Genomic DNA, 576,716 nt, shown 5'->3' with positions numbered 1-576,716 from the left:
GAGAAGTGGGGATTATGTTTAGACTTTCTCGGAACTGCTTCAAATCAACTAGATCTCTTTGTGCTGTAAATCTCCCAACAGCCAAACGCAAAAGCAGCAAACATCTCGCTGTATGTCCCACATCCAAAGTGCCAAGAGAGAGCTTGCTCTCCCTGTCTTTGAGTACTGTTTTCACTGTCCCGGTTACCTCTTTGCTAACGTTCTCTTCAGAGCTGCAGTGAAACCAGGAACCACGTGGAGAAGGCACCCACACTGAAAGTGCCTGGAGGGAACATTGGGGCTTCTTCTCAGTGTCTCTGACATAGGGTTTCACTGTCCCGGGAAAGTCTCTGCTAACACCGTGCAGAGCGCTGTGCCCAATATACAGAAACGTCTTGCGGTATCTCCTACAGGGAAAGTGCCAGGAGGGAATTGTCGAGCTTGTTCTGAGTGTCTCTGAGAATTGCTCTGATTATCCGTGTGACCTCTTTGCTAAGACTCTCCAGAGACACGTCCTCAAAACAAACACACATCTTGACATATCTCCCACATTGATCGCAGTGTCTCCAGAAACGGCATTCAAGGAGCCAGGACCTTTTCTCCCTACACTCTCCATTGAGTTGTCCTCAAAACCAATATACATCCTGCTATATCTCCCACATGGAAAGTGCCAGGAGGGAGAAGTGGGGATTATGTTTAGACTTTCTCGGAACTGCTTCAAATCAACTAGATCTCTTTGTGCTGTAAATCTCCCAACAGCCAAACGCAAAAGCAGCAAACATCTCGCTGTATGTCCCACATCCAAAGTGCCAAGAGAGAGCTTGCTCTCCCTGTCTTTGAGTACTGTTTTCACTGTCCCGGTTACCTCTTGGCTAACGTTCTCTTCAGAGCTGCAGTGAAACCAGGAACCACGTGGAGAAGGCACCCACACTGAAAGTGCCTGGAGGGAACATTGGGGCTTCTTCTCAGTGTCTCTGACATAGGGTTTCACTGTCCCGGGAAAGTCTCTGCTAACACCGTGCAGAGCGCTGTGCCCAATATACAGAAACGTCTTGCGGTATCTCCTACAGGGAAAGTGCCAGGAGGGAATTGTCGAGCTTGTTCTGAGTGTCTCTGAGAATTGCTCTGATTATCCGTGTGACCTCTTTGCTAAGACTCTCCAGAGAGACGTCCTCAAAACCAACACACATCTTGACATATCTCCCACATTGATCACAGTGTCTCCAGGAACGGCATTCAAGGAGCCAGGAACTTTTCTCCCTACACTCTCCATTGAGTTGTCCTCAAAACCAATATACATCCTGCTATATCTCCCACATGGAAAGTGCCAGGAGGGAGAAGTGGGGATTATGTTTAGACTTTCTCGGAACTGCTTCAAATCAACTAGATCTCTTTGTGCTGTAAATCTCCCAACAGCCAAACGCAAAAGCAGCAAACATCTCGCTGTATGTCCCACATCCAAAGTGCCAAGAGAGAGCTTGCTCTCCCTGTCTTTGAGTACTGTTTTCACTGTCCCGGTTACCTCTTGGCTAACGTTCTCTTCAGAGCTGCAGTGAAACCAGGAACCACGTGGAGAAGGCACCCACACTGAAAGTGCCTGGAGGGAACACTGGGGCTTCTTCTCAGTGTCTCTGACATAGGGTTTCACTGTCCCGGGAAAGTCTCTGCTAACACCGTGCAGAGCGCTGTGCCCAATATACAGAAACGTCTTGCGGTATCTCCTACAGGGAAAGTGCCAGGAGGGAATTGTCGAGCTTGTTCTGAGTGTCTCTGAGAATTGCTCTGATTATCCGTGTGACCTCTTTGCTAATACTCTCCAGAGACACGTCCTCAAAACAAACACACATCTTGACATATCTCCCACATTGATCGCAGTGTCTCCAGAAACGGCATTCAAGGAGCCAGGACCTTTTCTCCCTACACTCTCCATTGAGTTGTCCTCAAAACCAATATACATCCTGCTATATCTCCCACATGGAAAGTGCCAGGAGGGAGAAGTGGGGATTATGTTTAGACTTTCTCGGAACTGCTTCAAATCAACTAGATCTCTTTGTGCTGTAAATCTCCCAACAGCCAAACGCAAAAGCAGCAAACATCTCGCTGTATGTCCCACATCCAAAGTGCCAAGAGAGAGCTTGCTCTCCCTGTCTTTGAGTACTGTTTTCACTGTCCCGGTTACCTCTTGGCTAACGTTCTCTTCAGAGCTGCAGTGAAACCAGGAACCACGTGGAGAAGGCACCCACACTGAAAGTGCCTGGAGGGAACATTGGGGCTTCTTCTCAGTGTCTCTGACATAGGGTTTCACTGTCCCGGGAAAGTCTCTGCTAACACCGTGCAGAGCGCTGTGCCCAATATACAGAAACGTCTTGCGGTATCTCCTACAGGGAAAGTGCCAGGAGGGAATTGTCGAGCTTGTTCTGAGTGTCTCTGAGAATTGCTCTGATTATCCGTGTGACCTCTTTGCTAAGACTCTCCAGAGAGACGTCCTCAAAACCAACACACATCTTGACATATCTCCCACATTGATCACAGTGTCTCCAGGAACGGCATTCAAGGAGCCAGGAACTTTTCTCCCTACACTCTCCATTGAGTTGTCCTCAAAACCAATATACATCCTGCTATATCTCCCACATGGAAAGTGCCAGGAGGGAGAAGTGGGGATTATGTTTAGACTTTCTCGGAACTGCTTCAAATCAACTAGATCTCTTTGTGCTGTAAATCTCCCAACAGCCAAACGCAAAAGCAGCAAACATCTCGCTGTATGTCCCACATCCAAAGTGCCAAGAGAGAGCTTGCTCTCCCTGTCTTTGAGTACTGTTTTCACTGTCCCGGTTACCTCTTGGCTAACGTTCTCTTCAGAGCTGCAGTGAAACCAGGAACCACGTGGAGAAGGCACCCACACTGAAAGTGCCTGGAGGGAACACTGGGGCTTCTTCTCAGTGTCTCTGACATAGGGTTTCACTGTCCCGGGAAAGTCTCTGCTAACACCGTGCAGAGCGCTGTGCCCAATATACAGAAACGTCTTGCGGTATCTCCTACAGGGAAAGTGCCAGGAGGGAATTGTCGAGCTTGTTCTGAGTGTCTCTGAGAATTGCTCTGATTATCCGTGTGACCTCTTTGCTAATACTCTCCAGAGACACGTCCTCAAAACAAACACACATCTTGACATATCTCCCACATTGATCGCAGTGTCTCCAGAAACGGCATTCAAGGAGCCAGGACCTTTTCTCCCTACACTCTCCATTGAGTTGTCCTCAAAACCAATATACATCCTGCTATATCTCCCACATGGAAAGTGCCAGGAGGGAGAAGTGGGGATTATGTTTAGACTTTCTCGGAACTGCTTCAAATCAACTAGATCTCTTTGTGCTGTAAATCTCCCAACAGCCAAACGCAAAAGCAGCAAACATCTCGCTGTATGTCCCACATCCAAAGTGCCAAGAGAGAGCTTGCTCTCCCTGTCTTTGAGTACTGTTTTCACTGTCCCGGTTACCTCTTGGCTAACGTTCTCTTCAGAGCTGCAGTGAAACCAGGAACCACATGGAGAAGGCACCCACACTGAAAGTGCCTGGAGGGAACACTGGGGCTTCTTCTCAGTGTCTCTGACATAGGGTTTCACTGTCCCGGGAAAGTCTCTGCTAACACCGTGCAGAGCGCTGTGCCCAATATACAGAAACGTCTTGCGGTATCTCCTACAGGGAAAGTGCCAGGAGGGAATTGTCGAGCTTGTTCTGAGTGTCTCTGAGAATTGCTCTGATTATCCGTGTGACCTCTTTGCTAAGACTCTCCAGAGAGACGTCCTCAAAACCAACACACATCTTGACATATCTCCCACATTGATCGCAGTGTCTCCAGGAACGGCATTCAAGGAGCCAGGACCTTTTCTCCCTACACTCTCCATTGAGTTGTCCTCAAAACCAATATACATCCTGCTATATCTCCCACATAGAAAGTGCCTGGAGGGAGAAGTGGGGATTATGTTTAGACTTTCTCGGAACTGCTTCAAATCAACTAGATCTCTTTGTGCTGTAAATCTCCCAACAGCCAAACGCAAAAGCAGCAAACATCTCGCTGTATGTCCCACATCCAAAGTGCCAAGAGAGAGCTTGCTCTCCCTGTCTTTGAGTACTGTTTTCACTGTCCCGGTTACCTCTTTGCTAACGTTCTCTTCAGAGCTGCAGTGAAACCAGGAACCACGTGGAGAAGGCACCCACACTGAAAGTGCCTGGAGGGAACATTGGGGCTTCTTCTCAGTGTCTCTGACATAGGGTTTCACTGTCCCGGGAAAGTCTCTGCTAACACCGTGCAGAGCGCTGTGCCCAATATACAGAAACGTCTTGCGGTATCTCCTACAGGGAAAGTGCCAGGAGGGAATTGTCGAGCTTGTTCTGAGTGTCTCTGAGAATTGCTCTGATTATCCGTGTGACCTCTTTGCTAATACTCTCCAGAGACACGTCCTCAAAACAAACACACATCTTGACATATCTCCCACATTGATCGCAGTGTCTCCAGAAACGGCATTCAAGGAGCCAGGACCTTTTCTCCCTACACTCTCCATTGAGTTGTCCTCAAAACCAATATACATCCTGCTATATCTCCCACATGGAAAGTGCCAGGAGGGAGAAGTGGGGATTATGTTTAGACTTTCTCGGAACTGCTTCAAATCAACTAGATCTCTTTGTGCTGTATATCTCCCAACAGCCAAACGCAAAAGCAGCAAACATCTCGCTGTATGTCCCACATCCAAAGTGCCAAGAGAGAGCTTGCTCTCCCTGTCTTTGAGTACTGTTTTCACTGTCCCGGTTACCTCTTGGCTAACGTTCTCTTCAGAGCTGCAGTGAAACCAGGAACCACGTGGAGAAGGCACCCACACTGAAAGTGCCTGGAGGGAACATTGGGGCTTCTTCTCAGTGTCTCTGACATAGGGTTTCACTGTCCCGGGAAAGTCTCTGCTAACACCGTGCAGAGCGCTGTGCCCAATATACAGAAACGTCTTGCGGTATCTCCTACAGGGAAAGTGCCAGGAGGGAATTGTCGAGCTTGTTCTGAGTGTCTCTGAGAATTGCTCTGATTATCCGTGTGACCTCTTTGCTAAGACTCTCCAGAGAGACGTCCTCAAAACCAACACACATCTTGACATATCTCCCACATTGATCACAGTGTCTCCAGGAACGGCATTCAAGGAGCCAGGAACTTTTCTCCCTACACTCTCCATTGAGTTGTCCTCAAAACCAATATACATCCTGCTATATCTCCCACATGGAAAGTGCCAGGAGGGAGAAGTGGGGATTATGTTTAGACTTTCTCGGAACTGCTTCAAATCAACTAGATCTCTTTGTGCTGTAAATCTCCCAACAGCCAAACGCAAAAGCAGCAAACATCTCGCTGTATGTCCCACATCCAAAGTGCCAAGAGAGAGCTTGCTCTCCCTGTCTTTGAGTACTGTTTTCACTGTCCCGGTTACCTCTTGGCTAACGTTCTCTTCAGAGCTGCAGTGAAACCAGGAACCACGTGGAGAAGGCACCCACACTGAAAGTGCCTGGAGGGAACACTGGGGCTTCTTCTCAGTGTCTCTGACATAGGGTTTCACTGTCCCGGGAAAGTCTCTGCTAACACCGTGCAGAGCGCTGTGCCCAATATACAGAAACGTCTTGCGGTATCTCCTACAGGGAAAGTGCCAGGAGGGAATTGTCGAGCTTGTTCTGAGTGTCTCTGAGAATTGCTCTGATTATCCGTGTGACCTCTTTGCTAATACTCTCCAGAGACACGTCCTCAAAACAAACACACATCTTGACATATCTCCCACATTGATCGCAGTGTCTCCAGAAACGGCATTCAAGGAGCCAGGACCTTTTCTCCCTACACTCTCCATTGAGTTGTCCTCAAAACCAATATACATCCTGCTATATCTCCCACATGGAAAGTGCCAGGAGGGAGAAGTGGGGATTATGTTTAGACTTTCTCGGAACTGCTTCAAATCAACTAGATCTCTTTGTGCTGTAAATCTCCCAACAGCCAAACGCAAAAGCAGCAAACATCTCGCTGTATGTCCCACATCCAAAGTGCCAAGAGAGAGCTTGCTCTCCCTGTCTTTGAGTACTGTTTTCACTGTCCCGGTTACCTCTTGGCTAACGTTCTCTTCAGAGCTGCAGTGAAACCAGGAACCACGTGGAGAAGGCACCCACACTGAAAGTGCCTGGAGGGAACATTGGGGCTTCTTCTCAGTGTCTCTGACATAGGGTTTCACTGTCCCGGGAAAGTCTCTGCTAACACCGTGCAGAGCGCTGTGCCCAATATACAGAAACGTCTTGCGGTATCTCCTACAGGGAAAGTGCCAGGAGGGAATTGTCGAGCTTGTTCTGAGTGTCTCTGAGAATTGCTCTGATTATCCGTGTGACCTCTTTGCTAAGACTCTCCAGAGAGACGTCCTCAAAACCAACACACATCTTGACATATCTCCCACATTGATCGCAGTGTCTCCAGGAACGGCATTCAAGGAGCCAGGACCTTTTCTCCCTACACTCTCCATTGAGTTGTCCTCAAAACCAATATACATCCTGCTATATCTCCCACATGGAAAGTGCCAGGAGGGAGAAGTGGGGATTATGTTTAGACTTTCTCGGAACTGCTTCAAATCAACTAGATCTCTTTGTGCTGTAAATCTCCCAACAGCCAAACGCAAAAGCAGCAAACATCTCGCTGTATGTCCCACATCCAAAGTGCCAAGAGAGAGCTTGCTCTCCCTGTCTTTGAGTACTGTTTTCACTGTCCCGGTTACCTCTTGGCTAACGTTCTCTTCAGAGCTGCAGTGAAACCAGGAACCACGTGGAGAAGGCACCCACACTGAAAGTGCCTGGAGGGAACATTGGGGCTTCTTCTCAGTGTCTCTGACATAGGGTTTCACTGTCCCGGGAAAGTCTCTGCTAACACCGTGCAGAGCGCTGTGCCCAATATACAGAAACGTCTTGCGGTATCTCCTACAGGGAAAGTGCCAGGAGGGAATTGTCGAGCTTGTTCTGAGTGTCTCTGAGAATTGCTCTGATTATCCGTGTGACCTCTTTGCTAAGACTCTCCAGAGAGACGTCCTCAAAACCAACACACATCTTGACATATCTCCCACATTGATCGCAGTGTCTCCAGAAACGGCATTCAAGGAGCCAGGACCTTTTCTCCCTACACTCTCCATTGAGTTGTCCTCAAAACCAATATACATCCTGCTATATCTCCCACATGGAAAGTGCCAGGAGGGAGAAGTGGGGATTATGTTTAGACTTTCTCGGAACTGCTTCAAATCAACTAGATCTCTTTGTGCTGTAAATCTCCCAACAGCCAAACGCAAAAGCAGCAAACATCTCGCTGTATGTCCCACATCCAAAGTGCCAAGAGAGAGCTTGCTCTCCCTGTCTTTGAGTACTGTTTTCACTGTCCCGGTTACCTCTTTGCTAACGTTCTCTTCAGAGCTGCAGTGAAACCAGGAACCACGTGGAGAAGGCACCCACACTGAAAGTGCCTGGAGGGAACACTGGGGCTTCTTCTCAGTGTCTCTGACATAGGGTTTCACTGTCCCGGGAAAGTCTCTGCTAACACCGTGCAGAGCGCTGTGCCCAATATACAGAAACGTCTTGCGGTATCTCCTACAGGGAAAGTGCCAGGAGGGAATTGTCGAGCTTGTTCTGAGTGTCTCTGAGAATTGCTCTGATTATCCGTGTGACCTCTTTGCTAAGACTCTCCAGAGAGACGTCCTCAAAACCAACACACATCTTGACATATCTCCCACATTGATCGCAGTGTCTCCAGAAACGGCATTCAAGGAGCCAGGACCTTTTCTCCCTACACTCTCCATTGAGTTGTCCTCAAAACCAATATACATCCTGCTATATCTCCCACATGGAAAGTGCCAGGAGGGAGAAGTGGGGATTATGTTTAGACTTTCTCGGAACTGCTTCAAATCAACTAGATCTCTTTGTGCTGTAAATCTCCCAACAGCCAAACGCAAAAGCAGCAAACATCTCGCTGTATGTCCCACATCCAAAGTGCCAAGAGAGAGCTTGCTCTCCCTGTCTTTGAGTACTGTTTTCACTGTCCCGGTTACCTCTTGGCTAACGTTCTCTTCAGAGCTGCAGTGAAACCAGGAACCACGTGGAGAAGGCACCCACACTGAAAGTGCCTGGAGGGAACATTGGGGCTTCTTCTCAGTGTCTCTGACATAGGGTTTCACTGTCCCGGGAAAGTCTCTGCTAACACCGTGCAGAGCGCTGTGCCCAATATACAGAAACGTCTTGCGGTATCTCCTACAGGGAAAGTGCCAGGAGGGAATTGTCGAGCTTGTTCTGAGTGTCTCTGAGAATTGCTCTGATTATCCGTGTGACCTCTTTGCTAAGACTCTCCAGAGAGACGTCCTCAAAACCAACACACATCTTGACATATCTCCCACATTGATCGCAGTGTCTCCAGGAACGGCATTCAAGGAGCCAGGACCTTTTCTCCCTACACTCTCCATTGAGTTGTCCTCAAAACCAATATACATCCTGCTATATCTCCCACATGGAAAGTGCCAGGAGGGAGAAGTGGGGATTATGTTTAGACTTTCTCGGAACTGCTTCAAATCAACTAGATCTCTTTGTGCTGTAAATCTCCCAACAGCCAAACGCAAAAGCAGCAAACATCTCGCTGTATGTCCCACATCCAAAGTGCCAAGAGAGAGCTTGCTCTCCCTGTCTTTGAGTACTGTTTTCACTGTCCCGGTTACCTCTTGGCTAACGTTCTCTTCAGAGCTGCAGTGAAACCAGGAACCACGTGGAGAAGGCACCCACACTGAAAGTGCCTGGAGGGAACATTGGGGCTTCTTCTCAGTGTCTCTGACATAGGGTTTCACTGTCCCGGGAAAGTCTCTGCTAACACCGTGCAGAGCGCTGTGCCCAATATACAGAAACGTCTTGCGGTATCTCCTACAGGGAAAGTGCCAGGAGGGAATTGTCGAGCTTGTTCTGAGTGTCTCTGAGAATTGCTCTGATTATCCGTGTGACCTCTTTGCTAAGACTCTCCAGAGAGACGTCCTCAAAACCAACACACATCTTGACATATCTCCCACATTGATCGCAGTGTCTCCAGGAACGGCATTCAAGGAGCCAGGACCTTTTCTCCCTACACTCTCCATTGAGTTGTCCTCAAAACCAATATACATCCTGCTATATCTCCCACATGGAAAGTGCCAGGAGGGAGAAGTGGGGATTATGTTTAGACTTTCTCGGAACTGCTTCAAATCAACTAGATCTCTTTGTGCTGTAAATCTCCCAACAGCCAAACGCAAAAGCAGCAAACATCTCGCTGTATGTCCCACATCCAAAGTGCCAAGAGAGAGCTTGCTCTCCCTGTCTTTGAGTACTGTTTTCACTGTCCCGGTTACCTCTTGGCTAACGTTCTCTTCAGAGCTGCAGTGAAACCAGGAACCACGTGGAGAAGGCACCCACACTGAAAGTGCCTGGAGGGAACATTGGGGCTTCTTCTCAGTGTCTCTGACATAGGGTTTCACTGTCCCGGGAAAGTCTCTGCTAACACCGTGCAGAGCGCTGTGCCCAATATACAGAAACGTCTTGCGGTATCTCCTACAGGGAAAGTGCCAGGAGGGAATTGTCGAGCTTGTTCTGAGTGTCTCTGAGAATTGCTCTGATTATCCGTGTGACCTCTTTGCTAAGACTCTCCAGAGAGACGTCCTCAAAACCAACACACATCTTGACATATCTCCCACATTGATCGCAGTGTCTCCAGGAACGGCATTCAAGGAGCCAGGACCTTTTCTCCCTACACTCTCCATTGAGTTGTCCTCAAAACCAATATACATCCTGCTATATCTCCCACATGGAAAGTGCCAGGAGGGAGAAGTGGGGATTATGTTTAGACTTTCTCGGAACTGCTTCAAATCAACTAGATCTCTTTGTGCTGTAAATCTCCCAACAGCCAAACGCAAAAGCAGCAAACATCTCGCTGTATGTCCCACATCCAAAGTGCCAAGAGAGAGCTTGCTCTCCCTGTCTTTGAGTACTGTTTTCACTGTCCCGGTTACCTCTTGGCTAACGTTCTCTTCAGAGCTGCAGTGAAACCAGGAACCACGTGGAGAAGGCACCCACACTGAAAGTGCCTGGAGGGAACATTGGGGCTTCTTCTCAGTGTCTCTGACATAGGGTTTCACTGTCCCGGGAAAGTCTCTGCTAACACCGTGCAGAGCGCTGTGCCCAATATACAGAAACGTCTTGCGGTATCTCCTACAGGGAAAGTGCCAGGAGGGAATTGTCGAGCTTGTTCTGAGTGTCTCTGAGAATTGCTCTGATTATCCGTGTGACCTCTTTGCTAAGACTCTCCAGAGAGACGTCCTCAAAACCAACACACATCTTGACATATCTCCCACATTGATCGCAGTGTCTCCAGGAACGGCATTCAAGGAGCCAGGACCTTTTCTCCCTACACTCTCCATTGAGTTGTCCTCAAAACCAATATACATCCTGCTATATCTCCCACATGGAAAGTGCCAGGAGGGAGAAGTGGGGATTATGTTTAGACTTTCTCGGAACTGCTTCAAATCAACTAGATCTCTTTGTGCTGTAAATCTCCCAACAGCCAAACGCAAAAGCAGCAAACATCTCGCTGTATGTCCCACATCCAAAGTGCCAAGAGAGAGCTTGCTCTCCCTGTCTTTGAGTACTGTTTTCACTGTCCCGGTTACCTCTTGGCTAACGTTCTCTTCAGAGCTGCAGTGAAACCAGGAACCACGTGGAGAAGGCACCCACACTGAAAGTGCCTGGAGGGAACACTGGGGCTTCTTCTCAGTGTCTCTGACATAGGGTTTCACTGTCCCGGGAAAGTCTCTGCTAACACCGTGCAGAGCGCTGTGCCCAATATACAGAAACGTCTTGCGGTATCTCCTACAGGGAAAGTGCCAGGAGGGAATTGTCGAGCTTGTTCTGAGTGTCTCTGAGAATTGCTCTGATTATCCGTGTGACCTCTTTGCTAAGACTCTCCAGAGAGACGTCCTCAAAACCAACACACATCTTGACATATCTCCCACATTGATCGCAGTGTCTCCAGGAACGGCATTCAAGGAGCCAGGACCTTTTCTCCCTACACTCTCCATTGAGTTGTCCTCAAAACCAATATACATCCTGCTATATCTCCCACATGGAAAGTGCCAGGAGGGAGAAGTGGGGATTATGTTTAGACTTTCTCGGAACTGCTTCAAATCAACTAGATCTCTTTGTGCTGTAAATCTCCCAACAGCCAAACGCAAAAGCAGCAAACATCTCGCTGTATGTCCCACATCCAAAGTGCCAAGAGAGAGCTTGCTCTCCCTGTCTTTGAGTACTGTTTTCACTGTCCCGGTTACCTCTTGGCTAACGTTCTCTTCAGAGCTGCAGTGAAACCAGGAACCACGTGGAGAAGGCACCCACACTGAAAGTGCCTGGAGGGAACATTGGGGCTTCTTCTCAGTGTCTCTGACATAGGGTTTCACTGTCCCGGGAAAGTCTCTGCTAACACCGTGCAGAGCGCTGTGCCCAATATACAGAAACGTCTTGCGGTATCTCCTACAGGGAAAGTGCCAGGAGGGAATTGTCGAGCTTGTTCTGAGTGTCTCTGAGAATTGCTCTGATTATCCGTGTGACCTCTTTGCTAAGACTCTCCAGAGAGACGTCCTCAAAACCAACACACATCTTGACATATCTCCCACATTGATCGCAGTGTCTCCAGGAACGGCATTCAAGGAGCCAGGACCTTTTCTCCCTACACTCTCCATTGAGTTGTCCTCAAAACCAATATACATCCTGCTATATCTCCCACATGGAAAGTGCCAGGAGGGAGAAGTGGGGATTATGTTTAGACTTTCTCGGAACTGCTTCAAATCAACTAGATCTCTTTGTGCTGTAAATCTCCCAACAGCCAAACGCAAAAGCAGCAAACATCTCGCTGTATGTCCCACATCCAAAGTGCCAAGAGAGAGCTTGCTCTCCCTGTCTTTGAGTACTGTTTTCACTGTCCCGGTTACCTCTTGGCTAACGTTCTCTTCAGAGCTGCAGTGAAACCAGGAACCACGTGGAGAAGGCACCCACACTGAAAGTGCCTGGAGGGAACACTGGGGCTTCTTCTCAGTGTCTCTGACATAGGGTTTCACTGTCCCGGGAAAGTCTCTGCTAACACCGTGCAGAGCGCTGTGCCCAATATACAGAAACGTCTTGCGGTATCTCCTACAGGGAAAGTGCCAGGAGGGAATTGTCGAGCTTGTTCTGAGTGTCTCTGAGAATTGCTCTGATTATCCGTGTGACCTCTTTGCTAAGACTCTCCAGAGAGACGTCCTCAAAACCAACACACATCTTGACATATCTCCCACATTGATCGCAGTGTCTCCAGGAACGGCATTCAAGGAGCCAGGACCTTTTCTCCCTACACTCTCCATTGAGTTGTCCTCAAAACCAATATACATCCTGCTATATCTCCCACATGGAAAGTGCCAGGAGGGAGAAGTGGGGATTATGTTTAGACTTTCTCGGAACTGCTTCAAATCAACTAGATCTCTTTGTGCTGTAAATCTCCCAACAGCCAAACGCAAAAGCAGCAAACATCTCGCTGTATGTCCCACATCCAAAGTGCCAAGAGAGAGCTTGGTCTCCCTGTCTTTGAGTACTGTTTTCACTGTCCCGGTTACCTCTTGGCTAACGTTCTCTTCAGAGCTGCAGTGAAACCAGGAACCACGTGGAGAAGGCACCCACACTGAAAGTGCCTGGAGGGAACATTGGGGCTTCTTCTCAGTGTCTCTGACATAGGGTTTCACTGTCCCGGGAAAGTCTCTGCTAACACCGTGCAGAGCGCTGTGCCCAATATACAGAAACGTCTTGCGGTATCTCCTACAGGGAAAGTGCCAGGAGGGAATTGTCGAGCTTGTTCTGAGTGTCTCTGAGAATTGCTCTGATTATCCGTGTGACCTCTTTGCTAAGACTCTCCAGAGAGACGTCCTCAAAACCAACACACATCTTGACATATCTCCCACATTGATCGCAGTGTCTCCAGGAACGGCATTCAAGGAGCCAGGACCTTTTCTCCCTACACTCTCCATTGAGTTGTCCTCAAAACCAATATACATCCTGCTATATCTCCCACATGGAAAGTGCCAGGAGGGAGAAGTGGGGATTATGTTTAGACTTTCTCGGAACTGCTTCAAATCAACTAGATCTCTTTGTGCTGTAAATCTCCCAACAGCCAAATGCAAAAGCAGCAAACATCTCGCTGTATGTCCCACATCCAAAGTGCCAAGAGAGAGCTTGCTCTCCCTGTCTTTGAGTACTGTTTTCACTGTCCCGGTTACCTCTTGGCTAACGTTCTCTTCAGAGCTGCAGTGAAACCAGGAACCACGTGGAGAAGGCACCCACACTGAAAGTGCCTGGAGGGAACACTGGGGCTTCTTCTCAGTGTCTCTGACATAGGGTTTCACTGTCCCGGGAAAGTCTCTGCTAACACCGTGCAGAGCGCTGTGCCCAATATACAGAAACGTCTTGCGGTATCTCCTACAGGGAAAGTGCCAGGAGGGAATTGTCGAGCTTGTTCTGAGTGTCTCTGAGAATTGCTCTGATTATCCGTGTGACCTCTTTGCTAATACTCTCCAGAGAGACGTCCTCAAAACAAACACACATCTTGACATATCTCCCACATTGATCGCAGTGTCTCCAGGAACGGCATTCAAGGAGCCAGGACCTTTTCTCCCTACACTCTCCATTGAGTTGTCCTCAAAACCAATATACATCCTGCTATATCTCCCACATGGAAAGTGCCAGGAGGGAGAAGTGGGGATTATGTTTAGACTTTCTCGGAACTGCTTCAAATCAACTAGATCTCTTTGTGCTGTAAATCTCCCAACAGCCAAACGCAAAAGCAGCAAACATCTCGCTGTATGTCCCACATCCAAAGTGCCAAGAGAGAGCTTGCTCTCCCTGTCTTTGAGTACTGTTTTCACTGTCCCGGTTACCTCTTGGCTAACGTTCTCTTCAGAGCTGCAGTGAAACCAGGAACCACGTGGAGAAGGCACCCACACTGAAAGTGCCTGGAGGGAACATTGGGGCTTCTTCTCAGTGTCTCTGACATAGGGTTTCACTGTCCCGGGAAAGTCTCTGCTAACACCGTGCAGAGCGCTGTGCCCAATATACAGAAACGTCTTGCGGTATCTCCTACAGGGAAAGTGCCAGGAGGGAATTGTCGAGCTTGTTCTGAGTGTCTCTGAGAATTGCTCTGATTATCCGTGTGACCTCTTTGCTAAGACTCTCCAGAGAGACGTCCTCAAAACCAACACACATCTTGACATATCTCCCACATTGATCACAGTGTCTCCAGGAACGGCATTCAAGGAGCCAGGAACTTTTCTCCCTACACTCTCCATTGAGTTGTCCTCAAAACCAATATACATCCTGCTATATCTCCCACATGGAAAGTGCCAGGAGGGAGAAGTGGGGATTATGTTTAGACTTTCTCGGAACTGCTTCAAATCAACTAGATCTCTTTGTGCTGTAAATCTCCCAACAGCCAAACGCAAAAGCAGCAAACATCTCGCTGTATGTCCCACATCCAAAGTGCCAAGAGAGAGCTTGCTCTCCCTGTCTTTGAGTACTGTTTTCACTGTCCCGGTTACCTCTTGGCTAACGTTCTCTTCAGAGCTGCAGTGAAACCAGGAACCACGTGGAGAAGGCACCCACACTGAAAGTGCCTGGAGGGAACACTGGGGCTTCTTCTCAGTGTCTCTGACATAGGGTTTCACTGTCCCGGGAAAGTCTCTGCTAACACCGTGCAGAGCGCTGTGCCCAATATACAGAAACGTCTTGCGGTATCTCCTACAGGGAAAGTGCCAGGAGGGAATTGTCGAGCTTGTTCTGAGTGTCTCTGAGAATTGCTCTGATTATCCGTGTGACCTCTTTGCTAATACTCTCCAGAGACACGTCCTCAAAACAAACACACATCTTGACATATCTCCCACATTGATCGCAGTGTCTCCAGAAACGGCATTCAAGGAGCCAGGACCTTTTCTCCCTACACTCTCCATTGAGTTGTCCTCAAAACCAATATACATCCTGCTATATCTCCCACATGGAAAGTGCCAGGAGGGAGAAGTGGGGATTATGTTTAGACTTTCTCGGAACTGCTTCAAATCAACTAGATCTCTTTGTGCTGTAAATCTCCCAACAGCCAAACGCAAAAGCAGCAAACATCTCGCTGTATGTCCCACATCCAAAGTGCCAAGAGAGAGCTTGCTCTCCCTGTCTTTGAGTACTGTTTTCACTGTCCCGGTTACCTCTTGGCTAACGTTCTCTTCAGAGCTGCAGTGAAACCAGGAACCACATGGAGAAGGCACCCACACTGAAAGTGCCTGGAGGGAACACTGGGGCTTCTTCTCAGTGTCTCTGACATAGGGTTTCACTGTCCCGGGAAAGTCTCTGCTAACACCGTGCAGAGCGCTGTGCCCAATATACAGAAACGTCTTGCGGTATCTCCTACAGGGAAAGTGCCAGGAGGGAATTGTCGAGCTTGTTCTGAGTGTCTCTGAGAATTGCTCTGATTATCCGTGTGACCTCTTTGCTAAGACTCTCCAGAGAGACGTCCTCAAAACCAACACACATCTTGACATATCTCCCACATTGATCGCAGTGTCTCCAGGAACGGCATTCAAGGAGCCAGGACCTTTTCTCCCTACACTCTCCATTGAGTTGTCCTCAAAACCAATATACATCCTGCTATATCTCCCACATAGAAAGTGCCTGGAGGGAGAAGTGGGGATTATGTTTAGACTTTCTCGGAACTGCTTCAAATCAACTAGATCTCTTTGTGCTGTAAATCTCCCAACAGCCAAACGCAAAAGCAGCAAACATCTCGCTGTATGTCCCACATCCAAAGTGCCAAGAGAGAGCTTGCTCTCCCTGTCTTTGAGTACTGTTTTCACTGTCCCGGTTACCTCTTTGCTAACGTTCTCTTCAGAGCTGCAGTGAAACCAGGAACCACGTGGAGAAGGCACCCACACTGAAAGTGCCTGGAGGGAACATTGGGGCTTCTTCTCAGTGTCTCTGACATAGGGTTTCACTGTCCCGGGAAAGTCTCTGCTAACACCGTGCAGAGCGCTGTGCCCAATATACAGAAACGTCTTGCGGTATCTCCTACAGGGAAAGTGCCAGGAGGGAATTGTCGAGCTTGTTCTGAGTGTCTCTGAGAATTGCTCTGATTATCCGTGTGACCTCTTTGCTAATACTCTCCAGAGACACGTCCTCAAAACAAACACACATCTTGACATATCTCCCACATTGATCGCAGTGTCTCCAGAAACGGCATTCAAGGAGCCAGGACCTTTTCTCCCTACACTCTCCATTGAGTTGTCCTCAAAACCAATATACATCCTGCTATATCTCCCACATGGAAAGTGCCAGGAGGGAGAAGTGGGGATTATGTTTAGACTTTCTCGGAACTGCTTCAAATCAACTAGATCTCTTTGTGCTGTAAATCTCCCAACAGCCAAACGCAAAAGCAGCAAACATCTCGCTGTATGTCCCACATCCAAAGTGCCAAGAGAGAGCTTGCTCTCCCTGTCTTTGAGTACTGTTTTCACTGTCCCGGTTACCTCTTGGCTAACGTTCTCTTCAGAGCTGCAGTGAAACCAGGAACCACGTGGAGAAGGCACCCACACTGAAAGTGCCTGGAGGGAACATTGGGGCTTCTTCTCAGTGTCTCTGACATAGGGTTTCACTGTCCCGGGAAAGTCTCTGCTAACACCGTGCAGAGCGCTGTGCCCAATATACAGAAACGTCTTGCGGTATCTCCTACAGGGAAAGTGCCAGGAGGGAATTGTCGAGCTTGTTCTGAGTGTCTCTGAGAATTGCTCTGATTATCCGTGTGACCTCTTTGCTAAGACTCTCCAGAGAGACGTCCTCAAAACCAACACACATCTTGACATATCTCCCACATTGATCACAGTGTCTCCAGGAACGGCATTCAAGGAGCCAGGAACTTTTCTCCCTACACTCTCCATTGAGTTGTCCTCAAAACCAATATACATCCTGCTATATCTCCCACATGGAAAGTGCCAGGAGGGAGAAGTGGGGATTATGTTTAGACTTTCTCGGAACTGCTTCAAATCAACTAGATCTCTTTGTGCTGTAAATCTCCCAACAGCCAAACGCAAAAGCAGCAAACATCTCGCTGTATGTCCCACATCCAAAGTGCCAAGAGAGAGCTTGCTCTCCCTGTCTTTGAGTACTGTTTTCACTGTCCCGGTTACCTCTTGGCTAACGTTCTCTTCAGAGCTGCAGTGAAACCAGGAACCACGTGGAGAAGGCACCCACACTGAAAGTGCCTGGAGGGAACACTGGGGCTTCTTCTCAGTGTCTCTGACATAGGGTTTCACTGTCCCGGGAAAGTCTCTGCTAACACCGTGCAGAGCGCTGTGCCCAATATACAGAAACGTCTTGCGGTATCTCCTACAGGGAAAGTGCCAGGAGGGAATTGTCGAGCTTGTTCTGAGTGTCTCTGAGAATTGCTCTGATTATCCGTGTGACCTCTTTGCTAATACTCTCCAGAGACACGTCCTCAAAACAAACACACATCTTGACATATCTCCCACATTGATCGCAGTGTCTCCAGAAACGGCATTCAAGGAGCCAGGACCTTTTCTCCCTACACTCTCCATTGAGTTGTCCTCAAAACCAATATACATCCTGCTATATCTCCCACATGGAAAGTGCCAGGAGGGAGAAGTGGGGATTATGTTTAGACTTTCTCGGAACTGCTTCAAATCAACTAGATCTCTTTGTGCTGTAAATCTCCCAACAGCCAAACGCAAAAGCAGCAAACATCTCGCTGTATGTCCCACATCCAAAGTGCCAAGAGAGAGCTTGCTCTCCCTGTCTTTGAGTACTGTTTTCACTGTCCCGGTTACCTCTTGGCTAACGTTCTCTTCAGAGCTGCAGTGAAACCAGGAACCACGTGGAGAAGGCACCCACACTGAAAGTGCCTGGAGGGAACATTGGGGCTTCTTCTCAGTGTCTCTGACATAGGGTTTCACTGTCCCGGGAAAGTCTCTGCTAACACCGTGCAGAGCGCTGTGCCCAATATACAGAAACGTCTTGCGGTATCTCCTACAGGGAAAGTGCCAGGAGGGAATTGTCGAGCTTGTTCTGAGTGTCTCTGAGAATTGCTCTGATTATCCGTGTGACCTCTTTGCTAAGACTCTCCAGAGAGACGTCCTCAAAACCAACACACATCTTGACATATCTCCCACATTGATCGCAGTGTCTCCAGGAACGGCATTCAAGGAGCCAGGACCTTTTCTCCCTACACTCTCCATTGAGTTGTCCTCAAAACCAATATACATCCTGCTATATCTCCCACATGGAAAGTGCCAGGAGGGAGAAGTGGGGATTATGTTTAGACTTTCTCGGAACTGCTTCAAATCAACTAGATCTCTTTGTGCTGTAAATCTCCCAACAGCCAAACGCAAAAGCAGCAAACATCTCGCTGTATGTCCCACATCCAAAGTGCCAAGAGAGAGCTTGCTCTCCCTGTCTTTGAGTACTGTTTTCACTGTCCCGGTTACCTCTTGGCTAACGTTCTCTTCAGAGCTGCAGTGAAACCAGGAACCACGTGGAGAAGGCACCCACACTGAAAGTGCCTGGAGGGAACATTGGGGCTTCTTCTCAGTGTCTCTGACATAGGGTTTCACTGTCCCGGGAAAGTCTCTGCTAACACCGTGCAGAGCGCTGTGCCCAATATACAGAAACGTCTTGCGGTATCTCCTACAGGGAAAGTGCCAGGAGGGAATTGTCGAGCTTGTTCTGAGTGTCTCTGAGAATTGCTCTGATTATCCGTGTGACCTCTTTGCTAAGACTCTCCAGAGAGACGTCCTCAAAACCAACACACATCTTGACATATCTCCCACATTGATCGCAGTGTCTCCAGAAACGGCATTCAAGGAGCCAGGACCTTTTCTCCCTACACTCTCCATTGAGTTGTCCTCAAAACCAATATACATCCTGCTATATCTCCCACATGGAAAGTGCCAGGAGGGAGAAGTGGGGATTATGTTTAGACTTTCTCGGAACTGCTTCAAATCAACTAGATCTCTTTGTGCTGTAAATCTCCCAACAGCCAAACGCAAAAGCAGCAAACATCTCGCTGTATGTCCCACATCCAAAGTGCCAAGAGAGAGCTTGCTCTCCCTGTCTTTGAGTACTGTTTTCACTGTCCCGGTTACCTCTTTGCTAACGTTCTCTTCAGAGCTGCAGTGAAACCAGGAACCACGTGGAGAAGGCACCCACACTGAAAGTGCCTGGAGGGAACACTGGGGCTTCTTCTCAGTGTCTCTGACATAGGGTTTCACTGTCCCGGGAAAGTCTCTGCTAACACCGTGCAGAGCGCTGTGCCCAATATACAGAAACGTCTTGCGGTATCTCCTACAGGGAAAGTGCCAGGAGGGAATTGTCGAGCTTGTTCTGAGTGTCTCTGAGAATTGCTCTGATTATCCGTGTGACCTCTTTGCTAAGACTCTCCAGAGAGACGTCCTCAAAACCAACACACATCTTGACATATCTCCCACATTGATCGCAGTGTCTCCAGGAACGGCATTCAAGGAGCCAGGACCTTTTCTCCCTACACTCTCCATTGAGTTGTCCTCAAAACCAATATACATCCTGCTATATCTCCCACATGGAAAGTGCCAGGAGGGAGAAGTGGGGATTATGTTTAGACTTTCTCGGAACTGCTTCAAATCAACTAGATCTCTTTGTGCTGTAAATCTCCCAACAGCCAAACGCAAAAGCAGCAAACATCTCGCTGTATGTCCCACATCCAAAGTGCCAAGAGAGAGCTTGCTCTCCCTGTCTTTGAGTACTGTTTTCACTGTCCCGGTTACCTCTTGGCTAACGTTCTCTTCAGAGCTGCAGTGAAACCAGGAACCACGTGGAGAAGGCACCCACACTGAAAGTGCCTGGAGGGAACATTGGGGCTTCTTCTCAGTGTCTCTGACATAGGGTTTCACTGTCCCGGGAAAGTCTCTGCTAACACCGTGCAGAGCGCTGTGCCCAATATACAGAAACGTCTTGCGGTATCTCCTACAGGGAAAGTGCCAGGAGGGAATTGTCGAGCTTGTTCTGAGTGTCTCTGAGAATTGCTCTGATTATCCGTGTGACCTCTTTGCTAAGACTCTCCAGAGAGACGTCCTCAAAACCAACACACATCTTGACATATCTCCCACATTGATCGCAGTGTCTCCAGGAACGGCATTCAAGGAGCCAGGACCTTTTCTCCCTACACTCTCCATTGAGTTGTCCTCAAAACCAATATACATCCTGCTATATCTCCCACATGGAAAGTGCCAGGAGGGAGAAGTGGGGATTATGTTTAGACTTTCTCGGAACTGCTTCAAATCAACTAGATCTCTTTGTGCTGTAAATCTCCCAACAGCCAAACGCAAAAGCAGCAAACATCTCGCTGTATGTCCCACATCCAAAGTGCCAAGAGAGAGCTTGCTCTCCCTGTCTTTGAGTACTGTTTTCACTGTCCCGGTTACCTCTTGGCTAACGTTCTCTTCAGAGCTGCAGTGAAACCAGGAACCACGTGGAGAAGGCACCCACACTGAAAGTGCCTGGAGGGAACATTGGGGCTTCTTCTCAGTGTCTCTGACATAGGGTTTCACTGTCCCGGGAAAGTCTCTGCTAACACCGTGCAGAGCGCTGTGCCCAATATACAGAAACGTCTTGCGGTATCTCCTACAGGGAAAGTGCCAGGAGGGAATTGTCGAGCTTGTTCTGAGTGTCTCTGAGAATTGCTCTGATTATCCGTGTGACCTCTTTGCTAAGACTCTCCAGAGAGACGTCCTCAAAACCAACACACATCTTGACATATCTCCCACATTGATCGCAGTGTCTCCAGGAACGGCATTCAAGGAGCCAGGACCTTTTCTCCCTACACTCTCCATTGAGTTGTCCTCAAAACCAATATACATCCTGCTATATCTCCCACATGGAAAGTGCCAGGAGGGAGAAGTGGGGATTATGTTTAGACTTTCTCGGAACTGCTTCAAATCAACTAGATCTCTTTGTGCTGTAAATCTCCCAACAGCCAAACGCAAAAGCAGCAAACATCTCGCTGTATGTCCCACATCCAAAGTGCCAAGAGAGAGCTTGCTCTCCCTGTCTTTGAGTACTGTTTTCACTGTCCCGGTTACCTCTTGGCTAACGTTCTCTTCAGAGCTGCAGTGAAACCAGGAACCACGTGGAGAAGGCACCCACACTGAAAGTGCCTGGAGGGAACATTGGGGCTTCTTCTCAGTGTCTCTGACATAGGGTTTCACTGTCCCGGGAAAGTCTCTGCTAACACCGTGCAGAGCGCTGTGCCCAATATACAGAAACGTCTTGCGGTATCTCCTACAGGGAAAGTGCCAGGAGGGAATTGTCGAGCTTGTTCTGAGTGTCTCTGAGAATTGCTCTGATTATCCGTGTGACCTCTTTGCTAAGACTCTCCAGAGAGACGTCCTCAAAACCAACACACATCTTGACATATCTCCCACATTGATCGCAGTGTCTCCAGGAACGGCATTCAAGGAGCCAGGACCTTTTCTCCCTACACTCTCCATTGAGTTGTCCTCAAAACCAATATACATCCTGCTATATCTCCCACATGGAAAGTGCCAGGAGGGAGAAGTGGGGATTATGTTTAGACTTTCTCGGAACTGCTTCAAATCAACTAGATCTCTTTGTGCTGTAAATCTCCCAACAGCCAAACGCAAAAGCAGCAAACATCTCGCTGTATGTCCCACATCCAAAGTGCCAAGAGAGAGCTTGCTCTCCCTGTCTTTGAGTACTGTTTTCACTGTCCCGGTTACCTCTTGGCTAACGTTCTCTTCAGAGCTGCAGTGAAACCAGGAACCACGTGGAGAAGGCACCCACACTGAAAGTGCCTGGAGGGAACACTGGGGCTTCTTCTCAGTGTCTCTGACATAGGGTTTCACTGTCCCGGGAAAGTCTCTGCTAACACCGTGCAGAGCGCTGTGCCCAATATACAGAAACGTCTTGCGGTATCTCCTACAGGGAAAGTGCCAGGAGGGAATTGTCGAGCTTGTTCTGAGTGTCTCTGAGAATTGCTCTGATTATCCGTGTGACCTCTTTGCTAAGACTCTCCAGAGAGACGTCCTCAAAACCAACACACATCTTGACATATCTCCCACATTGATCGCAGTGTCTCCAGGAACGGCATTCAAGGAGCCAGGACCTTTTCTCCCTACACTCTCCATTGAGTTGTCCTCAAAACCAATATACATCCTGCTATATCTCCCACATAGAAAGTGCCTGGAGGGAGAAGTGGGGATTATGTTTAGACTTTCTCGGAACTGCTTCAAATCAACTAGATCTCTTTGTGCTGTAAATCTCCCAACAGCCAAACGCAAAAGCAGCAAACATCTCGCTGTATGTCCCACATCCAAAGTGCCAAGAGAGAGCTTGCTCTCCCTGTCTTTGAGTACTGTTTTCACTGTCCCGGTTACCTCTTTGCTAACGTTCTCTTCAGAGCTGCAGTGAAACCAGGAACCACGTGGAGAAGGCACCCACACTGAAAGTGCCTGGAGGGAACATTGGGGCTTCTTCTCAGTGTCTCTGACATAGGGTTTCACTGTCCCGGGAAAGTCTCTGCTAACACCGTGCAGAGCGCTGTGCCCAATATACAGAAACGTCTTGCGGTATCTCCTACAGGGAAAGTGCCAGGAGGGAATTGTCGAGCTTGTTCTGAGTGTCTCTGAGAATTGCTCTGATTATCCGTGTGACCTCTTTGCTAATACTCTCCAGAGACACGTCCTCAAAACAAACACACATCTTGACATATCTCCCACATTGATCGCAGTGTCTCCAGAAACGGCATTCAAGGAGCCAGGACCTTTTCTCCCTACACTCTCCATTGAGTTGTCCTCAAAACCAATATACATCCTGCTATATCTCCCACATGGAAAGTGCCAGGAGGGAGAAGTGGGGATTATGTTTAGACTTTCTCGGAACTGCTTCAAATCAACTAGATCTCTTTGTGCTGTAAATCTCCCAACAGCCAAACGCAAAAGCAGCAAACATCTCGCTGTATGTCCCACATCCAAAGTGCCAAGAGAGAGCTTGCTCTCCCTGTCTTTGAGTACTGTTTTCACTGTCCCGGTTACCTCTTGGCTAACGTTCTCTTCAGAGCTGCAGTGAAACCAGGAACCACGTGGAGAAGGCACCCACACTGAAAGTGCCTGGAGGGAACATTGGGGCTTCTTCTCAGTGTCTCTGACATAGGGTTTCACTGTCCCGGGAAAGTCTCTGCTAACACCGTGCAGAGCGCTGTGCCCAATATACAGAAACGTCTTGCGGTATCTCCTACAGGGAAAGTGCCAGGAGGGAATTGTCGAGCTTGTTCTGAGTGTCTCTGAGAATTGCTCTGATTATCCGTGTGACCTCTTTGCTAAGACTCTCCAGAGAGACGTCCTCAAAACCAACACACATCTTGACATATCTCCCACATTGATCACAGTGTCTCCAGGAACGGCATTCAAGGAGCCAGGAACTTTTCTCCCTACACTCTCCATTGAGTTGTCCTCAAAACCAATATACATCCTGCTATATCTCCCACATGGAAAGTGCCAGGAGGGAGAAGTGGGGATTATGTTTAGACTTTCTCGGAACTGCTTCAAATCAACTAGATCTCTTTGTGCTGTAAATCTCCCAACAGCCAAACGCAAAAGCAGCAAACATCTCGCTGTATGTCCCACATCCAAAGTGCCAAGAGAGAGCTTGCTCTCCCTGTCTTTGAGTACTGTTTTCACTGTCCCGGTTACCTCTTGGCTAACGTTCTCTTCAGAGCTGCAGTGAAACCAGGAACCACGTGGAGAAGGCACCCACACTGAAAGTGCCTGGAGGGAACACTGGGGCTTCTTCTCAGTGTCTCTGACATAGGGTTTCACTGTCCCGGGAAAGTCTCTGCTAACACCGTGCAGAGCGCTGTGCCCAATATACAGAAACGTCTTGCGGTATCTCCTACAGGGAAAGTGCCAGGAGGGAATTGTCGAGCTTGTTCTGAGTGTCTCTGAGAATTGCTCTGATTATCCGTGTGACCTCTTTGCTAATACTCTCCAGAGACACGTCCTCAAAACAAACACACATCTTGACATATCTCCCACATTGATCGCAGTGTCTCCAGAAACGGCATTCAAGGAGCCAGGACCTTTTCTCCCTACACTCTCCATTGAGTTGTCCTCAAAACCAATATACATCCTGCTATATCTCCCACATGGAAAGTGCCAGGAGGGAGAAGTGGGGATTATGTTTAGACTTTCTCGGAACTGCTTCAAATCAACTAGATCTCTTTGTGCTGTAAATCTCCCAACAGCCAAACGCAAAAGCAGCAAACATCTCGCTGTATGTCCCACATCCAAAGTGCCAAGAGAGAGCTTGCTCTCCCTGTCTTTGAGTACTGTTTTCACTGTCCCGGTTACCTCTTGGCTAACGTTCTCTTCAGAGCTGCAGTGAAACCAGGAACCACGTGGAGAAGGCACCCACACTGAAAGTGCCTGGAGGGAACATTGGGGCTTCTTCTCAGTGTCTCTGACATAGGGTTTCACTGTCCCGGGAAAGTCTCTGCTAACACCGTGCAGAGCGCTGTGCCCAATATACAGAAACGTCTTGCGGTATCTCCTACAGGGAAAGTGCCAGGAGGGAATTGTCGAGCTTGTTCTGAGTGTCTCTGAGAATTGCTCTGATTATCCGTGTGACCTCTTTGCTAAGACTCTCCAGAGAGACGTCCTCAAAACCAACACACATCTTGACATATCTCCCACATTGATCGCAGTGTCTCCAGGAACGGCATTCAAGGAGCCAGGACCTTTTCTCCCTACACTCTCCATTGAGTTGTCCTCAAAACCAATATACATCCTGCTATATCTCCCACATGGAAAGTGCCAGGAGGGAGAAGTGGGGATTATGTTTAGACTTTCTCGGAACTGCTTCAAATCAACTAGATCTCTTTGTGCTGTAAATCTCCCAACAGCCAAACGCAAAAGCAGCAAACATCTCGCTGTATGTCCCACATCCAAAGTGCCAAGAGAGAGCTTGCTCTCCCTGTCTTTGAGTACTGTTTTCACTGTCCCGGTTACCTCTTGGCTAACGTTCTCTTCAGAGCTGCAGTGAAACCAGGAACCACGTGGAGAAGGCACCCACACTGAAAGTGCCTGGAGGGAACATTGGGGCTTCTTCTCAGTGTCTCTGACATAGGGTTTCACTGTCCCGGGAAAGTCTCTGCTAACACCGTGCAGAGCGCTGTGCCCAATATACAGAAACGTCTTGCGGTATCTCCTACAGGGAAAGTGGCTGGAGGGAATTGTCGAGCTTGTTCTGAGTGTCTCTGAGAATTGCTCTGATTATCCGTGTGACCTCTTTGCTAAGACTCTCCAGAGAGCCGTCCTCAAAACCAACACACATCTTGACATATCTCCCACATTGATCGCAGTGTCTCCAGAAACGGCATTCAAGGAGCCAGGACCTTTTCTCCCTACACTCTCCATTGAGTTGTCCTCAAAACCAATATACATCCTGCTATATCTCCCACATGGAAAGTGCCAGGAGGGAGAAGTGGGGATTATGTTTAGACTTTCTCGGAACTGCTTCAAATCAACTAGATCTCTTTGTGCTGTAAATCTCCCAACAGCCAAACGCAAAAGCAGCAAACATCTCGCTGTATGTCCCACATCCAAAGTGCCAAGAGAGAGCTTGCTCTCCCTGTCTTTGAGTACTGTTTTCACTGTCCCGGTTACCTCTTTGCTAACGTTCTCTTCAGAGCTGCAGTGAAACCAGGAACCACGTGGAGAAGGCACCCACACTGAAAGTGCCTGGAGGGAACACTGGGGCTTCTTCTCAGTGTCTCTGACATAGGGTTTCACTGTCCCGGGAAAGTCTCTGCTAACACCGTGCAGAGCGCTGTGCCCAATATACAGAAACGTCTTGCGGTATCTCCTACAGGGAAAGTGCCAGGAGGGAATTGTCGAGCTTGTTCTGAGTGTCTCTGAGAATTGCTCTGATTATCCGTGTGACCTCTTTGCTAAGACTCTCCAGAGAGACGTCCTCAAAACCAACACACATCTTGACATATCTCCCACATTGATCGCAGTGTCTCCAGGAACGGCATTCAAGGAGCCAGGACCTTTTCTCCCTACACTCTCCATTGAGTTGTCCTCAAAACCAATATACATCCTGCTATATCTCCCACATGGAAAGTGCCAGGAGGGAGAAGTGGGGATTATGTTTAGACTTTCTCGGAACTGCTTCAAATCAACTAGATCTCTTTGTGCTGTAAATCTCCCAACAGCCAAACGCAAAAGCAGCAAACATCTCGCTGTATGTCCCACATCCAAAGTGCCAAGAGAGAGCTTGCTCTCCCTGTCTTTGAGTACTGTTTTCACTGTCCCGGTTACCTCTTGGCTAACGTTCTCTTCAGAGCTGCAGTGAAACCAGGAACCACGTGGAGAAGGCACCCACACTGAAAGTGCCTGGAGGGAACATTGGGGCTTCTTCTCAGTGTCTCTGACATAGGGTTTCACTGTCCCGGGAAAGTCTCTGCTAACACCGTGCAGAGCGCTGTGCCCAATATACAGAAACGTCTTGCGGTATCTCCTACAGGGAAAGTGCCAGGAGGGAATTGTCGAGCTTGTTCTGAGTGTCTCTGAGAATTGCTCTGATTATCCGTGTGACCTCTTTGCTAAGACTCTCCAGAGAGACGTCCTCAAAACCAACACACATCTTGACATATCTCCCACATTGATCGCAGTGTCTCCAGGAACGGCATTCAAGGAGCCAGGACCTTTTCTCCCTACACTCTCCATTGAGTTGTCCTCAAAACCAATATACATCCTGCTATATCTCCCACATGGAAAGTGCCAGGAGGGAGAAGTGGGGATTATGTTTAGACTTTCTCGGAACTGCTTCAAATCAACTAGATCTCTTTGTGCTGTAAATCTCCCAACAGCCAAACGCAAAAGCAGCAAACATCTCGCTGTATGTCCCACATCCAAAGTGCCAAGAGAGAGCTTGCTCTCCCTGTCTTTGAGTACTGTTTTCACTGTCCCGGTTACCTCTTGGCTAACGTTCTCTTCAGAGCTGCAGTGAAACCAGGAACCACGTGGAGAAGGCACCCACACTGAAAGTGCCTGGAGGGAACATTGGGGCTTCTTCTCAGTGTCTCTGACATAGGGTTTCACTGTCCCGGGAAAGTCTCTGCTAACACCGTGCAGAGCGCTGTGCCCAATATACAGAAACGTCTTGCGGTATCTCCTACAGGGAAAGTGCCAGGAGGGAATTGTCGAGCTTGTTCTGAGTGTCTCTGAGAATTGCTCTGATTATCCGTGTGACCTCTTTGCTAAGACTCTCCAGAGAGACGTCCTCAAAACCAACACACATCTTGACATATCTCCCACATTGATCGCAGTGTCTCCAGGAACGGCATTCAAGGAGCCAGGACCTTTTCTCCCTACACTCTCCATTGAGTTGTCCTCAAAACCAATATACATCCTGCTATATCTCCCACATGGAAAGTGCCAGGAGGGAGAAGTGGGGATTATGTTTAGACTTTCTCGGAACTGCTTCAAATCAACTAGATCTCTTTGTGCTGTAAATCTCCCAACAGCCAAACGCAAAAGCAGCAAACATCTCGCTGTATGTCCCACATCCAAAGTGCCAAGAGAGAGCTTGCTCTCCCTGTCTTTGAGTACTGTTTTCACTGTCCCGGTTACCTCTTGGCTAACGTTCTCTTCAGAGCTGCAGTGAAACCAGGAACCACGTGGAGAAGGCACCCACACTGAAAGTGCCTGGAGGGAACATTGGGGCTTCTTCTCAGTGTCTCTGACATAGGGTTTCACTGTCCCGGGAAAGTCTCTGCTAACACCGTGCAGAGCGCTGTGCCCAATATACAGAAACGTCTTGCGGTATCTCCTACAGGGAAAGTGCCAGGAGGGAATTGTCGAGCTTGTTCTGAGTGTCTCTGAGAATTGCTCTGATTATCCGTGTGACCTCTTTGCTAAGACTCTCCAGAGAGACGTCCTCAAAACCAACACACATCTTGACATATCTCCCACATTGATCGCAGTGTCTCCAGGAACGGCATTCAAGGAGCCAGGACCTTTTCTCCCTACACTCTCCATTGAGTTGTCCTCAAAACCAATATACATCCTGCTATATCTCCCACATGGAAAGTGCCAGGAGGGAGAAGTGGGGATTATGTTTAGACTTTCTCGGAACTGCTTCAAATCAACTAGATCTCTTTGTGCTGTAAATCTCCCAACAGCCAAACGCAAAAGCAGCAAACATCTCGCTGTATGTCCCACATCCAAAGTGCCAAGAGAGAGCTTGCTCTCCCTGTCTTTGAGTACTGTTTTCACTGTCCCGGTTACCTCTTGGCTAACGTTCTCTTCAGAGCTGCAGTGAAACCAGGAACCACGTGGAGAAGGCACCCACACTGAAAGTGCCTGGAGGGAACACTGGGGCTTCTTCTCAGTGTCTCTGACATAGGGTTTCACTGTCCCGGGAAAGTCTCTGCTAACACCGTGCAGAGCGCTGTGCCCAATATACAGAAACGTCTTGCGGTATCTCCTACAGGGAAAGTGCCAGGAGGGAATTGTCGAGCTTGTTCTGAGTGTCTCTGAGAATTGCTCTGATTATCCGTGTGACCTCTTTGCTAAGACTCTCCAGAGAGACGTCCTCAAAACCAACACACATCTTGACATATCTCCCACATTGATCGCAGTGTCTCCAGGAACGGCATTCAAGGAGCCAGGAACTTTTCTCCCTACACTCTCCATTGAGTTGTCCTCAAAACCAATATACATCCTGCTATATCTCCCACATGGAAAGTGCCAGGAGGGAGAAGTGGGGATTATGTTTAGACTTTCTCGGAACTGCTTCAAATCAACTAGATCTCTTTGTGCTGTAAATCTCCCAACAGCCAAACGCAAAAGCAGCAAACATCTCGCTGTATGTCCCACATCCAAAGTGCCAAGAGAGAGCTTGCTCTCCCTGTCTTTGAGTACTGTTTTCACTGTCCCGGTTACCTCTTGGCTAACGTTCTCTTCAGAGCTGCAGTGAAACCAGGAACCACGTGGAGAAGGCACCCACACTGAAAGTGCCTGGAGGGAACATTGGGGCTTCTTCTCAGTGTCTCTGACATAGGGTTTCACTGTCCCGGGAAAGTCTCTGCTAACACCGTGCAGAGCGCTGTGCCCAATATACAGAAACGTCTTGCGGTATCTCCTACAGGGAAAGTGCCAGGAGGGAATTGTCGAGCTTGTTCTGAGTGTCTCTGAGAATTGCTCTGATTATCCCTGTGACCTCTTTGCTAAGACTCTCCAGAGAGACGTCCTCAAAACCAACACACATCTTGACATATCTCCCACATTGATCGCAGTGTCTCCAGAAACGGCATTCAAGGAGCCAGGACCTTTTCTCCCTACACTCTCCATTGAGTTGTCCTCAAAACCAATATACATCCTGCTATATCTCCCACATGGAAAGTGCCAGGAGGGAGAAGTGGGGATTATGTTTAGACTTTCTCGGAACTGCTTCAAATCAACTAGATCTCTTTGTGCTGTAAATCTCCCAACAGCCAAACGCAAAAGCAGCAAACATCTCGCTGTATGTCCCACATCCAAAGTGCCAAGAGAGAGCTTGCTCTCCCTGTCTTTGAGTACTGTTTTCACTGTCCCGGTTACCTCTTTGCTAACGTTCTCTTCAGAGCTGCAGTGAAACCAGGAACCACATGGAGAAGGCACCCACACTGAAAGTGCCTGGAGGGAACACTGGGGCTTCTTCTCAGTGTCTCTGACATAGGGTTTCACTGTCCCGGGAAAGTCTCTGCTAACACCGTGCAGAGCGCTGTGCCCAATATACAGAAACGTCTTGCGGTATCTCCTACAGGGAAAGTGCCAGGAGGGAATTGTCGAGCTTGTTCTGAGTGTCTCTGAGAATTGCTCTGATTATCCCTGTGACCTCTTTGCTAAGACTCTCCAGAGAGACGTCCTCAAAACCAACACACATCTTGACATATCTCCCACATTGATCGCAGTGTCTCCAGAAACGGCATTCAAGGAGCCAGGACCTTTTCTCCCTACACTCTCCATTGAGTTGTCCTCAAAACCAATATACATCCTGCTATATCTCCCACATGGAAAGTGCCAGGAGGGAGAAGTGGGGATTATGTTTAGACTTTCTCGGAACTGCTTCAAATCAACTAGATCTCTTTGTGCTGTAAATCTCCCAACAGCCAAACGCAAAAGCAGCAAACATCTCGCTGTATGTCCCACATCCAAAGTGCCAAGAGAGAGCTTGCTCTCCCTGTCTTTGAGTACTGTTTTCACTGTCCCGGTTACCTCTTTGCTAACGTTCTCTTCAGAGCTGCAGTGAAACCAGGAACCACATGGAGAAGGCACCCACACTGAAAGTGCCTGGAGGGAACACTGGGGCTTCTTCTCAGTGTCTCTGACATAGGGTTTCACTGTCCCGGGAAAGTCTCTGCTAACACCGTGCAGAGCGCTGTGCCCAATATACAGAAACGTCTTGCGGTATCTCCTACAGGGAAAGTGGCTGGAGGGAATTGTCGAGCTTGTTCTGAGTGTCTCTGAGAATTGCTCTGATTATCCGTGTGACCTCTTTGCTAAGACTCTCCAGAGAGCCGTCCTCAAAACCAACACACATCTTGACATATCTCCCACATTGATCGCAGTGTCTCCAGAAACGGCATTCAAGGAGCCAGGACCTTTTCTCCCTACACTCTCCATTGAGTTGTCCTCAAAACCAATATACATCCTGCTATATCTCCCACATGGAAAGTGCCAGGAGGGAGAAGTGGGGATTATGTTTAGACTTTCTCGGAACTGCTTCAAATCAACTAGATCTCTTTGTGCTGTAAATCTCCCAACAGCCAAACGCAAAAGCAGCAAACATCTCGCTGTATGTCCCACATCCAAAGTGCCAAGAGAGAGCTTGCTCTCCCTGTCTTTGAGTACTGTTTTCACTGTCCCGGTTACCTCTTGGCTAACGTTCTCTTCAGAGCTGCAGTGAAACCAGGAACCACGTGGAGAAGGCACCCACACTGAAAGTGCCTGGAGGGAACATTGGGGCTTCTTCTCAGTGTCTCTGACATAGGGTTTCACTGTCCCGGGAAAGTCTCTGCTAACACCGTGCAGAGCGCTGTGCCCAATATACAGAAACGTCTTGCGGTATCTCCTACAGGGAAAGTGCCAGGAGGGAACTGTCGAGCTTGTTCTGAGTGTCTCTGAGAATTGCTCTGATTATCCGTGTGACCTCTTTGCTAAGACTCTCCAGAGAGACGTCCTCAAAACCAACACACATCTTGACATATCTCCCACATTGATCGCAGTGTCTCCAGAAACGGCATTCAAGGAGCCAGGACCTTTTCTCCCTACACTCTCCATTGAGTTGTCCTCAAAACCAATATACATCCTGCTATATCTCCCACATGGAAAGTGCCAGGAGGGAGAAGTGGGGATTATGTTTAGACTTTCTCGGAACTGCTTCAAATCAACTAGATCTCTTTGTGCTGTAAATCTCCCAACAGCCAAACGCAAAAGCAGCAAACATCTCGCTGTATGTCCCACATCCAAAGTGCCAAGAGAGAGCTTGCTCTCCCTGTCTTTGAGTACTGTTTTCACTGTCCCGGTTACCTCTTTGCTAACGTTCTCTTCAGAGCTGCAGTGAAACCAGGAACCACGTGGAGAAGGCACCCACACTGAAAGTGCCTGGAGGGAACATTGGGGCTTCTTCTCAGTGTCTCTGACATAGGGTTTCACTGTCCCGGGAAAGTCTCTGCTAACACCGTGCAGAGCGCTGTGCCCAATATACAGAAACGTCTTGCGGTATCTCCTACAGGGAAAGTGGCTGGAGGGAATTGTCGAGCTTGTTCTGAGTGTCTCTGAGAATTGCTCTGATTATCCGTGTGACCTCTTTGCTAAGACTCTCCAGAGAGACGTCCTCAAAACCAACACACATCTTGACATATCTCCCACATTGATCGCAGTGTCTCCAGAAACGGCATTCAAGGAGCCAGGACCTTTTCTCCCTACACTCTCCATTGAGTTGTCCTCAAAACCAATATACATCCTGCTATATCTCCCACATGGAAAGTGCCAGGAGGGAGAAGTGGGGATTATGTTTAGACTTTCTCGGAACTGCTTCAAATCAACTAGATCTCTTTGTGCTGTAAATCTCCCAACAGCCAAACGCAAAAGCAGCAAACATCTCGCTGTATGTCCCACATCCAAAGTGCCAAGAGAGAGCTTGCTCTCCCTGTCTTTGAGTACTGTTTTCACTGTCCCGGTTACCTCTTTGCTAACGTTCTCTTCAGAGCTGCAGTGAAACCAGGAACCACGTGGAGAAGGCACCCACACTGAAAGTGCCTGGAGGGAACATTGGGGCTTCTTCTCAGTGTCTCTGACATAGGGTTTCACTGTCCCGGGAAAGTCTCTGCTAACACCGTGCAGAGCGCTGTGCCCAATATACAGAAACGTCTTGCGGTATCTCCTACAGGGAAAGTGCCAGGAGGGAATTGTCGAGCTTGTTCTGAGTGTCTCTGAGAATTGCTCTGATTATCCGTGTGACCTCTTTGCTAAGACTCTCCAGAGAGCCGTCCTCAAAACCAACACACATCTTGACATATCTCCCACATTGATCGCAGTGTCTCCAGGAACGGCATTCAAGGAGCCAGGACCTTTTCTCCCTACACTCTCCATTGAGTTGTCCTCAAAACCAATATACATCCTGCTATATCTCCCACATGGAAAGTGCCAGGAGGGAGAAGTGGGGATTATGTTTAGACTTTCTCGGAACTGCTTCAAATCAACTAGATCTCTTTGTGCTGTAAATCTCCCAACAGCCAAACGCAAAAGCAGCAAACATCTCGCTGTATGTCCCACATCCAAAGTGCCAAGAGAGAGCTTGCTCTCCCTGTCTTTGAGTACTGTTTTCACTGTCCCGGTTACCTCTTTGCTAACGTTCTCTTCAGAGCTGCAGTGAAACCAGGAACCACGTGGAGAAGGCACCCACACTGAAAGTGCCTGGAGGGAACATTGGGGCTTCTTCTCAGTGTCTCTGACATAGGGTTTCACTGTCCCGGGAAAGTCTCTGCTAACACCGTGCAGAGCGCTGTGCCCAATATACAGAAACGTCTTGCGGTATCTCCTACAGGGAAAGTGCCAGGAGGGAACTGTCGAGCTTGTTCTGAGTGTCTCTGAGAATTGCTCTGATTATCCGTGTGACCTCTTTGCTAAGACTCTCCAGAGAGCCGTCCTCAAAACCAACACACATCTTGACATATCTCCCACATTGATCGCAGTGTCTCCAGAAACGGCATTCAAGGAGCCAGGACCTTTTCTCCCTACACTCTCCATTGAGTTGTCCTCAAAACCAATATACATCCTGCTATATCTCCCACATGGAAAGTGCCAGGAGGGAGAAGTGGGGATTATGTTTAGACTTTCTCGGAACTGCTTCAAATCAACTAGATCTCTTTGTGCTGTAAATCTCCCAACAGCCAAACGCAAAAGCAGCAAACATCTCGCTGTATGTCCCACATCCAAAGTGCCAAGAGAGAGCTTGCTCTCCCTGTCTTTGAGTACTGTTTTCACTGTCCCGGTTACCTCTTTGCTAACGTTCTCTTCAGAGCTGCAGTGAAACCAGGAACCACGTGGAGAAGGCACCCACACTGAAAGTGCCTGGAGGGAACATTGGGGCTTCTTCTCAGTGTCTCTGACATAGGGTTTCACTGTCCCGGGAAAGTCTCTGCTAACACCGTGCAGAGCGCTGTGCCCAATATACAGAAACGTCTTGCGGTATCTCCTACAGGGAAAGTGCCAGGAGGGAATTGTCGAGCTTGTTCTGAGTGTCTCTGAGAATTGCTCTGATTATCCGTGTGACCTCTTTGCTAAGACTCTCCAGAGAGACGTCCTCAAAACCAACACACATCTTGACATATCTCCCACATTGATCGCAGTGTCTCCAGAAACGGCATTCAAGGAGCCAGGACCTTTTCTCCCTACACTCTCCATTGAGTTGTCCTCAAAACCAATATACATCCTGCTATATCTCCCACATGGAAAGTGCCAGGAGGGAGAAGTGGGGATTATGTTTAGACTTTCTCGGAACTGCTTCAAATCAACTAGATCTCTTTGTGCTGTAAATCTCCCAACAGCCAAACGCAAAAGCAGCAAACATCTCGCTGTATGTCCCACATCCAAAGTGCCAAGAGAGAGCTTGCTCTCCCTGTCTTTGAGTACTGTTTTCACTGTCCCGGTTACCTCTTTGCTAACGTTCTCTTCAGAGCTGCAGTGAAACCAGGAACCACGTGGAGAAGGCACCCACACTGAAAGTGCCTGGAGGGAACATTGGGGCTTCTTCTCAGTGTCTCTGACATAGGGTTTCACTGTCCCGGGAAAGTCTCTGCTAACACCGTGCAGAGCGCTGTGCCCAATATACAGAAACGTCTTGCGGTATCTCCTACAGGGAAAGTGCCAGGAGGGAATTGTCGAGCTTGTTCTGAGTGTCTCTGAGAATTGCTCTGATTATCCGTGTGACCTCTTTGCTAAGACTCTCCAGAGAGCCGTCCTCAAAACCAACACACATCTTGACATATCTCCCACATTGATCGCAGTGTCTCCAGGAACGGCATTCAAGGAGCCAGGACCTTTTCTCCCTACACTCTCCATTGAGTTGTCCTCAAAACCAATATACATCCTGCTATATCTCCCACATGGAAAGTGCCAGGAGGGAGAAGTGGGGATTATGTTTAGACTTTCTCGGAACTGCTTCAAATCAACTAGATCTCTTTGTGCTGTAAATCTCCCAACAGCCAAACGCAAAAGCAGCAAACATCTCGCTGTATGTCCCACATCCAAAGTGCCAAGAGAGAGCTTGCTCTCCCTGTCTTTGAGTACTGTTTTCACTGTCCCGGTTACCTCTTTGCTAACGTTCTCTTCAGAGCTGCAGTGAAACCAGGAACCACGTGGAGAAGGCACCCACACTGAAAGTGCCTGGAGGGAACATTGGGGCTTCTTCTCAGTGTCTCTGACATAGGGTTTCACTGTCCCGGGAAAGTCTCTGCTAACACCGTGCAGAGCGCTGTGCCCAATATACAGAAACGTCTTGCGGTATCTCCTACAGGGAAAGTGCCAGGAGGGAACTGTCGAGCTTGTTCTGAGTGTCTCTGAGAATTGCTCTGATTATCCGTGTGACCTCTTTGCTAAGACTCTCCAGAGAGACGTCCTCAAAACCAACACACATCTTGACATATCTCCCACATTGATCGCAGTGTCTCCAGAAACGGCATTCAAGGAGCCAGGACCTTTTCTCCCTACAGTCTCCATTGAGTTGTCCTCAAAACCAATATACATCCTGCTATATCTCCCACATGGAAAGTGCCAGGAGGGAGAAGTGGGGATTATGTTTAGACTTTCTCGGAACTGCTTCAAATCAACTAGATCTCTTTGTGCTGTAAATCTCCCAACAGCCAAACGCAAAAGCAGCAAACATCTCGCTGTATGTCCCACATCCAAAGTGCCAAGAGAGAGCTTGCTCTCCCTGTCTTTGAGTACTGTTTTCACTGTCCCGGTTACCTCTTTGCTAACGTTCTCTTCAGAGCTGCAGTGAAACCAGGAACCACGTGGAGAAGGCACCCACACTGAAAGTGCCTGGAGGGAACATTGGGGCTTCTTCTCAGTGTCTCTGACATAGGGTTTCACTGTCCCGGGAAAGTCTCTGCTAACACCGTGCAGAGCGCTGTGCCCAATATACAGAAACGTCTTGCGGTATCTCCTACAGGGAAAGTGCCAGGAGGGAATTGTCGAGCTTGTTCTGAGTGTCTCTGAGAATTGCTCTGATTATCCGTGTGACCTCTTTGCTAAGACTCTCCAGAGAGCCGTCCTCAAAACCAACACACATCTTGACATATCTCCCACATTGATCGCAGTGTCTCCAGGAACGGCATTCAAGGAGCCAGGACCTTTTCTCCCTACACTCTCCATTGAGTTGTCCTCAAAACCAATATACATCCTGCTATATCTCCCACATGGAAAGTGCCAGGAGGGAGAAGTGGGGATTATGTTTAGACTTTCTCGGAACTGCTTCAAATCAACTAGATCTCTTTGTGCTGTAAATCTCCCAACAGCCAAACGCAAAAGCAGCAAACATCTCGCTGTATGTCCCACATCCAAAGTGCCAAGAGAGAGCTTGCTCTCCCTGTCTTTGAGTACTGTTTTCACTGTCCCGGTTACCTCTTTGCTAACGTTCTCTTCAGAGCTGCAGTGAAACCAGGAACCACGTGGAGAAGGCACCCACACTGAAAGTGCCTGGAGGGAACATTGGGGCTTCTTCTCAGTGTCTCTGACATAGGGTTTCACTGTCCCGGGAAAGTCTCTGCTAACACCGTGCAGAGCGCTGTGCCCAATATACAGAAACGTCTTGCGGTATCTCCTACAGGGAAAGTGCCAGGAGGGAACTGTCGAGCTTGTTCTGAGTGTCTCTGAGAATTGCTCTGATTATCCGTGTGACCTCTTTGCTAAGACTCTCCAGAGAGACGTCCTCAAAACCAACACACATCTTGACATATCTCCCACATTGATCGCAGTGTCTCCAGAAACGGCATTCAAGGAGCCAGGACCTTTTCTCCCTACAGTCTCCATTGAGTTGTCCTCAAAACCAATATACATCCTGCTATATCTCCCACATGGAAAGTGCCAGGAGGGAGAAGTGGGGATTATGTTTAGACTTTCTCGGAACTGCTTCAAATCAACTAGATCTCTTTGTGCTGTAAATCTCCCAACAGCCAAACGCAAAAGCAGCAAACATCTCGCTGTATGTCCCACATCCAAAGTGCCAAGAGAGAGCTTGCTCTCCCTGTCTTTGAGTACTGTTTTCACTGTCCCGGTTACCTCTTTGCTAACGTTCTCTTCAGAGCTGCAGTGAAACCAGGAACCACGTGGAGAAGGCACCCACACTGAAAGTGCCTGGAGGGAACATTGGGGCTTCTTCTCAGTGTCTCTGACATAGGGTTTCACTGTCCCGGGAAAGTCTCTGCTAACACCGTGCAGAGCGCTGTGCCCAATATACAGAAACGTCTTGCGGTATCTCCTACAGGGAAAGTGCCAGGAGGGAATTGTCGAGCTTGTTCTGAGTGTCTCTGAGAATTGCTCTGATTATCCGTGTGACCTCTTTGCTAAGACTCTCCAGAGAGCCGTCCTCAAAACCAACACACATCTTGACATATCTCCCACATTGATCGCAGTGTCTCCAGGAACGGCATTCAAGGAGCCAGGACCTTTTCTCCCTACACTCTCCATTGAGTTGTCCTCAAAACCAATATACATCCTGCTATATCTCCCACATGGAAAGTGCCAGGAGGGAGAAGTGGGGATTATGTTTAGACTTTCTCGGAACTGCTTCAAATCAACTAGATCTCTTTGTGCTGTAAATCTCCCAACAGCCAAACGCAAAAGCAGCAAACATCTCGCTGTATGTCCCACATCCAAAGTGCCAAGAGAGAGCTTGCTCTCCCTGTCTTTGAGTACTGTTTTCACTGTCCCGGTTACCTCTTTGCTAACGTTCTCTTCAGAGCTGCAGTGAAACCAGGAACCACGTGGAGAAGGCACCCACACTGAAAGTGCCTGGAGGGAACATTGGGGCTTCTTCTCAGTGTCTCTGACATAGGGTTTCACTGTCCCGGGAAAGTCTCTGCTAACACCGTGCAGAGCGCTGTGCCCAATATACAGAAACGTCTTGCGGTATCTCCTACAGGGAAAGTGGCTGGAGGGAATTGTCGAGCTTGTTCTGAGTGTCTCTGAGAATTGCTCTGATTATCCGTGTGACCTCTTTGCTAAGACTCTCCAGAGACACGTCCTCAAAACAAACACACATCTTGACATATCTCCCACATTGATCGCAGTGTCTCCAGAAACGGCATTCAAGGAGCCAGGACCTTTTCTCCCTACACTGTCCATTGAGTTGTCCTCAAAACCAATATACATCCTGCTATATCTCCCACATGGAAAGTGCCAGGAGGGAGAAGTGGGGATTATGTTTAGACTTTCTCGGAACTGCTTCAAATCAACTAGATCTCTTTGTGCTGTAAATCTCCCAACAGCCAAACGCAAAAGCAGCAAACATCTCGCTGTATGTCCCACATCCAAAGTGCCAAGAGAGAGCTTGCTCTCCCTGTCTTTGAGTACTGTTTTCACTGTCCCGGTTACCTCTTTGCTAACGTTCTCTTCAGAGCTGCAGTGAAACCAGGAACCACGTGGAGAAGGCACCCACACTGAAAGTGCCTGGAGGGAACACTGGGGCTTCTTCTCAGTGTCTCTGACATAGGGTTTCACTGTCCCGGGAAAGTCTCTGCTAACACCGTGCAGAGCGCTGTGCCCAATATACAGAAACGTCTTGCGGTATCTCCTACAGGGAAAGTGCCAGGAGGGAACTGTCGAGCTTGTTCTGAGTGTCTCTGAGAATTGCTCTGATTATCCGTGTGACCTCTTTGCTAAGACTCTCCAGAGAGACGTCCTCAAAACCAACACACATCTTGACATATCTCCCACATTGATCGCAGTGTCTCCAGAAACGGCATTCAAGGAGCCAGGACCTTTTCTCCCTACACTCTCCATTGAGTTGTCCTCAAAACCAATATACATCCTGCTATATCTCCCACATGGAAAGTGCCAGGAGGGAGAAGTGGGGATTATGTTTAGACTTTCTCGGAACTGCTTCAAATCAACTAGATCTCTTTGTGCTGTAAATCTCCCAACAGCCAAACGCAAAAGCAGCAAACATCTCGCTGTATGTCCCACATCCAAAGTGCCAAGAGAGAGCTTGCTCTCCCTGTCTTTGAGTACTGTTTTCACTGTCCCGGTTACCTCTTTGCTAACGTTCTCTTCAGAGCTGCAGTGAAAGCAGGAACCACATGGAGAAGGCACCCACACTGAAAGTGCCTGGAGGGAACACTGGGGCTTCTTCTCAGTGTCTCTGACATAGGGTTTCACTGTCCCGGGAAAGTCTCTGCTAACACCGTGCAGAGCGCTGTGCCCAATATACAGAAACGTCTTGCGGTATCTCCTACAGGGAAAGTGCCAGGAGGGAATTGTCCAGCTTGTTCTGAGTGTCTCTGAGAATTGCTCTGATTATCCGTGTGACCTCTTTGCTAAGACTCTCCAGAGAGACGTCCTCAAAACCAACACACATCTTGACATATCTCCCACATTGATCGCAGTGTCTCCAGGAACGGCATTCAAGGAGCCAGGACCTTTTCTCCCTACACTCTCCATTGAGTTGTCCTCAAAACCAATATACATCCTGCTATATCTCCCACATAGAAAGTGCCTGGAGGGAGAAGTGGGGATTATGTTTAGACTTTCTCGGAACTGCTTCAAATCAACTAGATCTCTTTGTGCTGTAAATCTCCCAACAGCCAAACGCAAAAGCAGCAAACATCTCGCTGTATGTCCCACATCCAAAGTGCCAAGAGAGAGCTTGGTCTCCCTGTCTTTGAGTACTGTTTTCACTGTCCCGGTTACCTCTTTGCTAACGTTCTCTTCAGAGCTGCAGTGAAACCAGGAACCACGTGGAGAAGGCACCCACACTGAAAGTGCCTGGAGGGAACATTGGGGCTTCTTCTCAGTGTCTCTGACATAGGGTTTCACTGTCCCGGGAAAGTCTCTGCTAACACCGTGCAGAGCGCTGTGCCCAATATACAGAAACGTCTTGCGGTATCTCCTACAGGGAAAGTGCCAGGAGGGAATTGTCGAGCTTGTTCTGAGTGTCTCTGAGAATTGCTCTGATTATCCGTGTGACCTCTTTGCTAAGACTCTCCAGAGAGCCGTCCTCAAAACCAACACACATCTTGACATATCTCCCACATTGATCGCAGTGTCTCCAGAAACGGCATTCAAGGAGCCAGGACCTTTTCTCCCTACACTCTCCATTGAGTTGTCCTCAAAACCAATATACATCCTGCTATATCTCCCACATGGAAAGTGCCAGGAGGGAGAAGTGGGGATTATGTTTAGACTTTCTCGGAACTGCTTCAAATCAACTAGATCTCTTTGTGCTGTAAATCTCCCAACAGCCAAACGCAAAAGCAGCAAACATCTCGCTGTATGTCCCACATCCAAAGTGCCAAGAGAGAGCTTGCTCTCCCTGTCTTTGAGTACTGTTTTCACTGTCCCGGTTACCTCTTTGCTAACGTTCTCTTCAGAGCTGCAGTGAAACCAGGAACCACGTGGAGAAGGCACCCACACTGAAAGTGCCTGGAGGGAACATTGGGGCTTCTTCTCAGTGTCTCTGACATAGGGTTTCACTGTCCCGGGAAAGTCTCTGCTAACACCGTGCAGAGCGCTGTGCCCAATATACAGAAACGTCTTGCGGTATCTCCTACAGGGAAAGTGCCAGGAGGGAATTGTCGAGCTTGTTCTGAGTGTCTCTGAGAATTGCTCTGATTATCCGTGTGACCTCTTTGCTAAGACTCTCCAGAGAGCCGTCCTCAAAACCAACACACATCTTGACATATCTCCCACATTGATCGCAGTGTCTCCAGAAACGGCATTCAAGGAGCCAGGACCTTTTCTCCCTACACTGTCCATTGAGTTGTCCTCAAAACCAATATACATCCTGCTATATCTCCCACATGGAAAGTGCCAGGAGGGAGAAGTGGGGATTATGTTTAGACTTTCTCGGAACTGCTTCAAATCAACTAGATCTCTTTGTGCTGTAAATCTCCCAACAGCCAAACGCAAAAGCAGCAAACATCTCGCTGTATGTCCCACATCCAAAGTGCCAAGAGAGAGCTTGCTCTCCCTGTCTTTGAGTACTGTTTTCACTGTCCCGGTTACCTCTTTGCTAACGTTCTCTTCAGAGCTGCAGTGAAACCAGGAACCACGTGGAGAAGGCACCCACACTGAAAGTGCCTGGAGGGAACATTGGGGCTTCTTCTCAGTGTCTCTGACATAGGGTTTCACTGTCCCGGGAAAGTCTCTGCTAACACCGTGCAGAGCGCTGTGCCCAATATACAGAAACGTCTTGCGGTATCTCCTACAGGGAAAGTGCCAGGAGGGAATTGTCGAGCTTGTTCTGAGTGTCTCTGAGAATTGCTCTGATTATCCGTGTGACCTCTTTGCTAAGACTCTCCAGAGAGACGTCCTCAAAACCAACACACATCTTGACATATCTCCCACATTGATCGCAGTGTCTCCAGAAACGGCATTCAAGGAGCCAGGACCTTTTCTCCCTACACTCTCCATTGAGTTGTCCTCAAAACCAATATACATCCTGCTATATCTCCCACATGGAAAGTGCCAGGAGGGAGAAGTGGGGATTATGTTTAGACTTTCTCGGAACTGCTTCAAATCAACTAGATCTCTTTGTGCTGTAAATCTCCCAACAGCCAAACGCAAAAGCAGCAAACATCTCGCTGTATGTCCCACATCCAAAGTGCCAAGAGAGAGCTTGCTCTCCCTGTCTTTGAGTACTGTTTTCACTGTCCCGGTTACCTCTTTGCTAACGTTCTCTTCAGAGCTGCAGTGAAACCAGGAACCACGTGGAGAAGGCACCCACACTGAAAGTGCCTGGAGGGAACATTGGGGCTTCTTCTCAGTGTCTCTGACATAGGGTTTCACTGTCCCGGGAAAGTCTCTGCTAACACCGTGCAGAGCGCTGTGCCCAATATACAGAAACGTCTTGCGGTATCTCCTACAGGGAAAGTGCCAGGAGGGAATTGTCGAGCTTGTTCTGAGTGTCTCTGAGAATTGCTCTGATTATCCGTGTGACCTCTTTGCTAAGACTCTCCAGAGAGACGTCCTCAAAACCAACACACATCTTGACATATCTCCCACATTGATCGCAGTGTCTCCAGAAACGGCATTCAAGGAGCCAGGACCTTTTCTCCCTACAGTCTCCATTGAGTTGTCCTCAAAACCAATATACATCCTGCTATATCTCCCACATGGAAAGTGCCAGGAGGGAGAAGTGGGGATTATGTTTAGACTTTCTCGGAACTGCTTCAAATCAACTAGATATCTTTGTGCTGTAAATCTCCCAACAGCCAAACGCAAAAGCAGCAAACATCTCGCTGTATGTCCCACATCCAAAGTGCCAAGAGAGAGCTTGCTCTCCCTGTCTTTGAGTACTGTTTTCACTGTCCCGGTTACCTCTTTGCTAACGTTCTCTTCAGAGCTGCAGTGAAACCAGGAACCACGTGGAGAAGGCACCCACACTGAAAGTGCCTGGAGGGAACATTGGGGCTTCTTCTCAGTGTCTCTGACATAGGGTTTCACTGTCCCGGGAAAGTCTCTGCTAACACCGTGCAGAGCGCTGTGCCCAATATACAGAAACGTCTTGCGGTATCTCCTACAGGGAAAGTGCCAGGAGGGAATTGTCGAGCTTGTTCTGAGTGTCTCTGAGAATTGCTCTGATTATCCGTGTGACCTCTTTGCTAAGACTCTCCAGAGAGCCGTCCTCAAAACCAACACACATCTTGACATATCTCCCACATTGATCGCAGTGTCTCCAGGAACGGCATTCAAGGAGCCAGGACCTTTTCTCCCTACACTCTCCATTGAGTTGTCCTCAAAACCAATATACATCCTGCTATATCTCCCACATGGAAAGTGCCAGGAGGGAGAAGTGGCGATTATGTTTAGACTTTCTCGGAACTGCTTCAAATCAACTAGATATCTTTGTGCTGTAAATCTCCCAACAGCCAAACGCAAAAGCAGCAAACATCTCGCTGTATGTCCCACATCCAAAGTGCCAAGAGAGAGCTTGCTCTCCCTGTCTTTGAGTACTGTTTTCACTGTCCCGGTTACCTCTTGGCTAACGTTCTCTTCAGAGCTGCAGTGAAACCAGGAACCACGTGGAGAAGGCACCCACACTGAAAGTGCCTGGAGGGAACATTGGGGCTTCTTCTCAGTGTCTCTGACATAGGGTTTCACTGTCCCGGGAAAGTCTCTGCTAACACCGTGCAGAGCGCTGTGCCCAATATACAGAAACGTCTTGCGGTATCTCCTACAGGGAAAGTGCCAGGAGGGAATTGTCGAGCTTGTTCTGAGTGTCTCTGAGAATTGCTCTGATTATCCGTGTGACCTCTTTGCTAAGACTCTCCAGAGAGACGTCCTCAAAACCAACACACATCTTGACATATCTCCCACATTGATCGCAGTGTCTCCAGAAACGGCATTCAAGGAGCCAGGACCTTTTCTCCCTACACTCTCCATTGAGTTGTCCTCAAAACCAATATACATCCTGCTATATCTCCCACATGGAAAGTGCCAGGAGGGAGAAGTGGGGATTATGTTTAGACTTTCTCGGAACTGCTTCAAATCAACTAGATCTCTTTGTGCTGTAAATCTCCCAACAGCCAAACGCAAAAGCAGCAAACATCTCGCTGTATGTCCCACATCCAAAGTGCCAAGAGAGAGCTTGCTCTCCCTGTCTTTGAGTACTGTTTTCACTGTCCCGGTTACCTCTTTGCTAACTTTCTCTTCAGAGCTGCAGTGAAACCAGGAACCACGTGGAGAAGGCACCCACACTGAAAGTGCCTGGAGGGAACATTGGGGCTTCTTCTCAGTGTCTCTGACATAGGGTTTCACTGTCCCGGGAAAGTCTCTGCTAACACCGTGCAGAGCGCTGTGCCCAATATACAGAAACGTCTTGCGGTATCTCCTACAGGGAAAGTGCCAGGAGGGAATTGTCGAGCTTGTTCTGAGTGTCTCTGAGAATTGCTCTGATTATCCGTGTGACCTCTTTGCTAAGACTCTCCAGAGAGCCGTCCTCAAAACAAACACACATCTTGACATATCTCCCACATTGATCGCAGTGTCTCCAGAAACGGCATTCAAGGAGCCAGGACCTTTTCTCCCTACACTCTCCATTGAGTTGTCCTCAAAACCAATATACATCCTGCTATATCTCCCACATGGAAAGTGCCAGGAGGGAGAAGTGGGGATTATGTTTAGACTTTCTCGGAACTGCTTCAAATCAACTAGATCTCTTTGTGCTGTAAATCTCCCAACAGCCAAACGCAAAAGCAGCAAACATCTCGCTGTATGTCCCACATCCAAAGTGCCAAGAGAGAGCTTGCTCTCCCTGTCTTTGAGTACTGTTTTCACTGTCCCGGTTACCTCTTGGCTAACGTTCTCTTCAGAGCTGCAGTGAAACCAGGAACCACGTGGAGAAGGCACCCACACTGAAAGTGCCTGGAGGGAACACTGGGGCTTCTTCTCAGTGTCTCTGACATAGGGTTTCACTGTCCCAGGAAAGTCTCTGCTAACACCGTGCAGAGCGCTGTGCCCAATATACAGAAACGTCTTGCGGTATCTCCTACAGGGAAAGTGCCAGGAGGGAATTGTCGAGCTTGTTCTGAGTGTCTCTGAGAATTGCTCTGATTATCCGTGTGACCTCTTTGCTAAGACTCTCCAGAGAGACGTCCTCAAAACCAACACACATCTTGACATATCTCCCACATTGATCGCAGTGTCTCCAGAAACGGCATTCAAGGAGCCAGGACCTTTTCTCCCTACACTCTCCATTGAGTTGTCCTCAAAACCAATATACATCCTGCTATATCTCCCACATGGAAAGTGCCAGGAGGGAGAAGTGGGGATTATGTTTAGACTTTCTCGGAACTGCTTCAAATCAACTAGATCTCTTTGTGCTGTAAATCTCCCAACAGCCAAACGCAAAAGCAGCAAACATCTCGCTGTATGTCCCACATCCAAAGTGCCAAGAGAGAGCTTGCTCTCCCTGTCTTTGAGTACTGTTTTCACTGTCCCGGTTACCTCTTTGCTAACGTTCTCTTCAGAGCTGCAGTGAAACCAGGAACCACGTGGAGAAGGCACCCACACTGAAAGTGCCTGGAGGGAACATTGGGGCTTCTTCTCAGTGTCTCTGACATAGGGTTTCACTGTCCCGGGAAAGTCTCTGCTAACACCGTGCAGAGCGCTGTGCCCAATATACAGAAACGTCTTGCGGTATCTCCTACAGGGAAAGTGGCTGGAGGGAATTGTCGAGCTTGTTCTGAGTGTCTCTGAGAATTGCTCTGATTATCCGTGTGACCTCTTTGCTAAGACTCTCCAGAGACACGTCCTCAAAACAAACACACATCTTGACATATCTCCCACATTGATCGCAGTGTCTCCAGAAACGGCATTCAAGGAGCCAGGACCTTTTCTCCCTACACTCTCCATTGAGTTGTCCTCAAAACCAATATACATCCTGCTATATCTCCCACATGGAAAGTGCCAGGAGGGAGAAGTGGGGATTATGTTTAGACTTTCTCGGAACTGCTTCAAATCAACTAGATCTCTTTGTGCTGTAAATCTCCCAACAGCCAAACGCAAAAGCAGCAAACATCTCGCTGTATGTCCCACATCCAAAGTGCCAAGAGAGAGCTTGCTCTCCCTGTCTTTGAGTACTGTTTTCACTGTCCCGGTTACCTCTTTGCTAACTTTCTCTTCAGAGCTGCAGTGAAACCAGGAACCACGTGGAGAAGGCACCCACACTGAAAGTGCCTGGAGGGAACATTGGGGCTTCTTCTCAGTGTCTCTGACATAGGGTTTCACTGTCCCGGGAAAGTCTCTGCTAACACCGTGCAGAGCGCTGTGCCCAATATACAGAAACGTCTTGCGGTATCTCCTACAGGGAAAGTGCCAGGAGGGAATTGTCGAGCTTGTTCTGAGTGTCTCTGAGAATTGCTCTGATTATCCGTGTGACCTCTTTGCTAAGACTCTCCAGAGACACGTCCTCAAAACAAACACACATCTTGACATATCTCCCACATTGATCGCAGTGTCTCCAGAAACGGCATTCAAGGAGCCAGGACCTTTTCTCCCTACACTCTCCATTGAGTTGTCCTCAAAACCAATATACATCCTGCTATATCTCCCACATGGAAAGTGCCAGGAGGGAGAAGTGGGGATTATGTTTAGACTTTCTCGGAACTGCTTCAAATCAACTAGATCTCTTTGTGCTGTAAATCTCCCAACAGCCAAACGCAAAAGCAGCAAACATCTCGCTGTATGTCCCACATCCAAAGTGCCAAGAGAGAGCTTGCTCTCCCTGTCTTTGAGTACTGTTTTCACTGTCCCGGTTACCTCTTGGCTAACGTTCTCTTCAGAGCTGCAGTGAAACCAGGAACCACGTGGAGAAGGCACCCACACTGAAAGTGCCTGGAGGGAACACTGGGGCTTCTTCTCAGTGTCTCTGACATAGGGTTTCACTGTCCCGGGAAAGTCTCTGCTAACACCGTGCAGAGCGCTGTGCCCAATATACAGAAACGTCTTGCGGTATCTCCTACAGGGAAAGTGGCTGGAGGGAATTGTCGAGCTTGTTCTGAGTGTCTCTGAGAATTGCTCTGATTATCCGTGTGACCTCTTTGCTAAGACTCTCCAGAGAGACGTCCTCAAAACCAACACACATCTTGACATATCTCCCACATTGATCGCAGTGTCTCCAGAAACGGCATTCAAGGAGCCAGGACCTTTTCTCCCTACACTCTCCATTGAGTTGTCCTCAAAACCAATATACATCCTGCTATATCTCCCACATGGAAAGTGCCAGGAGGGAGAAGTGGGGATTATGTTTAGACTTTCTCGGAACTGCTTCAAATCAACTAGATCTCTTTGTGCTGTAAATCTCCCAACAGCCAAACGCAAAAGCAGCAAACATCTCGCTGTATGTCCCACATCCAAAGTGCCAAGAGAGAGCTTGCTCTCCCTGTCTTTGAGTACTGTTTTCACTGTCCCGGTTACCTCTTTGCTAACGTTCTCTTCAGAGCTGCAGTGAAACCAGGAACCACGTGGAGAAGGCACCCACACTGAAAGTGCCTGGAGGGAACATTGGGGCTTCTTCTCAGTGTCTCTGACATAGGGTTTCACTGTCCCGGGAAAGTCTCTGCTAACACCGTGCAGAGCGCTGTGCCCAATATACAGAAACGTCTTGCGGTATCTCCTACAGGGAAAGTGGCTGGAGGGAATTGTCGAGCTTGTTCTGAGTGTCTCTGAGAATTGCTCTGATTATCCGTGTGACCTCTTTGCTAAGACTCTCCAGAGAGCCGTCCTCAAAACCAACACACATCTTGACATATCTCCCACATTGATCACAGTGTCTCCAGAAACGGCATTCAAGGAGCCAGGACCTTTTCTCCCTACACTCTCCATTGAGTTGTCCTCAAAACCAATATACATCCTGCTATATCTCCCACATGGAAAGTGCCAGGAGGGAGAAGTGGGGATTATGTTTAGACTTTCTCGGAACTGCTTCAAATCAACTAGATCTCTTTGTGCTGTAAATCTCCCAACAGCCAAACGCAAAAGCAGCAAACATCTCGCTGTATGTCCCACATCCAAAGTGCCAAGAGAGAGCTTGCTCTCCCTGTCTTTGAGTACTGTTTTCACTGTCCCGGTTACCTCTTTGCTAACGTTCTCTTCAGAGCTGCAGTGAAACCAGGAACCACGTGGAGAAGGCACCCACACTGAAAGTGCCTGGAGGGAACATTGGGGCTTCTTCTCAGTGTCTCTGACATAGGGTTTCACTGTCCCGGGAAAGTCTCTGCTAACACCGTGCAGAGCGCTGTGCCCAATATACAGAAACGTCTTGCGGTATCTCCTACAGGGAAAGTGCCAGGAGGGAATTGTCGAGCTTGTTCTGAGTGTCTCTGAGAATTGCTCTGATTATCCGTGTGACCTCTTTGCTAAGACTCTCCAGAGAGACGTCCTCAAAACCAACACACATCTTGACATATCTCCCACATTGATCGCAGTGTCTCCAGAAACGGCATTCAAGGAGCCAGGACCTTTTCTCCCTACACTCTCCATTGAGTTGTCCTCAAAACCAATATACATCCTGCTATATCTCCCACATGGAAAGTGCCAGGAGGGAGAAGTGGGGATTATGTTTAGACTTTCTCGGAACTGCTTCAAATCAACTAGATCTCTTTGTGCTGTAAATCTCCCAACAGCCAAACGCAAAAGCAGCAAACATCTCGCTGTATGTCCCACATCCAAAGTGCCAAGAGAGAGCTTGCTCTCCCTGTCTTTGAGTACTGTTTTCACTGTCCCGGTTACCTCTTTGCTAACGTTCTCTTCAGAGCTGCAGTGAAACCAGGAACCACGTGGAGAAGGCACCCACACTGAAAGTGCCTGGAGGGAACATTGGGGCTTCTTCTCAGTGTCTCTGACATAGGGTTTCACTGTCCCGGGAAAGTCTCTGCTAACACCGTGCAGAGCGCTGTGCCCAATATACAGAAACGTCTTGCGGTATCTCCTACAGGGAAAGTGCCAGGAGGGAATTGTCGAGCTTGTTCTGAGTGTCTCTGAGAATTGCTCTGATTATCCGTGTGACCTCTTTGCTAAGACTCTCCAGAGAGACGTCCTCAAAACCAACACACATCTTGACATATCTCCCACATTGATCGCAGTGTCTCCAGGAACGGCATTCAAGGAGCCAGGACCTTTTCTCCCTACAGTCTCCATTGAGTTGTCCTCAAAACCAATATACATCCTGCTATATCTCCCACATGGAAAGTGCCAGGAGGGAGAAGTGGGGATTATGTTTAGACTTTCTCGGAACTGCTTCAAATCAACTAGATCTCTTTGTGCTGTAAATCTCCCAACAGCCAAACGCAAAAGCAGCAAACATCTCGCTGTATGTCCCACATCCAAAGTGCCAAGAGAGAGCTTGCTCTCCCTGTCTTTGAGTACTGTTTTCACTGTCCCGGTTACCTCTTGGCTAACGTTCTCTTCAGAGCTGCAGTGAAACCAGGAACCACGTGGAGAAGGCACCCACACTGAAAGTGCCTGGAGGGAACACTGGGGCTTCTTCTCAGTGTCTCTGACATAGGGTTTCACTGTCCCGGGAAAGTCTCTGCTAACACCGTGCAGAGCGCTGTGCCCAATATACAGAAACGTCTTGCGGTATCTCCTACAGGGAAAGTGCCAGGAGGGAATTGTCGAGCTTGTTCTGAGTGTCTCTGAGAATTGCTCTGATTATCCGTGTGACCTCTTTGCTAAGACTCTCCAGAGAGACGTCCTCAAAACCAACACACATCTTGACATATCTCCCACATTGATCGCAGTGTCTCCAGAAACGGCATTCAAGGAGCCAGGACCTTTTCTCCCTACACTCTCCATTGAGTTGTCCTCAAAACCAATATACATCCTGCTATATCTCCCACATGGAAAGTGCCAGGAGGGAGAAGTGGGGATTATGTTTAGACTTTCTCGGAACTGCTTCAAATCAACTAGATCTCTTTGTGCTGTAAATCTCCCAACAGCCAAACGCAAAAGCAGCAAACATCTCGCTGTATGTCCCACATCCAAAGTGCCAAGAGAGAGCTTGCTCTCCCTGTCTTTGAGTACTGTTTTCACTGTCCCGGTTACCTCTTTGCTAACGTTCTCTTCAGAGCTGCAGTGAAACCAGGAACCACGTGGAGAAGGCACCCACACTGAAAGTGCCTGGAGGGAACACTGGGGCTTCTTCTCAGTGTCTCTGACATAGGGTTTCACTGTCCCGGGAAAGTCTCTGCTAACACCGTGCAGAGCGCTGTGCCCAATATACAGAAACGTCTTGCGGTATCTCCTACAGGGAAAGTGCCAGGAGGGAATTGTCCAGCTTGTTCTGAGTGTCTCTGAGAATTGCTCTGATTATCCGTGTGACCTCTTTGCTAAGACTCTCCAGAGAGACGTCCTCAAAACCAACACACATCTTGACATATCTCCCACATTGATCGCAGTGTCTCCAGGAACGGCATTCAAGGAGCCAGGACCTTTTCTCCCTACACTCTCCATTGAGTTGTCCTCAAAACCAATATACATCCTGCTATATCTCCCACATAGAAAGTGCCTGGAGGGAGAAGTGGGGATTATGTTTAGACTTTCTCGGAACTGCTTCAAATCAACTAGATCTCTTTGTGCTGTAAATCTCCCAACAGCCAAACGCAAAAGCAGCAAACATCTCGCTGTATGTCCCACATCCAAAGTGCCAAGAGAGAGCTTGGTCTCCCTGTCTTTGAGTACTGTTTTCACTGTCCCGGTTACCTCTTTGCTAACGTTCTCTTCAGAGCTGCAGTGAAACCAGGAACCACGTGGAGAAGGCACCCACACTGAAAGTGCCTGGAGGGAACATTGGGGCTTCTTCTCAGTGTCTCTGACATAGGGTTTCACTGTCCCGGGAAAGTCTCTGCTAACACCGTGCAGAGCGCTGTGCCCAATATACAGAAACGTCTTGCGGTATCTCCTACAGGGAAAGTGCCAGGAGGGAATTGTCGAGCTTGTTCTGAGTGTCTCTGAGAATTGCTCTGATTATCCGTGTGACCTCTTTGCTAAGACTCTCCAGAGAGCCGTCCTCAAAACCAACACACATCTTGACATATCTCCCACATTGATCGCAGTGTCTCCAGAAACGGCATTCAAGGAGCCAGGACCTTTTCTCCCTACACTCTCCATTGAGTTGTCCTCAAAACCAATATACATCCTGCTATATCTCCCACATGGAAAGTGCCAGGAGGGAGAAGTGGGGATTATGTTTAGACTTTCTCGGAACTGCTTCAAATCAACTAGATCTCTTTGTGCTGTAAATCTCCCAACAGCCAAACGCAAAAGCAGCAAACATCTCGCTGTATGTCCCACATCCAAAGTGCCAAGAGAGAGCTTGCTCTCCCTGTCTTTGAGTACTGTTTTCACTGTCCCGGTTACCTCTTTGCTAACGTTCTCTTCAGAGCTGCAGTGAAACCAGGAACCACGTGGAGAAGGCACCCACACTGAAAGTGCCTGGAGGGAACATTGGGGCTTCTTCTCAGTGTCTCTGACATAGGGTTTCACTGTCCCGGGAAAGTCTCTGCTAACACCGTGCAGAGCGCTGTGCCCAATATACAGAAACGTCTTGCGGTATCTCCTACAGGGAAAGTGCCAGGAGGGAATTGTCGAGCTTGTTCTGAGTGTCTCTGAGAATTGCTCTGATTATCCGTGTGACCTCTTTGCTAAGACTCTCCAGAGAGACGTCCTCAAAACCAACACACATCTTGACATATCTCCCACATTGATCGCAGTGTCTCCAGAAACGGCATTCAAGGAGCCAGGACCTTTTCTCCCTACACTCTCCATTGAGTTGTCCTCAAAACCAATATACATCCTGCTATATCTCCCACATGGAAAGTGCCAGGAGGGAGAAGTGGGGATTATGTTTAGACTTTCTCGGAACTGCTTCAAATCAACTAGATCTCTTTGTGCTGTAAATCTCCCAACAGCCAAACGCAAAAGCAGCAAACATCTCGCTGTATGTCCCACATCCAAAGTGCCAAGAGAGAGCTTGCTCTCCCTGTCTTTGAGTACTGTTTTCACTGTCCCGGTTACCTCTTTGCTAACGTTCTCTTCAGAGCTGCAGTGAAACCAGGAACCACGTGGAGAAGGCACCCACACTGAAAGTGCCTGGAGGGAACATTGGGGCTTCTTCTCAGTGTCTCTGACATAGGGTTTCACTGTCCCGGGAAAGTCTCTGCTAACACCGTGCAGAGCGCTGTGCCCAATATACAGAAACGTCTTGCGGTATCTCCTACAGGGAAAGTGCCAGGAGGGAATTGTCGAGCTTGTTCTGAGTGTCTCTGAGAATTGCTCTGATTATCCGTGTGACCTCTTTGCTAAGACTCTCCAGAGAGACGTCCTCAAAACCAACACACATCTTGACATATCTCCCACATTGATCGCAGTGTCTCCAGAAACGGCATTCAAGGAGCCAGGACCTTTTCTCCCTACAGTCTCCATTGAGTTGTCCTCAAAACCAATATACATCCTGCTATATCTCCCACATGGAAAGTGCCAGGAGGGAGAAGTGGGGATTATGTTTAGACTTTCTCGGAACTGCTTCAAATCAACTAGATCTCTTTGTGCTGTAAATCTCCCAACAGCCAAACGCAAAAGCAGCAAACATCTCGCTGTATGTCCCACATCCAAAGTGCCAAGAGAGAGCTTGCTCTCCCTGTCTTTGAGTACTGTTTTCACTGTCCCGGTTACCTCTTTGCTAACGTTCTCTTCAGAGCTGCAGTGAAACCAGGAACCACGTGGAGAAGGCACCCACACTGAAAGTGCCTGGAGGGAACATTGGGGCTTCTTCTCAGTGTCTCTGACATAGGGTTTCACTGTCCCGGGAAAGTCTCTGCTAACACCGTGCAGAGCGCTGTGCCCAATATACAGAAACGTCTTGCGGTATCTCCTACAGGGAAAGTGGCTGGAGGGAATTGTCGAGCTTGTTCTGAGTGTCTCTGAGAATTGCTCTGATTATCCGTGTGACCTCTTTGCTAAGACTCTCCAGAGAGACGTCCTCAAAACCAACACACATCTTGACATATCTCCCACATTGATCGCAGTGTCTCCAGAAACGGCATTCAAGGAGCCAGGACCTTTTCTCCCTACACTCTCCATTGAGTTGTCCTCAAAACCAATATACATCCTGCTATATCTCCCACATGGAAAGTGCCAGGAGGGAGAAGTGGGGATTATGTTTAGACTTTCTCGGAACTGCTTCAAATCAACTAGATCTCTTTGTGCTGTAAATCTCCCAACAGCCAAACGCAAAAGCAGCAAACATCTCGCTGTATGTCCCACATCCAAAGTGCCAAGAGAGAGCTTGCTCTCCCTGTCTTTGAGTACTGTTTTCACTGTCCCGGTTACCTCTTTGCTAACGTTCTCTTCAGAGCTGCAGTGAAACCAGGAACCACGTGGAGAAGGCACCCACACTGAAAGTGCCTGGAGGGAACATTGGGGCTTCTTCTCAGTGTCTCTGACATAGGGTTTCACTGTCCCGGGAAAGTCTCTGCTAACACCGTGCAGAGCGCTGTGCCCAATATACAGAAACGTCTTGCGGTATCTCCTACAGGGAAAGTGCCAGGAGGGAATTGTCGAGCTTGTTCTGAGTGTCTCTGAGAATTGCTCTGATTATCCGTGTGACCTCTTTGCTAAGACTCTCCAGAGAGCCGTCCTCAAAACCAACACACATCTTGACATATCTCCCACATTGATCGCAGTGTCTCCAGAAACGGCATTCAAGGAGCCAGGACCTTTTCTCCCTACACTCTCCATTGAGTTGTCCTCAAAACCAATATACATCCTGCTATATCTCCCACATGGAAAGTGCCAGGAGGGAGAAGTGGGGATTATGTTTAGACTTTCTCGGAACTGCTTCAAATCAACTAGATCTCTTTGTGCTGTAAATCTCCCAACAGCCAAACGCAAAAGCAGCAAACATCTCGCTGTATGTCCCACATCCAAAGTGCCAAGAGAGAGCTTGCTCTCCCTGTCTTTGAGTACTGTTTTCACTGTCCCGGTTACCTCTTGGCTAACGTTCTCTTCAGAGCTGCAGTGAAACCAGGAACCACGTGGAGAAGGCACCCACACTGAAAGTGCCTGGAGGGAACATTGGGGCTTCTTCTCAGTGTCTCTGACATAGGGTTTCACTGTCCCGGGAAAGTCTCTGCTAACACCGTGCAGAGCGCTGTGCCCAATATACAGAAACGTCTTGCGGTATCTCCTACAGGGAAAGTGCCAGGAGGGAATTGTCGAGCTTGTTCTGAGTGTCTCTGAGAATTGCTCTGATTATCCGTGTGACCTCTTTGCTAAGACTCTCCAGAGAGACGTCCTCAAAACCAACACACATCTTGACATATCTCCCACATTGATCGCAGTGTCTCCAGGAACGGCATTCAAGGAGCCAGGACCTTTTCTCCCTACACTCTCCATTGAGTTGTCCTCAAAACCAATATACATCCTGCTATATCTCCCACATGGAAAGTGCCAGGAGGGAGAAGTGGGGATTATGTTTAGACTTTCTCGGAACTGCTTCAAATCAACTAGATCTCTTTGTGCTGTAAATCTCCCAACAGCCAAACGCAAAAGCAGCAAACATCTCGCTGTATGTCCCACATCCAAAGTGCCAAGAGAGAGCTTGCTCTCCCTGTCTTTGAGTACTGTTTTCACTGTCCCGGTTACCTCTTTGCTAACGTTCTCTTCAGAGCTGCAGTGAAACCAGGAACCACGTGGAGAAGGCACCCACACTGAAAGTGCCTGGAGGGAACATTGGGGCTTCTTCTCAGTGTCTCTGACATAGGGTTTCACTGTCCCGGGAAAGTCTCTGCTAACACCGTGCAGAGCGCTGTGCCCAATATACAGAAACGTCTTGCGGTATCTCCTACAGGGAAAGTGCCAGGAGGGAATTGTCGAGCTTGTTCTGAGTGTCTCTGAGAATTGCTCTGATTATCCGTGTGACCTCTTTGCTAAGACTCTCCAGAGAGACGTCCTCAAAACCAACACACATCTTGACATATCTCCCACATTGATCGCAGTGTCTCCAGAAACGGCATTCAAGGAGCCAGGACCTTTTCTCCCTACACTCTCCATTGAGTTGTCCTCAAAACCAATATACATCCTGCTATATCTCCCACATGGAAAGTGCCAGGAGGGAGAAGTGGGGATTATGTTTAGACTTTCTCGGAACTGCTTCAAATCAACTAGATCTCTTTGTGCTGTAAATCTCCCAACAGCCAAACGCAAAAGCAGCAAACATCTCGCTGTATGTCCCACATCCAAAGTGCCAAGAGAGAGCTTGCTCTCCCTGTCTTTGAGTACTGTTTTCACTGTCCCGGTTACCTCTTGGCTAACGTTCTCTTCAGAGCTGCAGTGAAACCAGGAACCACGTGGAGAAGGCACCCACACTGAAAGTGCCTGGAGGGAACATTGGGGCTTCTTCTCAGTGTCTCTGACATAGGGTTTCACTGTCCCGGGAAAGTCTCTGCTAACACCGTGCAGAGCGCTGTGCCCAATATACAGAAACGTCTTGCGGTATCTCCTACAGGGAAAGTGCCAGGAGGGAATTGTCGAGCTTGTTCTCAGTGTCTCTGAGAATTGCTCTGATTATCCGTGTGACCTCTTTGCTAAGACTCTCCAGAGACACGTCCTCAAAACAAACACACATCTTGACATATCTCCCACATTGATCGCAGTGTCTCCAGAAACGGCATTCAAGGAGCCAGGACCTTTTCTCCCTACACTCTCCATTGAGTTGTCCTCAAAACCAATATACATCCTGCTATATCTCCCACATGGAAAGTGCCAGGAGGGAGAAGTGGGGATTATGTTTAGACTTTCTCGGAACTGCTTCAAATCAACTAGATCTCTTTGTGCTGTAAATCTCCCAACAGCCAAACGCAAAAGCAGCAAACATCTCGCTGTATGTCCCACATCCAAAGTGCCAAGAGAGAGCTTGCTCTCCCTGTCTTTGAGTACTGTTTTCACTGTCCCGGTTACCTCTTGGCTAACGTTCTCTTCAGAGCTGCAGTGAAACCAGGAACCACGTGGAGAAGGCACCCACACTGAAAGTGCCTGGAGGGAACACTGGGGCTTCTTCTCAGTGTCTCTGACATAGGGTTTCACTGTCCCGGGAAAGTCTCTGCTAACACCGTGCAGAGCGCTGTGCCCAATATACAGAAACGTCTTGCGGTATCTCCTACAGGGAAAGTGCCAGGAGGGAATTGTCGAGCTTGTTCTGAGTGTCTCTGAGAATTGCTCTGATTATCCCTGTGACCTCTTTGCTAAGACTCTCCAGAGAGACGTCCTCAAAACCAACACACATCTTGACATATCTCCCACATTGATCGCAGTGTCTCCAGAAACGGCATTCAAGGAGCCAGGACCTTTTCTCCCTACACTCTCCATTGAGTTGTCCTCAAAACCAATATACATCCTGCTATATCTCCCACATGGAAAGTGCCAGGAGGGAGAAGTGGGGATTATGTTTAGACTTTCTCGGAACTGCTTCAAATCAACTAGATCTCTTTGTGCTGTAAATCTCCCAACAGCCAAACGCAAAAGCAGCAAACATCTCGCTGTATGTCCCACATCCAAAGTGCCAAGAGAGAGCTTGCTCTCCCTGTCTTTGAGTACTGTTTTCACTGTCCCGGTTACCTCTTTGCTAACGTTCTCTTCAGAGCTGCAGTGAAACCAGGAACCACGTGGAGAAGGCACCCACACTGAAAGTGCCTGGAGGGAACATTGGGGCTTCTTCTCAGTGTCTCTGACATAGGGTTTCACTGTCCCGGGAAAGTCTCTGCTAACACCGTGCAGAGCGCTGTGCCCAATATACAGAAACGTCTTGCGGTATCTCCTACAGGGAAAGTGGCTGGAGGGAATTGTCGAGCTTGTTCTGAGTGTCTCTGAGAATTGCTCTGATTATCCGTGTGACCTCTTTGCTAAGACTCTCCAGAGAGCCGTCCTCAAAACCAACACACATCTTGACATATCTCCCACATTGATCACAGTGTCTCCAGAAACGGCATTCAAGGAGCCAGGACCTTTTCTCCCTACACTCTCCATTGAGTTGTCCTCAAAACCAATATACATCCTGCTATATCTCCCACATGGAAAGTGCCAGGAGGGAGAAGTGGGGATTATGTTTAGACTTTCTCGGAACTGCTTCAAATCAACTAGATCTCTTTGTGCTGTAAATCTCCCAACAGCCAAACGCAAAAGCAGCAAACATCTCGCTGTATGTCCCACATCCAAAGTGCCAAGAGAGAGCTTGCTCTCCCTGTCTTTGAGTACTGTTTTCACTGTCCCGGTTACCTCTTTGCTAACGTTCTCTTCAGAGCTGCAGTGAAACCAGGAACCACGTGGAGAAGGCACCCACACTGAAAGTGCCTGGAGGGAACATTGGGGCTTCTTCTCAGTGTCTCTGACATAGGGTTTCACTGTCCCGGGAAAGTCTCTGCTAACACCGTGCAGAGCGCTGTGCCCAATATACAGAAACGTCTTGCGGTATCTCCTACAGGGAAAGTGCCAGGAGGGAATTGTCGAGCTTGTTCTGAGTGTCTCTGAGAATTGCTCTGATTATCCGTGTGACCTCTTTGCTAAGACTCTCCAGAGAGACGTCCTCAAAACCAACACACATCTTGACATATCTCCCACATTGATCGCAGTGTCTCCAGAAACGGCATTCAAGGAGCCAGGACCTTTTCTCCCTACACTCTCCATTGAGTTGTCCTCAAAACCAATATACATCCTGCTATATCTCCCACATGGAAAGTGCCAGGAGGGAGAAGTGGGGATTATGTTTAGACTTTCTCGGAACTGCTTCAAATCAACTAGATCTCTTTGTGCTGTAAATCTCCCAACAGCCAAACGCAAAAGCAGCAAACATCTCGCTGTATGTCCCACATCCAAAGTGCCAAGAGAGAGCTTGCTCTCCCTGTCTTTGAGTACTGTTTTCACTGTCCCGGTTACCTCTTTGCTAACGTTCTCTTCAGAGCTGCAGTGAAACCAGGAACCACGTGGAGAAGGCACCCACACTGAAAGTGCCTGGAGGGAACATTGGGGCTTCTTCTCAGTGTCTCTGACATAGGGTTTCACTGTCCCGGGAAAGTCTCTGCTAACACCGTGCAGAGCGCTGTGCCCAATATACAGAAACGTCTTGCGGTATCTCCTACAGGGAAAGTGCCAGGAGGGAATTGTCGAGCTTGTTCTGAGTGTCTCTGAGAATTGCTCTGATTATCCGTGTGACCTCTTTGCTAAGACTCTCCAGAGAGACGTCCTCAAAACCAACACACATCTTGACATATCTCCCACATTGATCGCAGTGTCTCCAGAAACGGCATTCAAGGAGCCAGGACCTTTTCTCCCTACAGTCTCCATTGAGTTGTCCTCAAAACCAATATACATCCTGCTATATCTCCCACATGGAAAGTGCCAGGAGGGAGAAGTGGGGATTATGTTTAGACTTTCTCGGAACTGCTTCAAATCAACTAGATCTCTTTGTGCTGTAAATCTCCCAACAGCCAAACGCAAAAGCAGCAAACATCTCGCTGTATGTCCCACATCCAAAGTGCCAAGAGAGAGCTTGCTCTCCCTGTCTTTGAGTACTGTTTTCACTGTCCCGGTTACCTCTTTGCTAACGTTCTCTTCAGAGCTGCAGTGAAACCAGGAACCACGTGGAGAAGGCACCCACACTGAAAGTGCCTGGAGGGAACATTGGGGCTTCTTCTCAGTGTCTCTGACATAGGGTTTCACTGTCCCGGGAAAGTCTCTGCTAACACCGTGCAGAGCGCTGTGCCCAATATACAGAAACGTCTTGCGGTATCTCCTACAGGGAAAGTGCCAGGAGGGAATTGTCGAGCTTGTTCTGAGTGTCTCTGAGAATTGCTCTGATTATCCGTGTGACCTCTTTGCTAAGACTCTCCAGAGAGACGTCCTCAAAACCAACACACATCTTGACATATCTCCCACATTGATCGCAGTGTCTCCAGAAACGGCATTCAAGGAGCCAGGACCTTTTCTCCCTACACTCTCCATTGAGTTGTCCTCAAAACCAATATACATCCTGCTATATCTCCCACATGGAAAGTGCCAGGAGGGAGAAGTGGGGATTATGTTTAGACTTTCTCGGAACTGCTTCAAATCAACTAGATCTCTTTGTGCTGTAAATCTCCCAACAGCCAAACGCAAAAGCAGCAAACATCTCGCTGTATGTCCCACATCCAAAGTGCCAAGAGAGAGCTTGCTCTCCCTGTCTTTGAGTACTGTTTTCACTGTCCCGGTTACCTCTTTGCTAACGTTCTCTTCAGAGCTGCAGTGAAACCAGGAACCACGTGGAGAAGGCACCCACACTGAAAGTGCCTGGAGGGAACATTGGGGCTTCTTCTCAGTGTCTCTGACATAGGGTTTCACTGTCCCGGGAAAGTCTCTGCTAACACCGTGCAGAGCGCTGTGCCCAATATACAGAAACGTCTTGCGGTATCTCCTACAGGGAAAGTGGCTGGAGGGAATTGTCGAGCTTGTTCTGAGTGTCTCTGAGAATTGCTCTGATTATCCGTGTGACCTCTTTGCTAAGACTCTCCAGAGAGACGTCCTCAAAACCAACACACATCTTGACATATCTCCCACATTGATCGCAGTGTCTCCAGAAACGGCATTCAAGGAGCCAGGACCTTTTCTCCCTACACTCTCCATTGAGTTGTCCTCAAAACCAATATACATCCTGCTATATCTCCCACATGGAAAGTGCCAGGAGGGAGAAGTGGGGATTATGTTTAGACTTTCTCGGAACTGCTTCAAATCAACTAGATCTCTTTGTGCTGTAAATCTCCCAACAGCCAAACGCAAAAGCAGCAAACATCTCGCTGTATGTCCCACATCCAAAGTGCCAAGAGAGAGCTTGCTCTCCCTGTCTTTGAGTACTGTTTTCACTGTCCCGGTTACCTCTTTGCTAACGTTCTCTTCAGAGCTGCAGTGAAACCAGGAACCACGTGGAGAAGGCACCCACACTGAAAGTGCCTGGAGGGAACATTGGGGCTTCTTCTCAGTGTCTCTGACATAGGGTTTCACTGTCCCGGGAAAGTCTCTGCTAACACCGTGCAGAGCGCTGTGCCCAATATACAGAAACGTCTTGCGGTATCTCCTACAGGGAAAGTGCCAGGAGGGAATTGTCGAGCTTGTTCTGAGTGTCTCTGAGAATTGCTCTGATTATCCGTGTGACCTCTTTGCTAAGACTCTCCAGAGAGACGTCCTCAAAACCAACACACATCTTGACATATCTCCCACATTGATCGCAGTGTCTCCAGAAACGGCATTCAAGGAGCCAGGACCTTTTCTCCCTACAGTCTCCATTGAGTTGTCCTCAAAACCAATATACATCCTGCTATATCTCCCACATGGAAAGTGCCAGGAGGGAGAAGTGGGGATTATGTTTAGACTTTCTCGGAACTGCTTCAAATCAACTAGATCTCTTTGTGCTGTAAATCTCCCAACAGCCAAACGCAAAAGCAGCAAACATCTCGCTGTATGTCCCACATCCAAAGTGCCAAGAGAGAGCTTGCTCTCCCTGTCTTTGAGTACTGTTTTCACTGTCCCGGTTACCTCTTTGCTAACGTTCTCTTCAGAGCTGCAGTGAAACCAGGAACCACGTGGAGAAGGCACCCACACTGAAAGTGCCTGGAGGGAACATTGGGGCTTCTTCTCAGTGTCTCTGACATAGGGTTTCACTGTCCCGGGAAAGTCTCTGCTAACACCGTGCAGAGCGCTGTGCCCAATATACAGAAACGTCTTGCGGTATCTCCTACAGGGAAAGTGCCAGGAGGGAATTGTCGAGCTTGTTCTGAGTGTCTCTGAGAATTGCTCTGATTATCCGTGTGACCTCTTTGCTAAGACTCTCCAGAGAGACGTCCTCAAAACCAACACACATCTTGACATATCTCCCACATTGATCGCAGTGTCTCCAGAAACGGCATTCAAGGAGCCAGGACCTTTTCTCCCTACACTCTCCATTGAGTTGTCCTCAAAACCAATATACATCCTGCTATATCTCCCACATGGAAAGTGCCAGGAGGGAGAAGTGGGGATTATGTTTAGACTTTCTCGGAACTGCTTCAAATCAACTAGATCTCTTTGTGCTGTAAATCTCCCAACAGCCAAACGCAAAAGCAGCAAACATCTCGCTGTATGGCCCACATCCAAAGTGCCAAGAGAGAGCTTGCTCTCCCTGTCTTTGAGTACTGTTTTCACTGTCCCGGTTACCTCTTTGCTAACGTTCTCTTCAGAGCTGCAGTGAAACCAGGAACCACGTGGAGAAGGCACCCACACTGAAAGTGCCTGGAGGGAACATTGGGGCTTCTTCTCAGTGTCTCTGACATAGGGTTTCACTGTCCCGGGAAAGTCTCTGCTAACACCGTGCAGAGCGCTGTGCCCAATATACAGAAACGTCTTGCGGTATCTCCTACAGGGAAAGTGCCAGGAGGGAATTGTCGAGCTTGTTCTGAGTGTCTCTGAGAATTGCTCTGATTATCCGTGTGACCTCTTTGCTAAGACTCTCCAGAGAGACGTCCTCAAAACAAACACACATCTTGACATATCTCCCACATTGATCGCAGTGTCTCCAGAAACGGCATTCAAGGAGCCAGGACCTTTTCTCCCTACACTCTCCATTGAGTTGTCCTCAAAACCAATATACATCCTGCTATATCTCCCACATGGAAAGTGCCAGGAGGGAGAAGTGGGGATTATGTTTAGACTTTCTCGGAACTGCTTCAAATCAACTAGATCTCTTTGTGCTGTAAATCTCCCAACAGCCAAACGCAAAAGCAGCAAACATCTCGCTGTATGTCCCACATCCAAAGTGCCAAGAGAGAGCTTGCTCTCCCTGTCTTTGAGTACTGTTTTCACTGTGCCGGTTACCTCTTTGCTAACGTTCTCTTCAGAGCTGCAGTGAAACCAGGAACCACGTGGAGAAGGCACCCACACTGAAAGTGCCTGGAGGGAACATTGGGGCTTCTTCTCAGTGTCTCTGACATAGGGTTTCACTGTCCCGGGAAAGTCTCTGCTAACACCGTGCAGAGCGCTGTGCCCAATATACAGAAACGTCTTGCGGTATCTCCTACAGGGAAAGTGCCAGGAGGGAATTGTCGAGCTTGTTCTGAGTGTCTCTGAGAATTGCTCTGATTATCCCTGTGACCTCTTTGCTAAGACTCTCCAGAGAGACGTCCTCAAAACCAACACACATCTTGACATATCTCCCACATTGATCGCAGTGTCTCCAGAAACGGCATTCAAGGAGCCAGGACCTTTTCTCCCTACACTCTCCATTGAGTTGTCCTCAAAACCAATATACATCCTGCTATATCTCCCACATGGAAAGTGCCAGGAGGGAGAAGTGGGGATTATGTTTAGACTTTCTCGGAACTGCTTCAAATCAACTAGATCTCTTTGTGCTGTAAATCTCCCAACAGCCAAACGCAAAAGCAGCAAACATCTCGCTGTATGGCCCACATCCAAAGTGCCAAGAGAGAGCTTGCTCTCCCTGTCTTTGAGTACTGTTTTCACTGTCCCGGTTACCTCTTTGCTAACGTTCTCTTCAGAGCTGCAGTGAAACCAGGAACCACGTGGAGAAGGCACCCACACTGAAAGTGCCTGGAGGGAACATTGGGGCTTCTTCTCAGTGTCTCTGACATAGGGTTTCACTGTCCCGGGAAAGTCTCTGCTAACACCGTGCAGAGCGCTGTGCCCAATATACAGAAACGTCTTGCGGTATCTCCTACAGGGAAAGTGCCAGGAGGGAATTGTCGAGCTTGTTCTGAGTGTCTCTGAGAATTGCTCTGATTATCCGTGTGACCTCTTTGCTAAGACTCTCCAGAGAGACGTCCTCAAAACCAACACACATCTTGACATATCTCCCACATTGATCGCAGTGTCTCCAGAAACGGCATTCAAGGAGCCAGGACCTTTTCTCCCTACACTCTCCATTGAGTTGTCCTCAAAACCAATATACATCCTGCTATATCTCCCACATGGAAAGTGCCAGGAGGGAGAAGTGGGGATTATGTTTAGACTTTCTCGGAACTGCTTCAAATCAACTAGATCTCTTTGTGCTGTAAATCTCCCAACAGCCAAACGCAAAAGCAGCAAACATCTCGCTGTATGTCCCACATCCAAAGTGCCAAGAGAGAGCTTGCTCTCCCTGTCTTTGAGTACTGTTTTCACTGTCCCGGTTACCTCTTTGCTAACGTTCTCTTCAGAGCTGCAGTGAAACCAGGAACCACGTGGAGAAGGCACCCACACTGAAAGTGCCTGGAGGGAACATTGGGGCTTCTTCTCAGTGTCTCTGACATAGGGTTTCACTGTCCCGGGAAAGTCTCTGCTAACACCGTGCAGAGCGCTGTGCCCAATATACAGAAACGTCTTGCGGTATCTCCTACAGGGAAAGTGCCAGGAGGGAATTGTCGAGCTTGTTCTGAGTGTCTCTGAGAATTGCTCTGATTATCCGTGTGACCTCTTTGCTAAGACTCTCCAGAGAGACGTCCTCAAAACCAACACACATCTTGACATATCTCCCACATTGATCGCAGTGTCTCCAGAAACGGCATTCAAGGAGCCAGGACCTTTTCTCCCTACAGTCTCCATTGAGTTGTCCTCAAAACCAATATACATCCTGCTATATCTCCCACATGGAAAGTGCCAGGAGGGAGAAGTGGGGATTATGTTTAGACTTTCTCGGAACTGCTTCAAATCAACTAGATCTCTTTGTGCTGTAAATCTCCCAACAGCCAAACGCAAAAGCAGCAAACATCTCGCTGTATGTCCCACATCCAAAGTGCCAAGAGAGAGCTTGCTCTCCCTGTCTTTGAGTACTGTTTTCACTGTCCCGGTTACCTCTTTGCTAACGTTCTCTTCAGAGCTGCAGTGAAACCAGGAACCACGTGGAGAAGGCACCCACACTGAAAGTGCCTGGAGGGAACATTGGGGCTTCTTCTCAGTGTCTCTGACATAGGGTTTCACTGTCCCGGGAAAGTCTCTGCTAACACCGTGCAGAGCGCTGTGCCCAATATACAGAAACGTCTTGCGGTATCTCCTACAGGGAAAGTGCCAGGAGGGAATTGTCGAGCTTGTTCTGAGTGTCTCTGAGAATTGCTCTGATTATCCGTGTGACCTCTTTGCTAAGACTCTCCAGAGAGACGTCCTCAAAACCAACACACATCTTGACATATCTCCCACATTGATCGCAGTGTCTCCAGAAACGGCATTCAAGGAGCCAGGACCTTTTCTCCCTACACTCTCCATTGAGTTGTCCTCAAAACCAATATACATCCTGCTATATCTCCCACATGGAAAGTGCCAGGAGGGAGAAGTGGGGATTATGTTTAGACTTTCTCGGAACTGCTTCAAATCAACTAGATCTCTTTGTGCTGTAAATCTCCCAACAGCCAAACGCAAAAGCAGCAAACATCTCGCTGTATGGCCCACATCCAAAGTGCCAAGAGAGAGCTTGCTCTCCCTGTCTTTGAGTACTGTTTTCACTGTCCCGGTTACCTCTTTGCTAACGTTCTCTTCAGAGCTGCAGTGAAACCAGGAACCACGTGGAGAAGGCACCCACACTGAAAGTGCCTGGAGGGAACATTGGGGCTTCTTCTCAGTGTCTCTGACATAGGGTTTCACTGTCCCGGGAAAGTCTCTGCTAACACCGTGCAGAGCGCTGTGCCCAATATACAGAAACGTCTTGCGGTATCTCCTACAGGGAAAGTGCCAGGAGGGAATTGTCGAGCTTGTTCTGAGTGTCTCTGAGAATTGCTCTGATTATCCGTGTGACCTCTTTGCTAAGACTCTCCAGAGAGACGTCCTCAAAACAAACACACATCTTGACATATCTCCCACATTGATCGCAGTGTCTCCAGAAACGGCATTCAAGGAGCCAGGACCTTTTCTCCCTACACTCTCCATTGAGTTGTCCTCAAAACCAATATACATCCTGCTATATCTCCCACATGGAAAGTGCCAGGAGGGAGAAGTGGGGATTATGTTTAGACTTTCTCGGAACTGCTTCAAATCAACTAGATCTCTTTGTGCTGTAAATCTCCCAACAGCCAAACGCAAAAGCAGCAAACATCTCGCTGTATGTCCCACATCCAAAGTGCCAAGAGAGAGCTTGCTCTCCCTGTCTTTGAGTACTGTTTTCACTGTGCCGGTTACCTCTTTGCTAACGTTCTCTTCAGAGCTGCAGTGAAACCAGGAACCACGTGGAGAAGGCACCCACACTGAAAGTGCCTGGAGGGAACATTGGGGCTTCTTCTCAGTGTCTCTGACATAGGGTTTCACTGTCCCGGGAAAGTCTCTGCTAACACCGTGCAGAGCGCTGTGCCCAATATACAGAAACGTCTTGCGGTATCTCCTACAGGGAAAGTGCCAGGAGGGAATTGTCGAGCTTGTTCTGAGTGTCTCTGAGAATTGCTCTGATTATCCCTGTGACCTCTTTGCTAAGACTCTCCAGAGAGACGTCCTCAAAACCAACACACATCTTGACATATCTCCCACATTGATCGCAGTGTCTCCAGAAACGGCATTCAAGGAGCCAGGACCTTTTCTCCCTACACTCTCCATTGAGTTGTCCTCAAAACCAATATACATCCTGCTATATCTCCCACATGGAAAGTGCCAGGAGGGAGAAGTGGGGATTATGTTTAGACTTTCTCGGAACTGCTTCAAATCAACTAGATCTCTTTGTGCTGTAAATCTCCCAACAGCCAAACGCAAAAGCAGCAAACATCTCGCTGTATGGCCCACATCCAAAGTGCCAAGAGAGAGCTTGCTCTCCCTGTCTTTGAGTACTGTTTTCACTGTCCCGGTTACCTCTTTGCTAACGTTCTCTTCAGAGCTGCAGTGAAACCAGGAACCACGTGGAGAAGGCACCCACACTGAAAGTGCCTGGAGGGAACATTGGGGCTTCTTCTCAGTGTCTCTGACATAGGGTTTCACTGTCCCGGGAAAGTCTCTGCTAACACCGTGCAGAGCGCTGTGCCCAATATACAGAAACGTCTTGCGGTATCTCCTACAGGGAAAGTGCCAGGAGGGAATTGTCGAGCTTGTTCTGAGTGTCTCTGAGAATTGCTCTGATTATCCGTGTGACCTCTTTGCTAAGACTCTCCAGAGACACGTCCTCAAAACCAACACACATCTTGACATATCTCCCACATTGATCGCAGTGTCTCCAGAAACGGCATTCAAGGAGCCAGGACCTTTTCTCCCTACACTCTCCATTGAGTTGTCCTCAAAACCAATATACATCCTGCTATATCTCCCACATGGAAAGTGCCAGGAGGGAGAAGTGGGGATTATGTTTAGACTTTCTCGGAACTGCTTCAAATCAACTAGATATCTTTGTGCTGTAAATCTCCCAACAGCCAAACGCAAAAGCAGCAAACATCTCGCTGTATGTCCCACATCCAAAGTGCCAAGAGAGAGCTTGCTCTCCCTGTCTTTGAGTACTGTTTTCACTGTCCCGGTTACCTCTTTGCTAACTTTCTCTTCAGAGCTGCAGTGAAACCAGGAACCACGTGGAGAAGGCACCCACACTGAAAGTGCCTGGAGGGAACATTGGGGCTTCTTCTCAGTGTCTCTGACATAGGGTTTCACTGTCCCGGGAAAGTCTCTGCTAACACCGTGCAGAGCGCTGTGCCCAATATACAGAAACGTCTTGCGGTATCTCCTACAGGGAAAGTGGCTGGAGGGAATTGTCGAGCTTGTTCTGAGTGTCTCTGAGAATTGCTCTGATTATCCGTGTGACCTCTTTGCTAAGACTCTCCAGAGACACGTCCTCAAAACAAACACACATCTTGACATATCTCCCACATTGATCGCAGTGTCTCCAGAAACGGCATTCAAGGAGCCAGGACCTTTTCTCCCTACACTCTCCATTGAGTTGTCCTCAAAACCAATATACATCCTGCTATATCTCCCACATGGAAAGTGCCAGGAGGGAGAAGTGGGGATTATGTTTAGACTTTCTCGGAACTGCTTCAAATCAACTAGATCTCTTTGTGCTGTAAATCTCCCAACAGCCAAACGCAAAAGCAGCAAACATCTCGCTGTATGTCCCACATCCAAAGTGCCAAGAGAGAGCTTGCTCTCCCTGTCTTTGAGTACTGTTTTCACTGTCCCGGTTACCTCTTTGCTAACGTTCTCTTCAGAGCTGCAGTGAAACCAGGAACCACGTGGAGAAGGCACCCACACTGAAAGTGCCTGGAGGGAACATTGGGGCTTCTTCTCAGTGTCTCTGACATAGGGTTTCACTGTCCCGGGAAAGTCTCTGCTAACACCGTGCAGAGCGCTGTGCCCAATATACAGAAACGTCTTGCGGTATCTCCTACAGGGAAAGTGCCAGGAGGGAATTGTCGAGCTTGTTCTGAGTGTCTCTGAGAATTGCTCTGATTATCCGTGTGACCTCTTTGCTAAGACTCTCCAGAGAGACGTCCTCAAAACCAACACACATCTTGACATATCTCCCACATTGATCGCAGTGTCTCCAGAAACGGCATTCAAGGAGCCAGGACCTTTTCTCCCTACAGTCTCCATTGAGTTGTCCTCAAAACCATTATACATCCTGCTATATCTCCCACATGGAAAGTGCCAGGAGGGAGAAGTGGGGATTATGTTTAGACTTTCTCGGAACTGCTTCAAATCAACTAGATCTCTTTGTGCTGTAAATCTCCCAACAGCCAAACGCAAAAGCAGCAAACATCTCGCTGTATGTCCCACATCCAAAGTGCCAAGAGAGAGCTTGCTCTCCCTGTCTTTGAGTACTGTTTTCACTGTCCCGGTTACCTCTTGGCTAACGTTCTCTTCAGAGCTGCAGTGAAACCAGGAACCACGTGGAGAAGGCACCCACACTGAAAGTGCCTGGAGGGAACATTGGGGCTTCTTCTCAGTGTCTCTGACATAGGGTTTCACTGTCCCGGGAAAGTCTCTGCTAACACCGTGCAGAGCGCTGTGCCCAATATACAGAAACGTCTTGCGGTATCTCCTACAGGGAAAGTGCCAGGAGGGAATTGTCGAGCTTGTTCTGAGTGTCTCTGAGAATTGCTCTGATTATCCGTGTGACCTCTTTGCTAAGACTCTCCAGAGAGACGTCCTCAAAACCAACACACATCTTGACATATCTCCCACATTGATCGCAGTGTCTCCAGAAACGGCATTCAAGGAGCCAGGACCTTTTCTCCCTACACTCTCCATTGAGTTGTCCTCAAAACCAATATACATCCTGCTATATCTCCCACATGGAAAGTGCCAGGAGGGAGAAGTGGGGATTATGTTTAGACTTTCTCGGAACTGCTTCAAATCAACTAGATCTCTTTGTGCTGTAAATCTCCCAACAGCCAAACGCAAAAGCAGCAAACATCTCGCTGTATGTCCCACATCCAAAGTGCCAAGAGAGAGCTTGCTCTCCCTGTCTTTGAGTACTGTTTTCACTGTCCCGGTTACCTCTTTGCTAACGTTCTCTTCAGAGCTGCAGTGAAACCAGGAACCACGTGGAGAAGGCACCCACACTGAAAGTGCCTGGAGGGAACATTGGGGCTTCTTCTCAGTGTCTCTGACATAGGGTTTCACTGTCCCGGGAAAGTCTCTGCTAACACCGTGCAGAGCGCTGTGCCCAATATACAGAAACGTCTTGCGGTATCTCCTACAGGGAAAGTGCCAGGAGGGAATTGTCGAGCTTGTTCTGAGTGTCTCTGAGAATTGCTCTGATTATCCGTGTGACCTCTTTGCTAAGACTCTCCAGAGAGACGTCCTCAAAACCAACACACATCTTGACATATCTCCCACATTGATCGCAGTGTCTCCAGAAACGGCATTCAAGGAGCCAGGACCTTTTCTCCCTACACTCTCCATTGAGTTGTCCTCAAAACCAATATACATCCTGCTATATCTCCCACATGGAAAGTGCCAGGAGGGAGAAGTGGGGATTATGTTTAGACTTTCTCGGAACTGCTTCAAATCAACTAGATCTCTTTGTGCTGTAAATCTCCCAACAGCCAAACGCAAAAGCAGCAAACATCTCGCTGTATGTCCCACATCCAAAGTGCCAAGAGAGAGCTTGCTCTCCCTGTCTTTGAGTACTGTTTTCACTGTCCCGGTTACCTCTTTGCTAACGTTCTCTTCAGAGCTGCAGTGAAACCAGGAACCACGTGGAGAAGGCACCCACACTGAAAGTGCCTGGAGGGAACATTGGGGCTTCTTCTCAGTGTCTCTGACATAGGGTTTCACTGTCCCGGGAAAGTCTCTGCTAACACCGTGCAGAGCGCTGTGCCCAATATACAGAAACGTCTTGCGGTATCTCCTACAGGGAAAGTGCCAGGAGGGAATTGTCGAGCTTGTTCTGAGTGTCTCTGAGAATTGCTCTGATTATCCGTGTGACCTCTTTGCTAAGACTCTCCAGAGACACGTCCTCAAAACCAACACACATCTTGACATATCTCCCACATTGATCGCAGTGTCTCCAGAAACGGCATTCAAGGAGCCAGGACCTTTTCTCCCTACACTCTCCATTGAGTTGTCCTCAAAACCAATATACATCCTGCTATATCTCCCACATGGAAAGTGCCAGGAGGGAGAAGTGGGGATTATGTTTAGACTTTCTCGGAACTGCTTCAAATCAACTAGATCTCTTTGTGCTGTAAATCTCCCAACAGCCAAACGCAAAAGCAGCAAACATCTCGCTGTATGTCCCACATCCAAAGTGCCAAGAGAGAGCTTGCTCTCCCTGTCTTTGAGTACTGTTTTCACTGTCCCGGTTACCTCTTTGCTAACGTTCTCTTCAGAGCTGCAGTGAAACCAGGAACCACGTGGAGAAGGCACCCACACTGAAAGTGCCTGGAGGGAACATTGGGGCTTCTTCTCAGTGTCTCTGACATAGGGTTTCACTGTCCCGGGAAAGTCTCTGCTAACACCGTGCAGAGCGCTGTGCCCAATATACAGAAACGTCTTGCGGTATCTCCTACAGGGAAAGTGCCAGGAGGGAATTGTCGAGCTTGTTCTGAGTGTCTCTGAGAATTGCTCTGATTATCCGTGTGACCTCTTTGCTAAGACTCTCCAGAGAGACGTCCTCAAAACCAACACACATCTTGACATATCTCCCACATTGATCGCAGTGTCTCCAGAAACGGCATTCAAGGAGCCAGGACCTTTTCTCCCTACACTCTCCATTGAGTTGTCCTCAAAACCAATATACATCCTGCTATATCTCCCACATGGAAAGTGCCAGGAGGGAGAAGTGGGGATTATGTTTAGACTTTCTCGGAACTGCTTCAAATCAACTAGATCTCTTTGTGCTGTAAATCTCCCAACAGCCAAACGCAAAAGCAGCAAACATCTCGCTGTATGTCCCACATCCAAAGTGCCAAGAGAGAGCTTGCTCTCCCTGTCTTTGAGTACTGTTTTCACTGTCCCGGTTACCTCTTTGCTAACGTTCTCTTCAGAGCTGCAGTGAAACCAGGAACCACGTGGAGAAGGCACCCACACTGAAAGTGCCTGGAGGGAACATTGGGGCTTCTTCTCAGTGTCTCTGACATAGGGTTTCACTGTCCCGGGAAAGTCTCTGCTAACACCGTGCAGAGCGCTGTGCCCAATATACAGAAACGTCTTGCGGTATCTCCTACAGGGAAAGTGCCAGGAGGGAATTGTCGAGCTTGTTCTGAGTGTCTCTGAGAATTGCTCTGATTATCCGTGTGACCTCTTTGCTAAGACTCTCCAGAGAGACGTCCTCAAAACCAACACACATCTTGACATATCTCCCACATTGATCGCAGTGTCTCCAGAAACGGCATTCAAGGAGCCAGGACCTTTTCTCCCTACAGTCTCCATTGAGTTGTCCTCAAAACCAATATACATCCTGCTATATCTCCCACATGGAAAGTGCCAGGAGGGAGAAGTGGGGATTATGTTTAGACTTTCTCGGAACTGCTTCAAATCAACTAGATCTCTTTGTGCTGTAAATCTCCCAACAGCCAAACGCAAAAGCAGCAAACATCTCGCTGTATGTCCCACATCCAAAGTGCCAAGAGAGAGCTTGCTCTCCCTGTCTTTGAGTACTGTTTTCACTGTCCCGGTTACCTCTTTGCTAACGTTCTCTTCAGAGCTGCAGTGAAACCAGGAACCACGTGGAGAAGGCACCCACACTGAAAGTGCCTGGAGGGAACATTGGGGCTTCTTCTCAGTGTCTCTGACATAGGGTTTCACTGTCCCGGGAAAGTCTCTGCTAACACCGTGCAGAGCGCTGTGCCCAATATACAGAAACGTCTTGCGGTATCTCCTACAGGGAAAGTGCCAGGAGGGAATTGTCGAGCTTGTTCTGAGTGTCTCTGAGAATTGCTCTGATTATCCGTGTGACCTCTTTGCTAAGACTCTCCAGAGAGACGTCCTCAAAACCAACACACATCTTGACATATCTCCCACATTGATCGCAGTGTCTCCAGAAACGGCATTCAAGGAGCCAGGACCTTTTCTCCCTACACTCTCCATTGAGTTGTCCTCAAAACCAATATACATCCTGCTATATCTCCCACATGGAAAGTGCCAGGAGGGAGAAGTGGGGATTATGTTTAGACTTTCTCGGAACTGCTTCAAATCAACTAGATCTCTTTGTGCTGTAAATCTCCCAACAGCCAAACGCAAAAGCAGCAAACATCTCGCTGTATGTCCCACATCCAAAGTGCCAAGAGAGAGCTTGCTCTCCCTGTCTTTGAGTACTGTTTTCACTGTCCCGGTTACCTCTTTGCTAACGTTCTCTTCAGAGCTGCAGTGAAACCAGGAACCACGTGGAGAAGGCACCCACACTGAAAGTGCCTGGAGGGAACATTGGGGCTTCTTCTCAGTGTCTCTGACATAGGGTTTCACTGTCCCGGGAAAGTCTCTGCTAACACCGTGCAGAGCGCTGTGCCCAATATACAGAAACGTCTTGCGGTATCTCCTACAGGGAAAGTGGCTGGAGGGAATTGTCGAGCTTGTTCTGAGTGTCTCTGAGAATTGCTCTGATTATCCGTGTGACCTCTTTGCTAAGACTCTCCAGAGAGACGTCCTCAAAACCAACACACATCTTGACATATCTCCCACATTGATCGCAGTGTCTCCAGAAACGGCATTCAAGGAGCCAGGACCTTTTCTCCCTACAGTCTCCATTGAGTTGTCCTCAAAACCAATATACATCCTGCTATATCTCCCACATGGAAAGTGCCAGGAGGGAGAAGTGGGGATTATGTTTAGACTTTCTCGGAACTGCTTCAAATCAACTAGATCTCTTTGTGCTGTAAATCTCCCAACAGCCAAACGCAAAAGCAGCAAACATCTCGCTGTATGTCCCACATCCAAAGTGCCAAGAGAGAGCTTGCTCTCCCTGTCTTTGAGTACTGTTTTCACTGTCCCGGTTACCTCTTTGCTAACGTTCTCTTCAGAGCTGCAGTGAAACCAGGAACCACGTGGAGAAGGCACCCACACTGAAAGTGCCTGGAGGGAACATTGGGGCTTCTTCTCAGTGTCTCTGACATAGGGTTTCACTGTCCCGGGAAAGTCTCTGCTAACACCGTGCAGAGCGCTGTGCCCAATATACAGAAACGTCTTGCGGTATCTCCTACAGGGAAAGTGCCAGGAGGGAATTGTCGAGCTTGTTCTGAGTGTCTCTGAGAATTGCTCTGATTATCCGTGTGACCTCTTTGCTAAGACTCTCCAGAGAGCCGTCCTCAAAACCAACACACATCTTGACATATCTCCCACATTGATCGCAGTGTCTCCAGGAACGGCATTCAAGGAGCCAGGACCTTTTCTCCCTACACTCTCCATTGAGTTGTCCTCAAAACCAATATACATCCTGCTATATCTCCCACATGGAAAGTGCCAGGAGGGAGAAGTGGGGATTATGTTTAGACTTTCTCGGAACTGCTTCAAATCAACTAGATCTCTTTGTGCTGTAAATCTCCCAACAGCCAAACGCAAAAGCAGCAAACATCTCGCTGTATGTCCCACATCCAAAGTGCCAAGAGAGAGCTTGCTCTCCCTGTCTTTGAGTACTGTTTTCACTGTCCCGGTTACCTCTTTGCTAACTTTCTCTTCAGAGCTGCAGTGAAACCAGGAACCACGTGGAGAAGGCACCCACACTGAAAGTGCCTGGAGGGAACATTGGGGCTTCTTCTCAGTGTCTCTGACATAGGGTTTCACTGTCCCGGGAAAGTCTCTGCTAACACCGTGCAGAGCGCTGTGCCCAATATACAGAAACGTCTTGCGGTATCTCCTACAGGGAAAGTGGCTGGAGGGAATTGTCGAGCTTGTTCTGAGTGTCTCTGAGAATTGCTCTGATTATCCGTGTGACCTCTTTGCTAAGACTCTCCAGAGAGACGTCCTCAAAACCAACACACATCTTGACATATCTCCCACATTGATCGCAGTGTCTCCAGAAACGGCATTCAAGGAGCCAGGACCTTTTCTCCCTACAGTCTCCATTGAGTTGTCCTCAAAACCAATATACATCCTGCTATATCTCCCACATGGAAAGTGCCAGGAGGGAGAAGTGGGGATTATGTTTAGACTTTCTCGGAACTGCTTCAAATCAACTAGATCTCTTTGTGCTGTAAATCTCCCAACAGCCAAACGCAAAAGCAGCAAACATCTCGCTGTATGTCCCACATCCAAAGTGCCAAGAGAGAGCTTGCTCTCCCTGTCTTTGAGTACTGTTTTCACTGTCCCGGTTACCTCTTTGCTAACGTTCTCTTCAGAGCTGCAGTGAAACCAGGAACCACGTGGAGAAGGCACCCACACTGAAAGTGCCTGGAGGGAACATTGGGGCTTCTTCTCAGTGTCTCTGACATAGGGTTTCACTGTCCCGGGAAAGTCTCTGCTAACACCGTGCAGAGCGCTGTGCCCAATATACAGAAACGTCTTGCGGTATCTCCTACAGGGAAAGTGCCAGGAGGGAATTGTCGAGCTTGTTCTGAGTGTCTCTGAGAATTGCTCTGATTATCCGTGTGACCTCTTTGCTAAGACTCTCCAGAGAGACGTCCTCAAAACCAACACACATCTTGACATATCTCCCACATTGATCGCAGTGTCTCCAGAAACGGCATTCAAGGAGCCAGGACCTTTTCTCCCTACACTCTCCATTGAGTTGTCCTCAAAACCAATATACATCCTGCTATATCTCCCACATGGAAAGTGCCAGGAGGGAGAAGTGGGGATTATGTTTAGACTTTCTCGGAACTGCTTCAAATCAACTAGATCTCTTTGTGCTGTAAATCTCCCAACAGCCAAACGCAAAAGCAGCAAACATCTCGCTGTATGTCCCACATCCAAAGTGCCAAGAGAGAGCTTGCTCTCCCTGTCTTTGAGTACTGTTTTCACTGTCCCGGTTACCTCTTTGCTAACGTTCTCTTCAGAGCTGCAGTGAAACCAGGAACCACGTGGAGAAGGCACCCACACTGAAAGTGCCTGGAGGGAACATTGGGGCTTCTTCTCAGTGTCTCTGACATAGGGTTTCACTGTCCCGGGAAAGTCTCTGCTAACACCGTGCAGAGCGCTGTGCCCAATATACAGAAACGTCTTGCGGTATCTCCTACAGGGAAAGTGGCTGGAGGGAATTGTCGAGCTTGTTCTGAGTGTCTCTGAGAATTGCTCTGATTATCCGTGTGACCTCTTTGCTAAGACTCTCCAGAGAGACGTCCTCAAAACCAACACACATCTTGACATATCTCCCACATTGATCGCAGTGTCTCCAGAAACGGCATTCAAGGAGCCAGGACCTTTTCTCCCTACAGTCTCCATTGAGTTGTCCTCAAAACCAATATACATCCTGCTATATCTCCCACATGGAAAGTGCCAGGAGGGAGAAGTGGGGATTATGTTTAGACTTTCTCGGAACTGCTTCAAATCAACTAGATCTCTTTGTGCTGTAAATCTCCCAACAGCCAAACGCAAAAGCAGCAAACATCTCGCTGTATGTCCCACATCCAAAGTGCCAAGAGAGAGCTTGCTCTCCCTGTCTTTGAGTACTGTTTTCACTGTCCCGGTTACCTCTTTGCTAACGTTCTCTTCAGAGCTGCAGTGAAACCAGGAACCACGTGGAGAAGGCACCCACACTGAAAGTGCCTGGAGGGAACATTGGGGCTTCTTCTCAGTGTCTCTGACATAGGGTTTCACTGTCCCGGGAAAGTCTCTGCTAACACCGTGCAGAGCGCTGTGCCCAATATACAGAAACGTCTTGCGGTATCTCCTACAGGGAAAGTGCCAGGAGGGAATTGTCGAGCTTGTTCTGAGTGTCTCTGAGAATTGCTCTGATTATCCCTGTGACCTCTTTGCTAAGACTCTCCAGAGACACGTCCTCAAAACAAACACACATCTTGACATATCTCCCACATTGATCGCAGTGTCTCCAGAAACGGCATTCAAGGAGCCAGGACCTTTTCTCCCTACACTCTCCATTGAGTTGTCCTCAAAACCAATATACATCCTGCTATATCTCCCACATGGAAAGTGCCAGGAGGGAGAAGTGGGGATTATGTTTAGACTTTCTCGGAACTGCTTCAAATCAACTAGATCTCTTTGTGCTGTAAATCTCCCAACAGCCAAACGCAAAAGCAGCAAACATCTCGCTGTATGTCCCACATCCAAAGTGCCAAGAGAGAGCTTGCTCTCCCTGTCTTTGAGTACTGTTTTCACTGTCCCGGTTACCTCTTTGCTAACGTTCTCTTCAGAGCTGCAGTGAAACCAGGAACCACGTGGAGAAGGCACCCACACTGAAAGTGCCTGGAGGGAACATTGGGGCTTCTTCTCAGTGTCTCTGACATAGGGTTTCACTGTCCCGGGAAAGTCTCTGCTAACACCGTGCAGAGCGCTGTGCCCAATATACAGAAACGTCTTGCGGTATCTCCTACAGGGAAAGTGCCAGGAGGGAATTGTCGAGCTTGTTCTGAGTGTCTCTGAGAATTGCTCTGATTATCCCTGTGACCTCTTTGCTAAGACTCTCCAGAGAGACGTCCTCAAAACCAACACACATCTTGACATATCTCCCACATTGATCGCAGTGTCTCCAGAAACGGCATTCAAGGAGCCAGGACCTTTTCTCCCTACACTCTCCATTGAGTTGTCCTCAAAACCAATATACATCCTGCTATATCTCCCACATGGAAAGTGCCAGGAGGGAGAAGTGGGGATTATGTTTAGACTTTCTCGGAACTGCTTCAAATCAACTAGATCTCTTTGTGCTGTAAATCTCCCAACAGCCAAACGCAAAAGCAGCAAACATCTCGCTGTATGGCCCACATCCAAAGTGCCAAGAGAGAGCTTGCTCTCCCTGTCTTTGAGTACTGTTTTCACTGTCCCGGTTACCTCTTTGCTAACGTTCTCTTCAGAGCTGCAGTGAAACCAGGAACCACGTGGAGAAGGCACCCACACTGAAAGTGCCTGGAGGGAACATTGGGGCTTCTTCTCAGTGTCTCTGACATAGGGTTTCACTGTCCCGGGAAAGTCTCTGCTAACACCGTGCAGAGCGCTGTGCCCAATATACAGAAACGTCTTGCGGTATCTCCTACAGGGAAAGTGCCAGGAGGGAATTGTCGAGCTTGTTCTGAGTGTCTCTGAGAATTGCTCTGATTATCCGTGTGACCTCTTTGCTAAGACTCTCCAGAGACACGTCCTCAAAACAAACACACATCTTGACATATCTCCCACATTGATCGCAGTGTCTCCAGAAACGGCATTCAAGGAGCCAGGACCTTTTCTCCCTACACTCTCCATTGAGTTGTCCTCAAAACCAATATACATCCTGCTATATCTCCCACATGGAAAGTGCCAGGAGGGAGAAGTGGGGATTATGTTTAGACTTTCTCGGAACTGCTTCAAATCAACTAGATATCTTTGTGCTGTAAATCTCCCAACAGCCAAACGCAAAAGCAGCAAACATCTCGCTGTATGTCCCACATCCAAAGTGCCAAGAGAGAGCTTGCTCTCCCTGTCTTTGAGTACTGTTTTCACTGTCCCGGTTACCTCTTTGCTAACTTTCTCTTCAGAGCTGCAGTGAAACCAGGAACCACGTGGAGAAGGCACCCACACTGAAAGTGCCTGGAGGGAACATTGGGGCTTCTTCTCAGTGTCTCTGACATAGGGTTTCACTGTCCCGGGAAAGTCTCTGCTAACACCGTGCAGAGCGCTGTGCCCAATATACAGAAACGTCTTGCGGTATCTCCTACAGGGAAAGTGGCTGGAGGGAATTGTCGAGCTTGTTCTGAGTGTCTCTGAGAATTGCTCTGATTATCCGTGTGACCTCTTTGCTAAGACTCTCCAGAGACACGTCCTCAAAACCAACACACATCTTGACATATCTCCCACATTGATCGCAGTGTCTCCAGAAACGGCATTCAAGGAGCCAGGACCTTTTCTCCCTACACTCTCCATTGAGTTGTCCTCAAAACCAATATACATCCTGCTATATCTCCCACATGGAAAGTGCCAGGAGGGAGAAGTGGGGATTATGTTTAGACTTTCTCGGAACTGCTTCAAATCAACTAGATCTCTTTGTGCTGTAAATCTCCCAACAGCCAAACGCAAAAGCAGCAAACATCTCGCTGTATGTCCCACATCCAAAGTGCCAAGAGAGAGCTTGCTCTCCCTGTCTTTGAGTACTGTTTTCACTGTCCCGGTTACCTCTTGGCTAACGTTCTCTTCAGAGCTGCAGTGAAACCAGGAACCACGTGGAGAAGGCACCCACACTGAAAGTGCCTGGAGGGAACATTGGGGCTTCTTCTCAGTGTCTCTGACATAGGGTTTCACTGTCCCGGGAAAGTCTCTGCTAACACCGTGCAGAGCGCTGTGCCCAATATACAGAAACGTCTTGCGGTATCTCCTACAGGGAAAGTGCCAGGAGGGAATTGTCGAGCTTGTTCTCAGTGTCTCTGAGAATTGCTCTGATTATCCGTGTGACCTCTTTGCTAAGACTCTCCAGAGAGCCGTCCTCAAAACCAACACACATCTTGACATATCTCCCACATTGATCGCAGTGTCTCCAGAAACGGCATTCAAGGAGCCAGGACCTTTTCTCCCTACACTCTCCATTGAGTTGTCCTCAAAACCAATATACATCCTGCTATATCTCCCACATGGAAAGTGCCAGGAGGGAGAAGTGGGGATTATGTTTAGACTTTCTCGGAACTGCTTCAAATCAACTAGATCTCTTTGTGCTGTAAATCTCCCAACAGCCAAACGCAAAAGCAGCAAACATCTCGCTGTATGTCCCACATCCAAAGTGCCAAGAGAGAGCTTGCTCTCCCTGTCTTTGAGTACTGTTTTCACTGTCCCGGTTACCTCTTTGCTAACGTTCTCTTCAGAGCTGCAGTGAAACCAGGAACCACGTGGAGAAGGCACCCACACTGAAAGTGCCTGGAGGGAACATTGGGGCTTCTTCTCAGTGTCTCTGACATAGGGTTTCACTGTCCCGGGAAAGTCTCTGCTAACACCGTGCAGAGCGCTGTGCCCAATATACAGAAACGTCTTGCGGTATCTCCTACAGGGAAAGTGCCAGGAGGGAATTGTCGAGCTTGTTCTGAGTGTCTCTGAGAATTGCTCTGATTATCCGTGTGACCTCTTTGCTAAGACTCTCCAGAGACACGTCCTCAAAACAAACACACATCTTGACATATCTCCCACATTGATCGCAGTGTCTCCAGAAACGGCATTCAAGGAGCCAGGACCTTTTCTCCCTACAGTCTCCATTGAGTTGTCCTCAAAACCAATATACATCCTGCTATATCTCCCACATGGAAAGTGCCAGGAGGGAGAAGTGGGGATTATGTTTAGACTTTCTCGGAACTGCTTCAAATCAACTAGATCTCTTTGTGCTGTAAATCTCCCAACAGCCAAACGCAAAAGCAGCAAACATCTCGCTGTATGTCCCACATCCAAAGTGCCAAGAGAGAGCTTGCTCTCCCTGTCTTTGAGTACTGTTTTCACTGTCCCGGTTACCTCTTTGCTAACGTTCTCTTCAGAGCTGCAGTGAAACCAGGAACCACGTGGAGAAGGCACCCACACTGAAAGTGCCTGGAGGGAACATTGGGGCTTCTTCTCAGTGTCTCTGACATAGGGTTTCACTGTCCCGGGAAAGTCTCTGCTAACACCGTGCAGAGCGCTGTGCCCAATATACAGAAACGTCTTGCGGTATCTCCTACAGGGAAAGTGCCAGGAGGGAATTGTCGAGCTTGTTCTGAGTGTCTCTGAGAATTGCTCTGATTATCCGTGTGACCTCTTTGCTAAGACTCTCCAGAGACACGTCCTCAAAACAAACACACATCTTGACATATCTCCCACATTGATCGCAGTGTCTCCAGAAACGGCATTCAAGGAGCCAGGACCTTTTCTCCCTACACTCTCCATTGAGTTGTCCTCAAAACCAATATACATCCTGCTATATCTCCCACATGGAAAGTGCCAGGAGGGAGAAGTGGGGATTATGTTTAGACTTTCTCGGAACTGCTTCAAATCAACTAGATCTCTTTGTGCTGTAAATCTCCCAACAGCCAAACGCAAAAGCAGCAAACATCTCGCTGTATGTCCCACATCCAAAGTGCCAAGAGAGAGCTTGCTCTCCCTGTCTTTGAGTACTGTTTTCACTGTCCCGGTTACCTCTTTGCTAACGTTCTCTTCAGAGCTGCAGTGAAACCAGGAACCACGTGGAGAAGGCACCCACACTGAAAGTGCCTGGAGGGAACATTGGGGCTTCTTCTCAGTGTCTCTGACATAGGGTTTCACTGTCCCGGGAAAGTCTCTGCTAACACCGTGCAGAGCGCTGTGCCCAATATACAGAAACGTCTTGCGGTATCTCCTACAGGGAAAGTGCCAGGAGGGAATTGTCGAGCTTGTTCTGAGTGTCTCTGAGAATTGCTCTGATTATCCCTGTGACCTCTTTGCTAAGACTCTCCAGAGAGACGTCCTCAAAACCAACACACATCTTGACATATCTCCCACATTGATCGCAGTGTCTCCAGAAACGGCATTCAAGGAGCCAGGACCTTTTCTCCCTACACTCTCCATTGAGTTGTCCTCAAAACCAATATACATCCTGCTATATCTCCCACATGGAAAGTGCCAGGAGGGAGAAGTGGGGATTATGTTTAGACTTTCTCGGAACTGCTTCAAATCAACTAGATCTCTTTGTGCTGTAAATCTCCCAACAGCCAAACGCAAAAGCAGCAAACATCTCGCTGTATGTCCCACATCCAAAGTGCCAAGAGAGAGCTTGCTCTCCCTGTCTTTGAGTACTGTTTTCACTGTCCCGGTTACCTCTTGGCTAACGTTCTCTTCAGAGCTGCAGTGAAACCAGGAACCACGTGGAGAAGGCACCCACACTGAAAGTGCCTGGAGGGAACATTGGGGCTTCTTCTCAGTGTCTCTGACATAGGGTTTCACTGTCCCGGGAAAGTCTCTGCTAACACCGTGCAGAGCGCTGTGCCCAATATACAGAAACGTCTTGCGGTATCTCCTACAGGGAAAGTGCCAGGAGGGAATTGTCGAGCTTGTTCTGAGTGTCTCTGAGAATTGCTCTGATTATCCGTGTGACCTCTTTGCTAAGACTCTCCAGAGAGCCGTCCTCAAAACCAACACACATCTTGACATATCTCCCACATTGATCGCAGTGTCTCCAGGAACGGCATTCAAGGAGCCAGGACCTTTTCTCCCTACACTCTCCATTGAGTTGTCCTCAAAACCAATATACATCCTGCTATATCTCCCACATGGAAAGTGCCAGGAGGGAGAAGTGGGGATTATGTTTAGACTTTCTCGGAACTGCTTCAAATCAACTAGATCTCTTTGTGCTGTAAATCTCCCAACAGCCAAACGCAAAAGCAGCAAACATCTCGCTGTATGTCCCACATCCAAAGTGCCAAGAGAGAGCTTGCTCTCCCTGTCTTTGAGTACTGTTTTCACTGTCCCGGTTACCTCTTTGCTAACGTTCTCTTCAGAGCTGCAGTGAAACCAGGAACCACGTGGAGAAGGCACCCACACTGAAAGTGCCTGGAGGGAACATTGGGGCTTCTTCTCAGTGTCTCTGACATAGGGTTTCACTGTCCCGGGAAAGTCTCTGCTAACACCGTGCAGAGCGCTGTGCCCAATATACAGAAACGTCTTGCGGTATCTCCTACAGGGAAAGTGGCTGGAGGGAATTGTCGAGCTTGTTCTGAGTGTCTCTGAGAATTGCTCTGATTATCCGTGTGACCTCTTTGCTAAGACTCTCCAGAGACACGTCCTCAAAACAAACACACATCTTGACATATCTCCCACATTGATCGCAGTGTCTCCAGAAACGGCATTCAAGGAGCCAGGACCTTTTCTCCCTACACTGTCCATTGAGTTGTCCTCAAAACCAATATACATCCTGCTATATCTCCCACATGGAAAGTGCCAGGAGGGAGAAGTGGGGATTATGTTTAGACTTTCTCGGAACTGCTTCAAATCAACTAGATCTCTTTGTGCTGTAAATCTCCCAACAGCCAAACGCAAAAGCAGCAAACATCTCGCTGTATGTCCCACATCCAAAGTGCCAAGAGAGAGCTTGCTCTCCCTGTCTTTGAGTACTGTTTTCACTGTCCCGGTTACCTCTTTGCTAACGTTCTCTTCAGAGCTGCAGTGAAACCAGGAACCACGTGGAGAAGGCACCCACACTGAAAGTGCCTGGAGGGAACACTGGGGCTTCTTCTCAGTGTCTCTGACATAGGGTTTCACTGTCCCGGGAAAGTCTCTGCTAACACCGTGCAGAGCGCTGTGCCCAATATACAGAAACGTCTTGCGGTATCTCCTACAGGGAAAGTGCCAGGAGGGAATTGTCGAGCTTGTTCTGAGTGTCTCTGAGAATTGCTCTGATTATCCGTGTGACCTCTTTGCTAAGACTCTCCAGAGAGCCGTCCTCAAAACCAACACACATCTTGACATATCTCCCACATTGATCGCAGTGTCTCCAGGAACGGCATTCAAGGAGCCAGGACCTTTTCTCCCTACACTCTCCATTGAGTTGTCCTCAAAACCAATATACATCCTGCTATATCTCCCACATGGAAAGTGCCAGGAGGGAGAAGTGGGGATTATGTTTAGACTTTCTCGGAACTGCTTCAAATCAACTAGATCTCTTTGTGCTGTAAATCTCCCAACAGCCAAACGCAAAAGCAGCAAACATCTCGCTGTATGTCCCACATCCAAAGTGCCAAGAGAGAGCTTGCTCTCCCTGTCTTTGAGTACTGTTTTCACTGTCCCGGTTACCTCTTTGCTAACGTTCTCTTCAGAGCTGCAGTGAAACCAGGAACCACGTGGAGAAGGCACCCACACTGAAAGTGCCTGGAGGGAACATTGGGGCTTCTTCTCAGTGTCTCTGACATAGGGTTTCACTGTCCCGGGAAAGTCTCTGCTAACACCGTGCAGAGCGCTGTGCCCAATATACAGAAACGTCTTGCGGTATCTCCTACAGGGAAAGTGGCTGGAGGGAATTGTCGAGCTTGTTCTGAGTGTCTCTGAGAATTGCTCTGATTATCCGTGTGACCTCTTTGCTAAGACTCTCCAGAGACACGTCCTCAAAACAAACACACATCTTGACATATCTCCCACATTGATCGCAGTGTCTCCAGAAACGGCATTCAAGGAGCCAGGACCTTTTCTCCCTACACTCTCCATTGAGTTGTCCTCAAAACCAATATACGTCCTGCTATATCTCCCACATGGAAAGTGCCAGGAGGGAGAAGTGGGGATTATGTTTAGACTTTCTCGGAACTGCTTCAAATCAACTAGATCTCTTTGTGCTGTAAATCTCCCAACAGCCAAACGCAAAAGCAGCAAACATCTCGCTGTATGTCCCACATCCAAAGTGCCAAGAGAGAGCTTGCTCTCCCTGTCTTTGAGTACTGTTTTCACTGTCCCGGTTACCTCTTTGCTAACGTTCTCTTCAGAGCTGCAGTGAAACCAGGAACCACGTGGAGAAGGCACCCACACTGAAAGTGCCTGGAGGGAACACTGGGGCTTCTTCTCAGTGTCTCTGACATAGGGTTTCACTGTCCCGGGAAAGTCTCTGCTAACACCGTGCAGAGCGCTGTGCCCAATATACAGAAACGTCTTGCGGTATCTCCTACAGGGAAAGTGGCTGGAGGGAATTGTCGAGCTTGTTCTGAGTGTCTCTGAGAATTGCTCTGATTATCCGTGTGACCTCTTTGCTAAGACTCTCCAGAGACACGTCCTCAAAACAAACACACATCTTGACATATCTCCCACATTGATCGCAGTGTCTCCAGAAACGGCATTCAAGGAGCCAGGACCTTTTCTCCCTACACTCTCCATTGAGTTGTCCTCAAAACCAATATACATCCTGCTATATCTCCCACATGGAAAGTGCCAGGAGGGAGAAGTGGGGATTATGTTTAGACTTTCTCGGAACTGCTTCAAATCAACTAGATATCTTTGTGCTGTAAATCTCCCAACAGCCAAACGCAAAAGCAGCAAACATCTCGCTGTATGTCCCACATCCAAAGTGCCAAGAGAGAGCTTGCTCTCCCTGTCTTTGAGTACTGTTTTCACTGTCCCGGTTACCTCTTGGCTAACGTTCTCTTCAGAGCTGCAGTGAAACCAGGAACCACGTGGAGAAGGCACCCACACTGAAAGTGCCTGGAGGGAACATTGGGGCTTCTTCTCAGTGTCTCTGACATAGGGTTTCACTGTCCCGGGAAAGTCTCTGCTAACACCGTGCAGAGCGCTGTGCCCAATATACAGAAACGTCTTGCGGTATCTCCTACAGGGAAAGTGCCAGGAGGGAATTGTCGAGCTTGTTCTGAGTGTCTCTGAGAATTGCTCTGATTATCCGTGTGACCTCTTTGCTAAGACTCTCCAGAGAGCCGTCCTCAAAACCAACACACATCTTGACATATCTCCCACATTGATCGCAGTGTCTCCAGGAACGGCATTCAAGGAGCCAGGACCTTTTCTCCCTACACTCTCCATTGAGTTGTCCTCAAAACCAATATACATCCTGCTATATCTCCCACATGGAAAGTGCCAGGAGGGAGAAGTGGGGATTATGTTTAGACTTTCTCGGAACTGCTTCAAATCAACTAGATCTCTTTGTGCTGTAAATCTCCCAACAGCCAAACGCAAAAGCAGCAAACATCTCGCTGTATGTCCCACATCCAAAGTGCCAAGAGAGAGCTTGCTCTCCCTGTCTTTGAGTACTGTTTTCACTGTCCCGGTTACCTCTTGGCTAACGTTCTCTTCAGAGCTGCAGTGAAACCAGGAACCACGTGGAGAAGGCACCCACACTGAAAGTGCCTGGAGGGAACATTGGGGCTTCTTCTCAGTGTCTCTGACATAGGGTTTCACTGTCCCGGGAAAGTCTCTGCTAACACCGTGCAGAGCGCTGTGCCCAATATACAGAAACGTCTTGCGGTATCTCCTACAGGGAAAGTGGCTGGAGGGAATTGTCGAGCTTGTTCTGAGTGTCTCTGAGAATTGCTCTGATTATCCGTGTGACCTCTTTGCTAAGACTCTCCAGAGACACGTCCTCAAAACAAACACACATCTTGACATATCTCCCACATTGATCGCAGTGTCTCCAGAAACGGCATTCAAGGAGCCAGGACCTTTTCTCCCTACACTCTCCATTGAGTTGTCCTCAAAACCAATATACATCCTGCTATATCTCCCACATGGAAAGTGCCAGGAGGGAGAAGTGGGGATTATGTTTAGACTTTCTCGGAACTGCTTCAAATCAACTAGATCTCTTTGTGCTGTAAATCTCCCAACAGCCAAACGCAAAAGCAGCAAACATCTCGCTGTATGTCCCACATCCAAAGTGCCAAGAGAGAGCTTGCTCTCCCTGTCTTTGAGTACTGTTTTCACTGTCCCGGTTACCTCTTTGCTAACGTTCTCTTCAGAGCTGCAGTGAAACCAGGAACCACGTGGAGAAGGCACCCACACTGAAAGTGCCTGGAGGGAACATTGGGGCTTCTTCTCAGTGTCTCTGACATAGGGTTTCACTGTCCCGGGAAAGTCTCTGCTAACACCGTGCAGAGCGCTGTGCCCAATATACAGAAACGTCTTGCGGTATCTCCTACAGGGAAAGTGGCTGGAGGGAATTGTCGAGCTTGTTCTGAGTGTCTCTGAGAATTGCTCTGATTATCCGTGTGACCTCTTTGCTAAGACTCTCCAGAGACACGTCCTCAAAACAAACACACATCTTGACATATCTCCCACATTGATCGCAGTGTCTCCAGAAACGGCATTCAAGGAGCCAGGACCTTTTCTCCCTACACTCTCCATTGAGTTGTCCTCAAAACCAATATACATCCTGCTATATTTCCCACATGGAAAGTGCCAGGAGGGAGAAGTGGGGATTATGTTTAGACTTTCTCGGAACTGCTTCAAATCAACTAGATCTCTTTGTGCTGTAAATCTCCCAACAGCCAAACGCAAAAGCAGCAAACATCTCGCTGTATGTCCCACATCCAAAGTGCCAAGAGAGAGCTTGCTCTCCCTGTCTTTGAGTACTGTTTTCACTGTCCCGGTTACCTCTTTGCTAACGTTCTCTTCAGAGCTGCAGTGAAACCAGGAACCACGTGGAGAAGGCACCCACACTGAAAGTGCCTGGAGGGAACATTGGGGCTTCTTCTCAGTGTCTCTGACATAGGGTTTCACTGTCCCGGGAAAGTCTCTGCTAACACCGTGCAGAGCGCTGTGCCCAATATACAGAAACGTCTTGCGGTATCTCCTACAGGGAAAGTGCCAGGAGGGAATTGTGGAGCTTGTTCTCAGTGTCTCTGAGAATTGCTCTGATTATCCCTGTGACCTCTTTGCTAAGACTCTCCAGAGACACGTCCTCAAAACACACACACATTTTGACATATCTCCCACATTGATCGCAGTGTCTCCAGAAACGGCATTCAAGGAGCCAGGACCTTTTCTCCCTACACTCTCCATTGAGTTGTCCTCAAAACCAATATACATCCTGCTATATCTCCCACATGGAAAGTGCCAGGAGGGAGAAGTGGGGATTATGTTTAGACTTTCTCGGAACTGCTTCAAATCAACTAGATCTCTTTGTGCTGTAAATCTCCCAACAGCCAAACGCAAAAGCAGCAAACATCTCGCTGTATGTCCCACATCCAAAGTGCCAAGAGAGAGCTTGCTCTCCCTGTCTTTGAGTACTGTTTTCACTGTCCCGGTTACCTCTTTGCTAACGTTCTCTTCAGAGCTGCAGTGAAACCAGGAACCACGTGGAGAAGGCACCCACACTGAAAGTGCCTGGAGGGAACATTGGGGCTTCTTCTCAGTGTCTCTGACATAGGGTTTCACTGTCCCGGGAAAGTCTCTGCTAACACCGTGCAGAGCGCTGTGCCCAATATACAGAAACGTCTTGCGGTATCTCCTACAGGGAAAGTGCCAGGAGGGAATTGTCGAGCTTGTTCTGAGTGTCTCTGAGAATTGCTCTGATTATCCCTGTGACCTCTTTGCTAAGACTCTCCAGAGACACGTCCTCAAAACCAACACACATCTTGACATATCTCCCACATTGATCGCAGTGTCTCCAGAAACGGCATTCAAGGAGCCAGGACCTTTTCTCCCTACACTCTCCATTGAGTTGTCCTCAAAACCAATATACATCCTGCTATATCTCCCACATGGAAAGTGCCAGGAGGGAGAAGTGGGGATTATGTTTAGACTTTCTCGGAACTGCTTCAAATCAACTAGATATCTTTGTGCTGTAAATCTCCCAACAGCCAAACGCAAAAGCAGCAAACATCTCGCTGTATGTCCCACATCCAAAGTGCCAAGAGAGAGCTTGCTCTCCCTGTCTTTGAGTACTGTTTTCACTGTCCCGGTTACCTCTTGGCTAACGTTCTCTTCAGAGCTGCAGTGAAACCAGGAACCACGTGGAGAAGGCACCCACACTGAAAGTGCCTGGAGGGAACATTGGGGCTTCTTCTCAGTGTCTCTGACATAGGGTTTCACTGTCCCGGGAAAGTCTCTGCTAACACCGTGCAGAGCGCTGTGCCCAATATACAGAAACGTCTTGCGGTATCTCCTACAGGGAAAGTGGCTGGAGGGAATTGTCGAGCTTGTTCTGAGTGTCTCTGAGAATTGCTCTGATTATCCGTGTGACCTCTTTGCTAAGACTCTCCAGAGACACGTCCTCAAAACAAACACACATCTTGACATATCTCCCACATTGATCGCAGTGTCTCCAGAAACGGCATTCAAGGAGCCAGGACCTTTTCTCCCTACACTCTCCATTGAGTTGTCCTCAAAACCAATATACATCCTGCTATATCTCCCACATGGAAAGTGCCAGGAGGGAGAAGTGGGGATTATGTTTAGACTTTCTCGGAACTGCTTCAAATCAACTAGATCTCTTTGTGCTGTAAATCTCCCAACAGCCAAACGCAAAAGCAGCAAACATCTCGCTGTATGTCCCACATCCAAAGTGCCAAGAGAGAGCTTGCTCTCCCTGTCTTTGAGTACTGTTTTCACTGTCCCGGTTACCTCTTGGCTAACGTTCTCTTCAGAGCTGCAGTGAAACCAGGAACCACGTGGAGAAGGCACCCACACTGAAAGTGCCTGGAGGGAACATTGGGGCTTCTTCTCAGTGTCTCTGACATAGGGTTTCACTGTCCCGGGAAAGTCTCTGCTAACACCGTGCAGAGCGCTGTGCCCAATATACAGAAACGTCTTGCGGTATCTCCTACAGGGAAAGTGCCAGGAGGGAATTGTCGAGCTTGTTCTGAGTGTCTCTGAGAATTGCTCTGATTATCCGTGTGACCTCTTTGCTAAGACTCTCCAGAGAGCCGTCCTCAAAACCAACACACATCTTGACATATCTCCCACATTGATCGCAGTGTCTCCAGAAACGGCATTCAAGGAGCCAGGACCTTTTCTCCCTACACTCTCCATTGAGTTGTCCTCAAAACCAATATACATCCTGCTATATCTCCCACATGGAAAGTGCCAGGAGGGAGAAGTGGGGATTATGTTTAGACTTTCTCGGAACTGCTTCAAATCAACTAGATCTCTTTGTGCTGTAAATCTCCCAACAGCCAAACGCAAAAGCAGCAAACATCTCGCTGTATGTCCCACATCCAAAGTGCCAAGAGAGAGCTTGCTCTCCCTGTCTTTGAGTACTGTTTTCACTGTCCCGGTTACCTCTTTGCTAACGTTCTCTTCAGAGCTGCAGTGAAACCAGGAACCACGTGGAGAAGGCACCCACACTGAAAGTGCCTGGAGGGAACATTGGGGCTTCTTCTCAGTGTCTCTGACATAGGGTTTCACTGTCCCGGGAAAGTCTCTGCTAACACCGTGCAGAGCGCTGTGCCCAATATACAGAAACGTCTTGCGGTATCTCCTACAGGGAAAGTGGCTGGAGGGAATTGTCGAGCTTGTTCTGAGTGTCTCTGAGAATTGCTCTGATTATCCGTGTGACCTCTTTGCTAAGACTCTCCAGAGAGACGTCCTCAAAACCAACACACATCTTGACATATCTCCCACATTGATCGCAGTGTCTCCAGAAACGGCATTCAAGGAGCCAGGACCTTTTCTCCCTACACTCTCCATTGAGTTGTCCTCAAAACCAATATACATCCTGCTATATCTCCCACATGGAAAGTGCCAGGAGGGAGAAGTGGGGATTATGTTTAGACTTTCTCGGAACTGCTTCAAATCAACTAGATCTCTTTGTGCTGTAAATCTCCCAACAGCCAAACGCAAAAGCAGCAAACATCTCGCTGTATGTCCCACATCCAAAGTGCCAAGAGAGAGCTTGCTCTCCCTGTCTTTGAGTACTGTTTTCACTGTCCCGGTTACCTCTTTGCTAACGTTCTCTTCAGAGCTGCAGTGAAACCAGGAACCACGTGGAGAAGGCACCCACACTGAAAGTGCCTGGAGGGAACATTGGGGCTTCTTCTCAGTGTCTCTGACATAGGGTTTCACTGTCCCGGGAAAGTCTCTGCTAACACCGTGCAGAGCGCTGTGCCCAATATACAGAAACGTCTTGCGGTATCTCCTACAGGGAAAGTGGCTGGAGGGAATTGTCGAGCTTGTTCTGAGTGTCTCTGAGAATTGCTCTGATTATCCGTGTGACCTCTTTGCTAAGACTCTCCAGAGACACGTCCTCAAAACAAACACACATCTTGACATATCTCCCACATTGATCGCAGTGTCTCCAGAAACGGCATTCAAGGAGCCAGGACCTTTTCTCCCTACACTCTCCATTGAGTTGTCCTCAAAACCAATATACATCCTGCTATATCTCCCACATGGAAAGTGCCAGGAGGGAGAAGTGGGGATTATGTTTAGACTTTCTCGGAACTGCTTCAAATCAACTAGATCTCTTTGTGCTGTAAATCTCCCAACAGCCAAACGCAAAAGCAGCAAACATCTCGCTGTATGTCCCACATCCAAAGTGCCAAGAGAGAGCTTGCTCTCCCTGTCTTTGAGTACTGTTTTCACTGTCCCGGTTACCTCTTGGCTAACGTTCTCTTCAGAGCTGCAGTGAAACCAGGAACCACGTGGAGAAGGCACCCACACTGAAAGTGCCTGGAGGGAACATTGGGGCTTCTTCTCAGTGTCTCTGACATAGGGTTTCACTCTCCCGGGAAAGTCTCTGCTAACACCGTGCAGAGCGCTGTGCCCAATATACAGAAACGTCTTGCGGTATCTCCTACAGGGAAAGTGCCAGGAGGGAATTGTCGAGCTTGTTCTGAGTGTCTCTGAGAATTGCTCTGATTATCCCTGTGACCTCTTTGCTAAGACTCTCCAGAGAGACGTCCTCAAAACCAACACACATCTTGACATATCTCCCACATTGATCGCAGTGTCTCCAGGAACGGCATTCAAGGAGCCAGGACCTTTTCTCCCTACACTCTCCATTGAGTTGTCCTCAAAACCAATATACATCCTGCTATATCTCCCACATGGAAAGTGCCAGGAGGGAGAAGTGGGGATTATGTTTAGACTTTCTCGGAACTGCTTCAAATCAACTAGATCTCTTTGTGCTGTAAATCTCCCAACAGCCAAACGCAAAAGCAGCAAACATCTCGCTGTATGTCCCACATCCAAAGTGCCAAGAGAGAGCTTGCTCTCCCTGTCTTTGAGTACTGTTTTCACTGTCCCGGTTACCTCTTTGCTAACGTTCTCTTCAGAGCTGCAGTGAAACCAGGAACCACGTGGAGAAGGCACCCACACTGAAAGTGCCTGGAGGGAACATTGGGGCTTCTTCTCAGTGTCTCTGACATAGGGTTTCACTGTCCCGGGAAAGTCTCTGCTAACACCGTGCAGAGCGCTGTGCCCAATATACAGAAACGTCTTGCGGTATCTCCTACAGGGAAAGTGCCAGGAGGGAATTGTCGAGCTTGTTCTGAGTGTCTCTGAGAATTGCTCTGATTATCCCTGTGACCTCTTTGCTAAGACTCTCCAGAGACACGTCCTCAAAACCAACACACATCTTGACATATCTCCCACATTGATCGCAGTGTCTCCAGAAACGGCATTCAAGGAGCCAGGACCTTTTCTCCCTACACTCTCCATTGAGTTGTCCTCAAAACCAATATACATCCTGCTATATCTCCCACATGGAAAGTGCCAGGAGGGAGAAGTGGGGATTATGTTTAGACTTTCTCGGAACTGCTTCAAATCAACTAGATCTCTTTGTGCTGTAAATCTCCCAACAGCCAAACACAAAAGCAGCAAACATCTCGCTGTATGTCCCACATCCAAAGTGCCAAGAGAGAGCTTGCTCTCCCTGTCTTTGAGTACTGTTTTCACTGTCCCGGTTACCTCTTTGCTAACGTTCTCTTCAGAGCTGCAGTGAAACCAGGAACCACGTGGAGAAGGCACCCACACTGAAAGTGCCTGGAGGGAACATTGGGGCTTCTTCTCAGTGTCTCTGACATAGGGTTTCACTGTCCCGGGAAAGTCTCTGCTAACACCGTGCAGAGTGCTGTGCCCAATATACAGAAACATCTTGCGGTATCTCCTACAGGGAAAGTGCCAGGAGGGAATTGTCGAGCTTGTTCTGAGTGTCTCTGAGAATTGCTCTGATTATCCGTGTGACCTCTTTGCTAAGACTCTCCAGAGAGCCGTCCTCAAAACCAACACACATCTTGACATATCTCCCACATTGATCGCAGTGTCTCCAGGAACGGCATTCAAGGAGCCAGGACCTTTTCTCCCTACACTCTCCATTGAGTTGTCCTCAAAACCAATATACATCCTGCTATATCTCCCACATGGAAAGTCCTAGGAGGGAGAAGTGGGGATTATGTTTAGACTTTCTCGGAACTGCTTCAAATCAACTAGATCTCTTTGTGCTGTAAATCTCCCAACAGCCAAATGTAAAAGCAGCAAACATCTCGCTGTATGTCCCACATCCAAAGTGCCAAGAGAGAGCTTGCTCTCCCTGTCTTTGAGTACTGTTTTCACTGTCCCGGTTACCTCTTGGCTAACGTTCTCTTCAGAGCTGCAGTGAAACCAGGAACCACGTGGAGAAGGCACCCACACTGAAAGTGCCTGGAGGGAACACTGGGGCTTCTTCTCAGTGTCTCTGACATAGGGTTTCACTGTCCCGGGAAAGTCTCTGCTAACACCGTGCAGAGCGCTGTGCCCAATATACAGAAACGTCTTGCGGTATCTCCTACAGGGAAAGTGCCAGGAGGGAATTGTCGAGCTTGTTCTGAGTGTCTCTGAGAATTGCTCTGATTATCCCTGTGACCTCTTTGCTAAGACTCTCCAGAGAGACGTCCTCAAAACCAACACACATCTTGACATATCTCCCACATTGATCGCAGTGTCTCCAGAAACGGCATTCAAGGAGCCAGGACCTTTTCTCCCTACACTCTCCATTGAGTTGTCCTCAAAACCAATATACATCCTGCTATATCTCCCACATGGAAAGTGCCAGGAGGGAGAAGTGGGGATTATGTTTAGACTTTCTCGGAACTGCTTCAAATCAACTGGATATCTTTGTGCTGTAAATCTCCCAACAGCCAAACGCAAAAGCAGCAAACATCTTGCTGTATGTCCCACATCCAAAGTGCCAAGAGAGAGCTTGCTCTCCCTGTCTTTGAGTACTGTTTTCACTGTCCCGGTTACCTCTTGGCTAACGTTCTCTTCAGAGCTGCAGTGAAACCAGGAACCATGTGGAGAAGGCACCCACACTGAAAGTGCCTGGAGGGAACATTGGGGCTTCTTCTCAGTGTCTCTGACATAGGGTTTCACTGTCCCGGGAAAGTCTCTGCTAACACCGTGCAGAGCGCTGTGCCCAATATACAGAAACGTCTTGCGGTATCTCCTACAGGGAAAGTGCCAGGAGGGAATTGTCGAGCTTGTTCTGAGTGTCTCTGAGAATTGCTCTGATTATCCGTGTGACCTCTTTGCTAAGACTCTCCAGAGAGCCGTCCTCAAAACCAACACACATCTTGACATATCTCCCACATTGATCGCAGTGTCTCCAGAAACGGCATTCAAGGAGCCAGGACCTTTTCTCCCTACACTCTCCATTGAGTTGTCCTCAAAACCAATATACATCCTGCTATATCTCCCACATGGAAAGTGCCAGGAGGGAGAAGTGGGGATTATGTTTAGACTTTCTCGGAACTGCTTCAAATCAACTAGATCTCTTTGTGCTGTAAATCTCCCAACAGCCAAACGCAAAAGCAGCAAACATCTCGCTGTATGTCCCACATCCAAAGTGCCAAGAGAGAGCTTGCTCTCCCTGTCTTTGAGTACTGTTTTCACTGTCCCGGTTACCTCTTGGCTAACGTTCTCTTCAGAGCTGCAGTGAAACCAGGAACCACGTGGAGAAGGCACCCACACTGAAAGTGCCTGGAGGGAACACTGGGGCTTCTTCTCAGTGTCTCTGACATAGGGTTTCACTGTCCCGGGAAAGTCTCTGCTAACACCCTGCAGAGCGCTGTGCCCAATATACAGAAACGTCTTGCGGTATCTCCTACAGGGAAAGTGGCTGGAGGGAATTGTCGAGCTTGTTCTGAGTGTCTCTGAGAATTGCTCTGATTATCCGTGTGACCTCTTTGCTAAGACTCTCCAGAGAGACGTCCTCAAAACCAACACACATCTTGACATATCTCCCACATTGATCGCAGTGTCTCCAGAAACGGCATTCAAGGAGCCAGGACCTTTTCTCCCTACACTCTCCATTGAGTTGTCCTCAAAACCAATATACATCCTGCTATATCTCCCACATGGAAAGTGCCAGGAGGGAGAAGTGGGGATTATGTTTAGACTTTCTCGGAACTGCTTCAAATCAACTAGATCTCTTTGTGCTGTAAATCTCCCAACAGCCAAACGCAAAAGCAGCAAACATCTCGCTGTATGTCCCACATCCAAAGTGCCAAGAGAGAGCTTGCTCTCCCTGTCTTTGAGTACTGTTTTCACTGTCCCGGTTACCTCTTTGCTAACGTTCTCTTCAGAGCTGCAGTGAAACCAGGAACCACGTGGAGAAGGCACCCACACTGAAAGTGCCTGGAGGGAACATTGGGGCTTCTTCTCAGTGTCTCTGACATAGGGTTTCACTGTCCCGGGAAAGTCTCTGCTAACACCGTGCAGAGCGCTGTGCCCAATATACAGAAACGTCTTGCGGTATCTCCTACAGGGAAAGTGCCAGGAGGGAATTGTCGAGCTTGTTCTGAGTGTCTCTGAGAATTGCTCTGATTATCCGTGTGACCTCTTTGCTAAGACTCTCCAGAGAGACGTCCTCAAAACCAACACACATCTTGACATATCTCCCACATTGATCGCAGTGTCTCCAGAAACGGCATTCAAGGAGCCAGGACCTTTTCTCCCTACACTCTCCATTGAGTTGTCCTCAAAACCAATATACATCCTGCTATATCTCCCACATGGAAAGTGCCAGGAGGGAGAAGTGGGGATTATGTTTAGACTTTCTCGGAACTGCTTCAAATCAACTAGATCTCTTTGTGCTGTAAATCTCCCAACAGCCAAACGCAAAAGCAGCAAACATCTCGCTGTATGTCCCACATCCAAAGTGCCAAGAGAGAGCTTGCTCTCCCTGTCTTTGAGTACTGTTTTCACTGTCCCGGTTACCTCTTTGCTAACGTTCTCTTCAGAGCTGCAGTGAAACCAGGAACCACGTGGAGAAGGCACCCACACTGAAAGTGCCTGGAGGGAACATTGGGGCTTCTTCTCAGTGTCTCTGACATAGGGTTTCACTGTCCCGGGAAAGTCTCTGCTAACACCGTGCAGAGCGCTGTGCCCAATATACAGAAACGTCTTGCGGTATCTCCTACAGGGAAAGTGCCAGGAGGGAATTGTCGAGCTTGTTCTCAGTGTCTCTGAGAATTGCTCTGATTATCCGTGTGACCTCTTTGCTAAGACTCTCCAGAGAGCCGTCCTCAAAACCAACACACATCTTGACATATCTCCCACATTGATCGCAGTGTCTCCAGAAACGGCATTCAAGGAGCCAGGACCTTTTCTCCCTACAGTCTCCATTGAGTTGTCCTCAAAACCAATATACATCCTGCTATATCTCCCACATGGAAAGTGCCAGGAGGGAGAAGTGGGGATTATGTTTAGACTTTCTCGGAACTGCTTCAAATCAACTAGATCTCTTTGTGCTGTAAATCTCCCAACAGCCAAACGCAAAAGCAGCAAACATCTCGCTGTATGTCCCACATCCAAAGTGCCAAGAGAGAGCTTGCTCTCCCTGTCTTTGAGTACTGTTTTCACTGTCCCGGTTACCTCTTGGCTAACGTTCTCTTCAGAGCTGCAGTGAAACCAGGAACCACGTGGAGAAGGCACCCACACTGAAAGTGCCTGGAGGGAACATTGGGGCTTCTTCTCAGTGTCTCTGACATAGGGTTTCACTGTCCCGGGAAAGTCTCTGCTAACACCGTGCAGAGCGCTGTGCCCAATATACAGAAACGTCTTGCGGTATCTCCTACAGGGAAAGTGCCAGGAGGGAATTGTCGAGCTTGTTCTGAGTGTCTCTGAGAATTGCTCTGATTATCCGTGTGACCTCTTTGCTAAGACTCTCCAGAGAGACGTCCTCAAAACCAACACACATCTTGACATATCTCCCACATTGATCGCAGTGTCTCCAGAAACGGCATTCAAGGAGCCAGGACCTTTTCTCCCTACACTCTCCATTGAGTTGTCCTCAAAACCAATATACATCCTGCTATATCTCCCACATGGAAAGTGCCAGGAGGGAGAAGTGGGGATTATGTTTAGACTTTCTCGGAACTGCTTCAAATCAACTAGATCTCTTTGTGCTGTAAATCTCCCAACAGCCAAACGCAAAAGCAGCAAACATCTCGCTGTATGTCCCACATCCAAAGTGCCAAGAGAGAGCTTGCTCTCCCTGTCTTTGAGTACTGTTTTCACTGTCCCGGTTACCTCTTTGCTAACGTTCTCTTCAGAGCTGCAGTGAAACCAGGAACCACGTGGAGAAGGCACCCACACTGAAAGTGCCTGGAGGGAACATTGGGGCTTCTTCTCAGTGTCTCTGACATAGGGTTTCACTGTCCCGGGAAAGTCTCTGCTAACACCGTGCAGAGCGCTGTGCCCAATATACAGAAACGTCTTGCGGTATCTCCTACAGGGAAAGTGCCAGGAGGGAATTGTCGAGCTTGTTCTGAGTGTCTCTGAGAATTGCTCTGATTATCCGTGTGACCTCTTTGCTAAGACTCTCCAGAGAGCCGTCCTCAAAACCAACACACATCTTGACATATCTCCCACATTGATCACAGTGTCTCCAGAAACGGCATTCAAGGAGCCAGGACCTTTTCTCCCTACACTCTCCATTGAGTTGTCCTCAAAACCAATATACATCCTGCTATATCTCCCACATGGAAAGTGCCAGGAGGGAGAAGTGGGGATTATGTTTAGACTTTCTCGGAACTGCTTCAAATCAACTAGATCTCTTTGTGCTGTAAATCTCCCAACAGCCAAACGCAAAAGCAGCAAACATCTCGCTGTATGTCCCACATCCAAAGTGCCAAGAGAGAGCTTGCTCTCCCTGTCTTTGAGTACTGTTTTCACTGTCCCGGTTACCTCTTGGCTAACGTTCTCTTCAGAGCTGCAGTGAAACCAGGAACCACGTGGAGAAGGCACCCACACTGAAAGTGCCTGGAGGGAACATTGGGGCTTCTTCTCAGTGTCTCTGACATAGGGTTTCACTGTCCCGGGAAAGTCTCTGCTAACACCGTGCAGAGCGCTGTGCCCAATATACAGAAACGTCTTGCGGTATCTCCTACAGGGAAAGTGCCAGGAGGGAATTGTCGAGCTTGTTCTGAGTGTCTCTGAGAATTGCTCTGATTATCCGTGTGACCTCTTTGCTAAGACTCTCCAGAGAGACGTCCTCAAAACCAACACACATCTTGACATATCTCCCACATTGATCGCAGTGTCTCCAGGAACGGCATTCAAGGAGCCAGGACCTTTTCTCCCTACACTCTCCATTGAGTTGTCCTCAAAACCAATATACATCCTGCTATATCTCCCACATGGAAAGTGCCAGGAGGGAGAAGTGGGGATTATGTTTAGACTTTCTCGGAACTGCTTCAAATCAACTAGATCTCTTTGTGCTGTAAATCTCCCAACAGCCAAACGCAAAAGCAGCAAACATCTCGCTGTATGTCCCACATCCAAAGTGCCAAGAGAGAGCTTGCTCTCCCTGTCTTTGAGTACTGTTTTCACTGTCCCGGTTACCTCTTGGCTAACGTTCTCTTCAGAGCTGCAGTGAAACCAGGAACCACGTGGAGAAGGCACCCACACTGAAAGTGCCTGGAGGGAACATTGGGGCTTCTTCTCAGTGTCTCTGACATAGGGTTTCACTGTCCCGGGAAAGTCTCTGCTAACACCGTGCAGAGCGCTGTGCCCAATATACAGAAACGTCTTGCGGTATCTCCTACAGGGAAAGTGCCAGGAGGGAATTGTCGAGCTTGTTCTGAGTGTCTCTGAGAATTGCTCTGATTATCCGTGTGACCTCTTTGCTAAGACTCTCCAGAGAGACGTCCTCAAAACCAACACACATCTTGACATATCTCCCACATTGATCGCAGTGTCTCCAGAAACGGCATTCAAGGAGCCAGGACCTTTTCTCCCTACACTCTCCATTGAGTTGTCCTCAAAACCAATATACATCCTGCTATATCTCCCACATGGAAAGTGCCAGGAGGGAGAAGTGGGGATTATGTTTAGACTTTCTCGGAACTGCTTCAAATCAACTAGATATCTTTGTGCTGTAAATCGCCCAACAGCCAAACGCAAAAGCAGCAAACATCTCGCTGTATGTCCCACATCCAAAGTGCCAAGAGAGAGCTTGCTCTCCCTGTCTTTGAGTACTGTTTTCACTGTCCCGGTTACCTCTTTGCTAACGTTCTCTTCAGAGCTGCAGTGAAACCAGGAACCACGTGGAGAAGGCACCCACACTGAAAGTGCCTGGAGGGAACATTGGGGCTTCTTCTCAGTGTCTCTGACATAGGGTTTCACTGTCCCGGGAAAGTCTCTGCTAACACCGTGCAGAGCGCTGTGCCCAATATACAGAAACGTCTTGCGGTATCTCCTACAGGGAAAGTGGCTGGAGGGAATTGTCGAGCTTGTTCTGAGTGTCTCTGAGAATTGCTCTGATTATCCGTGTGACCTCTTTGCTAAGACTCTCCAGAGAGACGTCCTCAAAACCAACACACATCTTGACATATCTCCCACATTGATCGCAGTGTCTCCAGAAACGGCATTCAAGGAGCCAGGACCTTTTCTCCCTACACTCTCCATTGAGTTGTCCTCAAAACCAATATACATCCTGCTATATCTCCCACATGGAAAGTGCCAGGAGGGAGAAGTGGGGATTATGTTTAGACTTTCTCGGAACTGCTTCAAATCAACTAGATCTCTTTGTGCTGTAAATCTCCCAACAGCCAAACGCAAAAGCAGCAAACATCTCGCTGTATGTCCCACATCCAAAGTGCCAAGAGAGAGCTTGCTCTCCCTGTCTTTGAGTACTGTTTTCACTGTCCCGGTTACCTCTTTGCTAACGTTCTCTTCAGAGCTGCAGTGAAACCAGGAACCACGTGGAGAAGGCACCCACACTGAAAGTGCCTGGAGGGAACATTGGGGCTTCTTCTCAGTGTCTCTGACATAGGGTTTCACTGTCCCGGGAAAGTCTCTGCTAACACCGTGCAGAGCGCTGTGCCCAATATACAGAAACGTCTTGCGGTATCTCCTACAGGGAAAGTGGCTGGAGGGAATTGTCGAGCTTGTTCTGAGTGTCTCTGAGAATTGCTCTGATTATCCGTGTGACCTCTTTGCTAAGACTCTCCAGAGAGACGTCCTCAAAACCAACACACATCTTGACATATCTCCCACATTGATCGCAGTGTCTCCAGGAACGGCATTCAAGGAGCCAGGACCTTTTCTCCCTACACTGTCCATTGAGTTGTCCTCAAAACCAATATACATCCTGCTATATCTCCCACATGGAAAGTGCTAGGAGGGAGAAGTGGGGATTATGTTTAGACTTTCTCGGAACTGCTTCAAATCAACTAGATCTCTTTGTGCTGTAAATCTCCCAACAGCCAAACGCAAAAGCAGCAAACATCTCGCTGTATGTCCCACATCCAAAGTGCCAAGAGAGAGCTTGCTCTCCCTGTCTTTGAGTACTGTTTTCACTGTCCCGGTTACCTCTTGGCTAACGTTCTCTTCAGAGCTGCAGTGAAACCAGGAACCACGTGGAGAAGGCACCCACACTGAAAGTGCCTGGAGGGAACATTGGGGCTTCTTCTCAGTGTCTCTGACATAGGGTTTCACTGTCCCGGGAAAGTCTCTGCTAACACCGTGCAGAGCGCTGTGCCCAATATACAGAAACGTCTTGCGGTATCTCCTACAGGGAAAGTGCCAGGAGGGAATTGTCGAGCTTGTTCTGAGTGTCTCTGAGAATTGCTCTGATTATCCGTGTGACCTCTTTGCTAAGACTCTCCAGAGAGACGTCCTCAAAAAAACACACATCTTGACATATCTCCCACATTGATCGCAGTGTCTCCAGGAACGGCATTCAAGGAGCCAGGACCTTTTCTCCCTACACTGTCCATTGAGTTGTCCTCAAAACCAATATACATCCTGCTATATCTCCCACATGGAAAGTGCTAGGAGGGAGAAGTGGGGATTATGTTTAGACTTTCTCGGAACTGCTTCAAATCAACTAGATCTCTTTGTGCTGTAAATCGCCCAACAGCCAAACGCAAAAGCAGCAAACATCTCGCTGTATGTCCCACATCCAAAGTGCCAAGAGAGAGCTTGCTCTCCCTGTCTTTGAGTACTGTTTTCACTGTCCCGGTTACCTCTTTGCTAACGTTCTCTTCAGAGCTGCAGTGAAACCAGGAACCACGTGGAGAAGGCACCCACACTGAAAGTGCCTGGAGGGAACATTGGGGCTTCTTCTCAGTGTCTCTGACATAGGGTTTCACTGTCCCGGGAAAGTCTCTGCTAACACCGTGCAGAGCGCTGTGCCCAATATACAGAAACGTCTTGCGGTATCTCCTACAGGGAAAGTGGCTGGAGGGAATTGTCGAGCTTGTTCTGAGTGTCTCTGAGAATTGCTCTGATTATCCGTGTGACCTCTTTGCTAAGACTCTCCAGAGAGACGTCCTCAAAACCAACACACATCTTGACATATCTCCCACATTGATCGCAGTGTCTCCAGAAACGGCATTCAAGGAGCCAGGACCTTTTCTCCCTACACTCTCCATTGAGTTGTCCTCAAAACCAATATACATCCTGCTATATCTCCCACATGGAAAGTGCCAGGAGGGAGAAGTGGGGATTATGTTTAGACTTTCTCGGAACTGCTTCAAATCAACTACATCTCTTTGTGCTGTAAATCTCCCAACAGCCAAACGCAAAAGCAGCAAACATCTCGCTGTATGTCCCACATCCAAAGTGCCAAGAGAGAGCTTGCTCTCCCTGTCTTTGAGTACTGTTTTCACTGTCCCGGTTACCTCTTTGCTAACGTTCTCTTCAGAGCTGCAGTGAAACCAGGAACCACGTGGAGAAGGCACCCACACTGAAAGTGCCTGGAGGGAACATTGGGGCTTCTTCTCAGTGTCTCTGACATAGGGTTTCACTGTCCCGGGAAAGTCTCTGCTAACACCGTGCAGAGCGCTGTGCCCAATATACAGAAACGTCTTGCGGTATCTCCTACAGGGAAAGTGCCAGGAGGGAATTGTCGAGCTTGTTCTGAGTGTCTCTGAGAATTGCTCTGATTATCCGTGTGACCTCTTTGCTAAGACTCTCCAGAGAGCCGTCCTCAAAACAAACACACATCTTGACATATCTCCCACATTGATCGCAGTGTCTCCAGAAACGGCATTCAAGGAGCCAGGACCTTTTCTCCCTACACTCTCCATTGAGTTGTCCTCAAAACCAATATACATCCTGCTATATCTCCCACATGGAAAGTGCCAGGAGGGAGAAGTGGGGATTATTTTTAGACTTTCTCGGAACTGCTTCAAATCAACTAGATCTCTTTGTGCTGTAAATCTCCCAACAGCCAAACGCAAAAGCAGCAAACATCTCGCTGTATGTCCCACATCCAAAGTGCCAAGAGAGAGCTTGCTCTCCCTGTCTTTGAGTACTGTTTTCACTGTCCCGGTTACCTCTTGGCTAACGTTCTCTTCAGAGCTGCAGTGAAACCAGGAACCACGTGGAGAAGGCACCCACACTGAAAGTGCCTGGAGGGAACATTGGGGCTTCTTCTCAGTGTCTCTGACATAGGGTTTCACTGTCCCGGGAAAGTCTCTGCTAACACCGTGCAGAGCGCTGTGCCCAATATACAGAAACGTCTTGCGGTATCTCCTACAGGGAAAGTGCCAGGAGGGAATTGTCGAGCTTGTTCTGAGTGTCTCTGAGAATTGCTCTGATTATCCGTGTGACCTCTTTGCTAAGACTCTCCAGAGAGACGTCCTCAAAACCAACACACATCTTGACATATCTCCCACATTGATCGCAGTGTCTCCAGGAACGGCATTCAAGGAGCCAGGACCTTTTCTCCCTACACTGTCCATTGAGTTGTCCTCAAAACCAATATACATCCTGCTATATCTCCCACATGGAAAGTGCTAGGAGGGAGAAGTGGGGATTATGTTTAGACTTTCTCGGAACTGCTTCAAATCAACTAGATCTCTTTGTGCTGTAAATCTCCCAACAGCCAAACGCAAAAGCAGCAAACATCTCGCTGTATGTCCCACATCCAAAGTGCCAAGAGAGAGCTTGCTCTCCCTGTCTTTGAGTACTGTTTTCACTGTCCCGGTTACCTCTTGGCTAACGTTCTCTTCAGAGCTGCAGTGAAACCAGGAACCACGTGGAGAAGGCACCCACACTGAAAGTGCCTGGAGGGAACATTGGGGCTTCTTCTCAGTGTCTCTGACATAGGGTTTCACTGTCCCGGGAAAGTCTCTGCTAACACCGTGCAGAGCGCTGTGCCCAATATACAGAAACGTCTTGCGGTATCTCCTACAGGGAAAGTGGCTGGAGGGAATTGTCGAGCTTGTTCTGAGTGTCTCTGAGAATTGCTCTGATTATCCGTGTGACCTCTTTGCTAAGACTCTCCAGAGAGACGTCCTCAAAACCAACACACATCTTGACATATCTCCCACATTGATCGCAGTGTCTCCAGAAACGGCATTCAAGGAGCCAGGACCTTTTCTCCCTACACTCTCCATTGAGTTGTCCTCAAAACCAATATACATCCTGCTATATCTCCCACATGGAAAGTGCCAGGAGGGAGAAGTGGGGATTATGTTTAGACTTTCTCGGAACTGCTTCAAATCAACTACATCTCTTTGTGCTGTAAATCTCCCAACAGCCAAACGCAAAAGCAGCAAACATCTCGCTGTATGTCCCACATCCAAAGTGCCAAGAGAGAGCTTGCTCTCCCTGTCTTTGAGTACTGTTTTCACTGTCCCGGTTACCTCTTGGCTAACGTTCTCTTCTGAGCTGCAGTGAAACCAGGAACCACGTGGAGAAGGCACCCACACTGAAAGTGCCTGGAGGGAACATTGGGGCTTCTTCTCAGTGTCTCTGACATAGGGTTTCACTGTCCCGGGAAAGTCTCTGCTAACACCGTGCAGAGCGCTGTGCCCAATATACAGAAACGTCTTGCGGTATCTCCTACAGGGAAAGTGCCAGGAGGGAATTGTCGAGCTTGTTCTGAGTGTCTCTGAGAATTGCTCTGATTATCCGTGTGACCTCTTTGCTAAGACTCTCCAGAGAGACGTCCTCAAAACCAACACACATCTTGACATATCTCCCACATTGATCGCAGTGTCTCCAGAAACGGCATTCAAGGAGCCAGGACCTTTTCTCCCTACACTCTCCATTGAGTTGTCCTCAAAACCAATATACATCCTGCTATATCTCCCACATGGAAAGTGCCAGGAGGGAGAAGTGGGGATTATGTTTAGACTTTCTCGGAACTGCTTCAAATCAACTAGATCTCTTTGTGCTGTAAATCTCCCAACAGCCAAACGCAAAAGCAGCAAACATCTCGCTGTATGTCCCACATCCAAAGTGCCAAGAGAGAGCTTGCTCTCCCTGTCTTTGAGTACTGTTTTCACTGTCCCGGTTACCTCTTGGCTAACGTTCTCTTCAGAGCTGCAGTGAAACCAGGAACCACGTGGAGAAGGCACCCACACTGAAAGTGCCTGGAGGGAACATTGGGGCTTCTTCTCAGTGTCTCTGACATAGGGTTTCACTGTCCCGGGAAAGTCTCTGCTAACACCGTGCAGAGCGCTGTGCCCAATATACAGAAACGTCTTGCGGTATCTCCTACAGGGAAAGTGCCAGGAGGGAATTGTCGAGCTTGTTCTGAGTGTCTCTGAGAATTGCTCTGATTATCCGTGTGACCTCTTTGCTAAGACTCTCCAGAGAGACGTCCTCAAAACCAACACACATCTTGACATATCTCCCACATTGATCGCAGTGTCTCCAGAAACGGCATTCAAGGAGCCAGGACCTTTTCTCCCTACACTCTCCATTGAGTTGTCCTCAAAACCAATATACATCCTGCTATATCTCCCACATGGAAAGTGCCAGGAGGGAGAAGTGGGGATTATGTTTAGACTTTCTCGGAACTGCTTCAAATCAACTAGATCTCTTTGTGCTGTAAATCTCCCAACAGCCAAACGCAAAAGCAGCAAACATCTCGCTGTATGTCCCACATCCAAAGTGCCAAGAGAGAGCTTGCTCTCCCTGTCTTTGAGTACTGTTTTCACTGTCCCGGTTACCTCTTGGCTAACGTTCTCTTCAGAGCTGCAGTGAAACCAGGAACCACGTGGAGAAGGCACCCACACTGAAAGTGCCTGGAGGGAACATTGGGGCTTCTTCTCAGTGTCTCTGACATAGGGTTTCACTGTCCCGGGAAAGTCTCTGCTAACACCGTGCAGAGCGCTGTGCCCAATATACAGAAACGTCTTGCGGTATCTCCTACAGGGAAAGTGCCAGGAGGGAATTGTCGAGCTTGTTCTGAGTGTCTCTGAGAATTGCTCTGATTATCCGTGTGACCTCTTTGCTAAGACTCTCCAGAGAGACGTCCTCAAAACCAACACACATCTTGACATATCTCCCACATTGATCGCAGTGTCTCCAGAAACGGCATTCAAGGAGCCAGGACCTTTTCTCCCTACACTCTCCATTGAGTTGTCCTCAAAACCAATATACATCCTGCTATATCTCCCACATGGAAAGTGCCTGGAGGGAGAAGTGGGGATTATGTTTAGACTTTCTCGGAACTGCTTCAAATCAACTAGATCTCTTTGTGCTGTAAATCTCCCAACAGCCAAACGCAAAAGCAGCAAACATCTCGCTGTATGTCCCACATCCAAAGTGCCAAGAGAGAGCTTGCTCTCCCTGTCTTTGAGTACTGTTTTCACTGTCCCGGTTAGCTCTTTGCTAACGTTCTCTTCAGAGCTGCAGTGAAACCAGGAACCACGTGGAGAAGGCACCCACACTGAAAGTGCCTGGAGGGAACATTGGGGCTTCTTCTCAGTGTCTCTGACATAGGGTTTCACTGTCCCGGGAAAGTCTCTGCTAACACCGTGCAGAGCGCTGTGCCCAATATACAGAAACGTCTTGCGGTATCTCCTACAGGGAAAGTGGCTGGAGGGAATTGTCGAGCTTGTTCTGAGTGTCTCTGAGAATTGCTCTGATTATCCGTGTGACCTCTTTGCTAAGACTCTCCAGAGAGACGTCCTCAAAACCAACACACATCTTGACATATCTCCCACATTGATCGCAGTGTCTCCAGAAACGGCATTCAAGGAGCCAGGACCTTTTCTCCCTACACTCTCCATTGAGTTGTCCTCAAAACCAATATACATCCTGCTATATCTCCCACATGGAAAGTGCCTGGAGGGAGAAGTGGGGATTATGTTTAGACTTTCTCGGAACTGCTTCAAATCAACTAGATCTCTTTGTGCTGTAAATCTCCCAACAGCCAAACGCAAAAGCAGCAAACATCTCGCTGTATGTCCCACATCCAAAGTGCCAAGAGAGAGCTTGCTCTCCCTGTCTTTGAGTACTGTTTTCACTGTCCCGGTTACCTCTTTGCTAACGTTCTCTTCAGAGCCGCAGTGAAACCAGGAACCACGTGGAGAAGGCACCCACACTGAAAGTGCCTGGAGGGAACATTGGGGCTTCTTCTCAGTGTCTCTGACATAGGGTTTCACTGTCCCGGGAAAGTCTCTGCTAACACCGTGCAGAGCGCTGTGCCCAATATACAGAAACGTCTTGCGGTATCTCCTACAGGGAAAGTGGCTGGAGGGAATTGTCGAGCTTGTTCTGAGTGTCTCTGAGAATTGCTCTGATTATCCGTGTGACCTCTTTGCTAAGACTCTCCAGAGAGCCGTCCTCAAAACCAACACACATCTTGACATATCTCCCACATTGATCGCAGTGTCTCCAGGAACGGCATTCAAGGAGCCAGGACCTTTTCTCCCTACACTCTCCATTGAGTTGTCCTCAAAACCAATATACATCCTGCTATATCTCCCACATGGAAAGTGCCAGGAGGGAGAAGTGGGGATTATGTTTAGACTTTCTCGGAACTGCTTCAAATCAACTAGATCTCTTTGTGCTGTAAATCTCCCAACAGCCAAACGCAAAAGCAGCAAACATCTCGCTGTATGTCCCACATCCAAAGTGCCAAGAGAGAGCTTGCTCTCCCTGTCTTTGAGTACTGTTTTCACTGTCCCGGTTACCTCTTGGCTAACGTTCTCTTCAGAGCTGCAGTGAAACCAGGAACCACGTGGAGAAGGCACCCACACTGAAAGTGCCTGGAGGGAACATTGGGGCTTCTTCTCAGTGTCTCTGACATAGGGTTTCACTGTCCCGGGAAAGTCTCTGCTAACACCGTGCAGAGCGCTGTGCCCAATATACAGAAACGTCTTGCGGTATCTCCTACAGGGAAAGTGCCAGGAGGGAATTGTCGAGCTTGTTCTCAGTGTCTCTGAGAATTGCTCTGATTATCCGTGTGACCTCTTTGCTAAGACTCTCCAGAGAGCCGTCCTCAAAACCAACACACATCTTGACATATCTCCCACATTGATCGCAGTGTCTCCAGAAACGGCATTCAAGGAGCCAGGACCTTTTCTCCCTACACTCTCCATTGAGTTGTCCTCAAAACCAATATACATCCTGCTATATCTCCCACATGGAAAGTGCCAGGAGGGAGAAGTGGGGATTATGTTTAGACTTTCTCGGAACTGCTTCAAATCAACTAGATCTCTTTGTGCTGTAAATCTCCCAACAGCCAAACGCAAAAGCAGCAAACATCTCGCTGTATGTCCCACATCCAAAGTGCCAAGAGAGAGCTTGCTCTCCCTGTCTTTGAGTACTGTTTTCACTGTCCCGGTTACCTCTTTGCTAACGTTCTCTTCAGAGCTGCAGTGAAACCAGGAACCACGTGGAGAAGGCACCCACACTGAAAGTGCCTGGAGGGAACATTGGGGCTTCTTCTCAGTGTCTCTGACATAGGGTTTCACTGTCCCGGGAAAGTCTCTGCTAACACCGTGCAGAGCGCTGTGCCCAATATACAGAAACGTCTTGCGGTATCTCCTACAGGGAAAGTGCCGGGAGGGAATTGTCGAGCTTGTTCTGAGTGTCTCTGAGAATTGCTCTGATTATCCCTGTGACCTCTTTGCTAAGACTCTCCAGAGAGCCGTCCTCAAAACCAACACACATCTTGACATAACTCCCACATTGATCGCAGTGTCTCCAGAAACGGCATTCAAGGAGCCAGGACCTTTTCTCCCTACACTCTCCATTGAGTTGTCCTCAAAACCAATATACATCCTGCTATATCTCCCACATGGAAAGTGCCAGGAGGGAGAAGTGGGGATTATGTTTAGACTTTCTCGGAACTGCTTCAAATCAACTAGATCTCTTTGTGCTGTAAATCTCCCAACAGCCAAACGCAAAAGCAGCAAACATCTCGCTGTATGTCCCACATCCAAAGTGCCAAGAGAGAGCTTGGTCTCCCTGTCTTTGAGTACTGTTTTCACTGTCCCGGTTACCTCTTTGCTAACGTTCTCTTCAGAGCTGCAGTGAAACCAGGAACCACGTGGAGAAGGCACCCACACTGAAAGTGCCTGGAGGGAACATTGGGGCTTCTTCTCAGTGTCTCTGACATAGGGTTTCACTGTCCCGGGAAAGTCTCTGCTAACACCGTGCAGAGCGCTGTGCCCAATATACAGAAACGTCTTGCGGTATCTCCTACAGGGAAAGTGCCGGGAGGGAATTGTCGAGCTTGTTCTGAGTGTCTCTGAGAATTGCTCTGATTATCCCTGTGACCTCTTTGCTAAGACTCTCCAGAGAGACGTCCTCAAAACCAACACACATCTTGACATAACTCCCACATTGATCGCAGTGTCTCCAGAAACGGCATTCAAGGAGCCAGGACCTTTTCTCCCTACACTCTCCATTGAGTTGTCCTCAAAACCAATATACATCCTGCTATATCTCCCACATGGAAAGTGCCAGGAGGGAGAAGTGGGGATTATGTTTAGACTTTCTCGGAACTGCTTCAAATCAACTAGATCTCTTTGTGCTGTAAATCTCCCAACAGCCAAACGCAAAAGCAGCAAACATCTCGCTGTATGTCCCACATCCAAAGTGCCAAGAGAGAGCTTGCTCTCCCTGTCTTTGAGTACTGTTTTCACTGTCCCGGTTACCTCTTTGCTAACGTTCTCTTCAGAGCTGCAGTGAAACCAGGAACCACGTGGAGAAGGCACCCACACTGAAAGTGCCTGGAGGGAACATTGGGGCTTCTTCTCAGTGTCTCTGACATAGGGTTTCACTGTCCCGGGAAAGTCTCTGCTAACACCGTGCAGAGCGCTGTGCCCAATATACAGAAACGTCTTGCGGTATCTCCTACAGGGAAAGTGCCAGGAGGGAATTGTCGAGCTTGTTCTGAGTGTCTCTGAGAATTGCTCTGATTATCCCTGTGACCTCTTTGCTAAGACTCTCCAGAGAGACGTCCTCAAAACCAACACACATCTTGACATAACTCCCACATTGATCGCAGTGTCTCCAGAAACGGCATTCAAGGAGCCAGGACCTTTTCTCCCTACACTCTCCATTGAGTTGTCCTCAAAACCAATATACATCCTGCTATATCTCCCACATGGAAAGTGCCAGGAGGGAGAAGTGGGGATTATGTTTAGACTTTCTCGGAACTGCTTCAAATCAACTAGATCTCTTTGTGCTGTAAATCTCCCAACAGCCAAACGCAAAAGCAGCAAACATCTCGCTGTATGTCCCACATCCAAAGTGCCAAGAGAGAGCTTGCTCTCCCTGTCTTTGAGTACTGTTTTCACTGTCCCGGTTACCTCTTGGCTAACGTTCTCTTCAGAGCTGCAGTGAAACCAGGAACCACGTGGAGAAGGCACCCACACTGAAAGTGCCTGGAGGGAACATTGGGGCTTCTTCTCAGTGTCTCTGACATAGGGTTTCACTGTCCCGGGAAAGTCTCTGCTAACACCGTGCAGAGCGCTGTGCCCAATATACAGAAACGTCTTGCGGTATCTCCTACAGGGAAAGTGCCAGGAGGGAATTGTCGAGCTTGTTCTCAGTGTCTCTGAGAATTGCTCTGATTATCCGTGTGACCTCTTTGCTAAGACTCTCCAGAGAGACGTCCTCAAAACCAACACACATCTTGACATATCTCCCACATTGATCGCAGTGTCTCCAGAAACGGCATTCAAGGAGCCAGGACCTTTTCTCCCTACACTCTCCATTGAGTTGTCCTCAAAACCAATATACATCCTGCTATATCTCCCACATGGAAAGTGCTAGGAGGGAGAAGTGGGGATTATGTTTAGACTTTCTCGGAACTGCTTCAAATCAACTAGATCTCTTTGTGCTGTAAATCTCCCAACAGCCAAACGCAAAAGCAGCAAACATCTCGCTGTATGTCCCACATCCAAAGTGCCAAGAGAGAGCTTGCTCTCCCTGTCTTTGAGGACTGTTTTCACTGTCCCGGTTACCTCTTGGCTAACGTTCTCTTCAGAGCTGCAGTGAAACCAGGAACCACGTGGAGAAGGCACCCACACTGAAAGTGCCTGGAGGGAACATTGGGGCTTCTTCTCAGTGTCTCTGACATAGAGTTTCACTGTCCCGGGAAAGTCTCTGCTAACACCGTGCAGAGCGCTGTGCCCAATATACAGAAACGTCTTGCGGTATCTCCTACAGGGAAAGTGGCTGGAGGGAATTGTCGAGCTTGTTCTGAGTGTCTCTGAGAATTGCTCTGATTATCCGTGTGACCTCTTTGCTAAGACTCTCCAGAGAGCCGTCCTCAAAACCAACACACATCTTGACATATCTCCCACATTGATCGCAGTGTCTCCAGAAACGGCATTCAAGGAGCCAGGACCTTTTCTCCCTACACTCTCCATTGAGTTGTCCTCAAAACCAATATACATCCTGCTATATCTCCCACATGGAAAGTGCTAGGAGGGAGAAGTGGGGATTATGTTTAGACTTTCTCGGAACTGCTTCAAATCAACTAGATCTCTTTGTGCTGTAAATCTCCCAACAGCCAAACGCAAAAGCAGCAAACATCTCGCTGTATGTCCCACATCCAAAGTGCCAAGAGAGAGCTTGCTCTCCCTGTCTTTGAGTACTGTTTTCACTGTCCCGGTTACCTCTTGGCTAACGTTCTCTTCAGAGCTGCAGTGAAACCAGGAACCACGTGGAGAAGGCACCCACACTGAAAGTGCCTGGAGGGAACATTGGGGCTTCTTCTCAGTGTCTCTGACATAGGGTTTCACTGTCCCGGGAAAGTCTCTGCTAACACCGTGCAGAGCGCTGTGCCCAATATACAGAAACGTCTTGCGGTATCTCCTACAGGGAAAGTGGCTGGAGGGAATTGTCGAGCTTGTTCTGAGTGTCTCTGAGAATTGCTCTGATTATCCGTGTGACCTCTTTGCTAAGACTCTCCAGAGAGACGTCCTCAAAACCAACACACATCTTGACATATCTCCCACATTGATCGCAGTGTCTCCAGAAATGGCATTCAAGGAGCCAGGACCTTTTCTCCCTACACTCTCCATTGAGTTGTCCTCAAAACCAATATACATCCTGCTATATCTCCCACATGGAAAGTGCCAGGAGGGAGAAGTGGGGATTATGTTTAGACTTTCTCGGAACTGCTTCAAATCAACTAGATCTCTTTGTGCTGTAAATCTCCCAACAGCCAAACGCAAAAGCAGCAAACATCTCGCTGTATGTCCCACATCCAAAGTGCCAAGAGAGAGCTTGCTCTCCCTGTCTTTGAGTACTGTTTTCACTGTCCCGGTTACCTCTTTGCTAACGTTCTCTTCAGAGCTGCAGTGAAACCAGGAACCACGTGGAGAAGGCACCCACACTGAAAGTGCCTGGAGGGAACATTGGGGCTTCTTCTCAGTGTCTCTGACATAGGGTTTCACTGTCCCGGGAAAGTCTCTGCTAACACCGTGCAGAGCGCTGTGCCCAATATACAGAAACGTCTTGCGGTATCTCCTACAGGGAAAGTGCCAGGAGGGAATTGTCGAGCTTGTTCTGAGTGTCTCTGAGAATTGCTCTGATTATCCGTGTGACCTCTTTGCTAAGACTCTCCAGAGAGACGTCCTCAAAACCAACACACATCTTGACATATCTCCCACATTGATCGCAGTGTCTCCAGAAAAGGCATTCAAGGAGCCAGGACCTTTTCTCCCTACACTGTCCATTGAGTTGTCCTCAAAACCAATATACATCCTGCTATATCTCCCACATGGAAAGTGCCAGGAGGGAGAAGTGGGGATTATGTTTAGACTTTCTCGGAACTGCTTCAAATCAACTAGATCTCTTTGTGCTGTAAATCTCCCAACAGCCAAACGCAAAAGCAGCAAACATCTCGCTGTATGTCCCACATCCAAAGTGCCAAGAGAGAGCTTGCTCTCCCTGTCTTTGAGTACTGTTTTCACTGTCCCGGTTACCTCTTGGCTAACGTTCTCTTCAGAGCTGCAGTGAAACCAGGAACCACGTGGAGAAGGCACCCACACTGAAAGTGCCTGGAGGGAACATTGGGGCTTCTTCTCAGTGTCTCTGACATAGGGTTTCACTGTCCCGGGAAAGTCTCTGCTAACACCGTGCAGAGCGCTGTGCCCAATATACAGAAACGTCTTGCGGTATCTCCTACAGGGAAAGTGGCTGGAGGGAATTGTCGAGCTTGTTCTGAGTGTCTCTGAGAATTGCTCTGATTATCCGTGTGACCTCTTTGCTAAGACTCTCCAGAGAGACGTCCTCAAAACCAACACACATCTTGACATATCTCCCACATTGATCGCAGTGTCTCCAGAAACGGCATTCAAGGAGCCAGGACCTTTTCTCCCTACACTCTCCATTGAGTTGTCCTCAAAACCAATATACATCCTGCTATATCTCCCACATGGAAAGTGCTAGGAGGGAGAAGTGGGGATTATGTTTAGACTTTCTCGGAACTGCTTCAAATCAACTAGATCTCTTTGTGCTGTAAATCTCCCAACAGCCAAACGCAAAAGCAGCAAACATCTCGCTGTATGTCCCACATCCAAAGTGCCAAGAGAGAGCTTGCTCTCCCTGTCTTTGAGTACTGTTTTCACTGTCCCGGTTACCTCTTTGCTAACGTTCTCTTCAGAGCTGCAGTGAAACCAGGAACCACGTGGAGAAGGCACCCACACTGAAAGTGCCTGGAGGGAACATTGGGGCTTCTTCTCAGTGTCTCTGACATAGGGTTTCACTGTCCCGGGAAAGTCTCTGCTAACACCGTGCAGAGCGCTGTGCCCAATATACAGAAACGTCTTGCGGTATCTCCTACAGGGAAAGTGCCAGGAGGGAATTGTCGAGCTTGTTCTCAGTGTCTCTGAGAATTGCTCTGATTATCCGTGTGACCTCTTTGCTAAGACTCTCCAGAGAGCCGTCCTCAAAACCAACACACATCTTGACATATCTCCCACATTGATCGCAGTGTCTCCAGAAACGGCATTCAAGGAGCCAGGACCTTTTCTCCCTACACTCTCCATTGAGTTGTCCTCAAAACCAATATACATCCTGCTATATCTCCCACATGGAAAGTGCTAGGAGGGAGAAGTGGGGATTATGTTTAGACTTTCTCGGAACTGCTTCAAATCAACTAGATCTCTTTGTGCTGTAAATCTCCCAACAGCCAAACGCAAAAGCAGCAAACATCTCGCTGTATGTCCCACATCCAAAGTGCCAAGAGAGAGCTTGCTCTCCCTGTCTTTGAGTACTGTTTTCACTGTCCCGGTTACCTCTTGGCTAACGTTCTCTTCAGAGCTGCAGTGAAACCAGGAACCACGTGGAGAAGGCACCCACACTGAAAGTGCCTGGAGGGAACATTGGGGCTTCTTCTCAGTGTCTCTGACATAGAGTTTCACTGTCCCGGGAAAGTCTCTGCTAACACCGTGCAGAGCGCTGTGCCCAATATACAGAAACGTCTTGCGGTATCTCCTACAGGGAAAGTGGCTGGAGGGAATTGTCGAGCTTGTTCTGAGTGTCTCTGAGAATTGCTCTGATTATCCGTGTGACCTCTTTGCTAAGACTCTCCAGAGAGCCGTCCTCAAAACCAACACACATCTTGACATATCTCCCACATTGATCGCAGTGTCTCCAGAAACGGCATTCAAGGAGCCAGGACCTTTTCTCCCTACACTCTCCATTGAGTTGTCCTCAAAACCAATATACATCCTGCTATATCTCCCACATGGAAAGTGCTAGGAGGGAGAAGTGGGGATTATGTTTAGACTTTCTCGGAACTGCTTCAAATCAACTAGATCTCTTTGTGCTGTAAATCTCCCAACAGCCAAACGCAAAAGCAGCAAACATCTCGCTGTATGTCCCACATCCAAAGTGCCAAGAGAGAGCTTGCTCTCCCTGTCTTTGAGTACTGTTTTCACTGTCCCGGTTACCTCTTGGCTAACGTTCTCTTCAGAGCTGCAGTGAAACCAGGAACCACGTGGAGAAGGCACCCACACTGAAAGTGCCTGGAGGGAACATTGGGGCTTCTTCTCAGTGTCTCTGACATAGGGTTTCACTGTCCCGGGAAAGTCTCTGCTAACACCGTGCAGAGCGCTGTGCCCAATATACAGAAACGTCTTGCGGTATCTCCTACAGGGAAAGTGGCTGGAGGGAATTGTCGAGCTTGTTCTGAGTGTCTCTGAGAATTGCTCTGATTATCCGTGTGACCTCTTTGCTAAGACTCTCCAGAGAGACGTCCTCAAAACCAACACACATCTTGACATATCTCCCACATTGATCGCAGTGTCTCCAGAAATGGCATTCAAGGAGCCAGGACCTTTTCTCCCTACACTCTCCATTGAGTTGTCCTCAAAACCAATATACATCCTGCTATATCTCCCACATGGAAAGTGCCAGGAGGGAGAAGTGGGGATTATGTTTAGACTTTCTCGGAACTGCTTCAAATCAACTAGATCTCTTTGTGCTGTAAATCTCCCAACAGCCAAACGCAAAAGCAGCAAACATCTCGCTGTATGTCCCACATCCAAAGTGCCAAGAGAGAGCTTGCTCTCCCTGTCTTTGAGTACTGTTTTCACTGTCCCGGTTACCTCTTTGCTAACGTTCTCTTCAGAGCTGCAGTGAAACCAGGAACCACGTGGAGAAGGCACCCACACTGAAAGTGCCTGGAGGGAACATTGGGGCTTCTTCTCAGTGTCTCTGACATAGGGTTTCACTGTCCCGGGAAAGTCTCTGCTAACACCGTGCAGAGCGCTGTGCCCAATATACAGAAACGTCTTGCGGTATCTCCTACAGGGAAAGTGCCAGGAGGGAATTGTCGAGCTTGTTCTGAGTGTCTCTGAGAATTGCTCTGATTATCCGTGTGACCTCTTTGCTAAGACTCTCCAGAGAGACGTCCTCAAAACCAACACACATCTTGACATATCTCCCACATTGATCGCAGTGTCTCCAGAAAAGGCATTCAAGGAGCCAGGACCTTTTCTCCCTACACTGTCCATTGAGTTGTCCTCAAAACCAATATACATCCTGCTATATCTCCCACATGGAAAGTGCCAGGAGGGAGAAGTGGGGATTATGTTTAGACTTTCTCGGAACTGCTTCAAATCAACTAGATCTCTTTGTGCTGTAAATCTCCCAACAGCCAAACGCAAAAGCAGCAAACATCTCGCTGTATGTCCCACATCCAAAGTGCCAAGAGAGAGCTTGCTCTCCCTGTCTTTGAGTACTGTTTTCACTGTCCCGGTTACCTCTTGGCTAACGTTCTCTTCAGAGCTGCAGTGAAACCAGGAACCACGTGGAGAAGGCACCCACACTGAAAGTGCCTGGAGGGAACATTGGGGCTTCTTCTCAGTGTCTCTGACATAGGGTTTCACTGTCCCGGGAAAGTCTCTGCTAACACCGTGCAGAGCGCTGTGCCCAATATACAGAAACGTCTTGCGGTATCTCCTACAGGGAAAGTGGCTGGAGGGAATTGTCGAGCTTGTTCTGAGTGTCTCTGAGAATTGCTCTGATTATCCGTGTGACCTCTTTGCTAAGACTCTCCAGAGAGACGTCCTCAAAACCAACACACATCTTGACATATCTCCCACATTGATCGCAGTGTCTCCAGAAACGGCATTCAAGGAGCCAGGACCTTTTCTCCCTACACTCTCCATTGAGTTGTCCTCAAAACCAATATACATCCTGCTATATCTCCCACATGGAAAGTGCTAGGAGGGAGAAGTGGGGATTATGTTTAGACTTTCTCGGAACTGCTTCAAATCAACTAGATCTCTTTGTGCTGTAAATCTCCCAACAGCCAAACGCAAAAGCAGCAAACATCTCGCTGTATGTCCCACATCCAAAGTGCCAAGAGAGAGCTTGCTCTCCCTGTCTTTGAGTACTGTTTTCACTGTCCCGGTTACCTCTTTGCTAACGTTCTCTTCAGAGCTGCAGTGAAACCAGGAACCACGTGGAGAAGGCACCCACACTGAAAGTGCCTGGAGGGAACATTGGGGCTTCTTCTCAGTGTCTCTGACATAGGGTTTCACTGTCCCGGGAAAGTCTCTGCTAACACCGTGCAGAGCGCTGTGCCCAATATACAGAAACGTCTTGCAGTATCTCCTACAGGGAAAGTGCCAGGAGGGAATTGTCGAGCTTGTTCTCAGTGTCTCTGAGAATTGCTCTGATTATCCGTGTGACCTCTTTGCTAAGACTCTCCAGAGAGCCGTCCTCAAAACCAACACACATCTTGACATATCTCCCACATTGATCGCAGTGTCTCCAGAAACGGCATTCAAGGAGCCAGGACCTTTTCTCCCTACACTCTCCATTGAGTTGTCCTCAAAACCAATATACATCCTGCTATATCTCCCACATGGAAAGTGCCAGGAGGGAGAAGTGGGGATTATGTTTAGACTTTCTCGGAACTGCTTCAAATCAACTAGATCTCTTTGTGCTGTAAATCTCCCAACAGCCAAACGCAAAAGCAGCAAACATCTCGCTGTATGTCCCACATCCAAAGTGCCAAGAGAGAGCTTGCTCTCCCTGTCTTTGAGTACTGTTTTCACTGTCCCGGTTACCTCTTGGCTAACGTTCTCTTCAGAGCTGCAGTGAAACCAGGAACCACGTGGAGAAGGCACCCACACTGAAAGTGCCTGGAGGGAACATTGGGGCTTCTTCTCAGTGTCTCTGACATAGGGTTTCACTGTCCCGGGAAAGTCTCTGCTAACACCGTGCAGAGCGCTGTGCCCAATATACAGAAACGTCTTGCGGTATCTCCTACAGGGAAAGTGGCTGGAGGGAATTGTCGAGCTTGTTCTGAGTGTCTCTGAGAATTGCTCTGATTATCCGTGTGACCTCTTTGCTAAGACTCTCCAGAGAGACGTCCTCAAAACCAACACACATCTTGACATATCTCCCACATTGATCGCAGTGTCTCCAGAAACGGCATTCAAGGAGCCAGGACCTTTTCTCCCTACACTCTCCATTGAGTTGTCCTCAAAACCAATATACATCCTGCTATATCTCCCACATGGAAAGTGCCAGGAGGGAGAAGTGGGGATTATGTTTAGACTTTCTCGGAACTGCTTCAAATCAACTAGATCTCTTTGTGCTGTAAATCTCCCAACAGCCAAACGCAAAAGCAGCAAACATCTCGCTGTATGTCCCACATCCAAAGTGCCAAGAGAGAGCTTGCTCTCCCTGTCTTTGAGTACTGTTTTCACTGTCCCGGTTACCTCTTGGCTAACGTTCTCCTCAGAGCTGCAGTGAAACCAGGAACCACGTGGAGAAGGCACCCACACTGAAAGTGCCTGGAGGGAACATTGGGGCTTCTTCTCAGTGTCTCTGACATAGGGTTTCACTGTCCCGGGAAAGTCTCTGCTAACACCGTGCAGAGCGCTGTGCCCAATATACAGAAACGTCTTGCGGTATCTCCTACAAGGAAAGTGCCAGGAGGGAATTGTCGAGCTTGTTCTCAGTGTCTCTGAGAATTGCTCTGATTATCCGTGTGACCTCTTTGCTAAGACTCTCCAGAGAGCCGTCCTCAAAACCAACACACATCTTGACATATCTCCCACATTGATCGCAGTGTCTCCAGAAACGGCATTCAAGGAGCCAGGACCTTTTCTCCCTACACTGTCCATTGAGTTGTCCTCAAAACCAATATACATCCTGCTATATCTCCCACATGGAAAGTGCTAGGAGGGAGAAGTGGGGATTATGTTTAGACTTTCTCGGAACTGCTTCAAATCAACTAGATCTCTTTGTGCTGTAAATCTCCCAACAGCCAAACGCAAAAGCAGCAAACATCTCGCTGTATGTCCCACATCCAAAGTGCCAAGAGAGAGCTTGCTCTCCCTGTCTTTGAGTACTGTTTTCACTGTCCCGGTTACCTCTTGGCTAACGTTCTCTTCAGAGCTGCAGTGAAACCAGGAACCACGTGGAGAAGGCACCCACACTGAAAGTGCCTGGAGGGAACATTGGGGCTTCTTCTCAGTGTCTCTGACATAGAGTTTCACTGTCCCGGGAAAGTCTCTGCTAACACCGTGCAGAGCGCTGTGCCCAATATACAGAAACGTCTTGCTGTATCTCCTACAGGGAAAGTGCCAGGAGGGAATTGTCGAGCTTGTTCTGAGTGTCTCTGAGAATTGCTCTGATTATCCGTGTGACCTCTTTGCTAAGACTCTCCAGAGAGACGTCCTCAAAACCAACACACATCTTGACATATCTCCCACATTGATCGCAGTGTCTCCAGAAACGGCATTCAAGGAGCCAGGACCTTTTCTCCCTACACTCTCCATTGAGTTGTCCTCAAAACCAATATACATCCTGCTATATCTCCCACATGGAAAGTGCTAGGAGGGAGAAGTGGGGATTATGTTTAGACTTTCTCGGAACTGCTTCAAATCAACTAGATCTCTTTGTGCTGTAAATCTCCCAACAGCCAAACGCAAAAGCAGCAAACATCTCGCTGTATGTCCCACATCCAAAGTGCCAAGAGAGAGCTTGCTCTCCCTGTCTTTGAGTACTGTTTTCACTGTCCCGGTTACCTCTTGGCTAACGTTCTCTTCAGAGCTGCAGTGAAACCAGGAACCACGTGGAGAAGGCACCCACACTGAAAGTGCCTGGAGGGAACATTGGGGCTTCTTCTCAGTGTCTCTGACATAGGGTTTCACTGTCCCGGGAAAGTCTCTGCTAACACCGTGCAGAGCGCTGTGCCCAATATACAGAAACGTCTTGCGGTATCTCCTACAGGGAAAGTGGCTGGAGGGAATTGTCGAGCTTGTTCTGAGTGTCTCTGAGAATTGCTCTGATTATCCGTGTGACCTCTTTGCTAAGACTCTCCAGAGAGACGTCCTCAAAACCAACACACATCTTGACATATCTCCCACATTGATCGCAGTGTCTCCAGAAACGGCATTCAAGGAGCCAGGACCTTTTCTCCCTACACTCTCCATTGAGTTGTCCTCAAAACCAATATACATCCTGCTATATCTCCCACATGGAAAGTGCCAGGAGGGAGAAGTGGGGATTATGTTTAGACTTTCTCGGAACTGCTTCAAATCAACTAGATCTCTTTGTGCTGTAAATCTCCCAACAGCCAAACGCAAAAGCAGCAAACATCTCGCTGTATGTCCCACATCCAAAGTGCCAAGAGAGAGCTTGCTCTCCCTGTCTTTGAGTACTGTTTTCACTGTCCCGGTTACCTCTTGGCTAACGTTCTCTTCAGAGCTGCAGTGAAACCAGGAACCACGTGGAGAAGGCACCCACACTGAAAGTGCCTGGAGGGAACATTGGGGCTTCTTCTCAGTGTCTCTGACATAGGGTTTCACTGTCCCGGGAAAGTCTCTGCTAACACCGTGCAGAGCGCTGTGCCCAATATACAGAAACGTCTTGCGGTATCTCCTACAGGGAAAGTGCCAGGAGGGAATTGTCGAGCTTGTTCTGAGTGTCTCTGAGAATTGCTCTGATTATCCGTGTGACCTCTTTGCTAAGACTCTCCAGAGAGACGTCCTCAAAACCAACACACATCTTGACATATCTCCCACATTGATCGCAGTGTCTCCAGAAAAGGCATTCAAGGAGCCAGGACCTTTTCTCCCTACACTGTCCATTGAGTTGTCCTCAAAACCAATATACATCCTGCTATATCTCCCACATGGAAAGTGCCAGGAGGGAGAAGTGGGGATTATGTTTAGACTTTCTCGGAACTGCTTCAAATCAACTAGATCTCTTTGTGCTGTAAATCTCCCAACAGCCAAACGCAAAAGCAGCAAACATCTCGCTGTATGTCCCACATCCAAAGTGCCAAGAGAGAGCTTGCTCTCCCTGTCTTTGAGTACTGTTTTCACTGTCCCGGTTACCTCTTGGCTAACGTTCTCTTCAGAGCTGCAGTGAAACCAGGAACCACGTGGAGAAGGCACCCACACTGAAAGTGCCTGGAGGGAACATTGGGGCTTCTTCTCAGTGTCTCTGACATAGGGTTTCACTGTCCCGGGAAAGTCTCTGCTAACACCGTGCAGAGCGCTGTGCCCAATATACAGAAACGTCTTGCGGTATCTCCTACAGGGAAAGTTGCTGGAGGGAATTGTCGAGCTTGTTCTGAGTGTCTCTGAGAATTGCTCTGATTATCCGTGTGACCTCTTTGCTAAGACTCTCCAGAGAGACGTCCTCAAAACCAACACACATCTTGACATATCTCCCACATTGATCGCAGTGTCTCCAGAAACGGCATTCAAGGAGCCAGGACCTTTTCTCCCTACACTCTCCATTGAGTTGTCCTCAAAACCAATATACATCCTGCTATATCTCCCACATGGAAAGTGCTAGGAGGGAGAAGTGGGGATTATGTTTAGACTTTCTCGGAACTGCTTCAAATCAACTAGATCTCTTTGTGCTGTAAATCTCCCAACAGCCAAACGCAAAAGCAGCAAACATCTCGCTGTATGTCCCACATCCAAAGTGCCAAGAGAGAGCTTGCTCTCCCTGTCTTTGAGTACTGTTTTCACTGTCCCGGTTACCTCTTTGCTAACGTTCTCTTCAGAGCTGCAGTGAAACCAGGAACCACGTGGAGAAGGCACCCACACTGAAAGTGCCTGGAGGGAACATTGGGGCTTCTTCTCAGTGTCTCTGACATAGGGTTTCACTGTCCCGGGAAAGTCTCTGCTAACACCGTGCAGAGCGCTGTGCCCAATATACAGAAACGTCTTGCAGTATCTCCTACAGGGAAAGTGCCAGGAGGGAATTGTTGAGCTTGTTCTCAGTGTCTCTGAGAATTGCTCTGATTATCCGTGTGACCTCTTTGCTAAGACTCTCCAGAGAGCCGTCCTCAAAACCAACACACATCTTGACATATCTCCCACATTGATCGCAGTGTCTCCAGAAACGGCATTCAAGGAGCCAGGACCTTTTCTCCCTACACTCTCCATTGAGTTGTCCTCAAAACCAATATACATCCTGCTATATCTCCCACATGGAAAGTGCCAGGAGGGAGAAGTGGGGATTATGTTTAGACTTTCTCGGAACTGCTTCAAATCAACTAGATCTCTTTGTGCTGTAAATCTCCCAACAGCCAAACGCAAAAGCAGCAAACATCTCGCTGTATGTCCCACATCCAAAGTGCCAAGAGAGAGCTTGCTCTCCCTGTCTTTGAGTACTGTTTTCACTGTCCCGGTTACCTCTTGGCTAACGTTCTCTTCAGAGCTGCAGTGAAACCAGGAACCACGTGGAGAAGGCACCCACACTGAAAGTGCCTGGAGGGAACATTGGGGCTTCTTCTCAGTGTCTCTGACATAGGGTTTCACTGTCCCGGGAAAGTCTCTGCTAACACCGTGCAGAGCGCTGTGCCCAATATACAGAAACGTCTTGCGGTATCTCCTACAGGGAAAGTGCCAGGAGGGAATTGTCGAGCTTGTTCTGAGTGTCTCTGAGAATTGCTCTGATTATCCGTGTGACCTCTTTGCTAAGACTCTCCAGAGAGACGTCCTCAAAACCAACACACATCTTGACATATCTCCCACATTGATCGCAGTGTCTCCAGAAACGGCATTCAAGGAGCCAGGACCTTTTCTCCCTACACTCTCCATTGAGTTGTCCTCAAAACCAATATACATCCTGCTATATCTCCCACATGGAAAGTGCCAGGAGGGAGAAGTGGGGATTATGTTTAGACTTTCTCGGAACTGCTTCAAATCAACTAGATCTCTTTGTGCTGTAAATCTCCCAACAGCCAAATGCAAAAGCAGCAAACATCTCGCTGTATGTCCCACATCCAAAGTGCCAAGAGAGAGCTTGCTCTCCCTGTCTTTGAGTACTGTTTTCACTGTCCCGGTTACCTCTTTGCTAACGTTCTCTTCAGAGCTGCAGTGAAACCAGGAACCACGTGGAGAAGGCACCCACACTGAAAGTGCCTGGAGGGAACACTGGGGCTTCTTCTCAGTGTCTCTGACATAGGGTTTCACTGTCCCGGGAAAGTCTCTGCTAACACCGTGCAGAGCGCTGTGCCCAATATACAGAAACGTCTTGCGGTATCTCCTACAGGGAAAGTGCCAGGAGGGAATTGTCGAGCTTGTTCTGAGTGTCTCTGAGAATTGCTCTGATTATCCGTGTGACCTCTTTGCTAAGACTCTCCAGAGAGCCGTCCTCAAAACCAACACACATCTTGACATATCTCCCACATTGATCGCAGTGTCTCCAGAAACGGCATTCAAGGAGCCAGGACCTTTTCTCCCTTCACTCTCCATTGAGTTGTCCTCAAAACCAATATACATCCTGCTATATCTCCCACATGGAAAGTGCCAGGAGGGAGAAGTGGGGATTATGTTTAGACTTTCTCGGAACTGCTTCAAATCAACTAGATCTCTTTGTGCTGTAAATCTCCCAACAGCCAAACGCAAAAGCAGCAAACATCTCGCTGTATGTCCCACATCCAAAGTGCCAAGAGAGAGCTTGCTCTCCCTGTCTTTGAGTACTGTTTTCACTGTCCCGGTTACCTCTTTGCTAACGTTCTCTTCAGAGCTGCAGTGAAACCAGGAACCACGTGGAGAAGGCACCCACACTGAAAGTGCCTGGAGGGAACACTGGGGCTTCTTCTCAGTGTCTCTGACATAGGGTTTCACTGTCCCGGGAAAGTCTCTGCTAACACCGTGCAGAGCGCTGTGCCCAATATACAGAAACGTCTTGCGGTATCTCCTACAGGGAAAGTGCCAGGAGGGAATTGTTGAGCTTGTTCTGAGTGTCTCTGAGAATTGCTCTGATTATCCGTGTGACCTCTTTGCTAAGACTCTCCAGAGAGCCGTCCTCAAAACCAACACACATCTTGACATATCTCCCACATTGATCGCAGTGTCTCCAGGAACGGCATTCAAGGAGCCAGGACCTTTTCTCCCTACACTCTCCATTGAGTTGTCCTCAAAACCAATATACATCCTGCTATATCTCCCACATGGAAAGTGCCAGGAGGGAGAAGTGGGGATTATGTTTAGACTTTCTCGGAACTGCTTCAAATCAACTAGATCTCTTTGTGCTGTAAATCTCCCAACAGCCAAACGCAAAAGCAGCAAACATCTCGCTGTATGTCCCACATCCAAACTGCCAAGAGAGAGCTTGCTCTCCCTGTCTTTGAGTACTGTTTTCACTGTCCCGGTTACCTCTTTGCTAACGTTCTCTTCAGAGCTGCAGTGAAACCAGGAACCACGTGGAGAAGGCACCCACACTGAAAGTGCCTGGAGGGAACATTGGGGCTTCTTCTCAGTGTCTCTGACATAGGGTTTCACTGTCCCGGGAAAGTCTCTGCTAACACCGTGCAGAGCGCTGTGCCCAATATACAGAAACGTCTTGCGGTATCTCCTACAGGGAAAGTGCCAGGAGGGAATTGTCGAGCTTGTTCTGAGTGTCTCTGAGAATTGCTCTGATTATCCGTGTGACCTCTTTGCTAAGACTCTCCAGAGAGCCGTCCTCAAAACCAACACACATCTTGACATATCTCCCACATTGATCGCAGTGTCTCCAGAAACGGCATTCAAGGAGCCAGGACCTTTTCTCCCTACACTCTCCATTGAGTTGTCCTCAAAACCAATATACATCCTGCTATATCTCCCACATGGAAAGTGCCAGGAGGGAGAAGTGGGGATTATGTTTAGACTTTCTCGGAACTGCTTCAAATCAACTAGATCTCTTTGTGCTGTAAATCTCCCAACAGCCAAACGCAAAAGCAGCAAACATCTCGCTGTATGTCCCACATCCAAAGTGCCAAGAGAGAGCTTGCTCTCCCTGTCTTTGAGTACTGTTTTCACTGTCCCGGTTACCTCTTGGCTAACGTTCTCTTCAGAGCTGCAGTGAAACCAGGAACCACGTGGAGAAGGCACCCACACTGAAAGTGCCTGGAGGGAACATTGGGGCTTCTTCTCAGTGTCTCTGACATAGGGTTTCACTGTCCCAAGAAAGTCTCTGCTAACACCGTGCAGAGCGCTGTGCCCAATATACAGAAACGTCTTGCGGTATCTCCTACAGGGAAAGTGGCTGGAGGGATTTGTCGAGCTTGTTCTGAGTGTCTCTGAGAATTGCTCTGATTATCCGTGTGACCTCTTTGCTAAGACTCTCCAGAGAGCCGTCCTCAAAACCAACACACATCTTGACATATCTCCCACATTGATCGCAGTGTCTCCAGAAACGGCATTCAAGGAGCCAGGACCTTTTCTCCCTACACTCTCCATTGAGTTGTCCTCAAAACCAATATACATCCTGCTATATCTCCCACATGGAAAGTGCCAGGAGGGAGAAGTGGGGATTATGTTTAGACTTTCTCGGAACTGCTTCAAATCAACTAGATCTCTTTGTGCTGTAAATCTCCCAACAGCCAAACGCAAAAGCAGCAAACATCTCGCTGTATGTCCCACATCCAAAGTGCCAAGAGAGAGCTTGCTCTCCCTGTCTTTGAGTACTGTTTTCACTGTCCCGGTTACCTCTTTGCTAACGTTCTCTTCAGAGCTGCAGTGAAACCAGGAACCACGTGGAGAAGGCACCCACACTGAAAGTGCCTGGAGGGAACATTGGGGCTTCTTCTCAGTGTCTCTGACATAGGGTTTCACTGTCCCGGGAAAGTCTCTGCTAACACCGTGCAGAGCGCTGTGCCCAATATACAGAAACGTCTTGCGGTATCTCCTACAGGGAAAGTGCCAGGAGGGAATTGTCGAGCTTGTTCTGAGTGTCTCTGAGAATTGCTCTGATTATCCGTGTGACCTCTTTGCTAAGACTCTCCAGAGAGCCGTCCTCAAAACCAACACACATCTTGACATATCTCCCACATTGATCGCAGTGTCTCCAGAAACGGCATTCAAGGAGCCAGGACCTTTTCTCCCTACACTCTCCATTGAGTTGTCCTCAAAACCAATATACATCCTGCTATATCTCCCACATGGAAAGTGCCAGGAGGGAGAAGTGGGGATTATGTTTAGACTTTCTCGGAACTGCTTCAAATCAACTAGATCTCTTTGTGCTGTAAATCTCCCAACAGCCAAACGCAAAAGCAGCAAACATCTCGCTGTATGTCCCACATCCAAAGTGCCAAGAGAGAGCTTGCTCTCCCTGTCTTTGAGTACTGTTTTCACTGTCCCGGTTACCTCTTGGCTAACGTTCTCTTCAGAGCTGCAGTGAAACCAGGAACCACGTGGAGAAGGCACCCACACTGAAAGTGCCTGGAGGGAACATTGGGGCTTCTTCTCAGTGTCTCTGACATAGGGTTTCACTGTCCCGGGAAAGTCTCTGCTAACACCGTGCAGAGCGCTGTGCCCAATATACAGAAACGTCTTGCGGTATCTCCTACAGGGAAAGTGCCAGGAGGGAATTGTCGAGCTTGTTCTGAGTGTCTCTGAGAATTGCTCTGATTATCCGTGTGACCTCTTTGCTAAGACTCTCCAGAGAGACGTCCTCAAAACCAACACACATCTTGACATATCTCCCACATTGATCGCAGTGTCTCCAGAAACGGCATTCAAGGAGCCAGGACCTTTTCTCCCTACACTCTCCATTGAGTTGTCCTCAAAACCAATATACATCCTGCTATATCTCCCACATGGAAAGTGCCAGGAGGGAGAAGTGGGGATTATGTTTAGACTTTCTCGGAACTGCTTCAAATCAACTAGATCTCTTTGTGCTGTAAATCTCCCAACAGCCAAACGCAAAAGCAGCAAACATCTCGCTGTATGTCCCACATCCAAAGTGCCAAGAGAGAGCTTGCTCTCCCTGTCTTTGAGTACTGTTTTCACTGTCCCGGTTACCTCTTGGCTAACGTTCTCTTCAGAGCTGCAGTGAAACCAGGAACCACGTGGAGAAGGCACCCACACTGAAAGTGCCTGGAGGGAACATTGGGGCTTCTTCTCAGTGTCTCTGACATAGGGTTTCACTGTCCCGGGAAAGTCTCTGCTAACACCGTGCAGAGCGCTGTGCCCAATATACAGAAACGTCTTGCGGTATCTCCTACAGGGAAAGTGCCAGGAGGGAATTGTCGAGCTTGTTCTGAGTGTCTCTGAGAATTGCTCTGATTATCCGTGTGACCTCTTTGCTAAGACTCTCCAGAGAGCCGTCCTCAAAACCAACACACATCTTGACATATCTCCCACATTGATCGCAGTGTCTCCAGAAACGGCATTCAAGGAGCCAGGACCTTTTCTCCCTACACTCTCCATTGAGTTGTCCTCAAAACCAATATACATCCTGCTATATCTCCCACATGGAAAGTGCCAGGAGGGAGAAGTGGGGATTATGTTTAGACTTTCTCGGAACTGCTTCAAATCAACTAGATCTCTTTGTGCTGTAAATCTCCCAACAGCCAAACGCAAAAGCAGCAAACATCTCGCTGTATGTCCCACATCCAAAGTGCCAAGAGAGAGCTTGCTCTCCCTGTCTTTGAGTACTGTTTTCACTGTCCCGGTTACCTCTTGGCTAACGTTCTCTTCAGAGCTGCAGTGAAACCAGGAACCACGTGGAGAAGGCACCCACACTGAAAGTGCCTGGAGGGAACATTGGGGCTTCTTCTCAGTGTCTCTGACATAGGGTTTCACTGTCCCAAGAAAGTCTCTGCTAACACCGTGCAGAGCGCTGTGCCCAATATACAGAAACGTCTTGCGGTATCTCCTACAGGGAAAGTGGCTGGAGGGATTTGTCGAGCTTGTTCTGAGTGTCTCTGAGAATTGCTCTGATTATCCGTGTGACCTCTTTGCTAAGACTCTCCAGAGAGCCGTCCTCAAAACCAACACACATCTTGACATATCTCCCACATTGATCGCAGTGTCTCCAGAAACGGCATTCAAGGAGCCAGGACCTTTTCTCCCTACACTCTCCATTGAGTTGTCCTCAAAACCAATATACATCCTGCTATATCTCCCACATGGAAAGTGCCAGGAGGGAGAAGTGGGGATTATGTTTAGACTTTCTCGGAACTGCTTCAAATCAACTAGATCTCTTTGTGCTGTAAATCTCCCAACAGCCAAACGCAAAAGCAGCAAACATCTCGCTGTATGTCCCACATCCAAAGTGCCAAGAGAGAGCTTGCTCTCCCTGTCTTTGAGTACTGTTTTCACTGTCCCGGTTACCTCTTTGCTAACGTTCTCTTCAGAGCTGCAGTGAAACCAGGAACCACGTGGAGAAGGCACCCACACTGAAAGTGCCTGGAGGGAACATTGGGGCTTCTTCTCAGTGTCTCTGACATAGGGTTTCACTGTCCCGGGAAAGTCTCTGCTAACACCGTGCAGAGCGCTGTGCCCAATATACAGAAACGTCTTGCGGTATCTCCTACAGGGAAAGTGCCAGGAGGGAATTGTCGAGCTTGTTCTGAGTGTCTCTGAGAATTGCTCTGATTATCCGTGTGACCTCTTTGCTAAGACTCTCCAGAGAGCCGTCCTCAAAACCAACACACATCTTGACATATCTCCCACATTGATCGCAGTGTCTCCAGAAACGGCATTCAAGGAGCCAGGACCTTTTCTCCCTACACTCTCCATTGAGTTGTCCTCAAAACCAATATACATCCTGCTATATCTCCCACATGGAAAGTGCCAGGAGGGAGAAGTGGGGATTATGTTTAGACTTTCTCGGAACTGCTTCAAATCAACTAGATCTCTTTGTGCTGTAAATCTCCCAACAGCCAAACGCAAAAGCAGCAAACATCTCGCTGTATGTCCCACATCCAAAGTGCCAAGAGAGAGCTTGCTCTCCCTGTCTTTGAGTACTGTTTTCACTGTCCCGGTTACCTCTTGGCTAACGTTCTCTTCAGAGCTGCAGTGAAACCAGGAACCACGTGGAGAAGGCACCCACACTGAAAGTGCCTGGAGGGAACATTGGGGCTTCTTCTCAGTGTCTCTGACATAGGGTTTCACTGTCCCGGGAAAGTCTCTGCTAACACCGTGCAGAGCGCTGTGCCCAATATACAGAAACGTCTTGCGGTATCTCCTACAGGGAAAGTGCCAGGAGGGAATTGTCGAGCTTGTTCTGAGTGTCTCTGAGAATTGCTCTGATTATCCGTGTGACCTCTTTGCTAAGACTCTCCAGAGAGACGTCCTCAAAACCAACACACATCTTGACATATCTCCCACATTGATCGCAGTGTCTCCAGAAACGGCATTCAAGGAGCCAGGACCTTTTCTCCCTACACTCTCCATTGAGTTGTCCTCAAAACCAATATACATCCTGCTATATCTCCCACATGGAAAGTGCCAGGAGGGAGAAGTGGGGATTATGTTTAGACTTTCTCGGAACTGCTTCAAATCAACTAGATCTCTTTGTGCTGTAAATCTCCCAACAGCCAAACGCAAAAGCAGCAAACATCTCGCTGTATGGCCCACATCCAAAGTGCCAAGAGAGAGCTTGCTCTCCCTGTCTTTGAGTACTGTTTTCACTGTCCCGGTTACCTCTTGGCTAACGTTCTCTTCAGAGCTGCAGTGAAACCAGGAACCACGTGGAGAAGGCACCCACACTGAAAGTGCCTGGAGGGAACATTGGGGCTTCTTCTCAGTGTCTCTGACATAGGGTTTCACTGTCCCGGGAAAGTCTCTGCTAACACCGTGCAGAGCGCTGTGCCCAATATACAGAAACGTCTTGCGGTATCTCCTACAGGGAAAGTGCCAGGAGGGAATTGTCGAGCTTGTTCTGAGTGTCTCTGAGAATTGCTCTGATTATCCCTGTGACCTCTTTGCTAAGACTCTCCAGAGAGACGTCCTCAAAACCAACACACATCTTGACATATCTCCCACATTGATCGCAGTGTCTCCAGAAACGGCATTCAAGGAGCCAGGACCTTTTCTCCCTACACTCTCCATTGAGTTGTCCTCAAAACCAATATACATCCTGCTATATCTCCCACATGGAAAGTGCCAGGAGGGAGAAGTGGGGATTATGTTTAGACTTTCTCGGAACTGCTTCAAATCAACTAGATCTCTTTGTGCTGTAAATCTCCCAACAGCCAAACGCAAAAGCAGCAAACATCTCGCTGTATGTCCCACATCCAAAGTGCCAAGAGAGAGCTTGCTCTCCCTGTCTTTGAGTACTGTTTTCACTGTCCCGGTTACCTCTTGGCTAACGTTCTCTTCAGAGCTGCAGTGAAACCAGGAACCACGTGGAGAAGGCACCCACACTGAAAGTGCCTGGAGGGAACATTGGGGCTTCTTCTCAGTGTCTCTGACATAGGGTTTCACTGTCCCGGGAAAGTCTCTGCTAACACCGTGCAGAGCGCTGTGCCCAATATACAGAAACGTCTTGCGGTATCTCCTACAGGGAAAGTGCCAGGAGGGAATTGTCGAGCTTGTTCTGAGTGTCTCTGAGAATTGCTCTGATTATCCCTGTGACCTCTTTGCTAAGACTCTCCAGAGAGACGTCCTCAAAACCAACACACATCTTGACATATCTCCCACATTGATCGCAGTGTCTCCAGAAACGGCATTCAAGGAGCCAGGACCTTTTCTCCCTACACTCTCCATTGAGTTGTCCTCAAAACCAATATACATCCTGCTATATCTCCCACATGGAAAGTGCCAGGAGGGAGAAGTGGGGATTATGTTTAGACTTTCTCGGAACTGCTTCAAATCAACTAGATCTCTTTGTGCTGTAAATCTCCCAACAGCCAAACGCAAAAGCAGCAAACATCTCGCTGTATGGCCCACATCCAAAGTGCCAAGAGAGAGCTTGCTCTCCCTGTCTTTGAGTACTGTTTTCACTGTCCCGGTTACCTCTTGGCTAACGTTCTCTTCAGAGCTGCAGTGAAACCAGGAACCACGTGGAGAAGGCACCCACACTGAAAGTGCCTGGAGGGAACATTGGGGCTTCTTCTCAGTGTCTCTGACATAGGGTTTCACTGTCCCGGGAAAGTCTCTGCTAACACCGTGCAGAGCGCTGTGCCCAATATACAGAAACGTCTTGCGGTATCTCCTACAGGGAAAGTGCCAGGAGGGAATTGTCGAGCTTGTTCTGAGTGTCTCTGAGAATTGCTCTGATTATCCGTGTGACCTCTTTGCTAAGACTCTCCAGAGAGCCGTCCTCAAAACCAACACACATCTTGACATATCTCCCACATTGATCGCAGTGTCTCCAGAAACGGCATTCAAGGAGCCAGGACCTTTTCTCCCTACACTCTCCATTGAGTTGTCCTCAAAACCAATATACATCCTGCTATATCTCCCACATGGAAAGTGCCAGGAGGGAGAAGTGGGGATTATGTTTAGACTTTCTCGGAACTGCTTCAAATCAACTAGATCTCTTTGTGCTGTAAATCTCCCAACAGCCAAACGCAAAAGCAGCAAACATCTCGCTGTATGTCCCACATCCAAAGTGCCAAGAGAGAGCTTGCTCTCCCTGTCTTTGAGTACTGTTTTCACTGTCCCGGTTACCTCTTGGCTAACGTTCTCTTCAGAGCTGCAGTGAAACCAGGAACCACGTGGAGAAGGCACCCACACTGAAAGTGCCTGGAGGGAACATTGGGGCTTCTTCTCAGTGTCTCTGACATAGGGTTTCACTGTCCCGGGAAAGTCTCTGCTAACACCGTGCAGAGCGCTGTGCCCAATATACAGAAACGTCTTGCGGTATCTCCTACAGGGAAAGTGCCAGGAGGGAATTGTCGAGCTTGTTCTGAGTGTCTCTGAGAATTGCTCTGATTATCCGTGTGACCTCTTTGCTAAGACTCTCCAGAGAGACGTCCTCAAAACCAACACACATCTTGACATATCTCCCACATTGATCGCAGTGTCTCCAGAAACGGCATTCAAGGAGCCAGGACCTTTTCTCCCTACACTCTCCATTGAGTTGTCCTCAAAACCAATATACATCCTGCTATATCTCCCACATGGAAAGTGCCAGGAGGGAGAAGTGGGGATTATGTTTAGACTTTCTCGGAACTGCTTCAAATCAACTAGATCTCTTTGTGCTGTAAATCTCCCAACAGCCAAACGCAAAAGCAGCAAACATCTCGCTGTATGGCCCACATCCAAAGTGCCAAGAGAGAGCTTGCTCTCCCTGTCTTTGAGTACTGTTTTCACTGTCCCGGTTACCTCTTGGCTAACGTTCTCTTCAGAGCTGCAGTGAAACCAGGAACCACGTGGAGAAGGCACCCACACTGAAAGTGCCTGGAGGGAACATTGGGGCTTCTTCTCAGTGTCTCTGACATAGGGTTTCACTGTCCCGGGAAAGTCTCTGCTAACACCGTGCAGAGCGCTGTGCCCAATATACAGAAACGTCTTGCGGTATCTCCTACAGGGAAAGTGCCAGGAGGGAATTGTCGAGCTTGTTCTGAGTGTCTCTGAGAATTGCTCTGATTATCCGTGTGAACTCTTTGCTAAGACTCTCCAGAGAGCCGTCCTCAAAACCAACACACATCTTGACATATCTCCCACATTGATCGCAGTGTCTCCAGAAACGGCATTCAAGGAGCCAGGACCTTTTCTCCCTACACTCTCCATTGAGTTGTCCTCAAAACCAATATACATCCTGCTATATCTCCCACATGGAAAGTGCCAGGAGGGAGAAGTGGGGATTATGTTTAGACTTTCTCGGAACTGCTTCAAATCAACTAGATCTCTTTGTGCTGTAAATCTCCCAACAGCCAAACGCAAAAGCAGCAAACATCTCGCTGTATGTCCCACATCCAAAGTGCCAAGAGAGAGCTTGCTCTCCCTGTCTTTGAGTACTGTTTTCACTGTCCCGGTTACCTCTTGGCTAACGTTCTCTTCAGAGCTGCAGTGAAACCAGGAACCACGTGGAGAAGGCACCCACACTGAAAGTGCCTGGAGGGAACATTGGGGCTTCTTCTCAGTGTCTCTGACATAGGGTTTCACTGTCCCGGGAAAGTCTCTGCTAACACCGTGCAGAGCGCTGTGCCCAATATACAGAAACGTCTTGCGGTATCTCCTACAGGGAAAGTGCCAGGAGGGAATTGTCGAGCTTGTTCTGAGTGTCTCTGAGAATTGCTCTGATTATCCCTGTGACCTCTTTGCTAAGACTCTCCAGAGAGACGTCCTCAAAACCAACACACATCTTGACATATCTCCCACATTGATCGCAGTGTCTCCAGAAACGGCATTCAAGGAGCCAGGACCTTTTCTCCCTACACTCTCCATTGAGTTGTCCTCAAAACCAATATACATCCTGCTATATCTCCCACATGGAAAGTGCCAGGAGGGAGAAGTGGGGATTATGTTTAGACTTTCTCGGAACTGCTTCAAATCAACTAGATCTCTTTGTGAAGTAAATCTCCCAACAGCCAAACGCAAAAGCAGCAAACATCTCGCTGTATGGCCCACATCCAAAGTGCCAAGAGAGAGCTTGCTCTCCCTGTCTTTGAGTACTGTTTTCACTGTCCCGGTTACCTCTTGGCTAACGTTCTCTTCAGAGCTGCAGTGAAACCAGGAACCACGTGGAGAAGGCACCCACACTGAAAGTGCCTGGAGGGAACATTGGGGCTTCTTCTCAGTGTCTCTGACATAGGGTTTCACTGTCCCGGGAAAGTCTCTGCTAACACCGTGCAGAGCGCTGTGCGAAATATACAGAAACGTCTTGTGGTATCTCCTACAGGGAAAGTGCCAGGAGGGAATTGTCGAGCTTGTTCTCAGTGTCTCTGAGAATTGCTCTGATTATCCGTGTGACCTCTTTGCTAACACTCTCCAGAGAGACGTCCTCATGTTTAGACTTTCTCGGAACTGCTTCAAATCAACTAGATCTCTTTGTGCTGTAAATCTCCCAACAGCCAAACGCAAAAGCAGCAAACATCTCGCTGTATGTCCCACATCCAAAGTGCCAAGAGAGAGCTTGCTCTCCCTGTCTTTGAGTACTGTTTTCACTGTCCCGGTTACCTCTTGGCTAACGTTCTCTTCAGAGCTGCAGTGAAACCAGGAACCACGTGGAGAAGGCACCCACACTGAAAGTGCCTGGAGGGAACATTGGGGCTTCTTCTCAGTGTCTCTGACATAGGGTTTCACTGTCCCGGGAAAGTCTCTGCTAACACCGTGCAGAGCGCTGTGCCCAATATACAGAAACGTCTTGCGGTATCTCCTACAGGGAAAGTGCCAGGAGGGAATTGTCGAGCTTGTTCTCAGTGTCTCTGAGAATTGCTCTGATTATCCGTGTGACCTCTTTGCTAAGACTCTCCAGAGAGACGTCCTCAAAACCAACACACATCTTGACATATCTCCCACATTGATCGCAGTGTCTCCAGAAACGGCATTCAAGGAGCCAGGACCTTTTCTCCTTACACTCTCCATTGAGTTGTCCTCAAAACCAATATACATCCTGCTATATCTCCCACATGGAAAGTGCCAGGAGGGAGAAGTGGGGATTATGTTTAGACTTTCTCGGAACTGCTTCAAATCAACTAGATCTCTTTGTGCTGTAAATCTCCCAACAGCCAAATGTAAAAGCAGCAAACATCTCGCTGTATGTCCCACATCCAAAGTGCCAAGAGAGAGCTTGCTCTCCCTGTCTTTGAGTACTGTTTTCACTGTCCCGGTTACCTCTTGGCTAACGTTCTCTTCAGAGCTGCAGTGAAACCAGGAACCACGTGGAGAAGGCACCCACACTGAAAGTGCCTGGAGGGAACATTGGGGCTTCTTCTCAGTGTCTCTGACATAGGGTTTCACTGTCCCGGGAAAGTCTCTGCTAACACCGTGCAGAGCGCTGTGCCCAATATACAGAAACGTCTTGCGGTATCTCCTACAGGGAAAGTGCCAGGAGGGAATTGTCGAGCTTGTTCTGAGTGTCTCTGAGAATTGCTCTGATTATCCGTGTGACCTCTTTGCTAAGACTCTCCAGAGAGACGTCCTCAAAACCAACACACATCTTGACATATCTCCCACATTGATCGCAGTGTCTCCAGAAACGGCATTCAAGGAGCCAGGACCTTTTCTCCCTACACTCTCCATTGAGTTGTCCTCAAAACCAATATACATCCTGCTATATCTCCCACATGGAAAGTGCCAGGAGGGAGAAGTGGGGATTATGTTTAGACTTTCTCGGAACTGCTTCAAATCAACTAGATCTCTTTGTGCTGTAAATCTCCCAACAGCCAAACGCAAAAGCAGCAAACATCTCGCTGTATGGCCCACATCCAAAGTGCCAAGAGAGAGCTTGCTCTCCCTGTCTTTGAGTACTGTTTTCACTGTCCCGGTTACCTCTTTGCTAACGTTCTCTTCAGAGCTGCAGTGAAACCAGGAACCACGTGGAGAAGGCACCCACACTGAAAGTGCCTGGAGGGAACATTGGGGCTTCTTCTCAGTGTCTCTGACATAGGGTTTCACTGTCCCGGGAAAGTCTCTGCTAACACCGTGCAGAGCGCTGTGCCCAATGTACAGAAACGTCTTGCGGTATCTCCTACAGGGAAAGTGCCAGGAGGGAATTGTCGAGCTTGTTCTGAGTGTCTCTGAGAATTGCTCTGATTATCTGTGTGACCTCTTTGCTAAGACTCTCCAGAGAGACGTCCTCAAAACCAACACACATCTTGACATATCTCCCACATTGATCGCAGTGTCTCCAGAAACGGCATTCAAGGAGCCAGGACCTTTTCTCCCTACACTCTCCATTGAGTTGTCCTCAAAACCAATATACATCCTGCTATATCTCCCACATGGAAAGTGCCAGGAGGGAGAAGTGGGGATTATGTTTAGACTTTCTCGGAACTGCTTCAAATCAACTAGATCTCTTTGTGCTGTAAATCTCCCAACAGCCAAACGCAAAAGCAGCAAACATCTCGCTGTATGTCCCACATCCAAAGTGCCAAGAGAGAGCTTGCTCTCCCTGTCTTTGAGTACTGTTTTCACTGTCCCGGTTACCTCTTTGCTAACGTTCTCTTCAGAGCTGCAGTGAAACCAGGAACCACGTGGAGAAGGCACCCACACTGAAAGTGCCTGGAGGGAACACTGGGGCTTCTTCTCAGTGTCTCTGACATAGGGTTTCACTGTCCCGGGAAAGTCTCTGCTAACACCGTGCAGAGCGCTGTGCCCAATATACAGAAACGTCTTGCGGTATCTCCTACAGGGAAAGTGCCAGGAGGGAATTGTTGAGCTTGTTCTGAGTGTCTCTGAGAATTGCTCTGATTATCCGTGTGACCTCTTTGCTAAGACTCTCCAGAGAGCCGTCCTCAAAACCAACACACATCTTGACATATCTCCCACATTGATCGCAGTGTCTCCAGGAACGGCATTCAAGGAGCCAGGACCTTTTCTCCCTACACTCTCCATTGAGTTGTCCTCAAAACCAATATACATCCTGCTATATCTCCCACATGGAAAGTGCCAGGAGGGAGAAGTGGGGATTATGTTTAGACTTTCTCGGAACTGCTTCAAATCAACTAGATCTCTTTGTGCTGTAAATCTCCCAACAGCCAAACGCAAAAGCAGCAAACATCTCGCTGTATGTCCCACATCCAAAGTGCCAAGAGAGAGCTTGCTCTCCCTGTCTTTGAGTACTGTTTTCACTGTCCCGGTTACCTCTTTGCTAACGTTCTCTTCAGAGCTGCAGTGAAACCAGGAACCACGTGGAGAAGGCACCCACACTGAAAGTGCCTGGAGGGAACATTGGGGCTTCTTCTCAGTGTCTCTGACATAGGGTTTCACTGTCCCGGGAAAGTCTCTGCTAACACCGTGCAGAGCGCTGTGCCCAATATACAGAAACGTCTTGCGGTATCTCCTACAGGGAAAGTGCCAGGAGGGAATTGTCGAGCTTGTTCTGAGTGTCTCTGAGAATTGCTCTGATTATCCGTGTGACCTCTTTGCTAAGACTCTCCAGAGAGACGTCCTCAAAACCAACACACATCTTGACATATCTCCCACATTGATCGCAGTGTCTCCAGAAACGGCATTCAAGGAGCCAGGACCTTTTCTCCCTACACTCTCCATTGAGTTGTCCTCAAAACCAATATACATCCTGCTATATCTCCCACATGGAAAGTGCCAGGAGGGAGAAGTGGGGATTATGTTTAGACTTTCTCGGAACTGCTTCAAATCAACTAGATCTCTTTGTGCTGTAAATCTCCCAACAGCCAAACGCAAAAGCAGCAAACATCTCGCTGTATGTCCCACATCCAAAGTGCCAAGAGAGAGCTTGCTCTCCCTGTCTTTGAGTACTGTTTTCACTGTCCTGGTTACCTCTTGGCTAACGTTCTCTTCAGAGCTGCAGTGAAACCAGGAACCACGTGGAGAAGGCACCCACACTGAAAGTGCCTGGAGGGAACATTGGGGCTTCTTCTCAGTGTCTCTGACATAGGGTTTCACTGTCCCAAGAAAGTCTCTGCTAACACCGTGCAGAGCGCTGTGCCCAATATACAGAAACGTCTTGCGGTATCTCCTACAGGGAAAGTGGCTGGAGGGATTTGTCGAGCTTGTTCTGAGTGTCTCTGAGAATTGCTCTGATTATCCGTGTGACCTCTTTGCTAAGACTCTCCAGAGAGCCGTCCTCAAAACCAACACACATCTTGACATATCTCCCACATTGATCGCAGTGTCTCCAGAAACGGCATTCAAGGAGCCAGGACCTTTTCTCCCTACACTCTCCATTGAGTTGTCCTCAAAACCAATATACATCCTGCTATATCTCCCACATGGAAAGTGCCAGGAGGGAGAAGTGGGGATTATGTTTAGACTTTCTCGGAACTGCTTCAAATCAACTAGATCTCTTTGTGCTGTAAATCTCCCAACAGCCAAACGCAAAAGCAGCAAACATCTCGCTGTATGTCCCACATCCAAAGTGCCAAGAGAGAGCTTGCTCTCCCTGTCTTTGAGTACTGTTTTCACTGTCCCGGTTACCTCTTTGCTAACGTTCTCTTCAGAGCTGCAGTGAAACCAGGAACCACGTGGAGAAGGCACCCACACTGAAAGTGCCTGGAGGGAACATTGGGGCTTCTTCTCAGTGTCTCTGACATAGGGTTTCACTGTCCCGGGAAAGTCTCTGCTAACACCGTGCAGAGCGCTGTGCCCAATATACAGAAACGTCTTGCGGTATCTCCTACAGGGAAAGTGCCAGGAGGGAATTGTCGAGCTTGTTCTGAGTGTCTCTGAGAATTGCTCTGATTATCCGTGTGACCTCTTTGCTAAGACTCTCCAGAGAGCCGTCCTCAAAACCAACACACATCTTGACATATCTCCCACATTGATCGCAGTGTCTCCAGAAACGGCATTCAAGGAGCCAGGACCTTTTCTCCCTACACTCTCCATTGAGTTGTCCTCAAAACCAATATACATCCTGCTATATCTCCCACATGGAAAGTGCCAGGAGGGAGAAGTGGGGATTATGTTTAGACTTTCTCGGAACTGCTTCAAATCAACTAGATCTCTTTGTGCTGTAAATCTCCCAACAGCCAAACGCAAAAGCAGCAAACATCTCGCTGTATGTCCCACATCCAAAGTGCCAAGAGAGAGCTTGCTCTCCCTGTCTTTGAGTACTGTTTTCACTGTCCCGGTTACCTCTTGGCTAACGTTCTCTTCAGAGCTGCAGTGAAACCAGGAACCACGTGGAGAAGGCACCCACACTGAAAGTGCCTGGAGGGAACATTGGGGCTTCTTCTCAGTGTCTCTGACATAGGGTTTCACTGTCCCGGGAAAGTCTCTGCTAACACCGTGCAGAGCGCTGTGCCCAATATACAGAAACGTCTTGCGGTATCTCCTACAGGGAAAGTGCCAGGAGGGAATTGTCGAGCTTGTTCTGAGTGTCTCTGAGAATTGCTCTGATTATCCGTGTGACCTCTTTGCTAAGACTCTCCAGAGAGACGTCCTCAAAACCAACACACATCTTGACATATCTCCCACATTGATCGCAGTGTCTCCAGAAACGGCATTCAAGGAGCCAGGACCTTTTCTCCCTACACTCTCCATTGAGTTGTCCTCAAAACCAATATACATCCTGCTATATCTCCCACATGGAAAGTGCCAGGAGGGAGAAGTGGGGATTATGTTTAGACTTTCTCGGAACTGCTTCAAATCAACTAGATCTCTTTGTGCTGTAAATCTCCCAACAGCCAAACGCAAAAGCAGCAAACATCTCGCTGTATGGCCCACATCCAAAGTGCCAAGAGAGAGCTTGCTCTCCCTGTCTTTGAGTACTGTTTTCACTGTCCCGGTTACCTCTTGGCTAACGTTCTCTTCAGAGCTGCAGTGAAACCAGGAACCACGTGGAGAAGGCACCCACACTGAAAGTGCCTGGAGGGAACATTGGGGCTTCTTCTCAGTGTCTCTGACATAGGGTTTCACTGTCCCGGGAAAGTCTCTGCTAACACCGTGCAGAGCGCTGTGCCCAATATACAGAAACGTCTTGCGGTATCTCCTACAGGGAAAGTGCCAGGAGGGAATTGTCGAGCTTGTTCTGAGTGTCTCTGAGAATTGCTCTGATTATCCCTGTGACCTCTTTGCTAAGACTCTCCAGAGAGACGTCCTCAAAACCAACACACATCTTGACATATCTCCCACATTGATCGCAGTGTCTCCAGAAACGGCATTCAAGGAGCCAGGACCTTTTCTCCCTACACTCTCCATTGAGTTGTCCTCAAAACCAATATACATCCTGCTATATCTCCCACATGGAAAGTGCCAGGAGGGAGAAGTGGGGATTATGTTTAGACTTTCTCGGAACTGCTTCAAATCAACTAGATCTCTTTGTGCTGTAAATCTCCCAACAGCCAAACGCAAAAGCAGCAAACATCTCGCTGTATGTCCCACATCCAAAGTGCCAAGAGAGAGCTTGCTCTCCCTGTCTTTGAGTACTGTTTTCACTGTCCCGGTTACCTCTTGGCTAACGTTCTCTTCAGAGCTGCAGTGAAACCAGGAACCACGTGGAGAAGGCACCCACACTGAAAGTGCCTGGAGGGAACATTGGGGCTTCTTCTCAGTGTCTCTGACATAGGGTTTCACTGTCCCGGGAAAGTCTCTGCTAACACCGTGCAGAGCGCTGTGCCCAATATACAGAAACGTCTTGCGGTATCTCCTACAGGGAAAGTGCCAGGAGGGAATTGTCGAGCTTGTTCTGAGTGTCTCTGAGAATTGCTCTGATTATCCCTGTGACCTCTTTGCTAAGACTCTCCAGAGAGACGTCCTCAAAACCAACACACATCTTGACATATCTCCCACATTGATCGCAGTGTCTCCAGAAACGGCATTCAAGGAGCCAGGACCTTTTCTCCCTACACTCTCCATTGAGTTGTCCTCAAAACCAATATACATCCTGCTATATCTCCCACATGGAAAGTGCCAGGAGGGAGAAGTGGGGATTATGTTTAGACTTTCTCGGAACTGCTTCAAATCAACTAGATCTCTTTGTGCTGTAAATCTCCCAACAGCCAAACGCAAAAGCAGCAAACATCTCGCTGTATGGCCCACATCCAAAGTGCCAAGAGAGAGCTTGCTCTCCCTGTCTTTGAGTACTGTTTTCACTGTCCCGGTTACCTCTTGGCTAACGTTCTCTTCAGAGCTGCAGTGAAACCAGGAACCACGTGGAGAAGGCACCCACACTGAAAGTGCCTGGAGGGAACATTGGGGCTTCTTCTCAGTGTCTCTGACATAGGGTTTCACTGTCCCGGGAAAGTCTCTGCTAACACCGTGCAGAGCGCTGTGCCCAATATACAGAAACGTCTTGCGGTATCTCCTACAGGGAAAGTGCCAGGAGGGAATTGTCGAGCTTGTTCTGAGTGTCTCTGAGAATTGCTCTGATTATCCGTGTGACCTCTTTGCTAAGACTCTCCAGAGAGCCGTCCTCAAAACCAACACACATCTTGACATATCTCCCACATTGATCGCAGTGTCTCCAGAAACGGCATTCAAGGAGCCAGGACCTTTTCTCCCTACACTCTCCATTGAGTTGTCCTCAAAACCAATATACATCCTGCTATATCTCCCACATGGAAAGTGCCAGGAGGGAGAAGTGGGGATTATGTTTAGACTTTCTCGGAACTGCTTCAAATCAACTAGATCTCTTTGTGCTGTAAATCTCCCAACAGCCAAACGCAAAAGCAGCAAACATCTCGCTGTATGTCCCACATCCAAAGTGCCAAGAGAGAGCTTGCTCTCCCTGTCTTTGAGTACTGTTTTCACTGTCCCGGTTACCTCTTGGCTAACGTTCTCTTCAGAGCTGCAGTGAAACCAGGAACCACGTGGAGAAGGCACCCACACTGAAAGTGCCTGGAGGGAACATTGGGGCTTCTTCTCAGTGTCTCTGACATAGGGTTTCACTGTCCCGGGAAAGTCTCTGCTAACACCGTGCAGAGCGCTGTGCCCAATATACAGAAACGTCTTGCGGTATCTCCTACAGGGAAAGTGGCTGGAGGGAATTGTCGAGCTTGTTCTGAGTGTCTCTGAGAATTGCTCTGATTATCCGTGTGACCTCTTTGCTAAGACTCTCCAGAGAGACGTCCTCAAAACCAACACACATCTTGACATATCTCCCACATTGATCGCAGTGTCTCCAGAAACGGCATTCAAGGAGCCAGGACCTTTTCTCCCTACACTCTCCATTGAGTTGTCCTCAAAACCAATATACATCCTGCTATATCTCCCACATGGAAAGTGCCAGGAGGGAGAAGTGGGGATTATGTTTAGACTTTCTCGGAACTGCTTCAAATCAACTAGATCTCTTTGTGCTGTAAATCTCCCAACAGCCAAACGCAAAAGCAGCAAACATCTCGCTGTATGTCCCACATCCAAAGTGCCAAGAGAGAGCTTGCTCTCCCTGTCTTTGAGTACTGTTTTCACTGTCCCGGTTACCTCTTGGCTAACGTTCTCTTCAGAGCTGCAGTGAAACCAGGAACCACGTGGAGAAGGCACCCACACTGAAAGTGCCTGGAGGGAACATTGGGGCTTCTTCTCAGTGTCTCTGACATAGGGTTTCACTGTCCCGGGAAAGTCTCTGCTAACACCGTGCAGAGCGCTGTGCCCAATATACAGAAACGTCTTGCGGTATCTCCTACAGGGAAAGTGCCAGGAGGGAATTGTCGAGCTTGTTCTGAGTGTCTCTGAGAATTGCTCTGATTATCCGTGTGAACTCTTTGCTAAGACTCTCCAGAGAGCCGTCCTCAAAACCAACACACATCTTGACATATCTCCCACATTGATCGCAGTGTCTCCAGAAACGGCATTCAAGGAGCCAGGACCTTTTCTCCCTACACTCTCCATTGAGTTGTCCTCAAAACCAATATACATCCTGCTATATCTCCCACATGGAAAGTGCCAGGAGGGAGAAGTGGGGATTATGTTTAGACTTTCTCGGAACTGCTTCAAATCAACTAGATCTCTTTGTGCTGTAAATCTCCCAACAGCCAAACGCAAAAGCAGCAAACATCTCGCTGTATGTCCCACATCCAAAGTGCCAAGAGAGAGCTTGCTCTCCCTGTCTTTGAGTACTGTTTTCACTGTCCCGGTTACCTCTTGGCTAACGTTCTCTTCAGAGCTGCAGTGAAACCAGGAACCACGTGGAGAAGGCACCCACACTGAAAGTGCCTGGAGGGAACATTGGGGCTTCTTCTCAGTGTCTCTGACATAGGGTTTCACTGTCCCGGGAAAGTCTCTGCTAACACCGTGCAGAGCGCTGTGCCCAATATACAGAAACGTCTTGCGGTATCTCCTACAGGGAAAGTGCCAGGAGGGAATTGTCGAGCTTGTTCTCAGTGTCTCTGAGAATTGCTCTGATTATCCCTGTGACCTCTTTGCTAAGACTCTCCAGAGAGACGTCCTCAAAACCAACACACATCTTGACATATCTCCCACATTGATCGCAGTGTCTCCAGAAACGGCATTCAAGGAGCCAGGACCTTTTCTCCCTACACTCTCCATTGAGTTGTCCTCAAAACCAATATACATCCTGCTATATCTCCCACATGGAAAGTGCCAGGAGGGAGAAGTGGGGATTATGTTTAGACTTTCTCGGAACTGCTTCAAATCAACTAGATCTCTTTGTGAAGTAAATCTCCCAACAGCCAAACGCAAAAGCAGCAAACATCTCGCTGTATGGCCCACATCCAAAGTGCCAAGAGAGAGCTTGCTCTCCCTGTCTTTGAGTACTGTTTTCACTGTCCCGGTTACCTCTTGGCTAACGTTCTCTTCAGAGCTGCAGTGAAACCAGGAACCACGTGGAGAAGGCACCCACACTGAAAGTGCCTGGAGGGAACATTGGGGCTTCTTCTCAGTGTCTCTGACATAGGGTTTCACTGTCCCGGGAAAGTCTCTGCTAACACCGTGCAGAGCGCTGTGCGAAATATACAGAAACGTCTTGTGGTATCTCCTACAGGGAAAGTGCCAGGAGGGAATTGTCGAGCTTGTTCTCAGTGTCTCTGAGAATTGCTCTGATTATCCGTGTGACCTCTTTGCTAACACTCTCCAGAGAGACGTCCTCATGTTTAGACTTTCTCGGAACTGCTTCAAATCAACTAGATCTCTTTGTGCTGTAAATCTCCCAACAGCCAAACGCAAAAGCAGCAAACATCTCGCTGTATGTCCCACATCCAAAGTGCCAAGAGAGAGCTTGCTCTCCCTGTCTTTGAGTACTGTTTTCACTGTCCCGGTTACCTCTTGGCTAACGTTCTCTTCAGAGCTGCAGTGAAACCAGGAACCACGTGGAGAAGGCACCCACACTGAAAGTGCCTGGAGGGAACATTGGGGCTTCTTCTCAGTGTCTCTGACATAGGGTTTCACTGTCCCGGGAAAGTCTCTGCTAACACCGTGCAGAGCGCTGTGCCCAATATACAGAAACGTCTTGCGGTATCTCCTACAGGGAAAGTGCCAGGAGGGAATTGTCGAGCTTGTTCTCAGTGTCTCTGAGAATTGCTCTGATTATCCGTGTGACCTCTTTGCTAAGACTCTCCAGAGAGACGTCCTCAAAACCAACACACATCTTGACATATCTCCCACATTGATCGCAGTGTCTCCAGAAACGGCATTCAAGGAGCCAGGACCTTTTCTCCTTACACTCTCCATTGAGTTGTCCTCAAAACCAATATACATCCTGCTATATCTCCCACATGGAAAGTGCCAGGAGGGAGAAGTGGGGATTATGTTTAGACTTTCTCGGAACTGCTTCAAATCAACTAGATCTCTTTGTGCTGTAAATCTCCCAACAGCCAAATGTAAAAGCAGCAAACATCTCGCTGTATGTCCCACATCCAAAGTGCCAAGAGAGAGCTTGCTCTCCCTGTCTTTGAGTACTGTTTTCACTGTCCCGGTTACCTCTTGGCTAACGTTCTCTTCAGAGCTGCAGTGAAACCAGGAACCACGTGGAGAAGGCACCCACACTGAAAGTGCCTGGAGGGAACATTGGGGCTTCTTCTCAGTGTCTCTGACATAGGGTTTCACTGTCCCGGGAAAGTCTCTGCTAACACCGTGCAGAGCGCTGTGCCCAATATACAGAAACGTCTTGCGGTATCTCCTACAGGGAAAGTGCCAGGAGGGAATTGTCGAGCTTGTTCTGAGTGTCTCTGAGAATTGCTCTGATTATCCGTGTGACCTCTTTGCTAAGACTCTCCAGAGAGACGTCCTCAAAACCAACACACATCTTGACATATCTCCCACATTGATCGCAGTGTCTCCAGAAACGGCATTCAAGGAGCCAGGACCTTTTCTCCCTACACTCTCCATTGAGTTGTCCTCAAAACCAATATACATCCTGCTATATCTCCCACATGGAAAGTGCCAGGAGGGAGAAGTGGGGATTATGTTTAGACTTTCTCGGAACTGCTTCAAATCAACTAGATCTCTTTGTGCTGTAAATCTCCCAACAGCCAAACGCAAAAGCAGCAAACATCTCGCTGTATGGCCCACATCCAAAGTGCCAAGAGAGAGCTTGCTCTCCCTGTCTTTGAGTACTGTTTTCACTGTCCCGGTTACCTCTTTGCTAACGTTCTCTTCAGAGCTGCAGTGAAACCAGGAACCACGTGGAGAAGGCACCCACACTGAAAGTGCCTGGAGGGAACATTGGGGCTTCTTCTCAGTGTCTCTGACATAGGGTTTCACTGTCCCGGGAAAGTCTCTGCTAACACCGTGCAGAGCGCTGTGCCCAATATACAGAAACGTCTTGCGGTATCTCCTACAGGGAAAGTGCCAGGAGGGAATTGTCGAGCTTGTTCTCAGTGTCTCTGAGAATTGCTCTGATTATCCGTGTGACCTCTTTGCTAAGACTCTCCAGAGAAACGTCCTCAAAACCAACACACATCTTGACATATCTCCCACATTGATCGCAGTGTCTCCAGAAACGGCATTCAAGGAGCCAGGACCTTTTCTCCCTACACTCTCCATTGAGTTGTCCTCAAAACCAATATACATCCTGCTATATCTCCCACATGGAAAGTGCCAGGAGGGAGAAGTGGGGATTATGTTTAGACTTTCTCGGAACTGCTTCAAATCAACTAGATCTCTTTGTGCTGTAAATCTCCCAACAGCCAAACGCAAAAGCAGCAAACATCTCGCTGTATGTCCCACATCCAAAGTGCCAAGAGAGAGCTTGCTCTCCCTGTCTTTGAGTACTGTTTTCACTGTCCCGGTTACCTCTTGGCTAACGTTCTCTTCAGAGCTGCAGTGAAACCAGGAACCACGTGGAGAAGGCACCCACACTGAAAGTGCCTGGAGGGAACACTGGGGCTTCTTCTCAGTGTCTCTGACATAGGGTTTCACTGTCCCGGGAAAGTCTCTGCTAACACCGTGCAGAGCGCTGTGCCCAATATACAGAAACGTCTTGCGGTATCTCCTACAGGGAAAGTGCCAGGAGGGAATTGTCGAGCTTGTTCTGAGTGTCTCTGAGAATTGCTCTGATTATCCGTGTGACCTCTTTGCTAAGACTCTCCAGAGAGACGTCCTCAAAACAAACACACATCTTGACATATCTCCCACATTGATCGCAGTGTCTCCAGAAACGGCATTCAAGGAGCCAGGACCTTTTCTCCCTACACTCTCCATTGAGTTGTCCTCAAAACCAATATACATCCTGCTATATCTCCCACATGGAAAGTGCCAGGAGGGAGAAGTGGGGATTATGTTTAGACTTTCTCGGAACTGCTTCAAATCAACTAGATCTCTTTGTGCTGTAAATCTCCCAACAGCCAAACGCAAAAGCAGCAAACATCTCGCTGTATGTCCCACATCCAAAGTGCCAAGAGAGAGCTTGCTCTCCCTGTCTTTGAGTACTGTTTTCACTGTCCCGGTTACCTCTTGGCTAACGTTCTCTTCAGAGCTGCAGTGAAACCAGGAACCACGTGGAGAAGGCACCCACACTGAAAGTGCCTGGAGGGAACACTGGGGCTTCTTCTCAGTGTCTCTGACATAGGGTTTCACTGTCCCGGGAAAGTCTCTGCTAACACCGTGCAGAGCGCTGTGCCCAATATACAGAAACGTCTTGCGGTATCTCCTACAGGGAAAGTGCCAGGAGGGAATTGTCGAGCTTGTTCTCAGTGTCTCTGAGAATTGCTCTGATTATCCGTGTGACCTCTTTGCTAAGACTCTCCAGAGACACGTCCTCAAAACCAACACACATCTTGACATATCTCCCACATTGATCGCAGTGTCTCCAGAAACGGCATTCAAGGAGCCAGGACCTTTTCTCCCTACACTGTCCATTGAGTTGTCCTCAAAACCAATATACATCCTGCTATATTTCCCACATGGAAAGTGCCAGGAGGGAGAAGTGGGGATTATGTTTAGACTTTCTCGGAACTGCTTCAAATCAACTAGATCTCTTTGTGCTGTAAATCTCCCAACAGCCAAACGCAAAAGCAGCAAACATCTCGCTGTATGTCCCACATCCAAAGTGCCAAGAGAGAGCTTGCTCTCCCTGTCTTTGAGTACTGTTTTCACTGTCCCGGTTACCTCTTGGCTAACGTTCTCTTCAGAGCTGCAGTGAAACCAGGAACCACGTGGAGAAGGCACCCACACTGAAAGTGCCTGGAGGGAACACTGGGGCTTCTTCTCAGTGTCTCTGACATAGGGTTTCACTGTCCCGGGAAAGTCTCTGCTAACACCGTGCAGAGCGCTGTGCCCAATATACAGAAACGTCTTGCGGTATCTCCTACAGGGAAAGTGCCAGGAGGGAATTGTCGAGCTTGTTCTCAGTGTCTCTGAGAATTGCTCTGATTATCCGTGTGACCTCTTTGCTAAGACTCTCCAGAGAGCCGTCCTCAAAACCAACACACATCTTGACATATCTCCCACATTGATCGCAGTGTCTCCAGAAACGGCATTCAAGGAGCCAGGACCTTTTCTCCCTACACTCTCCATTGAGTTGTCCTCAAAACCAATATACATCCTGCTATATCTCCCACATGGAAAGTGCCAGGAGGGAGAAGTGGGGATTATGTTTAGACTTTCTCGGAACTGCTTCAAATCAACTAGATCTCTTTGTGCTGTAAATCTCCCAACAGCCAAACGCAAAAGCAGCAAACATCTCGCTGTATGTCCCACATCCAAAGTGCCAAGAGAGAGCTTGCTCTCCCTGTCTTTGAGTACTGTTTTCACTGTCCCGGTTACCTCTTTGCTAACGTTCTCTTCAGAGCTGCAGTGAAACCAGGAACCACGTGGAGAAGGCACCCACACTGAAAGTGCCTGGAGGGAACATTGGGGCTTCTTCTCAGTGTCTCTGACATAGGGTTTCACTGTCCCGGGAAAGTCTCTGCTAACACCGTGCAGAGCGCTGTGCCCAATATACAGAAACGTCTTGCGGTATCTCCTACAGGGAAAGTGCCAGGAGGGAATTGTCGAGCTTGTTCTCAGTGTCTCTGAGAATTGCTCTGATTATCCGTGTGACCTCTTTGCTAAGACTCTCCAGAGAGCCGTCCTCAAAACCAACACACATCTTGACATATCTCCCACATTGATCGCAGTGTCTCCAGGAACGGCATTCAAGGAGCCAGGACCTTTTCTCCCTACACTCTCCATTGAGTTGTCCTCAAAACCAATATACATCCTGCTATATCTCCCACATGGAAAGTGCCAGGAGGGAGAAGTGGGGATTATGTTTAGACTTTCTCGGAACTGCTTCAAATCAACTAGATCTCTTTGTGCTGTAAATCTCCCAACAGCCAAACGCAAAAGCAGCAAACATCTCGCTGTATGTCCCACATCCAAAGTGCCAAGAGAGAGCTTGCTCTCCCTGTCTTTGAGTACTGTTTTCACTGTCCCGGTTACCTCTTGGCTAACGTTCTCTTCAGAGCTGCAGTGAAACCAGGAACCACGTGGAGAAGGCACCCACACTGAAAGTGCCTGGAGGGAACATTGGGGCTTCTTCTCAGTGTCTCTGACATAGGGTTTCACTGTCCCGGGAAAGTCTCTGCTAACACCGTGCAGAGCGCTGTGCCCAATATACAGAAACGTCTTGCGGTATCTCCTACAGGGAAAGTGCCAGGAGGGAATTGTCGAGCTTGTTCTCAGTGTCTCTGAGAATTGCTCTGATTATCCGTGTGACCTCTTTGCTAAGACTCTCCAGAGAGCCGTCCTCAAAACCAACACACATCTTGACATATCTCCCACATTGATCGCAGTGTCTCCAGGAACGGCATTCAAGGAGCCAGGAACTTTTCTCCCTACACTCCCCATTGAGTTGTCCTCAAAACTAATATACATCCTGCTATATCTCCCACATGGAAAGTGCCAGGAGGGAGAAGTGGGGATTATGTTTAGACTTTCTCGGAACTGCTTCAAATCAACTAGATCTCTTTGTGCTGTAAATCTCCCAACAGCCAAACGCAAAAGCAGCAAACATCTCGCTGTATGTCCCACATCCAAAGTGCCAAGAGAGAGCTTGCTCTCCCTGTCTTTGAGTACTGTTTTCACTGTCCCGGTTACCTCTTGGCTAACGTTCTCTTCAGAGCTGCAGTGAAACCAGGAACCACGTGGAGAAGGCACCCACACTGAAAGTGCCTGGAGGGAACATTGGGGCTTCTTCTCAGTGTCTCTGACATAGGGTTTCACTGTCCCGGGAAAGTCTCTGCTAACACCGTGCAGAGCGCTGTGCCCAATATACAGAAACGTCTTGCGGTATCTCCTACAGGGAAAGTGCCAGGAGGGAATTGTCGAGCTTGTTCTCAGTGTCTCTGAGAATTGCTCTGATTATCCGTGTGACCTCTTTGCTAAGACTCTCCAGAGAGACGTCCTCAAAACCAACACACATCTTGACATATCTCCCACATTGATCGCAGTGTCTCCAGGAACGGCATTCAAGGAGCCAGGACCTTTTCTCCCTACACTCTCCATTGAGTTGTCCTCAAAACCAATATACATCCTGCTATATCTCCCACATGGAAAGTGCCAGGAGGGAGAAGTGGGGATTATGTTTAGACTTTCTCGGAACTGCTTCAAATCAACTAGATCTCTTTGTGCTGTAAATCTCCCAACAGCCAAACGCAAAAGCAGCAAACATCTCGCTGTATGTCCCACATCCAAAGTGCCAAGAGAGAGCTTGCTCTCCCTGTCTTTGAGTACTGTTTTCACTGTCCCGGTTACCTCTTGGCTAACGTTCTCTTCAGAGCTGCAGTGAAACCAGGAACCACGTGGAGAAGGCACCCACACTGAAAGTGCCTGGAGGGAACATTGGGGCTTCTTCTCAGTGTCTCTGACATAGGGTTTCACTGTCCCGGGAAAGTCTCTGCTAACACCGTGCAGAGCGCTGTGCCCAATATACAGAAACGTCTTGCGGTATCTCCTACAGGGAAAGTGCCAGGAGGGAATTGTCGAGCTTGTTCTCAGTGTCTCTGAGAATTGCTCTGATTATCCGTGTGACCTCTTTGCTAAGACTCTCCAGAGACACGTCCTCAAAACCAACACACATCTTGACATATCTCCCACATTGATCGCAGTGTCTCCACAAACGGCATTCAAGGAGCCAGGACCTTTTCTCCCTACACTCTCCATTGAGTTGTCCTCAAAACCAATATACATCCTGCTATATCTCCCACATGGAAAGTGCCAGGAGGGAGAAGTGGGGATTATGTTTAGACTTTCTCGGAACTGCTTCAAATCAACTAGATCTCTTTGTGCTGTAAATCTCCCAACAGCCAAATGTAAAAGCAGCAAACATCTCGCTGTATGTCCCACATCCAAAGTGCCAAGAGAGAGCTTGCTCTCCCTGTCTTTGAGTACTGTTTTCACTGTCCCGGTTACCTCTTGGCTAACGTTCTCTTCAGAGCTGCAGTGAAACCAGGAACCACGTGGAGAAGGCACCCACACTGAAAGTGCCTGGAGGGAACATTGGGGCTTCTTCTCAGTGTCTCTGACATAGGGTTTCACTGTCCCGGGAAAGTCTCTGCTAACACCGTGCAGAGCGCTGTGCCCAATATACAGAAACGTCTTGCGGTATCTCCTACAGGGAAAGTGCCAGGAGGGAATTGTCGAGCTTGTTCTGAGTGTCTCTGAGAATTGCTCTGATTATCCGTGTGACCTCTTTGCTAAGACTCTCCAGAGAGCCGTCCTCAAAACCAACACACATCTTGACATATCTCCCACATTGATCGCAGTGTCTCCAGAAACGGCATTCAAGGAGCCAGGACCTTTTCTCCCTACACTCTCCATTGAGTTGTCCTCAAAACCAATATACATCCTGCTATATCTCCCACATGGAAAGTGCCAGGAGGGAGAAGTGGGGATTATGTTTAGACTTTCTCGGAACTGCTTCAAATCAACTAGATCTCTTTGTGCTGTAAATCTCCCAACAGCCAAACGCAAAAGCAGCAAACATCTCGCTGTATGTCCCACATCCAAAGTGCCAAGAGAGAGCTTGCTCTCCCTGTCTTTGAGTACTGTTTTCACTGTCCCGGTTACCTCTTGGCTAACGTTCTCTTCAGAGCTGCAGTGAAACCAGGAACCACGTGGAGAAGGCACCCACACTGAAAGTGCCTGGAGGGAACACTGGGGCTTCTTCTCAGTGTCTCTGACATAGGGTTTCACTGTCCCGGGAAAGTCTCTGCTAACACCCTGCAGAGCGCTGTGCCCAATATACAGAAACGTCTTGCGGTATCTCCTACAGGGAAAGTGCCAGGAGGGAATTGTCGAGCTTGTTCTCAGTGTCTCTGAGAATTGCTCTGATTATCCGTGTGACCTCTTTGCTAAGACTCTCCAGAGAGCCGTCCTCAAAACAAACACACATCTTGACATATCTCCCACATTGATCGCAGTGTCTCCAGAAACGGCATTCAAGGAGCCAGGACCTTTTCTCCCTACACTCTCCATTGAGTTGTCCTCAAAACCAATATACATCCTGCTATATCTCCCACATGGAAAGTGCCAGGAGGGAGAAGTGGGGATTATGTTTAGACTTTCTCGGAACTGCTTCAAATCAACTAGATCTCTTTGTGCTGTAAATCTCCCAACAGCCAAACGCAAAAGCAGCAAACATCTCGCTGTATGTCCCACATCCAAAGTGCCAAGAGAGAGCTTGCTCTCCCTGTCTTTGAGTACTGTTTTCACTGTCCCGGTTACCTCTTGGCTAACGTTCTCTTCAGAGCTGCAGTGAAACCAGGAACCACGTGGAGAAGGCACCCACACTGAAAGTGCCTGGAGGGAACACTGGGGCTTCTTCTCAGTGTCTCTGACATAGGGTTTCACTGTCCCGGGAAAGTCTCTGCTAACACCGTGCAGAGCGCTGTGCCCAATATACAGAAACGTCTTGCGGTATCTCCTACAGGGAAAGTGGCTGGAGGGAATTGTCGAGCTTGTTCTGAGTGTCTCTGAGAATTGCTCTGATTATCCCTGTGACCTCTTTGCTAAGACTCTCCAGAGAGCCGTCCTCAAAACCAACACACATCTTGACATATCTCCCACATTGATCGCAGTGTCTCCAGAAACGGCATTCAAGGAGCCAGGACCTTTTCTCCTTACACTCTCCATTGAGTTGTCCTCAAAACCAATATACATCCTGCTATATCTCCCACATGGAAAGTGCCAGGAGGGAGAAGTGGGGATTATGTTTAGACTTTCTCGGAACTGCTTCAAATCAACTAGATCTCTTTGTGCTGTAAATCTCCCAACAGCCAAACGCAAAAGCAGCAAACATCTCGCTGTATGTCCCACATCCAAAGTGCCAAGAGAGAGCTTGCTCTCCCTGTCTTTGAGTACTGTTTTCACTGTCCCGGTTACCTCTTTGCTAACGTTCTCTTCAGAGCTGCAGTGAAACCAGGAACCACGTGGAGAAGGCACCCACACTGAAAGTGCCTGGAGGGAACATTGGGGCTTCTTCTCAGTGTCTCTGACATAGGGTTTCACTGTCCCGGGAAAGTCTCTGCTAACACCGTGCAGAGCGCTGTGCCCAATATACAGAAACGTCTTGCGGTATCTCCTACAGGGAAAGTGCCAGGAGGGAATTGTCGAGCTTGTTCTGAGTGTCTCTGAGAATTGCTCTGATTATCCGTGTGACCTCTTTGCTAAGACTCTCCAGAGAGACGTCCTCAAAACCAACACACATCTTGACATATCTCCCACATTGATCGCAGTGTCTCCAGGAACGGCATTCAAGGAGCCAGGACCTTTTCTCCCTACACTGTCCATTGAGTTGTCCTCAAAACCAATATACATCCTGCTATATCTCCCACATGGAAAGTGCCAGGAGGGAGAAGTGGGGATTATGTTTAGACTTTCTCGGAACTGCTTCAAATCAACTAGATCTCTTTGTGCTGTAAATCTCCCAACAGCCAAACGCAAAAGCAGCAAACATCTCGCTGTATGTCCCACATCCAAAGTGCCAAGAGAGAGCTTGCTCTCCCTGTCTTTGAGTACTGTTTTCACTGTCCCGGTTACCTCTTTGCTAACGTTCTCTTCAGAGCTGCAGTGAAACCAGGAACCACGTGGAGAAGGCACCCACACTGAAAGTGCCTGGAGGGAACACTGGGGCTTCTTCTCAGTGTCTCTGACATAGGGTTTCACTGTCCCGGGAAAGTCTCTGCTAACACCGTGCAGAGCGCTGTGCCCAATATACAGAAACGTCTTGCGGTATCTCCTACAGGGAAAGTGCCAGGAGGGAATTGTTGAGCTTGTTCTGAGTGTCTCTGAGAATTGCTCTGATTATCCGTGTGACCTCTTTGCTAAGACTCTCCAGAGAGCCGTCCTCAAAACCAACACACATCTTGACATATCTCCCACATTGATCGCAGTGTCTCCAGGAACGGCATTCAAGGAGCCAGGACCTTTTCTCCCTACACTCTCCATTGAGTTGTCCTCAAAACCAATATACATCCTGCTATATCTCCCACATGGAAAGTGCCAGGAGGGAGAAGTGGGGATTATGTTTAGACTTTCTCGGAACTGCTTCAAATCAACTAGATCTCTTTGTGCTGTAAATCTCCCAACAGCCAAACGCAAAAGCAGCAAACATCTCGCTGTATGTCCCACATCCAAAGTGCCAAGAGAGAGCTTGCTCTCCCTGTCTTTGAGTACTGTTTTCACTGTCCCGGTTACCTCTTTGCTAACGTTCTCTTCAGAGCTGCAGTGAAACCAGGAACCACGTGGAGAAGGCACCCACACTGAAAGTGCCTGGAGGGAACATTGGGGCTTCTTCTCAGTGTCTCTGACATAGGGTTTCACTGTCCCGGGAAAGTCTCTGCTAACACCGTGCAGAGCGCTGTGCCCAATATACAGAAACGTCTTGCGGTATCTCCTACAGGGAAAGTGGCTGGAGGGAATTGTCGAGCTTGTTCTGAGTGTCTCTGAGAATTGCTCTGATTATCCGTGTGACCTCTTTGCTAAGACTCTCCAGAGAGCCGTCCTCAAAACCAACACACATCTTGACATATCTCCCACATTGATCGCAGTGTCTCCAGAAACGGCATTCAAGGAGCCAGGACCTTTTCTCCCTACACTCTCCATTGAGTTGTCCTCAAAACCAATATACATCCTGCTATATCTCCCACATGGAAAGTGCCAGGAGGGAGAAGTGGGGATTATGTTTAGACTTTCTCGGAACTGCTTCAAATCAACTAGATCTCTTTGTGCTGTAAATCTCCCAACAGCCAAACGCAAAAGCAGCAAACATCTCGCTGTATGTCCCACATCCAAAGTGCCAAGAGAGAGCTTGCTCTCCCTGTCTTTGAGTACTGTTTTCACTGTCCCGGTTACCTCTTGGCTAACGTTCTCTTCAGAGCTGCAGTGAAACCAGGAACCACGTGGAGAAGGCACCCACACTGAAAGTGCCTGGAGGGAACATTGGGGCTTCTTCTCAGTGTCTCTGACATAGGGTTTCACTGTCCCAAGAAAGTCTCTGCTAACACCGTGCAGAGCGCTGTGCCCAATATACAGAAACGTCTTGCGGTATCTCCTACAGGGAAAGTGGCTGGAGGGATTTGTCGAGCTTGTTCTGAGTGTCTCTGAGAATTGCTCTGATTATCCGTGTGACCTCTTTGCTAAGACTCTCCAGAGAGCCGTCCTCAAAACCAACACACATCTTGACATATCTCCCACATTGATCGCAGTGTCTCCAGAAACGGCATTCAAGGAGCCAGGACCTTTTCTCCTTACACTCTCCATTGAGTTGTCCTCAAAACCAATATACATCCTGCTATATCTCCCACATGGAAAGTGCCAGGAGGGAGAAGTGGGGATTATGTTTAGACTTTCTCGGAACTGCTTCAAATCAACTAGATCTCTTTGTGCTGTAAATCTCCCAACAGCCAAACGCAAAAGCAGCAAACATCTCGCTGTATGTCCCACATCCAAAGTGCCAAGAGAGAGCTTGCTCTCCCTGTCTTTGAGTACTGTTTTCACTGTCCCGGTTACCTCTTTGCTAACGTTCTCTTCAGAGCTGCAGTGAAACCAGGAACCACGTGGAGAAGGCACCCACACTGAAAGTGCCTGGAGGGAACATTGGGGCTTCTTCTCAGTGTCTCTGACATAGGGTTTCACTGTCCCGGGAAAGTCTCTGCTAACACCGTGCAGAGCGCTGTGCCCAATATACAGAAACGTCTTGCGGTATCTCCTACAGGGAAAGTGCCAGGAGGGAATTGTCGAGCTTGTTCTGAGTGTCTCTGAGAATTGCTCTGATTATCCGTGTGACCTCTTTGCTAAGACTCTCCAGAGAGCCGTCCTCAAAACCAACACACATCTTGACATATCTCCCACATTGATCGCAGTGTCTCCAGAAACGGCATTCAAGGAGCCAGGACCTTTTCTCCCTACACTCTCCATTGAGTTGTCCTCAAAACCAATATACATCCTGCTATATCTCCCACATGGAAAGTGCCAGGAGGGAGAAGTGGGGATTATGTTTAGACTTTCTCGGAACTGCTTCAAATCAACTAGATCTCTTTGTGCTGTAAATCTCCCAACAGCCAAACGCAAAAGCAGCAAACATCTCGCTGTATGTCCCACATCCAAAGTGCCAAGAGAGAGCTTGCTCTCCCTGTCTTTGAGTACTGTTTTCACTGTCCCGGTTACCTCTTTGCTAACGTTCTCTTCAGAGCTGCAGTGAAACCAGGAACCACGTGGAGAAGGCACCCACACTGAAAGTGCCTGGAGGGAACACTGGGGCTTCTTCTCAGTGTCTCTGACATAGGGTTTCACTGTCCCGGGAAAGTCTCTGCTAACACCGTGCAGAGCGCTGTGCCCAATATACAGAAACGTCTTGCGGTATCTCCTACAGGGAAAGTGCCAGGAGGGAATTGTTGAGCTTGTTCTGAGTGTCTCTGAGAATTGCTCTGATTATCCGTGTGACCTCTTTGCTAAGACTCTCCAGAGAGCCGTCCTCAAAACCAACACACATCTTGACATATCTCCCACATTGATCGCAGTGTCTCCAGGAACGGCATTCAAGGAGCCAGGACCTTTTCTCCCTACACTCTCCATTGAGTTGTCCTCAAAACCAATATACATCCTGCTATATCTCCCACATGGAAAGTGCCAGGAGGGAGAAGTGGGGATTATGTTTAGACTTTCTCGGAACTGCTTCAAATCAACTAGATCTCTTTGTGCTGTAAATCTCCCAACAGCCAAACGCAAAAGCAGCAAACATCTCGCTGTATGTCCCACATCCAAAGTGCCAAGAGAGAGCTTGCTCTCCCTGTCTTTGAGTACTGTTTTCACTGTCCCGGTTACCTCTTTGCTAACGTTCTCTTCAGAGCTGCAGTGAAACCAGGAACCACGTGGAGAAGGCACCCACACTGAAAGTGCCTGGAGGGAACATTGGGGCTTCTTCTCAGTGTCTCTGACATAGGGTTTCACTGTCCCGGGAAAGTCTCTGCTAACACCGTGCAGAGCGCTGTGCCCAATATACAGAAACGTCTTGCGGTATCTCCTACAGGGAAAGTGCCAGGAGGGAATTGTCGAGCTTGTTCTCAGTGTCTCTGAGAATTGCTCTGATTATCCGTGTGACCTCTTTGCTAAGACTCTCCAGAGAGACGTCCTCAAAACCAACACACATCTTGACATATCTCCCACATTGATCGCAGTGTCTCCAGAAACGGCATTCAAGGAGCCAGGACCTTTTCTCCCTACACTCTCCATTGAGTTGTCCTCAAAACCAATATACATCCTGCTATATCTCCCACATGGAAAGTGCCAGGAGGGAGAAGTGGGGATTATGTTTAGACTTTCTCGGAACTGCTTCAAATCAACTAGATCTCTTTGTGCTGTAAATCTCCCAACAGCCAAACGCAAAAGCAGCAAACATCTCGCTGTATGTCCCACATCCAAAGTGCCAAGAGAGAGCTTGCTCTCCCTGTCTTTGAGTACTGTTTTCACTGTCCCGGTTACCTCTTGGCTAACGTTCTCTTCAGAGCTGCAGTGAAACCAGGAACCACGTGGAGAAGGCACCCACACTGAAAGTGCCTGGAGGGAACATTGGGGCTTCTTCTCAGTGTCTCTGACATAGGGTTTCACTGTCCCAAGAAAGTCTCTGCTAACACCGTGCAGAGCGCTGTGCCCAATATACAGAAACGTCTTGCGGTATCTCCTACAGGGAAAGTGGCTGGAGGGATTTGTCGAGCTTGTTCTCAGTGTCTCTGAGAATTGCTCTGATTATCCGTGTGACCTCTTTGCTAAGACTCTCCAGAGAGCCGTCCTCAAAACCAACACACATCTTGACATATCTCCCACATTGATCGCAGTGTCTCCAGAAACGGCATTCAAGGAGCCAGGACCTTTTCTCCCTACACTCTCCATTGAGTTGTCCTCAAAACCAATATACATCCTGCTATATCTCCCACATGGAAAGTGCCAGGAGGGAGAAGTGGGGATTATGTTTAGACTTTCTCGGAACTGCTTCAAATCAACTAGATCTCTTTGTGCTGTAAATCTCCCAACAGCCAAACGCAAAAGCAGCAAACATCTCGCTGTATGTCCCACATCCAAAGTGCCAAGAGAGAGCTTGCTCTCCCTGTCTTTGAGTACTGTTTTCACTGTCCCGGTTACCTCTTTGCTAACGTTCTCTTCAGAGCTGCAGTGAAACCAGGAACCACGTGGAGAAGGCACCCACACTGAAAGTGCCTGGAGGGAACATTGGGGCTTCTTCTCAGTGTCTCTGACATAGGGTTTCACTGTCCCGGGAAAGTCTCTGCTAACACCGTGCAGAGCGCTGTGCCCAATATACAGAAACGTCTTGCGGTATCTCCTACAGGGAAAGTGCCAGGAGGGAATTGTCGAGCTTGTTCTGAGTGTCTCTGAGAATTGCTCTGATTATCCGTGTGACCTCTTTGCTAAGACTCTCCAGAGAGCCGTCCTCAAAACCAACACACATCTTGACATATCTCCCACATTGATCGCAGTGTCTCCAGAAACGGCATTCAAGGAGCCAGGACCTTTTCTCCCTACACTCTCCATTGAGTTGTCCTCAAAACCAATATACATCCTGCTATATCTCCCACATGGAAAGTGCCAGGAGGGAGAAGTGGGGATTATGTTTAGACTTTCTCGGAACTGCTTCAAATCAACTAGATCTCTTTGTGCTGTAAATCTCCCAACAGCCAAACGCAAAAGCAGCAAACATCTCGCTGTATGTCCCACATCCAAAGTGCCAAGAGAGAGCTTGCTCTCCCTGTCTTTGAGTACTGTTTTCACTGTCCCGGTTACCTCTTGGCTAACGTTCTCTTCAGAGCTGCAGTGAAACCAGGAACCACGTGGAGAAGGCACCCACACTGAAAGTGCCTGGAGGGAACATTGGGGCTTCTTCTCAGTGTCTCTGACATAGGGTTTCACTGTCCCGGGAAAGTCTCTGCTAACACCGTGCAGAGCGCTGTGCCCAATATACAGAAACGTCTTGCGGTATCTCCTACAGGGAAAGTGGCTGGAGGGAATTGTCGAGCTTGTTCTGAGTGTCTCTGAGAATTGCTCTGATTATCCCTGTGACCTCTTTGCTAAGACTCTCCAGAGAGACGTCCTCAAAACCAACACACATCTTGACATATCTCCCACATTGATCGCAGTGTCTCCAGGAACGGCATTCAAGGAGCCAGGACCTTTTCTCCCTACACTGTCCATTGAGTTGTCCTCAAAACCAATATACATCCTGCTATATCTCCCACTTGGAAACTGCTAGGAGGGAGAAGTGGGGATTATGTTTAGACTTTCTCGGAACTGCTTCAAATCAACTAGATCTCTTTGTGCTGTAAATCTCCCAACAGCCAAACGCAAAAGCAGCAAACATCTCGCTGTATGTCCCACATCCAAAGTGCCAAGAGAGAGCTTGCTCTCCCTGTCTTTGAGTACTGTTTTCACTGTCCCGGTTACCTCTTGGCTAACGTTCTCTTCAGAGCTGCAGTGAAACCAGGAACCACGTGGAGAAGGCACCCACACTGAAAGTGCCTGGAGGGAACATTGGGGCTTCTTCTCAGTGTCTCTGACATAGGGTTTCACTGTCCCGGGAAAGTCTCTGCTAACACCGTGCAGAGCGCTGTGCCCAATATACAGAAACGTCTTGCGGTATCTCCTACAGGGAAAGTGCCAGGAGGGAATTGTCGAGCTTGTTCTGAGTGTCTCTGAGAATTGCTCTGATTATCCGTGTGACCTCTTTGCTAAGACTCTCCAGAGAGCCGTCCTCAAAACCAACACACATCTTGACATATCTCCCACATTGATCGCAGTGTCTCCAGAAACGGCATTCAAGGAGCCAGGACCTTTTCTCCCTACACTCTCCATTGAGTTGTCCTCAAAACCAATATACATCCTGCTATATCTCCCACATGGAAAGTGCCAGGAGGGAGAAGTGGGGATTATGTTTAGACTTTCTCGGAACTGCTTCAAATCAACTAGATCTCTTTGTGCTGTAAATCTCCCAACAGCCAAACGCAAAAGCAGCAAACATCTCGCTGTATGTCCCACATCCAAAGTGCCAAGAGAGAGCTTGCTCTCCCTGTCTTTGAGTACTGTTTTCACTGTCCCGGTTACCTCTTGGCTAACGTTCTCTTCAGAGCTGCAGTGAAACCAGGAACCACGTGGAGAAGGCACCCACACTGAAAGTGCCTGGAGGGAACATTGGGGCTTCTTCTCAGTGTCTCTGACATAGGGTTTCACTGTCCCGGGAAAGTCTCTGCTAACACCGTGCAGAGCGCTGTGCCCAATATACAGAAACGTCTTGCGGTATCTCCTACAGGGAAAGTGGCTGGAGGGAATTGTCGAGCTTGTTCTGAGTGTCTCTGAGAATTGCTCTGATTATCCGTGTGACCTCTTTGCTAAGACTCTCCAGAGAGACGTCCTCAAAACCAACACACATCTTGACATATCTCCCACATTGATCGCAGTGTCTCCAGAAACGGCATTCAAGGAGCCAGGACCTTTTCTCCCTACACTCTCCATTGAGTTGTCCTCAAAACCAATATACATCCTGCTATATCTCCCACATGGAAAGTGCCAGGAGGGAGAAGTGGGGATTATGTTTAGACTTTCTCGGAACTGCTTCAAATCAACTAGATCTCTTTGTGCTGTAAATCTCCCAACAGCCAAACGCAAAAGCAGCAAACATCTCGCTGTATGTCCCACATCCAAAGTGCCAAGAGAGAGCTTGCTCTCCCTGTCTTTGAGTACTGTTTTCACTGTCCCGGTTACCTCTTGGCTAACGTTCTCTTCAGAGCTGCAGTGAAACCAGGAACCACGTGGAGAAGGCACCCACACTGAAAGTGCCTGGAGGGAACATTGGGGCTTCTTCTCAGTGTCTCTGACATAGGGTTTCACTGTCCCGGGAAAGTCTCTGCTAACACCGTGCAGAGCGCTGTGCCCAATATACAGAAACGTCTTGCGGTATCTCCTACAGGGAAAGTGGCTGGAGGGAATTGTCGAGCTTGTTCTGAGTGTCTCTGAGAATTGCTCTGATTATCCGTGTGACCTCTTTGCTAAGACTCTCCAGAGAGCCGTCCTCAAAACCAACACACATCTTGACATATCTCCCACATTGATCGCAGTGTCTCCAGAAACGGCATTCAAGGAGCCAGGACCTTTTCTCCCTACACTCTCCATTGAGTTGTCCTCAAAACCAATATACATCCTGCTATATCTCCCACATGGAAAGTGCCAGGAGGGAGAAGTGGGGATTATGTTTAGACTTTCTCGGAACTGCTTCAAATCAACTAGATCTCTTTGTGCTGTAAATCTCCCAACAGCCAAACGCAAAAGCAGCAAACATCTCGCTGTATGTCCCACATCCAAAGTGCCAAGAGAGAGCTTGCTCTCCCTGTCTTTGAGTACTGTTTTCACTGTCCCGGTTACCTCTTGGCTAACGTTCTCTTCAGAGCTGCAGTGAAACCAGGAACCACGTGGAGAAGGCACCCACACTGAAAGTGCCTGGAGGGAACATTGGGGCTTCTTCTCAGTGTCTCTGACATAGGGTTTCACTGTCCCAAGAAAGTCTCTGCTAACACCGTGCAGAGCGCTGTGCCCAATATACAGAAACGTCTTGCGGTATCTCCTACAGGGAAAGTGGCTGGAGGGATTTGTCGAGCTTGTTCTGAGTGTCTCTGAGAATTGCTCTGATTATCCGTGTGACCTCTTTGCTAAGACTCTCCAGAGAGCCGTCCTCAAAACCAACACACATCTTGACATATCTCCCACATTGATCGCAGTGTCTCCAGAAACGGCATTCAAGGAGCCAGGACCTTTTCTCCTTACACTCTCCATTGAGTTGTCCTCAAAACCAATATACATCCTGCTATATCTCCCACATGGAAAGTGCCAGGAGGGAGAAGTGGGGATTATGTTTAGACTTTCTCGGAACTGCTTCAAATCAACTAGATCTCTTTGTGCTGTAAATCTCCCAACAGCCAAACGCAAAAGCAGCAAACATCTCGCTGTATGTCCCACATCCAAAGTGCCAAGAGAGAGCTTGCTCTCCCTGTCTTTGAGTACTGTTTTCACTGTCCCGGTTACCTCTTTGCTAACGTTCTCTTCAGAGCTGCAGTGAAACCAGGAACCACGTGGAGAAGGCACCCACACTGAAAGTGCCTGGAGGGAACATTGGGGCTTCTTCTCAGTGTCTCTGACATAGGGTTTCACTGTCCCGGGAAAGTCTCTGCTAACACCGTGCAGAGCGCTGTGCCCAATATACAGAAACGTCTTGCGGTATCTCCTACAGGGAAAGTGCCAGGAGGGAATTGTCGAGCTTGTTCTGAGTGTCTCTGAGAATTGCTCTGATTATCCGTGTGACCTCTTTGCTAAGACTCTCCAGAGAGCCGTCCTCAAAACCAACACACATCTTGACATATCTCCCACATTGATCGCAGTGTCTCCAGAAACGGCATTCAAGGAGCCAGGACCTTTTCTCCCTACACTCTCCATTGAGTTGTCCTCAAAACCAATATACATCCTGCTATATCTCCCACATGGAAAGTGCCAGGAGGGAGAAGTGGGGATTATGTTTAGACTTTCTCGGAACTGCTTCAAATCAACTAGATCTCTTTGTGCTGTAAATCTCCCAACAGCCAAACGCAAAAGCAGCAAACATCTCGCTGTATGTCCCACATCCAAAGTGCCAAGAGAGAGCTTGCTCTCCCTGTCTTTGAGTACTGTTTTCACTGTCCCGGTTACCTCTTTGCTAACGTTCTCTTCAGAGCTGCAGTGAAACCAGGAACCACGTGGAGAAGGCACCCACACTGAAAGTGCCTGGAGGGAACACTGGGGCTTCTTCTCAGTGTCTCTGACATAGGGTTTCACTGTCCCGGGAAAGTCTCTGCTAACACCGTGCAGAGCGCTGTGCCCAATATACAGAAACGTCTTGCGGTATCTCCTACAGGGAAAGTGCCAGGAGGGAATTGTTGAGCTTGTTCTGAGTGTCTCTGAGAATTGCTCTGATTATCCGTGTGACCTCTTTGCTAAGACTCTCCAGAGAGCCGTCCTCAAAACCAACACACATCTTGACATATCTCCCACATTGATCGCAGTGTCTCCAGGAACGGCATTCAAGGAGCCAGGACCTTTTCTCCCTACACTCTCCATTGAGTTGTCCTCAAAACCAATATACATCCTGCTATATCTCCCACATGGAAAGTGCCAGGAGGGAGAAGTGGGGATTATGTTTAGACTTTCTCGGAACTGCTTCAAATCAACTAGATCTCTTTGTGCTGTAAATCTCCCAACAGCCAAACGCAAAAGCAGCAAACATCTCGCTGTATGTCCCACATCCAAAGTGCCAAGAGAGAGCTTGCTCTCCCTGTCTTTGAGTACTGTTTTCACTGTCCCGGTTACCTCTTTGCTAACGTTCTCTTCAGAGCTGCAGTGAAACCAGGAACCACGTGGAGAAGGCACCCACACTGAAAGTGCCTGGAGGGAACATTGGGGCTTCTTCTCAGTGTCTCTGACATAGGGTTTCACTGTCCCGGGAAAGTCTCTGCTAACACCGTGCAGAGCGCTGTGCCCAATATACAGAAACGTCTTGCGGTATCTCCTACAGGGAAAGTGCCAGGAGGGAATTGTCGAGCTTGTTCTCAGTGTCTCTGAGAATTGCTCTGATTATCCGTGTGACCTCTTTGCTAAGACTCTCCAGAGAGACGTCCTCAAAACCAACACACATCTTGACATATCTCCCACATTGATCGCAGTGTCTCCAGAAACGGCATTCAAGGAGCCAGGACCTTTTCTCCCTACACTCTCCATTGAGTTGTCCTCAAAACCAATATACATCCTGCTATATCTCCCACATGGAAAGTGCCAGGAGGGAGAAGTGGGGATTATGTTTAGACTTTCTCGGAACTGCTTCAAATCAACTAGATCTCTTTGTGCTGTAAATCTCCCAACAGCCAAACGCAAAAGCAGCAAACATCTCGCTGTATGTCCCACATCCAAAGTGCCAAGAGAGAGCTTGCTCTCCCTGTCTTTGAGTACTGTTTTCACTGTCCCGGTTACCTCTTGGCTAACGTTCTCTTCAGAGCTGCAGTGAAACCAGGAACCACGTGGAGAAGGCACCCACACTGAAAGTGCCTGGAGGGAACATTGGGGCTTCTTCTCAGTGTCTCTGACATAGGGTTTCACTGTCCCAAGAAAGTCTCTGCTAACACCGTGCAGAGCGCTGTGCCCAATATACAGAAACGTCTTGCGGTATCTCCTACAGGGAAAGTGGCTGGAGGGATTTGTCGAGCTTGTTCTCAGTGTCTCTGAGAATTGCTCTGATTATCCGTGTGACCTCTTTGCTAAGACTCTCCAGAGAGCCGTCCTCAAAACCAACACACATCTTGACATATCTCCCACATTGATCGCAGTGTCTCCAGAAACGGCATTCAAGGAGCCAGGACCTTTTCTCCCTACACTCTCCATTGAGTTGTCCTCAAAACCAATATACATCCTGCTATATCTCCCACATGGAAAGTGCCAGGAGGGAGAAGTGGGGATTATGTTTAGACTTTCTCGGAACTGCTTCAAATCAACTAGATCTCTTTGTGCTGTAAATCTCCCAACAGCCAAACGCAAAAGCAGCAAACATCTCGCTGTATGTCCCACATCCAAAGTGCCAAGAGAGAGCTTGCTCTCCCTGTCTTTGAGTACTGTTTTCACTGTCCCGGTTACCTCTTTGCTAACGTTCTCTTCAGAGCTGCAGTGAAACCAGGAACCACGTGGAGAAGGCACCCACACTGAAAGTGCCTGGAGGGAACATTGGGGCTTCTTCTCAGTGTCTCTGACATAGGGTTTCACTGTCCCGGGAAAGTCTCTGCTAACACCGTGCAGAGCGCTGTGCCCAATATACAGAAACGTCTTGCGGTATCTCCTACAGGGAAAGTGCCAGGAGGGAATTGTCGAGCTTGTTCTGAGTGTCTCTGAGAATTGCTCTGATTATCCGTGTGACCTCTTTGCTAAGACTCTCCAGAGAGCCGTCCTCAAAACCAACACACATCTTGACATATCTCCCACATTGATCGCAGTGTCTCCAGAAACGGCATTCAAGGAGCCAGGACCTTTTCTCCCTACACTCTCCATTGAGTTGTCCTCAAAACCAATATACATCCTGCTATATCTCCCACATGGAAAGTGCCAGGAGGGAGAAGTGGGGATTATGTTTAGACTTTCTCGGAACTGCTTCAAATCAACTAGATCTCTTTGTGCTGTAAATCTCCCAACAGCCAAACGCAAAAGCAGCAAACATCTCGCTGTATGTCCCACATCCAAAGTGCCAAGAGAGAGCTTGCTCTCCCTGTCTTTGAGTACTGTTTTCACTGTCCCGGTTACCTCTTGGCTAACGTTCTCTTCAGAGCTGCAGTGAAACCAGGAACCACGTGGAGAAGGCACCCACACTGAAAGTGCCTGGAGGGAACATTGGGGCTTCTTCTCAGTGTCTCTGACATAGGGTTTCACTGTCCCGGGAAAGTCTCTGCTAACACCGTGCAGAGCGCTGTGCCCAATATACAGAAACGTCTTGCGGTATCTCCTACAGGGAAAGTGGCTGGAGGGAATTGTCGAGCTTGTTCTGAGTGTCTCTGAGAATTGCTCTGATTATCCGTGTGACCTCTTTGCTAAGACTCTCCAGAGAGACGTCCTCAAAACCAACACACATCTTGACATATCTCCCACATTGATCGCAGTGTCTCCAGAAACGGCATTCAAGGAGCCAGGACCTTTTCTCCCTACACTCTCCATTGAGTTGTCCTCAAAACCAATATACATCCTGCTATATCTCCCACATGGAAAGTGCCAGGAGGGAGAAGTGGGGATTATGTTTAGACTTTCTCGGAACTGCTTCAAATCAACTAGATCTCTTTGTGCTGTAAATCTCCCAACAGCCAAACGCAAAAGCAGCAAACATCTCGCTGTATGGCCCACATCCAAAGTGCCAAGAGAGAGCTTGCTCTCCCTGTCTTTGAGTACTGTTTTCACTGTCCCGGTTACCTCTTTGCTAACGTTCTCTTCAGAGCTGCAGTGAAACCAGGAACCACGTGGAGAAGGCACCCACACTGAAAGTGCCTGGAGGGAACATTGGGGCTTCTTCTCAGTGTCTCTGACATAGGGTTTCACTGTCCCGGGAAAGTCTCTGCTAACACCGTGCAGAGCGCTGTGCCCAATATACAGAAACGTCTTGCGGTATCTCCTACAGGGAAAGTGCCAGGAGGGAATTGTCGAGCTTGTTCTGAGTGTCTCTGAGAATTGCTCTGATTATCCCTGTGACCTCTTTGCTAAGACTCTCCAGAGAGACGTCCTCAAAACCAACACACATCTTGACATATCTCCCACATTGATCGCAGTGTCTCCAGGAACGGCATTCAAGGAGCCAGGACCTTTTCTCCCTACACTGTCCATTGAGTTGTCCTCAAAACCAATATACATCCTGCTATATCTCCCACTTGGAAACTGCTAGGAGGGAGAAGTGGGGATTATGTTTAGACTTTCTCGGAACTGCTTCAAATCAACTAGATCTCTTTGTGCTGTAAATCTCCCAACAGCCAAACGCAAAAGCAGCAAACATCTCGCTGTATGTCCCACATCCAAAGTGCCAAGAGAGAGCTTGCTCTCCCTGTCTTTGAGTACTGTTTTCACTGTCCCGGTTACCTCTTGGCTAACGTTCTCTTCAGAGCTGCAGTGAAACCAGGAACCACGTGGAGAAGGCACCCACACTGAAAGTGCCTGGAGGGAACATTGGGGCTTCTTCTCAGTGTCTCTGACATAGGGTTTCACTGTCCCGGGAAAGTCTCTGCTAACACCGTGCAGAGCGCTGTGCCCAATATACAGAAACGTCTTGCGGTATCTCCTACAGGGAAAGTGCCAGGAGGGAATTGTCGAGCTTGTTCTGAGTGTCTCTGAGAATTGCTCTGATTATCCGTGTGACCTCTTTGCTAAGACTCTCCAGAGAGCCGTCCTCAAAACCAACACACATCTTGACATATCTCCCACATTGATCGCAGTGTCTCCAGAAACGGCATTCAAGGAGCCAGGACCTTTTCTCCCTACACTCTCCATTGAGTTGTCCTCAAAACCAATATACATCCTGCTATATCTCCCACATGGAAAGTGCCAGGAGGGAGAAGTGGGGATTATGTTTAGACTTTCTCGGAACTGCTTCAAATCAACTAGATCTCTTTGTGCTGTAAATCTCCCAACAGCCAAACGCAAAAGCAGCAAACATCTCGCTGTATGTCCCACATCCAAAGTGCCAAGAGAGAGCTTGCTCTCCCTGTCTTTGAGTACTGTTTTCACTGTCCCGGTTACCTCTTGGCTAACGTTCTCTTCAGAGCTGCAGTGAAACCAGGAACCACGTGGAGAAGGCACCCACACTGAAAGTGCCTGGAGGGAACATTGGGGCTTCTTCTCAGTGTCTCTGACATAGGGTTTCACTGTCCCGGGAAAGTCTCTGCTAACACCGTGCAGAGCGCTGTGCCCAATATACAGAAACGTCTTGCGGTATCTCCTACAGGGAAAGTGGCTGGAGGGAATTGTCGAGCTTGTTCTGAGTGTCTCTGAGAATTGCTCTGATTATCCGTGTGACCTCTTTGCTAAGACTCTCCAGAGAGACGTCCTCAAAACCAACACACATCTTGACATATCTCCCACATTGATCGCAGTGTCTCCAGAAACGGCATTCAAGGAGCCAGGACCTTTTCTCCCTACACTCTCCATTGAGTTGTCCTCAAAACCAATATACATCCTGCTATATCTCCCACATGGAAAGTGCCAGGAGGGAGAAGTGGGGATTATGTTTAGACTTTCTCGGAACTGCTTCAAATCAACTAGATCTCTTTGTGCTGTAAATCTCCCAACAGCCAAACGCAAAAGCAGCAAACATCTCGCTGTATGTCCCACATCCAAAGTGCCAAGAGAGAGCTTGCTCTCCCTGTCTTTGAGTACTGTTTTCACTGTCCCGGTTACCTCTTGGCTAACGTTCTCTTCAGAGCTGCAGTGAAACCAGGAACCACGTGGAGAAGGCACCCACACTGAAAGTGCCTGGAGGGAACATTGGGGCTTCTTCTCAGTGTCTCTGACATAGGGTTTCACTGTCCCGGGAAAGTCTCTGCTAACACCGTGCAGAGCGCTGTGCCCAATATACAGAAACGTCTTGCGGTATCTCCTACAGGGAAAGTGCCAGGAGGGAATTGTCGAGCTTGTTCTGAGTGTCTCTGAGAATTGCTCTGATTATCCGTGTGAACTCTTTGCTAAGACTCTCCAGAGAGCCGTCCTCAAAACCAACACACATCTTGACATATCTCCCACATTGATCGCAGTGTCTCCAGAAACGGCATTCAAGGAGCCAGGACCTTTTCTCCCTACACTCTCCATTGAGTTGTCCTCAAAACCAATATACATCCTGCTATATCTCCCACATGGAAAGTGCCAGGAGGGAGAAGTGGGGATTATGTTTAGACTTTCTCGGAACTGCTTCAAATCAACTAGATCTCTTTGTGCTGTAAATCTCCCAACAGCCAAACGCAAAAGCAGCAAACATCTCGCTGTATGTCCCACATCCAAAGTGCCAAGAGAGAGCTTGCTCTCCCTGTCTTTGAGTACTGTTTTCACTGTCCCGGTTACCTCTTGGCTAACGTTCTCTTCAGAGCTGCAGTGAAACCAGGAACCACGTGGAGAAGGCACCCACACTGAAAGTGCCTGGAGGGAACATTGGGGCTTCTTCTCAGTGTCTCTGACATAGGGTTTCACTGTCCCGGGAAAGTCTCTGCTAACACCGTGCAGAGCGCTGTGCCCAATATACAGAAACGTCTTGCGGTATCTCCTACAGGGAAAGTGCCAGGAGGGAATTGTCGAGCTTGTTCTGAGTGTCTCTGAGAATTGCTCTGATTATCCCTGTGACCTCTTTGCTAAGACTCTCCAGAGAGACGTCCTCAAAACCAACACACATCTTGACATATCTCCCACATTGATCGCAGTGTCTCCAGAAACGGCATTCAAGGAGCCAGGACCTTTTCTCCCTACACTCTCCATTGAGTTGTCCTCAAAACCAATATACATCCTGCTATATCTCCCACATGGAAAGTGCCAGGAGGGAGAAGTGGGGATTATGTTTAGACTTTCTCGGAACTGCTTCAAATCAACTAGATCTCTTTGTGCTGTAAATCTCCCAACAGCCAAACGCAAAAGCAGCAAACATCTCGCTGTATGGCCCACATCCAAAGTGCCAAGAGAGAGCTTGCTCTCCCTGTCTTTGAGTACTGTTTTCACTGTCCCGGTTACCTCTTGGCTAACGTTCTCTTCAGAGCTGCAGTGAAACCAGGAACCACGTGGAGAAGGCACCCACACTGAAAGTGCCTGGAGGGAACATTGGGGCTTCTTCTCAGTGTCTCTGACATAGGGTTTCACTGTCCCGGGAAAGTCTCTGCTAACACCGTGCAGAGCGCTGTGCCCAATATACAGAAACGTCTTGCGGTATCTCCTACAGGGAAAGTGCCAGGAGGGAATTGTCGAGCTTGTTCTGAGTGTCTCTGAGAATTGCTCTGATTATCCCTGTGACCTCTTTGCTAAGACTCTCCAGAGAGACGTCCTCAAAACCAACACACATCTTGACATATCTCCCACATTGATCGCAGTGTCTCCAGAAACGGCATTCAAGGAGCCAGGACCTTTTCTCCCTACACTCTCCATTGAGTTGTCCTCAAAACCAATATACATCCTGCTATATCTCCCACATGGAAAGTGCCAGGAGGGAGAAGTGGGGATTATGTTTAGACTTTCTCGGAACTGCTTCAAATCAACTAGATCTCTTTGTGCTGTAAATCTCCCAACAGCCAAACGCAAAAGCAGCAAACATCTCGCTGTATGTCCCACATCCAAAGTGCCAAGAGAGAGCTTGCTCTCCCTGTCTTTGAGTACTGTTTTCACTGTCCCGGTTACCTCTTTGCTAACGTTCTCTTCAGAGCTGCAGTGAAACCAGGAACCACGTGGAGAAGGCACCCACACTGAAAGTGCCTGGAGGGAACACTGGGGCTTCTTCTCAGTGTCTCTGACATAGGGTTTCACTGTCCCGGGAAAGTCTCTGCTAACACCGTGCAGAGCGCTGTGCCCAATATACAGAAACGTCTTGCGGTATCTCCTACAGGGAAAGTGCCAGGAGGGAATTGTTGAGCTTGTTCTGAGTGTCTCTGAGAATTGCTCTGATTATCCCTGTGACCTCTTTGCTAAGACTCTCCAGAGAGCCGTCCTCAAAACCAACACACATCTTGACATATCTCCCACATTGATCGCAGTGTCTCCAGGAACGGCATTCAAGGAGCCAGGACCTTTTCTCCCTACACTCTCCATTGAGTTGTCCTCAAAACCAATATACATCCTGCTATATCTCCCACTTGGAAACTGCTAGGAGGGAGAAGTGGGGATTATGTTTAGACTTTCTCGGAACTGCTTCAAATCAACTAGATCTCTTTGTGCTGTAAATCTCCCAACAGCCAAACGCAAAAGCAGCAAACATCTCGCTGTATGTCCCACATCCAAAGTGCCAAGAGAGAGCTTGCTCTCCCTGTCTTTGAGTACTGTTTTCACTGTCCCGGTTACCTCTTGGCTAACGTTCTCTTCAGAGCTGCAGTGAAACCAGGAACCACGTGGAGAAGGCACCCACACTGAAAGTGCCTGGAGGGAACATTGGGGCTTCTTCTCAGTGTCTCTGACATAGGGTTTCACTGTCCCGGGAAAGTCTCTGCTAACACCGTGCAGAGCGCTGTGCCCAATATACAGAAACGTCTTGCGGTATCTCCTACAGGGAAAGTGCCAGGAGGGAATTGTCGAGCTTGTTCTGAGTGTCTCTGAGAATTGCTCTGATTATCCGTGTGACCTCTTTGCTAAGACTCTCCAGAGAGCCGTCCTCAAAACCAACACACATCTTGACATATCTCCCACATTGATCGCAGTGTCTCCAGAAACGGCATTCAAGGAGCCAGGACCTTTTCTCCCTACACTCTCCATTGAGTTGTCCTCAAAACCAATATACATCCTGCTATATCTCCCACATGGAAAGTGCCAGGAGGGAGAAGTGGGGATTATGTTTAGACTTTCTCGGAACTGCTTCAAATCAACTAGATCTCTTTGTGCTGTAAATCTCCCAACAGCCAAACGCAAAAGCAGCAAACATCTCGCTGTATGTCCCACATCCAAAGTGCCAAGAGAGAGCTTGCTCTCCCTGTCTTTGAGTACTGTTTTCACTGTCCCGGTTACCTCTTGGCTAACGTTCTCTTCAGAGCTGCAGTGAAACCAGGAACCACGTGGAGAAGGCACCCACACTGAAAGTGCCTGGAGGGAACATTGGGGCTTCTTCTCAGTGTCTCTGACATAGGGTTTCACTGTCCCGGGAAAGTCTCTGCTAACACCGTGCAGAGCGCTGTGCCCAATATACAGAAACGTCTTGCGGTATCTCCTACAGGGAAAGTGGCTGGAGGGAATTGTCGAGCTTGTTCTGAGTGTCTCTGAGAATTGCTCTGATTATCCGTGTGACCTCTTTGCTAAGACTCTCCAGAGAGACGTCCTCAAAACCAACACACATCTTGACATATCTCCCACATTGATCGCAGTGTCTCCAGAAACGGCATTCAAGGAGCCAGGACCTTTTCTCCCTACACTCTCCATTGAGTTGTCCTCAAAACCAATATACATCCTGCTATATCTCCCACATGGAAAGTGCCAGGAGGGAGAAGTGGGGATTATGTTTAGACTTTCTCGGAACTGCTTCAAATCAACTAGATCTCTTTGTGCTGTAAATCTCCCAACAGCCAAACGCAAAAGCAGCAAACATCTCGCTGTATGTCCCACATCCAAAGTGCCAAGAGAGAGCTTGCTCTCCCTGTCTTTGAGTACTGTTTTCACTGTCCCGGTTACCTCTTTGCTAACGTTCTCTTCAGAGCTGCAGTGAAACCAGGAACCACGTGGAGAAGGCACCCACACTGAAAGTGCCTGGAGGGAACATTGGGGCTTCTTCTCAGTGTCTCTGACATAGGGTTTCACTGTCCCGGGAAAGTCTCTGCTAACACCGTGCAGAGCGCTGTGCCCAATATACAGAAACGTCTTGGGGTATCTCCTACAGGGAAAGTGCCAGGAGGGAATTGTCGAGCTTGTTCTCAGTGTCTCTGAGAATTGCTCTGATTATCCGTGTGACCTCTTTGCTAAGACTCTCCAGAGAGACGTCCTCAAAACCAACACACATCTTGACATATCTCCCACATTGATCGCAGTGTCTCCAGAAACGGCATTCAAGGAGCCAGGACCTTTTCTCCCTACACTCTCCATTGAGTTGTCCTCAAAACCAATATACATCCTGCTATATCTCCCACATGGAAAGTGCCAGGAGGGAGAAGTGGGGATTATGTTTAGACTTTCTCGGAACTGCTTCAAATCAACTAGATCTCTTTGTGCTGTAAATCTCCCAACAGCCAAACGCAAAAGCAGCAAACATCTCGCTGTATGTCCCACATCCAAAGTGCCAAGAGAGAGCTTGCTCTCCCTGTCTTTGAGTACTGTTTTCACTGTCCCGGTTACCTCTTGGCTAACGTTCTCTTCAGAGCTGCAGTGAAACCAGGAACCACGTGGAGAAGGCACCCACACTGAAAGTGCCTGGAGGGAACACTGGGGCTTCTTCTCAGTGTCTCTGACATAGGGTTTCACTGTCCCGGGAAAGTCTCTGCTAACACCGTGCAGAGCGCTGTGCCCAATATACAGAAACGTCTTGCGGTATCTCCTACAGGGAAAGTGCCAGGAGGGAATTGTTGAGCTTGTTCTGAGTGTCTCTGAGAATTGCTCTGATTATCCGTGTGACCTCTTTGCTAAGACTCTCCAGAGAGCCGTCCTCAAAACCAACACACATCTTGACATATCTCCCACATTGATCGCAGTGTCTCCAGGAACGGCATTCAAGGAGCCAGGACCTTTTCTCCCTACACTGTCCATTGAGTTGTCCTCAAAACCAATATACATCCTGCTATATCTCCCACTTGGAAACTGCTAGGAGGGAGAAGTGGGGATTATGTTTAGACTTTCTCGGAACTGCTTCAAATCAACTAGATCTCTTTGTGCTGTAAATCTCCCAACAGCCAAACGCAAAAGCAGCAAACATCTCGCTGTATGTCCCACATCCAAAGTGCCAAGAGAGAGCTTGCTCTCCCTGTCTTTGAGTACTGTTTTCACTGTCCCGGTTACCTCTTTGCTAACGTTCTCTTCAGAGCTGCAGTGAAACCAGGAACCACGTGGAGAAGGCACCCACACTGAAAGTGCCTGGAGGGAACACTGGGGCTTCTTCTCAGTGTCTCTGACATAGGGTTTCACTGTCCCGGGAAAGTCTCTGCTAACACCGTGCAGAGCGCTGTGCCCAATATACAGAAACGTCTTGCGGTATCTCCTACAGGGAAAGTGCCAGGAGGGAATTGTTGAGCTTGTTCTGAGTGTCTCTGAGAATTGCTCTGATTATCCGTGTGACCTCTTTGCTAAGACTCTCCAGAGAGCCGTCCTCAAAACCAACACACATCTTGACATATCTCCCACATTGATCGCAGTGTCTCCAGGAACGGCATTCAAGGAGCCAGGACCTTTTCTCCCTACACTGTCCATTGAGTTGTCCTCAAAACCAATATACATCCTGCTATATCTCCCACTTGGAAAGTGCTAGGAGGGAGAAGTGGGGATTATGTTTAGACTTTCTCGGAACTGCTTCAAATCAACTAGATCTCTTTGTGCTGTAAATCTCCCAACAGCCAAACGCAAAAGCAGCAAACATCTCGCTGTATGTCCCACATCCAAAGTGCCAAGAGAGAGCTTGCTCTCCCTGTCTTTGAGTACTGTTTTCACTGTCCCGGTTACCTCTTGGCTAACGTTCTCTTCAGAGCTGCAGTGAAACCAGGAACCACGTGGAGAAGGCACCCACACTGAAAGTGCCTGGAGGGAACATTGGGGCTTCTTCTCAGTGTCTCTGACATAGGGTTTCACTGTCCCGGGAAAGTCTCTGCTAACACCGTGCAGAGCGCTGTGCCCAATATACAGAAACGTCTTGCGGTATCTCCTACAGGGAAAGTGCCAGGAGGGAATTGTCGAGCTTGTTCTGAGTGTCTCTGAGAATTGCTCTGATTATCCGTGTGACCTCTTTGCTAAGACTCTCCAGAGAGACGTCCTCAAAACCAACACACATCTTGACATATCTCCCACATTGATCGCAGTGTCTCCAGAAACGGCATTCAAGGAGCCAGGACCTTTTCTCCCTACACTCTCCATTGAGTTGTCCTCAAAACCAATATACATCCTGCTATATCTCCCACATGGAAAGTGCCAGGAGGGAGAAGTGGGGATTATGTTTAGACTTTCTCGGAACTGCTTCAAATCAACTAGATCTCTTTGTGCTGTAAATCTCCCAACAGCCAAACGCAAAAGCAGCAAACATCTCGCTGTATGTCCCACATCCAAAGTGCCAAGAGAGAGCTTGCTCTCCCTGTCTTTGAGTACTGTTTTCACTGTCCCGGTTACCTCTTTGCTAACGTTCTCTTCAGAGCTGCAGTGAAACCAGGAACCACGTGGAGAAGGCACCCACACTGAAAGTGCCTGGAGGGAACACTGGGGCTTCTTCTCAGTGTCTCTGACATAGGGTTTCACTGTCCCGGGAAAGTCTCTGCTAACACCGTGCAGAGCGCTGTGCCCAATATACAGAAACGTCTTGCGGTATCTCCTACAGGGAAAGTGCCAGGAGGGAATTGTTGAGCTTGTTCTGAGTGTCTCTGAGAATTGCTCTGATTATCCCTGTGACCTCTTTGCTAAGACTCTCCAGAGAGCCGTCCTCAAAACCAACACACATCTTGACATATCTCCCACATTGATCGCAGTGTCTCCAGGAACGGCATTCAAGGAGCCAGGACCTTTTCTCCCTACACTGTCCATTGAGTTGTCCTCAAAACCAATATACATCCTGCTATATCTCCCACTTGGAAAGTGCTAGGAGGGAGAAGTGGGGATTATGTTTAGACTTTCTCGGAACTGCTTCAAATCAACTAGATCTCTTTGTGCTGTAAATCTCCCAACAGCCAAACGCAAAAGCAGCAAACATCTCGCTGTATGTCCCACATCCAAAGTGCCAAGAGAGAGCTTGCTCTCCCTGTCTTTGAGTACTGTTTTCACTGTCCCGGTTACCTCTTTGCTAACGTTCTCTTCAGAGCTGCAGTGAAACCAGGAACCACGTGGAGAAGGCACCCACACTGAAAGTGCCTGGAGGGAACACTGGGGCTTCTTCTCAGTGTCTCTGACATAGGGTTTCACTGTCCCGGGAAAGTCTCTGCTAACACCGTGCAGAGCGCTGTGCCCAATATACAGAAACGTCTTGCGGTATCTCCTACAGGGAAAGTGCCAGGAGGGAATTGTTGAGCTTGTTCTGAGTGTCTCTGAGAATTGCTCTGATTATCCGTGTGACCTCTTTGCTAAGACTCTCCAGAGAGCCGTCCTCAAAACCAACACACATCTTGACATATCTCCCACATTGATCGCAGTGTCTCCAGGAACGGCATTCAAGGAGCCAGGACCTTTTCTCCCTACACTGTCCATTGAGTTGTCCTCAAAACCAATATACATCCTGCTATATCTCCCACTTGGAAAGTGCTAGGAGGGAGAAGTGGGGATTATGTTTAGACTTTCTCGGAACTGCTTCAAATCAACTAGATCTCTTTGTGCTGTAAATCTCCCAACAGCCAAACGCAAAAGCAGCAAACATCTCGCTGTATGTCCCACATCCAAAGTGCCAAGAGAGAGCTTGCTCTCCTTGTCTTTGAGTACTGTTTTCACTGTCCCGGTTACCTCTTGGCTAACGTTCTCTTCAGAGCTGCAGTGAAACCAGGAACCACGTGGAGAAGGCACCCACACTGAAAGTGCCTGGAGGGAACATTGGGGCTTCTTCTCAGTGTCTCTGACATAGGGTTTCACTGTCCCGGGAAAGTCTCTGCTAACACCGTGCAGAGCGCTGTGCCCAATATACAGAAACGTCTTGCGGTATCTCCTACAGGGAAAGTGCCAGGAGGGAATTGTCGAGCTTGTTCTCAGTGTCTCTGAGAATTGCTCTGATTATCCGTGTGACCTCTTTGCTAAGACTCTCCAGAGAGACGTCCTCAAAACCAACACACATCTTGACATATCTCCCACATTGATCGCAGTGTCTCCAGAAACGGCATTCAAGGAGCCAGGACCTTTTCTCCCTACACTCTCCATTGAGTTGTCCTCAAAACCAATATACATCCTGCTATATCTCCCACATGGAAAGTGCCAGGAGGGAGAAGTGGGGATTATGTTTAGACTTTCTCGGAACTGCTTCAAATCAACTAGATCTCTTTGTGCTGTAAATCTCCCAACAGCCAAACGCAAAAGCAGCAAACATCTCGCTGTATGTCCCACATCCAAAGTGCCAAGAGAGAGCTTGCTCTCCCTGTCTTTGAGTACTGTTTTCACTGTCCCGGTTACCTCTTGGCTAACGTTCTCTTCAGAGCTGCAGTGAAACCAGGAACCACGTGGAGAAGGCACCCACACTGAAAGTGCCTGGAGGGAACATTGGGGCTTCTTCTCAGTGTCTCTGACATAGGGTTTCACTGTCCCGGGAAAGTCTCTGCTAACACCGTGCAGAGCGCTGTGCCCAATATACAGAAACGTCTTGCGGTATCTCCTACAGGGAAAGTGCCGGGAGGGAATTGTCGAGCTTGTTCTGAGTGTCTCTGAGAATTGCTCTGATTATCCGTGTGACCTCTTTGCTAAGACTCTCCAGAGAGACGTCCTCAAAACCAACACACATCTTGACATATCTCCCACATTGATCGCAGTGTCTCCAGAAACGGCATTCAAGGAGCCAGGACCTTTTCTCCCTACACTCTCCATTGAGTTGTCCTCAAAACCAATATACATCCTGCTATATCTCCCACATGGAAAGTGCCAGGAGGGAGAAGTGGGGATTATGTTTAGACTTTCTCGGAACTGCTTCAAATCAACTAGATCTCTTTGTGCTGTAAATCTCCCAACAGCCAAACGCAAAAGCAGCAAACATCTCGCTGTATGGCCCACATCCAAAGTGCCAAGAGAGAGCTTGCTCTCCCTGTCTTTGAGTACTGTTTTCACTGTCCCGGTTACCTCTTTGCTAACGTTCTCTTCAGAGCTGCAGTGAAAGCAGGAACCACGTGGAGAAGGCACCCACACTGAAAGTGCCTGGAGGGAACATTGGGGCTTCTTCTCAGTGTCTCTGACATAGGGTTTCACTGTCCCGGGAAAGTCTCTGCTAACACCGTGCAGAGCGCTGTGCCCAATATACAGAAACGTCTTGCGGTATCTCCTACAGGGAAAGTGGCTGGAGGGAATTGTCGAGCTTGTTCTGAGTGTCTCTGAGAATTGCTCTGATTATCCGTGTGACCTCTTTGCTAAGACTCTCCAGAGAGCCGTCCTCAAAACCAACACACATCTTGACATATCTCCCACATTGATCGCAGTGTCTCCAGAAACGGCATTCAAGGAGCCAGGACCTTTTCTCCCTACACTCTCCATTGAGTTGTCCTCAAAACCAATACACATCCTGCTATATCTCCCACATGGAAAGTGCCAGGAGGGAGAAGTGGGGATTATGTTTAGACTTTCTCGGAACTGCTTCAAATCAACTAGATCTCTTTGTGCTGTAAATCTCCCAACAGCCAAACGCAAAAGCAGCAAACATCTCGCTGTATGTCCCACATCCAAAGTGCCAAGAGAGAGCTTGCTCTCCCTGTCTTTGAGTACTGTTTTCACTGTCCCGGTTACCTCTTTGCTAACGTTCTCTTCAGAGCTGCAGTGAAACCAGGAACCACGTGGAGAAGGCACCCACACTGAAAGTGCCTGGAGGGAACATTGGGGCTTCTTCTCAGTGTCTCTGACATAGGGTTTCACTGTCCCGGGAAAGTCTCTGCTAACACCGTGCAGAGCGCTGTGCCCAATATACAGAAACGTCTTGCGGTATCTCCTACAGGGAAAGTGCCAGGAGGGAATTGTCGAGCTTGTTCTGAGTGTCTCTGAGAATTGCTCTGATTATCCGTGTGACCTCTTTGCTAAGACTCTCCAGAGAGACGTCCTCAAAACCAACACACATCTTGACATATCTCCCACATTGATCGCAGTGTCTCCAGAAACGGCATTCAAGGAGCCAGGACCTTTTCTCCCTACACTCTCCATTGAGTTGTCCTCAAAACCAATATACATCCTGCTATATCTCCCACATGGAAAGTGCCAGGAGGGAGAAGTGGGGATTATGTTTAGACTTTCTCGGAACTGCTTCAAATCAACTAGATCTCTTTGTGCTGTAAATCTCCCAACAGCCAAACGCAAAAGCAGCAAACATCTCGCTGTATGTCCCACATCCAAAGTGCCAAGAGAGAGCTTGCTCTCCCTGTCTTTGAGTACTGTTTTCACTGTCCCGGTTACCTCTTTGCTAACGTTCTCTTCAGAGCTGCAGTGAAACCAGGAACCACGTGGAGAAGGCACCCACACTGAAAGTGCCTGGAGGGAACATTGGGGCTTCTTCTCAGTGTCTCTGACATAGGGTTTCACTGTCCCGGGAAAGTCTCTGCTAACACCGTGCAGAGCGCTGTGCCCAATATACAGAAACGTCTTGCGGTATCTCCTACAGGGAAAGTGCCAGGAGGGAATTGTCGAGCTTGTTCTGAGTGTCTCTGAGAATTGCTCTGATTATCCGTGTGACCTCTTTGCTAAGACTCTCCAGAGAGCCGTCCTCAAAACCAACACACATCTTGACATATCTCCCACATTGATCGCAGTGTCTCCAGAAACGGCATTCAAGGAGCCAGGAACTTTTCTCCCTACACTCTCCATTGAGTTGTCCTCAAAACCAATATACATCCTGCTATATCTCCCACATGGAAAGTGCCAGGAGGGAGAAGTGGGGATTATGTTTAGACTTTCTCGGAACTGCTTCAAATCAACTAGATCTCTTTGTGCTGTAAATCTCCCAACAGCCAAACGCAAAAGCAGCAAACATCTCGCTGTATGTCCCACATCCAAAGTGCCAAGAGAGAGCTTGCTCTCCCTGTCTTTGAGTACTGTTTTCACTGTCCCGGTTACCTCTTTGCTAACGTTCTCTTCAGAGCTGCAGTGAAACCAGGAACCACGTGGAGAAGGCACCCACACTGAAAGTGCCTGGAGGGAACATTGGGGCTTCTTCTCAGTGTCTCTGACATAGGGTTTCACTGTCCCGGGAAAGTCTCTGCTAACACCGTGCAGAGCGCTGTGCCCAATATACAGAAACGTCTTGCGGTATCTCCTACAGGGAAAGTGCCAGGAGGGAATTGTCGAGCTTGTTCTGAGTGTCTCTGAGAATTGCTCTGATTATCCGTGTGACCTCTTTGCTAAGACTCTCCAGAGAGCCGTCCTCAAAACCAACACACATCTTGACATATCTCCCACATTGATCGCAGTGTCTCCAGAAACGGCATTCAAGGAGCCAGGACCTTTTCTCCCTACACTCTCCATTGAGTTGTCCTCAAAACCAATATACATCCTGCTATATCTCCCACATGGAAAGTGCCAGGAGGGAGAAGTGGGGATTATGTTTAGACTTTCTCGGAACTGCTTCAAATCAACTAGATCTCTTTGTGCTGTAAATCTCCCAACAGCCAAACGCAAAAGCAGCAAACATCTCGCTGTATGTCCCACATCCAAAGTGCCAAGAGAGAGCTTGCTCTCCCTGTCTTTGAGTACTGTTTTCACTGTCCCGGTTACCTCTTGGCTAACGTTCTCTTCAGAGCTGCAGTGAAACCAGGAACCACGTGGAGAAGGCACCCACACTGAAAGTGCCTGGAGGGAACATTGGGGCTTCTTCTCAGTGTCTCTGACATAGGGTTTCACTGTCCCGGGAAAGTCTCTGCTAACACCGTGCAGAGCGCTGTGCCCAATATACAGAAACGTCTTGCGGTATCTCCTACAGGGAAAGTGGCTGGAGGGAATTGTCGAGCTTGTTCTCAGTGTCTCTGAGAATTGCTCTGATTATCCCTGTGACCTCTTTGCTAAGACTCTCCAGAGAGACGTCCTCAAAACCAACACACATCTTGACATATCTCCCACATTGATCGCAGTGTCTCCAGAAACGGCATTCAAGGAGCCAGGACCTTTTCTCCCTACACTCTCCATTGAGTTGTCCTCAAAACCAATATACATCCTGCTATATCTCCCACATGGAAAGTGCCAGGAGGGAGAAGTGGGGATTATGTTTAGACTTTCTCGGAACTGCTTCAAATCAACTGGATCTCTTTGTGCTGTAAATCTCCCAACAGCCAAACGCAAAAGCAGCAAACATCTCGCTGTATGTCCCACATCCAAAGTGCCAAGAGAGAGCTTGCTCTCCCTGTCTTTGAGTACTGTTTTCACTGTCCCGGTTACCTCTTGGCTAACGTTCTCTTCAGAGCTGCAGTGAAACCAGGAACCACGTGGAGAAGGCACCCACACTGAAAGTGCCTGGAGGGAACATTGGGGCTTCTTCTCAGTGTCTCTGACATAGGGTTTCACTGTCCCGGGAAAGTCTCTGCTAACACCGTGCAGAGCGCTGTGCCCAATATACAGAAACGTCTTGCGGTATCTCCTACAGGGAAAGTGCCAGGAGGGAATTGTCGAGCTTGTTCTGAGTGTCTCTGAGAATTGCTCTGATTATCCCTGTGACCTCTTTGCTAAGACTCTCCAGAGAGACGTCCTCAAAACCAACACACATCTTGACATATCTCCCACATTGATCGCAGTGTCTCCAGGAACGGCATTCAAGGAGCCAGGACCTTTTCTCCCTACACTCTCCATTGAGTTGTCCTCAAAACCAATATACATCCTGCTATATCTCCCACATAGAAAGTGCCTGGAGGGAGAAGTGGGGATTATGTTTAGACTTTCTCGGAACTGCTTCAAATCAACTAGATCTCTTTGTGCTGTAAATCTCCCGACAGCCAAACGCAAAAGCAGCAAACATCTCGCTGTATGTCCCACATCCAAAGTGCCAAGAGAGAGCTTGCTCTCCCTGTCTTTGAGTACTGTTTTCACTGTCCCGGTTACCTCTTTGCTAACGTTCTCTTCAGAGCTGCAGTGAAACCAGGAACCACGTGGAGAAGGCACCCACACTGAAAGTGCCTGGAGAGAACATTGGGGCTTCTTCTCAGTGTCTCTGACATAGGGTTTCACTGTCCCGGGAAAGTCTCTGCTAACACCGTGCAGAGCGCTGTGCCCAATATACAGAAACGTCTTGCGGTATCTCCTACAGGGAAAGTGCCAGGAGGGAATTGTCGAGCTTGTTCTCAGTGTCTCTGAGAATTGCTCTGATTATCCGTGTGACCTCTTTGCTAAGACTCTCCAGAGAGACGTCCTCAAAACCAACACACATCTTGACATATCTCCCACATTGATCGCAGTGTCTCCAGAAACGGCATTCAAGGAGCCAGGACCTTTTCTCCCTACACTCTCCATTGAGTTGTCCTCAAAACCAATATACATCCTGCTATATCTCCCACATGGAAAGTGCCAGGAGGGAGAAGTGGGGATTATGTTTAGACTTTCTCGGAACTGCTTCAAATCAACTAGATCTCTTTGTGCTGTAAATCTCCCAACAGCCAAACGCAAAAGCAGCAAACATCTCGCTGTATGTCCCACATCCAAAGTGCCAAGAGAGAGCTTGCTCTCCCTGTCTTTGAGTACTGTTTTCACTGTCCCGGTTACCTCTTGGCTAACGTTCTCTTCAGAGCTGCAGTGAAACCAGGAACCACGTGGAGAAGGCACCCACACTGAAAGTGCCTGGAGGGAACATTGGGGCTTCTTCTCAGTGTCTCTGACATAGGGTTTCACTGTCCCGGGAAAGTCTCTGCTAACACCGTGCAGAGCGCTGTGCCCAATATACAGAAACGTCTTGCGGTATCTCCTACAGGGAAAGTGCCAGGAGGGAATTGTCGAGCTTGTTCTGAGTGTCTCTGAGAATTGCTCTGATTATCCGTGTGACCTCTTTGCTAAGACTCTCCAGAGAGACGTCCTCAAAACCAACACACATCTTGACATATCTCCCACATTGATCGCAGTGTCTCCAGAAACGGCATTCAAGGAGCCAGGACCTTTTCTCCCTACACTCTCCATTGAGTTGTCCTCAAAACCAATATACATCCTGCTATATCTCCCACATGGAAAGTGCCAGGAGGGAGAAGTGGGGATTATGTTTAGACTTTCTCGGAACTGCTTCAAATCAACTAGATCTCTTTGTGCTGTAAATCTCCCAACAGCCAAACGCAAAAGCAGCAAACATCTCGCTGTATGTCCCACATCCAAAGTGCCAAGAGAGAGCTTGCTCTCCCTGTCTTTGAGTACTGTTTTCACTGTCCCGGTTACCTCTTGGCTAACGTTCTCTTCAGAGCTGCAGTGAAACCAGGAACCACGTGGAGAAGGCACCCACACTGAAAGTGCCTGGAGGGAACATTGGGGCTTCTTCTCAGTGTCTCTGACATAGGGTTTCACTGTCCCGGGAAAGTCTCTGCTAACACCGTGCAGAGCGCTGTGCCCAATATACAGAAACGTCTTGCGGTATCTCCTACAGGGAAAGTGCCAGGAGGGAATTGTCGAGCTTGTTCTCAGTGTCTCTGAGAATTGCTCTGATTATCCGTGTGACCTCTTTGCTAAGACTCTCCAGAGAGACGTCCTCAAAACCAACACACATCTTGACATATCTCCCACATTGATCGCAGTGTCTCCAGAAACGGCATTCAAGGAGCCAGGACCTTTTCTCCCTACACTCTCCATTGAGTTGTCCTCAAAACCAATATACATCCTGCTATATCTCCCACATGGAAAGTGCCAGGAGGGAGAAGTGGGGATTATGTTTAGACTTTCTCGGAACTGCTTCAAATCAACTAGATCTCTTTGTGCTGTAAATCTCCCAACAGCCAAACGCAAAAGCAGCAAACATCTCGCTGTATGTCCCACATCCAAAGTGCCAAGAGAGAGCTTGCTCTCCCTGTCTTTGAGTACTGTTTTCACTGTCCCGGTTACCTCTTGGCTAACGTTCTCTTCAGAGCTGCAGTGAAACCAGGAACCACGTGGAGAAGGCACCCACACTGAAAGTGCCTGGAGGGAACATTGGGGCTTCTTCTCAGTGTCTCTGACATAGGGTTTCACTGTCCCGGGAAAGTCTCTGCTAACACCGTGCAGAGCGCTGTGCCCAATATACAGAAACGTCTTGCGGTATCTCCTACAGGGAAAGTGCCAGGAGGGAATTGTCGAGCTTGTTCTGAGTGTCTCTGAGAATTGCTCTGATTATCCGTGTGACCTCTTTGCTAAGACTCTCCAGAGAGACGTCCTCAAAACCAACACACATCTTGACATATCTCCCACATTGATCGCAGTGTCTCCAGAAACGGCATTCAAGGAGCCAGGACCTTTTCTCCCTACACTCTCCATTGAGTTGTCCTCAAAACCAATATACATCCTGCTATATCTCCCACATGGAAAGTGCCAGGAGGGAGAAGTGGGGATTATGTTTAGACTTTCTCGGAACTGCTTCAAATCAACTAGATCTCTTTGTGCTGTAAATCTCCCAACAGCCAAACGCAAAAGCAGCAAACATCTCGCTGTATGGCCCACATCCAAAGTGCCAAGAGAGAGCTTGCTCTCCCTGTCTTTGAGTACTGTTTTCACTGTCCCGGTTACCTCTTGGCTAACGTTCTCTTCAGAGCTGCAGTGAAACCAGGAACCACGTGGAGAAGGCACCCACACTGAAAGTGCCTGGAGGGAACATTGGGGCTTCTTCTCAGTGTCTCTGACATAGGGTTTCACTGTCCCGGGAAAGTCTCTGCTAACACCGTGCAGAGCGCTGTGCCCAATATACAGAAACGTCTTGCGGTATCTCCTACAGGGAAAGTGCCAGGAGGGAATTGTCGAGCTTGTTCTGAGTGTCTCTGAGAATTGCTCTGATTATCCGTGTGACCTCTTTGCTAAGACTCTCCAGAGAGACGTCCTCAAAACCAACACACATCTTGACATATCTCCCACATTGATCGCAGTGTCTCCAGAAACGGCATTCAAGGAGCCAGGACCTTTTCTCCCTACACTCTCCATTGAGTTGTCCTCAAAACCAATATACATCCTGCTATATCTCCCACATGGAAAGTGCCAGGAGGGAGAAGTGGGGATTATGTTTAGACTTTCTCGGAACTGCTTCAAATCAACTAGATCTCTTTGTGCTGTAAATCTCCCAACAGCCAAACGCAAAAGCAGCAAACATCTCGCTGTATGTCCCACATCCAAAGTGCCAAGAGAGAGCTTGCTCTCCCTGTCTTTGAGTACTGTTTTCACTGTCCCGGTTACCTCTTTGCTAACGTTCTCTTCAGAGCTGCAGTGAAACCAGGAACCACGTGGAGAAGGCACCCACACTGAAAGTGCCTGGAGGGAACATTGGGGCTTCTTCTCAGTGTCTCTGACATAGGGTTTCACTGTCCCGGGAAAGTCTCTGCTAACACCGTGCAGAGCGCTGTGCCCAATATACAGAAACGTCTTGCGGTATCTCCTACAGGGAAAGTGCCAGGAGGGAATTGTCGAGCTTGTTCTGAGTGTCTCTGAGAATTGCTCTGATTATCCGTGTGACCTCTTTGCTAAGACTCTCCAGAGAGCCGTCCTCAAAACCAACACACATCTTGACATATCTCCCACATTGATCGCAGTGTCTCCAGAAACGGCATTCAAGGAGCCAGGACCTTTTCTCCCTACACTGTCCATTGAGTTGTCCTCAAAACCAATATACATCCTGCTATATCTCCCACATGGAAAGTGCCAGGAGGGAGAAGTGGGGATTATGTTTAGACTTTCTCGGAACTGCTTCAAATCAACTAGATCTCTTTGTGCTGTAAATCTCCCAACAGCCAAACGCAAAAGCAGCAAACATCTCGCTGTATGTCCCACATCCAAAGTGCCAAGAGAGAGCTTGCTCTCCCTGTCTTTGAGTACTGTTTTCACTGTCCCGGTTACCTCTTGGCTAACGTTCTCTTCAGAGCTGCAGTGAAACCAGGAACCACGTGGAGAAGGCACCCACACTGAAAGTGCCTGGAGGGAACATTGGGGCTTCTTCTCAGTGTCTCTGACATAGGGTTTCACTGTCCCGGGAAAGTCTCTGCTAACACCGTGCAGAGCGCTGTGCCCAATATACAGAAACGTCTTGCGGTATCTCCTACAGGGAAAGTGGCTGGAGGGAATTGTCGAGCTTGTTCTCAGTGTCTCTGAGAATTGCTCTGATTATCCCTGTGACCTCTTTGCTAAGACTCTCCAGAGAGACGTCCTCAAAACCAACACACATCTTGACATATCTCCCACATTGATCGCAGTGTCTCCAGAAACGGCATTCAAGGAGCCAGGACCTTTTCTCCCTACACTCTCCATTGAGTTGTCCTCAAAACCAATATACATCCTGCTATATCTCCCACATGGAAAGTGCCAGGAGGGAGAAGTGGGGATTATGTTTAGACTTTCTCGGAACTGCTTCAAATCAACTAGATCTCTTTGTGCTGTAAATCTCCCAACAGCCAAACGCAAAAGCAGCAAACATCTCGCTGTATGTCCCACATCCAAAGTGCCAAGAGAGAGCTTGCTCTCCCTGTCTTTGAGTACTGTTTTCACTGTCCCGGTTACCTCTTGGCTAACGTTCTCTTCAGAGCTGCAGTGAAACCAGGAACCACGTGGAGAAGGCACCCACACTGAAAGTGCCTGGAGGGAACACTGGGGCTTCTTCTCAGTGTCTCTGACATAGGGTTTCACTGTCCCGGGAAAGTCTCTGCTAACACCGTGCAGAGCGCTGTGCCCAATATACAGAAACGTCTTGCGGTATCTCCTACAGGGAAAGTGCCAGGAGGGAATTGTCGAGCTTGTTCTGAGTGTCTCTGAGAATTGCTCTGATTATCCGTGTGACCTCTTTGCTAAGACTCTCCAGAGAGCCGTCCTCAAAACCAACACACATCTTGACATATCTCCCACATTGATCGCAGTGTCTCCAGAAACGGCATTCAAGGAGCCAGGACCTTTTCTCCCTACACTCTCCATTGAGTTGTCCTCAAAACCAATATACATCCTGCTATATCTCCCACATGGAAAGTGCCAGGAGGGAGAAGTGGGGATTATGTTTAGACTTTCTCGGAACTGCTTCAAATCAACTGGATCTCTTTGTGCTGTAAATCTCCCAACAGCCAAGCGCAAAAGCAGCAAACATCTCGCTGTATGTCCCACATCCAAAGTGCCAAGAGAGAGCTTGCTCTCCCTGTCTTTGAGTACTGTTTTCACTGTCCCGGTTACCTCTTTGCTAACGTTCTCTTCAGAGCTGCAGTGAAACCAGGAACCACGTGGAGAAGGCACCCACACTGAAAGTGCCTGGAGGGAACACTGGGGCTTCTTCTCAGTGTCTCTGACATAGGGTTTCACTGTCCCGGGAAAGTCTCTGCTAACACCGTGCAGAGCGCTGTGCCCAATATACAGAAACGTCTTGCGGTATCTCCTACAGGGAAAGTGCCAGGAGGGAATTGTCGAGCTTGTTCTGAGTGTCTCTGAGAATTGCTCTGATTATCCCTGTGACCTCTTTGCTAAGACTCTCCAGAGAGACGTCCTCAAAACCAACACACATCTTGACATATCTCCCACATTGATCGCAGTGTCTCCAGAAACGGCATTCAAGGAGCCAGGACCTTTTCTCCCTACACTCTCCATTGAGTTGTCCTCAAAACCAATATACATCCTGCTATATCTCCCACATGGAAAGTGCCAGGAGGGAGAAGTGGGGATTATGTTTAGACTTTCTCGGAACTGCTTCAAATCAACTAGATCTCTTTGTGCTGTAAATCTCCCAACAGCCAAACGCAAAAGCAGCAAACATCTCGCTGTATGTCCCACATCCAAAGTGCCAAGAGAGAGCTTGCTCTCCCTGTCTTTGAGTACTGTTTTCACTGTCCCGGTTACCTCTTGGCTAACGTTCTCTTCAGAGCTGCAGTGAAACCAGGAACCACGTGGAGAAGGCACCCACACTGAAAGTGCCTGGAGGGAACATTGGGGCTTCTTCTCAGTGTCTCTGACATAGGGTTTCACTGTCCCGGGAAAGTCTCTGCTAACACCGTGCAGAGCGCTGTGCCCAATATACAGAAACGTCTTGCGGTATCTCCTACAGGGAAAGTGGCTGGAGGGAATTGTCGAGCTTGTTCTGAGTGTCTCTGAGAATTGCTCTGATTATCCGTGTGACCTCTTTGCTAAGACTCTCCAGAGAGCCGTCCTCAAAACCAACACACATCTGGACATATCTCCCACATTGATCGCAGTGTCTCCAGAAACGGCATTCAAGGAGCCAGGACCTTTTCTCCCTACACTCTCCATTGAGTTGTCCTCAAAACCAATATACATCCTGCTATATCTCCCACATGGAAAGTGCCAGGAGGGAGAAGTGGGGATTATGTTTAGACTTTCTCGGAACTGCTTCAAATCAACTAGATCTCTTTGTGCTGTAAATCTCCCAACAGCCAAACGCAAAAGCAGCAAACATCTCGCTGTATGTCCCACATCCAAAGTGCCAAGAGAGAGCTTGCTCTCCCTGTCTTTGAGTACTGTTTTCACTGTCCCGGTTACCTCTTGGCTAACGTTCTCTTCAGAGCTGCAGTGAAACCAGGAACCACGTGGAGAAGGCACCCACACTGAAAGTGCCTGGAGGGAACATTGGGGCTTCTTCTCAGTGTCTCTGACATAGGGTTTCACTGTCCCGGGAAAGTCTCTGCTAACACCGTGCAGAGCGCTGTGCCCAATATACAGAAACGTCTTGCGGTATCTCCTACAGGGAAAGTGCCAGGAGGGAATTGTCGAGCTTGTTCTGAGTGTCTCTGAGAATTGCTCTGATTATCCGTGTGACCTCTTTGCTAAGACTCTCCAGAGAGACGTCCTCAAAACCAACACACATCTTGACATATCTCCCACATTGATCGCAGTGTCTCCAGGAACGGCATTCAAGGAGCCAGGACCTTTTCTCCCTACACTGTCCATTGAGTTGTCCTCAAAACCAATATACATCCTGCTATATCTCCCACATGGAAAGTGCCAGGAGGGAGAAGTGGGGATTATGTTTAGACTTTCTCGGAACTGCTTCAAATCAACTAGATCTCTTTGTGCTGTAAATCTCCCAACAGCCAAACGCAAAAGCAGCAAACATCTCGCTGTATGTCCCACATCCAAAATGCCAAGAGAGAGCTTGCTCTCCCTGTCTTTGAGTACTGTTTTCACTGTCCCGGTTACCTCTTTGCTAACGTTCTCTTCAGAGCTGCAGTGAAACCAGGAACCACGTGGAGAAGGCACCCACACTGAAAGTGCCTGGAGGGAACACTGGGGCTTCTTCTCAGTGTCTCTGACATAGGGTTTCACTGTCCCGGGAAAGTCTCTGCTAACACCGTGCAGAGCGCTGTGCCCAATATACAGAAACGTCTTGCGGTATCTCCTACAGGGAAAGTGCCAGGAGGGAATTGTCGAGCTTGTTCTGAGTGTCTCTGAGAATTGCTCTGATTATCCCTGTGACCTCTTTGCTAAGACTCTCCAGAGAGACGTCCTCAAAACCAACACACATCTTGACATATCTCCCACATTGATCGCAGTGTCTCCAGAAACGGCATTCAAGGAGCCAGGACCTTTTCTCCCTACACTCTCCATTGAGTTGTCCTCAAAACCAATATACATCCTGCTATATCTCCCACATGGAAAGTGCCAGGAGGGAGAAGTGGGGATTATGTTTAGACTTTCTCGGAACTGCTTCAAATCAACTAGATCTCTTTGTGCTGTAAATCTCCCAACAGCCAAACGCAAAAGCAGCAAACATCTCGCTGTATGTCCCACATCCAAAGTGCCAAGAGAGAGCTTGCTCTCCCTGTCTTTGAGTACTGTTTTCACTGTCCCGGTTACCTCTTGGCTAACGTTCTCTTCAGAGCTGCAGTGAAACCAGGAACCACGTGGAGAAGGCACCCACACTGAAAGTGCCTGGAGGGAACATTGGGGCTTCTTCTCAGTGTCTCTGACATAGGGTTTCACTGTCCCGGGAAAGTCTCTGCTAACACCGTGCAGAGCGCTGTGCCCAATATACAGAAACGTCTTGCGGTATCTCCTACAGGGAAAGTGCCAGGAGGGAATTGTCGAGCTTGTTCTGAGTGTCTCTGAGAATTGCTCTGATTATCCCTGTGACCTCTTTGCTAAGACTCTCCAGAGAGACGTCCTCAAAACCAACACACATCTTGACATATCTCCCACATTGATCGCAGTGTCTCCAGAAACGGCATTCAAGGAGCCAGGACCTTTTCTCCCTACACTCTCCATTGAGTTGTCCTCAAAACCAATATACATCCTGCTATATCTCCCACATGGAAAGTGCCAGGAGGGAGAAGTGGGGATTATGTTTAGACTTTCTCGGAACTGCTTCAAATCAACTAGATCTCTTTGTGCTGTAAATCTCCCAACAGCCAAACGCAAAAGCAGCAAACATCTCACTGTATGTCCCACATCCAAAGTGCCAAGAGAGAGCTTGCTCTCCCTGTCTTTGAGTACTGTTTTCACTGTCCCGGTTACCTCTTGGCTAACGTTCTCTTCAGAGCTGCAGTGAAACCAGGAACCACGTGGAGAAGGCACCCACACTGAAAGTGCCTGGAGGGAACATTGGGGCTTCTTCTCAGTGTCTCTGACATAGGGTTTCACTGTCCCGGGAAAGTCTCTGCTAACACCGTGCAGAGCGCTGTGCCCAATATACAGAAACGTCTTGCGGTATCTCCTACAGGGAAAGTGCCAGGAGGGAATTGTCGAGCTTGTTCTGAGTGTCTCTGAGAATTGCTCTGATTATCCCTGTGACCTCTTTGCTAAGACTCTCCAGAGAGACGTCCTCAAAACCAACACACATCTTGACATATCTCCCACATTGATCGCAGTGTCTCCAGAAACGGCATTCAAGGAGCCAGGACCTTTTCTCCCTACACTCTCCATTGAGTTGTCCTCAAAACCAATATACATCCTGCTATATCTCCCACATGGAAAGTGCCAGGAGGGAGAAGTGGGGATTATGTTTAGACTTTCTCGGAACTGCTTCAAATCAACTAGATCTCTTTGTGCTGTAAATCTCCCAACAGCCAAACGCAAAAGCAGCAAACATCTCGCTGTATGTCCCACATCCAAAGTGCCAAGAGAGAGCTTGCTCTCCCTGTCTTTGAGTACTGTTTTCACTGTCCCGGTTACCTCTTTGCTAACGTTCTCTTCAGAGCTGCAGTGAAACCAGGAACCACGTGGAGAAGGCACCCACACTGAAAGTGCCTGGAGGGAACATTGGGGCTTCTTCTCAGTGTCTCTGACATAGGGTTTCACTGTCCCGGGAAAGTCTCTGCTAACACCGTGCAGAGCGCTGTGCCCAATATACAGAAACGTCTTGCGGTATCTCCTACAGGGAAAGTGCCAGGAGGGAATTGTCGAGCTTGTTCTGAGTGTCTCTGAGAATTGCTCTGATTATCCGTGTGACCTCTTTGCTAAGACTCTCCAGAGAGCCGTCCTCAAAACCAACACACATCTTGACATATCTCCCACATTGATCGCAGTGTCTCCAGAAACGGCATTCAAGGAGCCAGGACCTTTTCTCCCTACACTCTCCATTGAGTTGTCCTCAAAACCAATATACATCCTGCTATATCTCCCACATGGAAAGTGCCAGGAGGGAGAAGTGGGGATTATGTTTAGACTTTCTCGGAACTGCTTCAAATCAACTAGATCTCTTTGTGCTGTAAATCTCCCAACAGCCAAACGCAAAAGCAGCAAACATCTCGCTGTATGTCCCACATCCAAAGTGCCAAGAGAGAGCTTGCTCTCCCTGTCTTTGAGTACTGTTTTCACTGTCCCGGTTACCTCTTGGCTAACGTTCTCTTCAGAGCTGCAGTGAAACCAGGAACCACGTGGAGAAGGCACCCACACTGAAAGTGCCTGGAGGGAACACTGGGGCTTCTTCTCAGTGTCTCTGACATAGGGTTTCACTGTCCCGGGAAAGTCTCTGCTAACACCCTGCAGAGCGCTGTGCCCAATATACAGAAACGTCTTGCGGTATCTCCTACAGGGAAAGTGCCAGGAGGGAATTGTCGAGCTTGTTCTGAGTGTCTCTGAGAATTGCTCTGATTATCCGTGTGACCTCTTTGCTAAGACTCTCCAGAGAGCCGTCCTCAAAACCAACACACATCTTGACATATCTCCCACATTGATCGCAGTGTCTCCAGAAACGGCATTCAAGGAGCCAGGACCTTTTCTCCCTACACTCTCCATTGAGTTGTCCTCAAAACCAATATACATCCTGCTATATCTCCCACATGGAAAGTGCCAGGAGGGAGAAGTGGGGATTATGTTTAGACTTTCTCGGAACTGCTTCAAATCAACTAGATCTCTTTGTGCTGTAAATCTCCCAACAGCCAAACGCAAAAGCAGCAAACATCTCGCTGTATGTCCCACATCCAAAGTGCCAAGAGAGAGCTTGCTCTCCCTGTCTTTGAGTACTGTTTTCACTGTCCCGGTTACCTCTTTGCTAACGTTCTCTTCAGAGCTGCAGTGAAACCAGGAACCACGTGGAGAAGGCACCCACACTGAAAGTGCCTGGAGGGAACATTGGGGCTTCTTCTCAGTGTCTCTGACATAGGGTTTCACTGTCCCGGGAAAGTCTCTGCTAACACCGTGCAGAGCGCTGTGCCCAATATACAGAAACGTCTTGCGGTATCTCCTACAGGGAAAGTGCCAGGAGGGAATTGTCGAGCTTGTTCTCAGTGTCTCTGAGAATTGCTCTGATTATCCGTGTGACCTCTTTGCTAAGACTCTCCAGAGAGCCGTCCTCAAAACCAACACACATCTTGACATATCTCCCACATTGATCGCAGTGTCTCCAGAAACGGCATTCAAGGAGCCAGGACCTTTTCTCCCTACACTCTCCATTGAGTTGTCCTCAAAACCAATATACATCCTGCTATATCTCCCACATGGAAAGTGCCAGGAGGGAGAAGTGGGGATTATGTTTAGACTTTCTCGGAACTGCTTCAAATCAACTAGATCTCTTTGTGCTGTAAATCTCCCAACAGCCAAACGCAAAAGCAGCAAACATCTCGCTGTATGTCCCACATCCAAAGCGCCAAGAGAGAGCTTGCTCTCCCTGTCTTTGAGTACTGTTTTCACTGTCCCGGTTACCTCTTTGCTAACGTTCTCTTCAGAGCTGCAGTGAAACCAGGAACCACGTGGAGAAGGCACCCACACTGAAAGTGCCTGGAGGGAACACTGGGGCTTCTTCTCAGTGTCTCTGACATAGGGTTTCACTGTCCCGGGAAAGTCTCTGCTAACACCGTGCAGAGCGCTGTGCCCAATATACAGAAACGTCTTGCGGTATCTCCTACAGGGAAAGTGCCAGGAGGGAATTGTCGAGCTTGTTCTGAGTGTCTCTGAGAATTGCTCTGATTATCCGTGTGACCTCTTTGCTAAGACTCTCCAGAGAGCCGTCCTCAAAACCAACACACATCTTGACATATCTCCCACATTGATCGCAGTGTCTCCAGAAACGGCATTCAAGGAGCCAGGACCTTTTCTCCCTACACTCTCCATTGAGTTGTCCTCAAAACCAATATACATCCTGCTATATCTCCCACATGGAAAGTGCCAGGAGGGAGAAGTGGGGATTATGTTTAGACTTTCTCGGAACTGCTTCAAATCAACTAGATCTCTTTGTGCTGTAAATCTCCCAACAGCCAAACGCAAAAGCAGCAAACATCTCGCTGTATGTCCCACATCCAAAGTGCCAAGAGAGAGCTTGCTCTCCCTGTCTTTGAGTACTGTTTTCACTGTCCCGGTTACCTCTTGGCTAACGTTCTCTTCAGAGCTGCAGTGAAACCAGGAACCACGTGGAGAAGGCACCCACACTGAAAGTGCCTGGAGGGAACACTGGGGCTTCTTCTCAGTGTCTCTGACATAGGGTTTCACTGTCCCGGGAAAGTCTCTGCTAACACCCTGCAGAGCGCTGTGCCCAATATACAGAAACGTCTTGCGGTATCTCCTACAGGGAAAGTGCCAGGAGGGAATTGTCGAGCTTGTTCTGAGTGTCTCTGAGAATTGCTCTGATTATCCGTGTGACCTCTTTGCTAAGACTCTCCAGAGAGCCGTCCTCAAAACCAACACACATCTTGACATATCTCCCACATTGATCGCAGTGTCTCCAGAAACGGCATTCAAGGAGCCAGGACCTTTTCTCCCTACACTCTCCATTGAGTTGTCCTCAAAACCAATATACATCCTGCTATATCTCCCACATGGAAAGTGCCAGGAGGGAGAAGTGGGGATTATGTTTAGACTTTCTCGGAACTGCTTCAAATCAACTAGATCTCTTTGTGCTGTAAATCTCCCAACAGCCAAACGCAAAAGCAGCAAACATCTCGCTGTATGTCCCACATCCAAAGTGCCAAGAGAGAGCTTGCTCTCCCTGTCTTTGAGTACTGTTTTCACTGTCCCGGTTACCTCTTTGCTAACGTTCTCTTCAGAGCTGCAGTGAAACCAGGAACCACGTGGAGAAGGCACCCACACTGAAAGTGCCTGGAGGGAACATTGGGGCTTCTTCTCAGTGTCTCTGACATAGGGTTTCACTGTCCCGGGAAAGTCTCTGCTAACACCGTGCAGAGCGCTGTGCCCAATATACAGAAACGTCTTGCGGTATCTCCTACAGGGAAAGTGCCAGGAGGGAATTGTCGAGCTTGTTCTCAGTGTCTCTGAGAATTGCTCTGATTATCCGTGTGACCTCTTTGCTAAGACTCTCCAGAGAGCCGTCCTCAAAACCAACACACATCTTGACATATCTCCCACATTGATCGCAGTGTCTCCAGAAACGGCATTCAAGGAGCCAGGACCTTTTCTCCCTACACTCTCCATTGAGTTGTCCTCAAAACCAATATACATCCTGCTATATCTCCCACATGGAAAGTGCCAGGAGGGAGAAGTGGGGATTATGTTTAGACTTTCTCGGAACTGCTTCAAATCAACTAGATCTCTTTGTGCTGTAAATCTCCCAACAGCCAAACGCAAAAGCAGCAAACATCTCGCTGTATGTCCCACATCCAAAGCGCCAAGAGAGAGCTTGCTCTCCCTGTCTTTGAGTACTGTTTTCACTGTCCCGGTTACCTCTTTGCTAACGTTCTCTTCAGAGCTGCAGTGAAACCAGGAACCACGTGGAGAAGGCACCCACACTGAAAGTGCCTGGAGGGAACACTGGGGCTTCTTCTCAGTGTCTCTGACATAGGGTTTCACTGTCCCGGGAAAGTCTCTGCTAACACCGTGCAGAGCGCTGTGCCCAATATACAGAAACGTCTTGCGGTATCTCCTACAGGGAAAGTGCCAGGAGGGAATTGTCGAGCTTGTTCTCAGTGTCTCTGAGAATTGCTCTGATTATCCGTGTGACCTCTTTGCTAAGACTCTCCAGAGAGCCGTCCTCAAAACCAACACACATCTTGACATATCTCCCACATTGATCGCAGTGTCTCCAGAAACGGCATTCAAGGAGCCAGGACCTTTTCTCCCTACACTCTCCATTGAGTTGTCCTCAAAACCAATATACATCCTGCTATATCTCCCACATGGAAAGTGCCAGGAGGGAGAAGTGGGGATTATGTTTAGACTTTCTCGGAACTGCTTCAAATCAACTAGATATCTTTGTGCTGTAAATCTCCCAACAGCCAAACGCAAAAGCAGCAAACATCTCGCTGTATGTCCCACATCCAAAGTGCCAAGAGAGAGCTTGCTCTCCCTGTCTTTGAGTACTGTTTTCACTGTCCCGGTTACCTCTTGGCTAACGTTCTCTTCAGAGCTGCAGTGAAACCAGGAACCACGTGGAGAAGGCACCCACACTGAAAGTGCCTGGAGGGAACATTGGGGCTTCTTCTCAGTGTCTCTGACATAGGGTTTCACTGTCCCGGGAAAGTCTCTGCTAACACCGTGCAGAGCGCTGTGCCCAATATACAGAAACGTCTTGCGGTATCTCCTACAGGGAAAGTGCCAGGAGGGAATTGTCGAGCTTGTTCTGAGTGTCTCTGAGAATTGCTCTGATTATCCGTGTGACCTCTTTGCTAAGACTCTCCAGAGAGCCGTCCTCAAAACCAACACACATCTTGACATATCTCCCACATTGATCGCAGTGTCTCCAGAAACGGCATTCAAGGAGCCAGGACCTTTTCTCCCTACACTCTCCATTGAGTTGTCCTCAAAACCAATATACATCCTGCTATATCTCCCACATGGAAAGTGCCAGGAGGGAGAAGTGGGGATTATGTTTAGACTTTCTCGGAACTGCTTCAAATCAACTAGATCTCTTTGTGCTGTAAATCTCCCAACAGCCAAACGCAAAAGCAGCAAACATCTCGCTGTATGTCCCACATCCAAAGTGCCAAGAGAGAGCTTGCTCTCCCTGTCTTTGAGTACTGTTTTCACTGTCCCGGTTACCTCTTGGCTAACGTTCTCTTCAGAGCTGCAGTGAAACCAGGAACCACGTGGAGAAGGCACCCACACTGAAAGTGCCTGGAGGGAACACTGGGGCTTCTTCTCAGTGTCTCTGACATAGGGTTTCACTGTCCCGGGAAAGTCTCTGCTAACACCCTGCAGAGCGCTGTGCCCAATATACAGAAACGTCTTGCGGTATCTCCTACAGGGAAAGTGCCAGGAGGGAATTGTCGAGCTTGTTCTGAGTGTCTCTGAGAATTGCTCTGATTATCCGTGTGACCTCTTTGCTAAGACTCTCCAGAGAGCCGTCCTCAAAACCAACACACATCTTGACATATCTCCCACATTGATCGCAGTGTCTCCAGAAACGGCATTCAAGGAGCCAGGACCTTTTCTCCCTACACTCTCCATTGAGTTGTCCTCAAAACCAATATACATCCTGCTATATCTCCCACATGGAAAGTGCCAGGAGGGAGAAGTGGGGATTATGTTTAGACTTTCTCGGAACTGCTTCAAATCAACTAGATCTCTTTGTGCTGTAAATCTCCCAACAGCCAAACGCAAAAGCAGCAAACATCTCGCTGTATGTCCCACATCCAAAGTGCCAAGAGAGAGCTTGCTCTCCCTGTCTTTGAGTACTGTTTTCACTGTCCCGGTTACCTCTTGGCTAACGTTCTCTTCAGAGCTGCAGTGAAACCAGGAACCACGTGGAGAAGGCACCCACACTGAAAGTGCCTGGAGGGAACATTGGGGCTTCTTCTCAGTGTCTCTGACATAGGGTTTCACTGTCCCGGGAAAGTCTCTGCTAACACCGTGCAGAGCGCTGTGCCCAATATACAGAAACGTCTTGCGGTATCTCCTACAGGGAAAGTGGCTGGAGGGAATTGTCGAGCTTGTTCTGAGTGTCTCTGAGAATTGCTCTGATTATCCGTGTGACCTCTTTGCTAAGACTCTCCAGAGAGCCGTCCTCAAAACCAACACACATCTTGACATATCTCCCACATTGATCGCAGTGTCTCCAGAAACGGCATTCAAGGAGCCAGGACCTTTTCTCCCTACACTCTCCATTGAGTTGTCCTCAAAACCAATATACATCCTGCTATATCTCCCACATGGAAAGTGCCAGGAGGGAGAAGTGGGGATTATGTTTAGACTTTCTCGGAACTGCTTCAAATCAACTAGATCTCTTTGTGCTGTAAATCTCCCAACAGCCAAACGCAAAAGCAGCAAACATCTCGCTGTATGTCCCACATCCAAAGTGCCAAGAGAGAGCTTGCTCTCCCTGTCTTTGAGTACTGTTTTCACTGTCCCGGTTACCTCTTGGCTAACGTTCTCTTCAGAGCTGCAGTGAAACCAGGAACCACGTGGAGAAGGCACCCACACTGAAAGTGCCTGGAGGGAACACTGGGGCTTCTTCTCAGTGTCTCTGACATAGGGTTTCACTGTCCCGGGAAAGTCTCTGCTAACACCCTGCAGAGCGCTGTGCCCAATATACAGAAACGTCTTGCGGTATCTCCTACAGGGAAAGTGCCAGGAGGGAATTGTCGAGCTTGTTCTGAGTGTCTCTGAGAATTGCTCTGATTATCCGTGTGACCTCTTTGCTAAGACTCTCCAGAGAGCCGTCCTCAAAACCAACACACATCTTGACATATCTCCCACATTGATCGCAGTGTCTCCAGAAACGGCATTCAAGGAGCCAGGACCTTTTCTCCCTACACTCTCCATTGAGTTGTCCTCAAAACCAATATACATCCTGCTATATCTCCCACATGGAAAGTGCCAGGAGGGAGAAGTGGGGATTATGTTTAGACTTTCTCGGAACTGCTTCAAATCAACTAGATCTCTTTGTGCTGTAAATCTCCCAACAGCCAAACGCAAAAGCAGCAAACATCTCGCTGTATGTCCCACATCCAAAGTGCCAAGAGAGAGCTTGCTCTCCCTGTCTTTGAGTACTGTTTTCACTGTGCCGGTTACCTCTTGGCTAACGTTCTCTTCAGAGCTGCAGTGAAACCAGGAACCACGTGGAGAAGGCACCCACACTGAAAGTGCCTGGAGGGAACATTGGGGCTTCTTCTCAGTGTCTCTGACATAGGGTTTCACTGTCCCGGGAAAGTCTCTGCTAACACCGTGCAGAGCGCTGTGCCCAATATACAGAAACGTCTTGCGGTATCTCCTACAGGGAAAGTGCCAGGAGGGAATTGTCGAGCTTGTTCTGAGTGTCTCTGAGAATTGCTCTGATTATCCCTGTGACCTCTTTGCTAAGACTCTCCAGAGAGACGTCCTCAAAACCAACACACATCTTGACATATCTCCCACATTGATCGCAGTGTCTCCAGAAACGGCATTCAAGGAGCCAGGACCTTTTCTCCCTACACTCTCCATTGAGTTGTCCTCAAAACCAATATACATCCTGCTATATCTCCCACATGGAAAGTGCCAGGAGGGAGAAGTGGGGATTATGTTTAGACTTTCTCGGAACTGCTTCAAATCAACTAGATCTCTTTGTGCTGTAAATCTCCCAACAGCCAAACGCAAAAGCAGCAAACATCTCGCTGTATGTCCCACATCCAAAGTGCCAAGAGAGAGCTTGCTCTCCCTGTCTTTGAGGACTGTTTTCACTGTCCCGGTTACCTCTTGGCTAACGTTCTCTTCAGAGCTGCAGTGAAACCAGGAACCACGTGGAGAAGGCACCCACACTGAAAGTGCCTGGAGGGAACACTGGGGCTTCTTCTCAGTGTCTCTGACATAGGGTTTCACTGTCCCGGGAAAGTCTCTGCTAACACCCTGCAGAGCGCTGTGCCCAATATACAGAAACGTCTTGCGGTATCTCCTACAGGGAAAGTGCCAGGAGGGAATTGTCGAGCTTGTTCTGAGTGTCTCTGAGAATTGCTCTGATTATCCGTGTGACCTCTTTGCTAAGACTCTCCAGAGAGCCGTCCTCAAAACCAACACACATCTTGACATATCTCCCACATTGATCGCAGTGTCTCCAGAAACGGCATTCAAGGAGCCAGGACCTTTTCTCCCTACACTCTCCATTGAGTTGTCCTCAAAACCAATATACATCCTGCTATATCTCCCACATGGAAAGTGCCAGGAGGGAGAAGTGGGGATTATGTTTAGACTTTCTCGGAACTGCTTCAAATCAACTAGATCTCTTTGTGCTGTAAATCTCCCAACAGCCAAACGCAAAAGCAGCAAACATCTCGCTGTATGTCCCACATCCAAAGTGCCAAGAGAGAGCTTGCTCTCCCTGTCTTTGAGTACTGTTTTCACTGTCCCGGTTACCTCTTGGCTAACGTTCTCTTCAGAGCTGCAGTGAAACCAGGAACCACGTGGAGAAGGCACCCACACTGAAAGTGCCTGGAGGGAACATTGGGGCTTCTTCTCAGTGTCTCTGACATAGGGTTTCACTGTCCCGGGAAAGTCTCTGCTAACACCGTGCAGAGCGCTGTGCCCAATATACAGAAACGTCTTGCGGTATCTCCTACAGGGAAAGTGCCAGGAGGGAATTGTCGAGCTTGTTCTGAGTGTCTCTGAGAATTGCTCTGATTATCCGTGTGACCTCTTTGCTAAGACTCTCCAGAGAGCCGTCCTCAAAACCAACACACATCTTGACATATCTCCCACATTGATCGCAGTGTCTCCAGAAACGGCATTCAAGGAGCCAGGACCTTTTCTCCCTACACTCTCCATTGAGTTGTCCTCAAAACCAATATACATCCTGCTATATCTCCCACATGGAAAGTGCCAGGAGGGAGAAGTGGGGATTATGTTTAGACTTTCTCGGAACTGCTTCAAATCAACTAGATCTCTTTGTGCTGTAAATCTCCCAACAGCCAAACGCAAAAGCAGCAAACATCTCGCTGTATGTCCCACATCCAAAGTGCCAAGAGAGAGCTTGCTCTCCCTGTCTTTGAGTACTGTTTTCACTGTCCCGGTTACCTCTTGGCTAACGTTCTCTTCAGAGCTGCAGTGAAACCAGGAACCACGTGGAGAAGGCACCCACACTGAAAGTGCCTGGAGGGAACACTGGGGCTTCTTCTCAGTGTCTCTGACATAGGGTTTCACTGTCCCGGGAAAGTCTCTGCTAACACCCTGCAGAGCGCTGTGCCCAATATACAGAAACGTCTTGCGGTATCTCCTACAGGGAAAGTGCCAGGAGGGAATTGTCGAGCTTGTTCTGAGTGTCTCTGAGAATTGCTCTGATTATCCGTGTGACCTCTTTGCTAAGACTCTCCAGAGAGCCGTCCTCAAAACCAACACACATCTTGACATATCTCCCACATTGATCGCAGTGTCTCCAGAAACGGCATTCAAGGAGCCAGGACCTTTTCTCCCTACACTCTCCATTGAGTTGTCCTCAAAACCAATATACATCCTGCTATATCTCCCACATGGAAAGTGCCAGGAGGGAGAAGTGGGGATTATGTTTAGACTTTCTCGGAACTGCTTCAAATCAACTAGATCTCTTTGTGCTGTAAATCTCCCAACAGCCAAACGCAAAAGCAGCAAACATCTCGCTGTATGTCCCACATCCAAAGTGCCAAGAGAGAGCTTGCTCTCCCTGTCTTTGAGTACTGTTTTCACTGTCCCGGTTACCTCTTGGCTAACGTTCTCTTCAGAGCTGCAGTGAAACCAGGAACCACGTGGAGAAGGCACCCACACTGAAAGTGCCTGGAGGGAACATTGGGGCTTCTTCTCAGTGTCTCTGACATAGGGTTTCACTGTCCCGGGAAAGTCTCTGCTAACACCGTGCAGAGCGCTGTGCCCAATATACAGAAACGTCTTGCGGTATCTCCTACAGGGAAAGTGCCAGGAGGGAATTGTCGAGCTTGTTCTGAGTGTCTCTGAGAATTGCTCTGATTATCCCTGTGACCTCTTTGCTAAGACTCTCCAGAGAGACGTCCTCAAAACCAACACACATCTTGACATATCTCCCACATTGATCGCAGTGTCTCCAGAAACGGCATTCAAGGAGCCAGGACCTTTTCTCCCTACACTCTCCATTGAGTTGTCCTCAAAACCAATATACATCCTGCTATATCTCCCACATGGAAAGTGCCAGGAGGGAGAAGTGGGGATTATGTTTAGACTTTCTCGGAACTGCTTCAAATCAACTAGATCTCTTTGTGCTGTAAATCTCCCAACAGCCAAACGCAAAAGCAGCAAACATCTCGCTGTATGTCCCACATCCAAAGTGCCAAGAGAGAGCTTGCTCTCCCTGTCTTTGAGGACTGTTTTCACTGTCCCGGTTACCTCTTTGCTAACGTTCTCTTCAGAGCTGCAGTGAAACCAGGAACCACGTGGAGAAGGCACCCACACTGAAAGTGCCTGGAGGGAACATTGGGGCTTCTTCTCAGTGTCTCTGACATAGGGTTTCACTGTCCCGGGAAAGTCTCTGCTAACACCGTGCAGAGCGCTGTGCCCAATATACAGAAACGTCTTGCGGTATCTCCTACAGGGAAAGTGCCAGGAGGGAATTGTCGAGCTTGTTCTGAGTGTCTCTGAGAATTGCTCTGATTATCCGTGTGACCTCTTTGCTAAGACTCTCCAGAGAGACGTCCTCAAAACCAACACACATCTTGACATATCTCCCACATTGATCGCAGTGTCTCCAGAAACGGCATTCAAGGAGCCAGGACCTTTTCTCCCTACACTCTCCATTGAGTTGTCCTCAAAACCAATATACATCCTGCTATATCTCCCACATGGAAAGTGCCAGGAGGGAGAAGTGGGGATTATGTTTAGACTTTCTCGGAACTGCTTCAAATCAACTAGATCTCTTTGTGCTGTAAATCTCCCAACAGCCAAACGCAAAAGCAGCAAACATCTCGCTGTATGTCCCACATCCAAAGTGCCAAGAGAGAGCTTGCTCTCCCTGTCTTTGAGTACTGTTTTCACTGTCCCGGTTACCTCTTGGCTAACGTTCTCTTCAGAGCTGCAGTGAAACCAGGAACCACGTGGAGAAGGCACCCACACTGAAAGTGCCTGGAGGGAACATTGGGGCTTCTTCTCAGTGTCTCTGACATAGGGTTTCACTGTCCCGGGAAAGTCTCTGCTAACACCGTGCAGAGCGCTGTGCCCAATATACAGAAACGTCTTGCGGTATCTCCTACAGGGAAAGTGCCAGGAGGGAATTGTCGAGCTTGTTCTGAGTGTCTCTGAGAATTGCTCTGATTATCCCTGTGACCTCTTTGCTAAGACTCTCCAGAGAGACGTCCTCAAAACCAACACACATCTTGACATATCTCCCACATTGATCGCAGTGTCTCCAGAAACGGCATTCAAGGAGCCAGGACCTTTTCTCCCTACACTCTCCATTGAGTTGTCCTCAAAACCAATATACATCCTGCTATATCTCCCACATGGAAAGTGCCAGGAGGGAGAAGTGGGGATTATGTTTAGACTTTCTCGGAACTGCTTCAAATCAACTAGATCTCTTTGTGCTGTAAATCTCCCAACAGCCAAACGCAAAAGCAGCAAACATCTCGCTGTATGTCCCACATCCAAAGTGCCAAGAGAGAGCTTGCTCTCCCTGTCTTTGAGTACTGTTTTCACTGTCCCGGTTACCTCTTTGCTAACGTTCTCTTCAGAGCTGCAGTGAAACCAGGAACCACGTGGAGAAGGCACCCACACTGAAAGTGCCTGGAGGGAACATTGGGGCTTCTTCTCAGTGTCTCTGACATAGGGTTTCACTGTCCCGGGAAAGTCTCTGCTAACACCGTGCAGAGCGCTGTGCCCAATATACAGAAACGTCTTGCGGTATCTCCTACAGGGAAAGTGCCAGGAGGGAATTGTCGAGCTTGTTCTGAGTGTCTCTGAGAATTGCTCTGATTATCCCTGTGACCTCTTTGCTAAGACTCTCCAGAGAGACGTCCTCAAAACCAACACACATCTTGACATATCTCCCACATTGATCGCAGTGTCTCCAGAAACGGCATTCAAGGAGCCAGGACCTTTTCTCCCTACACTCTCCATTGAGTTGTCCTCAAAACCAATATACATCCTGCTATATCTCCCACATGGAAAGTGCCAGGAGGGAGAAGTGGGGATTATGTTTAGACTTTCTCGGAACTGCTTCAAATCAACTAGATCTCTTTGTGCTGTAAATCTCCCAACAGCCAAACGCAAAAGCAGCAAACATCTCGCTGTATGTCCCACATCCAAAGCGCCAAGAGAGAGCTTGCTCTCCCTGTCTTTGAGTACTGTTTTCACTGTCCCGGTTACCTCTTTGCTAACGTTCTCTTCAGAGCTGCAGTGAAACCAGGAACCACGTGGAGAAGGCACCCACACTGAAAGTGCCTGGAGGGAACACTGGGGCTTCTTCTCAGTGTCTCTGACATAGGGTTTCACTGTCCCGGGAAAGTCTCTGCTAACACCGTGCAGAGCGCTGTGCCCAATATACAGAAACGTCTTGCGGTATCTCCTACAGGGAAAGTGCCAGGAGGGAATTGTCGAGCTTGTTCTGAGTGTCTCTGAGAATTGCTCTGATTATCCGTGTGACCTCTTTGCTAAGACTCTCCAGAGAGACGTCCTCAAAACCAACACACATCTTGACATATCTCCCACATTGATCGCAGTGTCTCCAGAAACGGCATTCAAGGAGCCAGGACCTTTTCTCCCTACACTCTCCATTGAGTTGTCCTCAAAACCAATATACATCCTGCTATATCTCCCACATGGAAAGTGCCAGGAGGGAGAAGTGGGGATTATGTTTAGACTTTCTCGGAACTGCTTCAAATCAACTAGATATCTTTGTGCTGTAAATCTCCCAACAGCCAAACGCAAAAGCAGCAAACATCTCGCTGTATGTCCCACATCCAAAGTGCCAAGAGAGAGCTTGCTCTCCCTGTCTTTGAGTACTGTTTTCACTGTCCCGGTTACCTCTTGGCTAACGTTCTCTTCAGAGCTGCAGTGAAACCAGGAACCACGTGGAGAAGGCACCCACACTGAAAGTGCCTGGAGGGAACATTGGGGCTTCTTCTCAGTGTCTCTGACATAGGGTTTCACTGTCCCGGGAAAGTCTCTGCTAACACCGTGCAGAGCGCTGTGCCCAATATACAGAAACGTCTTGCGGTATCTCCTACAGGGAAAGTGCCAGGAGGGAATTGTCGAGCTTGTTCTGAGTGTCTCTGAGAATTGCTCTGATTATCCCTGTGACCTCTTTGCTAAGACTCTCCAGAGAGACGTCCTCAAAACCAACACACATCTTGACATATCTCCCACATTGATCGCAGTGTCTCCAGAAACGGCATTCAAGGAGCCAGGACCTTTTCTCCCTACACTCTCCATTGAGTTGTCCTCAAAACCAATATACATCCTGCTATATCTCCCACATGGAAAGTGCCAGGAGGGAGAAGTGGGGATTATGTTTAGACTTTCTCGGAACTGCTTCAAATCAACTAGATCTCTTTGTGCTGTAAATCTCCCAACAGCCAAACGCAAAAGCAGCAAACATCTCGCTGTATGTCCCACATCCAAAGTGCCAAGAGAGAGCTTGCTCTCCCTGTCTTTGAGTACTGTTTTCACTGTCCCGGTTACCTCTTTGCTAACGTTCTCTTCAGAGCTGCAGTGAAACCAGGAACCACGTGGAGAAGGCACCCACACTGAAAGTGCCTGGAGGGAACATTGGGGCTTCTTCTCAGTGTCTCTGACATAGGGTTTCACTGTCCCGGGAAAGTCTCTGCTAACACCGTGCAGAGCGCTGTGCCCAATATACAGAAACGTCTTGCGGTATCTCCTACAGGGAAAGTGCCAGGAGGGAATTGTCGAGCTTGTTCTGAGTGTCTCTGAGAATTGCTCTGATTATCCGTGTGACCTCTTTGCTAAGACTCTCCAGAGAGACGTCCTCAAAACCAACACACATCTTGACATATCTCCCACATTGATCGCAGTGTCTCCAGAAACGGCATTCAAGGAGCCAGGACCTTTTCTCCCTACACTCTCCATTGAGTTGTCCTCAAAACCAATATACATCCTGCTATATCTCCCACATGGAAAGTGCCAGGAGGGAGAAGTGGGGATTATGTTTAGACTTTCTCGGAACTGCTTCAAATCAACTAGATCTCTTTGTGCTGTAAATCTCCCAACAGCCAAATGCAAAAGCAGCAAACATCTCGCTGTATGTCCCACATCCAAAGCGCCAAGAGAGAGCTTGCTCTCCCTGTCTTTGAGTACTGTTTTCACTGTCCCGGTTACCTCTTTGCTAACGTTCTCTTCAGAGCTGCAGTGAAACCAGGAACCACGTGGAGAAGGCACCCACACTGAAAGTGCCTGGAGGGAACACTGGGGCTTCTTCTCAGTGTCTCTGACATAGGGTTTCACTGTCCCGGGAAAGTCTCTGCTAACACCGTGCAGAGCGCTGTGCCCAATATACAGAAACGTCTTGCGGTATCTCCTACAGGGAAAGTGCCAGGAGGGAATTGTCGAGCTTGTTCTGAGTGTCTCTGAGAATTGCTCTGATTATCCGTGTGACCTCTTTGCTAAGACTCTCCAGAGAGACGTCCTCAAAACCAACACACATCTTGACATATCTCCCACATTGATCGCAGTGTCTCCAGAAACGGCATTCAAGGAGCCAGGACCTTTTCTCCCTACACTCTCCATTGAGTTGTCCTCAAAACCAATATACATCCTGCTATATCTCCCACATGGAAAGTGCCAGGAGGGAGAAGTGGGGATTATGTTTAGACTTTCTCGGAACTGCTTCAAATCAACTAGATATCTTTGTGCTGTAAATCTCCCAACAGCCAAACGCAAAAGCAGCAAACATCTCGCTGTATGTCCCACATCCAAAGTGCCAAGAGAGAGCTTGCTCTCCCTGTCTTTGAGTACTGTTTTCACTGTCCCGGTTACCTCTTGGCTAACGTTCTCTTCAGAGCTGCAGTGAAACCAGGAACCACGTGGAGAAGGCACCCACACTGAAAGTGCCTGGAGGGAACATTGGGGCTTCTTCTCAGTGTCTCTGACATAGGGTTTCACTGTCCCGGGAAAGTCTCTGCTAACACCGTGCAGAGCGCTGTGCCCAATATACAGAAACGTCTTGCGGTATCTCCTACAGGGAAAGTGCCAGGAGGGAATTGTCGAGCTTGTTCTGAGTGTCTCTGAGAATTGCTCTGATTATCCCTGTGACCTCTTTGCTAAGACTCTCCAGAGAGACGTCCTCAAAACCAACACACATCTTGACATATCTCCCACATTGATCGCAGTGTCTCCAGAAACGGCATTCAAGGAGCCAGGACCTTTTCTCCCTACACTCTCCATTGAGTTGTCCTCAAAACCAATATACATCCTGCTATATCTCCCACATGGAAAGTGCCAGGAGGGAGAAGTGGGGATTATGTTTAGACTTTCTCGGAACTGCTTCAAATCAACTAGATCTCTTTGTGCTGTAAATCTCCCAACAGCCAAACGCAAAAGCAGCAAACATCTCGCTGTATGTCCCACATCCAAAGTGCCAAGAGAGAGCTTGCTCTCCCTGTCTTTGAGTACTGTTTTCACTGTCCCGGTTACCTCTTTGCTAACGTTCTCTTCAGAGCTGCAGTGAAACCAGGAACCACGTGGAGAAGGCACCCACACTGAAAGTGCCTGGAGGGAACATTGGGGCTTCTTCTCAGTGTCTCTGACATAGGGTTTCACTGTCCCGGGAAAGTCTCTGCTAACACCGTGCAGAGCGCTGTGCCCAATATACAGAAACGTCTTGCGGTATCTCCTACAGGGAAAGTGCCAGGAGGGAATTGTCGAGCTTGTTCTGAGTGTCTCTGAGAATTGCTCTGATTATCCCTGTGACCTCTTTGCTAAGACTCTCCAGAGAGACGTCCTCAAAACCAACACACATCTTGACATATCTCCCACATTGATCGCAGTGTCTCCAGAAACGGCATTCAAGGAGCCAGGACCTTTTCTCCCTACACTCTCCATTGAGTTGTCCTCAAAACCAATATACATCCTGCTATATCTCCCACATGGAAAGTGCCAGGAGGGAGAAGTGGGGATTATGTTTAGACTTTCTCGGAACTGCTTCAAATCAACTAGATCTCTTTGTGCTGTAAATCTCCCAACAGCCAAACGCAAAAGCAGCAAACATCTCGCTGTATGTCCCACATCCAAAGCGCCAAGAGAGAGCTTGCTCTCCCTGTCTTTGAGTACTGTTTTCACTGTCCCGGTTACCTCTTGGCTAACGTTCTCTTCAGAGCTGCAGTGAAACCAGGAACCACGTGGAGAAGGCACCCACACTGAAAGTGCCTGGAGGGAACATTGGGGCTTCTTCTCAGTGTCTCTGACATAGGGTTTCACTGTCCCGGGAAAGTCTCTGCTAACACCGTGCAGAGCGCTGTGCCCAATATACAGAAACGTCTTGCGGTATCTCCTACAGGGAAAGTGCCAGGAGGGAATTGTCGAGCTTGTTCTGAGTGTCTCTGAGAATTGCTCTGATTATCCCTGTGACCTCTTTGCTAAGACTCTCCAGAGAGACGTCCTCAAAACCAACACACATCTTGACATATCTCCCACATTGATCGCAGTGTCTCCAGAAACGGCATTCAAGGAGCCAGGACCTTTTCTCCCTACACTCTCCATTGAGTTGTCCTCAAAACCAATATACATCCTGCTATATCTCCCACATGGAAAGTGCCAGGAGGGAGAAGTGGGGATTATGTTTAGACTTTCTCGGAACTGCTTCAAATCAACTAGATCTCTTTGTGCTGTAAATCTCCCAACAGCCAAACGCAAAAGCAGCAAACATCTCGCTGTATGTCCCACATCCAAAGCGCCAAGAGAGAGCTTGCTCTCCCTGTCTTTGAGTACTGTTTTCACTGTCCCGGTTACCTCTTGGCTAACGTTCTCTTCAGAGCTGCAGTGAAACCAGGAACCACGTGGAGAAGGCACCCACACTGAAAGTGCCTGGAGGGAACATTGGGGCTTCTTCTCAGTGTCTCTGACATAGGGTTTCACTGTCCCGGGAAAGTCTCTGCTAACACCGTGCAGAGCGCTGTGCCCAATATACAGAAACGTCTTGCGGTATCTCCTACAGGGAAAGTGCCAGGAGGGAATTGTCGAGCTTGTTCTGAGTGTCTCTGAGAATTGCTCTGATTATCCGTGTGACCTCTTTGCTAAGACTCTCCAGAGAGCCGTCCTCAAAACCAACACACATCTTGACATATCTCCCACATTGATCGCAGTGTCTCCAGAAACGGCATTCAAGGAGCCAGGACCTTTTCTCCCTACACTCTCCATTGAGTTGTCCTCAAAACCAATATACATCCTGCTATATCTCCCACATGGAAAGTGCCAGGAGGGAGAAGTGGGGATTATGTTTAGACTTTCTCGGAACTGCTTCAAATCAACTAGATCTCTTTGTGCTGTAAATCTCCCAACAGCCAAACGCAAAAGCAGCAAACATCTCGCTGTATGTCCCACATCCAAAGTGCCAAGAGAGAGCTTGCTCTCCCTGTCTTTGAGTACTGTTTTCACTGTCCCGGTTACCTCTTTGCTAACGTTCTCTTCAGAGCTGCAGTGAAACCAGGAACCACGTGGAGAAGGCACCCACACTGAAAGTGCCTGGAGGGAACATTGGGGCTTCTTCTCAGTGTCTCTGACATAGGGTTTCACTGTCCCGGGAAAGTCTCTGCTAACACCGTGCAGAGCGCTGTGCCCAATATACAGAAACGTCTTGCGGTATCTCCTACAGGGAAAGTGCCAGGAGGGAATTGTCGAGCTTGTTCTGAGTGTCTCTGAGAATTGCTCTGATTATCCGTGTGACCTCTTTGCTAAGACTCTCCAGAGAGACGTCCTCAAAACCAACACACATCTTGACATATCTCCCACATTGATCGCAGTGTCTCCAGAAACGGCATTCAAGGAGCCAGGACCTTTTCTCCCTACACTCTCCATTGAGTTGTCCTCAAAACCAATATACATCCTGCTATATCTCCCACATGGAAAGTGCCAGGAGGGAGAAGTGGGGATTATGTTTAGACTTTCTCGGAACTGCTTCAAATCAACTAGATCTCTTTGTGCTGTAAATCTCCCAACAGCCAAATGCAAAAGCAGCAAACATCTCGCTGTATGTCCCACATCCAAAGCGCCAAGAGAGAGCTTGCTCTCCCTGTCTTTGAGTACTGTTTTCACTGTCCCGGTTACCTCTTTGCTAACGTTCTCTTCAGAGCTGCAGTGAAACCAGGAACCACGTGGAGAAGGCACCCACACTGAAAGTGCCTGGAGGGAACACTGGGGCTTCTTCTCAGTGTCTCTGACATAGGGTTTCACTGTCCCGGGAAAGTCTCTGCTAACACCGTGCAGAGCGCTGTGCCCAATATACAGAAACGTCTTGCGGTATCTCCTACAGGGAAAGTGCCAGGAGGGAATTGTCGAGCTTGTTCTGAGTGTCTCTGAGAATTGCTCTGATTATCCGTGTGACCTCTTTGCTAAGACTCTCCAGAGAGACGTCCTCAAAACCAACACACATCTTGACATATCTCCCACATTGATCGCAGTGTCTCCAGAAACGGCATTCAAGGAGCCAGGACCTTTTCTCCCTACACTCTCCATTGAGTTGTCCTCAAAACCAATATACATCCTGCTATATCTCCCACATGGAAAGTGCCAGGAGGGAGAAGTGGGGATTATGTTTAGACTTTCTCGGAACTGCTTCAAATCAACTAGATATCTTTGTGCTGTAAATCTCCCAACAGCCAAACGCAAAAGCAGCAAACATCTCGCTGTATGTCCCACATCCAAAGTGCCAAGAGAGAGCTTGCTCTCCCTGTCTTTGAGTACTGTTTTCACTGTCCCGGTTACCTCTTGGCTAACGTTCTCTTCAGAGCTGCAGTGAAACCAGGAACCACGTGGAGAAGGCACCCACACTGAAAGTGCCTGGAGGGAACATTGGGGCTTCTTCTCAGTGTCTCTGACATAGGGTTTCACTGTCCCGGGAAAGTCTCTGCTAACACCGTGCAGAGCGCTGTGCCCAATATACAGAAACGTCTTGCGGTATCTCCTACAGGGAAAGTGCCAGGAGGGAATTGTCGAGCTTGTTCTGAGTGTCTCTGAGAATTGCTCTGATTATCCCTGTGACCTCTTTGCTAAGACTCTCCAGAGAGACGTCCTCAAAACCAACACACATCTTGACATATCTCCCACATTGATCGCAGTGTCTCCAGAAACGGCATTCAAGGAGCCAGGACCTTTTCTCCCTACACTCTCCATTGAGTTGTCCTCAAAACCAATATACATCCTGCTATATCTCCCACATGGAAAGTGCCAGGAGGGAGAAGTGGGGATTATGTTTAGACTTTCTCGGAACTGCTTCAAATCAACTAGATCTCTTTGTGCTGTAAATCTCCCAACAGCCAAACGCAAAAGCAGCAAACATCTCGCTGTATGTCCCACATCCAAAGTGCCAAGAGAGAGCTTGCTCTCCCTGTCTTTGAGTACTGTTTTCACTGTCCCGGTTACCTCTTTGCTAACGTTCTCTTCAGAGCTGCAGTGAAACCAGGAACCACGTGGAGAAGGCACCCACACTGAAAGTGCCTGGAGGGAACATTGGGGCTTCTTCTCAGTGTCTCTGACATAGGGTTTCACTGTCCCGGGAAAGTCTCTGCTAACACCGTGCAGAGCGCTGTGCCCAATATACAGAAACGTCTTGCGGTATCTCCTACAGGGAAAGTGCCAGGAGGGAATTGTCGAGCTTGTTCTGAGTGTCTCTGAGAATTGCTCTGATTATCCGTGTGACCTCTTTGCTAAGACTCTCCAGAGAGACGTCCTCAAAACCAACACACATCTTGACATATCTCCCACATTGATCGCAGTGTCTCCAGAAACGGCATTCAAGGAGCCAGGACCTTTTCTCCCTACACTCTCCATTGAGTTGTCCTCAAAACCAATATACATCCTGCTATATCTCCCACATGGAAAGTGCCAGGAGGGAGAAGTGGGGATTATGTTTAGACTTTCTCGGAACTGCTTCAAATCAACTAGATCTCTTTGTGCTGTAAATCTCCCAACAGCCAAACGCAAAAGCAGCAAACATCTCGCTGTATGTCCCACATCCAAAGTGCCAAGAGAGAGCTTGCTCTCCCTGTCTTTGAGTACTGTTTTCACTGTCCCGGTTACCTCTTTGCTAACGTTCTCTTCAGAGCTGCAGTGAAACCAGGAACCACGTGGAGAAGGCACCCACACTGAAAGTGCCTGGAGGGAACATTGGGGCTTCTTCTCAGTGTCTCTGACATAGGGTTTCACTGTCCCGGGAAAGTCTCTGCTAACACCGTGCAGAGCGCTGTGCCCAATATACAGAAACGTCTTGCGGTATCTCCTACAGGGAAAGTGCCAGGAGGGAATTGTCGAGCTTGTTCTGAGTGTCTCTGAGAATTGCTCTGATTATCCCTGTGACCTCTTTGCTAAGACTCTCCAGAGAGACGTCCTCAAAACCAACACACATCTTGACATATCTCCCACATTGATCGCAGTGTCTCCAGAAACGGCATTCAAGGAGCCAGGACCTTTTCTCCCTACACTCTCCATTGAGTTGTCCTCAAAACCAATATACATCCTGCTATATCTCCCACATGGAAAGTGCCAGGAGGGAGAAGTGGGGATTATGTTTAGACTTTCTCGGAACTGCTTCAAATCAACTAGATCTCTTTGTGCTGTAAATCTCCCAACAGCCAAACGCAAAAGCAGCAAACATCTCGCTGTATGTCCCACATCCAAAGCGCCAAGAGAGAGCTTGCTCTCCCTGTCTTTGAGTACTGTTTTCACTGTCCCGGTTACCTCTTGGCTAACGTTCTCTTCAGAGCTGCAGTGAAACCAGGAACCACGTGGAGAAGGCACCCACACTGAAAGTGCCTGGAGGGAACATTGGGGCTTCTTCTCAGTGTCTCTGACATAGGGTTTCACTGTCCCGGGAAAGTCTCTGCTAACACCGTGCAGAGCGCTGTGCCCAATATACAGAAACGTCTTGCGGTATCTCCTACAGGGAAAGTGCCAGGAGGGAATTGTCGAGCTTGTTCTGAGTGTCTCTGAGAATTGCTCTGATTATCCGTGTGACCTCTTTGCTAAGACTCTCCAGAGAGACGTCCTCAAAACCAACACACATCTTGACATATCTCCCACATTGATCGCAGTGTCTCCAGAAACGGCATTCAAGGAGCCAGGACCTTTTCTCCCTACACTCTCCATTGAGTTGTCCTCAAAACCAATATACATCCTGCTATATCTCCCACATGGAAAGTGCCAGGAGGGAGAAGTGGGGATTATGTTTAGACTTTCTCGGAACTGCTTCAAATCAGCTAGATCTCTTTGTGCTGTAAATCTCCCAACAGCCAAACGCAAAAGCAGCAAACATCTCGCTGTATGTCCCACATCCAAAGCGCCAAGAGAGAGCTTGCTCTCCCTGTCTTTGAGTACTGTTTTCACTGTCCCGGTTACCTCTTGGCTAACGTTCTCTTCAGAGCTGCAGTGAAACCAGGAACCACGTGGAGAAGGCACCCACACTGAAAGTGCCTGGAGGGAACATTGGGGCTTCTTCTCAGTGTCTCTGACATAGGGTTTCACTGTCCCGGGAAAGTCTCTGCTAACACCGTGCAGAGCGCTGTGCCCAATATACAGAAACGTCTTGCGGTATCTCCTACAGGGAAAGTGCCAGGAGGGAATTGTCGAGCTTGTTCTGAGTGTCTCTGAGAATTGCTCTGATTATCCGTGTGACCTCTTTGCTAAGACTCTCCAGAGAGCCGTCCTCAAAACCAACACACATCTTGACATATCTCCCACATTGATCGCAGTGTCTCCAGAAACGGCATTCAAGGAGCCAGGACCTTTTCTCCCTACACTCTCCATTGAGTTGTCCTCAAAACCAATATACATCCTGCTATATCTCCCACATGGAAAGTGCCAGGAGGGAGAAGTGGGGATTATGTTTAGACTTTCTCGGAACTGCTTCAAATCAACTAGATCTCTTTGTGCTGTAAATCTCCCAACAGCCAAACGCAAAAGCAGCAAACATCTCGCTGTATGTCCCACATCCAAAGTGCCAAGAGAGAGCTTGCTCTCCCTGTCTTTGAGTACTGTTTTCACTGTCCCGGTTACCTCTTTGCTAACGTTCTCTTCAGAGCTGCAGTGAAACCAGGAACCACGTGGAGAAGGCACCCACACTGAAAGTGCCTGGAGGGAACATTGGGGCTTCTTCTCAGTGTCTCTGACATAGGGTTTCACTGTCCCGGGAAAGTCTCTGCTAACACCGTGCAGAGCGCTGTGCCCAATATACAGAAACGTCTTGCGGTATCTCCTACAGGGAAAGTGCCAGGAGGGAATTGTCGAGCTTGTTCTGAGTGTCTCTGAGAATTGCTCTGATTATCCGTGTGACCTCTTTGCTAAGACTCTCCAGAGAGACGTCCTCAAAACCAACACACATCTTGACATATCTCCCACATTGATCGCAGTGTCTCCAGAAACGGCATTCAAGGAGCCAGGACCTTTTCTCCCTACACTCTCCATTGAGTTGTCCTCAAAACCAATATACATCCTGCTATATCTCCCACATGGAAAGTGCCAGGAGGGAGAAGTGGGGATTATGTTTAGACTTTCTCGGAACTGCTTCAAATCAACTAGATATCTTTGTGCTGTAAATCTCCCAACAGCCAAACGCAAAAGCAGCAAACATCTCGCTGTATGTCCCACATCCAAAGTGCCAAGAGAGAGCTTGCTCTCCCTGTCTTTGAGTACTGTTTTCACTGTCCCGGTTACCTCTTGGCTAACGTTCTCTTCAGAGCTGCAGTGAAACCAGGAACCACGTGGAGAAGGCACCCACACTGAAAGTGCCTGGAGGGAACATTGGGGCTTCTTCTCAGTGTCTCTGACATAGGGTTTCACTGTCCCGGGAAAGTCTCTGCTAACACCGTGCAGAGCGCTGTGCCCAATATACAGAAACGTCTTGCGGTATCTCCTACAGGGAAAGTGCCAGGAGGGAATTGTCGAGCTTGTTCTGAGTGTCTCTGAGAATTGCTCTGATTATCCCTGTGACCTCTTTGCTAAGACTCTCCAGAGAGACGTCCTCAAAACCAACACACATCTTGACATATCTCCCACATTGATCGCAGTGTCTCCAGAAACGGCATTCAAGGAGCCAGGACCTTTTCTCCCTACACTCTCCATTGAGTTGTCCTCAAAACCAATATACATCCTGCTATATCTCCCACATGGAAAGTGCCAGGAGGGAGAAGTGGGGATTATGTTTAGACTTTCTCGGAACTGCTTCAAATCAACTAGATCTCTTTGTGCTGTAAATCTCCCAACAGCCAAACGCAAAAGCAGCAAACATCTCGCTGTATGTCCCACATCCAAAGTGCCAAGAGAGAGCTTGCTCTCCCTGTCTTTGAGTACTGTTTTCACTGTCCCGGTTACCTCTTTGCTAACGTTCTCTTCAGAGCTGCAGTGAAACCAGGAACCACGTGGAGAAGGCACCCACACTGAAAGTGCCTGGAGGGAACATTGGGGCTTCTTCTCAGTGTCTCTGACATAGGGTTTCACTGTCCCGGGAAAGTCTCTGCTAACACCGTGCAGAGCGCTGTGCCCAATATACAGAAACGTCTTGCGGTATCTCCTACAGGGAAAGTGCCAGGAGGGAATTGTCGAGCTTGTTCTGAGTGTCTCTGAGAATTGCTCTGATTATCCGTGTGACCTCTTTGCTAAGACTCTCCAGAGAGACGTCCTCAAAACCAACACACATCTTGACATATCTCCCACATTGATCGCAGTGTCTCCAGAAACGGCATTCAAGGAGCCAGGACCTTTTCTCCCTACACTCTCCATTGAGTTGTCCTCAAAACCAATATACATCCTGCTATATCTCCCACATGGAAAGTGCCAGGAGGGAGAAGTGGGGATTATGTTTAGACTTTCTCGGAACTGCTTCAAATCAACTAGATCTCTTTGTGCTGTAAATCTCCCAACAGCCAAACGCAAAAGCAGCAAACATCTCGCTGTATGTCCCACATCCAAAGCGCCAAGAGAGAGCTTGCTCTCCCTGTCTTTGAGTACTGTTTTCACTGTCCCGGTTACCTCTTGGCTAACGTTCTCTTCAGAGCTGCAGTGAAACCAGGAACCACGTGGAGAAGGCACCCACACTGAAAGTGCCTGGAGGGAACATTGGGGCTTCTTCTCAGTGTCTCTGACATAGGGTTTCACTCTCCCGGGAAAGTCTCTGCTAACACCGTGCAGAGCGCTGTGCCCAATATACAGAAACGTCTTGCGGTATCTCCTACAGGGAAAGTGCCAGGAGGGAATTGTCGAGCTTGTTCTGAGTGTCTCTGAGAATTGCTCTGATTATCCGTGTGACCTCTTTGCTAAGACTCTCCAGAGAGCCGTCCTCAAAACCAACACACATCTTGACATATCTCCCACATTGATCGCAGTGTCTCCAGAAACGGCATTCAAGGAGCCAGGACCTTTTCTCCCTACACTCTCCATTGAGTTGTCCTCAAAACCAATATACATCCTGCTATATCTCCCACATGGAAAGTGCCAGGAGGGAGAAGTGGGGATTATGTTTAGACTTTCTCGGAACTGCTTCAAATCAACTAGATCTCTTTGTGCTGTAAATCTCCCAACAGCCAAACGCAAAAGCAGCAAACATCTCGCTGTATGTCCCACATCCAAAGTGCCAAGAGAGAGCTTGCTCTCCCTGTCTTTGAGTACTGTTTTCACTGTCCCGGTTACCTCTTTGCTAACGTTCTCTTCAGAGCTGCAGTGAAACCAGGAACCACGTGGAGAAGGCACCCACACTGAAAGTGCCTGGAGGGAACATTGGGGCTTCTTCTCAGTGTCTCTGACATAGGGTTTCACTGTCCCGGGAAAGTCTCTGCTAACACCGTGCAGAGCGCTGTGCCCAATATACAGAAACGTCTTGCGGTATCTCCTACAGGGAAAGTGCCAGGAGGGAATTGTCGAGCTTGTTCTGAGTGTCTCTGAGAATTGCTCTGATTATCCCTGTGACCTCTTTGCTAAGACTCTCCAGAGAGACGTCCTCAAAACCAACACACATCTTGACATATCTCCCACATTGATCGCAGTGTCTCCAGAAACGGCATTCAAGGAGCCAGGACCTTTTCTCCCTACACTCTCCATTGAGTTGTCCTCAAAACCAATATACATCCTGCTATATCTCCCACATGGAAAGTGCCAGGAGGGAGAAGTGGGGATTATGTTTAGACTTTCTCGGAACTGCTTCAAATCAACTAGATCTCTTTGTGCTGTAAATCTCCCAACAGCCAAACGCAAAAGCAGCAAACATCTCGCTGTATGTCCCACATCCAAAGCGCCAAGAGAGAGCTTGCTCTCCCTGTCTTTGAGTACTGTTTTCACTGTCCCGGTTACCTCTTGGCTAACGTTCTCTTCAGAGCTGCAGTGAAACCAGGAACCACGTGGAGAAGGCACCCACACTGAAAGTGCCTGGAGGGAACATTGGGGCTTCTTCTCAGTGTCTCTGACATAGGGTTTCACTGTCCCGGGAAAGTCTCTGCTAACACCGTGCAGAGCGCTGTGCCCAATATACAGAAACGTCTTGCGGTATCTCCTACAGGGAAAGTGCCAGGAGGGAATTGTCGAGCTTGTTCTGAGTGTCTCTGAGAATTGCTCTGATTATCCGTGTGACCTCTTTGCTAAGACTCTCCAGAGAGACGTCCTCAAAACCAACACACATCTTGACATATCTCCCACATTGATCGCAGTGTCTCCAGAAACGGCATTCAAGGAGCCAGGACCTTTTCTCCCTACACTCTCCATTGAGTTGTCCTCAAAACCAATATACATCCTGCTATATCTCCCACATGGAAAGTGCCAGGAGGGAGAAGTGGGGATTATGTTTAGACTTTCTCGGAACTGCTTCAAATCAACTAGATCTCTTTGTGCTGTAAATCTCCCAACAGCCAAACGCAAAAGCAGCAAACATCTCGCTGTATGTCCCACATCCAAAGCGCCAAGAGAGAGCTTGCTCTCCCTGTCTTTGAGTACTGTTTTCACTGTCCCGGTTACCTCTTGGCTAACGTTCTCTTCAGAGCTGCAGTGAAACCAGGAACCACGTGGAGAAGGCACCCACACTGAAAGTGCCTGGAGGGAACATTGGGGCTTCTTCTCAGTGTCTCTGACATAGGGTTTCACTGTCCCGGGAAAGTCTCTGCTAACACCGTGCAGAGCGCTGTGCCCAATATACAGAAACGTCTTGCGGTATCTCCTACAGGGAAAGTGCCAGGAGGGAATTGTCGAGCTTGTTCTGAGTGTCTCTGAGAATTGCTCTGATTATCCGTGTGACCTCTTTGCTAAGACTCTCCAGAGAGCCGTCCTCAAAACCAACACACATCTTGACATATCTCCCACATTGATCGCAGTGTCTCCAGAAACGGCATTCAAGGAGCCAGGACCTTTTCTCCCTACACTCTCCATTGAGTTGTCCTCAAAACCAATATACATCCTGCTATATCTCCCACATGGAAAGTGCCAGGAGGGAGAAGTGGGGATTATGTTTAGACTTTCTCGGAACTGCTTCAAATCAACTAGATCTCTTTGTGCTGTAAATCTCCCAACAGCCAAACGCAAAAGCAGCAAACATCTCGCTGTATGTCCCACATCCAAAGTGCCAAGAGAGAGCTTGCTCTCCCTGTCTTTGAGTACTGTTTTCACTGTCCCGGTTACCTCTTTGCTAACGTTCTCTTCAGAGCTGCAGTGAAACCAGGAACCACGTGGAGAAGGCACCCACACTGAAAGTGCCTGGAGGGAACATTGGGGCTTCTTCTCAGTGTCTCTGACATAGGGTTTCACTGTCCCGGGAAAGTCTCTGCTAACACCGTGCAGAGCGCTGTGCCCAATATACAGAAACGTCTTGCGGTATCTCCTACAGGGAAAGTGCCAGGAGGGAATTGTCGAGCTTGTTCTGAGTGTCTCTGAGAATTGCTCTGATTATCCGTGTGACCTCTTTGCTAAGACTCTCCAGAGAGACGTCCTCAAAACCAACACACATCTTGACATATCTCCCACATTGATCGCAGTGTCTCCAGAAACGGCATTCAAGGAGCCAGGACCTTTTCTCCCTACACTCTCCATTGAGTTGTCCTCAAAACCAATATACATCCTGCTATATCTCCCACATGGAAAGTGCCAGGAGGGAGAAGTGGGGATTATGTTTAGACTTTCTCGGAACTGCTTCAAATCAACTAGATATCTTTGTGCTGTAAATCTCCCAACAGCCAAACGCAAAAGCAGCAAACATCTCGCTGTATGTCCCACATCCAAAGTGCCAAGAGAGAGCTTGCTCTCCCTGTCTTTGAGTACTGTTTTCACTGTCCCGGTTACCTCTTGGCTAACGTTCTCTTCAGAGCTGCAGTGAAACCAGGAACCACGTGGAGAAGGCACCCACACTGAAAGTGCCTGGAGGGAACATTGGGGCTTCTTCTCAGTGTCTCTGACATAGAGTTTCACTGTCCCGGGAAAGTCTCTGCTAACACCGTGCAGAGCGCTGTGCCCAATATACAGAAACGTCTTGCGGTATCTCCTACAGGGAAAGTGCCAGGAGGGAATTGTCGAGCTTGTTCTGAGTGTCTCTGAGAATTGCTCTGATTATCCCTGTGACCTCTTTGCTAAGACTCTCCAGAGAGACGTCCTCAAAACCAACACACATCTTGACATATCTCCCACATTGATCGCAGTGTCTCCAGAAACGGCATTCAAGGAGCCAGGACCTTTTCTCCCTACACTCTCCATTGAGTTGTCCTCAAAACCAATATACATCCTGCTATATCTCCCACATGGAAAGTGCCAGGAGGGAGAAGTGGGGATTATGTTTAGACTTTCTCGGAACTGCTTCAAATCAACTAGATCTCTTTGTGCTGTAAATCTCCCAACAGCCAAACGCAAAAGCAGCAAACATCTCGCTGTATGTCCCACATCCAAAGTGCCAAGAGAGAGCTTGCTCTCCCTGTCTTTGAGTACTGTTTTCACTGTCCCGGTTACCTCTTTGCTAACGTTCTCTTCAGAGCTGCAGTGAAACCAGGAACCACGTGGAGAAGGCACCCACACTGAAAGTGCCTGGAGGGAACATTGGGGCTTCTTCTCAGTGTCTCTGACATAGGGTTTCACTGTCCCGGGAAAGTCTCTGCTAACACCGTGCAGAGCGCTGTGCCCAATATACAGAAACGTCTTGCGGTATCTCCTACAGGGAAAGTGCCAGGAGGGAATTGTCGAGCTTGTTCTGAGTGTCTCTGAGAATTGCTCTGATTATCCGTGTGACCTCTTTGCTAAGACTCTCCAGAGAGACGTCCTCAAAACCAACACACATCTTGACATATCTCCCACATTGATCGCAGTGTCTCCAGAAACGGCATTCAAGGAGCCAGGACCTTTTCTCCCTACACTCTCCATTGAGTTGTCCTCAAAACCAATATACATCCTGCTATATCTCCCACATGGAAAGTGCCAGGAGGGAGAAGTGGGGATTATGTTTAGACTTTCTCGGAACTGCTTCAAATCAACTAGATCTCTTTGTGCTGTAAATCTCCCAACAGCCAAACGCAAAAGCAGCAAACATCTCGCTGTATGTCCCACATCCAAAGCGCCAAGAGAGAGCTTGCTCTCCCTGTCTTTGAGTACTGTTTTCACTGTCCCGGTTACCTCTTGGCTAACGTTCTCTTCAGAGCTGCAGTGAAACCAGGAACCACGTGGAGAAGGCACCCACACTGAAAGTGCCTGGAGGGAACATTGGGGCTTCTTCTCAGTGTCTCTGACATAGGGTTTCACTCTCCCGGGAAAGTCTCTGCTAACACCGTGCAGAGCGCTGTGCCCAATATACAGAAACGTCTTGCGGTATCTCCTACAGGGAAAGTGCCAGGAGGGAATTGTCGAGCTTGTTCTGAGTGTCTCTGAGAATTGCTCTGATTATCCGTGTGACCTCTTTGCTAAGACTCTCCAGAGAGCCGTCCTCAAAACCAACACACATCTTGACATATCTCCCACATTGATCGCAGTGTCTCCAGAAACGGCATTCAAGGAGCCAGGACCTTTTCTCCCTACACTCTCCATTGAGTTGTCCTCAAAACCAATATACATCCTGCTATATCTCCCACATGGAAAGTGCCAGGAGGGAGAAGTGGGGATTATGTTTAGACTTTCTCGGAACTGCTTCAAATCAACTAGATCTCTTTGTGCTGTAAATCTCCCAACAGCCAAACGCAAAAGCAGCAAACATCTCGCTGTATGTCCCACATCCAAAGTGCCAAGAGAGAGCTTGCTCTCCCTGTCTTTGAGTACTGTTTTCACTGTCCCGGTTACCTCTTGGCTAACGTTCTCTTCAGAGCTGCAGTGAAACCAGGAACCACGTGGAGAAGGCACCCACACTGAAAGTGCCTGGAGGGAACACTGGGGCTTCTTCTCAGTGTCTCTGACATAGGGTTTCACTGTCCCGGGAAAGTCTCTGCTAACACCGTGCAGAGCGCTGTGCCCAATATACAGAAACGTCTTGCGGTATCTCCTACAGGGAAAGTGCCAGGAGGGAATTGTCGAGCTTGTTCTGAGTGTCTCTGAGAATTGCTCTGATTATCCGTGTGACCTCTTTGCTAAGACTCTCCAGAGAGACGTCCTCAAAACCAACACACATCTTGACATATCTCCCACATTGATCGCAGTGTCTCCAGAAACGGCATTCAAGGAGCCAGGACCTTTTCTCCCTACACTCTCCATTGAGTTGTCCTCAAAACCAATATACATCCTGCTATATCTCCCACATGGAAAGTGCCAGGAGGGAGAAGTGGGGATTATGTTTAGACTTTCTCGGAACTGCTTCAAATCAACTAGATCTCTTTGTGCTGTAAATCTCCCAACAGCCAAATGCAAAAGCAGCAAACATCTCGCTGTATGTCCCACATCCAAAGCGCCAAGAGAGAGCTTGCTCTCCCTGTCTTTGAGTACTGTTTTCACTGTCCCGGTTACCTCTTTGCTAACGTTCTCTTCAGAGCTGCAGTGAAACCAGGAACCACGTGGAGAAGGCACCCACACTGAAAGTGCCTGGAGGGAACACTGGGGCTTCTTCTCAGTGTCTCTGACATAGGGTTTCACTGTCCCGGGAAAGTCTCTGCTAACACCGTGCAGAGCGCTGTGCCCAATATACAGAAACGTCTTGCGGTATCTCCTACAGGGAAAGTGCCAGGAGGGAATTGTCGAGCTTGTTCTGAGTGTCTCTGAGAATTGCTCTGATTATCCCTGTGACCTCTTTGCTAAGACTCTCCAGAGAGACGTCCTCAAAACCAACACACATCTTGACATATCTCCCACATTGATCGCAGTGTCTCCAGAAACGGCATTCAAGGAGCCAGGACCTTTTCTCCCTACACTCTCCATTGAGTTGTCCTCAAAACCAATATACATCCTGCTATATCTCCCACATGGAAAGTGCCAGGAGGGAGAAGTGGGGATTATGTTTAGACTTTCTCGGAACTGCTTCAAATCAACTAGATATCTTTGTGCTGTAAATCTCCCAACAGCCAAACGCAAAAGCAGCAAACATCTCGCTGTATGTCCCACATCCAAAGTGCCAAGAGAGAGCTTGCTCTCCCTGTCTTTGAGTACTGTTTTCACTGTCCCGGTTACCTCTTGGCTAACGTTCTCTTCAGAGCTGCAGTGAAACCAGGAACCACGTGGAGAAGGCACCCACACTGAAAGTGCCTGGAGGGAACATTGGGGCTTCTTCTCAGTGTCTCTGACATAGGGTTTCACTGTCCCGGGAAAGTCTCTGCTAACACCGTGCAGAGCGCTGTGCCCAATATACAGAAACGTCTTGCGGTATCTCCTACAGGGAAAGTGCCAGGAGGGAATTGTCGAGCTTGTTCTGAGTGTCTCTGAGAATTGCTCTGATTATCCCTGTGACCTCTTTGCTAAGACTCTCCAGAGAGACGTCCTCAAAACCAACACACATCTTGACATATCTCCCACATTGATCGCAGTGTCTCCAGAAACGGCATTCAAGGAGCCAGGACCTTTTCTCCCTACACTCTCCATTGAGTTGTCCTCAAAACCAATATACATCCTGCTATATCTCCCACATGGAAAGTGCCAGGAGGGAGAAGTGGGGATTATGTTTAGACTTTCTCGGAACTGCTTCAAATCAACTAGATCTCTTTGTGCTGTAAATCTCCCAACAGCCAAACGCAAAAGCAGCAAACATCTCGCTGTATGTCCCACATCCAAAGTGCCAAGAGAGAGCTTGCTCTCCCTGTCTTTGAGTACTGTTTTCACTGTCCCGGTTACCTCTTTGCTAACGTTCTCTTCAGAGCTGCAGTGAAACCAGGAACCACGTGGAGAAGGCACCCACACTGAAAGTGCCTGGAGGGAACATTGGGGCTTCTTCTCAGTGTCTCTGACATAGGGTTTCACTGTCCCGGGAAAGTCTCTGCTAACACCGTGCAGAGCGCTGTGCCCAATATACAGAAACGTCTTGCGGTATCTCCTACAGGGAAAGTGCCAGGAGGGAATTGTCGAGCTTGTTCTGAGTGTCTCTGAGAATTGCTCTGATTATCCGTGTGACCTCTTTGCTAAGACTCTCCAGAGAGACGTCCTCAAAACCAACACACATCTTGACATATCTCCCACATTGATCGCAGTGTCTCCAGAAACGGCATTCAAGGAGCCAGGACCTTTTCTCCCTACACTCTCCATTGAGTTGTCCTCAAAACCAATATACATCCTGCTATATCTCCCACATGGAAAGTGCCAGGAGGGAGAAGTGGGGATTATGTTTAGACTTTCTCGGAACTGCTTCAAATCAACTAGATATCTTTGTGCTGTAAATCTCCCAACAGCCAAACGCAAAAGCAGCAAACATCTCGCTGTATGTCCCACATCCAAAGTGCCAAGAGAGAGCTTGCTCTCCCTGTCTTTGAGTACTGTTTTCACTGTCCCGGTTACCTCTTGGCTAACGTTCTCTTCAGAGCTGCAGTGAAACCAGGAACCACGTGGAGAAGGCACCCACACTGAAAGTGCCTGGAGGGAACATTGGGGCTTCTTCTCAGTGTCTCTGACATAGGGTTTCACTGTCCCGGGAAAGTCTCTGCTAACACCGTGCAGAGCGCTGTGCCCAATATACAGAAACGTCTTGCGGTATCTCCTACAGGGAAAGTGCCAGGAGGGAATTGTCGAGCTTGTTCTGAGTGTCTCTGAGAATTGCTCTGATTATCCCTGTGACCTCTTTGCTAAGACTCTCCAGAGAGACGTCCTCAAAACCAACACACATCTTGACATATCTCCCACATTGATCGCAGTGTCTCCAGAAACGGCATTCAAGGAGCCAGGACCTTTTCTCCCTACACTCTCCATTGAGTTGTCCTCAAAACCAATATACATCCTGCTATATCTCCCACATGGAAAGTGCCAGGAGGGAGAAGTGGGGATTATGTTTAGACTTTCTCGGAACTGCTTCAAATCAACTAGATCTCTTTGTGCTGTAAATCTCCCAACAGCCAAACGCAAAAGCAGCAAACATCTCGCTGTATGTCCCACATCCAAAGTGCCAAGAGAGAGCTTGCTCTCCCTGTCTTTGAGTACTGTTTTCACTGTCCCGGTTACCTCTTTGCTAACGTTCTCTTCAGAGCTGCAGTGAAACCAGGAACCACGTGGAGAAGGCACCCACACTGAAAGTGCCTGGAGGGAACATTGGGGCTTCTTCTCAGTGTCTCTGACATAGGGTTTCACTGTCCCGGGAAAGTCTCTGCTAACACCGTGCAGAGCGCTGTGCCCAATATACAGAAACGTCTTGCGGTATCTCCTACAGGGAAAGTGCCAGGAGGGAATTGTCGAGCTTGTTCTGAGTGTCTCTGAGAATTGCTCTGATTATCCCTGTGACCTCTTTGCTAAGACTCTCCAGAGAGACGTCCTCAAAACCAACACACATCTTGACATATCTCCCACATTGATCGCAGTGTCTCCAGAAACGGCATTCAAGGAGCCAGGACCTTTTCTCCCTACACTCTCCATTGAGTTGTCCTCAAAACCAATATACATCCTGCTATATCTCCCACATGGAAAGTGCCAGGAGGGAGAAGTGGGGATTATGTTTAGACTTTCTCGGAACTGCTTCAAATCAACTAGATCTCTTTGTGCTGTAAATCTCCCAACAGCCAAACGCAAAAGCAGCAAACATCTCGCTGTATGTCCCACATCCAAAGCGCCAAGAGAGAGCTTGCTCTCCCTGTCTTTGAGTACTGTTTTCACTGTCCCGGTTACCTCTTGGCTAACGTTCTCTTCAGAGCTGCAGTGAAACCAGGAACCACGTGGAGAAGGCACCCACACTGAAAGTGCCTGGAGGGAACATTGGGGCTTCTTCTCAGTGTCTCTGACATAGGGTTTCACTGTCCCGGGAAAGTCTCTGCTAACACCGTGCAGAGCGCTGTGCCCAATATACAGAAACGTCTTGCGGTATCTCCTACAGGGAAAGTGCCAGGAGGGAATTGTCGAGCTTGTTCTGAGTGTCTCTGAGAATTGCTCTGATTATCCCTGTGACCTCTTTGCTAAGACTCTCCAGAGAGACGTCCTCAAAACCAACACACATCTTGACATATCTCCCACATTGATCGCAGTGTCTCCAGAAACGGCATTCAAGGAGCCAGGACCTTTTCTCCCTACACTCTCCATTGAGTTGTCCTCAAAACCAATATACATCCTGCTATATCTCCCACATGGAAAGTGCCAGGAGGGAGAAGTGGGGATTATGTTTAGACTTTCTCGGAACTGCTTCAAATCAACTAGATCTCTTTGTGCTGTAAATCTCCCAACAGCCAAACGCAAAAGCAGCAAACATCTCGCTGTATGTCCCACATCCAAAGCGCCAAGAGAGAGCTTGCTCTCCCTGTCTTTGAGTACTGTTTTCACTGTCCCGGTTACCTCTTGGCTAACGTTCTCTTCAGAGCTGCAGTGAAACCAGGAACCACGTGGAGAAGGCACCCACACTGAAAGTGCCTGGAGGGAACATTGGGGCTTCTTCTCAGTGTCTCTGACATAGGGTTTCACTGTCCCGGGAAAGTCTCTGCTAACACCGTGCAGAGCGCTGTGCCCAATATACAGAAACGTCTTGCGGTATCTCCTACAGGGAAAGTGCCAGGAGGGAATTGTCGAGCTTGTTCTGAGTGTCTCTGAGAATTGCTCTGATTATCCGTGTGACCTCTTTGCTAAGACTCTCCAGAGAGCCGTCCTCAAAACCAACACACATCTTGACATATCTCCCACATTGATCGCAGTGTCTCCAGAAACGGCATTCAAGGAGCCAGGACCTTTTCTCCCTACACTCTCCATTGAGTTGTCCTCAAAACCAATATACATCCTGCTATATCTCCCACATGGAAAGTGCCAGGAGGGAGAAGTGGGGATTATGTTTAGACTTTCTCGGAACTGCTTCAAATCAACTAGATCTCTTTGTGCTGTAAATCTCCCAACAGCCAAACGCAAAAGCAGCAAACATCTCGCTGTATGTCCCACATCCAAAGTGCCAAGAGAGAGCTTGCTCTCCCTGTCTTTGAGTACTGTTTTCACTGTCCCGGTTACCTCTTTGCTAACGTTCTCTTCAGAGCTGCAGTGAAACCAGGAACCACGTGGAGAAGGCACCCACACTGAAAGTGCCTGGAGGGAACATTGGGGCTTCTTCTCAGTGTCTCTGACATAGGGTTTCACTGTCCCGGGAAAGTCTCTGCTAACACCGTGCAGAGCGCTGTGCCCAATATACAGAAACGTCTTGCGGTATCTCCTACAGGGAAAGTGCCAGGAGGGAATTGTCGAGCTTGTTCTGAGTGTCTCTGAGAATTGCTCTGATTATCCGTGTGACCTCTTTGCTAAGACTCTCCAGAGAGACGTCCTCAAAACCAACACACATCTTGACATATCTCCCACATTGATCGCAGTGTCTCCAGAAACGGCATTCAAGGAGCCAGGACCTTTTCTCCCTACACTCTCCATTGAGTTGTCCTCAAAACCAATATACATCCTGCTATATCTCCCACATGGAAAGTGCCAGGAGGGAGAAGTGGGGATTATGTTTAGACTTTCTCGGAACTGCTTCAAATCAACTAGATCTCTTTGTGCTGTAAATCTCCCAACAGCCAAATGCAAAAGCAGCAAACATCTCGCTGTATGTCCCACATCCAAAGCGCCAAGAGAGAGCTTGCTCTCCCTGTCTTTGAGTACTGTTTTCACTGTCCCGGTTACCTCTTTGCTAACGTTCTCTTCAGAGCTGCAGTGAAACCAGGAACCACGTGGAGAAGGCACCCACACTGAAAGTGCCTGGAGGGAACACTGGGGCTTCTTCTCAGTGTCTCTGACATAGGGTTTCACTGTCCCGGGAAAGTCTCTGCTAACACCGTGCAGAGCGCTGTGCCCAATATACAGAAACGTCTTGCGGTATCTCCTACAGGGAAAGTGCCAGGAGGGAATTGTCGAGCTTGTTCTGAGTGTCTCTGAGAATTGCTCTGATTATCCGTGTGACCTCTTTGCTAAGACTCTCCAGAGAGACGTCCTCAAAACCAACACACATCTTGACATATCTCCCACATTGATCGCAGTGTCTCCAGAAACGGCATTCAAGGAGCCAGGACCTTTTCTCCCTACACTCTCCATTGAGTTGTCCTCAAAACCAATATACATCCTGCTATATCTCCCACATGGAAAGTGCCAGGAGGGAGAAGTGGGGATTATGTTTAGACTTTCTCGGAACTGCTTCAAATCAACTAGATATCTTTGTGCTGTAAATCTCCCAACAGCCAAACGCAAAAGCAGCAAACATCTCGCTGTATGTCCCACATCCAAAGTGCCAAGAGAGAGCTTGCTCTCCCTGTCTTTGAGTACTGTTTTCACTGTCCCGGTTACCTCTTGGCTAACGTTCTCTTCAGAGCTGCAGTGAAACCAGGAACCACGTGGAGAAGGCACCCACACTGAAAGTGCCTGGAGGGAACATTGGGGCTTCTTCTCAGTGTCTCTGACATAGGGTTTCACTGTCCCGGGAAAGTCTCTGCTAACACCGTGCAGAGCGCTGTGCCCAATATACAGAAACGTCTTGCGGTATCTCCTACAGGGAAAGTGCCAGGAGGGAATTGTCGAGCTTGTTCTGAGTGTCTCTGAGAATTGCTCTGATTATCCCTGTGACCTCTTTGCTAAGACTCTCCAGAGAGACGTCCTCAAAACCAACACACATCTTGACATATCTCCCACATTGATCGCAGTGTCTCCAGAAACGGCATTCAAGGAGCCAGGACCTTTTCTCCCTACACTCTCCATTGAGTTGTCCTCAAAACCAATATACATCCTGCTATATCTCCCACATGGAAAGTGCCAGGAGGGAGAAGTGGGGATTATGTTTAGACTTTCTCGGAACTGCTTCAAATCAACTAGATCTCTTTGTGCTGTAAATCTCCCAACAGCCAAACGCAAAAGCAGCAAACATCTCGCTGTATGTCCCACATCCAAAGTGCCAAGAGAGAGCTTGCTCTCCCTGTCTTTGAGTACTGTTTTCACTGTCCCGGTTACCTCTTTGCTAACGTTCTCTTCAGAGCTGCAGTGAAACCAGGAACCACGTGGAGAAGGCACCCACACTGAAAGTGCCTGGAGGGAACATTGGGGCTTCTTCTCAGTGTCTCTGACATAGGGTTTCACTGTCCCGGGAAAGTCTCTGCTAACACCGTGCAGAGCGCTGTGCCCAATATACAGAAACGTCTTGCGGTATCTCCTACAGGGAAAGTGCCAGGAGGGAATTGTCGAGCTTGTTCTGAGTGTCTCTGAGAATTGCTCTGATTATCCGTGTGACCTCTTTGCTAAGACTCTCCAGAGAGACGTCCTCAAAACCAACACACATCTTGACATATCTCCCACATTGATCGCAGTGTCTCCAGAAACGGCATTCAAGGAGCCAGGACCTTTTCTCCCTACACTCTCCATTGAGTTGTCCTCAAAACCAATATACATCCTGCTATATCTCCCACATGGAAAGTGCCAGGAGGGAGAAGTGGGGATTATGTTTAGACTTTCTCGGAACTGCTTCAAATCAACTAGATCTCTTTGTGCTGTAAATCTCCCAACAGCCAAACGCAAAAGCAGCAAACATCTCGCTGTATGTCCCACATCCAAAGTGCCAAGAGAGAGCTTGCTCTCCCTGTCTTTGAGTACTGTTTTCACTGTCCCGGTTACCTCTTTGCTAACGTTCTCTTCAGAGCTGCAGTGAAACCAGGAACCACGTGGAGAAGGCACCCACACTGAAAGTGCCTGGAGGGAACATTGGGGCTTCTTCTCAGTGTCTCTGACATAGGGTTTCACTGTCCCGGGAAAGTCTCTGCTAACACCGTGCAGAGCGCTGTGCCCAATATACAGAAACGTCTTGCGGTATCTCCTACAGGGAAAGTGCCAGGAGGGAATTGTCGAGCTTGTTCTGAGTGTCTCTGAGAATTGCTCTGATTATCCGTGTGACCTCTTTGCTAAGACTCTCCAGAGAGACGTCCTCAAAACCAACACACATCTTGACATATCTCCCACATTGATCGCAGTGTCTCCAGAAACGGCATTCAAGGAGCCAGGACCTTTTCTCCCTACACTCTCCATTGAGTTGTCCTCAAAACCAATATACATCCTGCTATATCTCCCACATGGAAAGTGCCAGGAGGGAGAAGTGGGGATTATGTTTAGACTTTCTCGGAACTGCTTCAAATCAACTAGATCTCTTTGTGCTGTAAATCTCCCAACAGCCAAACGCAAAAGCAGCAAACATCTCGCTGTATGTCCCACATCCAAAGCGCCAAGAGAGAGCTTGCTCTCCCTGTCTTTGAGTACTGTTTTCACTGTCCCGGTTACCTCTTGGCTAACGTTCTCTTCAGAGCTGCAGTGAAACCAGGAACCACGTGGAGAAGGCACCCACACTGAAAGTGCCTGGAGGGAACATTGGGGCTTCTTCTCAGTGTCTCTGACATAGGGTTTCACTGTCCCGGGAAAGTCTCTGCTAACACCGTGCAGAGCGCTGTGCCCAATATACAGAAACGTCTTGCGGTATCTCCTACAGGGAAAGTGCCAGGAGGGAATTGTCGAGCTTGTTCTGAGTGTCTCTGAGAATTGCTCTGATTATCCCTGTGACCTCTTTGCTAAGACTCTCCAGAGAGACGTCCTCAAAACCAACACACATCTTGACATATCTCCCACATTGATCGCAGTGTCTCCAGAAACGGCATTCAAGGAGCCAGGACCTTTTCTCCCTACACTCTCCATTGAGTTGTCCTCAAAACCAATATACATCCTGCTATATCTCCCACATGGAAAGTGCCAGGAGGGAGAAGTGGGGATTATGTTTAGACTTTCTCGGAACTGCTTCAAATCAACTAGATCTCTTTGTGCTGTAAATCTCCCAACAGCCAAACGCAAAAGCAGCAAACATCTCGCTGTATGTCCCACATCCAAAGCGCCAAGAGAGAGCTTGCTCTCCCTGTCTTTGAGTACTGTTTTCACTGTCCCGGTTACCTCTTGGCTAACGTTCTCTTCAGAGCTGCAGTGAAACCAGGAACCACGTGGAGAAGGCACCCACACTGAAAGTGCCTGGAGGGAACATTGGGGCTTCTTCTCAGTGTCTCTGACATAGGGTTTCACTGTCCCGGGAAAGTCTCTGCTAACACCGTGCAGAGCGCTGTGCCCAATATACAGAAACGTCTTGCGGTATCTCCTACAGGGAAAGTGCCAGGAGGGAATTGTCGAGCTTGTTCTGAGTGTCTCTGAGAATTGCTCTGATTATCCGTGTGACCTCTTTGCTAAGACTCTCCAGAGAGCCGTCCTCAAAACCAACACACATCTTGACATATCTCCCACATTGATCGCAGTGTCTCCAGAAACGGCATTCAAGGAGCCAGGACCTTTTCTCCCTACACTCTCCATTGAGTTGTCCTCAAAACCAATATACATCCTGCTATATCTCCCACATGGAAAGTGCCAGGAGGGAGAAGTGGGGATTATGTTTAGACTTTCTCGGAACTGCTTCAAATCAACTAGATCTCTTTGTGCTGTAAATCTCCCAACAGCCAAACGCAAAAGCAGCAAACATCTCGCTGTATGTCCCACATCCAAAGTGCCAAGAGAGAGCTTGCTCTCCCTGTCTTTGAGTACTGTTTTCACTGTCCCGGTTACCTCTTTGCTAACGTTCTCTTCAGAGCTGCAGTGAAACCAGGAACCACGTGGAGAAGGCACCCACACTGAAAGTGCCTGGAGGGAACATTGGGGCTTCTTCTCAGTGTCTCTGACATAGGGTTTCACTGTCCCGGGAAAGTCTCTGCTAACACCGTGCAGAGCGCTGTGCCCAATATACAGAAACGTCTTGCGGTATCTCCTACAGGGAAAGTGCCAGGAGGGAATTGTCGAGCTTGTTCTGAGTGTCTCTGAGAATTGCTCTGATTATCCGTGTGACCTCTTTGCTAAGACTCTCCAGAGAGACGTCCTCAAAACCAACACACATCTTGACATATCTCCCACATTGATCGCAGTGTCTCCAGAAACGGCATTCAAGGAGCCAGGACCTTTTCTCCCTACACTCTCCATTGAGTTGTCCTCAAAACCAATATACATCCTGCTATATCTCCCACATGGAAAGTGCCAGGAGGGAGAAGTGGGGATTATGTTTAGACTTTCTCGGAACTGCTTCAAATCAACTAGATATCTTTGTGCTGTAAATCTCCCAACAGCCAAACGCAAAAGCAGCAAACATCTCGCTGTATGTCCCACATCCAAAGTGCCAAGAGAGAGCTTGCTCTCCCTGTCTTTGAGTACTGTTTTCACTGTCCCGGTTACCTCTTGGCTAACGTTCTCTTCAGAGCTGCAGTGAAACCAGGAACCACGTGGAGAAGGCACCCACACTGAAAGTGCCTGGAGGGAACATTGGGGCTTCTTCTCAGTGTCTCTGACATAGGGTTTCACTGTCCCGGGAAAGTCTCTGCTAACACCGTGCAGAGCGCTGTGCCCAATATACAGAAACGTCTTGCGGTATCTCCTACAGGGAAAGTGCCAGGAGGGAATTGTCGAGCTTGTTCTGAGTGTCTCTGAGAATTGCTCTGATTATCCCTGTGACCTCTTTGCTAAGACTCTCCAGAGAGACGTCCTCAAAACCAACACACATCTTGACATATCTCCCACATTGATCGCAGTGTCTCCAGAAACGGCATTCAAGGAGCCAGGACCTTTTCTCCCTACACTCTCCATTGAGTTGTCCTCAAAACCAATATACATCCTGCTATATCTCCCACATGGAAAGTGCCAGGAGGGAGAAGTGGGGATTATGTTTAGACTTTCTCGGAACTGCTTCAAATCAACTAGATCTCTTTGTGCTGTAAATCTCCCAACAGCCAAACGCAAAAGCAGCAAACATCTCGCTGTATGTCCCACATCCAAAGTGCCAAGAGAGAGCTTGCTCTCCCTGTCTTTGAGTACTGTTTTCACTGTCCCGGTTACCTCTTTGCTAACGTTCTCTTCAGAGCTGCAGTGAAACCAGGAACCACGTGGAGAAGGCACCCACACTGAAAGTGCCTGGAGGGAACATTGGGGCTTCTTCTCAGTGTCTCTGACATAGGGTTTCACTGTCCCGGGAAAGTCTCTGCTAACACCGTGCAGAGCGCTGTGCCCAATATACAGAAACGTCTTGCGGTATCTCCTACAGGGAAAGTGCCAGGAGGGAATTGTCGAGCTTGTTCTGAGTGTCTCTGAGAATTGCTCTGATTATCCGTGTGACCTCTTTGCTAAGACTCTCCAGAGAGACGTCCTCAAAACCAACACACATCTTGACATATCTCCCACATTGATCGCAGTGTCTCCAGAAACGGCATTCAAGGAGCCAGGACCTTTTCTCCCTACACTCTCCATTGAGTTGTCCTCAAAACCAATATACATCCTGCTATATCTCCCACATGGAAAGTGCCAGGAGGGAGAAGTGGGGATTATGTTTAGACTTTCTCGGAACTGCTTCAAATCAACTAGATCTCTTTGTGCTGTAAATCTCCCAACAGCCAAACGCAAAAGCAGCAAACATCTCGCTGTATGTCCCACATCCAAAGCGCCAAGAGAGAGCTTGCTCTCCCTGTCTTTGAGTACTGTTTTCACTGTCCCGGTTACCTCTTGGCTAACGTTCTCTTCAGAGCTGCAGTGAAACCAGGAACCACGTGGAGAAGGCACCCACACTGAAAGTGCCTGGAGGGAACATTGGGGCTTCTTCTCAGTGTCTCTGACATAGGGTTTCACTGTCCCGGGAAAGTCTCTGCTAACACCGTGCAGAGCGCTGTGCCCAATATACAGAAACGTCTTGCGGTATCTCCTACAGGGAAAGTGCCAGGAGGGAATTGTCGAGCTTGTTCTGAGTGTCTCTGAGAATTGCTCTGATTATCCGTGTGACCTCTTTGCTAAGACTCTCCAGAGAGCCGTCCTCAAAACCAACACACATCTTGACATATCTCCCACATTGATCGCAGTGTCTCCAGAAACGGCATTCAAGGAGCCAGGACCTTTTCTCCCTACACTCTCCATTGAGTTGTCCTCAAAACCAATATACATCCTGCTATATCTCCCACATGGAAAGTGCCAGGAGGGAGAAGTGGGGATTATGTTTAGACTTTCTCGGAACTGCTTCAAATCAACTAGATATCTTTGTGCTGTAAATCTCCCAACAGCCAAACGCAAAAGCAGCAAACATCTCGCTGTATGTCCCACATCCAAAGTGCCAAGAGAGAGCTTGCTCTCCCTGTCTTTGAGTACTGTTTTCACTGTCCCGGTTACCTCTTGGCTAACGTTCTCTTCAGAGCTGCAGTGAAACCAGGAACCACGTGGAGAAGGCACCCACACTGAAAGTGCCTGGAGGGAACACTGGGGCTTCTTCTCAGTGTCTCTGACATAGGGTTTCACTGTCCCGGGAAAGTCTCTGCTAACACCGTGCAGAGCGCTGTGCCCAATATACAGAAACGTCTTGCGGTATCTCCTACAGGGAAAGTGCCAGGAGGGAATTGTCGAGCTTGTTCTGAGTGTCTCTGAGAATTGCTCTGATTATCCGTGTGACCTCTTTGCTAAGACTCTCCAGAGAGACGTCCTCAAAACCAACACACATCTTGACATATCTCCCACATTGATCGCAGTGTCTCCAGAAACGGCATTCAAGGAGCCAGGACCTTTTCTCCCTACACTCTCCATTGAGTTGTCCTCAAAACCAATATACATCCTGCTATATCTCCCACATGGAAAGTGCCAGGAGGGAGAAGTGGGGATTATGTTTAGACTTTCTCGGAACTGCTTCAAATCAACTAGATCTCTTTGTGCTGTAAATCTCCCAACAGCCAAATGCAAAAGCAGCAAACATCTCGCTGTATGTCCCACATCCAAAGCGCCAAGAGAGAGCTTGCTCTCCCTGTCTTTGAGTACTGTTTTCACTGTCCCGGTTACCTCTTTGCTAACGTTCTCTTCAGAGCTGCAGTGAAACCAGGAACCACGTGGAGAAGGCACCCACACTGAAAGTGCCTGGAGGGAACACTGGGGCTTCTTCTCAGTGTCTCTGACATAGGGTTTCACTGTCCCGGGAAAGTCTCTGCTAACACCGTGCAGAGCGCTGTGCCCAATATACAGAAACGTCTTGCGGTATCTCCTACAGGGAAAGTGCCAGGAGGGAATTGTCGAGCTTGTTCTGAGTGTCTCTGAGAATTGCTCTGATTATCCGTGTGACCTCTTTGCTAAGACTCTCCAGAGAGACGTCCTCAAAACCAACACACATCTTGACATATCTCCCACATTGATCGCAGTGTCTCCAGAAACGGCATTCAAGGAGCCAGGACCTTTTCTCCCTACACTCTCCATTGAGTTGTCCTCAAAACCAATATACATCCTGCTATATCTCCCACATGGAAAGTGCCAGGAGGGAGAAGTGGGGATTATGTTTAGACTTTCTCGGAACTGCTTCAAATCAACTAGATATCTTTGTGCTGTAAATCTCCCAACAGCCAAACGCAAAAGCAGCAAACATCTCGCTGTATGTCCCACATCCAAAGTGCCAAGAGAGAGCTTGCTCTCCCTGTCTTTGAGTACTGTTTTCACTGTCCCGGTTACCTCTTGGCTAACGTTCTCTTCAGAGCTGCAGTGAAACCAGGAACCACGTGGAGAAGGCACCCACACTGAAAGTGCCTGGAGGGAACATTGGGGCTTCTTCTCAGTGTCTCTGACATAGGGTTTCACTGTCCCGGGAAAGTCTCTGCTAACACCGTGCAGAGCGCTGTGCCCAATATACAGAAACGTCTTGCGGTATCTCCTACAGGGAAAGTGCCAGGAGGGAATTGTCGAGCTTGTTCTGAGTGTCTCTGAGAATTGCTCTGATTATCCGTGTGACCTCTTTGCTAAGACTCTCCAGAGAGACGTCCTCAAAACCAACACACATCTTGACATATCTCCCACATTGATCGCAGTGTCTCCAGAAACGGCATTCAAGGAGCCAGGACCTTTTCTCCCTACACTCTCCATTGAGTTGTCCTCAAAACCAATATACATCCTGCTATATCTCCCACATGGAAAGTGCCAGGAGGGAGAAGTGGGGATTATGTTTAGACTTTCTCGGAACTGCTTCAAATCAACTAGATCTCTTTGTGCTGTAAATCTCCCAACAGCCAAACGCAAAAGCAGCAAACATCTCGCTGTATGTCCCACATCCAAAGTGCCAAGAGAGAGCTTGCTCTCCCTGTCTTTGAGTACTGTTTTCACTGTCCCGGTTACCTCTTTGCTAACGTTCTCTTCAGAGCTGCAGTGAAACCAGGAACCACGTGGAGAAGGCACCCACACTGAAAGTGCCTGGAGGGAACATTGGGGCTTCTTCTCAGTGTCTCTGACATAGGGTTTCACTGTCCCGGGAAAGTCTCTGCTAACACCGTGCAGAGCGCTGTGCCCAATATACAGAAACGTCTTGCGGTATCTCCTACAGGGAAAGTGCCAGGAGGGAATTGTCGAGCTTGTTCTGAGTGTCTCTGAGAATTGCTCTGATTATCCCTGTGACCTCTTTGCTAAGACTCTCCAGAGAGACGTCCTCAAAACCAACACACATCTTGACATATCTCCCACATTGATCGCAGTGTCTCCAGAAACGGCATTCAAGGAGCCAGGACCTTTTCTCCCTACACTCTCCATTGAGTTGTCCTCAAAACCAATATACATCCTGCTATATCTCCCACATGGAAAGTGCCAGGAGGGAGAAGTGGGGATTATGTTTAGACTTTCTCGGAACTGCTTCAAATCAACTAGATCTCTTTGTGCTGTAAATCTCCCAACAGCCAAACGCAAAAGCAGCAAACATCTCGCTGTATGTCCCACATCCAAAGCGCCAAGAGAGAGCTTGCTCTCCCTGTCTTTGAGTACTGTTTTCACTGTCCCGGTTACCTCTTGGCTAACGTTCTCTTCAGAGCTGCAGTGAAACCAGGAACCACGTGGAGAAGGCACCCACACTGAAAGTGCCTGGAGGGAACATTGGGGCTTCTTCTCAGTGTCTCTGACATAGGGTTTCACTGTCCCGGGAAAGTCTCTGCTAACACCGTGCAGAGCGCTGTGCCCAATATACAGAAACGTCTTGCGGTATCTCCTACAGGGAAAGTGCCAGGAGGGAATTGTCGAGCTTGTTCTGAGTGTCTCTGAGAATTGCTCTGATTATCCGTGTGACCTCTTTGCTAAGACTCTCCAGAGAGCCGTCCTCAAAACCAACACACATCTTGACATATCTCCCACATTGATCGCAGTGTCTCCAGAAACGGCATTCAAGGAGCCAGGACCTTTTCTCCCTACACTCTCCATTGAGTTGTCCTCAAAACCAATATACATCCTGCTATATCTCCCACATGGAAAGTGCCAGGAGGGAGAAGTGGGGATTATGTTTAGACTTTCTCGGAACTGCTTCAAATCAACTAGATCTCTTTGTGCTGTAAATCTCCCAACAGCCAAACGCAAAAGCAGCAAACATCTCGCTGTATGTCCCACATCCAAAGTGCCAAGAGAGAGCTTGCTCTCCCTGTCTTTGAGTACTGTTTTCACTGTCCCGGTTACCTCTTGGCTAACGTTCTCTTCAGAGCTGCAGTGAAACCAGGAACCACGTGGAGAAGGCACCCACACTGAAAGTGCCTGGAGGGAACACTGGGGCTTCTTCTCAGTGTCTCTGACATAGGGTTTCACTGTCCCGGGAAAGTCTCTGCTAACACCGTGCAGAGCGCTGTGCCCAATATACAGAAACGTCTTGCGGTATCTCCTACAGGGAAAGTGCCAGGAGGGAATTGTCGAGCTTGTTCTGAGTGTCTCTGAGAATTGCTCTGATTATCCGTGTGACCTCTTTGCTAAGACTCTCCAGAGAGCCGTCCTCAAAACCAACACACATCTTGACATATCTCCCACATTGATCGCAGTGTCTCCAGAAACGGCATTCAAGGAGCCAGGACCTTTTCTCCCTACACTCTCCATTGAGTTGTCCTCAAAACCAATATACATCCTGCTATATCTCCCACATGGAAAGTGCCAGGAGGGAGAAGTGGGGATTATGTTTAGACTTTCTCGGAACTGCTTCAAATCAACTAGATCTCTTTGTGCTGTAAATCTCCCAACAGCCAAACGCAAAAGCAGCAAACATCTCGCTGTATGTCCCACATCCAAAGTGCCAAGAGAGAGCTTGCTCTCCCTGTCTTTGAGTACTGTTTTCACTGTCCCGGTTACCTCTTGGCTAACGTTCTCTTCAGAGCTGCAGTGAAACCAGGAACCACGTGGAGAAGGCACCCACACTGAAAGTGCCTGGAGGGAACATTGGGGCTTCTTCTCAGTGTCTCTGACATAGGGTTTCACTGTCCCGGGAAAGTCTCTGCTAACACCGTGCAGAGCGCTGTGCCCAATATACAGAAACGTCTTGCGGTATCTCCTACAGGGAAAGTGCCAGGAGGGAATTGTCGAGCTTGTTCTCAGTGTCTCTGAGAATTGCTCTGATTATCCGTGTGACCTCTTTGCTAAGACTCTCCAGAGAGACGTCCTCAAAACAAACACACATCTTGACATATCTCCCACATTGATCGCAGTGTCTCCAGAAACGGCATTCAAGGAGCCAGGACCTTTTCTCCCTACACTCTCCATTGAGTTGTCCTCAAAACCAATATACATCCTGCTATATCTCCCACATGGAAAGTGCCAGGAGGGAGAAGTGGGGATTATGTTTAGACTTTCTCGGAACTGCTTCAAATCAACTAGATCTCTTTGTGCTGTAAATCTCCCAACAGCCAAACGCAAAAGCAGCAAACATCTCGCTGTATGTCCCACATCCAAAGTGCCAAGAGAGAGCTTGCTCTCCCTGTCTTTGAGTACTGTTTTCACTGTCCCGGTTACCTCTTGGCTAACGTTCTCTTCAGAGCTGCAGTGAAACCAGGAACCACGTGGAGAAGGCACCCACACTGAAAGTGCCTGGAGGGAACACTGGGGCTTCTTCTCAGTGTCTCTGACATAGGGTTTCACTGTCCCGGGAAAGTCTCTGCTAACACCCTGCAGAGCGCTGTGCCCAATATACAGAAACGTCTTGCGGTATCTCCTACAGGGAAAGTGCCAGGAGGGAATTGTCGAGCTTGTTCTGAGTGTCTCTGAGAATTGCTCTGATTATCCGTGTGACCTCTTTGCTAAGACTCTCCAGAGAGACGTCCTCAAAACCAACACACATCTTGACATATCTCCCACATTGATCGCAGTGTCTCCAGAAACGGCATTCAAGGAGCCAGGACCTTTTCTCCCTACACTCTCTATTGAGTTGTCCTCAAAACCAATATACATCCTGCTATATCTCCCACATGGAAAGTGCCAGGAGGGAGAAGTGGGGATTATGTTTAGACTTTCTCGGAACTGCTTCAAATCAACTAGATCTCTTTGTGCTGTAAATCTCCCAACAGCCAAACGCAAAAGCAGCAAACATCTCGCTGTATGTCCCACATCCAAAGTGCCAAGAGAGAGCTTGCTCTCCCTGTCTTTGAGTACTGTTTTCACTGTCCCGGTTACCTCTTTGCTAACGTTCTCTTCAGAGCTGCAGTGAAACCAGGAACCACGTGGAGAAGGCACCCACACTGAAAGTGCCTGGAGGGAACATTGGGGCTTCTTCTCAGTGTCTCTGACATAGGGTTTCACTGTCCCGGGAAAGTCTCTGCTAACACCGTGCAGAGCGCTGTGCCCAATATACAGAAACGTCTTGCGGTATCTCCTACAGGGAAAGTGCCAGGAGGGAATTGTCGAGCTTGTTCTCAGTGTCTCTGAGAATTGCTCTGATTATCCCTGTGACCTCTTTGCTAAGACTCTCCAGAGAGCCGTCCTCAAAACCAACACACATCTTGACATATCTCCCACATTGATCGCAGTGTCTCCAGAAACGGCATTCAAGGAGCCAGGACCTTTTCTCCCTACACTCTCCATTGAGTTGTCCTCAAAACCAATATACATCCTGCTATATCTCCCACATGGAAAGTGCCAGGAGGGAGAAGTGGGGATTATGTTTAGACTTTCTCGGAACTGCTTCAAATCAACTAGATCTCTTTGTGCTGTAAATCTCCCAACAGCCAAACGCAAAAGCAGCAAACATCTCGCTGTATGTCCCACATCCAAAGTGCCAAGAGAGAGCTTGCTCTCCCTGTCTTTGAGTACTGTTTTCACTGTCCCGGTTACCTCTTGGCTAACGTTCTCTTCAGAGCTGCAGTGAAACCAGGAACCACGTGGAGAAGGCACCCACACTGAAAGTGCCTGGAGGGAACACTGGGGCTTCTTCTCAGTGTCTCTGACATAGGGTTTCACTGTCCCGGGAAAGTCTCTGCTAACACCCTGCAGAGCGCTGTGCCCAATATACAGAAACGTCTTGCGGTATCTCCTACAGGGAAAGTGCCAGGAGGGAATTGTCGAGCTTGTTCTGAGTGTCTCTGAGAATTGCTCTGATTATCCGTGTGACCTCTTTGCTAAGACTCTCCAGAGAGCCGTCCTCAAAACCAACACACATCTTGACATATCTCCCACATTGATCGCAGTGTCTCCAGAAACGGCATTCAAGGAGCCAGGACCTTTTCTCCCTACACTCTCCATTGAGTTGTCCTCAAAACCAATATACATCCTGCTATATCTCCCACATGGAAAGTGCCAGGAGGGAGAAGTGGGGATTATGTTTAGACTTTCTCGGAACTGCTTCAAATCAACTAGATCTCTTTGTGCTGTAAATCTCCCAACAGCCAAACGCAAAAGCAGCAAACATCTCGCTGTATGTCCCACATCCAAAGTGCCAAGAGAGAGCTTGCTCTCCCTGTCTTTGAGTACTGTTTTCACTGTCCCGGTTACCTCTTGGCTAACGTTCTCTTCAGAGCTGCAGTGAAACCAGGAACCACGTGGAGAAGGCACCCACACTGAAAGTGCCTGGAGGGAACACTGGGGCTTCTTCTCAGTGTCTCTGACATAGGGTTTCACTGTCCCGGGAAAGTCTCTGCTAACACCGTGCAGAGCGCTGTGCCCAATATACAGAAACGTCTTGCGGTATCTCCTACAGGGAAAGTGGCTGGAGGGAATTGTCGAGCTTGTTCTGAGTGTCTCTGAGAATTGCTCTGATTATCCGTGTGACCTCTTTGCTAAGACTCTCCAGAGAGACGTCCTCAAAACCAACACACATCTTGACATATCTCCCACATTGATCGCAGTGTCTCCAGAAACGGCATTCAAGGAGCCAGGACCTTTTCTCCCTACACTCTCTATTGAGTTGTCCTCAAAACCAATATACATCCTGCTATATCTCCCACATGGAAAGTGCCAGGAGGGAGAAGTGGGGATTATGTTTAGACTTTCTCGGAACTGCTTCAAATCAACTAGATCTCTTTGTGCTGTAAATCTCCCAACAGCCAAACGCAAAAGCAGCAAACATCTCGCTGTATGTCCCACATCCAAAGTGCCAAGAGAGAGCTTGCTCTCCCTGTCTTTGAGTACTGTTTTCACTGTCCCGGTTACCTCTTGGCTAACGTTCTCTTCAGAGCTGCAGTGAAACCAGGAACCACGTGGAGAAGGCACCCACACTGAAAGTGCCTGGAGGGAACATTGGGGCTTCTTCTCAGTGTCTCTGACATAGGGTTTCACTGTCCCGGGAAAGTCTCTGCTAACACCGTGCAGAGCGCTGTGCCCAATATACAGAAACGTCTTGCGGTATCTCCTACAGGGAAAGTGGCTGGAGGGAATTGTCGAGCTTGTTCTGAGTGTCTCTGAGAATTGCTCTGATTATCCGTGTGACCTCTTTGCTAAGACTCTCCAGAGAGCCGTCCTCAAAACCAACACACATCTGGACATATCTCCCACATTGATCGCAGTGTCTCCAGAAACGGCATTCAAGGAGCCAGGACCTTTTCTCCCTACACTCTCCATTGAGTTGTCCTCAAAACCAATATACATCCTGCTATATCTCCCACATGGAAAGTGCCAGGAGGGAGAAGTGGGGATTATGTTTAGACTTTCTCGGAACTGCTTCAAATCAACTAGATTTCTTTGTGCTGTAAATCTCCCAACAGCCAAACGCAAAAGCAGCAAACATCTCGCTGTATGTCCCACATCCAAAGTGCCAAGAGAGAGCTTGCTCTCCCTGTCTTTGAGTACTGTTTTCACTGTCCCGGTTACCTCTTTGCTAACGTTCTCTTCAGAGCTGCAGTGAAACCAGGAACCACGTGGAGAAGGCACCCACACTGAAAGTGCCTGGAGGGAACACTGGGGCTTCTTCTCAGTGTCTCTGACATAGGGTTTCACTGTCCCGGGAAAGTCTCTGCTAACACCGTGCAGAGCGCTGTGCCCAATATACAGAAACGTCTTGCGGTATCTCCTACAGGGAAAGTGCCAGGAGGGAATTGTCGAGCTTGTTCTGAGTGTCTCTGAGAATTGCTCTGATTATCCGTGTGACCTCTTTGCTAAGACTCTCCAGAGAGCCGTCCTCAAAACCAACACACATCTTGACATATCTCCCACATTGATCGCAGTGTCTCCAGAAACGGCATTCAAGGAGCCAGGACCTTTTCTCCCTACACTCTCCATTGAGTTGTCCTCAAAACCAATATACATCCTGCTATATCTCCCACATGGAAAGTGCCAGGAGGGAGAAGTGGGGATTATGTTTAGACTTTCTCGGAACTGCTTCAAATCAACTAGATCTCTTTGTGCTGTAAATCTCCCAACAGCCAAACGCAAAAGCAGCAAACATCTCGCTGTATGTCCCACATCCAAAGTGCCAAGAGAGAGCTTGCTCTCCCTGTCTTTGAGTACTGTTTTCACTGTCCCGGTTACCTCTTGGCTAACGTTCTCTTCAGAGCTGCAGTGAAACCAGGAACCACGTGGAGAAGGCACCCACACTGAAAGTGCCTGGAGGGAACACTGGGGCTTCTTCTCAGTGTCTCTGACATAGGGTTTCACTGTCCCGGGAAAGTCTCTGCTAACACCCTGCAGAGCGCTGTGCCCAATATACAGAAACGTCTTGCGGTATCTCCTACAGGGAAAGTGCCAGGAGGGAATTGTCGAGCTTGTTCTGAGTGTCTCTGAGAATTGCTCTGATTATCCCTGTGACCTCTTTGCTAAGACTCTCCAGAGAGCCGTCCTCAAAACCAACACACATCTTGACATATCTCCCACATTGATCGCAGTGTCTCCAGAAACGGCATTCAAGGAGCCAGGACCTTTTCTCCCTACACTCTCCATTGAGTTGTCCTCAAAACCAATATACATCCTGCTATATCTCCCACATGGAAAGTGCCAGGAGGGAGAAGTGGGGATTATGTTTAGACTTTCTCGGAACTGCTTCAAATCAACTAGATCTCTTTGTGCTGTAAATCTCCCAACAGCCAAACGCAAAAGCAGCAAACATCTCGCTGTATGTCCCACATCCAAAGTGCCAAGAGAGAGCTTGCTCTCCCTGTCTTTGAGTACTGTTTTCACTGTCCCGGTTACCTCTTGGCTAACGTTCTCTTCAGAGCTGCAGTGAAACCAGGAACCACGTGGAGAAGGCACCCACACTGAAAGTGCCTGGAGGGAACACTGGGGCTTCTTCTCAGTGTCTCTGACATAGGGTTTCACTGTCCCGGGAAAGTCTCTGCTAACACCGTGCAGAGCGCTGTGCCCAATATACAGAAACGTCTTGCGGTATCTCCTACAGGGAAAGTGGCTGGAGGGAATTGTCGAGCTTGTTCTGAGTGTCTCTGAGAATTGCTCTGATTATCCGTGTGACCTCTTTGCTAAGACTCTCCAGAGAGACGTCCTCAAAACCAACACACATCTTGACATATCTCCCACATTGATCGCAGTGTCTCCAGAAACGGCATTCAAGGAGCCAGGACCTTTTCTCCCTACACTCTCTATTGAGTTGTCCTCAAAACCAATATACATCCTGCTATATCTCCCACATGGAAAGTGCCAGGAGGGAGAAGTGGGGATTATGTTTAGACTTTCTCGGAACTGCTTCAAATCAACTAGATCTCTTTGTGCTGTAAATCTCCCAACAGCCAAACGCAAAAGCAGCAAACATCTCGCTGTATGTCCCACATCCAAAGTGCCAAGAGAGAGCTTGCTCTCCCTGTCTTTGAGTACTGTTTTCACTGTCCCGGTTACCTCTTGGCTAACGTTCTCTTCAGAGCTGCAGTGAAACCAGGAACCACGTGGAGAAGGCACCCACACTGAAAGTGCCTGGAGGGAACATTGGGGCTTCTTCTCAGTGTCTCTGACATAGGGTTTCACTGTCCCGGGAAAGTCTCTGCTAACACCGTGCAGAGCGCTGTGCCCAATATACAGAAACGTCTTGCGGTATCTCCTACAGGGAAAGTGGCTGGAGGGAATTGTCGAGCTTGTTCTGAGTGTCTCTGAGAATTGCTCTGATTATCCGTGTGACCTCTTTGCTAAGACTCTCCAGAGAGCCGTCCTCAAAACCAACACACATCTGGACATATCTCCCACATTGATCGCAGTGTCTCCAGAAACGGCATTCAAGGAGCCAGGACCTTTTCTCCCTACACTCTCCATTGAGTTGTCCTCAAAACCAATATACATCCTGCTATATCTCCCACATGGAAAGTGCCAGGAGGGAGAAGTGGGGATTATGTTTAGACTTTCTCGGAACTGCTTCAAATCAACTAGATTTCTTTGTGCTGTAAATCTCCCAACAGCCAAACGCAAAAGCAGCAAACATCTCGCTGTATGTCCCACATCCAAAGTGCCAAGAGAGAGCTTGCTCTCCCTGTCTTTGAGTACTGTTTTCACTGTCCCGGTTACCTCTTTGCTAACGTTCTCTTCAGAGCTGCAGTGAAACCAGGAACCACGTGGAGAAGGCACCCACACTGAAAGTGCCTGGAGGGAACACTGGGGCTTCTTCTCAGTGTCTCTGACATAGGGTTTCACTGTCCCGGGAAAGTCTCTGCTAACACCGTGCAGAGCGCTGTGCCCAATATACAGAAACGTCTTGCGGTATCTCCTACAGGGAAAGTGCCAGGAGGGAATTGTCGAGCTTGTTCTCAGTGTCTCTGAGAATTGCTCTGATTATCCGTGTGACCTCTTTGCTAAGACTCTCCAGAGAGCCGTCCTCAAAACCAACACACATCTTGACATATCTCCCACATTGATCGCAGTGTCTCCAGAAACGGCATTCAAGGAGCCAGGACCTTTTCTCCCTACACTCTCCATTGAGTTGTCCTCAAAACCAATATACATCCTGCTATATCTCCCACATGGAAAGTGCCAGGAGGGAGAAGTGGGGATTATGTTTAGACTTTCTCGGAACTGCTTCAAATCAACTAGATCTCTTTGTGCTGTAAATCTCCCAACAGCCAAACGCAAAAGCAGCAAACATCTCGCTGTATGTCCCACATCCAAAGTGCCAAGAGAGAGCTTGCTCTCCCTGTCTTTGAGTACTGTTTTCACTGTCCCGGTTACCTCTTGGCTAACGTTCTCTTCAGAGCTGCAGTGAAACCAGGAACCACGTGGAGAAGGCACCCACACTGAAAGTGCCTGGAGGGAACATTGGGGCTTCTTCTCAGTGTCTCTGACATAGGGTTTCACTGTCCCGGGAAAGTCTCTGCTAACACCGTGCAGAGCGCTGTGCCCAATATACAGAAACGTCTTGCGGTATCTCCTACAGGGAAAGTGGCTGGAGGGAATTGTCGAGCTTGTTCTGAGTGTCTCTGAGAATTGCTCTGATTATCCGTGTGACCTCTTTGCTAAGACTCTCCAGAGAGCCGTCCTCAAAACCAACACACATCTGGACATATCTCCCACATTGATCGCAGTGTCTCCAGAAACGGCATTCAAGGAGCCAGGACCTTTTCTCCCTACACTCTCCATTGAGTTGTCCTCAAAACCAATATACATCCTGCTATATCTCCCACATGGAAAGTGCCAGGAGGGAGAAGTGGGGATTATGTTTAGACTTTCTCGGAACTGCTTCAAATCAACTAGATCTCTTTGTGCTGTAAATCTCCCAACAGCCAAACGCAAAAGCAGCAAACATCTCGCTGTATGTCCCACATCCAAAGTGCCAAGAGAGAGCTTGCTCTCCCTGTCTTTGAGTACTGTTTTCACTGTCCCGGTTACCTCTTTGCTAACGTTCTCTTCAGAGCTGCAGTGAAACCAGGAACCACGTGGAGAAGGCACCCACACTGAAAGTGCCTGGAGGGAACACTGGGGCTTCTTCTCAGTGTCTCTGACATAGGGTTTCACTGTCCCGGGAAACTCTCTGCTAACACCGTGCAGAGCGCTGTGCCCAATATACAGAAACGTCTTGCGGTATCTCCTACAGGGAAAGTGCCAGGAGGGAATTGTCGAGCTTGTTCTCAGTGTCTCTGAGAATTGCTCTGATTATCCGTGTGACCTCTTTGCTAAGACTCTCCAGAGAGACGTCCTCAAAACCAACACACATCTTGACATATCTCCCACATTGATCGCAGTGTCTCCAGAAACGGCATTCAAGGAGCCAGGACCTTTTCTCCCTACACTCTCCATTGAGTTGTCCTCAAAACCAATATACATCCTGCTATATCTCCCACATGGAAAGTGCCAGGAGGGAGAAGTGGGGATTATGTTTAGACTTTCTCGGAACTGCTTCAAATCAACTAGATCTCTTTGTGCTGTAAATCTCCCAACAGCCAAACGCAAAAGCAGCAAACATCTCGCTGTATGGCCCACATCCAAAGTGCCAAGAGAGAGCTTGCTCTCCCTGTCTTTGAGTACTGTTTTCACTGTCCCGGTTACCTCTTGGCTAACGTTCTCTTCAGAGCTGCAGTGAAACCAGGAACCACGTGGAGAAGGCACCCACACTGAAAGTGCCTGGAGGGAACACTGGGGCTTCTTCTCAGTGTCTCTGACTTAGGGTTTCACTGTCCCGGGAAAGTCTCTGCTAACACCGTGCAGAGCGCTGTGCCCAATATACAGAAACGTCTTGCGGTATCTCCTACAGGGAAAGTGCCAGGAGGGAATTGTCGAGCTTGTTCTGAGTGTCTCTGAGAATTGCTCTGATTATCCGTGTGACCTCTTTGCTAAGACTCTCCAGAGAGACGTCCTCAAAACCAACACACATCTTGACATATCTCCCACATTGATCGCAGTGTCTCCAGAAACGGCATTCAAGGAGCCAGGACCTTTTCTCCCTACACTCTCCATTGAGTTGTCCTCAAAACCAATATACATCCTGCTATATCTCCCACATGGAAAGTGCCAGGAGGGAGAAGTGGGGATTATGTTTAGACTTTCTCGGAACTGCTTCAAATCAACTAGATCTCTTTGTGCTGTAAATCTCCCAACAGCCAAACGCAAAAGCAGCAAACATCTCGCTGTATGTCCCACATCCAAAGTGCCAAGAGAGAGCTTGCTCTCCCTGTCTTTGAGTACTGTTTTCACTGTCCCGGTTACCTCTTGGCTAACGTTCTCTTCAGAGCTGCAGTGAAACCAGGAACCACGTGGAGAAGGCACCCACACTGAAAGTGCCTGGAGGGAACACTGGGGCTTCTTCTCAGTGTCTCTGACATAGGGTTTCACTGTCCCGGGAAACTCTCTGCTAACACCGTGCAGAGCGCTGTGCCCAATATACAGAAACGTCTTGCGGTATCTCCTACAGGGAAAGTGCCAGGAGGGAATTGTCGAGCTTGTTCTCAGTGTCTCTGAGAATTGCTCTGATTATCCGTGTGACCTCTTTGCTAAGACTCTCCAGAGAGACGTCCTCAAAACCAACACAAATCTTGACATATCTCCCACATTGATCGCAGTGTCTCCAGAAACGGCATTCAAGGAGCCAGGACCTTTTCTCCCTACACTCTCCATTGAGTTGTCCTCAAAACCAATATACATCCTGCTATATCTCCCACATGGAAAGTGCCAGGAGGGAGAAGTGGGGATTATGTTTAGACTTTCTCGGAACTGCTTCAAATCAACTAGATCTCTTTGTGCTGTAAATCTCCCAACAGCCAAACGCAAAAGCAGCAAACATCTCGCTGTATGGCCCACATCCAAAGTGCCAAGAGAGAGCTTGCTCTCCCTGTCTTTGAGTACTGTTTTCACTGTCCCGGTTACCTCTTGGCTAACGTTCTCTTCAGAGCTGCAGTGAAACCAGGAACCACGTGGAGAAGGCACCCACACTGAAAGTGCCTGGAGGGAACACTGGGGCTTCTTCTCAGTGTCTCTGACTTAGGGTTTCACTGTCCCGGGAAAGTCTCTGCTAACACCGTGCAGAGCGCAGTGCCCAATATACAGAAACGTCTTGCGGTATCTCCTACAGGGAAAGTGGCTGGAGGGAATTGTCGAGCTTGTTCTCAGTGTCTCTGAGAATTGCTCTGATTATCCGTGTGACCTCTTTGCTAAGACTCTCCAGAGACACATCCTCAAAACCAACACACATCTTGACATATCTCCCACATTGATCGCAGTCTCTCCAGAAACGGCATTCAAGGAGCCAGGACCTTTTCTCCCTACACTCTCCATTGAGTTGTCCTCAAAACCAATATACATCCTGCTATATCTCCCACATGGAAAGTGCCAGGAGGGAGAAGTGGGGATTATGTTTAGACTTTCTCGGAACTGCTTCAAATCAACTAGATCTCTTTGTGCTGTAAATCTCCCAACAGCCAAACGCAAAAGCAGCAAACATCTCGCTGTATGTCCCACATCCAAAGTGCCAAGAGAGAGCTTGCTCTCCCTGTCTTTGAGTACTGTTTTCACTGTCCCGGTTACCTCTTGGCTAACGTTCTCTTCAGAGCTGCAGTGAAACCAGGAACCACGTGGAGAAGGCACCCACACTGAAAGTGCCTGGAGGGAACATTGGGGCTTCTTCTCAGTGTCTCTGACATAGGGTTTCACTGTCCCGGGAAAGTCTCTGCTAACACCGTGCAGAGCGCTGTGCCCAATATACAGAAACGTCTTGCGGTATCTCCTACAGGGAAAGTGCCAGGAGGGAATTGTCGAGCTTGTTCTGAGTGTCTCTGAGAATTGCTCTGATTATCCGTGTGACCTCTTTGCTAAGACTCTCCAGAGAGACGTCCTCAAAACCAACACACATCTTGACATATCTCCCACATTGATCGCAGTGTCTCCAGAAACGGCATTCAAGGAGCCAGGACCTTTTCTCCCTACACTCTCCATTGAGTTGTCCTCAAAACCAATATACATCCTGCTATATCTCCCACATGGAAAGTGCCAGGAGGGAGAAGTGGGGATTATGTTTAGACTTTCTCGGAACTGCTTCAAATCAACTAGATCTCTTTGTGAAGTAAATCTCCCAACAGCCAAACGCAAAAGCAGCAAACATCTCGCTGTATGTCCCACATCCAAAGTGCCAAGAGAGAGCTTGCTCTCCCTGTCTTTGAGTACTGTTTTCACTGTCCCGGTTACCTCTTGGCTAACGTTCTCTTCAGAGCTGCAGTGAAACCAGGAACCACGTGGAGAAGGCACCCACACTGAAAGTGCCTGGAGGGAACATTGGGGCTTCTTCTCAGTGTCTCTGACATAGGGTTTCACTGTCCCGGGAAAGTCTCTGCTAACACCGTGCAGAGCGCTGTGCGAAATATACAGAAACGTCTTGTGGTATCTCCTACAGGGAAACTGCCAGGAGGGAATTGTCGAGCTTGTTCTGAGTGTCTCTGAGAATTGCTCTGATTATCCGTGTGACCTCTTTGCTAAGACTCTCCAGAGAGACGTCCTCATGTTTAGACTTTCTCGGAACTGCTTCAAATCAACTAGATCTCTTTGTGCTGTAAATCTCCCAACAGCCAAACGCAAAAGCAGCAAACATCTCGCTGTATGTCCCGCATCCAAAGTGCCAAGAGAGAGCTTGCTCTCCCTGTCTTTGAGTACTGTTTTCACTGTCCCGGTTACCTCTTGGCTAACGTTCTCTTCAGAGCTGCAGTGAAACCAGGAACCACGTGGAGAAGGCACCCACACTGAAAGTGCCTGGAGGGAACATTGGGGCTTCTTCTCAGTGTCTCTGACATAGGGTTTCACTGTCCCGGGAAAGTCTCTGCTAACACCGTGCAGAGCGCTGTGCCCAATATACAGAAACGTCTTGCGGTATCTCCTACAGGGAAAGTGCCAGGAGGGAATTGTCGAGCTTGTTCTCAGTGTCTCTGAGAATTGCTCTGATTATCTGTGTGACCTCTTTGCTAAGACTCTCCAGAGAGACGTCCTCAAAACCAACACACATCTTGACATATCTCCCACATTGATCGCAGTGTCTCCAGAAACGGCATTCAAGGAGCCAGGACCTTTTCTCCCTACACTCTCCATTGAGTTGTCCTCAAAACCAATATACATCCTGCTATATCTCCCACATGGAAAGTGCCAGGAGGGAGAAGTGGGGATTATGTTTAGACTTTCTCGGAACTGCTTCAAATCAACTAGATCTCTTTGTGAAGTAAATCTCCCAACAGCCAAACGCAAAAGCAGCAAACATCTCGCTGTATGTCCCACATCCAAAGTGCCAAGAGAGAGCTTGCTCTCCCTGTCTTTGAGTACTGTTTTCACTGTCCCGGTTACCTCTTGGCTAACGTTCTCTTCAGAGCTGCAGTGAAACCAGGAACCACGTGGAGAAGGCACCCACACTGAAAGTGCCTGGAGGGAACATTGGGGCTTCTTCTCAGTGTCTCTGACATAGGGTTTCACTGTCCCGGGAAAGTCTCTGCTAACACCGTGCAGAGCGCTGTGCGAAATATACAGAAACGTCTTGTGGTATCTCCTACAGGGAAAGTGCCAGGAGGGAATTGTCGAGCTTGTTCTGAGTGTCTCTGAGAATTGCTCTGATTATCCGTGTGACCTCTTTGCTAAGACTCTCCAGAGAGACGTCCTCAAAACCAACACACATCTTGACATATCTCCCACATTGATCGCAGTGTCTCCAGAAACGGCATTCAAGGAGCCAGGACCTTTTCTCCCTACACTCTCCATTGAGTTGTCCTCAAAACCAATATACATCCTGCTATATCTCCCACATGGAAAGTGCCAGGAGGGAGAAGTGGGGATTATGTTTAGACTTTCTCGGAACTGCTTCAAATCAACTAGATCTCTTTGTGCTGTAAATCTCCCAACAGCCAAACGCAAAAGCAGCAAACATCTCGCTGTATGGCCCACATCCAAAGTGCCAAGAGAGAGCTTGCTCTCCCTGTCTTTGAGTACTGTTTTCACTGTCCCGGTTACCTCTTTGCTAACGTTCTCTTCAGAGCTGCAGTGAAACCAGGAACCACGTGGAGAAGGCACCCACACTGAAAGTGCCTGGAGGGAACATTGGGGCTTCTTCTCAGTGTCTCTGACATAGGGTTTCACTCTCCCGGGAAAGTCTCTGCTAACACCGTGCAGAGCGCTGTGCCCAATATACAGAAACGTCTTGCGGTATCTCCTACAGGGAAAGTGCCAGGAGGGAATTGTCGAGCTTGTTCTCAGTGTCTCTGAGAATTGCTCTGATTATCCGTGTGACCTCTTTGCTAAGACTCTCCAGAGAAACGTCCTCAAAACCAACACACATCTTGACATATCTCCCACATTGATCGCAGTGTCTCCAGAAACGGCATTCAAGGAGCCAGGACCTTTTCTCCCTACACTCTCCATTGAGTTGTCCTCAAAACCAATATACATCCTGCTATATCTCCCACATGGAAAGTGCCAGGAGGGAGAAGTGGGGATTATGTTTAGACTTTCTCGGAACTGCTTCAAATCAACTAGATCTCTTTGTGCTGTAAATCTCCCAACAGCCAAACGCAAAAGCAGCAAACATCTCGCTGTATGTCCCACATCCAAAGTGCCAAGAGAGAGCTTGCTCTCCCTGTCTTTGAGTACTGTTTTCACTGTCCCGGTTACCTCTTGGCTAACGTTCTCTTCAGAGCTGCAGTGAAACCAGGAACCACGTGGAGAAGGCACCCACACTGAAAGTGCCTGGAGGGAACACTGGGGCTTCTTCTCAGTGTCTCTGACATAGGGTTTCACTGTCCCGGGAAAGTCTCTGCTAACACCGTGCAGAGCGCTGTGCCCAATATACAGAAACGTCTTGCGGTATCTCCTACAGGGAAAGTGCCAGGAGGGAATTGTCGAGCTTGTTCTGAGTGTCTCTGAGAATTGCTCTGATTATCCGTGTGACCTCTTTGCTAAGACTCTCCAGAGAGACGTCCTCAAAACCAACACACATCTTGACATATCTCCCACATTGATCGCAGTGTCTCCAGAAACGGCATTCAAGGAGCCAGGACCTTTTCTCCCTACACTCTCCATTGAGTTGTCCTCAAAACCAATATACATCCTGCTATATCTCCCACATGGAAAGTGCCAGGAGGGAGAAGTGGGGATTATGTTTAGACTTTCTCGGAACTGCTTCAAATCAACTAGATCTCTTTGTGCTGTAAATCTCCCAACAGCCAAACGCAAAAGCAGCAAACATCTCGCTGTATGGCCCACATCCAAAGTGCCAAGAGAGAGCTTGCTCTCCCTGTCTTTGAGTACTGTTTTCACTGTCCCGGTTACCTCTTTGCTAACGTTCTCTTCAGAGCTGCAGTGAAACCAGGAACCACGTGGAGAAGGCACCCACACTGAAAGTGCCTGGAGGGAACATTGGGGCTTCTTCTCAGTGTCTCTGACATAGGGTTTCACTCTCCCGGGAAAGTCTCTGCTAACACCGTGCAGAGCGCTGTGCCCAATATACAGAAACGTCTTGCGGTATCTCCTACAGGGAAAGTGCCAGGAGGGAATTGTCGAGCTTGTTCTCAGTGTCTCTGAGAATTGCTCTGATTATCCGTGTGACCTCTTTGCTAAGACTCTCCAGAGAAACGTCCTCAAAACCAACACACATCTTGACATATCTCCCACATTGATCGCAGTGTCTCCAGAAACGGCATTCAAGGAGCCAGGACCTTTTCTCCCTACACTCTCCATTGAGTTGTCCTCAAAACCAATATACATCCTGCTATATCTCCCACATGGAAAGTGCCAGGAGGGAGAAGTGGGGATTATGTTTAGACTTTCTCGGAACTGCTTCAAATCAACTAGATCTCTTTGTGCTGTAAATCTCCCAACAGCCAAACGCAAAAGCAGCAAACATCTCGCTGTATGTCCCACATCCAAAGTGCCAAGAGAGAGCTTGCTCTCCCTGTCTTTGAGTACTGTTTTCACTGTCCCGGTTACCTCTTGGCTAACGTTCTCTTCAGAGCTGCAGTGAAACCAGGAACCACGTGGAGAAGGCACCCACACTGAAAGTGCCTGGAGGGAACACTGGGGCTTCTTCTCAGTGTCTCTGACATAGGGTTTCACTGTCCCGGGAAAGTCTCTGCTAACACCGTGCAGAGCGCTGTGCCCAATATACAGAAACGTCTTGCGGTATCTCCTACAGGGAAAGTGCCAGGAGGGAATTGTCGAGCTTGTTCTGAGTGTCTCTGAGAATTGCTCTGATTATCCGTGTGACCTCTTTGCTAAGACTCTCCAGAGAGACGTCCTCAAAACAAACACACATCTTGACATATCTCCCACATTGATCGCAGTGTCTCCAGAAACGGCATTCAAGGAGCCAGGACCTTTTCTCCCTACACTCTCCATTGAGTTGTCCTCAAAACCAATATACATCCTGCTATATCTCCCACATGGAAAGTGCCAGGAGGGAGAAGTGGGGATTATGTTTAGACTTTCTCGGAACTGCTTCAAATCAACTAGATCTCTTTGTGCTGTAAATCTCCCAACAGCCAAACGCAAAAGCAGCAAACATCTCGCTGTATGTCCCACATCCAAAGTGCCAAGAGAGAGCTTGCTCTCCCTGTCTTTGAGTACTGTTTTCACTGTCCCGGTTACCTCTTGGCTAACGTTCTCTTCAGAGCTGCAGTGAAACCAGGAACCACGTGGAGAAGGCACCCACACTGAAAGTGCCTGGAGGGAACACTGGGGCTTCTTCTCAGTGTCTCTGACATAGGGTTTCACTGTCCCGGGAAAGTCTCTGCTAACACCGTGCAGAGCGCTGTGCCCAATATACAGAAACGTCTTGCGGTATCTCCTACAGGGAAAGTGCCAGGAGGGAATTGTCGAGCTTGTTCTCAGTGTCTCTGAGAATTGCTCTGATTATCCGTGTGACCTCTTTGCTAAGACTCTCCAGAGACACGTCCTCAAAACCAACACACATCTTGACATATCTCCCACATTGATCGCAGTGTCTCCAGAAACGGCATTCAAGGAGCCAGGACCTTTTCTCCCTACACTGTCCATTGAGTTGTCCTCAAAACCAATATACATCCTGCTATATTTCCCACATGGAAAGTGCCAGGAGGGAGAAGTGGGGATTATGTTTAGACTTTCTCGGAACTGCTTCAAATCAACTAGATCTCTTTGTGCTGTAAATCTCCCAACAGCCAAACGCAAAAGCAGCAAACATCTCGCTGTATGTCCCACATCCAAAGTGCCAAGAGAGAGCTTGCTCTCCCTGTCTTTGAGTACTGTTTTCACTGTCCCGGTTACCTCTTGGCTAACGTTCTCTTCAGAGCTGCAGTGAAACCAGGAACCACGTGGAGAAGGCACCCACACTGAAAGTGCCTGGAGGGAACACTGGGGCTTCTTCTCAGTGTCTCTGACATAGGGTTTCACTGTCCCGGGAAAGTCTCTGCTAACACCGTGCAGAGCGCTGTGCCCAATATACAGAAACGTCTTGCGGTATCTCCTACAGGGAAAGTGCCAGGAGGGAATTGTCGAGCTTGTTCTCAGTGTCTCTGAGAATTGCTCTGATTATCCGTGTGACCTCTTTGCTAAGACTCTCCAGAGAGACGTCCTCAAAACCAACACACATCTTGACATATCTCCCACATTGATCGCAGTGTCTCCAGAAACGGCATTCAAGGAGCCAGGACCTTTTCTCCCTACACTCTCCATTGAGTTGTCCTCAAAACCAATATACATCCTGCTATATCTCCCACATGGAAAGTGCCAGGAGGGAGAAGTGGGGATTATGTTTAGACTTTCTCGGAACTGCTTCAAATCAACTAGATCTCTTTGTGCTGTAAATCTCCCAACAGCCAAACGCAAAAGCAGCAAACATCTCGCTGTATGTCCCACATCCAAAGTGCCAAGAGAGAGCTTGCTCTCCCTGTCTTTGAGTACTGTTTTCACTGTCCCGGTTACCTCTTTGCTAACGTTCTCTTCAGAGCTGCAGTGAAACCAGGAACCACGTGGAGAAGGCACCCACACTGAAAGTGCCTGGAGGGAACATTGGGGCTTCTTCTCAGTGTCTCTGACATAGGGTTTCACTGTCCCGGGAAAGTCTCTGCTAACACCGTGCAGAGCGCTGTGCCCAATATACAGAAACGTCTTGCGGTATCTCCTACAGGGAAAGTGCCAGGAGGGAATTGTCGAGCTTGTTCTGAGTGTCTCTGAGAATTGCTCTGATTATCCGTGTGACCTCTTTGCTAAGACTCTCCAGAGAGCCGTCCTCAAAACCAACACACATCTGGACATATCTCCCACATTGATCGCAGTGTCTCCAGGAACGGCATTCAAGGAGCCAGGACCTTTTCTCCCTACACTCTCCATTGAGTTGTCCTCAAAACCAATATACATCCTGCTATATCTCCCACATGGAAAGTGCCAGGAGGGAGAAGTGGGGATTATGTTTAGACTTTCTCGGAACTGCTTCAAATCAACTAGATCTCTTTGTGCTGTAAATCTCCCAACAGCCAAACGCAAAAGCAGCAAACATCTCGCTGTATGTCCCACATCCAAAGTGCCAAGAGAGAGCTTGCTCTCCCTGTCTTTGAGTACTGTTTTCACTGTCCCGGTTACCTCTTGGCTAACGTTCTCTTCAGAGCTGCAGTGAAACCAGGAACCACGTGGAGAAGGCACCCACACTGAAAGTGCCTGGAGGGAACATTGGGGCTTCTTCTCAGTGTCTCTGACATAGGGTTTCACTGTCCCGGGAAAGTCTCTGCTAACACCGTGCAGAGCGCTGTGCCCAATATACAGAAACGTCTTGCGGTATCTCCTACAGGGAAAGTGGCTGGAGGGAATTGTCGAGCTTGTTCTGAGTGTCTCTGAGAATTGCTCTGATTATCCGTGTGACCTCTTTGCTAAGACTCTCCAGAGAGCCGTCCTCAAAACCAACACACATCTTGACATATCTCCCACATTGATCGCAGTGTCTCCAGGAACGGCATTCAAGGAGCCAGGAACTTTTCTCCCTACACTCTCCATTGAGTTGTCCTCAAAACTAATATACATCCTGCTATATCTCCCACATGGAAAGTGCCAGGAGGGAGAAGTGGGGATTATGTTTAGACTTTCTCGGAACTGCTTCAAATCAACTAGATCTCTTTGTGCTGTAAATCTCCCAACAGCCAAACGCAAAAGCAGCAAACATCTCGCTGTATGTCCCACATCCAAAGTGCCAAGAGAGAGCTTGCTCTCCCTGTCTTTGAGTACTGTTTTCACTGTCCCGGTTACCTCTTGGCTAACGTTCTCTTCAGAGCTGCAGTGAAACCAGGAACCACGTGGAGAAGGCACCCACACTGAAAGTGCCTGGAGGGAACATTGGGGCTTCTTCTCAGTGTCTCTGACATAGGGTTTCACTGTCCCGGGAAAGTCTCTGCTAACACCGTGCAGAGCGCTGTGCCCAATATACAGAAACGTCTTGCGGTATCTCCTACAGGGAAAGTGCCAGGAGGGAATTGTTGAGCTTGTTCTCAGTGTCTCTGAGAATTGCTCTGATTATCCGTGTGACCTCTTTGCTAAGACTCTCCAGAGAGACGTCCTCAAAACCAACACACATCTTGACATATCTCCCACATTGATCGCAGTGTCTCCAGGAACGGCATTCAAGGAGCCAGGACCTTTTCTCCCTACACTCTCCATTGAGTTGTCCTCAAAACCAATATACATCCTGCTATATCTCCCACATGGAAAGTGCCAGGAGGGAGAAGTGGGGATTATGTTTAGACTTTCTCGGAACTGCTTCAAATCAACTAGATCTCTTTGTGCTGTAAATCTCCCAACAGCCAAACGCAAAAGCAGCAAACATCTCGCTGTATGTCCCACATCCAAAGTGCCAAGAGAGAGCTTGCTCTCCCTGTCTTTGAGTACTGTTTTCACTGTCCCGGTTACCTCTTTGCTAACGTTCTCTTCAGAGCTGCAGTGAAACCAGGAACCACGTGGAGAAGGCACCCACACTGAAAGTGCCTGGAGGGAACATTGGGGCTTCTTCTCAGTGTCTCTGACATAGGGTTTCACTGTCCCGGGAAAGTCTCTGCTAACACCGTGCAGAGCGCTGTGCCCAATATACAGAAACGTCTTGCGGTATCTCCTACAGGGAAAGTGCCAGGAGGGAATTGTCGAGCTTGTTCTCAGTGTCTCTGAGAATTGCTCTGATTATCCGTGTGACCTCTTTGCTAAGACTCTCCAGAGAGACGTCCTCAAAACCAACACACATCTTGACATATCTCCCACATTGATCGCAGTGTCTCCAGAAACGGCATTCAAGGAGCCGGGACCTTTTCTCCCTACACTCTCCATTGAGTTGTCCTCAAAACCAATATACATCCTGCTATATCTCCCACATGGAAAGTGCCAGGAGGGAGAAGTGGGGATTATGTTTAGACTTTCTCGGAACTGCTTCAAATCAACTAGATCTCTTTGTGCTGTAAATCTCCCAACAGCCAAACGCAAAAGCAGCAAACATCTCGCTGTATGTCCCACATCCAAAGTGCCAAGAGAGAGCTTGCTCTCCCTGTCTTTGAGTACTGTTTTCACTGTCCCGGTTACCTCTTGGCTAACGTTCTCTTCAGAGCTGCAGTGAAACCAGGAACCACGTGGAGAAGGCACCCACACTGAAAGTGCCTGGAGGGAACATTGGGGCTTCTTCTCAGTGTCTCTGACATAGGGTTTCACTGTCCCGGGAAAGTCTCTGCTAACACCGTGCAGAGCGCTGTGCCCAATATACAGAAACGTCTTGCGGTATCTCCTACAGGGAAAGTGCCAGGAGGGAATTGTCGAGCTTGTTCTCAGTGTCTCTGAGAATTGCTCTGATTATCCGTGTGACCTCTTTGCTAAGACTCTCCAGAGACACGTCCTCAAAACCAACACACATCTTGACATATCTCCCACATTGATCGCAGTGTCTCCACAAACGGCATTCAAGGAGCCAGGACCTTTTCTCCCTACACTCTCCATTGAGTTGTCCTCAAAACCAATATACATCCTGCTATATCTCCCACATGGAAAGTGCCAGGAGGGAGAAGTGGGGATTATGTTTAGACTTTCTCGGAACTGCTTCAAATCAACTAGATCTCTTTGTGCTGTAAATCTCCCAACAGCCAAATGTAAAAGCAGCAAACATCTCGCTGTATGTCCCACATCCAAAGTGCCAAGAGAGAGCTTGCTCTCCCTGTCTTTGAGTACTGTTTTCACTGTCCCGGTTACCTCTTGGCTAACGTTCTCTTCAGAGCTGCAGTGAAACCAGGAACCACGTGGAGAAGGCACCCACACTGAAAGTGCCTGGAGGGAACATTGGGGCTTCTTCTCAGTGTCTCTGACATAGGGTTTCACTGTCCCGGGAAAGTCTCTGCTAACACCGTGCAGAGCGCTGTGCCCAATATACAGAAACGTCTTGCGGTATCTCCTACAGGGAAAGTGCCAGGAGGGAATTGTCGAGCTTGTTCTGAGTGTCTCTGAGAATTGCTCTGATTATCCCTGTGACCTCTTTGCTAAGACTCTCCAGAGACACGTCCTCAAAACCAACACACATCTTGACATATCTCCCACATTGATCGCAGTGTCTCCAGGAACGGCATTCAAGGAGCCAGGACCTTTTCTCCCTACACTCTCCATTGAGTTGTCCTCAAAACCAATATACATCCTGCTATATCTCCCACATGGAAAGTGCCAGGAGGGAGAAGTGGGGATTATGTTTAGACTTTCTCGGAACTGCTTCAAATCAACTAGATCTCTTTGTGCTGTAAATCTCCCAATAGCCAAATGTAAAAGCAGCAAACATCTCGCTGTATGTCCCACATCCAAAGTGCCAAGAGAGAGCTTGCTCTCCCTGTCTTTGAGTACTGTTTTCACTGTCCCGGTTACCTCTTGGCTAACGTTCTCTTCAGAGCTGCAGTGAAACCAGGAACCACGTGGAGAAGGCACCCACACTGAAAGTGCCTGGAGGGAACATTGGGGCTTCTTCTCAGTGTCTCTGACATAGGGTTTCACTGTCCCGGGAAAGTCTCTGCTAACACCGTGCAGAGCGCTGTGCCCAATATACAGAAACGTCTTGCGGTATCTCCTACAGGGAAAGTGCCAGGAGGGAATTGTCGAGCTTGTTCTCAGTGTCTCTGAGAATTGCTCTGATTATCCGTGTGACCTCTTTGCTAAGACTCTCCAGAGAGACGTCCTCAAAACCAACACACATCTTGACATATCTCCCACATTGATCGCAGTGTCTCCAGAAACGGCATTCAAGGAGCCAGGACCTTTTCTCCCTACACTCTCCATTGAGTTGTCCTCAAAACCAATATACATCCTGCTATATCTCCCACATGGAAAGTGCCAGGAGGGAGAAGTGGGGATTATGTTTAGACTTTCTCGGAACTGCTTCAAATCAACTAGATCTCTTTGTGCTGTAAATCTCCCAACAGCCAAACGCAAAAGCAGCAAACATCTCGCTGTATGTCCCACATCCAAAGTGCCAAGAGAGAGCTTGCTCTCCCTGTCTTTGAGTACTGTTTTCACTGTCCCGGTTACCTCTTGGCTAACGTTCTCTTCAGAGCTGCAGTGAAACCAGGAACCACGTGGAGAAGGCACCCACACTGAAAGTGCCTGGAGGGAACACTGGGGCTTCTTCTCAGTGTCTCTGACATAGGGTTTCACTGTCCCGGGAAAGTCTCTGCTAACACCGTGCAGAGCGCTGTGCCCAATATACAGAAACGTCTTGCGGTATCTCCTACAGGGAAAGTGCCAGGAGGGAATTGTCGAGCTTGTTCTCAGTGTCTCTGAGAATTGCTCTGATTATCCGTGTGACCTCTTTGCTAAGACTCTCCAGAGAGCCGTCCTCAAAACCAACACACATCTTGACATATCTCCCACATTGATCGCAGTGTCTCCAGGAACGGCATTCAAGGAGCCAGGACCTTTTCTCCCTACACTCTCCATTGAGTTGTCCTCAAAACCAATATACATCCTGCTATATCTCCCACATGGAAAGTGCCAGGAGGGAGAAGTGGGGATTATGTTTAGACTTTCTCGGAACTGCTTCAAATCAACTAGATCTCTTTGTGCTGTAAATCTCCCAACAGCCAAACGCAAAAGCAGCAAACATCTCGCTGTATGTCCCACATCCAAAGTGCCAAGAGAGAGCTTGCTCTCCCTGTCTTTGAGTACTGTTTTCACTGTCCCGGTTACCTCTTGGCTAACGTTCTCTTCAGAGCTGCAGTGAAACCAGGAACCACGTGGAGAAGGCACCCACACTGAAAGTGCCTGGAGGGAACATTGGGGCTTCTTCTCAGTGTCTCTGACATAGGGTTTCACTGTCCCGGGAAAGTCTCTGCTAACACCGTGCAGAGCGCTGTGCCCAATATACAGAAACGTCTTGCGGTATCTCCTACAGGGAAAGTGGCTGGAGGGAATTGTCGAGCTTGTTCTGAGTGTCTCTGAGAATTGCTCTGATTATCCGTGTGACCTCTTTGCTAAGACTCTCCAGAGAGCCGTCCTCAAAACCAACACACATCTTGACATATCTCCCACATTGATCGCAGTGTCTCCAGGAACGGCATTCAAGGAGCCAGGACCTTTTCTCCCTACACTCTCCATTGAGTTGTCCTCAAAACTAATATACATCCTGCTATATCTCCCACATGGAAAGTGCCAGGAGGGAGAAGTGGGGATTATGTTTAGACTTTCTCGGAACTGCTTCAAATCAACTAGATCTCTTTGTGCTGTAAATCTCCCAACAGCCAAACGCAAAAGCAGCAAACATCTCGCTGTATGTCCCACATCCAAAGTGCCAAGAGAGAGCTTGCTCTCCCTGTCTTTGAGTACTGTTTTCACTGTCCCGGTTACCTCTTGGCTAACGTTCTCTTCAGAGCTGCAGTGAAACCAGGAACCACGTGGAGAAGGCACCCACACTGAAAGTGCCTGGAGGGAACATTGGGGCTTCTTCTCAGTGTCTCTGACATAGGGTTTCACTGTCCCGGGAAAGTCTCTGCTAACACCGTGCAGAGCGCTGTGCCCAATATACAGAAACGTCTTGCGGTATCTCCTACAGGGAAAGTGCCAGGAGGGAATTGTCGAGCTTGTTCTGAGTGTCTCTGAGAATTGCTCTGATTATCCCTGTGACCTCTTTGCTAAGACTCTCCAGAGACACGTCCTCAAAACCAACACACATCTTGACATATCTCCCACATTGATCGCAGTGTCTCCAGGAACGGCATTCAAGGAGCCAGGACCTTTTCTCCCTACACTCTCCATTGAGTTGTCCTCAAAACCAATATACATCCTGCTATATCTCCCACATGGAAAGTGCCAGGAGGGAGAAGTGGGGATTATGTTTAGACTTTCTCGGAACTGCTTCAAATCAACTAGATCTCTTTGTGCTGTAAATCTCCCAACAGCCAAATGTAAAAGCAGCAAACATCTCGCTGTATGTCCCACATCCAAAGTGCCAAGAGAGAGCTTGCTCTCCCTGTCTTTGAGTACTGTTTTCACTGTCCCGGTTACCTCTTGGCTAACGTTCTCTTCAGAGCTGCAGTGAAACCAGGAACCACGTGGAGAAGGCACCCACACTGAAAGTGCCTGGAGGGAACATTGGGGCTTCTTCTCAGTGTCTCTGACATAGGGTTTCACTGTCCCGGGAAAGTCTCTGCTAACACCGTGCAGAGCGCTGTGCCCAATATACAGAAACGTCTTGCGGTATCTCCTACAGGGAAAGTGCCAGGAGGGAATTGTCGAGCTTGTTCTCAGTGTCTCTGAGAATTGCTCTGATTATCCGTGTGACCTCTTTGCTAAGACTCTCCAGAGAGACGTCCTCAAAACCAACACACATCTTGACATATCTCCCACATTGATCGCAGTGTCTCCAGAAACGGCATTCAAGGAGCCAGGACCTTTTCTCCCTACACTCTCCATTGAGTTGTCCTCAAAACCAATATACATCCTGCTATATCTCCCACATGGAAAGTGCCAGGAGGGAGAAGTGGGGATTATGTTTAGACTTTCTCGGAACTGCTTCAAATCAACTAGATCTCTTTGTGCTGTAAATCTCCCAACAGCCAAACGCAAAAGCAGCAAACATCTCGCTGTATGTCCCACATCCAAAGTGCCAAGAGAGAGCTTGCTCTCCCTGTCTTTGAGTACTGTTTTCACTGTCCCGGTTACCTCTTGGCTAACGTTCTCTTCAGAGCTGCAGTGAAACCAGGAACCACGTGGAGAAGGCACCCACACTGAAAGTGCCTGGAGGGAACACTGGGGCTTCTTCTCAGTGTCTCTGACATAGGGTTTCACTGTCCCGGGAAAGTCTCTGCTAACACCCTGCAGAGCGCTGTGCCCAATATACAGAAACGTCTTGCGGTATCTCCTACAGGGAAAGTGCCAGGAGGGAATTGTCGAGCTTGTTCTCAGTGTCTCTGAGAATTGCTCTGATTATCCGTGTGACCTCTTTGCTAAGACTCTCCAGAGAGCCGTCCTCAAAACCAACACACATCTTGACATATCTCCCACATTGATCGCAGTGTCTCCAGGAACGGCATTCAAGGAGCCAGGACCTTTTCTCCCTACACTCTCCATTGAGTTGTCCTCAAAACCAATATACATCCTGCTATATCTCCCACATGGAAAGTGCCAGGAGGGAGAAGTGGGGATTATGTTTAGACTTTCTCGGAACTGCTTCAAATCAACTAGATCTCTTTGTGCTGTAAATCTCCCAACAGCCAAACGCAAAAGCAGCAAACATCTCGCTGTATGTCCCACATCCAAAGTGCCAAGAGAGAGCTTGCTCTCCCTGTCTTTGAGTACTGTTTTCACTGTCCCGGTTACCTCTTGGCTAACGTTCTCTTCAGAGCTGCAGTGAAACCAGGAACCACGTGGAGAAGGCACCCACACTGAAAGTGCCTGGAGGGAACATTGGGGCTTCTTCTCAGTGTCTCTGACATAGGGTTTCACTGTCCCGGGAAAGTCTCTGCTAACACCGTGCAGAGCGCTGTGCCCAATATACAGAAACGTCTTGCGGTATCTCCTACAGGGAAAGTGGCTGGAGGGAATTGTCGAGCTTGTTCTGAGTGTCTCTGAGAATTGCTCTGATTATCCGTGTGACCTCTTTGCTAAGACTCTCCAGAGAGCCGTCCTCAAAACCAACACACATCTTGACATATCTCCCACATTGATCGCAGTGTCTCCAGGAACGGCATTCAAGGAGCCAGGACCTTTTCTCCCTACACTCTCCATTGAGTTGTCCTCAAAACTAATATACATCCTGCTATATCTCCCACATGGAAAGTGCCAGGAGGGAGAAGTGGGGATTATGTTTAGACTTTCTCGGAACTGCTTCAAATCAACTAGATCTCTTTGTGCTGTAAATCTCCCAACAGCCAAACGCAAAAGCAGCAAACATCTCGCTGTATGTCCCACATCCAAAGTGCCAAGAGAGAGCTTGCTCTCCCTGTCTTTGAGTACTGTTTTCACTGTCCCGGTTACCTCTTGGCTAACGTTCTCTTCAGAGCTGCAGTGAAACCAGGAACCACGTGGAGAAGGCACCCACACTGAAAGTGCCTGGAGGGAACATTGGGGCTTCTTCTCAGTGTCTCTGACATAGGGTTTCACTGTCCCGGGAAAGTCTCTGCTAACACCGTGCAGAGCGCTGTGCCCAATATACAGAAACGTCTTGCGGTATCTCCTACAGGGAAAGTGCCAGGAGGGAATTGTCGAGCTTGTTCTGAGTGTCTCTGAGAATTGCTCTGATTATCCGTGTGACCTCTTTGCTAAGACTCTCCAGAGAGACGTCCTCAAAACCAACACACATCTTGACATATCTCCCACATTGATCGCAGTGTCTCCAGAAACGGCATTCAAGGAGCCAGGACCTTTTCTCCCTACACTCTCCATTGAGTTGTCCTCAAAACCAATATACATCCTGCTATATCTCCCACATGGAAAGTGCCAGGAGGGAGAAGTGGGGATTATGTTTAGACTTTCTCGGAACTGCTTCAAATCAACTAGATCTCTTTGTGCTGTAAATCTCCCAACAGCCAAACGCAAAAGCAGCAAACATCTCGCTGTATGTCCCACATCCAAAGTGCCAAGAGAGAGCTTGCTCTCCCTGTCTTTGAGTACTGTTTTCACTGTCCCGGTTACCTCTTGGCTAACGTTCTCTTCAGAGCTGCAGTGAAACCAGGAACCACGTGGAGAAGGCACCCACACTGAAAGTGCCTGGAGGGAACATTGGGGCTTCTTCTCAGTGTCTCTGACATAGGGTTTCACTGTCCCAGGAAAGTCTCTGCTAACACCGTGCAGAGCGCTGTGCCCAATATACAGAAACGTCTTGCGGTATCTCCTACAGGGAAAGTGCCAGGAGGGAATTGTCGAGCTTGTTCTCAGTGTCTCTGAGAATTGCTCTGATTATCCGTGTGACCTCTTTGCTAAGACTCTCCAGAGACACGTCCTCAAAACCAACACACATCTTGACATATCTCCCACATTGATCGCAGTGTCTCCACAAACGGCATTCAAGGAGCCAGGACCTTTTCTCCCTACACTCTCCATTGAGTTGTCCTCAAAACCAATATACATCCTGCTATATCTCCCACATGGAAAGTGCCAGGAGGGAGAAGTGGGGATTATGTTTAGACTTTCTCGGAACTGCTTCAAATCAACTAGATCTCTTTGTGCTGTAAATCTCCCAACAGCCAAATGTAAAAGCAGCAAACATCTCGCTGTATGTCCCACATCCAAAGTGCCAAGAGAGAGCTTGCTCTCCCTGTCTTTGAGTACTGTTTTCACTGTCCCGGTTACCTCTTGGCTAACGTTCTCTTCAGAGCTGCAGTGAAACCAGGAACCACGTGGAGAAGGCACCCACACTGAAAGTGCCTGGAGGGAACATTGGGGCTTCTTCTCAGTGTCTCTGACATAGGGTTTCACTGTCCCGGGAAAGTCTCTGCTAACACCGTGCAGAGCGCTGTGCCCAATATACAGAAACGTCTTGCGGTATCTCCTACAGGGAAAGTGCCAGGAGGGAATTGTCGAGCTTGTTCTCAGTGTCTCTGAGAATTGCTCTGATTATCCGTGTGACCTCTTTGCTAAGACTCTCCAGAGAGACGTCCTCAAAACCAACACACATCTTGACATATCTCCCACATTGATCGCAGTGTCTCCAGAAACGGCATTCAAGGAGCCAGGACCTTTTCTCCCTACACTCTCCATTGAGTTGTCCTCAAAACCAATATACATCCTGCTATATCTCCCACATGGAAAGTGCCAGGAGGGAGAAGTGGGGATTATGTTTAGACTTTCTCGGAACTGCTTCAAATCAACTAGATCTCTTTGTGCTGTAAATCTCCCAACAGCCAAACGCAAAAGCAGCAAACATCTCGCTGTATGTCCCACATCCAAAGTGCCAAGAGAGAGCTTGCTCTCCCTGTCTTTGAGTACTGTTTTCACTGTCCCGGTTACCTCTTGGCTAACGTTCTCTTCAGAGCTGCAGTGAAACCAGGAACCACGTGGAGAAGGCACCCACACTGAAAGTGCCTGGAGGGAACACTGGGGCTTCTTCTCAGTGTCTCTGACATAGGGTTTCACTGTCCCGGGAAAGTCTCTGCTAACACCCTGCAGAGCGCTGTGCCCAATATACAGAAACGTCTTGCGGTATCTCCTACAGGGAAAGTGCCAGGAGGGAATTGTCGAGCTTGTTCTCAGTGTCTCTGAGAATTGCTCTGATTATCCGTGTGACCTCTTTGCTAAGACTCTCCAGAGAGCCGTCCTCAAAACAAACACACATCTTGACATATCTCCCACATTGATCGCAGTGTCTCCAGAAACGGCATTCAAGGAGCCAGGACCTTTTCTCCCTACACTCTCCATTGAGTTGTCCTCAAAACCAATATACATCCTGCTATATCTCCCACATGGAAAGTGCCAGGAGGGAGAAGTGGGGATTATGTTTAGACTTTCTCGGAACTGCTTCAAATCAACTAGATCTCTTTGTGCTGTAAATCTCCCAACAGCCAAACGCAAAAGCAGCAAACATCTCGCTGTATGTCCCACATCCAAAGTGCCAAGAGAGAGCTTGCTCTCCCTGTCTTTGAGTACTGTTTTCACTGTCCCGGTTACCTCTTGGCTAACGTTCTCTTCAGAGCTGCAGTGAAACCAGGAACCACGTGGAGAAGGCACCCACACTGAAAGTGCCTGGAGGGAACACTGGGGCTTCTTCTCAGTGTCTCTGACATAGGGTTTCACTGTCCCGGGAAAGTCTCTGCTAACACCGTGCAGAGCGCTGTGCCCAATATACAGAAACGTCTTGCGGTATCTCCTACAGGGAAAGTGCCAGGAGGGAATTGTCGAGCTTGTTCTGAGTGTCTCTGAGAATTGCTCTGATTATCCGTGTGACCTCTTTGCTAAGACTCTCCAGAGAGCCGTCCTCAAAACCAACACACATCTTGACATATCTCCCACATTGATCGCAGTGTCTCCAGAAACGGCATTCAAGGAGCCAGGACCTTTTCTCCTTACACTCTCCATTGAGTTGTCCTCAAAACCAATATACATCCTGCTATATCTCCCACATGGAAAGTGCCAGGAGGGAGAAGTGGGGATTATGTTTAGACTTTCTCGGAACTGCTTCAAATCAACTAGATCTCTTTGTGCTGTAAATCTCCCAACAGCCAAACGCAAAAGCAGCAAACATCTCGCTGTATGTCCCACATCCAAAGTGCCAAGAGAGAGCTTGCTCTCCCTGTCTTTGAGTACTGTTTTCACTGTCCCGGTTACCTCTTGGCTAACGTTCTCTTCAGAGCTGCAGTGAAACCAGGAACCACGTGGAGAAGGCACCCACACTGAAAGTGCCTGGAGGGAACACTGGGGCTTCTTCTCAGTGTCTCTGACATAGGGTTTCACTGTCCCGGGAAACTCTCTGCTAACACCGTGCAGAGCGCTGTGCCCAATATACAGAAACGTCTTGCGGTATCTCCTACAGGGAAAGTGCCAGGAGGGAATTGTCGAGCTTGTTCTCAGTGTCTCTGAGAATTGCTCTGATTATCCCTGTGACCTCTTTGCTAAGACTCTCCAGAGAGCCGTCCTCAAAACCAACACACATCTTGACATATCTCCCACATTGATCGCAGTGTCTCCAGGAACGGCATTCAAGGAGCCAGGACCTTTTCTCCCTACACTCTCCATTGAGTTGTCCTCAAAACCAATATACATCCTGCTATATCTCCCACATGGAAAGTGCCAGGAGGGAGAAGTGGGGATTATGTTTAGACTTTCTCGGAACTGCTTCAAATCAACTAGATCTCTTTGTGCTGTAAATCTCCCAACAGCCAAACGCAAAAGCAGCAAACATCTCGCTGTATGTCCCACATCCAAAGTGCCAAGAGAGAGCTTGCTCTCCCTGTCTTTGAGTACTGTTTTCACTGTGCCGGTTACCTCTTTGCTAACGTTCTCTTCAGAGCTGCAGTGAAACCAGGAACCACGTGGAGAAGGCACCCACACTGAAAGTGCCTGGAGGGAACATTGGGGCTTCTTCTCAGTGTCTCTGACATAGGGTTTCACTGTCCCGGGAAAGTCTCTGCTAACACCGTGCAGAGCGCTGTGCCCAATATACAGAAACGTCTTGCGGTATCTCCTACAGGGAAAGTGCCAGGAGGGAATTGTCGAGCTTGTTCTGAGTGTCTCTGAGAATTGCTCTGATTATCCCTGTGACCTCTTTGCTAAGACTCTCCAGAGAGACGTCCTCAAAACCAACACACATCTTGACATATCTCCCACATTGATCGCAGTGTCTCCAGAAACGGCATTCAAGGAGCCAGGACCTTTTCTCCCTACACTCTCCATTGAGTTGTCCTCAAAACCAATATACATCCTGCTATATCTCCCACATGGAAAGTGCCAGGAGGGAGAAGTGGGGATTATGTTTAGACTTTCTCGGAACTGCTTCAAATCAACTAGATCTCTTTGTGCTGTAAATCTCCCAACAGCCAAACGCAAAAGCAGCAAACATCTCGCTGTATGTCCCACATCCAAAGTGCCAAGAGAGAGCTTGCTCTCCCTGTCTTTGAGTACTGTTTTCACTGTCCCGGTTACCTCTTGGCTAACGTTCTCTTCAGAGCTGCAGTGAAACCAGGAACCACGTGGAGAAGGCACCCACACTGAAAGTGCCTGGAGGGAACACTGGGGCTTCTTCTCAGTGTCTCTGACATAGGGTTTCACTGTCCCGGGAAACTCTCTGCTAACACCGTGCAGAGCGCTGTGCCCAATATACAGAAACGTCTTGCGGTATCTCCTACAGGGAAAGTGCCAGGAGGGAATTGTCGAGCTTGTTCTCAGTGTCTCTGAGAATTGCTCTGATTATCCCTGTGACCTCTTTGCTAAGACTCTCCAGAGAGCCGTCCTCAAAACCAACACACATCTTGACATATCTCCCACATTGATCGCAGTGTCTCCAGAAACGGCATTCAAGGAGCCAGGACCTTTTCTCCCTACACTCTCCATTGAGTTGTCCTCAAAACCAATATACATCCTGCTATATCTCCCACATGGAAAGTGCCAGGAGGGAGAAGTGGGGATTATGTTTAGACTTTCTCGGAACTGCTTCAAATCAACTAGATCTCTTTGTGCTGTAAATCTCCCAACAGCCAAACGCAAAAGCAGCAAACATCTCGCTGTATGTCCCACATCCAAAGTGCCAAGAGAGAGCTTGCTCTCCCTGTCTTTGAGTACTGTTTTCACTGTGCCGGTTACCTCTTTGCTAACGTTCTCTTCAGAGCTGCAGTGAAACCAGGAACCACGTGGAGAAGGCACCCACACTGAAAGTGCCTGGAGGGAACATTGGGGCTTCTTCTCAGTGTCTCTGACATAGGGTTTCACTGTCCCGGGAAAGTCTCTGCTAACACCGTGCAGAGCGCTGTGCCCAATATACAGAAACGTCTTGCGGTATCTCCTACAGGGAAAGTGCCAGGAGGGAATTGTCGAGCTTGTTCTGAGTGTCTCTGAGAATTGCTCTGATTATCCCTGTGACCTCTTTGCTAAGACTCTCCAGAGAGACGTCCTCAAAACCAACACACATCTTGACATATCTCCCACATTGATCGCAGTGTCTCCAGAAACGGCATTCAAGGAGCCAGGACCTTTTCTCCCTACACTCTCCATTGAGTTGTCCTCAAAACCAATATACATCCTGCTATATCTCCCACATGGAAAGTGCTAGGAGGGAGAAGTTGGGATTATGTTTAGACTTTCTCGGAACTGCTTCAAATCAACTAGATCTCTTTGTGCTGTAAATCTCCCAACAGCCAAACGCAAAAGCAGCAAACATCTCGCTGTATGTCCCACATCCAAAGTGCCAAGAGAGAGCTTGCTCTCCCTGTCTTTGAGTACTGTTTTCACTGTCCCGGTTACCTCTTGGCTAACGTTCTCTTCAGAGCTGCAGTGAAACCAGGAACCACGTGGAGAAGGCACCCACACTGAAAGTGCCTGGAGGGAACATTGGGGCTTCTTCTCAGTGTCTCTGACATAGGGTTTCACTGTCCCGGGAAAGTCTCTGCTAACACCGTGCAGAGCGCTGTGCCCAATATACAGAAACGTCTTGCGGTATCTCCTACAGGGAAAGTGCCAGGAGGGAATTGTCGAGCTTGTTCTCAGTGTCTCTGAGAATTGCTCTGATTATCCCTGTGACCTCTTTGCTAAGACTCTCCAGAGAGCCGTCCTCAAAACCAACACACATCTTGACATATCTCCCACATTGATCGCAGTGTCTCCAGAAATGGCATTCAAGGAGCCAGGACCTTTTCTCCCTACACTCTCCATTGAGTTGTCCTCAAAACCAATATACATCCTGCTATATCTCCCACATGGAAAGTGCCAGGAGGGAGAAGTGGGGATTATGTTTAGACTTTCTCGGAACTGCTTCAAATCAACTAGATCTCTTTGTGCTGTAAATCTCCCAACAGCCAAACGCAAAAGCAGCAAACATCTCGCTGTATGTCCCACATCCAAAGTGCCAAGAGAGAGCTTGCTCTCCCTGTCTTTGAGTACTGTTTTCACTGTCCCGGTTACCTCTTGGCTAACGTTCTCTTCAGAGCTGCAGTGAAACCAGGAACCACGTGGAGAAGGCACCCACACTGAAAGTGCCTGGAGGGAACACTGGGGCTTCTTCTCAGTGTCTCTGACATAGGGTTTCACTGTCCCGGGAAAGTCTCTGCTAACACCGTGCAGAGCGCTGTGCCCAATATACAGAAACGTCTTGCGGTATCTCCTACAGGGAAAGTGCCAGGAGGGAATTGTTGAGCTTGTTCTGAGTGTCTCTGAGAATTGCTCTGATTATCCGTGTGACCTCTTTGCTAAGACTCTCCAGAGAGCCGTCCTCAAAACCAACACACATCTTGACATATCTCCCACATTGATCGCAGTGTCTCCAGGAACGGCATTCAAGGAGCCAGGACCTTTTCTCCCTACACTCTCCATTGAGTTGTCCTCAAAACCAATATACATCCTGCTATATCTCCCACATGGAAAGTGCTAGGAGGGAGAAGTTGGGATTATGTTTAGACTTTCTCGGAACTGCTTCAAATCAACTAGATCTCTTTGTGCTGTAAATCTCCCAACAGCCAAACGCAAAAGCAGCAAACATCTCGCTGTATGTCCCACATCCAAAGTGCCAAGAGAGAGCTTGCTCTCCCTGTCTTTGAGTACTGTTTTCACTGTCCCGGTTACCTCTTGGCTAACGTTCTCTTCAGAGCTGCAGTGAAACCAGGAACCACGTGGAGAAGGCACCCACACTGAAAGTGCCTGGAGGGAACATTGGGGCTTCTTCTCAGTGTCTCTGACATAGGGTTTCACTGTCCCGGGAAAGTCTCTGCTAACACCGTGCAGAGCGCTGTGCCCAATATACAGAAACGTCTTGCGGTATCTCCTACAGGGAAAGTGCCAGGAGGGAATTGTCGAGCTTGTTCTCAGTGTCTCTGAGAATTGCTCTGATTATCCCTGTGACCTCTTTGCTAAGACTCTCCAGAGAGCCGTCCTCAAAACCAACACACATCTTGACATATCTCCCACATTGATCGCAGTGTCTCCAGAAATGGCATTCAAGGAGCCAGGACCTTTTCTCCCTACACTCTCCATTGAGTTGTCCTCAAAACCAATATACATCCTGCTATATCTCCCACATGGAAAGTGCCAGGAGGGAGAAGTGGGGATTATGTTTAGACTTTCTCGGAACTGCTTCAAATCAACTAGATCTCTTTGTGCTGTAAATCTCCCAACAGCCAAACGCAAAAGCAGCAAACATCTCGCTGTATGTCCCACATCCAAAGTGCCAAGAGAGAGCTTGCTCTCCCTGTCTTTGAGTACTGTTTTCACTGTCCCGGTTACCTCTTGGCTAACGTTCTCTTCAGAGCTGCAGTGAAACCAGGAACCACGTGGAGAAGGCACCCACACTGAAAGTGCCTGGAGGGAACACTGGGGCTTCTTCTCAGTGTCTCTGACATAGGGTTTCACTGTCCCGGGAAAGTCTCTGCTAACACCGTGCAGAGCGCTGTGCCCAATATACAGAAACGTCTTGCGGTATCTCCTACAGGGAAAGTGCCAGGAGGGAATTGTTGAGCTTGTTCTGAGTGTCTCTGAGAATTGCTCTGATTATCCGTGTGACCTCTTTGCTAAGACTCTCCAGAGAGCCGTCCTCAAAACCAACACACATCTTGACATATCTCCCACATTGATCGCAGTGTCTCCAGGAACGGCATTCAAGGAGCCAGGACCTTTTCTCCCTACACTCTCCATTGAGTTGTCCTCAAAACCAATATACATCCTGCTATATCTCCCACGTGGACAGTGCTAGGAGGGAGAAGTGGGGATTATGTTTAGACTTTCTCGGAACTGCTTCAAATCAACTAGATCTCTTTGTGCTGTAAATCTCCCAACAGCCAAACGCAAAAGCAGCAAACATCTCGCTGTATGTCCCACATCCAAAGTGCCAAGAGAGAGCTTGCTCTCCCTGTCTTTGAGTACTGTTTTCACTGTCCCGGTTACCTCTTTGCTAACGTTCTCTTCAGAGCTGCAGTGAAACCAGGAACCACGTGGAGAAGGCACCCACACTGAAAGTGCCTGGAGGGAACATTGGGGCTTCTTCTCAGTGTCTCTGACATAGGGTTTCACTGTCCCGGGAAAGTCTCTGCTAACACCGTGCAGAGCGCTGTGCCCAATATACAGAAACGTCTTGCGGTATCTCCTACAGGGAAAGTGCCAGGAGGGAATTGTCGAGCTTGTTCTGAGTGTCTCTGAGAATTGCTCTGATTATCCGTGTGACCTCTTTGCTAAGACTCTCCAGAGAGACGTCCTCAAAACCAACACACATCTTGACATATCTCCCACATTGATCGCAGTGTCTCCAGAAACGGCATTCAAGGAGCCAGGACCTTTTCTCCCTACACTCTCCATTGAGTTGTCCTCAAAACCAATATACATCCTGCTATATCTCCCACATGGAAAGTGCTAGGAGGGAGAAGTGGGGATTATGTTTAGACTTTCTCGGAACTGCTTCAAATCAACTAGATCTCTTTGTGCTGTAAATCTCCCAACAGCCAAATGTAAAAGCAGCAAACATCTCGCTGTATGTCCCACATCCAAAGTGCCAAGAGAGAGCTTGCTCTCCCTGTCTTTGAGTACTGTTTTCACTGTCCCGGTTACCTCTTGGCTAACGTTCTCTTCAGAGCTGCAGTGAAACCAGGAACCACGTGGAGAAGGCACCCACACTGAAAGTGCCTGGAGGGAACATTGGGGCTTCTTCTCAGTGTCTCTGACATAGGGTTTCACTGTCCCGGGAAAGTCTCTGCTAACACCGTGCAGAGCGCTGTGCCCAATATACAGAAACGTCTTGCGGTATCTCCTACAGGGAAAGTGGCTGGAGGGAATTGTCGAGCTTGTTCTCAGTGTCTCTGAGAATTGCTCTGATTATCCGTGTGACCTCTTTGCTAAGACTCTCCAGAGAGCCGTCCTCAAAACCAACACACATCTTGACATATCTCCCACATTGATCGCAGTGTCTCCAGAAATGGCATTCAAGGAGCCAGGACCTTTTCTCCCTACACTCTCCATTGAGTTGTCCTCAAAACCAATATACATCCTGCTATATCTCCCACATGGAAAGTGCCAGGAGGGAGAAGTGGGGATTATGTTTAGACTTTCTCGGAACTGCTTCAAATCAACTAGATCTCTTTGTGCTGTAAATCTCCCAACAGCCAAACGCAAAAGCAGCAAACATCTCGCTGTATGTCCCACATCCAAAGTGCCAAGAGAGAGCTTGCTCTCCCTGTCTTTGAGTACTGTTTTCACTGTCCCGGTTACCTCTTGGCTAACGTTCTCTTCAGAGCTGCAGTGAAACCAGGAACCACGTGGAGAAGGCACCCACACTGAAAGTGCCTGGAGGGAACATTGGGGCTTCTTCTCAGTGTCTCTGACATAGGGTTTCACTGTCCCGGGAAAGTCTCTGCTAACACCGTGCAGAGCGCTGTGCCCAATATACAGAAACGTCTTGCGGTATCTCCTACAGGGAAAGTGCCAGGAGGGAATTGTCGAGCTTGTTCTGAGTGTCTCTGAGAATTGCTCTGATTATCCGTGTGACCTCTTTGCTAAGACTCTCCAGAGAGACGTCCTCAAAACCAACACACATCTTGACATATCTCCCACATTGATCGCAGTGTCTCCAGAAACGGCATTCAAGGAGCCAGGACCTTTTCTCCCTACACTGTCCATTGAGTTGTCCTCAAAACCAATATACATCCTGCTATATCTCCCACATGGAAAGTGCTAGGAGGGAGAAGTGGGGATTATGTTTAGACTTTCTCGGAACTGCTTCAAATCAACTAGATCTCTTTGTGCTGTAAATCTCCCAACAGCCAAATGTAAAAGCAGAAAACATCTCGCTGTATGTCCCACATCCAAAGTGCCAAGAGAGAGCTTGCTCTCCCTGTCTTTGAGTACTGTTTTCACTGTCCCGGTTACCTCTTGGCTAACGTTCTCTTCAGAGCTGCAGTGAAACCAGGAACCACGTGGAGAAGGCACCCACACTGAAAGTGCCTGGAGGGAACATTGGGGCTTCTTCTCAGTGTCTCTGACATAGGGTTTCACTGTCCCGGGAAAGTCTCTGCTAACACCGTGCAGAGCGCTGTGCCCAATATACAGAAACGTCTTGCGGTATCTCCTACAGGGAAAGTGCCAGGAGGGAATTGTCGAGCTTGTTCTCAGTGTCTCTGAGAATTGCTCTGATTATCCCTGTGACCTCTTTGCTAAGACTCTCCAGAGACACGTCCTCAAAACCAACACACATCTTGACATATCTCCCACATTGATCGCAGTGTCTCCAGAAATGGCATTCAAGGAGCCAGGACCTTTTCTCCCTACACTCTCCATTGAGTTGTCCTCAAAACCAATATACATCCTGCTATATCTCCCACATGGAAAGTGCCAGGAGGGAGAAGTGGGGATTATGTTTAGACTTTCTCGGAACTGCTTCAAATCAACTAGATCTCTTTGTGCTGTAAATCTCCCAACAGCCAAACGCAAAAGCAGCAAACATCTCGCTGTATGTCCCACATCCAAAGTGCCAAGAGAGAGCTTGCTCTCCCTGTCTTTGAGTACTGTTTTCACTGTCCCGGTTACCTCTTGGCTAACGTTCTCTTCAGAGCTGCAGTGAAACCAGGAACCACGTGGAGAAGGCACCCACACTGAAAGTGCCTGGAGGGAACACTGGGGCTTCTTCTCAGTGTCTCTGACATAGGGTTTCACTGTCCCGGGAAAGTCTCTGCTAACACCGTGCAGAGCGCTGTGCCCAATATACAGAAACGTCTTGCGGTATCTCCTACAGGGAAAGTGCCAGGAGGGAATTGTCGAGCTTGTTCTGAGTGTCTCTGAGAATTGCTCTGATTATCCGTGTGACCTCTTTGCTAAGACTCTCCAGAGACACGTCCTCAAAACCAACACACATCTTGACATATCTCCCACATTGATCGCAGTGTCTCCAGAAACGGCATTCAAGGAGCCAGGACCTTTTCTCCCTACACTCTCCATTGAGTTGTCCTCAAAACCAATATACATCCTGCTATATCTCCCACATGGAAAGTGCCAGGAGGGAGAAGTGGGGATTATGTTTAGACTTTCTCGGAACTGCTTCAAATCAACTAGATCTCTTTGTGCTGTAAATCTCCCAACAGCCAAACGCAAAAGCAGCAAACATCTCGCTGTATGTCCCACATCCAAAGTGCCAAGAGAGAGCTTGCTCTCCCTGTCTTTGAGTACTGTTTTCACTGTCCCGGTTACCTCTTGGCTAACGTTCTCTTCAGAGCTGCAGTGAAACCAGGAACCACGTGGAGAAGGCACCCACACTGAAAGTGCCTGGAGGGAACATTGGGGCTTCTTCTCAGTGTCTCTGACATAGGGTTTCACTGTCCCGGGAAAGTCTCTGCTAACACCGTGCAGAGCGCTGTGCCCAATATACAGAAACGTCTTGCGGTATCTCCTACAGGGAAAGTGCCAGGAGGGAATTGTCGAGCTTGTTCTGAGTGTCTCTGAGAATTGCTCTGATTATCCGTGTGACCTCTTTGCTAAGACTCTCCAGAGAGCCGTCCTCAAAACCAACACACATCTTGACATATCTCCCACATTGATCGCAGTGTCTCCAGAAATGGCATTCAAGGAGCCAGGACCTTTTCTCCCTACACTCTCCATTGAGTTGTCCTCAAAACCAATATACATCCTGCTATATCTCCCACATGGAAAGTGCCAGGAGGGAGAAGTGGGGATTATGTTTAGACTTTCTCGGAACTGCTTCCAATCAACTAGATCTCTTTGTGCTGTAAATCTCCCAACAGCCAAACGCAAAAGCAGCAAACATCTCGCTGTATGTCCCACATCCAAAGTGCCAAGAGAGAGCTTGCTCTCCCTGTCTTTGAGTACTGTTTTCACTGTCCCGGTTACCTCTTGGCTAACGTTCTCTTCAGAGCTGCAGTGAAACCAGGAACCACGTGGAGAAGGCACCCACACTGAAAGTGCCTGGAGGGAACACTGGGGCTTCTTCTCAGTGTCTCTGACATAGGGTTTCACTGTCCCGGGAAAGTCTCTGCTAACACCGTGCAGAGCGCTGTGCCCAATATACAGAAACGTCTTGCGGTATCTCCTACAGGGAAAGTGCCAGGAGGGAATTGTTGAGCTTGTTCTGAGTGTCTCTGAGAATTGCTCTGATTATCCGTGTGACCTCTTTGCTAAGACTCTCCAGAGAGCCGTCCTCAAAACCAACACACATCTTGACATATCTCCCACATTGATCGCAGTGTCTCCAGGAACGGCATTCAAGGAGCCAGGACCTTTTCTCCCTACACTCTCCATTGAGTTGTCCTCAAAACCAATATACATCCTGCTATATCTCCCACGTGGACAGTGCTAGGAGGGAGAAGTGGGGATTATGTTTAGACTTTCTCGGAACTGCTTCAAATCAACTAGATCTCTTTGTGCTGTAAATCTCCCAACAGCCAAACGCAAAAGCAGCAAACATCTCGCTGTATGTCCCACATCCAAAGTGCCAAGAGAGAGCTTGCTCTCCCTGTCTTTGAGTACTGTTTTCACTGTCCCGGTTACCTCTTTGCTAACGTTCTCTTCAGAGCTGCAGTGAAACCAGGAACCACGTGGAGAAGGCACCCACACTGAAAGTGCCTGGAGGGAACATTGGGGCTTCTTCTCAGTGTCTCTGACATAGGGTTTCACTGTCCCGGGAAAGTCTCTGCTAACACCGTGCAGAGCGCTGTGCCCAATATACAGAAACGTCTTGCGGTATCTCCTACAGGGAAAGTGCCAGGAGGGAATTGTCGAGCTTGTTCTGAGTGTCTCTGAGAATTGCTCTGATTATCCGTGTGACCTCTTTGCTAAGACTCTCCAGAGAGACGTCCTCAAAACCAACACACATCTGGACATATCTCCCACATTGATCGCAGTGTCTCCAGAAACGGCATTCAAGGAGCCAGGACCTTTTCTCCCTACACTCTCCATTGAGTTGTCCTCAAAACCAATATACATCCTGCTATATCTCCCACATGGAAAGTGCTAGGAGGGAGAAGTGGGGATTATGTTTAGACTTTCTCGGAACTGCTTCAAATCAACTAGATCTCTTTGTGCTGTAAATCTCCCAACAGCCAAATGTAAAAGCAGCAAACATCTCGCTGTATGTCCCACATCCAAAGTGCCAAGAGAGAGCTTGCTCTCCCTGTCTTTGAGTACTGTTTTCACTGTCCCGGTTACCTCTTGGCTAACGTTCTCTTCAGAGCTGCAGTGAAACCAGGAACCACGTGGAGAAGGCACCCACACTGAAAGTGCCTGGAGGGAACATTGGGGCTTCTTCTCAGTGTCTCTGACATAGGGTTTCACTGTCCCGGGAAAGTCTCTGCTAACACCGTGCAGAGCGCTGTGCCCAATATACAGAAACGTCTTGCGGTATCTCCTACAGGGAAAGTGCCAGGAGGGAATTGTTGAGCTTGTTCTGAGTGTCTCTGAGAATTGCTCTGATTATCCGTGTGACCTCTTTGCTAAGACTCTCCAGAGAGCCGTCCTCAAAACCAACACACATCTTGACATATCTCCCACATTGATCGCAGTGTCTCCAGGAACGGCATTCAAGGAGCCAGGACCTTTTCTCCCTACACTCTCCATTGAGTTGTCCTCAAAACCAATATACATCCTGCTATATCTCCCACGTGGACAGTGCTAGGAGGGAGAAGTGGGGATTATGTTTAGACTTTCTCGGAACTGCTTCAAATCAACTAGATCTCTTTGTGCTGTAAATCTCCCAACAGCCAAACGCAAAAGCAGCAAACATCTCGCTGTATGTCCCACATCCAAAGTGCCAAGAGAGAGCTTGCTCTCCCTGTCTTTGAGTACTGTTTTCACTGTCCCGGTTACCTCTTGGCTAACGTTCTCTTCAGAGCTGCAGTGAAACCAGGAACCACGTGGAGAAGGCACCCACACTGAAAGTGCCTGGAGGGAACATTGGGGCTTCTTCTCAGTGTCTCTGACATAGGGTTTCACTGTCCCGGGAAAGTCTCTGCTAACACCGTGCAGAGCGCTGTGCCCAATATACAGAAACGTCTTGCGGTATCTCCTACAGGGAAAGTGCCAGGAGGGAATTGTCGAGCTTGTTCTGAGTGTCTCTGAGAATTGCTCTGATTATCCGTGTGACCTCTTTGCTAAGACTCTCCAGAGAGACGTCCTCAAAACCAACACACATCTGGACATATCTCCCACATTGATCGCAGTGTCTCCAGAAACGGCATTCAAGGAGCCAGGACCTTTTCTCCCTACACTGTCCATTGAGTTGTCCTCAAAACCAATATACATCCTGCTATATCTCCCACATGGAAAGTGCTAGGAGGGAGAAGTGGGGATTATGTTTAGACTTTCTCGGAACTGCTTCAAATCAACTAGATCTCTTTGTGCTGTAAATCTCCCAACAGCCAAATGTAAAAGCAGCAAACATCTCGCTGTATGTCCCACATCCAAAGTGCCAAGAGAGAGCTTGCTCTCCCTGTCTTTGAGTACTGTTTTCACTGTCCCGGTTACCTCTTGGCTAACGTTCTCTTCAGAGCTGCAGTGAAACCAGGAACCACGTGGAGAAGGCACCCACACTGAAAGTGCCTGGAGGGAACATTGGGGCTTCTTCTCAGTGTCTCTGACATAGGGTTTCACTGTCCCGGGAAAGTCTCTGCTAACACCGTGCAGAGCGCTGTGCCCAATATACAGAAACGTCTTGCGGTATCTCCTACAGGGAAAGTGCCAGGAGGGAATTGTCGAGCTTGTTCTGAGTGTCTCTGAGAATTGCTCTGATTATCCGTGTGACCTCTTTGCTAAGACTCTCCAGAGAGCCGTCCTCAAAACCAACACACATCTTGACATATCTCCCACATTGATCGCAGTGTCTCCAGAAATGGCATTCAAGGAGCCAGGACCTTTTCTCCCTACACTCTCCATTGAGTTGTCCTCAAAACCAATATACATCCTGCTATATCTCCCACATGGAAAGTGCCAGGAGGGAGAAGTGGGGATTATGTTTAGACTTTCTCGGAACTGCTTCAAATCAACTAGATCTCTTTGTGCTGTAAATCTCCCAACAGCCAAACGCAAAAGCAGCAAACATCTCGCTGTATGTCCCACATCCAAAGTGCCAAGAGAGAGCTTGCTCTCCCTGTCTTTGAGTACTGTTTTCACTGTCCCGGTTACCTCTTGGCTAACGTTCTCTTCAGAGCTGCAGTGAAACCAGGAACCACGTGGAGAAGGCACCCACACTGAAAGTGCCTGGAGGGAACATTGGGGCTTCTTCTCAGTGTCTCTGACATAGGGTTTCACTGTCCCGGGAAAGTCTCTGCTAACACCGTGCAGAGCGCTGTGCCCAATATACAGAAACGTCTTGCGGTATCTCCTACAGGGAAAGTGCCAGGAGGGAATTGTCGAGCTTGTTCTGAGTGTCTCTGAGAATTGCTCTGATTATCCGTGTGACCTCTTTGCTAAGACTCTCCAGAGAGCCGTCCTCAAAACCAACACACATCTTGACATATCTCCCACATTGATCGCAGTGTCTCCAGGAACGGCATTCAAGGAGCCAGGACCTTTTCTCCCTACACTGTCCATTGAGTTGTCCTCAAAACCAATATACATCCTGCTATATCTCCCACATGGAAAGTGCTAGGAGGGAGAAGTGGGGATTATGTTTAGACTTTCTCGGAACTGCTTCAAATCAACTAGATCTCTTTGTGCTGTAAATCTCCCAACAGCCAAATGTAAAAGCAGCAAACATCTCGCTGTATGGCCCACATCCAAAGTGCCAAGAGAGAGCTTGCTCTCCCTGTCTTTGAGTACTGTTTTCACTGTCCCGGTTACCTCTTGGCTAACGTTCTCTTCAGAGCTGCAGTGAAACCAGGAACCACGTGGAGAAGGCACCCACACTGAAAGTGCCTGGAGGGAACATTGGGGCTTCTTCTCAGTGTCTCTGACATAGGGTTTCACTGTCCCGGGAAAGTCTCTGCTAACACCGTGCAGAGCGCTGTGCCCAATATACAGAAACGTCTTGCGGTATCTCCTACAGGGAAAGTGCCAGGAGGGAATTGTCGAGCTTGTTCTCAGTGTCTCTGAGAATTGCTCTGATTATCCCTGTGACCTCTTTGCTAAGACTCTCCAGAGACACGTCCTCAAAACCAACACACATCTTGACATATCTCCCACATTGATCGCAGTGTCTCCAGAAATGGCATTCAAGGAGCCAGGACCTTTTCTCCCTACACTCTCCATTGAGTTGTCCTCAAAACCAATATACATCCTGCTATATCTCCCACATGGAAAGTGCCAGGAGGGAGAAGTGGGGATTATGTTTAGACTTTCTCGGAACTGCTTCAAATCAACTAGATCTCTTTGTGCTGTAAATCTCCCAACAGCCAAACGCAAAAGCAGCAAACATCTCGCTGTATGTCCCACATCCAAAGTGCCAAGAGAGAGCTTGCTCTCCCTGTCTTTGAGTACTGTTTTCACTGTCCCGGTTACCTCTTGGCTAACGTTCTCTTCAGAGCTGCAGTGAAACCAGGAACCACGTGGAGAAGGCACCCACACTGAAAGTGCCTGGAGGGAACACTGGGGCTTCTTCTCAGTGTCTCTGACATAGGGTTTCACTGTCCCGGGAAAGTCTCTGCTAACACCGTGCAGAGCGCTGTGCCCAATATACAGAAACGTCTTGCGGTATCTCCTACAGGGAAAGTGCCAGGAGGGAATTGTCGAGCTTGTTCTGAGTGTCTCTGAGAATTGCTCTGATTATCCGTGTGACCTCTTTGCTAAGACTCTCCAGAGACACGTCCTCAAAACCAACACACATCTTGACATATCTCCCACATTGATCGCAGTGTCTCCAGAAACGGCATTCAAGGAGCCAGGACCTTTTCTCCCTACACTGTCCATTGAGTTGTCCTCAAAACCAATATACATCCTGCTATATCTCCCACATGGAAAGTGCCAGGAGGGAGAAGTGGGGATTATGTTTAGACTTTCTCGGAACTGCTTCAAATCAACTAGATCTCTTTGTGCTGTAAATCTCCCACCAGCCAAACGCAAAAGCAGCAAACATCTCGCTGTATGTCCCACATCCAAAGTGCCAAGAGAGAGCTTGCTCTCCCTGTCTTTGAGTACTGTTTTCACTGTCCCGGTTACCTCTTGGCTAACGTTCTCTTCAGAGCTGCAGTGAAACCAGGAACCACGTGGAGAAGGCACCCACACTGAAAGTGCCTGGAGGGAACATTGGGGCTTCTTCTCAGTGTCTCTGACATAGGGTTTCACTGTCCCGGGAAAGTCTCTGCTAACACCGTGCAGAGCGCTGTGCCCAATATACAGAAACGTCTTGCGGTATCTCCTACAGGGAAAGTGCCAGGAGGGAATTGTCGAGCTTGTTCTCAGTGTCTCTGAGAATTGCTCTGATTATCCCTGTGACCTCTTTGCTAAGACTCTCCAGAGAGCCGTCCTCAAAACCAACACACATCTTGACATATCTCCCACATTGATCGCAGTGTCTCCAGGAACGGCATTCAAGGAGCCAGGACCTTTTCTCCCTACACTCTCCATTGAGTTGTCCTCAAAACCAATATACATCCTGCTATATCTCCCACATGGAAAGTGCCAGGAGGGAGAAGTGGGGATTATGTTTAGACTTTCTCGGAACTGCTTCAAATCAACTAGATCTCTTTGTGCTGTAAATCTCCCAACAGCCAAATGTAAAAGCAGCAAACATCTCGCTGTATGTCCCACATCCAAAGTGCCAAGAGAGAGCTTGCTCTCCCTGTCTTTGAGTACTGTTTTCACTGTCCCGGTTACCTCTTGGCTAACGTTCTCTTCAGAGCTGCAGTGAAACCAGGAACCACGTGGAGAAGGCACCCACACTGAAAGTGCCTGGAGGGAACATTGGGGCTTCTTCTCAGTGTCTCTGACATAGGGTTTCACTGTCCCGGGAAAGTCTCTGCTAACACCGTGCAGAGCGCTGTGCCCAATATACAGAAACGTCTTGCGGTATCTCCTACAGGGAAAGTGCCAGGAGGGAATTGTCGAGCTTGTTCTCAGTGTCTCTGAGAATTGCTCTGATTATCCGTGTGACCTCTTTGCTAAGACTCTCCAGAGACACGTCCTCAAAACCAACACACATCTTGACATATCTCCCACATTGATCGCAGTGTCTCCAGAAACGGCATTCAAGGAGCCAGGACCTTTTCTCCCTACACTCTCCATTGAGTTGTCCTCAAAACCAATATACATCCTGCTATATCTCCCACATGGAAAGTGCCAGGAGGGAGAAGTGGGGATTATGTTTAGACTTTCTCGGAACTGCTTCAAATCAACTAGATCTCTTTGTGCTGTAAATCTCCCAACAGCCAAACGCAAAAGCAGCAAACATCTCGCTGTATGTCCCACATCCAAAGTGCCAAGAGAGAGCTTGCTCTCCCTGTCTTTGAGTACTGTTTTCACTGTCCCGGTTACCTCTTTGCTAACGTTCTCTTCAGAGCTGCAGTGAAACCAGGAACCACGTGGAGAAGGCACCCACACTGAAAGTGCCTGGAGGGAACACTGGGGCTTCTTCTCAGTGTCTCTGACATAGGGTTTCACTGTCCCGGGAAAGTCTCTGCTAACACCGTGCAGAGCGCTGTGCCCAATATACAGAAACGTCTTGCGGTATCTCCTACAGGGAAAGTGCCAGGAGGGAATTGTCGAGCTTGTTCTGAGTGTCTCTGAGAATTGCTCTGATTATCCGTGTGACCTCTTTGCTAAGACTCTCCAGAGAGCCGTCCTCAAAACCAACACACATCTTGACATATCTCCCACATTGATCGCAGTGTCTCCAGAAACGGCATTCAAGGAGCCAGGACCTTTTCTCCCTACACTCTCCATTGAGTTGTCCTCAAAACCAATATACATCCTGCTATATCTCCCACATGGAAAGTGCCAGGAGGGAGAAGTGGGGATTATGTTTAGACTTTCTCGGAACTGCTTCAAATCAACTAGATCTCTTTGTGCTGTAAATCTCCCAACAGCCAAACGCAAAAGCAGCAAACATCTCGCTGTATGTCCCACATCCAAAGTGCCAAGAGAGAGCTTGCTCTCCCTGTCTTTGAGTACTGTTTTCACTGTCCCGGTTACCTCTTGGCTAACGTTCTCTTCAGAGCTGCAGTGAAACCAGGAACCACGTGGAGAAGGCACCCACACTGAAAGTGCCTGGAGGGAACACTGGGGCTTCTTCTCAGTGTCTCTGACATAGGGTTTCACTGTCCCGGGAAAGTCTCTGCTAACACCGTGCAGAGCGCTGTGCCCAATATACAGAAACGTCTTGCGGTATCTCCTACAGGGAAAGTGCCAGGAGGGAATTGTCGAGCTTGTTCTGAGTGTCTCTGAGAATTGCTCTGATTATCCGTGTGACCTCTTTGCTAAGACTCTCCAGAGAGCCGTCCTCAAAACCAACACACATCTTGACATATCTCCCACATTGATCGCAGTGTCTCCAGAAACGGCATTCAAGGAGCCAGGACCTTTTCTCCCTACACTCTCCATTGAGTTGTCCTCAAAACCAATATACATCCTGCTATATCTCCCACATGGAAAGTGCCAGGAGGGAGAAGTGGGGATTATGTTTAGACTTTCTCGGAACTGCTTCAAATCAACTAGATCTCTTTGTGCTGTAAATCTCCCAACAGCCAAACGCAAAAGCAGCAAACATCTCGCTGTATGTCCCACATCCAAAGTGCCAAGAGAGAGCTTGCTCTCCCTGTCTTTGAGTACTGTTTTCACTGTCCTGGTTACCTCTTGGCTAACGTTCTCTTCAGAGCTGCAGTGAAACCAGGAACCACGTGGAGAAGGCACCCACACTGAAAGTGCCTGGAGGGAACATTGGGGCTTCTTCTCAGTGTCTCTGACATAGGGTTTCACTGTCCCGGGAAAGTCTCTGCTAACACCGTGCAGAGCGCTGTGCCCAATATACAGAAACGTCTTGCGGTATCTCCTACAGGGAAAGTGCCAGGAGGGAATTGTCGAGCTTGTTCTGAGTGTCTCTGAGAATTGCTCTGATTATCCGTGTGACCTCTTTGCTAAGACTCTCCAGAGAGCCGTCCTCAAAACCAACACACATCTTGACATATCTCCCACATTGATCGCAGTGTCTCCAGAAACGGCATTCAAGGAGCCAGGACCTTTTCTCCCTACACTCTCCATTGAGTTGTCCTCAAAACCAATATACATCCTGCTATATCTCCCACATGGAAAGTGCTAGGAGGGAGAAGTGGGGATTATGTTTAGACTTTCTCGGAACTGCTTCAAATCAACTAGATCTCTTTGTGCTGTAAATCTCCCAACAGCCAAATGTAAAAGCAGCAAACATCTCGCTGTATGTCCCACATCCAAAGTGCCAAGAGAGAGCTTGCTCTCCCTGTCTTTGAGTACTGTTTTCACTGTCCCGGTTGCCTCTTGGCTAACGTTCTCTTCAGAGCTGCAGTGAAACCAGGAACCACGTGGAGAAGGCACCCACACTGAAAGTGCCTGGAGGGAACATTGGGGCTTCTTCTCAGTGTCTCTGACATAGGGTTTCACTGTCCCGGGAAAGTCTCTGCTAACACCGTGCAGAGCGCTGTGCCCAATATACAGAAACGTCTTGCGGTATCTCCTACAGGGAAAGTGCCAGGAGGGAATTGTCGAGCTTGTTCTGAGTGTCTCTGAGAATTGCTCTGATTATCCGTGTGACCTCTTTGCTAAGACTCTCCAGAGAGCCGTCCTCAAAACCAACACACATCTGGACATATCTCCCACATTGATCGCAGTGTCTCCAGAAACGGCATTCAAGGAGCCAGGACCTTTTCTCCCTACACTCTCCATTGAGTTGTCCTCAAAACCAATATACATCCTGCTATATCTCCCACATGGAAAGTGCCAGGAGGGAGAAGTGGGGATTATGTTTAGACTTTCTCGGAACTGCTTCCAATCAACTAGATCTCTTTGTGCTGTAAATCTCCCAACAGCCAAACGCAAAAGCAGCAAACATCTCGCTGTATGTCCCACATCCAAAGTGCCAAGAGAGAGCTTGCTCTCCCTGTCTTTGAGTACTGTTTTCACTGTCCCGGTTACCTCTTGGCTAACGTTCTCTTCAGAGCTGCAGTGAAACCAGGAACCACGTGGAGAAGGCACCCACACTGAAAGTGCCTGGAGAGAACATTGGGGCTTCTTCTCAGTGTCTCTGACATAGGGTTTCACTGTCCCGGGAAAGTCTCTGCTAACACCGTGCAGAGCGCTGTGCCCAATATACAGAAACGTCTTGCGGTATCTCCTACAGGGAAAGTGCCAGGAGGGAATTGTCGAGCTTGTTCTGAGTGTCTCTGAGAATTGCTCTGATTATCCGTGTGACCTCTTTGCTAAGACTCTCCAGAGAGCCGTCCTCAAAACCAACACACATCTTGACATATCTCCCACATTGATCGCAGTGTCTCCAGAAACGGCATTCAAGGAGCCAGGACCTTTTCTCCCTACACTCTCCATTGAGTTGTCCTCAAAACCAATATACATCCTGCTATATCTCCCACATGGAAAGTGCTAGGAGGGAGAAGTGGGGATTATGTTTAGACTTTCTCGGAACTGCTTCAAATCAACTAGATCTCTTTGTGCTGTAAATCTCCCAACAGCCAAATGTAAAAGCAGCAAACATCTCGCTGTATGTCCCACATCCAAAGTGCCAAGAGAGAGCTTGCTCTCCCTGTCTTTGAGTACTGTTTTCACTGTCCCGGTTGCCTCTTGGCTAACGTTCTCTTCAGAGCTGCAGTGAAACCAGGAACCACGTGGAGAAGGCACCCACACTGAAAGTGCCTGGAGGGAACATTGGGGCTTCTTCTCAGTGTCTCTGACATAGGGTTTCACTGTCCCGGGAAAGTCTCTGCTAACACCGTGCAGAGCGCTGTGCCCAATATACAGAAACGTCTTGCGGTATCTCCTACAGGGAAAGTGCCAGGAGGGAATTGTCGAGCTTGTTCTGAGTGTCTCTGAGAATTGCTCTGATTATCCGTGTGACCTCTTTGCTAAGACTCTCCAGAGAGCCGTCCTCAAAACCAACACACATCTGGACATATCTCCCACATTGATCGCAGTGTCTCCAGAAACGGCATTCAAGGAGCCAGGACCTTTTCTCCCTACACTCTCCATTGAGTTGTCCTCAAAACCAATATACATCCTGCTATATCTCCCACATGGAAAGTGCCAGGAGGGAGAAGTGGGGATTATGTTTAGACTTTCTCGGAACTGCTTCAAATCAACTAGATCTCTTTGTGCTGTAAATCTCCCAACAGCCAAACGCAAAAGCAGCAAACATCTCGCTGTATGTCCCACATCCAAAGTGCCAAGAGAGAGCTTGCTCTCCCTGTCTTTGAGTACTGTTTTCACTGTCCCGGTTACCTCTTTGCTAACGTTCTCTTCAGAGCTGCAGTGAAACCAGGAACCACGTGGAGAAGGCACCCACACTGAAAGTGCCTGGAGGGAACATTGGGGCTTCTTCTCAGTGTCTCTGACATAGGGTTTCACTGTCCCGGGAAAGTCTCTGCTAACACCGTGCAGAGCGCTGTGCCCAATATACAGAAACGTCTTGCGGTATCTCCTACAGGGAAAGTGCCAGGAGGGAATTGTCGAGCTTGTTCTGAGTGTCTCTGAGAATTGCTCTGATTATCCGTGTGACCTCTTTGCTAAGACTCTCCAGAGAGCCGTCCTCAAAACCAACACACATCTTGACATATCTCCCACATTGATCGCAGTGTCTCCAGAAACGGCATTCAAGGAGCCAGGACCTTTTCTCCCTACACTCTCCATTGAGTTGTCCTCAAAACCAATATACATCCTGCTATATCTCCCACATGGAAAGTGCCAGGAGGGAGAAGTGGGGATTATGTTTAGACTTTCTCGGAACTGCTTCAAATCAACTAGATCTCTTTGTGCTGTAAATCTCCCAACAGCCAAACGCAAAAGCAGCAAACATCTCGCTGTATGTCCCACATCCAAAGTGCCAAGAGAGAGCTTGCTCTCCCTGTCTTTGAGTACTGTTTTCACTGTCCCGGTTACCTCTTTGCTAACGTTCTCTTCAGAGCTGCAGTGAAACCAGGAACCACGTGGAGAAGGCACCCACACTGAAAGTGCCTGGAGGGAACATTGGGGCTTCTTCTCAGTGTCTCTGACATAGGGTTTCACTGTCCCGGGAAAGTCTCTGCTAACACCGTGCAGAGCGCTGTGCCCAATATACAGAAACGTCTTGCGGTATCTCCTACAGGGAAAGTGCCAGGAGGGAATTGTCGAGCTTGTTCTGAGTGTCTCTGAGAATTGCTCTGATTATCCGTGTGACCTCTTTGCTAAGACTCTCCAGAGAGCCGTCCTCAAAACCAACACACATCTTGACATATCTCCCACATTGATCGCAGTGTCTCCAGAAACGGCATTCAAGGAGCCAGGACCTTTTCTCCCTACACTCTCCATTGAGTTGTCCTCAAAACCAATATACATCCTGCTATATCTCCCACATGGAAAGTGCCAGGAGGGAGAAGTGGGGATTATGTTTAGACTTTCTCGGAACTGCTTCAAATCAACTAGATCTCTTTGTGCTGTAAATCTCCCAACAGCCAAACGCAAAAGCAGCAAACATCTCGCTGTATGTCCCACATCCAAAGTGCCAAGAGAGAGCTTGCTCTCCCTGTCTTTGAGTACTGTTTTCACTGTCCCGGTTACCTCTTGGCTAACGTTCTCTTCAGAGCTGCAGTGAAACCAGGAACCACGTGGAGAAGGCACCCACACTGAAAGTGCCTGGAGGGAACATTGGGGCTTCTTCTCAGTGTCTCTGACATAGGGTTTCACTGTCCCGGGAAAGTCTCTGCTAACACCGTGCAGAGCGCTGTGCCCAATATACAGAAACGTCTTGCGGTATCTCCTACAGGGAAAGTGGCTGGAGGGAATTGTCGAGCTTGTTCTGAGTGTCTCTGAGAATTGCTCTGATTATCCCTGTGACCTCTTTGCTAAGACTCTCCAGAGAGCCGTCCTCAAAACCAACACACATCTTGACATATCTCCCACATTGATCGCAGTGTCTCCAGAAACGGCATTCAAGGAGCCAGGACCTTTTCTCCCTACACTCTCCATTGAGTTGTCCTCAAAACCAATATATATCCTGCTATATCTCCCACATGGAAAGTGCTAGGAGGGAGAAGTGGGGATTATGTTTAGACTTTCTCGGAACTGCTTCAAATCAACTAGATCTCTTTGTGCTGTAAATCTCCCAACAGCCAAACGCAAAAGCAGCAAACATCTCGCTGTATGTCCCACATCCAAAGTGCCAAGAGAGAGCTTGCTCTCCCTGTCTTTGAGTACTGTTTTCACTGTCCCGGTTACCTCTTGGCTAACGTTCTCTTCAGAGCTGCAGTGAAACCAGGAACCACGTGGAGAAGGCACCCACACTGAAAGTGCCTGGAGGGAACACTGGGGCTTCTTCTCAGTGTCTCTGACATAGGGTTTCACTGTCCCGGGAAAGTCTCTGCTAACACCGTGCAGAGCGCTGTGCCCAATATACAGAAACGTCTTGCGGTATCTCCTACAGGGAAAGTGGCTGGAGGGAATTGTCGAGCTTGTTCTGAGTGTCTCTGAGAATTGCTCTGATTATCCGTGTGACCTCTTTGCTAAGACTCTCCAGAGAGCCGTCCTCAAAACCAACACACATCTTGACATATCTCCCACATTGATCGCAGTGTCTCCAGGAACGGCATTCAAGGAGCCAGGACCTTTTCTCCCTACACTCTCCATTGAGTTGTCCTCAAAACCAATATACATCCTGCTATATCTCCCACATGGAAAGTGCCAGGAGGGAGAAGTGGGGATTATGTTTAGACTTTCTCGGAACTGCTTCAAATCAACTAGATCTCTTTGTGCTGTAAATCTCCCAACAGCCAAACGCAAAAGCAGCAAACATCTCGCTGTATGTCCCACATCCAAAGTGCCAAGAGAGAGCTTGCTCTCCCTGTCTTTGAGTACTGTTTTCACTGTCCCGGTTACCTCTTGGCTAACGTTCTCTTCAGAGCTGCAGTGAAACCAGGAACCACGTGGAGAAGGCACCCACACTGAAAGTGCCTGGAGGGAACATTGGGGCTTCTTCTCAGTGTCTCTGACATAGGGTTTCACTGTCCCGGGAAAGTCTCTGCTAACACCGTGCAGAGCGCTGTGCCCAATATACAGAAACGTCTTGCGGTATCTCCTACAGGGAAAGTGCCAGGAGGGAATTGTCGAGCTTGTTCTGAGTGTCTCTGAGAATTGCTCTGATTATCCGTGTGACCTCTTTGCTAAGACTCTCCAGAGAGCCGTCCTCAAAACAAACACACATCTTGACATATCTCCCACATTGATCGCAGTGTCTCCAGGAACGGCATTCAAGGAGCCAGGAACTTTTCTCCCTACACTCTCCATTGAGTTGTCCTCAAAACCAATATACATCCTGCTATATCTCCCACATGGAAAGTGCCAGGAGGGAGAAGTGGGGATTATGTTTAGACTTTCTCGGAACTGCTTCAAATCAACTAGATCTCTTTGTGCTGTAAATCTCCCAACAGCCAAACGCAAAAGCAGCAAACATCTCGCTGTATGTCCCACATCCAAAGTGCCAAGAGAGAGCTTGCTCTCCCTGTCTTTGAGTACTGTTTTCACTGTGCCGGTTACCTCTTGGCTAACGTTCTCTTCAGAGCTGCAGTGAAACCAGGAACCACGTGGAGAAGGCACCCACACTGAAAGTGCCTGGAGGGAACATTGGGGCTTCTTCTCAGTGTCTCTGACATAGGGTTTCACTGTCCCGGGAAAGTCTCTGCTAACACCGTGCAGAGCGCTGTGCCCAATATACAGAAACGTCTTGCGGTATCTCCTACAGGGAAAGTGCCAGGAGGGAATTGTTGAGCTTGTTCTGAGTGTCTCTGAGAATTGCTCTGATTATCCGTGTGACCTCTTTGCTAAGACTCTCCAGAGAGCCGTCCTCAAAACCAACACACATCTTGACATATCTCCCACATTGATCGCAGTGTCTCCAGGAACGGCATTCAAGGAGCCAGGACCTTTTCTCCCTACACTCTCCATTGAGTTGTCCTCAAAACCAATATACATCCTGCTATATCTCCCACATGGAAAGTGCCAGGAGGGAGAAGTGGGGATTATGTTTAGACTTTCTCGGAACTGCTTCAAATCAACTAGATCTCTTTGTGCTGTAAATCTCCCAACAGCCAAACGCAAAAGCAGCAAACATCTCGCTGTATGTCCCACATCCAAAGTGCCAAGAGAGAGCTTGCTCTCCCTGTCTTTGAGTACTGTTTTCACTGTCCCGGTTACCTCTTGGCTAACGTTCTCTTCAGAGCTGCAGTGAAACCAGGAACCACGTGGAGAAGGCACCCACACTGAAAGTGCCTGGAGGGAACATTGGGGCTTCTTCTCAGTGTCTCTGACATAGGGTTTCACTCTCCCGGGAAAGTCTCTGCTAACACCGTGCAGAGCGCTGTGCCCAATATACAGAAACGTCTTGCGGTATCTCCTACAGGGAAAGTGCCAGGAGGGAATTGTCGAGCTTGTTCTGAGTGTCTCTGAGAATTGCTCTGATTATCCGTGTGACCTCTTTGCTAAGACTCTCCAGAGAGCCGTCCTCAAAACCAACACACATCTTGACATATCTCCCACATTGATCGCAGTGTCTCCAGGAACGGCATTCAAGGAGCCAGGACCTTTTCTCCCTACACTCTCCATTGAGTTGTCCTCAAAACCAATATACATCCTGCTATATCTCCCACATGGAAAGTGCCAGGAGGGAGAAGTGGGGATTATGTTTAGACTTTCTCGGAACTGCTTCAAATCAACTAGATCTCTTTGTGCTGTAAATCTCCCAACAGCCAAACGCAAAAGCAGCAAACATCTCGCTGTATGTCCCACATCCAAAGTGCCAAGAGAGAGCTTGCTCTCCCTGTCTTTGAGTACTGTTTTCACTGTCCCGGTTACCTCTTGGCTAACGTTCTCTTCAGAGCTGCAGTGAAACCAGGAACCACGTGGAGAAGGCACCCACACTGAAAGTGCCTGGAGGGAACATTGGGGCTTCTTCTCAGTGTCTCTGACATAGGGTTTCACTGTCCCGGGAAAGTCTCTGCTAACACCGTGCAGAGCGCTGTGCCCAATATACAGAAACGTCTTGCGGTATCTCCTACAGGGAAAGTGCCAGGAGGGAATTGTTGAGCTTGTTCTGAGTGTCTCTGAGAATTGCTCTGATTATCCGTGTGACCTCTTTGCTAAGACTCTCCAGAGAGCCGTCCTCAAAACCAACACACATCTTGACATATCTCCCACATTGATCGCAGTGTCTCCAGGAACGGCATTCAAGGAGCCAGGACCTTTTCTCCCTACACTGTCCATTGAGTTGTCCTCAAAACCAATATACATCCTGCTATATCTCCCACATGGAAAGTGCCAGGAGGGAGAAGTGGGGATTATGTTTAGACTTTCTCGGAACTGCTTCAAATCAACTAGATCTCTTTGTGCTGTAAATCTCCCAACAGCCAAACGCAAAAGCAGCAAACATCTCGCTGTATGTCCCACATCCAAAGTGCCAAGAGAGAGCTTGCTCTCCCTGTCTTTGAGTACTGTTTTCACTGTCCCGGTTACCTCTTTGCTAACGTTCTCTTCAGAGCTGCAGTGAAACCAGGAACCACGTGGAGAAGGCACCCACACTGAAAGTGCCTGGAGGGAACATTGGGGCTTCTTCTCAGTGTCTCTGACATAGGGTTTCACTGTCCCGGGAAAGTCTCTGCTAACACCGTGCAGAGCGCTGTGCCCAATATACAGAAATGTCTTGCGGTATCTCCTACAGGGAAAGTGCCAGGAGGGAATTGTTGAGCTTGTTCTGAGTGTCTCTGAGAATTGCTCTGATTATCCGTGTGACCTCTTTGCTAAGACTCTCCAGAGAGACGTCCTCAAAACCAACACACATCTTGACATATCTCCCACATTGATCGCAGTGTCTCCAGGAACGGCATTCAAGGAGCCAGGAACTTTTCTCCCTACACTCTCCATTGAGTTGTCCTCAAAACCAATATACATCCTGCTATATCTCCCACATGGAAAGTGCCAGGAGGGAGAAGTGGGGATTATGTTTAGACTTTCTCGGAACTGCTTCAAATCAACTAGATCTCTTTGTGCTGTAAATCTCCCAACAGCCAAACGCAAAAGCAGCAAACATCTCGCTGTATGTCCCACATCCAAAGTGCCAAGAGAGAGCTTGCTCTCCCTGTCTTTGAGTACTGTTTTCACTGTCCCGGTTACCTCTTGGCTAACGTTCTCTTCAGAGCTGCAGTGAAACCAGGAACCACGTGGAGAAGGCACCCACACTGAAAGTGCCTGGAGGGAACATTGGGGCTTCTTCTCAGTGTCTCTGACATAGGGTTTCACTGTCCCGGGAAAGTCTCTGCTAACACCGTGCAGAGCGCTGTGCCCAATATACAGAAACGTCTTGCGGTATCTCCTACAGGGAAAGTGCCAGGAGGGAATTGTTGAGCTTGTTCTCAGTGTCTCTGAGAATTGCTCTGATTATCCGTGTGACCTCTTTGCTAAGACTCTCCAGAGAGCCGTCCTCAAAACAAACACACATCTTGACATATCTCCCACATTGATCGCAGTGTCTCCAGGAACGGCATTCAAGGAGCCAGGACCTTTTCTCCCTACACTCTCCATTGAGTTGTCCTCAAAACCAATATACATCCTGCTATATCTCCCACATGGAAAGTGCCAGGAGGGAGAAGTGGGGATTATGTTTAGACTTTCTCGGAACTGCTTCAAATCAACTAGATCTCTTTGTGCTGTAAATCTCCCAACAGCCAAACGCAAAAGCAGCAAACATCTCGCTGTATGTCCCACATCCAAAGTGCCAAGAGAGAGCTTGCTCTCCCTGTCTTTGAGTACTGTTTTCACTGTGCCGGTTACCTCTTTGCTAACGTTCTCTTCAGAGCTGCAGTGAAACCAGGAACCACGTGGAGAAGGCACCCACACTGAAAGTGCCTGGAGGGAACATTGGGGCTTCTTCTCAGTGTCTCTGACATAGGGTTTCACTGTCCCGGGAAAGTCTCTGCTAACACCGTGCAGAGCGCTGTGCCCAATATACAGAAATGTCTTGCGGTATCTCCTACAGGGAAAGTGCCAGGAGGGAATTGTTGAGCTTGTTCTGAGTGTCTCTGAGAATTGCTCTGATTATCCGTGTGACCTCTTTGCTAAGACTCTCCAGAGAGCCGTCCTCAAAACCAACACACATCTTGACATATCTCCCACATTGATCGCAGTGTCTCCAGAAATGGCATTCAAGGAGCCAGGACCTTTTCTCCCTACACTGTCCATTGAGTTGTCCTCAAAACCAATATACATCCTGCTATATCTCCCACATGGAAAGTGCTAGGAGGGAGAAGTGGGGATTATGTTTAGACTTTCTCGGAACTGCTTCAAATCAACTAGATCTCTTTGTGCTGTAAATCTCCCAACAGCCAAACGCAAAAGCAGCAAACATCTCGCTGTATGTCCCACATCCAAAGTGCCAAGAGAGAGCTTGCTCTCCCTGTCTTTGAGTACTGTTTTCACTGTCCCGGTTACCTCTTGGCTAACGTTCTCTTCAGAGCTGCAGTGAAACCAGGAACCACGTGGAGAAGGCACCCACACTGAAAGTGCCTGGAGGGAACATTGGGGCTTCTTCTCAGTGTCTCTGACATAGGGTTTCACTGTCCCGGGAAAGTCTCTGCTAACACCGTGCAGAGCGCTGTGCCCAATATACAGAAACGTCTTGCGGTATCTCCTACAGGGAAAGTGCCAGGAGGGAATTGTCGAGCTTGTTCTCAGTGTCTCTGAGAATTGCTCTGATTATCCCTGTGACCTCTTTGCTAAGACTCTCCAGAGAGCCGTCCTCAAAACAAACACACATCTTGACATATCTCCCACATTGATCGCAGTGTCTCCAGAAACGGCATTCAAGGAGCCAGGACCTTTTCTCCCTACACTCTCCATTGAGTTGTCCTCAAAACCAATATACATCCTGCTATATCTCCCACATGGAAAGTGCCAGGAGGGAGAAGTGGGGATTATGTTTAGACTTTCTCGGAACTGCTTCAAATCAACTAGATCTCTTTGTGCTGTAAATCTCCCAACAGCCAAACGCAAAAGCAGCAAACATCTCGCTGTATGTCCCACATCCAAAGTGCCAAGAGAGAGCTTGCTCTCCCTGTCTTTGAGTACTGTTTTCACTGTCCCGGTTACCTCTTGGCTAACGTTCTCTTCAGAGCTGCAGTGAAACCAGGAACCACGTGGAGAAGGCACCCACACTGAAAGTGCCTGGAGGGAACATCGGGGCTTCTTCTCAGTGTCTCTGACATAGGGTTTCACTGTCCCGGGAAAGTCTCTGCTAACACCGTGCAGAGCGCTGTGCCCAATATACAGAAACGTCTTGCGGTATCTCCTACAGGGAAAGTGCCAGGAGGGAATTGTTGAGCTTGTTCTCAGTGTCTCTGAGAATTGCTCTGATTATCCGTGTGACCTCTTTGCTAAGACTCTCCAGAGAGCCGTCCTCAAAACCAACACACATCTTGACATATCTCCCACATTGATCGCAGTGTCTCCAGGAACGGCATTCAAGGAGCCAGGACCTTTTCTCCCTACACTCTCCATTGAGTTGTCCTCAAAACCAATATACATCCTGCTATATCTCCCACATGGAAAGTGCCAGGAGGGAGAAGTGGGGATTATGTTTAGACTTTCTCGGAACTGCTTCAAATCAACTAGATCTCTTTGTGCTGTAAATCTCCCAACAGCCAAACGCAAAAGCAGCAAACATCTCGCTGTATGTCCCACATCCAAAGTGCCAAGAGAGAGCTTGCTCTCCCTGTCTTTGAGTACTGTTTTCACTGTCCCGGTTACCTCTTTGCTAACGTTCTCTTCAGAGCTGCAGTGAAACCAGGAACCACGTGGAGAAGGCACCCACACTGAAAGTGCCTGGAGGGAACATTGGGGCTTCTTCTCAGTGTCTCTGACATAGGGTTTCACTGTCCCGGGAAAGTCTCTGCTAACACCGTGCAGAGCGCTGTGCCCAATATACAGAAACGTCTTGCGGTATCTCCTACAGGGAAAGTGCCAGGAGGGAATTGTCGAGCTTGTTCTGAGTGTCTCTGAGAATTGCTCTGATTATCCGTGTGACCTCTTTGCTAAGACTCTCCAGAGAGCCGTCCTCAAAACCAACACACATCTTGACATATCTCCCACATTGATCGCAGTGTCTCCAGGAACGGCATTCAAGGAGCCAGGAACTTTTCTCCCTACACTCTCCATTGAGTTGTCCTCAAAACCAATATACATCCTGCTATATCTCCCACATGGAAAGTGCCAGGAGGGAGAAGTGGGGATTATGTTTAGACTTTCTCGGAACTGCTTCAAATCAACTAGATCTCTTTGTGCTGTAAATCTCCCAACAGCCAAACGCAAAAGCAGCAAACATCTCGCTGTATGTCCCACATCCAAAGTGCCAAGAGAGAGCTTGCTCTCCCTGTCTTTGAGTACTGTTTTCACTGTCCCGGTTACCTCTTGGCTAACGTTCTCTTCAGAGCTGCAGTGAAACCAGGAACCACGTGGAGAAGGCACCCACACTGAAAGTGCCTGGAGGGAACATTGGGGCTTCTTCTCAGTGTCTCTGACATAGGGTTTCACTGTCCCGGGAAAGTCTCTGCTAACACCGTGCAGAGCGCTGTGCCCAATATACAGAAACGTCTTGCGGTATCTCCTACAGGGAAAGTGCCAGGAGGGAATTGTTGAGCTTGTTCTGAGTGTCTCTGAGAATTGCTCTGATTATCCGTGTGACCTCTTTGCTAAGACTCTCCAGAGAGCCGTCCTCAAAACCAACACACATCTTGACATATCTCCCACATTGATCGCAGTGTCTCCAGGAACGGCATTCAAGGAGCCAGGACCTTTTCTCCCTACACTCTCCATTGAGTTGTCCTCAAAACCAATATACATCCTGCTATATCTCCCACATGGAAAGTGCCAGGAGGGAGAAGTGGGGATTATGTTTAGACTTTCTCGGAACTGCTTCAAATCAACTAGATCTCTTTGTGCTGTAAATCTCCCAACAGCCAAACGCAAAAGCAGCAAACATCTCGCTGTATGTCCCACATCCAAAGTGCCAAGAGAGAGCTTGCTCTCCCTGTCTTTGAGTACTGTTTTCACTGTCCCGGTTACCTCTTGGCTAACGTTCTCTTCAGAGCTGCAGTGAAAGCAGGAACCACGTGGAGAAGGCACCCACACTGAAAGTGCCTGGAGGGAACATTGGGGCTTCTTCTCAGTGTCTCTGACATAGGGTTTCACTGTCCCGGGAAAGTCTCTGCTAACACCGTGCAGAGCGCTGTGCCCAATATACAGAAACGTCTTGCGGTATCTCCTACAGGGAAAGTGCCAGGAGGGAATTGTCGAGCTTGTTCTGAGTGTCTCTGAGAATTGCTCTGATTATCCGTGTGACCTCTTTGCTAAGACTCTCCAGAGAGCCGTCCTCAAAACCAACACACATCTTGACATATCTCCCACATTGATCGCAGTGTCTCCAGAAACGGCATTCAAGGAGCCAGGACCTTTTCTCCCTACACTCTCCATTGAGTTGTCCTCAAAACCAATATACATCCTGCTATATCTCCCACATGGAAAGTGCCAGGAGGGAGAAGTGGGGATTATGTTTAGACTTTCTCGGAACTGCTTCAAATCAACTAGATCTCTTTGTGCTGTAAATCTCCCAACAGCCAAACGCAAAAGCAGCAAACATCTCGCTGTATGTCCCACATCCAAAGTGCCAAGAGAGAGCTTGCTCTCCCTGTCTTTGAGTACTGTTTTCACTGTCCCGGTTACCTCTTTGCTAACGTTCTCTTCAGAGCTGCAGTGAAACCAGGAACCACGTGGAGAAGGCACCCACACTGAAAGTGCCTGGAGGGAACATTGGGGCTTCTTCTCAGTGTCTCTGACATAGGGTTTCACTGTCCCGGGAAAGTCTCTGCTAACACCGTGCAGAGCGCTGTGCCCAATATACAGAAACGTCTTGCGGTATCTCCTACAGGGAAAGTGCCAGGAGGGAATTGTTGAGCTTGTTCTGAGTGTCTCTGAGAATTGCTCTGATTATCCGTGTGACCTCTTTGCTAAGACTCTCCAGAGAGCCGTCCTCAAAACCAACACACATCTTGACATATCTCCCACATTGATCGCAGTGTCTCCAGAAACGGCATTCAAGGAGCCAGGACCTTTTCTCCCTACACTCTCCATTGAGTTGTCCTCAAAACCAATATACATCCTGCTATATCTCCCACATGGAAAGTGCCAGGAGGGAGAAGTGGGGATTATGTTTAGACTTTCTCGGAACTGCTTCAAATCAACTAGATCTCTTTGTGCTGTAAATCTCCCAACAGCCAAACGCAAAAGCAGCAAACATCTCGCTGTATGTCCCACATCCAAAGTGCCAAGAGAGAGCTTGCTCTCCCTGTCTTTGAGTACTGTTTTCACTGTCCCGGTTACCTCTTGGCTAACGTTCTCTTCAGAGCTGCAGTGAAACCAGGAACCACGTGGAGAAGGCACCCACACTGAAAGTGCCTGGAGGGAACATTGGGGCTTCTTCTCAGTGTCTCTGACATAGGGTTTCACTCTCCCGGGAAAGTCTCTGCTAACACCGTGCAGAGCGCTGTGCCCAATATACAGAAACGTCTTGCGGTATCTCCTACAGGGAAAGTGCCAGGAGGGAATTGTCGAGCTTGTTCTGAGTGTCTCTGAGAATTGCTCTGATTATCCGTGTGACCTCTTTGCTAAGACTCTCCAGAGAGCCGTCCTCAAAACCAACACACATCTTGACATATCTCCCACATTGATCGCAGTGTCTCCAGAAACGGCATTCAAGGAGCCAGGACCTTTTCTCCCTACACTCTCCATTGAGTTGTCCTCAAAACCAATATACATCCTGCTATATCTCCCACATGGAAAGTGCCAGGAGGGAGAAGTGGGGATTATGTTTAGACTTTCTCGGAACTGCTTCAAATCAACTAGATCTCTTTGTGCTGTAAATCTCCCAACAGCTAAACGCAAAAGCAGCAAACATCTCGCTGTATGTCCCACATCCAAAGTGCCAAGAGAGAGCTTGCTCTCCCTGTCTTTGAGTACTGTTTTCACTGTCCCGGTTACCTCTTGGCTAACGTTCTCTTCAGAGCTGCAGTGAAACCAGGAACCACGTGGAGAAGGCACCCACACTGAAAGTGCCTGGAGGGAACATTGGGGCTTCTTCTCAGTGTCTCTGACATAGGGTTTCACTGTCCCGGGAAAGTCTCTGCTAACACCGTGCAGAGCGCTGTGCCCAATATACAGAAACGTCTTGCGGTATCTCCTACAGGGAAAGTGCCAGGAGGGAATTGTCGAGCTTGTTCTGAGTGTCTCTGAGAATTGCTCTGATTATCCCTGTGACCTCTTTGCTAAGACTCTCCAGAGAGCCGTCCTCAAAACCAACACACATCTTGACATATCTCCCACATTGATCGCAGTGTCTCCAGAAACGGCATTCAAGGAGCCAGGACCTTTTCTCCCTACACTCTCCATTGAGTTGTCCTCAAAACCAATATACATCCTGCTATATCTCCCACATGGAAAGTGCTAGGAGGGAGAAGTGGGGATTATGTTTAGACTTTCTCGGAACTGCTTCAAATCAACTAGATCTCTTTGTGCTGTAAATCTCCCAACAGCCAAATGTAAAAGCAGCAAACATCTCGCTGTATGTCCCACATCCAAAGTGCCAAGAGAGAGCTTGCTCTCCCTGTCTTTGAGTACTGTTTTCACTGTCCCGGTTACCTCTTGGCTAACGTTCTCTTCAGAGCTGCAGTGAAACCAGGAACCACGTGGAGAAGGCACCCACACTGAAAGTGCCTGGAGGGAACACTGGGGCTTCTTCTCAGTGTCTCTGACATAGGGTTTCACTGTCCCGGGAAAGTCTCTGCTAACACCGTGCAGAGCGCTGTGCCCAATATACAGAAACGTCTTGCGGTATCTCCTACAGGGAAAGTGCCAGGAGGGAATTGTCGAGCTTGTTCTGAGTGTCTCTGAGAATTGCTCTGATTATCCGTGTGACCTCTTTGCTAAGACTCTCCAGAGAGCCGTCCTCAAAACCAACACACATCTTGACATATCTCCCACATTGATCGCAGTGTCTCCAGAAACGGCATTCAAGGAGCCAGGACCTTTTCTCCCTACACTCTCCATTGAGTTGTCCTCAAAACCAATATACATCCTGCTATATCTCCCACATGGAAAGTGCCAGGAGGGAGAAGTGGGGATTATGTTTAGACTTTCTCGGAACTGCTTCAAATCAACTAGATCTCTTTGTGCTGTAAATCTCCCAACAGCCAAACGCAAAAGCAGCAAACATCTCGCTGTATGTCCCACATCCAAAGTGCCAAGAGAGAGCTTGCTCTCCCTGTCTTTGAGTACTGTTTTCACTGTCCCGGTTACCTCTTGGCTAACGTTCTCTTCAGAGCTGCAGTGAAACCAGGAACCACGTGGAGAAGGCACCCACACTGAAAGTGCCTGGAGGGAACACTGGGGCTTCTTCTCAGTGTCTCTGACATAGGGTTTCACTGTCCCGGGAAAGTCTCTGCTAACACCGTGCAGAGCGCTGTGCCCAATATACAGAAACGTCTTGCGGTATCTCCTACAGGGAAAGTGCCAGGAGGGAATTGTCGAGCTTGTTCTGAGTGTCTCTGAGAATTGCTCTGATTATCCGTGTGACCTCTTTGCTAAGACTCTCCAGAGAGCCGTCCTCAAAACCAACACACATCTTGACATATCTCCCACATTGATCGCAGTGTCTCCAGGAACGGCATTCAAGGAGCCAGGACCTTTTCTCCCTACACTCTCCATTGAGTTGTCCTCAAAACCAATATACATCCTGCTATATCTCCCACATGGAAAGTGCCAGGAGGGAGAAGTGGGGATTATGTTTAGACTTTCTCGGAACTGCTTCAAATCAACTAGATCTCTTTGTGCTGTAAATCTCCCAACAGCCAAACGCAAAAGCAGCAAACATCTCGCTGTATGTCCCACATCCAAAGTGCCAAGAGAGAGCTTGCTCTCCCTGTCTTTGAGTACTGTTTTCACTGTCCCGGTTACCTCTTGGCTAACGTTCTCTTCTGAGCTGCAGTGAAACCAGGAACCACGTGGAGAAGGCACCCACACTGAAAGTGCCTGGAGGGAACATTGGGGCTTCTTCTCAGTGTCTCTGACATAGGGTTTCACTGTCCCGGGAAAGTCTCTGCTAACACCGTGCAGAGCGCTGTGCCCAATATACAGAAACGTCTTGCGGTATCTCCTACAGGGAAAGTGCCAGGAGGGAATTGTCGAGCTTGTTCTGAGTGTCTCTGAGAATTGCTCTGATTATCCGTGTGACCTCTTTGCTAAGACTCTCCAGAGAGCCGTCCTCAAAACCAACACACATCTTGACATATCTCCCACATTGATCGCAGTGTCTCCAGGAACGGCATTCAAGGAGCCAGGACCTTTTCTCCCTACACTCTCCATTGAGTTGTCCTCAAAACCAATATACATCCTGCTATATCTCCCACATGGAAAGTGCTAGGAGGGAGAAGTGGGGATTATGTTTAGACTTTCTCGGAACTGCTTCAAATCAACTAGATCTCTTTGTGCTGTAAATCTCCCAACAGCCAAATGTAAAAGCAGCAAACATCTCGCTGTATGTCCCACATCCAAAGTGCCAAGAGAGAGCTTGCTCTCCCTGTCTTTGAGTACTGTTTTCACTGTCCCGGTTGCCTCTTGGCTAACGTTCTCTTCAGAGCTGCAGTGAAACCAGGAACCACGTGGAGAAGGCACCCACACTGAAAGTGCCTGGAGGGAACATTGGGGCTTCTTCTCAGTGTCTCTGACATAGGGTTTCACTGTCCCGGGAAAGTCTCTGCTAACACCGTGCAGAGCGCTGTGCCCAATATACAGAAACGTCTTGCGGTATCTCCTACAGGGAAAGTGCCAGGAGGGAATTGTCGAGCTTGTTCTGAGTGTCTCTGAGAATTGCTCTGATTATCCGTGTGACCTCTTTGCTAAGACTCTCCAGAGAGCCGTCCTCAAAACCAACACACATCTGGACATATCTCCCACATTGATCGCAGTGTCTCCAGAAACGGCATTCAAGGAGCCAGGACCTTTTCTCCCTACACTCTCCATTGAGTTGTCCTCAAAACCAATATACATCCTGCTATATCTCCCACATGGAAAGTGCCAGGAGGGAGAAGTGGGGATTATGTTTAGACTTTCTCGGAACTGCTTCCAATCAACTAGATCTCTTTGTGCTGTAAATCTCCCAACAGCCAAACGCAAAAGCAGCAAACATCTCGCTGTATGTCCCACATCCAAAGTGCCAAGAGAGAGCTTGCTCTCCCTGTCTTTGAGTACTGTTTTCACTGTCCCGGTTACCTCTTGGCTAACGTTCTCTTCAGAGCTGCAGTGAAACCAGGAACCACGTGGAGAAGGCACCCACACTGAAAGTGCCTGGAGAGAACATTGGGGCTTCTTCTCAGTGTCTCTGACATAGGGTTTCACTGTCCCGGGAAAGTCTCTGCTAACACCGTGCAGAGCGCTGTGCCCAATATACAGAAACGTCTTGCGGTATCTCCTACAGGGAAAGTGCCAGGAGGGAATTGTCGAGCTTGTTCTGAGTGTCTCTGAGAATTGCTCTGATTATCCGTGTGACCTCTTTGCTAAGACTCTCCAGAGAGCCGTCCTCAAAACCAACACACATCTTGACATATCTCCCACATTGATCGCAGTGTCTCCAGAAACGGCATTCAAGGAGCCAGGACCTTTTCTCCCTACACTCTCCATTGAGTTGTCCTCAAAACCAATATACATCCTGCTATATCTCCCACATGGAAAGTGCTAGGAGGGAGAAGTGGGGATTATGTTTAGACTTTCTCGGAACTGCTTCCAATCAACTAGATCTCTTTGTGCTGTAAATCTCCCAACAGCCAAACGCAAAAGCAGCAAACATCTCGCTGTATGTCCCACATCCAAAGTGCCAAGAGAGAGCTTGCTCTCCCTGTCTTTGAGTACTGTTTTCACTGTCCCGGTTACCTCTTGGCTAACGTTCTCTTCAGAGCTGCAGTGAAACCAGGAACCACGTGGAGAAGGCACCCACACTGAAAGTGCCTGGAGAGAACATTGGGGCTTCTTCTCAGTGTCTCTGACATAGGGTTTCACTGTCCCGGGAAAGTCTCTGCTAACACAGTGCAGAGCGCTGTGCCCAATATACAGAAACGTCTTGCGGTATCTCCTACAGGGAAAGTGCCAGGAGGGAATTGTTGAGCTTGTTCTGAGTGTCTCTGAGAATTGCTCTGATTATCTGTGTGACCTCTTTGCTAAGACTCTCCAGAGAGCCGTCCTCAAAACCAACACACATCTTGACATATCTCCCACATTGATCGCAGTGTCTCCAGAAACGGCATTCAAGGAGCCAGGACCTTTTCTCCCTACACTCTCCATTGAGTTGTCCTCAAAACCAATATACATCCTGCTATATCTCCCACATGGAAAGTGCCAGGAGGGAGAAGTGGGGATTATGTTTAGACTTTCTCGGAACTGCTTCAAATCAACTAGATCTCTTTGTGCTGTAAATCTCCCAACAGCCAAACGCAAAAGCAGCAAACATCTCGCTGTATGTCCCACATCCAAAGTGCCAAGAGAGAGCTTGCTCTCCCTGTCTTTGAGTACTGTTTTCACTGTCCCGGTTACCTCTTTGCTAACGTTCTCTTCAGAGCTGCAGTGAAACCAGGAACCACGTGGAGAAGGCACCCACACTGAAAGTGCCTGGAGGGAACATTGGGGCTTCTTCTCAGTGTCTCTGACATAGGGTTTCACTGTCCCGGGAAAGTCTCTGCTAACACCGTGCAGAGCGCTGTGCCCAATATACAGAAACGTCTTGCGGTATCTCCTACAGGGAAAGTGCCAGGAGGGAATTGTCGAGCTTGTTCTGAGTGTCTCTGAGAATTGCTCTGATTATCCGTGTGACCTCTTTGCTAAGACTCTCCAGAGAGCCGTCCTCAAAACCAACACACACCTTGACATATCTCCCACATTGATCGCAGTGTCTCCAGAAACGGCATTCAAGGAGCCAGGACCTTTTCTCCCTACACTCTCCATTGAGTTGTCCTCAAAACCAATATACATCCTGCTATATCTCCCACATGGAAAGTGCCAGGAGGGAGAAGTGGGGATTATGTTTAGACTTTCTCGGAACTGCTTCAAATCAACTAGATCTCTTTGTGCTGTAAATCTCCCAACAGCCAAACGCAAAAGCAGCAAACATCTCGCTGTATGTCCCACATCCAAAGTGCCAAGAGAGAGCTTGCTCTCCCTGTCTTTGAGTACTGTTTTCACTGTCCCGGTTACCTCTTTGCTAACGTTCTCTTCAGAGCTGCAGTGAAACCAGGAACCACGTGGAGAAGGCACCCACACTGAAAGTGCCTGGAGGGAACATTGGGGCTTCTTCTCAGTGTCTCTGACATAGGGTTTCACTGTCCCGGGAAAGTCTCTGCTAACACCGTGCAGAGCGCTGTGCCCAATATACAGAAACGTCTTGCGGTATCTCCTACAGGGAAAGTGCCAGGAGGGAATTGTCGAGCTTGTTCTGAGTGTCTCTGAGAATTGCTCTGATTATCCGTGTGACCTCTTTGCTAAGACTCTCCAGAGAGCCGTCCTCAAAACCAACACACATCTTGACATATCTCCCACATTGATCGCAGTGTCTCCAGAAACGGCATTCAAGGAGCCAGGACCTTTTCTCCCTACACTCTCCATTGAGTTGTCCTCAAAACCAATATACATCCTGCTATATCTCCCACATGGAAAGTGCCAGGAGGGAGAAGTGGGGATTATGTTTAGACTTTCTCGGAACTGCTTCAAATCAACTAGATCTCTTTGTGCTGTAAATCTCCCAACAGCCAAACGCAAAAGCAGCAAACATCTCGCTGTATGTCCCACATCCAAAGTGCCAAGAGAGAGCTTGCTCTCCCTGTCTTTGAGTACTGTTTTCACTGTCCCGGTTACCTCTTGGCTAACGTTCTCTTCAGAGCTGCAGTGAAACCAGGAACCACGTGGAGAAGGCACCCACACTGAAAGTGCCTGGAGGGAACATTGGGGCTTCTTCTCAGTGTCTCTGACATAGGGTTTCACTGTCCCGGGAAAGTCTCTGCTAACACCGTGCAGAGCGCTGTGCCCAATATACAGAAACGTCTTGCGGTATCTCCTACAGGGAAAGTGGCTGGAGGGAATTGTCGAGCTTGTTCTGAGTGTCTCTGAGAATTGCTCTGATTATCCCTGTGACCTCTTTGCTAAGACTCTCCAGAGAGCCGTCCTCAAAACCAACACACATCTTGACATATCTCCCACATTGATCGCAGTGTCTCCAGAAACGGCATTCAAGGAGCCAGGACCTTTTCTCCCTACACTCTCCATTGAGTTGTCCTCAAAACCAATATATATCCTGCTATATCTCCCACATGGAAAGTGCTAGGAGGGAGAAGTGGGGATTATGTTTAGACTTTCTCGGAACTGCTTCAAATCAACTAGATCTCTTTGTGCTGTAAATCTCCCAACAGCCAAACGCAAAAGCAGCAAACATCTCGCTGTATGTCCCACATCCAAAGTGCCAAGAGAGAGCTTGCTCTCCCTGTCTTTGAGTACTGTTTTCACTGTCCCGGTTACCTCTTGGCTAACGTTCTCTTCAGAGCTGCAGTGAAACCAGGAACCACGTGGAGAAGGCACCCACACTGAAAGTGCCTGGAGGGAACACTGGGGCTTCTTCTCAGTGTCTCTGACATAGGGTTTCACTGTCCCGGGAAAGTCTCTGCTAACACCGTGCAGAGCGCTGTGCCCAATATACAGAAACGTCTTGCGGTATCTCCTACAGGGAAAGTGGCTGGAGGGAATTGTCGAGCTTGTTCTGAGTGTCTCTGAGAATTGCTCTGATTATCCGTGTGACCTCTTTGCTAAGACTCTCCAGAGAGCCGTCCTCAAAACCAACACACATCTTGACATATCTCCCACATTGATCGCAGTGTCTCCAGAAACGGCATTCAAGGAGCCAGGACCTTTTCTCCCTACACTCTCCATTGAGTTGTCCTCAAAACCAATATACATCCTGCTATATCTCCCACATGGAAAGTGCCAGGAGGGAGAAGTGGGGATTATGTTTAGACTTTCTCGGAACTGCTTCAAATCAACTAGATCTCTTTGTGCTGTAAATCTCCCAACAGCCAAACGCAAAAGCAGCAAACATCTCGCTGTATGTCCCACATCCAAAGTGCCAAGAGAGAGCTTGCTCTCCCTGTCTTTGAGTACTGTTTTCACTGTCCCGGTTACCTCTTGGCTAACGTTCTCTTCAGAGCTGCAGTGAAACCAGGAACCACGTGGAGAAGGCACCCACACTGAAAGTGCCTGGAGGGAACATTGGGGCTTCTTCTCAGTGTCTCTGACATAGGGTTTCACTGTCCCGGGAAAGTCTCTGCTAACACCGTGCAGAGCGCTGTGCCCAATATACAGAAACGTCTTGCGGTATCTCCTACAGGGAAAGTGCCAGGAGGGAATTGTTGAGCTTGTTCTGAGTGTCTCTGAGAATTGCTCTGATTATCCGTGTGACCTCTTTGCTAAGACTCTCCAGAGAGCCGTCCTCAAAACCAACACACATCTTGACATATCTCCCACATTGATCGCAGTGTCTCCAGGAACGGCATTCAAGGAGCCAGGACCTTTTCTCCCTACACTCTCCATTGAGTTGTCCTCAAAACCAATATACATCCTGCTATATCTCCCACATGGAAAGTGCCAGGAGGGAGAAGTGGGGATTATGTTTAGACTTTCTCGGAACTGCTTCAAATCAACTAGATCTCTTTGTGCTGTAAATCTCCCAACAGCCAAACGCAAAAGCAGCAAACATCTCGCTGTATGTCCCACATCCAAAGTGCCAAGAGAGAGCTTGCTCTCCCTGTCTTTGAGTACTGTTTTCACTGTCCCGGTTACCTCTTGGCTAACGTTCTCTTCAGAGCTGCAGTGAAACCAGGAACCACGTGGAGAAGGCACCCACACTGAAAGTGCCTGGAGGGAACATTGGGGCTTCTTCTCAGTGTCTCTGACATAGGGTTTCACTCTCCCGGGAAAGTCTCTGCTAACACCGTGCAGAGCGCTGTGCCCAATATACAGAAACGTCTTGCGGTATCTCCTACAGGGAAAGTGCCAGGAGGGAATTGTCGAGCTTGTTCTGAGTGTCTCTGAGAATTGCTCTGATTATCCGTGTGACCTCTTTGCTAAGACTCTCCAGAGAGCCGTCCTCAAAACCAACACACATCTTGACATATCTCCCACATTGATCGCAGTGTCTCCAGAAACGGCATTCAAGGAGCCAGGAACTTTTCTCCCTACACTCTCCATTGAGTTGTCCTCAAAACCAATATACATCCTGCTATATCTCCCACATGGAAAGTGCCAGGAGGGAGAAGTGGGGATTATGTTTAGACTTTCTCGGAACTGCTTCAAATCAACTAGATCTCTTTGTGCTGTAAATCTCCCAACAGCCAAACGCAAAAGCAGCAAACATCTCGCTGTATGTCCCACATCCAAAGTGCCAAGAGAGAGCTTGCTCTCCCTGTCTTTGAGTACTGTTTTCACTGTCCCGGTTACCTCTTGGCTAACGTTCTCTTCAGAGCTGCAGTGAAACCAGGAACCACGTGGAGAAGGCACCCACACTGAAAGTGCCTGGAGGGAACATTGGGGCTTCTTCTCAGTGTCTCTGACATAGGGTTTCACTGTCCCGGGAAAGTCTCTGCTAACACCGTGCAGAGCGCTGTGCCCAATATACAGAAACGTCTTGCGGTATCTCCTACAGGGAAAGTGCCAGGAGGGAATTGTTGAGCTTGTTCTGAGTGTCTCTGAGAATTGCTCTGATTATCCGTGTGACCTCTTTGCTAAGACTCTCCAGAGAGCCGTCCTCAAAACCAACACACATCTTGACATATCTCCCACATTGATCGCAGTGTCTCCAGGAACGGCATTCAAGGAGCCAGGACCTTTTCTCCCTACACTCTCCATTGAGTTGTCCTCAAAACCAATATACATCCTGCTATATCTCCCACATGGAAAGTGCCAGGAGGGAGAAGTGGGGATTATGTTTAGACTTTCTCGGAACTGCTTCAAATCAACTAGATCTCTTTGTGCTGTAAATCTCCCAACAGCCAAACGCAAAAGCAGCAAACATCTCGCTGTATGTCCCACATCCAAAGTGCCAAGAGAGAGCTTGCTCTCCCTGTCTTTGAGTACTGTTTTCACTGTCCCGGTTACCTCTTTGCTAACGTTCTCTTCAGAGCTGCAGTGAAACCAGGAACCACGTGGAGAAGGCACCCACACTGAAAGTGCCTGGAGGGAACATTGGGGCTTCTTCTCAGTGTCTCTGACATAGGGTTTCACTGTCCCGGGAAAGTCTCTGCTAACACCGTGCAGAGCGCTGTGCCCAATATACAGAAACGTCTTGCGGTATCTCCTACAGGGAAAGTGCCAGGAGGGAATTGTTGAGCTTGTTCTGAGTGTCTCTGAGAATTGCTCTGATTATCCGTGTGACCTCTTTGCTAAGACTCTCCAGAGAGACGTCCTCAAAACCAACACACATCTTGACATATCTCCCACATTGATCGCAGTGTCTCCAGGAACGGCATTCAAGGAGCCAGGAACTTTTCTCCCTACACTCTCCATTGAGTTGTCCTCAAAACCAATATACATCCTGCTATATCTCCCACATGGAAAGTGCCAGGAGGGAGAAGTGGGGATTATGTTTAGACTTTCTCGGAACTGCTTCAAATCAACTAGATCTCTTTGTGCTGTAAATCTCCCAACAGCCAAACGCAAAAGCAGCAAACATCTCGCTGTATGTCCCACATCCAAAGTGCCAAGAGAGAGCTTGCTCTCCCTGTCTTTGAGTACTGTTTTCACTGTCCCGGTTACCTCTTGGCTAACGTTCTCTTCAGAGCTGCAGTGAAACCAGGAACCACGTGGAGAAGGCACCCACACTGAAAGTGCCTGGAGGGAACATTGGGGCTTCTTCTCAGTGTCTCTGACATAGGGTTTCACTGTCCCGGGAAAGTCTCTGCTAACACCGTGCAGAGCGCTGTGCCCAATATACAGAAACGTCTTGCGGTATCTCCTACAGGGAAAGTGCCAGGAGGGAATTGTTGAGCTTGTTCTCAGTGTCTCTGAGAATTGCTCTGATTATCCGTGTGACCTCTTTGCTAAGACTCTCCAGAGAGCCGTCCTCAAAACAAACACACATCTTGACATATCTCCCACATTGATCGCAGTGTCTCCAGGAACGGCATTCAAGGAGCCAGGACCTTTTCTCCCTACACTCTCCATTGAGTTGTCCTCAAAACCAATATACATCCTGCTATATCTCCCACATGGAAAGTGCCAGGAGGGAGAAGTGGGGATTATGTTTAGACTTTCTCGGAACTGCTTCAAATCAACTAGATCTCTTTGTGCTGTAAATCTCCCAACAGCCAAACGCAAAAGCAGCAAACATCTCGCTGTATGTCCCACATCCAAAGTGCCAAGAGAGAGCTTGCTCTCCCTGTCTTTGAGTACTGTTTTCACTGTGCCGGTTACCTCTTTGCTAACGTTCTCTTCAGAGCTGCAGTGAAACCAGGAACCACGTGGAGAAGGCACCCACACTGAAAGTGCCTGGAGGGAACATTGGGGCTTCTTCTCAGTGTCTCTGACATAGGGTTTCACTGTCCCGGGAAAGTCTCTGCTAACACCGTGCAGAGCGCTGTGCCCAATATACAGAAATGTCTTGCGGTATCTCCTACAGGGAAAGTGCCAGGAGGGAATTGTTGAGCTTGTTCTGAGTGTCTCTGAGAATTGCTCTGATTATCCGTGTGACCTCTTTGCTAAGACTCTCCAGAGAGCCGTCCTCAAAACCAACACACATCTTGACATATCTCCCACATTGATCGCAGTGTCTCCAGAAATGGCATTCAAGGAGCCAGGACCTTTTCTCCCTACACTGTCCATTGAGTTGTCCTCAAAACCAATATACATCCTGCTATATCTCCCACATGGAAAGTGCTAGGAGGGAGAAGTGGGGATTATGTTTAGACTTTCTCGGAACTGCTTCAAATCAACTAGATCTCTTTGTGCTGTAAATCTCCCAACAGCCAAACGCAAAAGCAGCAAACATCTCGCTGTATGTCCCACATCCAAAGTGCCAAGAGAGAGCTTGCTCTCCCTGTCTTTGAGTACTGTTTTCACTGTCCCGGTTACCTCTTGGCTAACGTTCTCTTCAGAGCTGCAGTGAAACCAGGAACCACGTGGAGAAGGCACCCACACTGAAAGTGCCTGGAGGGAACATTGGGGCTTCTTCTCAGTGTCTCTGACATAGGGTTTCACTGTCCCGGGAAAGTCTCTGCTAACACCGTGCAGAGCGCTGTGCCCAATATACAGAAACGTCTTGCGGTATCTCCTACAGGGAAAGTGCCAGGAGGGAATTGTCGAGCTTGTTCTCAGTGTCTCTGAGAATTGCTCTGATTATCCCTGTGACCTCTTTGCTAAGACTCTCCAGAGAGCCGTCCTCAAAACAAACACACATCTTGACATATCTCCCACATTGATCGCAGTGTCTCCAGAAACGGCATTCAAGGAGCCAGGACCTTTTCTCCCTACACTCTCCATTGAGTTGTCCTCAAAACCAATATACATCCTGCTATATCTCCCACATGGAAAGTGCCAGGAGGGAGAAGTGGGGATTATGTTTAGACTTTCTCGGAACTGCTTCAAATCAACTAGATCTCTTTGTGCTGTAAATCTCCCAACAGCCAAACGCAAAAGCAGCAAACATCTCGCTGTATGTCCCACATCCAAAGTGCCAAGAGAGAGCTTGCTCTCCCTGTCTTTGAGTACTGTTTTCACTGTCCCGGTTACCTCTTGGCTAACGTTCTCTTCAGAGCTGCAGTGAAACCAGGAACCACGTGGAGAAGGCACCCACACTGAAAGTGCCTGGAGGGAACATCGGGGCTTCTTCTCAGTGTCTCTGACATAGGGTTTCACTGTCCCGGGAAAGTCTCTGCTAACACCGTGCAGAGCGCTGTGCCCAATATACAGAAACGTCTTGCGGTATCTCCTACAGGGAAAGTGCCAGGAGGGAATTGTTGAGCTTGTTCTCAGTGTCTCTGAGAATTGCTCTGATTATCCGTGTGACCTCTTTGCTAAGACTCTCCAGAGAGCCGTCCTCAAAACCAACACACATCTTGACATATCTCCCACATTGATCGCAGTGTCTCCAGGAACGGCATTCAAGGAGCCAGGACCTTTTCTCCCTACACTCTCCATTGAGTTGTCCTCAAAACCAATATACATCCTGCTATATCTCCCACATGGAAAGTGCCAGGAGGGAGAAGTGGGGATTATGTTTAGACTTTCTCGGAACTGCTTCAAATCAACTAGATCTCTTTGTGCTGTAAATCTCCCAACAGCCAAACGCAAAAGCAGCAAACATCTCGCTGTATGTCCCACATCCAAAGTGCCAAGAGAGAGCTTGCTCTCCCTGTCTTTGAGTACTGTTTTCACTGTCCCGGTTACCTCTTGGCTAACGTTCTCTTCAGAGCTGCAGTGAAACCAGGAACCACGTGGAGAAGGCACCCACACTGAAAGTGCCTGGAGGGAACATTGGGGCTTCTTCTCAGTGTCTCTGACATAGGGTTTCACTGTCCCGGGAAAGTCTCTGCTAACACCGTGCAGAGCGCTGTGCCCAATATACAGAAACGTCTTGCGGTATCTCCTACAGGGAAAGTGCCAGGAGGGAATTGTCGAGCTTGTTCTGAGTGTCTCTGAGAATTGCTCTGATTATCCGTGTGACCTCTTTGCTAAGACTCTCCAGAGAGCCGTCCTCAAAACCAACACACATCTTGACATATCTCCCACATTGATCGCAGTGTCTCCAGGAACGGCATTCAAGGAGCCAGGAACTTTTCTCCCTACACTCTCCATTGAGTTGTCCTCAAAACCAATATACATCCTGCTATATCTCCCACATGGAAAGTGCCAGGAGGGAGAAGTGGGGATTATGTTTAGACTTTCTCGGAACTGCTTCAAATCAACTAGATCTCTTTGTGCTGTAAATCTCCCAACAGCCAAACGCAAAAGCAGCAAACATCTCGCTGTATGTCCCACATCCAAAGTGCCAAGAGAGAGCTTGCTCTCCCTGTCTTTGAGTACTGTTTTCACTGTCCCGGTTACCTCTTGGCTAACGTTCTCTTCAGAGCTGCAGTGAAACCAGGAACCACGTGGAGAAGGCACCCACACTGAAAGTGCCTGGAGGGAACATTGGGGCTTCTTCTCAGTGTCTCTGACATAGGGTTTCACTGTCCCGGGAAAGTCTCTGCTAACACCGTGCAGAGCGCTGTGCCCAATATACAGAAACGTCTTGCGGTATCTCCTACAGGGAAAGTGCCAGGAGGGAATTGTTGAGCTTGTTCTGAGTGTCTCTGAGAATTGCTCTGATTATCCGTGTGACCTCTTTGCTAAGACTCTCCAGAGAGCCGTCCTCAAAACCAACACACATCTTGACATATCTCCCACATTGATCGCAGTGTCTCCAGGAACGGCATTCAAGGAGCCAGGACCTTTTCTCCCTACACTCTCCATTGAGTTGTCCTCAAAACCAATATACATCCTGCTATATCTCCCACATGGAAAGTGCCAGGAGGGAGAAGTGGGGATTATGTTTAGACTTTCTCGGAACTGCTTCAAATCAACTAGATCTCTTTGTGCTGTAAATCTCCCAACAGCCAAACGCAAAAGCAGCAAACATCTCGCTGTATGTCCCACATCCAAAGTGCCAAGAGAGAGCTTGCTCTCCCTGTCTTTGAGTACTGTTTTCACTGTCCCGGTTACCTCTTGGCTAACGTTCTCTTCAGAGCTGCAGTGAAACCAGGAACCACGTGGAGAAGGCACCCACACTGAAAGTGCCTGGAGGGAACATTGGGGCTTCTTCTCAGTGTCTCTGACATAGGGTTTCACTGTCCCGGGAAAGTCTCTGCTAACACCGTGCAGAGCGCTGTGCCCAATATACAGAAACGTCTTGCGGTATCTCCTACAGGGAAAGTGCCAGGAGGGAATTGTCGAGCTTGTTCTGAGTGTCTCTGAGAATTGCTCTGATTATCCCTGTGACCTCTTTGCTAAGACTCTCCAGAGAGCCGTCCTCAAAACCAACACACATCTTGACATATCTCCCACATTGATCGCAGTGTCTCCAGAAACGGCATTCAAGGAGCCAGGACCTTTTCTCCCTACACTCTCCATTGAGTTGTCCTCAAAACCAATATACATCCTGCTATATCTCCCACATGGAAAGTGCCAGGAGGGAGAAGTGGGGATTATGTTTAGACTTTCTCGGAACTGCTTCAAATCAACTAGATCTCTTTGTGCTGTAAATCTCCCAACAGCCAAACGCAAAAGCAGCAAACATCTCGCTGTATGTCCCACATCCAAAGTGCCAAGAGAGAGCTTGCTCTCCCTGTCTTTGAGTACTGTTTTCACTGTCCCGGTTACCTCTTTGCTAACGTTCTCTTCAAAGCTGCAGTGAAACCAGGAACCACGTGGAGAAGGCACCCACACTGAAAGTGCCTGGAGGGAACATTGGGGCTTCTTCTCAGTGTCTCTGACATAGGGTTTCACTGTCCCGGGAAAGTCTCTGCTAACACCGTGCAGAGCGCTGTGCCCAATATACAGAAACGTCTTGCGGTATCTCCTACAGGGAAAGTGCCAGGAGGGAATTGTTGAGCTTGTTCTGAGTGTCTCTGAGAATTGCTCTGATTATCCGTGTGACCTCTTTGCTAAGACTCTCCAGAGAGCCGTCCTCAAAACCAACACACATCTTGACATATCTCCCACATTGATCGCAGTGTCTCCAGAAACGGCATTCAAGGAGCCAGGACCTTTTCTCCCTACACTCTCCATTGAGTTGTCCTCAAAACCAATATACATCCTGCTATATCTCCCACATGGAAAGTGCCAGGAGGGAGAAGTGGGGATTATGTTTAGACTTTCTCGGAACTGCTTCAAATCAACTAGATCTCTTTGTGCTGTAAATCTCCCAACAGCCAAACGCAAAAGCAGCAAACATCTCGCTGTATGTCCCACATCCAAAGTGCCAAGAGAGAGCTTGCTCTCCCTGTCTTTGAGTACTGTTTTCACTGTCCCGGTTACCTCTTGGCTAACGTTCTCTTCAGAGCTGCAGTGAAAGCAGGAACCACGTGGAGAAGGCACCCACACTGAAAGTGCCTGGAGGGAACATTGGGGCTTCTTCTCAGTGTCTCTGACATAGGGTTTCACTGTCCCGGGAAAGTCTCTGCTAACACCGTGCAGAGCGCTGTGCCCAATATACAGAAACGTCTTGCGGTATCTCCTACAGGGAAAGTGCCAGGAGGGAATTGTCGAGCTTGTTCTGAGTGTCTCTGAGAATTGCTCTGATTATCCGTGTGACCTCTTTGCTAAGACTCTCCAGAGAGCCGTCCTCAAAACCAACACACATCTTGACATATCTCCCACATTGATCGCAGTGTCTCCAGAAACGGCATTCAAGGAGCCAGGACCTTTTCTCCCTACACTCTCCATTGAGTTGTCCTCAAAACCAATATACATCCTGCTATATCTCCCACATGGAAAGTGCCAGGAGGGAGAAGTGGGGATTATGTTTAGACTTTCTCGGAACTGCTTCAAATCAACTAGATCTCTTTGTGCTGTAAATCTCCCAACAGCTAAACGCAAAAGCAGCAAACATCTCGCTGTATGTCCCACATCCAAAGTGCCAAGAGAGAGCTTGCTCTCCCTGTCTTTGAGTACTGTTTTCACTGTCCCGGTTACCTCTTGGCTAACGTTCTCTTCAGAGCTGCAGTGAAACCAGGAACCACGTGGAGAAGGCACCCACACTGAAAGTGCCTGGAGGGAACATTGGGGCTTCTTCTCAGTGTCTCTGACATAGGGTTTCACTGTCCCGGGAAAGTCTCTGCTAACACCGTGCAGAGCGCTGTGCCCAATATACAGAAACGTCTTGCGGTATCTCCTACAGGGAAAGTGCCAGGAGGGAATTGTCGAGCTTGTTCTGAGTGTCTCTGAGAATTGCTCTGATTATCCCTGTGACCTCTTTGCTAAGACTCTCCAGAGAGCCGTCCTCAAAACCAACACACATCTTGACATATCTCCCACATTGATCGCAGTGTCTCCAGAAACGGCATTCAAGGAGCCAGGACCTTTTCTCCCTACACTCTCCATTGAGTTGTCCTCAAAACCAATATACATCCTGCTATATCTCCCACATGGAAAGTGCTAGGAGGGAGAAGTGGGGATTATGTTTAGACTTTCTCGGAACTGCTTCAAATCAACTAGATCTCTTTGTGCTGTAAATCTCCCAACAGCCAAATGTAAAAGCAGCAAACATCTCGCTGTATGTCCCACATCCAAAGTGCCAAGAGAGAGCTTGCTCTCCCTGTCTTTGAGTACTGTTTTCACTGTCCCGGTTACCTCTTGGCTAACGTTCTCTTCAGAGCTGCAGTGAAACCAGGAACCACGTGGAGAAGGCACCCACACTGAAAGTGCCTGGAGGGAACACTGGGGCTTCTTCTCAGTGTCTCTGACATAGGGTTTCACTGTCCCGGGAAAGTCTCTGCTAACACCGTGCAGAGCGCTGTGCCCAATATACAGAAACGTCTTGCGGTATCTCCTACAGGGAAAGTGGCTGGAGGGAATTGTCGAGCTTGTTCTGAGTGTCTCTGAGAATTGCTCTGATTATCCGTGTGACCTCTTTGCTAAGACTCTCCAGAGAGCCGTCCTCAAAACCAACACACATCTTGACATATCTCCCACATTGATCGCAGTGTCTCCAGAAACGGCATTCAAGGAGCCAGGACCTTTTCTCCCTACACTCTCCATTGAGTTGTCCTCAAAACCAATATACATCCTGCTATATCTCCCACATGGAAAGTGCCAGGAGGGAGAAGTGGGGATTATGTTTAGACTTTCTCGGAACTGCTTCAAATCAACTAGATCTCTTTGTGCTGTAAATCTCCCAACAGCCAAACGCAAAAGCAGCAAACATCTCGCTGTATGTCCCACATCCAAAGTGCCAAGAGAGAGCTTGCTCTCCCTGTCTTTGAGTACTGTTTTCACTGTCCCGGTTACCTCTTGGCTAACGTTCTCTTCAGAGCTGCAGTGAAACCAGGAACCACGTGGAGAAGGCACCCACACTGAAAGTGCCTGGAGGGAACACTGGGGCTTCTTCTCAGTGTCTCTGACATAGGGTTTCACTGTCCCGGGAAAGTCTCTGCTAACACCGTGCAGAGCGCTGTGCCCAATATACAGAAACGTCTTGCGGTATCTCCTACAGGGAAAGTGCCAGGAGGGAATTGTCGAGCTTGTTCTGAGTGTCTCTGAGAATTGCTCTGATTATCCGTGTGACCTCTTTGCTAAGACTCTCCAGAGAGCCGTCCTCAAAACCAACACACATCTTGACATATCTCCCACATTGATCGCAGTGTCTCCAGGAACGGCATTCAAGGAGCCAGGACCTTTTCTCCCTACACTCTCCATTGAGTTGTCCTCAAAACCAATATACATCCTGCTATATCTCCCACATGGAAAGTGCCAGGAGGGAGAAGTGGGGATTATGTTTAGACTTTCTCGGAACTGCTTCAAATCAACTAGATCTCTTTGTGCTGTAAATCTCCCAACAGCCAAACGCAAAAGCAGCAAACATCTCGCTGTATGTCCCACATCCAAAGTGCCAAGAGAGAGCTTGCTCTCCCTGTCTTTGAGTACTGTTTTCACTGTCCCGGTTACCTCTTGGCTAACGTTCTCTTCTGAGCTGCAGTGAAACCAGGAACCACGTGGAGAAGGCACCCACACTGAAAGTGCCTGGAGGGAACATTGGGGCTTCTTCTCAGTGTCTCTGACATAGGGTTTCACTGTCCCGGGAAAGTCTCTGCTAACACCGTGCAGAGCGCTGTGCCCAATATACAGAAACGTCTTGCGGTATCTCCTACAGGGAAAGTGCCAGGAGGGAATTGTCGAGCTTGTTCTGAGTGTCTCTGAGAATTGCTCTGATTATCCGTGTGACCTCTTTGCTAAGACTCTCCAGAGAGCCGTCCTCAAAACCAACACACATCTTGACATATCTCCCACATTGATCGCAGTGTCTCCAGGAACGGCATTCAAGGAGCCAGGACCTTTTCTCCCTACACTCTCCATTGAGTTGTCCTCAAAACCAATATACATCCTGCTATATCTCCCACATGGAAAGTGCCAGGAGGGAGAAGTGGGGATTATGTTTAGACTTTCTCGGAACTGCTTCAAATCAACTAGATCTCTTTGTGCTGTAAATCTCCCAACAGCCAAACGCAAAAGCAGCAAACATCTCGCTGTATGTCCCACATCCAAAGTGCCAAGAGAGAGCTTGCTCTCCCTGTCTTTGAGTACTGTTTTCACTGTCCCGGTTACCTCTTGGCTAACGTTCTCTTCAGAGCTGCAGTGAAACCAGGAACCACGTGGAGAAGGCACCCACACTGAAAGTGCCTGGAGGGAACATTGGGGCTTCTTCTCAGTGTCTCTGACATAGGGTTTCACTGTCCCGGGAAAGTCTCTGCTAACACCGTGCAGAGCGCTGTGCCCAATATACAGAAACGTCTTGCGGTATCTCCTACAGGGAAAGTGCCAGGAGGGAATTGTCGAGCTTGTTCTGAGTGTCTCTGAGAATTGCTCTGATTATCCGTGTGACCTCTTTGCTAAGACTCTCCAGAGAGCCGTCCTCAAAACCAACACACATCTTGACATATCTCCCACATTGATCGCAGTGTCTCCAGAAACGGCATTCAAGGAGCCAGGACCTTTTCTCCCTACACTCTCCATTGAGTTGTCCTCAAAACCAATATACATCCTGCTATATCTCCCACATGGAAAGTGCCAGGAGGGAGAAGTGGGGATTATGTTTAGACTTTCTCGGAACTGCTTCAAATCAACTAGATCTCTTTGTGCTGTAAATCTCCCAACAGCTAAACGCAAAAGCAGCAAACATCTCGCTGTATGTCCCACATCCAAAGTGCCAAGAGAGAGCTTGCTCTCCCTGTCTTTGAGTACTGTTTTCACTGTCCCGGTTACCTCTTGGCTAACGTTCTCTTCAGAGCTGCAGTGAAACCAGGAACCACGTGGAGAAGGCACCCACACTGAAAGTGCCTGGAGGGAACATTGGGGCTTCTTCTCAGTGTCTCTGACATAGGGTTTCACTGTCCCGGGAAAGTCTCTGCTAACACCGTGCAGAGCGCTGTGCCCAATATACAGAAACGTCTTGCGGTATCTCCTACAGGGAAAGTGCCAGGAGGGAATTGTCGAGCTTGTTCTCAGTGTCTCTGAGAATTGCTCTGATTATCCCTGTGACCTCTTTGCTAAGACTCTCCAGAGAGCCGTCCTCAAAACCAACACACATCTTGACATATCTCCCACATTGATCGCCGTGTCTCCAGAAACGGCATTCAAGGAGCCAGGACCTTTTCTCCCTACACTCTCCATTGAGTTGTCCTCAAAACCAATATACATCCTGCTATATCTCCCACATGGAAAGTGCTAGGAGGGAGAAGTGGGGATTATGTTTAGACTTTCTCGGAACTGCTTCAAATCAACTAGATCTCTTTGTGCTGTAAATCTCCCAACAGCCAAATGTAAAAGCAGCAAACATCTCGCTGTATGTCCCACATCCAAAGTGCCAAGAGAGAGCTTGCTCTCCCTGTCTTTGAGTACTGTTTTCACTGTCCCGGTTACCTCTTTGCTAACGTTCTCTTCAGAGCTGCAGTGAAACCAGGAACCACGTGGAGAAGGCACCCACACTGAAAGTGCCTGGAGGGAACATTGGGGCTTCTTCTCAGTGTCTCTGACATAGGGTTTCACTGTCCCGGGAAAGTCTCTGCTAACACCGTGCAGAGCGCTGTGCCCAATATACAGAAACGTCTTGCGGTATCTCCTACAGGGAAAGTGCCAGGAGGGAATTGTCGAGCTTGTTCTGAGTGTCTCTGAGAATTGCTCTGATTATCCCTGTGACCTCTTTGCTAAGACTCTCCAGAGAGCCGTCCTCAAAACCAACACACATCTTGACATATCTCCCACATTGATCGCAGTGTCTCCAGGAACGGCATTCAAGGAGCCAGGACCTTTTCTCCCTACACTCTCCATTGAGTTGTCCTCAAAACCAATATACATCCTGCTATATCTCCCACATGGAAAGTGCCAGGAGGGAGAAGTGGGGATTATGTTTAGACTTTCTCGGAACTGCTTCAAATCAACTAGATCTCTTTGTGCTGTAAATCTCCCAACAGCTAAATGCAAAAGCAGCAAACATCTCGCTGTATGTCCCACATCCAAAGTGCCAAGAGAGAGCTTGCTCTCCCTGTCTTTGAGTACTGTTTTCACTGTCCCGGTTACCTCTTGGCTAACGTTCTCTTCAGAGCTGCAGTGAAACCAGGAACCACGTGGAGAAGGCACCCACACTGAAAGTGCCTGGAGGGAACATTGGGGCTTCTTCTCAGTGTCTCTGACATAGGGTTTCACTGTCCCGGGAAAGTCTCTGCTAACACCGTGCAGAGCGCTGTGCCCAATATACAGAAACGTCTTGCGGTATCTCCTACAGGGAAAGTGCCAGGAGGGAATTGTCGAGCTTGTTCTGAGTGTCTCTGAGAATTGCTCTGATTATCCGTGTGACCTCTTTGCTAAGACTCTCCAGAGAGCCGTCCTCAAAACCAACACACATCTTGACATATCTCCCACATTGATCGCAGTGTCTCCAGAAACGGCATTCAAGGAGCCAGGACCTTTTCTCCCTACACTCTCCATTGAGTTGTCCTCAAAACCAATATACATCCTGCTATATCTCCCACATGGAAAGTGCCAGGAGGGAGAAGTGGGGATTATGTTTAGACTTTCTCGGAACTGCTTCAAATCAACTAGATCTCTTTGTGCTGTAAATCTCCCAACAGCCAAACGCAAAAGCAGCAAACATCTCGCTGTATGTCCCACATCCAAAGTGCCAAGAGAGAGCTTGCTCTCCCTGTCTTTGAGTACTGTTTTCACTGTCCCGGTTACCTCTTGGCTAACGTTCTCTTCTGAGCTGCAGTGAAACCAGGAACCACGTGGAGAAGGCACCCACACTGAAAGTGCCTGGAGGGAACATTGGGGCTTCTTCTCAGTGTCTCTGACATAGGGTTTCACTGTCCCGGGAAAGTCTCTGCTAACACCGTGCAGAGCGCTGTGCCCAATATACAGAAACGTCTTGCGGTATCTCCTACAGGGAAAGTGCCAGGAGGGAATTGTCGAGCTTGTTCTGAGTGTCTCTGAGAATTGCTCTGATTATCCGTGTGACCTCTTTGCTAAGACTCTCCAGAGAGCCGTCCTCAAAACCAACACACATCTTGACATATCTCCCACATTGATCGCAGTGTCTCCACAAACGGCATTCAAGGAGCCAGGACCTTTTCTCCCTACACTCTCCATTGAGTTGTCCTCAAAACCAATATACATCCTGCTATATCTCCCACATGGAAAGTGCCAGGAGGGAGAAGTGGGGATTATGTTTAGACTTTCTCGGAACTGCTTCAAATCAACTAGATCTCTTTGTGCTGTAAATCTCCCAACAGCCAAACGCAAAAGCAGCAAACATCTCGCTGTATGTCCCACATCCAAAGTGCCAAGAGAGAGCTTGCTCTCCCTGTCTTTGAGTACTGTTTTCACTGTCCCGGTTACCTCTTGGCTAACGTTCTCTTCAGAGCTGCAGTGAAACCAGGAACCACGTGGAGAAGGCACCCACACTGAAAGTGCCTGGAGGGAACATTGGGGCTTCTTCTCAGTGTCTCTGACATAGGGTTTCACTGTCCCGGGAAAGTCTCTGCTAACACCGTGCAGAGCGCTGTGCCCAATATACAGAAACGTCTTGCGGTATCTCCTACAGGGAAAGTGCCAGGAGGGAATTGTCGAGCTTGTTCTGAGTGTCTCTGAGAATTGCTCTGATTATCCGTGTGACCTCTTTGCTAAGACTCTCCAGAGAGCCGTCCTCAAAACCAACACACATCTTGACATATCTCCCACATTGATCGCAGTGTCTCCAGAAACGGCATTCAAGGAGCCAGGACCTTTTCTCCCTACACTCTCCATTGAGTTGTCCTCAAAACCAATATACATCCTGCTATATCTCCCACATGGAAAGTGCCAGGAGGGAGAAGTGGGGATTATGTTTAGACTTTCTCGGAACTGCTTCAAATCAACTAGATCTCTTTGTGCTGTAAATCTCCCAACAGCTAAACGCAAAAGCAGCAAACATCTCGCTGTATGTCCCACATCCAAAGTGCCAAGAGAGAGCTTGCTCTCCCTGTCTTTGAGTACTGTTTTCACTGTCCCGGTTACCTCTTGGCTAACGTTCTCTTCAGAGCTGCAGTGAAACCAGGAACCACGTGGAGAAGGCACCCACACTGAAAGTGCCTGGAGGGAACATTGGGGCTTCTTCTCAGTGTCTCTGACATAGGGTTTCACTGTCCCGGGAAAGTCTCTGCTAACACCGTGCAGAGCGCTGTGCCCAATATACAGAAACGTCTTGCGGTATCTCCTACAGGGAAAGTGCCAGGAGGGAATTGTCGAGCTTGTTCTCAGTGTCTCTGAGAATTGCTCTGATTATCCCTGTGACCTCTTTGCTAAGACTCTCCAGAGAGCCGTCCTCAAAACCAACACACATCTTGACATATCTCCCACATTGATCGCCGTGTCTCCAGAAACGGCATTCAAGGAGCCAGGACCTTTTCTCCCTACACTCTCCATTGAGTTGTCCTCAAAACCAATATACATCCTGCTATATCTCCCACATGGAAAGTGCTAGGAGGGAGAAGTGGGGATTATGTTTAGACTTTCTCGGAACTGCTTCAAATCAACTAGATCTCTTTGTGCTGTAAATCTCCCAACAGCCAAATGTAAAAGCAGCAAACATCTCGCTGTATGTCCCACATCCAAAGTGCCAAGAGAGAGCTTGCTCTCCCTGTCTTTGAGTACTGTTTTCACTGTCCCGGTTACCTCTTTGCTAACGTTCTCTTCAGAGCTGCAGTGAAACCAGGAACCACGTGGAGAAGGCACCCACACTGAAAGTGCCTGGAGGGAACATTGGGGCTTCTTCTCAGTGTCTCTGACATAGGGTTTCACTGTCCCGGGAAAGTCTCTGCTAACACCGTGCAGAGCGCTGTGCCCAATATACAGAAACGTCTTGCGGTATCTCCTACAGGGAAAGTGCCAGGAGGGAATTGTCGAGCTTGTTCTGAGTGTCTCTGAGAATTGCTCTGATTATCCCTGTGACCTCTTTGCTAAGACTCTCCAGAGAGCCGTCCTCAAAACCAACACACATCTTGACATATCTCCCACATTGATCGCAGTGTCTCCAGGAACGGCATTCAAGGAGCCAGGACCTTTTCTCCCTACACTCTCCATTGAGTTGTCCTCAAAACCAATATACATCCTGCTATATCTCCCACATGGAAAGTGCCAGGAGGGAGAAGTGGGGATTATGTTTAGACTTTCTCGGAACTGCTTCAAATCAACTAGATCTCTTTGTGCTGTAAATCTCCCAACAGCTAAATGCAAAAGCAGCAAACATCTCGCTGTATGTCCCACATCCAAAGTGCCAAGAGAGAGCTTGCTCTCCCTGTCTTTGAGTACTGTTTTCACTGTCCCGGTTACCTCTTGGCTAACGTTCTCTTCAGAGCTGCAGTGAAACCAGGAACCACGTGGAGAAGGCACCCACACTGAAAGTGCCTGGAGGGAACATTGGGGCTTCTTCTCAGTGTCTCTGACATAGGGTTTCACTGTCCCGGGAAAGTCTCTGCTAACACCGTGCAGAGCGCTGTGCCCAATATACAGAAACGTCTTGCGGTATCTCCTACAGGGAAAGTGCCAGGAGGGAATTGTCGAGCTTGTTCTGAGTGTCTCTGAGAATTGCTCTGATTATCCGTGTGACCTCTTTGCTAAGACTCTCCAGAGAGCCGTCCTCAAAACCAACACACATCTTGACATATCTCCCACATTGATCGCAGTGTCTCCAGAAACGGCATTCAAGGAGCCAGGACCTTTTCTCCCTACACTCTCCATTGAGTTGTCCTCAAAACCAATATACATCCTGCTATATCTCCCACATGGAAAGTGCTAGGAGGGAGAAGTGGGGATTATGTTTAGACTTTCTCGGAACTGCTTCAAATCAACTAGATCTCTTTGTGCTGTAAATCTCCCAACAGCCAAATGTAAAAGCAGCAAACATCTCGCTGTATGTCCCACATCCAAAGTGCCAAGAGAGAGCTTGCTCTCCCTGTCTTTGAGTACTGTTTTCACTGTCCCGGTTACCTCTTTGCTAACGTTCTCTTCAGAGCTGCAGTGAAACCAGGAACCACGTGGAGAAGGCACCCACACTGAAAGTGCCTGGAGGGAACATTGGGGCTTCTTCTCAGTGTCTCTGACATAGGGTTTCACTGTCCCGGGAAAGTCTCTGCTAACACCGTGCAGAGCGCTGTGCCCAATATACAGAAACGTCTTGCGGTATCTCCTACAGGGAAAGTGCCAGGAGGGAATTGTCGAGCTTGTTCTGAGTGTCTCTGAGAATTGCTCTGATTATCCGTGTGACCTCTTTGCTAAGACTCTCCAGAGAGCCGTCCTCAAAACCAACACACATCTTGACATATCTCCCACATTGATCGCAGTGTCTCCAGAAACGGCATTCAAGGAGCCAGGACCTTTTCTCCCTACACTCTCCATTGAGTTGTCCTCAAAACCAATATACATCCTGCTATATCTCCCACATGGAAAGTGCCAGGAGGGAGAAGTGGGGATTATGTTTAGACTTTCTCGGAACTGCTTCAAATCAACTAGATCTCTTTGTGCTGTAAATCTCCCAACAGCCAAATGTAAAAGCAGCAAACATCTTGCTGTATGTCCCACATCCAAAGTGCCAAGAGAGAGCTTGCTCTCCCTGTCTTTGAGTACTGTTTTCACTGTCCCGGTTACCTCTTTGCTAACGTTCTCTTCAGAGCTGCAGTGAAACCAGGAACCACGTGGAGAAGGCACCCACACTGAAAGTGCCTGGAGGGAACATTGGGGCTTCTTCTCAGTGTCTCTGACATAGGGTTTCACTGTCCCGGGAAAGTCTCTGCTAACACCGTGCAGAGCGCTGTGCCCAATATACAGAAACGTCTTGCGGTATCTCCTACAGGGAAAGTGCCAGGAGGGAATTGTCGAGCTTGTTCTCAGTGTCTCTGAGAATTGCTCTGATTATCCGTGTGACCTCTTTGCTAAGACTCTCCAGAGAGCCGTCCTCAAAACCAACACACATCTTGACATATCTCCCACATTGATCGCAGTGTCTCCAGGAACGGCATTCAAGGAGCCAGGACCTTTTCTCCCTACACTCTCCATTGAGTTGTCCTCAAAACCAATATACATCCTGCTATATCTCCCACATGGAAAGTGCCAGGAGGGAGAAGTGGGGATTATGTTTAGACTTTCTCGGAACTGCTTCAAATCAACTAGATCTCTTTGTGCTGTAAATCTCCCAACAGCCAAACGCAAAAGCAGCAAACATCTCGCTGTATGTCCCACATCCAAAGTGCCAAGAGAGAGCTTGCTCTCCCTGTCTTTGAGTACTGTTTTCACTGTCCCGGTTACCTCTTTGCTAACGTTCTCTTCAGAGCTGCAGTGAAACCAGGAACCACGTGGAGAAGGCACCCACACTGAAAGTGCCTGGAGGGAACATTGGGGCTTCTTCTCAGTGTCTCTGACATAGGGTTTCACTGTCCCGGGAAAGTCTCTGCTAACACCGTGCAGAGCGCTGTGCCCAATATACAGAAACGTCTTGCGGTATCTCCTACAGGGAAAGTGCCAGGAGGGAATTGTTGAGCTTGTTCTGAGTGTCTCTGAGAATTGCTCTGATTATCCGTGTGACCTCTTTGCTAAGACTCTCCAGAGAGCCGTCCTCAAAACCAACACACATCTTGACATATCTCCCACATTGATCGCAGTGTCTCCAGGAACGGCATTCAAGGAGCCAGGACCTTTTCTCCCTACACTCTCCATTGAGTTGTCCTCAAAACCAATATACATCCTGCTATATCTCCCACATGGAAAGTGCCAGGAGGGAGAAGTGGGGATTATGTTTAGACTTTCTCGGAACTGCTTCAAATCAACTAGATCTCTTTGTGCTGTAAATCTCCCAACAGCCAAACGCAAAAGCAGCAAACATCTCGCTGTATGTCCCACATCCAAAGTGCCAAGAGAGAGCTTGCTCTCCCTGTCTTTGAGTACTGTTTTCACTGTCCCGGTTACCTCTTGGCTAACGTTCTCTTCAGAGCTGCAGTGAAACCAGGAACCACGTGGAGAAGGCACCCACACTGAAAGTGCCTGGAGGGAACATTGGGGCTTTTTCTCAGTGTCTCTGACATAGGGTTTCACTGTCCCGGGAAAGTCTCTGCTAACACCGTGCAGAGCGCTGTGCCCAATATACAGAAACGTCTTGCGGTATCTCCTACAGGGAAAGTGCCAGGAGGGAATTGTCGAGCTTGTTCTCAGTGTCTCTGAGAATTGCTCTGATTATCCGTGTGACCTCTTTGCTAAGACTCTCCAGAGAGCCGTCCTCAAAACCAACACACATCTTGACATATCTCCCACATTGATCGCAGTGTCTCCAGGAACGGCATTCAAGGAGCCAGGACCTTTTCTCCCTACACTCTCCATTGAGTTGTCCTCAAAACCAATATACATCCTGCTATATCTCCCACATGGAAAGTGCCAGGAGGGAGAAGTGGGGATTATGTTTAGACTTTCTCGGAACTGCTTCAAATCAACTAGATCTCTTTGTGCTGTAAATCTCCCAACAGCCAAACGCAAAAGCAGCAAACATCTCGCTGTATGTCCCACATCCAAAGTGCCAAGAGAGAGCTTGCTCTCCCTGTCTTTGAGTACTGTTTTCACTGTCCCGGTTACCTCTTTGCTAACGTTCTCTTCAGAGCTGCAGTGAAACCAGGAACCACGTGGAGAAGGCACCCACACTGAAAGTGCCTGGAGGGAACATTGGGGCTTCTTCTCAGTGTCTCTGACATAGGGTTTCACTGTCCCGGGAAAGTCTCTGCTAACACCGTGCAGAGCGCTGTGCCCAATATACAGAAACGTCTTGCGGTATCTCCTACAGGGAAAGTGCCAGGAGGGAATTGTTGAGCTTGTTCTGAGTGTCTCTGAGAATTGCTCTGATTATCCGTGTGACCTCTTTGCTAAGACTCTCCAGAGAGCCGTCCTCAAAACCAACACACATCTTGACATATCTCCCACATTGATCGCAGTGTCTCCAGGAACGGCATTCAAGGAGCCAGGACCTTTTCTCCCTACACTCTCCATTGAGTTGTCCTCAAAACCAATATACATCCTGCTATATCTCCCACATGGAAAGTGCCAGGAGGGAGAAGTGGGGATTATGTTTAGACTTTCTCGGAACTGCTTCAAATCAACTAGATCTCTTTGTGCTGTAAATCTCCCAACAGCCAAACGCAAAAGCAGCAAACATCTCGCTGTATGTCCCACATCCAAAGTGCCAAGAGAGAGCTTGCTCTCCCTGTCTTTGAGTACTGTTTTCACTGTCCCGGTTACCTCTTGGCTAACGTTCTCTTCAGAGCTGCAGTGAAACCAGGAACCACGTGGAGAAGGCACCCACACTGAAAGTGCCTGGAGGGAACATTGGGGCTTTTTCTCAGTGTCTCTGACATAGGGTTTCACTGTCCCGGGAAAGTCTCTGCTAACACCGTGCAGAGCGCTGTGCCCAATATACAGAAACGTCTTGCGGTATCTCCTACAGGGAAAGTGCCAGGAGGGAATTGTCGAGCTTGTTCTGAGTGTCTCTGAGAATTGCTCTGATTATCCGTGTGACCTCTTTGCTAAGACTCTCCAGAGAGCCGTCCTCAAAACCAACACACATCTTGACATATCTCCCACATTGATCGCAGTGTCTCCAGAAACGGCATTCAAGGAGCCAGGACCTTTTCTCCCTACACTCTCCATTGAGTTGTCCTCAAAACCAATATACATCCTGCTATATCTCCCACATGGAAAGTGCCAGGAGGGAGAAGTGGGGATTATGTTTAGACTTTCTCGGAACTGCTTCAAATCAACTAGATCTCTTTGTGCTGTAAATCTCCCAACAGCCAAATGTAAAAGCAGCAAACATCTCGCTGTATGTCCCACAACCAAAGTGCCAAGAGAGAGCTTGCTCTCCCTGTCTTTGAGTACTGTTTTCACTGTCCCGGTTACCTCTTGGCTAACGTTCTCTTCAGAGCTGCAGTGAAACCAGGAACCACGTGGAGAAGGCACCCACACTGAAAGTGCCTGGAGGGAACATTGGGGCTTCTTCTCAGTGTCTCTGACATAGGGTTTCACTGTCCCGGGAAAGTCTCTGCTAACACCGTGCAGAGCGCTGTGCCCAATATACAGAAACGTCTTGCGGTATCTCCTACAGGGAAAGTGCCAGGAGGGAATTGTCGAGCTTGTTCTCAGTGTCTCTGAGAATTGCTCTGATTATCCGTGTGACCTCTTTGCTAAGACTCTCCAGAGAGCCGTCCTCAAAACCAACACACATCTTGACATATCTCCCACATTGATCGCAGTGTCTCCAGGAACGGCATTCAAGGAGCCAGGACCTTTTCTCCCTACACTCTCCATTGAGTTGTCCTCAAAACCAATATACATCCTGCTATATCTCCCACATGGAAAGTGCCAGGAGGGAGAAGTGGGGATTATGTTTAGACTTTCTCGGAACTGCTTCAAATCAACTAGATCTCTTTGTGCTGTAAATCTCCCAACAGCCAAACGCAAAAGCAGCAAACATCTCGCTGTATGTCCCACATCCAAAGTGCCAAGAGAGAGCTTGCTCTCCCTGTCTTTGAGTACTGTTTTCACTGTCCCGGTTACCTCTTGGCTAACGTTCTCTTCAGAGCTGCAGTGAAACCAGGAACCACGTGGAGAAGGCACCCACACTGAAAGTGCCTGGAGGGAACATTGGGGCTTCTTCTCAGTGTCTCTGACATAGGGTTTCACTGTCCCGGGAAAGTCTCTGCTAACACCGTGCAGAGCGCTGTGCCCAATATACAGAAACGTCTTGCGGTATCTCCTACAGGGAAAGTGCCAGGAGGGAATTGTCGAGCTTGTTCTGAGTGTCTCTGAGAATTGCTCTGATTATCCGTGTGACCTCTTTGCTAAGACTCTCCAGAGAGCCGTCCTCAAAACCAACACACATCTTGACATATCTCCCACATTGATCGCAGTGTCTCCAGAAACGGCATTCAAGGAGCCAGGACCTTTTCTCCCTACACTCTCCATTGAGTTGTCCTCAAAACCAATATACATCCTGCTATATCTCCCACATGGAAAGTGCCAGGAGGGAGAAGTGGGGATTATGTTTAGACTTTCTCGGAACTGCTTCAAATCAACTAGATCTCTTTGTGCTGTAAATCTCCCAACAGCCAAATGTAAAAGCAGCAAACATCTCGCTGTATGTCCCACATCCAAAGTGCCAAGAGAGAGCTTGCTCTCCCTGTCTTTGAGTACTGTTTTCACTGTCCCGGTTACCTCTTTGCTAACGTTCTCTTCAGAGCTGCAGTGAAACCAGGAACCACGTGGAGAAGGCACCCACACTGAAAGTGCCTGGAGGGAACACTGGGGCTTCTTCTCAGTGTCTCTGACATAGGGTTTCACTGTCCCGGGAAAGTCTCTGCTAACACCGTGCAGAGCGCTGTGCCCAATATACAGAAACGTCTTGCGGTATCTCCTACAGGGAAAGTGGCTGGAGGGAATTGTCGAGCTTGTTATGAGTGTCTCTGAGAATTGCTCTGATTATCCGTGTAACCTCTTTGCTAAGACTCTCCAGAGAGCCGTCCTCAAAACCAACACACATCTTGACATATCTCCCACATTGATCGCCGTGTCTCCAGAAACGGCATTCAAGGAGCCAGGACCTTTTCTCCCTACACTCTCCATTGAGTTGTCCTCAAAACCAATATACATCCTGCTATATCTCCCACATGGAAAGTGCCAGGAGGGAGAAGTGGGGATTATGTTTAGACTTTCTCGGAACTGCTTCAAATCAACTAGATCTCTTTGTGCTGTAAATCTCCCAACAGCCAAATGTAAAAGCAGCAAACATCTTGCTGTATGTCCCACATCCAAAGTGCCAAGAGAGAGCTTGCTCTCCCTGTCTTTGAGTACTGTTTTCACTGTCCCGGTTACCTCTTTGCTAACGTTCTCTTCAGAGCTGCAGTGAAACCAGGAACCACGTGGAGAAGGCACCCACACTGAAAGTGCCTGGAGGGAACATTGGGGCTTCTTCTCAGTGTCTCTGACATAGGGTTTCACTGTCCCGGGAAAGTCTCTGCTAACACCGTGCAGAGCGCTGTGCCCAATATACAGAAACGTCTTGCGGTATCTCCTACAGGGAAAGTGCCAGGAGGGAATTGTCGAGCTTGTTCTGAGTGTCTCTGAGAATTGCTCTGATTATCCGTGTGACCTCTTTGCTAAGACTCTCCAGAGAGCCGTCCTCAAAACCAACACACATCTTGACATATCTCCCACATTGATCGCAGTGTCTCCAGGAACGGCATTCAAGGAGCCAGGACCTTTTCTCCCTACACTCTCCATTGAGTTGTCCTCAAAACCAATATACATCCTGCTATATCTCCCACATGGAAAGTGCTAGGAGGGAGAAGTGGGGATTATGTTTAGACTTTCTCGGAACTGCTTCAAATCAACTAGATCTCTTTGTGCTGTAAATCTCCCAACAGCCAAACGCAAAAGCAGCAAACATCTCGCTGTATGTCCCACATCCAAAGTGCCAAGAGAGAGCTTGCTCTCCCTGTCTTTGAGTACTGTTTTCACTGTCCCGGTTACCTCTTGGCTAACGTTCTCTTCAGAGCTGCAGTGAAACCAGGAACCACGTGGAGAAGGCACCCACACTGAAAGTGCCTGGAGGGAACATTGGGGCTTCTTCTCAGTGTCTCTGACATAGGGTTTCACTGTCCCGGGAAAGTCTCTGCTAACACCGTGCAGAGCGCTGTGCCCAATATACAGAAACGTCTTGCGGTATCTCCTACAGGGAAAGTGCCAGGAGGGAATTGTCGAGCTTGTTCTCAGTGTCTCTGAGAATTGCTCTGATTATCCGTGTGACCTCTTTGCTAAGACTCTCCAGAGAGCTGTCCTCAAAACCAACACACATCTTGACATATCTCCCACATTGATCGCAGTGTCTCCAGAAACGGCATTCAAGGAGCCAGGACCTTTTCTCCCTACACTCTCCATTGAGTTGTCCTCAAAACCAATATACATCCTGCTATATCTCCCACATGGAAAGTGCCAGGAGGGAGAAGTGGGGATTATGTTTAGACTTTCTCGGAACTGCTTCAAATCAACTAGATCTCTTTGTGCTGTAAATCTCCCAACAGCCAAACGCAAAAGCAGCAAACATCTCGCTGTATGTCCCACATCCAAAGTGCCAAGAGAGAGCTTGCTCTCCCTGTCTTTGAGTACTGTTTTCACTGTCCCGGTTACCTCTTTGCTAACGTTCTCTTCAGAGCTGCAGTGAAACCAGGAACCACGTGGAGAAGGCACCCACACTGAAAGTGCCTGGAGGGAACATTGGGGCTTCTTCTCAGTGTCTCTGACATAGGGTTTCACTGTCCCGGGAAAGTCTCTGCTAACACCGTGCAGAGCGCTGTGCCCAATATACAGAAACGTCTTGCGGTATCTCCTACAGGGAAAGTGCCAGGAGGGAATTGTCGAGCTTGTTCTGAGTGTCTCTGAGAATTGCTCTGATTATCCGTGTGACCTCTTTGCTAAGACTCTCCAGAGAGCCGTCCTCAAAACCAACACACATCTTGACATATCTCCCACATTGATCGCAGTGTCTCCAGAAACGGCATTCAAGGAGCCAGGACCTTTTCTCCCTACACTCTCCATTGAGTTGTCCTCAAAATCAATATACATCCTGCTATATCTCCCACATGGAAAGTGCCAGGAGGGAGAAGTGGGGATTATGTTTAGACTTTCTCGGAACTGCTTCAAATCAACTAGATCTCTTTGTGCTGTAAATCTCCCAACAGCCAAATGTAAAAGCAGCAAACATCTTGCTGTATGTCCCACATCCAAAGTGCCAAGAGAGAGCTTGCTCTCCCTGTCTTTGAGTACTGTTTTCACTGTCCCGGTTACCTCTTTGCTAACGTTCTCTTCAGAGCTGCAGTGAAACCAGGAACCACGTGGAGAAGGCACCCACACTGAAAGTGCCTGGAGGGAACATTGGGGCTTCTTCTCAGTGTCTCTGACATAGGGTTTCACTGTCCCGGGAAAGTCTCTGCTAACACCGTGCAGAGCGCTGTGCCCAATATACAGAAACGTCTTGCGGTATCTCCTACAGGGAAAGTGCCAGGAGGGAATTGTCGAGCTTGTTCTCAGTGTCTCTGAGAATTGCTCTGATTATCCGTGTGACCTCTTTGCTAAGACTCTCCAGAGAGCCGTCCTCAAAACCAACACACATCTTGACATATCTCCCACATTGATCGCAGTGTCTCCAGGAACGGCATTCAAGGAGCCAGGACCTTTTCTCCCTACACTCTCCATTGAGTTGTCCTCAAAACCAATATACATCCTGCTATATCTCCCACATGGAAAGTGCCAGGAGGGAGAAGTGGGGATTATGTTTAGACTTTCTCGGAACTGCTTCAAATCAACTAGATCTCTTTGTGCTGTAAATCTCCCACCAGCCAAACGCAAAAGCAGCAAACATCTCGCTGTATGTCCCACATCCAAAGTGCCAAGAGAGAGCTTGCTCTCCCTGTCTTTGAGTACTGTTTTCACTGTCCCGGTTACCTCTTGGCTAACGTTCTCTTCAGAGCTGCAGTGAAACCAGGAACCACGTGGAGAAGGCACCCACACTGAAAGTGCCTGGAGGGAACACTGGGGCTTCTTCTCAGTGTCTCTGACATAGGGTTTCACTGTCCCGGGAAAGTCTCTGCTAACACCGTGCAGAGCGCTGTGCCCAATATACAGAAACGTCTTGCGGTATCTCCTACAGGGAAAGTGCCAGGAGGGAATTGTCGAGCTTGTTCTCAGTGTCTCTGAGAATTGCTCTGATTATCCGTGTGACCTCTTTGCTAAGACTCTCCAGAGAGCCGTCCTCAAAACCAACACACATCTTGACATATCTCCCACATTGATCGCCGTGTCTCCAGAAACGGCATTCAAGGAGCCAGGACCTTTTCTCCCTACACTCTCCATTGAGTTGTCCTCAAAACCAATATACATCCTGCTATATCTCCCACATGGAAAGTGCCAGGAGGGAGAAGTGGGGATTATGTTTAGACTTTCTCGGAACTGCTTCAAATCAACTAGATCTCTTTGTGCTGTAAATCTCCCAACAGCCAAATGTAAAAGCAGCAAACATCTTGCTGTATGTCCCACATCCAAAGTGCCAAGAGAGAGCTTGCTCTCCCTGTCTTTGAGTACTGTTTTCACTGTCCCGGTTACCTCTTTGCTAACGTTCTCTTCAGAGCTGCAGTGAAACCAGGAACCACGTGGAGAAGGCACCCACACTGAAAGTGCCTGGAGGGAACATTGGGGCTTCTTCTCAGTGTCTCTGACATAGGGTTTCACTGTCCCGGGAAAGTCTCTGCTAACACCGTGCAGAGCGCTGTGCCCAATATACAGAAACGTCTTGCGGTATCTCCTACAGGGAAAGTGCCAGGAGGGAATTGTCGAGCTTGTTCTGAGTGTCTCTGAGAATTGCTCTGATTATCCGTGTGACCTCTTTGCTAAGACTCTCCAGAGAGCCGTCCTCAAAACCAACACACATCTTGACATATCTCCCACATTGATCGCAGTGTCTCCAGGAACGGCATTCAAGGAGCCAGGACCTTTTCTCCCTACACTCTCCATTGAGTTGTCCTCAAAACCAATATACATCCTGCTATATCTCCCACATGGAAAGTGCTAGGAGGGAGAAGTGGGGATTATGTTTAGACTTTCTCGGAACTGCTTCAAATCAACTAGATCTCTTTGTGCTGTAAATCTCCCAACAGCCAAACGCAAAAGCAGCAAACATCTCGCTGTATGTCCCACATCCAAAGTGCCAAGAGAGAGCTTGCTCTCCCTGTCTTTGAGTACTGTTTTCACTGTCCCGGTTACCTCTTGGCTAACGTTCTCTTCAGAGCTGCAGTGAAACCAGGAACCACGTGGAGAAGGCACCCACACTGAAAGTGCCTGGAGGGAACACTGGGGCTTCTTCTCAGTGTCTCTGACATAGGGTTTCACTGTCCCGGGAAAGTCTCTGCTAACACCGTGCAGAGCGCTGTGCCCAATATACAGAAACGTCTTGCGGTATCTCCTACAGGGAAAGTGCCAGGAGGGAATTGTCGAGCTTGTTCTCAGTGTCTCTGAGAATTGCTCTGATTATCCGTGTGACCTCTTTGCTAAGACTCTCCAGAGAGCCGTCCTCAAAACCAACACACATCTTGACATATCTCCCACATTGATCGCAGTGTCTCCAGAAACGGCATTCAAGGAGCCAGGACCTTTTCTCCCTACACTCTCCATTGAGTTGTCCTCAAAACCAATATACATCCTGCTATATCTCCCACATGGAAAGTGCCAGGAGGGAGAAGTGGGGATTATGTTTAGACTTTCTCGGAACTGCTTCAAATCAACTAGATCTCTTTGTGCTGTAAATCTCCCAACAGCCAAATGTAAAAGCAGCAAACATCTTGCTGTATGTCCCACATCCAAAGTGCCAAGAGAGAGCTTGCTCTCCCTGTCTTTGAGTACTGTTTTCACTGTCCCGGTTACCTCTTTGCTAACGTTCTCTTCAGAGCTGCAGTGAAACCAGGAACCACGTGGAGAAGGCACCCACACTGAAAGTGCCTGGAGGGAACATTGGGGCTTCTTCTCAGTGTCTCTGACATAGGGTTTCACTGTCCCGGGAAAGTCTCTGCTAACACCGTGCAGAGCGCTGTGCCCAATATACAGAAACGTCTTGCGGTATCTCCTACAGGGAAAGTGCCAGGAGGGAATTGTCGAGCTTGTTCTCAGTGTCTCTGAGAATTGCTCTGATTATCCGTGTGACCTCTTTGCTAAGACTCTCCAGAGAGCCGTCCTCAAAACCAACACACATCTTGACATATCTCCCACATTGATCGCAGTGTCTCCAGGAACGGCATTCAAGGAGCCAGGACCTTTTCTCCCTACACTCTCCATTGAGTTGTCCTCAAAACCAATATACATCCTGCTATATCTCCCACATGGAAAGTGCCAGGAGGGAGAAGTGGGGATTATGTTTAGACTTTCTCGGAACTGCTTCAAATCAACTAGATCTCTTTGTGCTGTAAATCTCCCAACAGCCAAACGCAAAAGCAGCAAACATCTCGCTGTATGTCCCACATCCAAAGTGCCAAGAGAGAGCTTGCTCTCCCTGTCTTTGAGTACTGTTTTCACTGTCCCGGTTACCTCTTGGCTAACGTTCTCTTCAGAGCTGCAGTGAAACCAGGAACCACGTGGAGAAGGCACCCACACTGAAAGTGCCTGGAGGGAACACTGGGGCTTCTTCTCAGTGTCTCTGACATAGGGTTTCACTGTCCCGGGAAAGTCTCTGCTAACACCGTGCAGAGCGCTGTGCCCAATATACAGAAACGTCTTGCGGTATCTCCTACAGGGAAAGTGCCAGGAGGGAATTGTCGAGCTTGTTCTGAGTGTCTCTGAGAATTGCTCTGATTATCCGTGTGACCTCTTTGCTAAGACTCTCCAGAGAGCCGTCCTCAAAACCAACACACATCTTGACATATCTCCCACATTGATCGCAGTGTCTCCAGAAACGGCATTCAAGGAGCCAGGACCTTTTCTCCCTACACTCTCCATTGAGTTGTCCTCAAAACCAATATACATCCTGCTATATCTCCCACATGGAAAGTGCCAGGAGGGAGAAGTGGGGATTATGTTTAGACTTTCTCGGAACTGCTTCAAATCAACTAGATCTCTTTGTGCTGTAAATCTCCCAACAGCCAAACGCAAAAGCAGCAAACATCTCGCTGTATGTCCCACATCCAAAGTGCCAAGAGAGAGCTTGCTCTCCCTGTCTTTGAGTACTGTTTTCACTGTCCCGGTTACCTCTTGGCTAACGTTCTCTTCAGAGCTGCAGTGAAACCAGGAACCACGTGGAGAAGGCACCCACACTGAAAGTGCCTGGAGGGAACATTGGGGCTTCTTCTCAGTGTCTCTGACATAGGGTTTCACTGTCCCGGGAAAGTCTCTGCTAACACCGTGCAGAGCGCTGTGCCCAATATACAGAAACGTCTTGCGGTATCTCCTACAGGGAAAGTGCCAGGAGGGAATTGTCGAGCTTGTTCTCAGTGTCTCTGAGAATTGCTCTGATTATCCGTGTGACCTCTTTGCTAAGACTCTCCAGAGAGCCGTCCTCAAAACAAACACACATCTTGACATATCTCCCACATTGATCGCCGTGTCTCCAGAAACGGCATTCAAGGAGCCAGGACCTTTTCTCCCTACACTCTCCATTGAGTTGTCCTCAAAACCAATATACATCCTGCTATATCTCCCACATGGAAAGTGCCAGGAGGGAGAAGTGGGGATTATGTTTAGACTTTCTCGGAACTGCTTCAAATCAACTAGATCTCTTTGTGCTGTAAATCTCCCAACAGCCAAATGTAAAAGCAGCAAACATCTTGCTGTATGTCCCACATCCAAAGTGCCAAGAGAGAGCTTGCTCTCCCTGTCTTTGAGTACTGTTTTCACTGTCCCGGTTACCTCTTTGCTAACGTTCTCTTCAGAGCTGCAGTGAAACCAGGAACCACGTGGAGAAGGCACCCACACTGAAAGTGCCTGGAGGGAACATTGGGGCTTCTTCTCAGTGTCTCTGACATAGGGTTTCACTGTCCCGGGAAAGTCTCTGCTAACACCGTGCAGAGCGCTGTGCCCAATATACAGAAACGTCTTGCGGTATCTCCTACAGGGAAAGTGCCAGGAGGGAATTGTCGAGCTTGTTCTCAGTGTCTCTGAGAATTGCTCTGATTATCCGTGTGACCTCTTTGCTAAGACTCTCCAGAGAGCCGTCCTCAAAACCAACACACATCTTGACATATCTCCCACATTGATCGCAGTGTCTCCAGGAACGGCATTCAAGGAGCCAGGACCTTTTCTCCCTACACTCTCCATTGAGTTGTCCTCAAAACCAATATACATCCTGCTATATCTCCCACATGGAAAGTGCCAGGAGGGAGAAGTGGGGATTATGTTTAGACTTTCTCGGAACTGCTTCAAATCAACTAGATCTCTTTGTGCTGTAAATCTCCCAACAGCCAAACGCAAAAGCAGCAAACATCTCGCTGTATGTCCCACATCCAAGGTGCCAAGAGAGAGCTTGCTCTCCCTGTCTTTGAGTACTGTTTTCACTGTCCCGGTTACCTCTTGGCTAACGTTCTCTTCAGAGCTGCAGTGAAACCAGGAACCACGTGGAGAAGGCACCCACACTGAAAGTGCCTGGAGGGAACACTGGGGCTTCTTCTCAGTGTCTCTGACATAGGGTTTCACTGTCCCGGGAAAGTCTCTGCTAACACCGTGCAGAGCGCTGTGCCCAATATACAGAAACGTCTTGCGGTATCTCCTACAGGGAAAGTGCCAGGAGGGAATTGTCGAGCTTGTTCTCAGTGTCTCTGAGAATTGCTCTGATTATCCGTGTGACCTCTTTGCTAAGACTCTCCAGAGAGCCGTCCTCAAAACCAACACACATCTTGACATATCTCCCACATTGATCGCAGTGTCTCCAGAAACGGCATTCAAGGAGCCAGGACCTTTTCTCCCTACACTCTCCATTGAGTTGTCCTCAAAACCAATACACATCCTGCTATATCTCCCACATGGAAAGTGCCAGGAGGGAGAAGTGGGGATTATGTTTAGACTTTCTCGGAACTGCTTCAAATCAACTAGATCTCTTTGTGCTGTAAATCTCCCAACAGCCAAACGCAAAAGCAGCAAACATCTCGCTGTATGTCCCACATCCAAAGTGCCAAGAGAGAGCTTGCTCTCCCTGTCTTTGAGTACTGTTTTCACTGTCCCGGTTACCTCTTTGCTAACGTTCTCTTCAGAGCTGCAGTGAAACCAGGAACCACGTGGAGAAGGCACCCACACTGAAAGTGCCTGGAGGGAACATTGGGGCTTCTTCTCAGTGTCTCTGACATAGGGTTTCACTGTCCCGGGAAAGTCTCTGCTAACACCGTGCAGAGCGCTGTGCCCAATATACAGAAACGTCTTGCGGTATCTCCTACAGGGAAAGTGCCAGGAGGGAATTGTCGAGCTTGTTCTGAGTGTCTCTGAGAATTGCTCTGATTATCCCTGTGACCTCTTTGCTAAGACTCTCCAGAGAGACGTCCTCAAAACCAACACACATCTTGACATATCTCCCACATTGATCGCAGTGTCTCCAGAAACGGCATTCAAGGAGCCAGGACCTTTTCTCCCTACACTCTCCATTGAGTTGTCCTCAAAACCAATATACATCCTGCTATATCTCCCACATGGAAAGTGCCAGGAGGGAGAAGTGGGGATTATGTTTAGACTTTCTCGGAACTGCTTCAAATCAACTAGATCTCTTTGTGCTGTAAATCTCCCAACAGCCAAACGCAAAAGCAGCAAACATCTCGCTGTATGTCCCACATCCAAAGTGCCAAGAGAGAGCTTGCTCTCCCTGTCTTTGAGTACTGTTTTCACTGTCCCGGTTACCTCTTGGCTAACGTTCTCTTCAGAGCTGCAGTGAAACCAGGAACCACGTGGAGAAGGCACCCACACTGAAAGTGCCTGGAGGGAACATTGGGGCTTCTTCTCAGTGTCTCTGACATAGGGTTTCACTGTCCCGGGAAAGTCTCTGCTAACACCGTGCAGAGCGCTGTGCCCAATATACAGAAACGTCTTGCGGTATCTCCTACAGGGAAAGTGCCAGGAGGGAATTGTCGAGCTTGTTCTGAGTGTCTCTGAGAATTGCTCTGATTATCCCTGTGACCTCTTTGCTAAGACTCTCCAGAGAGCCGTCCTCAAAACCAACACACATCTTGACATATCTCCCACATTGATCGCAGTGTCTCCAGAAACGGCATTCAAGGAGCCAGGACCTTTTCTCCCTACACTCTCCATTGAGTTGTCCTCAAAACCAATATACATCCTGCTATATCTCCCACATGGAAAGTGCCAGGAGGGAGAAGTGGGGATTATGTTTAGACTTTCTCGGAACTGCTTCAAATCAACTAGATCTCTTTGTGCTGTAAATCTCCCAACAGCCAAACGCAAAAGCAGCAAACATCTCGCTGTATGGCCCACATCCAAAGTGCCAAGAGAGAGCTTGCTCTCCCTGTCTTTGAGTACTGTTTTCACTGTCCCGGTTACCTCTTTGCTAACGTTCTCTTCAGAGCTGCAGTGAAACCAGGAACCACGTGGAGAAGGCACCCACACTGAAAGTGCCTGGAGGGAACACTGGGGCTTCTTCTCAGTGTCTCTGACATAGGGTTTCACTGTCCCGGGAAAGTCTCTGCTAACACCGTGCAGAGCGCTGTGCCCAATATACAGAAACGTCTTGCGGTATCTCCTACAGGGAAAGTGCCAGGAGGGAATTGTCGAGCTTGTTCTCAGTGTCTCTGAGAATTGCTCTGATTATCCGTGTGACCTCTTTGCTAAGACTCTCCAGAGAGCCGTCCTCAAAACCAACACACATCTTGACATATCTCCCACATTGATCGCAGTGTCTCCAGGAACGGCATTCAAGGAGCCAGGACCTTTTCTCCCTACACTCTCCATTGAGTTGTCCTCAAAACCAATATACATCCTGCTATATCTCCCACATGGAAAGTGCCAGGAGGGAGAAGTGGGGATTATGTTTAGACTTTCTCGGAACTGCTTCAAATCAACTAGATCTCTTTGTGCTGTAAATCTCCCAACAGCCAAACGCAAAAGCAGCAAACATCTCGCTGTATGTCCCACATCCAAAGTGCCAAGAGAGAGCTTGCTCTCCCTGTCTTTGAGTACTGTTTTCACTGTCCCGGTTACCTCTTGGCTAACGTTCTCTTCAGAGCTGCAGTGAAACCAGGAACCACGTGGAGAAGGCACCCACACTGAAAGTGCCTGGAGGGAACACTGGGGCTTCTTCTCAGTGTCTCTGACATAGGGTTTCACTGTCCCGGGAAAGTCTCTGCTAACACCGTGCAGAGCGCTGTGCCCAATATACAGAAACGTCTTGCGGTATCTCCTACAGGGAAAGTGCCAGGAGGGAATTGTCGAGCTTGTTCTCAGTGTCTCTGAGAATTGCTCTGATTATCCGTGTGACCTCTTTGCTAAGACTCTCCAGAGAGCCGTCCTCAAAACCAACACACATCTTGACATATCTCCCACATTGATCGCAGTGTCTCCAGAAACGGCATTCAAGGAGCCAGGACCTTTTCTCCCTACACTCTCCATTGAGTTGTCCTCAAAACCAATATACATCCTGCTATATCTCCCACATGGAAAGTGCCAGGAGGGAGAAGTGGGGATTATGTTTAGACTTTCTCGGAACTGCTTCAAATCAACTAGATCTCTTTGTGCTGTAAATCTCCCAACAGCCAAACGCAAAAGCAGCAAACATCTCGCTGTATGTCCCACATCCAAAGTGCCAAGAGAGAGCTTGCTCTCCCTGTCTTTGAGTACTGTTTTCACTGTCCCGGTTACCTCTTTGCTAACGTTCTCTTCAGAGCTGCAGTGAAACCACGAACCACGTGGAGAAGGCACCCACACTGAAAGTGCCTGGAGGGAACATTGGGGCTTCTTCTCAGTGTCTCTGACATAGGGTTTCACTGTCCCGGGAAAGTCTCTGCTAACACCGTGCAGAGCGCTGTGCCCAATATACAGAAACGTCTTGCGGTATCTCCTACAGGGAAAGTGCCAGGAGGGAATTGTCGAGCTTGTTCTGAGTGTCTCTGAGAATTGCTCTGATTATCCGTGTGACCTCTTTGCTAAGACTCTCCAGAGAGCCGTCCTCAAAACCAACACACATCTTGACATATCTCCCACATTGATCGCAGTGTCTCCAGAAACGGCATTCAAGGAGCCAGGACCTTTTCTCCCTACACTCTCCATTGAGTTGTCCTCAAAACCAATATACATCCTGCTATATCTCCCACATGGAAAGTGCCAGGAGGGAGAAGTGGGGATTATGTTTAGACTTTCTCGGAACTGCTTCAAATCAACTAGATCTCTTTGTGCTGTAAATCTCCCAACAGCCAAATGTAAAAGCAGCAAACATCTTGCTGTATGTCCCACATCCAAAGTGCCAAGAGAGAGCTTGCTCTCCCTGTCTTTGAGTACTGTTTTCACTGTCCCGGTTACCTCTTTGCTAACGTTCTCTTCAGAGCTGCAGTGAAACCAGGAACCACGTGGAGAAGGCACCCACACTGAAAGTGCCTGGAGGGAACATTGGGGCTTCTTCTCAGTGTCTCTGACATAGGGTTTCACTGTCCCGGGAAAGTCTCTGCTAACACCGTGCAGAGCGCTGTGCCCAATATACAGAAACGTCTTGCGGTATCTCCTACAGGGAAAGTGCCAGGAGGGAATTGTCGAGCTTGTTCTCAGTGTCTCTGAGAATTGCTCTGATTATCCGTGTGACCTCTTTGCTAAGACTCTCCAGAGAGCCGTCCTCAAAACCAACACACATCTTGACATATCTCCCACATTGATCGCAGTGTCTCCAGGAACGGCATTCAAGGAGCCAGGACCTTTTCTCCCTACACTCTCCATTGAGTTGTCCTCAAAACCAATATACATCCTGCTATATCTCCCACATGGAAAGTGCCAGGAGGGAGAAGTGGGGATTATGTTTAGACTTTCTCGGAACTGCTTCAAATCAACTAGATCTCTTTGTGCTGTAAATCTCCCAACAGCCAAACGCAAAAGCAGCAAACATCTCGCTGTATGTCCCACATCCAAAGTGCCAAGAGAGAGCTTGCTCTCCCTGTCTTTGAGTACTGTTTTCACTGTCCCGGTTACCTCTTGGCTAACGTTCTCTTCAGAGCTGCAGTGAAACCAGGAACCACGTGGAGAAGGCACCCACACTGAAAGTGCCTGGAGGGAACACTGGGGCTTCTTCTCAGTGTCTCTGACATAGGGTTTCACTGTCCCGGGAAAGTCTCTGCTAACACCGTGCAGAGCGCTGTGCCCAATATACAGAAACGTCTTGCGGTATCTCCTACAGGGAAAGTGCCAGGAGGGAATTGTCGAGCTTGTTCTGAGTGTCTCTGAGAATTGCTCTGATTATCCGTGTGACCTCTTTGCTAAGACTCTCCAGAGAGCCGTCCTCAAAACCAACACACATCTTGACATATCTCCCACATTGATCGCAGTGTCTCCAGGAACGGCATTCAAGGAGCCAGGACCTTTTCTCCCTACACTCTCCATTGAGTTGTCCTCAAAACCAATATACATCCTGCTATATCTCCCACATGGAAAGTGCCAGGAGGGAGAAGTGGGGATTATGTTTAGACTTTCTCGGAACTGCTTCAAATCAACTAGATCTCTTTGTGCTGTAAATCTCCCAACAGCCAAACGCAAAAGCAGCAAACATCTCGCTGTATGTCCCACATCCAAGGTGCCAAGAGAGAGCTTGCTCTCCCTGTCTTTGAGTACTGTTTTCACTGTCCCGGTTACCTCTTGGCTAACGTTCTCTTCAGAGCTGCAGTGAAACCAGGAACCACGTGGAGAAGGCACCCACACTGAAAGTGCCTGGAGGGAACACTGGGGCTTCTTCTCAGTGTCTCTGACATAGGGTTTCACTGTCCCGGGAAAGTCTCTGCTAACACCGTGCAGAGCGCTGTGCCCAATATACAGAAACGTCTTGCGGTATCTCCTACAGGGAAAGTGCCAGGAGGGAATTGTCGAGCTTGTTCTCAGTGTCTCTGAGAATTGCTCTGATTATCCGTGTGACCTCTTTGCTAAGACTCTCCAGAGAGCCGTCCTCAAAACCAACACACATCTTGACATATCTCCCACATTGATCGCAGTGTCTCCAGAAACGGCATTCAAGGAGCCAGGACCTTTTCTCCCTACACTCTCCATTGAGTTGTCCTCAAAACCAATACACATCCTGCTATATCTCCCACATGGAAAGTGCCAGGAGGGAGAAGTGGGGATTATGTTTAGACTTTCTCGGAACTGCTTCAAATCAACTAGATCTCTTTGTGCTGTAAATCTCCCAACAGCCAAACGCAAAAGCAGCAAACATCTCGCTGTATGTCCCACATCCAAAGTGCCAAGAGAGAGCTTGCTCTCCCTGTCTTTGAGTACTGTTTTCACTGTCCCGGTTACCTCTTTGCTAACGTTCTCTTCAGAGCTGCAGTGAAACCAGGAACCACGTGGAGAAGGCACCCACACTGAAAGTGCCTGGAGGGAACATTGGGGCTTCTTCTCAGTGTCTCTGACATAGGGTTTCACTGTCCCGGGAAAGTCTCTGCTAACACCGTGCAGAGCGCTGTGCCCAATATACAGAAACGTCTTGCGGTATCTCCTACAGGGAAAGTGCCAGGAGGGAATTGTCGAGCTTGTTCTGAGTGTCTCTGAGAATTGCTCTGATTATCCCTGTGACCTCTTTGCTAAGACTCTCCAGAGAGACGTCCTCAAAACCAACACACATCTTGACATATCTCCCACATTGATCGCAGTGTCTCCAGAAACGGCATTCAAGGAGCCAGGACCTTTTCTCCCTACACTCTCCATTGAGTTGTCCTCAAAACCAATATACATCCTGCTATATCTCCCACATGGAAAGTGCCAGGAGGGAGAAGTGGGGATTATGTTTAGACTTTCTCGGAACTGCTTCAAATCAACTAGATCTCTTTGTGCTGTAAATCTCCCAACAGCCAAACGCAAAAGCAGCAAACATCTCGCTGTATGTCCCACATCCAAAGTGCCAAGAGAGAGCTTGCTCTCCCTGTCTTTGAGTACTGTTTTCACTGTCCCGGTTACCTCTTGGCTAACGTTCTCTTCAGAGCTGCAGTGAAACCAGGAACCACGTGGAGAAGGCACCCACACTGAAAGTGCCTGGAGGGAACATTGGGGCTTCTTCTCAGTGTCTCTGACATAGGGTTTCACTGTCCCGGGAAAGTCTCTGCTAACACCGTGCAGAGCGCTGTGCCCAATATACAGAAACGTCTTGCGGTATCTCCTACAGGGAAAGTGCCAGGAGGGAATTGTCGAGCTTGTTCTGAGTGTCTCTGAGAATTGCTCTGATTATCCCTGTGACCTCTTTGCTAAGACTCTCCAGAGAGCCGTCCTCAAAACCAACACACATCTTGACATATCTCCCACATTGATCGCAGTGTCTCCAGAAACGGCATTCAAGGAGCCAGGACCTTTTCTCCCTACACTCTCCATTGAGTTGTCCTCAAAACCAATATACATCCTGCTATATCTCCCACATGGAAAGTGCCAGGAGGGAGAAGTGGGGATTATGTTTAGACTTTCTCGGAACTGCTTCAAATCAACTAGATCTCTTTGTGCTGTAAATCTCCCAACAGCCAAACGCAAAAGCAGCAAACATCTCGCTGTATGGCCCACATCCAAAGTGCCAAGAGAGAGCTTGCTCTCCCTGTCTTTGAGTACTGTTTTCACTGTCCCGGTTACCTCTTTGCTAACGTTCTCTTCAGAGCTGCAGTGAAACCAGGAACCACGTGGAGAAGGCACCCACACTGAAAGTGCCTGGAGGGAACACTGGGGCTTCTTCTCAGTGTCTCTGACATAGGGTTTCACTGTCCCGGGAAAGTCTCTGCTAACACCGTGCAGAGCGCTGTGCCCAATATACAGAAACGTCTTGCGGTATCTCCTACAGGGAAAGTGCCAGGAGGGAATTGTCGAGCTTGTTCTGAGTGTCTCTGAGAATTGCTCTGATTATCCGTGTGACCTCTTTGCTAAGACTCTCCAGAGAGCCGTCCTCAAAACCAACACACATCTTGACATATCTCCCACATTGATCGCAGTGTCTCCAGGAACGGCATTCAAGGAGCCAGGACCTTTTCTCCCTACACTCTCCATTGAGTTGTCCTCAAAACCAATATACATCCTGCTATATCTCCCACATGGAAAGTGCCAGGAGGGAGAAGTGGGGATTATGTTTAGACTTTCTCGGAACTGCTTCAAATCAACTAGATCTCTTTGTGCTGTAAATCTCCCAACAGCCAAACGCAAAAGCAGCAAACATCTCGCTGTATGTCCCACATCCAAAGTGCCAAGAGAGAGCTTGCTCTCCCTGTCTTTGAGTACTGTTTTCACTGTCCCGGTTACCTCTTGGCTAACGTTCTCTTCAGAGCTGCAGTGAAACCAGGAACCACGTGGAGAAGGCACCCACACTGAAAGTGCCTGGAGGGAACACTGGGGCTTCTTCTCAGTGTCTCTGACATAGGGTTTCACTGTCCCGGGAAAGTCTCTGCTAACACCGTGCAGAGCGCTGTGCCCAATATACAGAAACGTCTTGCGGTATCTCCTACAGGGAAAGTGCCAGGAGGGAATTGTCGAGCTTGTTCTCAGTGTCTCTGAGAATTGCTCTGATTATCCGTGTGACCTCTTTGCTAAGACTCTCCAGAGAGCCGTCCTCAAAACCAACACACATCTTGACATATCTCCCACATTGATCGCAGTGTCTCCAGAAACGGCATTCAAGGAGCCAGGACCTTTTCTCCCTACACTCTCCATTGAGTTGTCCTCAAAACCAATATACATCCTGCTATATCTCCCACATGGAAAGTGCCAGGAGGGAGAAGTGGGGATTATGTTTAGACTTTCTCGGAACTGCTTCAAATCAACTAGATCTCTTTGTGCTGTAAATCTCCCAACAGCCAAACGCAAAAGCAGCAAACATCTCGCTGTATGTCCCACATCCAAAGTGCCAAGAGAGAGCTTGCTCTCCCTGTCTTTGAGTACTGTTTTCACTGTCCCGGTTACCTCTTTGCTAACGTTCTCTTCAGAGCTGCAGTGAAACCAGGAACCACGTGGAGAAGGCACCCACACTGAAAGTGCCTGGAGGGAACATTGGGGCTTCTTCTCAGTGTCTCTGACATAGGGTTTCACTGTCCCGGGAAAGTCTCTGCTAACACCGTGCAGAGCGCTGTGCCCAATATACAGAAACGTCTTGCGGTATCTCCTACAGGGAAAGTGCCAGGAGGGAATTGTCGAGCTTGTTCTGAGTGTCTCTGAGAATTGCTCTGATTATCCGTGTGACCTCTTTGCTAAGACTCTCCAGAGAGCCGTCCTCAAAACCAACACACATCTTGACATATCTCCCACATTGATCGCAGTGTCTCCAGAAACGGCATTCAAGGAGCCAGGACCTTTTCTCCCTACACTCTCCATTGAGTTGTCCTCAAAACCAATATACATCCTGCTATATCTCCCACATGGAAAGTGCCAGGAGGGAGAAGTGGGGATTATGTTTAGACTTTCTCGGAACTGCTTCAAATCAACTAGATCTCTTTGTGCTGTAAATCTCCCAACAGCCAAATGTAAAAGCAGCAAACATCTTGCTGTATGTCCCACATCCAAAGTGCCAAGAGAGAGCTTGCTCTCCCTGTCTTTGAGTACTGTTTTCACTGTCCCGGTTACCTCTTTGCTAACGTTCTCTTCAGAGCTGCAGTGAAACCAGGAACCACGTGGAGAAGGCACCCACACTGAAAGTGCCTGGAGGGAACATTGGGGCTTCTTCTCAGTGTCTCTGACATAGGGTTTCACTGTCCCGGGAAAGTCTCTGCTAACACCGTGCAGAGCGCTGTGCCCAATATACAGAAACGTCTTGCGGTATCTCCTACAGGGAAAGTGCCAGGAGGGAATTGTCGAGCTTGTTCTCAGTGTCTCTGAGAATTGCTCTGATTATCCGTGTGACCTCTTTGCTAAGACTCTCCAGAGAGCCGTCCTCAAAACCAACACACATCTTGACATATCTCCCACATTGATCGCAGTGTCTCCAGGAACGGCATTCAAGGAGCCAGGACCTTTTCTCCCTACACTCTCCATTGAGTTGTCCTCAAAACCAATATACATCCTGCTATATCTCCCACATGGAAAGTGCCAGGAGGGAGAAGTGGGGATTATGTTTAGACTTTCTCGGAACTGCTTCAAATCAACTAGATCTCTTTGTGCTGTAAATCTCCCAACAGCCAAACGCAAAAGCAGCAAACATCTCGCTGTATGTCCCACATCCAAAGTGCCAAGAGAGAGCTTGCTCTCCCTGTCTTTGAGTACTGTTTTCACTGTCCCGGTTACCTCTTGGCTAACGTTCTCTTCAGAGCTGCAGTGAAACCAGGAACCACGTGGAGAAGGCACCCACACTGAAAGTGCCTGGAGGGAACACTGGGGCTTCTTCTCAGTGTCTCTGACATAGGGTTTCACTGTCCCGGGAAAGTCTCTGCTAACACCGTGCAGAGCGCTGTGCCCAATATACAGAAACGTCTTGCGGTATCTCCTACAGGGAAAGTGCCAGGAGGGAATTGTCGAGCTTGTTCTGAGTGTCTCTGAGAATTGCTCTGATTATCCGTGTGACCTCTTTGCTAAGACTCTCCAGAGAGCCGTCCTCAAAACCAACACACATCTTGACATATCTCCCACATTGATCGCAGTGTCTCCAGAAACGGCATTCAAGGAGCCAGGACCTTTTCTCCCTACACTCTCCATTGAGTTGTCCTCAAAACCAATATACATCCTGCTATATCTCCCACATGGAAAGTGCCAGGAGGGAGAAGTGGGGATTATGTTTAGACTTTCTCGGAACTGCTTCAAATCAACTAGATCTCTTTGTGCTGTAAATCTCCCAACAGCCAAACGCAAAAGCAGCAAACATCTCGCTGTATGTCCCACATCCAAAGTGCCAAGAGAGAGCTTGCTCTCCCTGTCTTTGAGTACTGTTTTCACTGTCCCGGTTACCTCTTGGCTAACGTTCTCTTCAGAGCTGCAGTGAAACCAGGAACCACGTGGAGAAGGCACCCACACTGAAAGTGCCTGGAGGGAACATTGGGGCTTCTTCTCAGTGTCTCTGACATAGGGTTTCACTGTCCCGGGAAAGTCTCTGCTAACACCGTGCAGAGCGCTGTGCCCAATATACAGAAACGTCTTGCGGTATCTCCTACAGGGAAAGTGCCAGGAGGGAATTGTCGAGCTTGTTCTGAGTGTCTCTGAGAATTGCTCTGATTATCCGTGTGACCTCTTTGCTAAGACTCTCCAGAGAGCCGTCCTCAAAACCAACACACATCTTGACATATCTCCCACATTGATCGCAGTGTCTCCAGAAACGGCATTCAAGGAGCCAGGACCTTTTCTCCCTACACTCTCCATTGAGTTGTCCTCAAAACCAATATACATCCTGCTATATCTCCCACATGGAAAGTGCCAGGAGGGAGAAGTGGGGATTATGTTTAGACTTTCTCGGAACTGCTTCAAATCAACTAGATCTCTTTGTGCTGTAAATCTCCCAACAGCCAAATGTAAAAGCAGCAAACATCTCGCTGTATGTCCCACATCCAAAGTGCCAAGAGAGAGCTTGCTCTCCCTGTCTTTGAGTACTGTTTTCACTGTCCCGGTTACCTCTTTGCTAACGTTCTCTTCAGAGCTGCAGTGAAACCAGGAACCACGTGGAGAAGGCACCCACACTGAAAGTGCCTGGAGGGAACACTGGGGCTTCTTCTCAGTGTCTCTGACATAGGGTTTCACTGTCCCGGGAAAGTCTCTGCTAACACCGTGCAGAGCGCTGTGCCCAATATACAGAAACGTCTTGCGGTATCTCCTACAGGGAAAGTGGCTGGAGGGAATTGTCGAGCTTGTTCTGAGTGTCTCTGAGAATTGCTCTGATTATCCGTGTGACCTCTTTGCTAAGACTCTCCAGAGAGCCGTCCTCAAAACAAACACACATCTTGACATATCTCCCACATTGATCGCCGTGTCTCCAGAAACGGCATTCAAGGAGCCAGGACCTTTTCTCCCTACACTCTCCATTGAGTTGTCCTCAAAACCAATATACATCCTGCTATATCTCCCACATGGAAAGTGCCAGGAGGGAGAAGTGGGGATTATGTTTAGACTTTCTCGGAACTGCTTCAAATCAACTAGATCTCTTTGTGCTGTAAATCTCCCAACAGCCAAATGTAAAAGCAGCAAACATCTCGCTGTATGTCCCACATCCAAAGTGCCAAGAGAGAGCTTGCTCTCCCTGTCTTTGAGTACTGTTTTCACTGTCCCGGTTACCTCTTTGCTAACGTTCTCTTCAGAGCTGCAGTGAAACCAGGAACCACGTGGAGAAGGCACCCACACTGAAAGTGCCTGGAGGGAACATTGGGGCTTCTTCTCAGTGTCTCTGACATAGGGTTTCACTGTCCCGGGAAAGTCTCTGCTAACACCGTGCAGAGCGCTGTGCCCAATATACAGAAACGTCTTGCGGTATCTCCTACAGGGAAAGTGCCAGGAGGGAATTGTCGAGCTTGTTCTGAGTGTCTCTGAGAATTGCTCTGATTATCCCTGTGACCTCTTTGCTAAGACTCTCCAGAGAGCCGTCCTCAAAACCAACACACATCTTGACATATCTCCCACATTGATCGCAGTGTCTCCAGGAACGGCATTCAAGGAGCCAGGACCTTTTCTCCCTACACTCTCCATTGAGTTGTCCTCAAAACCAATATACATCCTGCTATATCTCCCACATGGAAAGTGCCAGGAGGGAGAAGTGGGGATTATGTTTAGACTTTCTCGGAACTGCTTCAAATCAACTAGATCTCTTTGTGCTGTAAATCTCCCAACAGCCAAATGTAAAAGCAGCAAACATCTCGCTGTATGTCCCACATCCAAAGTGCCAAGAGAGAGCTTGCTCTCCCTGTCTTTGAGTACTGTTTTCACTGTCCCGGTTACCTCTTGGCTAACGTTCTCTTCAGAGCTGCAGTGAAACCAGGAACCACGTGGAGAAGGCACCCACACTGAAAGTGCCTGGAGGGAACACTGGGGCTTCTTCTCAGTGTCTCTGACATAGGGTTTCACTGTCCCGGGAAAGTCTCTGCTAACACCGTGCAGAGCGCTGTGCCCAATATACAGAAACGTCTTGCGGTATCTCCTACAGGGAAAGTGCCAGGAGGGAATTGTCGAGCTTGTTCTCAGTGTCTCTGAGAATTGCTCTGATTATCCGTGTGACCTCTTTGCTAAGACTCTCCAGAGAGCCGTCCTCAAAACCAACACACATCTTGACATATCTCCCACATTGATCGCAGTGTCTCCAGAAACGGCATTCAAGGAGCCAGGACCTTTTCTCCCTACACTCTCCATTGAGTTGTCCTCAAAACCAATATACATCCTGCTATATCTCCCACATGGAAAGTGCCAGGAGGGAGAAGTGGGGATTATGTTTAGACTTTCTCGGAACTGCTTCAAATCAACTAGATCTCTTTGTGCTGTAAATCTCCCAACAGCCAAACGCAAAAGCAGCAAACATCTCGCTGTATGTCCCACATCCAAAGTGCCAAGAGAGAGCTTGCTCTCCCTGTCTTTGAGTACTGTTTTCACTGTCCCGGTTACCTCTTTGCTAACGTTCTCTTCAGAGCTGCAGTGAAACCAGGAACCACGTGGAGAAGGCACCCACACTGAAAGTGCCTGGAGGGAACATTGGGGCTTCTTCTCAGTGTCTCTGACATAGGGTTTCACTGTCCCGGGAAAGTCTCTGCTAACACCGTGCAGAGCGCTGTGCCCAATATACAGAAACGTCTTGCGGTATCTCCTACAGGGAAAGTGCCAGGAGGGAATTGTCGAGCTTGTTCTGAGTGTCTCTGAGAATTGCTCTGATTATCCGTGTGACCTCTTTGCTAAGACTCTCCAGAGAGCCGTCCTCAAAACCAACACACATCTTGACATATCTCCCACATTGATCGCAGTGTCTCCAGAAACGGCATTCAAGGAGCCAGGACCTTTTCTCCCTACACTCTCCATTGAGTTGTCCTCAAAACCAATATACATCCTGCTGTATCTCCCACATGGAAAGTGCCAGGAGGGAGAAGTGGGGATTATGTTTAGACTTTCTCGGAACTGCTTCAAATCAACTAGATATCTTTGTGCTGTAAATCTCCCAACAGCCAAACGCAAAAGCAGCAAACATCTCGCTGTATGTCCCACATCCAAAGTGCCAAGAGAGAGCTTGCTCTCCCTGTCTTTGAGTACTGTTTTCACTGTCCCGGTTACCTCTTTGCTAACATTCTCTTCAGAGCTGCAGTGAAAGCAGGAACCACGTGGAGAAGGCACCCACACTGAAAGTGCCTGGAGGGAACATTGGGGCTTCTTCTCAGTGTCTCTGACATAGGGTTTCACTGTCCCGGGAAAGTCTCTGCTAACACCGTGCAGAGCGCTGTGCCCAATATACAGAAACGTCTTGCGGTATCTCCTACAGGGAAAGTGCCAGGAGGGAATTGTGGAGCTTGTTCTCAGTGTCTCTGAGAATTGCTCTGATTATCTGTGTGACCTCTTTGCTAAGACTCTCCAGAGAGCCGTCCTCAAAACCAACACACATCTTGACATATCTCCCACATTGATCGCAGTGTCTCCAGAAACGGCATTCAAGGAGCCAGGACCTTTTCTCCCTACACTGTCCATTGAGTTGTCCTCAAAACCAATATACATCCTGCTGTATCTCCCACGTGGAAAGTGCCAGGAGGGAGAAGTGGGGATTATGTTTAGACTTTCTCGGAACTGCTTCAAATCAACTAGATATCTTTGTGCTGTAAATCTCCCAACAGCCAAACGCAAAAGCAGCAAACATCTCGCTGTATGTCCCACATCCAAAGTGCCAAGAGAGAGCTTGCTCTCCCTGTCTTTGAGTACTGTTTTCACTGTCCCGGTTACCTCTTTGCTAACATTCTCTTCAGAGCTGCAGTGAAAGCAGGAACCACGTGGAGAAGGCACCCACACTGAAAGTGCCTGGAGGGAACATTGGGGCTTCTTCTCAGTGTCTCTGACATAGGGTTTCACTGTCCCGGGAAAGTCTCTGCTAACACCGTGCAGAGCGCTGTGCCCAATATACAGAAACGTCTTGCGGTATCTCCTACAGGGAAAGTGCCAGGAGGGAATTGTGGAGCTTGTTCTCAGTGTCTCTGAGAATTGCTCTGATTATCCGTGTGACCTCTTTGCTAAGACTCTCCAGAGAGCCGTCCTCAAAACCAACACACATCTTGACATATCTCCCACATTGATCGCAGTGTCTCCAGAAACGGCATTCAAGGAGCCAGGACCTTTTCTCCCTACACTCTCCATTGAGTTGTCCTCAAAACCAATATACATCCTGCTATATCTCCCACATGGAAAGTGCCAGGAGGGAGAAGTGGGGATTATGTTTAGACTTTCTCGGAACTGCTTCAAATCAACTAGATCTCTTTGTGCTGTAAATCTCCCAACAGCCAAACGCAAAAGCAGCAAACATCTCGCTGTATGTCCCACATCCAAAGTGCCAAGAGAGAGCTTGCTCTCCCTGTCTTTGAGTACTGTTTTCACTGTCCCGGTTACCTCTTTGCTAACGTTCTCTTCAGAGCTGCAGTGAAACCAGGAACCACGTGGAGAAGGCACCCACACTGAAAGTGCCTGGAGGGAACATTGGGGCTTCTTCTCAGTGTCTCTGACATAGGGTTTCACTGTCCCGGGAAAGTCTCTGCTAACACCGTGCAGAGCGCTGTGCCCAATATACAGAAACGTCTTGCGGTATCTCCTACAGGGAAAGTGCCAGGAGGGAATTGTCGAGCTTGTTCTGAGTGTCTCTGAGAATTGCTCTGATTATCCGTGTGACCTCTTTGCTAAGACTCTCCAGAGAGCCGTCCTCAAAACCAACACACATCTTGACATATCTCCCACATTGATCGCAGTGTCTCCAGAAACGGCATTCAAGGAGCCAGGACCTTTTCTCCCTACACTGTCCATTGAGTTGTCCTCAAAACCAATATACATCCTGCTGTATCTCCCACGTGGAAAGTGCCAGGAGGGAGAAGTGGGGATTATGTTTAGACTTTCTCGGAACTGCTTCAAATCAACTAGATATCTTTGTGCTGTAAATCTCCCAACAGCCAAACGCAAAAGCAGCAAACATCTCGCTGTATGTCCCACATCCAAAGTGCCAAGAGAGAGCTTGCTCTCCCTGTCTTTGAGTACTGTTTTCACTGTCCCGGTTACCTCTTTGCTAACATTCTCTTCAGAGCTGCAGTGAAAGCAGGAACCACGTGGAGAAGGCACCCACACTGAAAGTGCCTGGAGGGAACATTGGGGCTTCTTCTCAGTGTCTCTGACATAGGGTTTCACTGTCCCGGGAAAGTCTCTGCTAACACCGTGCAGAGCGCTGTGCCCAATATACAGAAACGTCTTGCGGTATCTCCTACAGGGAAAGTGCCAGGAGGGAATTGTGGAGCTTGTTCTCAGTGTCTCTGAGAATTGCTCTGATTATCTGTGTGACCTCTTTGCTAAGACTCTCCAGAGAGCCGTCCTCAAAACCAACACACATCTTGACATATCTCCCACATTGATCGCAGTGTCTCCAGAAACGGCATTCAAGGAGCCAGGACCTTTTCTCCCTACACTGTCCATTGAGTTGTCCTCAAAACCAATATACATCCTGCTGTATCTCCCACATGGAAAGTGCCAGGAGGGAGAAGTGGGGATTATGTTTAGACTTTCTCGGAACTGCTTCAAATCAACTAGATATCTTTGTGCTGTAAATCTCCCAACAGCCAAACGCAAAAGCAGCAAACATCTCGCTGTATGTCCCACATCCAAAGTGCCAAGAGAGAGCTTGCTCTCCCTGTCTTTGAGTACTGTTTTCACTGTCCCGGTTACCTCTTGGCTAACATTCTCTTCAGAGCTGCAGTGAAAGCAGGAACCACGTGGAGAAGGCACCCACACTGAAAGTGCCTGGAGGGAACATTGGGGCTTCTTCTCAGTGTCTCTGACATAGGGTTTCACTGTCCCGGGAAAGTCTCTGCTAACACCGTGCAGAGCGCTGTGCCCAATATACAGAAACGTCTTGCGGTATCTCCTACAGGGAAAGTGCCAGGAGGGAATTGTGGAGCTTGTTCTCAGTGTCTCTGAGAATTGCTCTGATTATCTGTGTGACCTCTTTGCTAAGACTCTCCAGAGAGCCGTCCTCAAAACCAACACACATCTTGACATATCTCCCACATTGATCGCAGTGTCTCCAGAAACGGCATTCAAGGAGCCAGGACCTTTTCTCCCTACACTGTCCATTGAGTTGTCCTCAAAACCAATATACATCCTGCTGTATCTCCCACGTGGAAAGTGCCAGGAGGGAGAAGTGGGGATTATGTTTAGACTTTCTCGGAACTGCTTCAAATCAACTAGATATCTTTGTGCTGTAAATCTCCCAACAGCCAAACGCAAAGGCAGCAAACATCTCGCTGTATGTCCCACATCCAAAGTGCCAAGAGAGAGCTTGCTCTCCCTGTCTTTGAGTACTGTTTTCACTGTCCCGGTTACCTCTTTGCTAACATTCTCTTCAGAGCTGCAGTGAAAGCAGGAACCACGTGGAGAAGGCACCCACACTGAAAGTGCCTGGAGGGAACATTGGGGCTTCTTCTCAGTGTCTCTGACATAGGGTTTCACTGTCCCGGGAAAGTCTCTGCTAACACCGTGCAGAGCGCTGTGCCCAATATACAGAAACGTCTTGCGGTATCTCCTACAGGGAAAGTGCCAGGAGGGAATTGTGGAGCTTGTTCTCAGTGTCTCTGAGAATTGCTCTGATTATCTGTGTGACCTCTTTGCTAAGACTCTCCAGAGAGCCGTCCTCAAAACCAACACACATCTTGACATATCTCCCACATTGATCGCAGTGTCTCCAGAAACGGCATTCAAGGAGACAGGACCTTTTCTCCCTACACTGTCCATTGAGTTGTCCTCAAAACCAATATACATCCTGCTATATCTCCCACGTGGAAAGTGCCAGGAGGGAGAAGTGGGGATTATGTTTAGACTTTCTCGGAACTGCTTCAAATCAACTAGATATCTTTGTGCTGTAAATCTCCCAACAGACAAACGCAAAGGCAGCAAACATCTCGCTGTATGTCCCACATCCAAAGTGCCAAGAGAGAGCTTGCTCTCCCTGTCTTTGAGTACTGTTTTCACTGTCCCGGTTACCTCTTTGCTAACATTCTCTTCAGAGCTGCAGTGAAAGCAGGAACCACGTGGAGAAGGCACCCACACTGAAAGTGCCTGGAGGGAACATTGGGGCTTCTTCTCAGTGTCTCTGACATAGGGTTTCACTGTCCCGGGAAAGTCTCTGCTAACACCGTGCAGAGCGCTGTGCCCAATATACAGAAACGTCTTGCGGTATCTCCTACAGGGAAAGTGCCAGGAGGGAATTGTGGAGCTTGTTCTCAGTGTCTCTGAGAATTGCTCTGATTATCTGTGTGACCTCTTTGCTAAGACTCTCCAGAGAGCCGTCCTCAAAACCAACACACATCTTGACATATCTCCCACATTGATCGCAGTGTCTCCAGAAACGGCATTCAAGGAGCCAGGACCTTTTCTCCCTACACTGTCCATTGAGTTGTCCTCAAAACCAATATACATCCTGCTGTATCTCCCACGTGGAAAGTGCCAGGAGGGAGAAGTGGGGATTATGTTTAGACTTTCTCGGAACTGCTTCAAATCAACTAGATATCTTTGTGCTGTAAATCTCCCAACAGCCAAACGCAAAAGCAGCAAACATCTCGCTGTATGTCCCACATCCAAAGTGCCAAGAGAGAGCTTGCTCTCCCTGATTTGAGTACTGTTTTCACTGTCCCGGTTACCTCTTTGCTAACATTCTCTTCAGAGCTGCAGTGAAAGCAGGAACCACGTGGAGAAGGCACCCACACTGAAAGTGCCTGGAGGGAACATTGGGGCTTCTTCTCAGTGTCTCTGACATAGGGTTTCACTGTCCCGGGAAAGTCTCTGCTAACACCGTGCAGAGCGCTGTGCCCAATATACAGAAACGTCTTGCGGTATCTCCTACAGGGAAAGTGCCAGGAGGGAATTGTGGAGCTTGTTCTCAGTGTCTCTGAGAATTGCTCTGATTATCTGTGTGACGTCTTTGCTAAGACTCTCCAGAGAGCCGTCCTCAAAACCAACACACATCTTGACATATCTCCCACATTGATCGCAGTGTCTCCAGAAACGGCATTCAAGGAGCCAGGACCTTTTCTCCCTACACTGTCCATTGAGTTGTCCTCAAAACCAATATACATCCTGCTGTATCTCCCACGTGGAAAGTGCCAGGAGGGAGAAGTGGGGATTATGTTTAGACTTTCTCGGAACTGCTTCAAATCAACTAGATATCTTTGTGCTGTAAATCTCCCAACAGCCAAACGCAAAGGCAGCAAACATCTTGCTGTATGTCCCACATCCAAAGTGCCAAGAGAGAGCTTGCTCTCCCTGTCTTTGAGTACTGTTTTCACTGTCCCGGTTACCTCTTTGCTAACGTTCTCTTCAGAGCTGCAGTGAAACCAGGAACCACGTGGAGAAGGCACCCACACTGAAAGTGCCTGGAGGGAACATTGGGGCTTCTTCTCAGTGTCTCTGACATAGGGTTTCACTGTCCCGGGAAAGTCTCTGCTAACACCGTGCAGAGCGCTGTGCCCAATATACAGAAACGTCTTGCGGTATCTCCTACAGGGAAAGTGCCAGGAGGGAATTGTCGAGCTTGTTCTCAGTGTCTCTGAGAATTGCTCTGATTATCCGTGTGACCTCTTTGCTAAGACTCTCCAGAGAGCCGTCCTCAAAACCAACACACATCTTGACATATCTCCCACATTGATCGCAGTGTCTCCAGGAACGGCATTCAAGGAGCCAGGACCTTTTCTCCCTACACTCTCCATTGAGTTGTCCTCAAAACCAATATACATCCTGCTATATCTCCCACATGGAAAGTGCCAGGAGGGAGAAGTGGGGATTATGTTTAGACTTTCTCGGAACTGCTTCAAATCAACTAGATCTCTTTGTGCTGTAAATCTCCCAACAGCCAAACGCAAAAGCAGCAAACATCTCGCTGTATGTCCCACATCCAAAGTGCCAAGAGAGAGCTTGCTCTCCCTGTCTTTGAGTACTGTTTTCACTGTCCCGGTTACCTCTTGGCTAACGTTCTCTTCAGAGCTGCAGTGAAACCAGGAACCACGTGGAGAAGGCACCCACACTGAAAGTGCCTGGAGGGAACACTGGGGCTTCTTCTCAGTGTCTCTGACATAGGGTTTCACTGTCCCGGGAAAGTCTCTGCTAACACCGTGCAGAGCGCTGTGCCCAATATACAGAAACGTCTTGCGGTATCTCCTACAGGGAAAGTGCCAGGAGGGAATTGTCGAGCTTGTTCTCAGTGTCTCTGAGAATTGCTCTGATTATCCGTGTGACCTCTTTGCTAAGACTCTCCAGAGAGCCGTCCTCAAAACCAACACACATCTTGACATATCTCCCACATTGATCGCAGTGTCTCCAGAAACGGCATTCAAGGAGCCAGGACCTTTTCTCCCTACACTCTCCATTGAGTTGTCCTCAAAACCAATATACATCCTGCTATATCTCCCACATGGAAAGTGCCAGGAGGGAGAAGTGGGGATTATGTTTAGACTTTCTCGGAACTGCTTCAAATCAACTAGATCTCTTTGTGCTGTAAATCTCCCAACAGCCAAATGTAAAAGCAGCAAACATCTTGCTGTATGTCCCACATCCAAAGTGCCAAGAGAGAGCTTGCTCTCCCTGTCTTTGAGTACTGTTTTCACTGTCCCGGTTACCTCTTTGCTAACGTTCTCTTCAGAGCTGCAGTGAAACCAGGAACCACGTGGAGAAGGCACCCACACTGAAAGTGCCTGGAGGGAACATTGGGGCTTCTTCTCAGTGTCTCTGACATAGGGTTTCACTGTCCCGGGAAAGTCTCTGCTAACACCGTGCAGAGCGCTGTGCCCAATATACAGAAACGTCTTGCGGTATCTCCTACAGGGAAAGTGCCAGGAGGGAATTGTCGAGCTTGATCTCAGTGTCTCTGAGAATTGCTCTGATTATCCGTGTGACCTCTTTGCTAAGACTCTCCAGAGAGCCGTCCTCAAAACCAACACACATCTTGACATATCTCCCACATTGATCGCAGTGTCTCCAGGAACGGCATTCAAGGAGCCAGGACCTTTTCTCCCTACACTCTCCATTGAGTTGTCCTCAAAACCAATATACATCCTGCTATATCTCCCACATGGAAAGTGCCAGGAGGGAGAAGTGGGGATTATGTTTAGACTTTCTCGGAACTGCTTCAAATCAACTAGATCTCTTTGTGCTGTAAATCTCCCAACAGCCAAACGCAAAAGCAGCAAACATCTCGCTGTATGTCCCACATCCAAAGTGCCAAGAGAGAGCTTGCTCTCCCTGTCTTTGAGTACTGTTTTCACTGTCCCGGTTACCTCTTGGCTAACGTTCTCTTCAGAGCTGCAGTGAAACCAGGAACCACGTGGAGAAGGCACCCACACTGAAAGTGCCTGGAGGGAACACTGGGGCTTCTTCTCAGTGTCTCTGACATAGGGTTTCACTGTCCCGGGAAAGTCTCTGCTAACACCGTGCAGAGCGCTGTGCCCAATATACAGAAACGTCTTGCGGTATCTCCTACAGGGAAAGTGCCAGGAGGGAATTGTCGAGCTTGTTCTGAGTGTCTCTGAGAATTGCTCTGATTATCCCTGTGACCTCTTTGCTAAGACTCTCCAGAGAGCCGTCCTCAAAACCAACACACATCTTGACATATCTCCCACATTGATCGCAGTGTCTCCAGAAACGGCATTCAAGGAGCCAGGACCTTTTCTCCCTACACTCTCCATTGAGTTGTCCTCAAAACCAATATACATCCTGCTATATCTCCCACATGGAAAGTGCCAGGAGGGAGAAGTGGGGATTATGTTTAGACTTTCTCGGAACTGCTTCAAATCAACTAGATCTCTTTGTGCTGTAAATCTCCCAACAGCCAAACGCAAAAGCAGCAAACATCTCGCTGTATGTCCCACATCCAAAGTGCCAAGAGAGAGCTTGCTCTCCCTGTCTTTGAGTACTGTTTTCACTGTCCCGGTTACCTCTTGGCTAACGTTCTCTTCAGAGCTGCAGTGAAACCAGGAACCACGTGGAGAAGGCACCCACACTGAAAGTGCCTGGAGGGAACATTGGGGCTTCTTCTCAGTGTCTCTGACATAGGGTTTCACTGTCCCGGGAAAGTCTCTGCTAACACCGTGCAGAGCGCTGTGCCCAATATACAGAAACGTCTTGCGGTATCTCCTACAGGGAAAGTGCCAGGAGGGAATTGTCGAGCTTGTTCTCAGTGTCTCTGAGAATTGCTCTGATTATCCGTGTGACCTCTTTGCTAAGACTCTCCAGAGAGCCGTCCTCAAAACCAACACACATCTTGACATATCTCCCACATTGATCGCAGTGTCTCCAGAAACGGCATTCAAGGAGCCAGGACCTTTTCTCCCTACACTCTCCATTGAGTTGTCCTCAAAAGCAATATACATCCTGCTATATCTCCCACATGGAAAGTGCCAGGAGGGAGAAGTGGGGATTATGTTTAGACTTTCTCGGAACTGCTTCAAATCAACTAGATCTCTTTGTGCTGTAAATCTCCCAACAGCCAAACGCAAAAGCAGCAAACATCTCGCTGTATGTCCCACATCCAAAGTGCCAAGAGAGAGCTTGCTCTCCCTGTCTTTGAGTACTGTTTTCACTGTCCCGGTTACCTCTTGGCTAACATTCTCTTCTGAGCTGCAGTGAAACCAGGAACCACGTGGAGAAGGCACCCACACTGAAAGTGCCTGGAGGGAACATTGGGGCTTCTTCTCAGTGTCTCTGACATAGGGTTTCACTGTCCCGGGAAAGTCTCTGCTAACACCGTGCAGAGCGCTGTGCCCAATATACAGAAACGTCTTGCGGTATCTCCTACAGGGAAAGTGCCAGGAGGGAATTGTCGAGCTTGTTCTGAGTGTCTCTGAGAATTGCTCTGATTATCCGTGTGACCTCTTTGCTAAGACTCTCCAGAGAGCCGTCCTCAAAACCAACACACATCTTGACATATCTCCCACATTGATCGCAGTGTCTCCAGAAACGGCATTCAAGGAGCCAGGACCTTTTCTCCCTACACTCTCCATTGAGTTGTCCTCAAAACCAATATACATCCTGCTATATCTCCCACATGGAAAGTGCCAGGAGGGAGAAGTGGGGATTATGTTTAGACTTTCTCGGAACTGCTTCAAATCAACTAGATCTCTTTGTGCTGTAAATCTCCCAACAGCCAAACGCAAAAGCAGCAAACATCTCGCTGTATGGCCCACATCCAAAGTGCCAAGAGAGAGCTTGCTCTCCCTGTCTTTGAGTACTGTTTTCACTGTCCCGGTTACCTCTTTGCTAACGTTCTCTTCAGAGCTGCAGTGAAACCAGGAACCACGTGGAGAAGGCACCCACACTGAAAGTGCCTGGAGGGAACACTGGGGCTTCTTCTCAGTGTCTCTGACATAGGGTTTCACTGCCCCGGGAAAGTCTCTGCTAACACCGTGCAGAGCGCTGTGCCCAATATACAGAAACGTCTTGCGGTATCTCCTACAGGGAAAGTGCCAGGAGGGAATTGTCGAGCTTGTTCTGAGTGTCTCTGAGAATTGCTCTGATTATCCCTGTGACCTCTTTGCTAAGACTCTCCAGAGAGCCGTCCTCAAAACCAACACACATCTTGACATATCTCCCACATTGATCGCAGTGTCTCCAGGAACGGCATTCAAGGAGCCAGGACCTTTTCTCCCTACACTCTCCATTGAGTTGTCCTCAAAACCAATATACATCCTGCTATATCTCCCACATGGAAAGTGCCAGGAGGGAGAAGTGGGGATTATGTTTAGACTTTCTCGGAACTGCTTCAAATCAACTAGATCTCTTTGTGCTGTAAATCTCCCAACAGCCAAATGTAAAAGCAGCAAACATCTTGCTGTATGTCCCACATCCAAAGTGCCAAGAGAGAGCTTGCTCTCCCTGTCTTTGAGTACTGTTTTCACTGTCCCGGTTACCTCTTTGCTAACGTTCTCTTCAGAGCTGCAGTGAAACCAGGAACCACGTGGAGAAGGCACCCACACTGAAAGTGCCTGGAGGGAACATTGGGGCTTCTTCTCAGTGTCTCTGACATAGGGTTTCACTGTCCCGGGAAAGTCTCTGCTAACACCGTGCAGAGCGCTGTGCCCAATATACAGAAACGTCTTGCGGTATCTCCTACAGGGAAAGTGCCAGGAGGGAATTGTCGAGCTTGTTCTCAGTGTCTCTGAGAATTGCTCTGATTATCCGTGTGACCTCTTTGCTAAGACTCTCCAGAGAGCCGTCCTCAAAACAAACACACATCTTGACATATCTCCCACATTGATCGCAGTGTCTCCAGGAACGGCATTCAAGGAGCCAGGACCTTTTCTCCCTACACTCTCCATTGAGTTGTCCTCAAAACCAATATACATCCTGCTATATCTCCCACATGGAAAGTGCCAGGAGGGAGAAGTGGGGATTATGTTTAGACTTTCTCGGAACTGCTTCAAATCAACTAGATCTCTTTGTGCTGTAAATCTCCCAACAGCCAAACGCAAAAGCAGCAAACATCTCGCTGTATGTCCCACATCCAAAGTGCCAAGAGAGAGCTTGCTCTCCCTGTCTTTGAGTACTGTTTTCACTGTCCCGGTTACCTCTTGGCTAACGTTCTCTTCAGAGCTGCAGTGAAACCAGGAACCACGTGGAGAAGGCACCCACACTGAAAGTGCCTGGAGGGAACACTGGGGCTTCTTCTCAGTGTCTCTGACATAGGGTTTCACTGTCCCGGGAAAGTCTCTGCTAACACCGTGCAGAGCGCTGTGCCCAATATACAGAAACGTCTTGCGGTATCTCCTACAGGGAAAGTGCCAGGAGGGAATTGTCGAGCTTGTTCTGAGTGTCTCTGAGAATTGCTCTGATTATCCGTGTGACCTCTTTGCTAAGACTCTCCAGAGAGCCGTCCTCAAAACCAACACACATCTTGACATATCTCCCACATTGATCGCAGTGTCTCCAGAAACGGCATTCAAGGAGCCAGGACCTTTTCTCCCTACACTCTCCATTGAGTTGTCCTCAAAACCAATATACATCCTGCTATATCTCCCACATGGAAAGTGCCAGGAGGGAGAAGTGGGGATTATGTTTAGACTTTCTCGGAACTGCTTCAAATCAACTAGATCTCTTTGTGCTGTAAATCTCCCAACAGCCAAACGCAAAAGCAGCAAACATCTCGCTGTATGTCCCACATCCAAAGTGCCAAGAGAGAGCTTGCTCTCCCTGTCTTTGAGTACTGTTTTCACTGTCCCGGTTACCTCTTGGCTAACGTTCTCTTCAGAGCTGCAGTGAAACCAGGAACCACGTGGAGAAGGCACCCACACTGAAAGTGCCTGGAGGGAACATTGGGGCTTCTTCTCAGTGTCTCTGACATAGGGTTTCACTGTCCCGGGAAAGTCTCTGCTAACACCGTGCAGAGCGCTGTGCCCAATATACAGAAACGTCTTGCGGTATCTCCTACAGGGAAAGTGCCAGGAGGGAATTGTCGAGCTTGTTCTGAGTGTCTCTGAGAATTGCTCTGATTATCCGTGTGACCTCTTTGCTAAGACTCTCCAGAGAGCCGTCCTCAAAACCAACACACATCTTGACATATCTCCCACATTGATCGCAGTGTCTCCAGAAACGGCATTCAAGGAGCCAGGACCTTTTCTCCCTACACTCTCCATTGAGTTGTCCTCAAAAGCAATATACATCCTGCTATATCTCCCACATGGAAAGTGCCAGGAGGGAGAAGTGGGGATTATGTTTAGACTTTCTCGGAACTGCTTCAAATCAACTAGATCTCTTTGTGCTGTAAATCTCCCAACAGCCAAACGCAAAAGCAGCAAACATCTCGCTGTATGTCCCACATCCAAAGTGCCAAGAGAGAGCTTGCTCTCCCTGTCTTTGAGTACTGTTTTCACTGTCCCGGTTACCTCTTGGCTAACATTCTCTTCTGAGCTGCAGTGAAACCAGGAACCACGTGGAGAAGGCACCCACACTGAAAGTGCCTGGAGGGAACATTGGGGCTTCTTCTCAGTGTCTCTGACATAGGGTTTCACTGTCCCGGGAAAGTCTCTGCTAACACCGTGCAGAGCGCTGTGCCCAATATACAGAAACGTCTTGCGGTATCTCCTACAGGGAAAGTGCCAGGAGGGAATTGTCGAGCTTGTTCTGAGTGTCTCTGAGAATTGCTCTGATTATCCGTGTGACCTCTTTGCTAAGACTCTCCAGAGAGCCATCCTCAAAACCAACACACATCTTGACATATCTCCCACATTGATCGCAGTGTCTCCAGAAACGGCATTCAAGGAGCCAGGACCTTTTCTCCCTACACTCTCCATTGAGTTGTCCTCAAAACCAATATACATCCTGCTATATCTCCCACATGGAAAGTGCCAGGAGGGAGAAGTGGGGATTATGTTTAGACTTTCTCGGAACTGCTTCAAATCAACTAGATCTCTTTGTGCTGTAAATCTCCCAACAGCCAAACGCAAAAGCAGCAAACATCTCGCTGTATGTCCCACATCCAAAGTGCCAAGAGAGAGCTTGCTCTCCCTGTCTTTGAGTACTGTTTTCACTGTCCCGGTTACCTCTTGGCTAACGTTCTCTTCAGAGCTGCAGTGAAACCAGGAACCACGTGGAGAAGGCACCCACACTGAAAGTGCCTGGAGGGAACACTGGGGCTTCTTCTCAGTGTCTCTGACATAGGGTTTCACTGTCCCGGGAAAGTCTCTGCTAACACCGTGCAGAGCGCTGTGCCCAATATACAGAAACGTCTTGCGGTATCTCCTACAGGGAAAGTGCCAGGAGGGAATTGTCGAGCTTGTTCTGAGTGTCTCTGAGAATTGCTCTGATTATCCCTGTGACCTCTTTGCTAAGACTCTCCAGAGAGCCGTCCTCAAAACCAACACACATCTTGACATATCTCCCACATTGATCGCAGTGTCTCCAGGAACGGCATTCAAGGAGCCAGGACCTTTTCTCCCTACACTCTCCATTGAGTTGTCCTCAAAACCAATATACATCCTGCTATATCTCCCACATGGAAAGTGCCAGGAGGGAGAAGTGGGGATTATGTTTAGACTTTCTCGGAACTGCTTCAAATCAACTAGATCTCTTTGTGCTGTAAATCTCCCAACAGCCAAACGCAAAAGCAGCAAACATCTCGCTGTATGTCCCACATCCAAAGTGCCAAGAGAGAGCTTGCTCTCCCTGTCTTTGAGTACTGTTTTCACTGTCCCGGTTATCTCTTGGCTAACGTTCTCTTCAGAGCTGCAGTGAAACCAGGAACCACGTGGAGAAGGCACCCACACTGAAAGTGCCTGGAGGGAACATTGGGGCTTCTTCTCAGTGTCTCTGACATAGGGTTTCACTGTCCCGGGAAAGTCTCTGCTAACACCGTGCAGAGCGCTGTGCCCAATATACAGAAACGTCTTGCGGTATCTCCTACAGGGAAAGTGCCAGGAGGGAATTGTCGAGCTTGTTCTGAGTGTCTCTGAGAATTGCTCTGATTATCCGTGTGACCTCTTTGCTAAGACTCTCCAGAGAGCCGTCCTCAAAACCAACACACATCTTGACATATCTCCCACATTGATCGCAGTGTCTCCAGAAACGGCATTCAAGGAGCCAGGACCTTTTCTCCCTACACTCTCCATTGAGTTGTCCTCAAAAGCAATATACATCCTGCTATATCTCCCACATGGAAAGTGCCAGGAGGGAGAAGTGGGGATTATGTTTAGACTTTCTCGGAACTGCTTCAAATCAACTAGATCTCTTTGTGCTGTAAATCTCCCAACAGCCAAACGCAAAAGCAGCAAACATCTCGCTGTATGTCCCACATCCAAAGTGCCAAGAGAGAGCTTGCTCTCCCTGTCTTTGAGTACTGTTTTCACTGTCCCGGTTATCTCTTGGCTAACGTTCTCTTCAGAGCTGCAGTGAAACCAGGAACCACGTGGAGAAGGCACCCACACTGAAAGTGCCTGGAGGGAACATTGGGGCTTCTTCTCAGTGTCTCTGACATAGGGTTTCACTGTCCCGGGAAAGTCTCTGCTAACACCGTGCAGAGCGCTGTGCCCAATATACAGAAACGTCTTGCGGTATCTCCTACAGGGAAAGTGCCAGGAGGGAATTGTCGAGCTTGTTCTGAGTGTCTCTGAGAATTGCTCTGATTATCCGTGTGACCTCTTTGCTAAGACTCTCCAGAGAGCCGTCCTCAAAACCAACACACATCTTGACATATCTCCCACATTGATCGCAGTGTCTCCAGAAACGGCATTCAAGGAGCCAGGACCTTTTCTCCCTACACTCTCCATTGAGTTGTCCTCAAAAGCAATATACATCCTGCTATATCTCCCACATGGAAAGTGCCAGGAGGGAGAAGTGGGGATTATGTTTAGACTTTCTCGGAACTGCTTCAAATCAACTAGATCTCTTTGTGCTGTAAATCTCCCAACAGCCAAACGCAAAAGCAGCAAACATCTCGCTGTATGTCCCACATCCAAAGTGCCAAGAGAGAGCTTGCTCTCCCTGTCTTTGAGTACTGTTTTCACTGTCCCGGTTATCTCTTGGCTAACGTTCTCTTCAGAGCTGCAGTGAAACCAGGAACCACGTGGAGAAGGCACCCACACTGAAAGTGCCTGGAGGGAACATTGGGGCTTCTTCTCAGTGTCTCTGACATAGGGTTTCACTGTCCCGGGAAAGTCTCTGCTAACACCGTGCAGAGCGCTGTGCCCAATATACAGAAACGTCTTGCGGTATCTCCTACAGGGAAAGTGCCAGGAGGGAATTGTCGAGCTTGTTCTGAGTGTCTCTGAGAATTGCTCTGATTATCCCTGTGACCTCTTTGCTAAGACTCTCCAGAGAGCCGTCCTCAAAACCAACACACATCTTGACATATCTCCCACATTGATCGCAGTGTCTCCAGAAACGGCATTCAAGGAGCCAGGACCTTTTCTCCCTACACTCTCCATTGAGTTGTCCTCAAAACCAATATACATCCTGCTATATCTCCCACATGGAAAGTGCCAGGAGGGAGAAGTGGGGATTATGTTTAGACTTTCTCGGAACTGCTTCAAATCAACTAGATCTCTTTGTGCTGTAAATCTCCCAACAGCCAAACGCAAAAGCAGCAAACATCTCGCTGTATGTCCCACATCCAAAGTGCCAAGAGAGAGCTTGCTCTCCCTGTCTTTGAGTACTGTTTTCACTGTCCCGGTTACCTCTTGGCTAACATTCTCTTCTGAGCTGCAGTGAAACCAGGAACCACGTGGAGAAGGCACCCACACTGAAAGTGCCTGGAGGGAACATTGGGGCTTCTTCTCAGTGTCTCTGACATAGGGTTTCACTGTCCCGGGAAAGTCTCTGCTAACACCGTGCAGAGCGCTGTGCCCAATATACAGAAACGTCTTGCGGTATCTCCTACAGGGAAAGTGCCAGGAGGGAATTGTCGAGCTTGTTCTGAGTGTCTCTGAGAATTGCTCTGATTATCCGTGTGACCTCTTTGCTAAGACTCTCCAGAGAGCCGTCCTCAAAACCAACACACATCTTGACATATCTCCCACATTGATCGCAGTGTCTCCAGAAACGGCATTCAAGGAGCCAGGACCTTTTCTCCCTACACTCTCCATTGAGTTGTCCTCAAAACCAATATACATCCTGCTATATCTCCCACATGGAAAGTGCCAGGAGGGAGAAGTGGGGATTATGTTTAGACTTTCTCGGAACTGCTTCAAATCAACTAGATCTCTTTGTGCTGTAAATCTCCCAACAGCCAAACGCAAAAGCAGCAAACATCTCGCTGTATGTCCCACATCCAAAGTGCCAAGAGAGAGCTTGCTCTCCCTGTCTTTGAGTACTGTTTTCACTGTCCCGGTTACCTCTTGGCTAACGTTCTCTTCAGAGCTGCAGTGAAACCAGGAACCACGTGGAGAAGGCACCCACACTGAAAGTGCCTGGAGGGAACACTGGGGCTTCTTCTCAGTGTCTCTGACATAGGGTTTCACTGTCCCGGGAAAGTCTCTGCTAACACCGTGCAGAGCGCTGTGCCCAATATACAGAAACGTCTTGCGGTATCTCCTACAGGGAAAGTGCCAGGAGGGAATTGTCGAGCTTGTTCTGAGTGTCTCTGAGAATTGCTCTGATTATCCCTGTGACCTCTTTGCTAAGACTCTCCAGAGAGCCGTCCTCAAAACCAACACACATCTTGACATATCTCCCACATTGATCGCAGTGTCTCCAGGAACGGCATTCAAGGAGCCAGGACCTTTTCTCCCTACACTCTCCATTGAGTTGTCCTCAAAACCAATATACATCCTGCTATATCTCCCACATGGAAAGTGCCAGGAGGGAGAAGTGGGGATTATGTTTAGACTTTCTCGGAACTGCTTCAAATCAACTAGATCTCTTTGTGCTGTAAATCTCCCAACAGCCAAACGCAAAAGCAGCAAACATCTCGCTGTATGTCCCACATCCAAAGTGCCAAGAGAGAGCTTGCTCTCCCTGTCTTTGAGTACTGTTTTCACTGTCCCGGTTATCTCTTGGCTAACGTTCTCTTCAGAGCTGCAGTGAAACCAGGAACCACGTGGAGAAGGCACCCACACTGAAAGTGCCTGGAGGGAACATTGGGGCTTCTTCTCAGTGTCTCTGACATAGGGTTTCACTGTCCCGGGAAAGTCTCTGCTAACACCGTGCAGAGCGCTGTGCCCAATATACAGAAACGTCTTGCGGTATCTCCTACAGGGAAAGTGCCAGGAGGGAATTGTCGAGCTTGTTCTGAGTGTCTCTGAGAATTGCTCTGATTATCCGTGTGACCTCTTTGCTAAGACTCTCCAGAGAGCCGTCCTCAAAACCAACACACATCTTGACATATCTCCCACATTGATCGCAGTGTCTCCAGAAACGGCATTCAAGGAGCCAGGACCTTTTCTCCCTACACTCTCCATTGAGTTGTCCTCAAAACCAATATACATCCTGCTATATCTCCCACATGGAAAGTGCCAGGAGGGAGAAGTGGGGATTATGTTTAGACTTTCTCGGAACTGCTTCAAATCAACTAGATCTCTTTGTGCTGTAAATCTCCCAACAGCCAAACGCAAAAGCAGCAAACATCTCGCTGTATGTCCCACATCCAAAGTGCCAAGAGAGAGCTTGCTCTCCCTGTCTTTGAGTACTGTTTTCACTGTCCCGGTTACCTCTTGGCTAACGTTCTCTTCAGAGCTGCAGTGAAACCAGGAACCACGTGGAGAAGGCACCCACACTGAAAGTGCCTGGAGGGAACACTGGGGCTTCTTCTCAGTGTCTCTGACATAGGGTTTCACTGTCCCGGGAAAGTCTCTGCTAACACCGTGCAGAGCGCTGTGCCCAATATACAGAAACGTCTTGCGGTATCTCCTACAGGGAAAGTGCCAGGAGGGAATTGTCGAGCTTGTTCTGAGTGTCTCTGAGAATTGCTCTGATTATCCCTGTGACCTCTTTGCTAAGACTCTCCAGAGAGCCGTCCTCAAAACCAACACACATCTTGACATATCTCCCACATTGATCGCAGTGTCTCCAGAAACGGCATTCAAGGAGCCAGGACCTTTTCTCCCTACACTCTCCATTGAGTTGTCCTCAAAACCAATATACATCCTGCTATATCTCCCACATGGAAAGTGCCAGGAGGGAGAAGTGGGGATTATGTTTAGACTTTCTCGGAACTGCTTCAAATCAACTAGATCTCTTTGTGCTGTAAATCTCCCAACAGCCAAACGCAAAAGCAGCAAACATCTCGCTGTATGTCCCACATCCAAAGTGCCAAGAGAGAGCTTGCTCTCCCTGTCTTTGAGTACTGTTTTCACTGTCCCGGTTACCTCTTGGCTAACGTTCTCTTCAGAGCTGCAGTGAAACCAGGAACCACGTGGAGAAGGCACCCACACTGAAAGTGCCTGGAGGGAACACTGGGGCTTCTTCTCAGTGTCTCTGACATAGGGTTTCACTGTCCCGGGAAAGTCTCTGCTAACACCGTGCAGAGCGCTGTGCCCAATATACAGAAACGTCTTGCGGTATCTCCTACAGGGAAAGTGCCAGGAGGGAATTGTCGAGCTTGTTCTGAGTGTCTCTGAGAATTGCTCTGATTATCCCTGTGACCTCTTTGCTAAGACTCTCCAGAGAGCCGTCCTCAAAACCAACACACATCTTGACATATCTCCCACATTGATCGCAGTGTCTCCAGGAACGGCATTCAAGGAGCCAGGACCTTTTCTCCCTACACTCTCCATTGAGTTGTCCTCAAAACCAATATACATCCTGCTATATCTCCCACATGGAAAGTGCCAGGAGGGAGAAGTGGGGATTATGTTTAGACTTTCTCGGAACTGCTTCAAATCAACTAGATCTCTTTGTGCTGTAAATCTCCCAACAGCCAAACGCAAAAGCAGCAAACATCTCGCTGTATGTCCCACATCCAAAGTGCCAAGAGAGAGCTTGCTCTCCCTGTCTTTGAGTACTGTTTTCACTGTCCCGGTTATCTCTTGGCTAACGTTCTCTTCAGAGCTGCAGTGAAACCAGGAACCACGTGGAGAAGGCACCCACACTGAAAGTGCCTGGAGGGAACATTGGGGCTTCTTCTCAGTGTCTCTGACATAGGGTTTCACTGTCCCGGGAAAGTCTCTGCTAACACCGTGCAGAGCGCTGTGCCCAATATACAGAAACGTCTTGCGGTATCTCCTACAGGGAAAGTGCCAGGAGGGAATTGTCGAGCTTGTTCTGAGTGTCTCTGAGAATTGCTCTGATTATCCGTGTGACCTCTTTGCTAAGACTCTCCAGAGAGCCGTCCTCAAAACCAACACACATCTTGACATATCTCCCACATTGATCGCAGTGTCTCCAGAAACGGCATTCAAGGAGCCAGGACCTTTTCTCCCTACACTCTCCATTGAGTTGTCCTCAAAACCAATATACATCCTGCTATATCTCCCACATGGAAAGTGCCAGGAGGGAGAAGTGGGGATTATGTTTAGACTTTCTCGGAACTGCTTCAAATCAACTAGATCTCTTTGTGCTGTAAATCTCCCAACAGCCAAACGCAAAAGCAGCAAACATCTCGCTGTATGTCCCACATCCAAAGTGCCAAGAGAGAGCTTGCTCTCCCTGTCTTTGAGTACTGTTTTCACTGTCCCGGTTACCTCTTGGCTAACGTTCTCTTCAGAGCTGCAGTGAAACCAGGAACCACGTGGAGAAGGCACCCACACTGAAAGTGCCTGGAGGGAACACTGGGGCTTCTTCTCAGTGTCTCTGACATAGGGTTTCACTGTCCCGGGAAAGTCTCTGCTAACACCGTGCAGAGCGCTGTGCCCAATATACAGAAACGTCTTGCGGTATCTCCTACAGGGAAAGTGCCAGGAGGGAATTGTCGAGCTTGTTCTGAGTGTCTCTGAGAATTGCTCTGATTATCCCTGTGACCTCTTTGCTAAGACTCTCCAGAGAGCCGTCCTCAAAACCAACACACATCTTGACATATCTCCCACATTGATCGCAGTGTCTCCAGGAACGGCATTCAAGGAGCCAGGACCTTTTCTCCCTACACTCTCCATTGAGTTGTCCTCAAAACCAATATACATCCTGCTATATCTCCCACATGGAAAGTGCCAGGAGGGAGAAGTGGGGATTATGTTTAGACTTTCTCGGAACTGCTTCAAATCAACTAGATCTCTTTGTGCTGTAAATCTCCCAACAGCCAAACGCAAAAGCAGCAAACATCTCGCTGTATGTCCCACATCCAAAGTGCCAAGAGAGAGCTTGCTCTCCCTGTCTTTGAGTACTGTTTTCACTGTCCCGGTTACCTCTTTGCTAACGTTCTCTTCAGAGCTGCAGTGAAACCAGGAACCACGTGGAGAAGGCACCCACACTGAAAGTGCCTGGAGGGAACATTGGGGCTTCTTCTCAGTGTCTCTGACATAGGGTTTCACTGTCCCGGGAAAGTCTCTGCTAACACCGTGCAGAGCGCTGTGCCCAATATACAGAAACGTCTTGCGGTATCTCCTACAGGGAAAGTGCCAGGAGGGAATTGTTGAGCTTGTTCTCAGTGTCTCTGAGAATTGCTCTGATTATCCGTGTGACCTCTTTGCTAAGACTCTCCAGAGAGCCGTCCTCAAAACCAACACACATCTTGACATATCTCCCACATTGATCGCAGTGTCTCCAGGAACGGCATTCAAGGAGCCAGGACCTTTTCTCCCTACACTCTCCATTGAGTTGTCCTCAAAACCAATATACATCCTGCTATATCTCCCACATGGAAAGTGCCAGGAGGGAGAAGTGGGGATTATGTTTAGACTTTCTCGGAACTGCTTCAAATCAACTAGATCTCTTTGTGCTGTAAATCTCCCAACAGCCAAACGCAAAAGCAGCAAACATCTCGCTGTATGTCCCACATCCAAAGTGCCAAGAGAGAGCTTGCTCTCCCTGTCTTTGAGTACTGTTTTCACTGTCCCGGTTACCTCTTTGCTAACGTTCTCTTCAGAGCTGCAGTGAAACCAGGAACCACGTGGAGAAGGCACCCACACTGAAAGTGCCTGGAGGGAACATTGGGGCTTCTTCTCAGTGTCTCTGACATAGGGTTTCACTGTCCCGGGAAAGTCTCTGCTAACACCGTGCAGAGCGCTGTGCCCAATATACAGAAACGTCTTGCGGTATCTCCTACAGGGAAAGTGCCAGGAGGGAATTGTCGAGCTTGTTCTGAGTGTCTCTGAGAATTGCTCTGATTATCCGTGTGACCTCTTTGCTAAGACTCTCCAGAGAGCCGTCCTCAAAACCAACACACATCTTGACATATCTCCCACATTGATCGCAGTGTCTCCAGAAACGGCATTCAAGGAGCCAGGACCTTTTCTCCCTACACTCTCCATTGAGTTGTCCTCAAAACCAATATACATCCTGCTATATCTCCCACATGGAAAGTGCTAGGAGGGAGAAGTGGGGATTATGTTTAGACTTTCTCGGAACTGCTTCAAATCAACTAGATCTCTTTGTGCTGTAAATCTCCCAACAGCCAAATGTAAAAGCAGCAAACATCTCGCTGTATGTCCCACATCCAAAGTGCCAAGAGAGAGCTTGCTCTCCCTGTCTTTGAGTACTGTTTTCACTGTCCCGGTTACCTCTTGGCTAACGTTCTCTTCAGAGCTGCAGTGAAACCAGGAACCACGTGGAGAAGGCACCCACACTGAAAGTGCCTGGAGGGAACACTGGGGCTTCTTCTCAGTGTCTCTGACATAGGGTTTCACTGTCCCGGGAAAGTCTCTGCTAACACCGTGCAGAGCGCTGTGCCCAATATACAGAAACGTCTTGCGGTATCTCCTACAGGGAAAGTGCCAGGAGGGAATTGTCGAGCTTGTTCTGAGTGTCTCTGAGAATTGCTCTGATTATCCCTGTGACCTCTTTGCTAAGACTCTCCAGAGAGCCGTCCTCAAAACCAACACACATCTTGACATATCTCCCACATTGATCGCAGTGTCTCCAGGAACGGCATTCAAGGAGCCAGGACCTTTTCTCCCTACACTCTCCATTGAGTTGTCCTCAAAACCAATATACATCCTGCTATATCTCCCACATGGAAAGTGCCAGGAGGGAGAAGTGGGGATTATGTTTAGACTTTCTCGGAACTGCTTCAAATCAACTAGATCTCTTTGTGCTGTAAATCTCCCAACAGCCAAACGCAAAAGCAGCAAACATCTCGCTGTATGTCCCACATCCAAAGTGCCAAGAGAGAGCTTGCTCTCCCTGTCTTTGAGTACTGTTTTCACTGTCCCGGTTACCTCTTGGCTAACGTTCTCTTCAGAGCTGCAGTGAAACCAGGAACCACGTGGAGAAGGCACCCACACTGAAAGTGCCTGGAGGGAACACTGGGGCTTCTTCTCAGTGTCTCTGACATAGGGTTTCACTGTCCCGGGAAAGTCTCTGCTAACACCGTGCAGAGCGCTGTGCCCAATATACAGAAACGTCTTGCGGTATCTCCTACAGGGAAAGTGCCAGGAGGGAATTGTCGAGCTTGTTCTGAGTGTCTCTGAGAATTGCTCTGATTATCCGTGTGACCTCTTTGCTAAGACTCTCCAGAGAGCCGTCCTCAAAACCAACACACATCTTGACATATCTCCCACATTGATCGCAGTGTCTCCAGAAACGGCATTCAAGGAGCCAGGACCTTTTCTCCCTACACTCTCCATTGAGTTGTCCTCAAAACCAATATACATCCTGCTATATCTCCCACATGGAAAGTGCCAGGAGGGAGAAGTGGGGATTATGTTTAGACTTTCTCGGAACTGCTTCAAATCAACTAGATCTCTTTGTGCTGTAAATCTCCCAACAGCCAAACGCAAAAGCAGCAAACATCTCGCTGTATGTCCCACATCCAAAGTGCCAAGAGAGAGCTTGCTCTCCCTGTCTTTGAGTACTGTTTTCACTGTCCCGGTTACCTCTTGGCTAACGTTCTCTTCAGAGCTGCAGTGAAACCAGGAACCACGTGGAGAAGGCACCCACACTGAAAGTGCCTGGAGGGAACATTGGGGCTTCTTCTCAGTGTCTCTGACATAGGGTTTCACTGTCCCGGGAAAGTCTCTGCTAACACCGTGCAGAGCGCTGTGCCCAATATACAGAAACGTCTTGCGGTATCTCCTACAGGGAAAGTGCCAGGAGGGAATTGTCGAGCTTGTTCTCAGTGTCTCTGAGAATTGCTCTGATTATCCGTGTGACCTCTTTGCTAAGACTCTCCAGAGAGCCGTCCTCAAAACCAACACACATCTTGACATATCTCCCACATTGATCGCAGTGTCTCCAGAAACGGCATTCAAGGAGCCAGGACCTTTTCTCCCTACACTCTCCATTGAGTTGTCCTCAAAACCAATATACATCCTGCTATATCTCCCACATGGAAAGTGCCAGGAGGGAGAAGTGGGGATTATGTTTAGACTTTCTCGGAACTGCTTCAAATCAACTAGATCTCTTTGTGCTGTAAATCTCCCAACAGCCAAATGTAAAAGCAGCAAACATCTCGCTGTATGTCCCACATCCAAAGTGCCAAGAGAGAGCTTGCTCTCCCTGTCTTTGAGTACTGTTTTCACTGTCCCGGTTACCTCTTTGCTAACGTTCTCTTCAGAGCTGCAGTGAAACCAGGAACCACGTGGAGAAGGCACCCACACTGAAAGTGCCTGGAGGGAACACTGGGGCTTCTTCTCAGTGTCTCTGACATAGGGTTTCACTGTCCCGGGAAAGTCTCTGCTAACACCGTGCAGAGCGCTGTGCCCAATATACAGAAACGTCTTGCGGTATCTCCTACAGGGAAAGTGGCTGGAGGGAATTGTCGAGCTTGTTCTGAGTGTCTCTGAGAATTGCTCTGATTATCCGTGTGACCTCTTTGCTAAGACTCTCCAGAGAGCCGTCCTCAAAACAAACACACATCTTGACATATCTCCCACATTGATCGCCGTGTCTCCAGAAACGGCATTCAAGGAGCCAGGACCTTTTCTCCCTACACTCTCCATTGAGTTGTCCTCAAAACCAATATACATCCTGCTATATCTCCCACATGGAAAGTGCCAGGAGGGAGAAGTGGGGATTATGTTTAGACTTTCTCGGAACTGCTTCAAATCAACTAGATCTCTTTGTGCTGTAAATCTCCCAACAGCCAAATGTAAAAGCAGCAAACATCTTGCTGTATGTCCCACATCCAAAGTGCCAAGAGAGAGCTTGCTCTCCCTGTCTTTGAGTACTGTTTTCACTGTCCCGGTTACCTCTTTGCTAACGTTCTCTTCAGAGCTGCAGTGAAACCAGGAACCACGTGGAGAAGGCACCCACACTGAAAGTGCCTGGAGGGAACATTGGGGCTTCTTCTCAGTGTCTCTGACATAGGGTTTCACTGTCCCGGGAAAGTCTCTGCTAACACCGTGCAGAGCGCTGTGCCCAATATACAGAAACGTCTTGCGGTATCTCCTACAGGGAAAGTGCCAGGAGGGAATTGTCGAGCTTGTTCTGAGTGTCTCTGAGAATTGCTCTGATTATCCGTGTGACCTCTTTGCTAAGACTCTCCAGAGAGCCGTCCTCAAAACCAACACACATCTTGACATATCTCCCACATTGATCGCAGTGTCTCCAGAAACGGCATTCAAGGAGCCAGGACCTTTTCTCCCTACACTCTCCATTGAGTTGTCCTCAAAACCAATATACATCCTGCTGTATCTCCCACATGGAAAGTGCCAGGAGGGAGAAGTGGGGATTATGTTTAGACTTTCTCGGAACTGCTTCAAATCAACTAGATATCTTTGTGCTGTAAATCTCCCAACAGCCAAACGCAAAAGCAGCAAACATCTCGCTGTATGTCCCACATCCAAAGTGCCAAGAGAGAGCTTGCTCTCCCTGTCTTTGAGTACTGTTTTCACTGTCCCGGTTACCTCTTTGCTAACGTTCTCTTCAGAGCTGCAGTGAAACCAGGAACCACGTGGAGAAGGCACCCACACTGAAAGTGCCTGGAGGGAACATTGGGGCTTCTTCTCAGTGTCTCTGACATAGGGTTTCACTGTCCCGGGAAAGTCTCTGCTAACACCGTGCAGAGCGCTGTGCCCAATATACAGAAACGTCTTGCGGTATCTCCTACAGGGAAAGTGCCAGGAGGGAATTGTGGAGCTTGTTCTCAGTGTCTCTGAGAATTGCTCTGATTATCTGTGTGACCTCTTTGCTAAGACTCTCCAGAGAGCCGTCCTCAAAACCAACACACATCTTGACATATCTCCCACATTGATCGCAGTGTCTCCAGAAACGGCATTCAAGGAGCCAGGACCTTTTCTCCCTACACTGTCCATTGAGTTGTCCTCAAAACCAATATACATCCTGCTGTATCTCCCACGTGGAAAGTGCCAGGAGGGAGAAGTGGGGATTATGTTTAGACTTTCTCGGAACTGCTTCAAATCAACTAGATATCTTTGTGCTGTAAATCTCCCAACAGCCAAACGCAAAAGCAGCAAACATCTCGCTGTATGTCCCACATCCAAAGTGCCAAGAGAGAGCTTGCTCTCCCTGTCTTTGAGTACTGTTTTCACTGTCCCGGTTACCTCTTTGCTAACATTCTCTTCAGAGCTGCAGTGAAAGCAGGAACCACGTGGAGAAGGCACCCACACTGAAAGTGCCTGGAGGGAACATTGGGGCTTCTTCTCAGTGTCTCTGACATAGGGTTTCACTGTCCCGGGAAAGTCTCTGCTAACACCGTGCAGAGCGCTGTGCCCAATATACAGAAACGTCTTGCGGTATCTCCTACAGGGAAAGTGCCAGGAGGGAATTGTGGAGCTTGTTCTCAGTGTCTCTGAGAATTGCTCTGATTATCTGTGTGACCTCTTTGCTAAGACTCTCCAGAGAGCCGTCCTCAAAACCAACACACATCTTGACATATCTCCCACATTGATCGCAGTGTCTCCAGAAACGGCATTCAAGGAGCCAGGACCTTTTCTCCCTACACTGTCCATTGAGTTGTCCTCAAAACCAATATACATCCTGCTGTATCTCCCACATGGAAAGTGCCAGGAGGGAGAAGTGGGGATTATGTTTAGACTTTCTCGGAACTGCTTCAAATCAACTAGATATCTTTGTGCTGTAAATCTCCCAACAGCCAAACGCAAAAGCAGCAAACATCTCGCTGTATGTCCCACATCCAAAGTGCCAAGAGAGAGCTTGCTCTCCCTGTCTTTGAGTACTGTTTTCACTGTCCCGGTTACCTCTTGGCTAACATTCTCTTCAGAGCTGCAGTGAAAGCAGGAACCACGTGGAGAAGGCACCCACACTGAAAGTGCCTGGAGGGAACATTGGGGCTTCTTCTCAGTGTCTCTGACATAGGGTTTCACTGTCCCGGGAAAGTCTCTGCTAACACCGTGCAGAGCGCTGTGCCCAATATACAGAAACGTCTTGCGGTATCTCCTACAGGGAAAGTGCCAGGAGGGAATTGTGGAGCTTGTTCTCAGTGTCTCTGAGAATTGCTCTGATTATCTGTGTGACCTCTTTGCTAAGACTCTCCAGAGAGCCGTCCTCAAAACCAACACACATCTTGACATATCTCCCACATTGATCGCAGTGTCTCCAGAAACGGCATTCAAGGAGCCAGGACCTTTTCTCCCTACACTCTCCATTGAGTTGTCCTCAAAACCAATATACATCCTGCTGTATCTCCCACGTGGAAAGTGCCAGGAGGGAGAAGTGGGGATTATGTTTAGACTTTCTCGGAACTGCTTCAAATCAACTAGATATCTTTGTGCTGTAAATCTCCCAACAGCCAAACGCAAAGGCAGCAAACATCTCGCTGTATGTCCCACATCCAAAGTGCCAAGAGAGAGCTTGCTCTCCCTGTCTTTGAGTACTGTTTTCACTGTCCCGGTTACCTCTTTGCTAACATTCTCTTCAGAGCTGCAGTGAAAGCAGGAACCACGTGGAGAAGGCACCCACACTGAAAGTGCCTGGAGGGAACATTGGGGCTTCTTCTCAGTGTCTCTGACATAGGGTTTCACTGTCCCGGGAAAGTCTCTGCTAACACCGTGCAGAGCGCTGTGCCCAATATACAGAAACGTCTTGCGGTATCTCCTACAGGGAAAGTGCCAGGAGGGAATTGTGGAGCTTGTTCTCAGTGTCTCTGAGAATTGCTCTGATTATCTGTGTGACCTCTTTGCTAAGACTCTCCAGAGAGCCGTCCTCAAAACCAACACACATCTTGACATATCTCCCACATTGATCGCAGTGTCTCCAGAAACGGCATTCAAGGAGACAGGACCTTTTCTCCCTACACTGTCCATTGAGTTGTCCTCAAAACCAATATACATCCTGCTATATCTCCCACGTGGAAAGTGCCAGGAGGGAGAAGTGGGGATTATGTTTAGACTTTCTCGGAACTGCTTCAAATCAACTAGATATCTTTGTGCTGTAAATCTCCCAACAGACAAACGCAAAGGCAGCAAACATCTCGCTGTATGTCCCACATCCAAAGTGCCAAGAGAGAGCTTGCTCTCCCTGTCTTTGAGTACTGTTTTCACTGTCCCGGTTACCTCTTTGCTAACATTCTCTTCAGAGCTGCAGTGAAAGCAGGAACCACGTGGAGAAGGCACCCACACTGAAAGTGCCTGGAGGGAACATTGGGGCTTCTTCTCAGTGTCTCTGACATAGGGTTTCACTGTCCCGGGAAAGTCTCTGCTAACACCGTGCAGAGCGCTGTGCCCAATATACAGAAACGTCTTGCGGTATCTCCTACAGGGAAAGTGCCAGGAGGGAATTGTGGAGCTTGTTCTCAGTGTCTCTGAGAATTGCTCTGATTATCTGTGTGACCTCTTTGCTAAGACTCTCCAGAGAGCCGTCCTCAAAACCAACACACATCTTGACATATCTCCCACATTGATCGCAGTGTCTCCAGAAACGGCATTCAAGGAGCCAGGACCTTTTCTCCCTACACTGTCCATTGAGTTGTCCTCAAAACCAATATACATCCTGCTGTATCTCCCACGTGGAAAGTGCCAGGAGGGAGAAGTGGGGATTATGTTTAGACTTTCTCGGAACTGCTTCAAATCAACTAGATATCTTTGTGCTGTAAATCTCCCAACAGCCAAACGCAAAAGCAGCAAACATCGCGCTGTATGTCCCACATCCAAAGTGCCAAGAGAGAGCTTGCTCTCCCTGATTTGAGTACTGTTTTCACTGTCCCGGTTACCTCTTTGCTAACATTCTCTTCAGAGCTGCAGTGAAAGCAGGAACCACGTGGAGAAGGCACCCACACTGAAAGTGCCTGGAGGGAACATTGGGGCTTCTTCTCAGTGTCTCTGACATAGGGTTTCACTGTCCCGGGAAAGTCTCTGCTAACACCGTGCAGAGCGCTGTGCCCAATATACAGAAACGTCTTGCGGTATCTCCTACAGGGAAAGTGCCAGGAGGGAATTGTGGAGCTTGTTCTGAGTGTCTCTGAGAATTGCTCTGATTATCTGTGTGACGTCTTTGCTAAGACTCTCCAGAGAGCCGTCCTCAAAACAAACACACATCTTGACATATCTCCCACATTGATCGCAGTGTCTCCAGAAACGGCATTCAAGGAGCCAGGACCTTTTCTCCCTACACTGTCCATTGAGTTGTCCTCAAAACCAATATACATCCTGCTGTATCTCCCACGTGGAAAGTGCCAGGAGGGAGAAGTGGGGATTATGTTTAGACTTTCTCGGAACTGCTTCAAATCAACTAGATATCTTTGTGCTGTAAATCTCCCAACAGCCAAACGCAAAGGCAGCAAACATCTCGCTGTATGTCCCACATCCAAAGTGCCAAGAGAGAGCTTGCTCTCCCTGTCTTTGAGTACTGTTTTCACTGTCCCGGTTACCTCTTTGCTAACGTTCTCTTCAGAGCTGCAGTGAAACCAGGAACCACGTGGAGAAGGCACCCACACTGAAAGTGCCTGGAGGGAACATTGGGGCTTCTTCTCAGTGTCTCTGACATAGGGTTTCACTGTCCCGGGAAAGTCTCTGCTAACACCGTGCAGAGCGCTGTGCCCAATATACAGAAACGTCTTGCGGTATCTCCTACAGGGAAAGTGCCAGGAGGGAATTGTGGAGCTTGTTCTCAGTGTCTCTGAGAATTGCTCTGATTATCTGTGTGACGTCTTTGCTAAGACTCTCCAGAGAGCCGTCCTCAAAACAAACACACATCTTGACATATCTCCCACATTGATCGCAGTGTCTCCAGAAACGGCATTCAAGGAGCCAGGACCTTTTCTCCCTACACTGTCCATTGAGTTGTCCTCAAAACCAATATACATCCTGCTGTATCTCCCACGTGGAAAGTGCCAGGAGGGAGAAGTGGGGATTATGTTTAGACTTTCTCGGAACTGCTTCAAATCAACTAGATATCTTTGTGCTGTAAATCTCCCAACAGACAAACGCAAAGGCAGCAAACATCTTGCTGTATGTCCCACATCCAAAGTGCCAAGAGAGAGCTTGCTCTCCCTGTCTTTGAGTACTGTTTTCACTGTCCCGGTTACCTCTTTGCTAACGTTCTCTTCAGAGCTGCAGTGAAACCAGGAACCACGTGGAGAAGGCACCCACACTGAAAGTGCCTGGAGGGAACATTGGGGCTTCTTCTCAGTGTCTCTGACATAGGGTTTCACTGTCCCGGGAAAGTCTCTGCTAACACCGTGCAGAGCGCTGTGCCCAATATACAGAAACGTCTTGCGGTATCTCCTACAGGGAAAGTGCCAGGAGGGAATTGTCGAGCTTGTTCTCAGTGTCTCTGAGAATTGCTCTGATTATCCGTGTGACCTCTTTGCTAAGACTCTCCAGAGAGCCGTCCTCAAAACCAACACACATCTTGACATATCTCCCACATTGATCGCAGTGTCTCCAGGAACGGCATTCAAGGAGCCAGGACCTTTTCTCCCTACACTCTCCATTGAGTTGTCCTCAAAACCAATATACATCCTGCTATATCTCCCACATGGAAAGTGCCAGGAGGGAGAAGTGGGGATTATGTTTAGACTTTCTCGGAACTGCTTCAAATCAACTAGATCTCTTTGTGCTGTAAATCTCCCAACAGCCAAACGCAAAAGCAGCAAACATCTCGCTGTATGTCCCACATCCAAAGTGCCAAGAGAGAGCTTGCTCTCCCTGTCTTTGAGTACTGTTTTCACTGTCCCGGTTACCTCTTGGCTAACGTTCTCTTCAGAGCTGCAGTGAAACCAGGAACCACGTGGAGAAGGCACCCACACTGAAAGTGCCTGGAGGGAACACTGGGGCTTCTTCTCAGTGTCTCTGACATAGGGTTTCACTGTCCCGGGAAAGTCTCTGCTAACACCGTGCAGAGCGCTGTGCCCAATATACAGAAACGTCTTGCGGTATCTCCTACAGGGAAAGTGCCAGGAGGGAATTGTCGAGCTTGTTCTCAGTGTCTCTGAGAATTGCTCTGATTATCCGTGTGACCTCTTTGCTAAGACTCTCCAGAGAGCCGTCCTCAAAACCAACACACATCTTGACATATCTCCCACATTGATCGCAGTGTCTCCAGAAACGGCATTCAAGGAGCCAGGACCTTTTCTCCCTACACTCTCCATTGAGTTGTCCTCAAAACCAATATACATCCTGCTATATCTCCCACATGGAAAGTGCCAGGAGGGAGAAGTGGGGATTATGTTTAGACTTTCTCGGAACTGCTTCAAATCAACTAGATCTCTTTGTGCTGTAAATCTCCCAACAGCCAAACGCAAAAGCAGCAAACATCTCGCTGTATGTCCCACATCCAAAGTGCCAAGAGAGAGCTTGCTCTCCCTGTCTTTGAGTACTGTTTTCACTGTCCCGGTTACCTCTTTGCTAACGTTCTCTTCAGAGCTGCAGTGAAACCAGGAACCACGTGGAGAAGGCACCCACACTGAAAGTGCCTGGAGGGAACATTGGGGCTTCTTCTCAGTGTCTCTGACATAGGGTTTCACTGTCCCGGGAAAGTCTCTGCTAACACCGTGCAGAGCGCTGTGCCCAATATACAGAAACGTCTTGCGGTATCTCCTACAGGGAAAGTGCCAGGAGGGAATTGTCGAGCTTGTTCTGAGTGTCTCTGAGAATTGCTCTGATTATCCGTGTGACCTCTTTGCTAAGACTCTCCAGAGAGCCGTCCTCAAAACCAACACACATCTTGACATATCTCCCACATTGATCGCAGTGTCTCCAGAAACGGCATTCAAGGAGCCAGGACCTTTTCTCCCTACACTCTCCATTGAGTTGTCCTCAAAACCAATATACATCCTGCTATATCTCCCACATGGAAAGTGCCAGGAGGGAGAAGTGGGGATTATGTTTAGACTTTCTCGGAACTGCTTCAAATCAACTAGATCTCTTTGTGCTGTAAATCTCCCAACAGCCAAACGCAAAAGCAGCAAACATCTCGCTGTATGTCCCACATCCAAAGTGCCAAGAGAGAGCTTGCTCTCCCTGTCTTTGAGTACTGTTTTCACTGTCCCGGTTATCTCTTGGCTAACGTTCTCTTCAGAGCTGCAGTGAAAGCAGGAACCACGTGGAGAAGGCACCCACACTGAAAGTGCCTGGAGGGAACATTGGGGCTTCTTCTCAGTGTCTCTGACATAGGGTTTCACTGTCCCGGGAAAGTCTCTGCTAACACCGTGCAGAGCGCTGTGCCCAATATACAGAAACGTCTTGCGGTATCTCCTACAGGGAAAGTGCCAGGAGGGAATTGTCGAGCTTGTTCTGAGTGTCTCTGAGAATTGCTCTGATTATCCCTGTGACCTCTTTGCTAAGACTCTCCAGAGAGACGTCCTCAAAACCAACACACATCTTGACATATCTCCCACATTGATCGCAGTGTCTCCAGAAACGGCATTCAAGGAGCCAGGACCTTTTCTCCCTACACTCTCCATTGAGTTGTCCTCAAAACCAATATACATCCTGCTATATCTCCCACATGGAAAGTGCCAGGAGGGAGAAGTGGGGATTATGTTTAGACTTTCTCGGAACTGCTTCAAATCAACTAGATCTCTTTGTGCTGTAAATCTCCCAACAGCCAAACGCAAAAGCAGCAAACATCTCGCTGTATGTCCCACATCCAAAGTGCCAAGAGAGAGCTTGCTCTCCCTGTCTTTGAGTACTGTTTTCACTGTCCCGGTTACCTCTTGGCTAACGTTCTCTTCAGAGCTGCAGTGAAAGCAGGAACCACGTGGAGAAGGCACCCACACTGAAAGTGCCTGGAGGGAACATTGGGGCTTCTTCTCAGTGTCTCTGACATAGGGTTTCACTGTCCCGGGAAAGTCTCTGCTAACACCGTGCAGAGCGCTGTGCCCAATATACAGAAACGTCTTGCGGTATCTCCTACAGGGAAAGTGCCAGGAGGGAATTGTCGAGCTTGTTCTGAGTGTCTCTGAGAATTGCTCTGATTATCCCTGTGACCTCTTTGCTAAGACTCTCCAGAGAGCCGTCCTCAAAACCAACACACATCTTGACATATCTCCCACATTGATCGCAGTGTCTCCAGAAACGGCATTCAAGGAGCCAGGACCTTTTCTCCCTACACTCTCCATTGAGTTGTCCTCAAAACCAATATACATCCTGCTATATCTCCCACATGGAAAGTGCCAGGAGGGAGAAGTGGGGATTATGTTTAGACTTTCTCGGAACTGCTTCAAATCAACTAGATCTCTTTGTGCTGTAAATCTCCCAACAGCCAAACGCAAAAGCAGCAAACATCTCGCTGTATGGCCCACATCCAAAGTGCCAAGAGAGAGCTTGCTCTCCCTGTCTTTGAGTACTGTTTTCACTGTCCCGGTTACCTCTTTGCTAACGTTCTCTTCAGAGCTGCAGTGAAACCAGGAACCACGTGGAGAAGGCACCCACACTGAAAGTGCCTGGAGGGAACATTGGGGCTTCTTCTCAGTGTCTCTGACATAGGGTTTCACTGCCCCGGGAAAGTCTCTGCTAACACCGTGCAGAGCGCTGTGCCCAATATACAGAAACGTCTTGCGGTATCTCCTACAGGGAAAGTGCCAGGAGGGAATTGTCGAGCTTGTTCTGAGTGTCTCTGAGAATTGCTCTGATTATCCCTGTGACCTCTTTGCTAAGACTCTCCAGAGAGCCGTCCTCAAAACCAACACACATCTTGACATATCTCCCACATTGATCGCAGTGTCTCCAGGAACGGCATTCAAGGAGCCAGGACCTTTTCTCCCTACACTCTCCATTGAGTTGTCCTCAAAACCAATATACATCCTGCTATATCTCCCACATGGAAAGTGCCAGGAGGGAGAAGTGGGGATTATGTTTAGACTTTCTCGGAACTGCTTCAAATCAACTAGATCTCTTTGTGCTGTAAATCTCCCAACAGCCAAATGTAAAAGCAGCAAACATCTTGCTGTATGTCCCACATCCAAAGTGCCAAGAGAGAGCTTGCTCTCCCTGTCTTTGAGTACTGTTTTCACTGTCCCGGTTACCTCTTTGCTAACGTTCTCTTCAGAGCTGCAGTGAAACCAGGAACCACGTGGAGAAGGCACCCACACTGAAAGTGCCTGGAGGGAACATTGGGGCTTCTTCTCAGTGTCTCTGACATAGGGTTTCACTGTCCCGGGAAAGTCTCTGCTAACACCGTGCAGAGCGCTGTGCCCAATATACAGAAACGTCTTGCGGTATCTCCTACAGGGAAAGTGCCAGGAGGGAATTGTCGAGCTTGATCTCAGTGTCTCTGAGAATTGCTCTGATTATCCGTGTGACCTCTTTGCTAAGACTCTCCAGAGAGCCGTCCTCAAAACCAACACACATCTTGACATATCTCCCACATTGATCGCAGTGTCTCCAGGAACGGCATTCAAGGAGCCAGGACCTTTTCTCCCTACACTCTCCATTGAGTTGTCCTCAAAACCAATATACATCCTGCTATATCTCCCACATGGAAAGTGCCAGGAGGGAGAAGTGGGGATTATGTTTAGACTTTCTCGGAACTGCTTCAAATCAACTAGATCTCTTTGTGCTGTAAATCTCCCAACAGCCAAACGCAAAAGCAGCAAACATCTCGCTGTATGTCCCACATCCAAAGTGCCAAGAGAGAGCTTGCTCTCCCTGTCTTTGAGTACTGTTTTCACTGTCCCGGTTACCTCTTGGCTAACGTTCTCTTCAGAGCTGCAGTGAAACCAGGAACCACGTGGAGAAGGCACCCACACTGAAAGTGCCTGGAGGGAACACTGGGGCTTCTTCTCAGTGTCTCTGACATAGGGTTTCACTGTCCCGGGAAAGTCTCTGCTAACACCGTGCAGAGCGCTGTGCCCAATATACAGAAACGTCTTGCGGTATCTCCTACAGGGAAAGTGCCAGGAGGGAATTGTCGAGCTTGTTCTGAGTGTCTCTGAGAATTGCTCTGATTATCCGTGTGACCTCTTTGCTAAGACTCTCCAGAGAGCCGTCCTCAAAACCAACACACATCTTGACATATCTCCCACATTGATCGCAGTGTCTCCAGAAACGGCATTCAAGGAGCCAGGACCTTTTCTCCCTACACTCTCCATTGAGTTGTCCTCAAAACCAATATACATCCTGCTATATCTCCCACATGGAAAGTGCCAGGAGGGAGAAGTGGGGATTATGTTTAGACTTTCTCGGAACTGCTTCAAATCAACTAGATCTCTTTGTGCTGTAAATCTCCCAACAGCCAAACGCAAAAGCAGCAAACATCTCGCTGTATGTCCCACATCCAAAGTGCCAAGAGAGAGCTTGCTCTCCCTGTCTTTGAGTACTGTTTTCACTGTCCCGGTTACCTCTTGGCTAACGTTCTCTTCAGAGCTGCAGTGAAACCAGGAACCACGTGGAGAAGGCACCCACACTGAAAGTGCCTGGAGGGAACATTGGGGCTTCTTCTCAGTGTCTCTGACATAGGGTTTCACTGTCCCGGGAAAGTCTCTGCTAACACCGTGCAGAGCGCTGTGCCCAATATACAGAAACGTCTTGCGGTATCTCCTACAGGGAAAGTGCCAGGAGGGAATTGTCGAGCTTGTTCTGAGTGTCTCTGAGAATTGCTCTGATTATCCGTGTGACCTCTTTGCTAAGACTCTCCAGAGAGCCGTCCTCAAAACCAACACACATCTTGACATATCTCCCACATTGATCGCAGTGTCTCCAGAAACGGCATTCAAGGAGCCAGGACCTTTTCTCCCTACACTCTCCATTGAGTTGTCCTCAAAACCAATATACATCCTGCTATATCTCCCACATGGAAAGTGCCAGGAGGGAGAAGTGGGGATTATGTTTAGACTTTCTCGGAACTGCTTCAAATCAACTAGATCTCTTTGTGCTGTAAATCTCCCAACAGCCAAACGCAAAAGCAGCAAACATCTCGCTGTATGGCCCACATCCAAAGTGCCAAGAGAGAGCTTGCTCTCCCTGTCTTTGAGTACTGTTTTCACTGTCCCGGTTACCTCTTTGCTAACGTTCTCTTCAGAGCTGCAGTGAAACCAGGAACCACGTGGAGAAGGCACCCACACTGAAAGTGCCTGGAGGGAACACTGGGGCTTCTTCTCAGTGTCTCTGACATAGGGTTTCACTGCCCCGGGAAAGTCTCTGCTAACACCGTGCAGAGCGCTGTGCCCAATATACAGAAACGTCTTGCGGTATCTCCTACAGGGAAAGTGCCAGGAGGGAATTGTCGAGCTTGTTCTGAGTGTCTCTGAGAATTGCTCTGATTATCCCTGTGACCTCTTTGCTAAGACTCTCCAGAGAGCCGTCCTCAAAACCAACACACATCTTGACATATCTCCCACATTGATCGCAGTGTCTCCAGGAACGGCATTCAAGGAGCCAGGACCTTTTCTCCCTACACTCTCCATTGAGTTGTCCTCAAAACCAATATACATCCTGCTATATCTCCCACATGGAAAGTGCCAGGAGGGAGAAGTGGGGATTATGTTTAGACTTTCTCGGAACTGCTTCAAATCAACTAGATCTCTTTGTGCTGTAAATCTCCCAACAGCCAAATGTAAAAGCAGCAAACATCTTGCTGTATGTCCCACATCCAAAGTGCCAAGAGAGAGCTTGCTCTCCCTGTCTTTGAGTACTGTTTTCACTGTCCCGGTTACCTCTTTGCTAACGTTCTCTTCAGAGCTGCAGTGAAACCAGGAACCACGTGGAGAAGGCACCCACACTGAAAGTGCCTGGAGGGAACATTGGGGCTTCTTCTCAGTGTCTCTGACATAGGGTTTCACTGTCCCGGGAAAGTCTCTGCTAACACCGTGCAGAGCGCTGTGCCCAATATACAGAAACGTCTTGCGGTATCTCCTACAGGGAAAGTGCCAGGAGGGAATTGTCGAGCTTGTTCTCAGTGTCTCTGAGAATTGCTCTGATTATCCGTGTGACCTCTTTGCTAAGACTCTCCAGAGAGCCGTCCTCAAAACAAACACACATCTTGACATATCTCCCACATTGATCGCAGTGTCTCCAGGAACGGCATTCAAGGAGCCAGGACCTTTTCTCCCTACACTCTCCATTGAGTTGTCCTCAAAACCAATATACATCCTGCTATATCTCCCACATGGAAAGTGCCAGGAGGGAGAAGTGGGGATTATGTTTAGACTTTCTCGGAACTGCTTCAAATCAACTAGATCTCTTTGTGCTGTAAATCTCCCAACAGCCAAACGCAAAAGCAGCAAACATCTCGCTGTATGTCCCACATCCAAAGTGCCAAGAGAGAGCTTGCTCTCCCTGTCTTTGAGTACTGTTTTCACTGTCCCGGTTACCTCTTGGCTAACGTTCTCTTCAGAGCTGCAGTGAAACCAGGAACCACGTGGAGAAGGCACCCACACTGAAAGTGCCTGGAGGGAACACTGGGGCTTCTTCTCAGTGTCTCTGACATAGGGTTTCACTGTCCCGGGAAAGTCTCTGCTAACACCGTGCAGAGCGCTGTGCCCAATATACAGAAACGTCTTGCGGTATCTCCTACAGGGAAAGTGCCAGGAGGGAATTGTCGAGCTTGTTCTGAGTGTCTCTGAGAATTGCTCTGATTATCCCTGTGACCTCTTTGCTAAGACTCTCCAGAGAGCCGTCCTCAAAACCAACACACATCTTGACATATCTCCCACATTGATCGCAGTGTCTCCAGAAACGGCATTCAAGGAGCCAGGACCTTTTCTCCCTACACTCTCCATTGAGTTGTCCTCAAAACCAATATACATCCTGCTATATCTCCCACATGGAAAGTGCCAGGAGGGAGAAGTGGGGATTATGTTTAGACTTTCTCGGAACTGCTTCAAATCAACTAGATCTCTTTGTGCTGTAAATCTCCCAACAGCCAAACGCAAAAGCAGCAAACATCTCGCTGTATGTCCCACATCCAAAGTGCCAAGAGAGAGCTTGCTCTCCCTGTCTTTGAGTACTGTTTTCACTGTCCCGGTTACCTCTTGGCTAACGTTCTCTTCAGAGCTGCAGTGAAACCAGGAACCACGTGGAGAAGGCACCCACACTGAAAGTGCCTGGAGGGAACATTGGGGCTTCTTCTCAGTGTCTCTGACATAGGGTTTCACTGTCCCGGGAAAGTCTCTGCTAACACCGTGCAGAGCGCTGTGCCCAATATACAGAAACGTCTTGCGGTATCTCCTACAGGGAAAGTGCCAGGAGGGAATTGTCGAGCTTGTTCTCAGTGTCTCTGAGAATTGCTCTGATTATCCGTGTGACCTCTTTGCTAAGACTCTCCAGAGAGCCGTCCTCAAAACCAACACACATCTTGACATATCTCCCACATTGATCGCAGTGTCTCCAGAAACGGCATTCAAGGAGCCAGGACCTTTTCTCCCTACACTCTCCATTGAGTTGTCCTCAAAAGCAATATACATCCTGCTATATCTCCCACATGGAAAGTGCCAGGAGGGAGAAGTGGGGATTATGTTTAGACTTTCTCGGAACTGCTTCAAATCAACTAGATCTCTTTGTGCTGTAAATCTCCCAACAGCCAAACGCAAAAGCAGCAAACATCTCGCTGTATGTCCCACATCCAAAGTGCCAAGAGAGAGCTTGCTCTCCCTGTCTTTGAGTACTGTTTTCACTGTCCCGGTTACCTCTTGGCTAACATTCTCTTCTGAGCTGCAGTGAAACCAGGAACCACGTGGAGAAGGCACCCACACTGAAAGTGCCTGGAGGGAACATTGGGGCTTCTTCTCAGTGTCTCTGACATAGGGTTTCACTGTCCCGGGAAAGTCTCTGCTAACACCGTGCAGAGCGCTGTGCCCAATATACAGAAACGTCTTGCGGTATCTCCTACAGGGAAAGTGCCAGGAGGGAATTGTCGAGCTTGTTCTGAGTGTCTCTGAGAATTGCTCTGATTATCCGTGTGACCTCTTTGCTAAGACTCTCCAGAGAGCCATCCTCAAAACCAACACACATCTTGACATATCTCCCACATTGATCGCAGTGTCTCCAGAAACGGCATTCAAGGAGCCAGGACCTTTTCTCCCTACACTCTCCATTGAGTTGTCCTCAAAACCAATATACATCCTGCTATATCTCCCACATGGAAAGTGCCAGGAGGGAGAAGTGGGGATTATGTTTAGACTTTCTCGGAACTGCTTCAAATCAACTAGATCTCTTTGTGCTGTAAATCTCCCAACAGCCAAACGCAAAAGCAGCAAACATCTCGCTGTATGTCCCACATCCAAAGTGCCAAGAGAGAGCTTGCTCTCCCTGTCTTTGAGTACTGTTTTCACTGTCCCGGTTACCTCTTGGCTAACGTTCTCTTCAGAGCTGCAGTGAAACCAGGAACCACGTGGAGAAGGCACCCACACTGAAAGTGCCTGGAGGGAACACTGGGGCTTCTTCTCAGTGTCTCTGACATAGGGTTTCACTGTCCCGGGAAAGTCTCTGCTAACACCGTGCAGAGCGCTGTGCCCAATATACAGAAACGTCTTGCGGTATCTCCTACAGGGAAAGTGCCAGGAGGGAATTGTCGAGCTTGTTCTGAGTGTCTCTGAGAATTGCTCTGATTATCCCTGTGACCTCTTTGCTAAGACTCTCCAGAGAGCCGTCCTCAAAACCAACACACATCTTGACATATCTCCCACATTGATCGCAGTGTCTCCAGGAACGGCATTCAAGGAGCCAGGACCTTTTCTCCCTACACTCTCCATTGAGTTGTCCTCAAAACCAATATACATCCTGCTATATCTCCCACATGGAAAGTGCCAGGAGGGAGAAGTGGGGATTATGTTTAGACTTTCTCGGAACTGCTTCAAATCAACTAGATCTCTTTGTGCTGTAAATCTCCCAACAGCCAAACGCAAAAGCAGCAAACATCTCGCTGTATGTCCCACATCCAAAGTGCCAAGAGAGAGCTTGCTCTCCCTGTCTTTGAGTACTGTTTTCACTGTCCCGGTTATCTCTTGGCTAACGTTCTCTTCAGAGCTGCAGTGAAACCAGGAACCACGTGGAGAAGGCACCCACACTGAAAGTGCCTGGAGGGAACATTGGGGCTTCTTCTCAGTGTCTCTGACATAGGGTTTCACTGTCCCGGGAAAGTCTCTGCTAACACCGTGCAGAGCGCTGTGCCCAATATACAGAAACGTCTTGCGGTATCTCCTACAGGGAAAGTGCCAGGAGGGAATTGTCGAGCTTGTTCTGAGTGTCTCTGAGAATTGCTCTGATTATCCGTGTGACCTCTTTGCTAAGACTCTCCAGAGAGCCGTCCTCAAAACCAACACACATCTTGACATATCTCCCACATTGATCGCAGTGTCTCCAGAAACGGCATTCAAGGAGCCAGGACCTTTTCTCCCTACACTCTCCATTGAGTTGTCCTCAAAAGCAATATACATCCTGCTATATCTCCCACATGGAAAGTGCCAGGAGGGAGAAGTGGGGATTATGTTTAGACTTTCTCGGAACTGCTTCAAATCAACTAGATCTCTTTGTGCTGTAAATCTCCCAACAGCCAAACGCAAAAGCAGCAAACATCTCGCTGTATGTCCCACATCCAAAGTGCCAAGAGAGAGCTTGCTCTCCCTGTCTTTGAGTACTGTTTTCACTGTCCCGGTTATCTCTTGGCTAACGTTCTCTTCAGAGCTGCAGTGAAACCAGGAACCACGTGGAGAAGGCACCCACACTGAAAGTGCCTGGAGGGAACATTGGGGCTTCTTCTCAGTGTCTCTGACATAGGGTTTCACTGTCCCGGGAAAGTCTCTGCTAACACCGTGCAGAGCGCTGTGCCCAATATACAGAAACGTCTTGCGGTATCTCCTACAGGGAAAGTGCCAGGAGGGAATTGTCGAGCTTGTTCTGAGTGTCTCTGAGAATTGCTCTGATTATCCGTGTGACCTCTTTGCTAAGACTCTCCAGAGAGCCGTCCTCAAAACCAACACACATCTTGACATATCTCCCACATTGATCGCAGTGTCTCCAGAAACGGCATTCAAGGAGCCAGGACCTTTTCTCCCTACACTCTCCATTGAGTTGTCCTCAAAAGCAATATACATCCTGCTATATCTCCCACATGGAAAGTGCCAGGAGGGAGAAGTGGGGATTATGTTTAGACTTTCTCGGAACTGCTTCAAATCAACTAGATCTCTTTGTGCTGTAAATCTCCCAACAGCCAAACGCAAAAGCAGCAAACATCTCGCTGTATGTCCCACATCCAAAGTGCCAAGAGAGAGCTTGCTCTCCCTGTCTTTGAGTACTGTTTTCACTGTCCCGGTTATCTCTTGGCTAACGTTCTCTTCAGAGCTGCAGTGAAACCAGGAACCACGTGGAGAAGGCACCCACACTGAAAGTGCCTGGAGGGAACATTGGGGCTTCTTCTCAGTGTCTCTGACATAGGGTTTCACTGTCCCGGGAAAGTCTCTGCTAACACCGTGCAGAGCGCTGTGCCCAATATACAGAAACGTCTTGCGGTATCTCCTACAGGGAAAGTGCCAGGAGGGAATTGTCGAGCTTGTTCTGAGTGTCTCTGAGAATTGCTCTGATTATCCCTGTGACCTCTTTGCTAAGACTCTCCAGAGAGCCGTCCTCAAAACCAACACACATCTTGACATATCTCCCACATTGATCGCAGTGTCTCCAGAAACGGCATTCAAGGAGCCAGGACCTTTTCTCCCTACACTCTCCATTGAGTTGTCCTCAAAACCAATATACATCCTGCTATATCTCCCACATGGAAAGTGCCAGGAGGGAGAAGTGGGGATTATGTTTAGACTTTCTCGGAACTGCTTCAAATCAACTAGATCTCTTTGTGCTGTAAATCTCCCAACAGCCAAACGCAAAAGCAGCAAACATCTCGCTGTATGTCCCACATCCAAAGTGCCAAGAGAGAGCTTGCTCTCCCTGTCTTTGAGTACTGTTTTCACTGTCCCGGTTACCTCTTGGCTAACATTCTCTTCTGAGCTGCAGTGAAACCAGGAACCACGTGGAGAAGGCACCCACACTGAAAGTGCCTGGAGGGAACATTGGGGCTTCTTCTCAGTGTCTCTGACATAGGGTTTCACTGTCCCGGGAAAGTCTCTGCTAACACCGTGCAGAGCGCTGTGCCCAATATACAGAAACGTCTTGCGGTATCTCCTACAGGGAAAGTGCCAGGAGGGAATTGTCGAGCTTGTTCTGAGTGTCTCTGAGAATTGCTCTGATTATCCGTGTGACCTCTTTGCTAAGACTCTCCAGAGAGCCGTCCTCAAAACCAACACACATCTTGACATATCTCCCACATTGATCGCAGTGTCTCCAGAAACGGCATTCAAGGAGCCAGGACCTTTTCTCCCTACACTCTCCATTGAGTTGTCCTCAAAACCAATATACATCCTGCTATATCTCCCACATGGAAAGTGCCAGGAGGGAGAAGTGGGGATTATGTTTAGACTTTCTCGGAACTGCTTCAAATCAACTAGATCTCTTTGTGCTGTAAATCTCCCAACAGCCAAACGCAAAAGCAGCAAACATCTCGCTGTATGTCCCACATCCAAAGTGCCAAGAGAGAGCTTGCTCTCCCTGTCTTTGAGTACTGTTTTCACTGTCCCGGTTACCTCTTGGCTAACGTTCTCTTCAGAGCTGCAGTGAAACCAGGAACCACGTGGAGAAGGCACCCACACTGAAAGTGCCTGGAGGGAACATTGGGGCTTCTTCTCAGTGTCTCTGACATAGGGTTTCACTGTCCCGGGAAAGTCTCTGCTAACACCGTGCAGAGCGCTGTGCCCAATATACAGAAACGTCTTGCGGTATCTCCTACAGGGAAAGTGCCAGGAGGGAATTGTCGAGCTTGTTCTGAGTGTCTCTGAGAATTGCTCTGATTATCCGTGTGACCTCTTTGCTAAGACTCTCCAGAGAGCCGTCCTCAAAACCAACACACATCTTGACATATCTCCCACATTGATCGCAGTGTCTCCAGAAACGGCATTCAAGGAGCCAGGACCTTTTCTCCCTACACTCTCCATTGAGTTGTCCTCAAAACCAATATACATCCTGCTATATCTCCCACATGGAAAGTGCCAGGAGGGAGAAGTGGGGATTATGTTTAGACTTTCTCGGAACTGCTTCCAATCAACTAGATCTCTTTGTGCTGTAAATCTCCCAACAGCCAAACGCAAAAGCAGCAAACATCTCGCTGTATGTCCCACATCCAAAGTGCCAAGAGAGAGCTTGCTCTCCCTGTCTTTGAGTACTGTTTTCACTGTCCCGGTTACCTCTTGGCTAACGTTCTCTTCAGAGCTGCAGTGAAACCAGGAACCACGTGGAGAAGGCACCCACACTGAAAGTGCCTGGAGGGAACACTGGGGCTTCTTCTCAGTGTCTCTGACATAGGGTTTCACTGTCCCGGGAAAGTCTCTGCTAACACCGTGCAGAGCGCTGTGCCCAATATACAGAAACGTCTTGCGGTATCTCCTACAGGGAAAGTGCCAGGAGGGAATTGTCGAGCTTGTTCTGAGTGTCTCTGAGAATTGCTCTGATTATCCCTGTGACCTCTTTGCTAAGACTCTCCAGAGAGCCGTCCTCAAAACCAACACACATCTTGACATATCTCCCACATTGATCGCAGTGTCTCCAGGAACGGCATTCAAGGAGCCAGGACCTTTTCTCCCTACACTCTCCATTGAGTTGTCCTCAAAACCAATATACATCCTGCTATATCTCCCACATGGAAAGTGCCAGGAGGGAGAAGTGGGGATTATGTTTAGACTTTCTCGGAACTGCTTCCAATCAACTAGATCTCTTTGTGCTGTAAATCTCCCAACAGCCAAACGCAAAAGCAGCAAACATCTCGCTGTATGTCCCACATCCAAAGTGCCAAGAGAGAGCTTGCTCTCCCTGTCTTTGAGTACTGTTTTCACTGTCCCGGTTATCTCTTGGCTAACGTTCTCTTCAGAGCTGCAGTGAAACCAGGAACCACGTGGAGAAGGCACCCACACTGAAAGTGCCTGGAGGGAACATTGGGGCTTCTTCTCAGTGTCTCTGACATAGGGTTTCACTGTCCCGGGAAAGTCTCTGCTAACACCGTGCAGAGCGCTGTGCCCAATATACAGAAACGTCTTGCGGTATCTCCTACAGGGAAAGTGCCAGGAGGGAATTGTCGAGCTTGTTCTGAGTGTCTCTGAGAATTGCTCTGATTATCCGTGTGACCTCTTTGCTAAGACTCTCCAGAGAGCCGTCCTCAAAACCAACACACATCTTGACATATCTCCCACATTGATCGCAGTGTCTCCAGAAACGGCATTCAAGGAGCCAGGACCTTTTCTCCCTACACTCTCCATTGAGTTGTCCTCAAAACCAATATACATCCTGCTATATCTCCCACATGGAAAGTGCCAGGAGGGAGAAGTGGGGATTATGTTTAGACTTTCTCGGAACTGCTTCAAATCAACTAGATCTCTTTGTGCTGTAAATCTCCCAACAGCCAAACGCAAAAGCAGCAAACATCTCGCTGTATGTCCCACATCCAAAGTGCCAAGAGAGAGCTTGCTCTCCCTGTCTTTGAGTACTGTTTTCACTGTCCCGGTTACCTCTTGGCTAACGTTCTCTTCAGAGCTGCAGTGAAACCAGGAACCACGTGGAGAAGGCACCCACACTGAAAGTGCCTGGAGGGAACACTGGGGCTTCTTCTCAGTGTCTCTGACATAGGGTTTCACTGTCCCGGGAAAGTCTCTGCTAACACCGTGCAGAGCGCTGTGCCCAATATACAGAAACGTCTTGCGGTATCTCCTACAGGGAAAGTGCCAGGAGGGAATTGTCGAGCTTGTTCTGAGTGTCTCTGAGAATTGCTCTGATTATCCGTGTGACCTCTTTGCTAAGACTCTCCAGAGAGCCGTCCTCAAAACCAACACACATCTTGACATATCTCCCACATTGATCGCAGTGTCTCCAGAAACGGCATTCAAGGAGCCAGGACCTTTTCTCCCTACACTCTCCATTGAGTTGTCCTCAAAACCAATATACATCCTGCTATATCTCCCACATGGAAAGTGCCAGGAGGGAGAAGTGGGGATTATGTTTAGACTTTCTCGGAACTGCTTCAAATCAACTAGATCTCTTTGTGCTGTAAATCTCCCAACAGCCAAACGCAAAAGCAGCAAACATCTCGCTGTATGTCCCACATCCAAAGTGCCAAGAGAGAGCTTGCTCTCCCTGTCTTTGAGTACTGTTTTCACTGTCCCGGTTACCTCTTTGCTAACGTTCTCTTCAGAGCTGCAGTGAAACCAGGAACCACGTGGAGAAGGCACCCACACTGAAAGTGCCTGGAGGGAACACTGGGGCTTCTTCTCAGTGTCTCTGACATAGGGTTTCACTGTCCCGGGAAAGTCTCTGCTAACACCGTGCAGAGCGCTGTGCCCAATATACAGAAACGTCTTGCGGTATCTCCTACAGGGAAAGTGCCAGGAGGGAATTGTCGAGCTTGTTCTGAGTGTCTCTGAGAATTGCTCTGATTATCCCTGTGACCTCTTTGCTAAGACTCTCCAGAGAGCCGTCCTCAAAACCAACACACATCTTGACATATCTCCCACATTGATCGCAGTGTCTCCAGGAACGGCATTCAAGGAGCCAGGACCTTTTCTCCCTACACTCTCCATTGAGTTGTCCTCAAAACCAATATACATCCTGCTATATCTCCCACATGGAAAGTGCCAGGAGGGAGAAGTGGGGATTATGTTTAGACTTTCTCGGAACTGCTTCAAATCAACTAGATCTCTTTGTGCTGTAAATCTCCCAACAGCCAAACGCAAAAGCAGCAAACATCTCGCTGTATGTCCCACATCCAAAGTGCCAAGAGAGAGCTTGCTCTCCCTGTCTTTGAGTACTGTTTTCACTGTCCCGGTTACCTCTTGGCTAACGTTCTCTTCAGAGCTGCAGTGAAACCAGGAACCACGTGGAGAAGGCACCCACACTGAAAGTGCCTGGAGGGAACACTGGGGCTTCTTCTCAGTGTCTCTGACATAGGGTTTCACTGTCCCGGGAAAGTCTCTGCTAACACCGTGCAGAGCGCTGTGCCCAATATACAGAAACGTCTTGCGGTATCTCCTACAGGGAAAGTGCCAGGAGGGAATTGTCGAGCTTGTTCTGAGTGTCTCTGAGAATTGCTCTGATTATCCCTGTGACCTCTTTGCTAAGACTCTCCAGAGAGCCGTCCTCAAAACCAACACACATCTTGACATATCTCCCACATTGATCGCAGTGTCTCCAGGAACGGCATTCAAGGAGCCAGGACCTTTTCTCCCTACACTCTCCATTGAGTTGTCCTCAAAACCAATATACATCCTGCTATATCTCCCACATGGAAAGTGCCAGGAGGGAGAAGTGGGGATTATGTTTAGACTTTCTCGGAACTGCTTCAAATCAACTAGATCTCTTTGTGCTGTAAATCTCCCAACAGCCAAACGCAAAAGCAGCAAACATCTCGCTGTATGTCCCACATCCAAAGTGCCAAGAGAGAGCTTGCTCTCCCTGTCTTTGAGTACTGTTTTCACTGTCCCGGTTATCTCTTGGCTAACGTTCTCTTCAGAGCTGCAGTGAAACCAGGAACCACGTGGAGAAGGCACCCACACTGAAAGTGCCTGGAGGGAACATTGGGGCTTCTTCTCAGTGTCTCTGACATAGGGTTTCACTGTCCCGGGAAAGTCTCTGCTAACACCGTGCAGAGCGCTGTGCCCAATATACAGAAACGTCTTGCGGTATCTCCTACAGGGAAAGTGCCAGGAGGGAATTGTCGAGCTTGTTCTGAGTGTCTCTGAGAATTGCTCTGATTATCCGTGTGACCTCTTTGCTAAGACTCTCCAGAGAGCCGTCCTCAAAACCAACACACATCTTGACATATCTCCCACATTGATCGCAGTGTCTCCAGAAACGGCATTCAAGGAGCCAGGACCTTTTCTCCCTACACTCTCCATTGAGTTGTCCTCAAAACCAATATACATCCTGCTATATCTCCCACATGGAAAGTGCCAGGAGGGAGAAGTGGGGATTATGTTTAGACTTTCTCGGAACTGCTTCAAATCAACTAGATCTCTTTGTGCTGTAAATCTCCCAACAGCCAAACGCAAAAGCAGCAAACATCTCGCTGTATGTCCCACATCCAAAGTGCCAAGAGAGAGCTTGCTCTCCCTGTCTTTGAGTACTGTTTTCACTGTCCCGGTTACCTCTTGGCTAACGTTCTCTTCAGAGCTGCAGTGAAACCAGGAACCACGTGGAGAAGGCACCCACACTGAAAGTGCCTGGAGGGAACACTGGGGCTTCTTCTCAGTGTCTCTGACATAGGGTTTCACTGTCCCGGGAAAGTCTCTGCTAACACCGTGCAGAGCGCTGTGCCCAATATACAGAAACGTCTTGCGGTATCTCCTACAGGGAAAGTGCCAGGAGGGAATTGTCGAGCTTGTTCTGAGTGTCTCTGAGAATTGCTCTGATTATCCCTGTGACCTCTTTGCTAAGACTCTCCAGAGAGCCGTCCTCAAAACCAACACACATCTTGACATATCTCCCACATTGATCGCAGTGTCTCCAGGAACGGCATTCAAGGAGCCAGGACCTTTTCTCCCTACACTCTCCATTGAGTTGTCCTCAAAACCAATATACATCCTGCTATATCTCCCACATGGAAAGTGCCAGGAGGGAGAAGTGGGGATTATGTTTAGACTTTCTCGGAACTGCTTCAAATCAACTAGATCTCTTTGTGCTGTAAATCTCCCAACAGCCAAACGCAAAAGCAGCAAACATCTCGCTGTATGTCCCACATCCAAAGTGCCAAGAGAGAGCTTGCTCTCCCTGTCTTTGAGTACTGTTTTCACTGTCCCGGTTACCTCTTTGCTAACGTTCTCTTCAGAGCTGCAGTGAAACCAGGAACCACGTGGAGAAGGCACCCACACTGAAAGTGCCTGGAGGGAACATTGGGGCTTCTTCTCAGTGTCTCTGACATAGGGTTTCACTGTCCCGGGAAAGTCTCTGCTAACACCGTGCAGAGCGCTGTGCCCAATATACAGAAACGTCTTGCGGTATCTCCTACAGGGAAAGTGCCAGGAGGGAATTGTCGAGCTTGTTCTGAGTGTCTCTGAGAATTGCTCTGATTATCCGTGTGACCTCTTTGCTAAGACTCTCCAGAGAGCCGTCCTCAAAACCAACACACATCTTGACATATCTCCCACATTGATCGCAGTGTCTCCAGAAACGGCATTCAAGGAGCCAGGACCTTTTCTCCCTACACTCTCCATTGAGTTGTCCTCAAAACCAATATACATCCTGCTATATCTCCCACATGGAAAGTGCTAGGAGGGAGAAGTGGGGATTATGTTTAGACTTTCTCGGAACTGCTTCAAATCAACTAGATCTCTTTGTGCTGTAAATCTCCCAACAGCCAAATGTAAAAGCAGCAAACATCTCGCTGTATGTCCCACATCCAAAGTGCCAAGAGAGAGCTTGCTCTCCCTGTCTTTGAGTACTGTTTTCACTGTCCCGGTTACCTCTTGGCTAACGTTCTCTTCAGAGCTGCAGTGAAACCAGGAACCACGTGGAGAAGGCACCCACACTGAAAGTGCCTGGAGGGAACACTGGGGCTTCTTCTCAGTGTCTCTGACATAGGGTTTCACTGTCCCGGGAAAGTCTCTGCTAACACCGTGCAGAGCGCTGTGCCCAATATACAGAAACGTCTTGCGGTATCTCCTACAGGGAAAGTGCCAGGAGGGAATTGTCGAGCTTGTTCTGAGTGTCTCTGAGAATTGCTCTGATTATCCCTGTGACCTCTTTGCTAAGACTCTCCAGAGAGCCGTCCTCAAAACCAACACACATCTTGACATATCTCCCACATTGATCGCAGTGTCTCCAGGAACGGCATTCAAGGAGCCAGGACCTTTTCTCCCTACACTCTCCATTGAGTTGTCCTCAAAACCAATATACATCCTGCTATATCTCCCACATGGAAAGTGCCAGGAGGGAGAAGTGGGGATTATGTTTAGACTTTCTCGGAACTGCTTCAAATCAACTAGATCTCTTTGTGCTGTAAATCTCCCAACAGCCAAACGCAAAAGCAGCAAACATCTCGCTGTATGTCCCACATCCAAAGTGCCAAGAGAGAGCTTGCTCTCCCTGTCTTTGAGTACTGTTTTCACTGTCCCGGTTACCTCTTGGCTAACGTTCTCTTCAGAGCTGCAGTGAAACCAGGAACCACGTGGAGAAGGCACCCACACTGAAAGTGCCTGGAGGGAACACTGGGGCTTCTTCTCAGTGTCTCTGACATAGGGTTTCACTGTCCCGGGAAAGTCTCTGCTAACACCGTGCAGAGCGCTGTGCCCAATATACAGAAACGTCTTGCGGTATCTCCTACAGGGAAAGTGCCAGGAGGGAATTGTCGAGCTTGTTCTGAGTGTCTCTGAGAATTGCTCTGATTATCCCTGTGACCTCTTTGCTAAGACTCTCCAGAGAGCCGTCCTCAAAACCAACACACATCTTGACATATCTCCCACATTGATCGCAGTGTCTCCAGAAACGGCATTCAAGGAGCCAGGACCTTTTCTCCCTACACTCTCCATTGAGTTGTCCTCAAAACCAATATACATCCTGCTATATCTCCCACATGGAAAGTGCCAGGAGGGAGAAGTGGGGATTATGTTTAGACTTTCTCGGAACTGCTTCAAATCAACTAGATCTCTTTGTGCTGTAAATCTCCCAACAGCCAAACGCAAAAGCAGCAAACATCTCGCTGTATGTCCCACATCCAAAGTGCCAAGAGAGAGCTTGCTCTCCCTGTCTTTGAGTACTGTTTTCACTGTCCCGGTTACCTCTTGGCTAACGTTCTCTTCAGAGCTGCAGTGAAACCAGGAACCACGTGGAGAAGGCACCCACACTGAAAGTGCCTGGAGGGAACATTGGGGCTTCTTCTCAGTGTCTCTGACATAGGGTTTCACTGTCCCGGGAAAGTCTCTGCTAACACCGTGCAGAGCGCTGTGCCCAATATACAGAAACGTCTTGCGGTATCTCCTACAGGGAAAGTGCCAGGAGGGAATTGTTGAGCTTGTTCTCAGTGTCTCTGAGAATTGCTCTGATTATCCGTGTGACCTCTTTGCTAAGACTCTCCAGAGAGCCGTCCTCAAAACCAACACACATCTTGACATATCTCCCACATTGATCGCAGTGTCTCCAGGAACGGCATTCAAGGAGCCAGGACCTTTTCTCCCTACACTCTCCATTGAGTTGTCCTCAAAACCAATATACATCCTGCTATATCTCCCACATGGAAAGTGCCAGGAGGGAGAAGTGGGGATTATGTTTAGACTTTCTCGGAACTGCTTCAAATCAACTAGATCTCTTTGTGCTGTAAATCTCCCAACAGCCAAACGCAAAAGCAGCAAACATCTCGCTGTATGTCCCACATCCAAAGTGCCAAGAGAGAGCTTGCTCTCCCTGTCTTTGAGTACTGTTTTCACTGTCCCGGTTACCTCTTTGCTAACGTTCTCTTCAGAGCTGCAGTGAAACCAGGAACCACGTGGAGAAGGCACCCACACTGAAAGTGCCTGGAGGGAACATTGGGGCTTCTTCTCAGTGTCTCTGACATAGGGTTTCACTGTCCCGGGAAAGTCTCTGCTAACACCGTGCAGAGCGCTGTGCCCAATATACAGAAACGTCTTGCGGTATCTCCTACAGGGAAAGTGCCAGGAGGGAATTGTCGAGCTTGTTCTGAGTGTCTCTGAGAATTGCTCTGATTATCCGTGTGACCTCTTTGCTAAGACTCTCCAGAGAGCCGTCCTCAAAACCAACACACATCTTGACATATCTCCCACATTGATCGCAGTGTCTCCAGAAACGGCATTCAAGGAGCCAGGACCTTTTCTCCCTACACTCTCCATTGAGTTGTCCTCAAAACCAATATACATCCTGCTATATCTCCCACATGGAAAGTGCTAGGAGGGAGAAGTGGGGATTATGTTTAGACTTTCTCGGAACTGCTTCAAATCAACTAGATCTCTTTGTGCTGTAAATCTCCCAACAGCCAAATGTAAAAGCAGCAAACATCTCGCTGTATGTCCCACATCCAAAGTGCCAAGAGAGAGCTTGCTCTCCCTGTCTTTGAGTACTGTTTTCACTGTCCCGGTTACCTCTTTGCTAACGTTCTCTTCAGAGCTGCAGTGAAACCAGGAACCACATGGAGAAGGCACCCACACTGAAAGTGCCTGGAGGGAACACTGGGGCTTCTTCTCAGTGTCTCTGACATAGGGTTTCACTGTCCCGGGAAAGTCTCTGCTAACACCGTGCAGAGCGCTGTGCCCAATATACAGAAACGTCTTGCGGTATCTCCTACAGGGAAAGTGCCAGGAGGGAATTGTCGAGCTTGTTCTGAGTGTCTCTGAGAATTGCTCTGATTATCCGTGTGACCTCTTTGCTAAGACTCTCCAGAGAGCCGTCCTCAAAACCAACACACATCTTGACATATCTCCCACATTGATCGCCGTGTCTCCAGAAACGGCATTCAAGGAGCCAGGACCTTTTCTCCCTACACTCTCCATTGAGTTGTCCTCAAAACCAATATACATCCTGCTATATCTCCCACATGGAAAGTGCCAGGAGGGAGAAGTGGGGATTATGTTTAGACTTTCTCGGAACTGCTTCAAATCAACTAGATCTCTTTGTGCTGTAAATCTCCCAACAGCCAAACGCAAAAGCAGCAAACATCTCGCTGTATGTCCCACATCCAAAGTGCCAAGAGAGAGCTTGCTCTCCCTGTCTTTGAGTACTGTTTTCACTGTCCCGGTTACCTCTTTGCTAACGTTCTCTTCAGAGCTGCAGTGAAACCAGGAACCACGTGGAGAAGGCACCCACACTGAAAGTGCCTGGAGGGAACATTGGGGCTTCTTCTCAGTGTCTCTGACATAGGGTTTCACTGTCCCGGGAAAGTCTCTGCTAACACCGTGCAGAGCGCTGTGCCCAATATACAGAAACGTCTTGCGGTATCTCCTACAGGGAAAGTGCCAGGAGGGAATTGTTGAGCTTGTTCTCAGTGTCTCTGAGAATTGCTCTGATTATCCGTGTGACCTCTTTGCTAAGACTCTCCAGAGAGCCGTCCTCAAAACCAACACACATCTTGACATATCTCCCACATTGATCGCAGTGTCTCCAGGAACGGCATTCAAGGAGCCAGGACCTTTTCTCCCTACACTCTCCATTGAGTTGTCCTCAAAACCAATATACATCCTGCTATATCTCCCACATGGAAAGTGCCAGGAGGGAGAAGTGGGGATTATGTTTAGACTTTCTCGGAACTGCTTCAAATCAACTAGATCTCTTTGTGCTGTAAATCTCCCAACAGCCAAACGCAAAAGCAGCAAACATCTCGCTGTATGTCCCACATCCAAAGTGCCAAGAGAGAGCTTGCTCTCCCTGTCTTTGAGTACTGTTTTCACTGTCCCGGTTACCTCTTTGCTAACGTTCTCTTCAGAGCTGCAGTGAAACCAGGAACCACGTGGAGAAGGCACCCACACTGAAAGTGCCTGGAGGGAACACTGGGGCTTCTTCTCAGTGTCTCTGACATAGGGTTTCACTGTCCCGGGAAAGTCTCTGCTAACACCGTGCAGAGCGCTGTGCCCAATATACAGAAACGTCTTGCGGTATCTCCTACAGGGAAAGTGCCAGGAGGGAATTGTCGAGCTTGTTCTGAGTGTCTCTGAGAATTGCTCTGATTATCCGTGTGACCTCTTTGCTAAGACTCTCCAGAGAGCCGTCCTCAAAACCAACACACATCTTGACATATCTCCCACATTGATCGCAGTGTCTCCAGGAACGGCATTCAAGGAGCCAGGACCTTTTCTCCCTACACTCTCCATTGAGTTGTCCTCAAAACCAATATACATCCTGCTATATCTCCCACATGGAAAGTGCCAGGAGGGAGAAGTGGGGATTATGTTTAGACTTTCTCGGAACTGCTTCAAATCAACTAGATCTCTTTGTGCTGTAAATCTCCCAACAGCCAAACGCAAAAGCAGCAAACATCTCGCTGTATGTCCCACATCCAAAGTGCCAAGAGAGAGCTTGCTCTCCCTGTCTTTGAGTACTGTTTTCACTGTCCCGGTTACCTCTTTGCTAACGTTCTCTTCAGAGCTGCAGTGAAACCAGGAACCACGTGGAGAAGGCACCCACACTGAAAGTGCCTGGAGGGAACATTGGGGCTTCTTCTCAGTGTCTCTGACATAGGGTTTCACTGTCCCGGGAAAGTCTCTGCTAACACCGTGCAGAGCGCTGTGCCCAATATACAGAAACGTCTTGCGGTATCTCCTACAGGGAAAGTGCCAGGAGGGAATTGTCGAGCTTGTTCTCAGTGTCTCTGAGAATTGCTCTGATTATCCGTGTGACCTCTTTGCTAAGACTCTCCAGAGAGCCGTCCTCAAAACCAACACACATCTTGACATATCTCCCACATTGATCGCAGTGTCTCCAGAAACGGCATTCAAGGAGCCAGGACCTTTTCTCCCTACACTCTCCATTGAGTTGTCCTCAAAACCAATATACATCCTGCTATATCTCCCACATGGAAAGTGCTAGGAGGGAGAAGTGGGGATTATGTTTAGACTTTCTCGGAACTGCTTCAAATCAACTAGATCTCTTTGTGCTGTAAATCTCCCAACAGCCAAATGTAAAAGCAGCAAACATCTCGCTGTATGTCCCACATCCAAAGTGCCAAGAGAGAGCTTGCTCTCCCTGTCTTTGAGTACTGTTTTCACTGTCCCGGTTACCTCTTTGCTAACGTTCTCTTCAGAGCTGCAGTGAAACCAGGAACCACGTGGAGAAGGCACCCACACTGAAAGTGCCTGGAGGGAACACTGGGGCTTCTTCTCAGTGTCTCTGACATAGGGTTTCACTGTCCCGGGAAAGTCTCTGCTAACACCGTGCAGAGCGCTGTGCCCAATATACAGAAACGTCTTGCGGTATCTCCTACAGGGAAAGTGCCAGGAGGGAATTGTCGAGCTTGTTCTGAGTGTCTCTGAGAATTGCTCTGATTATCCGTGTGACCTCTTTGCTAAGACTCTCCAGAGAGCCGTCCTCAAAACCAACACACATCTTGACATATCTCCCACATTGATCGCAGTGTCTCCAGAAACGGCATTCAAGGAGCCAGGACCTTTTCTCCCTACACTCTCCATTGAGTTGTCCTCAAAACCAATATACATCCTGCTATATCTCCCACATGGAAAGTGCCAGGAGGGAGAAGTGGGGATTATGTTTAGACTTTCTCGGAACTGCTTCAAATCAACTAGATCTCTTTGTGCTGTAAATCTCCCAACAGCCAAACGCAAAAGCAGCAAACATCTCGCTGTATGTCCCACATCCAAAGTGCCAAGAGAGAGCTTGCTCTCCCTGTCTTTGAGTACTGTTTTCACTGTGCCGGTTACCTCTTTGCTAACGTTCTCTTCAGAGCTGCAGTGAAACCAGGAACCACGTGGAGAAGGCACCCACACTGAAAGTGCCTGGAGGGAACATTGGGGCTTCTTCTCAGTGTCTCTGACATAGGGTTTCACTGTCCCGGGAAAGTCTCTGCTAACACCGTGCAGAGCGCTGTGCCCAATATACAGAAACGTCTTGCGGTATCTCCTACAGGGAAAGTGCCAGGAGGGAATTGTTGAGCTTGTTCTCAGTGTCTCTGAGAATTGCTCTGATTATCCGTGTGACCTCTTTGCTAAGACTCTCCAGAGAGCCGTCCTCAAAACCAACACACATCTTGACATATCTCCCACATTGATCGCAGTGTCTCCAGGAACGGCATTCAAGGAGCCAGGACCTTTTCTCCCTACACTCTCCATTGAGTTGTCCTCAAAACCAATATACATCCTGCTATATCTCCCACATGGAAAGTGCCAGGAGGGAGAAGTGGGGATTATGTTTAGACTTTCTCGGAACTGCTTCAAATCAACTAGATCTCTTTGTGCTGTAAATCTCCCAACAGCCAAACGCAAAAGCAGCAAACATCTCGCTGTATGTCCCACATCCAAAGTGCCAAGAGAGAGCTTGCTCTCCCTGTCTTTGAGTACTGTTTTCACTGTCCCGGTTACCTCTTTGCTAACGTTCTCTTCAGAGCTGCAGTGAAACCAGGAACCACGTGGAGAAGGCACCCACACTGAAAGTGCCTGGAGGGAACATTGGGGCTTCTTCTCAGTGTCTCTGACATAGGGTTTCACTGTCCCGGGAAAGTCTCTGCTAACACCGTGCAGAGCGCTGTGCCCAATATACAGAAACGTCTTGCGGTATCTCCTACAGGGAAAGTGCCAGGAGGGAATTGTTGAGCTTGTTCTCAGTGTCTCTGAGAATTGCTCTGATTATCCGTGTGACCTCTTTGCTAAGACTCTCCAGAGAGCCGTCCTCAAAACCAACACACATCTTGACATATCTCCCACATTGATCGCAGTGTCTCCAGGAACGGCATTCAAGGAGCCAGGACCTTTTCTCCCTACACTCTCCATTGAGTTGTCCTCAAAACCAATATACATCCTGCTATATCTCCCACATGGAAAGTGCCAGGAGGGAGAAGTGGGGATTATGTTTAGACTTTCTCGGAACTGCTTCAAATCAACTAGATCTCTTTGTGCTGTAAATCTCCCAACAGCCAAACGCAAAAGCAGCAAACATCTCGCTGTATGTCCCACATCCAAAGTGCCAAGAGAGAGCTTGCTCTCCCTGTCTTTGAGTACTGTTTTCACTGTCCCGGTTACCTCTTTGCTAACGTTCTCTTCAGAGCTGCAGTGAAACCAGGAACCACGTGGAGAAGGCACCCACACTGAAAGTGCCTGGAGGGAACATTGGGGCTTCTTCTCAGTGTCTCTGACATAGGGTTTCACTGTCCCGGGAAAGTCTCTGCTAACACCGTGCAGAGCGCTGTGCCCAATATACAGAAACGTCTTGCGGTATCTCCTACAGGGAAAGTGCCAGGAGGGAATTGTCGAGCTTGTTCTGAGTGTCTCTGAGAATTGCTCTGATTATCCGTGTGACCTCTTTGCTAAGACTCTCCAGAGAGCCGTCCTCAAAACCAACACACATCTTGACATATCTCCCACATTGATCGCAGTGTCTCCAGAAACGGCATTCAAGGAGCCAGGACCTTTTCTCCCTACACTCTCCATTGAGTTGTCCTCAAAACCAATATACATCCTGCTATATCTCCCACATGGAAAGTGCTAGGAGGGAGAAGTGGGGATTATGTTTAGACTTTCTCGGAACTGCTTCAAATCAACTAGATCTCTTTGTGCTGTAAATCTCCCAACAGCCAAACGCAAAAGCAGCAAACATCTCGCTGTATGTCCCACATCCAAAGTGCCAAGAGAGAGCTTGCTCTCCCTGTCTTTGAGTACTGTTTTCACTGTCCCGGTTACCTCTTTGCTAACGTTCTCTTCAGAGCTGCAGTGAAACCAGGAACCACGTGGAGAAGGCACCCACACTGAAAGTGCCTGGAGGGAACACTGGGGCTTCTTCTCAGTGTCTCTGACATAGGGTTTCACTGTCCCGGGAAAGTCTCTGCTAACACCGTGCAGAGCGCTGTGCCCAATATACAGAAACGTCTTGCGGTATCTCCTACAGGGAAAGTGGCTGGAGGGAATTGTCGAGCTTGTTCTGAGTGTCTCTGAGAATTGCTCTGATTATCCGTGTGACCTCTTTGCTAAGACTCTCCAGAGAGCCGTCCTCAAAACCAACACACATCTTGACATATCTCCCACATTGATCGCCGTGTCTCCAGAAACGGCATTCAAGGAGCCAGGACCTTTTCTCCCTACACTCTCCATTGAGTTGTCCTCAAAACCAATATACATCCTGCTATATCTCCCACATGGAAAGTGCCAGGAGGGAGAAGTGGGGATTATGTTTAGACTTTCTCGGAACTGCTTCAAATCAACTAGATCTCTTTGTGCTGTAAATCTCCCAACAGCCAAATGTAAAAGCAGCAAACATCTTGCTGTATGTCCCACATCCAAAGTGCCAAGAGAGAGCTTGCTCTCCCTGTCTTTGAGTACTGTTTTCACTGTCCCGGTTACCTCTTGGCTAACGTTCTCTTCAGAGCTGCAGTGAAAGCAGGAACCACGTGGAGAAGGCACCCACACTGAAAGTGCCTGGAGGGAACATTGGGGCTTCTTCTCAGTGTCTCTGACATAGGGTTTCACTGTCCCGGGAAAGTCTCTGCTAACACCGTGCAGAGCGCTGTGCCCAATATACAGAAACGTCTTGCGGTATCTCCTACAGGGAAAGTGCCAGGAGGGAATTGTCGAGCTTGTTCTGAGTGTCTCTGAGAATTGCTCTGATTATCCCTGTGACCTCTTTGCTAAGACTCTCCAGAGAGCCGTCCTCAAAACCAACACACATCTTGACATATCTCCCACATTGATCGCAGTGTCTCCAGGAACGGCATTCAAGGAGCCAGGACCTTTTCTCCCTACACTCTCCATTGAGTTGTCCTCAAAACCAATATACATCCTGCTATATCTCCCACATGGAAAGTGCCAGGAGGGAGAAGTGGGGATTATGTTTAGACTTTCTCGGAACTGCTTCAAATCAACTAGATCTCTTTGTGCTGTAAATCTCCCAACAGCCAAACGCAAAAGCAGCAAACATCTCGCTGTATGTCCCACATCCAAAGTGCCAAGAGAGAGCTTGCTCTCCCTGTCTTTGAGTACTGTTTTCACTGTCCCGGTTACCTCTTGGCTAACGTTCTCTTCAGAGCTGCAGTGAAACCAGGAACCACGTGGAGAAGGCACCCACACTGAAAGTGCCTGGAGGGAACATTGGGGCTTCTTCTCAGTGTCTCTGACATAGGGTTTCACTGTCCCGGGAAAGTCTCTGCTAACACCGTGCAGAGCGCTGTGCCCAATATACAGAAACGTCTTGCGGTATCTCCTACAGGGAAAGTGGCTGGAGGGAATTGTCGAGCTTGTTCTGAGTGTCTCTGAGAATTGCTCTGATTATCCGTGTGACCTCTTTGCTAAGACTCTCCAGAGAGCCGTCCTCAAAACCAACACACATCTTGACATATCTCCCACATTGATCGCAGTGTCTCCAGAAACGGCATTCAAGGAGCCAGGACCTTTTCTCCCTACACTCTCCATTGAGTTGTCCTCAAAACCAATATACATCCTGCTATATCTCCCACATGGAAAGTGCCAGGAGGGAGAAGTGGGGATTATGTTTAGACTTTCTCGGAACTGCTTCAAATCAACTAGATCTCTTTGTGCTGTAAATCTCCCAACAGCCAAATGTAAAAGCAGCAAACATCTTGCTGTATGTCCCACATCCAAAGTGCCAAGAGAGAGCTTGCTCTCCCTGTCTTTGAGTACTGTTTTCACTGTCCCGGTTACCTCTTGGCTAACGTTCTCTTCAGAGCTGCAGTGAAACCAGGAACCACGTGGAGAAGGCACCCACACTGAAAGTGCCTGGAGGGAACATTGGGGCTTCTTCTCAGTGTCTCTGACATAGGGTTTCACTGTCCCGGGAAAGTCTCTGCTAACACCGTGCAGAGCGCTGTGCCCAATATACAGAAACGTCTTGCGGTATCTCCTACAGGGAAAGTGCCAGGAGGGAATTGTCGAGCTTGTTCTCAGTGTCTCTGAGAATTGCTCTGATTATCCGTGTGACCTCTTTGCTAAGACTCTCCAGAGAGCCGTCCTCAAAACCAACACACATCTTGACATATCTCCCACATTGATCGCAGTGTCTCCAGGAACGGCATTCAAGGAGCCAGGACCTTTTCTCCCTACACTCTCCATTGAGTTGTCCTCAAAACCAATATACATCCTGCTATATCTCCCACATGGAAAGTGCCAGGAGGGAGAAGTGGGGATTATGTTTAGACTTTCTCGGAACTGCTTCAAATCAACTAGATCTCTTTGTGCTGTAAATCTCCCAACAGCCAAACGCAAAAGCAGCAAACATCTCGCTGTATGTCCCACATCCAAAGTGCCAAGAGAGAGCTTGCTCTCCCTGTCTTTGAGTACTGTTTTCACTGTCCCGGTTACCTCTTGGCTAACGTTCTCTTCAGAGCTGCAGTGAAACCAGGAACCACGTGGAGAAGGCACCCACACTGAAAGTGCCTGGAGGGAACACTGGGGCTTCTTCTCAGTGTCTCTGACATAGGGTTTCACTGTCCCGGGAAAGTCTCTGCTAACACCGTGCAGAGCGCTGTGCCCAATATACAGAAACGTCTTGCGGTATCTCCTACAGGGAAAGTGCCAGGAGGGAATTGTCGAGCTTGTTCTGAGTGTCTCTGAGAATTGCTCTGATTATCCGTGTGACCTCTTTGCTAAGACTCTCCAGAGAGCCGTCCTCAAAACCAACACACATCTTGACATATCTCCCACATTGATCGCAGTGTCTCCAGGAACGGCATTCAAGGAGCCAGGACCTTTTCTCCCTACACTCTCCATTGAGTTGTCCTCAAAAGCAATATACATCCTGCTATATCTCCCACATGGAAAGTGCCAGGAGGGAGAAGTGGGGATTATGTTTAGACTTTCTCGGAACTGCTTCAAATCAACTAGATCTCTTTGTGCTGTAAATCTCCCAACAGCCAAACGCAAAAGCAGCAAACATCTCGCTGTATGTCCCACATCCAAAGTGCCAAGAGAGAGCTTGCTCTCCCTGTCTTTGAGTACTGTTTTCACTGTCCCGGTTATCTCTTGGCTAACGTTCTCTTCAGAGCTGCAGTGAAACCAGGAACCACGTGGAGAAGGCACCCACACTGAAAGTGCCTGGAGGGAACATTGGGGCTTCTTCTCAGTGTCTCTGACATAGGGTTTCACTGTCCCGGGAAAGTCTCTGCTAACACCGTGCAGAGCGCTGTGCCCAATATACAGAAACGTCTTGCGGTATCTCCTACAGGGAAAGTGCCAGGAGGGAATTGTCGAGCTTGTTCTCAGTGTCTCTGAGAATTGCTCTGATTATCCGTGTGACCTCTTTGCTAAGACTCTCCAGAGAGCCGTCCTCAAAACCAACACACATCTTGACATATCTCCCACATTGATCGCAGTGTCTCCAGAAACGGCATTCAAGGAGCCAGGACCTTTTCTCCCTACACTCTCCATTGAGTTGTCCTCAAAAGCAATATACATCCTGCTATATCTCCCACATGGAAAGTGCCAGGAGGGAGAAGTGGGGATTATGTTTAGACTTTCTCGGAACTGCTTCAAATCAACTAGATCTCTTTGTGCTGTAAATCTCCCAACAGCCAAACGCAAAAGCAGCAAACATCTCGCTGTATGTCCCACATCCAAAGTGCCAAGAGAGAGCTTGCTCTCCCTGTCTTTGAGTACTGTTTTCACTGTCCCGGTTACCTCTTTGCTAACGTTCTCTTCAGAGCTGCAGTGAAACCAGGAACCACGTGGAGAAGGCACCCACACTGAAAGTGCCTGGAGGGAACACTGGGGCTTCTTCTCAGTGTCTCTGACATAGGGTTTCACTGTCCCGGGAAAGTCTCTGCTAACACCGTGCAGAGCGCTGTGCCCAATATACAGAAACGTCTTGCGGTATCTCCTACAGGGAAAGTGGCTGGAGGGAATTGTCGAGCTTGTTCTGAGTGTCTCTGAGAATTGCTCTGATTATCCGTGTGACCTCTTTGCTAAGACTCTCCAGAGAGCCGTCCTCAAAACCAACACACATCTTGACATATCTCCCACATTGATCGCCGTGTCTCCAGAAACGGCATTCAAGGAGCCAGGACCTTTTCTCCCTACACTCTCCATTGAGTTGTCCTCAAAACCAATATACATCCTGCTATATCTCCCACATGGAAAGTGCCAGGAGGGAGAAGTGGGGATTATGTTTAGACTTTCTCGGAACTGCTTCAAATCAACTAGATCTCTTTGTGCTGTAAATCTCCCAACAGCCAAATGTAAAAGCAGCAAACATCTTGCTGTATGTCCCACATCCAAAGTGCCAAGAGAGAGCTTGCTCTCCCTGTCTTTGAGTACTGTTTTCACTGTCCCGGTTACCTCTTTGCTAACGTTCTCTTCAGAGCTGCAGTGAAAGCAGGAACCACGTGGAGAAGGCACCCACACTGAAAGTGCCTGGAGGGAACATTGGGGCTTCTTCTCAGTGTCTCTGACATAGGGTTTCACTGTCCCGGGAAAGTCTCTGCTAACACCGTGCAGAGCGCTGTGCCCAATATACAGAAACGTCTTGCGGTATCTCCTACAGGGAAAGTGCCAGGAGGGAATTGTCGAGCTTGTTCTGAGTGTCTCTGAGAATTGCTCTGATTATCCGTGTGACCTCTTTGCTAAGACTCTCCAGAGAGCCGTCCTCAAAACCAACACACATCTTGATATATCTCCCACATTGATCGCAGTGTCTCCAGGAACGGCATTCAAGGAGCCAGGACCTTTTCTCCCTACACTCTCCATTGAGTTGTCCTCAAAACCAATATACATCCTGCTATATCTCCCACATGGAAAGTGCTAGGAGGGAGAAGTGGGGATTATGTTTAGACTTTCTCGGAACTGCTTCAAATCAACTAGATCTCTTTGTGCTGTAAATCTCCCAACAGCCAAACGCAAAAGCAGCAAACATCTCGCTGTATGTCCCACATCCAAAGTGCCAAGAGAGAGCTTGCTCTCCCTGTCTTTGAGTACTGTTTTCACTGTCCCGGTTACCTCTTGGCTAACGTTCTCTTCAGAGCTGCAGTGAAACCAGGAACCACGTGGAGAAGGCACCCACACTGAAAGTGCCTGGAGGGAACACTGGGGCTTCTTCTCAGTGTCTCTGACATAGGGTTTCACTGTCCCGGGAAAGTCTCTGCTAACACCGTGCAGAGCGCTGTGCCCAATATACAGAAACGTCTTGCGGTATCTCCTACAGGGAAAGTGCCAGGAGGGAATTGTCGAGCTTGTTCTGAGTGTCTCTGAGAATTGCTCTGATTATCCGTGTGACCTCTTTGCTAAGACTCTCCAGAGAGCGGTCCTCAAAACCAACACACATCTTGACATATCTCCCACATTGATCGCAGTGTCTCCAGAAACGGCATTCAAGGAGCCAGGACCTTTTCTCCCTACACTCTCCATTGAGTTGTCCTCAAAACCAATATACATCCTGCTATATCTCCCACATGGAAAGTGCCAGGAGGGAGAAGTGGGGATTATGTTTAGACTTTCTCGGAACTGCTTCAAATCAACTAGATCTCTTTGTGCTGTAAATCTCCCAACAGCCAAACGCAAAAGCAGCAAACATCTCGCTGTATGTCCCACATCCAAAGTGCCAAGAGAGAGCTTGCTCTCCCTGTCTTTGAGTACTGTTTTCACTGTCCCGGTTACCTCTTTGCTAACGTTCTCTTCAGAGCTGCAGTGAAACCAGGAACCACGTGGAGAAGGCACCCACACTGAAAGTGCCTGGAGGGAACATTGGGGCTTCTTCTCAGTGTCTCTGACATAGGGTTTCACTGTCCCGGGAAAGTCTCTGCTAACACCGTGCAGAGCGCTGTGCCCAATATACAGAAACGTCTTGCGGTATCTCCTACAGGGAAAGTGCCAGGAGGGAATTGTCGAGCTTGTTCTGAGTGTCTCTGAGAATTGCTCTGATTATCCGTGTGACCTCTTTGCTAAGACTCTCCAGAGAGCCGTCCTCAAAACCAACACACATCTTGACATATCTCCCACATTGATCGCAGTGTCTCCAGAAACGGCATTCAAGGAGCCAGGACCTTTTCTCCCTACACTCTCCATTGAGTTGTCCTCAAAACCAATATACATCCTGCTATATCTCCCACATGGAAAGTGCCAGGAGGGAGAAGTGGGGATTATGTTTAGACTTTCTCGGAACTGCTTCAAATCAACTAGATCTCTTTGTGCTGTAAATCTCCCAACAGCCAAATGTAAAAGCAGCAAACATCTTGCTGTATGTCCCACATCCAAAGTGCCAAGAGAGAGCTTGCTCTCCCTGTCTTTGAGTACTGTTTTCACTGTCCCGGTTACCTCTTTGCTAACGTTCTCTTCAGAGCTGCAGTGAAACCAGGAACCACGTGGAGAAGGCACCCACACTGAAAGTGCCTGGAGGGAACATTGGGGCTTCTTCTCAGTGTCTCTGACATAGGGTTTCACTGTCCCGGGAAAGTCTCTGCTAACACCGTGCAGAGCGTTGTGCCCAATATACAGAAACGTCTTGCGGTATCTCCTACAGGGAAAGTGCCAGGAGGGAATTGTCGAGCTTGTTCTGAGTGTCTCTGAGAATTGCTCTGATTATCCGTGTGACCTCTTTGCTAAGACTCTCCAGAGAGCCGTCCTCAAAACCAACACACATCTTGACATATCTCCCACATTGATCGCAGTGTCTCCAGGAACGGCATTCAAGGAGCCAGGACCTTTTCTCCCTACACTCTCCATTGAGTTGTCCTCAAAACTAATATACATCCTGCTATATCTCCCACATGGAAAGTGCCAGGAGGGAGAAGTGGGGATTATGTTTAGACTTTCTCGGAACTGCTTCAAATCAACTAGATCTCTTTGTGCTGTAAATCTCCCAACAGCCAAACGCAAAAGCAGCAAACATCTCGCTGTATGTCCCACATCCAAAGTGCCAAGAGAGAGCTTGCTCTCCCTGTCTTTGAGTACTGTTTTCACTGTCCCGGTTACCTCTTGGCTAACGTTCTCTTCAGAGCTGCAGTGAAACCAGGAACCACGTGGAGAAGGCACCCACACTGAAAGTGCCTGGAGGGAACACTGGGGCTTCTTCTCAGTGTCTCTGACATAGGGTTTCACTGTCCCGGGAAAGTCTCTGCTAACACCGTGCAGAGCGCTGTGCCCAATATACAGAAACGTCTTGCGGTATCTCCTACAGGGAAAGTGCCAGGAGGGAATTGTCGAGCTTGTTCTGAGTGTCTCTGAGAATTGCTCTGATTATCCGTGTGACCTCTTTGCTAAGACTCTCCAGAGAGACGTCCTCAAAACCAACACACATCTTGACATATCTCCCACATTGATCGCAGTGTCTCCAGGAACGGCATTCAAGGAGCCAGGACCTTTTCTCCCTACACTCTCCATTGAGTTGTCCTCAAAACCAATATACATCCTGCTATATCTCCCACATGGAAAGTGCCAGGAGGGAGAAGTGGGGATTATGTTTAGACTTTCTCGGAACTGCTTCAAATCAACTAGATCTCTTTGTGCTGTAAATCTCCCAACAGCCAAACGCAAAAGCAGCAAACATCTCGCTGTATGTCCCACATCCAAAGTGCCAAGAGAGAGCTTGCTCTCCCTGTCTTTGAGTACTGTTTTCACTGTCCCGGTTACCTCTTTGCTAACGTTCTCTTCAGAGCTGCAGTGAAACCAGGAACCACGTGGAGAAGGCACCCACACTGAAAGTGCCTGGAGGGAACATTGGGGCTTCTTCTCAGTGTCTCTGACATAGGGTTTCACTGTCCCGGGAAAGTCTCTGCTAACACCGTGCAGAGCGCTGTGCCCAATATACAGAAACGTCTTGCGGTATCTCCTACAGGGAAAGTGCCAGGAGGGAATTGTCGAGCTTGTTCTGAGTGTCTCTGAGAATTGCTCTGATTATCCGTGTGACCTCTTTGCTAAGACTCTCCAGAGAGCCGTCCTCAAAACCAACACACATCTTGACATATCTCCCACATTGATCGCAGTGTCTCCAGAAACGGCATTCAAGGAGCCAGGACCTTTTCTCCCTACACTCTCCATTGAGTTGTCCTCAAAAGCAATATACATCCTGCTATATCTCCCACATGGAAAGTGCCAGGAGGGAGAAGTGGGGATTATGTTTAGACTTTCTCGGAACTGCTTCAAATCAACTAGATCTCTTTGTGCTGTAAATCTCCCAACAGCCAAACGCAAAAGCAGCAAACATCTCGCTGTATGTCCCACATCCAAAGTGCCAAGAGAGAGCTTGCTCTCCCTGTCTTTGAGTACTGTTTTCACTGTCCCGGTTATCTCTTGGCTAACGTTCTCTTCAGAGCTGCAGTGAAACCAGGAACCACGTGGAGAAGGCACCCACACTGAAAGTGCCTGGAGGGAACATTGGGGCTTCTTCTCAGTGTCTCTGACATAGGGTTTCACTGTCCCGGGAAAGTCTCTGCTAACACCGTGCAGAGCGCTGTGCCCAATATACAGAAACGTCTTGCGGTATCTCCTACAGGGAAAGTGCCAGGAGGGAATTGTCGAGCTTGTTCTGAGTGTCTCTGAGAATTGCTCTGATTATCCCTGTGACCTCTTTGCTAAGACTCTCCAGAGAGCCGTCCTCAAAACCAACACACATCTTGACATATCTCCCACATTGATCGCAGTGTCTCCAGAAACGGCATTCAAGGAGCCAGGACCTTTTCTCCCTACACTCTCCATTGAGTTGTCCTCAAAACCAATATACATCCTGCTATATCTCCCACATGGAAAGTGCCAGGAGGGAGAAGTGGGGATTATGTTTAGACTTTCTCGGAACTGCTTCAAATCAACTAGATCTCTTTGTGCTGTAAATCTCCCAACAGCCAAACGCAAAAGCAGCAAACATCTCGCTGTATGTCCCACATCCAAAGTGCCAAGAGAGAGCTTGCTCTCCCTGTCTTTGAGTACTGTTTTCACTGTCCCGGTTACCTCTTGGCTAACGTTCTCTTCAGAGCTGCAGTGAAACCAGGAACCACGTGGAGAAGGCACCCACACTGAAAGTGCCTGGAGGGAACATTGGGGCTTCTTCTCAGTGTCTCTGACATAGGGTTTCACTGTCCCGGGAAAGTCTCTGCTAACACCGTGCAGAGCGCTGTGCCCAATATACAGAAACGTCTTGCGGTATCTCCTACAGGGAAAGTGCCAGGAGGGAATTGTCGAGCTTGTTCTGAGTGTCTCTGAGAATTGCTCTGATTATCCGTGTGACCTCTTTGCTAAGACTCTCCAGAGAGCCGTCCTCAAAACCAACACACATCTTGACATATCTCCCACATTGATCGCAGTGTCTCCAGAAACGGCATTCAAGGAGCCAGGACCTTTTCTCCCTACACTCTCCATTGAGTTGTCCTCAAAACCAATATACATCCTGCTATATCTCCCACATGGAAAGTGCCAGGAGGGAGAAGTGGGGATTATGTTTAGACTTTCTCGGAACTGCTTCAAATCAACTAGATCTCTTTGTGCTGTAAATCTCCCAACAGCCAAATGTAAAAGCAGCAAACATCTTGCTGTATGTCCCACATCCAAAGTGCCAAGAGAGAGCTTGCTCTCCCTGTCTTTGAGTACTGTTTTCACTGTCCCGGTTACCTCTTGGCTAACGTTCTCTTCAGAGCTGCAGTGAAACCAGGAACCACGTGGAGAAGGCACCCACACTGAAAGTGCCTGGAGGGAACATTGGGGCTTCTTCTCAGTGTCTCTGACATAGGGTTTCACTGTCCCGGGAAAGTCTCTGCTAACACCGTGCAGAGCGCTGTGCCCAATATACAGAAACGTCTTGCGGTATCTCCTACAGGGAAAGTGCCAGGAGGGAATTGTCGAGCTTGTTCTGAGTGTCTCTGAGAATTGCTCTGATTATCCGTGTGACCTCTTTGCTAAGACTCTCCAGAGAGCCGTCCTCAAAACCAACACACATCTTGACATATCTCCCACATTGATCGCAGTGTCTCCAGGAACGGCATTCAAGGAGCCAGGACCTTTTCTCCCTACACTCTCCATTGAGTTGTCCTCAAAACTAATATACATCCTGCTATATCTCCCACATGGAAAGTGCCAGGAGGGAGAAGTGGGGATTATGTTTAGACTTTCTCGGAACTGCTTCAAATCAACTAGATCTCTTTGTGCTGTAAATCTCCCAACAGCCAAACGCAAAAGCAGCAAACATCTCGCTGTATGTCCCACATCCAAAGTGCCAAGAGAGAGCTTGCTCTCCCTGTCTTTGAGTACTGTTTTCACTGTCCCGGTTACCTCTTGGCTAACGTTCTCTTCAGAGCTGCAGTGAAACCAGGAACCACGTGGAGAAGGCACCCACACTGAAAGTGCCTGGAGGGAACACTGGGGCTTCTTCTCAGTGTCTCTGACATAGGGTTTCACTGTCCCGGGAAAGTCTCTGCTAACACCGTGCAGAGCGCTGTGCCCAATATACAGAAACGTCTTGCGGTATCTCCTACAGGGAAAGTGCCAGGAGGGAATTGTCGAGCTTGTTCTGAGTGTCTCTGAGAATTGCTCTGATTATCCGTGTGACCTCTTTGCTAAGACTCTCCAGAGAGACGTCCTCAAAACCAACACACATCTTGACATATCTCCCACATTGATCGCAGTGTCTCCAGGAACGGCATTCAAGGAGCCAGGACCTTTTCTCCCTACACTCTCCATTGAGTTGTCCTCAAAACCAATATACATCCTGCTATATCTCCCACATGGAAAGTGCCAGGAGGGAGAAGTGGGGATTATGTTTAGACTTTCTCGGAACTGCTTCAAATCAACTAGATATCTTTGTGCTGTAAATCTCCCAACAGCCAAACGCAAAAGCAGCAAACATCTCGCTGTATGTCCCACATCCAAAGTGCCAAGAGAGAGCTTGCTCTCCCTGTCTTTGAGTACTGTTTTCACTGTCCCGGTTACCTCTTTGCTAACGTTCTCTTCAGAGCTGCAGTGAAACCAGGAACCACGTGGAGAAGGCACCCACACTGAAAGTGCCTGGAGGGAACATTGGGGCTTCTTCTCAGTGTCTCTGACATAGGGTTTCACTGTCCCGGGAAAGTCTCTGCTAACACCGTGCAGAGCGCTGTGCCCAATATACAGAAACGTCTTGCGGTATCTCCTACAGGGAAAGTGCCAGGAGGGAATTGTCGAGCTTGTTCTGAGTGTCTCTGAGAATTGCTCTGATTATCCGTGTGACCTCTTTGCTAAGACTCTCCAGAGAGCCGTCCTCAAAACCAACACACATCTTGACATATCTCCCACATTGATCGCAGTGTCTCCAGAAACGGCATTCAAGGAGCCAGGACCTTTTCTCCCTACACTCTCCATTGAGTTGTCCTCAAAAGCAATATACATCCTGCTATATCTCCCACATGGAAAGTGCCAGGAGGGAGAAGTGGGGATTATGTTTAGACTTTCTCGGAACTGCTTCAAATCAACTAGATCTCTTTGTGCTGTAAATCTCCCAACAGCCAAACGCAAAAGCAGCAAACATCTCGCTGTATGTCCCACATCCAAAGTGCCAAGAGAGAGCTTGCTCTCCCTGTCTTTGAGTACTGTTTTCACTGTCCCGGTTACCTCTTGGCTAACGTTCTCTTCAGAGCTGCAGTGAAACCAGGAACCACGTGGAGAAGGCACCCACACTGAAAGTGCCTGGAGGGAACATTGGGGCTTCTTCTCAGTGTCTCTGACATAGGGTTTCACTCTCCCGGGAAAGTCTCTGCTAACACCGTGCAGAGCGCTGTGCCCAATATACAGAAACGTCTTGCGGTATCTCCTACAGGGAAAGTGCCAGGAGGGAATTGTCGAGCTTGTTCTGAGTGTCTCTGAGAATTGCTCTGATTATCCCTGTGACCTCTTTGCTAAGACTCTCCAGAGAGCCGTCCTCAAAACCAACACACATCTTGACATATCTCCCACATTGATCGCAGTGTCTCCAGAAACGGCATTCAAGGAGCCAGGACCTTTTCTCCCTACACTCTCCATTGAGTTGTCCTCAAAACCAATATACATCCTGCTATATCTCCCACATGGAAAGTGCCAGGAGGGAGAAGTGGGGATTATGTTTAGACTTTCTCGGAACTGCTTCAAATCAACTAGATCTCTTTGTGCTGTAAATCTCCCAACAGCCAAACGCAAAAGCAGCAAACATCTTGCTGTATGTCCCACATCCAAAGTGCCAAGAGAGAGCTTGCTCTCCCTGTCTTTGAGTACTGTTTTCACTGTCCCGGTTACCTCTTGGCTAACGTTCTCTTCAGAGCTGCAGTGAAACCAGGAACCACGTGGAGAAGGCACCCACACTGAAAGTGCCTGGAGGGAACACTGGGGCTTCTTCTCAGTGTCTCTGACATAGGGTTTCACTGTCCCGGGAAAGTCTCTGCTAACACCGTGCAGAGCGCTGTGCCCAATATACAGAAACGTCTTGCGGTATCTCCTACAGGGAAAGTGCCAGGAGGGAATTGTCGAGCTTGTTCTGAGTGTCTCTGAGAATTGCTCTGATTATCCGTGTGACCTCTTTGCTAAGACTCTGCAGAGAGCCGTCCTCAAAACCAACACACATCTTGACATATCTCCCACATTGATCGCAGTGTCTCCAGAAACGGCATTCAAGGAGCCAGGACCTTTTCTCCCTACACTCTCCATTGAGTTGTCCTCAAAACCAATATACATCCTGCTATATCTCCCACATGGAAAGTGCCAGGAGGGAGAAGTGGGGATTATGTTTAGACTTTCTCGGAACTGCTTCAAATCAGCTAGATCTCTTTGTGCTGTAAATCTCCCAACAGCCAAACGCAAAAGCAGCAAACATCTCGCTGTATGTCCCACATCCAAAGTGCCAAGAGAGAGCTTGCTCTCCCTGTCTTTGAGTACTGTTTTCACTGTCCCGGTTACCTCTTGGCTAACGTTCTCTTCAGAGCTGCAGTGAAACCAGGAACCACGTGGAGAAGGCACCCACACTGAAAGTGCCTGGAGGGAACATTGGGGCTTCTTCTCAGTGTCTCTGACATAGGGTTTCACTGTCCCGGGAAAGTCTCTGCTAACACCGTGCAGAGCGCTGTGCCCAATATACAGAAACGTCTTGCGGTATCTCCTACAGGGAAAGTGCCAGGAGGGAATTGTCGAGCTTGTTCTGAGTGTCTCTGAGAATTGCTCTGATTATCCGTGTGACCTCTTTGCTAAGACTCTCCAGAGAGCCGTCCTCAAAACCAACACACATCTTGACATATCTCCCACATTGATCGCAGTGTCTCCAGGAACGGCATTCAAGGAGCCAGGACCTTTTCTCCCTACACTCTCCATTGAGTTGTCCTCAAAACCAATATACATCCTGCTATATCTCCCACATGGAAAGTGCCAGGAGGGAGAAGTGGGGATTATGTTTAGACTTTCTCGGAACTGCTTCAAATCAACTAGATCTCTTTGTGCTGTAAATCTCCCAACAGCCAAACGCAAAAGCAGCAAACATCTCGCTGTATGTCCCACATCCAAAGTGCCAAGAGAGAGCTTGCTCTCCCTGTCTTTGAGTACTGTTTTCACTGTCCCGGTTATCTCTTGGCTAACGTTCTCTTCAGAGCTGCAGTGAAACCAGGAACCACGTGGAGAAGGCACCCACACTGAAAGTGCCTGGAGGGAACATTGGGGCTTCTTCTCAGTGTCTCTGACATAGGGTTTCACTGTCCCGGGAAAGTCTCTGCTAACACCGTGCAGAGCGCTGTGCCCAATATACAGAAACGTCTTGCGGTATCTCCTACAGGGAAAGTGCCAGGAGGGAATTGTCGAGCTTGTTCTGAGTGTCTCTGAGAATTGCTCTGATTATCCGTGTGACCTCTTTGCTAAGACTCTCCAGAGAGCCGTCCTCAAAACCAACACACATCTTGACATATCTCCCACATTGATCGCAGTGTCTCCAGAAACGGCATTCAAGGAGCCAGGACCTTTTCTCCCTACACTCTCCATTGAGTTGTCCTCAAAACCAATATACATCCTGCTATATCTCCCACATGGAAAGTGCCAGGAGGGAGAAGTGGGGATTATGTTTAGACTTTCTCGGAACTGCTTCAAATCAACTAGATCTCTTTGTGCTGTAAATCTCCCAACAGCCAAACGCAAAAGCAGCAAACATCTCGCTGTATGTCCCACATCCAAAGTGCCAAGAGAGAGCTTGCTCTCCCTGTCTTTGAGTACTGTTTTCACTGTCCCGGTTACCTCTTGGCTAACGTTCTCTTCAGAGCTGCAGTGAAACCAGGAACCACGTGGAGAAGGCACCCACACTGAAAGTGCCTGGAGGGAACACTGGGGCTTCTTCTCAGTGTCTCTGACATAGGGTTTCACTGTCCCGGGAAAGTCTCTGCTAACACCGTGCAGAGCGCTGTGCCCAATATACAGAAACGTCTTGCGGTATCTCCTACAGGGAAAGTGGCTGGAGGGAATTGTTGAGCTTGTTCTGAGTGTCTCTGAGAATTGCTCTGATTATCCGTGTGACCTCTTTGCTAAGACTCTCCAGAGAGCCGTCCTCAAAACCAACACACATCTTGACATATCTCCCACATTGATCGCAGTGTCTCCAGGAACGGCATTCAAGGAGCCAGGACCTTTTCTCCCTACACTCTCCATTGAGTTGTCCTCAAAACCAATATACATCCTGCTATATCTCCCACATGGAAAGTGCCAGGAGGGAGAAGTGGGGATTATGTTTAGACTTTCTCGGAACTGCTTCAAATCAACTAGATCTCTTTGTGCTGTAAATCTCCCAACAGCCAAACGCAAAAGCAGCAAACATCTCGCTGTATGTCCCACATCCAAAGTGCCAAGAGAGAGCTTGCTCTCCCTGTCTTTGAGTACTGTTTTCACTGTCCCGGTTACCTCTTTGCTAACGTTCTCTTCAGAGCTGCAGTGAAACCAGGAACCACGTGGAGAAGGCACCCACACTGAAAGTGCCTGGAGGGAACATTGGGGCTTCTTCTCAGTGTCTCTGACATAGGGTTTCACTGTCCCGGGAAAGTCTCTGCTAACACCGTGCAGAGCGCTGTGCCCAATATACAGAAACGTCTTGCGGTATCTCCTACAGGGAAAGTGCCAGGAGGGAATTGTTGAGCTTGTTCTGAGTGTCTCTGAGAATTGCTCTGATTATCCGTGTGACCTCTTTGCTAAGACTCTCCAGAGAGCCGTCCTCAAAACCAACACACATCTTGACATATCTCCCACATTGATCGCAGTGTCTCCAGGAACGGCATTCAAGGAGCCAGGACCTTTTCTCCCTACACTCTCCATTGAGTTGTCCTCAAAACCAATATACATCCTGCTATATCTCCCACATGGAAAGTGCCAGGAGGGAGAAGTGGGGATTATGTTTAGACTTTCTCGGAACTGCTTCAAATCAACTAGATCTCTTTGTGCTGTAAATCTCCCAACAGCCAAACGCAAAAGCAGCAAACATCTCGCTGTATGTCCCACATCCAAAGTGCCAAGAGAGAGCTTGCTCTCCCTGTCTTTGAGTACTGTTTTCACTGTCCCGGTTACCTCTTTGCTAACGTTCTCTTCAGAGCTGCAGTGAAACCAGGAACCACGTGGAGAAGGCACCCACACTGAAAGTGCCTGGAGGGAACATTGGGGCTTCTTCTCAGTGTCTCTGACATAGGGTTTCACTGTTCCGGGAAAGTCTCTGCTAACACCGTGCAGAGCGCTGTGCCCAATATACAGAAACGTCTTGCGGTATCTCCTACAGGGAAAGTGCCAGGAGGGAATTGTCGAGCTTGTTCTGAGTGTCTCTGAGAATTGCTCTGATTATCCGTGTGACCTCTTTGCTAAGACTCTCCAGAGAGCCGTCCTCAAAACCAACACACATCTTGACATATCTCCCACATTGATCGCAGTGTCTCCAGAAACGGCATTCAAGGAGCCAGGACCTTTTCTCCCTACACTCTCCATTGAGTTGTCCTCAAAACCAATATACATCCTGCTATATCTCCCACATGGAAAGTGCCAGGAGGGAGAAGTGGGGATTATGTTTAGACTTTCTCGGAACTGCTTCAAATCAACTAGATCTCTTTGTGCTGTAAATCTCCCAACAGCCAAATGTAAAAGCAGCAAACATCTCGCTGTATGTCCCACATCCAAAGTGCCAAGAGAGAGCTTGCTCTCCCTGTCTTTGAGTACTGTTTTCACTGTCCCGGTTACCTCTTGGCTAACGTTCTCTTCAGAGCTGCAGTGAAACCAGGAACCACGTGGAGAAGGCACCCACACTGAAAGTGCCTGGAGGGAACACTGGGGCTTCTTCTCAGTGTCTCTGACATAGGGTTTCACTGTCCCGGGAAAGTCTCTGCTAACACCGTGCAGAGCGCTGTGCCCAATATACAGAAACGTCTTGCGGTATCTCCTACAGGGAAAGTGCCAGGAGGGAATTGTCGAGCTTGTTCTGTCTCTGAGAATTGCTCTGATTATCCGTGTGACCTCTTTGCTAAGACTCTCCAGAGAGCCGTCCTCAAAACCAACACACATCTTGACATATCTCCCACATTGATCGCAGTGTCTCCAGAAACGGCATTCAAGGAGCCAGGACCTTTTCTCCCTACACTCTCCATTGAGTTGTCCTCAAAAGCAATATACATCCTGCTATATCTCCCACATGGAAAGTGCCAGGAGGGAGAAGTGGGGATTATGTTTAGACTTTCTCGGAACTGCTTCAAATCAACTAGATCTCTTTGTGCTGTAAATCTCCCAACAGCCAAACGCAAAAGCAGCAAACATCTCGCTGTATGTCCCACATCCAAAGTGCCAAGAGAGAGCTTGCTCTCCCTGTCTTTGAGTACTGTTTTCACTGTCCCGGTTACCTCTTGGCTAACGTTCTCTTCAGAGCTGCAGTGAAACCAGGAACCACGTGGAGAAGGCACCCACACTGAAAGTGCCTGGAGGGAACATTGGGGCTTCTTCTCAGTGTCTCTGACATAGGGTTTCACTGTCCCGGGAAAGTCTCTGCTAACACCGTGCAGAGCGCTGTGCCCAATATACAGAAACGTCTTGCGGTATCTCCTACAGGGAAAGTGCCAGGAGGGAATTGTCGAGCTTGTTCTGAGTGTCTCTGAGAATTGCTCTGATTATCCGTGTGACCTCTTTGCTAAGACTCTCCAGAGAGCCGTCCTCAAAACAAACACACATCTTGACATATCTCCCACATTGATCGCAGTGTCTCCAGAAACGGCATTCAAGGAGCCAGGACCTTTTCTCCCTACACTCTCCATTGAGTTGTCCTCAAAACCAATATACATCCTGCTATATCTCCCACATGGAAAGTGCCAGGAGGGAGAAGTGGGGATTATGTTTAGACTTTCTCGGAACTGCTTCAAATCAACTAGATCTCTTTGTGCTGTAAATCTCCCAACAGCCAAATGTAAAAGCAGCAAACATCTCGCTGTATGTCCCACATCCAAAGTGCCAAGAGAGAGCTTGCTCTCCCTGTCTTTGAGTACTGTTTTCACTGTCCCGGTTACCTCTTTGCTAACGTTCTCTTCAGAGCTGCAGTGAAACCAGGAACCACGTGGAGAAGGCACCCACACTGAAAGTGCCTGGAGGGAACATTGGGGCTTCTTCTCAGTGTCTCTGACATAGGGTTTCACTGTCCCGGGAAAGTCTCTGCTAACACCGTGCAGAGCGCTGTGCCCAATATACAGAAACGTCTTGCGGTATCTCCTACAGGGAAAGTGGCTGGAGGGAATTGTCGAGCTTGTTCTGAGTGTCTCTGAGAATTGCTCTGATTATCCGTGTGACCTCTTTGCTAAGACTCTCCAGAGAGCCGTCCTCAAAACCAACACACATCTTGACATATCTCCCACATTGATCGCAGTGTCTCCAGGAACGGCATTCAAGGAGCCAGGACCTTTTCTCCCTACACTCTCCATTGAGTTGTCCTCAAAACCAATATACATCCTGCTATATCTCCCACATGGAAAGTGCCAGGAGGGAGAAGTGGGGATTATGTTTAGACTTTCTCGGAACTGCTTCAAATCAACTAGATCTCTTTGTGCTGTAAATCTCCCAACAGCCAAACGCAAAAGCAGCAAACATCTCGCTGTATGTCCCACATCCAAAGTGCCAAGAGAGAGCTTGCTCTCCCTGTCTTTGAGTACTGTTTTCACTGTCCCGGTTACCTCTTTGCTAACGTTCTCTTCAGAGCTGCAGTGAAACCAGGAACCACGTGGAGAAGGCACCCACACTGAAAGTGCCTGGAGGGAACATTGGGGCTTCTTCTCAGTGTCTCTGACATAGGGTTTCACTGTCCCGGGAAAGTCTCTGCTAACACCGTGCAGAGCGCTGTGCCCAATATACAGAAACGTCTTGCGGTATCTCCTACAGGGAAAGTGCCAGGAGGGAATTGTTGAGCTTGTTCTGAGTGTCTCTGAGAATTGCTCTGATTATCCGTGTGACCTCTTTGCTAAGACTCTCCAGAGAGCCGTCCTCAAAACCAACACACATCTTGACATATCTCCCACATTGATCGCAGTGTCTCCAGGAACGGCATTCAAGGAGCCAGGACCTTTTCTCCCTACACTCTCCATTGAGTTGTCCTCAAAAGCAATATACATCCTGCTATATCTCCCACATGGAAAGTGCCAGGAGGGAGAAGTGGGGATTATGTTTAGACTTTCTCGGAACTGCTTCAAATCAACTAGATCTCTTTGTGCTGTAAATCTCCCAACAGCCAAACGCAAAAGCAGCAAACATCTCGCTGTATGTCCCACATCCAAAGTGCCAAGAGAGAGCTTGCTCTCCCTGTCTTTGAGTACTGTTTTCACTGTCCCGGTTACCTCTTGGCTAACGTTCTCTTCAGAGCTGCAGTGAAACCAGGAACCACGTGGAGAAGGCACCCACACTGAAAGTGCCTGGAGGGAACATTGGGGCTTCTTCTCAGTGTCTCTGACATAGGGTTTCACTGTCCCGGGAAAGTCTCTGCTAACACCGTGCAGAGCGCTGTGCCCAATATACAGAAACGTCTTGCGGTATCTCCTACAGGGAAAGTGCCAGGAGGGAATTGTCGAGCTTGTTCTGAGTGTCTCTGAGAATTGCTCTGATTATCCGTGTGACCTCTTTGCTAAGACTCTCCAGAGAGCCGTCCTCAAAACCAACACACATCTTGACATATCTCCCACATTGATCGCAGTGTCTCCAGAAACGGCATTCAAGGAGCCAGGACCTTTTCTCCCTACACTCTCCATTGAGTTGTCCTCAAAACCAATATACATCCTGCTATATCTCCCACATGGAAAGTGCCAGGAGGGAGAAGTGGGGATTATGTTTAGACTTTCTCGGAACTGCTTCAAATCAACTAGATCTCTTTGTGCTGTAAATCTCCCAACAGCCAAATGTAAAAGCAGCAAACATCTCGCTGTATGTCCCACATCCAAAGTGCCAAGAGAGAGCTTGCTCTCCCTGTCTTTGAGTACTGTTTTCACTGTCCCGGTTACCTCTTGGCTAACGTTCTCTTCAGAGCTGCAGTGAAACCAGGAACCACGTGGAGAAGGCACCCACACTGAAAGTGCCTGGAGGGAACATTGGGGCTTCTTCTCAGTGTCTCTGACATAGGGTTTCACTGTCCCGGGAAAGTCTCTGCTAACACCGTGCAGAGCGCTGTGCCCAATATACAGAAACGTCTTGCGGTATCTCCTACAGGGAAAGTGCCAGGAGGGAATTGTCGAGCTTGTTCTGAGTGTCTCTGAGAATTGCTCTGATTATCCGTGTGACCTCTTTGCTAAGACTCTCCAGAGAGCCGTCCTCAAAACAAACACACATCTTGACATATCTCCCACATTGATCGCAGTGTCTCCAGAAACGGCATTCAAGGAGCCAGGACCTTTTCTCCCTACACTCTCCATTGAGTTGTCCTCAAAACCAATATACATCCTGCTATATCTCCCACATGGAAAGTGCCAGGAGGGAGAAGTGGGGATTATGTTTAGACTTTCTCGGAACTGCTTCAAATCAACTAGATCTCTTTGTGCTGTAAATCTCCCAACAGCCAAACGCAAAAGCAGCAAACATCTCGCTGTATGTCCCACATCCAAAGTGCCAAGAGAGAGCTTGCTCTCCCTGTCTTTGAGTACTGTTTTCACTGTCCCGGTTACCTCTTTGCTAACGTTCTCTTCAGAGCTGCAGTGAAACCAGGAACCACGTGGAGAAGGCACCCACACTGAAAGTGCCTGGAGGGAACATTGGGGCTTCTTCTCAGTGTCTCTGACATAGGGTTTCACTGTCCCGGGAAAGTCTCTGCTAACACCGTGCAGAGCGCTGTGCCCAATATACAGAAACGTCTTGCGGTATCTCCTACAGGGAAAGTGGCTGGAGGGAATTGTCGAGCTTGTTCTCAGTGTCTCTGAGAATTGCTCTGATTATCCGTGTGACCTCTTTGCTAAGACTCTCCAGAGAGCCGTCCTCAAAACCAACACACATCTTGACATATCTCCCACATTGATCGCAGTGTCTCCAGAAAAGGCATTCAAGGAGCCAGGACCTTTTCTCCCTACACTCTCCATTGAGTTGTCCTCAAAACCAATATACATCCTGCTATATCTCCCACATGGAAAGTGCCAGGAGGGAGAAGTGGGGATTATGTTTAGACTTTCTCGGAACTGCTTCAAATCAACTAGATCTCTTTGTGCTGTAAATCTCCCAACAGCCAAACGCAAAAGCAGCAAACATCTCGCTGTATGTCCCACATCCAAAGTGCCAAGAGAGAGCTTGCTCTCCCTGTCTTTGAGTACTGTTTTCACTGTCCCGGTTACCTCTTTGCTAACGTTCTCTTCAGAGCTGCAGTGAAACCAGGAACCACGTGGAGAAGGCACCCACACTGAAAGTGCCTGGAGGGAACATTGGGGCTTCTTCTCAGTGTCTCTGACATAGGGTTTCACTGTCCCGGGAAAGTCTCTGCTAACACCGTGCAGAGCGCTGTGCCCAATATACAGAAACGTCTTGCGGTATCTCCTACAGGGAAAGTGCCAGGAGGGAATTGTCGAGCTTGTTCTGAGTGTCTCTGAGAATTGCTCTGATTATCCGTGTGACCTCTTTGCTAAGACTCTCCAGAGAGCCGTCCTCAAAACCAACACACATCTTGACATATCTCCCACATTGATCGCAGTGTCTCCAGAAACGGCATTCAAGGAGCCAGGACCTTTTCTCCCTACACTCTCCATTGAGTTGTCCTCAAAAGCAATATACATCCTGCTATATCTCCCACATGGAAAGTGCCAGGAGGGAGAAGTGGGGATTATGTTTAGACTTTCTCGGAACTGCTTCAAATCAACTAGATCTCTTTGTGCTGTAAATCTCCCAACAGCCAAACGCAAAAGCAGCAAACATCTCGCTGTATGTCCCACATCCAAAGTGCCAAGAGAGAGCTTGCTCTCCCTGTCTTTGAGTACTGTTTTCACTGTCCCGGTTACCTCTTGGCTAACGTTCTCTTCAGAGCTGCAGTGAAACCAGGAACCACGTGGAGAAGGCACCCACACTGAAAGTGCCTGGAGGGAACACTGGGGCTTCTTCTCAGTGTCTCTGACATAGGGTTTCACTGTCCCGGGAAAGTCTCTGCTAACACCGTGCAGAGCGCTGTGCCCAATATACAGAAACGTCTTGCGGTATCTCCTACAGGGAAAGTGCCAGGAGGGAATTGTCGAGCTTGTTCTGAGTGTCTCTGAGAATTGCTCTGATTATCCGTGTGACCTCTTTGCTAAGACTCTCCAGAGACACGTCCTCAAAACCAACACACATCTTGACATATCTCCCACATTGATCGCAGTGTCTCCAGAAACGGCATTCAAGGAGCCAGGACCTTTTCTCCCTACACTCTCCATTGAGTTGTCCTCAAAACCAATATACATCCTGCTATATCTCCCACATGGAAAGTGCCAGGAGGGAGAAGTGGGGATTATGTTTAGACTTTCTCGGAACTGCTTCAAATCAACTAGATCTCTTTGTGCTGTAAATCTCCCAACAGCCAAACGCAAAAGCAGCAAACATCTCGCTGTATGTCCCACATCCAAAGTGCCAAGAGAGAGCTTGCTCTCCCTGTCTTTGAGTACTGTTTTCACTGTGCCGGTTACCTCTTTGCTAACGTTCTCTTCAGAGCTGCAGTGAAACCAGGAACCACGTGGAGAAGGCACCCACACTGAAAGTGCCTGGAGGGAACATTGGGGCTTCTTCTCAGTGTCTCTGACATAGGGTTTCACTGTCCCGGGAAAGTCTCTGCTAACACCGTGCAGAGCGCTGTGCCCAATATACAGAAACGTCTTGCGGTATCTCCTACAGGGAAAGTGCCAGGAGGGAACTGTCGAGCTTGTTCTGAGTGTCTCTGAGAATTGCTCTGATTATCCGTGTGACCTCTTTGCTAAGACTCTCCAGAGAGCCGTCCTCAAAACAAACACACATCTTGACATATCTCCCACATTGATCGCAGTGTCTCCAGAAACGGCATTCAAGGAGCCAGGACCTTTTCTCCCTACACTCTCCATTGAGTTGTCCTCAAAACCAATATACATCCTGCTATATCTCCCACATGGAAAGTGCCAGGAGGGAGAAGTGGGGATTATGTTTAGACTTTCTCGGAACTGCTTCAAATGAACTAGATCTCTTTGTGCTGTAAATCTCCCAACAGCCAAACGCAAAAGCAGCAAACATCTCGCTGTATGTCCCACATCCAAAGTGCCAAGAGAGAGCTTGCTCTCCCTGTCTTTGAGTACTGTTTTCACTGTCCCGGTTACCTCTTGGCTAACATTCTCTTCAGAGCTGCAGTGAAACCAGGAACCACGTGGAGAAGGCACCCACACTGAAAGTGCCTGGAGGGAACACTGGGGCTTCTTCTCAGTGTCTCTGACATAGGGTTTCACTGTCCCGGGAAAGTCTCTGCTAACACCGTGCAGAGCGCTGTGCCCAATATACAGAAACGTCTTGCGGTATCTCCTACAGGGAAAGTGCCAGGAGGGAATTGTCGAGCTTGTTCTCAGTGTCTCTGAGAATTGCTCTGATTATCCCTGTGACCTCTTTGCTAAGACTCTCCAGAGAGACGTCCTCAAAACAAACACACATCTTGACATATCTCCCACATTGATCGCAGTGTCTCCAGAAACGGCATTCAAGGAGCCAGGACCTTTTCTCCCTACACTCTCCATTGAGTTGTCCTCAAAACCAATATACATCCTGCTATATCTCCCACATGGAAAGTGCCAGGAGGGAGAAGTGGGGATTATGTTTAGACTTTCTCGGAACTGCTTCAAATCAACTAGATCTCTTTGTGCTGTAAATCTCCCAACAGCCAAACGCAAAAGCAGCAAACATCTCGCTGTATGTCCCACATCCAAAGTGCCAAGAGAGAGCTTGCTCTCCCTGTCTTTGAGTACTGTTTTCACTGTCCCGGTTACCTCTTGGCTAATGTTCTCTTCAGAGCTGCAGTGAAACCAGGAACGACGTGGAGAAGGCACCCACACTGAAAGTGCCTGGAGGGAACATTGGGGCTTCTTCTCAGTGTCTCTGACATAGGGTTTCACTGTCCCGGGAAAGTCTCTGCTAACACCGTGCAGAGCGCTGTGCCCAATATACAGAAACGTCTTGCGGTATCTCCTACAGGGAAAGTGCCAGGAGGGAATTGTCGAGCTTGTTCTGAGTGTCTCTGAGAATTGCTCTGATTATCCGTGTGACCTCTTTGCTAAGACTCTCCAGAGAGACGTCCTCAAAACCAACACACATCTTGACATATCTCCCACATTGATCGCAGTGTCTCCAGAAACGGCATTCAAGGAGCCAGGACCTTTTCTCCCTACACTCTCCATTGAGTTGTCCTCAAAACCAATATACATCCTGCTATATCTCCCACATGGAAAGTGCCAGGAGGGAGAAGTGGGGATTATGTTTAGACTTTCTCGGAACTGCTTCAAATCAACTAGATCTCTTTGTGCTGTAAATCTCCCAACAGCCAAACGCAAAAGCAGCAAACATCTCGCTGTATGTCCCACATCCAAAGTGCCAAGAGAGAGCTTGCTCTCCCTGTCTTTGAGTACTGTTTTCACTGTCCCGGTTACCTCTTTGCTAACGTTCTCTTCAGAGCTGCAGTGAAACCAGGAACCACGTGGAGAAGGCACCCACACTGAAAGTGCCTGGAGGGAACACTGGGGCTTCTTCTCAGTGTCTCTGACATAGGGTTTCACTGTCCCGGGAAAGTCTCTGCTAACACCGTGCAGAGCGCTGTGCCCAATATACAGAATCGTCTTGCGGTATCTCCTACAGGGAAAGTGCCAGGAGGGAATTGTCGAGCTTGTTCTGAGTGTCTCTGAGAATTGCTCTGATTATCCGTGTGACCTCTTTGCTAAGACTCTCCAGAGAGCCGTCCTCAAAACAAACACACATCTTGACATATCTCCCACATTGATCGCAGTGTCTCCAGAAACGGCATTCAAGGAGCCAGGACCTTTTCTCCCTACACTCTCCATTGAGTTGTCCTCAAAAGCAATATACATCCTGCTATATCTCCCACATGGAAAGTGCCAGGAGGGAGAAGTGGGGATTATGTTTAGACTTTCTCGGAACTGCTTCAAATCAACTAGATCTCTTTGTGCTGTAAATCTCCCAACAGCCAAACGCAAAAGCAGCAAACATCTCGCTGTATGTCCCACATCCAAAGTGCCAAGAGAGAGCTTGCTCTCCCTGTCTTTGAGTACTGTTTTCACTGTCCCGGTTACCTCTTGGCTAACGTTCTCTTCAGAGCTGCAGTGAAACCAGGAACCACGTGGAGAAGGCACCCACACTGAAAGTGCCTGGAGGGAACATTGGGGCTTCTTCTCAGTGTCTCTGACATAGGGTTTCACTGTCCCGGGAAAGTCTCTGCTAACACCGTGCAGAGCGCTGTGCCCAATATACAGAATCGTCTTGCGGTATCTCCTACAGGGAAAGTGCCAGGAGGGAATTGTCGAGCTTGTTCTGAGTGTCTCTGAGAATTGCTCTGATTATCCCTGTGACCTCTTTGCTAAGACTCTCCAGAGAGACGTCCTCAAAACCAACACACATCTTGACATATCTCCCACATTGATCGCAGTGTCTCCAGAAACGGCATTCAAGGAGCCAGGAACTTTTCTCCCTACACTCTCCATTGAGTTGTCCTCAAAACCAATATACATCCTGCTATATCTCCCACATGGAAAGTGCCAGGAGGGAGAAGTGGGGATTATGTTTAGACTTTCTCGGAACTGCTTCAAATCAACTAGATCTCTTTGTGCTGTAAATCTCCCAACAGCCAAACGCAAAAGCAGCAAACATCTCGCTGTATGTCCCACATCCAAAGTGCCAAGAGAGAGCTTGCTCTCCCTGTCTTTGAGTACTGTTTTCACTGTCCCGGTTACCTCTTGGCTAATGTTCTCTTCAGAGCTGCAGTGAAACCAGGAACCACGTGGAGAAGGCACCCACACTGAAAGTGCCTGGAGGGAACATTGGGGCTTCTTCTCAGTGTCTCTGACATAGGGTTTCACTCTCCCGGGAAAGTCTCTGCTAACACCGTGCAGAGCGCTGTGCCCAATATACAGAAACGTCTTGCGGTATCTCCTACAGGGAAAGTGCCAGGAGGGAATTGTCGAGCTTGTTCTGAGTGTCTCTGAGAATTGCTCTGATTATCCGTGTGACCTCTTTGCTAAGACTCTCCAGAGAGCCGTCCTCAAAACCAACACACATCTTGACATATCTCCCACATTGATCGCAGTGTCTCCAGAAACGGCATTCAAGGAGCCAGGACCTTTTCTCCCTACACTCTCCATTGAGTTGTCCTCAAAACCAATATACATCCTGCTATATCTCCCACATGGAAAGTGCCAGGAGGGAGAAGTGGGGATTATGTTTAGACTTTCTCGGAACTGCTTCAAATCAACTAGATCTCTTTGTGCTGTAAATCTCCCAACAGCCAAACGCAAAAGCAGCAAACATCTCGCTGTATGTCCCACATCCAAAGTGCCAAGAGAGAGCTTGCTCTCCCTGTCTTTGAGTACTGTTTTCACTGTCCCGGTTACCTCTTTGCTAACGTTCTCTTCAGAGCTGCAGTGAAACCAGGAACCACGTGGAGAAGGCACCCACACTGAAAGTGCCTGGAGGGAACATTGGGGCTTCTTCTCAGTGTCTCTGACATAGGGTTTCACTGTCCCGGGAAAGTCTCTGCTAACACCGTGCAGAGCGCTGTGCCCAATATACAGAATCGTCTTGCGGTATCTCCTACAGGGAAAGTGCCAGGAGGGAATTGTCGAGCTTGTTCTGAGTGTCTCTGAGAATTGCTCTGATTATCCGTGTGACCTCTTTGCTAAGACTCTCCAGAGAGCCGTCCTCAAAACCAACACACATCTTGACATATCTCCCACATTGATCGCAGTGTCTCCAGAAACGGCATTCAAGGAGCCAGGACCTTTTCTCCCTACACTCTCCATTGAGTTGTCCTCAAAACCAATATACATCCTGCTATATCTCCCACATGGAAAGTGCCAGGAGGGAGAAGTGGGGATTATGTTTAGACTTTCTCGGAACTGCTTCAAATCAACTAGATCTCTTTGTGCTGTAAATCTCCCAACAGCCAAACGCAAAAGCAGCAAACATCTCGCTGTATGTCCCACATCCAAAGTGCCAAGAGAGAGCTTGCTCTCTCTGTCTTTGAGTACTGTTTTCACTGTCCCGGTTACCTCTTTGCTAACGTTCTCTTCAGAGCTGCAGTGAAACCAGGAACCACGTGGAGAAGGCACCCACACTGAAAGTGCCTGGAGGGAACATTGGGGCTTCTTCTCAGTGTCTCTGACATAGGGTTTCACTGTCCCGGGAAAGTCTCTGCTAACACCGTGCAGAGCGCTGTGCCCAATATACAGAAACGTCTTGCGGTATCTCCTACAGGGAAAGTGCCAGGAGAGAATTGTCGAGCTTGTTCTGAGTGTCTCTGAGAATTGCTCTGATTATCTGTGTGACCTCTTTGCTAAGACTCTCCAGAGAGACGTCCTCAAAACAAACACACATCTTGACATATCTCCCACATTGATCGCAGTGTCTCCAGGAACGGCATTCAAGGAGCCAGGACCTTTTCTCCCTACACTCTCCATTGAGTTGTCCTCAAAACCAATATACATCCTGCTATATCTCCCACATGGAAAGTGCCAGGAGGGAGAAGTGGGGATTATGTTTAGACTTTCTCGGAACTGCTTCAAATCAACTAGATCTCTTTGTGCTGTAAATCTCCCAACAGCCAAACGCAAAAGCAGCAAACATCTCGCTGTATGTCCCACATCCAAAGTGCCAAGAGAGAGCTTGCTCTCCCTGTCTTTGAGTACTGTTTTCACTGTCCCGGTTACCTCTTTGCTAACGTTCTCTTCAGAGCTGCAGTGAAACCAGGAACCACGTGGAGAAGGCACCCACACTGAAAGTGCCTGGAGGGAACATTGGGGCTTCTTCTCAGTGTCTCTGACATAGGGTTTCACTCTCCCGGGAAAGTCTCTGCTAACACCGTGCAGAGCGCTGTGCCCAATATACAGAAACGTCTTGCGGTACCTCCTACAGGGAAAGTGCCAGGAGGGAATTGTCGAGCTTGTTCTGAGTGTCTCTGAGAATTGCTCTGATTATCCGTGTGACCTCTTTGCTAAGACTCTCCAGAGAGCCGTCCTCAAAACCAACACACATCTTGACATATCTCCCACATTGATCGCAGTGTCTCCAGAAACGGCATTCAAGGAGCCAGGACCTTTTCTCCCTACACTCTCCATTGAGTTGTCCTCAAAACCAATATACATCCTGCTATATCTCCCACATGGAAAGTGCCAGGAGGGAGAAGTGGGGATTATGTTTAGACTTTCTCGGAACTGCTTCAAATCAACTAGATCTCTTTGTGCTGTAAATCTCCCAACAGCCAAACGCAAAAGCAGCAAACATCTCGCTGTATGTCCCACATCCAAAGTGCCAAGAGAGAGCTTGCTCTCCCTGTCTTTGAGTACTGTTTTCACTGTCCCGGTTACCTCTTGGCTAATGTTCTCTTCAGAGCTGCAGTGAAACCAGGAACCACGTGGAGAAGGCACCCACACTGAAAGTGCCTGGAGGGAACATTGGGGCTTCTTCTCAGTGTCTCTGACATAGGGTTTCACTCTCCCGGGAAAGTCTCTGCTAACACCGTGCAGAGCGCTGTGCCCAATATACAGAAACGTCTTGCGGTATCTCCTACAGGGAAAGTGCCAGGAGGGAATTGTCGAGCTTGTTCTGAGTGTCTCTGAGAATTGCTCTGATTATCCGTGTGACCTCTTTGCTAAGACTCTCCAGAGAGCCGTCCTCAAAACCAACACACATCTTGACATATCTCCCACATTGATCGCAGTGTCTCCAGAAACGGCATTCAAGGAGCCAGGACCTTTTCTCCCTACACTCTCCATTGAGTTGTCCTCAAAACCAATATACATCCTGCTATATCTCCCACATGGAAAGTGCCAGGAGGGAGAAGTGGGGATTATGTTTAGACTTTCTCGGAACTGCTTCAAATCAACTAGATCTCTTTGTGCTGTAAATCTCCCAACAGCCAAACGCAAAAGCAGCAAACATCTCGCTGTATGTCCCACATCCAAAGTGCCAAGAGAGAGCTTGCTCTCCCTGTCTTTGAGTACTGTTTTCACTGTCCCGGTTACCTCTTTGCTAACGTTCTCTTCAGAGCTGCAGTGAAACCAGGAACCACGTGGAGAAGGCACCCACACTGAAAGTACCTGGAGGGAACATTGGGGCTTCTTCTCAGTGTCTCTGACATAGGGTTTCACTGTCCCGGGAAAGTCTCTGCTAACACCGTGCAGAGCGCTGTGCCCAATATACAGAATCGTCTTGCGGTATCTCCTACAGGGAAAGTGCCAGGAGGGAATTGTCGAGCTTGTTCTGAGTGTCTCTGAGAATTGCTCTGATTATCCGTGTGACCTCTTTGCTAAGACTCTCCAGAGAGCCGTCCTCAAAACCAACACACATCTTGACATATCTCCCACATTGATCGCAGTGTCTCCAGAAACGGCATTCAAGGAGCCAGGACCTTTTCTCCCTACACTCTCCATTGAGTTGTCCTCAAAACCAATATACATCCTGCTATATCTCCCACATGGAAAGTGCCAGGAGGGAGAAGTGGGGATTATGTTTAGACTTTCTCGGAACTGCTTCAAATCAACTAGATCTCTTTGTGCTGTAAATCTCCCAACAGCCAAACGCAAAAGCAGCAAACATCTCGCTGTATGTCCCACATCCAAAGTGCCAAGAGAGAGCTTGCTCTCTCTGTCTTTGAGTACTGTTTTCACTGTCCCGGTTACCTCTTGGCTAACGTTCTCTTCAGAGCTGCAGTGAAACCAGGAACCACGTGGAGAAGGCACCCACACTGAAAGTGCCTGGAGGGAACATTGGGGCTTCTTCTCAGTGTCTCTGACATAGGGTTTCACTGTCCCGGGAAAGTCTCTGCTAACACCGTGCAGAGCGCTGTGCCCAATATACAGAAACGTCTTGCGGTATCTCCTACAGGGAAAGTGCCAGGAGAGAATTGTCGAGCTTGTTCTGAGTGTCTCTGAGAATTGCTCTGATTATCTGTGTGACCTCTTTGCTAAGACTCTCCAGAGAGACGTCCTCAAAACCAACACACATCTTGACATATCTCCCACATTGATCGCAGTGTCTCCAGGAACGGCATTCAAGGAGCCAGGACCTTTTCTCCCTACACTCTCCATTGAGTTGTCCTCAAAACCAATATACATCCTGCTATATCTCCCACATGGAAAGTGCCAGGAGGGAGAAGTGGGGATTATGTTTAGACTTTCTCGGAACTGCTTCAAATCAACTAGATCTCTTTGTGCTGTAAATCTCCCAACAGCCAAACGCAAAAGCAGCAAACATCTCGCTGTATGTCCCACATCCAAAGTGCCAAGAGAGAGCTTGCTCTCCCTGTCTTTGAGTACTGTTTTCACTGTCCCGGTTACCTCTTTGCTAACGTTCTCTTCAGAGCTGCAGTGAAACCAGGAACCACGTGGAGAAGGCACCCACACTGAAAGTGCCTGGAGGGAACATTGGGGCTTCTTCTCAGTGTCTCTGACATAGGTTTCACTGTCCCGGGAAAGTCTCTGCTAACACCGTGCAGAGCGCTGTGCCCAATATACAGAAACGTCTTGCGGTATCTCCTACAGGGAAAGTGCCAGGAGGGAATTGTCGAGCTTGTTCTGAGTGTCTCTGAGAATTGCTCTGATTATCCGTGTGACCTCTTTGCTAAGACTCTCCAGAGAGCCGTCCTCAAAACCAACACACATCTTGACATATCTCCCACATTGATCGCAGTGTCTCCAGAAACGGCATTCAAGGAGCCAGGACCTTTTCTCCCTACACTCTCCATTGAGTTGTCCTCAAAACCAATATACATCCTGCTATATCTCCCACATGGAAAGTGCCAGGAGGGAGAAGTGGGGATTATGTTTAGACTTTCTCGGAACTGCTTCAAATCAGCTAGATCTCTTTGTGCTGTAAATCTCCCAACAGCCAAACGCAAAAGCAGCAAACATCTCGCTGTATGTCCCACATCCAAAGTGCCAAGAGAGAGCTTGCTCTCCCTGTCTTTGAGTACTGTTTTCACTGTCCCGGTTACCTCTTGGCTAACGTTCTCTTCAGAGCTGCAGTGAAACCAGGAACCACGTGGAGAAGGCACCCACACTGAAAGTGCCTGGAGGGAACATTGGGGCTTCTTCTCAGTGTCTCTGACATAGGTTTCACTGTCCCGGGAAAGTCTCTGCTAACACCGTGCAGAGCGCTGTGCCCAATATACAGAAACGTCTTGCGGTATCTCCTACAGGGAAAGTGCCAGGAGGGAATTGTCGAGCTTGTTCTGAGTGTCTCTGAGAATTGCTCTGATTATCCGTGTGACCTCTTTGCTAAGACTCTCCAGAGAGACGTCCTCAAAACCAACACACATCTTGACATATCTCCCACATTGATCGCAGTGTCTCCAGAAACGGCATTCAAGGAGCCAGGACCTTTTCTCCCTACACTCTCCATTGAGTTGTCCTCAAAAGCAATATACATCCTGCTATATCTCCCACATGGAAAGTGCCAGGAGGGAGAAGTGGGGATTATGTTTAGACTTTCTCGGAACTGCTTCAAATCAACTAGATCTCTTTGTGCTGTAAATCTCCCAACAGCCAAACGCAAAAGCAGCAAACATCTCGCTGTATGTCCCACATCCAAAGTGCCAAGAGAGAGCTTGCTCTCCCTGTCTTTGAGTACTGTTTTCACTGTCCCGGTTACCTCTTGGCTAACGTTCTCTTCAGAGCTGCAGTGAAACCAGGAACCACGTGGAGAAGGCACCCACACTGAAAGTGCCTGGAGGGAACACTGGGGCTTCTTCTCAGTGTCTCTGACATAGGGTTTCACTGTCCCGGGAAAGTCTCTGCTAACACCGTGCAGAGCGCTGTGCCCAATATACAGAAACGTCTTGCGGTACCTCCTACAGGGAAAGTGCCAGGAGGGAATTGTCGAGCTTGTTCTGAGTGTCTCTGAGAATTGCTCTGATTATCCGTGTGACCTCTTTGCTAAGACTCTCCAGAGAGCCGTCCTCAAAACCAACACACATCTTGACATATCTCCCACATTGATCGCAGTGTCTCCAGGAACGGCATTCAAGGAGCCAGGACCTTTTCTCCCTACACTCTCCATTGAGTTGTCCTCAAAACCAATATACATCCTGCTATATCTCCCACATGGAAAGTGCCAGGAGGGAGAAGTGGGGATTATGTTTAGACTTTCTCGGAACTGCTTCAAATCAGCTAGATCTCTTTGTGCTGTAAATCTCCCAACAGCCAAACGCAAAAGCAGCAAACATCTCGCTGTATGTCCCACATCCAAAGTGCCAAGAGAGAGCTTGCTCTCCCTGTCTTTGAGTACTGTTTTCACTGTCCCGGTTACCTCTTGGCTAACGTTCTCTTCAGAGCTGCAGTGAAACCAGGAACCACGTGGAGAAGGCACCCACACTGAAAGTGCCTGGAGGGAACATTGGGGCTTCTTCTCAGTGTCTCTGACATAGGTTTCACTGTCCCGGGAAAGTCTCTGCTAACACCGTGCAGAGCGCTGTGCCCAATATACAGAAACGTCTTGCGGTATCTCCTACAGGGAAAGTGCCAGGAGGGAATTGTCGAGCTTGTTCTGAGTGTCTCTGAGAATTGCTCTGATTATCCGTGTGACCTCTTTGCTAAGACTCTCCAGAGAGACGTCCTCAAAACAAACACACATCTTGACATATCTCCCACATTGATCGCAGTGTCTCCAGAAACGGCATTCAAGGAGCCAGGACCTTTTCTCCCTACACTCTCCATTGAGTTATCCTCAAAACCAATATACATCCTGCTATATCTCCCACATGGAAAGTGCCAGGAGGGAGAAGTGGGGATTATGTTTAGACTTTCTCGGAACTGCTTCAAATCAACTAGATCTCTTTGTGCTGTAAATCTCCCAACAGCCAAACGCAAAAGCAGCAAACATCTCGCTGTATGTCCCACATCCAAAGTGCCAAGAGAGAGCTTGCTCTCCCTGTCTTTGAGTACTGTTTTCACTGTCCCGGTTACCTCTTGGCTAACGTTCTCTTCAGAGCTGCAGTGAAACCAGGAACCACGTGGAGAAGGCACCCACACTGAAAGTGCCTGGAGGGAACACTGGGGCTTCTTCTCAGTGTCTCTGACATAGGGTTTCACTGTCCCGGGAAAGTCTCTGCTAACACCGTGCAGAGCGCTGTGCCCAATATACAGAAACGTCTTGCGGTACCTCCTACAGGGAAAGTGCCAGGAGGGAATTGTCGAGCTTGTTCTGAGTGTCTCTGAGAATTGCTCTGATTATCCGTGTGACCTCTTTGCTAAGACTCTCCAGAGAGCCGTCCTCAAAACCAACACACATCTTGACATATCTCCCACATTGATCGCAGTGTCTCCAGGAACGGCATTCAAGGAGCCAGGACCTTTTCTCCCTACACTGTCCATTGAGTTGTCCTCAAAACCAATATACATCCTGCTATATCTCCCACATGGAAAGTGCCAGGAGGGAGAAGTGGGGATTATGTTTAGACTTTCTCGGAACTGCTTCAAATCAACTAGATCTCTTTGTGCTGTAAATCTCCCAACAGCCAAACGCAAAAGCAGCAAACATCTCGCTGTATGTCCCACATCCAAAGTGCCAAGAGAGAGCTTGCTCTCCCTGTCTTTGAGTACTGTTTTCACTGTCCCGGTTACCTCTTTGCTAATGTTCTCTTCAGAGCTGCAGTGAAACCAGGAACCACGTGGAGAAGGCACCCACACTGAAAGTGCCTGGAGGGAACATTGGGGCTTCTTCTCAGTGTCTCTGACATAGGGTTTCACTGTCCCGGGAAAGTCTCTGCTAACACCGTGCAGAGCGCTGTGCCCAATATACAGAAACGTCTTGCGGTATCTCCTACAGGGAAAGTGCCAGGAGGGAATTGTCGAGCTTGTTCTGAGTGTCTCTGAGAATTGCTCTGATTATCCCTGTGACCTCTTTGCTAAGACTCTCCAGAGAGCCGTCCTCAAAACCAACACACATCTTGACATATCTCCCACATTGATCGCAGTGTCTCCAGAAACGGCATTCAAGGAGCCAGGACCTTTTCTCCCTACACTCTCCATTGAGTTGTCCTCAAAACCAATATACATCCTGCTATATCTCCCACATGGAAAGTGCCAGGAGGGAGAAGTGGGGATTATGTTTAGACTTTCTCGGAACTGCTTCAAATCAGCTAGATCTCTTTGTGCTGTAAATCTCCCAACAGCCAAACGCAAAAGCAGCAAACATCTCGCTGTATGTCCCACATCCAAAGTGCCAAGAGAGAGCTTGCTCTCCCTGTCTTTGAGTACTGTTTTCACTGTCCCGGTTACCTCTTGGCTAACGTTCTCTTCAGAGCTGCAGTGAAACCAGGAACCACGTGGAGAAGGCACCCACACTGAAAGTGCCTGGAGGGAACATTGGGGCTTCTTCTCAGTGTCTCTGACATAGGTTTCACTGTCCCGGGAAAGTCTCTGCTAACACCGTGCAGAGCGCTGTGCCCAATATACAGAAACGTCTTGCGGTATCTCCTACAGGGAAAGTGCCAGGAGGGAATTGTCGAGCTTGTTCTGAGTGTCTCTGAGAATTGCTCTGATTATCCGTGTGACCTCTTTGCTAAGACTCTCCAGAGAGACGTCCTCAAAACAAACACACATCTTGACATATCTCCCACATTGATCGCAGTGTCTCCAGAAACGGCATTCAAGGAGCCAGGACCTTTTCTCCCTACACTCTCCATTGAGTTGTCCTCAAAACCAATATACATCCTGCTATATCTCCCACATGGAAAGTGCCAGGAGGGAGAAGTGGGGATTATGTTTAGACTTTCTCGGAACTGCTTCAAATCAACTAGATCTCTTTGTGCTGTAAATCTCCCAACAGCCAAACGCAAAAGCAGCAAACATCTCGCTGTATGTCCCACATCCAAAGTGCCAAGAGAGAGCTTGCTCTCCCTGTCTTTGAGTACTGTTTTCACTGTCCCGGTTACCTCTTGGCTAACGTTCTCTTCAGAGCTGCAGTGAAACCAGGAACCACGTGGAGAAGGCACCCACACTGAAAGTGCCTGGAGGGAACACTGGGGCTTCTTCTCAGTGTCTCTGACATAGGGTTTCACTGTCCCGGGAAAGTCTCTGCTAACACCGTGCAGAGCGCTGTGCCCAATATACAGAAACGTCTTGCGGTACCTCCTACAGGGAAAGTGCCAGGAGGGAATTGTCGAGCTTGTTCTGAGTGTCTCTGAGAATTGCTCGGATTATCCGTGTGACCTCTTTGCTAAGACTCTCCAGAGAGCCGTCCTCAAAACCAACACACATCTTGACATATCTCCCACATTGATCGCAGTGTCTCCAGGAACGGCATTCAAGGAGCCAGGACCTTTTCTCCCTACACTCTCCATTGAGTTGTCCTCAAAACCAATATACATCCTGCTATATCTCCCACATGGAAAGTGCCAGGAGGGAGAAGTGGGGATTATGTTTAGACTTTCTCGGAACTGCTTCAAATCAACTAGATCTCTTTGTGCTGTAAATCTCCCAACAGCCAAACGCAAAAGCAGCAAACATCTCGCTGTATGTCCCACATCCAAAGTGCCAAGAGAGAGCTTGCTCTCCCTGTCTTTGAGTACTGTTTTCACTGTCCCGGTTACCTCTTTGCTAACGTTCTCTTCAGAGCTGCAGTGAAACCAGGAACCACGTGGAGAAGGCACCCACACTGAAAGTGCCTGGAGGGAACATTGGGGCTTCTTCTCAGTGTCTCTGACATAGGTTTCACTGTCCCGGGAAAGTCTCTGCTAACACCGTGCAGAGCGCTGTGCCCAATATACAGAAACGTCTTGCGGTATCTCCTACAGGGAAAGTGCCAGGAGGGAATTGTCGAGCTTGTTCTGAGTGTCTCTGAGAATTGCTCTGATTATCCGTGTGACCTCTTTGCTAAGACTCTCCAGAGAGACGTCCTCAAAACCAACACACATCTTGACATATCTCCCACATTGATCGCAGTGTCTCCAGAAACGGCATTCAAGGAGCCAGGACCTTTTCTCCCTACACTCTCCATTGAGTTGTCCTCAAAAGCAATATACATCCTGCTATATCTCCCACATGGAAAGTGCCAGGAGGGAGAAGTGGGGATTATGTTTAGACTTTCTCGGAACTGCTTCAAATCAACTAGATCTCTTTGTGCTGTAAATCTCCCAACAGCCAAACGCAAAAGCAGCAAACATCTCGCTGTATGTCCCACATCCAAAGTGCCAAGAGAGAGCTTGCTCTCCCTGTCTTTGAGTACTGTTTTCACTGTCCCGGTTACCTCTTGGCTAACGTTCTCTTCAGAGCTGCAGTGAAACCAGGAACCACGTGGAGAAGGCACCCACACTGAAAGTGCCTGGAGGGAACACTGGGGCTTCTTCTCAGTGTCTCTGACATAGGGTTTCACTGTCCCGGGAAAGTCTCTGCTAACACCGTGCAGAGCGCTGTGCCCAATATACAGAAACGTCTTGCGGTACCTCCTACAGGGAAAGTGCCAGGAGGGAATTGTCGAGCTTGTTCTGAGTGTCTCTGAGAATTGCTCTGATTATCCGTGTGACCTCTTTGCTAAGACTCTCCAGAGAGCCGTCCTCAAAACCAACACACATCTTGACATATCTCCCACATTGATCGCAGTGTCTCCAGGAACGGCATTCAAGGAGCCAGGACCTTTTCTCCCTACACTCTCCATTGAGTTGTCCTCAAAACCAATATACATCCTGCTATATCTCCCACATGGAAAGTGCCAGGAGGGAGAAGTGGGGATTATGTTTAGACTTTCTCGGAACTGCTTCAAATCAACTAGATCTCTTTGTGCTGTAAATCTCCCAACAGCCAAACGCAAAAGCAGCAAACATCTCGCTGTATGTCCCACATCCAAAGTGCCAAGAGAGAGCTTGCTCTCCCTGTCTTTGAGTACTGTTTTCACTGTCCCGGTTACCTCTTTGCTAATGTTCTCTTCAGAGCTGCAGTGAAACCAGGAACCACGTGGAGAAGGCACCCACACTGAAAGTGCCTGGAGGGAACATTGGGGCTTCTTCTCAGTGTCTCTGACATAGGGTTTCACTGTCCCGGGAAAGTCTCTGCTAACACCGTGCAGAGCGCTGTGCCCAATATACAGAAACGTCTTGCGGTATCTCCTACAGGGAAAGTGCCAGGAGGGAATTGTCGAGCTTGTTCTGAGTGTCTCTGAGAATTGCTCTGATTATCCGTGTGACCTCTTGGCTAAGACTCTCCAGAGAGACGTCCTCAAAACCAACACACATCTTGACATATCTCCCACATTGATCGCAGTGTCTCCAGGAACGGCATTCAAGGAGCCAGGACCTTTTCTCCCTACACTCTCCATTGAGTTGTCCTCAAAACCAATATACATCCTGCTATATCTCCCACATGGAAAGTGCCAGGAGGGAGAAGTGGGGATTATGTTTAGACTTTCTCGGAACTGCTTCAAATCAACTAGATCTCTTTGTGCTGTAAATCTCCCAACAGCCAAACGCAAAAGCAGCAAACATCTCGCTGTATGTCCCACATCCAAAGTGCCAAGAGAGAGCTTGCTCTCCCTGTCTTTGAGTACTGTTTTCACTGCCCCGGTTACCTCTTGGCTAACGTTCTCTTCAGAGCTGCAGTGAAACCAGGAACCACGTGGAGAAGGCACCCACACTGAAAGTGCCTGGAGGGAACATTGGGGCTTCTTCTCAGTGTCTCTGACATAGGGTTTCACTGTCCCGGGAAAGTCTCTGCTAACACCGTGCAGAGCGCTGTGCCCAATATACAGAAACGTCTTGCGGTATCTCCTACAGGGAAAGTGCCAGGAGGGAATTGTCGAGCTTGTTCTCAGTGTCTCTGAGAATTGCTCTGATTATCCGTGTGACCTCTTTGCTAAGACTCTCCAGAGAGCCGTCCTCAAAACCAACACACATCTTGACATATCTCCCACATTGATCGCAGTGTCTCCAGGAACGGCATTCAAGGAGCCAGGACCTTTTCTCCCTACACTCTCCATTGAGTTGTCCTCAAAACCAATATACATCCTGCTATATCTCCCACATGGAAAGTGCTAGGAGGGAGAAGTGGGGATTATGTTTAGACTTTCTCGGAACTGCTTCAAATCAACTAGATCTCTTTGTGCTGTAAATCTCCCAACAGCCAAACGCAAAAGCAGCAAACATCTCGCTGTATGTCCCACATCCAAAGTGCCAAGAGAGAGCTTGCTCTCCCTGTCTTTGAGTACTGTTTTCACTGTCCCGGTTACCTCTTTGCTAACGTTCTCTTCAGAGCTGCAGTGAAACCAGGAACCACGTGGAGAAGGCACCCACACTGAAAGTGCCTGGAGGGAACATTGGGGCTTCTTCTCAGTGTCTCTGACATAGGGTTTCACTGTCCCGGGAAAGTCTCTGCTAACACCGTGCAGAGCGCTGTGCCCAATATACAGAAACGTCTTGCGGTATCTCCTACAGGGAAAGTGCCAGGAGGGAATTGTTGAGCTTGTTCTGAGTGTCTCTGAGAATTGCTCTGATTATCCGTGTGACCTCTTTGCTAAGACTCTCCAGAGAGACGTCCTCAAAACCAACACACATCTTGACATATCTCCCACGTTGATCGCAGTGTCTCCAGAAACGGCATTCAAGGAGCCAGGACCTTTTCTCCCTACACTCTCCATTGAGTTGTCCTCAAAAGCAATATACATCCTGCTATATCTCCCACATGGAAAGTGCCAGGAGGGAGAAGTGGGGATTATGTTTAGACTTTCTCGGAACTGCTTCAAATCAACTAGATCTCTTTGTGCTGTAAATCTCCCAACAGCCAAACGCAAAAGCAGCAAACATCTCGCTGTATGTCCCACATCCAAAGTGCCAAGAGAGAGCTTGCTCTCCCTGTCTTTGAGTACTGTTTTCACTGTCCCGGTTACCTCTTTGCTAACGTTCTCTTCAGAGCTGCAGTGAAACCAGGAACCACGTGGAGAAGGCACCCACACTGAAAGTGCCTGGAGGGAACATTGGGGCTTCTTCTCAGTGTCTCTGACATAGGGTTTCACTGTCCCGGGAAAGTCTCTGCTAACACCGTGCAGAGCGCTGTGCCCAATATACAGAAACGTCTTGCGGTATCTCCTACAGGGAAAGTGCCAGGAGGGAATTGTCGAGCTTGTTCTGAGTGTCTCTGAGAATTGCTCTGATTATCCGTGTGACCTCTTTGCTAAGACTCTCCAGAGAGCCGTCCTCAAAACCAACACACATCTTGACATATCTCCCACATTGATCGCAGTGTCTCCAGGAACGGCATTCAAGGAGCCAGGACCTTTCTCCCTACACTCTCCATTGAGTTGTCCTCAAAACCAATATACATCCTGCTATATCTCCCACATGGAAAGTGCCAGGAGGGAGAAGTGGGGATTATGTTTAGACTTTCTCGGAACTGCTTCAAATCAACTAGATCTCTTTGTGCTGTAAATCTCCCAACAGCCAAACGCAAAAGCAGCAAACATCTCGCTGTATGTCCCACATCCAAAGTGCCAAGAGAGAGCTTGCTCTCCCTGTCTTTGAGTACTGTTTTCACTGTCCCGGTTACCTCTTGGCTAACGTTCTCTTCAGAGCTGCAGTGAAACCAGGAACCACGTGGAGAAGGCACCCACACTGAAAGTGCCTGGAGGGAACATTGGGGCTTCTTCTCAGTGTCTCTGACATAGGGTTTCACTGTCCCGGGAAAGTCTCTGCTAACACCGTGCAGAGCGCTGTGCCCAATATACAGAAACGTCTTGCGGTATCTCCTACAGGGAAAGTGCCAGGAGGGAATTGTTGAGCTTGTTCTGAGTGTCTCTGAGAATTGCTCTGATTATCCGTGTGACCTCTTGGCTAAGACTCTCCAGAGACACGTCCTCAAAACCAACACACATCTTGACATATCTCCCACATTGATCGCAGTGTCTCCAGGAACGGCATTCAAGGAGCCAGGAACTTTCTCCCTACACTCTCCATTGAGTTGTCCTCAAAACCAATATACATCCTGCTATATCTCCCACATGGAAAGTGCCAGGAGGGAGAAGTGGGGATTATGTTTAGACTTTCTCGGAACTGCTTCAAATCAACTAGATCTCTTTGTGCTGTAAATCTCCCAACAGCCAAACGCAAAAGCAGCAAACATCTCGCTGTATGTCCCACATCCAAAGTGCCAAGAGAGAGCTTGCTCTCCCTGTCTTTGAGTACTGTTTTCACTGTCCCGGTTACCTCTTTGCTAACGTTCTCTTCAGAGCTGCAGTGAAACCAGGAACCACGTGGAGAAGGCACCCACACTGAAAGTGCCTGGAGGGAACATTGGGGCTTCTTCTCAGTGTCTCTGACATAGGGTTTCACTGTCCCGGGAAAGTCTCTGCTAACACCATGCAGAGCGCTGTGCCCAATATACAGAAACGTCTTGCGGTATCTCCTACAGGGAAAGTGCCAGGAGGGAATTGTCGAGCTTGTTCTGAGTGTCTCTGAGAATTGCTCTGATTATCCGTGTGACCTCTTTGCTAAGACTCTCCAGAGAGACGTCCTCAAAACAAACACACATCTTGACATATCTCCCACATTGATCGCAGTGTCTCCAGAAACGGCATTCAAGGAGCCAGGACCTTTTCTCCCTACACTCTCCATTGAGTTGTCCTCAAAACCAATATACATCCTGCTATATCTCCCACATGGAAAGTGCCAGGAGGGAGAAGTGGGGATTATGTTTAGACTTTCTCGGAACTGCTTCAAATCAACTAGATCTCTTTGTGCTGTAAATCTCCCAACAGCCAAACGCAAAAGCAGCAAACATCTCGCTGTATGTCCCACATCCAAAGTGCCAAGAGAGAGCTTGCTCTCCCTGTCTTTGAGTACTGTTTTCACTGTCCCGGTTACCTCTTGGCTAACGTTCTCTTCAGAGCTGCAGTGAAACCAGGAACCACGTGGAGAAGGCACCCACACTGAAAGTGCCTGGAGGGAACACTGGGGCTTCTTCTCAGTGTCTCTGACATAGGGTTTCACTGTCCCGGGAAAGTCTCTGCTAACACCGTGCAGAGCGCTGTGCCCAATATACAGAAACGTCTTGCGGTATCTCCTACAGGGAAAGTGCCAGGAGGGAATTGTCGAGCTTGTTCTGAGTGTCTCTGAGAATTGCTCTGATTATCCCTGTGACCTCTTTGCTAAGACTCTCCAGAGAGCCGTCCTCAAAACAAACACACATCTTGACGTTTCTCCCACATTGATCGCAGTGTCTCCAGAAACGGCATTCAAGGAGCCAGGAACTTTTCTCCCTACACTCTCCGTTGAGTTGTCCTCAAAACCAATATACATCCTGCTATATCTCCCACATGGAAAGTGCCAGGAGGGAGAAGTGGGGATTATGTTTAGACTTTCTCGGAACTGCTTCAAATCAACTAGATCTCTTTGTGCTGTAAATCTCCCAACAGCCAAACGCAAAAGCAGCAAACATCTCGCTGTATGTCCCACATCCAAAGTGCCAAGAGAGAGCTTGCTCTCCCTGTCTTTGAGTACTGTTTTCACTGTCCCGGTTACCTCTTGGCTAACGTTCTCTTCAGAGCTGCAGTGAAACCAGGAACCACGTGGAGAAGGCACCCACACTGAAAGTGCCTGGAGGGAACATTGGGGCTTCTTCTCAGTGTCTCTGACATAGGGTTTCACTGTCCCGGGAAAGTCTCTGCTAACACCGTGCAGAGCGCTGTGCCCAATATACAGAAACGTCTTGCGGTATCTCCTACAGGGAAAGTGCCAGGAGGGAATTGTCGAGCTTGTTCTGAGTGTCTCTGAGAATTGCTCTGATTATCCGTGTGACCTCTTTGCTAAGACTCTCCAGAGAGCCGTCCTCAAAACCAACACACATCTTGACATATCTCCCACATTGATCGCAGTGTCTCCAGGAACGGCATTCAAGGAGCCAGGACCTTTTCTCCCTACACTCTCCATTGAGTTGTCCTCAAAACCAATATACATCCTGCTATATCTCCCACATGGAAAGTGCCAGGAGGGAGAAGTGGGGATTATGTTTAGACTTTCTCGGAACTGCTTCAAATCAACTAGATCTCTTTGTGCTGTAAATCTCCCAACAGCCAAACGCAAAAGCAGCAAACATCTCGCTGTATGGCCCACATCCAAAGTGCCAAGAGAGAGCTTGCTCTCCCTGTCTTTGAGTACTGTTTTCACTGTCCCGGTTACCTCTTTGCTAACGTTCTCTTCAGAGCTGCAGTGAAACCAGAAACCACGTGGAGAAGGCACCCACACTGAAAGTGCCTGGAGGGAACATTGGGGCTTCTTCTCAGTGTCTCTGACATAGGGTTTCACTGTCCCGGGAAAGTCTCTGCTAACACCGTGCAGAGCGCTGTGCCCAATATACAGAAACGTCTTGCGGTATCTCCTACAGGGAAAGTGCCAGGAGGGAATTGTCGAGCTTGTTCTCAGTGTCTCTGAGAATTGCTCTGATTATCCGTGTGACCTCTTTGCTAAGACTCTCCAGAGAGCCGTCCTCAAAACCAACACACATCTTGACATATCTCCCACATTGATTGCAGTGTCTCCAGGAACGGCATTCAAGGAGCCAGGACCTTTTCTCCCTACACTCTCCATTGAGTTGTCCTCAAAACCAATATACATCCTGCTATATCTCCCACATGGAAAGTGCTAGGAGGGAGAAGTGGGGATTATGTTTAGACTTTCTCGGAACTGCTTCAAATCAACTAGATCTCTTTGTGCTGTAAATCTCCCAACAGCCAAACGCAAAAGCAGCAAACATCTCGCTGTATGTCCCACATCCAAAGTGCCAAGAGAGAGCTTGCTCTCCCTGTCTTTGAGTACTGTTTTCACTGTCCCGGTTACCTCTTGGCTAACGTTCTCTTCAGAGCTGCAGTGAAACCAGGAACCACGTGGAGAAGGCACCCACACTGAAAGTGCCTGGAGGGAACACTGGGGCTTCTTCTCAGTGTCTCTGACATAGGGTTTCACTGTCCCGGGAAAGTCTCTGCTAACACCGTGCAGAGCGCTGTGCCCAATATACAGAAACGTCTTGCGGTATCTCCTACAGGGAAAGTGCCAGGAGGGAATTGTTGAGCTTGTTCTGAGTGTCTCTGAGAATTGCTCTGATTATCCGTGTGACCTCTTTGCTAAGACTCTCCAGAGAGCCGTCCTGAAAACCAACACACATCTTGACATATCTCCCACGTTGATCGCAGTGTCTCCAGAAACGGCATTCAAGGAGCCAGGACCTTTTCTCCCTACACTGTCCATTGAGTTGTCCTCAAAACCAATATACATCCTGCTATATCTCCCACATGGAAAGTGCCAGGAGGGAGAAGTGGGGATTATGTTTAGACTTTCTCGGAACTGCTTCAAATCAACTAGATCTCTTTGTGCTGTAAATCTCCCAACAGCCAAACGCAAAAGCAGCAAACATCTCGCTGTATGTCCCACATCCAAAGTGCCAAGAGAGTGCTTGCTCTCCCTGTCTTTGAGTACTGTTTTCACTGTCCCGGTTACCTCTTTGCTAACGTTCTCTTCAGAGCTGCAGTGAAACCAGGAACCACGTGGAGAAGGCACCCACACTGAAAGTGCCTGGAGGGAACACTGGGGCTTCTTCTCAGTGTCTCTGACATAGGGTTTCACTGTCCCGGGAAAGTCTCTGCTAACACCGTGCAGAGCGCTGTGCCCAATATACAGAAACGTCTTGCGGTATCTCCTACAGGGAAAGTGCCAGGAGGGAATTGTTGAGCTTGTTCTGAGTGTCTCTGAGAATTGCTCTGATTATCCGTGTGACCTCTTTGCTAAGACTCTCCAGAGAGCCGTCCTGAAAACCAACACACATCTTGACATATCTCCCACGTTGATCGCAGTGTCTCCAGAAACGGCATTCAAGGAGCCAGGACCTTTTCTCCCTACACTGTCCATTGAGTTGTCCTCAAAACCAATATACATCCTGCTATATCTCCCACATGGAAAGTGCCAGGAGGGAGAAGTGGGGATTATGTTTAGACTTTCTCGGAACTGCTTCAAATCAACTAGATCTCTTTGTGCTGTAAATCTCCCAACAGCCAAACGCAAAAGCAGCAAACATCTCGCTGTATGTCCCACATCCAAAGTGCCAAGAGAGTGCTTGCTCTCCCTGTCTTTGAGTACTGTTTTCACTGTCCCGGTTACCTCTTTGCTAACGTTCTCTTCAGAGCTGCAGTGAAACCAGGAACCACGTGGAGAAGGCACCCACACTGAAAGTGCCTGGAGGGAACATTGGGGCTTCTTCTTAGTGTCTCTGACATAGGGTTTCACTGTCCCGGGAAAGTCTCTGCTAACACCGTGCAGAGCGCTGTGCCCAATATACAGAAACGTCTTGCGGTATCTCCTACAGGGAAAGTGCCAGGAGGGAATTGTCGAGCTTGTTCTGAGTGTCTCTGAGAATTGCTCTGATTATCCGTGTGACCTCTTTGCTAAGACTCTCCAGAGAGACGTCCTCAAAACAAACACACATCTTGACATATCTCCCACATTGATCGCAGTGTCTCCAGAAACGGCATTCAAGGAGCCAGGACCTTTTCTCCCTACACTCTCCATTGAGTTGTCCTCAAAACCAATATACATCCTGCTATATCTCCCACATGGAAAGTGCCAGGAGGGAGAAGTGGGGATTATGTTTAGACTTTCTCGGAACTGCTTCAAATCAACTAGATCTCTTTGTGCTGTAAATCTCCCAACAGCCAAATGTAAAAGCAGCAAACATCTCGCTGTATGTCCCACATCCAAAGTGCCAAGAGAGAGCTTGCTCTCCCTGTCTTTGAGTACTGTTTTCACTGTCCCGGTTACCTCTTGGCTAACGTTCTCTTCAGAGCTGCAGTGAAGCCAGGAACCACGTGGAGAAGGCACCCACACTGAAAGTGCCTGGAGGGAACATTGGGGCTTCTTCTCAGTGTCTCTGACATAGGGTTTCACTGTCCCGGGAAAGTCTCTGCTAACACCGTGCAGAGCGCTGTGCCCAATATACAGAAACGTCTTGCGGTATCTCCTACAGGGAAAGTGCCAGGAGGGAATTGTTGAGCTTGTTCTGAGTGTCTCTGAGAATTGCTCTGATTATCCGTGTGACCTCTTTGCTAAGACTCTCCAGAGAGCCGTCCTCAAAACCAACACACATCTTGACATATCTCCCACATTGATCGCAGTGTCTCCAGGAACGGCATTCAAGGAGCCAGGACCTTTTCTCCCTACACTCTCCATTGAGTTGTCCTCAAAACCAATATACATCCTGCTATATCTCCCACATGGAAAGTGCCAGGAGGGAGAAGTGGGGATTATGTTTAGACTTTCTCGGAACTGCTTCAAATCAACTAGATCTCTTTGTGCTGTAAATCTCCCAACAGCCAAACGCAAAAGCAGCAAACATCTCGCTGTATGTCCCACATCCAAAGTGCCAAGAGAGAGCTTGCTCTCCCTGTCTTTGAGTACTGTTTTCACTGTCCCGGTTACCTCTTTGCTAATGTTCTCTTCAGAGCTGCAGTGAAACCAGGAACCACGTGGAGAAGGCACCCACACTGAAAGTGCCTGGAGGGAACATTGGGGCTTCTTCTCAGTGTCTCTGACATAGGGTTTCACTGTCCCGGGAAAGTCTCTGCTAACACCGTGCAGAGCGCTGTGCCCAATATACAGAAACGTCTTGCGGTATCTCCTACAGGGAAAGTGCCAGGAGGGAATTGTCGAGCTTGTTCTGAGTGTCTCTGAGAATTGCTCTGATTATCCCTGTGACCTCTTTGCTAAGACTCTCCAGAGAGCCGTCCTCAAAACCAACACACATCTTGACATATCTCCCACATTGATCGCAGTGTCTCCAGAAACGGCATTCAAGGAGCCAGGACCTTTTCTCCCTACACTCTCCATTGAGTTGTCCTCAAAACCAATATACATCCTGCTATATCTCCCACATGGAAAGTGCCAGGAGGGAGAAGTGGGGATTATGTTTAGACTTTCTCGGAACTGCTTCAAATCAACTAGATCTCTTTGTGCTGTAAATCTCCCAACAGCCAAACGCAAAAGCAGCAAACATCTCGCTGTATGTCCCACATCCAAAGTGCCAAGAGAGAGCTTGCTCTCCCTGTCTTTGAGTACTGTTTTCACTGTCCCGGTTACCTCTTGGCTAACGTTCTCTTCAGAGCTGCAGTGAAACCAGGAACCACGTGGAGAAGGCACCCACACTGAAAGTGCCTGGAGGGAACATTGGGGCTTCTTCTCAGTGTCTCTGACATAGGGTTTCACTCTCCCGGGAAAGTCTCTGCTAACACCGTGCAGAGCGCTGTGCCCAATATACAGAAACGTCTTGCGGTATCTCCTACAGGGAAAGTGCCAGGAGGGAATTGTCGAGCTTGTTCTGAGTGTCTCTGAGAATTGCTCTGATTATCCGTGTGACCTCTTTGCTAAGACTCTCCAGAGAGCCGTCCTCAAAACCAACACACATCTTGACATATCTCCCACATTGATCGCAGTGTCTCCAGGAACGGCATTCAAGGAGCCAGGACCTTTTCTCCCTACACTCTCCATTGAGTTGTCCTCAAAACCAATATACATCCTGCTATATCTCCCACATGGAAAGTGCCAGGAGGGAGAAGTGGGGATTATGTTTAGACTTTCTCGGAACTGCTTCAAATCAACTAGATCTCTTTGTGCTGTAAATCTCCCAACAGCCAAACGCAAAAGCAGCAAACATCTCGCTGTATGTCCCACATCCAAAGTGCCAAGAGAGAGCTTGCTCTCCCTGTCTTTGAGTACTGTTTTCACTGCCCCGGTTACCTCTTGGCTAACGTTCTCTTCAGAGCTGCAGTGAAACCAGGAACCACGTGGAGAAGGCACCCACACTGAAAGTGCCTGGAGGGAACATTGGGGCTTCTTCTCAGTGTCTCTGACATAGGGTTTCACTGTCCCGGGAAAGTCTCTGCTAACACCGTGCAGAGCGCTGTGCCCAATATACAGAAACGTCTTGCGGTATCTCCTACAGGGAAAGTGCCAGGAGGGAATTGTCGAGCTTGTTCTGAGTGTCTCTGAGAATTGCTCTGATTATCCCTGTGACCTCTTTGCTAAGACTCTCCAGAGAGACGTCCTCAAAACCAACACACATCTTGACATATCTCCCACGTTGATCGCAGTGTCTCCAGAAACGGCATTCAAGGAGCCAGGACCTTTTCTCCCTACACTGTCCATTGAGTTGTCCTCAAAACCAATATACATCCTGCTATATCTCCCACATGGAAAGTGCCAGGAGGGAGAAGTGGGGATTATGTTTAGACTTTCTCGGAACTGCTTCAAATCAACTAGATCTCTTTGTGCTGTAAATCTCCCAACAGCCAAACGCAAAAGCAGCAAACATCTCGCTGTATGTCCCACATCCAAAGTGCCAAGAGAGTGCTTGCTCTCCCTGTCTTTGAGTACTGTTTTCACTGTCCCGGTTACCTCTTTGCTAACGTTCTCTTCAGAGCTGCAGTGAAACCAGGAACCACGTGGAGAAGGCACCCACACTGAAAGTGCCTGGAGGGAACACTGGGGCTTCTTCTCAGTGTCTCTGACATAGGGTTTCACTGTCCCGGGAAAGTCTCTGCTAACACCGTGCAGAGCGCTGTGCCCAATATACAGAAACGTCTTGCGGTATCTCCTACAGGGAAAGTGCCAGGAGGGAATTGTTGAGCTTGTTCTGAGTGTCTCTGAGAATTGCTCTGATTATCCGTGTGACCTCTTTGCTAAGACTCTCCAGAGAGCCGTCCTGAAAACCAACACACATCTTGACATATCTCCCACGTTGATCGCAGTGTCTCCAGAAACGGCATTCAAGGAGCCAGGACCTTTTCTCCCTACACTGTCCATTGAGTTGTCCTCAAAACCAATATACATCCTGCTATATCTCCCACATGGAAAGTGCCAGGAGGGAGAAGTGGGGATTATGTTTAGACTTTCTCGGAACTGCTTCAAATCAACTAGATCTCTTTGTGCTGTAAATCTCCCAACAGCCAAACGCAAAAGCAGCAAACATCTCGCTGTATGTCCCACATCCAAAGTGCCAAGAGAGTGCTTGCTCTCCCTGTCTTTGAGTACTGTTTTCACTGTCCCGGTTACCTCTTTGCTAACGTTCTCTTCAGAGCTGCAGTGAAACCAGGAACCACGTGGAGAAGGCACCCACACTGAAAGTGCCTGGAGGGAACATTGGGGCTTCTTCTTAGTGTCTCTGACATAGGGTTTCACTGTCCCGGGAAAGTCTCTGCTAACACCGTGCAGAGCGCTGTGCCCAATATACAGAAACGTCTTGCGGTATCTCCTACAGGGAAAGTGCCAGGAGGGAATTGTCGAGCTTGTTCTGAGTGTCTCTGAGAATTGCTCTGATTATCCGTGTGACCTCTTTGCTAAGACTCTCCAGAGAGACGTCCTCAAAACAAACACACATCTTGACATATCTCCCACATTGATCGCAGTGTCTCCAGAAACGGCATTCAAGGAGCCAGGACCTTTTCTCCCTACACTCTCCATTGAGTTGTCCTCAAAACCAATATACATCCTGCTATATCTCCCACATGGAAAGTGCCAGGAGGGAGAAGTGGGGATTATGTTTAGACTTTCTCGGAACTGCTTCAAATCAACTAGATCTCTTTGTGCTGTAAATCTCCCAACAGCCAAATGTAAAAGCAGCAAACATCTCGCTGTATGTCCCACATCCAAAGTGCCAAGAGAGAGCTTGCTCTCCCTGTCTTTGAGTACTGTTTTCACTGTCCCGGTTACCTCTTGGCTAACGTTCTCTTCAGAGCTGCAGTGAAGCCAGGAACCACGTGGAGAAGGCACCCACACTGAAAGTGCCTGGAGGGAACATTGGGGCTTCTTCTCAGTGTCTCTGACATAGGGTTTCACTGTCCCGGGAAAGTCTCTGCTAACACCGTGCAGAGCGCTGTGCCCAATATACAGAAACGTCTTGCGGTATCTCCTACAGGGAAAGTGCCAGGAGGGAATTGTTGAGCTTGTTCTGAGTGTCTCTGAGAATTGCTCTGATTATCCGTGTGACCTCTTTGCTAAGACTCTCCAGAGAGCCGTCCTCAAAACCAACACACATCTTGACATATCTCCCACATTGATCGCAGTGTCTCCAGGAACGGCATTCAAGGAGCCAGGACCTTTTCTCCCTACACTCTCCATTGAGTTGTCCTCAAAACCAATATACATCCTGCTATATCTCCCACATGGAAAGTGCCAGGAGGGAGAAGTGGGGATTATGTTTAGACTTTCTCGGAACTGCTTCAAATCAACTAGATCTCTTTGTGCTGTAAATCTCCCAACAGCCAAACGCAAAAGCAGCAAACATCTCGCTGTATGTCCCACATCCAAAGTGCCAAGAGAGAGCTTGCTCTCCCTGTCTTTGAGTACTGTTTTCACTGTCCCGGTTACCTCTTTGCTAATGTTCTCTTCAGAGCTGCAGTGAAACCAGGAACCACGTGGAGAAGGCACCCACACTGAAAGTGCCTGGAGGGAACATTGGGGCTTCTTCTCAGTGTCTCTGACATAGGGTTTCACTGTCCCGGGAAAGTCTCTGCTAACACCGTGCAGAGCGCTGTGCCCAATATACAGAAACGTCTTGCGGTATCTCCTACAGGGAAAGTGCCAGGAGGGAATTGTCGAGCTTGTTCTGAGTGTCTCTGAGAATTGCTCTGATTATCCCTGTGACCTCTTTGCTAAGACTCTCCAGAGAGCCGTCCTCAAAACCAACACACATCTTGACATATCTCCCACATTGATCGCAGTGTCTCCAGAAACGGCATTCAAGGAGCCAGGACCTTTTCTCCCTACACTCTCCATTGAGTTGTCCTCAAAACCAATATACATCCTGCTATATCTCCCACATGGAAAGTGCCAGGAGGGAGAAGTGGGGATTATGTTTAGACTTTCTCGGAACTGCTTCAAATCAACTAGATCTCTTTGTGCTGTAAATCTCCCAACAGCCAAACGCAAAAGCAGCAAACATCTCGCTGTATGTCCCACATCCAAAGTGCCAAGAGAGAGCTTGCTCTCCCTGTCTTTGAGTACTGTTTTCACTGTCCCGGTTACCTCTTGGCTAACGTTCTCTTCAGAGCTGCAGTGAAACCAGGAACCACGTGGAGAAGGCACCCACACTGAAAGTGCCTGGAGGGAACATTGGGGCTTCTTCTCAGTGTCTCTGACATAGGGTTTCACTCTCCCGGGAAAGTCTCTGCTAACACCGTGCAGAGCGCTGTGCCCAATATACAGAAACGTCTTGCGGTATCTCCTACAGGGAAAGTGCCAGGAGGGAATTGTCGAGCTTGTTCTGAGTGTCTCTGAGAATTGCTCTGATTATCCGTGTGACCTCTTTGCTAAGACTCTCCAGAGAGCCGTCCTCAAAACCAACACACATCTTGACATATCTCCCACATTGATCGCAGTGTCTCCAGGAACGGCATTCAAGGAGCCAGGACCTTTTCTCCCTACACTCTCCATTGAGTTGTCCTCAAAACCAATATACATCCTGCTATATCTCCCACATGGAAAGTGCCAGGAGGGAGAAGTGGGGATTATGTTTAGACTTTCTCGGAACTGCTTCAAATCAACTAGATCTCTTTGTGCTGTAAATCTCCCAACAGCCAAACGCAAAAGCAGCAAACATCTCGCTGTATGTCCCACATCCAAAGTGCCAAGAGAGAGCTTGCTCTCCCTGTCTTTGAGTACTGTTTTCACTGCCCCGGTTACCTCTTGGCTAACGTTCTCTTCAGAGCTGCAGTGAAACCAGGAACCACGTGGAGAAGGCACCCACACTGAAAGTGCCTGGAGGGAACATTGGGGCTTCTTCTCAGTGTCTCTGACATAGGGTTTCACTGTCCCGGGAAAGTCTCTGCTAACACCGTGCAGAGCGCTGTGCCCAATATACAGAAACGTCTTGCGGTATCTCCTACAGGGAAAGTGCCAGGAGGGAATTGTCGAGCTTGTTCTCAGTGTCTCTGAGAATTGCTCTGATTATCCGTGTGACCTCTTTGCTAAGACTCTCCAGAGAGCCGTCCTCAAAACCAACACACATCTTGACATATCTCCCACATTGATCGCAGTGTCTCCAGGAACGGCATTCAAGGAGCCAGGACCTTTTCTCCCTACACTCTCCATTGAGTTGTCCTCAAAACCAATATACATCCTGCTATATCTCCCACATGGAAAGTGCTAGGAGGGAGAAGTGGGGATTATGTTTAGACTTTCTTGGAACTGCTTCAAATCAACTAGATCTCTTTGTGCTGTAAATCTCCCAACAGCCAAACGCAAAAGCAGCAAACATCTCGCTGTATGTCCCACATCCAAAGTGCCAAGAGAGAGCTTGCTCTCCCTGTCTTTGAGTACTGTTTTCACTGTCCCGGTTACCTCTTTGCTAACGTTCTCTTCAGAGCTGCAGTGAAACCAGGAACCACGTGGAGAAGGCACCCACACTGAAAGTGCCTGGAGGGAACATTGGGGCTTCTTCTCAGTGTCTCTGACATAGGGTTTCACTGTCCCGGGAAAGTCTCTGCTAACACCGTGCAGAGCGCTGTGCCCAATATACAGAAACGTCTTGCGGTATCTCCTACAGGGAAAGTGCCAGGAGGGAATTGTTGAGCTTGTTCTGAGTGTCTCTGAGAATTGCTCTGATTATCCGTGTGACCTCTTTGCTAAGACTCTCCAGAGAGACGTCCTCAAAACCAACACACATCTTGACATATCTCCCACGTTGATCGCAGTGTCTCCAGAAACGGCATTCAAGGAGCCAGGACCTTTTCTCCCTACACTCTCCATTGAGTTGTCCTCAAAAGCAATATACATCCTGCTATATCTCCCACATGGAAAGTGCCAGGAGGGAGAAGTGGGGATTATGTTTAGACTTTCTCGGAACTGCTTCAAATCAACTAGATCTCTTTGTGCTGTAAATCTCCCAACAGCCAAACGCAAAAGCAGCAAACATCTCGCTGTATGTCCCACATCCAAAGTGCCAAGAGAGAGCTTGCTCTCCCTGTCTTTGAGTACTGTTTTCACTGTCCCGGTTACCTCTTTGCTAACGTTCTCTTCAGAGCTGCAGTGAAACCAGGAACCACGTGGAGAAGGCACCCACACTGAAAGTGCCTGGAGGGAACATTGGGGCTTCTTCTCAGTGTCTCTGACATAGGGTTTCACTGTCCCGGGAAAGTCTCTGCTAACACCGTGCAGAGCGCTGTGCCCAATATACAGAAACGTCTTGCGGTATCTCCTACAGGGAAAGTGCCAGGAGGGAATTGTCGAGCTTGTTCTGAGTGTCTCTGAGAATTGCTCTGATTATCCGTGTGACCTCTTTGCTAAGACTCTCCAGAGAGCCGTCCTCAAAACCAACACACATCTTGACATATCTCCCACATTGATCGCAGTGTCTCCAGGAACGGCATTCAAGGAGCCAGGACCTTTCTCCCTACACTCTCCATTGAGTTGTCCTCAAAACCAATATACATCCTGCTATATCTCCCACATGGAAAGTGCCAGGAGGGAGAAGTGGGGATTATGTTTAGACTTTCTCGGAACTGCTTCAAATCAACTAGATCTCTTTGTGCTGTAAATCTCCCAACAGCCAAACGCAAAAGCAGCAAACATCTCGCTGTATGTCCCACATCCAAAGTGCCAAGAGAGAGCTTGCTCTCCCTGTCTTTGAGTACTGTTTTCACTGTCCCGGTTACCTCTTGGCTAACGTTCTCTTCAGAGCTGCAGTGAAACCAGGAACCACGTGGAGAAGGCACCCACACTGAAAGTGCCTGGAGGGAACATTGGGGCTTCTTCTCAGTGTCTCTGACATAGGGTTTCACTGTCCCGGGAAAGTCTCTGCTAACACCGTGCAGAGCGCTGTGCCCAATATACAGAAACGTCTTGCGGTATCTCCTACAGGGAAAGTGCCAGGAGGGAATTGTCGAGCTTGTTCTGAGTGTCTCTGAGAATTGCTCTGATTATCCCTGTGACCTCTTTGCTAAGACTCTCCAGAGAGCCGTCCTCAAAACAAACACACATCTTGACGTTTCTCCCACATTGATCGCAGTGTCTCCAGAAACGGCATTCAAGGAGCCAGGACCTTTTCTCCCTACACTCTCCATTGAGTTGTCCTCAAAACCAAAATACATCCTGCTATATCTTCCACATGGAAAGTGCCAGGAGGGAGCAGTGGGGATTATGTTTAGACTTTCTCGGAACTGCTTCAAATCAACTAGATCTCTTTGTGCTGTAAATCTCCCAACAGCCAAACGCAAAAGCAGCAAACATCTCGCTGTATGGCCCACATCCAAAGTGCCAAGAGAGAGCTTGCTCTCCCTGTCTTTGAGTACTGTTTTCACTGTCCCGGTTACCTCTTTGCTAACGTTCTCTTCAGAGCTGCAGTGAAACCAGGAACCACGTGGAGAAGGCACCCACACTGAAAGTGCCTGGAGGGAACACTGGGGCTTCTTCTCAGTGTCTCTGACATAGGGTTTCACTGTCCCGGGAAAGTCTCTGCTAACACCGTGCAGAGCGCTGTGCCCAATATACAGAAACGTCTTGCGGTATCTCCTACAGGGAAAGTGCCAGGAGGGAATTGTTGAGCTTGTTCTGAGTGTCTCTGAGAATTGCTCTGATTATCCGTGTGACCTCTTGGCTAAGACTCTCCAGAGACACGTCCTCAAAACCAACACACATCTTGACATATCTCCCACATTGATCGCAGTGTCTCCAGGAACGGCATTCAAGGAGCCAGGAACTTTCTCCCTACACTCTCCATTGAGTTGTCCTCAAAACCAATATACATCCTGCTATATCTCCCACATGGAAAGTGCCAGGAGGGAGAAGTGGGGATTATGTTTAGACTTTCTCGGAACTGCTTCAAATCAACTAGATCTCTTTGTGCTGTAAATCTCCCAACAGCCAAACGCAAAAGCAGCAAACATCTCGCTGTATGTCCCACATCCAAAGTGCCAAGAGAGAGCTTGCTCTCCCTGTCTTTGAGTACTGTTTTCACTGTCCCGGTTACCTCTTTGCTAACGTTCTCTTCAGAGCTGCAGTGAAACCAGGAACCACGTGGAGAAGGCACCCACACTGAAAGTGCCTGGAGGGAACATTGGGGCTTCTTCTCAGTGTCTCTGACATAGGGTTTCACTGTCCCGGGAAAGTCTCTGCTAACACCATGCAGAGCGCTGTGCCCAATATACAGAAACGTCTTGCGGTATCTCCTACAGGGAAAGTGCCAGGAGGGAATTGTCGAGCTTGTTCTGAGTGTCTCTGAGAATTGCTCTGATTATCCGTGTGACCTCTTTGCTAAGACTCTCCAGAGAGACGTCCTCAAAACAAACACACATCTTGACATATCTCCCACATTGATCGCAGTGTCTCCAGAAACGGCATTCAAGGAGCCAGGACCTTTTCTCCCTACACTCTCCATTGAGTTGTCCTCAAAACCAATATACATCCTGCTATATCTCCCACATGGAAAGTGCCAGGAGGGAGAAGTGGGGATTATGTTTAGACTTTCTCGGAACTGCTTCAAATCAACTAGATCTCTTTGTGCTGTAAATCTCCCAACAGCCAAACGCAAAAGCAGCAAACATCTCGCTGTATGTCCCACATCCAAAGTGCCAAGAGAGAGCTTGCTCTCCCTGTCTTTGAGTACTGTTTTCACTGTCCCGGTTACCTCTTGGCTAACGTTCTCTTCAGAGCTGCAGTGAAACCAGGAACCACGTGGAGAAGGCACCCACACTGAAAGTGCCTGGAGGGAACACTGGGGCTTCTTCTCAGTGTCTCTGACATAGGGTTTCACTGTCCCGGGAAAGTCTCTGCTAACACCGTGCAGAGCGCTGTGCCCAATATACAGAAACGTCTTGCGGTATCTCCTACAGGGAAAGTGCCAGGAGGGAATTGTCGAGCTTGTTCTGAGTGTCTCTGAGAATTGCTCTGATTATCCCTGTGACCTCTTTGCTAAGACTCTCCAGAGAGCCGTCCTCAAAACAAACACACATCTTGACGTTTCTCCCACATTGATCGCAGTGTCTCCAGAAACGGCATTCAAGGAGCCAGGACCTTTTCTCCCTACACTCTCCATTGAGTTGTCCTCAAAACCAATATACATCCTGCTATATCTCCCACATGGAAAGTGCCAGGAGGGAGAAGTGGGGATTATGTTTAGACTTTCTCGGAACTGCTTCAAATCAACTAGATCTCTTTGTGCTGTAAATCTCCCAACAGCCAAATGCAAAAGCAGCAAACATCTCGCTGTATGGCCCACATCCAAAGTGCCAAGAGAGAGCTTGCTCTCCCTGTCTTTGAGTACTGTTTTCACTGTCCCGGTTACCTCTTTGCTAACGTTCTCTTCAGAGCTGCAGTGAAACCAGGAACCACGTGGAGAAGGCACCCACACTGAAAGTGCCTGGAGGGAACATTGGGGCTTCTTCTCAGTGTCTCTGACATAGGGTTTCACTGTCCCGGGAAAGTCTCTGCTAACACCGTGCAGAGCGCTGTGCCCAATATACAGAAACGTCTTGCGGTATCTCCTACAGGGAAAGTGCCAGGAGGGAATTGTTGAGCTTGTTCTGAGTGTCTCTGAGAATTGCTCTGATTATCCGTGTGACCTCTTGGCTAAGACTCTCCAGAGACACGTCCTCAAAACCAACACACATCTTGACATATCTCCCACATTGATCGCAGTGTCTCCAGGAACGGCATTCAAGGAGCCAGGAACTTTTCTCCCTACACTCTCCGTTGAGTTGTCCTCAAAACCAATATACATCCTGCTATATCTCCCACATGGAAAGTGCCAGGAGGGAGAAGTGGGGATTATGTTTAGACTTTCTCGGAACTGCTTCAAATCAACTAGATCTCTTTGTGCTGTAAATCTCCCAACAGCCAAACGCAAAAGCAGCAAACATCTCGCTGTATGTCCCACATCCAAAGTGCCAAGAGAGAGCTTGCTCTCCCTGTCTTTGAGTACTGTTTTCACTGTCCCGGTTACCTCTTGGCTAACGTTCTCTTCAGAGCTGCAGTGAAACCAGGAACCACGTGGAGAAGGCACCCACACTGAAAGTGCCTGGAGGGAACACTGGGGCTTCTTCTCAGTGTCTCTGACATAGGGTTTCACTGTCCCGGGAAAGTCTCTGCTAACACCGTGCAGAGCGCTGTGCCCAATATACAGAAACGTCTTGCGGTATCTCCTACAGGGAAAGTGCCAGGAGGGAATTGTCGAGCTTGTTCTGAGTGTCTCTGAGAATTGCTCTGATTATCCGTGTGACCTCTTTGCTAAGACTCTCCAGAGAGCCGTCCTCAAAACCAACACACATCTTGACATATCTCCCACATTGATCGCAGTGTCTCCAGGAACGGCATTCAAGGAGCCAGGACCTTTTCTCCCTACACTCTCCATTGAGTTGTCCTCAAAACCAATATACATCCTGCTATATCTCCCACATGGAAAGTGCCAGGAGGGAGAAGTGGGGATTATGTTTAGACTTTCTCGGAACTGCTTCAAATCAACTAGATCTCTTTGTGCTGTAAATCTCCCAACAGCCAAACGCAAAAGCAGCAAACATCTCGCTGTATGGCCCACATCCAAAGTGCCAAGAGAGAGCTTGCTCTCCCTGTCTTTGAGTACTGTTTTCACTGTCCCGGTTACCTCTTTGCTAACGTTCTCTTCAGAGCTGCAGTGAAACCAGAAACCACGTGGAGAAGGCACCCACACTGAAAGTGCCTGGAGGGAACATTGGGGCTTCTTCTCAGTGTCTCTGACATAGGGTTTCACTGTCCCGGGAAAGTCTCTGCTAACACCGTGCAGAGCGCTGTGCCCAATATACAGAAACGTCTTGCGGTATCTCCTACAGGGAAAGTGCCAGGAGGGAATTGTCGAGCTTGTTCTCAGTGTCTCTGAGAATTGCTCTGATTATCCGTGTGACCTCTTTGCTAAGACTCTCCAGAGAGCCGTCCTCAAAACCAACACACATCTTGACATATCTCCCACATTGATTGCAGTGTCTCCAGGAACGGCATTCAAGGAGCCAGGACCTTTTCTCCCTACACTCTCCATTGAGTTGTCCTCAAAACCAATATACATCCTGCTATATCTCCCACATGGAAAGTGCTAGGAGGGAGAAGTGGGGATTATGTTTAGACTTTCTCGGAACTGCTTCAAATCAACTAGATCTCTTTGTGCTGTAAATCTCCCAACAGCCAAACGCAAAAGCAGCAAACATCTCGCTGTATGTCCCACATCCAAAGTGCCAAGAGAGAGCTTGCTCTCCCTGTCTTTGAGTACTGTTTTCACTGTCCCGGTTACCTCTTGGCTAACGTTCTCTTCAGAGCTGCAGTGAAACCAGGAACCACGTGGAGAAGGCACCCACACTGAAAGTGCCTGGAGGGAACACTGGGGCTTCTTCTCAGTGTCTCTGACATAGGGTTTCACTGTCCCGGGAAAGTCTCTGCTAACACCGTGCAGAGCGCTGTGCCCAATATACAGAAACGTCTTGCGGTATCTCCTACAGGGAAAGTGCCAGGAGGGAATTGTTGAGCTTGTTCTGAGTGTCTCTGAGAATTGCTCTGATTATCCGTGTGACCTCTTTGCTAAGACTCTCCAGAGAGCCGTCCTGAAAACCAACACACATCTTGACATATCTCCCACGTTGATCGCAGTGTCTCCAGAAACGGCATTCAAGGAGCCAGGACCTTTTCTCCCTACACTGTCCATTGAGTTGTCCTCAAAACCAATATACATCCTGCTATATCTCCCACATGGAAAGTGCCAGGAGGGAGAAGTGGGGATTATGTTTAGACTTTCTCGGAACTGCTTCAAATCAACTAGATCTCTTTGTGCTGTAAATCTCCCAACAGCCAAACGCAAAAGCAGCAAACATCTCGCTGTATGTCCCACATCCAAAGTGCCAAGAGAGTGCTTGCTCTCCCTGTCTTTGAGTACTGTTTTCACTGTCCCGGTTACCTCTTTGCTAACGTTCTCTTCAGAGCTGCAGTGAAACCAGGAACCACGTGGAGAAGGCACCCACACTGAAAGTGCCTGGAGGGAACATTGGGGCTTCTTCTTAGTGTCTCTGACATAGGGTTTCACTGTCCCGGGAAAGTCTCTGCTAACACCGTGCAGAGCGCTGTGCCCAATATACAGAAACGTCTTGCGGTATCTCCTACAGGGAAAGTGCCAGGAGGGAATTGTCGAGCTTGTTCTGAGTGTCTCTGAGAATTGCTCTGATTATCCGTGTGACCTCTTTGCTAAGACTCTCCAGAGAGACGTCCTCAAAACAAACACACATCTTGACATATCTCCCACATTGATCGCAGTGTCTCCAGAAACGGCATTCAAGGAGCCAGGACCTTTTCTCCCTACACTCTCCATTGAGTTGTCCTCAAAACCAATATACATCCTGCTATATCTCCCACATGGAAAGTGCCAGGAGGGAGAAGTGGGGATTATGTTTAGACTTTCTCGGAACTGCTTCAAATCAACTAGATCTCTTTGTGCTGTAAATCTCCCAACAGCCAAATGTAAAAGCAGCAAACATCTCGCTGTATGTCCCACATCCAAAGTGCCAAGAGAGAGCTTGCTCTCCCTGTCTTTGAGTACTGTTTTCACTGTCCCGGTTACCTCTTGGCTAACGTTCTCTTCAGAGCTGCAGTGAAGCCAGGAACCACGTGGAGAAGGCACCCACACTGAAAGTGCCTGGAGGGAACATTGGGGCTTCTTCTCAGTGTCTCTGACATAGGGTTTCACTGTCCCGGGAAAGTCTCTGCTAACACCGTGCAGAGCGCTGTGCCCAATATACAGAAACGTCTTGCGGTATCTCCTACAGGGAAAGTGCCAGGAGGGAATTGTTGAGCTTGTTCTGAGTGTCTCTGAGAATTGCTCTGATTATCCGTGTGACCTCTTTGCTAAGACTCTCCAGAGAGCCGTCCTCAAAACCAACACACATCTTGACATATCTCCCACATTGATCGCAGTGTCTCCAGGAACGGCATTCAAGGAGCCAGGACCTTTTCTCCCTACACTCTCCATTGAGTTGTCCTCAAAACCAATATACATCCTGCTATATCTCCCACATGGAAAGTGCTAGGAGGGAGAAGTGGGGATTATGTTTAGACTTTCTCGGAACTGCTTCAAATCAACTAGATCTCTTTGTGCTGTAAATCTCCCAACAGCCAAACGCAAAAGCAGCAAACATCTCGCTGTATGTCCCACATCCAAAGTGCCAAGAGAGAGCTTGCTCTCCCTGTCTTTGAGTACTGTTTTCACTGTCCCGGTTACCTCTTTGCTAACGTTCTCTTCAGAGCTGCAGTGAAACCAGGAACCACGTGGAGAAGGCACCCACACTGAAAGTGCCTGGAGGGAACATTGGGGCTTCTTCTCAGTGTCTCTGACATAGGGTTTCACTGTCCCGGGAAAGTCTCTGCTAACACCGTGCAGAGCGCTGTGCCCAATATACAGAAACGTCTTGCGGTATCTCCTACAGGGAAAGTGCCAGGAGGGAATTGTTGAGCTTGTTCTGAGTGTCTCTGAGAATTGCTCTGATTATCCGTGTGACCTCTTGGCTAAGACTCTCCAGAGACACGTCCTCAAAACCAACACACATCTTGACATATCTCCCACATTGATCGCAGTGTCTCCAGGAACGGCATTCAAGGAGCCAGGAACTTTTCTCCCTACACTCTCCGTTGAGTTGTCCTCAAAACCAATATACATCCTGCTATATCTCCCACATGGAAAGTGCCAGGAGGGAGAAGTGGGGATTATGTTTAGACTTTCTCGGAACTGCTTCAAATCAACTAGATCTCTTTGTGCTGTAAATCTCCCAACAGCCAAACGCAAAAGCAGCAAACATCTCGCTGTATGTCCCACATCCAAAGTGCCAAGAGAGAGCTTGCTCTCCCTGTCTTTGAGTACTGTTTTCACTGTCCCGGTTACCTCTTGGCTAACGTTCTCTTCAGAGCTGCAGTGAAACCAGGAACCACGTGGAGAAGGCACCCACACTGAAAGTGCCTGGAGGGAACATTGGGGCTTCTTCTCAGTGTCTCTGACATAGGGTTTCACTGTCCCGGGAAAGTCTCTGCTAACACCGTGCAGAGCGCTGTGCCCAATATACAGAAACGTCTTGCGGTATCTCCTACAGGGAAAGTGCCAGGAGGGAATTGTCGAGCTTGTTCTGAGTGTCTCTGAGAATTGCTCTGATTATCCGTGTGACCTCTTTGCTAAGACTCTCCAGAGAGACGTCCTCAAAACAAACACACATCTTGACATATCTCCCACATTGATCGCAGTGTCTCCAGAAACGGCATTCAAGGAGCCAGGACCTTTTCTCCCTACACTCTCCATTGAGTTGTCCTCAAAACCAATATACATCCTGCTATATCTCCCACATGGAAAGTGCCAGGAGGGAGAAGTGGGGATTATGTTTAGACTTTCTCGGAACTGCTTCAAATCAACTAGATCTCTTTGTGCTGTAAATCTCCCAACAGCCAAATGTAAAAGCAGCAAACATCTCGCTGTATGTCCCACATCCAAAGTGCCAAGAGAGAGCTTGCTCTCCCTGTCTTTGAGTACTGTTTTCACTGTCCCGGTTACCTCTTGGCTAACGTTCTCTTCAGAGCTGCAGTGAAGCCAGGAACCACGTGGAGAAGGCACCCACACTGAAAGTGCCTGGAGGGAACATTGGGGCTTCTTCTCAGTGTCTCTGACATAGGGTTTCACTGTCCCGGGAAAGTCTCTGCTAACACCGTGCAGAGCGCTGTGCCCAATATACAGAAACGTCTTGCGGTATCTCCTACAGGGAAAGTGCCAGGAGGGAATTGTTGAGCTTGTTCTGAGTGTCTCTGAGAATTGCTCTGATTATCCGTGTGACCTCTTTGCTAAGACTCTCCAGAGAGCCGTCCTCAAAACCAACACACATCTTGACATATCTCCCACATTGATCGCAGTGTCTCCAGGAACGGCATTCAAGGAGCCAGGACCTTTTCTCCCTACACTCTCCATTGAGTTGTCCTCAAAACCAATATACATCCTGCTATATCTCCCACATGGAAAGTGCTAGGAGGGAGAAGTGGGGATTATGTTTAGACTTTCTCGGAACTGCTTCAAATCAACTAGATCTCTTTGTGCTGTAAATCTCCCAACAGCCAAACGCAAAAGCAGCAAACATCTCGCTGTATGTCCCACATCCAAAGTGCCAAGAGAGAGCTTGCTCTCCCTGTCTTTGAGTACTGTTTTCACTGTCCCGGTTACCTCTTTGCTAACGTTCTCTTCAGAGCTGCAGTGAAACCAGGAACCACGTGGAGAAGGCACCCACACTGAAAGTGCCTGGAGGGAACATTGGGGCTTCTTCTCAGTGTCTCTGACATAGGGTTTCACTGTCCCGGGAAAGTCTCTGCTAACACCGTGCAGAGCGCTGTGCCCAATATACAGAAACGTCTTGCGGTATCTCCTACAGGGAAAGTGCCAGGAGGGAATTGTTGAGCTTGTTCTGAGTGTCTCTGAGAATTGCTCTGATTATCCGTGTGACCTCTTGGCTAAGACTCTCCAGAGACACGTCCTCAAAACCAACACACATCTTGACATATCTCCCACATTGATCGCAGTGTCTCCAGGAACGGCATTCAAGGAGCCAGGAACTTTTCTCCCTACACTCTCCGTTGAGTTGTCCTCAAAACCAATATACATCCTGCTATATCTCCCACATGGAAAGTGCCAGGAGGGAGAAGTGGGGATTATGTTTAGACTTTCTCGGAACTGCTTCAAATCAACTAGATCTCTTTGTGCTGTAAATCTCCCAACAGCCAAACGCAAAAGCAGCAAACATCTCGCTGTATGTCCCACATCCAAAGTGCCAAGAGAGAGCTTGCTCTCCCTGTCTTTGAGTACTGTTTTCACTGTCCCGGTTACCTCTTGGCTAACGTTCTCTTCAGAGCTGCAGTGAAACCAGGAACCACGTGGAGAAGGCACCCACACTGAAAGTGCCTGGAGGGAACATTGGGGCTTCTTCTCAGTGTCTCTGACATAGGGTTTCACTGTCCCGGGAAAGTCTCTGCTAACACCGTGCAGAGCGCTGTGCCCAATATACAGAAACGTCTTGCGGTATCTCCTACAGGGAAAGTGCCAGGAGGGAATTGTCGAGCTTGTTCTGAGTGTCTCTGAGAATTGCTCTGATTATCCGTGTGACCTCTTTGCTAAGACTCTCCAGAGAGACGTCCTCAAAACAAACACACATCTTGACATATCTCCCACATTGATCGCAGTGTCTCCAGAAACGGCATTCAAGGAGCCAGGACCTTTTCTCCCTACACTCTCCATTGAGTTGTCCTCAAAACCAATATACATCCTGCTATATCTCCCACATGGAAAGTGCCAGGAGGGAGAAGTGGGGATTATGTTTAGACTTTCTCGGAACTGCTTCAAATCAACTAGATCTCTTTGTGCTGTAAATCTCCCAACAGCCAAACGCAAAAGCAGCAAACATCTCGCTGTATGTCCCACATCCAAAGTGCCAAGAGAGAGCTTGCTCTCCCTGTCTTTGAGTACTGTTTTCACTGTCCCGGTTACCTCTTTGCTAACGTTCTCTTCAGAGCTGCAGTGAAACCAGAAACCACGTGGAGAAGGCACCCACACTGAAAGTGCCTGGAGGGAACATTGGGGCTTCTTCTCAGTGTCTCTGACATAGGGTTTCACTGTCCCGGGAAAGTCTCTGCTAACACCGTGCAGAGCGCTGTGCCCAATATACAGAAACGTCTTGCGGTATCTCCTACAGGGAAAGTGCCAGGAGGGAATTGTCGAGCTTGTTCTCAGTGTCTCTGAGAATTGCTCTGATTATCCGTGTGACCTCTTTGCTAAGACTCTCCAGAGAGCCGTCCTCAAAACCAACACACATCTTGACATATCTCCCACATTGATCGCAGTGTCTCCAGGAACGGCATTCAAGGAGCCAGGACCTTTTCTCCCTACACTCTCCATTGAGTTGTCCTCAAAACCAATATACATCCTGCTATATCTCCCACATGGAAAGTGCTAGGAGGGAGAAGTGGGGATTATGTTTAGACTTTCTCGGAACTGCTTCAAATCAACTAGATCTCTTTGTGCTGTAAATCTCCCAACAGCCAAACGCAAAAGCAGCAAACATCTCGCTGTATGTCCCACATCCAAAGTGCCAAGAGAGAGCTTGCTCTCCCTGTCTTTGAGTACTGTTTTCACTGTCCCGGTTACCTCTTGGCTAACGTTCTCTTCAGAGCTGCAGTGAAACCAGGAACCACGTGGAGAAGGCACCCACACTGAAAGTGCCTGGAGGGAACACTGGGGCTTCTTCTCAGTGTCTCTGACATAGGGTTTCACTGTCCCGGGAAAGTCTCTGCTAACACCGTGCAGAGCGCTGTGCCCAATATACAGAAACGTCTTGCGGTATCTCCTACAGGGAAAGTGCCAGGAGGGAATTGTTGAGCTTGTTCTGAGTGTCTCTGAGAATTGCTCTGATTATCCGTGTGACCTCTTTGCTAAGACTCTCCAGAGAGCCGTCCTGAAAACCAACACACATCTTGACATATCTCCCACGTTGATCGCAGTGTCTCCAGAAACGGCATTCAAGGAGCCAGGACCTTTTCTCCCTACACTGTCCATTGAGTTGTCCTCAAAACCAATATACATCCTGCTATATCTCCCACATGGAAAGTGCCAGGAGGGAGAAGTGGGGATTATGTTTAGACTTTCTCGGAACTGCTTCAAATCAACTAGATCTCTTTGTGCTGTAAATCTCCCAACAGCCAAACGCAAAAGCAGCAAACATCTCGCTGTATGTCCCACATCCAAAGTGCCAAGAGAGTGCTTGCTCTCCCTGTCTTTGAGTACTGTTTTCACTGTCCCGGTTACCTCTTTGCTAACGTTCTCTTCAGAGCTGCAGTGAAACCAGGAACCACGTGGAGAAGGCACCCACACTGAAAGTGCCTGGAGGGAACATTGGGGCTTCTTCTTAGTGTCTCTGACATAGGGTTTCACTGTCCCGGGAAAGTCTCTGCTAACACCGTGCAGAGCGCTGTGCCCAATATACAGAAACGTCTTGCGGTATCTCCTACAGGGAAAGTGCCAGGAGGGAATTGTCGAGCTTGTTCTGAGTGTCTCTGAGAATTGCTCTGATTATCCGTGTGACCTCTTTGCTAAGACTCTCCAGAGAGACGTCCTCAAAACAAACACACATCTTGACATATCTCCCACATTGATCGCAGTGTCTCCAGAAACGGCATTCAAGGAGCCAGGACCTTTTCTCCCTACACTCTCCATTGAGTTGTCCTCAAAACCAATATACATCCTGCTATATCTCCCACATGGAAAGTGCCAGGAGGGAGAAGTGGGGATTATGTTTAGACTTTCTCGGAACTGCTTCAAATCAACTAGATCTCTTTGTGCTGTAAATCTCCCAACAGCCAAATGTAAAAGCAGCAAACATCTCGCTGTATGTCCCACATCCAAAGTGCCAAGAGAGAGCTTGCTCTCCCTGTCTTTGAGTACTGTTTTCACTGTCCCGGTTACCTCTTGGCTAACGTTCTCTTCAGAGCTGCAGTGAAGCCAGGAACCACGTGGAGAAGGCACCCACACTGAAAGTGCCTGGAGGGAACATTGGGGCTTCTTCTCAGTGTCTCTGACATAGGGTTTCACTGTCCCGGGAAAGTCTCTGCTAACACCGTGCAGAGCGCTGTGCCCAATATACAGAAACGTCTTGCGGTATCTCCTACAGGGAAAGTGCCAGGAGGGAATTGTTGAGCTTGTTCTGAGTGTCTCTGAGAATTGCTCTGATTATCCGTGTGACCTCTTTGCTAAGACTCTCCAGAGAGCCGTCCTCAAAACCAACACACATCTTGACATATCTCCCACATTGATCGCAGTGTCTCCAGGAACGGCATTCAAGGAGCCAGGACCTTTTCTCCCTACACTCTCCATTGAGTTGTCCTCAAAACCAATATACATCCTGCTATATCTCCCACATGGAAAGTGCTAGGAGGGAGAAGTGGGGATTATGTTTAGACTTTCTCGGAACTGCTTCAAATCAACTAGATCTCTTTGTGCTGTAAATCTCCCAACAGCCAAACGCAAAAGCAGCAAACATCTCGCTGTATGTCCCACATCCAAAGTGCCAAGAGAGAGCTTGCTCTCCCTGTCTTTGAGTACTGTTTTCACTGTCCCGGTTACCTCTTTGCTAACGTTCTCTTCAGAGCTGCAGTGAAACCAGGAACCACGTGGAGAAGGCACCCACACTGAAAGTGCCTGGAGGGAACATTGGGGCTTCTTCTCAGTGTCTCTGACATAGGGTTTCACTGTCCCGGGAAAGTCTCTGCTAACACCGTGCAGAGCGCTGTGCCCAATATACAGAAATGTCTTGCGGTATCTCCTACAGGGAAAGTGCCAGGAGGGAATTGTCGAGCTTGTTCTGAGTGTCTCTGAGAATTGCTCTGATTATCCGTGTGACCTCTTTGCTAAGACTCTCCAGAGAGACGTCCTCAAAACAAACACACATCTTGACATATCTCCCACATTGATCGCAGTGTCTCCAGAAACGGCATTCAAGGAGCCAGGACCTTTTCTCCCTACACTCTCCATTGAGTTGTCCTCAAAACCAATATACATCCTGCTATATCTCCCACATGGAAAGTGCCAGGAGGGAGAAGTGGGGATTATGTTTAGACTTTCTCGGAACTGCTTCAAATCAACTAGATCTCTTTGTGCTGTAAATCTCCCAACAGCCAAATGTAAAAGCAGCAAACATCTCGCTGTATGTCCCACATCCAAAGTGCCAAGAGAGAGCTTGCTCTCCCTGTCTTTGAGTACTGTTTTCACTGTCCCGGTTACCTCTTGGCTAACGTTCTCTTCAGAGCTGCAGTGAAACCAGGAACCACGTGGAGAAGGCACCCACACTGAAAGTGCCTGGAGGGAACATTGGGGCTTCTTCTCAGTGTCTCTGACATAGGGTTTCACTGTCCCGGGAAAGTCTCTGCTAACACCGTGCAGAGCGCTGTGCCCAATATACAGAAACGTCTTGCGGTATCTCCTACAGGGAAAGTGCCAGGAGGGAATTGTTGAGCTTGTTCTGAGTGTCTCTGAGAATTGCTCTGATTATCCGTGTGACCTCTTTGCTAAGACTCTCCAGAGAGCCGTCCTCAAAACCAACACACATCTTGACATATCTCCCACATTGATCGCAGTGTCTCCAGGAACGGCATTCAAGGAGCCAGGACCTTTTCTCCCTACACTCTCCATTGAGTTGTCCTCAAAACCAATATACATCCTGCTATATCTCCCACATGGAAAGTGCTAGGAGGGAGAAGTGGGGATTATGTTTAGACTTTCTCGGAACTGCTTCAAATCAACTAGATCTCTTTGTGCTGTAAATCTCCCAACAGCCAAACGCAAAAGCAGCAAACATCTCGCTGTATGTCCCACATCCAAAGTGCCAAGAGAGAGCTTGCTCTCCCTGTCTTTGAGTACTGTTTTCACTGTCCCGGTTACCTCTTTGCTAACGTTCTCTTCAGAGCTGCAGTGAAACCAGGAACCACGTGGAGAAGGCACCCACACTGAAAGTGCCTGGAGGGAACATTGGGGCTTCTTCTCAGTGTCTCTGACATAGGGTTTCACTCTCCCGGGAAAGTCTCTGCTAACACCGTGCAGAGCGCTGTGCCCAATATACAGAAACGTCTTGCGGTATCTCCTACAGGGAAAGTGCCAGGAGGGAATTGTTGAGCTTGTTCTGAGTGTCTCTGAGAATTGCTCTGATTATCCGTGTGACCTCTTTGCTAAGACTCTCCAGAGAGCCGTCCTGAAAACCAACACACATCTTGACATATCTCCCACGTTGATCGCAGTGTCTCCAGAAACGGCATTCAAGGAGCCAGGACCTTTTCTCCCTACACTCTCCATTGAGTTGTCCTCAAAACCAATATACATCCTGCTATATCTCCCACATGGAAAGTGCCAGGAGGGAGAAGTGGGGATTATGTTTAGACTTTCTCGGAACTGCTTCAAATCAACTAGATCTCTTTGTGCTGTAAATCTCCCAACAGCCAAACGCAAAAGCAGCAAACATCTCGCTGTATGTCCCACATCCAAAGTGCCAAGAGAGAGCTTGCTCTCCCTGTCTTTGAGTACTGTTCTCACTGTCCCGGTTACCTATTTGCTAACGTTCTCTTCAGAGCTGCAGTGAAACCAGGAACCACGTGGAGAAGGCACCCACACTGAAAGTGCCTGGAGGGAACATTGGGGCTTCTTCTCAGTGTCTCTGACATAGGGTTTCACTGTCCCGGGAAAGTCTCTGCTAACACCGTGCAGAGCGCTGTGCCCAATATACAGAAACGTCTTGCGGTATCTCCTACAGGGAAAGTGCCAGGAGGGAATTGTTGAGCTTGTTCTGAGTGTCTCTGAGAATTGCTCTGATTATCCGTGTGACCTCTTTGCTAAGACTCTCCAGAGAGCCGTCCTCAAAACCAACACACATCTTGACATATCTCCCACATTGATCGCAGTGTCTCCAGGAACAGCATTCAAGGAGCCAGGACCTTTTCTCCCTACACTCTCCATTGAGTTGTCCTCAAAACCAATATACATCCTGCTATATCTCCCACATGGAAAGTGCCAGGAGGGAGAAGTGGGGATTATGTTTAGACTTTCTCGGAACTGCTTCAAATCAACTAGATCTCTTTGTGCTGTAAATCTCCCAACAGCCAAACGCAAAAGCAGCAAACATCTCGCTGTATGTCCCACATCCAAAGTGCCAAGAGAGAGCTTGCTCTCCCTGTCTTTGAGTACTGTTCTCACTGTCCCGGTTACCTATTTGCTAACGTTCTCTTCAGAGCTGCAGTGAAAGCAGGAACCACGTGGAGAAGGCACCCACACTGAAAGTGCCTGGAGGGAACATTGGGGCTTCTTCTCAGTGTCTCTGACATAGGGTTTCACTGTCCCGGGAAAGTCTCTGCTAACACCGTGCAGAGCGCTGTGCCCAATATACAGAAACGTCTTGCGGTATCTCCTACAGGGAAAGTGCCAGGAGGGAATTGTCGAGCTTGTTCTGAGTGTCTCTGAGAATTGCTCTGATTATCCGTGTGACCTCTTTGCTAAGACTCTCCAGAGAGACGTCCTCAAAACAAACACACATCTTGACATATCTCCCACATTGATCGCAGTGTCTCCAGAAACGGCATTCAAGGAGCCAGGACCTTTTCTCCCTACACTCTCCATTGAGTTGTCCTTAAAACCAATATACATCCTGCTATATCTCCCACATGGAAAGTGCCAGGAGGGAGAAGTGGGGATTATGTTTAGACTTTCTCGGAACTGCTTCAAATCAACTAGATCTCTTTGTGCTGTAAATCTCCCAACAGCCAAATGTAAAAGCAGCAAACATCTCGCTGTATGTCCCACATCCAAAGTGCCAAGAGAGAGCTTGCTCTCCCTGTCTTTGAGTACTGTTTTCACTGTCCCGGTTACCTCTTTGCTAACGTTCTCTTCAGAGCTGCAGTGAAACCAGGAACCACGTGGAGAAGGCACCCACACTGAAAGTGCCTGGAGGGAACATTGGGGCTTCTTCTCAGTGTCTCTGACATAGGGTTTCACTGTCCCGGGAAAGTCTCTGCTAACACCGTGCAGAGCGCTGTGCCCAATATACAGAAACGTCTTGCGGTATCTCCTACAGGGAAAGTGCCAGGAGGGAATTGTTGAGCGTGTTCTGAGTGTCTCTGAGAATTGCTCTGATTATCCGTGTGACCTCTTTGCTAAGACTCTCCAGAGAGCCGTCCTCAAAACCAACACACATCTTGACATATCTCCCACATTGATCGCAGTGTCTCCAGGAACGGCATTCAAGGAGCCAGGACCTTTTCTCCCTACACTCTCCATTGAGTTGTCCTCAAAACCAATATACATCCTGCTATATCTCCCACATGGAAAGTGCTAGGAGGGAAAAGTGGGGATTATGTTTAGACTTTCTCGGAACTGCTTCAAATCAACTAGATCTCTTTGTGCTGTAAATCTCCCAACAGCCAAACACAAAGGCAGCAAACATCTCGCTGTATGTCCCACATCCAAAGTGCCAAGAGAGAGCTTGCTCTCCCTGTCTTTGAGTACTGTTTTCACTGTCCCGGTTACCTCTTTGCTAACGTTCTCTTCAGAGCTGCAGTGAAACCAGGAACCACGTGGAGAAGGCACCCACACTGAAAGTGCCTGGAGGGAACACTGGGGCTTCTTCTCAGTGTCTCTGACATAGGGTTTCACTGTCCCGGGAAAGTCTCTGCTAACACCGTGCAGAGCGCTGTGCCCAATATACAGAAACGTCTTGCGGTATCTCCTACAGGGAAAGTGCCAGGAGGGAATTGTCGAGCTTGTTCTCAGTGTCTCTGAGAATTGCTCTGATTATCCGTGTGACCTCTTTGCTAAGACTCTCCAGAGAGCCGTCCTCAAAACCAACACACATCTTGACATATCTCCCACATTGATCGCAGTGTCTCCAGGAACGGCATTCAAGGAGCCAGGACCTTTTCTCCCTACACTCTCCATTGAGTTGTCCTCAAAACCAATATACATCCTGCTATATCTCCCACATGGAAAGTGCTAGGAGGGAGAAGTGGGGATTATGTTTAGACTTTCTCGGAACTGCTTCAAATCAACTAGATCTCTTTGTGCTGTAAATCTCCCAACAGCCAAACGCAAAAGCAGCAAACATCTCGCTGTATGTCCCACATCCAAAGTGCCAAGAGAGAGCTTGCTCTCCCTGTCTTTGAGTACTGTTTTCACTGTCCCGGTTACCTCTTTGCTAACGTTCTCTTCAGAGCTGCAGTGAAACCAGGAACCACGTGGAGAAGGCACCCACACTGAAAGTGCCTGGAGGGAACATTGGGGCTTCTTCTCAGTGTCTCTGACATAGGGTTTCACTGTCCCGGGAAAGTCTCTGCTAACACCGTGCAGAGCGCTGTGCCCAATATACAGAAACGTCTTGCGGTATCTCCTACAGGGAAAGTGCCAGGAGGGAATTGTCGAGCTTGTTCTGAGTGTCTCTGAGAATTGCTCTGATTATCCGTGTGACCTCTTTGCTAAGACTCTCCAGAGAGCCGTCCTCAAAACCAACACACATCTTGACATATCTCCCACATTGATCGCAGTGTCTCCAGAAACGGCATTCAAGGAGCCAGGACCTTTTCTCCCTACACTCTCCATTGAGTTGTCCTCAAAACCAATATACATCCTGCTATATCTCCCACATGGAAAGTGCCAGGAGGGAGAAGTGGGGATTATGTTTAGACTTTCTCGGAACTGCTTCAAATCAACTAGATCTCTTTGTGCTGTAAATCTCCCAACAGCCAAACACAAAGGCAGCAAACATCTCGCTGTATGTCCCACATCCAAAGTGCCAAGAGAGAGCTTGCTCTCCCTGTCTTTGAGTACTGTTTTCACTGTCCCGGTTACCTCTTGGCTAACGTTCTCTTCAGAGCTGCAGTGAAACCAGGAACCACGTGGAGAAGGCACCCACACTGAAAGTGCCTGGAGGGAACACTGGGGCTTCTTCTCAGTGTCTCTGACATAGGGTTTCACTGTCCCGGGAAAGTCTCTGCTAACACCGTGCAGAGCGCTGTGCCCAATATACAGAAACGTCTTGCGGTATCTCCTACAGGGAAAGTGCCAGGAGGGAATTGTTGAGCTTGTTCTGAGTGTCTCTGAGAATTGCTCTGATTATCCGTGTGACCTCTTTGCTAAGACTCTCCAGAGAGCCGTCCTCAAAACCAACACACATCTTGACATATCTCCCACATTGATCGCAGTGTCTCCAGGAACGGCATTCAAGGAGCCAGGACCTTTTCTCCCTACACTCTCCATTGAGTTGTCCTCAAAACCAATATACATCCTGCTATATCTCCCACATGGAAAGTGCCAGGAGGGAGAAGTGGGGATTATGTTTAGACTTTCTCGGAACTGCTTCAAATCAACTAGATCTCTTTGTGCTGTAAATCTCCCAACAGCCAAACGCAAAAGCAGCAAACATCTCGCTGTATGTCCCACATCCAAAGTGCCAAGAGAGAGCTTGCTCTCCCTGTCTTTGAGTACTGTTTTCACTGTCCCGGTTACCTCTTTGCTAACGTTCTCTTCAGAGCTGCAGTGAAACCAGGAACCACGTGGAGAAGGCACCCACACTGAAAGTGCCTGGAGGGAACATTGGGGCTTCTTCTCAGTGTCTCTGACATAGGGTTTCACTGTCCCGGGAAAGTCTCTGCTAACACCGTGCAGAGCGCTGTGCCCAATATACAGAAACGTCTTGCGGTATCTCCTACAGGGAAAGTGCCAGGAGGGAATTGTTGAGCTTGTTCTGAGTGTCTCTGAGAATTGCTCTGATTATCCGTGTGACCTCTTTGCTAAGACTCTCCAGAGAGCCGTCCTCAAAACCAACACACATCTTGACATATCTCCCACATTGATCGCAGTGTCTCCAGGAACGGCATTCAAGGAGCCAGGACCTTTTCTCCCTACACTCTCCATTGAGTTGTCCTCAAAACCAATATACATCCTGCTATATCTCCCACATGGAAAGTGCCAGGAGGGAGAAGTGGGGATTATGTTTAGACTTTCTCGGAACTGCTTCAAATCAACTAGATCTCTTTGTGCTGTAAATCTCCCAACAGCCAAACGCAAAAGCAGCAAACATCTCGCTGTATGTCCCACATCCAAAGTGCCAAGAGAGAGCTTGCTCTCCCTGTCTTTGAGTACTGTTTTCACTGTCCCGGTTACCTCTTTGCTAACGTTCTCTTCAGAGCTGCAGTGAAACCAGGAACCACGTGGAGAAGGCACCCACACTGAAAGTGCCTGGAGGGAACACTGGGGCTTCTTCTCAGTGTCTCTGACATAGGGTTTCACTGTCCCGGGAAAGTCTCTGCTAACACCGTGCAGAGCGCTGTGCCCAATATACAGAAACGTCTTGCGGTATCTCCTACAGGGAAAGTGCCAGGAGGGAATTGTCGAGCTTGTTCTGAGTGTCTCTGAGAATTGCTCTGATTATCCGTGTGACCTCTTTGCTAAGACTCTCCAGAGAGCCGTCCTCAAAACCAACACACATCTTGACATATCTCCCACATTGATCGCAGTGTCTCCAGAAAAGGCATTCAAGGAGCCAGGACCTTTTCTCCCTACACTCTCCATTGAGTTGTCCTCAAAACCAATATACATCCTGCTATATCTCCCACATGGAAATTGCCAGGAGGGAGAAGTGGGGATTATGTTTAGACTTTCTCGGAACTGCTTCAAATCAACTAGATCTCTTTGTGCTGTAAATCTCCCAACAGCCAAACGCAAAAGCAGCAAACATCTCGCTGTATGTCCCACATCCAAAGTGCCAAGAGAGAGCTTGCTCTCCCTGTCTTTGAGTACTGTTTTCACTGTCCCGGTTACCTCTTTGCTAACGTTCTCTTCAGAGCTGCAGTGAAACCAGGAACCACGTGGAGAAGGCACCCACACTGAAAGTGCCTGGAGGGAACATTGGGGCTTCTTCTCAGTGTCTCTGACATAGGGTTTCACTGTCCCGGGAAAGTCTCTGCTAACACCGTGCAGAGCGCTGTGCCCAATATACAGAAACGTCTTGCGGTATCTCCTACAGGGAAAGTGCCAGGAGGGAATTGTTGAGCTTGTTCTGAGTGTCTCTGAGAATTGCTCGGATTATCCGTGTGACCTCTTTGCTAAGACTCTCCAGAGAGCCGTCCTGAAAACCAACACACATCTTGACATATCTCCCACGTTGATCGCAGTGTCTCCAGGAACGGCATTCAAGGAGCCAGGACCTTTTCTCCCTACACTCTCCATTGAGTTGTCCTCAAAACCAATATACATCCTGCTATATCTCCCACATGGAAAGTGCCAGGAGGGAGAAGTGGGGATTATGTTTAGACTTTCTCGGAACTGCTTCAAATCAACTAGATCTCTTTGTGCTGTAAATCTCCCAACAGCCAAACGCAAAAGCAGCAAACATCTCGCTGTATGTCCCACATCCAAAGTGCCAAGAGAGAGCTTGCTCTCCCTGTCTTTGAGTACTGTTTTCACTGTCCCGGTTACCTCTTGGCTAACGTTCTCTTCAGAGCTGCAGTGAAACCAGGAACCACGTGGAGAAGGCACCCACACTGAAAGTGCCTGGAGGAAACACTGGGGCTTCTTCTCAGTGTCTCTGACATAGGGTTTCACTGTCCCGGGAAAGTCTCTGCTAACACCGTGCAGAGCGCTGTGCCCAATATACAGAAACGTCTTGCGGTATCTCCTACAGGGAAAGTGCCAGGAGGGAATTGTCGAGCTTGTTCTCAGTGTCTCTGAGAATTGCTCTGATTATCCGTGTGACCTCTTTGCTAAGACTCTCCAGAGAGACGTCCTCAAAACAAACACACATCTTGACATATCTCCCACATTGATCGCAGTGTCTCCAGAAACGGCATTCAAGGAGCCAGGACCTTTTCTCCCTACACTCTCCATTGAGTTGTCCTCAAAACCAATATACATCCTGCTATATCTCCCACATGGAAAGTGCCAGGAGGGAGAAGTGGGGATTATGTTTAGACTTTCTCGGAACTGCTTCAAATCAACTAGATCTCTTTGTGCTGTAAATCTCCCAACAGCCAAATGTAAAAGCAGCAAACATCTCGCTGTATGTCCCACATCCAAAGTGCCAAGAGAGAGCTTGCTCTCCCTGTCTTTGAGTACTGTTTTCACTGTCCCGGTTACCTCTTGGCTAACGTTCTCTTCAGAGCTGCAGTGAAACCAGGAACCACGTGGAGAAGGCACCCACACTGAAAGTGCCTGGAGGGAACATTGGGGCTTCTTCTCAGTGTCTCTGACATAGGGTTTCACTGTCCCGGGAAAGTCTCTGCTAACACCGTGCAGAGCGCTGTGCCCAATATACAGAAACGTCTTGCGGTATCTCCTACAGGGAAAGTGCCAGGAGGGAATTGTTGAGCTTGTTCTGAGTGTCTCTGAGAATTGCTCTGATTATCCGTGTGACCTCTTTGCTAAGACTCTCCAGAGAGCCGTCCTCAAAACCAACACACATCTTGACATATCTCCCACATTGATCGCAGTGTCTCCAGGAACGGCATTCAAGGAGCCAGGACCTTTTCTCCCTACACTCTCCATTGAGTTGTCCTCAAAACCAATATACATCCTGCTATATCTCCCACATGGAAAGTGCTAGGAGGGAGAAGTGGGGATTATGTTTAGACTTTCTCGGAACTGCTTCAAATCAACTAGATCTCTTTGTGCTGTAAATCTCCCAACAGCCAAACGCAAAAGCAGCAAACATCTCGCTGTATGTCCCACATCCAAAGTGCCAAGAGAGAGCTTGCTCTCCCTGTCTTTGAGTACTGTTTTCACTGTCCCGGTTACCTCTTTGCTAACGTTCTCTTCAGAGCTGCAGTGAAACCAGGAACCACGTGGAGAAGGCACCCACACTGAAAGTGCCTGGAGGGAACATTGGGGCTTCTTCTCAGTGTCTCTGACATAGGGTTTCACTCTCCCGGGAAAGTCTCTGCTAACACCGTGCAGAGCGCTGTGCCCAATATACAGAAACGTCTTGCGGTATCTCCTACAGGGAAAGTGCCAGGAGGGAATTGTTGAGCTTGTTCTGAGTGTCTCTGAGAATTGCTCTGATTATCCGTGTGACCTCTTTGCTAAGACTCTCCAGAGAGCCGTCCTGAAAACCAACACACATCTTGACATATCTCCCACGTTGATCGCAGTGTCTCCAGAAACGGCATTCAAGGAGCCAGGACCTTTTCTCCCTACACTCTCCATTGAGTTGTCCTCAAAACCAATATACATCCTGCTATATCTCCCACATGGAAAGTGCCAGGAGGGAGAAGTGGGGATTATGTTTAGACTTTCTCGGAACTGCTTCAAATCAACTAGATCTCTTTGTGCTGTAAATCTCCCAACAGCCAAACGCAAAAGCAGCAAACATCTCGCTGTATGTCCCACATCCAAAGTGCCAAGAGAGAGCTTGCTCTCCCTGTCTTTGAGTACTGTTCTCACTGTCCCGGTTACCTATTTGCTAACGTTCTCTTCAGAGCTGCAGTGAAACCAGGAACCACGTGGAGAAGGCACCCACACTGAAAGTGCCTGGAGGGAACATTGGGGCTTCTTCTCAGTGTCTCTGACATAGGGTTTCACTGTCCCGGGAAAGTCTCTGCTAACACCGTGCAGAGCGCTGTGCCCAATATACAGAAACGTCTTGCGGTATCTCCTACAGGGAAAGTGCCAGGAGGGAATTGTTGAGCTTGTTCTGAGTGTCTCTGAGAATTGCTCTGATTATCCGTGTGACCTCTTTGCTAAGACTCTCCAGAGAGCCGTCCTCAAAACCAACACACATCTTGACATATCTCCCACATTGATCGCAGTGTCTCCAGGAACAGCATTCAAGGAGCCAGGACCTTTTCTCCCTACACTCTCCATTGAGTTGTCCTCAAAACCAATATACATCCTGCTATATCTCCCACATGGAAAGTGCCAGGAGGGAGAAGTGGGGATTATGTTTAGACTTTCTCGGAACTGCTTCAAATCAACTAGATCTCTTTGTGCTGTAAATCTCCCAACAGCCAAACGCAAAAGCAGCAAACATCTCGCTGTATGTCCCACATCCAAAGTGCCAAGAGAGAGCTTGCTCTCCCTGTCTTTGAGTACTGTTCTCACTGTCCCGGTTACCTATTTGCTAACGTTCTCTTCAGAGCTGCAGTGAAAGCAGGAACCACGTGGAGAAGGCACCCACACTGAAAGTGCCTGGAGGGAACATTGGGGCTTCTTCTCAGTGTCTCTGACATAGGGTTTCACTGTCCCGGGAAAGTCTCTGCTAACACCGTGCAGAGCGCTGTGCCCAATATACAGAAACGTCTTGCGGTATCTCCTACAGGGAAAGTGCCAGGAGGGAATTGTCGAGCTTGTTCTGAGTGTCTCTGAGAATTGCTCTGATTATCCGTGTGACCTCTTTGCTAAGACTCTCCAGAGAGACGTCCTCAAAACAAACACACATCTTGACATATCTCCCACATTGATCGCAGTGTCTCCAGAAACGGCATTCAAGGAGCCAGGACCTTTTCTCCCTACACTCTCCATTGAGTTGTCCTTAAAACCAATATACATCCTGCTATATCTCCCACATGGAAAGTGCCAGGAGGGAGAAGTGGGGATTATGTTTAGACTTTCTCGGAACTGCTTCAAATCAACTAGATCTCTTTGTGCTGTAAATCTCCCAACAGCCAAATGTAAAAGCAGCAAACATCTCGCTGTATGTCCCACATCCAAAGTGCCAAGAGAGAGCTTGCTCTCCCTGTCTTTGAGTACTGTTTTCACTGTCCCGGTTACCTCTTTGCTAACGTTCTCTTCAGAGCTGCAGTGAAACCAGGAACCACGTGGAGAAGGCACCCACACTGAAAGTGCCTGGAGGGAACATTGGGGCTTCTTCTCAGTGTCTCTGACATAGGGTTTCACTGTCCCGGGAAAGTCTCTGCTAACACCGTGCAGAGCGCTGTGCCCAATATACAGAAACGTCTTGCGGTATCTCCTACAGGGAAAGTGCCAGGAGGGAATTGTTGAGCTTGTTCTGAGTGTCTCTGAGAATTGCTCTGATTATCCGTGTGACCTCTTTGCTAAGACTCTCCAGAGAGCCGTCCTCAAAACCAACACACATCTTGACATATCTCCCACATTGATCGCAGTGTCTCCAGGAACGGCATTCAAGGAGCCAGGACCTTTTCTCCCTACACTCTCCATTGAGTTGTCCTCAAAACCAATATACATCCTGCTATATCTCCCACATGGAAAGTGCTAGGAGGGAAAAGTGGGGATTATGTTTAGACTTTCTCGGAACTGCTTCAAATCAACTAGATCTCTTTGTGCTGTAAATCTCCCAACAGCCAAACACAAAGGCAGCAAACATCTCGCTGTATGTCCCACATCCAAAGTGCCAAGAGAGAGCTTGCTCTCCCTGTCTTTGAGTACTGTTTTCACTGTCCCGGTTACCTCTTTGCTAACGTTCTCTTCAGAGCTGCAGTGAAACCAGGAACCACGTGGAGAAGGCACCCACACTGAAAGTGCCTGGAGGGAACACTGGGGCTTCTTCTCAGTGTCTCTGACATAGGGTTTCACTGTCCCGGGAAAGTCTCTGCTAACACCGTGCAGAGCGCTGTGCCCAATATACAGAAACGTCTTGCGGTATCTCCTACAGGGAAAGTGCCAGGAGGGAATTGTCGAGCTTGTTCTGAGTGTCTCTGAGAATTGCTCTGATTATCCGTGTGACCTCTTTGCTAAGACTCTCCAGAGAGCCGTCCTCAAAACCAACACACATCTTGACATATCTCCCACATTGATCGCAGTGTCTCCAGGAACGGCATTCAAGGAGCCAGGACCTTTTCTCCCTACACTCTCCATTGAGTTGTCCTCAAAACCAATATACATCCTGCTATATCTCCCACATGGAAAGTGCTAGGAGGGAGAAGTGGGGATTATGTTTAGACTTTCTCGGAACTGCTTCAAATCAACTAGATCTCTTTGTGCTGTAAATCTCCCAACAGCCAAACGCAAAAGCAGCAAACATCTCGCTGTATGTCCCACATCCAAAGTGCCAAGAGAGAGCTTGCTCTCCCTGTCTTTGAGTACTGTTTTCACTGTCCCGGTTACCTCTTTGCTAACGTTCTCTTCAGAGCTGCAGTGAAACCAGGAACCACGTGGAGAAGGCACCCACACTGAAAGTGCCTGGAGGGAACATTGGGGCTTCTTCTCAGTGTCTCTGACATAGGGTTTCACTGTCCCGGGAAAGTCTCTGCTAACACCGTGCAGAGCGCTGTGCCCAATATACAGAAACGTCTTGCGGTATCTCCTACAGGGAAAGTGCCAGGAGGGAATTGTCGAGCTTGTTCTGAGTGTCTCTGAGAATTGCTCTGATTATCCGTGTGACCTCTTTGCTAAGACTCTCCAGAGAGCCGTCCTCAAAACCAACACACATCTTGACATATCTCCCACATTGATCGCAGTGTCTCCAGAAACGGCATTCAAGGAGCCAGGACCTTTTCTCCCTACACTCTCCATTGAGTTGTCCTCAAAACCAATATACATCCTGCTATATCTCCCACATGGAAAGTGCCAGGAGGGAGAAGTGGGGATTATGTTTAGACTTTCTCGGAACTGCTTCAAATCAACTAGATCTCTTTGTGCTGTAAATCTCCCAACAGCCAAACACAAAGGCAGCAAACATCTCGCTGTATGTCCCACATCCAAAGTGCCAAGAGAGAGCTTGCTCTCCCTGTCTTTGAGTACTGTTTTCACTGTCCCGGTTACCTCTTGGCTAACGTTCTCTTCAGAGCTGCAGTGAAACCAGGAACCACGTGGAGAAGGCACCCACACTGAAAGTGCCTGGAGGGAACACTGGGGCTTCTTCTCAGTGTCTCTGACATAGGGTTTCACTGTCCCGGGAAAGTCTCTGCTAACACCGTGCAGAGCGCTGTGCCCAATATACAGAAACGTCTTGCGGTATCTCCTACAGGGAAAGTGCCAGGAGGGAATTGTCGAGCTTGTTCTGAGTGTCTCTGAGAATTGCTCTGATTATCCGTGTGACCTCTTTGCTAAGACTCTCCAGAGAGCCGTCCTCAAAACCAACACACATCTTGACATATCTCCCACATTGATCGCAGTGTCTCCAGAAACGGCATTCAAGGAGCCAGGACCTTTTCTCCCTACACTCTCCATTGAGTTGTCCTCAAAACCAATATACATCCTGCTATATCTCCCACATGGAAAGTGCCAGGAGGGAGAAGTGGGGATTATGTTTAGACTTTCTCGGAACTGCTTCAAATCAACTAGATCTCTTTGTGCTGTAAATCTCCCAACAGCCAAACACAAAGGCAGCAAACATCTCGCTGTATGTCCCACATCCAAAGTGCCAAGAGAGAGCTTGCTCTCCCTGTCTTTGAGTACTGTTTTCACTGTCCCGGTTACCTCTTGGCTAACGTTCTCTTCAGAGCTGCAGTGAAACCAGGAACCACGTGGAGAAGGCACCCACACTGAAAGTGCCTGGAGGGAACACTGGGGCTTCTTCTCAGTGTCTCTGACATAGGGTTTCACTGTCCCGGGAAAGTCTCTGCTAACACCGTGCAGAGCGCTGTGCCCAATATACAGAAACGTCTTGCGGTATCTCCTACAGGGAAAGTGCCAGGAGGGAATTGTTGAGCTTGTTCTGAGTGTCTCTGAGAATTGCTCTGATTATCCGTGTGACCTCTTTGCTAAGACTCTCCAGAGAGCCGTCCTCAAAACCAACACACATCTTGACATATCTCCCACATTGATCGCAGTGTCTCCAGGAACGGCATTCAAGGAGCCAGGACCTTTTCTCCCTACACTCTCCATTGAGTTGTCCTCAAAACCAATATACATCCTGCTATATCTCCCACATGGAAAGTGCCAGGAGGGAGAAGTGGGGATTATGTTTAGACTTTCTCGGAACTGCTTCAAATCAACTAGATCTCTTTGTGCTGTAAATCTCCCAACAGCCAAACGCAAAAGCAGCAAACATCTCGCTGTATGTCCCACATCCAAAGTGCCAAGAGAGAGCTTGCTCTCCCTGTCTTTGAGTACTGTTTTCACTGTCCCGGTTACCTCTTTGCTAACGTTCTCTTCAGAGCTGCAGTGAAACCAGGAACCACGTGGAGAAGGCACCCACACTGAAAGTGCCTGGAGGGAACATTGGGGCTTCTTCTCAGTGTCTCTGACATAGGGTTTCACTGTCCCGGGAAAGTCTCTGCTAACACCGTGCAGAGCGCTGTGCCCAATATACAGAAACGTCTTGCGGTATCTCCTACAGGGAAAGTGCCAGGAGGGAATTGTTGAGCTTGTTCTGAGTGTCTCTGAGAATTGCTCTGATTATCCGTGTGACCTCTTTGCTAAGACTCTCCAGAGAGCCGTCCTGAAAACCAACACACATCTTGACATATCTCCCACGTTGATCGCAGTGTCTCCAGAAACGGCATTCAAGGAGCCAGGACCTTTTCTCCCTACACTCTCCATTGAGTTGTCCTCAAAACCAATATACATCCTGCTATATCTCCCACATGGAAAGTGCCAGGAGGGAGAAGTGGGGATTATGTTTAGACTTTCTCGGAACTGCTTCAAATCAACTAGATCTCTTTGTGCTGTAAATCTCCCAACAGCCAAACGCAAAAGCAGCAAACATCTCGCTGTATGTCCCACATCCAAAGTGCCAAGAGAGAGCTTGCTCTCCCTGTCTTTGAGTACTGTTTTCACTGTCCCGGTTACCTCTTTGCTAACGTTCTCTTCAGAGCTGCAGTGAAACCAGGAACCACGTGGAGAAGGCACCCACACTGAAAGTGCCTGGAGGGAACATTGGGGCTTCTTCTCAGTGTCTCTGACATAGGGTTTCACTGTCCCGGGAAAGTCTCTGCTAACACCGTGCAGAGCGCTGTGCCCAATATACAGAAACGTCTTGCGGTATCTCCTACAGGGAAAGTGCCAGGAGGGAATTGTTGAGCTTGTTCTGAGTGTCTCTGAGAATTGCTCTGATTATCCGTGTGACCTCTTTGCTAAGACTCTCCAGAGAGCCGTCCTCAAAACCAACACACATCTTGACATATCTCCCACATTGATCGCAGTGTCTCCAGGAACGGCATTCAAGGAGCCAGGACCTTTTCTCCCTACACTCTCCATTGAGTTGTCCTCAAAACCAATATACATCCTGCTATATCTCCCACATGGAAAGTGCTAGGAGGGAGAAGTGGGGATTATGTTTAGACTTTCTCGGAACTGCTTCAAATCAACTAGATCTCTTTGTGCTGTAAATCTCCCAACAGCCAAACGCAAAAGCAGCAAACATCTCGCTGTATGTCCCACATCCAAAGTGCCAAGAGAGAGCTTGCTCTCCCTGTCTTTGAGTACTGTTTTCACTGTCCCGGTTACCTCTTTGCTAACGTTCTCTTCAGAGCTGCAGTGAAACCAGGAACCACGTGGAGAAGGCACCCACACTGAAAGTGCCTGGAGGGAACACTGGGGCTTCTTCTCAGTGTCTCTGACATAGGGTTTCACTGTCCCGGGAAAGTCTCTGCTAACACCGTGCAGAGCGCTGTGCCCAATATACAGAAACGTCTTGCGGTATCTCCTACAGGGAAAGTGCCAGGAGGGAATTGTCGAGCTTGTTCTGAGTGTCTCTGAGAATTGCTCTGATTATCCGTGTGACCTCTTTGCTAAGACTCTCCAGAGAGCCGTCCTCAAAACCAACACACATCTTGACATATCTCCCACATTGATCGCAGTGTCTCCAGAAAAGGCATTCAAGGAGCCAGGACCTTTTCTCCCTACACTCTCCATTGAGTTGTCCTCAAAACCAATATACATCCTGCTATATCTCCCACATGGAAATTGCCAGGAGGGAGAAGTGGGGATTATGTTTAGACTTTCTCGGAACTGCTTCAAATCAACTAGATCTCTTTGTGCTGTAAATCTCCCAACAGCCAAACGCAAAAGCAGCAAACATCTCGCTGTATGTCCCACATCCAAAGTGCCAAGAGAGAGCTTGCTCTCCCTGTCTTTGAGTACTGTTTTCACTGTCCCGGTTACCTCTTTGCTAACGTTCTCTTCAGAGCTGCAGTGAAACCAGGAACCACGTGGAGAAGGCACCCACACTGAAAGTGCCTGGAGGGAACATTGGGGCTTCTTCTCAGTGTCTCTGACATAGGGTTTCACTGTCCCGGGAAAGTCTCTGCTAACACCGTGCAGAGCGCTGTGCCCAATATACAGAAACGTCTTGCGGTATCTCCTACAGGGAAAGTGCCAGGAGGGAATTGTTGAGCTTGTTCTGAGTGTCTCTGAGAATTGCTCGGATTATCCGTGTGACCTCTTTGCTAAGACTCTCCAGAGAGCCGTCCTGAAAACCAACACACATCTTGACATATCTCCCACGTTGATCGCAGTGTCTCCAGGAACGGCATTCAAGGAGCCAGGACCTTTTCTCCCTACACTCTCCATTGAGTTGTCCTCAAAACCAATATACATCCTGCTATATCTCCCACATGGAAAGTGCCAGGAGGGAGAAGTGGGGATTATGTTTAGACTTTCTCGGAACTGCTTCAAATCAACTAGATCTCTTTGTGCTGTAAATCTCCCAACAGCCAAACGCAAAAGCAGCAAACATCTCGCTGTATGTCCCACATCCAAAGTGCCAAGAGAGAGCTTGCTCTCCCTGTCTTTGAGTACTGTTTTCACTGTCCCGGTTACCTCTTGGCTAACGTTCTCTTCAGAGCTGCAGTGAAACCAGGAACCACGTGGAGAAGGCACCCACACTGAAAGTGCCTGGAGGAAACACTGGGGCTTCTTCTCAGTGTCTCTGACATAGGGTTTCACTGTCCCGGGAAAGTCTCTGCTAACACCGTGCAGAGCGCTGTGCCCAATATACAGAAACGTCTTGCGGTATCTCCTACAGGGAAAGTGCCAGGAGGGAATTGTCGAGCTTGTTCTCAGTGTCTCTGAGAATTGCTCTGATTATCCGTGTGACCTCTTTGCTAAGACTCTCCAGAGAGACGTCCTCAAAACCAACACACATCTTGACATATCTCCCACATTGATCGCAGTGTCTCCAGAAACGGCATTCAAGGAGCCAGGACCTTTTCTCCCTACACTCTCCATTGAGTTGTCCTCAAAACCAATATACATCCTGCTATATCTCCCACATGGAAAGTGCCAGGAGGGAGAAGTGGGGATTATGTTTAGACTTTCTCGGAACTGCTTCAAATCAACTAGATCTCTTTGTGCTGTAAATCTCCCAACAGCCAAACGCAAAAGCAGCAAACATCTCGCTGTATGTCCCACATCCAAAGTGCCAAGAGAGAGCTTGCTCTCCCTGTCTTTGAGTACTGTTTTCACTGTCCCGGTTACCTCTTGGCTAACGTTCTCTTCAGAGCTGCAGTGAAACCAGGAACCACGTGGAGAAGGCACCCACACTAAAAGTCCCTGGAGGGAACACTGGGGCTTCTTCTCAGTGTCTCTGACATAGGGTTTCACTGTCCCGGGAAAGTCTCTGCTAACACCGTGCAGAGCGCTGTGCCCAATATACAGAAACGTCTTGCGGTATCTCCTACAGGGAAAGTGCCAGGAGGGAATTGTTGAGCTTGTTCTGAGTGTCTCTGAGAATTGCTCTGATTATCCGTGTGACCTCTTTGCTAAGACTCTCCAGAGAGACGTCCTCAAAACCAACACACATCTTGACATATCTCCCACGTTGATCGCAGTGTCTCCAGGAACGGCATTCAAGGAGCCAGGACCTTTTCTCCCTACACTCTCCATTGAGTTGTCCTCAAAACCAATATACATCCTGCTATATCTCCCACATGGAAAGTGCCAGGAGGGAGAAGTGGGGATTATGTTTAGACTTTCTCGGAACTGCTTCAAATCAACTAGATCTCTTTGTGCTGTAAATCTCCCAACAGCCAAACGCAAAAGCAGCAAACATCTCGCTGTATGTCCCACATCCAAAGTGCCAAGAGAGAGCTTGCTCTCCCTGTCTTTGAGTACTGTTTTCACTGTCCCGGTTACCTCTTGGCTAACGTTCTCTTCAGAGCTGCAGTGAAACCAGGAACCACGTGGAGAAGGCACCCACACTGAAAGTGCCTGGAGGGAACACTGGGGCTTCTTCTCAGTGTCTCTGACATAGGGTTTCACTGTCCCGGGAAAGTCTCTGCTAACACCGTGCAGAGCGCTGTGCCCAATATACAGAAACGTCTTGCGGTATCTCCTACAGGGAAAGTGCCAGGAGGGAATTGTCGAGCTTGTTCTGAGTGTCTCTGAGAATTGCTCTGATTATCCGTGTGACCTCTTTGCTAAGACTCTCCAGAGAGCCGTCCTCAAAACCAACACACATCTTGACATATCTCCCACATTGATCGCAGTGTCTCCAGAAACGGCATTCAAGGAGCCAGGACCTTTTCTCCCTACACTCTCCATTGAGTTGTCCTCAAAAGCAATATACATCCTGCTATATCTCCCACATGGAAAGTGCCAGGAGGGAGAAGTGGGGATTATGTTTAGACTTTCTCGGAACTGCTTCAAATCAACTAGATCTCTTTGTGCTGTAAATCTCCCAACAGCCAAACGCAAAAGCAGCAAACATCTCGCTGTATGTCCCACATCCAAAGTGCCAAGAGAGAGCTTGCTCTCCCTGTCTTTGAGTACTGTTTTCACTGTCCCGGTTACCTCTTGGCTAACGTTCTCTTCAGAGCTGCAGTGAAACCAGGAACCACGTGGAGAAGGCACCCACACTGAAAGTGCCTGGAGGGAACACTGGGGCTTCTTCTCAGTGTCTCTGACATAGGGTTTCACTGTCCCGGGAAAGTCTCTGCTAACACCGTGCAGAGCGCTGTGCCCAATATACAGAAACGTCTTGCGGTATCTCCTACAGGGAAAGTGCCAGGAGGGAATTGTCGAGCTTGTTCTCAGTGTCTCTGAGAATTGCTCTGATTATCCGTGTGACCTCTTTGCTAAGACTCTCCAGAGAGACGTCCTCAAAACCAACACACATCTTGACATATCTCCCACATTGATCGCAGTGTCTCCAGAAACGGCATTCAAGGAGCCAGGACCTTTTCTCCCTACACTCTCCATTGAGTTGTCCTCAAAACCAATATACATCCTGCTATATCTCCCACATGGAAAGTGCCAGGAGGGAGAAGTGGGGATTATGTTTAGACTTTCTCGGAACTGCTTCAAATCAACTAGATCTCTTTGTGCTGTAAATCTCCCAACAGCCAAACGCAAAAGCAGCAAACATCTCGCTGTATGTCCCACATCCAAAGTGCCAAGAGAGAGCTTGCTCTCCCTGTCTTTGAGTACTGTTTTCACTGTCCCGGTTACCTCTTGGCTAACGTTCTCTTCAGAGCTGCAGTGAAACCAGGAACCACGTGGAGAAGGCACCCACACTAAAAGTCCCTGGAGGGAACACTGGGGCTTCTTCTCAGTGTCTCTGACATAGGGTTTCACTGTCCCGGGAAAGTCTCTGCTAACACCGTGCAGAGCGCTGTGCCCAATATACAGAAACGTCTTGCGGTATCTCCTACAGGGAAAGTGGCTGGAGGGAATTGTCGAGCTTGTTCTCAGTGTCTCTGAGAATTGCTCTGATTATCCGTGTGACCTCTTTGCTAAGACTCTCCAGAGAGACGTCCTCAAAACCAACACACATCTTGACATATCTCCCACATTGATCGCAGTGTCTCCAGAAACGGCATTCAAGGAGCCAGGACCTTTTCTCCCTACACTCTCCATTGAGTTGTCCTCAAAACCAATATACATCCTGCTATATCTCCCACATGGAAAGTGCCAGGAGGGAGAAGTGGGGATTATGTTTAGACTTTCTCGGAACTGCTTCAAATCAACTAGATCTCTTTGTGCTGTAAATCTCCCAACAGCCAAACGCAAAAGCAGCAAACATCTCGCTGTATGTCCCACATCCAAAGTGCCAAGAGAGAGCTTGCTCTCCCTGTCTTTGAGTACTGTTTTCACTGTCCCGGTTACCTCTTGGCTAACGTTCTCTTCAGAGCTGCAGTGAAACCAGGAACCACGTGGAGAAGGCACCCACACTGAAAGTGCCTGGAGGGAACACTGGGGCTTCTTCTCAGTGTCTCTGACATAGGGTTTCACTGTCCCGGGAAAGTCTCTGCTAACACCGTGCAGAGCGCTGTGCCCAATATACAGAAACGTCTTGCGGTATCTCCTACAGGGAAAGTGCCAGGAGGGAATTGTCGAGCTTGTTCTGAGTGTCTCTGAGAATTGCTCTGATTATCCGTGTGACCTCTTTGCTAAGACTCTCCAGAGAGCCGTCCTCAAAACCAACACACATCTTGACATATCTCCCACATTGATCGCAGTGTCTCCAGAAACGGCATTCAAGGAGCCAGGACCTTTTCTCCCTACACTCTCCATTGAGTTGTCCTCAAAAGCAATATACATCCTGCTATATCTCCCACATGGAAAGTGCCAGGAGGGAGAAGTGGGGATTATGTTTAGACTTTCTCGGAACTGCTTCAAATCAACTAGATCTCTTTGTGCTGTAAATCTCCCAACAGCCAAACGCAAAAGCAGCAAACATCTCGCTGTATGTCCCACATCCAAAGTGCCAAGAGAGAGCTTGCTCTCCCTGTCTTTGAGTACTGTTTTCACTGTCCCGGTTACCTCTTGGCTAACGTTCTCTTCAGAGCTGCAGTGAAACCAGGAACCACGTGGAGAAGGCACCCACACTGAAAGTGCCTGGAGGGAACACTGGGGCTTCTTCTCAGTGTCTCTGACATAGGGTTTCACTGTCCCGGGAAAGTCTCTGCTAACACCGTGCAGAGCGCTGTGCCCAATATACAGAAACGTCTTGCGGTATCTCCTACAGGGAAAGTGGCTGGAGGGAATTGTCGAGCTTGTTCTCAGTGTCTCTGAGAATTGCTCTGATTATCCGTGTGACCTCTTTGCTAAGACTCTCCAGAGAGACGTCCTCAAAACCAACACACATCTTGACATATCTCCCACATTGATCGCAGTGTCTCCAGAAACGGCATTCAAGGAGCCAGGACCTTTTCTCCCTACACTGTCCATTGAGTTGTCCTCAAAACCAATATACATCCTGCTATATCTCCCACATGGAAAGTGCCAGGAGGGAGAAGTGGGGATTATGTTTAGACTTTCTCGGAACTGCTTCAAATCAACTAGATCTCTTTGTGCTGTAAATCTCCCAACAGCCAAACGCAAAAGCAGCAAACATCTCGCTGTATGTCCCACATCCAAAGTGCCAAGAGAGAGCTTGCTCTCCCTGTCTTTGAGTACTGTTTTCACTGTCCCGGTTACCTCTTGGCTAACGTTCTCTTCAGAGCTGCAGTGAAACCAGGAACCACGTGGAGAAGGCACCCACACTGAAAGTGCCTGGAGGGAACACTGGGGCTTCTTCTCAGTGTCTCTGACATAGGGTTTCACTGTCCCGGGAAAGTCTCTGCTAACACCGTGCAGAGCGCTGTGCCCAATATACAGAAACGTCTTGCGGTATCTCCTACAGGGAAAGTGCCAGGAGGGAATTGTCGAGCTTGTTCTCAGTGTCTCTGAGAATTGCTCTGATTATCCGTGTGACCTCTTTGCTAAGACTCTCCAGAGAGACGTCCTCAAAACCAACACACATCTTGACATATCTCCCACATTGATCGCAGTGTCTCCAGAAACGGCATTCAAGGAGCCAGGACCTTTTCTCCCTACACTGTCCATTGAGTTGTCCTCAAAACCAATATACATCCTGCTATATCTCCCACATGGAAAGTGCCAGGAGGGAGAAGTGGGGATTATGTTTAGACTTTCTCGGAACTGCTTCAAATCAACTAGATCTCTTTGTGCTGTAAATCTCCCAACAGCCAAACGCAAAAGCAGCAAACATCTCGCTGTATGTCCCACATCCAAAGTGCCAAGAGAGAGCTTGCTCTCCCTGTCTTTGAGTACTGTTTTCACTGTCCCGGTTACCTCTTTGCTAACGTTCTCTTCAGAGCTGCAGTGAAACCAGGAACCACGTGGAGAAGGCACCCACACTGAAAGTGCCTGGAGGGAACATTGGGGCTTCTTCTCAGTGTCTCTGACATAGGGTTTCACTGTCCCGGGAAAGTCTCTGCTAACACCGTGCAGAGCGCTGTGCCCAATATACAGAAACGTCTTGCGGTATCTCCTACAGGGAAAGTGCCAGGAGGGAATTGTTGAGCTTGTTCTGAGTGTCTCTGAGAATTGCTCTGATTATCCGTGTGACCTCTTTGCTAAGACTCTCCAGAGAGCCGTCCTCAAAACCAACACACATCTTGACATATCTCCCACGTTGATCGCAGTGTCTCCAGGAACGGCATTCAAGGAGCCAGGACCTTTTCTCCCTACACTCTCCATTGAGTTGTCCTCAAAACCAATATACATCCTGCTATATCTCCCACATGGAAAGTGCCAGGAGGGAGAAGTGGGGATTATGTTTAGACTTTCTCGGAACTGCTTCAAATCAACTAGATCTCTTTGTGCTGTAAATCTCCCAACAGCCAAACGCAAAAGCAGCAAACATCTCGCTGTATGTCCCACATCCAAAGTGCCAAGAGAGAGCTTGCTCTCCCTGTCTTTGAGTACTGTTTTCACTGTCCCGGTTACCTCTTGGCTAACGTTCTCTTCAGAGCTGCAGTGAAACCAGGAACCACGTGGAGAAGGCACCCACACTGAAAGTGCCTGGAGGGAACACTGGGGCTTCTTCTCAGTGTCTCTGACATAGGGTTTCACTGTCCCGGGAAAGTCTCTGCTAACACCGTGCAGAGCGCTGTGCCCAATATAAAGAAACGTCTTGCGGTATCTCCTACAGGGAAAGTGGCTGGAGGGAATTGTCGAGCTTGTTCTGAGTGTCTCTGAGAATTGCTCTGATTATCCGTGTGACCTCTTTGCTAAGACTCTCCAGAGAGCCGTCCTCAAAACCAACACACATCTTGACATATCTCCCACATTGATCGCAGTGTCTCCAGAAACGGCATTCAAGGAGCCAGGACCTTTTCTCCCTACACTCTCCATTGAGTTGTCCTCAAAACCAATATACATCCTGCTATATCTCCCACATGGAAAGTGCCAGGAGGGAGAAGTGGGGATTATGTTTAGACTTTCTCGGAACTGCTTCAAATCAACTAGATCTCTTTGTGCTGTAAATCTCCCAACAGCCAAACGCAAAAGCAGCAAACATCTCGCTGTATGTCCCACATCCAAAGTGCCAAGAGAGAGCTTGCTCTCCCTGTCTTTGAGTACTGTTTTCACTGTCCCGGTTACCTCTTGGCTAACGTTCTCTTCAGAGCTGCAGTGAAACCAGGAACCACGTGGAGAAGGCACCCACACTAAAAGTCCCTGGAGGGAACACTGGGGCTTCTTCTCAGTGTCTCTGACATAGGGTTTCACTGTCCCGGGAAAGTCTCTGCTAACACCGTGCAGAGCGCTGTGCCCAATATACAGAAACGTCTTGCGGTATCTCCTACAGGGAAAGTGGCTGGAGGGAATTGTCGAGCTTGTTCTGAGTGTCTCTGAGAATTGCTCTGATTATCCGTGTGACCTCTTTGCTAAGACTCTCCAGAGAGACGTCCTCAAAACCAACACACATCTTGACATATCTCCCACATTGATCGCAGTGTCTCCAGAAACGGCATTCAAGGAGCCAGGACCTTTTCTCCCTACACTCTCCATTGAGTTGTCCTCAAAACCAATATACATCCTGCTATATCTCCCACATGGAAAGTGCCAGGAGGGAGAAGTGGGGATTATGTTTAGACTTTCTCGGAACTGCTTCAAATCAACTAGATCTCTTTGTGCTGTAAATCTCCCAACAGCCAAACGCAAAAGCAGCAAACATCTCGCTGTATGTCCCACATCCAAAGTGCCAAGAGAGAGCTTGCTCTCCCTGTCTTTGAGTACTGTTTTCACTGTCCCGGGTACCTCTTTGCTAACGTTCTCTTCAGAGCTGCAGTGAAACCAGGAACCACGTGGAGAAGGCACCCACACTGAAAGTGCCTGGAGGGAACATTGGGGCTTCTTCTCAGTGTCTCTGACATAGGGTTTCACTGTCCCGGGAAAGTCTCTGCTAACACCGTGCAGAGCGCTGTGCCCAATATACAGAAACGTCTTGCGGTATCTCCTACAGGGAAAGTGCCAGGAGGGAATTGTCGAGCTTGTTCTCAGTGTCTCTGAGAATTGCTCTGATTATCCGTGTGACCTCTTTGCTAAGACTCTCCAGAGACACGTCCTCAAAACCAACACACATCTTGACATATCTCCCACATTGATCGCAGTCTCTCCAGAAACGGCATTCAAGGAGCCAGGACCTTTTCTCCCTACACTCTCCATTGAGTTGTCCTCAAAACCAATATACATCCTGCTATATCTCCCACATGGAAAGTGCCAGGAGGGAGAAGTGGGGATTATGTTTAGACTTTCTCGGAACTGCTTCAAATCAACTAGATCTCTTTGTGCTGTAAATCTCCCAACAGCCAAACGCAAAAGCAGCAAACATCTCGCTGTATGTCCCACATCCAAAGTGCCAAGAGAGAGCTTGCTCTCCCTGTCTTTGAGTACTGTTTTCACTGTCCCGGTTACCTCTTGGCTAACGTTCTCTTCAGAGCTGCAGTGAAACCAGGAACCACGTGGAGAAGGCACCCACACTGAAAGTGCCTGGAGGGAACATTGGGGCTTCTTCTCAGTGTCTCTGACACAGGGTTTCACTGTCCCGGGAAAGTCTCTGCTAACACCGTGCAGAGCGCTGTGCCCAATATACAGAAACGTCTTGCGGTATCTCCTACAGGGAAAGTGCCAGGAGGGAATTGTCGAGCTTGTTCTCAGTGTCTCTGAGAATTGCTCTGATTATCCCTGTGACCTCTTTGCTAAGACTCTCCAGAGAGCCGTCCTCAAAACCAACACACATCTTGACATATCTCCCACATTGATCACAGTGTCTCCAGAAAGGCATTCAAGGAGCCAGGACCTTTTCTCCCTACACTCTCCATTGAGTTGTCCTCAAAACCAATATACATCCTGCTATATCTCCCACATGGAAAGTGCCAGGAGGGAGAAGTGGGGATTATGTTTAGACTTTCTCGGAACTGCTTCAAATCAACTAGATCTCTTTGTGCTGTAAATCTCCCAACAGCCAAACGCAAAAGCAGCAAACATCTCGCTGTATGTCCCACATCCAAAGTGCCAAGAGAGAGCTTGCTCTCCCTGTCTTTGAGTACTGTTTTCACTGTCCCGGTTACCTCTTTGCTAACGTTCTCTTCAGAGCTGCAGTGAAACCAGGAACCACGTGGAGAAGGCACCCACACTGAAAGTGCCTGGAGGGAACATTGGGGCTTCTTCTCAGTGTCTCTGACATAGGGTTTCACTCTCCCGGGAAAGTCTCTGCTAACACCGTGCAGAGCGCTGTGCCCAATATACAGAAACGTCTTGCGGTATCTCCTACAGGGAAAGTGCCAGGAGGGAATTGTCGAGCTTGTTCTGAGTGTCTCTGAGAATTGCTCTGATTATCCGTGTGACCTCGTTGCTAAGACTCTCCAGAGAGCCGTCCTCAAAACCAACACACATCTTGACATATCTCCCACATTGATCGCAGTGTCTCCAGAAACGGCATTCAAGGAGCCAGGACCTTTTCTCCCTACACTCTCCATTGAGTTGTCCTCAAAACCAATATACATCCTGCTATATCTCCCACATAGAAAGTGCCTGGAGGGAGAAGTGGGGATTATGTTTAGACTTTCTCGGAACTGCTTCAAATCAACTAGATCTCTTTGTGCTGTAAATCTCCCGACAGCCAAACGCAAAAGCAGCAAACATCTCGCTGTATGTCCCACATCCAAAGTGCCAAGAGAGAGCTTGCTCTCCCTGTCTTTGAGTACTGTTTTCACTGTCCCGGTTACCTCTTTGCTAACGTTCTCTTCAGAGCTGCAGTGAAACCAGGAACCACGTGGAGAAGGCATCCACACTGAAAGTGCCTGGAGGGAACATTGGGGCTTCTTCTCAGTGTCTCTGACATAGGGTTTCACTCTCCCGGGAAAGTCTCTGCTAACACCGTGCAGAGCGCTGTGCCCAATATACAGAAACGTCTTGCGGTATCTCCTACAGGGAAAGTGCCAGGAGGGAATTGTCGAGCTTGTTCTGAGTGTCTCTGAGAATTGCTCTGATTATCCGTGTGACCTCGTTGCTAAGACTCTCCAGAGAGCCGTCCTCAAAACCAACACACATCTTGACATATCTCCCACATTGATCGCAGTGTCTCCAGAAACGGCATTCAAGGAGCCAGGACCTTTTCTCCCTACACTCTCCATTGAGTTGTCCTCAAAACCAATATACATCCTGCTATATCTCCCACATAGAAAGTGCCTGGAGGGAGAAGTGGGGATTATGTTTAGACTTTCTCGGAACTGCTTCAAATCAACTAGATCTCTTTGTGCTGTAAATCTCCCGACAGCCAAACGCAAAAGCAGCAAACATCTCGCTGTATGTCCCACATCCAAAGTGCCAAGAGAGAGCTTGCTCTCCCTGTCTTTGAGTACTGTTTTCACTGTCCCGGTTACCTCTTTGCTAACGTTCTCTTCAGAGCTGCAGTGAAACCAGGAACCACGTGGAGAAGGCATCCACACTGAAAGTGCCTGGAGGGAACATTGGGGCTTCTTCTCAGTGTCTCTGACATAGGGTTTCACTATCCCGGGAAAGTCTCTGCTAACACCGTGCAGAGCGCTGTGCCCAATATACAGAAACGTCTTGCGGGATCTCCTACAGGGAAAGTGCCAGGAGGGAATTGTCGAGCTTGTTCTGAGTGTCTCTGAGAATTGCTCTGATTACCCGTGTGACCTCTTTGCTAAGACTCTCCAGAGAGCCGTCCTCAAAACCAACACACATCTTGACATATCTCCCACATTGATCGCAGTGTCTCCAGAAACGGCATTCAAGGAGCCAGGACCTTTTCTCCCTACACTCTCCATTGAGTTGTCCTCAAAACCAATATACATCCTGCTATATCTCCCACATGGAAAGTGCCAGGAGGGAGAAGTGGGGATTATGTTTAGACTTTCTCGGAACTGCTTCAAATCAACTAGATCTCTTTGTGCTGTAAATCTCCCGACAGCCAAACGCAAAAGCAGCAAACATCTCGCTGTATGTCCCACATCCAAAGTGCCAAGAGAGAGCTTGCTCTCCCTGTCTTTGAGTACTGTTTTCACTGTCCCGGTTACCTCTTTGCTAACGTTCTCTTCAGAGCTGCAGTGAAACCAGGAACCACGTGGAGAAGGCACCCACACTGAAAGTGCCTGGAGGGAACATTGGGGCTTCTTCTCAGTGTCTCTGACATAGGGTTTCACTGTCCCGGGAAAGTCTCTGCTAACACCGTGCAGAGCGCTGTGCCCAATATACAGAAACGTCTTGCGGTATCTCCTACAGGGAAAGTGCCAGGAGGGAATTGTCGAGCTTGTTCTCAGTGTCTCTGAGAATTGCTCTGATTATCCGTGTGACCTCTTTGCTAAGACTCTCCAGAGAGACGTCCTCAAAACCAACACACATCTTGACATATCTCCCACATTGATCGCAGTGTCTCCAGGAACGGCATTCAAGGAGCCAGGACCTTTTCTCCCTACACTCTCCATTGAGTTGTCCTCAAAACCAATATACATCCTGCTATATCTCCCACATGGAAAGTGCCAGGAGGGAGAAGTGGGGATTATGTTTAGACTTTCTCGGAACTGCTTCAAATCAACTAGATCTCTTTGTGCTGTAAATCTCCCAACAGCCAAACGCAAAAGCAGCAAACATCTCGCTGTATGTCCCACATCCAAAGTGCCAAGAGAGAGCTTGCTCTCCCTGTCTTTGAGTACTGTTTTCACTGTCCCGGTTACCTCTTTGCTAACGTTCTCTTCAGAGCTGCAGTGAAACCAGGAACCACGTGGAGAAGGCACCCACACTGAAAGTGCCTGGAGGGAACATTGGGGCTTCTTCTCAGTGTCTCTGACATAGGGTTTCACTGTCCCGGGAAAGTCTCTGCTAACACCGTGCAGAGCGCTGTGCCCAATATACAGAAACGTCTTGCGGTATCTCCTACAGGGAAAGTGCCAGGAGGGAATTGTTGAGCTTGTTCTGAGTGTCTCTGAGAATTGCTCTGATTATCCGTGTGACCTCTTTGCTAAGACTCTCCAGAGAGCCGTCCTGAAAACCAACACACATCTTGACATATCTCCCACGTTGATCGCAGTGTCTCCAGGAACGGCATTCAAGGAGCCAGGACCTTTTCTCCCTACACTCTCCATTGAGTTGTCCTCAAAACCAATATACATCCTGCTATATCTCCCACATGGAAAGTGCCAGGAGGGAGAAGTGGGGATTATGTTTAGACTTTCTCGGAACTGCTTCAAATCAACTAGATCTCTTTGTGCTGTAAATCTCCCAACAGCCAAACGCAAAAGCAGCAAACATCTCGCTGTATGTCCCACATCCAAAGTGCCAAGAGAGAGCTTGCTCTCCCTGTCTTTGAGTACTGTTTTCACTGTCCCGGTTACCTCTTGGCTAACGTTCTCTTCAGAGCTGCAGTGAAACCAGGAACCACGTGGAGAAGGCACCCACACTAAAAGTCCCTGGAGGGAACACTGGGGCTTCTTCTCAGTGTCTCTGACATAGGGTTTCACTGTCCCGGGAAAGTCTCTGCTAACACCGTGCAGAGCGCTGTGCCCAATATACAGAAACGTCTTGCGGTATCTCCTACAGGGAAAGTGCCAGGAGGGAATTGTCGAGCTTGTTCTCAGTGTCTCTGAGAATTGCTCTGATTATCCGTGTGACCTCTTTGCTAAGACTCTCCAGAGAGACGTCCTCAAAACCAACACACATCTTGACATATCTCCCACATTGATCGCAGTGTCTCCAGAAACGGCATTCAAGGAGCCAGGACCTTTTCTCCCTACACTGTCCATTGAGTTGTCCTCAAAACCAATATACATCCTGCTATATCTCCCACATGGAAAGTGCCAGGAGGGAGAAGTGGGGATTATGTTTAGACTTTCTCGGAACTGCTTCAAATCAACTAGATCTCTTTGTGCTGTAAATCTCCCAACAGCCAAACGCAAAAGCAGCAAACATCTCGCTGTATGTCCCACATCCAAAGTGCCAAGAGAGAGCTTGCTCTCCCTGTCTTTGAGTACTGTTTTCACTGTCCCGGTTACCTCTTTGCTAACGTTCTCTTCAGAGCTGCAGTGAAACCAGGAACCACGTGGAGAAGGCACCCACACTGAAAGTGCCTGGAGGGAACATTGGGGCTTCTTCTCAGTGTCTCTGACATAGGGTTTCACTGTCCCGGGAAAGTCTCTGCTAACACCGTGCAGAGCGCTGTGCCCAATATACAGAAACGTCTTGCGGTATCTCCTACAGGGAAAGTGCCAGGAGGGAATTGTTGAGCTTGTTCTGAGTGTCTCTGAGAATTGCTCTGATTATCCGTGTGACCTCTTTGCTAAGACTCTCCAGAGAGCCGTCCTGAAAACCAACACACATCTTGACATATCTCCCACGTTGATCGCAGTGTCTCCAGGAACGGCATTCAAGGAGCCAGGACCTTTTCTCCCTACACTCTCCATTGAGTTGTCCTCAAAACCAATATACATCCTGCTATATCTCCCACATGGAAAGTGCCAGGAGGGAGAAGTGGGGATTATGTTTAGACTTTCTCGGAACTGCTTCAAATCAACTAGATCTCTTTGTGCTGTAAATCTCCCAACAGCCAAACGCAAAAGCAGCAAACATCTCGCTGTATGTCCCACACCCAAAGTGCCAAGAGAGAGCTTGCTCTCCCTGTCTTTGAGTACTGTTTTCACTGTCCCGGTTACCTCTTGGCTAACGTTCTCTTCAGAGCTGCAGTGAAACCAGGAACCACGTGGAGAAGGCACCCACACTGAAAGTGCCTGGAGGGAACATTGGGGCTTCTTCTCAGTGTCTCTGACATAGGGTTTCACTGTCCCGGGAAAGTCTCTGCTAACACCGTGCAGAGCGCTGTGCCCAATATACAGAAACGTCTTGCGGTATCTCCTACAGGGAAAGTGGCTGGAGGGAATTGTCGAGCTTGTTCTCAGTGTCTCTGAGAATTGCTCTGATTATCCGTGTGACCTCTTTGCTAAGACTCTCCAGAGAGACGTCCTCAAAACCAACACACATCTTGACATATCTCCCACATTGATCGCAGTGTCTCCAGAAACGGCATTCAAGGAGCCAGGACCTTTTCTCCCTACACTCTCCATTGAGTTGTCCTCAAAACCAATATACATCCTGCTATATCTCCCACATGGAAAGTGCCAGGAGGGAGAAGTGGGGATTATGTTTAGACTTTCTCGGAACTGCTTCAAATCAACTAGATCTCTTTGTGCTGTAAATCTCCCAACAGCCAAACGCAAAAGCAGCAAACATCTCGCTGTATGTCCCACATCCAAAGTGCCAAGAGAGAGCTTGCTCTCCCTGTCTTTGAGTACTGTTTTCACTGTCCCGGTTACCTCTTGGCTAACGTTCTCTTCAGAGCTGCAGTGAAACCAGGAACCACGTGGAGAAGGCACCCACACTAAAAGTCCCTGGAGGGAACACTGGGGCTTCTTCTCAGTGTCTCTGACATAGGGTTTCACTGTCCCGGGAAAGTCTCTGCTAACACCGTGCAGAGCGCTGTGCCCAATATACAGAAACGTCTTGCGGTATCTCCTACAGGGAAAGTGGCTGGAGGGAACTGTCGAGCTTGTTCTCAGTGTCTCTGAGAATTGCTCTGATTATCCGTGTGACCTCTTTGCTAAGACTCTCCAGAGAGACGTCCTCAAAACCAACACACATCTTGACATATCTCCCACATTGATCGCAGTGTCTCCAGAAACGGCATTCAAGGAGCCAGGACCTTTTCTCCCTACACTCTCCATTGAGTTGTCCTCAAAACCAATATACATCCTGCTATATCTCCCACATGGAAAGTGCCAGGAGGGAGAAGTGGGGATTATGTTTAGACTTTCTCGGAACTGCTTCAAATCAACTAGATCTCTTTGTGCTGTAAATCTCCCAACAGCCAAACGCAAAAGCAGCAAACATCTCGCTGTATGTCCCACATCCAAAGTGCCAAGAGAGAGCTTGCTCTCCCTGTCTTTGAGTACTGTTTTCACTGTCCCGGTTACCTCTTTGCTAACGTTCTCTTCAGAGCTGCAGTGAAACCAGGAACCACGTGGAGAAGGCACCCACACTGAAAGTGCCTGGAGGGAACATTGGGGCTTCTTCTCAGTGTCTCTGACATAGGGTTTCACTCTCCCGGGAAAGTCTCTGCTAACACCGTGCAGAGCGCTGTGCCCAATATACAGAAACGTCTTGCGGTATCTCCTACAGGGAAAGTGCCAGGAGGGAATTGTTGAGCTTGTTCTGAGTGTCTCTGAGAATTGCTCTGATTATCCGTGTGACCTCTTTGCTAAGACTCTCCAGAGAGCCGTCCTGAAAACCAACACACATCTTGACATATCTCCCACGTTGATCGCAGTGTCTCCAGGAACGGCATTCAAGGAGCCAGGACCTTTTCTCCCTACACTCTCCATTGAGTTGTCCTCAAAACCAATATACATCCTGCTATATCTCCCACATGGAAAGTGCCAGGAGGGAGAAGTGGGGATTATGTTTAGACTTTCTCGGAACTGCTTCAAATCAACTAGATCTCTTTGTGCTGTAAATCTCCCAACAGCCAAACGCAAAAGCAGCAAACATCTCGCTGTATGTCCCACACCCAAAGTGCCAAGAGAGAGCTTGCTCTCCCTGTCTTTGAGTACTGTTTTCACTGTCCCGGTTACCTCTTGGCTAACGTTCTCTTCAGAGCTGCAGTGAAACCAGGAACCACGTGGAGAAGGCACCTACACTAAAAGTCCCTGGAGGGAACACTGGGGCTTCTTCTCAGTGTCTCTGACATAGGGTTTCACTGTCCCGGGAAAGTCTCTGCTAACACCGTGCAGAGCGCTGTGCCCAATATACAGAAACGTCTTGCGGTATCTCCTACAGGGAAAGTGGCTGGAGGGAATTGTCGAGCTTGTTCTCAGTGTCTCTGAGAATTGCTCTGATTATCCGTGTGACCTCTTTGCTAAGACTCTCCAGAGAGACGTCCTCAAAACCAACACACATCTTGACATATCTCCCACATTGATCGCAGTGTCTCCAGAAACGGCATTCAAGGAGCCAGGACCTTTTCTCCCTACACTCTCCATTGAGTTGTCCTCAAAACCAATATACATCCTGCTATATCTCCCACATGGAAAGTGCCAGGAGGGAGAAGTGGGGATTATGTTTAGACTTTCTCGGAACTGCTTCAAATCAACTAGATCTCTTTGTGCTGTAAATCTCCCAACAGCCAAACGCAAAAGCAGCAAACATCTCGCTGTATGTCCCACATCCAAAGTGCCAAGAGAGAGCTTGCTCTCCCTGTCTTTGAGTACTGTTTTCACTGTCCCGGGTACCTCTTTGCTAACGTTCTCTTCAGAGCTGCAGTGAAACCAGGAACCACGTGGAGAAGGCACCCACACTAAAAGTCCCTGGAGGGAACATTGGGGCTTCTTCTCAGTGTCTCTGACATAGGGTTTCACTGTCCCGGGAAAGTCTCTGCTAACACCGTGCAGAGCGCTGTGCCCAATATACAGAAACGTCTTGCGGTATCTCCTACAGGGAAAGTGCCAGGAGGGAATTGTCGAGCTTGTTCTCAGTGTCTCTGAGAATTGCTCTGATTATCCGTGTGACCTCTTTGCTAAGACTCTCCAGAGACACGTCCTCAAAACCAACACACATCTTGACATATCTCCCACATTGATCGCAGTCTCTCCAGAAACGGCATTCAAGGAGCCAGGACCTTTTCTCCCTACACTCTCCATTGAGTTGTCCTCAAAACCAATATACATCCTGCTATATCTCCCACATGGAAAGTGCCAGGAGGGAGAAGTGGGGATTATGTTTAGACTTTCTCGGAACTGCTTCAAATCAACTAGATCTCTTTGTGCTGTAAATCTCCCAACAGCCAAACGCAAAAGCAGCAAACATCTCGCTGTATGTCCCACATCCAAAGTGCCAAGAGAGAGCTTGCTCTCCCTGTCTTTGAGTACTGTTTTCACTGTCCCGGTTACCTCTTTGCTAACGTTCTCTTCAGAGCTGCAGTGAAACCAGGAACCACGTGGAGAAGGCACCCACACTGAAAGTGCCTGGAGGGAACATTGGGGCTTCTTCTCAGTGTCTCTGACACAGGGTTTCACTGTCCCGGGAAAGTCTCTGCTAACACCGTGCAGAGCGCTGTGCCCAATATACAGAAACGTCTTGCGGTATCTCCTACAGGGAAAGTGCCAGGAGGGAATTGTCGAGCTTGTTCTCAGTGTCTCTGAGAATTGCTCTGATTATCCGTGTGACCTCTTTGCTAAGACTCTCCAGAGAGCCGTCCTCAAAACCAACACACATCTTGACATATCTCCCACATTGATCGCAGTGTCTCCAGAAAGGCATTCAAGGAGCCAGGACCTTTTCTCCCTACACTCTCCATTGAGTTGTCCTCAAAACCAATATACATCCTGCTATATCTCCCACATGGAAAGTGCCAGGAGGGAGAAGTGGGGATTATGTTTAGACTTTCTCGGAACTGCTTCAAATCAACTAGATCTCTTTGTGCTGTAAATCTCCCAACAGCCAAACGCAAAAGCAGCAAACATCTCGCTGTATGTCCCACATCCAAAGTGCCAAGAGAGAGCTTGCTCTCCCTGTCTTTGAGTACTGTTTTCACTGTCCCGGTTACCTCTTTGCTAACGTTCTCTTCAGAGCTGCAGTGAAACCAGGAACCACGTGGAGAAGGCACCCACACTGAAAGTGCCTGGAGGGAACATTGGGGCTTCTTCTCAGTGTCTCTGACATAGGGTTTCACTGTCCCGGGAAAGTCTCTGCTAACACCGTGCAGAGCGCTGTGCCCAATATACAGAAACGTCTTGCGGTATCTCCTACAGGGAAAGTGCCAGGAGGGAATTGTCGAGCTTGTTCTCAGTGTCTCTGAGAATTGCTCTGATTATCCGTGTGACCTCTTTGCTAAGACTCTCCAGAGAGACGTCCTCAAAACCAACACACATCTTGACATATCTCCCACATTGATCGCAGTGTCTCCAGGAACGGCATTCAAGGAGCCAGGACCTTTTCTCCCTACACTCTCCATTGAGTTGTCCTCAAAACCAATATACATCCTGCTATATCTCCCACATGGAAAGTGCCAGGAGGGAGAAGTGGGGATTATGTTTAGACTTTCTCGGAACTGCTTCAAATCAACTAGATCTCTTTGTGCTGTAAATCTCCCAACAGCCAAACGCAAAAGCAGCAAACATCTCGCTGTATGTCCCACATCCAAAGTGCCAAGAGAGAGCTTGCTCTCCCTGTCTTTGAGTACTGTTTTCACTGTCCCGGTTACCTCTTTGCTAACGTTCTCTTCAGAGCTGCAGTGAAACCAGGAACCACGTGGAGAAGGCACCCACACTGAAAGTGCCTGGAGGGAACATTGGGGCTTCTTCTCAGTGTCTCTGACATAGGGTTTCACTGTCCCGGGAAAGTCTCTGCTAACACCGTGCAGAGCGCTGTGCCCAATATACAGAAACGTCTTGCGGTATCTCCTACAGGGAAAGTGCCAGGAGGGAATTGTCGAGCTTGTTCTCAGTGTCTCTGAGAATTGCTCTGATTATCCGTGTGACCTCTTTGCTAAGACTCTCCAGAGAGACGTCCTCAAAACAAACACACATCTTGACATATCTCCCACATTGATCGCAGTGTCTCCAGAAACGGCATTCAAGGAGCCAGGACCTTTTCTCCCTACACTGTCCATTGAGTTGTCCTCAAAACCAATATACATCCTGCTATATCTCCCACATGGAAAGTGCCAGGAGGGAGAAGTGGGGATTATGTTTAGACTTTCTCGGAACTGCTTCAAATCAACTAGATCTCTTTGTGCTGTAAATCTCCCGACAGCCAAACGCAAAAGCAGCAAACATCTCGCTGTATGTCCCACATCCAAAGTGCCAAGAGAGAGCTTGCTCTCCCTGTCTTTGAGTACTGTTTTCACTGTCCCGGTTACCTCTTTGCTAACGTTCTCTTCAGAGCTGCAGTGAAACCAGGAACCACGTGGAGAAGGCACCCACACTGAAAGTGCCTGGAGGGAACATTGGGGCTTCTTCTCAGTGTCTCTGACACAGGGTTTCACTGTCCCGGGAAAGTCTCTGCTAACACCGTGCAGAGCGCTGTGCCCAATATACAGAAACGTCTTGCGGTATCTCCTACAGGGAAAGTGCCAGGAGGGAATTGTCGAGCTTGTTCTCAGTGTCTCTGAGAATTGCTCTGATTATCCGTGTGACCTCTTTGCTAAGACTCTCCAGAGAGCCGTCCTCAAAACCAACACACATCTTGACATATCTCCCACATTGATCGCAGTGTCTCCAGAAAGGCATTCAAGGAGCCAGGACCTTTTCTCCCTACACTCTCCATTGAGTTGTCCTCAAAACCAATATACATCCTGCTATATCTCCCACATGGAAAGTGCCAGGAGGGAGAAGTGGGGATTATGTTTAGACTTTCTCGGAACTGCTTCAAATCAACTAGATCTCTTTGTGCTGTAAATCTCCCAACAGCCAAACGCAAAAGCAGCAAACATCTCGCTGTATGTCCCACATCCAAAGTGCCAAGAGAGAGCTTGCTCTCCCTGTCTTTGAGTACTGTTTTCACTGTCCCGGTTACCTCTTTGCTAACGTTCTCTTCAGAGCTGCAGTGAAACCAGGAACCACGTGGAGAAGGCACCCACACTGAAAGTGCCTGGAGGGAACATTGGGGCTTCTTCTCAGTGTCTCTGACATAGGGTTTCACTGTCCCGGGAAAGTCTCTGCTAACACCGTGCAGAGCGCTGTGCCCAATATACAGAAACGTCTTGCGGTATCTCCTACAGGGAAAGTGCCAGGAGGGAATTGTCGAGCTTGTTCTCAGTGTCTCTGAGAATTGCTCTGATTATCCGTGTGACCTCTTTGCTAAGACTCTCCAGAGAGCCGTCCTCAAAACCAACACACATCTTGACATATCTCCCACATTGATCGCAGTGTCTCCAGGAACGGCATTCAAGGAGCCAGGACCTTTTCTCCCTACACTCTCCATTGAGTTGTCCTCAAAACCAATATACATCCTGCTATATCTCCCACATGGAAAGTGCCAGGAGGGAGAAGTGGGGATTATGTTTAGACTTTCTCGGAACTGCTTCAAATCAACTAGATCTCTTTGTGCTGTAAATCTCCCAACAGCCAAACGCAAAAGCAGCAAACATCTCGCTGTATGTCCCACATCCAAAGTGCCAAGAGAGAGCTTGCTCTCCCTGTCTTTGAGTACTGTTTTCACTGTCCCGGTTACCTCTTTGCTAACGTTCTCTTCAGAGCTGCAGTGAAACCAGGAACCACGTGGAGAAGGCACCCACACTGAAAGTGCCTGGAGGGAACATTGGGGCTTCTTCTCAGTGTCTCTGACATAGGGTTTCACTGTCCCGGGAAAGTCTCTGCTAACACCGTGCAGAGCGCTGTGCCCAATATACAGAAACGTCTTGCGGTATCTCCTACAGGGAAAGTGCCAGGAGGGAATTGTCGAGCTTGTTCTCAGTGTCTCTGAGAATTGCTCTGATTATCCGTGTGACCTCTTTGCTAAGACTCTCCAGAGAGACGTCCTCAAAACAAACACACATCTTGACATATCTCCCACATTGATCGCAGTGTCTCCAGAAACGGCATTCAAGGAGCCAGGACCTTTTCTCCCTACACTGTCCATTGAGTTGTCCTCAAAACCAATATACATCCTGCTATATCTCCCACATGGAAAGTGCCAGGAGGGAGAAGTGGGGATTATGTTTAGACTTTCTCGGAACTGCTTCAAATCAACTAGATCTCTTTGTGCTGTAAATCTCCCGACAGCCAAACGCAAAAGCAGCAAACATCTCGCTGTATGTCCCACATCCAAAGTGCCAAGAGAGAGCTTGCTCTCCCTGTCTTTGAGTACTGTTTTCACTGTCCCGGTTACCTCTTTGCTAACGTTCTCTTCAGAGCTGCAGTGAAACCAGGAACCACGTGGAGAAGGCACCCACACTGAAAGTGCCTGGAGGGAACATTGGGGCTTCTTCTCAGTGTCTCTGACATAGGGTTTCACTGTCCCGGGAAAGTCTCTGCTAACACCGTGCAGAGCGCTGTGCCCAATATACAGAAACGTCTTGCGGTATCTCCTACAGGGAAAGTGCCAGGAGGGAATTGTCGAGCTTGTTCTCAGTGTCTCTGAGAATTGCTCTGATTATCCGTGTGACCTCTTTGCTAAGACTCTCCAGAGAGACGTCCTCAAAACAAACACACATCTTGACATATCTCCCACATTGATCGCAGTGTCTCCAGAAACGGCATTCAAGGAGCCAGGACCTTTTCTCTCTACACTCTCCATTGAGTTGTCCTCAAAACCAATATACATCCTGCTATATCTCCCACATGGAAAGTGCCAGGAGGGAGAAGTGGGGATTATGTTTAGACTTTCTCGGAACTGCTTCAAATCAACTAGATCTCTTTGTGCTGTAAATCTCCCGACAGCCAAACGCAAAAGCAGCAAACATCTTGCTGTATGTCCCACATCCAAAGTGCCAAGAGAGAGCTTGCTCTCCCTGTCTTTGAGTACTGTTTTCACTGTCCCGGTTACCTCTTTGCTAACGTTCTCTTCAGAGCTGCAGTGAAACCAGGAACCACGTGGAGAAGGCACCCACACTGAAAGTGCCTGGAGGGAACATTGGGGCTTCTTCTCAGTGTCTCTGACACAGGGTTTCACTGTCCCGGGAAAGTCTCTGCTAACACCGTGCAGAGCACTGTGCCCAATATACAGAAACGTCTTGCGGTATCTCCTACAGGGAAAGTGCCAGGAGGGAATTGTGGAGCTTGTTCTCAGTGTCTCTGAGAATTGCTCTGATTATCCGTGTGACCTCTTTGCTAAGACTCTCCAGAGAGCCGTCCTCAAAACCAACACACATCTTGACATATCTCCCACATTGATCGCAGTGTCTCCAGAAAGGCATTCAAGGAGCCAGGACCTTTTCTCCCTACACTCTCCATTGAGTTGTCCTCAAAACCAATATACATCCTGCTATATCTCCCACATGGAAAGTGCCAGGAGGGAGAAGTGGGGATTATGTTTAGACTTTCTCAGAACTGCTTCAAATCAACTAGATCTCTTTGTGCTGTAAATCTCCCGACAGCCAAACGCAAAAGCAGCAAACATCTCGCTGTATGTCCCACATCCAAAGTGCCAAGAGAGAGCTTGCTCTCCCTGTCTTTGAGTACTGTTTTCACTGTCCCGGTTACCTCTTTGCTAACGTTCTCTTCAGAGCTGCAGTGAAACCAGGAACCACGTGGAGAAGGCACCCACACTGAAAGTGCCTGGAGAGAACATTGGGGCTTCTTCTCAGTGTCTCTGACATAGGGTTTCACTGTCCCGGGAAAGTCTCTGCTAACACCGTGCAGAGCGCTGTGCCCAATATACAGAAACGTCTTGCGGTATCTCCTACAGGGAAAGTGCCAGGAGGGAATTGTCGAGCTTGTTCTCAGTGTCTCTGAGAATTGCTCTGATTACCCGTGTGACCTCTTTGCTAAGACTCTCCAGAGAGACGTCCTCAAAACCAACACACATCTTGACATATCTCCCACATTGATCGCAGTGTCTCCAGAAACGGCATTCAAGGAGCCAGGACCTTTTCTCCCTACACTCTCCATTGAGTTGTCCTCAAAACCAATATACATGCTGCTATATCTCCCACATGGAAAGTGCCAGGAGGGAGAAGTGGGGATTATGTTTAGACTTTCTCGGAACTGCTTCAAATCAACTAGATCTCTTTGTGCTGTAAATCTCCCGACAGCCAAACGCAAAAGCAGCAAACATCTCGCTGTATGTCCCACATCCAAAGTGCCAAGAGAGAGCTTGCTCTCCCTGTCTTTGAGTACTGTTTTCACTGTCCCGGTTACCTCTTGGCTAACGTTCTCTTCAGAGCTGCAGTGAAACCAGGAACCACGTGGAGAAGGCACCCACACTGAAAGTGCCTGGAGGGAACACTGGGGCTTCTTCTCAGTGTCTCTGACATAGGGTTTCACTGTCCCGGGAAAGTCTCTGCTAACACCGTGCAGAGCGCTGTGCCCAATATACAGAAACGTCTTGCGGTATCTCCTACAGGGAAAGTGCCAGGAGGGAATTGTGGAGCTTGTTCTCAGTGTCTCTGAGAATTGCTCTGATTATCCGTGTGACCTCTTTGCTAAGACTCTCCAGAGAGCCGTCCTCAAAACCAACACACATCTTGACATATCTCCCACATTGATCTCAGTGTCTCCAGGAACGGCATTCAAGGAGCCAGGACCTTTTCTCCCTACACTCTCCATTGAGTTGTCCTCAAAACCAATATACATCCTGCTATATCTCCCACATGGAAAGTGCCAGGAGGGAGAAGTGGGGATTATGTTTAGACTTTCTCGGAACTGCTTCAAATCAACTAGATCTCTTTGTGCTGTAAATCTCCCAACAGCCAAACGCAAAAGCAGCAAACATCTCGCTGTATGTCCCACATCCAAAGTGCCAAGAGAGAGCTTGCTCTCCCTGTCTTTGAGTACTGTTTTCACTGTCCCGGTTACCTCTTTGCTAACGTTCTCTTCAGAGCTGCAGTGAAACCAGGAACCACGTGGAGAAGGCACCCACACTGAAAGTGCCTGGAGGGAACATTGGGGCTTCTTCTCAGTGTCTCTGACATAGGGTTTCACTCTCCCGGGAAAGTCTCTGCTAACACCGTGCAGAGCGCTGTGCCCAATATACAGAAACGTCTTGCGGTATCTCCTACAGGGAAAGTGCCAGGAGGGAATTGTCGAGCTTGTTCTGAGTGTCTCTGAGAATTGCTCTGATTATCCGTGTGACCTCTTTGCTAAGACTCTCCAGAGAGACGTCCTCAAAACCAACACACATCTTGACATATCTCCCACATTGATCGCAGTGTCTCCAGGAACGGCATTCAAGGAGCCAGGACCTTTTCTCCCTACACTCTCCATTGAGTTGTCCTCAAAACCAATATACATCCTGCTATATCTCCCACATGGAAAGTGCCAGGAGGGAGAAGTGGGGATTATGTTTAGACTTTCTCGGAACTGCTTCAAATCAACTAGATCTCTTTGTGCTGTAAATCTCCCAACAGCCAAACGCAAAAGCAGCAAACATCTCGCTGTATGTCCCACATCCAAAGTGCCAAGAGAGAGCTTGCTCTCCCTGTCTTTGAGTACTGTTTTCACTGTCCCGGTTACCTCTTTGCTAACGTTCTCTTCAGAGCTGCAGTGAAACCAGGAACCACGTGGAGAAGGCACCCACACTGAAAGTGCCTGGAGAGAACATTGGGGCTTCTTCTCAGTGTCTCTGACATAGGGTTTCACTGTCCCGGGAAAGTCTCTGCTAACACCGTGCAGAGCGCTGTGCCCAATATACAGAAACGTCTTGCGGTATCTCCTACAGGGAAAGTGCCAGGAGGGAATTGTTGAGCTTGTTCTCAGTGTCTCTGAGAATTGCTCTGATTATCCGTGTGACCTCTTTGCTAAGACTCTCCAGAGAGACGTCCTCAAAACAAACACACATCTTGACATATCTCCCACATTGATCGCAGTGTCTCCAGAAACGGCATTCAAGGAGCCAGGACCTTTTCTCCCTACACTCTCCATTGAGTTGTCCTCAAAACCAATATACATCCTGCTATATCTCCCACATGGAAAGTGCCAGGAGGGAGAAGTGGGGATTATGTTTAGACTTTCTCGGAACTGCTTCAAATCAACTAGATCTCTTTGTGCTGTAAATCTCCCGACAGCCAAACGCAAAAGCAGCAAACATCTCGCTGTATGTCCCACATCCAAAGTGCCAAGAGAGAGCTTGCTCTCCCTGTCTTTGAGTACTGTTTTCACTGTCCCGGTTACCTCTTTGCTAACGTTCTCTTCAGAGCTGCAGTGAAACCAGGAACCACGTGGAGAAGGCACCCACACTGAAAGTGCCTGGAGGGAACATTGGGGCTTCTTCTCAGTGTCTCTGACACAGGGTTTCACTGTCCCGGGAAAGTCTCTGCTAACACCGTGCAGAGCGCTGTGCCCAATATACAGAAACGTCTTGCGGTATCTCCTACAGGGAAAGTGCCAGGAGGGAATTGTCGAGCTTGTTCTCAGTGTCTCTGAGAATTGCTGTGATTATCCGTGTGACCTCGTTGCTAAGACTCTCCAGAGAGCCGTCCTCAAAACCAACACACATCTTGACATATCTCCCACATTGATCGCAGTGTCTCCAGAAACGGCATTCAAGGAGCCAGGACCTTTTCTCCCTACACTCTCCATTGAGTTGTCCTCAAAACCAATATACATCCTGCTATATCTCCCACATGGAAAGTGCCAGGAGGGAGAAGTGGGGATTATGTTTAGACTTTCTCGGAACTGCTTCAAATCAACTAGATCTCTTTGTGCTGTAAATCTCCCGACAGCCAAACGCAAAAGCAGCAAACATCTCGCTGTATGTCCCACATCCAAAGTGCCAAGAGAGAGCTTGCTCTCCCTGTCTTTGAGTACTGTTTTCACTGTCCCGGGTACCTCTTTGCTAACGTTCTCTTCAGAGCTGCAGTGAAACCAGGAACCACGTGGAGAAGGCACCCACACTGAAAGTGCCTGGAGAGAACATTGGGGCTTCTTCTCAGTGTCTCTGACATAGGGTTTCACTGTCCCGGGAAAGTCTCTGCTAACACCGTGCAGAGCGCTGTGCCCAATATACAGAAACGTCTTGCGGTATCTCCTACAGGGAAAGTGCCAGGAGGGAATTGTCGAGCTTGTTCTCAGTGTCTCTGAGAATTGCTCTGATTATCCGTGTGACCTCTTTGCTAAGACTCTCCAGAGAGCCGTCCTCAAAACAAACACACATCTTGACATATCTCCCACATTGATCGCAGTGTCTCCAGAAAGGCATTCAAGGAGCCAGGACCTTTTCTCCCTACACTCTCCATTGAGTTGTCCTCAAAACCAATATACATCCTGCTATATCTCCCACATGGAAAGTGCCAGGAGGGAGAAGTGGGGATTATGTTTAGACTTTCTCGGAACTGCTTCAAATCAACTAGATCTCTTTGTGCTGTAAATCTCCCGACAGCCAAACGCAAAAGCAGCAAACATCTCGCTGTATGTCCCACATCCAAAGCGCCAAGAGAGAGCTTGCTCTCCCTGTCTTTGAGTACTGTTTTCACTGTCCCGGTTACCTCTTTGCTAACGTTCTCTTCAGAGCTGCAGTGAAACCAGGAACCACGTGGAGAAGGCACCCACACTGAAAGTGCCTGGAGGGAACATTGGGGCTTCTTCTCAGTGTCTCTGACATAGGGTTTCACTGTCCCGGGAAAGTCTCTGCTAACACCGTGCAGAGCGCTGTGCCCAATATACAGAAACGTCTTGCGGTATCTCCTACAGGGAAAGTGCCAGGAGGGAATTGTCGAGCTTGTTCTCAGTGTCTCTGAGAATTGCTCTGATTATCCGTGTGACCTCTTTGCTAAGACTCTCCAGAGAGACGTCCTCAAAACCAACACACATCTTGACATATCTCCCACATTGATCGCAGTGTCTCCAGAAAGGCATTCAAGGAGCCAGGACCTTTTCTCCCTACACTCTCCATTGAGTTGTCCTCAAAACCAATATACATCCTGCTATATCTCCCACATGGAAAGTGCCAGGAGGGAGAAGTGGGGATTATGTTTAGACTTTCTCGGAACTGCTTCAAATCAACTAGATCTCTTTGTGCTGTAAATCTCCCGACAGCCAAACGCAAAAGCAGCAAACATCTCGCTGTATGTCCCACATCCAAAGTGCCAAGAGAGAGCTTGCTCTCCCTGTCTTTGAGTACTGTTTTCACTGTCCCGGTTACCTCTTTGCTAACGTTCTCTTCAGAGCTGCAGTGAAACCAGGAACCACGTGGAGAAGGCACCCACACTGAAAGTGCCTGGAGAGAACATTGGGGCTTCTTCTCAGTGTCTCTGACATAGGGTTTCACTGTCCCGGGAAAGTCTCTGCTAACACCGTGCAGAGCGCTGTGCCCAATATACAGAAACGTCTTGCGGTATCTCCTACAGGGAAAGTGCCAGGAGGGAATTGTCGAGCTTGTTCTCAGTGTCTCTGAGAATTGCTCTGATTATCCGTGTGACCTCTTTGCTAAGACTCTCCAGAGAGACGTCCTCAAAACAAACACACATCTTGACATATCTCCCACATTGATCGCAGTGTCTCCAGAAACGGCATTCAAGGAGCCAGGACCTTTTCTCCCTACACTCTCCATTGAGTTGTCCTCAAAACCAATATACATCCTGCTATATCTCCCACATGGAAAGTGCCAGGAGGGAGAAGTGGGGATTATGTTTAGACTTTCTCGGAACTGCTTCAAATCAACTAGATCTCTTTGTGCTGTAAATCTCCCGACAGCCAAACGCAAAAGCAGCAAACATCTTGCTGTATGTCCCACATCCAAAGTGCCAAGAGAGAGCTTGCTCTCCCTGTCTTTGAGTACTGTTTTCACTGTCCCGGTTACCTCTTTGCTAACGTTCTCTTCGGAGCTGAAGTGAAACCAGGAACCACGTGGAGAAGGCACCCACACTGAAAGTGCCTGGAGGGAACACTGGGGCTTCTTCTCAGTGTCTCTGACATAGGGTTTCACTGTCCCGGGAAAGTCTCTGCTAACACCGTGCAGAGCGCTGTGCCCAATATACAGAAACGTCTTGCGGTATCTCCTACAGGGAAAGTGCCAGGAGGGAATTGTCGAGCTTGTTCTCAGTGTCTCTGAGAATTGCTCTGATTATCCGTGTGACCTCTTTGCTAAGACTCTCCAGAGAGCCGTCCTCAAAACCAACACACATCTTGACATATCTCCCACATTGATCGCAGTGTCTCCAGAAAGGCATTCAAGGAGCCAGGACCTTTTCTCCCTACACTCTCCATTGAGTTGTCCTCAAAACCAATATACATCCTGCTATATCTCCCACATGGAAAGTGCCAGGAGGGAGAAGTGGGGATTATGTTTAGACTTTCTCGGAACTGCTTCAAATCAACTAGATCTCTTTGTGCTGTAAATCTCCCGACAGCCAAACGCAAAAGCAGCAAACATCTCGCTGTATGTCCCACATCCAAAGTGCCAAGAGAGAGCTTGCTCTCCCTGTCTTTGAGTACTGTTTTCACTGTCCCGGTTACCTCTTTGCTAACGTTCTCTTCAGAGCTGCAGTGAAACCAGGAACCACGTGGAGAAGGCACCCACACTGAAAGTGCCTGGAGAGAACATTGGGGCTTCTTCTCAGTGTCTCTGACATAGGGTTTCACTGTCCCGGGAAAGTCTCTGCTAACACCGTGCAGAGCGCTGTGCCCAATATACAGAAACGTCTTGCGGTATCTCCTACAGGGAAAGTGCCAGGAGGGAATTGTCGAGCTTGTTCTCAGTGTCTCTGAGAATTGCTCTGATTATCCGTGTGACCTCTTTGCTAAGACTCTCCAGAGAGACGTCCTCAAAACCAACACACATCTTGACATATCTCCCACATTGATCGCAGTGTCTCCAGGAACGGCATTCAAGGAGCCAGGACCTTTTCTCCCTACACTCTCCATTGAGTTGTCCTCAAAACCAATATACATCCTGCTATATCTCCCACATGGAAAGTGCCAGGAGGGAGAAGTGGGGATTATGTTTAGACTTTCTCGGAACTGCTTCAAATCAACTAGATCTCTTTGTGCTGTAAATCTCCCAACAGCCAAACGCAAAAGCAGCAAACATCTCGCTGTATGTCCCACATCCAAAGTGCCAAGAGAGAGCTTGCTCTCCCTGTCTTTGAGTACTGTTTTCACTGTCCCGGTTACCTCTTTGCTAACGTTCTCTTCAGAGCTGCAGTGAAACCAGGAACCACGTGGAGAAGGCACCCACACTGAAAGTGCCTGGAGGGAACATTGGGGCTTCTTCTCAGTGTCTCTGACATAGGGTTTCACTGTCCCGGGAAAGTCTCTGCTAACACCGTGCAGAGCGCTGTGCCCAATATACAGAAACGTCTTGCGGTATCTCCTACAGGGAAAGTGCCAGGAGGGAATTGTCGAGCTTGTTCTGAGTGTCTCTGAGAATTGCTCTGATTATCCGTGTGACCTCTTTGCTAAGACTCTCCAGAGAGACGTCCTCAAAACCAACACACATCTTGACATATCTCCCACATTGATCGCAGTGTCTCCAGGAACGGCATTCAAGGAGCCAGGACCTTTTCTCCCTACACTCTCCATTGAGTTGTCCTCAAAACCAATATACATCCTGCTATATCTCCCACATGGAAAGTGCCAGGAGGGAGAAGTGGGGATTATGTTTAGACTTTCTCGGAACTGCTTCAAATCAACTAGATCTCTTTGTGCTGTAAATCTCCCAACAGCCAAACGCAAAAGCAGCAAACATCTCGCTGTATGTCCCACATCCAAAGTGCCAAGAGAGAGCTTGCTCTCCCTGTCTTTGAGTACTGTTTTCACTGTCCCGGTTACCTCTTGGCTAACGTTCTCTTCAGAGCTGCAGTGAAACCAGGAACCACGTGGAGAAGGCACCCACACTGAAAGTGCCTGGAGGGAACATTGGGGCTTCTTCTCAGTGTCTCTGACATAGGGTTTCACTCTCCCGGGAAAGTCTCTGCTAACACCGTGCAGAGCGCTGTGCCCAATATACAGAAACGTCTTGCGGTATCTCCTACAGGGAAAGTGCCAGGAGGGAATTGTCGAGCTTGTTCTGAGTGTCTCTGAGAATTGCTCTGATTATCCGTGTGACCTCTTTGCTAAGACTCTCCAGAGAGACGTCCTCAAAACAAACACACATCTTGACATATCTCCCACATTGATCGCAGTGTCTCCAGAAACGGCATTCAAGGAGCCAGGACCTTTTCTCCCTACACTCTCCATTGAGTTGTCCTCAAAACCAATATACATCCTGCTATATCTCCCACATGGAAAGTGCCAGGAGGGAGAAGTGGGGATTATGTTTAGACTTTCTCGGAACTGCTTCAAATCAACTAGATCTCTTTGTGCTGTAAATCTCCCGACAGCCAAACGCAAAAGCAGCAAACATCTCGCTGTATGTCCCACATCCAAAGTGCCAAGAGAGAGCTTGCTCTCCCTGTCTTTGAGTACTGTTTTCACTGTCCCGGTTACCTCTTTGCTAACGTTCTCTTCAGAGCTGCAGTGAAACCAGGAACCACGTGGAGAAGGCACCCACACTGAAAGTGCCTGGAGAGAACATTGGGGCTTCTTCTCAGTGTCTCTGACATAGGGTTTCACTGTCCCGGGAAAGTCTCTGCTAACACCGTGCAGAGCGCTGTGCCCAATATACAGAAACGTCTTGCGGTATCTCCTACAGGGAAAGTGCCAGGAGGGAATTGTCGAGCTTGTTCTGAGTGTCTCTGAGAATTGCTCTGATTATCCGTGTGACCTCTTTGCTAAGACTCTCCAGAGAGCCGTCCTCAAAACAAACACACATCTTGACATATCTCCCACATTGATCGCAGTGTCTCCAGAAACGGCATTCAAGGAGCCAGGACCTTTTCTCCCTACACTCTCCATTGAGTTGTCCTCAAAACCAATATACATCCTGCTATATCTCCCACATAGAAAGTGCCTGGAGGGAGAAGTGGGGATTATGTTTAGACTTTCTCGGAACTGCTTCAAATCAACTAGATCTCTTTGTGCTGTAAATCTCCCGACAGCCAAACGCAAAAGCAGCAAACATCTCGCTGTATGTCCCACATCCAAAGTGCCAAGAGAGAGCTTGCTCTCCCTGTCTTTGAGTACTGTTTTCACTGTCCCGGTTACCTCTTTGCTAACGTTCTCTTCAGAGCTGCAGTGAAACCAGGAACCACGTGGAGAAGGCACCCACACTGAAAGTGCCTGGAGAGAACATTGGGGCTTCTTCTCAGTGTCTCTGACATAGGGTTTCACTGTCCCGGGAAAGTCTCTGCTAACACCGTGCAGAGCGCTGTGCCCAATATACAGAAACGTCTTGCGGTATCTCCTACAGGGAAAGTGCCAGGAGGGAATTGTCGAGCTTGTTCTGAGTGTCTCTGAGAATTGCTCTGATTATCCGTGTGACCTCTTTGCTAAGACTCTCCAGAGAGCCGTCCTCAAAACAAACACACATCTTGACATATCTCCCACATTGATCGCAGTGTCTCCAGAAACGGCATTCAAGGAGCCAGGACCTTTTCTCCCTACACTCTCCATTGAGTTGTCCTCAAAACCAATATACATCCTGCTATATCTCCCACATGGAAAGTGCCAGGAGGGAGAAGTGGGGATTATGTTTAGACTTTCTTGGAACTGCTTCAAATCAACTAGATCTCTTTGTGCTGTAAATCTCCCGACAGCCAAACGCAAAAGCAGCAAACATCTCGCTGTATGTCCCACATCCAAAGTGCCAAGAGAGAGCTTGCTCTCCCTGTCTTTGAGTACTGTTTTCACTGTCCCGGTTACCTCTTTGCTAACGTTCTCTTCAGAGCTGCAGTGAAACCAGGAACCACGTGGAGAAGGCACCCACACTGAAAGTGCCTGGAGAGAACATTGGGGCTTCTTCTCAGTGTCTCTGACATAGGGTTTCACTGTCCCGGGAAAGTCTCTGCTAACACCGTGCAGAGCGCTGTGCCCAATATACAGAAACGTCTTGCGGTATCTCCTACAGGGAAAGTGCCAGGAGGGAATTGTCGAGCTTGTTCTGAGTGTCTCTGAGAATTGCTCTGATTATCCGTGTGACCTCTTTGCTAAGACTCTCCAGAGAGCCGTCCTCAAAACCAACACACATCTTGACATATCTCCCACATTGATCGCAGTGTCTCCAGAAACGGCATTCAAGGAGCCAGGACCTTTTCTCCCTACACTCTCCATTGAGTTGTCCTCAAAACCAATATACATCCTGCTATATCTCCCACATAGAAAGTGCCTGGAGGGAGAAGTGGGGATTATGTTTAGACTTTCTCGGAACTGCTTGAAATCAACTAGATCTCTTTGTGCTGTAAATCTCCCGACAGCCAAACGCAAAAGCAGCAAACATCTCGCTGTATGTCCCACATCCAAAGTGCCAAGAGAGAGCTTGCTCTCCCTGTCTTTGAGTACTGTTTTCACTGTCCCGGTTACCTCTTTGCTAACGTTCTCTTCAGAGCTGCAGTGAAACCAGGAACCACGTGGAGAAGGCACCCACACTGAAAGTGCCTGGAGAGAACATTGGGGCTTCTTCTCAGTGTCTCTGACATAGGGTTTCACTGTCCCGGGAAAGTCTCTGCTAACACCGTGCAGAGCGCTGTGCCCAATATACAGAAACGTCTTGCGGTATCTCCTACAGGGAAAGTGCCAGGAGGGAATTGTCGAGCTTGTTCTGAGTGTCTCTGAGAATTGCTCTGATTATCCGTGTGACCTCTTTGCTAAGACTCTCCAGAGAGCCGTCCTCAAAACCAACACACATCTTGACATATCTCCCACATTGATCGCAGTGTCTCCAGAAACGGCATTCAAGGAGCCAGGACCTTTTCTCCCTACACTCTCCATTGAGTTGTCCTCAAAACCAATATACATCCTGCTATATCTCCCACATGGAAAGTGCCAGGAGGGAGAAGTGGGGATTATGTTTAGACTTTCTCGGAACTGCTTCAAATCAACTAGATCTCTTTGTGCTGTAAATCTCCCAACAGCCAAACGCAAAAGCAGCAAACATCTCGCTGTATGTCCCACATCCAAAGTGCCAAGAGAGAGCTTGCTCTCCCTGTCTTTGAGTACTGTTTTCACTGTCCCGGTTACCTCTTTGCTAACGTTCTCTTCAGAGCTGCAGTGAAACCAGGAACCACGTGGAGAAGGCACCCACACTGAAAGTGCCTGGAGAGAACATTGGGGCTTCTTCTCAGTGTCTCTGACATAGGGTTTCACTGTCCCGGGAAAGTCTCTGCTAACACCGTGCAGAGCGCTGTGCCCAATATACAGAAACGTCTTGCGGTATCTCCTACAGGGAAAGTGCCAGGAGGGAATTGTCGAGCTTGTTCTGAGTGTCTCTGAGAATTGCTCTGATTATCCGTGTGACCTCTTTGCTAAGACTCTCCAGAGAGCCGTCCTCAAAACAAACACACATCTTGACATATCTCCCACATTGATCGCAGTGTCTCCAGAAACGGCATTCAAGGAGCCAGGACCTTTTCTCCCTACACTCTCCATTGAGTTGTCCTCAAAACCAATATACATCCTGCTATATCTCCCACATAGAAAGTGCCTGGAGGGAGAAGTGGGGATTATGTTTAGACTTTCTCGGAACTGCTTCAAATCAACTAGATCTCTTTGTGCTGTAAATCTCCCGACAGCCAAACGCAAAAGCAGCAAACATCTCGCTGTATGTCCCACATCCAAAGTGCCAAGAGAGAGCTTGCTCTCCCTGTCTTTGAGTACTGTTTTCACTGTCCCGGTTACCTCTTTGCTAACGTTCTCTTCAGAGCTGCAGTGAAACCAGGAACCACGTGGAGAAGGCACCCACACTGAAAGTGCCTGGAGAGAACATTGGGGCTTCTTCTCAGTGTCTCTGACATAGGGTTTCACTGTCCCGGGAAAGTCTCTGCTAACACCGTGCAGAGCGCTGTGCCCAATATACAGAAACGTCTTGCGGTATCTCCTACAGGGAAAGTGCCAGGAGGGAATTGTCGAGCTTGTTCTGAGTGTCTCTGAGAATTGCTCTGATTATCCGTGTGACCTCTTTGCTAAGACTCTCCAGAGAGCCGTCCTCAAAACAAACACACATCTTGACATATCTCCCACATTGATCGCAGTGTCTCCAGAAACGGCATTCAAGGAGCCAGGACCTTTTCTCCCTACACTCTCCATTGAGTTGTCCTCAAAACCAATATACATCCTGCTATATCTCCCACATAGAAAGTGCCTGGAGGGAGAAGTGGGGATTATGTTTAGACTTTCTCGGAACTGCTTCAAATCAACTAGATCTCTTTGTGCTGTAAATCTCCCGACAGCCAAACGCAAAAGCAGCAAACATCTCGCTGTATGTCCCACATCCAAAGTGCCAAGAGAGAGCTTGCTCTCCCTGTCTTTGAGTACTGTTTTCACTGTCCCGGTTACCTCTTTGCTAACGTTCTCTTCAGAGCTGCAGTGAAACCAGGAACCACGTGGAGAAGGCACCCACACTGAAAGTGCCTGGAGAGAACATTGGGGCTTCTTCTCAGTGTCTCTGACATAGGGTTTCACTGTCCCGGGAAAGTCTCTGCTAACACCGTGCAGAGCGCTGTGCCCAATATACAGAAACGTCTTGCGGTATCTCCTACAGGGAAAGTGCCAGGAGGGAATTGTCGAGCTTGTTCTGAGTGTCTCTGAGAATTGCTCTGATTATCCGTGTGACCTCTTTGCTAAGACTCTCCAGAGAGCCGTCCTCAAAACCAACACACATCTTGACATATCTCCCACATTGATCGCAGTGTCTCCAGAAACGGCATTCAAGGAGCCAGGACCTTTTCTCCCTACACTCTCCATTGAGTTGTCCTCAAAACCAATATACATCCTGCTATATCTCCCACATGGAAAGTGCCAGGAGGGAGAAGTGGGGATTATGTTTAGACTTTCTCGGAACTGCTTCAAATCAACTAGATCTCTTTGTGCTGTAAATCTCCCAACAGCCAAACGCAAAAGCAGCAAACATCTCGCTGTATGTCCCACATCCAAAGTGCCAAGAGAGAGCTTGCTCTCCCTGTCTTTGAGGACTGTTTTCACTGTCCCGGTTACCTCTTTGCTAACGTTCTCTTCAGAGCTGCAGTGAAACCAGGAACCACGTGGAGAAGGCACCCACACTGAAAGTGCCTGGAGGGAACATTGGGGCTTCTTCTCAGTGTCTCTGACATAGGGTTTCACTCTCCCGGGAAAGTCTCTGCTAACACCGTGCAGAGCGCTGTGCCCAATATACAGAAACGTCTTGCGGTATCTCCTACAGGGAAAGTGCCAGGAGGGAATTGTCGAGCTTGTTCTGAGTGTCTCTGAGAATTGCTCTGATTATCCGTGTGACCTCTTTGCTAAGACTCTCCAGAGAGACGTCCTCAAAACCAACACACATCTTGACATATCTCCCACATTGATCGCAGTGTCTCCAGAAACGGCATTCAAGGAGCCAGGACCTTTTCTCCCTACACTGTCCATTGAGTTGTCCTCAAAACCAATATACATCCTGCTATATCTCCCACATAGAAAGTGCCAGGAGGGAGAAGTGGGGATTATGTTTAGACTTTCTCGGAACTGCTTCAAATCAACTAGATCTCTTTGTGCTGTAAATCTCCCGACAGCCAAACGCAAAAGCAGCAAACATCTCGCTGTATGTCCCACATCCAAAGTGCCAAGAGAGAGCTTGCTCTCCCTGTCTTTGAGTACTGTTTTCACTGTCCCGGTTACCTCTTTGCTAACGTTCTCTTCAGAGCTGCAGTGAAACCAGGAACCACGTGGAGAAGGCACCCACACTGAAAGTGCCTGGAGAGAACATTGGGGCTTCTTCTCAGTGTCTCTGACATAGGGTTTCACTGTCCCGGGAAAGTCTCTGCTAACACCGTGCAGAGCGCTGTGCCCAATATACAGAAACGTCTTGCGGTATCTCCTACAGGGAAAGTGCCAGGAGGGAATTGTCGAGCTTGTTCTGAGTGTCTCTGAGAATTGCTCTGATTATCCGTGTGACCTCTTTGCTAAGACTCTCCAGAGAGCCGTCCTCAAAACAAACACACATCTTGACATATCTCCCACATTGATCGCAGTGTCTCCAGAAACGGCATTCAAGGAGCCAGGACCTTTTCTCCCTACACTCTCCATTGAGTTGTCCTCAAAACCAATATACATCCTGCTATATCTCCCACATAGAAAGTGCCTGGAGGGAGAAGTGGGGATTATGTTTAGACTTTCTCGGAACTGCTTCAAATCAACTAGATCTCTTTGTGCTGTAAATCTCCCGACAGCCAAACGCAAAAGCAGCAAACATCTCGCTGTATGTCCCACATCCAAAGTGCCAAGAGAGAGCTTGCTCTCCCTGTCTTTGAGTACTGTTTTCACTGTCCCGGTTACCTCTTTGCTAACGTTCTCTTCAGAGCTGCAGTGAAACCAGGAACCACGTGGAGAAGGCACCCACACTGAAAGTGCCTGGAGGGAACATTGGGGCTTCTTCTCAGTGTCTCTGACATAGGGTTTCACTCTCCCGGGAAAGTCTCTGCTAACACCGTGCAGAGCGCTGTGCCCAATATACAGAAACGTCTTGCGGTATCTCCTACAGGGAAAGTGCCAGGAGGGAATTGTCGAGCTTGTTCTGAGTGTCTCTGAGAATTGCTCTGATTATCCGTGTGACCTCTTTGCTAAGACTCTCCAGAGAGACGTCCTCAAAACCAACACACATCTTGACATATCTCCCACATTGATCGCAGTGTCTCCAGAAACGGCATTCAAGGAGCCAGGACCTTTTCTCCCTACACTCTCCATTGAGTTGTCCTCAAAACCAATATACATCCTGCTATATCTCCCACCTGGAAAGTGCCAGGAGGGAGAAGTGGGGATTATGTTTAGACTTTCTCGGAACTGCTTCAAATCAACTAGATCTCTTTGTGCTGTAAATCTCCCGACAGCCAAACGCAAAAGCAGCAAACATCTCGCTGTATGTCCCACATCCAAAGTGCCAAGAGAGAGCTTGCTCTCCCTGTCTTTGAGTACTGTTTTCACTGTCCCGGTTACCTCTTTGCTAACGTTCTCTTCAGAGCTGCAGTGAAACCAGGAACCACGTGGAGAAGGCACCCACACTGAAAGTGCCTGGAGAGAACATTGGGGCTTCTTCTCAGTGTCTCTGACATAGGGTTTCACTGTCCCGGGAAAGTCTCTGCTAACACCGTGCAGAGCGCTGTGCCCAATATACAGAAACGTCTTGCGGTATCTCCTACAGGGAAAGTGCCAGGAGGGAATTGTCGAGCTTGTTCTGAGTGTCTCTGAGAATTGCTCTGATTATCCGTGTGACCTCTTTGCTAAGACTCTCCAGAGAGACGTCCTCAAAACAAACACACATCTTGACATATCTCCCACATTGATCGCAGTGTCTCCAGAAACGGCATTCAAGGAGCCAGGACCTTTTCTCCCTACACTCTCCATTGAGTTGTCCTCAAAACCAATATACATCCTGCTATATCTCCCACATAGAAAGTGCCTGGAGGGAGAAGTGGGGATTATGTTTAGACTTTCTCGGAACTGCTTCAAATCAACTAGATCTCTTTGTGCTGTAAATCTCCCGACAGCCAAACGCAAAAGCAGCAAACATCTCGCTGTATGTCCCACATCCAAAGTGCCAAGAGAGAGCTTGCTCTCCCTGTCTTTGAGTACTGTTTTCACTGTCCCGGTTACCTCTTTGCTAACGTTCTCTTCAGAGCTGCAGTGAAACCAGGAACCACGTGGAGAAGGCACCCACACTGAAAGTGCCTGGAGGGAACATTGGGGCTTCTTCTCAGTGTCTCTGACATAGGGTTTCACTCTCCCGGGAAAGTCTCTGCTAACACCGTGCAGAGCGCTGTGCCCAATATACAGAAACGTCTTGCGGTATCTCCTACAGGGAAAGTGCCAGGAGGGAATTGTCGAGCTTGTTCTCAGTGTCTCTGAGAATTGCTCTGATTATCCGTGTGACCTCTTTGCTAAGACTCTCCAGAGAGCCGTCCTCAAAACCAACACACATCTTGACATATCTCCCACATTGATCGCAGTGTCTCCAGAAACGGCATTCAAGGAGCCAGGACCTTTTCTCCCTACACTCTCCATTGAGTTGTCCTCAAAACCAATATACATCCTGCTATATCTCCCACATAGAAAGTGCCTGGAGGGAGAAGTGGGGATTATGTTTAGACTTTCTCGGAACTGCTTCAAATCAACTAGATCTCTTTGTGCTGTAAATCTCCCAACAGCCAAACGCAAAAGCAGCAAACATCTCGCTGTATGTCCCACATCCAAAGTGCCAAGAGAGAGCTTGCTCTCCCTGTCTTTGAGTACTGTTTTCACTGTCCCGGTTACCTCTTTGCTAACGTTCTCTTCAGAGCTGCAGTGAAACCAGGAACCACGTGGAGAAGGCACCCACACTGAAAGTGCCTGGAGAGAACATTGGGGCTTCTTCTCAGTGTCTCTGACATAGGGTTTCACTGTCCCGGGAAAGTCTCTGCTAACACCGTGCAGAGCGCTGTGCCCAATATACAGAAACGTCTTGCGGTATCTCCTACAGGGAAAGTGCCAGGAGGGAATTGTCGAGCTTGTTCTGAGTGTCTCTGAGAATTGCTCTGATTATCCGTGTGACCTCTTTGCTAAGACTCTCCAGAGAGCCGTCCTCAAAACAAACACACATCTTGACATATCTCCCACATTGATCGCAGTGTCTCCAGAAACGGCATTCAAGGAGCCAGGACCTTTTCTCCCTACACTCTCCATTGAGTTGTCCTCAAAACCAATATACATCCTGCTATATCTCCCACATAGAAAGTGCCTGGAGGGAGAAGTGGGGATTATGTTTAGACTTTCTCGGAACTGCTTCAAATCAACTAGATCTCTTTGTGCTGTAAATCTCCCGACAGCCAAACGCAAAAGCAGCAAACATCTCGCTGTATGTCCCACATCCAAAGTGCCAAGAGAGAGCTTGCTCTCCCTGTCTTTGAGTACTGTTTTCACTGTCCCGGTTACCTCTTTGCTAACGTTCTCTTCAGAGCTGCAGTGAAACCAGGAACCACGTGGAGAAGGCACCCACACTGAAAGTGCCTGGAGAGAACATTGGGGCTTCTTCTCAGTGTCTCTGACATAGGGTTTCACTGTCCCGGGAAAGTCTCTGCTAACACCGTGCAGAGCGCTGTGCCCAATATACAGAAACGTCTTGCGGTATCTCCTACAGGGAAAGTGCCAGGAGGGAATTGTCGAGCTTGTTCTCAGTGTCTCTGAGAATTGCTCTGATTATCCGTGTGACCTCTTTGCTAAGACTCTCCAGAGAGCCGTCCTCAAAACCAACACACATCTTGACATATCTCCCACATTGATCGCAGTGTCTCCAGAAACGGCATTCAAGGAGCCAGGACCTTTTCTCCCTACACTCTCCATTGAGTTGTCCTCAAAACCAATATACATCCTGCTATATCTCCCACATGGAAAGTGCCAGGAGGGAGAAGTGGGGATTATGTTTAGACTTTCTCGGAACTGCTTCAAATCAACTAGATCTCTTTGTGCTGTAAATCTCCCAACAGCCAAACGCAAAAGCAGCAAACATCTCGCTGTATGTCCCACATCCAAAGTGCCAAGAGAGAGCTTGCTCTCCCTGTCTTTGAGGACTGTTTTCACTGTCCCGGTTACCTCTTTGCTAACGTTCTCTTCAGAGCTGCAGTGAAACCAGGAACCACGTGGAGAAGGCACCCACACTGAAAGTGCCTGGAGGGAACATTGGGGCTTCTTCTCAGTGTCTCTGACATAGGGTTTCACTCTCCCGGGAAAGTCTCTGCTAACACCGTGCAGAGCGCTGTGCCCAATATACAGAAACGTCTTGCGGTATCTCCTACAGGGAAAGTGCCAGGAGGGAATTGTCGAGCTTGTTCTGAGTGTCTCTGAGAATTGCTCTGATTATCCGTGTGACCTCTTTGCTAAGACTCTCCAGAGAGACGTCCTCAAAACAAACACACATCTTGACATATCTCCCACATTGATCGCAGTGTCTCCAGAAACGGCATTCAAGGAGCCAGGACCTTTTCTCCCTACACTCTCCATTGAGTTGTCCTCAAAACCAATATACATCCTGCTATATCTCCCACATAGAAAGTGCCTGGAGGGAGAAGTGGGGATTATGTTTAGACTTTCTCGGAACTGCTTCAAATCAACTAGATCTCTTTGTGCTGTAAATCTCCCGACAGCCAAACGCAAAAGCAGCAAACATCTCGCTGTATGTCCCACATCCAAAGTGCCAAGAGAGAGCTTGCTCTCCCTGTCTTTGAGTACTGTTTTCACTGTCCCGGTTACCTCTTTGCTAACGTTCTCTTCAGAGCTGCAGTGAAACCAGGAACCACGTGGAGAAGGCACCCACACTGAAAGTGCCTGGAGGGAACATTGGGGCTTCTTCTCAGTGTCTCTGACATAGGGTTTCACTGTCCCGGGAAAGTCTCTGCTAACACCGTGCAGAGCGCTGTGCCCAATATACAGAAACGTCTTGCGGTATCTCCTACAGGGAAAGTGCCAGGAGGGAATTGTCGAGCTTGTTCTCAGTGTCTCTGAGAATTGCTCTGATTATCCGTGTGACCTCTTTGCTAAGACTCTCCAGAGAGCCGTCCTCAAAACCAACACACATCTTGACATATCTCCCACATTGATCGCAGTGTCTCCAGAAACGGCATTCAAGGAGCCAGGACCTTTTCTCCCTACACTCTCCATTGAGTTGTCCTCAAAACCAATATACATCCTGCTATATCTCCCACATGGAAAGTGCCAGGAGGGAGAAGTGGGGATTATGTTTAGACTTTCTCGGAACTGCTTCAAATCAACTAGATCTCTTTGTGCTGTAAATCTCCCAACAGCCAAACGCAAAAGCAGCAAACATCTCGCTGTATGTCCCACATCCAAAGTGCCAAGAGAGAGCTTGCTCTCCCTGTCTTTGAGTACTGTTTTCACTGTCCCGGTTACCTCTTTGCTAACGTTCTCTTCAGAGCTGCAGTGAAACCAGGAACCACGTGGAGAAGGCACCCACACTGAAAGTGCCTGGAGGGAACATTGGGGCTTCTTCTCAGTGTCTCTGACATAGGGTTTCACTATCCCGGGAAAGTCTCTGCTAACACCGTGCAGAGCGCTGTGCCCAATATACAGAAACGTCTTGCGGTATCTCCTACAGGGAAAGTGCCAGGAGGGAATTGTCGAGCTTGTTCTGAGTGTCTCTGAGAATTGCTCTGATTATCCGTGTGACCTCTTTGCTAAGACTCTCCAGAGAGACGTCCTCAAAACAAACACACATCTTGACATATCTCCCACATTGATCGCAGTGTCTCCAGAAACGGCATTCAAGGAGCCAGGACCTTTTCTCCCTACACTCTCCATTGAGTTGTCCTCAAAACCAATATACATCCTGCTATATCTCCCACATAGAAAGTGCCTGGAGGGAGAAGTGGGGATTATGTTTAGACTTTCTCGGAACTGCTTCAAATCAACTAGATCTCTTTGTGCTGTAAATCTCCCGACAGCCAAACGCAAAAGCAGCAAACATCTCGCTGTATGTCCCACATCCAAAGTGCCAAGAGAGAGCTTGCTCTCCCTGTCTTTGAGTACTGTTTTCACTGTCCCGGTTACCTCTTTGCTAACGTTCTCTTCAGAGCTGCAGTGAAACCAGGAACCACGTGGAGAAGGCACCCACACTGAAAGTGCCTGGAGAGAACATTGGGGCTTCTTCTCAGTGTCTCTGACATAGGGTTTCACTATCCCGGGAAAGTCTCTGCTAACACCGTGCAGAGCGCTGTGCCCAATATACAGAAACGTCTTGCGGTATCTCCTACAGGGAAAGTGCCAGGAGGGAATTGTCGAGCTTGTTCTGAGTGTCTCTGAGAATTGCTCTGATTATCCGTGTGACCTCTTTGCTAAGACTCTCCAGAGAGACGTCCTCAAAACAAACACACATCTTGACATATCTCCCACATTGATCGCAGTGTCTCCAGAAACGGCATTCAAGGAGCCAGGACCTTTTCTCCCTACACTCTCCATTGAGTTGTCCTCAAAACCAATATACATCCTGCTATATCTCCCACATAGAAAGTGCCTGGAGGGAGAAGTGGGGATTATGTTTAGACTTTCTCGGAACTGCTTCAAATCAACTAGATCTCTTTGTGCTGTAAATCTCCCGACAGCCAAACGCAAAAGCAGCAAACATCTCGCTGTATGTCCCACATCCAAAGTGCCAAGAGAGAGCTTGCTCTCCCTGTCTTTGAGTACTGTTTTCACTGTCCCGGTTACCTCTTTGCTAACGTTCTCTTCAGAGCTGCAGTGAAACCAGGAACCACGTGGAGAAGGCACCCACACTGAAAGTGCCTGGAGGGAACATTGGGGCTTCTTCTCAGTGTCTCTGACATAGGGTTTCACTGTCCCGGGAAAGTCTCTGCTAACACCGTGCAGAGCGCTGTGCCCAATATACAGAAACGTCTTGCGGTATCTCCTACAGGGAAAGTGCCAGGAGGGAATTGTCGAGCTTGTTCTGAGTGTCTCTGAGAATTGCTCTGATTATCCGTGTGACCTCTTTGCTAAGACTCTCCAGAGAGCCGTCCTCAAAACCAACACACATCTTGACATATCTCCCACATTGATCGCAGTGTCTCCAGAAACGGCATTCAAGGAGCCAGGACCTTTTCTCCCTACACTCTCCATTGAGTTGTCCTCAAAACCAATATACATCCTGCTATATCTCCCACATAGAAAGTGCCTGGAGGGAGAAGTGGGGATTATGTTTAGACTTTCTCGGAACTGCTTCAAATCAACTAGATCTCTTTGTGCTGTAAATCTCCCGACAGCCAAACGCAAAAGCAGCAAACATCTCGCTGTATGTCCCACATCCAAAGTGCCAAGAGAGAGCTTGCTCTCCCTGTCTTTGAGTACTGTTTTCACTGTCCCGGTTACCTCTTTGCTAACGTTCTCTTCAGAGCTGCAGTGAAACCAGGAACCACGTGGAGAAGGCACCCACACTGAAAGTGCCTGGAGAGAACATTGGGGCTTCTTCTCAGTGTCTCTGACATAGGGTTTCACTGTCCCGGGAAAGTCTCTGCTAACACCGTGCAGAGCGCTGTGCCCAATATACAGAAACGTCTTGCGGTATCTCCTACAGGGAAAGTGCCAGGAGGGAATTGTCGAGCTTGTTCTGAGTGTCTCTGAGAATTGCTCTGATTATCCGTGTGACCTCTTTGCTAAGACTCTCCAGAGAGACGTCCTCAAAACCAACACACATCTTGACATATCTCCCACATTGATCGCAGTGTCTCCAGAAACGGCATTCAAGGAGCCAGGACCTTTTCTCCCTACACTCTCCATTGAGTTGTCCTCAAAACCAATATACATCCTGCTATATCTCCCACATAGAAAGTGCCTGGAGGGAGAAGTGGGGATTATGTTTAGACTTTCTCGGAACTGCTTCAAATCAACTAGATCTCTTTGTGCTGTAAATCTCCCGACAGCCAAACGCAAAAGCAGCAAACATCTTGCTGTATGTCCCACATCCAAAGTGCCAAGAGAGAGCTTGCTCTCCCTGTCTTTGAGTACTGTTTTCACTGTCCCGGTTACCTCTTTGCTAACGTTCTCTTCAGAGCTGCAGTGAAACCAGGAACCACGTGGAGAAGGCACCCACACTGAAAGTGCCTGGAGGGAACATTGGGGCTTCTTCTCAGTGTCTCTGACATAGGGTTTCACTGTCCCGGGAAAGTCTCTGCTAACACCGTGCAGAGCGCTGTGCCCAATATACAGAAACGTCTTGCGGTATCTCCTACAGGGAAAGTGCCAGGAGGGAATTGTCGAGCTTGTTCTCAGTGTCTCTGAGAATTGCTCTGATTATCCGTGTGACCTCTTTGCTAAGACTCTCCAGAGAGCCGTCCTCAAAACCAACACACATCTTGACATATCTCCCACATTGATCGCAGTGTCTCCAGAAAGGCATTCAAGGAGCCAGGACCTTTTCTCCCTACACTCTCCATTGAGTTGTCCTCAAAACCAATATACATCCTGCTATATCTCCCACATGGAAAGTGCCAGGAGGGAGAAGTGGGGATTATGTTTAGACTTTCTCGGAACTGCTTCAAATCAACTAGATCTCTTTGTGCTGTAAATCTCCCGACAGCCAAACGCAAAAGCAGCAAACATCTCGCTGTATGTCCCACATCCAAAGTGCCAAGAGAGAGCTTGCTCTCCCTGTCTTTGAGTACTGTTTTCACTGTCCCGGTTACCTCTTTGCTAACGTTCTCTTCAGAGCTGCAGTGAAACCAGGAACCACGTGGAGAAGGCACCCACACTGAAAGTGCCTGGAGGGAACATTGGGGCTTCTTCTCAGTGTCTCTGACATAGGGTTTCACTGTCCCGGGAAAGTCTCTGCTAACACCGTGCAGAGCGCTGTGCCCAATATACAGAAACGTCTTGCGGTATCTCCTACAGGGAAAGTGCCAGGAGGGAATTGTCGAGCTTGTTCTCAGTGTCTCTGAGAATTGCTCTGATTATCCGTGTGACCTCTTTGCTAAGACTCTCCAGAGAGCCGTCCTCAAAACCAACACACATCTTGACATATCTCCCACATTGATCGCAGTGTCTCCAGGAACGGCATTCAAGGAGCCAGGACTTTTTCTCCCTACACTGTCCATTGAGTTGTCCTCAAAACCAATATACATCCTGCTATATCTCCCACATAGAAAGTGCCTGGAGGAAGAAGTGGGGATTATGTTTAGACTTTCTCGGAACTGCTTCAAATCAACTAGATCTCTTTGTGCTGTAAATCTCCCGACAGCCAAACGCAAAAGCAGCAAACATCTCGCTGTATGTCCCACATCCAAAGTGCCAAGAGAGAGCTTGCTCTCCCTGTCTTTGAGTACTGTTTTCACTATCCCGGTTACCTCTTTGCTAACGTTCTCTTCAGAGCTGCAGTGAAACCAGGAACCACGTGGAGAAGGCACCCACACTGAAAGTGCCTGGAGAGAACATTGGGGCTTCTTCTCAGTGTCTCTGACATAGGGTTTCACTGTCCCGGGAAAGTCTCTGCTAACACCGTGCAGAGCGCTGTGCCCAATATACAGAAACGTCTTGCGGTATCTCCTACAGGGAAAGTGCCAGGAGGGAATTGTCGAGCTTGTTCTCAGTGTCTCTGAGAATTGCTCTGATTATCCGTGTGACCTCTTTGCTAAGACTCTCCAGAGAGACGTCCTCAAAACCAACACACATCTTGACATATCTCCCACATTGATCGCAGTGTCTCCAGGAACGGCATTCAAGGAGCCAGGACTTTTTCTCCCTACAATGTCCATTGAGTTGTCCTCAAAACCAATATACATCCTGCAATATCTCCCACATAGAAAGTGCCTGGAGGGAGAAGTGGGGATTATGTTTAGACTTTCTCGGAACTGCTTCAAATCAACTAGATCTCTTTGTGCTGTAAATCTCCCGACAGCCAAACGCAAAAGCAGCAAACATCTCGCTGTATGTCCCACATCCAAAGTGCCAAGAGAGAGCTTGCTCTCCCTGTCTTTGAGTACTGTTTTCACTGTCCCGGTTACCTCTTTGCTAACGTTCTCTTCAGAGCTGCAGTGAAACCAGGAACCACGTGGAGAAGGCACCCACACTGAAAGTGCCTGGAGGGAACATTGGGGCTTCTTCTCAGTGTCTCTGACATAGGGTTTCACTCTCCCGGGAAAGTCTCTGCTAACACCGTGCAGAGCGCTGTGCCCAATATACAGAAACGTCTTGCGGTATCTCCTACAGGGAAAGTGCCAGGAGGGAATTGTCGAGCTTGTTCTGAGTGTCTCTGAGAATTGCTCTGATTATCCGTGTGACCTCTTTGCTAAGACTCTCCAGAGAGACGTCCTCAAAACAAACACACATCTTGACATATCTCCCACATTGATCGCAGTGTCTCCAGGAACGGCATTCAAGGAGCCAGGACCTTTTCTCCCTACACTCTCCATTGAGTTGTCCTCAAAACCAATATACATCCTGCTATATCTCCCACATGGAAAGTGCCAGGAGGGAGAAGTGGGGATTATGTTTAGACTTTCTCGGAACTGCTTCAAATCAACTAGATCTCTTTGTGCTGTAAATCTCCCGACAGCCAAACGCAAAAGCAGCAAACATCTCGCTGTATGTCCCACATCCAAAGTGCCAAGAGAGAGCTTGCTCTCCCTGTCTTTGAGTACTGTTTTCACTGTCCCGGTTACCTCTTTGCTAACGTTCTCTTCAGAGCTGCAGTGAAACCAGGAACCACGTGGAGAAGGCACCCACACTGAAAGTGCCTGGAGGGAACCTTGGGGCTTCTTCTCAGTGTCTCTGACATAGGGTTTCACTGTCCCGGGAAAGTCTCTGCTAACACCGTGCAGAGCGCTGTGCCCAATATACAGAAACGTCTTGCGGTATCTCCTACAGGGAAAGTGCCAGGAGGGAATTGTCGAGCTTGTTCTGAGTGTCTCTGAGAATTGCTCTGATTATCCGTGTGACCTCTTTGCTAAGACTCTCCAGAGAGCCGTCCTCAAAACAAACACACATCTTGACATATCTCCCACATTGATCGCAGTGTCTCCAGGAACGGCATTCAAGGAGCCAGGACCTTTTCTCCCTACACTCTCCATTGAGTTGTCCTCAAAACCAATATACATCCTGCTATATCTCCCACATGGAAAGTGCCAGGAGGGAGAAGTGGGGATTATGTTTAGACTTTCTCGGAACTGCTTCAAATCAACTAGATCTCTTTGTGCTGTAAATCTCCCGACAGCCAAACGCAAAAGCAGCAAACATCTCGCTGTATGTCCCACATCCAAAGTGCCAAGAGAGAGCTTGCTCTCCCTGTCTTTGAGTACTGTTTTCACTGTCCCGGTTACCTCTTTGCTAACGTTCTCTTCAGAGCTGCAGTGAAACCAGGAACCACGTGGAGAAGGCACCCACACTGAAAGTGCCTGGAGAGAACATTGGGGCTTCTTCTCAGTGTCTCTGACATAGGGTTTCACTGTCCCGGGAAAGTCTCTGCTAACACCGTGCAGAGCGCTGTGCCCAATATACAGAAACGTCTTGCGGTATCTCCTACAGGGAAAGTGCCAGGAGGGAATTGTCGAGCTTGTTCTCAGTGTCTCTGAGAATTGCTCTGATTATCCGTGTGACCTCTTTGCTAAGACTCTCCAGAGAGACGTCCTCAAAACCAACACACATCTTGACATATCTCCCACATTGATCGCAGTGTCTCCAGAAACGGCATTCAAGGAGCCAGGACCTTTTCTCCCTACACTCTCCATTGAGTTGTCCTCAAAACCAATATACATCCTGCTATATCTCCCACATAGAAAGTGCCTGGAGGGAGAAGTGGGGATTATGTTTAGACTTTCTCGGAACTGCTTCAAATCAACTAGATCTCTTTGTGCTGTAAATCTCCCGACAGCCAAACGCAAAAGCAGCAAACATCTCGCTGTATGTCCCACATCCAAAGTGCCAAGAGAGAGCTTGCTCTCCCTGTCTTTGAGTACTGTTTTCACTGTCCCGGTTACCTCTTTGCTAACGTTCTCTTCAGAGCTGCAGTGAAACCAGGAACCACGTGGAGAAGGCACCCACACTGAAAGTGCCTGGAGAGAACATTGGGGCTTCTTCTCAGTGTCTCTGACATAGGGTTTCACTGTCCCGGGAAAGTCTCTGCTAACACCGTGCAGAGCGCTGTGCCCAATATACAGAAACGTCTTGCGGTATCTCCTACAGGGAAAGTGCCAGGAGGGAATTGTCGAGCTTGTTCTGAGTGTCTCTGAGAATTGCTCTGATTATCCGTGTGACCTCTTTGCTAAGACTCTCCAGAGAGACGTCCTCAAAACAAACACACATCTTGACATATCTCCCACATTGATCGCAGTGTCTCCAGGAACGGCATTCAAGGAGCCAGGACCTTTTCTCCCTACACTCTCCATTGAGTTGTCCTCAAAACCAATATACATCCTGCTATATCTCCCACATGGAAAGTGCCAGGAGGGAGAAGTGGGGATTATGTTTAGACTTTCTCGGAACTGCTTCAAATCAACTAGATCTCTTTGTGCTGTAAATCTCCCGACAGCCAAACGCAAAAGCAGCAAACATCTCGCTGTATGTCCCACATCCAAAGTGCCAAGAGAGAGCTTGCTCTCCCTGTCTTTGAGTACTGTTTTCACTGTCCCGGTTACCTCTTTGCTAACGTTCTCTTCAGAGCTGCAGTGAAACCAGGAACCACGTGGAGAAGGCACCCACACTGAAAGTGCCTGGAGGGAACCTTGGGGCTTCTTCTCAGTGTCTCTGACATAGGGTTTCACTGTCCCGGGAAAGTCTCTGCTAACACCGTGCAGAGCGCTGTGCCCAATATACAGAAACGTCTTGCGGTATCTCCTACAGGGAAAGTGCCAGGAGGGAATTGTCGAGCTTGTTCTGAGTGTCTCTGAGAATTGCTCTGATTATCCGTGTGACCTCTTTGCTAAGACTCTCCAGAGAGCCGTCCTCAAAACAAACACACATCTTGACATATCTCCCACATTGATCGCAGTGTCTCCAGGAACGGCATTCAAGGAGCCAGGACCTTTTCTCCCTACACTCTCCATTGAGTTGTCCTCAAAACCAATATACATCCTGCTATATCTCCCACATGGAAAGTGCCAGGAGGGAGAAGTGGGGATTATGTTTAGACTTTCTCGGAACTGCTTCAAATCAACTAGATCTCTTTGTGCTGTAAATCTCCCGACAGCCAAACGCAAAAGCAGCAAACATCTCGCTGTATGTCCCACATCCAAAGTGCCAAGAGAGAGCTTGCTCTCCCTGTCTTTGAGTACTGTTTTCACTGTCCCGGTTACCTCTTTGCTAACGTTCTCTTCAGAGCTGCAGTGAAACCAGGAACCACGTGGAGAAGGCACCCACACTGAAAGTGCCTGGAGAGAACATTGGGGCTTCTTCTCAGTGTCTCTGACATAGGGTTTCACTGTCCCGGGAAAGTCTCTGCTAACACCGTGCAGAGCGCTGTGCCCAATATACAGAAACGTCTTGCGGTATCTCCTACAGGGAAAGTGCCAGGAGGGAATTGTCGAGCTTGTTCTCAGTGTCTCTGAGAATTGCTCTGATTATCCGTGTGACCTCTTTGCTAAGACTCTCCAGAGAGACGTCCTCAAAACCAACACACATCTTGACATATCTCCCACATTGATCGCAGTGTCTCCAGAAACGGCATTCAAGGAGCCAGGACCTTTTCTCCCTACACTCTCCATTGAGTTGTCCTCAAAACCAATATACATCCTGCTATATCTCCCACATAGAAAGTGCCTGGAGGGAGAAGTGGGGATTATGTTTAGACTTTCTCGGAACTGCTTCAAATCAACTAGATCTCTTTGTGCTGTAAATCTCCCGACAGCCAAACGCAAAAGCAGCAAACATCTCGCTGTATGTCCCACATCCAAAGTGCCAAGAGAGAGCTTGCTCTCCCTGTCTTTGAGTACTGTTTTCACTGTCCCGGTTACCTCTTTGCTAACGTTCTCTTCAGAGCTGCAGTGAAACCAGGAACCACGTGGAGAAGGCACCCACACTGAAAGTGCCTGGAGAGAACATTGGGGCTTCTTCTCAGTGTCTCTGACATAGGGTTTCACTGTCCCGGGAAAGTCTCTGCTAACACCGTGCAGAGCGCTGTGCCCAATATACAGAAACGTCTTGCGGTATCTCCTACAGGGAAAGTGCCAGGAGGGAATTGTCGAGCTTGTTCTCAGTGTCTCTGAGAATTGCTCTGATTATCCGTGTGACCTCTTTGCTAAGACTCTCCAGAGAGACGTCCTCAAAACCAACACACATCTTGACATATCTCCCACATTGATCGCAGTGTCTCCAGGAACGGCATTCAAGGAGCCAGGACCTTTTCTCCCTACACTCTCCATTGAGTTGTCCTCAAAACCAATATACATCCTGCTATATCTCCCACATGGAAAGTGCCAGGAGGGAGAAGTGGGGATTATGTTTAGACTTTCTCGGAACTGCTTCAAATCAACTAGATCTCTTTGTGCTGTAAATCTCCCAACAGCCAAACGCAAAAGCAGCAAACATCTCGCTGTATGTCCCACATCCAAAGTGCCAAGAGAGAGCTTGCTCTCCCTGTCTTTGAGTACTGTTTTCACTGTCCCGGTTACCTCTTTGCTAACGTTCTCTTCAGAGCTGCAGTGAAACCAGGAACCACGTGGAGAAGGCACCCACACTGAAAGTGCCTGGAGGGAACATTGGGGCTTCTTCTCAGTGTCTCTGACATAGGGTTTCACTGTCCCGGGAAAGTCTCTGCTAACACCGTGCAGAGCGCTGTGCCCAATATACAGAAACGTCTTGCGGTATCTCCTACAGGGAAAGTGCCAGGAGGGAATTGTCGAGCTTGTTCTGAGTGTCTCTGAGAATTGCTCTGATTATCCGTGTGACCTCTTTGCTAAGACTCTCCAGAGAGCCGTCCTCAAAACCAACACACATCTTGACATATCTCCCACATTGATCGCAGTGTCTCCAGAAACGGCATTCAAGGAGCCAGGACCTTTTCTCCCTACAGTCTCCATTGAGTTGTCCTCAAAACCAATATACATCCTGCTATATCTCCCACATGGAAAGTGCCAGGAGGGAGAAGTGGGGATTATGTTTAGACTTTCTCGGAACTGCTTCAAATCAACTAGATCTCTTTGTGCTGTAAATCTCCCGACAGCCAAACGCAAAAGCAGCAAACATCTCGCTGTATGTCCCACATCCAAAGTGCCAAGAGAGAGCTTGCTCTCCCTGTCTTTGAGTACTGTTTTCACTGTCCCAGTTACCTCTTTGCTAACGTTCTCTTCAGAGCTGCAGTGAAACCAGGAACCACGTGGAGAAGGCACCCACACTGAAAGTGCCTGGAGGGAACATTGGGGCTTCTTCTCAGTGTCTCTGACATAGGGTTTCACTGTCCCGGGAAAGTCTCTGCTAACACCGTGCAGAGCGCTGTGCCCAATATACAGAAACGTCTTGCGGTATCTCCTACAGGGAAAGTGCCAGGAGGGAATTGTCGAGCTTGTTCTGAGTGTCTCTGAGAATTGCTCTGATTATCCCTGTGACCTCTTTGCTAAGACTCTCCAGAGAGACGTCCTCAAAACCAACACACATCTTGACATATCTCCCACATTGATCGCAGTGTCTCCAGGAACGGCATTCAAGGAGCCAGGACCTTTTCTCCCTACACTCTCCATTGAGTTGTCCTCAAAACCAATATACATCCTGCTATATCTCCCACATAGAAAGTGCCTGGAGGGAGAAGTGGGGATTATGTTTAGACTTTCTCGGAACTGCTTCAAATCAACTAGATCTCTTTGTGCTGTAAATCTCCCGACAGCCAAACGCAAAAGCAGCAAACATCTCGCTGTATGTCCCACATCCAAAGTGCCAAGAGAGAGCTTGCTCTCCCTGTCTTTGAGTACTGTTTTCACTGTCCCGGTTACCTCTTTGCTAACGTTCTCTTCAGAGCTGCAGTGAAACCAGGAACCACGTGGAGAAGGCACCCACACTGAAAGTGCCTGGAGAGAACATTGGGGCTTCTTCTCAGTGTCTCTGACATAGGGTTTCACTGTCCCGGGAAAGTCTCTGCTAACACCGTGCAGAGCGCTGTGCCCAATATACAGAAACGTCTTGCGGTATCTCCTACAGGGAAAGTGCCAGGAGGGAATTGTCGAGCTTGTTCTCAGTGTCTCTGAGAATTGCTCTGATTATCCGTGTGACCTCTTTGCTAAGACTCTCCAGAGAGACGTCCTCAAAACCAACACACATCTTGACATATCTCCCACATTGATCGCAGTGTCTCCAGGAACGGCATTCAAGGAGCCAGGACCTTTTCTCCCTACACTCTCCATTGAGTTGTCCTCAAAACCAATATACATCCTGCTATATCTCCCACATGGAAAGTGCCAGGAGGGAGAAGTGGGGATTATGTTTAGACTTTCTCGGAACTGCTTCAAATCAACTAGATCTCTTTGTGCTGTAAATCTCCCAACAGCCAAACGCAAAAGCAGCAAACATCTCGCTGTATGTCCCACATCCAAAGTGCCAAGAGAGAGCTTGCTCTCCCTGTCTTTGAGTACTGTTTTCACTGTCCCGGTTACCTCTTTGCTAACGTTCTCTTCAGAGCTGCAGTGAAACCAGGAACCACGTGGAGAAGGCACCCACACTGAAAGTGCCTGGAGGGAACATTGGGGCTTCTTCTCAGTGTCTCTGACATAGGGTTTCACTGTCCCGGGAAAGTCTCTGCTAACACCGTGCAGAGCGCTGTGCCCAATATACAGAAACGTCTTGCGGTATCTCCTACAGGGAAAGTGCCAGGAGGGAATTGTCGAGCTTGTTCTGAGTGTCTCTGAGAATTGCTCTGATTATCCGTGTGACCTCTTTGCTAAGACTCTCCAGAGAGCCGTCCTCAAAACCAACACACATCTTGACATATCTCCCACATTGATCGCAGTGTCTCCAGAAACGGCATTCAAGGAGCCAGGACCTTTTCTCCCTACAGTCTCCATTGAGTTGTCCTCAAAACCAATATACATCCTGCTATATCTCCCACATGGAAAGTGCCAGGAGGGAGAAGTGGGGATTATGTTTAGACTTTCTCGGAACTGCTTCAAATCAACTAGATCTCTTTGTGCTGTAAATCTCCCGACAGCCAAACGCAAAAGCAGCAAACATCTCGCTGTATGTCCCACATCCAAAGTGCCAAGAGAGAGCTTGCTCTCCCTGTCTTTGAGTACTGTTTTCACTGTCCCGGTTACCTCTTTGCTAACGTTCTCTTCAGAGCTGCAGTGAAACCAGGAACCACGTGGAGAAGGCACCCACACTGAAAGTGCCTGGAGGGAACATTGGGGCTTCTTCTCAGTGTCTCTGACATAGGGTTTCACTGTCCCGGGAAAGTCTCTGCTAACACCGTGCAGAGCGCTGTGCCCAATATACAGAAACGTCTTGCGGTATCTCCTACAGGGAAAGTGCCAGGAGGGAATTGTCGAGCTTGTTCTGAGTGTCTCTGAGAATTGCTCTGATTATCCGTGTGACCTCTTTGCTAAGACTCTCCAGAGAGCCGTCCTCAAAACCAACACACATCTTGACATATCTCCCACATTGATCGCAGTGTCTCCAGAAAGGCATTCAAGGAGCCAGGACCTTTTCTCCCTACACTCTCCATTGAGTTGTCCTCAAAACCAATATACATCCTGCTATATCTCCCACATGGAAAGTGCCAGGAGGGAGAAGTGGGGATTATGTTTAGACTTTCTCGGAACTGCTTCAAATCAACTAGATCTCTTTGTGCTGTAAATCGCCCAACAGCCAAACGCAAAAGCAGCAAACATCTCGCTGTATGTCCCACATCCAAAGTGCCAAGAGAGAGCTTGCTCTCCCTGTCTTTGAGTACTGTTTTCACTGTCCCGGTTACCTCTTTGCTAACGTTCTCTTCAGAGCTGCAGTGAAACCAGGAACCACGTGGAGAAGGCACCCACACTGAAAGTGCCTGGAGGGAACATTGGGGCTTCTTCTCAGTGTCTCTGACATAGGGTTTCACTGTCCCGGGAAAGTCTCTGCTAACACCGTGCAGAGCGCTGTGCCCAATATACAGAAACGTCTTGCGGTATCTCCTACAGGGAAAGTGCCAGGAGGGAATTGTCGAGCTTGTTCTGAGTGTCTCTGAGAATTGCTCTGATTATCCGTGTGACCTCTTTGCTAAGACTCTCCAGAGAGACGTCCTCAAAACCAACACACATCTTGACATATCTCCCACATTGATCGCAGTGTCTCCAGGAATGGCATTCAAGGAGCCAGGACTTTTTCTCCCTACACTGTCCATTGAGTTGTCCTCAAAACCAATATACATCCTGCTATATCTCCCACATAGAAAGTGCCTGGAGGAAGAAGTGGGGATTATGTTTGGACTTTCTCGGAACTGCTTCAAATCAACTAGATCTCTTTGTGCTGTAAATCTCCCAACAGCCAAACGCAAAAGCAGCAAACATCTCGCTGTATGTCCCACATCCAAAGTGCCAAGAGAGAGCTTGCTCTCCCTGTCTTTGAGTACTGTTTTCACTATCCCGGTTACCTCTTTGCTAACGTTCTCTTCAGAGCTGCAGTGAAACCAGGAACCACGTGGAGAAGGCACCCACACTGAAAGTGCCTGGAGAGAACATTGGGGCTTCTTCTCAGTGTCTCTGACATAGGGTTTCACTGTCCCGGGAAAGTCTCTGCTAACACCGTGCAGAGCGCTGTGCCCAATATACAGAAACGTCTTGCGGTATCTCCTACAGGGAAAGTGCCAGGAGGGAATTGTCGAGCTTGTTCTCAGTGTCTCTGAGAATTGCTCTGATTATCCGTGTGACCTCTTTGCTAAGACTCTCCAGAGAGCCGTCCTCAAAACCAACACACATCTTGACATATCTCCCACATTGATCGCAGTGTCTCCAGGAACGGCATTCAAGGAGCCAGGACTTTTTCTCCCTACACTGTCCATTGAGTTGTCCTCAAAACCAATATACATCCTGCTATATCTCCCACATAGAAAGTGCCTGGAGGGAGAAGTGGGGATTATGTTTAGACTTTCTCGGAACTGCTTCAAATCAACTAGATCTCTTTGTGCTGTAAATCTCCCGACAGCCAAACGCAAAAGCAGCAAACATCTCGCTGTATGTCCCACATCCAAAGTGCCAAGAGAGAGCTTGCTCTCCCTGTCTTTGAGTACTGTTTTCACTGTCCCAGTTACCTCTTTGCTAACGTTCTCTTCAGAGCTGCAGTGAAACCAGGAACCACGTGGAGAAGGCACCCACACTGAAAGTGCCTGGAGGGAACATTGGGGCTTCTTCTCAGTGTCTCTGACATAGGGTTTCACTATCCCGGGAAAGTCTCTGCTAACACCGTGCAGAGCGCTGTGCCCAATATACAGAAACGTCTTGCGGTATCTCCTACAGGGAAAGTGCCAGGAGGGAATTGTCGAGCTTGTTCTGAGTGTCTCTGAGAATTGCTCTGATTATCCGTGTGACCTCTTTGCTAAGACTCTCCAGAGAGCCGTCCTCAAAACAAACACACATCTTGACATATCTCCCACATTGATCGCAGTGTCTCCAGGAACGGCATTCAAGGAGCCAGGACCTTTTCTCCCTACACTCTCCATTGAGTTGTCCTCAAAACCAATATACATCCTGCTATATCTCCCACATGGAAAGTGCCAGGAGGGAGAAGTGGGGATTATGTTTAGACTTTCTCGGAACTGCTTCAAATCAACTAGATCTCTTTGTGCTGTAAATCTCCCGACAGCCAAACGCAAAAGCAGCAAACATCTCGCTGTATGTCCCACATCCAAAGTGCCAAGAGAGAGCTTGCTCTCCCTGTCTTTGAGTACTGTTTTCACTGTCCCGGTTACCTCTTTGCTAACGTTCTCTTCAGAGCTGCAGTGAAACCAGGAACCACGTGGAGAAGGCACCCACACTGAAAGTGCCTGGAGAGAACATTGGGGCTTCTTCTCAGTGTCTCTGACATAGGGTTTCACTGTCCCGGGAAAGTCTCTGCTAACACCGTGCAGAGCGCTGTGCCCAATATACAGAAACGTCTTGCGGTATCTCCTACAGGGAAAGTGCCAGGAGGGAATTGTCGAGCTTGTTCTCAGTGTCTCTGAGAATTGCTCTGATTATCCGTGTGACCTCTTTGCTAAGACTCTCCAGAGAGCCGTCCTCAAAACCAACACACATCTTGACATATCTCCCACATTGATCGCAGTGTCTCCAGAAACGGCATTCAAGGAGCCAGGACCTTTTCTCCCTACACTCTCCATTGAGTTGTCCTCAAAACCAATATACATCCTGCTATATCTCCCACATAGAAAGTGCCTGGAGGGAGAAGTGGGGATTATGTTTAGACTTTCTCGGAACTGCTTCAAATCAACTAGATCTCTTTGTGCTGTAAATCTCCCGACAGCCAAACGCAAAAGCAGCAAACATCTCGCTGTATGTCCCACATCCAAAGTGCCAAGAGAGAGCTTGCTCTCCCTGTCTTTGAGTACTGTTTTCACTGTCCCGGTTACCTCTTTGCTAACGTTCTCTTCAGAGCTGCAGTGAAACCAGGAACCACGTGGAGAAGGCACCCACACTGAAAGTGCCTGGAGGGAACATTGGGGCTTCTTCTCAGTGTCTCTGACATAGGGTTTCACTCTCCCGGGAAAGTCTCTGCTAACACCGTGCAGAGCGCTGTGCCCAATATACAGAAACGTCTTGCGGTATCTCCTACAGGGAAAGTGCCAGGAGGGAATTGTCGAGCTTGTTCTGAGTGTCTCTGAGAATTGCTCTGATTATCCGTGTGACCTCTTTGCTAAGACTCTCCAGAGAGACGTCCTCAAAACAAACACACATCTTGACATATCTCCCACATTGATCGCAGTGTCTCCAGAAACGGCATTCAAGGAGCCAGGACCTTTTCTCCCTACACTCTCCATTGAGTTGTCCTCAAAACCAATATACATCCTGCTATATCTCCCACATGGAAAGTGCCTGGAGGGAGAAGTGGGGATTATGTTTAGACTTTCTCGGAACTGCTTCAAATCAACTAGATCTCTTTGTGCTGTAAATCTCCCGACAGCCAAACGCAAAAGCAGCAAACATCTTGCTGTATGTCCCACATCCAAAGTGCCAAGAGAGAGCTTGCTCTCCCTGTCTTTGAGTACTGTTTTCACTGTCCCGGTTACCTCTTTGCTAACGTTCTCTTCAGAGCTGCAGTGAAACCAGGAACCACGTGGAGAAGGCACCCACACTGAAAGTGCCTGGAGGGAACATTGGGGCTTCTTCTCAGTGTCTCTGACATAGGGTTTCACTGTCCCGGGAAAGTCTCTGCTAACACCGTGCAGAGCGCTGTGCCCAATATACAGAAACGTCTTGCGGTATCTCCTACAGGGAAAGTGCCAGGAGGGAATTGTCGAGCTTGTTCTCAGTGTCTCTGAGAATTGCTCTGATTATCCGTGTGACCTCTTTGCTAAGACTCTCCAGAGAGACGTCCTCAAAACCAACACACATCTTGACATATCTCCCACATTGATCGCAGTGTCTCCAGAAAGGCATTCAAGGAGCCAGGACCTTTTCTCCCTACACTCTCCATTGAGTTGTCCTCAAAACCAATATACATCCTGCTATATCTCCCACATGGAAAGTGCCAGGAGGGAGAAGTGGGGATTATGTTTAGACTTTCTCGGAACTGCTTCAAATCAACTAGATCTCTTTGTGCTGTAAATCTCCCGACAGCCAAACGCAAAAGCAGCAAACATCTCGCTGTATGTCCCACATCCAAAGTGCCAAGAGAGAGCTTGCTCTCCCTGTCTTTGAGTACTGTTTTCACTGTCCCGGTTACCTCTTTGCTAACGTTCTCTTCAGAGCTGCAGTGAAACCAGGAACCACGTGGAGAAGGCACCCACACTGAAAGTGCCTGGAGGGAACATTGGGGCTTCTTCTCAGTGTCTCTGACATAGGGTTTCACTCTCCCGGGAAAGTCTCTGCTAACACCGTGCAGAGCGCTGTGCCCAATATACAGAAACGTCTTGCGGTATCTCCTACAGGGAAAGTGCCAGGAGGGAATTGTCGAGCTTGTTCTGAGTGTCTCTGAGAATTGCTCTGATTATCCGTGTGACCTCTTTGCTAAGACTCTCCAGAGAGACGTCCTCAAAACAAACACACATCTTGACATATCTCCCACATTGATCGCAGTGTCTCCAGAAACGGCATTCAAGGAGCCAGGACCTTTTCTCCCTACACTCTCCATTGAGTTGTCCTCAAAACCAATATACATCCTGCTATATCTCCCACATGGAAAGTGCCAGGAGGGAGAAGTGGGGATTATGTTTAGACTTTCTCGGAACTGCTTCAAATCAACTAGATCTCTTTGTGCTGTAAATCTCCCGACAGCCAAACGCAAAAGCAGCAAACATCTTGCTGTATGTCCCACATCCAAAGTGCCAAGAGAGAGCTTGCTCTCCCTGTCTTTGAGTACTGTTTTCACTGTCCCGGTTACCTCTTTGCTAACGTTCTCTTCAGAGCTGCAGTGAAACCAGGAACCACGTGGAGAAGGCACCCACACTGAAAGTGCCTGGAGGGAACATTGGGGCTTCTTCTCAGTGTCTCTGACATAGGGTTTCACTGTCCCGGGAAAGTCTCTGCTAACACCGTGCAGAGCGCTGTGCCCAATATACAGAAACGTCTTGCGGTATCTCCTACAGGGAAAGTGCCAGGAGGGAATTGTCGAGCTTGTTCTCAGTGTCTCTGAGAATTGCTCTGATTATCCGTGTGACCTCTTTGCTAAGACTCTCCAGAGAGACGTCCTCAAAACCAACACACATCTTGACATATCTCCCACATTGATCGCAGTGTCTCCAGAAAGGCATTCAAGGAGCCAGGACCTTTTCTCCCTACACTCTCCATTGAGTTGTCCTCAAAACCAATATACATCCTGCTATATCTCCCACATGGAAAGTGCCAGGAGGGAGAAGTGGGGATTATGTTTAGACTTTCTCGGAACTGCTTCAAATCAACTAGATCTCTTTGTGCTGTAAATCTCCCAACAGCCAAACGCAAAAGCAGCAAACATCTCGCTGTATGTCCCACATCCAAAGTGCCAAGAGAGAGCTTGCTCTCCCTGTCTTTGAGTACTGTTTTCACTGTCCCGGTTACCTCTTTGCTAACGTTCTCTTCAGAGCTGCAGTGAAACCAGGAACCACGTGGAGAAGGCACCCACACTGAAAGTGCCTGGAGGGAACATTGGGGCTTCTTCTCAGTGTCTCTGACATAGGGTTTCACTCTCCCGGGAAAGTCTCTGCTAACACCGTGCAGAGCGCTGTGCCCAATATACAGAAACGTCTTGCGGTATCTCCTACAGGGAAAGTGCCAGGAGGGAATTGTCGAGCTTGTTCTGAGTGTCTCTGAGAATTGCTCTGATTATCCGTGTGACCTCTTTGCTAAGACTCTCCAGAGAGCCGTCCTCAAAACCAACACACATCTTGACATATCTCCCACATTGATCGCAGTGTCTCCAGAAACGGCATTCAAGGAGCCAGGACCTTTTCTCCCTACACTCTCCATTGAGTTGTCCTCAAAACCAATATACATCCTGCTATATCTCCCACATGGAAAGTGCCTGGAGGGAGAAGTGGGGATTATGTTTAGACTTTCTCGGAACTGCTTCAAATCAACTAGATCTCTTTGTGCTGTAAATCTCCCGACAGCCAAACGCAAAAGCAGCAAACATCTCGCTGTATGTCCCACATCCAAAGTGCCAAGAGAGAGCTTGCTCTCCCTGTCTTTGAGTACTGTTTTCACTGTCCCGGTTACCTCTTTGCTAACGTTCTCTTCAGAGCTGCAGTGAAACCAGGAACCACGTGGAGAAGGCACCCACACTGAAAGTGCCTGGAGGGAACCTTGGGGCTTCTTCTCAGTGTCTCTGACATAGGGTTTCACTGTCCCGGGAAAGTCTCTGCTAACACCGTGCAGAGCGCTGTGCCCAATATACAGAAACGTCTTGCGGTATCTCCTACAGGGAAAGTGCCAGGAGGGAATTGTCGAGCTTGTTCTCAGTGTCTCTGAGAATTGCTCTGATTATCCGTGTGACCTCTTTGCTAAGACTCTCCAGAGAGACGTCCTCAAAACCAACACACATCTTGACATATCTCCCACATTGATCGCAGTGTCTCCAGAAAGGCATTCAAGGAGCCAGGACCTTTTCTCCCTACACTCTCCATTGAGTTGTCCTCAAAACCAATATACATCCTGCTATATCTCCCACATGGAAAGTGCCAGGAGGGAGAAGTGGGGATTATGTTTAGACTTTCTCGGAACTGCTTCAAATCAACTAGATCTCTTTGTGCTGTAAATCTCCCGACAGCCAAACGCAAAAGCAGCAAACATCTCGCTGTATGTCCCACATCCAAAGTGCCAAGAGAGAGCTTGCTCTCCCTGTCTTTGAGTACTGTTTTCACTGTCCCGGTTACCTCTTGGCTAACGTTCTCTTCAGAGCTGCAGTGAAACCAGGAACCACGTGGAGAAGGCACCCACACTGAAAGTGCCTGGAGAGAACATTGGGGCTTCTTCTCAGTGTCTCTGACATAGGGTTTCACTCTCCCGGGAAAGTCTCTGCTAACACCGTGCAGAGCGCTGTGCCCAATATACAGAAACGTCTTGCGGTATCTCCTACAGGGAAAGTGCCAGGAGGGAATTGTCGAGCTTGTTCTGAGTGTCTCTGAGAATTGCTCTGATTATCCGTGTGACCTCTTTGCTAAGACTCTCCAGAGAGCCGTCCTCAAAACCAACACACATCTTGACATATCTCCCACATTGATCGCAGTGTCTCCAGGAACGGCATTCAAGGAGCCAGGACCTTTTCTCCCTACACTCTCCATTGAGTTGTCCTCAAAACCAATATACATCCTGCTATATCTCCCACATGGAAAGTGCCTGGAGGGAGAAGTGGGGATTATGTTTAGACTTTCTCGGAACTGCTTCAAATCAACTAGATCTCTTTGTGCTGTAAATCTCCCGACAGCCAAACGCAAAAGCAGCAAACATCTCGCTGTATGGCCCACATCCAAAGTGCCAAGAGAGAGCTTGCTCTCCCTGTCTTTGAGTACTGTTTTCACTGTCCCGGTTACCTCTTTGCTAACGTTCTCTTCAGAGCTGCAGTGAAACCAGGAACCACGTGGAGAAGGCACCCACACTGAAAGTGCCTGGAGGGAACATTGGGGCTTCTTCTCAGTGTCTCTGACATAGGGTTTCACTGTCCCGGGAAAGTCTCTGCTAACACCGTGCAGAGCGCTGTGCCCAATATACAGAAACGTCTTGCGGTATCTCCTACAGGGAAAGTGCCAGGAGGGAATTGTCGAGCTTGTTCTCAGTGTCTCTGAGAATTGCTCTGATTATCCGTGTGACCTCTTTGCTAAGACTCTCCAGAGAGACGTCCTCAAAACCAACACACATCTTGACATATCTCCCACATTGATCGCAGTGTCTCCAGAAAGGCATTCAAGGAGCCAGTACCTTTTCTCCCTACACTCTCCATTGAGTTGTCCTCAAAACCAATATACATCCTGCTATATCTCCCACATGGAAAGTGCCAGGAGGGAGAAGTGGGGATTATGTTTAGACTTTCTCGGAACTGCTTCAAATCAACTAGATCTCTTTGTGCTGTAAATCTCCCGACAGCCAAACGCAAAAGCAGCAAACATCTCGCTGTATGTCCCACATCCAAAGTGCCAAGAGAGAGCTTGCTCTCCCTGTCTTTGAGTACTGTTTTCACTGTCCCGGTTACCTCTTGGCTAACGTTCTCTTCAGAGCTGCAGTGAAACCAGGAACCACGTGGAGAAGGCACCCACACTGAAAGTGCCTGGAGGGAACATTGGGGCTTCTTCTCAGTGTCTCTGACATAGGGTTTCACTGTCCCGGGAAAGTCTCTGCTAACACCGTGCAGAGCGCTGTGCCCAATATACAGAAACGTCTTGCGGTATCTCCTACAGGGAAAGTGCCAGGAGGGAATTGTCGAGCTTGTTCTGAGTGTCTCTGAGAATTGCTCTGATTATCCGTGTGACCTCTTTGCTAAGACTCTCCAGAGAGCCGTCCTCAAAACCAACACACATCTTGACATATCTCCCACATTGATCGCAGTGTCTCCAGGAACGGCATTCAAGGAGCCAGGACTTTTTCTCCCTACACTGTCCATTGAGTTGTCCTCAAAACCAATATACATCCTGCTATATCTCCCACATGGAAAGTGCCAGGAGGGAGAAGTGGGGATTATGTTTAGACTTTCTCGGAACTGCTTCAAATCAACTAGATCTCTTTGTGCTGTAAATCTCCCAACAGCCAAACGCAAAAGCAGCAAACATCTCGCTGTATGTCCCACATCCAAAGTGCCAAGAGAGAGCTTGCTCTCCCTGTCTTTGAGTACTGTTTTCACTGTCCCGGTTACCTCTTTGCTAACGTTCTCTTCAGAGCTGCAGTGAAACCAGGAACCACGTGGAGAAGGCACCCACACTGAAAGTGCCTGGAGAGAACATTGGGGCTTCTTCTCAGTGTCTCTGACATAGGGTTTCACTGTCCCGGGAAAGTCTCTGCTAACACCGTGCAGAGCGCTGTGCCCAATATACAGAAACGTCTTGCGGTATCTCCTACAGGGAAAGTGCCAGGAGGGAATTGTCGAGCTTGTTCTCAGTGTCTCTGAGAATTGCTCTGATTATCCGTGTGACCTCTTTGCTAAGACTCTCCAGAGAGCCGTCCTCAAAACAAACACACATCTTGACATATCTCCCACATTGATCGCAGTGTCTCCAGGAACGGCATTCAAGGAGCCAGGACCTTTTCTCCCTACACTCTCCATTGAGTTGTCCTCAAAACCAATATACATCCTGCTATATCTCCCACATGGAAAGTGCCAGGAGGGAGAAGTGGGGATTATGTTTAGACTTTCTCGGAACTGCTTCAAATCAACTAGATCTCTTTGTGCTGTAAATCTCCCGACAGCCAAACGCAAAAGCAGCAAACATCTTGCTGTATGTCCCACATCCAAAGTGCCAAGAGAGAGCTTGCTCTCCCTGTCTTTGAGTACTGTTTTCACTGTCCCGGTTACCTCTTTGCTAACGTTCTCTTCAGAGCTGCAGTGAAACCAGGAACCACGTGGAGAAGGCACCCACACTGAAAGTGCCTGGAGAGAACATTGGGGCTTCTTCTCAGTGTCTCTGACATAGGGTTTCACTATCCCGGGAAAGTCTCTGCTAACACCGTGCAGAGCGCTGTGCCCAATATACAGAAACGTCTTGCGGTATCTCCTACAGGGAAAGTGCCAGGAGGGAATTGTCGAGCTTGTTCTGAGTGTCTCTGAGAATTGCTCTGATTATCCGTGTGACCTCTTTGCTAAGACTCTCCAGAGAGCCGTCCTCAAAACCAACACACATCTTGACATATCTCCCACATTGATCGCAGTGTCTCCAGAAACGGCATTCAAGGAGCCAGGACCTTTTCTCCCTACACTCTCCATTGAGTTGTCCTCAAAACCAATATACATCCTGCTATATCTCCCACATGGAAAGTGCCAGGAGGGAGAAGTGGGGATTATGTTTAGACTTTCTCGGAACTGCTTCAAATCAACTAGATCTCTTTGTGCTGTAAATCTCCCGACAGCCAAACGCAAAAGCAGCAAACATCTTGCTGTATGTCCCACATCCAAAGTGCCAAGAGAGAGCTTGCTCTCCCTGTCTTTGAGTACTGTTTTCACTGTCCCGGTTACCTCTTTGCTAACGTTCTCTTCAGAGCTGCAGTGAAACCAGGAACCACGTGGAGAAGGCACCCACACTGAAAGTGCCTGGAGGGAACATTGGGGCTTCTTCTCAGTGTCTCTGACATAGGGTTTCACTGTCCCGGGAAAGTCTCTGCTAACACCGTGCAGAGCGCTGTGCCCAATATACAGAAACGTCTTGCGGTATCTCCTACAGGGAAAGTGCCAGGAGGGAATTGTCGAGCTTGTTCTCAGTGTCTCTGAGAATTGCTCTGATTATCCGTGTGACCTCTTTGCTAAGACTCTCCAGAGAGACGTCCTCAAAACCAACACACATCTTGACATATCTCCCACATTGATCGCAGTGTCTCCAGAAAGGCATTCAAGGAGCCAGGACCTTTTCTCCCTACACTCTCCATTGAGTTGTCCTCAAAACCAATATACATCCTGCTATATCTCCCACATGGAAAGTGCCAGGAGGGAGAAGTGGGGATTATGTTTAGACTTTCTCGGAACTGCTTCAAATCAACTAGATCTCTTTGTGCTGTAAATCTCCCGACAGCCAAACGCAAAAGCAGCAAACATCTCGCTGTATGTCCCACATCCAAAGTGCCAAGAGAGAGCTTGCTCTCCCTGTCTTTGAGTACTGTTTTCACTGTCCCGGTTACCTCTTGGCTAACGTTCTCTTCAGAGCTGCAGTGAAACCAGGAACCACGTGGAGAAGGCACCCACACTGAAAGTGCCTGGAGGGAACATTGGGGCTTCTTCTCAGTGTCTCTGACATAGGGTTTCACTGTCCCGGGAAAGTCTCTGCTAACACCGTGCAGAGCGCTGTGCCCAATATACAGAAACGTCTTGCGGTATCTCCTACAGGGAAAGTGCCAGGAGGGAATTGTCGAGCTTGTTCTGAGTGTCTCTGAGAATTGCTCTGATTATCCGTGTGACCTCTTTGCTAAGACTCTCCAGAGAGCCGTCCTCAAAACCAACACACATCTTGACATATCTCCCACATTGATCGCAGTGTCTCCAGGAACGGCATTCAAGGAGCCAGGACTTTTTCTCCCTACACTGTCCATTGAGTTGTCCTCAAAACCAATATACATCCTGCTATATCTCCCACATGGAAAGTGCCAGGAGGGAGAAGTGGGGATTATGTTTAGACTTTCTCGGAACTGCTTCAAATCAACTAGATCTCTTTGTGCTGTAAATCTCCCAACAGCCAAACGCAAAAGCAGCAAACATCTCGCTGTATGTCCCACATCCAAAGTGCCAAGAGAGAGCTTGCTCTCCCTGTCTTTGAGTACTGTTTTCACTGTCCCGGTTACCTCTTTGCTAACGTTCTCTTCAGAGCTGCAGTGAAACCAGGAACCACGTGGAGAAGGCACCCACACTGAAAGTGCCTGGAGAGAACATTGGGGCTTCTTCTCAGTGTCTCTGACATAGGGTTTCACTGTCCCGGGAAAGTCTCTGCTAACACCGTGCAGAGCGCTGTGCCCAATATACAGAAACGTCTTGCGGTATCTCCTACAGGGAAAGTGCCAGGAGGGAATTGTCGAGCTTGTTCTCAGTGTCTCTGAGAATTGCTCTGATTATCCGTGTGACCTCTTTGCTAAGACTCTCCAGAGAGCCGTCCTCAAAACAAACACACATCTTGACATATCTCCCACATTGATCGCAGTGTCTCCAGGAACGGCATTCAAGGAGCCAGGACCTTTTCTCCCTACACTCTCCATTGAGTTGTCCTCAAAACCAATATACATCCTGCTATATCTCCCACATGGAAAGTGCCAGGAGGGAGAAGTGGGGATTATGTTTAGACTTTCTCGGAACTGCTTCAAATCAACTAGATCTCTTTGTGCTGTAAATCTCCCGACAGCCAAACGCAAAAGCAGCAAACATCTTGCTGTATGTCCCACATCCAAAGTGCCAAGAGAGAGCTTGCTCTCCCTGTCTTTGAGTACTGTTTTCACTGTCCCGGTTACCTCTTTGCTAACGTTCTCTTCAGAGCTGCAGTGAAACCAGGAACCACGTGGAGAAGGCACCCACACTGAAAGTGCCTGGAGAGAACATTGGGGCTTCTTCTCAGTGTCTCTGACATAGGGTTTCACTATCCCGGGAAAGTCTCTGCTAACACCGTGCAGAGCGCTGTGCCCAATATACAGAAACGTCTTGCGGTATCTCCTACAGGGAAAGTGCCAGGAGGGAATTGTCGAGCTTGTTCTGAGTGTCTCTGAGAATTGCTCTGATTATCCGTGTGACCTCTTTGCTAAGACTCTCCAGAGAGCCGTCCTCAAAACCAACACACATCTTGACATATCTCCCACATTGATCGCAGTGTCTCCAGAAACGGCATTCAAGGAGCCAGGACCTTTTCTCCCTACACTCTCCATTGAGTTGTCCTCAAAACCAATATACATCCTGCTATATCTCCCACATGGAAAGTGCCAGGAGGGAGAAGTGGGGATTATGTTTAGACTTTCTCGGAACTGCTTCAAATCAACTAGATCTCTTTGTGCTGTAAATCTCCCGACAGCCAAACGCAAAAGCAGCAAACATCTTGCTGTATGTCCCACATCCAAAGTGCCAAGAGAGAGCTTGCTCTCCCTGTCTTTGAGTACTGTTTTCACTGTCCCGGTTACCTCTTTGCTAACGTTCTCTTCAGAGCTGCAGTGAAACCAGGAACCACGTGGAGAAGGCACCCACACTGAAAGTGCCTGGAGGGAACATTGGGGCTTCTTCTCAGTGTCTCTGACATAGGGTTTCACTGTCCCGGGAAAGTCTCTGCTAACACCGTGCAGAGCGCTGTGCCCAATATACAGAAACGTCTTGCGGTATCTCCTACAGGGAAAGTGCCAGGAGGGAATTGTCGAGCTTGTTCTCAGTGTCTCTGAGAATTGCTCTGATTATCCGTGTGACCTCTTTGCTAAGACTCTCCAGAGAGACGTCCTCAAAACCAACACACATCTTGACATATCTCCCACATTGATCGCAGTGTCTCCAGAAAGGCATTCAAGGAGCCAGGACCTTTTCTCCCTACACTCTCCATTGAGTTGTCCTCAAAACCAATATACATCCTGCTATATCTCCCACATGGAAAGTGCCAGGAGGGAGAAGTGGGGATTATGTTTAGACTTTCTCGGAACTGCTTCAAATCAACTAGATCTCTTTGTGCTGTAAATCTCCCGACAGCCAAACGCAAAAGCAGCAAACATCTTGCTGTATGTCCCACATCCAAAGTGCCAAGAGAGAGCTTGCTCTCCCTGTCTTTGAGTACTGTTTTCACTGTCCCGGTTACCTCTTTGCTAACGTTCTCTTCAGAGCTGCAGTGAAACCAGGAACCACGTGGAGAAGGCACCCACACTGAAAGTGCCTGGAGGGAACATTGGGGCTTCTTCTCAGTGTCTCTGACATAGGGTTTCACTGTCCCGGGAAAGTCTCTGCTAACACCGTGCAGAGCGCTGTGCCCAATATACAGAAACGTCTTGCGGTATCTCCTACAGGGAAAGTGCCAGGAGGGAATTGTCGAGCTTGTTCTCAGTGTCTCTGAGAATTGCTCTGATTATCCGTGTGACCTCTTTGCTAAGACTCTCCAGAGAGACGTCCTCAAAACCAACACACATCTTGACATATCTCCCACATTGATCGCAGTGTCTCCAGAAAGGCATTCAAGGAGCCAGGACCTTTTCTCCCTACACTCTCCATTGAGTTGTCCTCAAAACCAATATACATCCTGCTATATCTCCCACATGGAAAGTGCCAGGAGGGAGAAGTGGGGATTATGTTTAGACTTTCTCGGAACTGCTTCAAATCAACTAGATCTCTTTGTGCTGTAAATCTCCCGACAGCCAAACGCAAAAGCAGCAAACATCTTGCTGTATGTCCCACATCCAAAGTGCCAAGAGAGAGCTTGCTCTCCCTGTCTTTGAGTACTGTTTTCACTGTCCCGGTTACCTCTTTGCTAACGTTCTCTTCAGAGCTGCAGTGAAACCAGGAACCACGTGGAGAAGGCACCCACACTGAAAGTGCCTGGAGGGAACATTGGGGCTTCTTCTCAGTGTCTCTGACATAGGGTTTCACTGTCCCGGGAAAGTCTCTGCTAACACCGTGCAGAGCGCTGTGCCCAATATACAGAAACGTCTTGCGGTATCTCCTACAGGGAAAGTGCCAGGAGGGAATTGTCGAGCTTGTTCTCAGTGTCTCTGAGAATTGCTCTGATTATCCGTGTGACCTCTTTGCTAAGACTCTCCAGAGAGACGTCCTCAAAACCAACACACATCTTGACATATCTCCCACATTGATCGCAGTGTCTCCAGAAAGGCATTCAAGGAGCCAGGACCTTTTCTCCCTACACTCTCCATTGAGTTGTCCTCAAAACCAATATACATCCTGCTATATCTCCCACATGGAAAGTGCCAGGAGGGAGAAGTGGGGATTATGTTTAGACTTTCTCGGAACTGCTTCAAATCAACTAGATCTCTTTGTGCTGTAAATCTCCCAACAGCCAAACGCAAAAGCAGCAAACATCTCGCTGTATGTCCCACATCCAAAGTGCCAAGAGAGAGCTTGCTCTCCCTGTCTTTGAGTACTGTTTTCACTGTCCCGGTTACCTCTTTGCTAACGTTCTCTTCAGAGCTGCAGTGAAACCAGGAACCACGTGGAGAAGGCACCCACACTGAAAGTGCCTGGAGAGAACATTGGGGCTTCTTCTCAGTGTCTCTGACATAGGGTTTCACTATCCCGGGAAAGTCTCTGCTAACACCGTGCAGAGCGCTGTGCCCAATATACAGAAACGTCTTGCGGTATCTCCTACAGGGAAAGTGCCAGGAGGGAATTGTCGAGCTTGTTCTGAGTGTCTCTGAGAATTGCTCTGATTATCCGTGTGACCTCTTTGCTAAGACTCTCCAGAGAGCCGTCCTCAAAACCAACACACATCTTGACATATCTCCCACATTGATCGCAGTGTCTCCAGAAACGGCATTCAAGGAGCCAGGACCTTTTCTCCCTACACTCTCCATTGAGTTGTCCTCAAAACCAATATACATCCTGCTATATCTCCCACATGGAAAGTGCCAGGAGGGAGAAGTGGGGATTATGTTTAGACTTTCTCGGAACTGCTTCAAATCAACTAGATCTCTTTGTGCTGTAAATCTCCCGACAGCCAAACGCAAAAGCAGCAAACATCTTGCTGTATGTCCCACATCCAAAGTGCCAAGAGAGAGCTTGCTCTCCCTGTCTTTGAGTACTGTTTTCACTGTCCCGGTTACCTCTTTGCTAACGTTCTCTTCAGAGCTGCAGTGAAACCAGGAACCACGTGGAGAAGGCACCCACACTGAAAGTGCCTGGAGGGAACATTGGGGCTTCTTCTCAGTGTCTCTGACATAGGGTTTCACTGTCCCGGGAAAGTCTCTGCTAACACCGTGCAGAGCGCTGTGCCCAATATACAGAAACGTCTTGCGGTATCTCCTACAGGGAAAGTGCCAGGAGGGAATTGTCGAGCTTGTTCTCAGTGTCTCTGAGAATTGCTCTGATTATCCGTGTGACCTCTTTGCTAAGACTCTCCAGAGAGACGTCCTCAAAACCAACACACATCTTGACATATCTCCCACATTGATCGCAGTGTCTCCAGAAAGGCATTCAAGGAGCCAGGACCTTTTCTCCCTACACTCTCCATTGAGTTGTCCTCAAAACCAATATACATCCTGCTATATCTCCCACATGGAAAGTGCCAGGAGGGAGAAGTGGGGATTATGTTTAGACTTTCTCGGAACTGCTTCAAATCAACTAGATCTCTTTGTGCTGTAAATCTCCCGACAGCCAAACGCAAAAGCAGCAAACATCTTGCTGTATGTCCCACATCCAAAGTGCCAAGAGAGAGCTTGCTCTCCCTGTCTTTGAGTACTGTTTTCACTGTCCCGGTTACCTCTTTGCTAACGTTCTCTTCAGAGCTGCAGTGAAACCAGGAACCACGTGGAGAAGGCACCCACACTGAAAGTGCCTGGAGGGAACATTGGGGCTTCTTCTCAGTGTCTCTGACATAGGGTTTCACTGTCCCGGGAAAGTCTCTGCTAACACCGTGCAGAGCGCTGTGCCCAATATACAGAAACGTCTTGCGGTATCTCCTACAGGGAAAGTGCCAGGAGGGAATTGTCGAGCTTGTTCTCAGTGTCTCTGAGAATTGCTCTGATTATCCGTGTGACCTCTTTGCTAAGACTCTCCAGAGAGACGTCCTCAAAACCAACACACATCTTGACATATCTCCCACATTGATCGCAGTGTCTCCAGAAAGGCATTCAAGGAGCCAGGACCTTTTCTCCCTACACTCTCCATTGAGTTGTCCTCAAAACCAATATACATCCTGCTATATCTCCCACATGGAAAGTGCCAGGAGGGAGAAGTGGGGATTATGTTTAGACTTTCTCGGAACTGCTTCAAATCAACTAGATCTCTTTGTGCTGTAAATCTCCCGACAGCCAAACGCAAAAGCAGCAAACATCTTGCTGTATGTCCCACATCCAAAGTGCCAAGAGAGAGCTTGCTCTCCCTGTCTTTGAGTACTGTTTTCACTGTCCCGGTTACCTCTTTGCTAACGTTCTCTTCAGAGCTGCAGTGAAACCAGGAACCACGTGGAGAAGGCACCCACACTGAAAGTGCCTGGAGGGAACATTGGGGCTTCTTCTCAGTGTCTCTGACATAGGGTTTCACTGTCCCGGGAAAGTCTCTGCTAACACCGTGCAGAGCGCTGTGCCCAATATACAGAAACGTCTTGCGGTATCTCCTACAGGGAAAGTGCCAGGAGGGAATTGTCGAGCTTGTTCTCAGTGTCTCTGAGAATTGCTCTGATTATCCGTGTGACCTCTTTGCTAAGACTCTCCAGAGAGACGTCCTCAAAACCAACACACATCTTGACATATCTCCCACATTGATCGCAGTGTCTCCAGAAAGGCATTCAAGGAGCCAGGACCTTTTCTCCCTACACTCTCCATTGAGTTGTCCTCAAAACCAATATACATCCTGCTATATCTCCCACATGGAAAGTGCCAGGAGGGAGAAGTGGGGATTATGTTTAGACTTTCTCGGAACTGCTTCAAATCAACTAGATCTCTTTGTGCTGTAAATCTCCCAACAGCCAAACGCAAAAGCAGCAAACATCTCGCTGTATGTCCCACATCCAAAGTGCCAAGAGAGAGCTTGCTCTCCCTGTCTTTGAGTACTGTTTTCACTGTCCCGGTTACCTCTTGGCTAACGTTCTCTTCAGAGCTGCAGTGAAACCAGGAACCACGTGGAGAAGGCACCCACACTGAAAGTGCCTGGAGAGAACATTGGGGCTTCTTCTCAGTGTCTCTGACATAGGGTTTCACTGTCCCGGGAAAGTCTCTGCTAACACCGTGCAGAGCGCTGTGCCCAATATACAGAAACGTCTTGCGGTATCTCCTACAGGGAAAGTGCCAGGAGGGAATTGTGGAGCTTGTTCTCAGTGTCTCTGAGAATTGCTCTGATTATCCGTGTGACCTCTTTGCTAAGACTCTCCAGAGAGCCGTCCTCAAAACCAACACACATCTTGACATATCTCCCACATTGATCGCAGTGTCTCCAGAAACGGCATTCAAGGAGCCAGGACCTTTTCTCCCTACACTCTCCATTGAGTTGTCCTCAAAACCAATATACATCCTGCTATATCTCCCACATGGAAAGTGCCAGGAGGGAGAAGTGGGGATTATGTTTAGACTTTCTCGGAACTGCTTCAAATCAACTAGATCTCTTTGTGCTGTAAATCTCCCAACAGCCAAACGCAAAAGCAGCAAACATCTCGCTGTATGTCCCACATCCAAAGTGCCAAGAGAGAGCTTGCTCTCCCTGTCTTTGAGTACTGTTTTCACTGTCCCGGTTACCTCTTTGCTAACGTTCTCTTCAGAGCTGCAGTGAAACCAGGAACCACGTGGAGAAGGCACCCACACTGAAAGTGCCTGGAGGGAACATTGGGGCTTCTTCTCAGTGTCTCTGACATAGGGTTTCACTGTCCCGGGAAAGTCTCTGCTAACACCGTGCAGAGCGCTGTGCCCAATATACAGAAACGTCTTGCGGTATCTCCTACAGGGAAAGTGCCAGGAGGGAATTGTCGAGCTTGTTCTGAGTGTCTCTGAGAATTGCTCTGATTATCCGTGTGACCTCTTTGCTAAGACTCTCCAGAGAGACGTCCTCAAAACCAACACACATCTTGACATATCTCCCACATTGATCGCAGTGTCTCCAGGAACGGCATTCAAGGAGCCAGGACCTTTTCTCCCTACACTCTCCATTGAGTTGTCCTCAAAACCAATATACATCCTGCTATATCTCCCACATGGAAAGTGCCAGGAGGGAGAAGTGGGGATTATGTTTAGACTTTCTCGGAACTGCTTCAAATCAACTAGATCTCTTTGTGCTGTAAATCTCCCAACAGCCAAACGCAAAAGCAGCAAACATCTCGCTGTATGTCCCACATCCAAAGTGCCAAGAGAGAGCTTGCTCTCCCTGTCTTTGAGTACTGTTTTCACTGTCCCGGTTACCTCTTTGCTAACGTTCTCTTCAGAGCTGCAGTGAAACCAGGAACCACGTGGAGAAGGCACCCACACTGAAAGTGCCTGGAGGGAACATTGGGGCTTCTTCTCAGTGTCTCTGACATAGGGTTTCACTATCCCGGGAAAGTCTCTGCTAACACCGTGCAGAGCGCTGTGCCCAATATACAGAAACGTCTTGCGGTATCTCCTACAGGGAAAGTGCCAGGAGGGAATTGTCGAGCTTGTTCTGAGTGTCTCTGAGAATTGCTCTGATTATCCGTGTGACCTCTTTGCTAAGACTCTCCAGAGAGACGTCCTCAAAACAAACACACATCTTGACATATCTCCCACATTGATCGCAGTGTCTCCAGAAACGGCATTCAAGGAGCCAGGACCTTTTCTCCCTACACTCTCCATTGAGTTGTCCTCAAAACCAATATACATCCTGCTATATCTCCCACATAGAAAGTGCCAGGAGGGAGAAGTGGGGATTATGTTTAGACTTTCTCGGAACTGCTTCAAATCAACTAGATCTCTTTGTGCTGTAAATCTCCCGACAGCCAAACGCAAAAGCAGCAAACATCTCGCTGTATGTCCCACATCCAAAGTGCCAAGAGAGAGCTTGCTCTCCCTGTCTTTGAGTACTGTTTTCACTGTCCCGGTTACCTCTTTGCTAACGTTCTCTTCAGAGCTGCAGTGAAACCAGGAACCACGTGGAGAAGGCACCCACACTGAAAGTGCCTGGAGGGAACATTGGGGCTTCTTCTCAGTGTCTCTGACATAGGGTTTCACTGTCCCGGGAAAGTCTCTGCTAACACCGTGCAGAGCGCTGTGCCCAATATACAGAAACGTCTTGCGGTATCTCCTACAGGGAAAGTGCCAGGAGGGAATTGTCGAGCTTGTTCTGAGTGTCTCTGAGAATTGCTCTGATTATCCGTGTGACCTCTTTGCTAAGACTCTCCAGAGAGCCGTCCTCAAAACAAACACACATCTTGACATATCTCCCACATTGATCGCAGTGTCTCCAGAAACGGCATTCAAGGAGCCAGGACCTTTTCTCCCTACACTCTCCATTGAGTTGTCCTCAAAACCAATATACATCCTGCTATATCTCCCACATGGAAAGTGCCAGGAGGGAGAAGTGGGGATTATGTTTAGACTTTCTCGGAACTGCTTCAAATCAACTAGATCTCTTTGTGCTGTAAATCTCCCAACAGCCAAACGCAAAAGCAGCAAACATCTCGCTGTATGTCCCACATCCAAAGTGCCAAGAGAGAGCTTGCTCTCCCTGTCTTTGAGTACTGTTTTCACTGTCCCGGTTACCTCTTTGCTAACGTTCTCTTCAGAGCTGCAGTGAAACCAGGAACCACGTGGAGAAGGCACCCACACTGAAAGTGCCTGGAGGGAACATTGGGGCTTCTTCTCAGTGTCTCTAACATAGGGTTTCACTGTCCCGGGAAAGTCTCTGCTAACACCGTGCAGAGCGCTGTGCCCAATATACAGAAACGTCTTGCGGTATCTCCTACAGGGAAAGTGCCAGGAGGGAATTGTCGAGCTTGTTCTCAGTGTCTCTGAGAATTGCTCTGATTATCCGTGTGACCTCTTTGCTAAGACTCTCCAGAGAGCCGTCCTCAAAACCAACACACATCTTGACATATCTCCCACATTGATCGCAGTGTCTCCAGAAACGGCATTCAAGGAGCCAGGAACTTTTCTCCCTACACTCTCCATTGAGTTGTCCTCAAAACCAATATACATCCTGCTATATCTCCCACATAGAAAGTGCCTGGAGGGAGAAGTGGGGATTATGTTTAGACTTTCTCGGAACTGCTTCAAATCAACTAGATCTCTTTGTGCTGTAAATCTCCCGACAGCCAAACGCAAAAGCAGCAAACATCTCGCTGTATGTCCCACATCCAAAGTGCCAAGAGAGAGCTTGCTCTCCCTGTCTTTGAGTACTGTTTTCACTGTCCCGGTTACCTCTTTGCTAACGTTCTCTTCAGAGCTGCAGTGAAACCAGGAACCACGTGGAGAAGGCACCCACACTGAAAGTGCCTGGAGGGAACACTGGGGCTTCTTCTCAGTGTCTCTGACATAGGGTTTCACTGTCCCGGGAAAGTCTCTGCTAACACCGTGCAGAGCGCTGTGCCCAATATACAGAAACGTCTTGCGGTATCTCCTACAGGGAAAGTGCCAGGAGGGAATTGTCGAGCTTGTTCTCAGTGTCTCTGAGAATTGCTCTGATTATCCGTGTGACCTCTTTGCTAAGACTCTCCAGAGAGACGTCCTCAAAACAAACACACATCTTGACATATCTCCCACATTGATCGCAGTGTCTCCAGAAACGGCATTCAAGGAGCCAGGACCTTTTCTCCCTACACTCTCCATTGAGTTGTCCTCAAAACCAATATACATCCTGCTATATCTCCCACATGGAAAGTGCCAGGAGGGAGAAGTGGGGATTATGTTTAGACTTTCTCGGAACTGCTTCAAATCAACTAGATCTCTTTGTGCTGTAAATCTCCCAACAGCCAAACGCAAAAGCAGCAAACATCTCGCTGTATGTCCCACATCCAAAGTGCCAAGAGAGAGCTTGCTCTCCCTGTCTTTGAGTACTGTTTTCACTGTCCCGGTTACCTCTTTGCTAACGTTCTCTTCAGAGCTGCAGTGAAACCAGGAACCACGTGGAGAAGGCACCCACACTGAAAGTGCCTGGAGGGAACATTGGGGCTTCTTCTCAGTGTCTCTAACATAGGGTTTCACTGTCCCGGGAAAGTCTCTGCTAACACCGTGCAGAGCGCTGTGCCCAATATACAGAAACGTCTTGCGGTATCTCCTACAGGGAAAGTGCCAGGAGGGAATTGTCGAGCTTGTTCTCAGTGTCTCTGAGAATTGCTCTGATTATCCGTGTGACCTCTTTGCTAAGACTCTCCAGAGAGCCGTCCTCAAAACCAACACACATCTTGACATATCTCCCACATTGATCGCAGTGTCTCCAGAAACGGCATTCAAGGAGCCAGGAACTTTTCTCCCTACACTCTCCATTGAGTTGTCCTCAAAACCAATATACATCCTGCTATATCTCCCACATAGAAAGTGCCTGGAGGGAGAAGTGGGGATTATGTTTAGACTTTCTCGGAACTGCTTCAAATCAACTAGATCTCTTTGTGCTGTAAATCTCCCGACAGCCAAACGCAAAAGCAGCAAACATCTCGCTGTATGTCCCACATCCAAAGTGCCAAGAGAGAGCTTGCTCTCCCTGTCTTTGAGTACTGTTTTCACTGTCCCGGTTACCTCTTTGCTAACGTTCTCTTCAGAGCTGCAGTGAAACCAGGAACCACGTGGAGAAGGCACCCACACTGAAAGTGCCTGGAGGGAACATTGGGGCTTCTTCTCAGTGTCTCTGACATAGGGTTTCACTGTCCCGGGAAAGTCTCTGCTAACACCGTGCAGAGCGCTGTGCCCAATATACAGAAACGTCTTGCGGTATCTCCTACAGGGAAAGTGCCAGGAGGGAATTGTCGAGCTTGTTCTCAGTGTCTCTGAGAATTGCTCTGATTATCCGTGTGACCTCTTTGCTAAGACTCTCCAGAGAGACGTCCTCAAAACAAACACACATCTTGACATATCTCCCACATTGATCGCAGTGTCTCCAGAAACGGCATTCAAGGAGCCAGGACCTTTTCTCCCTACACTCTCCATTGAGTTGTCCTCAAAACCAATATACATCCTGCTATATCTCCCACATGGAAAGTGCCAGGAGGGAGAAGTGGGGATTATGTTTAGACTTTCTCGGAACTGCTTCAAATCAACTAGATCTCTTTGTGCTGTAAATCTCCCAACAGCCAAACGCAAAAGCAGCAAACATCTTGCTGTATGTCCCACATCCAAAGTGCCAAGAGAGAGCTTGCTCTCCCTGTCTTTGAGTACTGTTTTCACTGTCCCAGTTACCTCTTTGCTAACGTTCTCTTCAGAGCTGCAGTGAAACCAGGAACCACGTGGAGAAGGCACCCACACTGAAAGTGCCTGGAGGGAACATTGGGGCTTCTTCTCAGTGTCTCTGACATAGGGTTTCACTGTCCCGGGAAAGTCTCTGCTAACACCGTGCAGAGCGCTGTGCCCAATATACAGAAACGTCTTGCGGTATCTCCTACAGGGAAAGTGCCAGGAGGGAATTGTCGAGCTTGTTCTGAGTGTCTCTGAGAATTGCTCTGATTATCCGTGTGACCTCTTTGCTAAGACTCTCCAGAGAGCCGTCCTCAAAACCAACACACATCTTGACATATCTCCCACATTGATCGCAGTGTCTCCAGAAAGGCATTCAAGGAGCCAGGACCTTTTCTCCCTACACTCTCCATTGAGTTGTCCTCAAAACCAATATACATCCTGCTATATCTCCCACATGGAAAGTGCCAGGAGGGAGAAGTGGGGATTATGTTTAGACTTTCTCGGAACTGCTTCAAATCAACTAGATCTCTTTGTGCTGTAAATCTCCCAACAGCCAAACGCAAAAGCAGCAAACATCTCGCTGTATGTCCCACATCCAAAGTGCCAAGAGAGAGCTTGCTCTCCCTGTCTTTGAGTACTGTTTTCACTGTCCCGGTTACCCCTTTGCTAACGTTCTCTTCAGAGCTGCAGTGAAACCAGGAACCACGTGGAGAAGGCACCCACACTGAAAGTGCCTGGAGAGAACATTGGGGCTTCTTCTCAGTGTCTCTGACATAGGGTTTCACTGTCCCGGGAAAGTCTCTGCTAACACCGTGCAGAGCGCTGTGCCCAATATACAGAAACGTCTTGTGGTATCTCCTACAGGGAAAGTGCCAGGAGGGAATTGTCGAGCTTGTTCTGAGTGTCTCTGAGAATTGCTCTGATTATCCGTGTGACCTCTTTGCTAAGACTCTCCAGAGAGACGTCCTCAAAACAAACACACATCTTGACATATCTCCCACATTGATCGCAGTGTCTCCAGAAACGGCATTCAAGGAGCCAGGACCTTTTCTCCCTACACTCTCCATTGAGTTGTCCTCAAAACCAATATACATCCTGCTATATCTCCCACATGGAAAGTTCCAGGAGGGAGAAGTGGGGATTATGTTTAGACTTTCTCGGAACTGCTTCAAATCAACTAGATCTCTTTGTGCTGTAAATCTCCCAACAGCCAAACGCAAAAGCAGCAAACATCTTGCTGTATGTCCCACATCCAAAGTGCCAAGAGAGAGCTTGCTCTCCCTGTCTTTGAGTACTGTTTTCACTGTCCCGGTTACCTCTTTGCTAACGTTCTCTTCAGAGCTGCAGTGAAACCAGGAACCACGTGGAGAAGGCACCCACACTGAAAGTGCCTGGAGAGAACATTGGGGCTTCTTCTCAGTGTCTCTGACATAGGGTTTCACTATCCCGGGAAAGTCTCTGCTAACACCGTGCAGAGCGCTGTGCCCAATATACAGAAACGTCTTGCGGTATCTCCTACAGGGAAAGTGCCAGGAGGGAATTGTCGAGCTTGTTCTCAGTGTCTCTGAGAATTGCTCTGATTATCCGTGTGACCTCTTTGCTAAGACTCTCCAGAGAGACGTCCTCAAAACCAACACACATCTTGACATATCTCCCACATTGATCGCAGTGTCTCCAGAAAGGCATTCAAGGAGCCAGGACCTTTTCTCCCTACACTCTCCATTGAGTTGTCCTCAAAACCAATATACATCCTGCTATATCTCCCACATGGAAAGTGCCAGGAGGGAGAAGTGGGGATTATGTTTAGACTTTCTCGGAACTGCTTCAAATCAACTAGATCTCTTTGTGCTGTAAATCTCCCAACAGCCAAACGCAAAAGCAGCAAACATCTCGCTGTATGTCCCACATCCCAAATGCCAAGAGAGAGCTTGCTCTCCCTGTCTTTGAGTACTGTTTTCACTGTCCCGGTTACCTCTTTGCTAACGTTCTCTTCAGAGCTGCAGTGAAACCAGGAACCACGTGGAGAAGGCACCCACACTGAAAGTGCCTGGAGAGAACATTGGGGCTTCTGCTCAGTGTCTCTGACATAGGGTTTCACTGTCCCGGGAAAGTCTCTGCTAACACCGTGCAGAGCGCTGTGCCCAATATACAGAAACGTCTTGCGGTATCTCCTACAGGGAAAGTGCCAGGAGGGAATTGTGGAGCTTGTTCTCAGTGTCTCTGAGAATTGCTCTGATTATCCGTGTGACCTCTTTGCTAAGACTCTCCAGAGAGCCGTCCTCAAAACCAACACACATCTTGACATATCTCCCACATTGATCGCAGTGTCTCCAGAAACGGCATTCAAGGAGCCAGGACCTTTTCTCCCTACACTCTCCATTGAGTTGTCCTCAAAACCAATATACATCCTGCTATATCTCCCACATGGAAAGTGCCAGGAGGGAGAAGTGGGGATTATGTTTAGACTTTCTCGGAACTGCTTCAAATCAACTAGATCTCTTTGTGCTGTAAATCTCCCAACAGCCAAACGCAAAAGCAGCAAACATCTCGCTGTATGTCCCACATCCAAAGTGCCAAGAGAGAGCTTGCTCTCCCTGTCTTTGAGTACTGTTTTCACTGTCCCGGTTACCTCTTTGCTAACGTTCTCTTCAGAGCTGCAGTGAAACCAGGAACCACGTGGAGAAGGCACCCACACTGAAAGTGCCTGGAGGGAACATTGGGGCTTCTTCTCAGTGTCTCTGACATAGGGTTTCACTGTCCCGGGAAAGTCTCTGCTAACACCGTGCAGAGCGCTGTGCCCAATATACAGAAACGTCTTGCGGTATCTCCTACAGGGAAAGTGCCAGGAGGGAATTGTCGAGCTTGTTCTGAGTGTCTCTGAGAATTGCTCTGATTATCCGTGTGACCTCTTTGCTAAGACTCTCCAGAGAGACGTCCTCAAAACCAACACACATCTTGACATATCTCCCACATTGATCGCAGTGTCTCCAGAAACGGCATTCAAGGAGCCAGGACCTTTTCTCCCTACACTCTCCATTGAGTTGTCCTCAAAACCAATATACATCCTGCTATATCTCCCACATGGAAAGTGCCAGGAGGGAGAAGTGGGGATTATGTTTAGACTTTCTCGGAACTGCTTCAAATCAACTAGATCTCTTTGTGCTGTAAATCTCCCAACAGCCAAACGCAAAAGCAGCAAACATCTCGCTGTATGTCCCACATCCAAAGTGCCAAGAGAGAGCTTGCTCTCCCTGTCTTTGAGTACTGTTTTCACTGTCCCGGTTACCTCTTTGCTAACGTTCTCTTCAGAGCTGCAGTGAAACCAGGAACCACGTGGAGAAGGCACCCACACTGAAAGTGCCTGGAGGGAACATTGGGGCTTCTTCTCAGTGTCTCTGACATAGGGTTTCACTATCCCGGGAAAGTCTCTGCTAACACCGTGCAGAGCGCTGTGCCCAATATACAGAAACGTCTTGCGGTATCTCCTACAGGGAAAGTGCCAGGAGGGAATTGTCGAGCTTGTTCTGAGTGTCTCTGAGAATTGCTCTGATTATCCGTGTGACCTCTTTGCTAAGACTCTCCAGAGAGACGTCCTCAAAACAAACACACATCTTGACATATCTCCCACATTGATCGCAGTGTCTCCAGAAACGGCATTCAAGGAGCCAGGACCTTTTCTCCCTACACTCTCCATTGAGTTGTCCTCAAAACCAATATACATCCTGCTATATCTCCCACATGGAAAGTGCCAGGAGGGAGAAGTGGGGATTATGTTTAGACTTTCTCGGAACTGCTTCAAATCAACTAGATCTCTTTGTGCTGTAAATCTCCCAACAGCCAAACGCAAAAGCAGCAAACATCTCGCTGTATGGCCCACATCCAAAGTGCCAAGAGAGAGCTTGCTCTCCCTGTCTTTGAGTACTGTTTTCACTGTCCCGGTTACCTCTTGGCTAACGTTCTCTTCAGAGCTGCAGTGAAACCAGGAACCACGTGGAGAAGGCACCCACACTGAAAGTGCCTGGAGGGAACATTGGGGCTTCTTCTCAGTGTCTCTGACATAGGGTTTCACTGTCCCGGGAAAGTCTCTGCTAACACCGTGCAGAGCGCTGTGCCCAATATACAGAAACGTCTTGCGGTATCTCCTACAGGGAAAGTGCCAGGAGGGAATTGTCGAGCTTGTTCTGAGTGTCTCTGAGAATTGCTCTGATTATCCGTGTGACCTCTTTGCTAAGACTCTCCAGAGAGACGTCCTCAAAACCAACACACATCTTGACATATCTCCCACATTGATCGCAGTGTCTCCAGAAACGGCATTCAAGGAGCCAGGACCTTTTCTCCCTACACTCTCCATTGAGTTGTCCTCAAAACTAATATACATCCTGCTATATCTCCCACATGGAAAGTGCCAGGAGGGAGAAGTGGGGATTATGTTTAGACTTTCTCGGAACTGCTTCAAATCAACTAGATCTCTTTGTGCTGTAAATCTCCCAACAGCCAAACGCAAAAGCAGCAAACATCTCGCTGTATGTCCCACATCCAAAGTGCCAAGAGAGAGCTTGCTCTCCCTGTCTTTGAGTACTGTTTTCACTGTCCCGGTTAACTCTTGGCTAACGTTCTCTTCAGAGCTGCAGTGAAACCAGGAACCACGTGGAGAAGGCACCCACACTGAAAGTGCCTGGAGGGAACATTGGGGCTTCTTCTCAGTGTCTCTGGCATAGGGTTTCACTGTCCCGGGAAAGTCTCTGCTAACACCGTGCAGAGCGCTGTGCCCAATATACAGAAACGTCTTGCGGTATCTCCTACAGGGAAAGTGCCAGGAGGGAATTGTCGAGCTTGTTCTGAGTGTCTCTGAGAATTGCTCTGATTATCCGTGTGACCTCTTTGCTAAGACTCTCCAGAGAGCCGTCCTCAAAACCAACACACATCTTGACATATCTCCCACATTGATCGCAGTGTCTCCAGAAACGGCATTCAAGGAGCCAGGACCTTTTCTCCCTACACTGTCCATTGAGTTGTCCTCAAAACCAATATACATCCTGCTATATCTCCCACATGGAAAGTGCCAGGAGGGAGAAGTGGGGATTATGTTTAGACTTTCTCGGAACTGCTTCAAATCAACTAGATCTCTTTGTGCTGTAAATCTCCCAACAGCCAAACGCAAAAGCAGCAAACATCTCGCTGTATGTCCCACATCCAAAGTGCCAAGAGAGAGCTTGCTCTCCCTGTCTTTGAGTACTGTTTTCACTGTCCCGGTTACCTCTTGGCTAACGTTCTCTTCAGAGCTGCAGTGAAACCAGGAACCACGTGGAGAAGGCACCCACACTGAAAGTGCCTGGAGGGAACATTGGGGCTTCTTCTCAGTGTCTCTGACATAGGGTTTCACTGTCCCGGGAAAGTCTCTGCTAACACCGTGCAGAGCGCTGTGCCCAATATACAGAAACGTCTTGCGGTATCTCCTACAGGGAAAGTGGCTGGAGGGAATTGTCGAGCTTGTTCTCAGTGTCTCTGAGAATTGCTCTGATTATCCCTGTGACCTCTTTGCTAAGACTCTCCAGAGAGACGTCCTCAAAACCAACACACATCTTGACATATCTCCCACATTGATCGCAGTGTCTCCAGAAACGGCATTCAAGGAGCCAGGACCTTTTCTCCCTACACTCTCCATTGAGTTGTCCTCAAAACCAATATACATCCTGCTATATCTCCCACATGGAAAGTGCCAGGAGGGAGAAGTGGGGATTATGTTTAGACTTTCTCGGAACTGCTTCAAATCAACTAGATCTCTTTGTGCTGTAAATCTCCCAACAGCCAAACGCAAAAGCAGCAAACATCTCGCTGTATGTCCCACATCCAAAGTGCCAAGAGAGAGCTTGCTCTCCCTGTCTTTGAGTACTGTTTTCACTGTCCCGGTTACCTCTTGGCTAACGTTCTCTTCAGAGCTGCAGTGAAACCAGGAACCACGTGGAGAAGGCACCCACACTGAAAGTGCCTGGAGGGAACACTGGGGCTTCTTCTCAGTGTCTCTGACATAGGGTTTCACTGTCCCGGGAAAGTCTCTGCTAACACCGTGCAGAGCGCTGTGCCCAATATACAGAAACGTCTTGCGGTATCTCCTACAGGGAAAGTGCCAGGAGGGAATTGTCGAGCTTGTTCTGAGTGTCTCTGAGAATTGCTCTGATTATCCGTGTGACCTCTTTGCTAAGACTCTCCAGAGAGCCGTCCTCAAAACCAACACACATCTTGACATATCTCCCACATTGATCGCAGTGTCTCCAGAAACGGCATTCAAGGAGCCAGGACCTTTTCTCCCTACACTCTCCATTGAGTTGTCCTCAAAACCAATATACATCCTGCTATATCTCCCACATGGAAAGTGCCAGGAGGGAGAAGTGGGGATTATGTTTAGACTTTCTCGGAACTGCTTCAAATCAACTGGATCTCTTTGTGCTGTAAATCTCCCAACAGCCAAGCGCAAAAGCAGCAAACATCTCGCTGTATGTCCCACATCCAAAGTGCCAAGAGAGAGCTTGCTCTCCCTGTCTTTGAGTACTGTTTTCACTGTCCCGGTTACCTCTTTGCTAACGTTCTCTTCAGAGCTGCAGTGAAACCAGGAACCACGTGGAGAAGGCACCCACACTGAAAGTGCCTGGAGGGAACACTGGGGCTTCTTCTCAGTGTCTCTGACATAGGGTTTCACTGTCCCGGGAAAGTCTCTGCTAACACCGTGCAGAGCGCTGTGCCCAATATACAGAAACGTCTTGCGGTATCTCCTACAGGGAAAGTGCCAGGAGGGAATTGTCGAGCTTGTTCTGAGTGTCTCTGAGAATTGCTCTGATTATCCCTGTGACCTCTTTGCTAAGACTCTCCAGAGAGACGTCCTCAAAACCAACACACATCTTGACATATCTCCCACATTGATCGCAGTGTCTCCAGAAACGGCATTCAAGGAGCCAGGACCTTTTCTCCCTACACTCTCCATTGAGTTGTCCTCAAAACCAATATACATCCTGCTATATCTCCCACATGGAAAGTGCCAGGAGGGAGAAGTGGGGATTATGTTTAGACTTTCTCGGAACTGCTTCAAATCAACTAGATATCTTTGTGCTGTAAATCTCCCAACAGCCAAACGCAAAAGCAGCAAACATCTCGCTGTATGTCCCACATCCAAAGTGCCAAGAGAGAGCTTGCTCTCCCTGTCTTTGAGTACTGTTTTCACTGTCCCGGTTACCTCTTTGCTAACGTTCTCTTCAGAGCTGCAGTGAAACCAGGAACCACGTGGAGAAGGCACCCACACTGAAAGTGCCTGGAGGGAACATTGGGGCTTCTTCTCAGTGTCTCTGACATAGGGTTTCACTGTCCCGGGAAAGTCTCTGCTAACACCGTGCAGAGCGCTGTGCCCAATATACAGAAACGTCTTGCGGTATCTCCTACAGGGAAAGTGCCAGGAGGGAATTGTCGAGCTTGTTCTGAGTGTCTCTGAGAATTGCTCTGATTATCCGTGTGACCTCTTTGCTAAGACTCTCCAGAGAGCCGTCCTCAAAACCAACACACATCTTGACATATCTCCCACATTGATCGCAGTGTCTCCAGAAACGGCATTCAAGGAGCCAGGACCTTTTCTCCCTACACTCTCCATTGAGTTGTCCTCAAAACCAATACACATCCTGCTATATCTCCCACATGGAAAGTGCCAGGAGGGAGAAGTGGGGATTATGTTTAGACTTTCTCGGAACTGCTTCAAATCAACTAGATCTCTTTGTGCTGTAAATCTCCCAACAGCCAAACGCAAAAGCAGCAAACATCTCGCTGTATGTCCCACATCCAAAGTGCCAAGAGAGAGCTTGCTCTCCCTGTCTTTGAGTACTGTTTTCACTGTCCCGGTTACCTCTTGGCTAACGTTCTCTTCAGAGCTGCAGTGAAACCAGGAACCACGTGGAGAAGGCACCCACACTGAAAGTGCCTGGAGGGAACATTGGGGCTTCTTCTCAGTGTCTCTGACATAGGGTTTCACTGTCCCGGGAAAGTCTCTGCTAACACCGTGCAGAGCGCTGTGCCCAATATACAGAAACGTCTTGCGGTATCTCCTACAGGGAAAGTGCCAGGAGGGAATTGTCGAGCTTGTTCTGAGTGTCTCTGAGAATTGCTCTGATTATCCGTGTGACCTCTTTGCTAAGACTCTCCAGAGAGACGTCCTCAAAACCAACACACATCTTGACATATCTCCCACATTGATCGCAGTGTCTCCAGAAACGGCATTCAAGGAGCCAGGACCTTTTCTCCCTACACTGTCCATTGAGTTGTCCTCAAAACCAATATACATCCTGCTATATCTCCCACATGGAAAGTGCCAGGAGGGAGAAGTGGGGATTATGTTTAGACTTTCTCGGAACTGCTTCAAATCAACTAGATCTCTTTGTGCTGTAAATCTCCCAACAGCCAAACGCAAAAGCAGCAAACATCTCGCTGTATGTCCCACATCCAAAATGCCAAGAGAGAGCTTGCTCTCCCTGTCTTTGAGTACTGTTTTCACTGTCCCGGTTACCTCTTTGCTAACGTTCTCTTCAGAGCTGCAGTGAAACCAGGAACCACGTGGAGAAGGCACCCACACTGAAAGTGCCTGGAGGGAACACTGGGGCTTCTTCTCAGTGTCTCTGACATAGGGTTTCACTGTCCCGGGAAAGTCTCTGCTAACACCGTGCAGAGCGCTGTGCCCAATATACAGAAACGTCTTGCGGTATCTCCTACAGGGAAAGTGCCAGGAGGGAATTGTCGAGCTTGTTCTGAGTGTCTCTGAGAATTGCTCTGATTATCCCTGTGACCTCTTTGCTAAGACTCTCCAGAGAGACGTCCTCAAAACCAACACACATCTTGACATATCTCCCACATTGATCGCAGTGTCTCCAGAAACGGCATTCAAGGAGCCAGGACCTTTTCTCCCTACACTCTCCATTGAGTTGTCCTCAAAACCAATATACATCCTGCTATATCTCCCACATGGAAAGTGCCAGGAGGGAGAAGTGGGGATTATGTTTAGACTTTCTCGGAACTGCTTCAAATCAACTAGATCTCTTTGTGCTGTAAATCTCCCAACAGCCAAACGCAAAAGCAGCAAACATCTCGCTGTATGTCCCACATCCAAAGTGCCAAGAGAGAGCTTGCTCTCCCTGTCTTTGAGTACTGTTTTCACTGTCCCGGTTACCTCTTGGCTAACGTTCTCTTCAGAGCTGCAGTGAAACCAGGAACCACGTGGAGAAGGCACCCACACTGAAAGTGCCTGGAGGGAACATTGGGGCTTCTTCTCAGTGTCTCTGACATAGGGTTTCACTGTCCCGGGAAAGTCTCTGCTAACACCGTGCAGAGCGCTGTGCCCAATATACAGAAACGTCTTGCGGTATCTCCTACAGGGAAAGTGCCAGGAGGGAATTGTCGAGCTTGTTCTCAGTGTCTCTGAGAATTGCTCTGATTATCCCTGTGACCTCTTTGCTAAGACTCTCCAGAGAGACGTCCTCAAAACCAACACACATCTTGACATATCTCCCACATTGATCGCAGTGTCTCCAGAAACGGCATTCAAGGAGCCAGGACCTTTTCTCCCTACACTCTCCATTGAGTTGTCCTCAAAACCAATATACATCCTGCTATATCTCCCACATGGAAAGTGCCAGGAGGGAGAAGTGGGGATTATGTTTAGACTTTCTCGGAACTGCTTCAAATCAACTAGATCTCTTTGTGCTGTAAATCTCCCAACAGCCAAACGCAAAAGCAGCAAACATCTCGCTGTATGTCCCACATCCAAAGTGCCAAGAGAGAGCTTGCTCTCCCTGTCTTTGAGTACTGTTTTCACTGTCCCGGTTACCTCTTTGCTAACGTTCTCTTCAGAGCTGCAGTGAAACCAGGAACCACGTGGAGAAGGCACCCACACTGAAAGTGCCTGGAGGGAACATTGGGGCTTCTTCTCAGTGTCTCTGACATAGGGTTTCACTGTCCCGGGAAAGTCTCTGCTAACACCGTGCAGAGCGCTGTGCCCAATATACAGAAACGTCTTGCGGTATCTCCTACAGGGAAAGTGCCAGGAGGGAATTGTCGAGCTTGTTCTGAGTGTCTCTGAGAATTGCTCTGATTATCCGTGTGACCTCTTTGCTAAGACTCTCCAGAGAGACGTCCTCAAAACCAACACACATCTTGACATATCTCCCACATTGATCGCAGTGTCTCCAGAAACGGCATTCAAGGAGCCAGGACCTTTTCTCCCTACACTCTCCATTGAGTTGTCCTCAAAACCAATATACATCCTGCTATATCTCCCACATGGAAAGTGCCAGGAGGGAGAAGTGGGGATTATGTTTAGACTTTCTCGGAACTGCTTCAAATCAACTAGATCTCTTTGTGCTGTAAATCTCCCAACAGCCAAACGCAAAAGCAGCAAACATCTCACTGTATGTCCCACATCCAAAGTGCCAAGAGAGAGCTTGCTCTCCCTGTCTTTGAGTACTGTTTTCACTGTCCCGGTTACCTCTTGGCTAACGTTCTCTTCAGAGCTGCAGTGAAACCAGGAACCACGTGGAGAAGGCACCCACACTGAAAGTGCCTGGAGGGAACATTGGGGCTTCTTCTCAGTGTCTCTGACATAGGGTTTCACTGTCCCGGGAAAGTCTCTGCTAACACCGTGCAGAGCGCTGTGCCCAATATACAGAAACGTCTTGCGGTATCTCCTACAGGGAAAGTGCCAGGAGGGAATTGTCGAGCTTGTTCTGAGTGTCTCTGAGAATTGCTCTGATTATCCCTGTGACCTCTTTGCTAAGACTCTCCAGAGAGACGTCCTCAAAACCAACACACATCTTGACATATCTCCCACATTGATCGCAGTGTCTCCAGAAACGGCATTCAAGGAGCCAGGACCTTTTCTCCCTACACTCTCCATTGAGTTGTCCTCAAAACCAATATACATCCTGCTATATCTCCCACATGGAAAGTGCCAGGAGGGAGAAGTGGGGATTATGTTTAGACTTTCTCGGAACTGCTTCAAATCAACTAGATCTCTTTGTGCTGTAAATCTCCCAACAGCCAAACGCAAAAGCAGCAAACATCTCGCTGTATGTCCCACATCCAAAGTGCCAAGAGAGAGCTTGCTCTCCCTGTCTTTGAGTACTGTTTTCACTGTCCCGGTTACCTCTTTGCTAACGTTCTCTTCAGAGCTGCAGTGAAACCAGGAACCACGTGGAGAAGGCACCCACACTGAAAGTGCCTGGAGGGAACATTGGGGCTTCTTCTCAGTGTCTCTGACATAGGGTTTCACTGTCCCGGGAAAGTCTCTGCTAACACCGTGCAGAGCGCTGTGCCCAATATACAGAAACGTCTTGCGGTATCTCCTACAGGGAAAGTGGCTGGAGGGAATTGTCGAGCTTGTTCTGAGTGTCTCTGAGAATTGCTCTGATTATCCGTGTGACCTCTTTGCTAAGACTCTCCAGAGAGCCGTCCTCAAAACCAACACACATCTTGACATATCTCCCACATTGATCGCAGTGTCTCCAGAAACGGCATTCAAGGAGCCAGGACCTTTTCTCCCTACACTCTCCATTGAGTTGTCCTCAAAACCAATATACATCCTGCTATATCTCCCACATGGAAAGTGCCAGGAGGGAGAAGTGGGGATTATGTTTAGACTTTCTCGGAACTGCTTCAAATCAACTAGATCTCTTTGTGCTGTAAATCTCCCAACAGCCAAACGCAAAAGCAGCAAACATCTCGCTGTATGTCCCACATCCAAAGTGCCAAGAGAGAGCTTGCTCTCCCTGTCTTTGAGTACTGTTTTCACTGTCCCGGTTACCTCTTGGCTAACGTTCTCTTCAGAGCTGCAGTGAAACCAGGAACCACGTGGAGAAGGCACCCACACTGAAAGTGCCTGGAGGGAACACTGGGGCTTCTTCTCAGTGTCTCTGACATAGGGTTTCACTGTCCCGGGAAAGTCTCTGCTAACACCCTGCAGAGCGCTGTGCCCAATATACAGAAACGTCTTGCGGTATCTCCTACAGGGAAAGTGCCAGGAGGGAATTGTCGAGCTTGTTCTGAGTGTCTCTGAGAATTGCTCTGATTATCCGTGTGACCTCTTTGCTAAGACTCTCCAGAGAGCCGTCCTCAAAACCAACACACATCTTGACATATCTCCCACATTGATCGCAGTGTCTCCAGAAACGGCATTCAAGGAGCCAGGACCTTTTCTCCCTACACTCTCCATTGAGTTGTCCTCAAAACCAATATACATCCTGCTATATCTCCCACATGGAAAGTGCCAGGAGGGAGAAGTGGGGATTATGTTTAGACTTTCTCGGAACTGCTTCAAATCAACTAGATCTCTTTGTGCTGTAAATCTCCCAACAGCCAAACGCAAAAGCAGCAAACATCTCGCTGTATGTCCCACATCCAAAGTGCCAAGAGAGAGCTTGCTCTCCCTGTCTTTGAGTACTGTTTTCACTGTCCCGGTTACCTCTTGGCTAACGTTCTCTTCAGAGCTGCAGTGAAACCAGGAACCACGTGGAGAAGGCACCCACACTGAAAGTGCCTGGAGGGAACATTGGGGCTTCTTCTCAGTGTCTCTGACATAGGGTTTCACTCTCCCGGGAAAGTCTCTGCTAACACCGTGCAGAGCGCTGTGCCCAATATACAGAAACGTCTTGCGGTATCTCCTACAGGGAAAGTGCCAGGAGGGAATTGTCGAGCTTGTTCTCAGTGTCTCTGAGAATTGCTCTGATTATCCCTGTGACCTCTTTGCTAAGACTCTCCAGAGAGACGTCCTCAAAACCAACACACATCTTGACATATCTCCCACATTGATCGCAGTGTCTCCAGAAACGGCATTCAAGGAGCCAGGACCTTTTCTCCCTACACTCTCCATTGAGTTGTCCTCAAAACCAATATACATCCTGCTATATCTCCCACATGGAAAGTGCCAGGAGGGAGAAGTGGGGATTATGTTTAGACTTTCTCGGAACTGCTTCAAATCAACTAGATCTCTTTGTGCTGTAAATCTCCCAACAGCCAAACGCAAAAGCAGCAAACATCTCGCTGTATGTCCCACATCCAAAGCGCCAAGAGAGAGCTTGCTCTCCCTGTCTTTGAGTACTGTTTTCACTGTCCCGGTTACCTCTTTGCTAACGTTCTCTTCAGAGCTGCAGTGAAACCAGGAACCACGTGGAGAAGGCACCCACACTGAAAGTGCCTGGAGGGAACACTGGGGCTTCTTCTCAGTGTCTCTGACATAGGGTTTCACTGTCCCGGGAAAGTCTCTGCTAACACCGTGCAGAGCGCTGTGCCCAATATACAGAAACGTCTTGCGGTATCTCCTACAGGGAAAGTGCCAGGAGGGAATTGTCGAGCTTGTTCTCAGTGTCTCTGAGAATTGCTCTGATTATCCGTGTGACCTCTTTGCTAAGACTCTCCAGAGAGCCGTCCTCAAAACCAACACACATCTTGACATATCTCCCACATTGATCGCAGTGTCTCCAGAAAGGCATTCAAGGAGCCAGGACCTTTTCTCCCTACACTCTCCATTGAGTTGTCCTCAAAACCAATATACATCCTGCTATATCTCCCACATGGAAAGTGCCAGGAGGGAGAAGTGGGGATTATGTTTAGACTTTCTCGGAACTGCTTCAAATCAACTAGATATCTTTGTGCTGTAAATCTCCCAACAGCCAAACGCAAAAGCAGCAAACATCTCGCTGTATGTCCCACATCCAAAGTGCCAAGAGAGAGCTTGCTCTCCCTGTCTTTGAGTACTGTTTTCACTGTCCCGGTTACCTCTTGGCTAACGTTCTCTTCAGAGCTGCAGTGAAACCAGGAACCACGTGGAGAAGGCACCCACACTGAAAGTGCCTGGAGGGAACATTGGGGCTTCTTCTCAGTGTCTCTGACATAGGGTTTCACTGTCCCGGGAAAGTCTCTGCTAACACCGTGCAGAGCGCTGTGCCCAATATACAGAAACGTCTTGCGGTATCTCCTACAGGGAAAGTGCCAGGAGGGAATTGTCGAGCTTGTTCTGAGTGTCTCTGAGAATTGCTCTGATTATCCGTGTGACCTCTTTGCTAAGACTCTCCAGAGAGCCGTCCTCAAAACCAACACACATCTTGACATATCTCCCACATTGATCGCAGTGTCTCCAGAAACGGCATTCAAGGAGCCAGGACCTTTTCTCCCTACACTCTCCATTGAGTTGTCCTCAAAACCAATATACATCCTGCTATATCTCCCACATGGAAAGTGCCAGGAGGGAGAAGTGGGGATTATGTTTAGACTTTCTCGGAACTGCTTCAAATCAACTAGATCTCTTTGTGCTGTAAATCTCCCAACAGCCAAACGCAAAAGCAGCAAACATCTCGCTGTATGTCCCACATCCAAAGTGCCAAGAGAGAGCTTGCTCTCCCTGTCTTTGAGTACTGTTTTCACTGTCCCGGTTACCTCTTGGCTAACGTTCTCTTCAGAGCTGCAGTGAAACCAGGAACCACGTGGAGAAGGCACCCACACTGAAAGTGCCTGGAGGGAACACTGGGGCTTCTTCTCAGTGTCTCTGACATAGGGTTTCACTGTCCCGGGAAAGTCTCTGCTAACACCCTGCAGAGCGCTGTGCCCAATATACAGAAACGTCTTGCGGTATCTCCTACAGGGAAAGTGCCAGGAGGGAATTGTCGAGCTTGTTCTGAGTGTCTCTGAGAATTGCTCTGATTATCCGTGTGACCTCTTTGCTAAGACTCTCCAGAGAGCCGTCCTCAAAACCAACACACATCTTGACATATCTCCCACATTGATCGCAGTGTCTCCAGAAACGGCATTCAAGGAGCCAGGACCTTTTCTCCCTACACTCTCCATTGAGTTGTCCTCAAAACCAATATACATCCTGCTATATCTCCCACATGGAAAGTGCCAGGAGGGAGAAGTGGGGATTATGTTTAGACTTTCTCGGAACTGCTTCAAATCAACTAGATCTCTTTGTGCTGTAAATCTCCCAACAGCCAAACGCAAAAGCAGCAAACATCTCGCTGTATGTCCCACATCCAAAGTGCCAAGAGAGAGCTTGCTCTCCCTGTCTTTGAGTACTGTTTTCACTGTCCCGGTTACCTCTTGGCTAACGTTCTCTTCAGAGCTGCAGTGAAACCAGGAACCACGTGGAGAAGGCACCCACACTGAAAGTGCCTGGAGGGAACATTGGGGCTTCTTCTCAGTGTCTCTGACATAGGGTTTCACTGTCCCGGGAAAGTCTCTGCTAACACCGTGCAGAGCGCTGTGCCCAATATACAGAAACGTCTTGCGGTATCTCCTACAGGGAAAGTGCCAGGAGGGAATTGTCGAGCTTGTTCTGAGTGTCTCTGAGAATTGCTCTGATTATCCCTGTGACCTCTTTGCTAAGACTCTCCAGAGAGACGTCCTCAAAACCAACACACATCTTGACATATCTCCCACATTGATCGCAGTGTCTCCAGAAACGGCATTCAAGGAGCCAGGACCTTTTCTCCCTACACTCTCCATTGAGTTGTCCTCAAAACCAATATACATCCTGCTATATCTCCCACATGGAAAGTGCCAGGAGGGAGAAGTGGGGATTATGTTTAGACTTTCTCGGAACTGCTTCAAATCAACTAGATCTCTTTGTGCTGTAAATCTCCCAACAGCCAAACGCAAAAGCAGCAAACATCTCGCTGTATGTCCCACATCCAAAGTGCCAAGAGAGAGCTTGCTCTCCCTGTCTTTGAGTACTGTTTTCACTGTCCCGGTTACCTCTTTGCTAACGTTCTCTTCAGAGCTGCAGTGAAACCAGGAACCACGTGGAGAAGGCACCCACACTGAAAGTGCCTGGAGGGAACATTGGGGCTTCTTCTCAGTGTCTCTGACATAGGGTTTCACTGTCCCGGGAAAGTCTCTGCTAACACCGTGCAGAGCGCTGTGCCCAATATACAGAAACGTCTTGCGGTATCTCCTACAGGGAAAGTGCCAGGAGGGAATTGTCGAGCTTGTTCTGAGTGTCTCTGAGAATTGCTCTGATTATCCGTGTGACCTCTTTGCTAAGACTCTCCAGAGAGCCGTCCTCAAAACCAACACACATCTTGACATATCTCCCACATTGATCGCAGTGTCTCCAGAAACGGCATTCAAGGAGCCAGGACCTTTTCTCCCTACACTCTCCATTGAGTTGTCCTCAAAACCAATATACATCCTGCTATATCTCCCACATGGAAAGTGCCAGGAGGGAGAAGTGGGGATTATGTTTAGACTTTCTCGGAACTGCTTCAAATCAACTAGATCTCTTTGTGCTGTAAATCTCCCAACAGCCAAACGCAAAAGCAGCAAACATCTCGCTGTATGTCCCACATCCAAAGCGCCAAGAGAGAGCTTGCTCTCCCTGTCTTTGAGTACTGTTTTCACTGTCCCGGTTACCTCTTTGCTAACGTTCTCTTCAGAGCTGCAGTGAAACCAGGAACCACGTGGAGAAGGCACCCACACTGAAAGTGCCTGGAGGGAACACTGGGGCTTCTTCTCAGTGTCTCTGACATAGGGTTTCACTGTCCCGGGAAAGTCTCTGCTAACACCGTGCAGAGCGCTGTGCCCAATATACAGAAACGTCTTGCGGTATCTCCTACAGGGAAAGTGCCAGGAGGGAATTGTCGAGCTTGTTCTCAGTGTCTCTGAGAATTGCTCTGATTATCCGTGTGACCTCTTTGCTAAGACTCTCCAGAGAGCCGTCCTCAAAACCAACACACATCTTGACATATCTCCCACATTGATCGCAGTGTCTCCAGAAACGGCATTCAAGGAGCCAGGACCTTTTCTCCCTACACTCTCCATTGAGTTGTCCTCAAAACCAATATACATCCTGCTATATCTCCCACATGGAAAGTGCCAGGAGGGAGAAGTGGGGATTATGTTTAGACTTTCTCGGAACTGCTTCAAATCAACTAGATATCTTTGTGCTGTAAATCTCCCAACAGCCAAACGCAAAAGCAGCAAACATCTCGCTGTATGTCCCACATCCAAAGTGCCAAGAGAGAGCTTGCTCTCCCTGTCTTTGAGTACTGTTTTCACTGTCCCGGTTACCTCTTGGCTAACGTTCTCTTCAGAGCTGCAGTGAAACCAGGAACCACGTGGAGAAGGCACCCACACTGAAAGTGCCTGGAGGGAACACTGGGGCTTCTTCTCAGTGTCTCTGACATAGGGTTTCACTGTCCCGGGAAAGTCTCTGCTAACACCCTGCAGAGCGCTGTGCCCAATATACAGAAACGTCTTGCGGTATCTCCTACAGGGAAAGTGCCAGGAGGGAATTGTCGAGCTTGTTCTGAGTGTCTCTGAGAATTGCTCTGATTATCCGTGTGACCTCTTTGCTAAGACTCTCCAGAGAGCCGTCCTCAAAACCAACACACATCTTGACATATCTCCCACATTGATCGCAGTGTCTCCAGAAACGGCATTCAAGGAGCCAGGACCTTTTCTCCCTACACTCTCCATTGAGTTGTCCTCAAAACCAATATACATCCTGCTATATCTCCCACATGGAAAGTGCCAGGAGGGAGAAGTGGGGATTATGTTTAGACTTTCTCGGAACTGCTTCAAATCAACTAGATCTCTTTGTGCTGTAAATCTCCCAACAGCCAAACGCAAAAGCAGCAAACATCTCGCTGTATGTCCCACATCCAAAGTGCCAAGAGAGAGCTTGCTCTCCCTGTCTTTGAGTACTGTTTTCACTGTCCCGGTTACCTCTTGGCTAACGTTCTCTTCAGAGCTGCAGTGAAACCAGGAACCACGTGGAGAAGGCACCCACACTGAAAGTGCCTGGAGGGAACATTGGGGCTTCTTCTCAGTGTCTCTGACATAGGGTTTCACTGTCCCGGGAAAGTCTCTGCTAACACCGTGCAGAGCGCTGTGCCCAATATACAGAAACGTCTTGCGGTATCTCCTACAGGGAAAGTGCCAGGAGGGAATTGTCGAGCTTGTTCTGAGTGTCTCTGAGAATTGCTCTGATTATCCGTGTGACCTCTTTGCTAAGACTCTCCAGAGAGACGTCCTCAAAACCAACACACATCTTGACATATCTCCCACATTGATCGCAGTGTCTCCAGAAACGGCATTCAAGGAGCCAGGACCTTTTCTCCCTACACTCTCCATTGAGTTGTCCTCAAAACCAATATACATCCTGCTATATCTCCCACATGGAAAGTGCCAGGAGGGAGAAGTGGGGATTATGTTTAGACTTTCTCGGAACTGCTTCAAATCAACTAGATCTCTTTGTGCTGTAAATCTCCCAACAGCCAAACGCAAAAGCAGCAAACATCTCGCTGTATGTCCCACATCCAAAGTGCCAAGAGAGAGCTTGCTCTCCCTGTCTTTGAGGACTGTTTTCACTGTCCCGGTTACCTCTTTGCTAACGTTCTCTTCAGAGCTGCAGTGAAACCAGGAACCACGTGGAGAAGGCACCCACACTGAAAGTGCCTGGAGGGAACACTGGGGCTTCTTCTCAGTGTCTCTGACATAGGGTTTCACTGTCCCGGGAAAGTCTCTGCTAACACCGTGCAGAGCGCTGTGCCCAATATACAGAAACGTCTTGCGGTATCTCCTACAGGGAAAGTGCCAGGAGGGAATTGTCGAGCTTGTTCTGAGTGTCTCTGAGAATTGCTCTGATTATCCGTGTGACCTCTTTGCTAAGACTCTCCAGAGAGACGTCCTCAAAACCAACACACATCTTGACATATCTCCCACATTGATCGCAGTGTCTCCAGAAACGGCATTCAAGGAGCCAGGACCTTTTCTCCCTACACTCTCCATTGAGTTGTCCTCAAAACCAATATACATCCTGCTATATCTCCCACATGGAAAGTGCCAGGAGGGAGAAGTGGGGATTATGTTTAGACTTTCTCGGAACTGCTTCAAATCAACTAGATCTCTTTGTGCTGTAAATCTCCCAACAGCCAAACGCAAAAGCAGCAAACATCTCGCTGTATGTCCCACATCCAAAGTGCCAAGAGAGAGCTTGCTCTCCCTGTCTTTGAGTACTGTTTTCACTGTCCCGGTTACCTCTTGGCTAACGTTCTCTTCAGAGCTGCAGTGAAACCAGGAACCACGTGGAGAAGGCACCCACACTGAAAGTGCCTGGAGGGAACATTGGGGCTTCTTCTCAGTGTCTCTGACATAGGGTTTCACTGTCCCGGGAAAGTCTCTGCTAACACCGTGCAGAGCGCTGTGCCCAATATACAGAAACGTCTTGCGGTATCTCCTACAGGGAAAGTGCCAGGAGGGAATTGTCGAGCTTGTTCTGAGTGTCTCTGAGAATTGCTCTGATTATCCCTGTGACCTCTTTGCTAAGACTCTCCAGAGAGACGTCCTCAAAACCAACACACATCTTGACATATCTCCCACATTGATCGCAGTGTCTCCAGAAACGGCATTCAAGGAGCCAGGACCTTTTCTCCCTACACTCTCCATTGAGTTGTCCTCAAAACCAATATACATCCTGCTATATCTCCCACATGGAAAGTGCCAGGAGGGAGAAGTGGGGATTATGTTTAGACTTTCTCGGAACTGCTTCAAATCAACTAGATCTCTTTGTGCTGTAAATCTCCCAACAGCCAAACGCAAAAGCAGCAAACATCTCGCTGTATGTCCCACATCCAAAGTGCCAAGAGAGAGCTTGCTCTCCCTGTCTTTGAGTACTGTTTTCACTGTCCCGGTTACCTCTTTGCTAACGTTCTCTTCAGAGCTGCAGTGAAACCAGGAACCACGTGGAGAAGGCACCCACACTGAAAGTGCCTGGAGGGAACATTGGGGCTTCTTCTCAGTGTCTCTGACATAGGGTTTCACTGTCCCGGGAAAGTCTCTGCTAACACCGTGCAGAGCGCTGTGCCCAATATACAGAAACGTCTTGCGGTATCTCCTACAGGGAAAGTGCCAGGAGGGAATTGTCGAGCTTGTTCTGAGTGTCTCTGAGAATTGCTCTGATTATCCCTGTGACCTCTTTGCTAAGACTCTCCAGAGAGACGTCCTCAAAACCAACACACATCTTGACATATCTCCCACATTGATCGCAGTGTCTCCAGAAACGGCATTCAAGGAGCCAGGACCTTTTCTCCCTACACTCTCCATTGAGTTGTCCTCAAAACCAATATACATCCTGCTATATCTCCCACATGGAAAGTGCCAGGAGGGAGAAGTGGGGATTATGTTTAGACTTTCTCGGAACTGCTTCAAATCAACTAGATCTCTTTGTGCTGTAAATCTCCCAACAGCCAAACGCAAAAGCAGCAAACATCTCGCTGTATGTCCCACATCCAAAGCGCCAAGAGAGAGCTTGCTCTCCCTGTCTTTGAGTACTGTTTTCACTGTCCCGGTTACCTCTTTGCTAACGTTCTCTTCAGAGCTGCAGTGAAACCAGGAACCACGTGGAGAAGGCACCCACACTGAAAGTGCCTGGAGGGAACACTGGGGCTTCTTCTCAGTGTCTCTGACATAGGGTTTCACTGTCCCGGGAAAGTCTCTGCTAACACCGTGCAGAGCGCTGTGCCCAATATACAGAAACGTCTTGCGGTATCTCCTACAGGGAAAGTGCCAGGAGGGAATTGTCGAGCTTGTTCTGAGT

Source organism: Chroicocephalus ridibundus, chromosome 12, assembly GCF_963924245.1.
Source record: "Chroicocephalus ridibundus chromosome 12, bChrRid1.1, whole genome shotgun sequence".
NCBI classification, from domain to species: domain Eukaryota; kingdom Metazoa; phylum Chordata; class Aves; order Charadriiformes; family Laridae; genus Chroicocephalus; species Chroicocephalus ridibundus.
Note: the sequence above shows the minus strand (reverse complement) of the source record.